General features: G+C 32.9%; 7 protein-coding genes across 10 annotated transcripts; 2 read left to right on the forward strand and 5 right to left on the reverse strand.

Moving 5' to 3' along the window:
- Positions 1-85317: 85317 nt before the first annotated feature.
- Positions 85318-97613, forward strand: fln (flightin). Of its 2 annotated transcripts, XM_085941505.1 has the most exons (4): positions 85318-85416; positions 90061-90241; positions 95737-96000; positions 97265-97613. In XM_085941505.1, exons 2-4 carry the CDS (start codon positions 90069-90071, stop codon positions 97281-97283), a joined length of 456 nt encoding a protein of 151 aa, XP_085797631.1. In that variant the 5' UTR covers positions 85318-85416; positions 90061-90068; the 3' UTR covers positions 97284-97613. The 2 variants fall into 2 exon arrangements, with proteins under 2 accessions (XP_085797631.1, XP_085797587.1); XM_085941461.1 differs by lacking the exon at positions 97265-97613 and having other exon boundaries at positions 95737-96058.
- Positions 97614-119585: 21972 nt separating this feature from the next.
- Positions 119586-418854, reverse strand: Nca (neurocalcin homolog). Its single transcript, XM_085941912.1, has 5 exons — positions 418748-418854; positions 127178-127334; positions 122390-122508; positions 121543-121731; positions 119586-120713 (listed from the first exon to the last, which is right to left on the reverse strand). Exons 2-5 carry the CDS (start codon positions 127245-127247, stop codon positions 120519-120521), a joined length of 573 nt encoding a protein of 190 aa, XP_085798038.1. The 5' UTR covers positions 127248-127334; positions 418748-418854; the 3' UTR covers positions 119586-120518.
- LOC147079552 (neuronal calcium sensor 2) lies at positions 131340-416420 on the reverse strand. 2 transcript variants are annotated; one of them, XM_085941658.1, is made up of 8 exons: positions 416285-416420; positions 415160-415221; positions 414709-414745; positions 279015-279064; positions 136028-136152; positions 134811-134954; positions 133873-134001; positions 131476-131777 (listed from the first exon to the last, which is right to left on the reverse strand). In XM_085941658.1, exons 5-8 carry the CDS (start codon positions 136136-136138, stop codon positions 131601-131603), a joined length of 561 nt encoding a protein of 186 aa, XP_085797784.1. In that variant the 5' UTR covers positions 136139-136152; positions 279015-279064; positions 414709-414745; positions 415160-415221; positions 416285-416420; the 3' UTR covers positions 131476-131600. The 2 variants fall into 2 exon arrangements, with proteins under 2 accessions (XP_085797717.1, XP_085797784.1); XM_085941591.1 differs by lacking the exons at positions 279015-279064; positions 414709-414745; positions 415160-415221; positions 416285-416420 and adding an exon at positions 244933-245294 and having other exon boundaries at positions 131340-131777.
- LOC147079553 (protein CFDP2-like) lies at positions 300429-301154 on the reverse strand. The gene has a single exon (XM_085960920.1). The coding sequence runs from the start codon at positions 301152-301154 to the stop codon at positions 300429-300431; it is 726 nt and encodes a 241-aa protein (XP_085817046.1).
- Positions 418855-428016: 9162 nt separating the features above from the next.
- LOC147079554 (breast cancer anti-estrogen resistance protein 3 homolog) lies at positions 428017-450273 on the reverse strand. 2 transcript variants are annotated; one of them, XM_085941931.1, is made up of 6 exons: positions 446456-446588; positions 445917-446129; positions 442990-444077; positions 434312-434480; positions 431170-431347; positions 428017-429001 (listed from the first exon to the last, which is right to left on the reverse strand). In XM_085941931.1, exons 3-6 carry the CDS (start codon positions 443958-443960, stop codon positions 428661-428663), a joined length of 1659 nt encoding a protein of 552 aa, XP_085798057.1. In that variant the 5' UTR covers positions 443961-444077; positions 445917-446129; positions 446456-446588; the 3' UTR covers positions 428017-428660. The 2 variants fall into 2 exon arrangements, with proteins under 2 accessions (XP_085798057.1, XP_085798049.1); XM_085941923.1 differs by lacking the exon at positions 446456-446588 and adding an exon at positions 450171-450273 and having other exon boundaries at positions 428530-429001.
- A 5512-nt stretch (positions 450274-455785) lies between these two features.
- Ack-like (activated Cdc42 kinase-like) lies at positions 455786-533354 on the forward strand. Its single transcript, XM_085941942.1, has 24 exons — positions 455786-456055; positions 456359-456425; positions 468962-469139; positions 470372-470563; positions 472260-472409; positions 482964-483112; positions 483208-483348; positions 492869-493028; positions 493311-493442; positions 495266-495363; positions 496296-496413; positions 497019-497219; positions 499307-499565; positions 505978-506054; positions 508236-508355; positions 508506-508666; positions 509230-509346; positions 510048-510202; positions 510921-510973; positions 527605-527843; positions 528290-528347; positions 528850-529834; positions 529968-530089; positions 530792-533354. The coding sequence occupies exons 1-24, from the start codon at positions 456052-456054 to the stop codon at positions 530999-531001; spliced, it is 4146 nt and encodes a 1381-aa protein (XP_085798068.1). The 5' UTR covers positions 455786-456051; the 3' UTR covers positions 531002-533354.
- A 29160-nt stretch (positions 533355-562514) lies between these two features.
- On the reverse strand, positions 562515-570120 carry LOC147079556 (solute carrier family 7 member 14). Its single transcript, XM_085960932.1, has 8 exons — positions 569953-570120; positions 568484-568655; positions 568018-568201; positions 566860-566984; positions 566602-566771; positions 565357-565472; positions 564327-564430; positions 562515-562609 (listed from the first exon to the last, which is right to left on the reverse strand). Exons 1-8 carry the CDS (start codon positions 570118-570120, stop codon positions 562515-562517), a joined length of 1134 nt encoding a protein of 377 aa, XP_085817058.1.
- Between the last annotated feature and the right edge of the window lie 6596 nt (positions 570121-576716).

Consider the following 576716-nt stretch of genomic DNA (forward strand, 5'->3'; position numbering starts at 1 on the left):
TTCATCCATCAGAGAAACGAAGGCTTCTAACGATGAGTCTAATCAACCAATTCTGGAAAACCGGTAGATGCCAACAGTGGGGCCTCTCTTACACTCTTAGCTACAGGGCGGAAAACCCTTGTAAGGAGTGTTTCACGTAAGAATTCCATACAACTTTTTTTATTGATATATGAAATTTAAATTAACTATTTTATCAATTTTTTAAACAAGGTAAAGTCATAAAATGAAAATATGGAAAACAGATCAAAATACATAATAACATATTATGCTAGATATTTATTTATTTAGAAAAAGAGTATTACGGCATTACAGCGATTGGCCAATGCGCCATAATACATAATAAATACAAAATTATAAAAATATATGAATTACAAATAACAACCAATATAACAAGAAGGTATAAAAGACAGCATGTGTTTATGTAAATATTAAAGAAACATGATAATATATACAATTATAAATTTAACCTATTTAACACGTCCACAAACATTATATAGTTAACAAAAAAAAAATCAACCTTTATGGTGCCATCAAATAAGTTAATCGCACGATACACAGCATTATGAAACATAACATCTGTCCTGCGACGAGGTATCTTGAAGACCGTAGAATATTGGTGGGAACATGAAAATTAATATTTGCCAGTATATACGGATTGTAAATGAACCCACGAAGAAGTAAAAAGAAATGCTTTAAAAGAGCAATCACTCTTCGGGTGGACAGGGATTGCATTGGACGTGGATAGGGATATCGGTATCAGAGCAAAGATTAAACTACTTATAATGATATTGAAACAAAGATAATTTTGTGTATTCTACTGTATTGAGTTATTTACGTTGACAGCTGTTTCGGTCTATAAACCCATATTTGGATCTTTGTAGCGTTCTTGACAGCTGTCAACATAAATAACTCAATAAAATAGAATTAATAAAAATTATTTTTTTTCAAAACCTTTATTATGAAGTTCTACCACGTAAATGCTGTTCAATTAATATACTAGATCAGTGGTCGGCAAACCGCGGCTCGCGAGCCACATGCGGCTCTTTGGCCCCTTGAGTGCGGCTCTGCCACAGATGCTCTCTCCCATATTTGACATGGCTACAAAGAAGAAGCAAAGAAAATGGAAGAGGATAACCGTAAATGTAATGTTGAATAGACCGAGACTTCGCATTTATTCAAAACTTAAATGGCTTACCGACCTGTATTTATGTGTCGGGAAAAATTGGCGCATTCAAATTTAGAGAGATATTACAACTAAAAACTCTCTAAATTTTACACTTAATATTTTGTCGATGATGCAAGGAAGAAAGCAGCTGAGGAGAAGAGTCAAAACCCGTTACCGTTTTAAAAAAAAATCGGTTAGGTACATGTTCAAACACGCGCGTTAACATCATTTTACTCCTTACTTCAATTATAGTTTGTCAATTTATGTGCTACAGCCGTATGTTGTAGCTTAACCACTGAGGAATGCCAAAAGAAATGGCGTATTTCAAAAAAACACTACCTTATTCTTAGGTCAATAATTATTATAGGGCAATCATTATTCGTAGGATGTTTATCACACTTTGAATGGTCAAAAACATAGCTTATAACGAGTATCTTTAGAATTATCTTCAAATGTGTTATAATGAATAATAAAATGCCTAATTCTTGTCAAATTTGGGATCACAGACATTACAATATAATTTTTTATCGTAAATATTTCACTATAATAATGACGATATACATTATACTGATGGTTTTATAAATGCGTTTAAAAATTAATAAATGTAAAAAATCTTAACACCACTGCACATTTATGTACTGAAATATGACTATATTCTACAACATTAGAGCGAGAGGTTTGAAAGAATACTATTTTATGTAATAAAAATACTTTATGCAGTCATAAAATGTTTAAAGTAAATATAAAGGATAATAAGGCTTCAAAATTATATAAATAGATTATCTACAACGCTTAAGGTATGTCCAGGATCATGCTTTGAATATAGAACAAAAGCTCCATTAGGACCTACGCTGAGCATGTCCCCCCTTAAGAAATTTGGCTCTCAAAAGAAATCTAAATCGTTGTACTGTTGACATTTGGCTATATTGACTAATGAGTTTGCCGACCACTGTACTAGATCAATGTTGATGAAACTTATATACCTAGGTAGTTTATAAACTATATTGTTGGTAATAATTCAAATAAAGGCATTTTATTCGGCTGGTTATTGACGAAAGGATAATGTCCGGGGGGTTTTGTCCAAGGGGTTATTATTCTGTTACTTTTACCACTGTGTATTTTTTTTAACTTATTTTCAGTTCTTTTTAGGCATTGGCTGGTCATACCTACTATTCCGAAGAATGACTAATAACCGTTACCCATAAAACATATTTAATGTGAGTACCTATCTAATTTTAAGATTGAGTTTTTCAACATCAACCTAAATAGCCCTATGAAAAGGAGTCTACAAGTTTATTCAAAGATAAACCGAAGCAAGCAAACCCTTTCCGAATTTATGTTCGGCTTTACTTTTCCCCGTATATTGTGTAATAGGCTTAAGACACTTTGATTCGCCTGCCTTACGATTTACAGGAAGGATATAACAGGATGCCTTGGAATTAGCGCACATAAATTTAATAAATAGGTGTTTTCGTAATATTATGTGTAGCCTTGCCATATTTAGAGAAATCTTCAGTATCACCTTATATATAGCTGTAAGGTAAGGTTTTAAATATCTGTTTATATTTTTGAATGCATGTATATATATATATATCTGTTTTTATATTATAATTCTTAACAATGTGGTCAATATAATTAATGTATCAATGAATTCGTTTCGACTACATGAAGATTTTTAGGAAATATACCATAACTAAAAAGCGACACTTTGGTATCAAAAATACCTAATATAAATTCACATTTTTTGGCGTACGCCCCTAACTGTAAATTTCTTAAGTTATTTTGCATTGCAGATCCATATGTGTAACAATAATACTGAATATACGCAGGATTCGATAAAGTACGATTTCTTTTATTTTCTTGTACACCAAGCAGCAATATCCGTTGTTATAAGATAATAATTTGGATAAATCATATACGGATCGATAGTTTAATTAATAAATAAGTACAAGCACCTGGACACTCAATGGTGTGAGTTCAAATCATACTAGGTAAACCATAATTTTTAGCGTATAAGTATGTATCTTTCTAAGGTTTGTCAAAAATATTAATACACTAGCAGTACAAATAGATTATCTACAACATTTAAGGAATGTCCAAGATCATGCTTTGAAAATAGCATAAAATCTCCATTTTGACCTACGCGGCGCACGTCCCCCCTTAAGTTATTAATTTTATACTTTAAATTCATTTGAGTATAGTCCAAACTCTTTGATATGATACTATTCATTTTAAAATTATGTTTTATCGAAGAAAATTACATTTGAATATCGATGCATAATAATGACATATTACTTTATAGGAGTGAATCGATTACGTGGCATATAAAAATGCAAAGGATGCGATGCGCTGGATCGCCCATCTATCATGAGTAAAATAAGACGTATTCTGCCAAAACTAAAATAGGTGACTGCGCTACTATAGGAGTAGGAAACCCAGACGAGCAGCTATTGGGACAAGAATGATGAAGATTTTATCTAATATTAATTTTGCTAGCTCCGTATATTCTAAAGCACTATGTATTCCAAGACATTTTACCTTCGTGTTGGAAGTTTCGTTTTAATTGAAATTATTATGAAGGTGTATGTATGTTAAAGGTGTTGCCTGTACTTTATGGCATTTAGCAAGCATCCAATAATATTACACGTCCCTAATTTTACACTTTGCGCTAATTATTAAGTTATAAAGTATTTGACGTGGAGATCGGTTTGTCATATTACTTAACAACATTATATTAATTCCACTCGGTTATTAATAATATGAAATTTCATGGCAATACATAAACACCCATAAAACTGAGAATATTTACTTTGTAATATATTATATAATAATGTACATTTCACTATCAATAATTTATTATACCATTATATCATTTGCGAAGACTGAGTGTTTCTCAAACTTGGCAACGCCGTGACCCAGTATCTATATTTTAACTGTAAATAATCTGTATACATTTTTTTTTATTTTTTCTCACAATATTACAGTATTCTTTTATTTTTGGTTAGACATCTTTCGAAACAAAGATATTTAAAAATCACCTTTCTACACACAGGTTGATTAAATTAATGTTTAATAAGGTTTTTCCATTTATATATAGAGTGGTACTAAGTGACATTTTTTAGATATTACTAATACACTATAATTACCGTATTATAGTAGTCTAGTCTAGAAATATCTGTAACGTATGAGAGAAAACATATGAAAATATATAAGAAAAAGTGAGACATGAGAAGACGAAGATTATCTTAAAACTCGATTTTTTGAATATGTGAGTCTAGGCAACTTTAATGCAAATTTTAAATGTAAAAAATCGGAAGAATGGTTTTTTTTTAATCGGGTCGTGAAAGGAAAGAAACGATACTCTTATAAAAGTTTGATATAAGCTTATAGTGCGGTAATAGCACATCGAGTGATTGCAGTATCGAAAAATGAGTGTTTATCCAAGAGATTTAAGGGTAATTATAATATGGATATAGTCCTGTAACCTGCTGTAATCTCAAGCAAGATACACAATCAATTAAAAAAAAAAAAAACATTCTGGATGAGGAAGAACCTTAAGCATCGCCGTTGGACAAATGAACGAGTTCAGCGATAGGATGTTCCGCAAAGTCAGGAGACTCTACAAAGGCTAGGCTGCTTCAGCAGCACATACACTGAGCATGAGAACAAAGACTGTAAGACAAGACATACACGTAAACGTATAAAAGAGAGGAAAAAAGGAAGTATGAGAATTTTGACAGATGGAATTGACACCTGGTAATATTTGCAAGTAATAATATATTTTCCTTAAAACGACATTAACTAAAGTTTTTAACACAGAGTTTTTTTACTTACAAATAAATTCATCTTACGTGCTTAATTTTATGATGGATAAAATTATATAAATACTTATGTTTGTAGGTTTATCTATTTTAATATAAGTACAACAAGCTTTTAATAAATATTTCTCCAATATATTTACGTTAGTCTCTTAATATATCAGTGGCGGAGTGCTGTGTAAACGACAGGCTAATTGAAGTGAGCCGCAAAAAAAAATCCACGAATCCAACCCTTTGAAATTTTAGTGTAAAGGATTAAATTTCTAAAAGTAAGTCGGAGTGATCATTTTACACAGTTTTTTTTCCATTAGCTTTAAAATATCGCCTGCGTTATTTTATTTTAAAAAGTCCGCTTTCAAAAACTATTAGCTTAGAACTTAATTGAAATTCTAGAGTGGATGGAAGAAACGGATTAATGTAAAATTGTGGAATAAATTAATATTTTAAAATTTCTCATTATTTTTAGTTACGATTCGTATATATAATACTAATTACGAGTATATTATTTAAATTCACATTAATAGAACAATTCGAATATATTTATTCAATATTCAAGTATTGCTCTATTAAAAATCTAAATAACTTATTAGATATTATATACCTACTAATTGTAAATTCATTAAGTACCTAATTAACTTTTTATTAATATTATAATAAAAGTTGTATTAGTGCATTTGAATATTTATTTTTCCTCACTGTAATTTATGATTGAAAGAAACCCATATAAGTTAAACAAATAACAACACAATTGGATATTTATTATTTTTTACCTTATTCACGTTTTATCTTTAACAATAATAATTAAACTAAAACTAGCTTCGTCGATTAAATAACAATTAGTTGCTGATTAAAATCCTGTCAATGAAAATGACTTAGGTTTAGGTCCTAGCCATTACCCCTTTACCTTTATTAAAATATAAATTATATATCCGTCTCATCATCACGATGGCTGAGCGGTAATGTGGGATCCGGTATCAAATCCCGGGACTGGCAAATTCACAAATTGTTTTTCAACGTGTGCAGTTCCCACTGCGCACATGTACTTTTACATATTATATACGACAGAGTAAAATAAATACTATTTGTCGTTTATTAGATGCATTTTTTTCATAGTGTTAATTATTGTTGAATTATCCTGTATATTATTCAACAGTGAAATCATTACAAAGGGTTTCTTAGTTTCGATTTCATATAATTTAAATCGCTGTTTTCACACATATTTAATTAACCTAAATACTGTAAAAATGTAAGTATAAAATTTTTTTATTTAGTAAACGTATTGGTTATCTATTTTTCATAATTTAAATATCCATTTTTCAAGAATATTAGTTAAATTAGTTAAAATATAGTAATATGATTATTTTGTTCTAAATTATCTATTGGGGAATATGAATCATTTTACTACTCAACTTCTGCTTGCAAAATTCTATCTTGTTTCGCATGTTACACAAAATCTAAAAAATTTTCCATCCCTGACATAAACTCCTAGTAGTGGCGAAGGGTGGAATAAGGCTGTTGACATCCCATATATATATTATAGTACACACAAAATTTGTCAGTTACACTTATTTATTTTCATTGAACTAATAGTACAAATTGCAGATGGTTTGTTTAGTTTTCATAATTCAATTAAGCCCTGCGTAAACCATGCCATAATAGATAGGTAATAATTAAAAAATATTTGTCTATAACATATCTAAAACTATGCTATTCAATAATACATCATTTTAGATATTTTATAGATTTAAGAATATTTTTTTAATTATTATTGTTTGGTTAGGCAGGTCTTAATGAGGTTTAAAAAACTAACCAACGCCATCAGTAATAATGTCTATTCATAATTTAACGAAAAAAAATCAATAACTGAAAAAGTATACACTATTTTTGTTGGATCACCATAGCATATCAAAACTATTATGGTTTGGATTATTTCGACCATGTCCGATCCTAATAGGATCATATGCGCCTCCACAGAGTAGAGGTTTTTAATTAACAGATTTTGTTTTTACGAGAAATGGATGTCAGCCACTTGCTCAACCTATTAGGTCCATACCTTGGCTCACAGACAAAATTGAAAAACAATATGTCTAATTGCCAGACCTAGGACTCAAACCTGGGACCCACGGCGTTATAATCCAACGCTTAAGCCGCGTAGCCACCGTGGGGGTTTGATTTAGGCAGGGTTTAATTGATTTAATTGAAAAACTAACCAAGAATATCTGCAAATTGTAGTTCTAGTTCAATGAAAACAAAAATACGTATGACTTAATATATATAAGTTTAGTATGCACTATTTATGTTGGATCTTAAATCCCTACCCGCACCCTTCGCCACTGACTCCTATTATACTGTATTTGACAAGAAAATAAAAAAAATGTTGATTAAGTACTTGCTTATTTATATAATTAATAAGTATTTATTATCTTAAACTATATTAAATAATAAACTTAATAATAATAGATGAACGATTCCTCTGGTCTCTCTAAAGTCATCGTCAAACGATTGCAGTTTACTAAGTGGCTGTCACGAGCAGAATTTTCTCAGCTTAAGAAATTGTCGGTGAAAACATTATCTACGTGCCGTGGCGTTCAGTTGAAAAGTTGGAAAATCACGCAATGTAAATTCTAAAGACATATTGAAATCTTTTAATGGAAATCCTGAAAGAAAATATATTTCTGAATAAAAAAAAAACACTCCGTCGATATGTACTTCTTTGTATCATGTGGTTGGATGCCAAATATATAAAGCAAATATCATTCAATTTAATATATTATTAGAACATGAAACTGACTCAACCAAACCACAATCTTATATTATATAAATAATATAGGTACCTATATACATTATTTTTATATGATTATCATCAGCCAGGGTTGATCCACTACCGAATGAAGGTCTCCCCTAGCTCCCTAAACTCTTTTCTTTTCCTAGTTCTTTGCCCCCACGTACATCCACCGAACAGTATGAGTTCGTCCATCCAGCGGGTTTCAGGGCATCCCTTTGGGCGTATAGTCCCACTGTATGACAACATTTTTCCAGCAGCTGTCCACTCGCCGAACGAGATTCCAGCGCATTTCCATATCAGTTGCTTAGCGACCTCTATCACATCGCGTACCTACTCAAGTATGCTTCCTTGTCTATCATTACGTTTTTATTAGCTCGTATTTTTGTTTGTCTGGTGGCTGTTTGTCCAGTATCTTGCAATCGATTTTTAACTAATTTCCCGACTAGGTAGACATTTGAAACTTTTAGAATATATCAGAATACGATGACAATGCATTATTTTAATACTTTTAGCCTTAAATTGAATTCATTTTCAGTTAATTCTGTTTTCTATAGAAAGTTATTTCAGAAAAATCCGTAAAAAGTAAAAGACGGGGGTGGTCCTAGCAACTAAACTATTAATATATACGTGCTTTACTATGGAAATCAAAATGAAATGTCAAAATGACATTTCAGCATTCTATATTTGTTTGTTTTTTATTTACTTCATATCAAGTACAAGTTTGAGCGTATTGAGCATAATAATTCAACAGAAAATTTAAAAACGTTGTATATAAAAAGCTTTTTTTATCTTGTAATTTATTGATTTTAAATATTAGTGGTAAAACTTTTATTTACTTAACGCAACACTAGGTGATCGTTACTGATGTAGTATAAATTATATGACTTTTTATTGCGTCGATACATCGTGCTTATACCAATATATTGTTTACTATGAACTTACCAATCACACCAAACTCGAGAGGCAAAATTGGTTAATCTTAAGATAAGAAGTTAAGACCTTTTTCCTTTTTTTTTTAATTTTTGTTTTTTTGAATAATTTTTAAATAACGAATTTTATGCATAAGAAGTAGCTTACATTCATAAATCTTTTAAATGTGTATTAAGAATTAAATAAAAAAAATATTAAATTTGGTAATAACATATTGGAAATAATTATTGATTATTATTTCTTTGGAACCTCTTTAAGAGTAGTGATTCTAATTTTGCACAAAACACCTTAATTCGGCACCTTTGTTTAAAGTACAATATGTATTTCTCCGCTGTTGGTCCTGCAATAATTCACCTGGTTTATTTAAACGCGCTATCTCCAACATTTTGTTTAATTGACTTTAATCGAACTTTAAATGTATGTTTTTTCCCTTTCTTATTATTCTCTTTTTCTGTTCTATCTTACATTACTCATATTATGTATAAATTTCAATCATTATTAACACACAGAAATAATATATTGTAATATACATATTTTAAAAAAATGTTAATATTTTGTCTGTAATTATTATTCAATATTCTTTTTAATGTTGTTCTTACTTTATATCTTGTTAGACTTAACTATATTATAATGTTTATATGGAAACTTTTCTGGTTGCAATATTTTTTCTCCATTTTTATACATACGTTAAATTTAAAATAAAAAATATTTTATTTGTTAAAAAAATTAATACATATTATCTCATTAATTTGATTTTTAATCAAAATTACTATAATCTAAAGATAAATTGTAATAACATTAATTATTTTATTCATCATTCAGCATTATACCTCAGTTCTATTATCCAAACACTTCACCATATAACATTATATCTTCACCAATCAATATCTCTGTATTTCCTTTGTGGCTTCTATTCTCCTGGATTCACAACAAGGAACATTTTCGCTATTGCTGTTTTCGACATGTGCTAGACATGACCTGCCATTTTGTATATACAAGTGGCATGTTTTCAATATTTTTAATTTACATGCAGTGTAGTTGAGTATAAATTGAATTTTCTACATCCCACCCTCGCGCGCGGGTCTATAGCTCCGCCATAGAATTTCCCGTTCAAACGTATCGACACGATGCTTTCAGGACTGCGAAATCATCGTGTCGAGTGCACAAAGGCGTTCATGACTCGCTTCCGCGTCCCATCACTTTAAGTATATGACAGTTTTATAAAAGCGAACCTTTGTTTTTCACATGTGACAAATAGTGCCCTGCTAAGTAAAAATACAGTTTTAAACTTTATTATCATTTCACTAAAATACTGTCTTTTTACTTAGCAGGGTAGTAATATATATCTTCATGATTGAAAACATTACCTGTGATATATATGCAGCCTATATTCGTTGTTTCTATTTCATATATCGATTGGAAGGTTTCTCGATTCAGACCAACCCTCAGTTTTACCGGTCGGCCAATGTGATGTTTTATATGTATAAAAAGAAGCAATCTCAGCTTTCAAAAAGTTGGCGGTGTATTACTGCGAGCGAAATGACTGCCTCTTCTCACCTAGGCGTGATCATAATAGATTAAATCAAAATAAGAATCACACAAATCCTAGTGAACGCCAATCAAGGTCTTAGGAGGTTTCTCTTGAGTAACATTAACATTTATTACACCACGGTATATATAGGCATAGCCGGTAGAGACGTGGCGCGAGGTAGAGGGATTGTAACGGTAGCAAAATAATTATAAATCTTGTACACTCCAGTGCACGCCATGACAATCCAGTGTCTTGGTAAGTTTTTCCTGTGATAATTTTGCCATACATTTAAAGGTAGCTTCTCGTTTGTTACGCCACAGTATATACACCCTAAAAGCTTTGGAGGAAAATAATGCACTTATAACTAGCACTGACATCTACCACTAATAATGTGAACATTGATAATAACTTATTGTATTATAAATTCAGACACTCAAAATTTTACTGTTGAAATGGGTAGTTGAATTTCTACCCATAAGCCATACCCATGGTTATAGACTGACATTTTAACATATTATGAAGTAGATAACTACAGCATTTGATATATATTGAGTAGTGTAATCAAGATGACGTCATATAATAACACAATCGTTTAAAATTTTCCTATGTAAGTTTTATATAAAAAAGAATTCTCCGCCGATTTTTTTATATATTACTAGCTGTATCACCCGGCGCTGCCCGGGAGTAGATGGTTTAATATTTGAAAATAAAAATTCTAAATTTAATACGTCGAGTGCAAAGGATTGAATTTTAAAAAAGTAAAAAAATATAATATTAGAGATTTTTATTTTTATTTAAATATAGTAGTACATATTCAAGTTATTATTTTTAGGCTTTTCTATATAACATAATTATTATCCAATCCATCATTCCAGGGCTTTTCGATATACAATATTTTTGTGGCTTTTCCATTTGGTGCCAAAATATATAGTATTTTTCTACTCCCCACTCTTGATGCCGCTACATACAATTATTATTGTCCGTGAGTGAAACATTCCAATCTAATGTAGCAGCACTGCATCGTCCGCGCCAACCTGCCGATTAGCGATTCTAATAACACAATTATTTGCATCTAACTTTGCCATTTGACCTCCGATCGAGCTGAAATAAACGCCAATATTTTTATATGTACACATTCTCGTATTTTTTATCAAAAAATGGGTATTGCAGCATTAACTTCCGCGTTTCAAGGCCCTGTGCGCGGTGCTCTTTTCCGCAAAAACCGTAAAACTGTCCCCGGGGAGCAACGGATCAAATCTGAAATTCGAGACTCCAACTACGCACTCCGGCTAGTCAGCATCCGTCTACTGTCCAAATTTTGTTGAAATTCGACTGCGCGTGTGTATTTGTATAAAGACAAAACCGAAGAACGATACAAAGAAACATCTAAATATATTCTTCAAATTATAGTATAGATTTCTTATTTTTACGAGTCTATTTATTAATCTGAGGTAAAAAATATGATACAGGTACATAATATTCTAAAATTACAATAAAAATGAACCATGTATGTGAAAATAATATTTTTGCCACAGTAACATAATCATTCATTTTATCTTGTCAAAGCCCTTTTCACACCTACTGCCTGATTCTTGAAAAAACCTTTTCTTAAAAATTCTGTTTCGTCGATGTACAATGTTACAACTTACAGACAAGAATATTTTTTTTTATTATTTTATCTACTATATTATATTATATACCGTGGTAAAATATTATTTTTGTAGGATTAATGTCGGTATTATTATTATATTATATTTTAATTGCTACGGTGAAGACGATGAATAAGTCAAAATACTTACTATATAATTCAGTCAATCTTGCCGTCATAGCAATATTTTTTATACCGGGATAATTTATTTTGTGTTTGGTTCTCGAGCTGTCATCTTATATTCCTCCACCTTCGTTTCTCAACGTTTGCGCGTTGCAAAAGGCAAGGAAGGCTTTGGTATTTTACCACGTTTTATATTAGCTCGTAATCTTGTTTGTCCGGTACAAATCTTTTCTTGTGCAGTAAAATTGTTTTTCTTGTTTGTCCAAGATTTTTAACTAGCTTCCCGACTAGCTAGATATTTTAAACTTTTAGAACATATCAGAACACGACGACAATGCATTCTTTGAATACTTTTGGCCATCTTTAAGCAGAATTGAATTCATTTTCAGTTAATTCTGTTTTGTACGTTTCGGAAAAAATCGTTAAAGGTAATATTTACTACTCACTATTATTGGTTGCTAAGTGGGTCCTAGCAACTTAATTATTAATATATAAGTGCGTTACTATGGAAATCAATATGAAATGTCAAAATTACATTTTTGTTTTCTATAATATTTATTCAGTATTTCTATCAAGTACAATAAAAAGTTTTTTTTAATACATAGAATTCTCAATTTTATATAATTCAACAGAAAATTTAAATGGTATATAAAAAGTTCTTTTTATCTTGTAATTATTAATTAAGTAAGTATCATATTTTTCAATTTTATTATTCTTAAATGGAAAAAAAATATACGAAGAATAAAACTACTTTCAAAAGACATCTTAGACTTTCGTATAAATTTAGATGAATCGTAAACAGATAAACTTAAATACATAGAATTATCAAGTTTATATGACTCAACAGAAAATTTAAAAACGTGGTAAGTATATAAAGAAGTTCTTTTTGTCTTGTAATTATTTAAATTTGGTCAACAATCTTTAATTATATTATTACATTCTGGGAATACCCTGAATTAGAAGAAGACTTTCAAAACAATGTTTAAACAAGTGAGTATTGATAAGATGATCATTTTAATACCTTATTGAGCAATATATCCTAATGCACAATAATAATTCTGACTTAAAGTAAGAAATAATTATATCCTTTCAACGCATTAACTACTCATAAAATACTGTTGTACGGCGCGGCGGTGACTTGTAATGATTTTATGGTTGGTTTCAGAATTAATATACGCTGATGCATAAAGCTGCCGCCAAAATGCAATCGTAATATTAATAATATCTCCCGGATTTGTAAGGTAAATGAATTTTATAGCTACTAAATGAACTGGAATCATAATAGAATTATCTCAGAACAAAATAGATTGAAGTACTTACTAAAAAATATTCATTATTTATTTGGATATTATTCCAGAATATTATTTGTAATGTGGTTGAATTAGAATAAATTAATATTATCAGGGATGTCAGCACTGTTTGCAAATGATAAAAAAATTGTTTGTTGTCTTGATAATTATGACAGACTATTTCCAAAAAACCTAAGCAGCTAAAACATATAAAATGTAACAATAAATTCAAAATAAACTGTGGGTAATGTAATTTTTTGTAAGAAAGGAAATTTCAAAATATTGAAATAATTTTATTTCTTAATACTATACATTAAGAGAAAAAAAAATATTGACACAATCTAACGCAAAAAGTATCATAGAGATCTATTCACTATTTTTATACTAATATAATATTAAGCTATGACGGTATATGTTTTAGTAATGAAATCAGCTACATCATCTCATATCTCCGCCGACCAACTTGTCGAGTGTAAATAGATTGGGCCACTTCGTGAATTCTATGTATTTCTGATAATATTTCCAGACAATTCGTCTTATTTTTTATATACCTATACTTAAAATATCAATACGAAATATATTATTTCTCCTAATAAATACATGGTTTGGTAATAATAGAAAGTTTATTAATTTCTTCACCCTGTCAAGCTCCAACATTGGATCATAAAAGAAAAACTAAGTAGACCCTATCTCGTTTATTTTTCCATGGTAGATCTGCAATGCATAGATTACACTCACAGCATCGATTTGTTTAAGCTCCATTACATTGCATTAATTTCTTGAATAATATGTATAACCATTCAAGCTTAAATCGCCAAAACTATTAGTGCTTAAAGCCGCTTCTCCATAAAACAAACGTAAATTGAATATTAATTAGTATTTTAATCCTTTTGAATAATTGATACATTTTAAATAACAAAAACAAAATATTATTTCGAGCTTTGATTTAGTTTCCTACAAAATATTTAGAGGTTTAACAAAATATAAATCAAACGCGTCTAACTCCCACGATAGTCAAGCGGCTTACGCGTTGTATTATAATGTCGTGGGTCTCAGATTCGAATCCTGGGTCTGGCAAATACACAATGTTATATTGTTTTTCAATTTGTGCTTGGAGTCAGAGTAAGGATCTAATAATATATTAAGCAAGTTGTTAACATCTATTTCTCGTAAAAACAAAAATCTGTTACTACAAAATTTCATTCTGTGAAGGCACATAATATTATGATCCTAGAATCGATAGAGGATCGGACATGACGAAAAGAAGAAAAAAAAATATCATAATCTACCATTTTGGACTCGAGACCTTAAAAATGAAAGTGGCTATATTGTTTAAACGTTTCAAATCCTAATAATAATAATATTGTAAAAAATTCACTACCATATAATTAATAAACTTTGTTTTTTATCTATTTCCAAATTATATAAAAAATAATGTGTGATTTATAAAAAATATATCAGTCAATACAAACCTAAATGACAGGCTTTACTGATGAGATGTTTTTACTACTCAGAAAACAGAATAACCGAGATGGGTAAATGTTTGACAGGTTTGTAATTACTATGTGCCCGCGCTGTGAGCTTATATACATGTATTTATAGTTATTAGATCAATATTTTACAACATAATAAGTAAATAAAGGGGATTTTGTCATTTGCATTGGCTTTGATGAAGCCGTCTCTGGTCCGTACACTATAACGTATCAATGAGTTTTATGTAACGTATAATCTCGCTATTTTACATAAAAGTTAATTCATTTTTGATTGCGTGTACGTTAACAACTCATTACATATTATGTATATTAAATGTAACATCGTATTTATGTGAATAAAATTAAAATATAGTAGACACAGAGTTGATACGTTTTTGTTACAGATCTACTATTTTTACTAGTGCTTACAAAAATCAAGTCTAGAGTTAAAAGTAGTACCTATGTTATTGAAATTCTTTCTTTCTACCATATATCCGATCCTAATAGGATCATATTATTATGAGCCTCCACAGAGTAGAGGTTTGTGTTGACAAATTTTATTTTTTACGAGAAATGGATGTCAGCCACTTGCTCAACCTGTTAGGTCCATACCCTGACACACACAAATTGAAAAACAATACTTGCCAGACCCAGGATTCGAACACGGCGTTATAGTCCAACGCTTAAGCCGCGCGGCCACTGACATTTAAAAAAATCACGACATTAAAATATGTATTTGCCATTTTTGTTCATTTAAAAAGCTGGAAAAATAAATGTTTCAAATCTAGAACTAAGGGAACAAAAATTGAATTTGCTGTTTAGAGATATTATGATTGACGTATAAGATTTTAAGTGATAAAATTAAAAATAACACAATATTGGTAGTATGCCGTTTCTGAATTATTGATGTATTATTGTAACAATTCACCATAAGACAATGTAACAATGCTGGAGTATTGATTTATTATTAAGGCGAATTGTCCGCTTCAGAAGAATAACTGTCTACATTTCTTCTTCCGATTTGGTATCCTAGACTCCCGTTTAATGAATGTGTGAGAAGTTTTTCCTCGCCCTTTTGGCATATCCAACCAGTAGCGTATAAATAGAGTTAAACATTATCTACGTTATAATATATTTATTTTTTATTCGGTACTAAATAATATACACAAGGCTAACATGCTTTATCTTACATTTATAAATTATGTAGATATATTGAGTTTTGAATAAACATATATTTATAATAATAATACTATCGACCGAAGGTACTTAATGGAATTTGAATTTAAATTCTAATGGATTTAAGTAAATGTATTCGTTGTCAGTGTGTATTCGCTTTTTGGTAAAATGTATTCGTTGTCAGTGTGTATTCGCTTTTTGGTAAAATGTATTCGTTGTCAGTGTGTATTCGCTTTTTGGTAAAATGTATTTGTTGTCAGTGTGTATTCGCTTTTTGGTAAAATGTATTCGTTGTCAGTGTGTATTCGCTTTTTGGTAAAATGTATTCGTTGTCAGTGTGTATTCGCTTTTTGGTGAGTGCACATAGTGGTTAAAGATGCCGAAAGGCGAAATCCAACGTGTCGCAAAAAACAACTTAAATGGAATAGTACAAAACTTAAATCCTTTAAAAAATATATTTATTTAATAATATTACCTATTTGTAAACATCTCATCCACCAAAAAAAATCTTTTTAGAAAAAATTACAACACCCGCCGGGATAAGCATTCCATGTAACAACTACTAATTAAAATCGTCGTAATTAATTAAGATGCCCATAACTTAATTGGAAAATCACACTGACGCGAATCCAGCGGTTACAGGTTCATGTCCCGTCGGGTGTCGATTTTTTTTCAAAAAAGATGTTTTAAAATTTTGTATGTCCAATATAATATAGAATGTTACATTCTCAAAGTTGTGTCTTATTCGTTGAATAAAAGAGAACGTAATTAAAATATATTATTAATAATGGATGCAGGGATTTTTAATAAATTTAGATATCCCCTGACAGCAGATAATAATATTGTTTTTAATATTATTTATAGTCATTCATGGGCCATAGACGGATCGATAGCTCAATGGATAAGACCACTCAACCGGAAAAATGAATGATATGAGTTCATATCTAACTCGGCCCAAGATTTTACAATGTATGTTTCTGAGGTTTCCAAACATTGTATGTTTGTCATTCAGTTCACTATTATATTACATTATACTGTTAGTCAAATTTTATTTTTTGGTCTATTTTATGTTTATCAATGTTAAGGATCACGAATGGCTTCCCTAGTCACAATTCAATGATGTAGTGAAAAATACAGATATTTAATTCCACGCTAATTCTCGAATATAATTATTTTTATAATTTATTGAAATAACTTAGTCTTGAATAAAAATCATTTAGAAACTCTTTATGTAGGTAGTTTGTAAATATCATTATGTATTATTAGATAGTATTAAAAATATTACATTCTTAAAGTTTCCATTGTAAAGGATTTGCCGCTTATATTGTGTAAGCTCACCATTTCTTATAATAAAAGAAAAAAAATCTCACTATTATGAATAGAACATTCTTTATTAAATCCAATTTCTTTTATTACGTATGATTGTTACTCGTAATACAAAATATCTGCTTTCTTTTCCCTTTATTAGCTCCTCGCTCCTGTCCGTCAGTGATGTATATTATTTTTATTATTCCAAAAGTAAAATATTAAATTTAAAAAAATCGGTGTATGTACTTATGTACGCGCATTAGAAGTTATACCTCTTTGGCGTAACAAAACAAAAAATAACAAAACAATAATTTTTATTGTCTACAATTATTATAAACCGCTAATAAATAAATTGACATGGGATATACGACAAATATTATCCTAAACTGTAAAAATATGTATTTTTGTGTATGAAGTGTCTAAATATTCAAAATTTACAACATACCATTGTTTGAATTATTTAACAACTCAACTAGGTATCTCTTCTATCTCACTCTAAGATGTATCACAGCCAAGAGAGGTGTTGTTAAAACATAGCATTTATTGTAACAATTACAACTAACTTATTGTAATTGTTACAATAAATTTTAATACTTGGATACTTTCCTACCCTAGATAGCGGCTAAATGCAGCCTTGTGTATATAATATATGCGCTGTAGTATATAGTTGCTATTTTATTCGACAATTCAACCGAGAGCATTAAAGTGACAATTCGTTTCACATCGACTCAAAAACCAACGTATCATGCCATAGCACCTGTCCTGATTCAGATGTATTCTTAATTAATGTCGGGTAGGGCATCGATAGTGTCAACACCTTTAAACAACTGGGGGTGCACATCACAGGATATGGCACTTTGTAAAAAGAGCTCAGTATCTGAACAGGAATGGCTGGGCATTCAACTCAATACAGAAATCGTTTAAAATAAAATACCATTTGTTCGACCTTTGCATTCTGGCAGTAATGCTTTTCAATGGTGAGTCATTATATATACCGAAAGTTCAGAGTAATCATAATATACCCATTGAGCTTCGAAAATAGATGCCTGCGGCGGATACGGAGTGTGTGCTGGTATGACTTTAAGATTAAAGGGAATATAAGAAGGTAGACTGCGACGTTACGGATGCTTCAACAAAGTTTCTGCCAGACACGTCTGTTTTTCAAACCTTTGGGCATCCTCGTACGTAAAATAGTAATTAGCAATTGCTTATTTTCAATCTACTTATTAAACCTTTGTCGATACTTGATGAAATCACTACCTATACTACCTACCTATAAGTATTTACACCAATATCTTTCAGAATATTAATATTGTATCTTCCTTCTAGTTACTAAACAGTGGGGTGTCACTGGTATCTATCCTCCGGGAAATTCTGCAAAGCGCTGAATAAATAAATAAATAGAACAGCGCAATGGACCAGTGTCATTCCGACATCTGATGTTGCTCTCTATCGCATATAACTTTTACACTTGTACGTGAGAGACATAACGTTATAATACTACATAGGTGCACATTTTTGTACATTGTTTCAGAACAATAAAACTCAAGCGACTTGTTTAAAAAATATCGGTATATAACCTGTTTATTTTAAATGTACGATCTATAAGGAAAACTAAGTACCATTTAATGCAAATTGCAATTTCTATCGCCTTTACCTATTAATATAATCGCGATATTATCAAGTTTTTAATTGATAGGCGCTTGAACCACGTTTTTAGACAAAGTGTGCTGGCAAAATTTATATAGTGGCGTAGATATTTTCAATTTGGGACCAACAGTTTTGACAATGGGTTTATTGGCCAAAACACTTATAAGGATCTTTAGTGAAAAGCTGTATCATATTAAATATTTAGGTAGACATTGACCAATATCTATCTCGAACAAAGCATTATCTTTTCCGTGTCTAAACAGCAAAATATGAACCATAAAAGCAATGGGTCTAAAAAAAATTAACGCTTTTGAGATGTGATATTGGATTCTAAGATCCTCTGCACTACCAAGTATTTAGGAGTAGTGTTGATAACCTAGAGATTCTCGTCACGTTTAACAGCCTAAACAGCAAAAGAGGAAGAACGGTAAACACCAACATAATGAGCCTGGATCTTCATTGGTGTCAAAAATTTGCTCAGTTGACTCCATGCAACGCATTGAGAATAGAATAACCGACAATATCTAAGAAAATGATCCGTTATGAATTACATACCAGTTATGAAGAATCTTTACTAATCTCACTGTTTGTAAATTTATACTTGTTGTTAAAAAAGTTGCATGTTTCTATTAATATATCAATCATTAAAATACTGAAGATGAAACAAAATTCAAATGTCTCATATGACTGACTTAGCGTGCATTTTGTTCGATTATTTATCACTTATCTCCTTCCAACAGGTACTTTTTACTACTGATATTTATTTATACATATTATTATTAAATTTATAGAATATAATTCTCAGCTTACATGCCAGTCAATATTTTCCACATAACATAAACACTATTACCGTTTAGAATATTTGCGAAAGCATTTTTTCTGTTTCAGATAAGGTTAATCCTATATAACATAATATGCCCGTAATACTTCTACCTATGTCACCCAAATCCGCCGTCACATAATTGATAGCATCATTTGCAAAGAAAAAACCTATAACTTTTCTATTCATTATTGGTGGTTATCGATACATAAAAGCGATTTAGTTTGTGTATAGTTTTTGGTATATAATATGTTAGTATGTATTATATTAAGCATGGTATAATCAGTATACAATTAGTATTTTCTATACATTAAACACGTACAATAGATAATATAATGGGCGCGTAATTTTGAATACAAATTGGTGTCAAACGAAAATCTAAATGACGCGACATGACACGGTGTTTGGTAACAAAATAATAATTCACGTTTGAAAATATGAATATAATATTTAAATAATTTATATTTACAAAAAAAATATATATATATTTGATACTTATAAAGTATTTTTAAAATATAATGAATATATACAATTCAAGTTCAATTAATACGACTTACTAGTATCTTATACTTATTTTATCATACATATCACACTATAAACAAGTTTACCTTTTTCAGAGGTTTTCAAAAAGTATGCATCGTGCTACGACAAAAATATTATAAATATTTAAAAAAAAAAAAAAAAAAAATCCTTGCCAATATTAACGTAATCAATGCACAGATGCACGTTCGCAACGATGGATTGTATGCCTCAGCAAATATTTTTAACATGCGATAAAAATAATAAGTACTGCTCTTTCTTTTTACAGAAACTACGGTAAATCAGCATTATAACTGTACTGCAGTCTTATTTGTATATATTTTATATACACACAATAACAGGTTCACCCTTTTCACTGAGATATAACGCAATATTTCACATCCCCGCAACTAAACTGCGACAAGTCCAAAATTACGTGTTATGAATTAAGTACTACTTTTCATAGTATATCATATTTGTAGGTACATGTAGCTAAAATTTCATATCTCTAAGTCAATCAAATGCAAGTCAAAAAATTCGTTCAATATCTAAATATATTTCGAAAACACAGTACAAATTAATGTGAAAAGTAAAAACTTCAAAGCAGATTTTCTCAATGACGTTTTTTGGATTATTGGAGTTTAGTTGCGGGGGTGCAATTTATGATACCACGAGCGCTGTGATATAAAACAGTTTGACATTCACTGCTCTATTCAATTACAATTTTGGGTCTATACTTTTTTTTGGGGCTTAGTCGATTGTTTGTACAATATTATGATGTTACTCAGATAACATAAGAACACATAATGTAAGTTTTATGAATATTTTTAATAAAATCAAGACACGTTCGAATATTATTAAAATTGTAAATAAAGACTAAATAATTACAAGATAAAAAGAACTTTTTATATAAGTACAACGTTTTAAAAGTTTCTGTTGAATCATATAAACTTGACTTGACTAACTTAAACGATCAAAAAAATTTGTACTTGATAGAAATACTGAATAATTAAATGTCATTTCATATTGATTTCCATAGTAACGCATGTATATATTAGTTAATAATTTAGTTGCTAGGAGCCCCTAGCAACCAATAATGGTATCGAAATAACTTTTCATACAAAACAGAATTAACTAAACATGAATTCAATTCTACTTAAAGATGGCTGAAAGTATTAAAAAAATGTATTGGCATCGTGTTCTGATATATTCTAAAAGTTTTAAATGTCTAGCTAGTCGGGAAGTTAGTTAAAAATCGATTGCAAGATTTATACTGGACAAACAACCACCGGACAAATAAGAATACGACCTAAGAAAAACGTAAAATACATTTATTCACTCGTATTGCGATAAAGTATTTATAGAGGACAATACAGAAGTAAAACCAAAAGTATCAACACATCATCTTGATACAAAGAGTTTTAACTAAACAGGCGCCGATAGAGCCCACAACTAAGCCAAAGCGTTTTCATCGACTTGTGAATAGTGGATTTCTCAACGATATTATTAGTTATTAGTATTAGTAATCTAACCCAGAGCCTTATATATTTATTGTCACACAATATTATAACAATTTCAATTATTTCTAAATGTGAACTTCTAAATTAAATAAGTCAAAGTGAGACCAATGAACCTTATTACCTCCTTTTTTATGTCTGATCCTAAGATGATTATAATATACGCCTCCACAGAGTGGAGGTTTTAGTTAACAGACTTTTTACGAGAAATTGATGTTGGCCATTTGTTTAACCTATTAGGTCCATACTCTGACTCCAAACACACATTGAAAAACAATATGTGCATTTGCCAAACCCAGGATGAGAACCTGGGACCCACGACGTAATAATCCGACGCGATTACCGCTCGGTCATCGTGGGCGATTATTTTTACCTTTAATTGAAATAATGACCAAAACATCTTTCTTTTTCTTTATTATCGCCACCAATATTACGCGTAACTTTGCAGTCTTTATGCTACTCCATCGTTGTAAGGTTGTGATATTTCGTGATGCTGTGTATCGTGCTCCGTGTATCGGTTCACCTTTTTAATATGGCCACTACATACGGTTGATCTATATTTTTTAATTATTTAATGGTTAATAAAATTAGATTAGGTTTATAATTATTTTTATGTTTATTAATTTAAATTTAAGCATTTACTTTCACTGTATTTAAATTATTGTTTCAGATTTCCTGATATAAATAATTATTATGTACTTTCCTTTTCTTTGGTATACAAATGTTAAGTTAATCGCTGTTATGTCATAAACTGTTTTTTTCTGAATAAATAAATAATACCATTTTTAATGGTATCGGTACTTTTACTTGAATTAATTAGAGATTCATAAAGTATATATTGAACATACGTAATTTTAAAACATCTCATGCATATACGCACTAGGAAAAAATCTGTTTTAGAATAGAAAAAAAAATACGATACCCGACGGGAATTGAACTCGTAACCGCTGGATTCGCGCTAGTGTGATTTTCCAATTAAGCAATTGAGAATTATGATTTTTTTGTATGTATATACATTAGATGTTTTCAAAATATTTATTTTTCAATATGTAGAATGTTACATTCTCGAATTTGCGAATTATTCATTGAATAAAAGAAGTGGTTTATTATATAATTATACGTTACGAGTTTGAAAATGAAGTAAATTTATATATATTATATATCTTTTATATATGTACAGATATTTATATATGAAGATACAATAGATACTATCGGATTATTTTAAACCCATTTTCTTTCTGTATGTTGTTTGTTATGCACAAATACGTTCTGTTAATTGTACTCATGCAGCGGGATGTAATCCCCTAACCCACAAATTCAAGTGCAATACAATAATTGTTTTATTATATACATATTAAAATTATATAGTAAAAATTTCACCACGGACAAAATACAAACATTTCATGGTAAGTACAGAAAAATAAATAGGTAAGTACAAACGTTTTATAAGATTTTAATTATATTTAAACTATGTAAAGAATTACAAGAAACTTCATATTATTCATAAAGTTAGAGTTTCCAAGATATTCTAATACGTATCAAGCCGAGGCTGTACATCCTCTTGTTTCCAGGCCGGGCTAAGGGTCCTCGTTAGGAGTTCCCTATTTGTTGCCACCAGATGCTCCCAGTGTTGGTGATTAATCATCTGTCTGCTGTCCCCAGTCCCCGTCCTACTTCTGCAATCTCCACCGGCCGGGATATCCTCATCCTCCACACGTCATCGGTAGCGATCGTGCTGTAGCTAGTTGTTACATTACGGTGTTATATAGGTACGCCATAATTAATACTTTATACAGGTATGGTAATTTCATTTTCAAAGATACACGTGGATATTCTTCAATCAATCGTGTAGTTACTTTAACACTACTTCTATAGTACTTTTCGTCTCTAAAAACTGAATTGATAATGTATGTCAGTTTGTTGCTGGAAGCAATTAAGAAAATTATTGCCCGAACGTGCGCCTCGCAATTTATTTAAAAGTGAAACATTGATTATGAAACAAATTATATTTTTTGGAATACCTCAGAATTATTATACAATATACTTATTAGAAATAATTACAAGATAAAAAGAACATTTCATATACCACGTTTTTAAATTTTCTGTTGAATCATATAAACTTGACAATTCTATGTATTAATAATTTAGGACAAATAAGGCAATTGTCAACAAATCATTTTTTTGTTATTTTGCAACAAACAAACAAATATAGAATACTGAAATGTTATTTTGATTTCCATATTAATAATTTAGTTGCTAGGACCACCTCCTTAGCAACCAATAATAGTGATTGGATTACGGATTTCTTCCGAAATAACTTTATATACAAAACAGAATTAACTGAAAATGAATTCAATTCAACTTAAAGATGGCTAAAAGTATTAAAAGAATGCATTGGCATCGTGTTCTGATATGTTCTAAAAGTTTAAAATGTCTAGCTAGTCGGGAAGTTAGTTAAAACTCTTGGACAAACAAGAAAAAATTGATTGCAAGATTTGTATTGGATAAACAACCACCGGACAAACAAGAATACGAGCTAAGAAAAACGTGGTAAAATATATTTTTCTAATAAGACAATATTTCTGAAGTATTTTAAATCAGGTATGTAAAATATTTCTGTGGTGTAGGTATATGATTAATAAATAAATATCAGTAGAGCTTCTATAAATATCATAGCATTTTTAAAATGCGATATATTATTAAATTTAATTTATTTATTTAATCTATCGTTATTGATCATCATTAAGTATTTTCTCTGCAATCATTAAAAAAAAAACCAACAATTAGAGCTTTATTATATTAGGGTTTTGAAAGTTTGATAAATTTCTATGACATGGCTAGGGATTTCAATACCGGTATTTCAAAACCGGTATTAAATTATTTATTGATACCGCAACACCGGTTTCAAAAATCCAAAATACCGGTATTTTCGGTATTAAGAAATCATACATGTATATGTTATTTTTCATTACTTACTACTGTATTGTATATTAAATTAAGTTTTATGCTGCTAAAACGCAAATATATTGACTGGAAAAAGTTAAATAATATTAACAAAATCATCAAAATATACTTATAGAATTGTCGCGATGAATTAACATATTTCGAAAAAGAAAATATTCGTGGCAAATATTTTATACAACGTTTATAGAACATCCAAAGAACGTTGAATTTCACATAGATTTTTCTATACCTGAGACTTATAGTATTTGTAAAAAAATAGCAGTTCTAAAATATTATGCTCTATACATATTTACAAAAATCAACATAATGAATGTAGGTAGATACTTCATTAGGTTGTTATAAAATAGTGTTTTAAATAGATTTTAATAATGATATTTATTCATCAGTACTTATTTATTTTTTCAATAATATGTTTTGACGAAAACCGGTATTAATACAGGTATTCAATAAGAAATACCGAAATACCGGTATTGATATATCCATTCGGTATTGCAATTCCTAGACATGGCGTCATAATTCACGAAGTAAAATCACTGCTGACAAGTAACACGTTTTTTAACGTGTGGTTAACGTTTGAATGTCATTTGAATCGTAAACTTTCGCATTTTCCGCAGCAACAGAGAAATACGATAAAAATATTAAGTTCACAGGAAGTCTACACTAGCGTTGAATAGTTTATTTTTAGATATATAAATTTAAATGTGGCCAAACTAGCATAAAGATGAATCGCGTTTCGTATGTTCAAGTAACATCACCATGGTGGATATGATTGAAAATATGGTAATGTTACATTGCCGAGTTTATTTGCGCGTGATTAGTTAAACTGCGAGCATTTGAGTCAAGGTTATGTACAATATTCCTCACAAAAAAAAGATATAAAAAAGCTTTATGTGCAGTGTTCAGCGATCTTTATTCGTGATCCGAATAACTTGTATTCCGATTCATGACAAGTGACGATACTTGAGTCCACGTCTATATACGATAGTTCAAACACCAGTAAAAAAATTGGTACTGTTCGGTTATCAGGAATACAGCGGAAAACTCATTTTGAAAATAGCCGATAAACTGGATTATTTGTTTGGTTAACCTAACCAAACCAAACCTAACCTAACCCAACCTAACCAAAGCTAAACTAACCCAAATTAACAAATAATCCAGTATATCGGGTATTTTCAAAATGTGTTTTCCGCTGTATTCCTGTTAACCGAACAGTACCAAAAAATTCAATTATTTTATTGAAACAAATATGTTTTACTTGATTGTTTAACATGTTTTAACTACTTTACTCTACTTTAAAGTACTATCATCATAGCGTGATAAATTGTAAAATAAATGCAAAAAATCGGTGTGTGTACTTATGTACGCGCGTTAGAAGTTATACTTTTTTGGCGTAACAAAACAAAATAAGCCGTTATCTGAGTCTATACTTCAGTAGATTAGGTTGATGAAAACGTACGGGATTCATCTGTGTCTCATATAGCACATGATAATTGTAATTTACTTGTTGTATTGAACCAAAATTCATCATCGCCATACAGCGGTTATAATCGATTCAGAAGTGCCCATGATGAATTAATAAAAAATCAAATTTTAACATATTTTTTTAATTATTTACCAACTCAACAATCACAAAATTTATTTATATATAATTTTACTCATAAATAATACTTGCATAAATATAACCTCAAATCTTGATACACAATCTTTACAATGAAAAATAAATATACACTCCAATATAAATAAAGTTTTATAAATATAAATTAACAGTGCGATATCTTACTTTGAAAAGGTTCTAATTGCACTTGACCATGTTTTGAGCTATGAGCGTTTAAAGTTTGGAATGGTCATATTTTGAATATAAAAAGACATGTAGATAGAACTCCGGAATACTGCTAATTCCCATATTTGACAATTAGATGACTCTGAAATGAACGTATATGATAGAATATGGCTAATGGAATCTTTTCACACCAAAAAGTCATTTTAGGCCAAAATGTCAGTTAGAACCTTTTCAAAGTAAGGTAACGAGTGTAGAATGTCAGTCTCCAGAAATTTGTTTATAAATAATATATATATTTATTATGACACAATATTGGTTATGTTTACAACACGCGCTCTTTACTTGGTTGTATTGAACGACTAACTAAATGACACTGCGGTAAAATATTATTTGATATAATTACATAAGTAACTAACGTTTCGACCAAATATTTTCTTTACTGTAGGCTTCGAACAGTGTGAGATTGTGTGGCTTAACTGCAAGGATTCCGCCTTCGTAACTCACAATGCCTGACCCTTGAATAAGAGCTTGCCCAGATGATGCGTGCCTCGCCGTGATACGTGGCGAGTACATGTGGACGACTCATTGAAGTCACATATACCTTGAGCGCGCGCGAGAGGTGAGTTGACGCGAGTGCATGTGGACGGCTCAATTAGGGCACATTTACCTGGAATTCGCGCGAGTTTTTACGTGCGAGTCAAATCGCGCCATCTGGACAAGGCCTAATGCGCGGTAAAAGGCGCGTGGACTATAACACTTGACATATTATAATTCGATACTAAAGCGTAGCAATATTTATGTTAAGCCTGGCAAGATAAAAACAGTGTGTAAAAATAGATAATAATATAATATAATATATCTAAATGAAAATGTAAACTAGAACAAAATCAGATATATGTTTTTAACCATGTTCGAAGATCATAATATGAATCTACGCAGAGTGGAGGTGTGTATTAAGAGATTTTTGTATTGACTAGAAATGGATGTTAGCCACTTGCTGTACCTATTAGGTCCATACTCTGATTCAAGCACAAATTGAAAAACCACAAACTCAGTATTCGAACCAAGGACCCACGACGTTATTCGCCAATATTTAAACCGCTCGGTCTTCGTGGGCGTCAAGTCTAGATAATAAACAACATAAATTATTGAAATATATAATATTTAGTGGTGTAAGGAAAAAAATAAAAGAAAAATATAATTATAAAAGAAAAAGACATACCTACAATAATTTTAAATGCGACCAAGGACCAAATGACGCCTTTAAAGAAAGTAGATGGATAATTAAGTAAATAAATGGTGGAGAAATAACTACCTATCATAATTAATACAAGGGCATCGAATGAAGGAATTCCAGGCATAATATTTATAAATAACACAATGCAGGGATATTATTAAGTAGTTATAATATGATAATAAGTAATATGGAAACACAGTTATGAGGACATACAATGTTTACAAATTAGATGTCAATTAAAAAATACTGCTTCACTGAAAATGTTCATCTCTATACAGTACCTACACACATGAGCCGCTAGAATATGGCATACTCGTAATTAGATCATTCAGTGCAACGCTGAGCTATTTTGCTGATGAATTAAATTATAAACCACTAGAAGCATCTATTTGTCAATTTGCATATCGCAAAGTCCAACAAGATTCTATTATATATATGCAAGTTCAGTGATGTTTCATCATTTGATGCATTGTGGTTAATTCCATTGGTTTAGCAATGACTAAACTAAACCAATGCAGAGCCATACACTAATTCCAGGTGACCATTAATCTAGGAGGAATCTAATATTGCTTCAATTAACATCCTATAATAATTCCATGCCAAACCACATTATTTGATATACAATCTATCATCAAATACTAATTCGTATTGGATAGAGACTGCCCTCTAGTCGGTATATATACCTATATACCAAGCCTTCATACGAATTTTCAGTATTTAGTTGCATATTATAATTATTATTATATCACAGTGGTGTCCATAATGTCGAAAGTGGAATATCTTTCAGTTCGTTTTTCGTAATAATATCAACGATTAAAATACATAATTACGTTATAATAGATATCTTATAAATATATGTGTTGACACATATCAAACGTCGTAAAGTCCACTGAATGTCAAACTGAGAAAAAATGCAGTTTTATCATATCTTGTAATACAAATGGTTGTAACATGTGAGATATTGTAAGATAATTGAATCTAATACCCACAATGGCTACAAGGATTTTTCTTCTTAGCTTCGGTGCTCAACCTCTTTCTGGCTTTGTCTGAATCCACAAAATCCACTTCTACATCCATTTTATGTTATAATTGTTTAGAAATTAAGGAAAATGATAGGTGCCATCGTTCACGTTTAGCTTGTGGACTTAAGGTGGTTTGAAAAAATATTGATCTTTCGAAACGTGATTTCATACGTAAACAGTGGACTTTTGGGGGTTTGCAGTATACCATAATGTGCAGATTCGCATACTCTATTAAACGTATATCAAAAGTCATTTTTTTCAATATGTGGACTTTACGGCGTTTGATATCCATCAACACATAATATATAGGTTGCGACTACATTATCACATTAACGCCCGAATATCAAAGTGAACTTAATTTTTATGTTTGATAAACTATTATAAACATAAGATTATTTGCATTCTGACGATACTACTTTATGGCAGCATGACATTATACTTTACGTAAACTATTTTTCGTGAACAAAAAATGCTTGCAGCGGATACTAGTAACAAAAAAATAAGAAAGCGAGCCATGGAGCCTTTTGAGAACCCGACTCAGCTACGTGCTATGTATGCCTCAAAACAATTCACACATGGCTTACCTGTTCTTCAAACCAACCGGAATCCGGCGTCCTTTAAGGCCGCTAAATACCATTCATATAGAGTATGCGGAGGAGTTACGGGATGCTGGCATGAACTGGAAAGACTCAATAAGAGGAATTCTGGGAGGCGCTGCATGGTATCCATATGCTTCAACTGAAGAGCAGACATGATCATAGAAAGAAAAGAATATAATTTCATCTGTAAAAAAGATCTCTATTTATCTATTTTTACAAATTACAAGTTTAAAATATTCACAACGTTGTCATGAAAAATGTAAAAAAAATATATAACATTAAAAATAAAATTATACCAACATATTAATGAATAAATAATAAAAACCACTTGTACCACATGACATGTTTCTATATTCGTTTTCCCGTCATAATAATATATGGCACATTGACCATTACGCATTCTTTAAAACTATACAAGGGATCTCCCAAATTTATTTTACTACAGTTGATGTGATGATTACTTGAATTACTTTTGAAAGCTAAGAAACTTTCTGCCACAGAAACAAAGTCGCAGTTAATTAAAATAAATAATAATTTACTGCGACTTTTTTAACTAGATGAACGTATTTTAATAGAAAATAGGTTTAATTACATTTTACATTTTAAAAATTTTCAAAATCAATCTACAGTCAATTATATTTATATTTCAATTAAAAACGTGGCGAAGTTTTAAATAAAATTAGTGGATGCCACTGCTGTGTTACATCCATCGGGAAAATCATTTGGGGCAGCTCTGAATTGTGAAATTTGGTTCACTGGGAAATAGGTACCTGTCAAAATTTGCTTCCGGACCTGCGAGTGACTTACTTGATAAATGGATTCAGGCACACGTGCCTACTGTTAGTGCATTTCAGCTATTAATTTTAACCCTTGAGTGAATTAATAAAAATACATAATAACTAATAACAGCTCAATGACTGAATACGAAGCGAGTATTATATTTAACGTTTACCTTGGCTCGGTAAGCATAATTTAAATGATTTTAATTTCCCTATATCCAGCCGTATATGCACCCGCAATTTGTTCATGGCCTTTCATGATTGTATAATATATGTATGAATGAAAAGATTTTAATATTAATACTATCGACCGAAGGTACTTGATGGAATTTGAATTTAAATTCTAATGGATTTAAGTTTTGTATTTATTTGTACACACTGTTTGCCTTTGTTGAGTGTATATGGCGCCTGAAGATGCCGAAAGATGAAACCCGGGTACCAAAAACGACTTAAATGGATTAGTACAAAACTTAAATCTATTAGGAAAAGATTTTAGTGCTTCGTTTCATGTCTTATGACTATTATTATAACAACCAATACCGTGCTGCTTAAAGAAATAGTTTCTAACATAAAAACAAATCATTTCTAACTCAACCATTATTTGATTTTTTCTATATACATACAACATGTGCTGAAACTGTGTCAGAAGTTGAAATTGAAATCGTTTGTTTTCCATACCCCATATTATTATACAAAAAAAAATTCAGATGCCTTAAAGTTCATCTTTGTTGATGTCAAGTCAGCATATTGAATTAGGCTTGATATTTGAGCCGTTCATTCAAATCCATAATATTTCCAATTATTGATTAAATGCTATACGAACACATGTTTCAAGGACACGGTTGGCGAAGAAGTGTCCTACGGCCAACAGCATACGTACAACTTACATGTTACATGTAACCTGAGCAATAATGGATTAACTACAACAGTCATCATTGAAAATAGACTAACCCGCATAGTACACTATTGCACTAATATATATTATTTAAAGAACAATTTAAATAAAGATGACTATACATTAAAAATATTATAAGTTTCGGTCTCTTTTGTGTGGTTTAGTAAATAGTATATTGTATTTCTTGGTTAGTCCAAGGTTGTTACGTCTGCCTCAATTAATTCCACGTGACGTATTTTTTAAAGTTGTCTCTACGTCCGGAATAGGAATCCAATTGAACACTTTACTTTTCTTTTTAACATCTTGTTGACAGCATCCTGCATCCAATGTTCAATTATATACTAGGCCAGTGATACTCCACCCATGCCGTTTAATGCGTTCTACCAAGAAACTTGCGTCTTTGCATAACATGTCAAACATACATAATATGCATCAAACATACATATAAACAAAGCCTTTACATTCGCTGAGATAATCACATCGTAATACAAAAACTGCTTTAGGCATGGTTGACCTCAGAGATAATAATATAGATACTGGAATCATATTAAAAGAAAACTAATAATAATTAAATTGTATTTAAAAAAAAATAAGGTTCTTGTCGGTTTAAGTTTAAGGGAAGCCAGCGGCAAACAAATTTTGAAAATAACCGGTATACTGAATTATTTGTTAGGTTAGGTTAGGTTAGGTTTTCATTCTTGAAATCATGAATTTTTCTAAAATAGGCAATGGAAATTGGCGCGGTTCCTGCCTGGCTTCCCGTAAACCGACTATAAAATACTTGTACCTTTTATAGATATCTTTTAAAAATATTTTATTTATTTATTTTTTAATCTTTAGAATAATAAGGTATATAAATTATATCTTATACCTTATAAATTACATATTCGTTGTAGAAATAAACTTTCCATACTGTCCGAAAAAGTGTATATATTTCAAACCTTGATTTTCTTATTATGGATATTTATTTTTTAATACTTAAAATTATTAAGAAAAAATAGTTTAATGGATTAAAATATTGAACCTGCGCATCTATTCTATACACAAGTCTGCTATAGGCAGCTATCGAGGGTAGTTTAAAAAATAAATGATTGCAGGACGAAATTTGAAATTTTCAAGATTTACTTAGAAGTTCTTTTTTGCTTCTTTTTCATTCTTTCATGGTTTTTAACCAATATCTTTGGTCAGCAGTGACGAATTTACAACTCATTTATTCCCTAATAATACCTGGGGTAATATGTAAGGTTAAAAATTGTTACTAATGCTCTTTTACGTTTCTATTCAAGTTTTTTTATCATTCTGTCACCTGCAAGACGTTGCTATACATCACGAGATATTGTTAAAATAAGAATTATATAAATACCACACCACGTTCAATACCAATAATTGTGTATGACTGATTTGAAGCGGTAGATGTATTTTCTACGATAAAATCGAGTCTATAATTGATTTTTTTTTTATCTTGCAGCTGTGAACTACGATTTTATTAGGTATTCTATTTATAGCCTACAAGATTTATTAGTTTATTTTCAAGTTAAATTGAATTTTATTTTTCTCAACTTCAAAAATATTTATAGTGATACGATTTAAATAATTTAATAACTCTGTCAGTACAGAATTTATAGTTTTCAAAAATCTCTTCTTAGCAAATGAAGATGTTTATACATAAGTAAGTGAACCTGAAAAAAATAATATACTGAAGTATATTTGTAACTAAATTATTTTGTATTTTTGAATAATTTGTATCAAATTTCGCACATATTATCATGATCTGTGATTAATTTTACAGCGTCTCATTATTATTTTAACGAACGCGTAAAATCACAAAAATAAGAAACTTCAAGAGACAGTCGTTATTTTCTTATGTATTTAAAAATAATACAGGCATGCAATATTAACAATATAGCAAAGATTACTATCACTATAATTTGCTATCAAATCAATAATACCAATATATAAAGAAATCTTATTACTTTCTTTTTTTTCTCATGTTTAATCCTAAGAGGATGATATGGGCCTCTACAGATTAGGTCCATACTTTGGATCTATACCTATATACCTACATTGAAAACTAATATGTGGAGTTGCTTAACCCGGGATTCGAACCCGGAACCCATGAATAAAAGAAGATAGAATGAAGATAGTGTTTCTAATTCAGAAACCTTCGCGGGTATGCGGACAATAACTGACGAAAGTTTCATCGCAATCGAATGAATGGTATGAGAACACATAGGAGACACACGGACAAACATTCATTTTCATATATATAGATTCACTATTTTCGATAGAGATTTTGTGCATTTACAATCTTCAACCAAAAAACTACGCCATCTTGAGTAAGTAGTGGGAATCAAATCCGCGATCCACGACACGATATTTGCCACTTTTCCACTGATAGGCTATCATTAGGTGGGGTATCTATAAATGTATGTTAATTTTCATTAATAAATTTTCATTAGTACGAGTACAGTTTTAACTAACTGTTCCGAGCGGTTGGCAGCGGAGAATACCTTTATGGTAGCAGACCTCCGATTGAAGATAGTACAAAAAAGGAAGAATAAATAATTATAAAATTATAATATATTCATATCTAAATTAGTCTTTCTCAAAGTATGCGATAACGCCCCCTTGTGGGCGCTGGAGGCTTTCAGGGGGGCAGTAGAAGGCTCAAAGAAAATTAAAGGGCGTTAAGAAAATCTAGAAGGGCGACGGCAGACAAATTCTATTTATAAAAATCCGACGGAATCTAGACACGACACCACTTGAGATGCGATTTACTACTCGAATGCTTAGAGTCCCGTATAGACGGTTAAATTAGAGTCGCTTATGCATATAATAATGTGGATGCAGCTTTATATTTCATGTGCGTAGTCCACGATTAAGTAAACTAAATAAATTGTCTGTGATTTCCGATATTTTTTTCATACAAAAATTTTCGGTCGATCGAGGCGATCCCATCCCTATCCAAAATTCTTGAGATGCGATTTTAGGCTTGAATACTTAAAGACCCGTTTAGACAAAAACACTAGAAAACCAAATGTTAACACAGCAGGATCATCCCAGCTTATATAGAATATATATTATATAGAACTGGCTACCAAGAATTTTGGCTGCAGAAGCGAATCTCTCAATTGTACCCTAGGCTATGGTCGGTTGTTCAAAATTTTTGATAGCATTCCCATCGTCGTATTTGTGTAAACGTAGAAAACGTGATGTAGCAACGTTTTAACTAAAAAGAGAAATCGGCTGCAAGTTACTGAACGGCTGTTTTTTTAAAGTGAATTTATCCTGATATTAACAAACTCATCGAAATGCATCCGATTCGTCCTTCACATTAGATAAGTTTTAAATTCAAAGCCTACTTTTAATGGTAACAAAAATACTTCTAAATAAGATTAAGTATGAGTTTTATTTCCTCTCATTGAAACATCTTTAATCTCAGAAATAGGATATGGGTCACATCCTATCTATCCTATCCATATATTAATGCATGTTTAAAAATTAGATATGCAATAACTGTTTTAAGATACGCAACAGATGGTAATGTAAAAAGGTAAGTTAAAAAATACGGGGGGCACTAGATTTTTTTAAATCTCAAAGTGGGCGGTGGTAGAAATAAGTTTTAGAGCCTGTGATCTATATGAATACTATACTTACGATATCAAAAAGGTAGTTTTGTAATGCATTTTCAAAGCGTACTTCTCAAATAAATCCAATAACCAATCATAAATCTGATAAACGTGGCCAAAACATATTATTGTAAGGAGCAAATACGTCTATCCACCGGAACGAATTTTATTTACAAATATACATAAGCACCCACATAAGAAGTCTTTTCCCAATAAATTGACGTCTGGCTTATCATTTTCGAAACGACGCAATCGACAGTATTTCTTTGTTGACTGCAAATTATAACATATAGACATCCCTCGATCTCTGCAACAAAATTGTATCGGAAAATTCACACCAACTACAAAATTGTTACTTTTTCTATGTTTCTAGGATATACAAAATGAATCGTAAATTCATTGAAATGCTATTGCCAGTCGTATATATTTATGAATAAAGTAAAATAAATTAAATGATAATATGGAACAAAGATCTACCAAAAATGTTTTCTTTTATTTGGTTTAATAGCTTTTCAGTGAGAATTTATTTACTCAGTGATTAATAAAGAATGACAATTTTAATGTATAATAGATTGAAAAGGAAATTTTGACCTTCTTCTAATTCTGATTCTAATAAAATATTCCAATATATTATTATTATCAATAATGTATTTTTGGATAATTTACGCAGTAAAATTGATTATTCTGTCAATATTTAGTATCAATGACTGTTTCTTTCTGGTTTTTTATTTATTTCTAACATAAAGTAATATAACCTAACCTAACCTAACAATAAATAATTAGAAAGTCGACGTAGAAATCATCAATATTATTAAGTTCAAATAATCCCTTTCAAAATTCCTATAAAAATTATCCAATTGAAAGTACAAAAAAGCGTTTCTGATACCGGGCATATAATAAATATGGTTAATTATTAGTTTTTTTTATTTTAATGGAGAAAAGATTTTTGAAGTCATACTTCTTTTGGCGCGTTTGGGAAAACCGATCAGAGTGTATTTTTAGCGTGTGATGAAGTGGCGCGCGCCGATGTAACACAACATTTGTTTATGATTATATTCATTTCGGTTTCAAGGGTACATGCGCACGCGCATAGTGTCATTTAGTTAGTCGTTCAATACAACCAAGTAAAGAGCACGTTTTGTAAATATAACCAATATTGTGTCATAATAAATATATATGTTTATTAACAAATATCTGGAGACTGACATTCTACACTGTTAATTTATATTCATAAAACTTTATTTATATAGGAGTGTATATTTATTTTTCATTGTAAAGATTGTGTATCAAGATTTGAGGCTATATTTATGTAAGTAGTATTTATGAGTAAAATTATATATCAATAAATAAATAAATTTTGTGAATGTTGAGTTGGTAAATAATTTTAATTTATCATGGGCACTTCTGAATTGATTATAACCGCTGTATGGCAAAGATGAGTTTTGGTCCAATACAATAATTAAATTATCATGTGATATATGAGACACAGATGAATCGCGTACGTTTTCATCAACCTAATTCACTGTAATATAGTCTCAGGTAACGGCGTATTTTATTTTGTTACGCCAAAGAAGTATAACTTCTATCGCGCGTTCATAATTTACCTGTGTCTTATAATTCCAATTTTAGTAGTAATATTGTTTGTTACACTAATGTCAAAGTTAATACACATTTATCTTAGTGTTAATAAGGAAAGTTACAATTTTATAAGAATACCTTGTTATTTCCTATAGTAATTCGTGAGTTAGTTTAATGGCATCCTGCGACTTAAAGTTGATAAATAAGACATAATAAAATTAGTATCTACTGTTATTTTACTTCGATATTTATTTTCATGTAGGTACACTTACCGTTGGATAAATTGTTATGTATATAAAGGTTTCTAAACCATGCCTTCTTCTTTATATTTTATAAAAGTTGTATTATTTGTCTAACCAATTATTCTTATAACCGATGCAAACTGCCAAGTTTTTATATTAGAAGTTTTTTCCGGATTGAAGAAGTAAATATTCTTACTTTATAAACTTCTCATGAAATCGGTTCATAAAATAAAAATATTAGTTTTTCTATAAGTTTATTATTTATTATATTTTTAATGAATAAGACAAGACAATGACGGAAGCAACAAAAGTAATGCGGTACTGAGCAAAACTAAAACCTCGTTAAAAATGGTTTCTCTCTGAATTCCAAAAGTTCTGAAAGAAAAGCGCTTGATCAAAGCTACGTATTTTAATTATAAAGTTCTTCAAGCAATAATATAATATCATAATAAAAAATAGTGAACCTGTAACTACAGAATTCATCTTAAAGTAATATCCCCGGACCGCTAACAAGACGTGGAGCCATAAGAGTGTTGTAGTAAAGTGCATAAGGCGGTGGCTTTTTACCCTGGGGCTCCCGAGTTTGACCTCAGTGAGGTCACAATATATTTATGTGATTTTCTCAAAGCCTGTGTCTTTGTGATTGTTTCACTTATATTACTAAGTATACTACCGTTTCGCTACCCTACTTTCACTTGGCCTTATGGCATCCCTACGCCCTCATAAAAGTAACCAAGTCTAAATCTAACAAGCGAAGTTAATAAATTTGATCGCAATATTATCGAAATTATATATAGTATCTCAGTTTCTTGCCTAATAATGGTGAAACATATTGCCTGGAAATGGATTAAAATTAAGTTTTTACTCAGTACAGATATTTTCTATAAAATATGTATGTTTCTGGAATGTTGTGAACATAATAACTACATATATAATATATATAGGTAATATATACAATTTAATAATATATTAATTAAATTGAAACATTTCTCTACCTCACCACTTAGATTGCGAGATTCTGTTCTTATTGTATAGGGTTATCGCGGTGTGCTTAGAGATTATTTAAATTGCTTTTTGAAATATTCGCGACAAGTTGGAATGTGTAGGCAATTTTAATACGAATGTCTCTTAATTCGCAGTGTTATTAAGTAAACTCATTCATCTGTATAAGGTTGCACATCCGAGTGTTTAAGATACTAGAAATTTACATAATTAGCCGAGCGAGATAACTTTAATTTACACAGATTACACCTTATTATCATTACACAGATTAAGCCTTATTATTTCACAGATTACACCAGAGGTTTTTTTATCTTTTGATATTAGGTATTGTAATAACAAAACTATGAAGAAAAATTTAAATTTTCACGTAAGTTTATTAAGTATATTACTATAAATAAATAACTAATCACTTCGCGTAATTGAGGCAATTTTTAAAACTTGGTTATAAGTTGTGAGAAAAGTTTAAAAAAATCCTTAATTAATAATAGTTAGGTATGTTTAATGAATTTAAACATTTTACAAACTTTGATCGTTTTTTCAGTTTATTTAGTAAATCATTATCATGAGTATAAATCTATCCACTAGACTAGAGAGCTACAGCTGATGTTTTTAACAGATTCCACTTTTCTCAGTCTTATGCGTTGCGGTTTCGCAAAGCTTCAATATGTCAAAGATCCAATGGCCTTTATGTCTACCATTCTGATACTTTCTACTACATAATATTATTATTTAGGTGATTGATTAAAGTTTACCAACGAGTGTCCTTTATTCAAACTCTGTATGTGTCCACTGTCGACCCTATTTCCATTCAAGGTTTTTTTTGTTCCCTTATTTTTCCTGACACGTTATGCCTAGCATGCACCTTTCCACAACACGCAGTACTAGTATAAGTTTCATTTTACCAAACAGAATTGATATTTAAATAATCCTTATCACCTCAACCTTATTCACACGATAGCATCACTTTATACTAGCACAAAGAGTTTCAGATATAACAAGGTGTTATAATATCACGCTTTGTATACCGGTTAATGGTGATCTCACAACATTTTAGTGTAGGCGAATATTGATAGATACTTATAGAAAAAATAATATTCTATACGCTGACACATTGAAAATGGTAACTAAACTCTTGTTTATAATCGTCATATTTTCACATTACGTCATATGCAATTTTTTTAAATCCTTCAATCAACATAGCACTAGAGCTATCTATAAGCTTTCTGAAGGAATCCATGTAAACACTGGATTAGGTAGAATGATAACATCAAGGAAGACGCAAAAAGGCTAAGCTTAATTCACTGGATAGAGAGAGAGTGCTCGGGATAGAGACACCTGGACAACTGATCTGTACCACCAGCTTAACTAACCGACTAACTTCAATCAACTTAATACACAACATAATAGTCATAATAGTCACAATGTGTATTTTCTACTTATTTGTTTTGTTACGCTAAAGAAGTATAACTTCTAACGCGCGTACATAAGTACACGTACCGATTTTTTAATAATATTTACGAACATCTCAAAATATTTATTGTTTACTTTACATACAAGACAATCATTTTAGAAGAAAAGTGTATGAAAGTAGTATCAGAAAATTAACCTATTTAAAAAAAATCTAGTAAAAATACAGGGAAATGTGAGTGAATAATACAACAATAAAATAAGAAATACAATAAGAAAAATAGAAATGCATGGAACCACACAGAGTGAATTAGGTTGATAGACCCTATCTTAAAAACTTATAAAACAACCTCCACCTAAATTTACGCTAAATTCTCCCTCGCGTAATTGGAATATATCAATATCCGAAGCAATGTCATTAGACATAGTTATTGCCTTCCCAATTGCTATTACTAATAGCAGGTCAGTTCTGCACAGTGGGAGAATAAGCAACGGATAATCAGAGACACATAATCCAATAACACCAAGAATGGCAGAGTTTCCATTTACGCCGCGTATAAGTTGGAAACAATATGTAGCTAAATAAAGATCCTTTCTAAACCTTTAGCTACATTATGTAAGCAGAACTAAGAAAAAATCAGTCAGATAAAGCCACTCTCCACCATAAGGCCATACTTCAATTGATGCGGGGAGCCTGCCTTTAACAAAGGAGTTATAGAGAATGTTTAGTACCGGAACATCCGAAAAGACCCAGGAAGTACGCATGACAAAACCCAACATTTTTAGCGCTTTTTTACAAATGGTATCCATATGACCACTAGACGTCAGTTTACGATCCCTGACAGATGATATTCGAGAGAGAATTCTCCTCCCATGCATCGAATACTGGAAAAAAATACTCGTGAGGCGATAGTAAACGATAAAATATTGTTTTTATCAAATTGAAATCCAGTTTGTTACGCCTGCCCCAATCTAATATATTAACATTTATATCAAGTTCTTCTTCTTCTTATTGTGCCATCCTCTAGCGGAAGTCGGCCACCATCAAGGCGATCTTATCTTTATCGTGTGCTACCCGGACCAGTTCAGTGGAGCTGCACTCGTACCAATCACGGAGGTTCTTAATCCACGAAATCCGGCGCCGTCCTCTGCTACGCTTACCGTTGATCTTTCCTTGAATTTCTTTTATTTATTGAAAATGTCCCTCCGACGCGGACGAAACCGGTCCTTATTTATTGATTAAAAGTGGAATAAGTACTACAAAAAAAAATATGCGTTTTATTAAATTAAAACAACAATACTTTCCTTGAATGACAAGTTGGGGAATGCTGTACTTTTGTCCTCTCATAATGTGGCCGAGGGAGGTACTGTAGTTTCCCGGTTTTGATACTACGTAGAACTTCTCGGTCCTTCCCCATTCGATTGAGAACATTTGTTACCCGGTCAGTCCAAGAAATTTTGAGGATGCGTCTATACAGCCACATCTCGAAAGCTTCAAGTCTCCGTGACATCTACACGTGACACCGTTTAGCGTCCATACATCCATATATCAAGTTGGAGTTGATAAAAATGCTGAAAAAACGATACACTGATTGGTAATTCTGCTGTAGAAAATACCTGCTTCTATCAGTGGCGAAGGGTGGAGGTAGGCTGTTAAGATCCGACACAAAGAGTGCACATTATACTCTGTCAGCTATTGGTATTTGTTTTTATTTATCTAAGACTACAATCTATAGATGGTGTTGGTTAGTTTTTAAAAATCAATTAAACCTTGCCTAAACCAATCCATAATAGTTTTGATATGTTATGGGCGATTTTACAAAATAGTGCACCTTTTTCATTCATTCTCATATGTTTTCGTTAAGACGAAGTCTTCACTGAGCCTTTTTTAAAGAGGCACCTAGCGGAAAAATACGAAGCTTGCAATTTGAGATATTTTTATGATAATTTACAATTTCAACTGTATTAATGAATAAATATGTATCTGAAAACATTAAAAATAAAAATATTTTTTATTTTAAGTCAAAGACAAACTTACAATTGTAAAAATGTAATAAAATGTGAATTTGTTCTATCGATCCGCACCCTATTATTACATATATTTTATGGTCATATTTATTATTAAAATTTAGTTTATTAAGTTTTCTAAGCATCACCTAAGCGATTTTTGACAAATTCATTGTTTTAATATTTTTTATATCTATTTTAAAAAACATCGATTTTTATAAAAAATATAAATGTGTATAACTTGAAATCCTTTTTATTTATATCAAATCAATTATTTTTATAAATATATGAATACATAATATTAAACATGCTATTGGTTTTTTTTTAATTCATTAAGCCCTACCTAAACCAAATCATAGTACTTAGATAAAAAATATTATATCCATAAAATATTCAAAATTATGTGTGATTTAATGGCATAATTTTAGATATTTTATACATAGACGATCATTTATTTTTTTACTATTATCTATTATGGCTTGGTTTCGCAGTGTTTAATTGAATTTTAAAAAAACTAACCAACACAATCTGTAAATTATAAACTTAAATTAATTAAATTAATAATAATTAGTTAAATGAAAACAAATACGTTTGACTGACAAAGTTTATTGTGCATTATTTATGTCGGATCTTAACAGCTTACTTCCACCCTTCGCCACTGGTTTCTATATACCCCCTCTCTTCTCCGTAATAAACAAGAATGGTTTCTAATATAAATACGTATTTAGAAAGTAATAAAAACAAATAAAAAAAATTTACGGATTAGCCATACCAAGGATTTGTCAATTTTTAATGTTAAGTACGAGAAAAAATGGCTACGCGTGTTTTCTTACAAGAAACGCGACAGTCGCCAAGCAGTAGAAGCGAAGTGATTTTATATAATATGTCACTATGATCCGATCTGATAGAGGCCCATGGGAAATTATCTCTCCTCCCCCACTCGGAAAGTTGTTTCACTCCCTCCCCATCGATTCGATGGAGCACGCCCGTGTCGGAGACTACTACAACATTCTTTAATGTGACGCGAAAATTATTACATGGCCGTTATTCAGAAGGGTGTGAAATAAACACCCCCGTGCGACTGTCACAGTATGTCAATAGATTTTTTACGATTGAATGACCCGGTTTCGAACGCATAATAGCACCGTTATCAATATTATCACGAGTATACTATAAATCAGCGATTTCCAAACTAGGAGGCACGCTGGGGAGCCGTAGACTAGGGCAAAAGGAGGCGCAATCAAGATGATGAATTTGGATTGACTACTTAGACTATAGATACATCTAGACCAGGGGTGGGCAAACTTTTTGGATGGATGGCCAAATTTAAGAATTCAAAATGAGCGGCGTGCCATACGTAAAATACCATTTTTAGATAAACACTATTTATTATCACGAAAAATAAACATTACAAAAAAAATTATGAGAAGAATGAAACTGTTGTACATTTTTGAACATTTTTTAAAATTCAGGTGTTAATTTTGTAGTTGATATTATCAAAACTGCTTTCAAATGGGCATCGGAAATATTTGATCGTAAAGAATTTTTATTGAGGTTCATGATCGAAAATGTTTGTTCACATAAATATAGGTTGATCCAAAAATAACGAACATTTTTCTTGCATAATCTTTAAGTTGGTCGAATTTGTCTGAATTAAGGGCATTGTAAAATTGGAGATTTCTTCACGACGATGCAATTCTCTTAAATCAGTGTCACACTGCAGATCAATAATCTCAAGTTGTAGCTCTGTCGGTACACTATCAATATATATTGAAAATGGATTGCATACTATTGCTAAACAAATTTTATTCTATTGTCAATATTTAAAAAAAATATATATATATAAGAAAGTTATTCGTAATCAGAAGTACAATTAATGATGGCGGGCCGCAAAAAATACCCGGCGGGCCACAGTCTGCCCCCCCCCCCCCCTGACTTATATACTGACCTCCTGACTATAGACACATCTAGACACCACCCATTGCATTGCTAAATGAAGCTGCGTGCCGTGCGCTGACTACTATTGATATTTATATACTTATGTTATTATTCTGTCTATAACACCCACGGTAACCGCGCGCCTTAAGCGTTGGACTATCACGCCGTGGATCCCAGGTTCGAATCCTGATTCTGGCAAGTACACGTATTGTTTTTCAATTTGTGTGTGAGTCAGGGGATGGACCTAATAGGTTGAGCAAGTGGCTGACATCCATTTCTCGTAAAAAATCTAAATCTGTTAATACAAACCTCTACTCTGTGGAGGCCCATATGATCCTATTAGGATTAGACATGGTCTGTCAATTACAATTTTTTGTATTCATACATTTTTTATCATTTAAAAATGTGTGTATCATATTATTTTTTAAGAGGGGAGGCGCCAAGCTAAGATTTGTTTACAGGGGGGCGTAGTAACAAAAAGTTTAGAAACCACTGATATACATGAAGTTTATTCAAGTAGTGACATCTAATAATCGATTTATAATATTAGTACTAATAAATTCGAAACGTAAGCTAACAAGTTAACATTCAGATGCCGACAGCATCGTCTGGAAGTGTCCCCATTTGACGAAAGGTTCGAATTTCTCAAGTCAGTCCGACATTATACAAGTTCTGTCGGCCATTAGAACTTGGTGTCTACAGCGGAAATCATCTCAGATTTCAAACTGTTTCCGACATTTAACGCCGAGCAAGAAGGTGACGTTTCACATACGTTTTCAGTATTATTCTAGATAAAATCAGAATACTAATCACATACATCATAACGCATGCCAATCAAGGTATGGGGGGGTTGGTCTTGGGACACTCTCAGGATAACTTTTTAATGGCAGTTAACGTGTGTTACACTACGGTATGGCAGTGGCGAAGGGAGAAGGTAGGCTGTTATGATCCGCCATAAAAAGTGCACACTAAACTTTGTCAGTCATACGTATTTGTTTTCATTGAACTTAGGCTACAATAATTGACATACGTTGTTGGTTAGTTTTTAAAATTCAATTAAACCCTGCGAAAACCAAGTCATAATAGATAATAAACAAAAAATACTTGTCTAGTTGTAAAATATCTAAAATTATGCCATTAAATCATATATTATTGTGGATATTTTATAGTTATAATAATATTTTTTATCTATTATTGTTTGGTTTAGGATGGGGCTAGTGAATTCAAACAAATTAACCAACAATGTGTGTAATAATATGTATTCCTAACTCAAAAAAGTGTGGATAATTTTGTCGGATCGCCCAAAGTATACCAAAATTATTATGATTTGGTTAAGACAGGGTTTACTTGATTTTTTTTTTAAACTGACCAGCGCCATCGGTAATTTGTAGTCTTAGTTTAATCAAAAAAAATACCTATGACTAACAAAGTTTAATGTGCACTATTTATGTCAGATCTTAACAGCCTACCTCCACCTTTCGCCACTGCGGTATATACCGTGATGGGTCATGAAGAGAAAATCAAGTTGGATTCTATTTAATGAAGACATTATTATTCAAGGACTTCCGAAAATTACACGTTTCGTAATAAATATATAGGCCAGGGTTCACGAACCTTTTTATGTACGCGTGCCAAAATTTCACAATTATTATTTTTCGACTCTCTAATGTGCCGAGTAGTTTTTCATAGAGAAAAAATAGTTTTTAAGAATGCTATAAAAAATGATGATATTCTAGATATCACTCACAGACATAGCTGTAGCACTTTTTCAATTACGCCTTACATTTTGGGCCACCAATTTTGAAACTGCCTACCAAAATAATTACTACTACAAGCCCCACCAAGACTTTGTTTCTTATTCGGTACAGCCATTTTCACGGGTATGAAATTTTTAGTTACTGTATTACTTACTTTGGTTCTTTACGCACTAATTGACAGTAGAATTGCTCCGATCAGATGAGGTATTCTGTCGCTACTACAGTGTTATCAAGCATTGTAAATCGATCAACATCATAGGTTTGCGGCGCGGCTTCTCCCGCCGCCTGATGAGGTTGATGCCACAATATTATATGTGACACCAAGTATAAGGATCAACCTATTCAATTATAATATATTTACACTAAACGTAATACATATTCGTAATGCGATCCATCATTTATTATCATTAATTATGTATATTTTTTCTATTCAAAATAAAATATTCGCGTGTCATGAAAAATTATCTCGCGTGCCATAGGTTCACCACCACTGAATAGGCCCTCTTTTTCCAAAACATAGATATTATATTTTGATGCCATATTTTTGACATAATAATATGTAAAAAAAAATTACATCTTATTTGCATTTTTCTGTTGATAATACGTCGAAGGAAATGAACAGATCACCTAATTTTTTTTTTCGACCATGTCCGATCCTAATAGGATCATATGGGCCTCCACAGAGTGGAGGTTTGTATTAACAGAATTTATTTTACGAGAAATGGATGTCAGCCACTTGCTCAACCTATTAGGTCCATACTCTGGACTCATACACAAATTGAAAAACAATATGTGTACTTGCCAGACCCAGGATTGGAACCTGGGACCCTCGACTCTATAGGCCGGTATTTAAGCCACGCCAAGACCTAATAGTTGAGTATATCAAAGTATTAATTATAAAATAAGATTTTAAAAACATATCGTGTCAAAAGTAATATAATATAACATTTAATTACTTATATTTGAGGTAGTAAAACAATACTTAAATGCAATCTTCTTAGAAGTATAAATGGAAGAAATATAAATAATGTGTAGGTACCTATAACATAAATGGTAGTATTAAATCAAATAATAATATAATGTTGTTTACTGTTTAAGCGTAAAAACATAACTAAAGATTAACCATATTTGGTGCTCTATTTTACTAGGACCAGGTACAATCACAAGCTATACATGTTATACCACGATCCCCTCCTGTCCTATACGTTAAATTGGATTGACTCCGCTAGGCACCCCATGTCATGAAGACGAAAGTCACCCAACCATGTAAAAGACTTCTCTTCAATTGACCAAAAAAGAAAGGGGTGTCGGGAGACCAACGCTGCAGTAGACTGTGAAGAAAGGAACACATCACATCTGAGGCTACAGCTGTGGATTGTCGGTGTTCTTTCACCAGAATCCAGATGGGTGGGAGTAGAAACCTTAGTACTAGGCTAATGTCGAAGGAAAAGTGTTTTTTGACTGATTTCTTCTGCTGATTACGAATCTGCCGGGCGCCATTCGACGCCATCTTGGTAAAATGATGGCCAAAAACACTAATGAAAATAACCGTTTTCCTTGAATTTTTTTTCTGGGATGAAAAAAAGAACATTAAATTCTACATAAAAATATTATCTACACATTTGTGGCAATTTAAATTGTTTTACCACAAATTTGAGAAATAAATATAAGCGTTCAGTGGTTTTCTTGTTTTTCAACTTAATTGCTAAAATATAGCAAATAATCATATATAATTCTTTGTATTATCATCAGTCTGTTTCAATACATTGCTATATGAGAACCTCGGTTCCATATTCTTCGCTGTCACGTAATTCCATCATCATCATCATTAGGGGCTCAACAACCCGGTGTGGGTCCTGGCCTTCTCGAACAGCTCCCTGCACCTGTCCCTATTCAGTCTGGCCGCTTTCCAACTCGATACCCCCAGAATACAGCAGTCACTGGCAGCTCCATCCAACCAGCGAATCTTTGGCCTCCCTCTTCTTCTACGTCCTATTGGATTGCTGGACATTACTCTCTTTGCCGGTTCATTTTCATTCATACGGTGCACATAACCTAGCCATCGCAGTCTTCCAATCTTGATTGATTGAACTGCGCTGCAATTTTCGTACAGCTCGTAGAGTCAGCATTATATTTTCTCTTCCAATTGGTGCCATCCCTGATCGGTCCATATATACGGCGGAGAATTTTTCTTTCAAAGATGTTCAGAGCTCGTTCATTTCGCAGAGTTAATATCCAGGTTTCCGATGCCTAGGTGAGCACTGGCTTTACAAGTGTCTTTTAAAGAGTGCTTTTATTTCAGCGAGATAGTATGCAGGACTTAACATGTCTTAACAGGTCAAAGTAGCATTTATTTGCAGACATGATTCTCTTGTTGATTTCTTCTGTAATATCATTATGTCGAGTAATTCCACCAAACCTTAATATATTGTCAATTCAGCGTACTTTTATGCGGGCTTTCGACCATCTCATATCATTATATAAAATTTATTTCATCTCAGGATACAATTTCTGTAGTTCTATTGAAATATTACCCAAAAACCGTTTTTGTCCTTTATTTTACCAAGAAGCCGTCATTTTCTCAAAAACGCAAGAGTGGCACAGCAGATTCGTAATCAGTGAAAAAAAACAAAGTCAGAATCAGTTTTAAAAAAGCTTTGTATTCGACAATACTAGGTCTCTCACTCTGGTGATCAGACTATAGGAGCGATTATAATCCACATTGAGTTTTAGTGACGATGTCGAATGAATACAGTTGAATATTACAACGACATCTATTAATTTACTTTCATGGACCTCACAAATTATTAGTGTTATACTTTATAATATTTATTTTTAATTTTATAATATAATATATAGATTTAGAGAAAATATATACAGGTTATGTTAAAAACATCACATAGTAGTACAATTTATTTATATTTTAATTTGTATAGGTAGAGTTTGTAAATTATTTGATAGTTTGATTTTATAATGGATTTTTAATGATAATTGTTTTATGGCTATAAAAAATAATATTGGTATTAACTTAAAATTAAATTACTGTTTTCTGCTAAACTGTTTTGTCAAATAATTAAATGATCTGGTATTCTCTTACAATACAACTATATATACATACTTCTAGTAATGTTTGAATTTGTGAAATACATATCATGAATCTCCGCTGCTAATTAATATTAGATATCGTGAATAATTAATATAACAATATGTACTTTTTGTAATAACTAAAATAAGAATTGTATTCTAAAATTTTCTTATCCAATTTTCACACCAGTAGGTAATGCAGATTTGTTAGATTTTCCCAAAAGAAAACTCGTCAAAACTTTGCAGGTTTGATGATAGAGCTCCAAATAATTGTCATTGATTATTCTAGAAATCTGTAAATAAAACATATTTTAATAATTTAATTAATGTTATTGTTACTTTTACTATTCGAAAAAAAGATTACATAAACTTAAAAAAGGATTTCAAATTATACACATTTATATCTTTATAAAAAAAATGTTTTTTAAAACAAATATTAAAAATATTAAAACGATGAATTAGTCAAAAATCTAAACGCTAAAAAATTGAAAACCTAATAAACTAAATTTTAATAATAAATATGACCATAAAATATAATGTAATATTAAGATGTGACCCTGCAACAAATTTACATTTTACTACATTTTTTTACAATAATTGTAAGTTTATATTTGAATTTGAGTTTATTTTTGAATAAGTTTATAATTCTTTTAATGTTTTCAGATACATATTTAAGACATCGCAAAATCTCAAATTGCAAGCTTCGTATTTTTTCGCTAGGTTCTCTGTTGGCATATAGGATGCCCTTTAATTAATTCTCGCATCAAGTCAACATAATATCCCATTTACACGAGCATGGATTTACAGCTAACAGTACGTATTATCTCGGCCATAACAATACAATGCACGAGTAAACAAAAATATCATGCAAGTTGCAAGATTTCATGCATGAATCAAAAAAGTTTGGATGCTACTGAATTTTCACGCGACAGTTGGGATTTACTCTATATGTGCGCCTGCCGGTAAAAATATGAACTATACCAATTTTCGCGACCTGTCAAATAATACTATAAAACGATAACATCGCGTCTCGCTTACTCTTGAAGAATAGAATTGGCGAGACAGTCAGCACTTTTACGTGTAAACAGTTATTATCGCGATAGTTTAAAATACACATTATTGCTACAAGTAAATCCATGCATGTGTACAGGCGCTATAATGATCAACATTGATAACATAACTGTACTATTCATTTCGGAGTCGTACAGTACAACATTACAATCACTGTTCTCAAAATAATGGGTTTTTAATGTCCTTCTTCATCATGAGGGTGATTAATAGCTACAGGTATCGCTCTAGAAGTTGGCATTTTTTTAAAACCGTTTCAGATGTCTTGCATGAAAATATGTGTTTCATGCTTTGAATTTGACAGCATTTACAGACGGTCATCAAAGAAACCTCACTTAACCATATTGTCTTGGGTACACCATGACTCCCTATCCCGATCTACGGGGGGGTTTTCATTTTGGTTACTCAATACTGGCTCCAGGTGGGAGACAAACGCCAAACTCGCTGCCTATGTGGAATGGACTCTCTTCCGATGAGATGCTCAATAGTGCAGTTGTCACCATAAGCCATGTTTTTTTTTTTCATATTTTGATATATTTGGCCTTCATTTACTGAAGCGGGCCCCCAGGCCAGGATGTTTGTCGACATGCAGGATTGATCTTGATTGACAATATGACTGTCAAAATGGATTGTTGTGTCTTAAACGACTGCGTCTTTCGTTTAGTAATACAATCTTGTAATTTTTAAATCATTCAGCAGTTTATAATTTTTAACAAGTATATGGTTTAGGGGTAAATCGTTAAACATCAAATAATTTATTTTTTAGAATAATAGTGCTAATTCTCAATGTCTGTATAATTGATTGTATATAATGGTAATAACAGTAGTAAGTAAATCGTTTCGTGTTCGTTGCGATCGGTCTTATATAATGGTTGTTGATTTTGTTTTCTATTTTTCTACTCTTATATTTTCCGCTTGTCGCCGCTGTTGCCATCTCTGCTACCACAATTTAATAGATTGACCGATGAAAGTTCAATATTTTTGGTGCAAAGGAATAATTATAATTCCAAATTCTTTTTAACACTACAAAAGGCCAAGAGGCCCAATGATAATAGTGTAGTTTAACAGTAGTATATTTAGTAATAAAAGAGAAACGATCACAAACACACGGGTTTTGAGAAAATCGCGTAAATATAATTGTGTCGTCACCGGGAATTAAATTAGATACAAATCTAATTAAATAAGGGAATGGGACAACTGGGCGCCGCATTGTCGAATGAAATAAATAGACGTTCGTTACGATTTTATACAGAAAGTCGACGAGGAATTTTAATCAGTTTCTATCTAATATTTAGTAGTTTTGATTGGTTTTGCTCTTAAAATAATGTTTTTTTATTGCGGATTGAGAATTTTCATGCCTGAGACTTTATATAAAAATAAAAGAACTCTCTTTCCATTGGAGCTTAAAAATGTGCACAATTAAATCATTATTTTCGTACACATATTTAAATTCTCACCAAGTATTAAAAATAATAGAGTAATTAAAATATAAATATTAATATTAAATATATATTTTGAAAGTACCTATATTTCACGAACGTCTATTTATTTTCAAATTTCATTCAATTGTGTGGCGCCCAATTGTCTCGGCGCCGAATCGTCCTAGACCCTTAAATAATGACTAGGATTGTCTTCTCATGTGTAAACATGAAATCACTTTGTAGGATAGTCCATATTATAAAAAAATGTAAGACTCTTAACACAAAAAGGGCCCTCATCAATACTTATACAAAAAACATAGCTGACATTATCATTGAACTATGTAAAAAGACATAATATGGTATTTTTTAATATGGTAAAGTGGAAGGAACGTGCTACAGAGGGTAGTACCTATATACGTTTTTATATAGTGTTGGTGATGATAAATACAAAATAAAATGTCATAATTACGATTGGTTCTGAGTAATGACAATATATTATGTACGCCAAGAAACTTGAATGGCAATGAGATAATAGCAATACAACTTTATGTTTTTTAATAATTGTTTTTTTTTCTAGATATTAGAATTAAAAATATTTACAAAACACTCAAAAGTAAGCGAAATGAAATGAAATTTGTAGAGACAGCGTTGTGCTTTAAACCTTGGCACATAGGCATTGTCATTAATTTTCGTCAGCTTCGAGGAATGTCGTTTGCTTAAAATATTATTAACGAAAAAAATCTCAAATCATCTTTCTATTTCTTCAGATTTCTCATATTTCCTAAGCATAATAAGAAAAAAGTGTTTTAAAAAACTAGACCAGCTGTAAACTGCAGAAAATATGTTTGACAGAAAATTTGACCTTTTTAACCGATATATTTTTAGATCATTTGAAATATCGTTTACAATACATTCAAAAGATACGATATTACTTATTATATTATATATTATGATACTCGTAGTATCCAGTATTTAATAATATAATAAATATTAGTCTTACAATAAAATAAGCATGATTAATACACGTTATATATTTAATATAATAAATATCGACACTATAATATTGCATTAATATTTGCCTTTACTCACATTTTTCTCAAAATAGAGTAAAGGTTGGTAAAATTTGTAACAAAACTATTAATATTTTATGTATATACGTAGGTACCTGTAGAAAAATTACCAGAGTATTGGAGCGGAGCTCGTAGAAAGAGCACGGAGCAGTGGAGCATTGGAATTTTACCCAGAGCCCCGAAAATTTGTAGTGCGCTGTTATTATTAAATTTTTGTCCTAAAATCCAATGGAAATATATTTGACACTTTGTAACACTGGAATTATTTGAAATACGGCAATGCTATCGAGTAATAAATAATCTCACTTTTTTGACAGAAGAGATAGATAATGAAAGACGATTTGATGTTCATTTGTTTAAAAGAATTAATAATGAAAAGGACGAATAATAAACCTTATTTCAAAACTACTTCTTTTTTAATTTTTTTAACACTTGTATACATATAATACCTATTAATTATAATACATTTTATCCGGAGCAGAGTAGACCCTGGAGCTGGAGCGAGTATTAGGTCCCGGAGCGGAGCAACCCAAAAAAGTGTCCGTTCCAACCCTCTGAAAATTACTATAAAAATGGATAAAACTGGACTTAATTACTATCTAAAATGATGTACTTAAAGGAAGTAGATACTATATAGTACAATCTATTTTATTTTATTGTTAATAAAAAGTGTAATAACTACATTTCATGCAAATACCGGGTGGTAACGTGTCAACATATAAAATCATTGGTCTTGCATTCGTATCTTAAGTCTATAAAATTCATATGTTATTTTCCAATGTGTGTTTTGACTGAGGGTAAGTAGTTGACATATATACCTATGTTTCTCAGTATTTTCTATTTTCCTTATCATTACTATAATTGTATTTTTCTTTTTTAACCATTTTCAATAACTCTCCAATCTATTCTTTACAGCTGTAGGTACCTAATTCAATTTGATTTATAATGCTTTTTGTGTCCGTCTATTATTATTCTATATTGTAATTCTCTGTGATTGATCCTGTTGGTTGACCAAAATAAACAATAATAATGATGAGATCAACTGATTTACAATGATTGAAGCAAAAAAATCATCGCAGGGGTTCGATTACAATACCTGTGGTTTCAGTCCTTATTAATGAGGAAAATGATATTATGAAAAAAGGTTCGAGTATATTCAGTCAAATTATTTTAGTATCATTCATTGCACCCTTTAGCAAAGACAATCTACGGACAAAATATAAATAGATACTACTTAACCCTTTTTGGCTATTTGCTTTAATAGTCACGTGAAAACCGATTTCATATGTCAAAACAAATCTTTCACGGTGATAATTGATATTCTGAAATGTCATACCTACTAATAGTTGTATGAACATTGGTTGCATTCGTTATTAGTTTTGTCAACAAGCAGGTATTCAAAGTGCTTATGCAGGTGATAGGTGGTATTTAGAAGCCATGCCCTTGATTTTTTTGATTCACAATCAATTTAAAAATATGATAGACGACAGGTAGTAGATATAATTTCTATCTACCCATAAAATGTCACGCTTTCCAATATAGGTAAAGTTATAATAATGTGAGTAAATTTGATTCAAACTAATTTAAATATAAAAATACTTTGAAGATCTAAGGGCCCACAAGTACCACGTAGGTCAAAATAGAGATTTTATGGTATTTTCAGAGTATAAGCCTGGACATTCCTTAAACGTTGTAGAAAATCTATTTATATGATTTTGAAGCCTTACTATTTCTTTATATTTATATTAAACATTTTATGACTGTATTTAGTATTATTTTATTTATCTTCTGTTTTTAATTGTATACATACCTAATTTGTATTTTATTGTGTATTATGGCGCATTGTTCAAAATCGATAATGATATAATATTTTTTTTATAAATACTTATTTTAATGGAATTCTACCAATGATTAAAGTCAATTATAGTTTTTGTAGTCTGAAAACATAGTCATTAATTATTACTATTTTATCAAAATATCTATTTTAATAAATTGATTCTCTTTTCATGTATAGTTTAATTTATATATAAAATAATAATTTTTAATAGATTACTTTGATAGTCTAGATCTAAAAGAACACTATATTATTCACTATAATGTATTGACTGGTAAAAAAGAGATTTGTATGAAATATTGTGTTATAGGTACTTAAGAGTTATCTAAATTTGAGTTATAAACGCCCACGAGGCCGAGCGATTACCGCGTCGGTGTATAATGTCGTGGATCCCAAGCTCGAATCCTGGACCTAGCTCATATATTATTTTTATGTTTTTTGAGTCAGATTTGTTAGAGTCAGAGCACATATGAACCGATAGGTTTACCAAGTGGCTAACATCCATTTCTCGTAAAAAACAAAAAACTGTTATACAAACTTTTACTCTGTGGAGGCCTATATGATCTTATTATGATCGAACACGGTAAAAAAAATATTTAGAAATAATGACTACGTACCTATGTATAAACGGTTCGCTATATTTATTGGTGCACATTTCACATACATTAATAATAATACTGTTGTCGTATTATAAATTAGGACTCTATACCTACCTGTGACTATATAATATATGCCACATGGGTCAATCATTCGGCTGCCAATCGGAAATAGGTCCAAAGCTATAAGTAGACATTTGATAATGATATTGGCACATTATCGGCACACATATTCTCTGCTTGCTAGATAAATAGGCGACTCTTACAAAGGACTGTTCGTGATATTTTTACATGACATTGTCAACTTTATATGTTTATATATGAATTCATTTTTATTGAGACCGAGCGAACCTAGTATACTTCGACTAAAATACATATTATACAAATGCATGTAAACATCTCCGAACACAAACGTATGTGCACACTGCACAGTGATTAATCACAAGTTACACTCTACCTAAATCATGAAAATTTGCGCGCTTTAAACAAAATAACATATAAAGAGACCTCTCATTGTTGACCACACTTTTCACACGTTTTCCATTAAAATTACTGACATGTTTTTCATTCAGCAGAATAAAAAAATCATGGATATTTGTATGAAAACATTTTATTCCTTATACAAAGTTCATTTTACAGTTTTATACAATAATTCTTGAGGGGTAGATGTATCTCGATCTAGTTTCTAGAATAAGCTTTGTAAGTTTTAAAGCTTCATCTTGCTTTAAATATTTACGCAATGGGGTTAATTCAAAGCTCTCAAACTAATTTTGTATGCTTGCTTTAAAGCTGAAGTTTCTACATGTAGATAGAATTTTTGAAGTTATACATCTTTTGACGCATTTGGAAAAATAGTATTTTTGGCGTGTGATGCCGATGTAACGCATTTGGCGAGTGACGGAAGTTGCGCCCGCCGGTGCAACACAATTTATTATTATGATTATATTCATTTTGGTCCGCATAGTAGTTGCCATGCCAAATAATTTATTAGCGGTTTAGAATAATTGAAGACAATAATAATTATTATGTGTCATCACAAAATCCAATATCACGTTTCAGTTAAACCGTTAAATAGGCTATGTTTTACTTTTGATTTGTAATAAATTATTATTTTTAACGAAAATAGTTGTACAGTCATCTGTTTAAGCAAAGATGGTCGAAATAACGGTTTGCTAATTTTTTCAAACACAGGTTTTGAGATTTTTTTCTTCCAAAATAGATACATTCTGCAATAATATTATTTATTCGCATACACAATATTATTGCTGACGGAACCTATATCGATAAAATACCCTTGAGACCGAAATGAATATAATCATAATAATACACACATAAAATTTGATTTTTAATTAATTCATCATAGGCACTTCTCAATCGATTATAACCGCTGTATGGCAAAGATGAGCTTTTTGTTTTGTTACGCCAAAGAAGTATAACTTCTAACGCGCGTACATAAGTACACGCACCGATTTTTTATTTGTAGCTTGATCTGTTATTGCAATACTTAAGACTTGTTTATACGTGCTTAGTGCTTAGTGCTAATCATTAGTACTCACTAATAGCACTAATACCGCCACAATATGTAAACAGGCTGAATTAGTAATAAGCATTAGTATTCCACCTGTTTTCACGTGTCAGTATTAGTGGAAGCAGTGAGTACTAATTATTAGTACTAAGTATGTGTAAACAAGCTTTTATTTATACAATACTGATATACAAATATTAAAGAACGCGTTTAATAATTTTCGGCTTCACCTGATTTCAAAACAAATTCAGTAGGTATACTAAGTTTATTTACACCTAATATTGTTTTATTGTTAAGAAATTTCAGTACATCTTAATTAGCCAAATAGCGGTGATAATTATCATTTATTACGAGATTACGGACCAATAATTTCATAATATTTAAAAGACATCGTTCGTTTTCCGCATTTTAATTTTATTGCGTACATAAGAAACAATAAATCGTCACTGTTCTGGCACTAATTCGAAAAAATGACATATTGAGTTAGTTATACCAAAATGTTCCTTATTTCAAACTTTACCGTCTGGAAACCTTCTTAATAAATAAACATTCTTTATTTTAAAGTCATCCTTTTTACGATTACTTAATAAACTCACATGATAGACCATTTCAAACATTTAAACAACTTCAAAGTCAAATTACTCAAAACTAGTATTCTCCAGTTAGTGTGTTCTGCCAGAACAGAGACGAAATACATCGCACTCATAACAACCCATTAAAACCCATTAACGTTTTAAAAATTATTGTTTTCCCATAAAGTACACGTAGCAGTAATACCTACAATATCGATAGATATAGGTATATATAGTTTATTTTAATGAATGTCTATTAGGTATTTTGATCTATTTTCTATCTTTATCTACTCTTTTTGTATGTGTTCATAATAATAAGTATTATGTACTGGTGATTGATACGAAATATTCTCATATATTGTTTTTCGATTACTTCACAACCCATCCCTGTCTGTTTGGTAAGTAGAATAAGGTCCCTGTACAACATTCTTATTTTTTGATTGAGAAAGGTTGTTAGTAGACCTATTTTAATGATATTTTTATTTAAATATTATTACTACTATGTCTCGCATATACAGATAAATCAGTAGTACAAGGACAAGTAAAATCAATACTTTCCTATGAATCCAACAATCTATTTTCCTTTTAAAAATTGAAGTATCACTTGGTATGAACGCTAAAATTCTCTACATATATGAAATAATTATATGTTATGTTTAGTAGGAATTAAATATTTTTTTTGTTTTCTTAAAAATGTCATCTGGATCATGGATATGAGACTTATCGTAGTAAAAATAATAAGATAAAATGAGGATATCAATCGAAATTTTTAAAGTACAAAAATATCATCAATGTGTTTCTCCTTGTAAGATATCATGCACCATTACGCCATCCATACAGATTTCCCAGCCATGTAATATGTATACTTCCATCTTTTCTGTCTCCCTAAATCTCTCCCTGCAATATCATCTGGGTAAAATAGATTTAGGGAGAAGATACAACGCTGAGCTCTACGGGCTATACGAAGATTGCAACGCAGTTCAATCAATTAATATTGGGAGACAGCGATGGCTAGGTCATATTGTGCATCGTATGAATGACAATGAACCGGCAAAGAGAGTGATGTCCGGCAATCCAATCGGCGGGCGTAGAAGAAGAGGCAGGCCAAAGATTCTCTGGTTGGATGGAGCTGCCAATGACTGCCGTGTTCTAGGGGTACCAAATTGGAAAGCGGCCATACTGGATGGGGACAGGTGGAGGGAGCTGGTGGAGGAGGCCAAGACCCACACCGGGTTGTCGCGCCCCTGATGATGATAATGAAAATAGATTTAGAATCATATGTTACTTTGCATACCATGACGACTTACTTGAGCTGTCACCGTTTATTTATTATTGTATATTAGAAAATTTAATTTAATGGATGTACCTATATTTGATGAAATTATTCGCAGAGCAAAGCTGAGCTAGAGTGCTTTTGGCTGCCTGAATAATGTCTTCAAAAATGACCTCCCACTGTACCAAAAGCGCAAAGTGTTCAACCAGTATGTGCTTCCCATAATCACATATTATGCGTGTGAAATATGTATTCTAAATTAACACAAATTAACACAGTGTGGTACAAAGGACAAAAAGCGGAAAATTGGATAAGGAAAAAGACAAGGTTTTGCAATGCTAAAAATCTCAAATGGAAATGGGCTGGACACATTGCTGGAAGAAGAAACAATCGTTGGACACGTCTAGTCATCCAGTGGTATTCAAGAGGTAAAAAAGACCCCCAAAGTAAACCTAGAGGCAGCTAGATCGATGAAAAGGTTAAGTTCTGCGGAAAAACGTGTCAACGCAACTCACAGGACCGAGAGAAGTGAAGTCAACTTGGAGATACCTTCATCCAGCAGTGGATAGATTCAGGCTATTGATGATGATGATGATGATGATATTTAAAAAGTACATTTTGTCTGTAAATAATTGTAAAACATCTATTGCGGACCATATCCATCTAATATATAATTAGTATATACCTAAATAATCCAATCCTCGGGAAAACGACGACCGCTAAGAATTTTTGGGGTGACAACCTGAATTAATAATATTTAATTATAAGTAGGTAGGTAGATAGTTACCTAGACGGCATTTAGGTATGATTAAAAATATAAATAGGTAGATAATTATAAAATGATTTTTTTTTTCAAAATAACATACATTTAAAAGCTTCTAACAATCACATTTTGAATTTATTGCACGGAAGAAAGCATCTCAATTAAAATAAAAGTTTTTAATCTATCGATGTTTCTGGCTGTCGACTATGAATATAATTAAGTCAAACTGTCGTTCTTGTCTCATAGACGACCACTTAAAATCCTGTAAAAGATTAGCAATTAGTTTTTATTATACAACGAACCGTAATTAATTAATAGTAATGCAGCAGAATTTTTTGTCAACGATTAAATTTTCATGATTCCAATTTAAATGATTTGTTGGTGTTTTTTTTATTTAATATATTGATAATTATTATTATTATACTATAATAATTAATATACATAGTATCCTGTCTGTTGAGGCTTGACATAAACAACCATTATTACTTCCAAATACAGCACTTGAACCAAAATAATTACAAGATAAAAAGAACTTTTTATATACAACGTTTTTAAATTTTCTGTTAAATCATATAAACTTGACTAGACTAGCTTAAACGATCAAAAAAAATGTATTTGATAGAAATAATACTGAAATATCATTTTGACACTCATATTGATTTCCATAGTAACGCACGTACATATTAATAATTTCCTATTATAATAACCAATAATAGTGGATTGGATTACGGATTTCTTCCGAAATAACTTTTCATACAAAACAGAATGAACTGAAAATGAATTTAATTCTACTTAAAGATGGCTAAAACTATTAAAAAAATGCAGTGGTATCGTGTTCTGATATATTCTAAAAGTTTCAAATGTCTACCTAGTCGGGACGTTAATTAAAAATCGATTACAAGATTTGTATCGGACAAACAACCACCGGATAAATTAATAAGAATACGACCTAATAAAAACGTTGTAAAATATGGACGTAATTCTCTTATTTCCATGAGGTTTATGGTTATGCAATACACATAGACTAATATGAACATCGAAAATCCACCAATGCAGGATAGATAAAACTTTTGATATGCCAAAATAACTAAAATTAACATTTTTTTGTAATACCTAATAGGTTTTACCGAGATTAAGGTTTTTTTTAAATAATGTGTAACAGTATTTTTAGTATCTCTCAAGCGCTTTTTCTTCTGAGACGTTTTACATTCAGAATCTTGGTTGAGACCTTTTGATTAACTTTTTTTATGTTTCTTTCTCAAAATAAATATTTTTAACAGAATGAAAGTCAACATTTTTGTAAACCATAAAACTTTTTTTATGTACGATCTGATTTTCTTCCCATAAGAAAATGTCTGTCAACTATTTTTAAGCTTTCCTTTCGAAAAGATCTGCTTTTTCATAAAAAAATAGATATCTAATAAGTAGGTACAGAATTATTGAAGTCGATTTATAATTTTTCTTAGATTCTATGCATCGTTGATTCCGTTTAAAATTCTTAGTTGACGTGTAACAATTACTTCGTGTGTTTCCGAATTGTGCTTGCAAATTTTCCTTGCATACAAAACGTAACATGCGTACTGAAAGTTTTAAAGTTTACATGACATTATGTAGATAGATATTAAGCAAGATTTCTTCTTTAGATGCCAATACTTATTTCCTATGTATAGACGATAAATCAAAAACTACTACGGAGTGTTAAAGCTTTATCGGTGTGGCTGTATGTATTCTCAAAATTTCTTAGACTGAGAATATGACAAATTTTGACGTCCTCAAAAGAATGAGGAAGAACCGAAAAGTTCTGCATACCATCAAAATAAAAAAGTACTGTACCTCGACCATATTACGAAAGGACAAATTACAAAATTTAACACCTCATTAAGCAAGAAAAGAGCAACGTTGTACGTAGCAGAGGACTTAATGGATTGGATAACTTAAGGCTATACCTCAGTTGAAGCACGGTCTAAAAAGATCGTGGCTAGGCGCGGATTGCGGGTCGCGGGTGCAAATGCCGCATGTCAAACGAAATATAATTTGTCATATAAATCCAACATGTGTCCATTTAATGAACAAGCTGACCTTTGCCCCGAGCAAGACGGAAGCTGTCCTCCTCAGGGGTAGTTCTCGGGTCAACATAACTCGACGGCCACCCACGGTTCGTTTTGGCCAGACCTCAGTGCGTTTCTCCGAAAGGGTTACGTATCTGGGAGTAATTCTTGATGACAAGCTGTCTTTCGTTCACCATGCCAAGACGGCCGTCTCTAAGGCCAATTCGGCCTATCAGAGAATGGCCCGAATGGCAGGCAGCAATTGGGGACTTAAGCCTAGAGCCCTTAAGGTTGCATACGTCGCAATTTTCATGGGAATTGCCGGTTACGCCTCCAGCATTTGGCATTCCCGAGTAAACTCCTTAACTCTCGTGAGACGCGCACTACTAAGCGGGCAGCGACTTGCGCTGATCTCGCTTACCAAAGCCTATCGCACAACTTCTACTGACGCGCTTGCCGTACTCGCGGGGGTGCTACCCCTCGATCTGCACGTCCAAGTCAGAGGATCGATCACCATCCTCTTGAGGGGGATCAGCACAACACTCGCCGGTGTCCATCTGACACCACCGCAGAGATCCGAGGACGTTCCTTACAGGAAGACAGTGACATTGTGTACAAGACCGCATTTGCGGCATGGCAGGCGAGGTGGACCGCCTCCCCCAAGGGGCGGCACAATTACTGTTTTTTTCCAGACGTATTCTGCAGGCACCAAACTAGAAGACTCCAACCTTCGCACTGGATTAGCCAGTTCCTCACCGGCCATGGCAACTTCGCCGCCAGACTCCACGAGTTTGGCTTGATAGTAGATGGGCCGGGTTGTACCTGCGGGCATGACCACCAAGATGTTGAACACATCCTCTGGGATTGCCCGCTTATGGAATTCGAACGAGCGGAGCTGTTTGCCAGGGTCCGTCCTCACACGGGCCCAATTGGTCATGGAGATCTGGTAGCAACCGAGGCCAACTTTGCGGCATTTGAGAAATTTGCAGTGTCGTATGGGGAGCGGGATAGTCCCGACTCTTCTGTAGACTCATCCATTTCAATTCGTGACACTCAGTATGCGGGTACACAAAGCGCTTAACGTCAGCGGACAGCAGAGCCAGTCCAAAAAACAAAAAATTTTCTTTCTTAACTTTCTTCTTTAAGCACTACGGTGCATGGTTGCAGCATCAGTCCCGTGCGGCTCCGTCTCGGGACGGAATGAGCACTTAAAATCACTTCTTTCAGACACGTTTAAAGCGTCATAGAAAGCGGCCGTGCATATCCACGGTTGTGCATATATGACGGGTGGTGGTGGGCACTTTAAACTGTTTATTGTTCTATCAGTAACAATAATAATATATTCATTGACATGTTTTCTTTTTAAAGTAAATGGGTAACGTTTTTAGTCATCTTTACACTATTTAATAATTAATACGCCCGTCACCATCACGAAACAAATTGACGCGTTTCCAGCTCAACGTTCTCTCTCAGAATGGCAGCGAGTCCAAAATTTCGTCGCGCCTCTATAGGCTATGAAAATTATTTGCCGTTTCACTGATGTATCACCTTAATGGATTAAGAACCTCTGTGAGTGGTACGAATACAGCTCCAATGAAGTGTTCCAAGTAGCAGACTAAGAAAGAAGATCATGCTGATGGTGTCCGATCTCCGATAGGGAATATTAAAATTATTTATATATCAGTAAACGCGTAAAGATATAGTCATAATTAATAAAAACAGCGAAGAGAGAAAACTCTATTAAATTCTAATGGATTTAAGTTTTGTACTATTTGTACTATTGTGCAACCCAGTTTTCAGGCATCTTATCTTTAAGCACTAAGTGCACTCACCAATGGTAAATACACACTTACAACGAATACAGTTAATTCTAACTTATAAAATAAATTAATCACTATCTATATATAACTTTATCACTTACCTATTGAGTCAAGATTCACAATAAAAAAATATAATAAACAAATTTTTAAATAGTTGAAGTGTTTGTAAAAAAATCCTACCTAAGAGAACATTAGATACCCAATCATTAATAATACATTCAATAATCGTATAAATGGTGAAAACCCACCCTCCTTGGTAGAATAATGCAAGACATATTAGAGATAAGTATAGCACAGTTGCAGAGCCTACCTATCCTTAATGAACAGCTTACCTTTCCGTTTAATACCCTATTGCTATATCCTATATTATTGTTTGCATGCGAGACTCATATGGAATAGTACAAAACTTAAATATATTAGAATTTAAGTTAAAATTCCATCAAGTACATTCCATCGATAGTATTTATATTAAAACTCTGTTAGTTACCTCAGTAGTATAATTAATATACTAATATTATTGAAATATCGAAATTCTAAACATTATGTATATATTATAACTAATATAACGATATACGTCTAACATATAAATTTATATTCTCTAACGCGTCGTAATAATAAATTAAGTATAATAAATAATATATGTGGAATATAATTTGCACTTTCAATACATACATATTTAAATACATTAGAATTCAAATTCAAATTATATCAAGTAACCTCAATCGATAGTATTAATAATATACCTATTTATAAATCAATCCTGAATTATTATTAAAATATACTACATTTTTAAATTACAATATATTATAGGGATTGATAATAATATATTTAAAAAGTCATCAATTTATTTACATATGTCTCAATTCAAAAACTAATTTCTTCACATGCTTGAAATAGTCGATAGGTGTACCAAGTAAGAGTGGTAAAACAATTATTTTAGTGATTGGTTGCAGATGTACCGAAGCCGATTTAATTGGATGCTAATGAGACGAATTGGGCCATTCGGTGCTTTGTTCTTATACATTTATTTAATGTTGGTGCCATGTGACTAGGTATTTTTCTACCCACTTACTTCGCTCACTCTTTATTGAGAGTTAGCTATGTCCTTAGGCAAAGTACCGCCCTTAAGTAGACTTAGAATGCCATCGCCTTCCATTTTTACATTGCAATAATTGTATTGTTTGTAAATTTTTTAGGTATATATCTACTTACATATTATTTTATTCCTAATTTACTTTTGAATATCTTAATCGGAGAAAAATGTCAAACAAATTAAAATTTACGTACACTCCTTCTACTGAGTATTCGAGCATTCCCACAAGATGGTTTTTGGTACTATGAAGATCTGTGGTGCTGACAGGCTTGGAGGTACCCTTGATAATATTTTGTCTGTGCGATAAACCGTGATTACAATACAATAATAATTATGTTTTATGATTATGATTATAATTTTCGATGTCGATATGTATTTTATAATGAAGTGACAGCATCGTTTGTTACAAAGCAAACAACAACTGCTCTCCAAAATTATATTTGTATTCGTTACTTCCTTCACCCTTATGCAACGCATGCCATGCCCACCCCTGCGGGACGTCACTGGTAAGAGTTATGTTATAAGTATGACAAACAGTATTATTTTACAAACTCTGCACGACCTTAAATAGATACTCATGCTTTTCCTCTACCACCCGCCGCGTCCTCGAAGTTTCAGAGGTATATCCTGGTGTAGGTAGTAAACGAGATAAATGCGTACATATTCAATACACAAGGCTGCTATCGCCGGTGGTATTAAGTGTGGTTTATCAAATGAATGTATTTAGGTGGTTAATTGTTACAATTATTTATCCGTCAGAACTGTCAAAAAGTGCTATGTTTCAACAGCACCTCTCTTGGCTGTAACTTTTAAAGCGAGATAGTTTTGATAGTTTAGACGCCTAACTTATTGTAACAATTATGAAACCACAATACATAAATATGACAAACTACCCTCGATAGCCGCCAATAGCAGCCTTGTGTATAGAATATATGCGCTGATCTTCAATAATACGTACTAGGAGAGTTTTAGTAAGAGCTTCTTAAGATTCATAGCATAGACTAGTCAGGGATCGGCAACGCGGCGCCCATAGGCGCCAGTGCACCCTCGACTCACAGATCCTCACCTGGATAATATTAATTAATAAGAACAGGTAATTCTAATTATGTACCTATAATAAATAAGTTAGCTGAAGATTTACAGTGGCAAATATCGCATTGAAATTTTTGCATAGCGTGTATTTGTATATAAAATAAATGTTTGTATGTACATTTAAATATGAGAACATCCATTTTAAAATATATATAATTTAAATTCATAATAATGTTGAAAATTTGAATCTTGGTTTATTGTTTAACTTTTTTTGTATTTGTATTTTTTATTTTTAAACATTAAATATTAGTTATATACTTTTTATGTTGATTTATGTCGATATATATTTGTACCCTCTCTTAAATAAATATAATTAATGCACATTTCTGTGATTTTCGGGGTCGTATCGAGATTTTAAGTTCTATTGGGATTTTTCATAGTTATCAGCTTTAAAGAAAAGTATATATTATGTTATGTTATTATGTATTATGCGCCCCGGCTATGTTAAAAAAAATGTATTGCGCCCTTCGTGGCAACAAGGTTGCCGACACTTGGAATAGATTGTGCAAGATTTATAATTTGAATACTCTGTTATTTCGGTTGAGCCCAAATGAAAAGAACCCTCTCTTGTTGAATGTCACCGAAACTTACTAAATATCCCTCGGAGAAACCAAATTACAATAGATGGGCTCTTTCCATTCAACTGACGCATTGTGGAAACACTCTCAGAACGTGTGGTTTTCATCTTGCAATTAGTCATATAACTATTCACAAGTACTGTATAATTATTCTGGATAATATATATTTGTAAATATAACAAATTGTCTGTATAATATGTAAACATATCGCTGAATGCGTCGAGAGAGGCTGTCATATAGCCAACTCGTACACATATCGTGATCCTCAGTTATGGAGTAGGTACCTATGAAAAATATGTAAGTATTAATTTAACCGTATATTTTAATTTTTATAGTATTTCAACAATCTCAATAATGTAAGTAAAAAACACTTCATATTTCCACAAAATTTAATAATATCAGAATGGTTTTTTATTCATTCACAACTGAGATCAGATGAAACTCAGTTATATACTGCATCACATTAACCACAATTTATATATTATATTATAAAACTATGATTATACAAAGTAATAAAAAACCATGATGAATTATTAAATTTAAAAAAAAACATTAAATCAGTTATAAAGACAAGTTTAAATACTTTCTTCGTTTTCTTTTGGTGACGTCTTTTGACGAAGGTTGGCGAACAACTTGCATTATACCTCCCTGTTCTGGGCTAATCGTATTAGATCTCCAATGCTTTGGACATCAAGCCATTTACGGAGGTTGCATAATCAAGAGAATCTAATTTTATTTACGGTTCTGCTGCCTTCTACCTTTTTCTATAGTAAGATTAAATCATACTTCTCATTGCGGAAAATATGGTTGACGTATGTAGCTCTCTCTGCTTGATAGCAACTATACGTGTCCATGTCTTATTGGCTCGTCTTAAAACCTCTTCTTTGGTAATATGATCAGGCCAGAATATCTTCATGGTAAACTGAAACGTATCACAACTCGAAAGACTGAAGTTTAGTTCAAAGTCCAGACTCAGATCACCTGATCGCCCTATGTCTCGATTGCAAAAGAAATGTTTCATCTCAACCCTGATCTCATGATCTCGTGTTAATGTTAATGTTATTATCAAATCTAATATTATCTACTGGCTTTCAAATGATGATTTATTATTGTCGAGATAGTTTTTTTTTTTTCATTTTTTGACAAAAAATCTAGATGTTTAAAAAACAACAATGCGTCACGTGCAAAAGCGCCAGTGTTTGATTTTGGTCGATATTGAGTTAGCTACTGATCATGAAAGTGTATCAAAAAAGCTATCGAATGCGGTCTTTGCTGTTATGCAAAAGTGACATTTTCTAATACAAAAATCACTTTGAAATATGTTGTGAGGTGCAAACTCGCCACAGTTTAAAAAGTCACTTGCAAACACGCCACCGTTCAATTTCAACCAATCACAGAACGACTTGAGTAGGTATAAATTTCGTATAGCCGTGCGGTGGCTATGTTGTCAGTTGAGAGTCATTAATCATTATACTCAATTAAAAAGTTGAATTTCATAGTGAAAACGGACGTGAATGTGAGATCTGTAAAACCAAACCAGAAAAGTAATAAGTACAACAATAAAAAATAATATTAGTTTTATTATTTCTTCCATCAAATAATAATATAAAATAGTAGTACATAATATGTTATAAATAATATATAATATACCGTAAAATAAAAGTATTCTAGAATAGCTAGTCAAGTAGTTTAAAACTTAAGGTAAGAAAGCCAGCGGAGTAAGTACGCAGTCACGATTATTTACGTAGCTGTGACACAAATAACGAAACATTTCGGTTTGCTGCCAACGGTTAACAACAAACGCTATTAGATTTTTTTCAAATCTTAAATGATTTTCAAAACAGAAAAAGTCACAGGTGAGGTGTGGAAGAATGCAGGTGAAAAAAATATACATAAAATTTCAGGTGGCCGGTGACTTTGCGTGACTCAAATACACATATGACTAAAAAGACATTTTTACTATAATAGAAATGATTCAACTTATTAGCAAATCTATTAATTATTTACAACTACCCGAAGATTAAGCCTAGTCCAGACAAATATTATTTTTGCTTCCGTAGCGGAAAACAAAAATACAGTACGTGTAAATTTTCTCAAAGTAAAGTTCGTAAACATCTTTGATAAAAGTTTCTAAATACCTACAATATCGATTTGATTACAGAACGTCTTGGTCTGGTCTATGTCATTAGAGGCAAACCACAATTATTAAAATTCAATAGAAATATTCTTTTGTCTTTTTGCGTGTATAATCAATAATAAATCTAGTTACAACATCAACACCATGAAAAAAAAATATAGTATACCTACCATTCTTCCACGCTAATTGATTTTTTTCGTAACAGGATTCAAGGTTCTAGTCATTATTTGTTTTGTTAAGTTATCAGCCTACCAGAGGCACATAGCAGATAGATTTATGAAACTTTTGACAACTTGAAATTTGAGACAATCTATTAATAATTTATATTAATTAGAAAGTGTTTTATAATACAAAAAAAAAATAAAAGACAATATTTTTTATTTGACATTAAGGATAAGCTTATTATTTATTTAAAATATGGAAATTCATTACAGGATCCTATTATACTACTTATAATACTATAATGTATTATTTGATGGCAGCCTCAATCATTAAAAATAGTTTGTTATTTACTATATACGGATTTTGTATTTATTAAAAAAAACAAATCGCTTTTAATTATATCGAGTCTAACGTTGGTGGTGTGGCCACAATATTAAATATCGATGACATAAAATCGTTTAAAACGCACTTAAGAATAATCGATCAAACTAGAAAAATATGATTTTTTAACCACCGTCATTGTATTTTGCAGGTTTTCAATTGGGTCGTCGGGTAACAATAGCTCTCTGGGGACTTTCTCTATTTAAAAAAAATACAGAAAGCTTTTTTTACGTCAATATATTATATATAATATAATTTAATTATCTAACTATCTATTAACTGTCATAAAACGATGATGACAAGTACTCCAATTAAAATACATGTCCAAAATGAAAATCAATTAAATCCGAAGGTAATTAATTATTTATATAAAAATATTTTTTTCTGTCATTTTGATATTTGGGGGTCCTACTCCTGAAAAAAATTTGAAACGGTCCAATATCTTAAAAAAATTGAAACGGCCCAATATCTTAAAAATGACGATTACGATATGCCTATTCATCATGCCAAAGTCCATGCGTTTATAATATTATATAAATGAACAAATTTAACTAAGCCACTGGATGAATATGAGAAAATAATTTACGATAATTAATATTATCTACGTCCTACCTACAAAATAATAATATTTCTAACAATAAAATTGTTATCTGAAATTATGTAAGTATTTACCTATATGATATTATTTACAGATTCATATTATTTTTTCATTCATTATTTTTATGAAAACTGAATGTTTTCAGACATTCGACTGAATATAAAGAGACATGTCTTACACACCTGGTATAATGCATCACAAAAAATACTACACTTGGTGAATTGCCAAACTATCAAATATCAGTTTTTACAATAGAACATATCGAAGATGAAGTTTAAAGTGCTCTTTTGTATGATTATTTATTTCATCTTGTGTTTTCATGGTCAAAATAACAATAAAATTGTCGAAATTATTAGCACTGTGCTACCTACTAGCCATGCTTTTGTTTTTTATTGATGTCAACTGATTTTCATTTCCTATGATTATGTTGTAGACTTGTAGAGTAATAAATACAGTCGAACTTGGTTATTACGAGAAAGATGGGACCGACTGAATTTGCTCGATATAAGCGTTACTCGTCCTATCATAAAATAGGTGTTTTTAAATGAAAGTCACGTTACACAAAAAGTCGAAAATAAAAAATCTGAAAACCATCGTAAAAGTCCCCGAAACAAGCATGACATGCATAAACTACAAAAGTAGTTGTTTATTGTAATGAGCGCTGCTAGGTACCTACGGACTTCACAAATCTTGAATTTTTCAACAGTGGATACTTTTTATACTTGTCGGCGAAACACCAATTAGTAACTAGTGTCATAAATGTAATCCAACCCTGGCGACATCCTGTAGGATCGGATTTTATTGCTTAGGGTCGAAATGTTGTTAAGCGATCGACATTTATTAACAGTATTTTAGCTCGGTATATCTGATAAGTTGCTCGTTATAACAGTGCATAAATGTATGAAGAAAATCATAAACGAATGTTCACTCATTACATCCGAGATCTCGCTATGCCCGAGATCATAATAACCGAGTTCGACTTATACATAATTCGGAACATCACTGATATCTGCCAATTATTATAAATTATAAAACCTTCTTCGACCCTTAGTTGGAGCATATGGAAACCACATGGCGCCTCTAAGAATCCCTGTGGTTCTCTAGTCTTCTTGATAGTATTTAGCGGTCTCACAGGACAAGAATCCGGTTGGCTTGAAGAACAGGTAATCCGGACACGTGGCTGAGTCATATTTAACGTCGCCTCTTCACTCTCAGTGTGATAAGAGGCCGCTTGGTTTGCTCTCTTATCTCATTGTTCCTCCTAAAGTCTTACCAACGCCCAGTATCCGTCGCAAACATTTGTTGTTGAAGCTCAGGAGTGGGGCGAGGAGAGGGCAAGGCAACAACGTGAACGAATTCGTCAATTTTTCAGGACAAATACTTCCAATAGCTCTATCTGTATTATTCTGTAATCTATGCTAAGTATAAACCACCTACCCAAATAATAGGAAGTGGGTTATTTTCTTTGCGAGGAACAAGGTTTATAAATATTGAAACGCGTGTTTACGAATATGTGATTTTCAATATTTTCTGTTTTATAATATGCATTAAAATGTACATGTAAACGAAACGCGCATTCAATATTGGTAATATTTTAGTTTTCTGACCTGACCGTCATAAAGCAATAAATTGAAATAGGCTTCAATACTTCGGTCCGCGGCGAAGGCTTTCGTAATATTTATATCATATTAGCTTGTTCTGTCTAATCACATCTAAATTTACCAATAACTATGCGTCAAAGATGTTTTCATATGTCATTAATATTGGCGACTATCTTGTGATATTGTATCAATTGTATTTTTTAAATAAGTAATTGAATGATTCACAAAATTGAAGAATATAACATTCATTATTGAATATACATACTTTGGAACACCTCAGAAACATACTTATCAGAAAAAAAAATATTCAGCAGCATTTCTCAACCGAGGGCCAAAAATCAACTTTTGGAGAGCCAGGGCCAGAATACAATATTACAATACATTAAATGAAAACGATGAAAATCCAACAGGTAAATAATTATTCAAATATAAATTAATAACACTAGTATAAGTATTTAAATAAAATGTCAGCGCTCGAAATGGAAAAGTCTACGAACCGGAGCGCTCGACAAATTTTCTGAAGATATTTACATAGTCATCAAATCGTATGTGTATTTTATGAAAATGAGTGTGTCAGATTTTCTATTCTATGTCCTATCTAGCTCAGACGGTCAACATATTTTTTCCACGAGACGGAGCGATAATTTTACAAATTTCACGAGCCGGAACGGCGCTCCGGTGCGTTCCGTTCCATTTCGAGCCCTGTAAAATGTAATAATATTTTGATAATGAACCGTCTGTATTTGGAAATTATTACACAGCAACAGGAAAAATAAACCGATTAAAATGCTTAAAGCAGTATTATTAAAACTATACGTATTTAATAAAACATCAACAAATTTATGATTGAGAAACAGTTTGGAAAAGAGATGGCTGGTGCTAAATGTAATATCTTGTATTTGTCAGTTATAGGTATTGGAAAAAAATAATCTATTAAACAAATACTTACAGGAGAGCAATTGTAATTTTTTAATATGTAAAGAATCCATTATTAATTTTCTCGAACAACGTTGCACGTAGGACGTTGTGGACCCAACTTTTAAACATTGACGACCATTGGGCATTAAAGTAAAAGATGATATTTTTTGTATATATTGATATAAATAAAACCAAGATAACTTCTGGATTTATGTAGTGAAATGGCGAATACATTTCAAGAGTTATGGGAGAGGAGTAATACCGATAGTCCCAGAAGTACCCGACCTGACGTATAGATAGCAGTTGTTGTTTGAAAATAATGACCATGATAGAAAGTACCAACCTTATAAGGCCTAAGTTTGAAGTTTGACGACGCTATGTTGTTCAGTAATTGAACGCTCTTAGTGAATTTGTAAACATGGAAAAAATTGGTCATAGTTATGTGATACAATACTTTCATTTGAAAAGAGTTTAAACGAGCAGTGGTCGACCAAATGAGGTGACCACGCTAGAAATGGTGACGAAAATCCACAAAATGATATTGGATGAACGTCGACTGATATTGCGCGAACTAGCAGACATGGTAGTCATTATAAAAAGTGCTGTACATCACACATTGACTGAAAATTTGGACATGAGAAAGCTGTGCGCAAGGTGGGTGCCGCGATTACTCACAATGGAACAAAAACAGCATCGTGAGGATGTTTCAATCGAGTGTTTGGCGAAGTTTCACAGCAATAAAGCAGAGCTTTTGCATCTATTCATAACCATGGATGAAACATGGGTCCATCACTTTACACCTGAGATGAAAGAACAGTCAAAAAAATCGACTGAAAGGGGAGAATCGGCTCCAAAGAAGGCGAAGAGAGTTCCATCTGTAGGCAAGGTCATGGCGTCAGTTTTTTGGGATGTGCGTGGGGTTATTTTCATTGATTATCTTCAGAAAGGAAAATCAATCAACGGCGTCATCAACTTATTGCAGCGTTTGAGTGATGAAATCGAGAAAAAAACAACCGTATTTCGCGAAAAAGAAAGTTTCGTTTCATCAGGACAATTCATCAGTTCACACATCCGTTATCGCGATGGCCAAAATCAATGAATTAAAGTTCGAATTGCTTCCTCACGCACCCTATTTACCAGATTTAATCCCCTCGGATTATTTTCTGTTTCCAAACTTCAAAAAATGGGTCGGTAGTAAAAGATTTGCCAACAATGAAGAGGTGGAGTCTCCGGTTGATGGCTATTTTGAAGAGCTCGACGATTCTCACTATAAAGAGAGTATTGAAGCTATGGAACATCGCTGGGAAAAGTGTATCGACCTAAAAGGAGACTACGTAGAGAAAAAAAATCGCAATTTTTTTGTGTTTTCTTTGTTAGGTCGGGTACTTCTGTGACTACACTCGTATAATATATATTATTGCATTTCCCACACTATCATTTAATCTAGATTTAGTCGAGTTATTCATCTAACAATCTCAAAATCTTCTAACCGTCTGGATATCGTGAATAGAGGCGGTCTTCGTCTATCATTAACAATCAATATTGCAAACAGACATTACAAAACATACTAATCTGCATCAGTCACAAAATGATAAAGAAGCGCCAATTTATCACAATTTTAATAAAAAAATAAGTTGTAATTATTTTTATTAATATTAATCCGTTTTATGATTTTAATATTTTGTTTACTTTATAAATTTTAATCCAAGCTACAGTTATTTGTGATGGGCCACGAGAATGTGTACCCCAGTGACGGTATGCAATAAAGTAAAAATGCTGGTGCGTGGAAACCAGGTTTTTATAAACTGGACGTCTGTTATACAAGTGGATAGGCTTTTCAATCTCCATATACAGTGCTAGGGGTTGCAATACCGGTATCCCAAAATTTTATATATACCTAAATACCGGTTTTAAAAATCAGACAATACCGATACAAAACAAAAACAAAACTTGTGATAACCTAGATTCTTCGACTATCTCTTAATTATATTGTTAAATTACACACTCAAGAAAAAGGGCCACTTATTGGAAAGCCATTGCTTTATTTCTATACACTTTAACTTATATTACTAAATCATATAATTATTTCTCGTTGTTTTTATTTTTAAAGTAGGTAACAACTGTCACTCTGACGTTTAATAGTTTGATTACGTAAGGAATTGAAAATGGCCGACAATAATAAATTTGTTGCCTAGGCAACGGAAAAAATTCTACTTTCAAACTTGCGTTTGTATAGAGCTGACTGATTCGAAGCTAACTTCATACTATCGGGCACTTTCGTAAGGGTGTGCGCGCGCACTTCTTAATTTCAATTACTGTAACTTTTTGTCGTAATACGCGATGTTTGGTTTACATCTGTGGCCCTTCATCGCATTTGGTGACCAACAATGACACATGCTATAAAATATTAATATTTTATAACGATTTCTACATAAATATTATATTTATTGGTAAATACTTCTATGTTTCCAAGTATTTTATGAATATCGGTATTCAATAGAAAATACCGAAATACAGGTATTGATATTTTCATTCGGTACTGCAATCCCTATATGGAGCCACTCCCAGATAATACGGGAGCTTGGACACCATTGTGACAGTTTATAACTAGTAAGTCCAATAATTGTCTGTATTCAGTACTTGTGGTTATCTACATGTCTCAAGTACTATTATGAAAGAGAAAAAAGTTTTCCTGCCCTTGGTAGATGCGGTTCACCGCACCGACTATCTAGAACCATATATAATAATATTGGAGGAAATGGAGATACTCCGATGATTCTACAAATTGTAAGGTAATTGTACCACGGAGGAAATCACAAGATTGGATGTCTGTCACCTTATTTCAGTGTTTCCCAAAGTGTGGTACGCGTACCCCTAGGGGCAGCAGGTTATATGAAAGTATGGTGAAGCAGTCAAGTATGGTGAGGCAGGCTGGTAATCAATTTGCGGCAAAATTTCCACGTTAACATTATATTATAGGGGTACGTTATAATGACTGAAGTAAATCCTCCGTGATGCCCTGCATTTTTTTAATCGCGTCGCTATTTCTCGTAAATTGTCGGCTATTGTTGGCCTGCTTCATTCAGTTGTATGAGAAAGCCGATTACTTTTATTTACTAACTCTATGGCGTACCCTCTGGGGTACGGGAAGAGTTTGGTGGGGGTACGGGAAGAGTTTGGTGGGGGTACGGGAAGAGTTTGGTGGGGGTACGCGCTGCACTGGGCTTTGGCTGCGCCTGGTACAACAGGCATTAACACGAAATCAATTAATACAGCATCCATGCTAGAAGGCTTATCGCATGCGGAAGAAGAGCAGTAATTGTTGGAATTTCAGACGGATTCTTGAAAAATAAATATAAGGAGTGTACTTTAACATCATTCTGGTTGCAAATGCAACATGTGTATTCAGTTTTAACAAAGAAAATCCGGAAATACATCTTGCCTTTTCCAACTTCATATCTATATGGAGTTGTTTTTCAGCATTCGTAGACATTGAGTCAAAAAAAGTAACAAGCTTTTATATGTGGAACCGCACCTCAGATTAAAATTAAGAACCAGGGAACCAAATTATGATGATCTGTCTCAACATAAACAATAATTTCATTCTTTTCATTGATTATAATGAATGTTATTTATTTTATTTATATTTTATTATTAATGAATTTTATTTTTCGTTTATTATTATTTTGTTTATATACTAAAAAAGGAAAAAATAAATATATTTAGTTGTTGTTAAAGTACGAGGGTGGGTCAATAATTCCTTAGAAAAAAGCATTAAAACAGTTTTGATTTTTGTATTTTTTTTTTATTTCTCAACATAATCTCCTTGGAGCTCAATACACTTGGTTAGACGTTTCTCAATTTTTTTTAAACCGTCAGAAAAATAAGTTTTCGGAAGGTCCTCAAAATAAGCATTTGTCCGATCGATGACTTCTTCATTTGAAAAAAAACGTTGTCCACTTAGCCATTTTTTTAAGTTTGGGAAAAGGAAAAAGTCACTGGGGGCTAAATCTGGCGAATACGGTGGGTGGTCGACCAATTCGAGCTTTAATTCTTCAATTTTAGCCATTGATCGTAAACATGTGTGAACACTGGCATTGTCCTGATGAAAGAGGATTTTTTTCCTGTTTAAATGAGGCCGTTTTTCTTCAATTTTGTTTTTTAGCTGGTCCAATAAAGATGCATAATAATCCCCTGTTATTGTTTTTCCTTTTTCCAAATAGTCAACGAAAATAATTTCACGTGCATCCCAAAATACAGTAGCCATAACCTTACCAGCTGATTTTACGGTTTTCGCCTTCTTTGGACATGGTTTGCCTTCGCAATCCACTGCTTTGACTGTTCTTTCGTCTCGGGAGTATAGTGGTGTATCCATGTTTCATCTACAGTCACAAAGCGACGAAAAAATTTATCCGGATTGCGTTGCATGAGCGACAACAGGGCTTTAGAGGCCACCACCCTATTGCGTTTATTGTCGACTGTGAGCAAACGCGGCACCCATCTTGCAGAAATATTTTTCATGCCCAATTTGTCATGTAAAATAGAAATGACGCTACCTTTTGAGATCCCTGTAACCTCAATTATCTCACTCAACTTTAATCTTCGGTCACTTAACACCATATCGTGGATTTTATTGATCATTTCTGGTGTAGTCACCTCTACAGGACGTCCTGAGCGTGGTTCATCCTTTGTTGATGTACGACCACGTTTAAATTCATTTAACCAGTTATAAATAGTTGCAAGTGAAGGAGCAGATATGCCGTGAACTAAATCCAACTCATTTTTTATTTCCTTTGCTGTTAACCCTTTTATATTAAAATGTTTAATAACAGCTCTAAACTCAATTTTCTCCATTTTCCATTTTTCCATTTTCCACAAGCAATTTTTTTTTTAAATGTACGAGAAACACACAACAACCAGACCAATCTGATTGAAACTTCGCAGCATACTGAATCGGTAGTGCCGCTGCATGAAAACAAACCGCTTACAGTACTAGTCGCGCCACCTGTCGGCTTTTCTAAGGACTTATTGACCCACCCTCGTATATAGGTATAGGTACATTTTTTTTTGATGAGAAATACTAATATTATAATAAAATTATAGAAGGAGTACACAGATGTCGAAAGTTTGGGAAATTTAGATGTAACATCGACATAATCACTTACACCGAAAAAGTTTACACACATGTCTCATATATACACGGTATAAAAAGAAATTATAAAATAATATAAAACGTTTTGAAATAATATACGTACCTAGTTAATTTAAGATTGATGACGTCAGTGCAATTGAATTCAATAAATTAGCAGTCAAGTCAAAATAAAGCAAACGCGTCATAGAATCGGACAGTATTATATATATTTATTTTTATAAAAACAAGTGTGAGAACAAAAGGATTTTTTTTAATAATGATTAAGCTCTGTCAGGTGTTTCTTTTTTCATTTGACGTAACTGAAAAAATCGCTAGAATATTAAAATATTATGAAGGGAGTATAAAAATTTGTCTCATTTATAAATCCATTAGATTTTTTTTAAACTTGTGAACTGATGAGCGGATAAAATTCGTCTATCAACGAATCATGAAATCATATTCCTTATATAAAAAAAAACTATTATACGTTTTATTTATAAACTGATTTACTTAGTTTAGTTTAGCATTCAGTATTTAAATAGATATTACGAAATTACTTGATTATCGTGATTATGAGATTGTAAAGAACAGAAGATATAAATGATTTTTGTGTCTCCGAAATCGCTACATAAAGATAACGCACAAGGGACCACTGTCTTGCTTCATCATCAATATAAAAAATACGTGCGAATATACCATATAGGCATATTTGTATACCCATACTCGCTTAAGCCATTAAATACCATGGCCATGGTACAACCGTCCTCCAGACATCTTTATACCAAGCTCTGAGCTCCGAGTCTTTCTTTATAATCGGTCATACTTAGACTCTCGACATTCATCTTGATGTTTTCCTTCCAGGTCGGATCAGTAACCGAGTTCTACAAAAATTCTTCATAAACCTTTTACATAATAATTATTCTAGATCCATTCCATGTAACAACGTGATATATCTCAATATATCGATAAAAATTAATATAATATTAATCGTTGTCAATAATCGTAATCGTCGTCGTAATAATATATCGTCAGTCCTAGCTAGATATTATGTGCAGGAATAACGTATCTATATAGGTACTGATTATCTACTAACCACAGATATTTTCTGCATTACCACGTACCTACTCGGGTACAATTGAAGTATTTTTTCTCGATACAGCGGTCTTCGTAGGTCTACGTGTCCGACGTATTCTACAACTTGAGTGCAACTGTATGACCAAATTTATCAAGCGATTGTCCTTTCTTCAAGCTATATATTATGTAATAGTATATTATTTAAAAATTCAATAGGTATGTCAAATATAATATATACCCAAAACATAAACCAAATTATATAGTGGGTGAGTACATTTTCTATAAACTTGTACATACTAATACATAGAGTGGCTAAATACGTTGAATGTATGCTTATAAAACGATAAGAAAGTTGACGTTACTCATACTGAATTATCACACTGTAGAGTATTCACTGGCGTGGTATTATAACAAAAGATGAAACACCAAAACAGCTGGCGGGTGTCCAAATTGATGAAAATTAATTATTGTCAAAACGTCAAAATGATTTTTTCTTCTGTTTTCTCGAGACTACAGCTCTTTGCGAACCTTGGCTTCAGATGCAATAATTCTTCTATATCCTGATCAGACCGCCAATTCGATAACTTCAGATTGGATTCCCTCTATTCTTCGATATACGCATTATTAAATATTACTGTCAATCCTTGACAGGCAATAATCATTACTTCAGCATCATCATCAGCCTGAATCTATCCACTGTTGGATGAAGGCCTCTTCAAGCTGCTTCTACTTCTCTCGTTCCTGTGCGTTGCGTTGCCGCGAACTTCCGCAGAACTTTACCTAGGAGACGTTTTGTACGTCTTGAATACCACTGGATGACTAAATTAATCCAACGATTATCTCTTCTTCGAGCTTTGTGTCCATCCCATCTCCATTTCAGGCTTTTAATGAACTCTATCACATCGCAAACCCTTGTCTGCTTCCTTATCCACCCATTCCTTTTTTTGTCCTTTCGCGTTATGCCCAGCATGCACCTCTCCATACCACGTTGTGCTACTCTAAATTTCTGGATCTCTCTTTTACTTAGGGTCCATGTTTCATACGCATATGTGATTACTGGAAGCACACACTGGTTAAACACTTTGCGCTTTAGGCCCCTGTGGAAGGTCATTTTTGAAGACATTATAACAGTAACAATCCATATATTGAACATACATAACTTGAAAATATCTCAGATATATACCCACTAGCAAAAATCATATTTGAAAAAAATACAAAGCTCGACGGGATTTGAACCACTGGTATCGAGCTTACTGTTGCATACCGATTATGCTACGAGCGTCCTGTCTAATCGCGACAATTTAAAGTAGAAGGTCATTCATGAAATTCTTATCAAATTGCATTATTATTGACTATCGATTGTTGTGTATTAAATCAAGGAATATTTATTACCTTAATTACTAACCGACGCCCGGCTCTCGCCAATTATTTTCTTTTAACGTCTACTTGAACTTGCTAACAATTTTAATAAACTACTTCTTGTATTCAACGAATAATTCACAAGATTTTAAGAATGTTACATTCCATATATTGAACATACATAACTTGAAGACATCTCAGATATAAAACCACTAGAAAAATTGATTATTGCAACAGTTGGCGCGATACCAGTGGTTATACGGGTTAAAATTCATTCTGAAGTAATTTTCTGGATATCAAAGCATTGATTTAAAGAAATTGTACATGCATATTATAAAATATTCAAAATTAACCTCTTAAGTACCCTTGAAGCGGCAGATTTTTAACCAACGTATGTTGTAATGCAGTGTAATTTTGTATTAATTCTTCTTTTTATTGCCAACTTTAACCTGTTTTTAATTAGCGTGTCCACATGTACAATCAATGTCCAAAGGTACATGCATACTAGGATGTACCTATGGACAAAAACCCCCTATTCAGAAAAATATAATATGTTACTGAAGAGTAGGGTAATGTTTTAAGTAAATAAAAATAAACAAAAATACAAAAAACATTTTCTTCTGTCATATTTCGCTGTTGAGAAAAAAAACTATGAATGAAGAAAAGAATAAAATATCCAAAGGTACACTACTTGCCTTATTATTCAAGTACTATTACGAAATAAGGATATTATTATTAAAACAGGTTCAAAACCTCAAAATTATACATAAGTACATGGAATTAAAAATTATGTATAAAAAAAATCAGAGAGAGATCATAGCCCTATTATCCACTGATCATAAATAACTCATAATGTAAAAAAAAAATAGTCCAATCAATGTATTTGCCTCCCTAACATAAATATACGTAGAAAACAAACGTTCACCTATATACCTACATAATAACTCATTTAGAATACTTAGTCATGAAAACATAACAATCCGATAAATTAATAATTTAAGTAAGTATAACATAGAATATAATATGTTTATTAAGTCAAAAATCTTACGTCAGTTAAACAAATTGATTAATCACGTTATCTATGTAGGAAAATTCACAGACATTGTAAACTGACTTTGCCAAGCATACCTAACTCATTTATTTTGATCGCTATATTATTATCATAAGACGAACAAATCTTGGCACTAATTCGCCTCTTCTCAAGTTCAAATTTACTCACCATTCATATTGTAGTACGAAGTTATTTAATATCTAACATTACTTATAATATATTATGTATTTACCGACGTATCAATATAAATATTTTGACTCTTGGTACGTAGATATAAATGTACTTAACATTATAGCACAACCTTCTAAAAGGAAATTGAAATAAATAATATAATAATTAACTTTTTTTATAAATTATATTTGATATGTGCAGTCCTTGGTGTTTTTCATTTTCGTGTATCTTGGGCATTACGAGCGTGTTTTTTTTCCATAAAATTTTACAAATATTTGGACATACTGTTCATCGTGGCCCAAAAAGCCTTGAAAGATTATTAATTTTAGGCAATATGCCTGATAAAAGGAGTAACACCAACGTGGACCAAACCAATCCGACCCGAACTACACTCGGTTTTAATTGAGCATATCACGAGACCCTACGTTTAGTGTGAAGCATCAGCAGTTATTTACGCCTGTGAATATGAGACATTCCCAGGACCCGATACCCAAGACCGAGGTCGCCATGCTCTCAAGTGAGCTTTGACTGAGTTTAATGAAAGACGTAATTTAATAAAAAGTGCTTAAGAGGAGAAAGGTATGGAGACAAAAATTAATGAAGTTAATACGATACAAAAAACAATACGGATAAAAAGCTGTGAAAAGCTCTTCACGCCCGCAATAAGAAGTCAATATAATTGTTATTTGTGCCGATCAGGTCGGATAGCCCATGTGGCCCAATAGCTGATTGAACCAACATGAGCATCTCTTCCTTCTCGGAGCACATTTTCAGACATTCCCAGAGGATGTGATTTTCATCCTGTAGTTCTCCGCCGTTCTGTAGCCTCATGAACATGTTGATAGCGTAAAAAGTTCAAACTCGCAGAGCTTGCCAGCGAATCCACCATGGCGTGTCAAAAACTGATGACACCAAATATGTGAAATCACCAAAAAATAAATTCACTGAAAAATCGACATCAGGACTTGCAGAAAATATAGAAAGGCGGAGAAAATTGATCGATCACGACTCTCAGCCTATGACAAATTATTTTATATTAAGTATAAAAGTAAATTCTATGTATAAGTTACATCATCCTTATTTAATCAATTATTTTTATATACTATTAATCATTGGCAATAATTGCAGTACCTACACCTATTGCTGTTTAATTAAATCTTAAATAACACTAACATAATATTAAATACTTAACACGTTTTTTATATATAATTTTTGTTGGAAAATTGACGAAACGTATTCGAGAATTTTAAGAATAGAGAATTGTTTCTAAAAATAAATTGGTCACATAATCATTATGTAGGTATATTTTTAATGATTTAAAATAAGAACCACTTTGTAAGACAAATAAAATGTTATTCTTTTTCATTTTTAATTTGTACAATGATGAGATGTGAGTAATAAAGAGAAAGAAAAATGATTTATAGTCTTAACATGAGTTATGTGATGTTTTGTTTGTAGGCCATTAAGTTGTTTTACGACTTGTGTTGTGGTATACTTTTTGTGAATTCTAGAGTAAGCATTTCATTAGGCAGTGAATATCGCTATAAAATACTTCCACATAGAGATTTCAATAAAATAAATCTATCATAATATTATATTCATACAATCTGAATAACCACTCTTTAAAAAGTAATAACAGACCAACAGTAGGTAAATTTTATTATAAAGAATTCATAATAATATCGTCACCTGAATACTAAAACTAGATAACTTGATTTTCACTGTTTTTGAGATAGCTGTGGAATACGATTCTACATTTCCTTATTTACAAAATGATAAAACTAGGTAAGTCAGAAATGAATGGGGACTGTATTAATTATGTGTTTGAAAATATTATAAAATTTTAAAATCATAACTGCATTAAATAAATAAAATAATATATCTACAATATTTTTCATACAATTGAACATCATTTAATTGTTCCCAATTAGACAAACACCTTTTTCTATTTTTATTTTGAACAATAATTATAGGTAGCCTAGATTTATCTTAATCAAGTAAAGTTTAAATTTATTTTTCCCAACAATGACCAAATCAGAATTATCTAGTTGTAGTATTGAGGTGACGATATAATCTAGTAAAAAAGCCATGTTGGATCCTAAACGAAGCGTATGAGTTTCCACAGAGGAGGGATGTATTAATCCTTGATGTACATAATTGGTATAGGATGAATCGAGATGTATGTTTTGACGAGAAATGGATTTAAGCTATTTGCTCCATACTTTTGGTCCAAACACACATTCATTTTTGACCTCTCGAGAATTTAAACCCGCGACACACGGCTTTTATGCAACATAAAATCTACCGGGTACATTTATATGGATTTATAGTAAATTAATTTATTACTGTAATTGCTAGTCCTCACAAAATGTATGTTGCTATACACAATGTTTAATAATATAATTCCCGTATGCGGCTCTCGTGGTAAAGTGCGTAGGGCGCTTGCCTTCCACCCGAGAGTTCTGGGTTCGATTCGCGGTCAGGACACAACATATATATATATATATATATGTTTTTCTCAAAGCTTGGGTGTTTGTGATTGTTCAAAATTACTAACAACCACCTTGTTCAAAAAGCAAGGACATGGTCATCAATAATTCTAAAATCAAAAATATAATACCCGTAATTTTCTATATTAAAAATATTTCTTTTATCATTGTCATCGATATAGTCAACTTTAAAGTGGGCTATCCTACACATAGTATGTCAAAATTTTATTTCAATCCTCAAACACTTCTGAAACACACTTTTTAGAATAGCCTTCAGCCCTTCCATACAATGGTGTGTCCGGAAATTGGAACGTAAATGCAGTTCGCCGTTTCACACTTCACCATGAAATGTTGTATCAAAAATATATGGGTGTATATTAAGACCGTCTAACCTCTTTGAGTCGTATAGTACTAAGATTCATACTAAAAAACACGGTTCTTGTCGGTTTACAGGAAGCCAGCGGCAAACAAATTTTGAAAATAGCCGATATATTGGATTATTTGTTAGGTTAGGTAAGGTTGGGATCAAATAAAATTGAAAAATTATTGTCTGCAATGCTCCGCGAGCAACGCGTAATTTTTTCATATCGGTGCTATAGAGATGACCGTATGGCGTATAGTATCTCTCTTCATCTCTTTCCGATAAGAAAGCTCACGGCATACTGTGCACGGTGAAATGTAATACGTACAATTTACATGTGACCATACAATGGATCTAGAGCTTCTGGGCACTTCGGTCGTAGAGAAAAAGATCCCTAAAAAACGATTCTGTAGTTGTCCATGGATCTGAATGATCTGTAGAAATTTAAATCATTGAATAATTTTTCTTTTAAATATCTCTTTTATGGTCCCAAAGCGTTGACTTTAATATTCTTAAGTTCTTAATTCTTAATCAAAAATTTGCAACAAGTAGTGAAGTGTGCGCTGGTGCATTATCGTATTGCAACCCCTAACCTGTACTATAGAGGTAATAAGTAATGAGGGTATGGTTTTACGTAGGGTGTTGATTTATACTTTTCCACTTATTAAAAACACGGATTCAGGGACATTAAGTATTACGTAAGTATATTTCGTTTGACAAGTAACAATTAATTACTTATTAATAACATTTGTAACGCACGCTTTGGCGCAAAAAGGTGGCAAATCGTATTTAGAGGCGACGTTCAAGGCTCAAGGGTAGGTTACCGACTGACTGTACCTACTCTCGACCCTTCGTCCGCCCAGAAACAGATAACGGTAACTTTCTTTTTGTTTGTTTCACTGTGCGTGCATCCTGGTCTAGCCTTGACTCATTTACAGTTACAATAGTATTATCATTATATTCCCAACTCTGTCGATTGGAGGAGTTTTGATGGGGGATTTAGACATTATGATATTATTTGGTATCAGTAAATAGATGCTTACTTTTACAAAACGATATCTTGAACACGTAGTTTGCAATAAGTATGTGTCATAATAATAAGTGCAATCAATTATTATTGGCATATTGTGTCTGGGGTCTTGGATGCCGCAAACAGAATGTATTTTTATTCGCGCCCGCGGAATGTTTAGTACGATTCATTCTGGTTGGTGACGTCACGAGGAATGCTCCCCGCTGTCGACAACGGATCAATCTGGCCATTGGTAATATGGAGCAAAGCGACATGACAGACTTCATACATTGTATGATGAGAGCAGGCCTGTAATTAGGCCCACGACCCCGCCTAAAGCGCGAACCAAATTGAGGTGCATGTCGCCTATTGTCACACTATCGCGGCGACAGATTTAGTCTATGGTTTCGTTATTTTGAAGAATATTTTGAACGAGCACCATCTCTGTAAATTCAATGAAGAATAACACTGATGAAGAGTACCGGTCCAGATTTATTTATTAAAAGTGAAATAAGTACTAAAAATGTGTTTTATTAAATTAAATCAATAATAATATAAAGCTAATCAGTATTAACCCGCACATGATTGAAAACATTTTTTTTAACTGATTCTTGATTTTTTAGAAACATTGAAGTAGTTTGTTAATAGGTAAATAATATGTTAAAACCTTATAAAATGTTGTATTATGATTAAAAAGAACAGACATATTATATTCTTTATTTTATTTAATAAAATTATAATTTTAGTCATACTATTTACTTTTCAATCTTTTCAATTTTGCAATAAAAACAACAAAGGTCCAAAAATTGTGTAAAAACAACAAATTTCACACGCATTATTTTTTAAATATCTATTTCACCGAAATAAATTTAATATTTTGTTATCATCCATACAGTGCATAGGTATAAGGTTTCTATATGATTCATCATTATCAAATTAATACAATTTCTTTTGACAACCAAGATAATAATGTTTTTACCCTTTCCTGAAAAAGAAGTGTTTTGCGACATTTGTTGTTTTTATGCCAAGGTCTTCACTTTATTGTCGATATTTGGTGAGGGTTCGCTTTGAAATAAGGTTGTTAGTAAATAATATGAACTCTTCTTAATTTAAAAAAAATGTTGTATTAGCATGCACGTTTTAAACGTTGGTTAAATTCGACCGACTTGATAAAAATCCAGTTAAAATTTCATGAATATACGAAAATATCGTATAATATATACCGTGGAAATCCATTATAAAGGTGAAAAATAAATGTTGTAAACACACCACGTAAATACCACCGAGGAAAATACTATGTAGCTATGACCTAAACTTGGGAATGAGAATGGTAAGATGCAATGCTTTTTAGTCCTGCTATACGGAGTGGAAGGGTGGATACCCGCAGAGACAGCACTCAGAAATTAAGAAGTTTACAAAATGTGGAAAGATAAAGTTATGAATGTCTACAATCTAGATAGTATCGAGGATGAAAAAGACAGAATAATTAATAAAAAAGGCTTACTTTGACCACGTTATGCGGCATCCTAAGAGATATCAACGTCTGCATCTTATCATTCAACTAAAAATCTCAGGTAAACAAGGCCCTGGAAGAAGAAGAATGTCCTTACTGAATAATTTTAGAGACTGGTTAGAGCTAGCCCTCCGTCTCTATTTAGAGCAGCAATAGGCAGGGAAAAAATAGCTAAAATCATTCCCGATAAGTGATATGGACTGTAGTATTAGGTATTGCAGATTAAACCAGATAGTTAGTAGTTGTCCGTGATGATGGAGTAGACGAGTGTTTATTTACTGTTTCAATAAATACAAGGGTACAATCGATATAATATAATAAATATAATGACAATTCGGTGCGATGTATTTTTAACGGGAACTTATTATAATCGAGTGACATGTCCAATCAATTATGGACCCGCTATTTATTGACCAGCGCACTATTGAATAATAATATGTTGAAATGATTATGCAATAAATTGCGGATCCGCTATCTCATTGAGTGTGGGTCAATTGGACACCTCGCTGACTAATTATATTTCATGAGATCCGTTATTTCGTTAGATAGCGAGAATTGGATATTGACTGATTTTATGTAAAACTGAATATTCAATAAACAATATTATAATTGAGATCTGGATCACAGGAATCCGATGACAGCCAGAGCACAAAATAAGAAATACTACGAATCCCACATAACATAAACGTTAATTCAACCGACGTGAATAGGTACGAGTATTACAATAATTAACATAGGTTTGTTTCTAATGATTAAATCTTGTCCCCAGTACCGGCCTGTGCATGGTGTTACGGCAACCAGCAGGTACGCGCAAATCCGATCGACAGGGTAATAATATGAGGTCGATAAATCGAGAGCTAATTTCGGGTCCAGAGGGAAAGCGGGGAAGGGTGTAATCTTGAGAGGAGAAGAGGGGCAGTGATAACTATTGTCAACCCGAAAACATACAGCACACTGTCTGAATAAATCAGTCGCTGGCCCGGCCGCGCGAAATACACTTGTGTTCTCCAATAGTGATTAACTTCCCCCAAACACAGGTGAGCCAGACATGAAACACTTATCCCGATCCACCCCATTGGATATTCGATAAGCTTTCAGCTAAGTGATCGTACATATATTATCGGAATGACATATTTTCATCAAAAGTGATAAACTCTTCATCGTAACTCTACCAAGGTCTGAAGATATTTTAAATTCAAACCAACAAATGGCTCTATTAATTAGTTCGGTGAACTGTGACAACCTTCATTTATTATTGAAAGTTAAAATAGTTTATAATTTTTTCGACGTTTAGTTAAGTATATTATTATTATATTCAATCACTCGAATATAACAATGAGTATTTTATAAATAATCTTAACAAATTTATAATGTCAGTTTTTTTCGACCGAGATCTTGTTGTTAAATGGAAATATAATAACTCATTTACTGACATATTAATTGAGACCTATTGCAAATGCTCATTATAATACAATCTGCGATTTAAAACATTTAAAATAATATGTATTTGGTTACTTGTTTATTAATTTGTAGGTACATTTTACTATCTTCTTAATAATAATCACTGCTTGTAAGAAAGGTTACCTTCGTCGTAAAATTCATATCTAACATAGTAATTATACCAACCATAGAACATTTTTACAAAGTTATTACTAAATTGAATTCATGTTTCTTCTTTATAATATTTTTGTACCATTTTTAGGATCGGTTTGTAGCCTTAAACAGCTGTCAACCAAAAAATTTAAAAAATCATCAAATTTTATTTATTTTCAACTTAAAACAATACAATTGTATGTAGGTGCGTTTTATATACCTGCATATATTATGATATCGTTGATAATAGTAGGTACATATTATACATACATATTGTGATAGACACACACGAAATGTGAGAGAGACGATAATAATAATAATATAATAATCTGATTATTTTTTTTAAATAATATATTAACCTAGTTAAAAACTTTAATTTTATACTTAAATTTAATCGTAGAAATCAGTATACTTTGATATTATTTAACACGTACAATAAATAAGTAAAAATTAATATGTTTGGCATATTCCTTATTCCACAGTGCGCCTATCTAACCATTATGTCTTCATACGCATTTATTGTAACAATCATAGGCATATTAGAAATGTAATTATAAATATAATATATAATCGTAAATATATTTTCGTTTACTGTCTGGTAGAAGATTGTAAACAATTTTGTTTTTCAAAACTCTGAAATGATAGTGATTTTAAAAATAAATTATGGTTAACAGTTTAATCTAGACTGCTTTTTATAATATAAAAATTTCGATATTGAGCAATCGTATCACATAGAAGTGAGACAGTAAGAATACCCTCGCACTGCCAATTTTACAATACGGTCACCCTTAATTATTTGAATCAGTTTCGGATCAGTGTTTTGGCCGATGCTTTTTTTTTGGATCGCTTACAATTTACATCGTAAGATCGATGAGTCAGTTGCGACAGGGGTATTTGTGCCACATTTAATTCAAAAAACGCTATCTTACGTACGTAGACTTATTTATAAATCGACAATCATTAGCAACTCTATATTATATTATCGTTCATAATAATTGGACCGCGTTATATATTATTTATATACCAAATTTAGTAATGTTTTCGCGAAACTGGGACTTGCATAGTATGCAAGCAATATCACAATATATTACCGCTTAATTCAAAACTATCTCAAACTAACATGGATACTTAATTTGGATATTCATATTTTACTGTTTATTTTAGGGGTTGAACTATTAATTAGTTGTCATTCAAAATTCATCAAATACCTATTCAGTAGACAAACACAATATGTTTTAACTTCGCTTTAAAGTTTAAATAATGGAAATGATCAGGGTGCTTACATGTTTATAAAATACATTTAAGCTTTTATACAGGTGGCATATTATTATAGCAAAGACTTAAAAGAATATTATTACACAAGCCTTGTTCCTAATTGCGATTTTTCACTAATAAACAATGTTTGTAAAATAGTACATCGTGCCACTTAAATATTTTTAAAATGTGTAATTAGTATCACCGCGAAATAATATAAAATCTATTTTAAAAAACTTAATAACCCGCAATATTGAGTAATTTTTAAAAAGTTTAAAACATATTATTAATACGTATGTATTATAAAAAAATATATTTATTAATGTTAATGCAAACTTGACAAAAATTCTTTATAGAATAATAATGATCATCAGTCGACACTATTGACGTGTAGATATATATATGTATATATATATATAATGTAATTTGAATTAAAAGTAGATAATAACATTACAAATTGTTAAACTTTCGTAAGGTAATTTAGGTACGTTTTCCATATGCTCGTAGGTAAATTAAGTCAACCCATGTCTATACATTTAGATAAGTGTTACATCAAACAATCACTGAGTACATAATAAAATTGTATTGTCTGAAACAGCTAACTTCAACATTCAAAGAATTTAAACAAAACTCATTATGTGAGTAATATATAAATTAATCTATTCTCTACGCTTCGCTAGTTTTTATATTGCATTATTAGCAGCAAGATTGGCATTCCTAGTGTCAGATCCCTTGCCAACATTAAATTTGTCTTGTGACAAGTTCAAACAATAAATTATTTCTACAAGTAGATAACAACATAACAATAATATGTAGCATTTTAGTGGACGCACAAACGTATATAATAATTGAATAGACATATAATTTATTGCACCTCATAATATAATATATTGTTATAAGATAAGTTATAACAACGTTATAACTTTGTAGTTGATAACAGATACATAAACATAACACACAACTGACAATATATTATAATATATATGTTAATTTTTAAAATTAGTTGGAAAAGTTATAGCTTGCCCAATTTAATTTTATCAGCTGCCTTATGATACAATTAACTGTCTTTGAGTACTTACTATCAATCATTTATATGACACCTTTATGTACAAGTATATTGTAACATTACATACTTTTCATGTCATAAATATATTAAATACCCAAACTAAATTTATTGTAATTGTCTTATTCAATAATTTGGATAGATATCAATTAATTTTTCATTTTGCTTATAAACTTGACTGTATGTATAATATGATATAATATATTATTATTGACATCAAAACTGGCTTTGAACTCTACGAATATTATTATAATTATTGCTTGCGTTTGTACATACTAATTTTAATGCATGCTCTTACTATAAGGTATTATTTTGGAAAAATGCTATTTCATCATTATTATTTATGTTTACATGTGCAAGCGAATATGTTATACATTATTATTATTATATTGCTGAATTGATATTTTTATATGCTAGTATTAATGTAGGTCTCTACCACTGTTATTGCATATTATGAAAATGTTGCATTTTAGCTTACAACAGTGTTATTTTACTTTTGCTTACATCATTAATAATAAATTGCAACAACAAGAAATTCGGATTATTTAATAATGTTAGTATTTATATATTGCATATTAACATGCATTGCTTTTGCGAACATATTTAATTTAATATACTTCTAGCAAAACAAATTAAGCATAAATATTAATATTTTATTTACTGTTTGAATCATAAAACGGAAATGAATAATATGCTTTGTACATAGTGAATGTAATCAACGTAAATGTGTTAAATTACTAAACGTATTAGTTATATTATAATTTATAATAATTAGGTAATGGTTTAGTATTGTTATAAAAGAATAATAATTCTAATAATATATAATGTTTAAACCATATCTAAGTTTAAATTGAATTAATAATTAACTTGTCGAATGAATATGAAACAAAAGGCAGAATAAGTACTTACTATAATAACTTTGTAAAGTTATGCTTGTCAGATTATTTTCTAGTGAATAATGCATAATTACTTATTTACAGCATTATTGCGCTTAGATAAGTGCATACGATAACTAAAATAAATGTTATACCTACGTGTTAGTTCTAAACAGTCAAAGCTTTTCATTTAACACGTGATATCATAATATGACATACTGTCTACGTACATCCGTCACTGCATTGTTTTGGTTTAATGACCAAACTTTTAGATAGTTATAAACATTTATTTTCATGTAGGTAACTTATTTCTGATTGATTGTACCTTCGGATGGAAATGATTATTATAAACCGTATCTGCGGTGTCTTAAGGTGACGCATCAGTGAAACGCCAAATAATGTTCAACTGTACGCGCGACGAAAATTTGTACTTGCTTCGCATTCATTGAGAGAACGTGGAGTCGGACGCACGTCACTTTGCTGCGTAATGGCGACGGGCCAATTAATTCTAAAATCGTGTAAAGATGACTAAAAACTTTACCCATTTACTTTAAAAAGCAAACATGTCAATGAATATATTATTATTGATACTAATAGAATAATAAACAGAACATAAAATGGACGTATGTTGGATTTATATGAGAAATAATATTTCGTTTGACAGGCGTCATTTTCACCCGCGACCCGCAATCCGCACATCGCCTACCAACGATCTTTTTAGACCGTGCCTCAACTAATGCATGGCCTTAAACAAGGTTATAGTATTTTACACACAGGCGAAAATTACAATTGAAACAGCGAAGAATAAACAATGTCTTAGTGTAAATACATATACCCACCTTCTTTGAATGCCCGAAGCACCAAGAAATAACATTATTATTTTCTCTTATTTCCAGATTAAAACATGGATGATGAACCATGGGTAATTGAAGATCCTAGCGAGTCAGTGCCTGAAGTGCCCCCAGAGGCTGAGGTACCTGCTGAGGCTCCGCCTGCGGAAGCCCCTGCAGAAGCCGCTCCAGAGCCAGAAGTCTCCAAAGATGTACAAAAGAAACTTCTTTTCAAGCACTGGGTTAGGTAAGCGAGACACTTTGACCCATAATAGTTTTAATATTTATAATATATGTCAAAATAAAAATAGATAAATATTAACGTATCTTCGTGACTGTCCACAAAAAATATAAATATCAAGGTTCTGAAGGAATCATTTTTTTTTAATTAACTAGGTACGCAATAGCACATCGAAATCGTATAACTCAGATTCAATGAAAGTGAACGGAAAAATAATTGGCGCGGTCAATTGCGCGCAGATGAATTTAAAGTGATATTTTAATTCCAGGATGTTTTACTTTTTCTTTATTTGCTTACTCTATATTGGCTTATTATTAAAAAAAAATCTACTCGTATGACACATACAATTAGTAAATTGGATGTAAACTTGAATACTTATTATTGAAAAGTCTCAAAGAAAGAAAACAATCAGTAATATTGAACGTTATGATGTAATAAAGCTATCGATTATAAGAGTAAACATACTGAAATATATAACTGTGAGTAGGTATATAATAGGTTTTTAAACAATCTTGAGAATGTGTCAGCAGTTAGTAAAGTTGTTCAAGTACGTCAATGAGATACAAAAAAAATCGCTAGTCCGTATTACAGCGGTTTCAATTTAATTGTGGGTTTCATTTAAGAGCACTATTCATCTTAAACAACCATAAATTATATTTTCCCGCACATGCGAAGCATAACATGGGGCTTTACAGACTAGATGTTACATGTCATATTCGTCATCCACGGAATCGAACCTACGCCCATGATTTCAGAGACGATATTGCCCTACCAACTAAGCCACCGTGGAGCTGAAGTGTACCTGTAAACAATTTGATTGTGCGTTATTCAATTTTTATTTGATTTTATTTTCATATGTGATAAAATATATACCGTAATTTATTATTAACCGGTTAAGTACCCAAAGCGTCTTTGGACGCCCTAATTACACCAATTCGTATGTTAATTACTATCAATTAACTAATTGCGGCATAGAAAGGATTAATTATTATATTGGTTTCGTAAAATTAGTGAAAATTTTAGTGAAAGCGAATTATGTATATTAAATTTGTTTATTTTTTAAATTTACTTGTAAGTAATAATAGCATAAGTATAGTATATATAGGTAGGTATAATGTAGCTGCCAAATTTCTGTTTATCCCTACTGTTAGATTTCATAATAAAATATGTACAGATTAGAAGAAAATAATATCGATGGATTTATAATAAAGTAATTAACGAGTGAGACTGCCATGTATTTTTTCAAACAACACTTTTTTTGTAGTAGCTTGTCGCGTTGTAAATGTTAAACCTCTGTCTGATAATCATTTAGCCATTTTGTCTAGCGTGGGTTGCAAGATTTGAGAAAAACATAGTCTAGTAATAATTAAAATTGTATGCACGCACGTTGACAAATGAAAATAAAAATCTTACACGACATTTTAACATAAATATTTATTTTTATATTGACGAAAATAAATGTTTAGGACCACCACGATCTGTCGTTTTCATCGGTATAGCAACTGTTAACGCTAGCCTAACTATATAGATACGCATATAATACATAATTTAATAGAAAAATTGAGCATCACATTTATTAAAAAATAAGTATTCATTATTACAATAAATACTACGCTTCTATCTGACTAAAATATAAATTCTCAAACGTTGCTATTTATTGATTAATATTAATAAAATGTAATTTTTTATACTTATTCCACTTATTTTAAAAGTGAATAATACCATGCAGTTTCATCATGTTTTGACAGTTAAGACAATACAAGAAATTATTGCTACTTATTAATAGTAGATCTCCAAACTTTGAATGAATAATCAAACCTTACTTACTAAAAAATTATTAGCTCAGGATGTGCAACAAAAATAAATGAATTTAATATATAATATTGTATTATTGATTAATTTAATAAAACACATTTTTTTTAGTAGTTATTCCACTTTTAATAAATAAATCAAAACCGGTTTCATCAGCCTCAGAGGGACATTTTCAATTTTTTCAACTGAAGTGCAATCAATAATACAATGCAGTTCCACCATGAATTGACAGTTAACGCAATAAAATAATTTAATATATTTTGTATTTTATACGTGTCTACACAATACTTTATTTAAAATTTACGGTAATATATATGTCTGATAATAATTTCATATATCAATGTAATACTTAAATTAACACATTGTTTACGAAAAATTAATGTAATCGCCCTATGTACCCATTAGTTTCTTGCTTTCAATGAAACACATTGAAAGATAACTTATAATAATGTAATCAAATACTATTTCGTGTTTGGAAGTAAATAATATATCATTATGATCCGTATATTTATACCGAAATACCGGTTTTAAAAATCAGAAAATATCGCTATATTCGGTATTGAAAATGGAAACAAAATGTGTAAAAGGTTTAACAAGACTGTAATTTTTTATCGGGTTACGCAATGTCTGTTTTACTTCCATTTCTCTTCCACGTTCTTGGTGACCAACAACGACAGTTGCGGATTTGTGAAATACATTTGCATTATACGTAGGCACTTCCCTATTTTTAAATTTAACCAAATGTTTTCGCCAGTCGTTCGCGGGTTTTAAAAGTTTTTACCTATTTTTAAAGGTTTACCTATTTATATATTTTTGCTATAAAATTTTATTATTTTAAAGAGATTTTTTGGTAGATAACTATATTTTTACATTTATTTCCATATATTTCATGTATACCACCTATCAATACCGGTGTTCAATAGGAAATACCGATATGCCGCTATTGGTAATTTCATTCGGTATTGCAATCTCTAAGTAGAAAGCATATTCTTATTAACTAGACACTTATGTTATTAGGAAAATATCTAGGGTGCAATTATTATTATTATTACCAGTGCAAGCAATATTTACTTCCTAGGTATAGCTACCTAATAATATTAAATATTTTTGTATCTTCTTACGTAAAAGTATGTGGTAATCAATGGATGACCTCAAACACTAATTTTAACACTTCATTAGTGTAATACAGTCGTATAACTATCGTCAGAAACAATTTTACCTGTGCCAATTGATATTTTGTATCGTTAGAACAAAAGATTAGTATTTGCATTGTAAAATTTTGGAAATGTGCCAGAATTAAAGGTTTTTAACCCAGCGCTGATACTTTCCGCACGGACCGTGCGTGACACGTGTTTTATTAACAACACTATTACAATATAGCTAATTCTAAGCTGTAAGCTGTTATAAATGAATCAATTTCGTTTGACTCTGAGAGTTGAAACACACCACTCATAAAACGTACTTGATATATAATAAATTCTTACAACAACAAAAATTAAATTGATAATAATTGATAAAATACATTAAAAAAGGATATATTGAGATGTGACTCCAGGACCTTTTGCGCGGTATTTCATGGTGAGCGCAATTTAGCTAGTGTTGCCACCAATTATTCACGAAAATATACTAGATATAAGAAAAAAAGTTATCTAGAAACTAGCATTTCAAAAAATAGGTCATAATTATGATTTCATCTTGAGAACATAGAATGAATAAGAATGACGTATTGATTCAGAACTAAAAATAAGTCATGGCACAAAAAATGAATGCAAGTATAGGTTTTTATGAGACCACTGACATAATATATTTTATTCTCGTGTTGATTTCAAGCAAATTTTATGTACAATTCTAGTTTTAAACTGTTTGCGATGTTTAGACTAGATTTAACGCCACACCTCCCACGCTAGATGTAAATCTTGCAATTTATTGAAAAGTGGTAGATATAGCAAAAAATGGGTCGGCAATATACTGTATGAAGTGGTGTAGTGGAGCGGGGTCGCATGGAGTCGGCTTTCTCACACTTTTTTCTAGACGATTTGGAAATTTGGTTTTGGTTGGTTTTGAAGGTTTCACTTCTCGTAGTCCTCGCTGTATTGTTAAAAATTCAGTTGAAAATTTATCACCATTATAAATTTATAATTTCTTTTAACATTACTGACAAAAAGATGCTTCTTTCTTTGCATACATTTAGTGAGTAGGCAGGCATAGATAGATAAAAATGTACAACAAATAATAATTAAAATAAAAAAATCATCAAAAAATATTATAAAAATAAAATTATATATATTTTAGAGTCATATTGTAATATGTTGGGGGTATTTTTTGTAAACGCTATTGCACATAAGTACATAAATATTATATTAGTTTGACAAATATTTATTTTAACGAAAATATAATAAAATGATTTTTGTAACTATCTATTGGAAGAAAGTTTTGTTGGAAACTTGTTGGTACGGAAATTAAATCACTGCTGGTAGGGAGGGGGGGGGGGTATTAAAATATTATAGTTAATCAGCGCTCCCAGATTTTTTTTATTTAACACTACACGACTGACTAAATGGCATATATCGTGTCATAACGCATATAGAGCCGCGATGGATCCAGCCAACGCACTATATAAGAATCAACCCAATTACGGTCAAACTCTCTATTTTTTTTTAATATCCCGACAATTTTACTAAAATCATATATCTGTAATTACTAATTACTTAAGTATTTAAATAAAAGTTCTTTCCCGCAAATAAGTTATAAGTGATCTATCGTTTTAAACTTCTTTGTCACATTTTATTCACAGAAACATTTCTGTCAGCAAAAAGAAAAGGAAGATAAAATTTAAAAATTAAATATCATCCAAATTGGTACATGGAATAAGGGCTGGATTTAGGAGGCTTGGACCGGTTGGGCTTATCGGGATTGGCACTCTATGTGTATTTTACAAATTCTTAGTCGGTGTCACTGAACCTGCGGCAAAATTTAAAGTTTCTAATAAGACAATTACAAAAAATAAATTCAAATCAGTTGACAAAACTATAAAATCCTAAATGAACTTTATAATGTGAATTTCTTTAAATATATCATTTAAATGACTTGACAACCTTTAAAACCGTGATTCGAGCAGTAGGTCAAATAAAATTCGATTTCTTAGTTAAATTTATAAAAATACCAAAAAAATAATACGCTACAGACTTTGAAATCGCATTTGTCACATTGCCAATATTATTAATTCTATAAAATGTTTTTTTATATATAGGTATATAATTTTGCAATCGTGTTATGTAAACTAATTAATTTTTGATTAATAAGCTAGGAATCATATTTCCGACAATTAAACTACATGAAAAATATATAGGTACATAAAGAATTTAATTAAATAATTATAATATTATTCTAAATAAATAAACTATTCGTACCTACTGTTAAGTTCTCCCACAATCTTTTTTGAAAGGTAATAATATCATACTACGTGTGTTCCATAACTAGGTGCCTAGCTCATAATTATGCTACAATCGGGCCTCGCCCTTGTTTGGACCTGCCCTGCATAGATATAGGAATTAACCGCTATGCAGTTCTAGTCGGAGTTGTTACTTACATTTTAGCTAAAAAACAAATGTGTTTGCTTCAATGTCGTGGGAGTCCAACTATTGGGACAGCTAACATAACAATAAAAAATATATTTTTTTTAATTTCAGGCCAAAGTTCCTTCAGTACAACTATATGTACGATTACCGTCACAACTATTACGATGACGTAATCGACTACATGGACAGGCGGCAACGCGGAATTGGCAGGGAAATCCCCCGTGCCCAGACCTGGGCCGAGCGAGCCCTACGTACCTACGTTAGCCGCTCGGGAGGCTCCGCCGTCTCCCAGGCTGCCCGCCAAGACTCCCACCTGCTCTCGCACATCAGCACGGGGGCCAGGTTCCACCGCTACCACAGCAAGTCCCTGATCAGCAGGAAGTATTCTTCGCTGGGCTTCACCTCTATCATCATCTAATCCCACGGACACACGCTTGTCCTCGCATTCTTCCTCGTCATTCTTAATCTCATATCAGACATTTTAACGTGGCCTTTATTCATTAAACTAAATACTCTTGATTTTATCGTGGCTGTCTTACTGCTGATTTTCCCAGTAAAATACTACAAAATTATTTTCCATATTATATTAAACTGATACAACTGGAGTAATAAGAGAAAAAATCTGTCGGTACCATAAATTAATTTAAAAAATACGGAATTTAAATACACTTTAAAACAATCACAGCTCTAATAATTAGGCTTGTTAGATGCTTATTTTATTTTTGGTATTTGCTACATTGCAGATAATAGTCATAATAATATTATAATTAGATAGAACAAAAGACGTAACTACTTAAATAATAATAATAAAAAAGGATCATGATATTATTTGCAAGCAAACGTTCATTAATTAATGGGGAAACTAATTTCTTATGAAGTCTCATAAAATTACATCAATAATATTTATTTTTATTAATATGTAGAATTTAAAATAATAATTTCTCTGCTATACTTATATATTATAATTATTAATAGTGTAAGTTACTTATATAATATATATTTATTATTTTTATTAGGTATTAAAAGATTTTTCGTTAATTAAGTATGATTTAATGATTTAAGTAATAATTAATTAGAATATCAGTATATATTATATATACATATATTATTTAATAAACTTTTCTACCTCGTGATAAAGGCTCATCAGAAATTAACAATTTTCAAGTTATAGACAAACCATTATTTGAATATTAATATTATTTTATAAAATCTAACAATTTTCATTTCCCCAAATAAGAATTTTATTTGTTATCTATGTTTTATTATATTATTATGTATTATAAACTAGCATCACTATCAGGCTATATAAAAAAATATATAATAACTATGTCTTAATTTCATATTTATTAATTACAATTAGACTAGGAAAATGATACGTTAATAAATATCGGATCTATCAGATTATTACAATAGATAAATATGATATATAACACGATTAATTAGTCTTTTACATGGGAATGTCATTAGTAAAACTGTTGTAAGATTTTTCCAAATTTAAAAAATATAATTATTTAAAATTACAATTTCATCGCGCCATTCCAAATAAGACAGACTTTGAAGTTAAATATTACGTGAAATGAATATTTACCACCATTAATTAAAACTGAAATTTGACCATCTTTGTTTTTTTTTTATTTTACAGGATTGGGTTGAGTTGATTGACTACCTATCGTGCATGGGACCCGCTTGCATGTATACCGATCATACCACACCATCCAACCCTCGTTGACCCGACCACATATTTACTTCAAAGCATTCAATCACCACATTAAAAAAACGAACAAGACGAAAAAAACCACTTCATATATATATATATTATTATTATTATTATATTATATTTTCTTAATTGTTAATCAATATGACCATTTTATTGTTTTGAATCTTATTCGTTGTTAATCTATGAGCATTGAATATTGTGAAAAAAGCATTTTATATTGGTAGTGAAATGTCACTTGTTGAAAATCTTTCATTTCAAAACATACAATAAATTGGTTATTAGAAAAGATGGATTATTTTATTTATTATGATATGTTATCACGATCCCTCATCCCAACTAAATACATATAATAATTTGACAGTAACTACATAAAAATGGGTAAATATAAATAATGTTATAGAGCAAGGGTGAGTATCTTGAAAGCAACTGTTATAGAACAAACGCATTTTATAATGGTTTTGAAACAAAGTTATTTTTGAAAACACTTCTGAGAAAATATATTATAACCAATGATTTGAGTTTCCCCATCTCCACCCGCCATGTATATGCAGCCGCGGTTTGTGCCGGCCGCCTTCCATGATGCTATAGACGTGTCAGAATGAAAAGATTTTAGTGCCACACTTCCTTGTCCCGAACCGATGCTGCACGGGACTGATGTAGCAACCATGCACCATAGTGCTCAAAGAAAGAGTTTTATAAAATAAAAAGAATCTTGACTTGCTCTGCCGTCATTTATCTTTAGTGACATGAAGTGTCCTCTGTACCCGTGTACTGAACTCTGCCGAAACAGAGGAGTCAGGAGTTGATAGTGATGACTCTAAGGAGGGAACGGAATTATTCCGTCCTCCATATGACGCAGTAAATTTTTCGAATGCCTCAAAGTTGGCCTTAGGTTGATATCAAGTCGGTGTGGCCAATCGGGACCGTGTGTGGACGGACCCTGGCAAACAGCTCCGCTCGGTCGGATCCCATCAACGTGTTCAGCGTCTTGACGGTCGTGCCCGCATGTGCATTCCGGCCCATGTCCTATCAAGCGAAAACCATGCAGCTTGGCTGCGAAGTCACCATGGCCGGTCAGGAACTGGCTTACCCAGTGTGTTGGTCTAAGTTATCTCATCTAAAGCCTGCAGGACACATCTGGAAAAAACAGATACGTTTGTAGTCCCATGGTGGATGTCGACCACCTCGACTGCCATGTATCGAGTGCTATTTTATAGACTAACATGCTAACAGTATGCCTGTAAGGTACGTCTTCAGATCTAGGCGGAGGCTTCAGATGGACGCCCACAATGGTAGTGGAAAAAATATTTTTGAAAAAAGTAATCGAACCTGCATCTCTCAGGTATCGCGCCCATGCACATAGACCACTATGCTAAAGGCGCCTTACTTAGTTGCGACAAATTTGAGTGTTCCGTGACATAGGTTAGAATTAAATTAATACCCCTACTTTGATTTAAAATACAAAAGCCGATCGCAAATAGTAGCTCAATTTGGAAAGCGCTTCAGAGAGTATTAAAAGACATTAGTTAAATGTTGTCAAAATTAAGTATGACGCCTTTAGCAAGTGTTTTCAAAATTATGTATGTTCAATAATTATAAGGTTACATTCTTAAACCTTGTGAATTATTCGTTGAATAAAAAAATAGTTAATATAAAGTTATTTTTGTTAATTCTACTAGTTTAACTGAGTCATTTACTTTGTCCGCTTTGTGGGTTTATAAAGCCATCTTCGGAACGGTCGAAAATAATAGTTCAGAATGTGTAAGTTTGCCCGAAACACCTGTCAACGTAAATGACTCAGTTAAAGTAGAATTAACAAAAATAATTTTGTTTCAAAACTATTTTAATAGAGTTCTACCAGATAAACGCCATTATTGATATCATTGGTCAAATTAGATCGTCGCACTACCGAATAAATAAAAAGGATTTCAACATTTTGTTTTTTTGTAAAAACTGCATGTTTTCTTAAGGCTCGTCAGTTGAGGCATGGCCTAAAAAGATCGTGGCTAGGCGATGCGCGGGTTGCGGGTCGCGGGTGCAAATTACGCATGCCGAACGAAATATAATTTGTCATATAAATCCAACATGCGTCCATTTAATGTTCTGTTCCACTGCCTCCGGGCTGCACGCTCGTTGCGTACGCCGACGACTTGCTCCTGCTTGTTGGGGCGACGAGCCGACCGGCACTTGAGCGTGCAGCCACGGACGCCTTGGGCAGAATCCTTAATTGGGGGTTGCTGAACAAGCTGACCTTTGCCCCGAGCAAGACGGAAGCTGTCCTCCTCAGGGGTAGTTCTCGGGTCAACATAACTCGACGGCCACCCACGGTTCGTTTTTGCCAGACCTCAGTGCGTTTCTCCGAAAGGTTAACGTATCTGGGAGTAATTCTTAATGACAAGCTGTCTTTCGTTCACCACGCCAAGACGGCCGTCTCTAAGGCCAATTCGGCCTATCAGAGAATGGCCCGAATGGCGGGCAGCAATTGGGGACTTAAGCCTAGAGCCCTTAAGGTTGCATACGGCGCAATTTTCATGGGAATTGCCAGTTACGCCTCCAGCATTTGGCATTCCCGAGTAAACTCCTTAACTCTCGTGAGACGCGCACTACTAAGCGGGCAACGACTTGCGCTGATCTCGCTTATCAAAGCCTACCGCACAACTTCTACTGACCCGCTTGCCGTACTCGCGGGGGTTCTACCCCTCGATCTGCACGTCCAAGTCAGAGGATCGATCACCCTCCTCTTGAGGGGGATCAGCACAACACTCGCCGGTGTCCATCTGACACCACCGCAGAGATCCGAGGACGTTCCTTACAGGAAGACTGTAAGTGACATTATGTACAAGACCGCATTTGCGGCATGGCAGGCGAGGTGGACCGCCTCCCCCAAGGGGCGGCACACTTTTTTTCCAGACGTATTCTGCAGGCACCAAACTAGAAGACTCCAACCTTCGCACTGGATTAGCCAGTTCCTCACCGGCCATGGCAACTTCGCCGCCAGACTCCACAATTTTGGCTTGATAGTAGATGGGCCGGGTTGTACCAGCGGGCATGACCACCAAGATGTTGAACACATCCTCTGGGATTGCCCGCTTATGGAATTCGAACGAGCGGAGCAGTTTGCCAGGGTCCGTCCTCACACGGGCCCAATTGGTCATGGAGATCTGGTAGCAACCGAGGCCAACTTTTCGGCATTTGAGAAATTTGCAGCGTCGTATGGGGAGCGGGATAGTCCCGACTCTTCTATTTCAATTCGTGACACTCAGTATGCGGGTACACAAAGCGCTTAACGTCAGCGGACAGCAGAGCCAGTCCAAAAAACAAAAATTTTCTTTCTTTACTTTCTTCTTTAAGCACTACGGTGCATGGTTGCAGCATCAGTCCCGTGCGGCTCCGTCTCGGGACGGAATGAGCACTTAAAATCACTTCTTTCAGACACGTTTAAAGCGTCATAGAAAGCGGCCGTGCATATATGACGGGTGGTGATGGGCACTTTAACGTATGTTCTATTAGTAACAATAATAATATATTCATTTACATGTTTTCTTTTTAAAGTAAACGGGTAACGTTTTAGTCATCTTTACACGATTTAGGAATTAATACCCCCGTCGCCATCACGAAACAAATTGACGTATTCACACCTCGACGTTCGGTCTCCGAGTGCCAGCGAGTCCAAAATTTCGTCGCGCCCATAGTTGAAAATTATTTGCCGTTTCACTGAAGTATCGCCTTAATGTTTTTTTTTTTTAAATTATACTTACCTCAGTTAGTGCTACAAGTTAGTAAGGTTATCTTATATCTGGGGTAGCCAGTGCGTCGATCGCGAAGGTATTTTTGGTCGATGGTGGACATAATAATAATATTGTACTATTTCTTGTTCAAACGAGTCAAAACTACTCGCTGTTCCAGCTCTTAAAATCCGCCAGTTCTTACCTCTTCTCTTACATATCATTATCAAGAAATACACTCATGCGAAGAACACAAGTGATGAGAACTTGGAAAAAATTCTACAGGAAAACATTAATAAAATAAATAATGTAAATTCCTATCCTTGCAATTTGACGAGTTTGTAGATTACACGGATATTGCACAACTATACGTTTTTATTCGATTGGTTTTTAAAGACATGTTTGGTTCAGAAGAATTATTAACAGTTTTACCAATGGATGAACGATCCAAAAGAGAAGATATATTATTTAATGCATTTAAGTCGTATATTAATCGTACTCGATTTCCTATTCATAAGCTATGAAGTTCGCTATGGTAAGAAGTCATGTTGGGTTTATTACTTTATGTAAAATTGCGGAAACAGTACCCACTTTTATCAGTTATCATTGCATTATACACCAGCAGGCATGGCTTCCAATGGGCGCTGACAGGGCTCTAGCCTGAAGGGAACCCGGCGTAGCGAGACGATCAGTTAAGTAAGAAAAACACAAGCCACAAATTTGCTCGAATAGCCTGCGGCGCTATTTTCCTCAAGGGATATTTAAATTTTAAAATACATGGCTGTGCGATGCAATTTGATGTGATACGACTATTGATGTAATTAAATGATAATTCATATTGTATAGACTTTATTTTAAGTATGTTTCCTGGCGAAGGGTTGTATCTTGGCTACTACAAAATTTCTAATATTCGATATACAGGGATATTGTGTAACTATGTCTAAATTACAGTTAATGTGTACCTACCTAATTTTTTTAGAAGTGAAAGACATAATAATATTACTTAAGTATATTGTTGTCGTTAATTCGATGTTTCTGTATCGTTATTTTTATATGCATAAAATATCTGTTTTCAAAATACATATTTGAATTATAAAAAAATGGTTTTTATTGTTCTCGCATGATGTAATTATAAGTGACATCAGTCGATCGCCATAAATAATTTTTTCAACTAGTCGTTCCTAGAAAACAAAAGTGTGGCCACCCCTGGTATATAATTTTCATAAAATATGATGTACATACTAACAAAAATCTGAATTCCGAAAAACACACATTTTATTTTTTTCTAAATTGTCAGATTATTGTTTTTGAAACGTATGTAGGTATGTATTGATTATATAAAATGAAAACATGCCTTGTGAAATTTTCAAATTCAATAGCCGGCACATTACTAGAGGCACCCAGCGGAGAAATACGAAGCTTGCAATTTGAGACAATATTAATTCTGTGTGCGAAAGGAAGAGGGCGATGAGTCGAAAATCGGTACTTTTCAGGAGAGGCAAAACAAAATTTGCGTCTTTCAGAATATTCTTAAAATTGTAATTAAACCGAAAATATTAATTTTTTTGGAAATTTTTTTTTGCACTTGTCTATTAAAATTGATATACTATGGCATAAATTTATCAGATTTTCAATAGTTATGGATTTTACTATATTTTTTTGACATATCCCTTTCTTCCTTTCGTATTTTTTAACAAAGAATATAAATTGACAAGTTATCTCTTTTGACATGTAGGTACAAAAGGTGTGATTTTAGTGACAATTTAAATTATTTTTCCCCTCCAGACGGAGCATATGGATTATTATAATGTCAATAATGTAATCTGGCATTTATTATTGCAGGTGTAAGATGTAATAGTTTAGTACTTTCATAGAATATACGTAGCTTTATTTTAATACATTTATATTTGAAACAATATGTATAAATTTGATAGATAGTTAAAAATAAAACCAAAGGACATATCATTTTATTTTAATACATTTACATGGTAAATCTTCTTCTTCTTCTTTCAACCTGTCACGACCCAGCGTTGGGGAATAAGGCAAGCACAAGATCGCGCCACTTCCCTCGATCCATCGCCAACTCTTGCACCTCCCGCCATTCCAGACCTGCAGCGCGTAGATCGCTTTTCTAGCACCGCTGCAGGGTGAGGGAGGACCGGCCACGACGACGGAACTCTTGAGACTGTGCCACAAGGGTACGAAGTGTCGCACTCTTTTGCGGCATTACATATTTGACAGCAGTTACAAATAATAACTAGGACATATGATTTTATATTATTTTTTACTTTATATTGTAAATTATAGTTACGTATTTGACACAGTTAGACATAATACCTACTACTTGTCAAGTCTTTCATGAAAAATATCCGGATTTATATATGGTACATTTATCTGGGATTGACAAGCAAAACTCATGAGTTTTTATCGATTAAATATGTAGAATACTGAGATCTTTTTTCTTCTCATTATTAATTTGCACTGGACCACTGTAACATTTAGGAGGTTCAAGGATAACATGCCTTCCTCGGCGACTAAAAGATATTGACTGGAATTGTTGCAAATCATCCAGGCTATTTTTAAAGAGGATGTTATTAGCCTCGGCACTTTTTTTAAAAAATTGAAACCACTTCACCTGCTGGATGGACCCTTCAAGAGACAGGCAAAATCTAAAAACATGTCGTTGTACATTACTTTAACTACAAAATTATTATCTTTTTTCGTACAATTTTTAAGTAGATTGTACTAGTCTCTCGGTCTCTCGAACTTTCATTAAGTAGAAGTGCTTGTGCTTTGGTCGATGTACTAAGAAATCATTTATCTATTGATAGTGAATACAAATCTCCGCAACTTAAACAATTGAATAATCCTCGAGTAGTCTTGATATTTCTCTAAAATAGCATAGTTGTTTAATACCATTAAATTTATCTTCATTATTATCTTTTGAATCAGAAAATGGCATCATGGCTTCTATTTCTTGGGCTATTTTCCACTGTTCTTCTCTCCGAGAAGCATTCATTATAATATCATAATTAGTACCCAATTCTGTACCTGCAATTTACAATCAATGTAAATAAAGATATATAAAGCATTCTTCCTCGAAATACTATTTATTACACATGTACTTAAAAAATCAATTCCTTTCACCCATTGCATGTCATTTACTACTAATGGAATATAATATTGTAATTTAAAACAATATAATAATGCTAAATTATTATCTCCTGAATCAGAAAATGGCATCGTAGCTTCTATTTCTTGGGCTACTTTCAACTGTTCTTCAGTAAGACTACTGGTCCGAGAAGCATTCAGTATATCATAATTAGTAGTCAATTTAGTAACTGCAATAACACAAACATAATCAATAGTAAACAAAGATAAATATAGGTACCTAAAATAACCTTCCTTGTAATACTATCACTTCAAAAATCAATTCATTATGACTGTACTAATGGAAGATGATAATGTAATTTGAAACTATAAAATAATGCTAATGATAATATGTGCAGCACTGTTGAGTAAATTGAAATATTCGTTGAAATTGTTGGTTTAAAGAATTATCATCACTTTAATGATTGCAATAATATCGAGGTTATGTTATGACGTTTACTTACCTGTATTATTTTGAGACATTTCCTTCGCGAGCCTCATGATTAATTCGATTCTTTCACGAGACATAGTAATAAGTATATTATTACTATCAAAAATGAACTGTAGATAGAACAATAACCAACTTTAACGTTTGACAGCCTAAAAGCGGGAACAGCAAATAGAGATGACTCGATGACGTTTAACTCGAACTGGTGTGAACAGAGCCAATGGTAGAAAGCAATACGGCGTTGTCGCGACTCAACGCTGTCTTCCTTTCGGCGTGTGACAAAAACTAAAGTTTCCCTGCGAGATGATTACATTCAACGCATTTATGCTTTCGAAATATTACGAAAAATAAATCATCGCATATTGTTAATATACAAAATTTTCTTACATAGCGGCGTTAATTCGACTGGTCCCTTTTCTGCTTTACGCATATATGCAGTAAGGTTAGTTTTGCATACTCAACTCATTTTACCAAATTTCAGACTCATCGCCCTCTTCCTTTCGCACACAGAATTAAGTGTTTATTGATAATTTACATTTTGATTAATATTTTTAATTATTTAAAAAAAAAAATTCTGTACAAACAATTAAAAAAAAGCATTGTAAAATGTGAATTCGTTAAAGGATCCCATCTTATTATTACATGAAGTATGGTTAATTTGATGTAGCATTGTGGTGTATGGTGAAGCTCGATTTGATATAAATAAAAGGGATTTCAAGTATATAGTTTTATATTTTAGAAAATCGATATTTTCTTAATATAGGTATATAGAAAAACATTAAACTTATGATTTAATCAAAAATCTTTTCAATACTTAAGAGAAAGGAAAATTTGAACAAAAAAATATTACTTAACTCCTTTTAAAACATCTATCCGGTTAGCGCCACAGAATCTACTCTCAAAGGTTGTATTCCTTCATTAATTAGTCGCTCCCTTATCACCTGTTTACTCACTCAGTATGAGACTGACAGTAGTAAGTAAATTTAGTAATAACTGCAGCTAAAAACAACCCCGCCCTAAGTAAAAATACTTTCTACATCAATAATATAACTTCTCAAGCCAAATTAAAAAAAAATGCTTATTTGACTTTTTTTCAAGTAGTGTACATACTTACCAACTTTTTCGCAAAATCTGGGAACCGGGTTGGGAATTACTGGTATAAATAGATATTCAACTAAATAACAATTTTCCACATCTCTTTTACCTTACTCTAGTTAGTAGTAGTCTTACAAAGTTTTACACTAACTGTTGCATTAATACTTCATGCAATGAATTGTGTATTATATGCATAGAAGTTTCAATATCTTAAAAAAATCAGCATAATGTGGAAAATTTCAAATAATTCTTTTGCTGCCATTTTTAATTGATTTGAATAATTGAAGGCACCCCCCGAATTTTTTATAATTTTATACATTTCAATAAATTTTAGGAATGAAGAAAAACGTTTCATCAAATATTTTTGCAGGAAAATAATATATTTTATTATTTATTGATAATAATTATATTATTAATATGGAAAACATAGACTTCTTTCTATACATCATAGAATCTTCCTTCTTCTGCGTTTATTTAATTGATTTCTCCCACTAGATGACAAGCTCGCACTACTAACATCTGCCATCTTTGTGCTGCTTATCGATGTTCTTCAAATAAGCCGGTTTCAAAACCTTACGGCACCATCTAGGAGTGAAGGATATACCTTTTCAATACATTAAAACGTTCACAGGGATCTACTTATCATTGTCCTATACTTAACTCAATATGAAAAATGTGTACGGCTTATCGTTGTTCGGGGGTGTTTTTGAGTGAATTTTTATACATGGAAAAACTTCTTTCCACTTCTACAAATGTTATTATTGCATATGTAAATGCAACTATTTCTGAAGTAGAAATATTTAAACGTCTGATCGATGGATTTTCCAAAACAGCTTTAATATTCTGCAGCGTTTGAATAGCAGTATTTTTATTTAAAACACGATTTCATTTTGTACTTATTTTTATTCCAATTGGTCCAGGAACATTTTCTTATTTTAGCATATATTTAGTATACCAGTGACTTTGTAGATGATTTTAACATTTCAATTGTGTTTACTAGTGTTATTGTGTTAATTTATTTTCTGTTTATGTGAAAATATGTGCTTAAGAAGTACAAAACATCCGCAAGGTAGACCTAGAGGCCGCTGGATTGATGAAATGATAAAGTTCTGCGGAAGTACGTGGCAACGCAATGCACAGGACCGAGAGAAGTGGAAGCAGCTTGAAGAGGCCTTCATCCAGCAGCGGATAGATTCAGGCTGATGATGATGTGCTTAAACCTAAAATATGTAATTATCCAAAAATATTTAAAAATAGGTGCTAACAAATGGGGCTTAAATATTTCAAAATTATCTAAAACAGATAGATATTTTTGATATTTTGTTGTGGGGCCCTCAAAAAAAATATTGAAATACCTAAGAATCCTAAGCCTAATTATTATTATGTGAAGTCTAAATAAAAATATGATAAGTAATAATGCTTCAATTTTGTTGCTCACTTTTCGTGTATTTTGGAAACTGTCAAAAAAAAATATGAAATGTCTAATTTCCATTTAAATTTTAATCCATTTAAATGCCGGGAGGTATGGGAATGGAGGCACCCGGCGGCCACGAATTTCTATGAAAAAATAAAACCTTAGAAACATCATTATTAAGAAACATATTAAAAGTATAAAGACTTGTATATTGGTTAAGAATATCACCATGATTACAAGAGATGGCAGTATAATGTGTACAATATATTAATTTATTTAAAACAACCGACCGGGGCTAGTGTAGTGTGTAAAGTTCAGCGTGTAAACAGGCTCATTTTCTATCTCTGGCCTTGCATGTACGGATTTGTTAAGTGCGTAAACGCGTCTGTGGCATACGTCCGGTTAAAGCTAGAGTATACACTTTGCACTATGGCTCTAGGATGAAAATGATGTAATATATTCTAATTTTTTTTTTTACATAGTAAATTATCTATTTATTTATTACTGCATATAATACATAATACAAGTGAATATCATTTGATCTAATTTTATTCGAGGTAATCGGTAAGAGCAAAAAAGTGCAAAGTTATAAAACGTATAAGTACTCTATTATCATGCCAATATGGGTAAACATTACAAATATTTATTTTAAACTGTTATGTGTATACTGTGTGTCAAAATATTAGAAAAACTCGCGCCTCGCGGGGAGGCTCTGCCCCTCAAAAGATGGTTACTTAAACCCTGACGGCTAAAATTATTTAACATGGATACATACTTTGCCTACTGATTCTTTGAATGCTGGTTGTCCAAATTCGAAAGAAAAAATGCCAATCTCTGTTACTAACGAATTATATATTTGCACTTTTTTACTGCACTGATACGCCTCTTCGACTAATTACCTTTCATTAAATTTCAAATGATATTCACTTGTATTAATATAAAATAAATGTAGTAATAAATAAATAGGTAATATATTTAATAAAATATATTACGAAGTACAAAGTTAGTAGACAACTCTACATTTATCATAAAAAATGTTCTAAAGCTGTGTTGAAGGTTGAAATATATTTTTTAAATTATTAATTGTAAGAGTACATTATTCCCAGAAGGAATATTGGAAAATCATCTTGACGAAGAGAACTTACCTTACATACCTAATAAAAACTGCTCATGCACATTATCAAGACTACAAAAATGTATTAAAGAAAAATTATAGAACAGCTTGAAATTTGTTAATACTTAATACCGCTCGCAGACTCAGTCACAGTCTCGCTACAATTGTGACATGATTTTTCATTACACCTGTGCGATTTTTCATAACGAATCCGTCCGGGAGGTCAAGGCTAAAGCATGTATCCATGTTAAAAATTCTATGTGGATACTATGAGATCAGGTTTATTCAAAGAGTTGTATATTATACTTACAGTATTTTTATAACGTCTTCTCAATTTATTGAAAAGTGTGTAAAAACTGTTAATATGGTGAAAGAATGGCTGAATTTAAAAATTATATTATAGCGCCTGTACACGTGCATGGATTTACTTGCACTTATAACTGTTTACACGTAAAAGTGCTGACTGTCTCTCCAATCTCATTTCTTCAAGCGTAAGCGAGACGCGATGTTGTCATTGTATGGTGCTATTTGACAGGTCCAGAGAGACTCGTAGATAATCGGTAAACGTCAAAATGTTCTGTGCCGTGTAGTTCATATTTCTTCCAGCAGGTTCACCACTATCGTTCTACTGCGCATGCAAGTACCAATTATTGCGTGAAAATTAGGAAGCTTCGGAACTTTTTTGATCCATACATGCAATCTTGCAACTTACACGATAATACGTGTTTACACATACATTTTCTTGTTATGGCAGCAATAATACATACTGTCAGCAGCAGATCCATGTACGTGTAAACGAGGTATTAAGGTAAATAACCATTTTCGCTCTAAGACAAAATGAAAGTCTCCACGGTATGATACTAACCTATTGACATTTTTGAAAGGATTATTTTAACTATTTACTCAAACCTTTTTGACCATATCCTAAATCCATATACACCACACTGACTGACAAAACTGCATATTTATTTGACCCAATTAGTTAAGCTCACTGATCAAGAGTGCTAAGAGAAGCTCTATATACGCTGGGTGGAAACTGAGATATTATACAACGAACTGTAGGTACGCTTTATATGAGAGCTCAAAACATTGTATAGTCTGTCAAATTGAGCCACCTTAGATGGCTGAGCTATGTACATAGGATAGATGAGTCACGCATGACAAAAAAAAATACATTCAAGGCAAATAAAGAACTGATCTATCTCATACAAGATAGTGGGATTGTGTCGAGTTAGATTTGAAGGCATTGTGAATCCAAAAACTGCACAACAACGGCTTTGGATAAACATGGATGAAGGCGGAAGCTAGAGGAGGCCAAGAGTCAGATAAATTTGTAGTATCAAGAAAAAAAATAATTTTTTAACCCATTGGAGACAATCGGTGCGCTGTCACAGGATGCAGGAAATGGTGAAATCAAACGTTTTTAATCAAATTCTGATTTTTTTAAGCTGAAATTACTTAATAATAGATGTGGCTACCATTTTATGGTACTAGTTATATAGAGTCCGATATATTTTAAAGGAATTATTTGTTTTATAAAATCTATTTTTATTTAAATTTGTCAACATAATGATCAATTCGGTAGGTAGGATGAGGTGTTTTAGAGAGTAAAAAAATAATATAATGGTTTTTCATCTCTTTAATATATTTAGCTCCAGTTTGAGTATACCTTTCTTATTACATTTTTCACTTCTAACAGACTTTTTACCTTCCGTCTTTTTGTGTAAAAAAAATACAAAAACTATATTTCACATGCTTTCTTGATTCCACTGATACACACAATTAATTTTAAATATAAATAAATGTTGGGTTGTATTATTTTTAGTAATCAGTGTGCCTTTTTAAGTGATCCTGCAAAATTTACCTATTCTCCGATGGGTTAAAGGTGCTCTTTGATGAAAAAAGGTTGACGAACACTGAAGTAGGAGTCAAATAAGGTCCATGGAAGGACATCTAGGAAGAAGGTAGAGTATATCGGTTGTGGAATACAAAACAACAGTATCGAGTAAAGAAAACGAGATATATTTTGGGTATCGAGAGTAAAAACAAATATATTGAAAGATAAATATTATGATATCAATACATTTCACAATATGAGAAATTGAATTAATACTAGGAAAAAACTATAGAATTGTGGACAAACTGACTGGATTATAACAATATTATTTAATAAGGTTCATAAGAATACGAGAGATAATATTTATAGGATTAAAAAATTATTTTCAGTTAGAGTTTAATAGAGAAAAGGTACCGGAAAACCCAGCCTCGTGAGCTACTAAACATGCATTCAGGCTTCCAATGTGCAAGACACTCTTTAGAAGACAAAACCAAAAATCAATTTTCTATTAACTACATTTAATATGGACTAGACAAATAGAATTATTACAATATTAAAATTTACGATTAATCTGTAAGATTACCGCCAAAAGTCACAAGAGAGGAAAATTTTATGAAAATTTCATTGTAGAAATACTAAGATAACTCAAAGTTGCATTGTGTAACAGTGAAGGATAACTTATTTCCGGCAAAAGAATTTACATGTCAATATTAAAACTATCTATCTACATTTTGATTGCAATCAGATTGGGATGGGTTGAATTAATTTATGGTATTTTACCTATATATTTAATAAGTGACCTTAATTACTTCAGTTTTTTTTAAGTAGATGATTATTTAAGTAATTATTTCAATATCATATAAATATTCATCATTAACCCATGCCGAAAACATGTGAGACAGATAATATATTGTGATTGATTGAACAAATGCAATTAGCAACTTTTGACAGTAACTTGACAATGTATAGGTACTAACAGTTTGAAGAAATATAATAATTATAAACTATAGGCCTTCCCAAAAACCTTACAATCAAAACTTATTAAGTAGGTATGTAAAAGAGACCTATTATGTCGAGATACAGCTAGCTATTCCACTTAGTGCGGAATATATCTCGTCCAGTCACTTTTTTTTATAACTTCATCGTAAATAATATTCACTTGTTTTACAACTTTATCATAATAATAATCATTTTTTTTGTTACTGTTAGAAGAAACCTAAAACCGCTTAAAAAAAAATTGTAAAATTTGCAAACAACTAAAAGAATACGAAAAAATCAAAAGTAATTAAAAAAACCCTACACTCCTGTAATCTACGATTTGTAAGAAAATACCTGAAATATAAGCACCATGAAATATTAAGTTAAAAATCACAGCTTTGAGATATCACACAGAAGATATTAGTTGAAGAATAAGAGAAGAATCGTGTAGTAAATTACACGTTAGTAATATGTTTGGTGATGTCTCCACTGTATTAATGATACTCATGAATTTTTACAAAACTTAATACACAATAATAATTATATAAATCCTCAACTTTCACAGCTTATTTCACATTTTTATAAGTGTGTGTATCATTTTAACACCAGCGTTTTAATATATAATTAGCTTTGATACCTACGTATTATAAGCACTAATGTGTATATCAAATTGCTGCTCTTTATTGGTTCTTAAATAACATAGTTTTATATTTTCATGAAAGAGTATAGGAAATATTCGCTAATTCTACATTTGCTCTCACTCCCATTTTCTCTCTCTAATTTAGCGTGAAGATTTCTAAAAGTTGGAATAATGTAATCAGTAGTTTTATACTAAGATACAGTTAATCGGTTTTTCAAAGCAAATCGTAATACTTAAAAGCACTGCAAACGATACCGCAACATACCACAATATGAATCCACTCATTTTAGCATTTGATAAAATATAATAGCACTATTCAAAATCACGTAAGAGAACTGACCAATACATTTCCGTCAAACCAAAGACAACATTTTTAATCGATACCAGGTGATAATATAGTCGATTGTGCAATTGCTCTGTCATGTGCGTAATGGTCATTTGTGCATTAAAATTTATGATATTATGAATACTGTGAATATAATATATCTTGTGTATCCCTATTGAACCTAAAAGTATCGATTCAAACTTTAATTTATTTGGCAAACAATCATTTCTCATTAAAAAAACCTGTTAAGATACCTGCACAAGATAATATAGATCAATACGATCTGTATTCCAGTGTAAATAGTCGGTTATTTTCTTTTTATTTAACTATCAATTAAAGTTAATGGAAGTATCTGAATCGCAGGAATTTATACTGAAATCGTCTCAACTCATACATTAAACCTATATTCAGGAAACGAATATGTACCGGATGCTTATGTTCCAGACATATTGTAATTAAAAAAAATACTAGTAAAAATAATGAATTTTATCTCATTCAATATTAATTAATACTATGAAAAAAATATTAACTAAGTGGATTATGCGATGTTGCAGTATCAATGAAATATTATAAGTGATTATAATTGATTCATAAATATATACGAGTGATATTATTGGCGCTAAATTTATCAAAATAGACAAGGTGGTTGAGCAGACAGGTAAGTCCATGTCTTCCGCATACTTGACTACTGATTAAAAATATTAGTGGAATATTATCCTCAGAACACTTGAGTTAAATGACACAATAGTTGATCATGTGGGAAATGTAAATGGAGATTAAACCAGACTTGTAATCTATATTCTAGCCATATTATAATGAGTCAATTAAATATATGCAATTATTATATCTATCTAGTCTCGCAGCAATGTGAAAATAAATTACAGTAGAACCTCGTTAATCTGAAATCGATAAAATTTAAATTACGTATGTACGAATTTATTGTGAAAAAATATAATGAAATGCATAAATTCATGAATAATAATGTATTATTTTTTAATCTGCATTGTACTGTGTGTTTTAAACAGATTTTGAACCATAAGAATTTTCTATGAAGATAATAATTTTGTTTGGTTTTAGATGAGCGAAAAATTTGAATTGAATTAAAATTCGAATAATGGATATTTGAATCAACGAGATTGTACTGTAGAAGGTTATCGCATAAAATAATACTACTGAAACATTCATTGAGTACAAGTAAATACATTTTCAATAATGCACAGTCAAGTTTGGTCAATAGAAACCAATTCTTGACACATTACGAAAGTGAAACATGGAAAAAATTATTGGTACTACCAAAACTGGTGACTGAAAATTATGCTACATAACAAATGGGATTTTTATTTCAATACAAAAGAAGTTTTAAAAAATCATGCTTTCTTGGGTTCAAATATTTTTCAAATGCAAAATTACAAATTAAAATAATTATTATACTGTGTACACTCAATGTTTTCTTATAAATCAAATTAAACACATGAAGATTGGTGGAATTTTTATAACATTGTTATAAATTAAGTATTTTATTACATTGAAAACTTTTAACATTTCAAAAAAGAATAATAAAGCAATTATGGTAGAGTAACATTAACTGTCCATGTGTTAAATAAATAAATAATAATGTTTGTATTTTATATGACACATCATTTTTTAATCACAGAATAAACAGAAAAAACACTTACTGATGACAATGAACTCCCCATTATGTTTATTTAGAAAACGGTGTTATATGCAAATATTGACAGTTTCTGTTTGCTCCACTCATAATGCAATAAAATGAGCAAAATTTCAGTACTTGTATAAAAGCAAGTATTCTACCTTCTATCAATACAAAAGATGACAAAGATAAGTTTCCTTATGCAATATCCAAATTTTAATGACATTACAAAAATATTTAGTTATTGGTGTTATTTGTATATTTACTCAATGGCAGGATTTGATAAATTGAATACTAAATTTAATAACAATTAATTACTGATAATATTTATTTATTCCCGCTTGATAGTGGCAGTTATGCTTTTATACAAAGTACCCACGGAATTCATTATATTTCCTTTTGGCGGTATATTTCTTAATAATCTATAAATATTATTGAAATCGTTTGTATTTCATCATAAGTTAGTTATATTGATATGAGATTACATTGATACAACAATTGTAACAATTAATGGTTTTATTTATTTTGTCAAAAAACGAGACGCGTAGAAATGAAGATAATATTTGTCAAACATAATTAAATTTATCAATTAGCGAATTTTAGCACAGAAAAAGAAGTTTTCATAGAATAAAAGACAATCAGAACGAAAGATTACTTTTTTAAGAAATCATGATAGGTACCTTTAACTGTAAATAGCTTTAAATTGGACACAACATTATACAATATCAAACACGGATTTTCGGTGACACAAATTCAATAGACAATTTTAATTATTTTTATTTTAAAACAATACAAAGGACACAATGTTTTATATATTATCAGAAAATGTGGATACTAATATTAGCAATAATAATAACTATTTAAAACATTTACACAGCATAGGAAATAAATAAATATGACAAATTCTTAATAACTATTACACAATAAATCTGAAAGTTACCAAAATATAATCAAAACAATTAAAAAATATGTATTAACACACACAAAGGTATACAGTAATAATTAAGCTGTCTTGAAGATCTTTAACCCCTTGATTTCCGGTGATATATAAACAAGAAAAAAAATACTGCTGATTTTAATTAATAAAATTATTATTGTAATAATTTGTAAACTTGCAGAAAAAATGTTTTCGATATCATGTAAATTAGCAATTCTAAATATATTTTTTTATTAATATTATTTCAAAAACTCAGGTTTAGGTAAACAATTTTACGAAAAAGTAATTTTGGTATCCAAAGGGTTTTTATATTACATACTGAATAATATAAATATCACCATACCATAGAAGATTTCAATTATGTGAAGATACAATTGAACAGCAATGTTATTTTGTGCGGATATTTTTTAACAATAAATTATAAATATTGTGATGTAATAAATTATAAATACAGTGATATTTGTGCTATTGGTACATATTGAACAATCAATATTAATTATTATAGGATAACTTTGTTGACACAAACAGCAAAAATAAATCTAAATACATTTCAAGTGATGTTATATTTTTTAATGTTGGATAATAACAATAACCTAGCGCAAACAATAATTTATTAAGTAGATATTAGAAGTAACGCAAATCTTACTAAAGATTATAATTTATTGTACATCTTTAAATATTCATTAAAAATGATTATTATTTTTGTGAAATTAACCATATTTAAAATGGGAATTTAAAAAAATTGGGTGCCATTTAAATTTATGCACTAATATTATAATATATTGATAACAAAGCAAAAGCATATTAAGGAGGGCCACATAAAAATAAGTACATAATTAAGTAGATGTCGATCAGAAAATTAAAAAAAAAAAACATGACATGTTCATGATGCTTGCATAGTGACAAATTTCACTTCTATTTGTATGCATAGTGTAGGTGGTATATTAAAGATAATGAAAAAATATCTCTCAGTAATAAATTCCAAGTTGAATCTTACTATATTTCGTATAAATAAATTGCCTATTTTTCAAAAACTTAATTAAAAAAATCTCTTGATAATTTTTTTTTTCTATAGATCCACCAGTATAAGTTGTCCGCTGAGTAAGGGCGCCATATGCTAACATTTGACATATCATTCAATACTTTTTATACTGCGAACACCTGACGATATGTAAAACTTTCAGCTTTGACATTATTACTTGATTTCTTTTTAGTGGAATTTGTACCACACATGTGATGTTTTTGAATAATTTGAATTTAGGCATATTTATTAATGTAAGTGTTTTAAGAAATAATATTTGGGTCAATATTGTGATGTGAATATTCTTGACAAATTTGATAACATGCAGGTCAAATTATTACAAAGTTAGCTGATTTTGAAACTAAGCGCTTCAGTGTCCTGTCTAAAAAAAATATTGAAAAGCAACCGGCCACGACTGGAATTAGTAGCTAAATGAATGTGTGAGGGTATTAGAGCAAAATGATATTAATTATCGAGGTAGGAAAGAGCACATAGATGTTTTAACGTTATATAAATTAAAGTCAGCCTCTACAAAATTATCTCATAATAAAAAGCCTCCACAAAGCATGCGTAAAAATAAATTCTTACTTTAAATTACTTTATTAAACCATAGAACTTAAAAACATATAGAAAAACAAAATTAATTGGAACTGTCTACTTAAGTAAAATAATATCAAAGACCCAATCAGATCTCCAACTAAAAATTAATGGGATTTTCAAAAAAATGTCTTGTGCATAATAATATATTTTTGGAATAAAGATATCAAAACATATTACGAATGTATACGCATTGAAAATATGTGTTACTAATGTTGTAATTATTTAGGGAATAGTTATTAGAATAATAATACAATAATTGGAAGTTTAGATTTTGTCGATAGAAATTAATACACCCTCGCTTCGAGAAAATGAGAAAATTTAAGAAATTTATCGAGAATTATAATTGTGCTCAGTGTAGAAACAATTGAAGTAAATATTAATCAAAAACAAGTCCCAATACAGAGAATGACATGACATATGGAAGACATGAATGTCTATACAATTAAATACCTCAACGTTACGAGGTGACACCTTCGAAGAAAACATGATTTTTATAGTAGAGAAAAAGATTTGAAGGAAGATTATTTCTATAAAATTAGTCTTAGTAATATGATATACGATTATTATTACATAACAGCAATATTGACATAAGAGTTGTATAAGATATTCTTAGAGACTAATTTCTTTTTCAAGAATTAAGTGATAATAATAATAGAAGAATGGTTATAATGAAGCATAGACTTGCATAGTGTAATCTAAAATATCTATAAAATATTTTAAGTATAATATATTTACACAATTTGACGATTCTTATGAATAAGCCTGAATACGCTTCACCATTGAAATATAAATTAATTTTGACATCTTAGAAGCATTTAATTTCTATATAAGACTGACATAACAGTCCGTAATTGTGTATTTTAACATCAATGTTGTATTTGACTGTTTAGCTATAATTTGAAGATGATATAATTAGGGATGTTTCAACTATTAATTCCAGCGATTTACCTTTGTAACATGATCTGATAGAAATTGATGGAAACTAATTGAATAATAACACTTTCTTGCACTTCTTACGGAGATTTTATTTTGTACGATGACCACCGGTTATGTCAGTCTTCCAAGACGTTTACAATAATTAATGAAAATTGAAAATGTCTTAAAATACAAAAGCAGACTTAACATAGAACAAAATCATTGGAAAATGTATGAATTTTTTTTGTATGTATTTAATTATAATGGTTTTTCACCTAGAATCAACAGAATACAAAAATAATTGTAATTTATACTAAAATAAAGTGGAAATATAATTATATATACAATGAGTGTTGTGAGAATTTATTACTTGAAGTCGGAAGGCTGAACAAGGCTTGCATGTAATGTATTTTAGAAGAAGCTAAACAGAGTTTTCATATAAATTAACCAAGCACCAAAAAGGGAACAATGATTTTATGAATTTAAATAAATTGTTTCAGCAAAGGAGGATAAAAAAATATTATATTATTAGACATCAAACTTTATGTGGATATTTAATAATATAAAACACTTATCAAATAAGTATATGAAGTGCTTATGTAAATCAATGATCGACTATAATTTCCCTCCGAGAAATCTTATAATATGGTTTTGATAAAATACCATAAGGTAAAATTATTGATATCAATGCAAGACTTTTCTTTTTAGATATACTGGTAAAAAGTCAAGTTAAATTTAATCTACTAACAATGCTTACGTTACACCGAAGAAAACATTCAAAAAACTAAATCATGGTATCGTGTCGGAGACAAAATACATCAAAATATATAACCCAATCAGTCGAGAGAAACAATGACTATATCTAACCAATCACAACGACTCATTTACTATTATAGTATCAGATTGATAGTTGAAGTAAAGTTACAATAACAACTTTAGACAATATCGAACACCAATGACTTATTGATTTTAAACGAGTGGAACCAACATTGAACATCGATAATGAAAATTGGATATTGAATATGAGCAAGTAAGATATTATATTGTGGAACACAAATACAATTATTATGTAGTGGGTATTACTCAAATGTTACATAAAAATAAGTCATCGACTGACTGTCACACTGAAATATATTAGGATACATAAATATTATATTTAATGTCACCGTGCATCACTCATTCAACAAATCTTTTTATTGGAATTAGATCAATCCAATAAATATATTATAACTACTCTAATAAGTCTCTTATCAAACCTCTTTACAATTTATATTGAGACCATTCAAATTGTGTTTAAACATTAAAACTAAAATGAATGCAACTCGCCTAATAGAACATATCATTTTTTTTTTTTAAGTATGCACCAGATTTTACTTTCGCTTGATGTTAATGATTAAGGCTTTTGAATAACGCTTGATGAATGTAATAATTTAAAAAATATATTAATTTAGCATTACTGTAATATTATATTTTGATTATGTTCTTTTTCTCAAGATCAGGTATCTTTGAAGAAAAAAAAATTGACAAAAAAAAATCAAACAAGTAGGATGTAGGCAATCTTTTAATTTTTATTTCATTCGTAATAACAATTATTATTGAAGTTTTTTATTTTATTTTCATGAATAAGACATGGTTATTGTTTTTTGCTTGTATTTACTGCTTATAATAGATAATGAACTAGCAGGGTGATGAAAAAAATATGCTGTGAAGAATAATAAAAATGAAATTGCTCCGCTCCTACTTGAAGATTGACATTGAAAAATATTTTAGAATAATTTTAATTATTATCATTTTACATTTAATTTGTCCTTAAAATATTCAATAATTCCAAAAACACTGATTGACTAATATTGCGATCATTTAGAATCTGCAAATTGCAATTTTATTTTTTTAAGAACATTCAATGCATTCACAACACGGCTAACAATATTCATACAAACACATTCGTGGACAAATCCATAATAGTTTATCTTTACAATTTTCATCGCTTTGTGAACACCACATCGTAACATGGATAATAATAGACTTTAAAGTGAAGTCTAACAATAATTATTAAGAACAACCTCAAAAGGATTGAATAAAAAAAATATTGTGCATGATAATACACGCAACAGATGATTAATTATTCTCATAGCCAATTTTGTTTAAGAAAACAAAATAAAATCTTAGTCCACGAACGTTTTCAAAAATAATATTATCTTTCCTTTCAAAACACTTTATTACTATGTATGAACAAGTTGCATTTTTTTCAACATAATCTTATTTTAAAAATAAAATTATAATAATTAGCAGAAAATTAATCTACCGACCAAAGTAAGAAAGTTTTTAAGTAATGTAGCATTTTTAACAATTCTGATACATTCTGTGGGAACTTTTTTTTTATATCTATTTTTACTTGTATTTAATTTTTCCCTTCGATTCCAGCCCACTACAATGGGAAAATATGGTTACTACCATACATAAACCAAACCAATTTAAATGATGTTGTTTTTTAATATTAATCATGTTTAAAGATTTAACATACCTACTTACTTAATTAATTGTGAAAAAAAAGGATTGTTTGGATAATCATTTTAAAACTAGATGCAACTTGTTCATAAAATATTAATATTATACAACATTACAATATTCATTATCCATAATGAGTTACCAAGCTACAGTGAATATGTAATTAAAATAACATAAATTCAATTGGCTGAGCTAAGCCAGAAGAGTCAAATAAGCCTAAGTATAATGCCATATAGGATATAAGATGATGTGAACGTGAATATTGAACGACTTATTTAAACATATAATATTTAGAATTTCTTTGATATTTTAATATCTTGTACGAAATTTTTATTAAAATTTTTTTTTTCAAAATGAACGAATAATATTGCTAAGAAAACACTCAAAACACTGAAAAGCCGATTGTTTATAATACAATATTCTACAAAAAAAAACTATAAAAATTTAAAACATTAATCATTCAATATTAATAATTAAAACATTGTCCATAGTATTAAAATTGAAAAATAATATCCATGGGAATTGTTTTTATTTTTAATGTACAATAATAGTTAAGAATTAAATAAAATTAATAAGCATGGACACGCATTGTCCACTTAGTCAATCAGAACTAGGACCACAACAGCATAGCAGAATTATCTTAAGAACTTCAATTATTAAGAAAAGAAGCAATAATTAATAATTACTTCATTTTGACTTGAAGAATAGTTATTACATAATAAAGTGGTCTAATATAGGAAAGTAAAGAGCCTCTGATTATGTATAAAATGGATTGTTGAGATGTGACATTGCGTAGGTGTTAAATATGTCTTGCTGGATTACTGGGCCTGGGGGTCACATTGCAAAAGCCGCACGATGGATGGATCGCTCTTGGCCCCCTCGATGAACTCGTCCAGCGAGAGTTTCCCATCTTTGTTGCGGTCCATCTGACGGAAAATTTTGTCCGTACGCTTCTCAGGTGTCGATTCATCTTCCGGCATTTTCATTACCGAGCCGACCATCTTGTAAATAGCCTGGAACAAGGGTTGAAAATATTATTACTCAGTCCCAGATTGATTTTGGCACAGCGAGATTCAATATTAAAAATTTCATAATCCTCTGGGAAGTAACTTAAAATTTGATGTTAATTCATCTCTCAGTTTTAAGTTATTGTCTTCAAGAAGTCTTAAGTTGATAGAAAGCTCAAAATATTTTATATATATCGGTACTGCGATGGCAGACTTTATAAGTTATAACTTTAAGGTTAAGGTTATAACTGCATTTTTTTTTTCACTTTTTAAGTTTTCTTCCATAATATGTTCCAAATTGTACCTACAATCTTTGATGTTCAAAAATATTAGAGATGCAACTTTATTGATCACAAAATAGTATTAAAACATATCTGCATGTGACCAAATGTGAAAATAAATTGATATGGCAAAAAGATATCTCTGCTTAAAATGCAAAATAAAAGAAATGATAAAAGATTTGTGTTGGGATGCTAATTCTGCTTATTTTGATATAAAATACTTCAAAATATCTGATAAACTAATTGTCAGACTGATTTCAAAACTTTGTTTTTGCTCTCCTGTAAAATTATATAAACAGCAGCTATAACCGTTTGCCATCACAATACTGATATATACCAGTACGTAGAATGTATGTCGTATTTATCCAATTTAAGTGGGTGGTAGAGTTTGCAAAATGACTGTAAAATCTGGGTTGAAGATCATCCATGATCGTGACCGAAATCGATACAAAATAATGAACAACTTGTAATTCACCTGTCATTTCAACATAAATGTTGCCATCTTTAAACATTTCAATATTGATAGTAATAATAACAATCATAAAATAACTTACAGTAACAATCTCAAGCATTTCCTGGCGAGATATGTAACCGTTGCCGTCTAGGTCATACATAGAAAAGGCCCACTTCAATTTCTGCTCTAGTTTACCGCGAGAAGTGACACTCAGGGCGCAAAGAAATTCTCTGAAGTCTATGGTTCCATCTCCATTAGCATCAAATGTCCTAAACACATGTTCTGCAAACTAAAAGAAAACACAAAACCCATTTCAAATCCAAAAATCACGAGCAAACTTTCATTTTCATATTGTGCCAACATTTTATCAAATAATGGTATCTACAATAGTACAAATTTTAATATATGCCAATATGAAATATTCTTTGTACACCAGGTGAGTGCCAAAAGGGCCTTCCAACCCTACTCATCCCAAGATTTATTTAAAGATTTTTCTGAAGCTGTTTCAAATTTTCATTAAAAAGATATCTACATTTTTAAATCTTATGTATAACAATTAAATAGAAATTTGTACATTATTCACTCCTCTGATAAGTTTAACGGATTAAGAATCTTATACACCATGTACATTAAGTTTATTAAAAAGAACAAACATTTTAATTGGCTGTTAACTATTTGCTCAAATAGTTTGGTTTGATGACCTGGATTTGTATATATATATATAGAAAATGATTTCAAAGTATATGAACTTTATAGAATCTATGACCTCCATTCGGAAGCGTATAGCACTAACCTCTGTTCCACAGTGAGTGTGGATATACAATTACTCTTACAAACTCTAAGCTAGTTTTCTGTGACATCAATCAGTCTATGGCGAACATACAGAGATAATATAGAAAGTAATCATAATAATACATTTGAGGGCTTACGATATTACACTCGCTTACCTTACTGGCGTCGCCATATGGAAAGAAATTACCATATATTTTTTTGAACTCTTCAACTGACAGATGTCCACTTGGACAATCCTTCAAAAATCCTTTGTACCACTCTTGAATCTCAGCATCTATAAATTTAACCGTTTTTAATCATACTTCTGTATTGTCAATTAAAACAATATTGCGAGAATATTTCAAATTTAATATAGTCCAACCAAAACGGAGACCAGCACATCATTAAAGGCCGGTTCGGATTAGTCGAGTAGCGAGTAATTTAGTAACTAAACATGTATGAACAAACAAATTTGGTTAAGTAATTTAGTAAAATCATTTAGTCGCGTCAATCCATTTTGTTCTAATTTTTCAGTCGAGTAGCACCCTTACCACCTTTCACTAAATACCAAATAAGTGGAACAGTGCTCAATTCATTTTGACACGTTACTCACTAATGTACTGTGTTCTGACACTTTTCAGTTACTAAATCATTTGCCACTCGACTAATCCGAACCGGCCTGAAGATTTTATTTCTCCGTATATTAAAACAGAAAAGGTTTCCATAGATATTTTAACAGTTTATTGTAAAATTTTGTCAGAGATTGAGTCATTTCTTTTTATTAATTGTTTATTTAGTTATAATAAATTGTAACATTATCTTCACAAAGAAAATTTTAAGATCAACAGTTTTTTTACAAAAACCTCCGCTGTTTTAAAATATAAGCAATTATAATTTTTAAGATGTAACATTAATTTATGCAGTTTAGAACTTTCGCAATAACTTCGTTTTACGTCTTTTACAACATAATAGGGATGTTCGATTCTTACAAGACATCGATCATTGGAATCAATTCGATTCAACTAATAAAAATCGATTCTACAAAAAGCCTAAAGCAATTTATTGATTTTTCAAAACATTGATTTTTAACAAAGCGATAAAGGACATTTTTCATTTAAAATCCTCAGTTATTTCATCACAAAATATTCGTAAAAATTTCGAATTCCAATTTGTATTTTATTTATTAAATCATTTTGTTTTTAATTGGCACTATGTTCCTACGTGGATTTGGCCGCCTCACAAAGAAGTTTTTGTTTAATGAGAAATGGATGTTACTCTGGATCCAAGCACACTTTGAAAAAATAATACATGATTTTGCCAGACCCGGGATTCGAACCTAAGACCACGAGATTATTAGCTGACACATCACCGCTCGGACATCATGGGCGTTGATCAAATCGTTATATCTGTCCATGAAATAACACATTCATAAACCCTATACTGCCCAGTCAAACCACTAAAAAGGCCATTTTCAAAGGAATTTAAATACCTATTATTATGACTAGTCTCTTACTTATTAAGGAAAATTAATTAACCGGTTCTATGCCTTCAGCGAGTTATCTCGCTCTATGAGGCCGTGATCAACAGGCCGCACACACAAATTTCGCGAGTTATCTCGTCTGACTTTAAACTCAAATTACTAGCCACTGTTGATTGATTTGCATAATTTAAAAAATTAAACACACAGTGACATCTGTTTGAATAATTATGTAATAATAAGCTACAAATTATTGGTATTACAGCGATTGTAGTAAGAACTTCGCTCTACATTCAACGTGTGTCGTTAAAATCTGCGGCCTGTCAGATACTGCCGTAGTAATATTGTGAGGCAGAGAAAAGGTTAAATCATTATATAAAGAATGAATTCAAAATTAGAATACCTACTAGTTCCCTCGAAATCAACACCCCCCCCCCCCCCCCCGCACGACACTCGGTCTTAATCGAGCGTATCATGAGGAATCAAAATCAAAAAATCAATTTAGTAAAGAATCAATTTTAATCGCACATCCCTACAACATAATAGATGATGAAACACAGCAATCGCCTAGCAAACTCAAGGAATATTCTATTAGTATGAACAACATACTATTTGCAAATGACCTATATGAAATTAAGGTTACCATATGCTCCAGTGAAAGAATGGGTATGGTAACAAAAAAATGAAGGAAACATTTATCGTATTTTGAAAAAATAAACTGAAGCCTGTTCAATGAAAAAACTCATTTATATGTAATTTAAATTGTTAATTTGGACATAATAGTATTAATAGTGCTTTTAAATATATGAAAAGTGTAAAACTTTACTGCTGACATAAATGAGATTTTTTAATGTGTTTGCCATTATTTGTGCACACAAGAAACATGAAACGAAACGATGTTAAAAATCTTGAGCACCTATCATAAAATGAAAAAATTATGAATTAAATTTTTGAGGATTTCCATCCAACAATTTATCATGTTGGAAAATTTATCAATAGAAATCAATGACATTAATATGGACGAAGCATCTAGAAAATAAAATGACACTCACTTTGTGTCGGGTCTGCCGGATGGCGAAATTCATATTTTAATATCGGTATCCTACGCTCAAATGAACATTCTGCTTGCAAGCGGTCTGGCGACACCGCTGGGTCTGCCCATACAAAATTTCTGACTGTCAGGTTTCGACTCTACCGTTATTATTGTGTTACAAAATGCCAATGTGCCTAGTTAAAAATTGTAAAAAAAATCTACTAAACACTCCAAGAAAGATGGGATATCACTTTTCATGTGTTAGTATTATTTATTATTTATAAAATGCCATTTTAAGATAATGTTTATTCAATGCAATTGAATGACAGAAACCATTGGATAGTCGCCTGTGATGTGCTGGCTCACTTGCGTCTAATCTCCGAGAAGTCGTAAGTAACCGAGAATCTGTTTCTAACGCAATGAGTCATGACACTAATACGCCATTACAATAAAGGTTATATTACTATAAATTCTCGAAGCTTGTATCGCATAATGGAAATGGATACGTCATATGGTCACGTGACATCTACCTATACATCTGTGAATGACTTTCATGCACAATTTCTCGTGCGCGCCGGTATGAAGTGAGTTGTCCATTTAATATGTCATTGATAGAAATTATACAGTATGCACAGATACTGTATGAATTACTTTACAGAAAATTTATATATTATACTCTATAGCAATTCAAATATTTTTTTATACGGGTTTTAAGATTGTATCCAGTTCTAGAGGAAAATAATAAATACTCCATTTAGTAAATTATATGTTATTTTCTGATTTAATCATGTAAAATCTTAAATAATTTCCAATAACAACAAGAATCGCAAACATTAACATTAGCAAACAATGATTTTTTAGCAATTCATTCGCACATTTTTAATTATTTAGATGCAATGAAAATATTCTTAACGATATCAGTAAATAGATCTATCATAATATTCCTCTCATTTAGCATGATGCTAAATATTCAATACACTCGCAACAAACATTAGCACTTCCTCTCAAAAAACTAAAACAAATTGATTGGAAATAGAATAATTATATCATGATACTTTCATGATGAAATAATCGGTCTACTAACTCCAGAGTAAGGTTTATATTGTACATATTCAGCAATCTTGAAAAATTGTATTATGATCAACATTGGCTTTTTAGGTTTGCCTTTATAATCTTGCCTTGGTAATCAATTATAAATTTTCAGTGTGCTGTGTCTCATATTTTTTTGCAGAAAACAGCAGCAAAGTTCTGTTGAAATATTCATATTTATATAAACAAGTTATGATAGAATATTTTGATCATGCACTTCATAAAGACCAATTTTTTAAAAATATGAATTCTATTTTGAACACACTGAAAATTTTACTGTTTTACGATATGAGAGAATCTTAGAATGTTATGTGTTCAATATACACAGGGGCCATGACCATATCCTATACAATAAAAAGTGACAACGAAGATAAAAAAAATATATCCCGATAAGTACACAAATATTTTTTAGATTAGATTACTCCAGACAGATTCAGTCATTCAGTAGTGTCGAAAAGATAAACACGAATCCATCCTCCGTTTCGGTAATGCAGGCATGTTAATGAGCCCACCCCCGGGCTTTAAGAACATAAAATCAATTTGCAACCTCATAAGTCATATTCTGGACAACCTATCTCGGACTCGGATTAACATGCATAAATCTACGTAAAGAAGATTTAATAAATGAGAAAGTATATACAATTTTTTTTCTCTAAAGATAATAATAACCAATCATTGACACAACAGGAATGTGGGCAACTGTTGCAGCAAAGAGACAGGTATTATGAAGCTCAATAGGGTTTAGTGTGGTCTTAATCCAGGAATGGATCAGTAACGACGACCAGAAATGGTGAGAGATTGAGGAAGTTTTTTGAGAAGCACAGCCGATATAATTGAGATACAAAATCATCATTCACCAAGTCACATACTAGAGTAATTCCCAAATTTTTTCAATCATAGGAACCCAGTAAATATTTTGTGCTATTATAAAAAAAAAAAAAAAGTTATATATTTTTTAAACATCCATAATATCTAACGAAGTTAAACTTTCAAAATACATCATCGAACCGAACCACGACGATTTGGAACCCTGGAACCCAATCGCTAATGTCACCCAAAATTTGTAGCTAATTTTTTCAATCGCCTCTTATCGCAAATGCAATTATAAAGAATACGCTATGCAACTAGCAGTTCACATAACCTCAACAATCTATTGCACTACTAACAATCAAAATATATAACAAAAAGTACACAATCGAAGAGAAAAAAAACAGTTATTTTTCTGTTGGCATATTCAATTTAACATTTATAAAATTATAGTCAATAATTGCAACACTACAACAACATCCATCAAAACAAATAATGCGATAAAATTTTAATATCAGTAAATATTTTAAGACTAGTTAAGTATGAGAAACTACTCACCAGAAAATTCTGTATTTTGCTTGAGATCTTCGAGAACTTCGGGTTTTAGTTTGCTATTTTGTTTCCCCATCTTAATGAGATTTCAGCGTTTACTTTTGGATCAAATAAATATCAAGAGCTACAATAATCGTTTCTTCAACAAGAGATACTGTATATCCTAGAATGAAATAATTAATTAGTACATTCAATAATGTGCGGATATTTGAATAATATTGTATTCGTCATAACTCACCTGATTGATTATGAAATTAGAATTACTAAAAACAAATTTGTGTAATAATTATTGTTAATTATTTATATTGTGAAATTAGAAATTGTGTAGTAAGCACAAGAGAAAGTTGGCACACCGCAATCAGAATTCAATTATTAACAGACACTGGTTGGTATCTTTAATGTTATGAACTGTCAATTCTTGTGGGCAAGAAATAGTACCTACTTACCTCCGCATTATTTTACTAAGATAAGAATCAGTTTTCTTAGCTTTAAACAAACCTTTAATAAGTTGCAAATACTGTTTGTTCAAAGCAAATGAAACTGGTCATTATCGTTATTAAATTATGCAAATTTGTTTAATTTTACTTTACATTGCAATGTATTACGACGTTATGAAAAGGTTTATCCCAGTTCATACATAACAAAAATAAGGTAAGGATATATACCAATGTGTCCTATTTAATGGATTTTTATTGTGGTGTGTAAATATACTTTCCTTGGTGTTGTAACTACAGTGTTTAGTATGTGTATGTGTAAATGTCATTAATTAAATATTAATGATGCAAGTATAAAATAGGTATGCTGATTACTCTTAACATTATAGTGATTATGAAAAACATACAAAGTATACTGAATGACAATTATATTCAAGATCTGCAACACATATTATATATTATAATACAGGAAATTTGTGTTATACATTCAAAAAAATCCATATTTTGAGATAAAAAATATTGATAACATTCACTTAAATGTAATAATTTAGGTCCTTTTATACTTATGGTAATTATAAAATCTGCCTTGAAGCAACCTTTACCGCATAAGTGAAGGAAAAACGCCGACCAGCCTTCAAATTTTCATCACGACTCAAAATCAACAATCAAAAACATTTTTCAAGTGGCTCTGTGTGCAGAAGGGTAGTCCATTAATAAGTCTGGTAAAACTATCTTAAATTCATTCATAGTACAAATATCACAATAACTATCTATATCGTTGAATTCAAGGCAGATATTTCATAAAATGATATTACAGTTTGAAGGCTAAATGGAGTTTTTTTTTTGTTTGCTGAATCCTAACACAGAGTATAATATTCTAATATTACGAAATTATTTGACGCTGAAATGAACCACTCTAAAATATTGTTAATGCGTAAAATTTTCAGACAACATTCTGCTTAGGAAACAAATACTCATCCAAAGAGACTAAAAGATAATATTATGTATAACATCCAGCGCCTTAACATACATAGCATTATTTATGTGCACAAAGTAGAAAAATATCATAGATTGATAAAACATCAATAAGTAATATTGGGTTTTTTTTTATAAATTCGATATGATAAAATGTCAATCAATACAAAATTAATTTCATTCGTAACAATTAAAAAATTAACATTATTTTATTGGCCGATTAAATTAGGAAAACATTACAAAAACAATATCAAAATATATTCATTTAGTTTAAAAGTATATTTAAATAAAAACAGATAGCTGGAGTGTGCTAGTAGTATTTCTATAATAATTCTTACGAAAGATGAAATAGATCTTACAGATGTATAAAAAGCTGCGGATTTCATCCAAAGATTCATAGTGGAAAAAATGTTACAAAACAGTACCCAACATTAGTTTTTTTTTCACATCGAGTATACAATAATGAAGTATTTATAAGTGATATAAAGTATAATGTATTCAGAATAGGTTGTATAAAATTTAAAACATATTTATTTATAAATAGATGTTAAAAATAAAAATATAATATTACCGAGCTCAATATTACTGATATGTGTGAGCTGAGAGTCGAGTGGATTATGTCAAATAGAATTGGATCATTTTGATATTCACATGTCGAGGCAAAAATGTAATGTTGAATTGGACAGCTGAACCATTCCTATCATCCACTTAAATTAGTGAGAAGCGTTCACATATATATCATATATCATTTATCATTTCCCGGGAGTCATAGAAAATAGAAACTTTACCCCTGTCTTCCGAATACTAAGAGAAGAATTTAATAGTCAGAAAAATATTTGTATCTTGCAGAGTATCAATACGTTAGTTAGAAGAAGCACAATAAGAGATATGTCTAGTGTACCAAGACACACGGCTCAGGGATTGAATACCGTTGAGTAGATAAGTGCTATGTGCCAAAAATCAAAAGCATGGGAAATTAAGAAAAACATTTTATTTGTTAAGAACATTTATTCATTTTTTTCAGTAAACTTACAATGCAGCTCTGATATTAAGCTGTTACAATACTTAAAAAGATAGATTAGAATACTTAATAGATATGAAAAAAAATAATGAAAAATTAAATTAAAAATGGTGTACAACACGGGGCACTGCCATTTGTTGATCGATCATAAAATGTTTTCTATACTTCTGGAGCCATAACCCTTTTGCAATTTTTCCATTCCATTTAAAATATGTTTTTTTTTGTATTTTTGGTACTTTGCACCTTTCTACTCAAAGCTATTCAATTTATAATCACTAACCACCGTATGCAATATACACCCAAGAATATCAAGTTAGCGGAGAACTTATAATATATTTATTATACTTAAGCTTTCTAACTAGTTATGTGAGAATATTGTAGTTGTAGTGAAGCTTGTAAAAGAAGCTTACAAAGGCTGAGAATGCTCAATGTAAAGAAGTATGTGTGAATTATATTTTATAATGAACTGAGTCATTAGTACATCTAAATGTGGATAAAAAACAGACATCTAAACTTACATTCCTAGAATGAAATATTCTCACAGTAACGAATATATATATGTTTTAATTTATATGAATATCAATGTTTTATTAATAAAAATTTTAAATATTGATTAATAATAATATGATAGGTAAAATTGACACTTACAAATATAAAGATTAGAAATAATGATATATTTGTCAGTATAACCAGAATAAGCCAGATATACCTAGTCATATAGGAATTGACATTCACAGTGGTCCTGTTCAAAACACATCAGACTGTTTATTTCTTTCCTGACTGATATTACTTTTCAATAATCGTTGATAATATTGATAAAGTTGAATGTGCATTACTAATCAAGATAGTTTTATAATAATACATAACTTAGGTACCTACAAACGAAAATTAGCTAAGATTTAGGCAGATTAACGTCACGATTGTGCCAGATGGACTTACCTCGTAAATATAATAGGTTTGTTACATTTTATTTAAAATAAGGTTCTTTCGGAATCGTATAAATACTTTGGTCTTTTAAAAAATTTGATGACGCGGGAAATATCAGTTACGTGACTTTGAGATGATCGCCAACGGAACAGGCCGTATTAATATCTAACGTGATAGAATATTAGTACAAAGATGGGGCGGAGCGTTTTGTGCTCCAGGACAAACCCTGGCCTGCTGTTAAGATATCAACATCAATCGTTAAATAAACAAAATACTAACCATAATCACAGACAGTCGAACTATAAACAGCTTTCATTATACTGTGCGTCTAAGCGAGTTTAGTGAGATTTATGAATGTCTTAAGTCATAATTTGTGTCAAAAAAACTTATGCGATTAAACATAAAGACACGAGTACTCTACTTATGAACTTTCAAGAAATGAAAACTTAACTAGTTGACAATAATTACAATGACAATATAAGTGTACAAAATGTTATCTCCTTTTTTTAAATTGCAGTCTAAGAAGAAAATAGGAAATAAAAAAATGTGTCTGCGAGAATTGACTTGTAATTACAATAGAGATAAAAATGGTATTTGTATTTATTTTCATTACACTAACGCAGTCAATAATTTTGATATAAAAATATATTTGAAAAGATTGTGAACAAATTAAAAGTACCCAATTATGGAATATTCTAATTAAGTGTACAAATTTGATTGATGGTAATTTTGAAATATAAAATTTTAGTTATGTTTTGAGTAATGGACAAGTTCAAATTTGAAATACTTTTTAATTATAAACATTATTTTTGAATCTGGTGTATTTATTCGTAAGTAGAGAACCGCGTGAACCATACAAAATATATACTGATGAAATTATAAGTTATGAGTAGGTTTTATATGTGGCTCATCTTGAGTAATCACCACCAATGTCATAATAATGTTATTATTATTAGAGGGCATGGTTGGTTCGATTGGGATAAAGCTAAAACAATTTGGTGTATAAATTAAATTAGATGGATTAAAGGGGGGGGTGAATAGAATGGGACGAGGTGATTGCCTAAGTAGGTCATTAAGGTGCCAACATTTTGGATAGCTCCTCATCTTGAAGGCAACCTTTGAGGAATTCCTCTTGGGTTAGTTGGCCGTCGTTATTCTCGTCCATCTTGGCAAAGATGTTCTTGGCGCGCTCTTCTGCAGAGTCCGCTGGACGGTTGCTTGAACACGCACCCAGCATATCGTAAATTGCCTGTAATTTGACAAAATAAAAATTATAAAATTGTTCAGTAAAAATTCGCTCTATTACAACAAAGGCAAGTGTGAACTTTTAGGACAATTGTCAGTGATTACAGACATTTTTAAATTTAAGGAAGCTTTAAAATATCTTTAAAATTTCGGGAAATCCTCCAACACAAATTACATTAAACAACGATAAAACAAATGACATATTTTCACTTAATGCTTACACAATAACACTGTATATTTGTGGAACCTAATTGAGAATCACTGGTTAAATAAAAGTAAATTATCATTTTTTTGCTTCTAAACAGTCATATGGCCATTTACAGAGGGCATGTTATATTAATTCATATGGTTGTCAACCATTCATCCAAACATGTCATTATATTCTTACTCTGGGACAAATATGCATTCAAAATAAACTTTATTTTTTTTCAGATACCAGATTCGAGCCCGAATTCAAAGCTTCTGAGATAGGTGCACTGCTAATGATAGGAAAATACAATCGAGGGAAAAATGACAGCATCTACATCAGATCCATTTAGTTGATTGGATAATAAATAATATGATATTATATTATCGGTTTAAATAAGTACATACTAAAAACGAACAGTCCTTAGATGAGACTAAATTGGTGAAGTTCTAAACTTTAGTCCTAGTTCATGTGCAGCAAAGTGGTAACAGTCGAGAATTTCGCCGAGAGTCATGTTCGAAATAAAAATAGAATACTTTACGTAAAGACTATATGTCCATGTACCCTAATATCTGCTTCCATGTCCATCCTGTTTAAGACTAAAATGTTACTTAAGTAAATTTTTCGGTTTTTAGAGCTGTTTTTTAAATTTAAAAAGTCATCAAGATGAATATTCATATCAGTGGTGAAAAGAATTTTTTTCCACCAACGGCCAACTTATAAAAAAAAAAAAAAGAATTTAAGTGCCACTCAAGGATGTTACATATTTAGCTGTCTCATAGTAGTAACTAAGTTTGTAACCACATTTAGAAAATACCATCTTATCAAAATATTATGAGGGCCACACTGCTTTATATCCAAAATACATGCTTATCACAATATGTGTAATCAACTCATTTCATCGCGCATGCCCATGTTTATTATTATAATGTGATGATATTTAATGTTGTAACATGTGTCCCGCCAGCAATATTTAAAACAATTAAAATACTGCCGAATTGGGGTGAAAAATCATACAGTGACATCCCTGTCATTAGGGGAACTAAATGATGAATATCATTTTTCATTATTAGGTGAGTTTCCACCTTAAGGTGCTTGGATAAAAAAAAAATTAAAATGGCTAGCCTATAAGTCTTAAGGCTGGCATACACTGCACTTTCACAATTTTAATCAAACATGCAAAGCTGTAAGGATAAAACTGTGTGTAAGCTAGTTCAAAGCCTGACAAGTTTTTTTAACTGTGAGAAAAGACATCTGCCACAGTTAGATTTCAATTAGTGGTTAAATTTTTGGTGATATTTGATATAAAACTGTTGGTTTATCATTCAACCACATGCTCTATTGAGTTGTTGTTACCCTTTGAAAATTATTGATATCCGTAATTGGGGGACTCCAATGAGTACAATCCAAGTAAACAATGACTTAGGCGTGGTCTTCACATCACCTATATATGCGTGAAAAAAGATTTATATTTATAACTGCTTTGTTGGCAACACTATGGCCATACATGAAAATAGTTTTAACATACTCTTGATTAGAGAATAACAGATGAAAGTACACCTGATCTAATAATATTAATGTGCCTCATATTTTGTGCATATGATTAGGCTCATCTCATAAAAAATCTCATTAAAAGGAAAGAAACAGTTTTTTCCAGTCAAATTAATCTAACAAAATGAAATAAATATCAATTGGTACATATTTCTCGCCAAACAAATAATGTGGCTTTTGAATATACGACTCCTCTTCAGAATATCAGAACTACTGATGTAGAATGTATAATCATATATTTAATTTTGAAGTCAATTGCTTCAGGATAGCAATCCAAGCTTTTGGATCAGTTATTTTAATTACAGAAATATCGCCCTAAAACTAGTCATCATAATAAAGATTGCAATAAGCAGTTACTCACTTGAACGATCTTCGTCATCTCCTGAATATCAATAACTCCATTACCATCAACGTCGTACATCCTGAAGGCCCATTTGAGTTTCTCTTCGGGTGTTCCACTGGACGTGACGTCAATTGCCAGCAAGAACTCCTAAAATGAACATGACTCTAGAGAATGAGTAAGTTTCCTCCGCTGACCGCACACAACATACACATTTTTGCAGTTGGCAACAACGCTTACATACGCAAACACATACGAAAAATGCAGTGCGCCAATAATCCATACATAATTATTATACAAACTAATAAATTATATTCAAAATTATTGATAATCGCATCAGCAATAAATTAAGACCATGATTAAACAAAAATATAGTAATTTCTAATGGTGAGAGAAACAGTAACACTTGATTTGAATTACAAACATTTCTTAATCTTATTATCATTTTCATATTAAAAAATAAAATCGTATTTATTTGAAAATTTCATTATTAAAATATTGACATCTACTTTGATTTTAGAACATATCTGTCGGTTTAATCAGACAGTTTAAATTTGAGTGTTCTGGCGACAGTTTTTTCAATTAGTTTTTCACAATAATTATTCTAAAATGGAAAAAAAATATTTAAAATTAATATTCAATAATTAATTATTATATACTTAGTACCGATTTCATATAACTAATCGGAATCATTAAATTATATAATTCTACTATAAGTATATAATATGTATTTTGTGGATATCTGTAAGTAATGTCACCACCATAAAACAACGCAATTCTAAAATAATCACTAAATATTTTTTTAAGATTATTTAATAATTATTTTAGATGTCACATTTGACAGCAATATTTTTTAAATATATTGTTTACAATGTTATAACACGATGTGAATGAACAGCGACCGCAGAAGGATGTTTATAAAAAAGTGGATATGCGATCCCCCTGGAGGGCGGGCTTACCTTGAAGTCGATGTATCCGTTTTTGTCCATGTCGAATGTGCGGAAGACGTGATCGCAGAACTCTTCCGCGTTGCCGGAGGGGAAAAACATTTTGTACATGTCCACGAACTTGGCCGGCGTCAGTCTCCCGTTCGGACAATCTTGCTGCAAAATTAACACAAATGCACAATCAGCGAGTGAAGTATTAATATCAAAAACCAGGCGTTTTTGTTAGACGGATGCATTGCCAGTCACAGTTGGTTTATCATCTGAAGGTTGGGCATCTGAAGAATGTAAAAACTAGTGGCAACCACGCATGGCAGAAGTAAAACTTAATAATGGGCATTGAAGTGCACATTAAAACCTCCACTTTAGTTTTACGAAAAATGGTTGTTAGCCACTTGGTCAATATTCTGGCTTCAAAGACACATGTGAATTTGGCAGACCCGGGATTCGAACCCGCGTCCCACGGCATTATAATCCAACACGTTGCCGCTCGACCATCGGCATCATTAGGTTGAATGTAACACCAAAACCTATTCATTAGTGAATAAAAAATCTATAAATCTAAAGAAAACCATAGAGAAATTATTTTAATATCTATTTATTAGAAAATCATTTTCTTCCCACACGAAAAAGTTACATAAAAAAAATTATAAGAGCATTTATTTGCGTAATAATTAATTCATGATCTGGGAGTAAAATAAATTTCACTTGTTTCAAATGTTCTAAATTTAAAATTAAACTTCCTTTTTTCAGATGTGCTTTCCTCAGAATCGAATACCTAGCATACCGTGCCCCTCTGATACTTTACTTAATGATATTTCGTGACTAATTTTGGTCTCGCGTTCCTTTCGTACTGGTAAATTTACGTTACCGCCATAGAAAGTTTTGGCCATGCTTATATCTGCGACTATTCGGGTCTGATAATAAAAATGCAATCTTTTGTATACAGCTGATGAAGAGGCTATCACTATCCTGTATGTACAATAGATCGGTGTAATTGCTATTTTATTAGATTAATATTAGTCAGCGGGATTCGAACCCGTGACGCACCTTTTATAGGCGCATCAAATTTACATGCTGCTCCGCAAACATAATATTTTTCTATTATTCAAACTATAACAATATGATAAACAAATTCAAGTACCCAACTGTTTCAGGGCCGAGATATAAGTAAAGTTAGAAGCACTTACCAAGTTTTTTTACGTATATTTAGTAATAAAATATATTCGTACCTTAAAACCTTTATACCATTCTTTAATGGTGGTTTCATCATATCTCGTATGAGACTTGAGGAAGTCCATATCTTCTTTTGTGAGTTTGTCCTTGCTCCCGAAGCACCCCATGGTTGAAACTCAACCTGAAAAAAAAACAAGAAACAAATCGTTAATTTAAATAAAACCTTCAAACTGTGGTGTTATTGGCGTACAAAAGAAATCGTATAAATAAATTATCAAGGATATTGTAACGTGTTCTTCCAATTTTAATTAAATAAGTTAAAAATAATCATAATCGTAACAAATGTATATTAAAAATATACTATACCTATAAAATAATCAAAGGACATTAGGGTATGTAGTATCTTTTATATTTATTGTGCTGTTAGTTATTTTTCATAGTTTTATAATAATCTTCTAAAAATTGTTCAATTCAATGTTTCTCTGTTATTGAAATTAAACGTGTCCGGAAACTTGTACGTATTCAGTTCGCCGTATCATACTTAACCGTGAAATGTTGTATGGGAAATATTTGGCCAAACCGCCAATCTCTTTGGCTCGTACAGTACTTACATAAAATGTCTAAATAAAACACGGTTCTCGTCGGTTGACACTCTACAGGAAGCCAGCAGCAAACAAATTTTGAAAATAGCCGATATATTAGATTATTTGTTAGGTTAGGTTAGGTTTTCATTCTCGAATTCATGAATTTTTACAAAATCAGCCATGAAAATTGAATAAGCAATGTTCATATTGAATCTAATAAAATTGGAGACCGTATAGTATACGGACATACGGTCATCTATTTCCGATAAGAAATCTCGCGGCGAATTGTTCTACAGTGAAATGTTTTATGTACAATTTACATGTAATCGAAATTAACGTGACAAGTGTTAAATTTATTAATTGGATAAGTGTTATTTAAAATTGAAATAGAAATCATAGTAATAAAACTTATACACGTACCAAACTATTATTTATATTATAAATACTGATATAGGTACTATGATTAAAAGAAATATATTTTTATATCAGCAGAAATTTGATTTAAACACAAGTAATTATAAATTAATATTACAACAAAAAAGCTTATTTATATTATTACAGTGCTATCAGTTTAATCACTACGTAATCTAAACTCATAATAATTGCGATAAATTCTATTTATATTTTTTAATTCAATCGTCAATAATTTTTCATCTAAAAAACATATGTTACAATGAGTGTAAGCTCGTGTGCGTACATTATCACTTCGCAGATCGGTAAAAATTGCAATAATTTTATAAGTCATCCATGGACTGAAACCGTATGTGGTTTCGAACCGTGTGCTAAGCTTATCTTTTATGGTCATGGAATGACCATGTTCATGGTCATTTCCACAAAATATATTATAAGCATCTGATCGTATCAGTTTATACCATACACTTACACTTACAAATTTAGTGAAAATATATTTTCATGAACAAAAATCATAAATTCAGTATGGCACACGGATCTAAACCGCATACGGTTTCAGTCTATGGATGGCTTCTTAATAATAATTAATACGCACAATAAATAAACGCAATAGTCACTTTATGATCGCGAAACGATTACGCGACATGTATAAAGATCCAAAGACTGCGATGAATGTACCACGCATACATTATAATGCCGGAGGAAATACTGGTAAAGCCATCCATGTATTTTTCTTAACAGTCGGTGTAGTGAATATGAGGAATGATCCGGTGTCTTTCTATAATCGAAGTAATAATTAAGCAGAGATAAGCTGTTTATCTCTGCAGTATCAATGTATACAAAAGAATTCTACCAGTACGCTAACTCAATGGTTGAAAGTATAACATCGTGGGACTCTTTAAAAAAACTGCATATAGAATAAAAAGTTACTTGCAATGTAACAGCGACTAGCTTGGCGCACACAATGTAGGGTCTACGAGACTACGGCGTAGACCTCTGACTAAATCATAAGTGGCCACAACACAATGCCACCGATGACATATTGACGTGAACTCACAATCAATAGTGTGAACCCATTTACACACGTTATACCATGATCGAGTCATAACTTCAATCATTCGTAGTGATTATTAATTACAGTCATACGTGGTTAAATACAATAGACCAATACTATGTATATCACTACCCAAAAGACACAGTGGCAAACGTCAAAATTACTAGTTTCGAGATAATTTAACTTTAATGTTTGTGTCATACATAAAAATGAAATTGTTATTATGTTTATTTTGTTTTTTCTCTATAGTTTATAATGGTAAGATTTTTTGTATAACATATTATTACCAGTATGTTACTTCAGTTATCCCACTGTTGCTTTGAAATAACAGTAAAATTTTAATAAATGCACCAATGTCATTTTTCCTTAAAATGCGTTATTTTTTTAATCTCAGTGATTCATTATGTATGAATGTAGGGTAGCTTTCAGCAATCGATTGGTATCATATTTTCATTTTATCTCACTGTCGATTCAGGTAGCGATATTACGACGGGGCGAATTATAAATTTTGTTAAGTATTTTAAATATAAATAAAATCACACATTTTATGAAAAGTACTTATACTTCTAATGCCACTTAACGTAGCGCTGTGATAAGTAGTTTGGTCTCTGTTTTTATTGCAAACATTTCACATTATTTATTAACTGAATATAAAGTATTTTTTTACAAATTCCGTTCATTTATTTCAGATCCAATATTATATTAAAATTTGCGCAATTTATGGAAGAGTAAAACTGTTATTCACATTCATAAAATAATATCTACTAGCGATGAATGAGCTAACGGCGAGAGATATGAAAATAAATGGTTTTCGAATGTCGCGTTTATTCACGAATTTTTCAAGAAAAAAACTTTCCATTTACCCATATAAGAATTTATTAAAAAAAAAAAACAGAAAAGCAAATACACCCGCAACCGATGAGAAAATCTTTTTACTTGTAACAAAATATAAGTATTGTGAAAGTCTTAAGCAACAGGTTATTTCGGTATGTAATATATACATATATATATACAATATAATATATGGAATAGAGTTTACAAGAGAACAGATAAAAATATAGGTTTTTTTCCCTAATAATTACCTTATTCAACTAAGCAAATTATTTAAATGTCATAGTTATGTAAAACGCATATTAAACACTTTTGCAAAACAAGTTTTCATTTATATTGTACGCTAAACAAATGTGAAGAATATAAAAGTTTACACGTAAATATCATATTGTTTAACATCGTTATACTATTCGCATTCGAGGGATTTTGCTATATTTTTCCATAACAGTGAAACCATATATTATATAGTTTTTTTGAAGATGTCGTGTTTTAATACTTTATATTATTTTCAAACTCTTTAAAAAAAATGATATTCAGAGAGAAAAATTAACAGTACATTTTACACGATGAAATTAAGCAATTAAAAATGTTAAGAACTTACTTTTCTATACACTATTTATAAATATTTTTCAAATAATTTTAACGCAGCGATACCAAACTTTGAAATATTTACAGTAGGCGTAGACCTATGTCAAATCATTCAAAAAAATCTACATTATTTCTTTTACATCCCGGATCTTCTTAGAGCGTTACACTGTATGCGCGCTGCAACAATTTAGTTAACTGATATATCTTATGGACGTTTTTAACCGCTTAATTTCCGCGCCGCATTAAGATAAAAAAAAACATTGATAATTTTCATAATCCAATGCGTGATAACCGATAATGCCGATAATAAAACCAAATCAAAGATAGCAAAAAAATCACGAATAAAACTGTTAATAAAATAATAATATGTATACTCACAAAACGCGTGTTTTATACAAAATATTCACCAGAACAAAAATAGTATTACAAATTTGAATACTTACAAAAATCGCTTCGATAATTTTGTTATTTAAAAAAATATATTATATATCAGCCGTGATAATAAAAAGGTTTCACTTATTAAACAAAACTAGTGTTGATGATTTAAAAATTAGAAATATTAACTTTGAGGGATTGAATAAGCAACATATTAAGAGCAAAAAAGACTATAATTACTGATCTTAATAACGCATTATTAATAGAATAATAACAGCGAGCCTTTTTTGGAAAATAATACAATAAAACTAGCTGTGATTATTATATTATAAAACTTAAGTAAAATGTATAGAAAACACAATATAATAATGTAGCACAAAAATATTCTAACTTGTTCAAAACGTTCCCTGGTAATAAATTATCAGAAGTGCTCCCGATAAAAGTCCCACCGTAACTGAGGTGATGGCAGCAAGCGCAGCCCATTTTATAATGTTGTGACGCGGCCCACAACCACCCACCCCCGGACAGCCGGGACAACGTTATTATTAACTGAGGGGGTAGTCTGAAGTGCAGGGGTAGCCTGCAGTGCAACTGACTGCAGAACAATAACGGCGCGTATTGGAAATCGGTTGTGCATTTTAAAACGCTACACAAAATAAGAATGTTATGAAGGTATCTAAGCTTTCGGTTACGTGTAATTTGTACAAAAACACTTAAGAACGACAAAATAATATGTTCGATTTACAGGTGGCAGAAAAGCAAGCCGAAATAAATTTTCATTGCTCATCAATTTTCCGAGTGGCAAATTTTATAAATAGATAAGTAGAATTTATTTAACTCGAAATAAATAGTTAAAATCAAACACAAGAAATATCGAAATAAAAAAGCACAAGGACGTGAAGAATGCTCTGAGCTTCTCTCTATCAATGGACTTCAGAGTAATATGAATAGCGGTTGATTGTCGAGGGTATCGGAGCCATCCTATTTTTTAGTGGATGTCGCTACCCTCATCAGTAAAGATATCGACTACAAAGAAGTATTAAAACAATTTGTCATATATGCATTACAATTAATAATTATTATCACACTTGTTATTTCTTATGAAGATGTACCTATGTCAGTCTACGACGTGAAATTTCGAATTTTTGTTTAGTATTTATTAAAATTATATATAATATTTCTCCATATTTCTCATCTACTTTTGCCAGCACGCGGCTATCAAAAAATCCCCCGCCGCTACCCTCCACGGTTGCTCGTTGCCAACCGCGTCAGCATCACGTAGCATCACGTAGCATCACGTCAGCATCACGTCGCATCACGTCGCATCACGTCAGCATCACGTAGCATGCTGTGGATACGATTTAATGGGTTACCAGGAAGCCGGCATCTAACCGGTAGATAATATGTTTACTCTAATTAACCACCTACCTAAAGCTTTCCATTAATAATTATATTCACGGGAACAATAAAGATTTTAAATTGCGGATATCCGATGAAATTTTGATTTAAGTAAGTATATTTTTTTTTCGATTTTATAAGGCACCCAGTTTAGAAGAGATGTTTAAACACTCGTCTCTTAATCTACTGATCACGGATCACGGGTTCCGATTCGACAATTATGTCAAATTATTGACATGTAGTTTTTTTTATTAAGCGAATGGCGAATCACTAGACAAGTGTATTGACAATAAATGTAAGTAGGTTTCCATAAAGTGTGGGTTATATTAACAATATATTTTCCTGAATCATAGATACACTGAATTTTTGATTGGGATCGAGCGTGAGCAGAGACAGGCGATGTACTAAATACACCACCGTTTAGTTCTACATCGAAGAGGTGCATACAGTCCATCGTCGATTAGATATAGTTATCAAATTGAATGGGAAATAAGACTTAAGTAACCGACAAAAGCATTCACCGTCCGTAGTTTGTTTTATAAAGAACACGTACCTATCTCAAACATATATATTATATATTATATAAAAATGTCACTGCTTACCATTGTTTAGTGCATATGAAACAATATAAGTTTTCTCTCGCGCTCTTTCTTTCCAGAAAATGACGGAAGATGCTGCCAAATAATCGACTCTAAGAAGAAACACGCACTATGCCCAGAATACGTTCATAAACTAAGTTCCTCTCCAGCCGTAAGACTAAAGGTACACAGCGAACTTCTTAAAAACTTGGACGCTTACTATAACCACCTACTTAGGCAAACAAAACCTGTGGAATATCTGGCCGCCAGCGGAAAGCGTAACCAAGTACGCGAGCTTTTAAAACTATCGCTCCGTCTTATTTTAGAGATGGGCGAAAAGTTTTCAGAAGTAAAGCATTTTGCGAGTAATGTAATCTGATACGAAAACTTTCCAGCGAAATTGGACTGCTATTATTTTGTAAAAAATTGTTTTGTCAGCCAATCTGGATTCGCTGTCGGGTAAATTATATCTATGCCGAAAGTAATTGCTGATATATAATATTGTAATATCTACTATAGGTATACCAGAAAAAAATAATGGAACCACTGATTAAAGGTTAAATAAATACTACATACTCAAATATAATTATATTATAAATTAATAAAATTATCATAGTCAGAATGACTGTGTTTATAATAAATTGTTATGTTCATATTATACATATATAAGTATCATTGGCCAGTACTAGGGATTCCAATCCCGAGATCCCGAACTATTTTCGATACCTATGAATCCCGGGATTGGTAAAAATAATCCCGAAACTTTCGGGATTGATTTTTTTATCAATTTTTATGGAAAATAAAATAAAAACGAAAATATTTATAAAAAACACTTTAAATAACATATAACTACATTAGAAATAAACTGAGTTTGCATGAAGTTTGATTTATTACCCATGTGTTACCAATTCATTTTATTTTTTCACACCAATTAATAAAAATGAGAAAGATTAGAAAAAACAACGTTTTTTTTGTTTTGTTGCAAACAACAACAAAAAATGCTATTCTGGAGACCCACTGATCACAGGGGGAATCACCGGATAATAAATAACCATTTTTTGCTGCCTTACGCAATCGTAACAACATCAGAAAAAACTAAAAAAACTAACACTTGATGTTAGCTTGTATTTTTATTGTCAACGCAATATGTTATTTTTATTTTAATTTAACTTGTTTTTGTATTTGTTATCTTTTCATAAATAAATAGAACTGTTTTACTCTCACATTATTATTTATATTACAGTATTATTTACATTTACGTCATTACACCTATGTATTTCCAAGATTGAACAATATGCACAATATTAACAATACATGTCTTAAATAGTATAAATTATTTATTTATTAATTTTTGACCGATTTTATCAATGTTTTTTGTATATATAAAAAATTTTATATAAACTATCGAAAAAATGCCGATCCCGGGATCGTCAAATTGTAATCCCGAAATCCCGGGATCAAAAATTTGGCTCGGGATTGGATTCCCTAGCCACGCCTAGTCGTCCCCGCCACATGCAGCAATATTTTGGGGGTGCTTTACCGCTTCCGGACTAAAGATACGTCCCCCCAACAGAGGCATGAAGTTAGTCGGTGTTTAGATGAGAGGTATCCTGACTACCTCTCACAACTCCAAGATCACTAATAATTTATTTTCCCAATAAAAAACAAATGTATGGGAATGGCCGGAACTTCGACACGAATGAAAATCTGTGGAGCAGTATGAAAACCAGCAAAGAAATGATTCAGTTCATATAATGGGCATTATCTTCGTGTCGTTTAGTGACCCTGGAATAAAGATGCGTATGGAGAACTAGTGGAATCAAGGCCTTAGAGATTGGGGAAAGTAGTCCATGCGAAATGATTCCATATAGATTACTAATAAATCAGTTATTAGAGGGTTATTCCATTTATTCATCTGTAGGTACAAATATGTGGTTCCAAGACGCAACCGATTCATCACTAAATTTAAAAGGTGCCTCCAAATTGTCCTAAAACTATTAAATTATAAGTACCAAAATCTATAAAAGATCCGTATTTCTCATAAATTGATGATTTTACAAATCCAACAAATACTAAAATGCTCATTCAACAATGTTAAAATCTGTGACGTCCTTCGAAATTAAGTCTAAATTGTGAATATTATCTACCATACATATTTTATAAGTAGGTAGGTACCTAGTGCATTTTGTAGACGTGAAATTGTTGATTTTATATCGATGGGGAGCTCAAAATCAGTCAGTGGGTTTAGCCTCTACATCGCTAAACGTAACAATGCCTCCCTGTTTCTATTAATAAACATCAAACGGTAATTAGCTTACATAACTCAATTTCACGTTGTTTTTGACTTATCTTCCTTTCTCTTTACGCCACATAATTTTGGCGTAGTATATAGTCTATGCTTAGTATATTATATATGCATACGTATAAGTTGGAAATCTTACCACGAATGGTAGGTAGGTAGATACTTACATAATGTACAGTATTAAAGTTAGCGCAATCGTGCCGGAAGGGTTTGCTACGAAATGCCTGGATGTACATAAATGAGTGGCTATACAGTGTGTCCCGAAAATCAAACTCGATCGAACCACGCAAACTTTGTCAGTGTTATGGTAAGACACCGCAACATTTTGATCTCAAGGTACCTACCTATCTACGAACTAAACGTGGTGTAAAACTATAGCATCGAGGAATCGCTGACTAGCAATTCTACAACTGCCAAAAACTTAAGTAAGTACGTTTCTCGCCATAATAATATGCAGTAAGTATTTATAAAGTATCCATTCGAGCTTGGATATAAAAAAACATTTTTTAATATATTTTGAAGAAAACGCAAGTAATATTTATATAGCCTATGACGATTATCTAAATTAATTAAGAAGGACTGCGGAAGGGTCAGATAATCGAAAAAGGCGGATAATATTCCAGAACTACAAGAAACAGATAAGTACCTAATTAGGTACTATAGAACAAAATAAAAATAGAACTAGTATATTGAAAAGGGTTGTTTATCACTATTAGAAAATATTAAACGAAACTATATTTTCACAGAAAGTTACACTCTTTTTAATTTTTGGCAATGAAACGTAGTCGTAAATCGAATAATCGAGCCTCTACTATATCATCGAACAGATGAAATGACGATGGGTCGAGCAGTTAACTCGCTGAAAGTATAACAACTGTACAGATTCAGTTATACATATCAGTTATGATAGACATTAATTTTGGCAGAAATACGCGACAACGATTTCATCCAGAAGTGAGTCGACCGCTGATGATATTAAATGGTATCTAAATGTTATAACAACTGAGAACCATCTAAACATGTTACATCTTGAGCCTTCCGAGGTTTCCATCATTGAAGCAAGTTCCGGTTTGAAGTAAGTGCCATTTTTGAATGCAAACAATATTAAGAGATCTTTTTCTGTATCATTTTCATATATATATATAAGAAGGTTTTCGTCGATATATTTAGTACAATAAAATTGATCCATCAATTGTAAGACATGATGTCACGCTTTCCAAATAATATTTTTTTAAATTGAAAAATTCAATACAATAACAAACGTAGGGCGCGGGTTATAATAGTGCGAAAGGTAGTTCGCGTTTCTGAATTCTAAGTTATGGTGAATTTGAATGCTACATCCTCCCTAGAATATAATATATTTGATTTGAACAATTATCTATGAATGGTAACGTTGTGAAAAAATATTACAGCGATTGGATATATCTTGTTAACCATCTGTGCCTATTTTCAAAATTCAGCTTCATTTCACTGTATTATAAATACACAGTTATTACACATGTATAATAAAAATTGAAAATGAAATTATACCTACAACATATTGTGACAATTATATTATCTCGATACTAATACGTTGTATGATGTAGGAGAGGTCAATTATTGATTGATTCACGACTAGTCGTATAAAAGTGTGGTTGTGTATTATAATTAGCATTTTACTATATTAGAGACCCAAATCACAATTTAGGAAAATTATAATGGTTCCAATTTCAAAAGAGATCACGCGAGCGCCAAAAAGCGAATGCGAATAAAATTATACCCACACGGCTGCTTGAATGGTAAACATTGGAGGGATGACGGGTGCAGAAGATAGACGTCAATAATGGCAACGAACGAGACAGGTGATTAAAGTGGGGTGCGTTCTTTTGTCGGATGGAGAAGTGAAACGAAACGTCAAGTTTATTGTCAAAATAAAAACTCGTAAAGTGATAGAGGACGCTCTATCGAGTCTATTATCCTGTTCTAGCTTTCAATGCGTCTCGGTGGTTGATAGAACTTCATGCATATTTTATTGTTGTATTTTTATTACAATTTATTAATACGACTACGATTAAAATCATGATGAATTTTAAAGAAAATCATACACGCCTTTTGATACCTGCCTAAGTATGTCTCAATTAAAACACGCATCTTACAATCACAATTAAAACAATCTGCAACATTCATAGTAGATTTTTTCTTTCTTTCTTTCGACCATGTCTAATCCTAATAGGATCATATGGGCCTCCACAGAGTAGAGGTTTGTATTGACAGATTTTGTTTTTTACGAGAAATGGATGTCAGCCACTTGCTCAACCTATTAGGCCCATACCCCGACACCCACAAATTGAAAAACAATATGTGTAGGTACTTGCCAGACCCAGGATTCGAACCTGGGACCCACGGCGTTATAGTCCAACGCTTAAGCCGCGCGGCCACCGTGGGCATTCATAGTATGTGTTAATTTTTTTGAAAACAATATCTTAAAAATAAAGGCTTATCTTTGGCTTATCTCATTTAATTTGTCTTGAGCACCAAGCGCATGAAAATCAACTTAACAATTAAAGAGCGCCCAAGCAACATTAATTTTTTTTAATTTCAGAAATATAAAACTTTTACTAATATTAGAGTTTTCTACGAAAATAATTCTTACGTCGAAGACGTTTTAAAACTTGATAAAAGTTCATAAGATAAGTTGAAAATAAAATTAGAACGTAATAAGTTAAACAAAATAATAAAAAAGAACTACCTGTACTATACATAGGAGGACCGATATGTACGTTTTGTTTTACGCTTTTTAAGGCAATGTTTTTTACAATCCTCTTTGCTACACATGAATCTGGAATGTGAACTGAGTTGAATTAATTTAATCATTGTTCTTAGTAACTTTTTTTCTGCTTCAAATTAATATATTTAGGCTCAATCGATAGAGGTAAATGAAGGGTTTCATTAAAACTTTTGCGTTAAACGCACACTAACAAGTGGTTTATAACGATACGGTTTTTATGTTTTTAATGTAATTATTTTTCAATGGTTTAATTTTTTTTTTAAATATCTTCACCCATATAAATATTAATGTAATGTTTGAATTCACTTTACTCATAATTGTATAGTAACTAAACTAATAAATACAAATTTTGAGAAAAATACTTGCACTGTAAATTAAACTGCGACCGTGTATCGCCAGAATAAAATTATTGATAGGTAGGTATATCTTAATAGCGGTAAGTACTGAATTTTTTTTCAAGAAAATAATTTTGTGAAATTTAATATTATACCGTCGTATAAGATTTACGTAACTGTGCATTAGGCGCCTATCGTCGGTTTTCAGATAGGTATAAACTCGGGGTATAGAAGGATATTGAAACGTTCAAAATGAATAATATAAAATATACATGACGTAGGTCATTGTTATTATAATATTCTGGAATGAACAATATATTCAATACAAATAGCAATAAGATACGGCTACATTGTTTAAAACTGAATATATACACTTCATTGCTATTTCCCTGTATTAATGCGACGTATTATATTTATTATTTACCATTTAGAGCAGCAATAATAATCATTTCAAAGAACTGTTTATTACATGACGTGCCGACAAAAAAGCGGCCATCAAACCTTCGAGTTGTGGGGAGGCATGGCGAGGGTGGTTCAGAACCACCCCAACAATAGGTAGGTGCATGGTATTTTTATGAAACGTGTACACCGCCGATACTGCACCTAAGGCTCGTGAAATTTAATAGTTATAAAATGATTACCTAATACAATATTTAAAAAAAAAACCGTAATTTAAAATCAAATATTCAGTCATCAGGTATTTACTGAAACCAGGTGAATGCATACCGCTAAAGAACCTAAGCAATGACACTACTACTTTTCTGACCCAAAGGCATCGTCATTAATGACATTCAAATAGAGTAGTTTCACCTCGCACAGCAAAATGCCTTTTGCCGGAGTTGTTTGACGAACGCCTGAATATCAGTTGCGAATGGTGGAATTAGGCTGTTAAGATCCGACATAAATAGTGCGCACAAAACTCTGTCAGTCGTATTTTTTTGTTTTCATTCAACTAAAAATACAAACTGCAGACGGTAGTGGTTAGTTTTTAAATTTCAATAAGACCCTACGGAACCAAACTATCATAGTGGAAGTAGGCTGTGGAGATATGACAAAAATAGTTTACATTTGATCAGGCATAGTTAATTGTCATTGAATTAATAGTACAAATTGCAGATGGTGTTGGTTAGTTTCTTTTATAATCCATGTTCACAAATCGAACCATAATAGACTAAAAACAATAAATAAAATAAAAAATTTCCAGGTTCTCCAAATTTTCTTATATTGCGAAATTATAGTACTTTACATCAATTTATAGGACAGACATATCGAAATTGTACTAGTTTTGCGAATTTTTCCCGATATTCAAAATTATAGTATTTTGGGAGTACCTACTATACCTCTTTTATATCGTACATAGTACGCAGACGAAAATTATAGTACAAATACTATGATTATAGTACGGTTGGCAACACTACCGCCAGTACAAAACCGGTCTTGGATTAATATTCATATTATTATGTAGGTATTTTGTGGAGTAATTATAAATATAAACTTATAAATAAACCGTTAATAAGTGTTTTGTCATTTCTAATACAAGATAATTTGGTACACATTTTTCAATCTACCTACGTTTTTTTATGAAATTAAAATACATTACGAATATATCAAGCTGGTGCGACTTTATCAACTGCAAAAAATGGATCATACATGACTGTGTGAATGTGTGATACTGAAGATACTATATGTAAGAAAAATATTTGTAATTTCTGGTGTACTCGCCAGATATTGCTAGCAAGAGAACGAGCGAATTTGCCACCCGCCCTTCATAGGCTGGGGTTAAATGAGCGAGCTAGGGGTCGGCGATGACGTCATAGAGGGCCAACTACCATCCAGTGGAAGGAGGCTTTATTATTATTCGCACGTATAAATAGAGTTTTCCAACATGTCAATTAATAATTTATAAAATAATACGGTGCTAAAGATTATGTGCGGCGGGTCGGTGAAAATCGGAGGCGACGCGGAAACAACAGAGGAGTCTCAGGACCATCGCCCAGGACTCTTTTCCGCGGATCTTGGGGTATTTTTAGGTAACACCGTGGGAAAAATCACGGGACACAGTATAATGTTTGCAGTGAGACCATTTCACATTGTGCGTGGCGTCGGGGGTAGAGCGCGTCTGCGCCCCATCATGCTGCCGCCCAAGATACCCGTGATAATATGTCGTATTATTATCCTAATGAATCATAATATAAATTGAAGACCTTGGCATAAAAACAACAAATGTCACAAGTCATGTTTTCATGAGAGGGTAAAAACATAATATCTTGGTTGTAAAAAGTATGCAAAAAAGCAGTGGCATATTTTTAAGTGCTGATTTGAGGGACTTATGATTAAAAAAATATATATCTTCACACAGTTGTATGTAACCATACACAGAGAATACAGAAATGCAATAAAATGAAAATGGAAAAAGGTGGATATTTGATGTTTTTATGCCAAGTCTTCGATTATATTTTCAGCTCTACTAAACTCGCAAAGTAATCTGTAAAGAAATTCTTTATCTTTGTTTGAAACTGTATGGAGACAAGACGATGACGGTGGATCGGTTGGAACTAATATTAAATATCTGACTATCCAGAAAATCTGATGCTCCAACGAGTCCAACGTGTCAATTCGAACGTGGTTTTGATAAAAATATTTAAAGTAAAATAACAATTAATATTGTTATCAACGTCCATCAATAATCGAGGTACGTTATAGATACTAATTGTCTGAAACTATTTTCAAACGTTTTAAAAATGAGTATTTAAACACCGATAACTAATCAGAAAATATATTTTCCCAGATATATTTCTTTGACTTTTCGAATTGAGACGGAAGTCGCTGAATCGAAGAGTTTGATAAGTGAACTCCATTTTATAAAATATTTCGAGAACTCGATGTACGTCCTTGCAAGCACCGTAAGTAACATTAAGTATATATTTTATATCGCACTGTTATTTTATAGCTTCACTTTTTCATGTCATGTTAAGAACGTCTTAAACTTATATTAATCTGCATAATAACAAATACTATTAACCCATTATGGTTATATTGAATTGATTGTTCTTGTTTCCATAATTATTAGTAGGTACATTATAACGTGTTGTTTGAAAAGTTTGTTACAATTGAAAATATCCGCTCTTGTTATAATATAAGAAATGTGAAACATATTGAAGTGTTCGTTATTTCTAATACATACATACAATGAAGACATAATTGGCTCATTCGTCCTGTAAACAAGCAATAATAATAATATGTATTGTATATCGAATCGCAAAACAACTGGTCAAATTCAAATGTATATCATTAATCGAAAGCGCACACCGCGCTACCATCTCCCAAGTCTTAAGTACTAATACGAAACTAGACGTAGGTAAAGATGACAAAAAACTAATGACACTCTTTGACGGAAAATTTAAATATATAAAATTCGACACAATAAATGTATTGTGATATTTACGAAGAACCAAGAAATAAAAAGTGTCGCGAACAATAATGCATTCGATATGAAGCAGTCTACATATAGGATTGCAACCCGTACAAAATTTTCAATCCCAGGATTACGGGATTACTACTATCACAAGATTATACAAAACCAATAATTGGTTAATAATAATTATTAAAATTGCGTCACGATAACTAAGCTACGTGTAAGGTACCGTCACTCATAATATTATGAATTTATATGTAAGGAACCTACTAACAAAAATTTTACATTTTATAATAAGTACTTTCTTGATTGATTATACGGATATTATCGTTTATTAAGTTAAAACGCCCACCTCGGCCTAGTTGGTTGAGCAGGTCATCTTTATATAAATGCGGAGCCGTGGGTCGCTCGTTTGAACCAGCAGCTGATTCAACAATTTAATTTTTGTCAATGTGTATTTAATCATTTTAATCCAACGAACGTGCTATCGCTAAACGTGGTCTGAAAGCGAGATAAGTCAGTAAACAATAATTCATGATCGACGTGACAAACAAACCAATATTGAACGTAGTAATTCCGCACAATTTTTCAACGCTGCATTTCCTCCCCTCGACTGGGCTTGGGGAGCCCACAAAGCGAGCTCCCTAGATACATGCCTAACGTATCTTTTACAACTTGTCACAGTTCGAAATATATGTATGGTTGGTACACAAAACTATGCACATGTAGTTATTATAAAAGTTTAGTGGCACTTCACAATTAAAATCCAACAAATAACACTTAGGTGCTGATACTTTATCGTATTTTCCATACATTATTAATAATAAGCCCAGTCTCAGTATCTTGTAAAAATAGATAAAATATGCCAATACATCCCTTAGTTTCGGCGCGAAGCTAAGCTTTTATTAGTTGCAGCATGTTTCATTATAAAATATGTCGTTTTGGCAAGATATAGTATTTTGATTATACACATCAAAATATTACAGCCCTGATCTCATAATTACAATGATAAAAGTTGGTATTAACAATTCGATACCTAATTGTATTTATTGTATGTAAAAAATATCTGAGATTTTATCATTTATTGGTCGAAAATTTTTATTTCGATGTATCTGAGTGGAATGTAGGTTGAAATATTTTAAAACCATTCAGCCATTACAATTATTAAAAAAAGCATCGATCCTTAACCCATTGAAGACTGCTGCTCTCGTGGTGCAGTGCGTAAGGCGCTTGCCTTCCACCCGAAAGTTCTGGGTTCGATTCCCGATCAGGACACAATATTTATGTGTTTTTCTCAAAGCCTGGGTGTTTGTGATTGTTCGAAATTACTAACAACTATCTTGTACCTGTGTTACGATAAAGCAAGGACATGGTTATTAATGATTCTAAAAAAAACATTAAGACAGATTTTTAAAAGAGAAAAAATTGAAGGCAGGATAAATTGTGTTTTAAACTCGACAAACTTTTACTAAAACTTTTTTAATATATGTTTAATTTCAATATAATTTTAAAACTTATATAGGTATTAAAACACTTTAATCTTAATCTATACTCAACTTTTAAATATGGAGGCAAATTTGTATGGATTTAAGAGATATCTAAAAAATAAAATAATATATTTACCAATAAAATTGCCAAATTGACACCGATTGTCCCCAATGGATTAATTAAATATCTTCAAGGGTTCTTTACCTAAATAGATGTTGACATACAGAATGTTCCGTCATCAACATTTCGTGGTTCCGGGCTAACAGTTCCCAATTTAACTTTGTTGCAGACGAGATAATCGCACTTGAAACAATATAGACGATATCACAGTTTTTAATCTACCCAGACTCTAATAATAATATTAGCTAATTAAAATTGACCCGAGATAAATTGGAGCGATATTGTTTGCCAACTAGACAAAATCTTATTATACGTAAATAAAAAAGAGCACAACTTTGTACCTATATTAGGTGTACTTAAGGGGGGACATGCTCAGCGTAGGTAAAAATGGAGCTTTTGTTCTTTTATCAAAGCATGACCCTGAACATACCTTAAACGTTGTAGACAATCTATTATATATTAAAAAATCTTAACACCACTGCACATTTATGTACTGAAATATGACTATATAATAAAACATTAGAGCGAGAGGTTTAAAAGAATACTATTTTATGCAATAAAAATACTTTATGCAGTCATCAAATGTTTAAAATAAATATAAAGGATAATAAGGCTTCAAAATTATATAAATAGATTATCTACAACGGTTAATGTATGTCCAGGATCATGCTTTGAAAATAGAAAAAAGCTCCATTTTGACCCACGCTGAGCACGTCCGCCCTTTTGATATGAAAACTTTTATCCTGGAAGTTATACCGATATACTTATTCACACAAGTTTATGTGATGCAAGTGATAAAATCTTCATGAATTACAACCAATTAAATGCTCAATCTCTTGAAAATAATTTACCAGAGACATAATATAGGTATGAATGAACCTACTTAAATTTGACGTGTATTAATATGCTGCGATATTATTCCAACGAGTATCAATACTAACCGCTGCGGCTACTAATATTACTAAAGGGTTAAAAATAATATTCGCAAACTGTTTGCTCGTTTTTATTTTATGGGTGAACGTCAAACACAGTCTAAACAAGAGAAAAATACATGTGTTTAACGTAAACGGGGTCATTTTCCCTATGGGCGGGTAATGCGAGCCACGACGAGCCGTACCGTACGCGGTTTTCCTATTTAACTACCTACCCACTTCGCTTTATTTATTGTGCCCCATTAGTAATGCCGGAGCAACACTGAATTGCTTGCCATTTTACTTTCTTGCCCATACCATACTTAGTGCAGGCAAAATTATTATTTTGATGAAAAAAAAATATAATTTGATATTTTTAAGCGTCCACTGGACACACTTAATATACAATCACGTTGCGACGGCAATGTTTTATTAATTTGAAAATTTTGCATTTTATTCGTGAGCACTAAATTTGAATATTGGTGAAATATATCTACACCTGTGCCGTTTTGGACTAAACGCGACGACTGCACAATTGTATTTTTACCGAAAACTTACAAGCCTTTTACAATTGGACGTACAATACCGTTTTTACCGTTATTGTATAAATTAAATATAACATGTTAAATAATTGAGTTGAGTTATCTTTTCAATGGATTGAAAGTAGATTTATCGACTACGTATGGTTCTACCACGTTAACGCCAAGTTAATTAATGAATTATCGGCATCAATTTCTTATTCACATCGCTAATATGTTAACTATCAAACATGACATTTTTTCTAGTCTACTCTAATTGCTAATTGTGTTAAATACTGAAAATATTCAACAAGTTTTCTGCTAAAAACTTGAGGCGGGTTTAGAGACTCGGTTACGCGGAGCGCTGGCTGATTTTAATGTACCAATGTTCTTGTAGGACTTATGTTTAAATAATAATGCATCTTTTCCCTATTTAATAATTATTGAAGGTGAAAACGATGACACAACAATATTAGTGGTTAATTTTGTGTATAAGTGTAAGAGCGTATCTATTAGAGGGATTGTGTTATATGCAGAGATTTTGGTATGCTTTATGCGTAATATTTCATACGAAATTTATGAGAAATGCGCATCTTTTTAAGATTTTAATATAGGTTAATAATTGTATGACTTCGACGTTTGACTGTTTCGACGACCCATTTTAAATCTTTTGACGAATCGATTGCGTTATCTGCGTCAAAAAAAAAACTGCCGCTCCCTAATAATACACATTAATTACTTCCCATCTTTAACCGATATACGAGTACCACCAAATTGTAAAAAGTAAATAAATACAATTACAGAAGTGCCGTTTTCGTCGATGTTCGTTTCACGGATGCTGTACCTACCTACATAAATGTTGTATGTCATGAGAAAACGAATTTGAACAATTCGGATAGACTAAAATTGAAGGCGAAATTGTCATGTATTTCAAATGAGACCGCATTTTAGATATAGGTACATACACTACTTTTGAATCCTAAATATATGATGAGTGGTATGAAATACAGTATATTATTATTAACTTGATTCGATTCAAACTGAACATAATAATCCCATCTATATGGACGTTTTGAGTACCTTTCTATATATGATATTTTAACATAGTTTTTAATGGGGAACGTTTATTACCCATTCGAATACATATTAAAAAAATACTTTATGCACATTTTTGTCAAGCCACGGGATTAAACCCTAACCCAAAGGTTTCATAGACGGCTGCTCTCTATCAACTTAAATACTTAACCGTGAAAATATGTTAGATATAATATATATATATTCTATTTATATTATACACCAGTGTGTCCTTCCCGTAATCACAATATATGCGTGTGAAACATGGACCCTAAGTAAAAGAGAGATCCAGAAATTTATAGTAGCACAACGTGGTATGGAGAGGTGCATGCTGGGCATAACGCGAAAGGACAGAAAGAGGAATGAGTGGATAAGGAAGCAGACAAGGGTTTGCGATGTAATAGAGTTCATTGAAAGCCTCAAATGGAGATGGGTTGGACACGTAGCTCACGTAGCTCGAAGAGACAATCGCTGGACAAATTTAGTCATCCAGTGGTATCCAAGAGGTAAAAAACATCCGCAAGGTAGACCTAGAGGCCGCTGGATCGATGAAATGAGTTCTGCGGAAGTACGTGGCAATACAATGCACAAGACCGAGAGAAGTGGAAGCAGCTTGAAGAGGCATTTATCCAGCAGTGGATAGATTCAGGCTGATGATGATAATGATGATTCTATTCATCTTATTCTGGCTAAATTATCGTCAAAATTGTAAATTAATTGTATGCCGCCGTATTGCAAATAAATTGTTGACAGGCCACAAGTTCAACATCAAAAGACTTGGTATTGTACTAACTTATTTGCACATTGGTATTGTCTAGCCGGACAAAGCGCAAAGTGCTCAAAGGGCAAGGAGTTTGGCTTCTGTAGAACTTTACCGGGAAACACTTGGGAGCACGATAAAGCCCCACTTCAAAATAACTGTTAGCATGTCAAATTGGATGAAAATAGAGATTAGAGGGTGTAATTATTAATCTGCGACGCATCGATCTGCTGAGCTGAGAGAAAGCATAACACGACCTCAAACTGTAGAACAGTGACAAGACTGCCTATTCCTATTGGAATGATGAGTAAGATAGCTATAATCCAAAGATATAAAGCCAATTATCTAAAATGAGATTTTTCAATAAATTCAAAAAAAAATATAGAAAATTCCACTAATTTATATTACTTTTTATCGCTTGGATAATATAATATTGTTATATGTAGGTACTGTCAGAAATAATTTATTAATACCACTTTCGACATGAATTGTACAATAAATAGGTATTTAAAGTAGTTTATTCACTAAAAATTATTTATATACCTACTTATTTCTGGCCAAAATATCAATAGAAATATTGTTTATGTAAACTAAGTTAAGTAGATTTGTAAATTCGGTACGATTCTGCAGTCCCAGTCGTCCCACATACCAGCACATAACGTACGCAAATTGAACAATACCAATTACTATCCGCATTAAAAAGTTAATACCTTCTATTTTTGTCAAATAATTTCACGTGGTTGGACTATAAAGCGTTGGACTATAAAGCCGTGGGTCCCAGGTTCGAATCCTGGGTCTGGCAAGTACACATATTGTTTTTCAATTTGTGTGTCAGGGTATGGACCTAATAGGTTGAGCAAGTGGCTGACATCCATTTCTCGTAAAAAACAAAATCTGTCAATACAAACCTCCACTCTGTGGAGGCCCATATGATCCTATCAGGATCGGACATGGTCAAAAAAAAAAAAAAAAAAAAAAAAAAAAAGATTAGTGACACCTATAAGCTGACGTAGAAGTCAATAGTGAAGGCCGTGCATTAAAACATACGGATAAGCAATCTAAACGTTATGCCACTTGGATAATAAGTTAAACTTTAATTAAGAGTAATTAAAAAAATATGTGCCTATTAGTTTCGTCATGTATTTTTCACTAACAACCCTACCAAAAATAGTTAGTACTTGGCACAAAATAAATCTTACTTACGCAATTTGGGGAGCCTTGAGGATATTCTAAACAATCTAACCACATAAAAAATCTATTTTTTTCTGTTACTCTTGGCTAAAACGAAACTGATAATGTAATATTCTCCCCTCTTCTCAATCTCAATTCGTATTTTAACACACGGCCCGCGGGCCGCATATGACCTTCGACAGCTAGTAATGCAGCCCATGTAAGTGGATAGCAAAAGGAACACACATTTTCACAATATAAATTATCGGGGTCAAATTTAATATACCACTAATTTTGTGTTTCCCCTATACTTTTAATTTTATATAAAATAAATGAGGTTTTATTATTTATGTAGGATGTACCGTAATTAACCCCGTTACAGTATTTTTTTATATTTTATTGTTGATAAAATACCATTTCGTAAAGCTCTGTCATTTCTTCTTCTCTTTCGTCTCTTTTTCCTTTCTTGGAATGTCGTGTCACATAATAAATGGTGATGCTAGTTGTCTTCGAGGGTGTCAACCCAAAAAGTATGGGTTTATTTCCTGAAAAATTGTTACGGAAAGCTACTTTTTAAATATAATTGTAGCTTACCAGGTAAGCATAAACTATATTATATATTTTATGTGCGGCTATTATTTTAAGATGATATTTTACTCAATATGGCATAGAGGAGCGAATAGTTTGGACATCTATATTTTAGTTACATGTGGGAATTGAGAAGATAATACGCTCCTTGCGAAGTCCATGATAAACCCTGGTGTGGAGCCTAGAATGACGAAAAACCAGATTAAAAATTCCAAGCAACTGAGGCCTAAACATAAATTCCGTACGCCTATTATTACGTGAGTGGTAATAGTTTTTTTGCGGATAGCAATAAATGTCTGTTGGCCAAGCTCTAAATGCCGTCTCGGAAAAGTTGACATGAAGGTAATGAATGTTTATGGAGAGAAAAAAATACGTTATATCGATCGCAGCGCGGCTCCGTTCGCCGCAAGCGGAACCGTCAGAAACTACGGATACTTAGGGCCGTCAAAATAGTGTTGATACTTTGACTACTTCGATAATTTTTGACCGATATTTCGATAGTTTGGCATCGGCACTCCAATCGTAAAATTGGTCGCTTCACTTTGGCCTGATGTATTGGAATACTTCCGATGGTCATGGGTAAGCCGATAGCTGAATCGCGAGAAGTAAAGAGATGTGAGGTTTGTGTCCCACTTGGTCAACCTTTTTCCTAATATGAGTGTTTTCTGAGGTATAAAAAAAATGTATTTTCAATAATAAAATCTTATGCAAATTCGGTAATGAATAAAAAAAAAATAGATACAAATATTGATAATTTTACCCTATATTAGAATATTTGGAATAATGGTACAAGTCTGTTTACTGGAAGCCAGGCGGGAACAGCGACAATTTTCGTAGTCGTGTTCGGCAAAATTCATGAATTCAAGAATGATAACCTAACCGCCCTAACCTAAAATGCAATCCAGTATATCGGCTATTTTTAAAATTTGTTTGCCGCTGACTTCCACTACACAGACAAGAACCGGAATAATTTTGCTATTATTTTCAACGTACTTTTTTCGTAATTTTTGCTTCAGAGTTAACATAAAGCTATGAAGTATAAAATGTTTTTTTTATATTACCTATACGTTACCTGTTTGTGGATAATTAATATACCATTACATAATATATTTTTGATGTTAATATTTTGACATGAGTCAAAAACATACAAGCCACATTCTATCGTGTGGTCAGTTAGTAGTAGGTACGAACTATTTAATTAACTCATAACGAAACGAATATACAGTGAAGGGGAGTGAAATGAGACCAACGCTATTTACAAAACCCTTTGTATCTAATTATATTTTAAACTTCAATTTTTCTATTAAAAAAACCCCAGATGGGTGTAAATTTTGTATTATATTATTAGGTATTATTATTGTGTTTCAACAACAGTGTATTTTTTAAATATTTATTTAAAAGATTTTTTTTCCCGACCATGTCCGATCCTAATAGGATCATATGGGCCTCCACAGAGTAGAGGTTTGTATTAACAGATTTTGTTTTTTACGAGAAATGGATGTCAGCCACTTGCTCAACCTATTAGGTCCATACCCTGACTCACACACGAATTGAAAAACAATATGTGTACTTGCCAGACCCAGGATTCGAACCTGGGACCGGCCACCGTGAAAGGTTTCATAGACATTTTTCTTTAAATGCGTTACAAGTAACGACACTGCATCAATAGCAAGTAACAATACGTTTTCTTTCGATATCACGACCCTAGGGATGCTAAAATCGCAAGTCCACTTAAATATACTGCCGCAAAAAACAAAGTACATAAGTGACCCACCTATTACTCACTTCCATCGGTGCCTACTAACACGCGTTGAATAACCCATACGAATCTCTCCAAATAGGGGAAAAAGAACATAAACATAATTAAAATAGATTCAGTTGACCGAGGGAACACGTGAAAACAGGTTAGTTGAGTACATGGAACTGCGATATTGAGGAATGTAATAATTACATAACTTATAAAATATCAACCCTAAGTAAACAGTAGAAAATGACCGTTCAGGGATTTTTTTTTCTAATTAAGTGAATAAAGTATATCTTTAATTATTTATTTTTTTCACTGATATTTCTTGGCGGAAAGATGGTATTAGGTAATTATATTACAAATTACTATATTTAATACTAAGTTTATTCACTCTACGACTGATTTCGTTCCTTACGATTTTTAAAATCCAAATGAAAATGTCTTAGGAGCATAAGCGATCTAAGGTAATGAATTGTCTTAATAAAGTAATTATTAAGTAAGTACCTAGATTTTTTTATAATTAGTATAAGGAAAAGCTTCCGAAAAAGAATTGACAGTACAGTTATCAATTAAAATTGAAGTAACTATAGATAAATGGTAGCATAATAGCATAGCGACTACTGTTAAAATGTATATTCACAAAAAAATCTATCACCTCCCGGCGTGCAAAATATTTATTATGTAAATGCTATGTATAGTTAAGTTAAACAAAAATCGATTGTTTTCCATACCCTAAAGTATTTTTTTTTTATGTGTGAAAGGGTCCAAAATATGTTGGTTACAACTTAATAAATATTAATTATAATAAATACATGCTGTTAGTAGTCCGTATGCTACGTATTAAATGTATGTACCTATTATGTATTATGTCTTCATCAACGAGGACCATAGCATCTTAAATCTTAAAAGACTAATATAATAGTTCTTAGCAGTTTTCCAGACAAAAGGGCAGAGAATAATATACGGTGCACGGTGGAGAAATCGGATTAAAGAAAGCATTTAAAAATAATCTCAAGTCAGCCTAGATGTTGGGATAAAACGAAGATACCTAATTCCTGAGTGTTCCAGTGTGGTCACGACCTTTAGTCAAGTAGAATTCGACGACGAAGATAAGTATTTACGAATTTGTTTATATTATGTAGGTTAGTACTTGAATTATTATTAAATCAAATACCACATAACCAGTTAGCTTTGACTTAAACATTTTGGTTCCGTGGGAAACTGATAAAATATGCCGAACGTGGAATTATTAATTTTGTCTACATAATATTATATCCTAAGTACACATTCAAAATTACTTTTGACTTATATGTTATGTATGTGTAGCGGATAATATATAATATTCATACACGTAGGTACCTATCACACGCCTAGGCTCCATTAATAAATACATTACTCTTGATGAAATAATGTCATTACTTGCCACCCATATTGCTTTCTCAGCAGAAATTAGCTGTAGTAACTATGTAACGATCAGACGTGAATATAATATTGTATTATTAATATTAAATTGACACTCCAAAGACGCGCTATGTTTGTACTTGGGCATTTATTATCCATATAATATTTTCGTTCATAGAAGACTCGATATTCTGGTCTTATGAGCAGTAAAAATGTCATGCAAAAAACATTATTGTGTATTAGAAAAACTAAAAGCATGTTGCAAAGATGTTTTCTTAAATATTTGTAAGTGATTCTTCTACTTCATCTTATTTGATACTACAGCAAAAGTTGCCAATCGTTTTGGCCAGGATCATTCCGAAAAACAAGAGCCTACTCCAGTTCCCGCGTGAGCCTCAATTAGGATGAATGTCCCGAAATTTTAGAGGACACCTACCCAATGTTTTCTCAACAAGCGAGTAAGAATTAAACGTAATAGGTACCTACCTGCCAAATTTGGAAAGTATTCAAAAAATAAAATAAAGCTGTCAACGTAAAAAAATTGAAAGTAAAGCTAAAAAGGGTCATGTCCCAGAATTATCTTGAGTTGGCAACCTTAACTACAACCCGGGGTGGACCTTGGCCACATCGCCTCGCAAAGTCTCCCCGCACAAATGACTACTGACGACTATTATTAAGATCCTAAAAATATAAAAAATTGGCTTATGTAGACGGCATTAAAATACTTACATAAACATAGATTTTTGAACTCCATAATATAACATTAAGCTTTATTAATTGAGTCAGCATCTGCTTCGTATAATTCCATTTAACAAAATGATAGTTATATTAAATTCTACCGGATGTTAAGTTGATAGATAATTTACTATTTGGAATTATTACTTTTCACTTTTACATTTACCGTGTATCGTGACGTATTGATAATTTCGAGTCATGCATGCACTTGTACTAAGTATGTTCTCAGTCCCCCAATTATTACAAGCCGTATTGTAATGGAACGGTTATACAACGTGACCATTCCTATTATTTGAGGAAAATACGTTGGGTCAGATATAAATCGTTGAAAAATCAGTTGAAATGCGTGTTACGAATCACCTACCCCCACCCCCATTCGTTAGCAATCAATAATTGTTTTTCAAAACGCCCGCGGAAATTTGTACAGTTACACAAAGGCTGCACGTTTTCAATTAAAACTCCATTAGTTTTTTTTTTTATCAAAGTGTTCATTTTGTAACGCGGCCAATAAAGCCAATTAATATATTATACCTGTCGATGACGGCTTCGGTGTGATTAATTTTTCACAAAGGTTTTTAATTTAAGCTACGCAAGCTCAAACGAATGGCTGAATATTTAGATATTTCTAATGTTGAAGTAAAGATTTTGAAAGACAAAGCGCAGGACAGGGAGATATGGCACTATTCGGTCGCCGTACATCGATAGAAGATGTCATTGCAAGAAGAAGAATTTTATACGTTATTACATCTACCTAGCGACAGTCGCACGTAACCTCTCGAAACGTATAGATATTTGGATGCGGCTGTATAGGAATAACCGAGTCGCATGTGTTCGCATGCGTTCTGGCGTCTTTGACTCGCAGTCCGAGAAGCAAAAGATTTGTTGATAGCAGCACTAGATTTTTTTTTTAAACTAAAAGTCATATTCGACCAATCTGCGAAGCTCCATTTGGCAACTATGTTTTTGTGAATAACGATGACATCACATTGACGTATTCGACACGTTGCAGACGAGGCCAGTTTAGATGTGAGAGCCGGCTAAGTCTATATATTGAAAAAGGATTTTTAAATAAGCTTGTTTTAAATTTCTTCCCGAGATCCTTTATGCTTTTATCCCACCCACTAATGTTAAATAACAATATATCAGTACGTCAGTGTCAACTTTATATGAGATGTTAATTTTTGATAAAATCAGAATTAAATAAAAAAAAAAATATCACAATAATATCATAAGCTTACGATAAGTCTACAGTGTTGCGATACGCAAAAAGTTCTCATCAAAGAAGATGGCGTTATTACTACAATGGCTTCATCTAACGTTGTATTCAACATATTATTATGTGATCATAAGCCTATCTATTAATTCAACGCTCAAATGCTAGCTTTATGAAAACTCGTTTTTATTAATAGAATGCTCCGTAGCATAAACGCTTTATCTTCTAGGAATTGCTTATCATAATATTCAAGCCATGTTTATTGAGTCCTATCATAACTAATAATATAATATGCATACAAGTATATTCAATAAATAAGGTTAGATTCTCAAATGTTATGCATTATTCCGTTCCATAATTTTTTTTAATAGAAAGTATTATAATCATAAGTTAAGGAAAGAAACTAATTGAATTTCGATTGGTGACTGGATATAGTGCAGTGGTATCGAGAGGGAAGTCGCCCGAAAAACTAGTGGATCGACGGATTGATTAATCTCGGCAGAATTGCGTGGCAGCGAATACGATAAAGACTATATGATTTGAATTGTCATTCTACCTTTATTTTCGTAGAAATTACTAATAATTATATACTTCCGTAAATGATTTTCTTTTAGCTTCGCCGAGTAATCACTTAAGAAAATATATAATCCCATTTTCTATGAATGGACGTCAATTCTCCAATCGCTAGTTATATGTTGGCGGATGCCCATTGACAGGGCTCTAGCCTGGGGCCCGGGCTCAGTAGCGGCCCGGCGTGGCGAGTCGACCAGATAAGTGAGATAAACACACATCACAATTTTGCTCTAATAATAAAAAAGTCACTTCCTTCATTAAAAATTATGTAGTTGTACGATACATTTAATTTGTGTATCGATACTCGACACCTCCATAATTCAAATGGATGTATTAAAATATACACATTAATTTTACCGCGTATACCATTTGGAAAACGGTACTGTATAGCGTCACATTGTCTTTATAATTTGTGATAGATAGGGTGGAGGCGCCAAAGATCCTAGCCTGGAGGTCCGCTTCAGGATGTGGGGGTCATGGCCCACTGTGTCATAAACGTATCAAAATGAAAATAATTTAATACCTCACTTTCATACACCGATCCGTAGCTGCACGGGACTGGTATATTAATCATGTACCGTAGTAGCTTAATAATATAATATAATATAATATAATATAATATAATATAGAAAGAAAGAAAATAGGTTGACTTCCTCAGCCAATTTTTAACGTATGTGAGTTACTAGTACAATACAATGTAGCCTTTATGCCAAGGCAGTGGTAAAGAGTATAAAGCGATGAGTTTATATAGGGAATACGATTACATAGTATTGTAAAACATTTTACTCAGTTTGAGTAAATACTAATATTGGTTTGATAATATAAATCGCCACAGAAGCTATTTTACTGCTATTGACTTGCGTTCCGACTTTTATGATAGGTACCTACAGTTAATTTTCTAACAATAATACTCGTGTCATGTACAAATATTCAATGACGCAATTATCGCAATATTTAATTAAATAAAACAAACAATATATGTAATCATAATCACATTTTAAAATTACAAAGTTTATTCTGTAGTTTTGTTTCACACTCACATTAGATTACTCAGCCCAGTAAACTGCAAATATCTCAGTTAATAATACACTCCGTCAGTCATCAATATTACATTTAATTAAAATGTTTTTGTTTTCAAAATCAAAGCATGATCCAGTAAATACGTATAATTGATAGATATCCGTGAGATGTCATTTACCTGTCATAAATTATAAAATACACATTGCAAACAGATCGTCGCATTCCATTACGGAGAAAAAAGATAGATCTAAAAATATAATATGCAACAAAGAGAAACATAGTCGATTGTGAAAAGAGATATTAAAGTAAGGGGTGAGATCAATATAGTATTATGAATTATAGGCTGTAAGAAGAAATAGAAATATTAATAAAATTAATGAAATAATTCAATTTTGATTCTTTTTTCATCATTTTATAGATAAAATAAAATGCAAATAATGATAATGAAACCTTATAAAGACTTATTTATGTTGCAAAAATAGGCATTTCCCTTTTAACTACTGTCAATCGCGTATGATAACCGAAGGTGGCATCACCGAAACGGACGGAATTTGTTATCATCATAAAGGGAAGGTTAACAATTTAAAAATGAACCTCAAGAAAACTAAACATTAGTAGTATCAAAAACAGCGACACCAGACACCAACACAAATTTTGTCATTAACAGCGAACCAATCGAACGTGTGACCCATTATAAATATTTAGGTACATGGGTCAATGAGAAATGGGACCAGTCTCAGGAAATAAAAACTAGAATTGAGATCGCAAGGAGCGCCTTTCTCAAAATGAGACGCCTCCTTAGCAATCGAGATCTTAACCTAGGACTGAGACTGCGTATGGTACGTTGTTATGTGCTCTCAATTCTTTTCTATGGTATGGAAGTATGGACGCTAAACCAAGAGATGTCACGGAGACTTGAAGCTTTCGAGATGTGGCTGTATAGACGCATCCTCAAAACTCCTTGGACTGACCGGGTGACAAATGTTGAAGTTCTCAATCGAATGGGGAAGGACCGAGAAGTTCTACGTAATATCAAAACCAGGAAACTACAATACCTCGGCCACATTATGAGAGGACAAAAATACAGCATTCCCCAACTTGTCATTCAAGGAAAGATCAATGGGAAGCGTAGCAGAGGACGGCGCCGCATTTCGTGGCTTAAGAACCTCCGTGATTGGTACGAGTGCAGCTCCACCGAACTGTTCCGGGTAGCAGACGACAAATATAAGATCGCCTTGATGGTGGCCGACCTCCGCTAGGGGATGGCACAATAAGAATAAGAATAATGATGAGTTTAGTACCGTACGTGGATTTCAATATTTGGAAACCAATAAATATAGCTGAAGTGTTTTATTTTCTATTTTTTTATTAAGAAGATTCAATACAATAAGGTTGAGATTGAATAATCAATATGGAATTAACATTGGGCATGGCCGAATTAGCATATCGAAGCCACGATGAATCGTTTAATGCTAATCGCTGAAAGGGAAATTTCCCTTCGATTGTCAATTTAATGGCGAAATATGATAACACGCCACGAAAATTAATATAATTGATCTACCGAAACCGACGAGACTTAAATTTATAACTAGATAATAAGAGTATTAATCAAATACGATTTAAAGCTCAACTAATAATATTATGCCACCGGCATTATGAGGAGCACAACCCTTAGTGTCTCCTGGCATTCACCAACAATTTCTTCATCTTCCTGGCACTACAACCCCATGTGGGTATTGGTCTCCAACATCGGACATTTAGGACGATAATTCTTCGCATACAACTCGACATTATTTTCTTAATATTTCCATACGTTGTTTTTTTTGTGATGCGTGACTTGTCCATCATATTGTGTATATGGCCCAGCAATCCAAGGTGGCCCGATTTGATATGACTTTACAGTGTGCGGGCACATGTACAAAGCTTATTATAGTCTCCACCCCGACTGCTTGTCATTTTTAGGTGCGAAAATATAACGCAGTTCACTTCACTCAAATGAGCCTAACATTCTCTCCATGTCTCCGAGTTATACATGACAACCTGGTCTTATAAGTGTCTTGTACGAGATGAATTTCATGTATCGGCCCAACACTTTGCAATACTTTGAACGTTGCAACATTAGCATAATTATTATTGCAGTCTTAATTTCGATTTATAGGCTAACTCACTATAAATAAATATCCATATGCAAAGTGACCGTTTTTCAAATCGGTTACCTAAGCATACGTTGTCGTTTAGACGGCGATTTTTTACTCTGCCTCTGCGATGTGTCTGTTCATTATCGCTCATACGATGCACATGACCTAGTAAGCTCAAACACCCAATCTTGATCGATTTAACTGCGCTGGACCTTTCGTACATATCGTATAACTCACCATTTTGTCTACTCATCCAGTTATTGCCGTTAGTTAAACCATATAAGTATACCACAGTAAGTATACCACAGTAAGTAAACCACGTAAGTAACCTACATTTTTTTTCATTTAAACATCTTAGGGTTCAACTGTTTATAAAGTTCAAGTTTCCGAGGGGTAGGTGAGCATGTAGCGTATATTTTAAATAATGCTATAATGTCGGTTCACGAAAGAACACGAAGGTAGACGAACTAATAATATTATATGGGTAAGGTTAATAGATTCGTCCAACCCAGGAGTTTGTCAAGGAACATTGCTAGGCGAAACATATTATCCGTAGAAGTGCGTTACAGATACAACACAAAAATTCCATCGGATTGATGAAATAGTCAGGTCAAACGATAGTCTGTACGGAGAAAATAACGACAAATGACCGACAAGAATTGTTAAGAAGATGAGAGAGAGGTGTATAAAGTAAATAATATTTAAATTTGGAGTACCTCCGAACAACAAATATTTTTACGGAATAGGACTTGAACCCTAAGTCACTGCATTTCCGACAGTTTACATGGCCAATTAAGCTATCGACGGAATTATTAATCATGGCGAAACTTGATAACAAGATGCAACCGAGGTGTTTCAAATTACGTAAATATTGCCGACTAACCATATTTTTTTGATTTTCAATTAAGGTAGAATAAATAGTTTGATAACGAATAATGTTTTCGATAATACCTTTGTGAAACATTGTAACGTCGAGCAAAATGAATGATTAATGTTAACTACCTAATTTTAGTAAAACGCTAAAATATTTTTTATATTAGGTAGTTGGATATAAAAGTGATTTCTTGCAAAATATAGCGAAACAATAAGATTAATATTTCGTATTCGAAGGAAATGCGTTCCGCTGAAACGGTGTGAATATGGAAATGCGCGAATACCTCCGGCACGGAAAAGCGTAATAATGGAAAAAGAAAACGACTACCAAGGGATGAAAAAAATTAAACATTCTGCATACTGCCTATTCTAAAATGTTCTCATTCAAAATTGCTTTTTTATCCAGTCATAGACAATACAATATGTAAGAATATTAATACTATTGACTTGACTCGATTGATGGAATTTTTATTCAACTTCTAATTGATTTAAGTTTTATAATTTTTCATTTGAATCGTTTTTTGTGACCCGGGTTTCGGTTTAAAGGGTCGTTTTTTGAAGCATAGAAACAGCAAGTATTTTAATATACAAAAAATGCAATGCTTGAGTAAACTCTTTACTTTAAAATCAGGCATGTTGATTTAGTACCTATATAAACACCAAGTAACTTTATTCTATTGAATCTATGCCAATTACACATTTGCCATTTGTGAGTTGCACAGTGCCTGAATATTTATAATAATAATGTCAAAAGTGCTAAATCAAAGAGGTAAGTGAACATTTCCAACATTGCAAGAAGGCAATTATTAAAATGATACTTTAATTGGTTTCGCAATACATTGTTCACTAACTACCCTACCAAGAAATAGTTGTTAAGTGCGTCACTAAACAAATTTTACTGACGCACTTTGGGAACGCTGGAGATGACATTCAAAGCGATTTAACCCCATAAGCAATTAATTTTCGTCAAAAGTGTCACTCACTTTAACTTATCAAATCGATATGAAGAATTTTAAAATTAACATACGATGTAACATCTATAATATTATATAAGGAATATTTATAAGGACCATACATAAGTATATTATATTTCCGCTATTTCTTGAGTTTATGATCAAATGTAAGCAACCCGCAGTAGACCAACAATACTTCTCGTATGGAATGTTCTACGAAACAAGCGACGTTTTGTATGCTCTATGTGAGATGCAAAATGAGTATATTGTAGTGCTTACTTGGTTCTGAACGTACAATAATTGTATGTACACAAGTAATTTTATAATTTTACAACAGCTAGTACTACATTACTACTGAAACACGAGTAAGTAGGTTGGTACCTATAAATGTGACAAAGAAAAATTCAAAGCATCCAACCTCATTTAATATTGTTTGATTATGTAAAGGTCGGTCACCATCAGGACGATTGATGCTCTATCATCTGCCAATCACGGAAGCGACGAAAATCGGTGTTGATCTTTCCATCGATAAATAGTTGAAGAATGCTATACATTTACCCTCTAATAATGTGGCCGAGGTAGAGTAGTTTACTGGGTTTGATACTACGCAGAACTTTTTGGTGCTTTCCCATTCGTTTGAGGACGTCAACATTGTTTGATTAAGGGGTAGGTATATAATATATTTTCATATTTGAAAATTGTGTACGAAAATATAGTAGATACTTAACTATTTTTGCATACCTATTCAAATCTAACATTCCAACAACTTAATAACAACGTATATTAGGAAAATATTGAAAAATTGAAAAAATCACATTGAATGGGATGATATGAACATTTTAGCAACGACTTTTACTTCGTCATTCTTATTGTTTATTTAGTTAGGTTAGGGTACGTTCTGCTTGGGTTACGTTTTCAGTACGTTAGGTTAGTAACCTAAAAACCAACAGTACAAAAGTAGATTCGAAGTAAAAAGTGTCGTTCAAGAACTATTAAACTATCCAAAAATAAGTTGTTGATATTTTTTTTGGAATAACCCATTTGAATGTTGGATTTGATTCGATGTTCCGACACTTGTATATTTAAAATAATTATTTTAAGTATATTGTTTGTCAACACATTAGTGGATATTTCTTGTAGCGAAGAACTAGGGACCGAGGGGATAGGGTGTACCTTCATCCAGCAGTGAATGGACCCTGGCTCTGATAGTTGTACATTACGAGGCTTTTCCAAGTTATGTATCTTGAATAAAGAACGTTTTATGCTTATATACACAGTTCTAAAGATTATCACAATTGAACATACATAATTCTAAAAACACTCATGAGAAAATATAGCCAATAGAAAAAGCATTTTGGAAAAATAATAAGACACCCGGCAGGAATCGAACCTACGTCTCTTGGGTTTCGCGACCTGTGCATTACCGCTATGCTACGACTGCCATGCTTAATTGCGACAAACTTTAACTATTGGCCTTATTAATACCTGCTCATAAGCGATCTCTAAATTAAGTTACGGTAGGCAATCGATTTTTGTATTCTAAATTAAAGTAAGTATATATTATTTTAATTATTACTAACCGACTCATGTCACGACGTCACGTCACTCTCATGAGTGTTTTCACAATTATGTATGTTCAATAATAATTAGAATAGTACATTCTTAAATCTTGTGAATTATTCGTTGAATAAAAGAAATAGTTAATAAAAAAAATAGTACAATCAGTAATGTAGTAATGAACCAATTTTTAACACAAGGTCTCACAAGTATAGCAAATATTTTATCTTCGCTAATTAGAAAAAACGATGTCGCACTCTAGTAACATCAATGGCTATTCATGCGGAGTTACTTCGAAAGCACCAACATAAAGCTAAGCGTTTCCCCGGTATCAGGTAGGTACTCGTGTACCTTATGGCGGTCTGCGAAGGGAGGGTAGCGCGAAGTAATTAACGGCGTATTCTTTCGAAGCGAGGGAGGGGGTGGCAGCGAGGCTTGCTAAGTTGAGTTAGTGAAAAGCTCCAACTTTTTCGTATCGGTGTTACTTTGTAAACCGATACTGGAAAATAATCTAAAAATAAATTTTTACAATGACGACCACGTTCAACATTGAGTTTTTTTTCTTTCAATATCATTTATAAGGGATGTTCTTGTTTTATTCAATTGATTACTTAAATATAAATATATGAGTGTTTTTTTTACAGAAAAAAGTGCACTTGGTTAGATCTGCAAATAAAAGTTAATTAAGTCTAATTTGATTTTTTTTGAATCATTGTTTTTTTAATTTTATTTCATTTGCCATAAAATTATTTTTTGCTTTGTTTTTTTTCTCTACTAAGTTGTTTTACCTGTACTTTTTATTCTTAATTTCATATTGTGAACGTCTTGAATTAATAATTTGTTATGTGCTCAATGTGTCTTTTTCAGTAAATAAATAATGACTCAGGAGTAAATTGTCTTGGGGGTGCAAGTAGTATGGAAAAATTAACTATTTCTTTAATTCAACGAATAATTCACAAAATTTGAGGATGTAACATCGTATGTAGCATCCAAGACGTAGGTTTCCAATCACTCAAATGTAATGTGGAAAAAAACAATAATGAAAGAAAATGATCCTCGCCATATTATGCTGCAGTTAAGATGGATACAGAAAGCCATACCCACCGAGATTTAAATTTATTTAATTTAATATAACTACAACGCTACAAACTACAACAGGCACATCTCACAATGACAGTAGTGTAGTAAAATAATAGTGTACGTTGTAATATCAGTGAAACAATCACAAACGCCCAGGATTTGAAAAAATCACATAAATCTATTGTAACCGGAATCGAATCATTTCATGCTCAGTCAAAATAATTGAACAGTGCAGGACTCAACCGTTTAAGATGGTGAAAAATTATGTAGGAAACTCGGTTAAGGGTTGCGGAACCAACTATTATAAAATACGAGTTGATAAATAATGTAATTATAAAGGTAACCGGGTATACAATTACTACGGTTATACGTCCAATAGTAGACTTAATAATGATGTGACAATCAAAATAGCTAGGTATCGAGCTACCAATTTGTGGATTATTTATTTTGCATTTTACGAATATGACATGTGGTGTTAATAATATAATTGTTATTTTTAAGTGTCTTTAATACTGGGTACACATACAGTTAGGCACTATTAATTTCTGTCCACACCTCACAATACTCGACAAAGCTTCCTAAGAAGAATACTATTACAGTAAATTACGAAAATAAAAGAGATAGATGATACATAATATATTTAAATGGAAAGCCCAACGCCTTTTACTTCGCAAAAAAAAACATACGGACCGCTGACAACAGAACCGCGAAAGCATGAAAAACTACAGGGATATATATATATATATATATATATATATATATTATATAATATGCAAATTGCTAACTGTAATTTGCACAAAGACAAAGAAAAGCGACGATAACGGCCTTATTACCTTGAAAACGCAGCCTGGGTAAGGGTTGAATTAAAATTGCTATCATTCAATATTCCTGGAGGCAGTATCGGGCAGTCGGTTTAATTATTTCTAAGTCATGTGTGCAATGTAGTAAAAACACAGCTACTTGTTCACTATTAGAATTGCACTGCGATCATGGGTAACATTTTTTTTCTTTACTTAAACTTTGAATCAACGCTCGGTATTAGATACATTATACATCTGTTGCCTTGACCACTCCGAAGGGCGAGATCATTTATTTCAGCCACCCCCCACCCCCCATTCATTCAGCGCATAAACGTCTAGATACACATGCATGTGGCGTGCGAGCAGCCGTTACTTAACATCATACCAAAGTATATCTGGCAGAGACATCGTTGCGTATTATAAAGCTTATAGGTACTTGCGAAAAGAAACCGCGCCAGGAAAATCTCCCAAATCTTGGGGGACCAGCCCTCCTTCCTCAAGTTTAAAAAACTAAGGAAGGAGGTTCGCAAACTAAACGCCACACACGCTAGTGAGACCTGGAACTCCAAACTCACAGAGTTACTTAAGGGCAGTGACCCCTTCTGGAAACTCTCTAAAGCCTTGAGGATAAAGAAATGTCCTATCACTCCCCTGAAAGCCCATAATAAAATGGTATACACGACTGGAGAAAAACTCGAGGTATTTGCGGACAGCCTCCAAAATCAATTTAGACCCAACGATATAGACACATCTAAAAGGTCCACCAGACGACACCTAAAATCAATTGAAGACAGGGCCAGCGCAATCATACACGATAGAATAGATCCTCCACCACCTCCGATCATTCCAACCTCCACTCAGGAAGTTGAATATTTAATCACACGACTTAAAAATCGTTCAGCGCCAGGCAACGACGGAGTGAGCAACCTCTCCCTCAAGAATTTACCAGAGAAAGGCGTTCTTGCCTTAACAGGGATCTTAAATGCCTGTCTAGAACTGCAATACTTTCCAGATGCCTGGAAACTTGCAGACATCATCCTCCTGCCAAAACCGGGCAAGGACCACACTCTCCCCGAAAGTCACCGGCCAATCAGCCTCCTCCCTACGATGAGCAAACTCTTAGAAAGACTCATAAATGCCAGACTTCAAATCATTATCCATGAGAAGAAACTCATACCAGACGTCCAGCACGGATTCAGAGCCGGTCACGCCACGAACCATCAACTGCTGCGCGTAACAGAATACATAACAGACGGTTTCAATCACCATAAATCTACAGTTGGCTTGTTCCTAGATATTGCCAAGGCCTTCGATAAAGTATGGATCGAAGGCCTCATAGTTAAACTCTCAGAGGCCGAAATCGAGCAGCCAATTATTCAAATCCTACACTCGTTCATCACCGATAGACACTTCGCAGTCAAACTGTTCGGAGAAAGATCCTCAATCAGACCCGCAAGCGCCGGAGTCCCACAAGGCTCCGTTCTCGCTCCATCTCTGTATAACCTCTATACAAGAGACATTCCGATCCCATCAGACACCCCACTAGCTTCATGCATAATAGCACAATATGCAGACGATACAGCGATCCTCTCCCGATCGATGCACAGGGATAGAGCTACTTTATTGGTCCAAAGGACGGCCGACCAGGTCTCCGCCTGGTGCGACAAGTGGCGCATAAAAATAAACGCAGACAAAAGTAAAGCCATTTGCTTCGAGCGCAACTTCAAAAAACGTAAAAGTAAGCGCAAACATTCAGACCTGAAAATGCATAAAACTAAAATCCCTTGGTCCAATACGGTCAAATATCTTGGTCTTACGCTAGACACAGCACTCAATTTTTCCAAACACATTAGCGATAAAAGACGCCAAGCCGACATAGTCTTAGCAAAGCTCAAACCCATGATAGGACATAGGAGCAAACTTGCCTATCGCAGCAAGCTGCTATTATACACAGCTATCGTTCGCCCTCTCATGACCTACGCGTGCCCCGTCTGGGCATTTGCCGGCTTAAAATTCATCAACAGACTACAAATCGTACAGAACAAAACTCTCAGAGCAATCACCAACGCCCCCTGGTTCGTCAGGAACTCCACACTCCACAGCGATCTTAACTTGGAAACCCTCCAAACCCACATCCTCAAGCTCACGAAGCAATTCTACAGCTCCATCAACAACCATCCCAACACGACAATCAAAGACTTACTACAATATGATATACACGATCACCACCAATTCGACCGGCCAAGGAGGGTACTCCTTCAGATACCCCCCTCCCCCAAATAATACTCTGTATTACTACTATTTTCTATTTTTCTTGTATTTTTCTCTTATGATTACAGATCCCTTGCCACTCAACCTAGACCGATCAACACCCAGGACGTCCCGATGACCCAGGAGGGTACTTCTATTAATTCCCCCCTCCCCTAATAAAATATCCTCTTTCCTCACATAAATTCTCTCTTTGTTTATTCTTTACTTCTTGTACTTCTCCATGATTACAGATCCAATGCCAATCAACCTAGACCGACCACCACCCAAGACGGCCGGATGACCCAGGAGGATATTTCCAATAAATCCCCCCTCCCCTAAATAAATATCCTTTTTCCTTCACTCTTACCAATCTACTATTTTTGTATCTTTTTTTCTCCCTACAGATTAAAACCACAGCGGAGGGGTTTTTGGCCGGTTGTGGGCTTGCTCACCTCCGGAGTTTTTCCCCCCTCTGCGGCTCAAATTTTGATGAGCAAACGGGCTAGACCCGCAGTAACACACGATAAAGATGCGATTATGAATGCTGATCTTATTTGGCCTTCTCTCAGTCTTCAAGGGAGCACTCACCTGGTGCAGAAGAAGACGTCCCCGGCTCTGGATTCGGATTAGACGAACGCCAGACCCCATGACTGAACGCTGGACTCTGCAAAGCTGGACAGAAGCGAGATGTGGGGTGGGGAGTTGTTGGAGGCCTGTGAGGGCGGCGGTCATTGTTGTTGTTTGCTCGGAAGAAACACTTTTTAAATATACTTACTAGAGATTCCTTCACCCAGATCCCAAACCTGGTCTCGGTCGGTCGCGAAACCGCCGAAACCAGGTCCTCTCACACCAATCATGCTTCACTCCAGATAGATACTACATATAAAGGGGATAGACGCTAAAAACCGTCTAGGTGGCCCAAATGTATAAGCATATATCCTAAGTAAGTAAGTAAGAAAACTGAACAAAACAATCTTCGTCTGACAGTCTGCAAATAACACAACTGTTTATTTTCCACTATGCTGACAATTTTAATATATTGTATGCATGAATGAATATTTGTTTGTGCTTTTTATTCGACGCATTGGTTACATCGTTATTATGAAGTATTACCGGCAACGCTTGTAAAACGATGTTTGATTATATCTTGACATTTACAGGATCGTTTGGTTTTTATAAATTTGAAAGTAGCTAGGTACGCGCCAATTGAAAACTGCGCACCCAAATACCCAAAAAGGCAATGTCTACATTTAATTATTATGGTTTTAACACTAAGTAATTTTGCGCATGCTTGAGGTGGAAAGCGTGTTACGCACCCTGTCAGCTGTCTACACTTGTACATACGACAAATAGTTTTCAGTTTTGCACGGGAAGCAGTGTTGTCATATTCTTATATATAATGCTGATTTTAATACAATGATGTAAAACATACAATAGTTATAAAAAAAAACTATAGTACACAGATCATTTCTCGTTTTGAATCTAATTATAGTATTTTTGCCTTCTATGACATAAGTACAAATTTAATATAGTATAATATACTATTATAATTTTTTCATTGAATCATTCGGTTGGAAATACTGATGTGGTATTTAAAAGATGTCCATCGGCGATGGGTCTACGTGCGCTACCACTTTCATAAGGAAATACGGCTATTTTGAAATCGGTTTGAGGCAAGCGATGTGATGCGTTCATCATCTATCCAACGAAAAAATGGCTGAATAGACAGAACGATGCATACTTCTCGCTTCTTTCTATGGTTTATATTTTTATTTTAAACATAATATTTAAAATACAGAGTAGAACCTCGATATAACGGACAAAATATCGGGTCAAATGTAAAAAATGTTAAAACAGCCTGTTACTGTACGAAAATATTTTCTTGGCTACGTGTTAAAACTATGAACTAACATGCTCTGCCCATTTTTAACCGCAATTCCATTATAAGCTCCTCCCATTTAGTAAACAACAGCACCTGGAAGCGTAGCCAAGAAGATGTTTTCGTACAGTAGTGCTATACGTGTTTAAATCCAAATGTCGCCGCTTGTAAACAACGTTCCACCCACGATAATCACGTCATACCTCTCGCACTCGAATTCGAGTCATAATGGTGTCCTACTCGTAGACTGAAGTGAAGATAGTGAAGAAGATGAAACCACATGCCCAAAACAAAGTTATCGGAGATAAGATCGCATCTCGACAGTCTAATATAATTTATTAACTATTCGTCAGATAGCGACATGTACACGCATTTTCGTAATTTTAGAGAGTTGATTAAAAAAAAAAAACAGCAGACTTCAAAAGTGCCAACGGAACATGATTCTTTTTTCATAGCAGAATTACCGAAAGCATTCTCGTCGACTTCGAACACTAACTTCACTCCACAACGGGTTTGTCTGGATATATCATCTTGACACGAGGAAACAGTTCTGATCCAGAATAGGTCATGGCTGCTTACTACCACGTAGGTAATTGAGAGGCGCATATAAATTTAATTCCTTCTTTATAAATTGAGTTCTTGAAGGATTGGAAACCGGTCTTCGTGATAGCATGCAAAAATGTCTCAAGAGCAGAAGTGACCTACGAGATTCAAGAGAGTGAGAGAGAGAGAGAATATAATTAATAAAATAATTGACGATTAAAGTATGATGTGATAAAACAGGACTACCTAATGTATTATCACTATTATCAGTATTGACAGTCAATGAAGAACGTTAAGTCTGGCTCTGGTATAACATATGACACATCGAAGAGTTTCAACTGGTTCATTATGATAAGAGCTTTACGATACTGACATAAATTGGAAATACGTAACAAGACAGGCGATGAATTTTGTAGTGGAAATGCATTCATTTTAGGAAGCGAATATATTCAAAGAAGACACTCAGCAATTTTCAGAAACCGGTGAATACAGTATTTTCCGTTACGCTTCGCTTTGCCTGACGGATACGGAAACTATAAAACGGGAAATTGAAAAGTCAACAGCAATACATTGCAATCGCGCATGCTAATTGTATCGTACGGACGCTTCACGCTGTGCCTTTTCACTGGAACGTGTATCAGCTGCATTACATTAGGCATGACGCGAGTGGCTCCAAGGGCGCAAAAGCCTACTGAATATTATAATAGAGGAGAGTAGGCCGGTTTGCAGAGGCTGACACAATATAACCAACGGCGGGTGAATAGAAGGCATTTCGGGTGAACGCTTTTTAAATCGCGTACATATTTCATTGAGGCCGCTTAAAAGGCGGAGGGTAAAGGCTATAAGTCCAAGTTATTATTTAGTATTTTCATTTCAAAACATTGATATACCAGGATACCTCATCACATACAAAATTCCAATACTAAAGCGAACACATTTTTTCAGAGTGTGTTAAAGACGTAGGTATCTAAATTTACAATAATAATTATTTCTAATTGTAATAACCTATTTCCCAACAACACATACGAAAAGAAGGAAAAGCGACAGTGGTATGTTAAAATATAGATAATAATATGTTAAACATATTAATTATCTTCTTTTAACATGTCGCTTGCCAGTCTTCTTGCAACTTCATAAGTCATGCCAACATCCCGTAGCTCTGCCATAAACACTCTGTGAATGGTATTTAGCGTTTTCCAGGACAATGGTCCAATAACTGTTCATTCTCAACGTCACGACGTTGCTTGGTCTGGTCTCTGATCTCCTTAATTATCCGCCACATATTCTAGAAGCTTAGTAGGTATACGGTTCTTCCAAGCCTTCGTAAGGGGTGCCATGACTCGCTACCGTTTACAAACTAAACATTTAGGCTGGCCGCGCACAAGGCAGCAAGGCTGCGGAAGCCTGGCTGCAGCAGCCAACATGATCTTCGTGTTTGAATTAAAATGTATTCAAGCGAACGCACTAGGTAGGCATATATCGTTGGCTTATTGTGGCTGCTGCAGCCAGACTTCCGCAGCCTGGCTGCCTAGTGCGCCGGCCAGGCTAATGGTACACAATATTATAACGCAATTTGATAAGCATTTCATGTAACGACAACTAGTTAAAATCGTCGTAATTAAATAGGATGCCTGTAGCTTAATTGTAAAAGCACACTGGCGCGAATCCAGCGGTTATATGTTCAATTCCCGTCGGGTGTCGTTTCTAAAAAGATTTTTTCTATTGAATTTTATGAAAGAATGAAATTTGTATGATCAAATCCTAGCAGACCTAGATGTTTATATGCATGGTCGTTTACGAGGACCCTTTTATTCGTCAGATGCTGCATCCACCTAATACGTCAATGGTTCGATAGATACTACGCAACACTAAATAAAATATATATTTATTTTAAAAGACTAAAATATTTCAAATGTGAGTTGGAATAGTTCTTTCTGCATTCAGCTTACTCCATGTACCGTAGTCCGTACCGGACTGGTAATAACGTCGTTTCATATCTTGTCTTTCGACGATATTTTAAAGACACATTATAGGTAGGTTATACACCCGAAATTCAAAAGACTGAATGCTTCTGTTACCATGTTCACATGCGTATAAATACTAGTGGCGAAGGGTTGAGATAGGCTGTTAAGATCCGACATAAATAGTGCACATAAAACAATTTTAATCATATGTAATTGTTTTTATTGAATCAAAGCTACAATTTAAAGATGGTATTGGTTACTTTATAAAATTCAATTGAATCTTGCCTAAACCAAACCATAATAGTTTTTGTATGTTATGGGCGATCCGACAAACTACAACACACTTTTTCAGCAATACTTATTTGTTTTCGTTGAATTAAGAATACATATTGTAGACGGTTTTTTTTTTAATTCATTAACCCTCGTCTATACCAAACCATAATCGATAAAAAATATTTGTATATCTATGAAATGTCAAAAATTATGTGTGATTTAAGTGCATAATTTTAGATATTTTATAGATAGACTTAACTATTACGGCTTGGTTTCGCAGGGTTTGGTTGAATTTTTAAATCTAACCAACGCAATATGTTAATTGTAGTCTTAGTTCATTTATGTCGGATCTTAACAGCCTACCTCCAGCGTTCGCCACTAATATATACCACATAGAAGGTATGAGAAAAGGTGATATCGTATTATACGCTGACGTATATTTGAATTGAAATCATTATTGCAAATATAAGAAAAATATTAAGAATGTGAGAAATACTCGGACCCGGGCGTGTATAATCAACAAAGAATATTCTGGGAGGACGATAATACATTCCGATTGATTATTGCTTACTTACATGCATTCTCGACAGTCTGCAGCGAAATCCACTCCTTTCAAGTACTTACGCGCCAATATTATCACCCGATAATATTGTATAATATATTATAAAATTAATATTCAACGGTGAACATACAACATTATATTATTATGGTACAACCAATTTACGAGATTTAAACATAAATCCCGGGATTAATGAAAACATTTGTAATTCTACACAAAATATTTTATGTTTAGTTTTCTTACGTGTTATTATGATTATTTTGTAAAGAAAAATATCCGTACATAAATATTTCACGTTGTGGGCATATTTTTATTATGATTTATGTAGCAGTAAATAGTATTTAATTTGAATTTGGTTAGGTAAAGGTATACTATCGCTGAGCTGTTTTTTTTAAAACAATCTTGTCGTCCGTACTATTATGATTTAAAAATATATAAGTATAATATTCTTTATGATACTACAACAGGCCAACAAGCCAAATGCCATTAGTGTAGTGAGACAAGAGTGTATTTAGTAATAGAAGTGAAACACTCAGGCTTTGAGAAAAATCACATAAATATAATATTGTGACCTCGCCGGGAATCGAACTCGGAGTTTCCGGATGAAAGGCCGGCGCCACGGGAGCCGCCAGATGTATAATAACTAAGTATAAATACACGAAAACTCTAATATTTATTAAAATACCCGAATCGTAAAATATAAAAAAGTGAACACCATTGACGTAGGTACCACACTAATTTATTCACAGAGCGTAATTCCGAAAGCACGATACATATTACAGAATTTTCAACCTCGGGATTGAAAACAAAACAACATGATATTATGAATTTAACCAAGTCGCGGAATCCCAGCCAACTAACTAACTACCCAGCCTATAAATAATCTCTTCCCTACGGTGTTACAATATTAGAAGCAAAGACATATTAAATGGACAACTCACTTCATACCCGGCGCGCACGAGAAATTGTGCATGAAACATTCACAGATGTATAGGTAGATGTCACGTGACCATATGACGTATCCGTTTCCATTATGCGATACAAGCTTCGAGAATTTGTAGTAATATAACCTTTATTGTAATGGCGTATTAGTGTCATGACTCATTGCGTTAGAAACAGATTCTCGGTTACTTACGACTTCTCGGAGATTAGAAGCAAGTGAGACAGCGCATCACAGGCGACTGTCCAATGGTTTCTGTCATTCAATTGCATTCATTAAAATGGCATTTTATAAATAATAAATAATACCAACACATGAAAAGTGATATCCCATCTTTCTTGGAGTGTTTAGTAGATTTTTTTTACAATTTTTAACTAGGCACATTGGCATTTTGTAACACAATAATAACGGTGGAGTCGAAACCTGACAGTCAGAAATTTTGTATGGGCAGACCCAGCGGTGTCGCCAGACCGCTTGCAAGCAGAATGTTCATTTGAGCGTAGGATACCGATATTAAAATATGAATTTCGCCATCCGGCAGACCCGACACAAAGTGAGTGTCATTTTATTTTCTAGATGATTCGTCCATATTAATGTCATTGATTAGAAGTCACTTAAACACCTAGATGTTATAGTATAAGCCTAGCCTCTTTTCGTTTGTTATTGTTCTGCAGTCGACTAGGTATATCCACGTGTTGACCTTTCAAGGGTCCGACGTATGATGGATGCCTTTCACATTTCGGAAGAAAAGGGGTGTTTAGTATGAGCACTATCGTTTGACTTGCAAGTATTTTTATTTATGTTTCCCAGTTCGTTTTGGTTAAACTTATTTAGAGATACGCTACACTACATCATACGACAAGCTTTTTAAATATACATGTGCAAATTAATTACACGAGGTACAACACCAGGGGTAGTCAACCTAGGCCCTACCGCCCACTAGTGGGCGTTCCAGCATAACAATTAAAAACATTTTCATTAGGTACCTATGTTTTTTTTATAAAATTCCCCGTGACAATTTAATAATACAAAAAATATATAAAGAATGATGCCTTTATTCGGCAGAAATTTTCAAGAGATTTAATGATGTCAATTTGCAGCTTCAAGGAGCTAATAAAACTCGTATAGGTTGCCAAAGTAGTGTGTCATTATTTATTACATTATATTAAAAACTACTTCGTTATAAATTATAATCAATTGAAATGAATTGTCATCTATAAAAGATGATGTAACTCCAGAGGATATTGACAGATTCAGTAGTCACATAACATAAAGTGGAACCGGTGGGCGGTCAAAAACTTTACTACTAATAGAGATACAAAAACGGGTGGTAGGTATAAAAAGGTTGACTACTCCTGGTATATACTGATAGATTTTATGAACTCAAAAATCATGTCTCTTTAAAATAGTTTCAACTACTTCTATATATCGCTGCCTCAGTACAAGGGTACACTATTTGACAAAATGTCAGTTTTGACTTATGAATTACAAAATATGTAAAATCAGTTGAAGTTTCTGCAAGGCTATTTTTGTAGAAATTTATTTTACCATAATATTTCAAATACATTTGTATGATATCAACATGAATATCAATGGATTATAATTGTTTTAGTGCAATACTATACTTTATTACATAAACTGATTTAATTTAAATATGGGAGGGAATTTAAGGTAGTTCTTTCTAATTTTAGATAAAATGTTAATTTTTTTATGATATTTATAATATAATAATAATATATAAATACTTTATAAAAATATCTAATTACTCTCTTATTGGTTGGTATTCAAAAACTTTTCAAACGACAGCCATTTTCTCCCAACAGGTTTTTGTAAAATAGTGTTCCCTTGTACTGAGACAGCGATATTAGCTAATATTCGCATTTTGTATATAGGTACTATGAAAGCATGAAAGCACAGTGCAGCGTGATAGTAATGTAATAATAAGATAGATAACAATTGTTCGACTGTTTGAGGATATCTTTACCTACATCGGTTTCCTTTCACATACAGTGACGCAACAATTACTTGCGAGCAACGACATCCTCGTATGCTTCCGAACGGTCCTACGCAGGAAACGAGAGTACGACGAGAAAAGGACTTCTTTATCTATATATCTATCTATCTAAAAGGACGTATCTAAAACTGCTTACCCAGTAATATTCATAGGATGGCATCGAATGCTTTATGAGCTACTTATCAGAAAATGTGTATTCATTAAATATATGTGAATTTAGCTAAAGCCTATAGAGTATAGTCTATGGTACATCGATGACATAAAAACTTATTAAAAAAGAATTACTTTGTATTTAAGTATAATGGTTAATCATTTTTACAACGTTTTTCTTAGCACGTATTCTTATTTGTCCGGTGGTTGTTTGTCCGGTACAAATCTTGCAATCGATTTTTAACTAACTTCCCGACTAGCTAGACATTTGAAACTTTAAGAATATATCAGAACACGATGCCAATGCATTTTTAATACTTTTAGCCATCTTTAAGTAGAATTGATTTCATTTTCAGTTAATTCTGTTTTGTATGAAAAGTTATTTCGGAAGACATCCGTAAAAAAGTAAAATTATTATTGGTTGCTAGGTGGGTCCTAGCTACTAAATTATTAATATTAATATTTACGTGCGTTACTATGGAAATTAATATGAAATGACATTTCATTATTCAGTATTTCTACCAAGTACAAATTTTTTTGATCGTTTAAGCTAGTCAAGTCAAGTTTATATGATTCAACAGAAAATTTAAAAACGTTGTATATAAAAAGTTTTTTTTATCTTGTAATTATTATATTTAATTTTCTTTTGTGTCTCTATTACCGATATTTTATGAATACTGTGATAGAATACAATACAACCGTAAAACCTACATTCTACAAAGTGATAGATATCGTATTCGGACAATTGATCGCCGCGGACAAATATTGTACGCCTGAAAAAAAATTACTAGGTACGAGGAGAATAAATTGATCGCGTGTAAAATACGCCGTACGGAGGGACTATGTATTGATCGCGGGGATAGTTGCATGTGGGAATACTTCCCAGTACCAACAAACTGAATTATAATAATTATGGGGAATAATTTGAGATTATTTCCGCAATCAGTTCTGTGGTGTTAAAGTAAAACTACAAGTCGACTTTTGTCAAAAATGAAATAGTTAAGTATCACCTTTAGGTAAAGACCATAAGTCGGTAGACGAATCGATCTGCATTACTGCATATTAATTTAACAAATGCAAGTTAAGTATATATTATATTAACTATGTTTTATTACCTATTCCAATTTATTGAATAAAGAAAGTACCTACTTATATTAAAGGTTGGAAATCTTGATATATTTAATTTAGTTTTATTTATATAGGTATTGAATCCAATAGGAATATATTTTAAAAGTAGATATTTTTTTTTAAATTTTCTCCTATAAAGACTTGCGATTTTTTACATGCACAACACAGAATTATTCTTTAGGTCAGGCATGCCCAACATGACGATCGCGATGGACCGATAGATTGCGGGGGGGGGATTTTAGTTAATAGACATTTAGTTGTGAAAATAAAAAAAGTGCGCAAATTCAACTGTAGTATAATATGAAAGGGAAGCATAGACATAGCATAGTCTTATGTATGCAAGCATGAATGTGTAATGTGTGAAGCATAATCGTATTACGTGTTTCGTATTGCATCACTTGCCGCAGAAGTGCGAGAAAGAGAAGATGTGAATCCCTGAATTTTAAACTGAGGAGTAATTTCACTTTACCGTTGCGCAGTAAGCTCTTTGCAAAATAGGAGTAGTTTGCCGATGAGTGCTTTGAGTTCCCAAAAGAAGATCAAAACTTATAATATTCACGACGAATGAGAAATTCAGTACATATGTACTTATTTTTTTTTTAAATATTGAAAGTGTTTTTTAAACGCCTCAGTGTCCTCAACTAAATATAATACGTTTACGTGCGAGCATTAATGGTAGATCACTGCCAGTTTTGATAATGTATAGTAGATTACCAACTACTTGAAGCTGGACACACCTTCACTGAGTCAATTAATATGTCCGAAGTCATGACTGGTTTTTTTTTTTTGAAATTTCCTACCCAACCTGATATTAAACAGCATGAGCGACTTACTAATATAATGTATGATATGACATAACACCCTCTCCTTCTTTTAACACACACACCCCTATTATTAGTATTCATGATTATCCCACGATGTCACCCGCGCCTAAGTGTCTGATACTATGTCATTAACGATTTAGTGACACATCACAAAAATAATATAAATAACACCTGGGTTAATGGTATGAGTTATTAATACTAATACGTATTAATATGTCATCGTTGGAACTGCTCTCTGCGGTTCACTGTGTGGTGTGAAATACAAAATATGTATCAGCATTCTGTAACTGCTACCGAATTCAGACAACACTTCAAACTATAAAATCACCTCTCAGCATAAAAACAAAAAATGTTTTTATGTCAAAGATGTTGAATCACTGAAAAAGGTTACTGATTGACGTACGTTGATTTTTTCAAAATAAAATAAATAAAGCACTCACTCATTTCATAGTTTGTGTGAAAATTAGCGGTCAAATTTTCATACGTCAAATCTCCATCTCCATAAAGGAAGAACACATTTAATCAATAATTAAAGTGGGCAGATGTAATAAAAATAATAATTTATATTTTATAATGCTATTTAGAAAAACATTAAAATTCTATTTAAATAAAAGGTGGAGGTAATTATTTATTTCACCCTGAAGACATTACACGAAATCCCAACGCCTTAAAATTTAATCAATCAGGAAATTAAAAATAAATCAGTGAAAAATTTTCATTGCGAATATCACAAAACAAATTATATTTGATTTTTTTATCAGACGATATTGTGGCATGGGTATGGTAAAAAAAATATTGTGAATAAACGGATTGTCCTCGATAACCGATATAGCTAACGAGTAAAAAACTAAATTTGTGGAATTTAATACTAATTATTTATATTATCCTATCGTAATATGAAATTCTACTTAGTAAATAAAATATGTAATCATTCATCAGTCCTATGTAATCTATTGTAATCTAACCAAATCTAATACATATATATTAAGTATGTAAAAACAAACAAAACGTCGAAGAAATTCGAACGACTAAATAGTTCATGTACTTACCAAATAATATTTAAAAATACATACAAAACCTTCCAACTATTATAATATATAGTACTTACTCATATCTAACTCCTGCATAACGTTATGCTCTGGAAGTCAGCTGTTTTGTGATTAGCCCTACCACAAAATAGTGGCAGAATTTAGAATTAAAAGTGACAGTCAAAATAATTACGAATATCGTACACAGAATTAAAAAGAATACAATATTACGTATATATCGTCTAATCTTCCGTAGGTGCAAAACAAATAAAAGAAATACAATATTATACTTCCGTGTACAATGTATTGACTTAGCATAGCAGATGCCACATACGTTTCTCAAGTCTGACACAATTTAGTGGCGGCACCACTGAAGTGTTTGATGTATATAGGGGGGAGGCAGAGTTTAAAAAGATTGGAATACACTGCCTCGATAAATAAGGCACTATTAAAAATAGCTGATTATGACAAGTAACCTATAAACTTGAGCATATGAATTCTGACGCCTGTAATAATGCTCGCGTGTGAGAATAGCATTTGTAATGATTTTTTAATGCGCCACATTTTAGTGGTGTGCTTTCTGAAATTTTCTTCAAATAGTTTTTAATAAAAACAAAAACACCACCCAACGTGGCTCGTATGGAGTATTCAAAAAACCTATGCAATGTGTGCTCAAGTTTATCGTTACGGCCGGCCGGGTGGCGGGTATGTCACTGGATTCAACAATATTAGGCCCTATTATTCGCACGAGTTAATTTGCCCCAAATAAATGAAAACGAGGCGACGAAATTTATTCAATGGATTACATTATTTTTAAATGAGGGGATTTTTTTTTATTTTTGTTGCAGAGTAATATCATAACAATTACTATATAAATGAAACGTTTTTTGCGTGCAGTACGGCAATTTTGTCGGAAGAGTGAATCCAGCCGATGTGTAGTGAGAAGCGTCACAGCCGGCCAATACGAAAATAGAAAAATATAAAATACGATGAACCTTTAATCACCAAGCTTTAGGCCCGTTTCAGACGGGACACCGGTGTCGCGCTCGATATAATATAGAAGGCCTTTGTATTTGAATAAACGGGCCTTTGTAGTATGTTAATGAATGCCCAGAGCTAATGATCAACGCATAATTTCGCGTTATAAATTAGAACATAAAACTGTATCAGCGGCTTGAGAATGTAGCGGCCGATGGAAAAGAGTATCGGACACGCGTTGACTCATTAGCCCTGGGGCGTTCATAAACATAATACAGAGGCCCCTTCATTCGAATACAAAGGACTCATTATTATATACGAGCGCGAAACCGGTGTCCCGTCTGAAACGGGCCCTAGATTGACAACCAAACACGCTACCGAATGTACCATTGTGCCTGAAACAAACATGAACATTTTTAAGAACACATTACATATCACTTGAATCATCAAACGGAAGCTTTAACAGATATTATCCACGCCTATTATATCTTATACATAGATAGGTATACCAATATATCATTACGACTAACAAGTGAAAATTCCCTGTACAGTTACAGTTGCCATACATTGACGACAACGGCGTTTAAGATTATGAAAATGGAGAACAAAAAGAAAGTTTTGACACGTGTCCCACCATTCAAACTATTTTTTTTTCAAATTAGAGTACCTAGTTGATAATTTAGAGGTCATGTAAGTAAAATCGCACTGGAAAGAGCTGCCATAGAAATAGGACTCCAGGTCAATCAAGAAAAAACAAAATACATGCCTGCAAGTGAGGTTCCTTCAAGCTCACCACGCACGATTGACACGTATCAGTTCGAAAGGGTCGACGAGTTCATATATCTGGGATCACGCATTACCCCTCAAAACGACATCAGCCAAGAAGAGGTAAGCAGAAGGATTATTTTGGCAAACAAATCTTACTACGGTTTACAGAGACACTTCAGATCAAGACTCCTCTCAAAGAAAACAAAGATAAAGTTATACAAAACCCTCATCAGACCCATATTAACCTATAGGTCGGAATGCTGGGCTTTATCAAAAAAAGATGAGAGGAAGCTGGATATCTTTGAAAGAAAGATATTAAGAAGAGTATTCGGAGCTGTATATGAGGAGGATGGCACGTGACGAAGAAGGTACAACCATGAATTATATGCGTTGTATGAAGATCCCCCTGTAGTCTCACACGTGAAAGTGGGGCAAGCCATGTCTCAAGGATGGAAGACACCCAACCACCAAAGAGGCTTCTCTTCAACAGACCAGAAGGGAAAAGGAGGATCGGGAGACCTAGACTGCGGTGGCTGGACTGTATAGAAAGAGACACAGCATCCCTAAGACTACGGCGGTGGAGGGAGCTTGCGGCAGACAGAGGGGAGTGGAGACGTTTCCTGAAGGCGGCCAAGACCCACATTGGGTTGTAGTGCCGACGATGATGATAAGTAAAAAGAACACACACACAATTATAAATTTTATCTGCTGTTAAGGGGTGAAATAATATCACCTTTTATCATAACTTGTCAACCCGTTTCTAATGTAGGAAAATGTGAAACAGTTTATCCACAAATTGTACAATTGCCTCTCTGCAGTAGGCATTTATCAATCAAAATTATTATCAAAAATGGGTTCTAGTCGGTTATGTGGAATACAGCGGCAAAAACATTTTGAAAATACCCTATATACTGGATTATTTGTTAGTTTGGGTTAGGTTAGGTTTGGTTAGGTTTGGTCAGATTAACCTAACAAATAATCCAGTATATCGACTATTTTCAAAATGTGTTTGCCGCTGTATTCCACATAACCGACTTGTACCCAAAAATGTTATAATTTATAAATATTATTTTATTTTTTCTCCCTATAAGGAACTTTAGCCTCTATCGTTTGAGTAACACTGACTATATGTACAAATGGCATACAGATCTTGACCAATATTTGGCCACTCTATAGGTGAATCCCATCGAATGTATGTAGGTAGATTATAGAGATGTCATATCGGTCAAAAAGTTTTCACACCTTCAAGAATCGATGGCTGTAAGCGAAGGATTTTTTCCAAAAAAATTAACAAAATATCGGTAACGGCATCGAAAGAAAAGTTTCGATAGCAAACCATTTGAAGTATCGGTGAAAATAATCGATACATATAAGACGGCCAGCGTTGATCAGAGAGTTTGACGATATGTATCTCCGTTTATTTTTATATTTTATTTTTTAATTATTAATTTTATTTAAAATACTTACATTAAATTTATCTGAATACAGCACGTTGTAAAACAAATTAAGAACGAATGAATGAGTGAAATGTATATGACCAAAGCTTATAACACATTCGCAAAATAATAAAATGTCTAAGATGATTTGATAAATTGTCAAATACAAGACGAAGAAGACGATAATATAACACAGGGAAACATTAAAAATAAACATCTCGAGATGCTCGAAGTCCTCTTAATAAATACGCTAGTAGAGGAGATGCTGGGTCGGTTACTCCGCGCCCCATACAAAGAAGGTTCAAGGGGTTGTAGAAAAGATCAATAGAGGTTGAAAGGTAGGTGATGCATTATCACGAGAGTTCAAGGGGTTAGTTATACAGCGGTACAAGGTTTTCGCGCCCTATTCACTTGTGAATTTTTATAAACTTGAAAAATAGCCAAAAAGAACAGTGACATGATTATAATGTTATTATTACTGTGTGAATTTATAAATTAGACGAAATCCTTTGGCGAACTGAGATGGGGCAAAGGGCGTGGTATAAAAAGACGCCCGCTGGGCATAACGAGAAAGAACCAGAAACTAAACAATCGGATAAGGAATAAAGAAGAGTATGTTAATCAGGATTGCGCAAAATTGCGAAAAATAATTTGACTGTAAACATCAATTAATTGATCTAACCGTTACTCTGGAGCTGAGCTGCTTTCTCTACTGCTTTAGATTTCTACCATTATTCGACTACTTTCTACCACGCACTTAACACTAGATGACAATATAAGACAAGCGATGACAATATAAGGCAAATCGGCAAATTTAACTTTATGAATAAATTAATTATGATAATACAATTTCAAATGTTTCGTACATTAGAAACTCCAATTAAAAGTTTTATTTTAATCCAAGAGTAGAACAAGTATTTGTATGATCAGTTCCAAATTTCTGTATTCTAATATACATATATATATGTATATATATATGCAACGTCCCTTCGCTTTAAAAAAAAAAATAATAACAAACGCCCGTCGTGGTATTTAGTGGTAAAACCTCTGCTCTGACTCCTCAGATCGCGCGATCTGATCCCGCGTCTGACAAATTCATTTGCTGATTCAATGTGTTGAGAACATAGATCAAATATGTGGCAATCCTCTTCATCTTCCTCGGCGCTACATCCTCAAGCGTTGTCCACTGTCCAGGCCTTCCCATCGTGCTCCAGTCATCCTTCACACATTCGTTCTACCACATGATTGATCACCATCTAGGTCGCTTCCGTTATCAAGCATTCTGCCAATGTGACCGGCCAATCGCATTAACTTGAGCATTACAGAACTAACGAATGCTTTACTTCCAATACTTTCTAAAGTTTATCGAAAGATTTTTCGCATTATTTTTCTTTCAAAGACTACTAACTTCAATTTCAATTGATTTAACATATTGTAGACATTACAAATTATAAGTTTAAGACGTTCACAACATGACATGAAACATTATTATAAAGAAGAAAAGTAATAAAAACGATAAAAAATGAAAATATACAAAGAGAACATAGTATAAACAGTGAAAATACAATTAAGTTCAAAGAAGTACACCGAGTTTGTTAAGGAAATCCTATTTTAAGAATTTATAAAATAGCGTCCACCTAACTCACCCTCATGCAAGTGGAATACCTATATCAACACCCGAAGCAATTTGGTTGAACATAGCTATCGCCCTCCCAATTGGCATTATCAGTGGCAGGTTGGTTCTGCACCTTGGAAGAATAAACAACCGATGCTCTCTATCTCTAAAATAGTTATCATGGTTATAGTTATAAATTAGTTATTGTGGTGTAAAATGGGAAACCATCTTCTTCTCTGGATGATAATAATATATCTCCAACGCGAGGAATGAATCATCTACAAATCCAATCGTTTTATCAGTCATGAATTTTGACGTTATCTGCAAGAATACTTTATTAGAGCCACGAATTCGATTCACGATATAAAGCCAGCCCGAGTCGATAAAACATTTACGGTATAAAACTGCGAATCGTAACCCCGCCGTCTATTTATATCGTAGCAGATTCCATCGCTTTACAGTTGCAAGTTCATTGATTTAAGAGTATTCACGGAATACAAAGTATTTATAACACGCTTTGCTTGACGTTCCGTTATAATATTATATATAATATATGACTTACATAAGGTCAACTGAATAAAACACAGCAGTTGATTAAGCCAGATTTCTTAGGGAGGGTGAGTTTGATGTACCTATTTGAAAACTGCGTTCAGTACATAGTTTTGTATTTATTATTTAAAACAAGGAAGTTACATATGGTATACAATATTAAACACAATTACATAGAATGTGCGACAGAGCATTGCCGCTCGGTAGCAAAATTGATCGGTTGCATTAATTGTTTAAATATGAATTTACGTTCTGGGCAGATTAGAAAATGGCACGTGTTGAACTCCGATAGTGACTGTCTTGAAAGAATTATAACCCTCAGGTAAAGAGTTTGCGACCAGGCAACTAGTAACGCCTTTATCGATATATTTACGAATTTTGTCCCGTAAGGGTGGGAATTTTGAAATAATGCATCAGAATTTCACAACGGTAACAATATATATACATATATCTTATAATATATATTAATACAATCAACCGAAGGTACTTCATGGAATTTTAATTTATATTCTAATGGATTTAAGTGTTGTACTATTCTATTTGAGTCGTTTTTGCGACCCGGGTTTCGCCTTTCGGCATCTTCGGGCACTATGTACTCACTAAACGGTAAATATAGGCAAATTCAGTGTATAATTTGCCTTTTGGTGAGTGTACATAGTGCCTGAAGATGGCGAAAGGCGAAACCCGGGTCGCAAAAACGACTCAAATAGAATAGTACAAAACTTAAATCCATTATAATATACATATATATCCAATAACCGCAGTCTAGCTCTCCCAATAATCCTTTCCAACTCTGGTCTGTTAAAGAGTAGCTTCATTAGTGGTAGAATATTTTGTATCCTTGAGACATGGCCTGTCCAAGGGAATCTCACCACGTGAAACGACAGGGTGATCTTTGTACAAAGCGTATAGTTCATGGTTGTACCTTCCCCTGTTCTTAGCATAACCGTTCACAGTATCTTTCTTGTTGTTTTTTCACATTTTTGTCTTAAATAATATACAACTAAGTATACAAGGTATAGTATCGCCAATCTGAGTCTCGGGACATACCTCAGTAGCAAAGCATTCAACTTCAGATCGCAAGATTGGTCGTTATTTTCCGTGTCGTTATTATATATAGCGCGGCTTAAGGGTTTGCCTATTTCGTCGTGGGTCCCAAGTTCGAATCCTGGGTCTGACAAGTACACAAATTGTTTTTCAATTTATGTATGAGTCAGAGTATGGACCTAATAGGTTGAGCAAGTGGCTGACATCCATTTCTCGTAAAAATAAAATCTGTCAATACAAACCTCCACTCTGTGGAGGTCCATATGATCCTCTTAGGATCGGACATGGTCGAAAGAAAGAATTACAAAAGATTAATTAAAAAAAAAAAACATAAGATTCCCTCCTTCTTATAGTCCAAACTCTTCGGTGTATGTACCTACTCAAAAGTAGCCGTACTTCAAAAGTGGGTTGGTTCTTTCATGTATAATTCCGTGTTATAGAGCCCTCAATAAATGTGCGAGGGCAAAAAAGAGTCAACATTCCGCGTGTTGGCATTTGGCTCTAGCGCGACCCACTTGCTCATTTTCTATGCCAGCACTTCCCAAGTATTATTGCTCGCTCGCCGCCCGCACCGGTTTGTTGCTATCATTACGGACGATAAAAACGCTGTTAGACTATTTTATTTTATCGTGTTTTCAAAATATTTATAAATAGCAACCACCCATAATAGCTGAGGCGCTACGTGTCACAAGCTACGCTTTTTCCCTATAAAGAAATAACTGCTTCAGATTCGATTAGTATTTTTTTTATTGCGATTTGCGAGGCTCGAGCAGAAAACGTTTTTTTTTTTTTTTTTAATAAAACTTATTTAGTCGAGGTGACAGAAAATCGGATTGAAGGGAAGGAATGTATATTTTGAAAACCTTCCTTCTGTGTAGTAAAAAGACGATTTCTTATCGGTTTAAATTTTAGTTTTTTTTTTTTTATTATTTAATTTGTCATTCCCCATCTAATAAACGATTTTTTCAGTAGAGTTCTGAGTCCGCTCATAGAAATTTCATTCTTTCATAAAATAAATTCCCACTCGTGTAATGTTTAAGACTTTCGCGGTTGTCTTTTTATCGTAATAGATTCTTGGGTTTCCACCGCGTGTACTTCTTCATTCTTTCCTCGACGTTACGGGCAGAGGCCATTATCAAGACGTATGTGTTCTGGTGAAGTGTAGTGTAGGTGTATGAATGCAAAACGTCGCTCTAAGAATGACAAAAGGAATCCGAGTAGCTAAGAGCACACGTTACTCAGAGTAATGTGTCACTCGTTACGACCAGAGATATCGGATTGAATATCGGATTTTGCTGACAGTGCCGGACGCCATGACGTTTTTAACCGTAACCCATAATCCCTATTAATATTCTCTATCTATTCCTATTCATGTCTTCGCAGCACTATTGTCATAATATACGAAGTACATTGTACGTGATTGTAAACTGATTCTATCTATATTGCAAAAAGGGTGCATACATCAATCATATCACAATCGCATATCCATGCGTCAGGTTTATAATGTCGTGGGTCCCGCGTTCGAATCCCATCTTTGAAAAATTCACATGCTGTTTTGCAATGTATGTGTTGCACCTAATAGTTTGGGCAAGTGGCTAACATCCATTTCCCGTTAAAACAAACATCTATTAATACAACCTCAACTCTATGGATAACCATAATCTTCTCAGGATCGAAAATAGTAAAAAAAAAAAAAATTTGTCCTAAACATATAAATTATTGTAAAGGGTAGTATATACTAATTTTTCATTGGCTCTGCAATGTAATATGGCAATCAACTATTTTATAAGAAATTATTCCATTGGCTCAACTCACTGGAACTATTCTCTGAATCCAAACACACGATAAAAAAAAACAGCAGGCGAAACATATTTAAATGCTAGTATTGTATATAGTGTACTGATTAAGAATCGGTATTAAAAATATGGTAGTAGCTTGGAGTCCTTCATAGGTCAGTGGATTGATGACTACCGTAAAGACCTATCATACTATACATACACAATGTTTCCATTACAGTATATGCAGTTACTCGACACGACACATTTTTGTCGATGGGTTTCATAAACAGCCGCCAATGATTTGATAACATACATTTCCCACCTACCTTTATATGTAGGTAACGTCAACATCACAACAATGCATCGGCAGGTTTTCATTGAGATTTAAATTTATCTAAAACAAGGCATTGTTTTCCTCAAAGTCAACGGTCGCCTAGAGTCTAGTTAGACGAACGACAATTTTCGCAGATCCGTACGCTCTCTTTCACCACTTACCGATCTCGTAAAATGGTTTTATTAAAAAAAAAGTGAGCCGAATCAGGTTTTTTCTGTAAGGGCTAACGGTAGCTATTGCGTCGGACTCCGATGCACCCGTCTGTAATTTACTTTAATTGTGTTAAATTTGTGATGTAATATTGAGGGACGATGATTGCAGTCCGTGAAACGACTTTGTAAACACATCTCGAACTGTGTGGCATGTCATCAACGACTGCCCAATACTAGAAAAGGAGCGATGGCCTCTCGGAACTCTGTATGGACAACATGATCATGAAATTGACCTGCAAACACCTCACGAAATACTGAAAGTACAAGAGGGAGCACTATACAAAATATTTAATTCTGGCCATAATAATAATAATTAAAGATACAAATGGGGGAATATAATTAACTGCATACTTCACATAAAAACTGGAATCGAGATTTTTTTTAATATCACCATAAATGCTGATATGTAAATGACTAAATGTAATTTAACTATGTCAACCACCTTGTACGAAAAGCAAAGGCATGGTTATTAAAAAAAAAAACTATAGTGATGATTCGCATACGTAGTAGGGTCACAAAAATAATGAAGTACCCAATGAAAGTTACTACGCAAAGCTTTTAAAGTATGGGCATCCACATTCACAAAAACATGTCGAGTCATTGATATACATCTAAATAATAATAATACGGTTGGATTTTAGGTACTTTAGCTAAAAACCACACTGAAATATCAATTTAATTGTGTAAGCAACGTTCAAAATTCTATAAGCTCACGTAAACTGGAATCATTGAATATACCAATATCTCACTACGGCAATCAGCGCTTTGGTAAGCTTTAATCAGTCACTACCGTATTTTACGGAAAGCCTCCAACTTACACGAGCCTCAGTTCTATTGCCATTCAAATACCAATATCGCATCCCGGTACTTTGGAAAATTAATTTGCAATGGGGGCATTCAGGGAATTACTATGTAAAGTGCTATCTCCGGTATGGCTTTACGGAATCACTATTTCATCCGTTGCAAGTACGAGCAATTTAACACTAATAATCCCTGAAAGGTAATACGGTTACAGTAAACTAGCACGGTAACAAACACGGCAGACCGCGAGAAGTTTATGCGCTAGATCTGCGTACCTACATGAAATTGAATATAATTTTGGAGGTATTTTGTAATATTGAATTAAATTATTGTTATAGCTATTTCGACATAAAGTCTTAACACTACTCATGTAAGGGCTCTTGGAAAATCACCGATTAAAGTTAAACTAATTTAAAAGGATCGCAAATCAACAAAAAAAATGTGCTGCCTGCGTGGAAAAAGAAAATGTCAATACGGCCATTAAAGTGCAAATTACCCATTTTAAACGTGTTAAAATACGGAAAAAATTAATGAGTTTATTAATAAACCTATCAATTTTAAGATGACTTTATGGCGATAATTTTATCACCTGGGCGGCTGAAATTGACATGGCTGGACTGCGCCAGAAGAGATTTACGAAAGCTAGGTCAAAGCAACTGGAGAGTGTCGGCGCTGCGTCGTCCAGAGGGGAGGAAGTTTTTGAAGGAGGCAAAAACCCGCCAGGGGTTGTAATGCCATAAACTATGATGTTCAATTTTAAGAAAAATATACAAAATGTCTTTTATGTTTTTTATAGGACTGGAAAATTGTGTTCCCACACCGAAGAACGACTTAAATAAGTACATAATAGATTATGGATCTTTCGCGTCATTACCAACTTCGTCGATCTGACAATAAAATTCAATTCACTTGTCGGACGGAATACTGAATAACGAATACGTAGCCTTGCATGTTTGGGCAGTTACCATTGAGAGCTCCTTCTAAATGAAGTACGATATAAAAAAATATGTTTACTATTGCAATATATTAATGTGTATGAAGGTCGTCGCGAATTACGATATACACCTATGAAAGTATATAATACCGTTTTGTTGTCCCATGTTTCTTAATTCCGTGGAGTAGATATACTACACAATATTGATACATCACAAAATTGTAAATGTTGTGATTTTAAAACTGTTTCGTTCCACGGCGCCTAAAAGTATGTGTTCTGAGCAACTAATTGAAACGTTACCACACCAGGATCAGACGTAATCCATTTTTCTGTGTAAACTTATGCTTAGTGTTTTTTTACGTACCTACGTAATAAGTTTTTAATTTTTCAAATTCGAAATAAATTACGCAAAACTTACGAGTATATAAGAACAAAATGGTAATCGTAAGGACACGCGAAAAGCAATTCACAAGAGCCACCGAAACATACGAATCTGTCATTTTTATCATGCACCAGCAGCGTATTGAATTAACATTGTCCGGAATTATTATTTTTTACGACCAGCATGCGGCGCATATTTTGAATACCACACCACTACTTCGGGTATCAGATATTATATAATACCTTTGTGTTATATTAAATAATATAATATTTTCAACGCGCATGTATAGTCAAAATATACATACGCTTTTACCTGCTTTGATCTATCAGTTAAGTACTACTCAATATGTGGAATGTAGGTTATAAAAGGTCATTTCGTAATAGGCCCTATTTCCGACACGGCTTCTGTTGTAAAAAGCAAATAATTTAACATTTTGACTAACGATAACGCAGCATTTCGTTCGACATCGACAAAACTTATGCTGTTATATTTACTTCATAGGGTGAATATAATATAAATCGCCTTTTATTTGCCGCACATGAACTTCTTATACTGCACGAGACGTGTTTTGTCTATCCATTGACCATTGACAATTAGATAATATATTAAAACTTTATCTATCAGTTAATTATAATTAATAAGTTTTGTTTTTACATACTTAATGATAATAATCATTTAAGAGTTCAACAACCACATAATTAGTAGGTTATAGTAAATTATAATATTTCATGAATACACTTGCATCACATTGCATTATATTATCTACCGCATATTAAAAGCTGTTTAATTGTATATGGAAAATAAAGTAAGCACATAAAAAACCATTAATGCATACGAATAACATTGTTTCGTTTGAGAGGGCGCCTAAAATAAAATAAATGATTGCATTTTACAGTAAAATAAAATTGTCAATGCGTAAGTAAATGCCTTTATTACAAGGGAAACATTGCAACATTTTTTTTTGATCCTTTGTAAAACAAAACCCAGTCAACCAATGTGGCCGACTAGTTGGATAAACCAACGAACTTATTATGGAAAATACTGCGTATTAATGATTGCCGATTACAAATAAGATATATGTCAATACTATTAAGATAATTTGGTTGTAATTAATTCCTTCCTGAACTTTTAAGGAGAAAATATATGAATAGTAATTCTAATAACTAATGCGCTGGATGTTTTCGAGAAAAACGTCCTCCGACAACAACTGTGTACACATACTGTGTACGTACAGTGTACACGAATGGGAGCATCGCACGCCATATGTCAATTGGACGACCTCTGTGGTCAATATACGTGCAGAGCATGGGTAATAGCGAGTCGTGCAAGGAGGTGATTTGCAAAAACTTTAAAGTGCAAGAAGGAGAAGGCCTGGTGAGTGGCGGTGTCAGCAAGGTACGTTCACCGGTGTCCAGAATTGGTTGATACCCGTCGGATTGAATCCAATCCGTTATGATAACTTCACATAATCATAATATTATATCTATGAGTTACTTGCACAGCCATTGGACGTCCAGTTTTTACATAAAATGTACACAAAATATTGGTCATCTTCCTACCTTTAAACTTAAAAAATATTGGGCTTTCAAAAGGAGTACTATTTTCTCAAAACATACATAGGTGAGTTATATGTAAATTGGAAGTATTACATTTCACTGTATTACAGTTCACCTGATTTGTCATAACGGAAAGAAATAGTAAAATAATAATAAAAACGCTGTTCGTGAAGCATTGCAAACAGTTATGCTCCAATTTTATTAAATCCAATAAAACATTAATTTGATATTGATTGGAATCAAATATCTTATCTTACATAAGTCATCATTATCAGATATTTAATAGTTACGAGGTGGCCTACTTCAGAATCAATCAGAATTTTAAATAAATATAAACGATATGATTGTATTTCTGATAGTATTTCTCTAGTATATTAGTATTTTATTTACACATGAATTTGATCAGAATGCTATACGCCATCGGTTTACAAAACAACATCTCACGGTGTACCATGATACGGCCCGGCCAACTGCATCCGTACAAATTTTCGGACACACAATAAATGAATATACATATGTGCATAATTAATGACATCTGGAAGATTAAAGATTATCACATTCTATAAAATCATGCGATTTAGTTTAATCTTACGATAGTTTAAATAAACACAGAGATATCTCTGATAACTAGCTCAGTTACCATTAAGCGCGATTGTTAGTGTGACTATTTACAGAGCGAAAACTTAACTGGATTGCAATTATTATCCCCCAGTAGGCTGTAAAATAAACACCCGTTTCGCGGCCCACTGGCAACTAGCAAACAACTAGTCACTAGTACCCAACTAGCCACTGGCAAACCCACAATAACGCGATTCAATAAACCCAGATGGGCTACAACACAACCCTCCCATGGAACATCTTGTAATTTCAACTCAATGATTATTATCACGCCTATTGCTCCCGGTGTGTTGGTCGGAAAAGTCTGAAAATCGCTCTCGTAGGTTTACCGCGCTCGCTCTGGCCATATAAAAGGCTCCTTTGACAAGCGGAAAGCATTGAAGAGGTCAACGATGAAAAAGGCTTACAAAAACACACACACAAGCAGTTGGGTTAATATCTGTACACACGAAGTAGAGAAAACATCTTTATGAAAAGTATCTATATCTAGAAAACTTTCATGTATAGGTACAATATTCAATACGGTGATATGAAAAGAGTCCATTAATAATGTTTACATGATATAAACACAATCGTTTCAACTAACTTTGACTTATCGATCTAGCATTGGGCCATATTTATGTGTCAGTGTTCAAAACAATGTTGTATAATATTATAAAATTTAGAAGAGTATCAGAAGTACACACACTTTTTATATAAAAGTCAAAATATATAAATTTGATTTCCTTTTCCTACGTGTCCTCGACTGACGTCTACATATAAAAATACAAACTTTGTTTGTTCAAATTACATTTCCTGCCAAATTTGAATTTAATTTTCACGACAGATAGTTTGCATATTTTGGATTCGAATTTAATATCTTTTTTGTTTGACTTGGCTGTCAGAATTATTTTCATGTTAACATTCTATATACTAGATACAAATATTTTAATATTGAGGAGTGTAATTATTATTGTTTTCTTATGCAAGATATATGTATATTGATCAGTGATATCATACATTTCATTGTTATCAGTTATCACTATCTATATAATATCGTCTCTGTTCTGGCAGAACACACTAACTGGAGAATACTAGTTTTGAGTAATTTGACTTTGAAGTTGTTAAAATGTTTGAAATGGTCTATCATATGAGTTTATTAAGTAATCGTAAAAAGGATGGCTTTAAAATAAAGACTGTTTATTTATTAAGAAGGTTTCCAGACGGTAAAGTTTGAAATAAGGAACATTTTGGTATAACTAACTCAATATGTCATTTTTTCGAATTAGTGTCTTCTGCCAGAAGACGATATATTCTACGTAATTTGAGAAGGCTTTCTTTAATATATATATTTTTTAAATATAACACGTATCGACATAGTAAAATATAGCGTTTAACAATAAAGCTGTTGGATAAAGAAATATATATAAATATTATCAATAGAAAATATTTTATTATTTTCAACTTTAAGAAATATGTATGTGTAATTCATAAAGAAATAAATGAACCTATTTATCCACATATATGCAGTTTTATTTTGTAAAAACAAAACAAAAAGAAAAGCCTTTCTTAGATTTAATGTGAACAATAGCGGTAAGGAATATCATAGATACGATAGAGATGAGTATATAATATTTCGAACAAAAGACAAGCCGCGATGAAAAATATATTGAAATATCTCATCTCCGATATGCTTTGAAATAAGAATGAGAAAATACAAGAAAAATCCATCCAATTGTGAAAAAAGTTTTATCCACAAATACAAAACATTTTCCAGCTTACTGCAGTGAAGTGCAGAAGAAATGTCAATAGAAAACCCATTGTAGAACGTTTTATATAAAATCACTCGGAAATGCAGAGTTAAGTAAATGTCATATTACAGTGCAAGTCACTACAATACTTGAATGACGTTGGATAATAACAACGATTTTATTTAAAGAAGTCACATTATGGAAAAAAAATATCTCGCATACACAAGGTTTTATCAAATACCTAGTAGATAGGTGTTTATTTAAAACTCATTTTTTTTTCTAAAATTGAGAATCAAGCCTTCCATCTTTCATCTGAGAACCAATGTTTCCTCTATTTTCTCTATTATGTGTGTGGATGGATAATAAAATCGTCTGGAGTGGCAAATATTTTATAAAAAATATATGCGAAAACATGCACTATTTCTTGCGTGATTAACACTGATTGTTTAGTTTTGGCGAAAAGGAATAATGTGGTTTATATCTGCCGAAACCAAAAATGTCAGAAATATGATCCATTCGCCATAATGCATAAATAGCCATTTTTATTAGTCGAGAAACAAGGAATTATAAAAATAAATTATAAAATAAAATTCCACACGTGAATTATCATTTAATTATATCACATCAAATTGCATCGCACAACCACATAGTTTAAAATGTTAATAGTTTCTAAGTAAAATAGCACCACAGGCGACTTTTTTTACTAATAAAGCAATTTGCTGTTTGTTTATCTCACCTAACGGGTCGTCCCGCCATGCTGGATTCCCCTAAGCGAGAGCCTGGTCAACCTCCCCCCTCCCTCATGGCGGCCATGATCATATTTCTGATTGCGGAAAATATGGCGGCCGAAGTATGCAGCCTTTCTTTGTTAGCTCTTCGGTAACTGTCGTAATAAAACTTATTCAATGGTGACGTGATCCGTGTCTGGAAACTTGTACGTATGCAGTTCGCTGTATCACACTTTAGCGTGAAATATTGTATCGGAAATATAATATGGCCGTATATTAAAGACCGTCAAACCTCTTTGGGTCGTAGGTATAGTACTGACATGAAAATCATGTCTAAATAAAACACAGTTCTTGTTGGTTTACACTCTTAACAAGAAGTCAGCAGCAAACAAATTTTGAAAATAGCCGACATACTGGATTATTTGTTAGGTTAGGTTTCCATTCTTGAATTCATGAATTTTGCCAAAATCAGCTATGAAAATTGAATTAATGTTCATATTGAATCTAATAGAATTGGACCGTGTACTCTTTCCGATAGAAAGCTCACGGCAAACTGTGCCACGGTGAAATGTTTTACGTACAATTTACATGTAACCGACGTGATCATCACAAGAAATCCTCGTCGTACGCCGATACGGGAACATCTCAAAAGTATTCAGTCTTATAATGCCAGTTTATTCAACATAAAGATTAAAATTCAAGTATGTACATGTCTCAACGTATGTTTAATAATAATAGAAAATAATGTCTCTGTGTTTGATAATAACTAATAACGTTGTGCGAAGTAGTTTAAATAAAATAACGAAACGAAATAGCGTTTTACTATCACGAAGACAAAAATAAAAATCTTTGATGTTATTTAACGCTTGACATCATATCATCGGAAAGACGCCTCTTACGGGAACATGCAGTCTCTTCAAGACATCGTATTTCACCTCTGCGAAAATAATAATAATAATATGTGAACTACGTTGCGACGGGGATTTGCAAGTCCGTGGCGCAGCTTGACACCGTACATCGGGCGCGCATTCAATTCCGCTACATTGGCTCGCTTCGCCGAACACAACTGACGGTGACACAGTGTATTTACCTCTACGCCACATTGCTTTGCTTTGCTACGGCGTAGACACGTCGACCAGCGTCACTCAAACGCCAGGGGGTTCTGCTAGTTGGTTGCGAGAGAATTTTGTTTGTAAATTATTTTTATGCCAACATACCGGAAACCAGTGACGGTGCATTGTAATGACATCTTGTTAACAGTGTCCATACAGTGACGTTAAATTCAACAAATAAAAATATAAACAGATTTAACACTATTTTTTTATTCGAATAAGATAAGATTTGAGAATGTAACATTCTTTATTGAACATACATAACGTCGCTAATTTTCTACAAACACGTATCTCAATTTTTGTCTATTTTGAGTTGTTTGATGTAATGAATTCAGAATTTGAATACTTTTAATTTAAGCTATAACAAAAAACTCGTATCACAATAAAAGACTTTTATAAATATTATAAACTCGTATCTTGAGTTACGTGTTTGTAAGTATACAGAATACTGAACTCCGACAGGTGATTATACGGAAGTTCTTTCCCGTAAGTCAAGATACGTGTTTGCTGCAGTAATATTCACAATAAAGTTGCAAACATTCTCGTATCTCAGAAAATATGACTGATCGGTCGAAAGTATAGTGCGATAAATTGAAGAAACACAACTTTTTTTCATGAAAATATGTGAAACTATACTAAATGGATATTTCATAGAAGAAAATTTATTTCTAAATTAAAAACTGAGAGAAAACAGTTGTTATTTGCCTCCCTGAAAATTTGTGTTTTTTGATAAACTTGTTTGTAGAAAATTAATGACGATTAATTTGAAAACACCTCAGATTGCGACACCCATCGGGACTCGAACCAGCACATTGGCGCGAATCCAGTGGACCGATCCGTTGAGTACACGATATATTGATGTGATTTTCTCAAAGCCTAGGTGTTTGTGATTTTTTCACTTCTATTACTAAATACACTACTGTCATCGGGCCTCTAGGCATGTTGCAGTATTAAAAAGAATATATATACCTACCTGTCTTTCAAAAAAATGTTCCATCTAATATGACTATGTTGCATGTGCGCTCAGAACAATCTGGGTGTGCACCAAATATACATAGACATGAAATAACCTTACTTAACCTAGGTTTGATACTGAAAAAATATCGTGTACCTACCAATTTATGTTTTAATTTACAAAAAAAATATGTATGTATGCAATAAATTTTTGATTGCGCGGACCCTTGAATACATCTGTCGTTAATTTAAAATGGGACAATTTCTAAGCTTAGTCAAAGGAAAAACTTCATCAACAGCTACTGTAGAGGGTATTAGTATAGTTGTGTTAAAAATTGTCGATGTTATTTTCTCAATATGTAGAAATATTATATAACGACTGTCAGTGTGGAGCGTGCAGCGCCTGTCTTTGGTGGTGTATGTGTGTTTTCGTCAATCACTCGTCCAAGAAATTTTTCCGCGTGCTACTTTTAATGATCGTAGAACATCTCTAAGGTATCGTACAATGTTTATTTCTTAATTATACACTTAGTTTGGTAGTTATATATAGTTATATATAGTTATATTTGAGTATCTTCTGTATCATTATCGACTCTAGAAGAAGAATAGTTAATTTTTTATGTCAAATTTTGAATGAGCCTAAAATGAGATACTTGGGTGTGCCCAATATAAGATATCTCATATTAGGTACACATTTTACTTTGAAACCATATCAACGTTTATAATGTGTGTGTATGTGTTATATTATATTGTCCATAGATGCCTCCGTCAAAAAGGAAAAGCTGGGATCCCGAGTCTATGTTTCAAGCTCTGAACGCCGTTTGCAAGAAAGAAATGGGATATCTGAAAGCTGCCAAACAGTTCGGAGTACCAAAAGGCACACTGGAGCGTTATGTCAAAGATGATCGAGACCCACAAATTACAAAAAGAAAAGACGGCTGAGGAAAAAAAGAAAACTAGAATGGAAAAAGCGATGGCAAAGAAAAATTAGAAAGAAATTAAAAGGAAGAAAGAGGAATCTGAGTCGTCGTCAAGCGAAGGTGGAGAAGAGATGATATTTAATAATTAATAACATTTTATGATAGTGCTGATGACGACGATGAAGAAAATGATGCCATGCGTATTTATTTACTGTAGTTGGAATTTTACAAAAATGGGCGCAGGTGTTTCAAATGGAGTCATGAAGATTGTGGTAATTTAACAGCAGGAGATCTTTTTATTTGTGTGTTTTGTTATGATAATATTTGAATAAAAAGTGGATTTGGATTAAAAGAGACTGCGTGAAATGTAAACAAATATATAATTATTCATATCAATTACAGCTGTTGTTTTTTTCATAATGTTCCCAATATGAGATAGTCTCATATTAGGAACAGCGACTATCTCAAATTAGGAACACTTTTTGGAGAACAGCTTATTTGACATTTTTCACTAAAATGCGAATCTAAAATAAACTGGCTGAATGAAAAATCTCATAACTACAAATTTATTAGTAAACAGTATGTTTGATGTATTTATAATAATAGATACCCTGCAATGAGTTTAATTTAGATTTTAGAATGTCACAAAAAAAAGTATCTCATAATCCTCTATATGACAGCACTAATTTTATTACAAATATCATGGAAAAATTATTATGAATAAATTTAATACATAGGTACTTATTTATTTCGATTACAGACAATATGTTTATACAGTTGTCATTTAGAACCAATAGTTTTATTTATATTTAATTAATAAAAACAAGCAATTATTACCGTAATAGATCTTTTGGCTTCCACCGCGTGTTCTTTCTTCTTTCCTTGACCTTTCGGGCTCGTTGCAGAGGCCATTCCCAAGAAATGATGACCTCTTCAACGAACCCGATACGACAACAAACAACCGTGAAACTCTCAAATATTATAAAACAAGCAATATTTACATATCGATAAAAACGCATTTAAGATAAAAATGCTGCGGTCATTCATAATAAATATTAATACACGTATGTTAAGCACATTGTTTCGAGGAATCTAATTTTCTTATAGAAACGAACAAGTGAAGCATATTATAGTAATACCCGCATCGAATTCCAGGTAACATGCATAGAAAACTAAAATTACACAACCGGCAATCAAACATCGTTGAAAAGACGATCAATATTGGCCACGTCGAAAATTTTCCCACAATGAAAACGCGATATCAGAGCGCGCCATCGAATTATACAACAAAAAATTTCGTTTGAAAATTTATCGGTAGTTAACGTCGGTTTTTAAACGAAACGACTTTGCAAAAAAATCCGCAAAACACCAACAGTCAGTTATTTCATACGATTCAGTGCAAAGCGAGAAAGTGCGCTGGCTGTTTTCGACAGAATAGTTCTATAAGGCCGAACTCAGGTCGATGAAGTGTGACGTATTGGGTGTAATGACGAATCGTATATTATATTGTACAATAGTATCACGCGACATATTATATTATCGATTTAAAGACTGCGGTAGGCATGACACGTGTAGTACCGTACAAATGTGAGTTTTGCGAATGCTCTAAAGCGGTAAGATGCGTTGGGCATCTGATGGTAAGTTTCGATTAGTCAGGATTGGCGCCTGGCAGTACGAAACTGAATTAAGTAGTCAAACATGATGATATACCTACCAATGGTAAGGACGAATAAAATTAAGTTCGTTGATCATTTCATATACAACTCATAATCAAGTAAAGTTTTGTAGGAAATTCGACAACGTTCAATTGACACTAGGGAATCCAATCCCGAGCCAAAATTCTGATCCCGGGATCCCGGACTGGTCCCGGGATTGGCATTTTTTCCCATTGTTAATATAGATTTTTTATATTTACAAATAACATTGATAAAAACGGTCAAAAATAAATCTAGTATAATTTATACTATAAGACATTTATTGTTAATATTGTATCTTGGAAATACATAAGTTTAATGGAATAAATAATATTGTAATATAAATAAAAATGTGAATTTAATATGAGATAGCTATTTTTGATAGTAAAGACTTAATGAAGGGGTTAGCGAGATTTAAAATAGTAAAGCAAATCACGGTGTACTTATGGCCTTTCCGCTTCATAGTCTAATTAGTCAGCCAAATATGAAACTGCCGTAAAACGTATGAGATCATGTGGAATTACTTTGTTAATAGTGCTAAGCATTGTTTTTTTCCAATCTTTCTCATTTTTATTAATTTATGTGAAAAAGTAAAATGAATCGGCAACTTACACACGGGTATAAATCAAACTTCGTTCAAACTGAGTTTATTTCTAATGTAGTTATTTGTTATTAAAAGTATTTTTTTCTGTTATATTTTAGTTTTTGTTTTATTTTCCATAAAAATTGATAAAAAAATCAATCCCGAAAGATTCGGGATTATGTTTATCAATCCCGGGATTCATAGGTATCGAAAATAGCTCGGGATCCCTAATTGACACACCCGGGATTACTCGGCACTGTCAGTGGTCTTAACACGTCCGGGATTTAAAATATACCTACATGAAAGACCTAAATTAATGTGAATTAATAAAACTTACGCATATCACAGTCGATGCCGTAAAAAGTACATTTTATTATGTATTGCATCACCGTTTATATTGTTTGTAATAAACCAAGTCGCCGTATTGCAAATAAGTAAAGTTAAATTAATCAAGAATCAATTTAATTTTTCAGTCAGTTAATAGCGAATTTTGAAATGACGAAAACGTAAAAAAAGCGCCGCTTAAAAAACTATAACGAACAGTATTGTGTACGTCCCGATGAAAAATATTGTTTTCAATGCCTGAAAAATACCGACAAGCGAGTGCGAGAGAGAAAGTTTTCGGAAACGCTTAATGATAGAGTTACGAGTTAGAGAGAGATGGAGAATTTTATTGTATTTATCTAATGGTCAATTTATAAATACGGTTAACTGTGCTGGATCGAAAATTATTTACCAGATTAGTTAGAAAAACGAGGACAATATTATACTTTCATACAGTAGACCCTCTAGTACCAATGTAGACCACAATTATCCATATTATTGATTATTCAGTGTGCACTGTGATTATAAAAACAAGGCATAATTTAAAAAAAAAATGCAATGTAAAAGGGTGATTCCCCAAGACAAATGGGTTTATTATTATTTTTCGGAATGTACGACTTCATCATTATAACACTTTCAATACAATTATTCCGTATAATTGAGGTTCTACTGTACGTCATATTCGTAATAATTTTATTTAAGACGATACATCAAGACCATGCCTAAGCTGAGGTATAGCCTTGATTAGTGATAGACATAGAAAACGATATAGCCGAATAATAAATACCACACTGACTCTCTAGTAGTATTTCTTTCTCTATATTTTTAATACATTTGAACGATGAGAACATATTATTATTCCTAACATAGTAGCATTATTTTTCCATGGTTCAATTTTTCCTCTCATACTATGAAGGTTTTACAAAAGCTCCACCGAATGAAATAAAAAAACGCACGTCTAGGGATTCATTTCTAAGAATCAGAAATGGTAGGAATCCATATTTTCTTTACATAAAATATGATATCATCAAATATTAAAGATATTGTAGAACATAGATGAATGCATAAGGGTAATGTATTGATACTATATGCATAGTGGCATTTCCACTATCGCGTCATGTTCGTATAATATGTAAATATAGTGTAAATTATTTCTCAATTAAACTATAGTTAATATTGTTATGTGTGGACAACGAGGTACAAACTGGTTCGATAATATTAACATACAACTTAATCATCTCATTAACTCATCTAGAATGAACAAGATACAAGTAGGGAGTGCGATACCGGTATTTCAAAACCCGTATTCAATTATTTATTGATATCGAAATACCGGTTTCAAAAATTCAAAATCCTATATTTTTGGTATTTAGAAAGCATACACATTTATATTTTCCGAAAATGAATTTAATGTTATATTTTCATTATTTACTACTATTTTAGTGTATAAATTGTATGATGCCAAAAAGCAAATATATTGACTGAAATCAACAAAAGTTAAATAACAATAAATCAAAAAAAATCCCTCAAATATACTTATAGAATAAAATTGTCAAAGCATTCGTGGCAAATATTTCTAATTATACAATAACTACTGATCTAACGTTGATAATACATTCAACAAGGGTCAGATTTGAGAGAAATTTTAATGAACTCGGACTTACACATATTTATAAAGGTTAACATAATAAATTTAGGTATGTACCTACTTTAGGTTGCTATAAAATAATGTTTTAAATAGATTTATTGATAAGTACTTTTTTATATATGTTTTAACGAATATCGGTATTCAATATGAAATACCGAGATATCGGTGGGTATTGATGTATTCATTCGGTATCGCAATCCCTAAGTAGAGGCAAACATGAAATTGAGATATAGGGTTTAAATAAATCTCAGACCCCACGTGTGCGTTGACCAAGGCGAATGAATATAAATTTATTATTATTTTAAAACAAAAATTGTTTATAATAATATACTTTCATCGTTGTATGCAAGCTATCTGATTAGTGATTATATTAAATCGTTGCGTTCAAGTCCAGTGAATAAAATTCACCAGAGTAGTTAAATGTTACAATTTCCTTATTATTGTTGACTGTGGAACAAATTGCGTTCGTGTTCGAGATAAGTAACGCCGGTTTCGACACATGGATTCGTACAAGACTATTTTCATTAGCCGAATGATACCCGCCAATTCGCTGCTAATCGAGCCAAACAACCAGCTTTGAAACGGAGAGAAAGAGGATATTTGACTAACAAACACTTGGCACTTACACGATACGGTAGAGTTCCGACTTATTGGAACATCTGTATCTAGGTACTAGGTTTACGATTTATCAGGAACTACGTATAAGGAGTACAAAACTGATCATTTTAACATCCCTATTTATTACAATCTTTTATGTAATTCGTTTACGGTAGAAGTGAAAAGTTAGTAGTGAAATGAACAAATAATGCTTTCTCCGATTGTGATAAAAAAAACTAACCATACAAATATTACCTTTTATATTAATTTACACATTTCTATAATAGCACATTAATTATTACAATAAATAATCGGTTTATGGTGACTAAAATTCGATATTAAAGACCGTGATATTCTAACCATTTAAATATTATAAAAGTTAGTCGTTATTGACGGTTTTGTTTTCGTAAATGTTATGCTTAAAAATTGTCTAGCATCTTCTAACTTGCAATAAAAAAACAATTACTAAACTACTAAATGATACATAAATTTATAAATACCTAAACTATAAACCACAATACGTTATAAAATTATGAAATTACATATTATGCGTTGTCAAAACGTTACACCGATGCGCACTTAACACAAAGTGTATATATTACGCAAGCATAGTTAGGTATATAACAAATAAATGGTTTGTCGCATTTTCGTTGCACGGTGAAAAAAAAGATGTATTCTAAAATATTTCAACTACGAACCGCCGCTTAAGAAGTTTCGATACAATAACAATATAAATAAATATGTGTGTCTTATCGATCTTAATTTAATAATTACAAGATAAAAAGAACTTTTTATATACAGCGTTTTTAAATTTTCTGTTGAATCATATAAATTTGACTTGACTAGCTTAAACGATCAAAAAAAATTGTGCTTGATAGAAATACTGAATAATGAAATGGCATTTCATATTGATTTCCATAGTAACGCACGTATATATTATTTATAATAATTTAGTTGCTAGGACCCCCTAGCAACCAATAATGGTATCGAAATAACTTTTCATACAAAACAGTATTAACTTAAAATGAATTCAATTCTACTTAAAGATGGCTAAAAGTATTAAAAAATGCATTGGCATCGTGTTCTGATATATTCTAAAAATTTCAAATGTCTAGCTAGTCGTGAAGTTAGTTAAAAAATCAATTGCAAGATTTGTACCGGACAAACAACCACCGGACAAATAAGAATATGACCTAAGAAAAATGTTGTAAAAACACAAAAAAATCCAGAAAACACAATCCTATTATTGTATTGTAATACATATTGTAAAAAAAATGGTATATTTACGAGGTAACCAAAAATAAATAAAATGTGTAAGTAGACACCCCTAACTAATTTGAAACTAAATATTAATGGGGCGGTATTCCAAGTCTGCTTAAGGGCGGCACTTTTCCTAGGTACATCCTATTGTGCCTAACTCGATAAGTCATGCATGTCAAACATAGACCCTCAATGTAACAGAAATCACAAAATTAGTAGTGGCATGGAAAGATGCATGTAGGACATAAATAGAAAACCTTATAAAAGAACTAAACGGATAAGGAAACAGACTAGAGTACGAGATATGATAGAATTCGCCAAACTAATTAAATGATATTGCACTGGACATGCCACTCAGCGAGTGGATAATCGCTCAACAATAATACAGAAGGCGACAAAATTTTATAAATGAAATTCACAGCTAAAATCAACAGCTTTTTTTAGTTCTTGCGGGGAAAAAATCCATGTGATGTTATCTTTTTTCTGAAAGAAAAATCCAACAGCAACTTTAAGTTGGCAACGCTGCTTCCGATTCTTGAATTTTTTGGATTTTTACGATTAAGTCTCTAGAAATGAAAATCAACCTTTCTCGAGAATCTTGAATACGACCGTAGGCGTACGTGGCAGCAAAAACCTAACGATCGAAAATGGTGAAATGACCTAGGAGAAGCCCTCATTCAACAGAAGATCGATCCCGGATTATTAACTACAAGTGTTGTGAGAAGCTAATTATTCTAAATTACAAATATAATTCTTAAAACTGTCACTGCATTGCGGATATAATGATGCGTTTAATTTACTGGTGGTTGTAGCAACCCGGAATTACAGAATCACACTTAATTAATGATTACATTACTCAAGATTAAAAAAAAAAATACAGACACTACGTTTTTTTGCATCGTATTAATTTACTAATTAATTAAGTAAATAATTCATATTTGTAAGTAAATAATACATATATATCAAAATGTATATTATATTTAAATTTAAGTACTACAACAGTGTGCTCCTTTAATACTTATTTAAAATTCTTCAATAGATAAACACTTTTTCTCGAATTGCATATGGGCTAACGCTAAATAATACAAAGTGACTACAATATTAAACTCTATCATGATAAAAACTGAAACCATTGATATGAAAAATTTACTATTATTTTTTAATAGGCCATAAATACATAATGGCAGTTTTATTTCAACATTCTATTAAAATGGTATATTTTAGTGTTTAAATTTATTAAAGCTTTTTAAAAAATACATTATAGGTAGTATTGTGAGATGCATTCATTTTTTTTCATTTAATTTAGGCGGGACTGTAATAAGCACAGAGGACACATAGTAATGGAGCTACGACACATCAAATAAAATACAAATTACTGAAAAACACGTTAAAATTATTTTTAATAATAAATACCTAAAATATAAAAATACGTAAATTATTAATGGATTTTCTAATTAATACAATGATTCTAAATAAAAATGTCAGGTATAATCAATAAATGGTACTCCGGCTGCTGGTGTTGGTCTGATAAAGAATTTATAATATTTCCTCTAGCAATATTGTAGCAACGGTAAATTGTCAGCAAATTGCAAGCAACTAATTGCATGTCTCGTAATTTCATCAGGAGATACCTGCAACCAAGGTCCCGACATCCTGACACGGGCCCCCAGGCCAATATCTTTGACGGGTCCCCCCCCCCCCCTGCAAATTGCCAAAGCCTGTATGATGCTCTACAAGTCTACACTCTACAGCTGCGTTTCCCAACTGGTATTCCGTGTAACAAAATTAAAAATGCGTAGTACACGGTTACATGTAAATTGTACGTAAAACATTTCACCGTGGCACAGTTCGCCGTGAGCTTTCTTATCGGAAAGAGATGACCGTATGTCTGTATACAAAACGCCTTCAATTTTATCAGATCCAATATGAACATTAATTCAATTTTCATAGCTGATTTTGGCAAAATTCATGAATTCAAGAATGAAAACCTAACCTAACTTAACAAAATAATCCAGTATATCGGCTATTTTCAAAACTTGTTTGCTGCTGGCTTCCTGTAAAGAGTGCAAAGTGTAAACCGACAAGAACTGTGTTTTATTTAGACATGAATTTTATGTCAGTACTGTACGAGTCGAAGAGGTTGGACGGTCTTTAATATACGGCCATATATTTCCGATACAACAATTCACGGTGAAGTGTGATACGGCAAACTACATACGTACAAGTTTCCGGACACGGTAGTATACGCCCCACACCTACATAGATAAGTACATTGAAATGTTAATATAACTGAAATTAATAAATTAGTAGTGAATGAAAATGTGACTTTTCATCATAATTTAAGAGTATATGACGACCCCCTAAAATTTATTCGTAATTGTGTTAATATTTTTTTTGGTTTTGCAGGCATACCTACAAAGGATTTTGAAAGTTTTTCTGTCCAGAAAACGATTTTGTAAATAAAGAATGTGATACAATAATTATCAGTTAATTACGAGAAAATCCTTATAAATTTTATTCCGCGACTAAATTTAATTGGAAAACGTTGCTCTATAGGATTTACGATAAAAATAGATCTGTTTAAATTTAAATGATGATACAAGAGTACAATGCAATGTGCATAATAAATTAATAGTTGGATCGACAAAACGAAAGTCAATATTATTTCGCTTTTGCGTTCTGTTCAACACTTAGCTGCCCCCTAAGCCCGGGCCCCAGGCTACCTGTCAGCCCCCTCTTTATGGGAACATGCCTCCAATACCGATTGCACTCTACGTTAAACTCGATAAATTTGCAGATAATTGCCGAAGACTAATATCGACACTGTCTGAGTGCAGGGAAACGAGATATTTCCTCTGGCAATAATTGACGATGTTCAGTATAATTCGCCTGCGTCGCTTGCACTCACCGTCCCGTAATATCAATTATTATTATGAATGCACGCGAAACTACGTATGGTCGGGGTCGGGAGCGTCGATCACCGGCGGCTACTTGGCGCGATACAATCGATACGTTTTACTGCAGTCTAAATTCGTCAGGTAAAAAACATTGGGAGCTCGATCGATAGTTAATTAAAAACCCAGTATACTTTCACTGAGACTTCCAACACACGGGCGTGCGAATATTCGAGCAATTAATTAACACACATACCTGTGTTGAACAAAAATGAAGAGAAACACCGGGAAACACCTTTGCAGATATTTTGTAGGAGTAAACGGTATTCTGTTTTAATTTACAAACATTTAATGATTATACTTATAACATAACTAAACGATACAAAGAATTCGAATTATCGCCTCTACTAAAGGGGATGTTTATGAGCTGGCTTTTAATTAGATGACTTACGGTACTGAGAGTGTTTTAATTGTGAGCGTTATAAAAAAAAATATTCTTCGCTTTGGCTATGGTGAATAAACAAAATAGAATCATGTTTGTTTCGCTTAGTGTGAATTTTACGACAAATAAAAGTGTAATAATTCTAAATTTTTTAGGGATGCATACAACTATTAGCCTTAGTTACAGTATTGTTCAGATTCACTTTCATGCTTCAGGTTATATCTGATTTTGAAGGTTTTCTTTAATATCTTTGGAACAATTTTACCACATTATTATCCAATTAATTATTGTTGAACCGGAAAAAAATAGATATCTCTCACAAATACGGCAGAAGACTAAAAATGGTCTTCGGTTTTAGATCAGAAATTTCGTATTTTAAATACACAATAATTGTGTACAGATATATTAATTATTTATGTAGGAATTATAATTAATACACATATTTCATTATTTTATTAATATTTTATGTTAAGCAACCTTGATAAAAAAAATGTGTTTTTGATTACTTTTAAATTTCTGTTCTTTTGAGCTTATTAAATATCTAACATTTTACTAGTGTTACAATTTTCCCACGTGTCCGAATATCATTTTATCTGACAGAAACAAAAGGAAATGATGAGCGTTAGTCCTTAAATAATCAAATCCGAAAGGAAACGCCGTAAAAAAAAAGAGGAAAACAGGTAAAAAAAAAACAAAAACAAACAAAGCGTTATGAATATTAGAATCTTCTTTTATACTTGTAGCATTTGCTATCTAGCACAAAGAAAAGGTTAGAAAGTTTCTTGACGCTCAAACGGAAATAAAATTTACTAGACATCGTGCTCATGAAACACAAAGAAATTTAAAAATACTCCCTGTCATAATAATATGACAGAATGAAATTTAACTGGCGAAAGAATTAAACACCGTGAAATCGGTCTATATCACAACACGGTGCCACTTAATTAAATATTTCTACCGTCTCTCAAATGTCCAGTAACTACCACGTTACCTACACACTCAATTCATCGAGAAATAAAATGGAAGAGTGCCATCCCAAAATGTACTCAATTGGATTTTGAGATAAGAGATAACCATATTTTTATGATTCACAATATTTGTTGAGACTTTTAAGTTTTTATGAATCTATAAAAATGTAGAATATAACTAAATTGTCTTTTTCTTCCGTTTCCCAGTGCAATTAGCAGCATATGAAGGGTGTACTAATATTTTCAAAGTGAACTTATTCCACTTCAACAAAATTTTGGCAAGGGTCAAAAAATGTTTACGGCGTTAATGTTACATAATATGTTTTTGGTATTGGAATAAGTTACTTTTGTGACGAACACCGATTTTAAAGTTGATTTTTCTACTGGATTGGATGCTATTAGGTTCTTCTATACAAAAAATACTTCATTTTATCCTTTAAATCCTGGCATTCGTAACTCATTTTCGTCAAGTAGTGGAATAAGTTCATTTTGAAAATAAACACCTCATATCTACTATTTACTTGAGTCAATAGTATGTTTTGAGACCACATTTATTGATAGGTACATATTTTTTTGATCCAAACTAATTGTTAGTGAGTCAATCTCCAAATACATAGTACCTAATACCATTTTTATAAACGAATCAGATTTTTTTTCAAGAATTTGGATCCGGCCCGCCTCCATTTTTTATAAATACCTTCCCAGTTACCAGTGGCCAAGGGTGGAGGATAGGTTGTTAACATCCGACATAAATAGCGCACATAACACTTTGTCAATCATACGTAACTGTTTTTCATACCACAAATTGCAGAGTGTTTTTATAATTCAATTAAACTAAGCCATAATAGATATTAGTCAAAAAATATTAGTCTACCTAATAAAATATCTAAAATTATTCCATTAAACTATATGGCATACTGATAATGCAGGACTTAATGAATTTTAAAAAAACGAACCAACACCATCTGTAATAGTATGCATTCTTAATTCAACGTAAACAAGTAAGTATTACTGAAAGAATGTGCACGATTTTTTGTCGTATCGCCCATGGTATCGAATTTTAAAAACTAACCATCATTATCTGCAATTTCAGTTTAATGAAGAAAAAAAAAGTATGACTGATATAGCTTATTGTATACTATTTATGTTAGATCATAACAGTCCACCTCCACCCCTCGCCAACGCTGGCTAAAATTACATTCGTACATATAATGATAAAACTCTTACTCTTAGAAATTCTTACTGCTGATTGACATGTGCCCTATTTTATTCGAGTTTAACTACAATAATAAACGTTCATGATTGAATTGGAATACCAGGTGAAGTGAGCCAAAAACCGAGTCGACTTCCCAGAAGTGATCACCAACGTCGGGCAAAATAAATTTTATTAAAAACCGGATCACTATATATCAGTGGCGAAGACTCCATACTAGGCGATTATTTAAAGCCTACCTACCTTCTTAAGAAAAATATTTTTTAATTTTATATTGACATATTAAATAATATAATCACATAATAATATATTTAATATGCCCAACGACGTCTATCGTATAATTGTCATAATAATTTTACGATCTTTTCCACTATTTCAATAAGCACCATTTATGGCATGTCTTGAAGGTTTAAAAAAAATAAGCGACATCTCGTTTCGCTTCACATATTGTATGGATTACGTTCGCGTGAATCGAAAACTTTTTTATATGAAGTTTGTTTCTCATAATTTCAAGACGTCTGCGGCGGCCCATATAAATTGGTAAGCTATTTAAGGAGCGCTTACATTTTACGTAAGTGCACATTTATTCAAAATAATTTATAAGATAATTTAAAAAAAATATTTCTATGGATTCAATCACATATAAATATTGATTGTTGTTAAAAATAATTAATAATTTATCTCGTGATTTTTATTTGTCAGTTAGTTTATTCATAGACTAAGACAATTTATTCAGCCAATTATGTAAGTTGAAATCTGATATTGTATCTAAGTCTGTGTTTTAAATATTGAAGTATTTTAAAATGTCTAGTTTACGGGATAAATTATAAATTCTTATTGAACAGATTCACAACAACGGATATTTTCAATATATTTTGAGCGTATCTTGCGTTTATGTTGAAGAAAATACATAATTCAAATTAATTACTTAATTTTATACCATCAGTGAGCTTTTGAAATTTCATCGGTTTTTATGCACCTACCTATTCATCAGTAGTTATGTCGGATTATCTTCTTATTTCCCGTAAATACATCTAACATGTGTGCTTTCTCCACAGCCTACATGTTTCCAAAAGTCACCCTTCGCCACTGCTATATATACAATATTAGGTGGTTGTGAGCGCCCCTGTTTGTATCAAAAAAAAATAGACAAACGGTATTATTAAAGTACCTATACATAATCAGTCGTTCGTCTAAAGATGTTATGTGAAACAATAAAGCAACTGAGGCGCATTGATATTCCGTCGATCATAATGTAAATTGTGTTTCGCGATAAGTCGTGATATTACGCACGATTTGTTTTCTACCCCTTATCGTAATTCAGTCCCCATATAATAATACAAAATTAATCTAACTAGTTAAAAAAGGTAAGCATGCAAGGTATTCATTGTTATTAATTAATTTAAATGAAGATATTTAGTACAAATAATTAAACTTCCATAATATTAAATAAATTACAATGTAATGATGGTTTAGAAATAAGGTTAACTTTAGTTAATTCTACTTTATTTCAAGTGGAATTAACAAAAATAGCTATGTTTCATAATCATTATAATGGAGTTCTGTCACGTAATATATATCGTCACCTCAATACTACAACTAGATAACTCTGATTTGGTCACTGCTGGGAAACTAAAATTTAAACTTTACTCGATTAACTTAAATTTAAATATTATTAAAAATTTAAAATAAAAATGAAAAATTGTGCTTGTCTAATTGGGAACAATTAAATAATGTTCAACTGCATGAACACGTCATATTGTAGATATATTATTTTATTTATGTAATGCATGAATGGTTTTAAAGTTATCTAATATTTACAAACAAAAAATTAATACAGTTCCCATTAACTTCTGAGTTATCTAGTTTCATAATTTTGTAGTGAAGTAAATGTAGAATCATATCCAATAGCTATTTCAAAAACAGTGAAAATCAAGTTATCTAGTTGTAGTTATGAGGTTTCGATATATATATATATATATATATATATATATATATATATATATATATATATTAATAATTCGCCGTGGCTACATGACGGAAAAACTCGACTTTAACTTTCTCGATCGAACGAGAAGAGCTAAAAAAATCTGTCGCTTTCGGTTTCTGTATAGAATTTTATCTATGGAAAGTTGATGGCACTGAAAAAAAATAAGGTTATTGTGAAAGAATTGTGTTGACATGTTTTTAACGAATGCCGGTATTGATATATTCAAAATGTAATACCGAAAAAACGGTATAGATATTTTCATTCACTATTGCAGTCCCTGTGTCAAATGAAAATTTGAATAGCTGTGTCGGTAAACAAGACGACTGCCCATCCCACTAATTGATATATTAGGGTAGGTACTATAAAAAGATCTCCATACTCTCAGGGCGCCATGAATAAAAATAACGAAAGCTACTGCGCTTACCTTCCGCCACATAGCGAATACATTGATATTAGAGTAGACGAACTATTTTAGCTTTTAGAATGGACATCAATTTTTTTAATGATGCACGATTTGCGATAACATGAGTTAGGGTAAGTGCGTATATCGATTAAAACTTATTTTCTGAAAACGTACTTCAGTTTTCATATCAAAATACAATGTCATTACCCTGATGCGTTTTTATAAAATATTTCTTTCATTGCACTACTTGTCTTGGTACTTACTTGAAGATTATTTTGTTATTTATTTATGTTGGATATAGGTACCAATAATTATGGATTGTTACGATAAAGTCGTGAAACTTTGATAATCGGTAGATGTTTGGCATTCATCGATGTATAATATATACAGATACACGAAGAGATCATGCGGTGTGTGGAGATAAAGTCATATTCGCTTGGAGGTTTAATTATCGATACAAGCAGTATAGTACAAAACTCTAAATTAGAATTTATATTATAATTTAGCAATAATACAATAAAACTATATACTGAAATGCATGTTAAGTCGTAATGTTTCACATGTTTTTTATTTTTATTCTGAAATCAATTCTTGGTAGAAAGACATAAATATTAATTACTAGTAAACAATTTATTGATCCACATACTTTAATAATAATCAGATCTTATATCGTCTGCTTAGGCCATAAGTGATTGTATGTTTTATAGTGGATGACAATTTCTTCCGAGCGGACTCAACCGGTACTGGCCATTAATAAATAATTCAGATTACTCACATATTTGTACAATATTTTAAGGCGTCCCCGGAAAAGGCGTCTCTACATGCAAAAATAAAATTGTTCAGGAGAGGAAAAAAAACTTTTATTCGATCATGCGGACTTTTGGAGTATATCTGTGATAATAATTATGTTCATGAAAACACTCTTTATCATGGACATTTTTTTTTTAAATTTGGATCATAAAATAATCATATAGACCCCTTTTCTCCGGTAAGCATTTTAATGTTGCCAATATCTCAAAAAGTGTGGCAGTTAAAATAATAAAACTTTCCAATATCGTGAGCAGTGCTATGACATGATGCATTATATAGACCCCTTTTCCGGGGACGCCTTCATTTATTCGTTTAAGAAGAATTGATAGTATGTCTACTATTTTTATCCTGATAATTTTGTTGTCCTCCTTAGTATTGCCACCCTGCCGCCGTATCAGTGAATGAGTGTTTTTTTTACCGAAAATAAAATCGTTCGTCTATCGAGCATAGGAAACTGTAAAATGTAATAATAATTATCAGTGACAGCTCTCTAATAGCGTTCGCTTGTTGAACATTTAAAAAATGTCCAACCGAGAGGGGGATATTTAAAAGCTGTGTCACAAGTATTAGGGGTTGAAATGCCCGCGCCGCCTGCCGGGCGTCATTTCATTCCGCCGACCAGCGATGACACAGGCGACGGTGCAAGCGCCCCCCCCCCCCCCCCCCCACCCGGCCGCTGTTCTAATTAAAACACGTTCGGCCGGCGCGCTTATCGGCCCGGCGCTAAAAACTTCAATTAACGGCACGCTATTGACCTGCCATGTCTCACCAGACACTCGGCCCGTTGATGATGATTGATGATATCGTGCGGAAAAAATATTCGATCAAAAAAAACATCAACCCCCCCCCCCCCCCCATTGACGCGAAAAAGGGCAAGAATGAATAAAACAATAGGTTTGGCGTCGATGTGAAGTGACGCCGATCGATGAAAATTTCCAGCCTTTTTTTGTTCACCAAAAAACGATGCAAACAGCGAAACACTCAATCGCCAGGCAGGTAGATTCTCGCGACCCCAACTCAACGGCGATGCAACTTACAAAAAATATAGCAAATGACAAGACATCACGATTGGTGAGCGTCCAAACAGTATTTGTAATCCTACCCGGATTTCGGCATAATTATTATTCCCGATGCTAAAAATTTCTAAAGCATGAAATTGAAAATTACAGAATAATATTATGACAATACACGTGATTTAGATTTAGGCAGATAATATTTTTTGCCTGTCCGCAATTCGGGAAAATTCGTGCCCATGTCAAGATTTACAATTGTTAATGAGACTTTTAAAGACTCTCACTACGATAACGTACCTTATAATTATGTAATACGATGAAATTCGAAAAAAATCTAGAAGTGGAAATCATATTTAATTCAATTCCGGGAATGCGAGATACCAAACGCTGTTTTCATCTAATTACCATTGGCATTATTACCATATTGAACGAGTCTCCATCAGGCGAGTCATGATCGAAAATCTTTCTATGCCAAACACTATTGTCGAACAACAACTTCTTGTCCACGTTTTAAAAAAATGAACTAACAATCCCCTCCTGTGCAGTTAGTTAATCGCACTTCCGTTTTCAAATGAGCACGCCCCCAAATTTATCATTAATATTTTCATTTTACGCTTCCCGTGTGTCTTTCTACGAATTTATGTATTTTGAAGCTTTTTAAAATAAAAATATGTCGAAAGCGATAATGAGTGATGTTAGAATTATTATTAGTAAAATGTTGGTTAATTGCAAAGAAGAAAAGGAGTTACAACTAAAAAGAGAGCCGATACATTATTTAAACAGGCGTTGCAGCCATGTCAGGTACGTCACTGACAAGTCTTCTAAATGCGACTACAGAGACTTTCTGTTATCGACGAGATCTTGTTGTCGGACAGTAATCGCGGACGCGTGGTTTCGAATTATAATTTTGTGTCAGATTTTGGTTTTTTAAACGTCCTGATCGACAATGTCCAACAAAACCTTATTCTATATGTAAACGGCAGGTAGATACCTAAATAAATGAAACATTAGCTGCAAGCCATTTAGTAACGCAGATTTAGTTTCCTTGCGTTACTAGAATAAACGTAAAACATTTTTTTTTATACAATGAACTGTCATTATTTAAATTATTTAATTAAACAAACACAATACATGCCAAATTCCGTACAGCAAACGTACAGTTAATCAAATGTTAAAACAGGTCGCTACTTTACTACCAAGCACAACTACTTTAGCACCAACGCACAAAACATAGTATTCCATGGCTGCCAATTCAACCACACTATAAAAATTGATAAATGAATAGTCCGAGGTCGAGATAATGAGATACGAGATAACGAGATAATGAGGTCGAGATATAAGTCCAAAAGTATTGTCCTGATCACTATTAATATATCTGGATTAAATATTGTGTAAATTTTCTTTGTTTCATTATTTGATATAATGATTTTCCACCAAGAGTTGACAGTGAACAACAATGAAGTGATAAATTATTACAACTAATAAACCCTTTGCAAATACCTCGGCAGTATTAATTCAAATTACACGGTTAGGGTTTAGACAAAAGCATGCATTTATTTGAAAACAACGAAGCCGCCTTTTCATCTGTTTAAATAATACGTCTTGACAAGCTAAATAATTATAAGATACGTCGTATAATATTAGTTGGTTCATCCTAGTTTACGATAGCGATGCAAAACTTTTCTCCGCTTAAGCATGCCAAAATATATGACCAAATCTTAAAAATAAACATCGCGTGTAACATGAAAAATAAAACGTTTTAAAATAGGACATTTTATTTATAAAACTTGCCACCCTATTTACCTTTAAAAAAACGTGAGATTGCTTTCAGATCAAAAACTTGCAGCGTCAAAACAAAATTTTCTATATAAGCATTCGTAGTATGTTGATATGAGAATTATGTAAAAAATTTCATTGGTCGTTTGAAGACAAACCTATGATAACGGAAAAGGGGAAAAATTTACATTTAAAGCATTGATTGGACAGTGGGTAATTATAATTGTATTTATCATTTTATTTTAATATCTACATTAGCACATACTTTCTTGTTATATTGGTTGTTATTTGTAATTAAGTCATTTTTATAATTTTTATTTATTTTGTATTATGGCACATTGCCCAATCGCTGTAATGCCATGAGTCTCTTTTCTAAAAAAAAAAAATTAAAAAATACATATAACGAATTAAATACATAAGAAGGTGACTGATAAAAATCGAAAAGAATGCGTTAGGGGGAAAATACCTTGCTACGACAAGATTCCAACAAGTGAAACTATGACCCGTTTCACACGCGTGTAGCGAGATTCCGCATTTACACATAACTGAATGGGCGCGTTCAGCCGGGGACACGATTATATATAAATGCGGAATCTTGCCACACAGGTGTCCCGTGTAAAACGGGTCAAACTGTGTCACCTCGCCACAATGCAATACATCATTCATACGAGCATCGTATTTTGATTAACTACGACTCTTATCAATCATCGAGTAAAATAAACACTAAGGCGTAGAAGTAACCAAATGTATTTTTATAAGAGGAAATAGCCATAGAAATGAGAGAGATCAACATGATATGAAAAAGGAATAATGGTCACAGATGAAACATTCATTCGCAGTTTTTAAAGTGAATTTATATTGTCACGTGATATCATCGTAAGGAATTAACGATATGTTTTTCTGATTTTGGAAAATCGTAGAAACGGCCCCAAAACAATCATTTGCTTAAGGCTTAATACTTCAGCTGGAGCACGGTCTAAAACGATCGTGACTATGCGCCGCGAAGATTATGCAAACGACGCGTGCAGAGCAAAACATAATTTGTCATAAGTAAATGGGTAGGTAACGTTTTTTAGTAATCTTTACACGATTTAAGAATTTAATTCCCTCGACGCCATCACAAAACAAATTGACGTGTTCACAGCCGCTCTCCGATTGGCAGCGAGTCCGAAATTTCGTCGCACCTATAGTTTAAAATTGTTTGCAGTTTCACTGAAGTATGCTCTTAAGCTGCAGAGTTCCATACATAAGTTCGCCATCACTGATACAGTAAAACATGCTACGTACATGGGCAAGACTTTCTTTGCCATTATGAATAATTGAATATTTGGAAGGATGCCTGTCTCGATTTTTCATTTTCCAACGACGGGGAAAACCCGGCTATGACTTTTTAAATAAAACACGAAAATCGGCAAAAATTCACGCATAATGAAAAATTCTGAAGTTGAAGTTTACCGAGAAAAACTCAAGCTCTATAAAATTGTATTTGATCTTTTTACGTCACTCTATAATGCTGTTCTATATCGGTGATTTCTATTTCACGCTTACTTCATCAGATTATACCATAATGGACAGGTAAATGATATTCTACCGTGCCAACCTAGATAATAAACTACCCTACAAAACAAAACAAAAAACAAAAAAACTGGTATACAACACACATACAGGTAGATAATGTTAAATTTGTAATTAGATATGACGTAAGTAAACAAACAATACTATTCAGAAAACAACTATCGGGTATCTACCGAGGCGATAGAAAATGGATTTAAATTATAATTGAGAAGATTTTTCTACATACATAGAGCCTGAAGATGCTGAAAATCGTAGCCTAGGTTGCTAAAGTTGCTTCGACTAATTATTTTAAATATTATTTTGATAGTAAAAACAGCAAATAAAATCCTAGATTACCCGATAACGACCTATATGGAAGTGTGCATATAATATTTTAATATATAATTTCTAACTGAAAATAGTATCAACGATACGTTTTGTATCATGTTTAATTAGATAATGGGCGTATTTTACATAATATATAGATATACATGTTCACCAAGTATCTTATTCGGTAAAGTTATTAATTTTCATAAATTGTTTTTGATTGAGTATGTATACATATGTGTGCCTAGGCATCTTCTTCATGTCTATTATCCGTATAATAAATAACAAAGTGAGACGATTCAATTTATATTTGACTGCAAAATTCGCCCACGATAGACGGGCAGAAATATTCACTTTTCGGCTTTCAAATTCTCATATAGCCTCCCAGTTATCGCAGAATTCTGGATACATTCCGACAGAGCCCAATTCAATTAGTACTTTACTGCCGTTTCTTGGAGGAACGGCTTTCATAATTAATTCCGTAGGCACCAACCCTGGATACCCATCCTAGCAATGGCAAATATGACCGTGGCATTGGGTCGAAAGAAATTACATACATACACATACATATTATTTTTTCGTTAAGTTGCGTACCTACAGCAACTGTGACGGAAACGGATTTTCCGAAAAAATTTATATATTACGGAACAAGTCGACCACACGCTTCAAATTATATAATAATTAATAGTAAAACACGGGATTAAAGTAAAATTTTACATATTCCAATATAATATATTATATGTTCAAATTAGCGCAAACACGGATAAATGGTTTGGGGAGGGGTCCGTCCGGAGAAATGATACATAATATTTTAATAGTTTTTAAGGCGGCGGGAAGGGCGGGGATAATAAAATTTAACAGGTGCCACTGCTTCGACATTATTTATCCTGCCTATTACTTACACACACACGATGGCCGCGCGGCTTAAGCGTCGGCCTATAGCGCCGTGGGTCCCAGGTTCGAATCCTGGGTCTGGAAAGTACACATATTGATTTACAATTTGTGTATTAGTCAGAGTATGGACCTAATAGGTTGAGCAAGTGGCTGACATCCATTTTTTGTAAAAACAAAATCTGTTAATATAAACCTCCACAGGACATGGTCGGAAGAATTACTTAGAGATTTTCGTCGCTTCAACCGCGGAATACTGCAATTTTCCAGGTAAATTCTTCATACCCAGACACTCTACACTTTGAGTCTAGAGATAGGTAAACATTTAGCATGAATGTGCCTGTAATCAAGGGTATTAAGGGTCGTGAAACCTGTCGCAGCCACGGGTGGCTATCGACTGCGCGTGGCTTAACAGTCATAATTATTAGGATCGTTAATGTCCATTTGTGTCATCAGTGCTGTCTTCTCTTTCAAACATACCAATATCACGGGTCTTCATGTGGATACACGATAAACCCACATACGGTATACTACTCATCGTCTCAACACGTTTTTGTTTATATTTATTCCAAATATTTAAAAGAACAAATGTAACGTTAACCACATTATGTGATGTAGGTATATTATTTATATACTGGAAAGGTTTAACGAAATCATATTAGGCGCAATTTCTGGATAACGGATAATTATTAACGTTAACATCATTGGCCCTGAGGAGATAATATAGAATACTTCCAAGTAAAACGAGTTATGAGGAAATTTAGGGCTGCGTTAACAGACTAACAATATTCTAATTATTATTTTTTTTATTCAACGAATAATTCACAAGATTTTACAATGCAACATTATTTTATTGAACATACAGAATATGAAAACACCTCTGAAAAATATATAACCAATAGAAAAGATCTTTTAAAAAAAAATATGACACCCAGCAGGATTCGAATCCTATATTTAAGAAAATCTTGTGAATTATTCGTTTTGAATAAAAAAAGAGTTAATCAAATTATTAGCACATTCAAGTACGTTATAATAAAAATACGGGAGCAATTCCAACATCGGTTAGTAATTAAGGTAATTTAATACTGTGATTTAAAATACAAAAGCCGATTGCCAATTAGCAACGCAATTTAGAAAGCACTTCAGAGAGCATTAATTGTAAGGACCGTTGTTTAAAAGTCGTCGCAATTAGATATGATACCTATAGCATAGTGCAAATGGGCGCGATTTCCGATTTCCGATTCCTGCTGGGTGTCATGTATTTTTTCCAAAATGATTTTATCGATTGGCTATATGTTTCTCAGAAGTGTTTTCAAATATGTATGACCAACATTTCTTTTACCAAGATTATAATCTTATGATATATGAAAATTATGTAGGTATGCAATGGTATGTCCATAAAAGTAATCATACACAGTAACACAAAATGGTTTTATTTTTTATATAATATAGATTGATCATCATGAGTATTTATTGTAACAAAAGTATTATTAATCTAAAAATAAAGTGCCTGGTGTTGGGCTAATTTTTGATATTATAAACAGATTTAAGTTATAAGCACACACAAAGACGTGGCTCAAACAAAGCAATACCGATGGATATCTCGCAACTGAAATGAAAATATAGGTGGATATGCCCGCTCTGACAATACATGGCAAACTTTTCTCATATTCACGTACCTATAACTTTGGCAATAAATCGGCAACTAATGCCGTCACACACACCCATAACTTCAAAGCTTACCGTCAAATAATATTTTTTAGACAGCGATATAGTTATCTTATCAATCAATAAAAGTGCCCCAACTTTCGTCCATGGCGGTCTGACATCAATTTTATTCCACGTAAAATGAATGTCATGCTATACAAAATATATTCGTTCTCTATTACATAGATAATTCACGGCAGCAAAGGACATAAAAATAATACATAAAGTGGCCACATCAACATAATATATAAACGATAACTCGCCAGTCGCCACCCATTGTGATACGAGGAACAGGGTTAAATTCAAACAAACGCATTCGCCATATTCTGTGATACCTTTACCTATCAATGTTATAGGTCAAATAAACGAATAGTAACATAAATTAATTTTATATTGACAATAATTACATTCGCTATGTCTGATATGTTCTTGATTCCAATACAGATACAGCTATGGGATGTAGACGCATCTACTTAGGCTTACAAATTACTCACACGCTCGCATGCTACATTACTCAGTTTATACTCACAAAATTCCCTCCCGTGGCCCCATGAGCCCTTCTGAATAGTTTCCCATGGCTATGAACGATGCATAGATGTATATTCGATAGAAAATTATTTCTGAATATTTGTAACCAATGTTGATTTAAATTCTGCATTGTATTAACCGTTTAAGCTCCTATGTCTAGCTGGCCGTTACGTCGTATTGCAAAGTGTGAAAATTTCCTCCAATTATAAAAAAATATGTAAACAAACTATATGATGCATATTACTTTTCCGAATAAACTCAGTAATTATATATTAGTTTAATTATTAATTAAAGAGTACAACAGGTTAAATGTGTATTGTGTTACCTACCTACGAAGATTGTTATTGACGGCATCTCGAGTCAGTCCATACTTTATGCGTATCCAGCACTTTTTTTTCGGCGGTAAATGCTAGTGTTTACAATCCCAGAATACCGCACGATTTTTTGATTTAGTGATTCATATTTTTGATAAATTACTTAATGATAGAAGAAAGCGATCAGTTTTTAAATGTTTTTCTTCGCCCCATCGGGTTTTCAATGGCTACAGTAGTGGGATTATAGTAACGGAAATTGTCAAAGGAAAGAACGATTTTCTTCAGCTGGTAAAATCTCGCGGAAATTTCATTTTAGTGAACAATGCCTAAACGGCTATAAAAACCAAGAGATGGCACGGAGAGGTGAAGCTTTCGAGATGTGGCTGTATAGACTCATCACCAAAACTCCTGACCGGGTGACAAATGTTGAAATTCTCAATCGAATGGGAAAGGACCGAGAAGTTCTGCGTAGTATCAAACCAGAAAACTACAGTACCTCGGCTACATTATGAGGACAAAAGTACAACATTCCTCAACTTGTCATCCAAGGAAAAACCAACGGTAAGCGTATCAGAAGACGACGCCTAATTTTGTGGCTTCTTCGTGATTGGTACGAGTTTAACTTCACTAAACAGTTCCGGATAAAATAGCTCCGATGGTAGCCGACCTCCGCTAGGGGATGGCACGATAAGAAGAAAAACAATGGCTTTTATCGAAAAAAAAATGTTTTTAATGAGATGTCATCAAAAGACTTCTACCATAGTTTCCAGTACGTATATTAAATGCTTTAAATGTTCGGTAGATACTCAAGACTGACTACAGGCAGTTTATATAATATAAATGTGTATTAATAAACTCTTACAAAAATTAATGTATCTGACGATATTTCTTTGTCTAAAAAATGTGCGTAATAATAATTATTGTATGTTTTTACTAAGTGTCGGGATTGAAGATTCTCATCGGGATTACGGTCCCTGATAAATACTGCAAAACGAGTTGAAAGATACATGAACGCCATGTATTTTTAAGTATCGTAGCTGAAACTGAGAAGTGCCAATAAGCGAAATAGATTTAAATAAACACCGGCCGGGAAATCTTCTAAAATAACAAATAGTAACTACTAGAGTATCAATGTTGATAAAGTAACAGTTTAAAGCGCGCGCTACAAATAGAAACAAAATTTAACTTTGCACCTAATAACAGTGAAAATATAATATTATGTAGAATTTAAACTGTTTCAAATCATATCATTATTCCGAAATAAATTACTTCGAAAGCTAATTTAAATATTCGATGAAAACTAATAATAGAAGTCTCTTAGTAACAAAAAGATAATAAGTCTTTTCTACATAAACAAATTCAATGATACAATGTATACACATTTAATTAATCATAGTAACAGACCGCACTTCTTCTCGAGAAGAATACGGTGAGGAATCGAGGGAGAGAAGGAGTATTAGTGCACAGAAGTTGTTTCAGGATGAACACTGGTTTTGCGAAAAACTGACAACAGAAATTACAAAGTCATTTAGACCACAATTCGAATTTCGCGACGATTTATTATCTTTCTCAATATATATAACGCGCGTTCGCGAGATGAGTTCTAATTAAGAACACGTCGTAATTTTGGGGCACGTAGGTAAATACTGTTAAAATGGTGGGAGTGAAGTCTGTGTATATGGGGTGCATCGTAAATTCGAAATGTGTGGAAAATAGGCTTTACGGACGACAGCGGGGCCAAAAATGAATCCAGAAGGGCGTTGTCATAAAAAGTCGGACGTGTCAAACACTAAAAAAAGTGTTTTTTATGGCCGTTTAATCAATATACGGAAATATTGATTTTATTTGCAATTAGAGATATGGACTGAGTTCACCGGTGGCAAATAAAAGCGACACGCACACACGGTCATTACGATTTCGGTGCGTATCAACGGTGCAAGTCAACACAAACTATCGCCGAAAGCGACGAAGTTGCCAAACGCTTTCCAGTTTGGTTGCAAGCGCCTACGGTTGTAATCCAACCAACAATGTTGAACCAAGTCCGTTGTATGGTGCGGTGTATTAAGTTACTTGCATTTTGTTAACGTCAGCTTAATCGAAGAGATAAAGTTGGCGAGTCGCGGTCACCTGGAGTTCGTATATGCGAATATACTATAATATCATAATAACAAGCCACAAACTTGGTGAAACCTGAAAAACTTCTCGAGTCGGACAGGACCGGCTTGAGAAGCTTCCCCTTCCAACCGACATGTGGGTATATTCAAATCAGATGAGTTAGAGTACCTCCATTAGTCACGTAAAGTAAGAAACAGACTATGACGATATTGTTAAATTTAGTATAATGCGATGTAGGCAATATCTAAATCACCAGAATTCCGGTGCCTCCATGACCAAGCGAAAAATTCTGACAAGCCCCGATCATAAATATTCCATTCCAACATTCGTAGTCCACAAATCACAACAAAGCATGTCCAAAAATATTGAGGTCGACGGAATAAATCATACACTGAACAATTAATCTAAGGGTTTTTATTCCGTAAAGCAAAGCCGAACCACCCCCGTCCCCCACCCACCTGGTCAATAATCGATTTTTCACATAGTTCGTGTTTATCATAATAATAATTATTCTTGTGTAACAACAAGTTACTACTCAGCCGCCAACACCACTTATAACCATTGTGCTTGAACGATTTTTCCGAAGTTTCTACTCTCAAAGTAAATAACACAACTAATACGTAATATATTTACTAACTTCGGAAAGTTATATGCCATTCGATAACTTTTATAAATAGCTTACATTATGTACTGATAAAAAAACAAAGGAACAATTTGTACACAGGTGCACATGAATATTCACAATTAAAATGGAATTCGTGGAATTAACAAAAGTTTTTTTTTCTCCTCATTATACATAGGTACTAACTACATCGTACAGCATATTAGAGTCGTTGCGCCTTCAAAATCCTAAATCAAAGTCATTTTTGCATACATTACATGAGAGATAAAAAGAACAAGAATTATTGTGACTGTATCCTTAATAAATTGTGGGATATATTTTGTTGAAACAATTCCAGAGTAAGTATCTTTGATCGTAACCGATAATTTTTTTAGTAATGTTATTTTGTACGAATATAGTCGATTCCAAGACGGAAAATAAACATGGCCGCTTATATTCAACCGAATCATTATTCGAGAGTTCAATCGGCAAAACTAGTTATGGTGATAGAATGTTTTAGAAATGTGGAAACAAACGCCGTTGGATCGATGGCATAATAAAATTGAGTTAGAACTACGTCATGACTACGCAACCCACCATACCGAAAGGAATAGCGACAGCTTAGAGTAGCCTTCATCCAACAGTGGATTCATAGATTTCCAAGATTTTGCTATGGTAAATTAATACATCGAAAAAAGTAATGGTGGTTACGATCAATTATTCATAGAAGAAAAAATGTAATAAAATCTACGGACAATAATCTAATGAAGACACTTGGGACTTGACTCTCAAAGAAGATACGTAAGTGTAGGATATGTATATTATTATATTATATACCAAAGTTAATTTTTTAACTATATTAACTGTATAGTAGTGTAGCGATCATGCTACTCTGCATTCAATTTTTGATACACTTTAATATTATGTAGGTTTTGTTATTTAAACAAAACATTACAAATAACAATTATTTGTCAGCGTTTTCTCAATCATAACTAGATCAGTGGTGTTTGTTTTGATTGAGAATTACGACAATACTGCATTAGTATAAAAAGAAGAACGATCTATGAACCTATACTCCACTCATCGAGTCCGTCACGAGACGTAGATACTGCTATTGTCAAAAGTTATTCACTCGACATACCTACTACATCGGTTATTCTACTCGAATCAATTCACCCAGTTCATTCTTATTATTAATCTCTTAATCATATCGATATCATCAGTACATCATTACCTCGCGATTATAATCTTACGTCACCATCCTTATTATTATATTCAGTGTAATCTTATATCAACCAATAAACCCACGCCGCAACCTGCAAGAAACAAAGACTCCTTTAGCCACAACCACCTCATCATGCCTCCAAAGTAGTAAAACAAAACACGTATCATGGAGGTAACTACATTCAAAATGATCAAGAATTACGTTACCATCGAGTAAACGCACTATCCAATGAAACAAATCAGCTGCGGTTAAAACAACATCTGAGTAATTAATTAGAAGATACTCTACTAAGTGTGATTTTATAATAAATTAATATAAATTGCAGAGTAAGTTCTCCGTACTTTACCATCGAACACTGTTGTGTATATACAGCATTATAATCCATATCTAATAATCGTTAATTAAACGAAAGTATTGTTACGAATACGGCGGTACACAGTTTAAAAAATAAACAAAGTAACAATTTGACAAAACGCTGAAGTGATTTTGTGTCAGCTTTTTAATAGTCTTACTGTATAATAATAATATACATAACTTAGTATTCTGCGACAGTATACGAATTTCAAAGCCAAACCATTTCGCGCCAATATATATATATATATATATTACTGGTAAATATTGTAAGACGAATAACGACAGATATTCTATTCAATAATATGACTCGGTACATCAACCCCAACTCTGACAGTATGCATGATAAATGCGTAGTACGCATAAATCACTAACATCGAAATCGTGCCTACGTAGACGAAAAAGACGAGAGACACATGGATATAGGACGGTGATCGTGACAAATGATCCCACGATAGAATTATTTATTGCGTTCAATGCATCATCGTACTTCGAAATATATATATATATATATATGTTGTTTCTATATTCTATTCAGTCTGTAGAGGCCGTCGGCGCCATCGAAATTATTATCGATGTTTATTTTGACTGAGAAAACAGTTACTGGCAGATCCAACCACAGGCAACAGCCGATATTACAATACAGGCCAGCGGTCACGAAGCTTTGGCACACGTGTCAAAAACTACACAAATATTTTGTTGTAATACAAATATAAAATATTTTATTATCAAATAAAAACCAGCAATATCTTCTTCTGTGCCATATCCCATATCGGAGGTCGGCGATGTTTCTAGCCACATTGTTTCTATAAGTAACTGCTCTGAATAGGAATAAAATGATGAGCCCAAACCAGTCTAAAACGAAGAAGTTTCAACTTCTTTCATCATTTTTTTACCATTTCCAAATTTAGAACTTCGTCACTTTACCTTTTCCGCTAATAGAGAGTATATTCGTCTGTATATCCACATTTTTAAATATTCCAAACGTCAAATTTCCACGCCTCCCTTCCATGTGATAGGGTCTAAAAGACAGCACCTAACCATTATCGTTCTAATTCCGTTTATATTTATGCCATGGCTACATTATATTCCAATGGGTAATGTGATAGCTAGGGATTTCAATACCGAATGAAAATATTAATACCGGTATTCGTAAAATATATTGGACAAAAAAGTATCTACCAATAAATATATATATTATATAAATCTCCTTAAAATATTAATATTTTATAGCAAGTGCCATTGCTGGTCTCCAGGTGCGTTGAAGTGCAACGGAAGTAAATCAGACATCGCGTAAGCCGACACAAAATACAGCCTTGTTACATCTTCTACGTTAATTAATGCATTTTGTTTCCACTTTCAATACCGAATGTATCGGTAGTATCTGATTTATAAAACCGCTATTTCGGTATCGAAAAATACTGGGATACCGGTATTGCAATCCCTAGTGATAGCCCTCTGGCCTTATCTATCACAGCCGTGAGAAATCTGTTTACTCCGTACAGTATCCCAATTTCTCTGCCCCAATGTTGATGCTAATGTAGTATGAATAGAATACTTTAGTTTCATAATAAGATTTTGGTTAATTTTGTCTACACTACTATTTTCATGTGACCCATACAAATTGATTTTACAACCTATTTTAAATATAAAAGTGCATTTTTCGAATTTTGTTTTGTATTTGTGAAAAAACCCCATTTTTAACTCGGAGGGGGATTAATATTGTTGTAAATACTCGTAACCCAAAAAAAGTATCACGAGTCCTCGGTAGACAATTTAAGACACTCGCATCCGATAGTTCGCTATCGCTAATAAGTAGGCTTTTCACAACGGCTTACTACACTCGATAGTGGAACCTAAGTATCATGTTGCAAAACGAACGGATCGCATATAATGCAACATCGTATACGTTCCGTTCAATGCAACGTATCAGAAACTCGTCGCTCGCTACGGCTGTACAAGTTCGATGGGAGAAGTTTCGCTCGAATGCCAGGTAACTTTTCCACTTATAGATTTCACCCTAAAGTCTCGTTTTCCGAAAAATGGAAAAGAAAATCTTTCCATAACTGATATATGAAAATGATACATATATGCACAACAACTACGTGCTTCGACTATGTTTCTGAATACGCACATAATTGACACGTCAACATACAGTTACTATTTCAGACAGATTGGACTCAAGCGTCGAGCTTTAAGCAGCTAAAATACAATAATCTAGTAATACTGTCATTTTCCGATTGTCGAATAAAATACAAATATTACTTCTAAACAAAACAAACCAATAAGTTTTATGTTAATTATTACAATGTATTTCAACAATGAATAATTAACAGTTAACACCATAAAAGACAACATCAGGTTACTTTCACGGTTGTCTGTTATCGAAGGTAATAGATTTTTGGGTTGTCACCGCGGATTTTTCATCCTTATGCCTCGATATTTCTGGCTCGTTACATAGGCCGTTCTCAATAAATAATGAATTGAAATGTGCATTTGTATAAAGTGTGTATTTAGTGTATGAATGCGAAAACCCTCCCCCGCCCCAACACCTTCTTTAGTCTGAGCAACGTTTGCTCTCAGCTAACCAGACCTCTTCTCAATACACTTAGAACGACGTTCTGATTCATATACCTATCAGTACACTTCGACGCATTATCTCTCGAGAAGGAGGAATAATAAATGCGTGGTAACAAACCCAACAATCTATTACGATAACAAAGCGTTACGTTTTAATATTAATGAGATTTTTGTACTGTTTCATAGTCATTCTGCAATCCCTCCACATTTAAATTTAAATTTCATTAAACACCTACAATCAATAGTATTTAAAATTCAATTTACATAATTGACAACGATCGGGCACGATCAATGACGTCACTAACATTGAAGTTAATGACCCCACACGTCATTTAACGGAACCCTATGTGTGGTGTGAAACATCATTATTTTTTTATGACTAAGAATATTTCTGGAGTAGTTACTCAAGACTGACGTCGGCATGTACTTAAGTGTGCTTTGATTGAATTTACGTGATTCTAATTTAAAAGTGCACATGGGAGAGGCAGATGGGAGATGGGCAAGCTCTATGAGTTTGATCTTGTTACCCGACATAAAGACATCGTGGTAATTGTAAAATCATAATTTCGAACGTTATAATTGCATAAATGACAACTGGTCTGCGGTGTAGTAAAGCGACTACAAGTAAAAACCTCTAACAAAATTCACGTGGACTTGATCCAGACCCGATACGTTGAGCAAATGACATACAACATCGTAAACATGTATATGATAAAAAGGTCGACATTGCAATATAACGATTCCTCTTTATATTTATATAATATAATAGTATATTACGAGACATAATCCAATGTCATCATTGGTGTGTTGCTTGAAATAAAAATGTTCCATAAAACTACATAATATTAAAACGACGCGCAATGACTTGTTTTAGCACACATTATAAAAATATAACAGAATGCAGTTCGCACACATGTTTTTTTTTAACGCAATTGCATATAACCAGTTTTATAGATTTATTCGTCTTTTGATTTGTCCGGAGGTAAATAGACTAACGACTATGTCCGTCGTATTAACGACGTGCATTCGAAATGAATCAATACCACATTAATACACACAATATGCTTACCTATATACCACATGAAAATAAACTAAATTGTATTGCGCATAAAAAACACGAACGGTCTCGCGCAAACATAAAACCACATCTACACTAAAAAAAGTGATACGCCTGAGAACGCTGGTGACGTTTTATTATGATCGAGAGGTGTTGCATAGTTTACTGCAATATTTTGTGTGCAAATGCAGGATGTTAGAGCATCGCAACACACTATCTCTAAACGATAGATAAAATACATTGTAAGTACGCCATTCGTCGCTTTTGACATAAAATATAACATAAAGCGGTCGGTGCTAAGATAAACTAAGTAGGTATATGAATAAGGTAAAAAAAAATATAATGCACTAGATAAGACATACCTAATAATTAATCAATGCCCGAGAATAATAATTATTGATTGGGTAAGTACTTCATATTGATTTTTATTCAAATTTATGTAAAATTCATTTTAACATTTGCTTAAACAAAAACAAATTAATACGATAAAACTGTATTACTTGAGACAGTTAGTAGGGTAACTTGAGACAAAATAACTAGTTTTGTAACATTATAACGGTGGCCACACTTTTCATTTTTATACCGAGTGAAAGAGTGTATGTGTGTCTCTTGTTTCTAATAATTCTCCCAAGACATTTTAGTCGCAGGTAAGAAACAGAGTATTTATTATAATTTGAGTAAAAATAAAGATAGAAAAATAAAATAATCCCAAAATAACTTCGTTGCAAACCTATACTTTGTATTCAATGTATTGGTTTCTCTTACAAAACCGATATTCTCACCGAAATAAAAACACACATAAAAATATTCAATAAATATGTATATGAGGCGTCTAATTACAAAAAGCGACAAGTCCACAATTCAATATTTTCGGGAAACAACGTTTTTATGTTTCTAGCTTCAATTATTTGTTTTAACGTGAGATTATTTTTTCCGTTGTATTCTATGTCGAAATTAGAACCAAATGGCAATTTGTTTCAGCTGATAAACGCTTAAATGTAATAAATATAGGCAAAATAAAATTGGACTTAGCGCTACTTGTACTTCACTTTTTAATTTATCCCGCATAAGGCACATATTTCCGTGGCACTGTCATTAGTTTACCAGATGGTACAGCATGGGAGACGCCCTTTTCAATATTGAACGTTCCCTTATTGGTTGACTTAAACACGCGCGAAATCAACCAAGCTTTAAATAATATGAACAACGGACTTGGCGCTTTTTGTAATAAATCGAGACTTAAAATATATTTTTTGTAGGGTTATGTCGCGTTTTGGAATTTATAAATCAATACATATTGTGTAAAATTATACAAAGAATACGTGCTTATTTTTTTCTCGATTTTGACAAAATGTGGACTTATCACTTTTTGGAATTAGACGCCTCATATATCCCAAATAACATCTCTATGTAAAATTCTTCAATATTAGTACTAAACAACCTTTGTCTCAAGTATATTACAACATTGGAGGGTAACTTCAGACAAGTAGTTTTTTTATTTTAAAAACCTTTTCTTAGTGAATACGTGTTCTATGATTCTAAAAAAGTTATGACCAGGATTCACTAGAAGTATCTCAAATAAAACTGTTTTACGGTACCATAAAAATAAAGTATGGCTTCGTACCGAAAACCAAAAACCGAAACAGAACCAATTTTTTTTTTCGGTTCGGTACCCATTCAAACGTGCTAACGTGGTATTACTCCCCACTTCAGTTGTCGTAGGCGCAACACGTCTTACGTCTTGGGTCTTGGCCTTTGGACTCTTGGGTCACTCACTACCATCCACTCGGATCTGAACCGAAAACCGGAATAACCGTTATTAGTTTCGTTACTAAAACCGGAACCAAACCGATATATATATTTATGTTACTTGAACCGGAACGAAAACCGAAACGAAAAAAATAACGATTCGATGCCCTGCCATAAACCGATGGTAGGTACTTGGTGGAAAATAGATTCTAATTGATGAGTTTTGCATGATTCCATAAAAATCAGTTTTTATTTTACACCTAGTTCTGAAGAACAACACTGATATTCATGAATTAGTATTAAACTCACGTCAATTTGAATTCAAACTGTGTATAGATATTTTTGTTTAAATGTATTAATTATCGATCAATTTTGTTGTAATAAACTTACTTTGTATTTTTACTGGCATATTGTAAACATATTTAACTTGCAATCTATAATGTTCGAATAAATGAATTTGAATCACCACATCGATCGCTTTTCGTTATGACTGGAGGTTAACAAGTGTCACAGGCGAAATACGCAACAAAAAATATAAAAAAAACGAGATATTAAGTACCTACTGTGAAACTACCAGCTTAAATTGAAGAAAATCGTTATATTTTCGTTAATAAAAAAACACTCTTATATAATTATAGGTCATGTTGATAATTTATAGCAGGCATACTTACACATATAATGGATAGATAAAATACAAATGAAATTAGTAGGGAAAATACTAAAACTTTCCGCGATTCGTCAATCAAAATGAAATAATTGTCTTCAATAATTAAATTAACTACAATATGTGAAATTTTTATGGAATTGGTTTGCGATCGACCGATTGGACGTGTGTTTTAAATCGTGTATTTTCATTGATATATTGTGTATATTGTATATCAATGTGTATTTTAGTAATTTAGTAATTGCTCACGGTCTTCGTGACAGTTTTAAAAAAAAGTCAATTTCAATACCAGCGAGAAAAAAAATACAAAGCAAGGCAATGTCGTTAATCCTTTAATTCCCCCGACATAATCCCAATAAAACCCTTTTATCGTATTACGTCCTGATAATATTAATTAATCCAGGTGCCTACCTTACATCACTGTCAATTAGGTTTTTTTAAAAGGTATATATTAAATTCCTACGCATATTATTAATTCGCACTTTGCAGAATAAATCTCGTACTCAGGAAATGTAAAGTTTCGAGGATTGTCCTAATTGACACTGGTGAATCTAATAATAAGTGTACCAAATGGTTTAAATTCAAGATGCAGTTACCATTCCTTTGTTTACTTTATAGTTAGAGCATTATTCAGGAATGTATAAAACAAATATCCACAGGTGCGACAAGGTGTATGTCCAAACACACATTGAAAAAACAGCATGTGAAATTGTCGTGTTAAACAAACATCGCAGTGAGTAATAGCATTTCAATAAGCTTGTAAATTTTGTCTGCGCGTGCAAATTGTTGTCTTGAGTGTAGTATTTTATTGTTTATAAATACTAATGATCTATTATTAGGTTTTGACGATTTATATACGCTTATCGAGGTAAGAGGTTTTTTACAAACACTTTATCTATTCATAATGTATTTGTTATAATAATATATTTTTTTATTGTGATCCTTGACTTAATAGGTAGGGATAAAGTTTTTATCTACTTTTATAAGCTAGAGTTAATTGTATTCGTTGTCAGTGTGTACCAATTTGCCTTTTGGCAATTTATTGGCAATTGCCTTTACCTTTTTTAACTTTTTGCCTTTGTACATGGTGCCTGAAGATGCTGAAAGGCGAAACCCGGGTCGCAAGAAACGACTCAAATGGAATAGTACAAAACTTAAATCCATTTTAATTGTCGCTACGTTTGGAATTTTTTTTATGAACTGATTTTTGTCAATCAACTTGTATTAATAATAATTCATTACATAACGCATAAAAAAAGAAAACTGTATTAACTCTTTGTAAAGATAGATTATTAATATCTTACAAGCTACCTAAACGCCAATTCTGCCGCCATCCCATATAACTACATACTTACAAGTCGTTTATTTTATTTTATTTTTAAGTAAATTTCAGCAACACAAAAATGCTCGGTGGAATAAAGGTAGACTTAATTTCCGAATCTGTCGTTGTTGCGAGTTTAAATCCCGCTTCAATCAAAAATCAGGCGTAGTTTTAAATATGTTTTGATCCAGAGCAAAAATCGAATGACCTAACTTCGTCGTAACAAAGTCGTAACAAGGATTAATAAAACCTCAACTTCGTGCTATTTAAAAGTAAAAATAATGATAATTTACCACAAAATAATCGACTTTTTTATTGGTATTGTTGAATAGTACAATAATTATTAGTATTCTTCCCCTAAAAACATATACTATAACATAAAGTAGGCAAATGAAATTACGCAACTGTTGATTAGTTTCCGTCATGACAACGTTTAATTTAGGTTTTTGAAAATTACCTAAGTATCTAAATTTTCGTAAAGATCTAAGATATCTGTCAACATAAAAAAACTCAAGTATCATAAAAACCTTCGTTTTTAAAACCATTACTATGGGGTTATTATATTATGTAAATGCCAATGAAATTAATAAGATAAAATGTTTGTGAAATATTTGGCACTTCACAGTGAAAATTATATATCACCAACAATGTCTGATATACTACAATACGGTTATTTTTCATAACGTCAGAATAAAAAAAAATACGTTCGGCCTTCAAACGACTGCCGAATTGTGTGATAAAAAAGATTTAGTGAGAAAGGCGTAATGCTGGACCCAGTGACAATTTTACAGCGACCACCACCAGCCGTAACCACCGTCAAGCAACCACCGCCGACCACGGCGGTCGTATAATAAAAAAATAATTACTTTAATTTGCAATTTCTCGCAAATGTCGTCTGACGTTGAAAAATCCACCTAAACGGAGCCAGCGGGTTGTCATTCCAAGGCACGAAAGAGTATTATTTAGTTTTCCTTCTTGGATTTTTTAAAAAGAAAAAAGATATACTTAATAAAAAAACTCGTGCTGGACGAGCGTCGCCTTCAATACAATTTTTGAAATCGTCGGTTTTAAACATTTCAAGGAGAAAAATGTTTTTGACGTCACTTTTTTTTTATTGTGAAAAGCATCTCCTCGCGACAGAGGAAGTCACACGAATTTTCTCACGAAAAGCAAAATATATGAAGTAAAAATTAAACATGACTTTTTTTAACGGATTTTTTTATGAAATCCAAAATATGTCGGTTTGAAGATTTAAACAAAATATAAAAAATTAAATAAACAAGGTAAGGTAGAGGGCAGCAAATGCAAGGGCAGAAGGAGATTCTCTTGGCTACACAATCTCCGTAAGGGGCTAAATGTCAAAGACGCTGGTAACCAGATGCGACTGCCCCAGAATATGGATATGTACATACTGCAATTTGAGCGTCAACAATCAATATGACACGGCACCAAGAGAAGATAAAAAACACTAAATTATAACTAAAGTAGTGTGGTGGTTATGTAGGTACATAATATATTAAGCATAAGAACACGTGTAATATTATTTTGATAACTAGCATAGAAAATTCGAAAAATAAATGGGACTATAATATATCCATAGATAGGTAGTCATATTCAGAGGCACCCACGGAAAAACACGACGCTTCACAATTTAAGAAAAATTGATCATTTATGTACATTTTAAAGTGTTATTATTAATCAATACGTACCATCTAAAAACATTTTTTATTTAAAGTCAAAGATCAACTAGTGAATTCGTTATAAAATTCCATTTTATTATCCCATATTATGTTACAATGATTAAAATTTGTTTTATTTAGTTTTCTCTAATGTGCGAAAAATGTCTTCATAGTTTCAATGTACGAGGGTTGTCCAAGCATAAAAGACCATTATTTATTTTTGGCGACGCAGATGTTATTTCTCAAAAGATGACGATCTCCAGAACGAGTGGTGAGACGACTCGGTAGTAGCTGCTTCAGTGTGACCTTTGAGTCTGTATGAGATGGACGCTCCGCTGTCGAATCCCGCCGCCTGCGAGGTGCCTTCAATCATTCGGTTTCTCAACGAGGAGGGAGATCCACCCTGTTGAAATCCATCGTCGTCTCACATCCAATTATAGCAATGTGATGAACCAGCGGATTGTCAGGAAGAGGTGTACAGAGTTTTTGAGTGGTAGAACGAGTATTCATGATGTGGAGGGGAGAGGAAGGAGGTCCTCAATCGGTGACGTTATGTTGAAGAAAGTTCATGAAGATCGCCGTCTGACAGTCCGTGAGCTGGCAATTTTGATCCCAGAAGTCAGTAAGTCTACCATACAAATGATTTTGAGGGGAAAATTTTGGTAGGCAAAAGTGTGCTCGTTGGGTGCCCAAAACACTGACGGCAGCTCACAAATAAAATCATGTGAAAAGCTCTTTGAAAGCTCTTAGAAAAGTCTTTTTGAAGCTTTTGGACTCATTCAAATGTGATGTCCTCCACCATCTTGCTCATAACACCCCGACCTAGTGCCAAGTTATTTCCTTCTTTTTCTTCACCCGAAGCAATATTTTGGCAGAAAACGAACGACGAGGACGTGGAGGAAGAGATGAGAACATTTTTGGGGTCGGCGGGGCCGTAGTTCTACTAGGGAATCGAGAACCTAGTGACACGGCTTACCAAGTGCATCGATCTTAACAGGGACGACGTCAAAAATGGTGGGGATATGTACCTAAAATTTCGTATGCTTTTTTGTAAAAATAAAATTTTCCTGATTTTTTTAAATAATAAAGGTCTTTAATTTTTGGACAACCCTCGTATTTATATTATTGTTTTTAAGAAAACATTGAGTTTTTTATAAAATAAAAATGTGTATAACCAGAAATCCTTTTATCTATATCGAAACCAATCTCGGTATGGTTACAATATTGAATCGCTAACTGTAATATTAAAAACAGCCTGCTATATCGGATTCTGCGGGAGTACGTGTCAACGCAATAGAGAATATCAATAGGAATAGAATTAGCTTGGAGAGGTCTTAATCGAGCAGTGGGTTGGTCTGATGAATATAAAATATCTTAACGTTGATATTTTAATGGCGTTAAAAATAGTTATACCTATTATAAAATTAATATATCGTTCTACTAAAATGTGCGTGGCAAATGTATGTAAAACTTATTTAGTATAGATGGTATGGAACGGTAGGTACTTATATAATCTGCCTACATACATATAAAATACGTTCACTTGTATTCTACATTTTTTTTTCAAATTCGCAATCTAAAAACGGAACAATTGATTTATGTGAACTAAAATATGATATAATTAGTATAAACATTCTCAAATGAAATTGGTCCGAATATCTTGCCAAAACAGTTTCAATGGTTGTTCCGGGGTCTCTTGGTTGATTCACCCGAATCATATTTAAGTGCATATTAATAACGTGCATGTACCTCTTGCGAAGCGAAGTTGACGTTAAAATTTCGACTTAAAATCATCGGTGTTATATTCAGGTTTGCAACCTTCACGGTACACTCAAGCAATATCTCGTAAAAAATGAATGCGATCATTTGAGCAATCAGCAGATTCGGAATATATATATTATAATATATAGGTATATGATATGACGGTCATAGAAAATATCTTCCCGCTTTCCAAAACACACCGAGCTACGCAAATTGTATTATAGTCAATTCATTGGCCTGAAAGAAAAATTCATTGCATTTATTTTCAATGTTCTATATCTAAAATATGTTTATTTTGTGCATGATCATTTACCTAATTTGTAGTATGGATTGAAAATATTATTTATATATAACTCAAATCGAATAGAACACAGTCAAAATATCATGTGATCCTTTAAGATGTTTCGTGACAAATTTTTGACTAAAAAAGTTCTACTTACAAAGCTTTTTATTTATAACAGCCATGTATAAATAAATAAATATATTTTTTTAGTCTATTTCAATAAAAATTGTAGAAATAATGACGCGAATTCGTCATTTTGCGCCACGGTGTTACCTTTCTACATTATTATCTCGCCCAGATGGGCCGTACATACAATATTTACACAGGGATGAATCGCTCGTATCCCCCGGTGTTTTGCCCCATATCACACCGAATGACCCGGCTCAGTGAAACGCGATCCGAAGTCGCGAGACGTCAGCGTTGAGTGGTGCTTACTATCCGCAAATTGCAAGGCTCTCAGAACTAATAAGCCGAGACGCGCTAACCAACGACGGGCGACTAAGACAAGGCGTATACAAGTTTAATAGGGTATTCTCGTTTACTTTGTTTTAAAAAATATATATATAAAATGATATCGCTTGAGAGTAAAATTCTGCGATGGTCCCGTGAATCAGGCTGGGGTTTTAACAATCGCCAAGTAAAAAAATTCGAAACCTTTACCTATAATTATAGTTCCTGAGACTGAGGAAAACATGACTAAAAAAAATTAACTCGTGTGGAACCGATACGGTGAGATGCCTGGGGGTTATGTAGGAGGTTAAGAGCGATATGAGGGCTTAATTAATGTCGATGACTAAAGACGTCAAGCCTCGAAGAAAAATGCTATGACAATGATATGTTGTGACAATTTTGTTTCAAGTGTCCTGAAAATGAATCGGATCTTTCCGCGTAAAGTAGACATGAATAAGGTAGCGACTTAACGCGAACCGACAAACTTGACGCAATCTCACCAACAACCAAAGGCGTCGTTAAACGCTAGTCGCTCAATCATTTGCCCGACGGTGGGAACAGTTTATAAGTGCACCTGCAAGTGAACTCAGATTCGACATAGGTACCCAAGAAAATGGAAAAACATTGAAGCCTTACTTGAGTCGCAAGTTAATAATAAGTTAAAAAAATGTATTGATAACGTGAAAGCCGAATCAATTTGGCTATAATTATTACAAGCATTATTAAACAAAGATTGTCATGGCTAAACAATCTCCATAAGTATCTCAATATTCATGGCGTTGGTGATCTGATATGACTGGCACAAAATGGGGAAATGTACTGAAATTTAATTGCCAACCCTTGACATAAAACGGCGCAGAGAAGAAGAGAGAATACCACTATTATGAAGAATTGTAGTATTGTCATGAATAACGTCAATTTCCTATCAATCGGCCATTCGTATGACATAGTTAGAATAATATTCAGTCAACAATGATTGACTAGGAAAGAACACAACTTTTGTGCACCAATACGAAATAAAAAGATGTTCATTTAGATTCAGTTAGAGTGTTAGACAACCAGAATGGCGCCGAATGCTTCGTATTTCTTGGACAGAGCACAGGACGAACCAGGCGATCGCCCAGAGACTGCAAATAAAGGAACGGCTCTCGACAATAAGTATGAGACGAATTCTGAAGTTTTTTTTTTACATATTGTCAGCGCAGACCAGACAACCCGGAGAGACTGGTGGTTTTGGGTGGCCTCCAGAGAAGGCGAAGCAGAGAAAGAGCGTCCAAGTGAAAGAGCTGACTGGGGCCACCATCCATTCTGCCCTGAGAGAAGCGGAAGATCGAGAAGGATGGAAAGTCTTGGTCGCTCCTAGGATGACAAAATTCAAATGTGGTCACAATCCTCAGCCATGAATGTACGACCAAGAAGATGACAACCAGAGACCATGTATAAGAACCAAACGAATGTCTAAATTAATTTATTGATACAAAATAGTACCAAGCTTTACTATATGAACTGAATAAAATAAAAACTGTATAATATATTATGTTTATATGATATCGGCCATAAATGTGGATAACTATGAATTTCAAAGCAGTGGTAAACAATGTACTAGCCAACTGCTACGATTAGCAAGCAGTAACAAGGTAGTGAGAATCAACAAGGGTGCCGGGTTACCCACCCCCCAACATCAGCAAAGTTGTAGTCACCTGTGTACGGACGAGTGTCGCGCCGAACCAGACACCGGAGAGCAAAGGTTGACACACACAGGAGCATCGCATTTCGTCGCGCCGCACCGCATAGCATCACATCCGATTAACTTTCGGTACCGGAGAAGCTTTCTGCAAGACATTATATCATGTGCTCTGGAGGCCGTCCGGAAATATCTTTTCATTGCAAAATAATAATACGTTTTATGGGGCCATAAAAACATACAGCTCGATATCCACGCGACCGGTATCGGAATAATGTACCCAGCTACCTATAATACATTTGCGCGATTCTGGCAGGAATCAATTTTAAAAGGAAAACATATTTGATTCGGTCATAAAATCGAACCGAATACTTCATTTCAGTTAAGTGTGTTTATACACTTAGCCCTAGCACATAAAGTTTGCTATCATCTTCTACGAATGCGAAATCATTGTTTTTATTGGCTATTCAACAAGCTATGTAAAATGGTTATTATATCCGGATTTAACCTAATGTGATGTAAAGTTACAATTAAATACAATGTCACGACAATACAATATTACATATATAACAGTGTACTGAATTAAATTAACTTTATCGTGCTGAAAGAATAGGCACCACGCAAATTATTATAAACGCGTGGGTAACGGAAGGAATTATTGTATTCTATAATTCGACAATATTACACACCTTCATGTTATTATAAAATATAATAAATTACATGTGCTTGTTAATATGTTTTGCGTAGAATTTATAGAGTGGTTACTTTGTATTCGACGTAAAGGAACAAACGATATTGAATAGTGGATTTAAAAAAAAAATACACATTCGAAGTTAATAAATCGGGTCCGATCGTAACTGAACAAAGGCATGATTTTCCGGGGGTCGCGTGCGCTGTTCCGGTCACTTGTTTAAAAAATGTATTGTTAACAAATAATATAATACTTAATAGTTACAATATTAAAATTCAGGAAGTTTTTATGTTGTTTTTGTGTTTGGTAGTGTGAGTAATAACCAGATGACACATGACTACAAATAAAAATATTAGTAATAATAATAATAGATCGTAGGTTTTATAGTGTGATGGGGGTAAGTTTATAAATAATCGGTTCGTTTATGAATGGGAGGTAAGAGATAAGGGCACTTACCTGATTGTCCTGTTGCGAAATGAGCGCGTTGAGAATTTCGCGAGACCGGTTCGATTCACGCGTCCAACATTAATTTCACAGAGCACCGAATAATAAAATAGATTGCCTCCGATTCATTAAATCGATGGGCAGGGGGGGCGCGCGTTGCCAGGTGAGTGCGGCGTCAGTGAGCGAGCGGAGTCGGCCGCATCTGGGTTCGAGCCGCGCCAACGGATCCACCGATGATGAGGACCGCCTGATTTTATTTATCTTTCCGTCGATTCTGCAGAGCGGCGAGCGCAAATGACGGCTTGTGGACGGGCGCGAGCGAGCTTCGCGGCGGCCTGCTACACTACCCGCTGAGCACGCGGCCAGTCGGAGACGGTTAGATCAATATTGGCAAGGAGTTCGCGCGCCGGCGTCCGCGCCCCCTTCCCCCCCCCCGCCAACCACTCGAATCCACCCCCGCCATTCAGACCCGCCGACGACCTTACCTGTGGAAACACTGGAAGCGAACGGCTGCCTCCTCTTTTATTCTTGCCCCTTTCACGTGTGGCACGGCACGCTGGTCCGCGAGGATTTTCCTCGGGCTGCTACGACACACTCTCCACGTGAACGAGAGCTTTCGCATCCAATCGAAGACAAGTGCGCGCACATCTCTCCGAACAGATTTATCTTAGGGGGCATAAAATAAAATATGTAGGGTGAATAATACCGCAGCTGTCGTATGCCTTATGGTTATTGGCCGCTTCAACACGTAAAAAGCGTCTGCCTTTTCTCTTGCGTATAAATTGCAAAGAATGAACTCGTGTACGTAGACTTAAACAAAAAGTAACAAAAATTCAAATTTCGAACCAATTTTATTTAGGAGTAATTTTGAATTTCATACGAATTTTAATTTAAACCAGTTGGAAATAAGAATTAATTTAAATTATACAGTAACATAAAAAATCTTTATCCAACCTTACTCCGTAGATATAGATTGATACTATGTAAATAAACTATTATGTAAAACCACATGTCATCAGCGTATCGTAAGTATTCGAAACTGTACATATAATTAGCAAAAAAAAGTTTTGCTCACCAAGTAGGTAGGTAAACAATCACCACTTGCGATAAATTCAGACCCAATTCTTTATTACAATGAGGGTATTCAAGGTATCTGAATAATACTAGCTTACAACTTTATATTATAATGAGTTTCAAAAACCATTCAATCATGCATGTACCTACAGATAGGCGCTGTGCTATCGTAATTTACGAATCGTACTTCAATTTCTCTAATAAATTTACAATCTCCATGTCCACCAATGTTAATAATTTACAACTAAGATTTTTCATTAAAAATATCTACAACGGCTTAGAAACGTTCAAACGTCGACCCAACACACAATAATTCACCCCAAAGTATTCTTACTTAGCGAATTTTTTACAAAAACAGAAAAGAGAAATTTCGATTAAGTACTACATACGCAGAATGTGGGATAGTAATAGGCAACAGACGTATCTTTACCAATACATAATAATATAATAGTTACACAGACTCTACGACGATTGGGTAGATGTTATGAATAATTCAATATATTATTCACTAGGTAATATTCCAAGAATAGTTAGATATCTCATCAAACTTTTACTATAACAACTTTACTTATTTAGGACGAAAAACTAAATACATTAACGTAAAGTATTAGAACAGATATTAACAAAAAATAATTTAGGGGCAATATAATTCATGGAAACACAATATTGTTGAACAGTTTTGTTCAAATTATTTAATTAACAAATAGACGGAACATAAGATGTATTTTCTTATCTTTTTAGCCCATAAAGAGGGTAAAAGGATGCTCTAAGACAGAAAAACAAATAACGCCTCTATCTACAAAGAAAGATCAGAATATCAGCCATCTGTTGATTTACAGTATTAAAGACGCTTTCATCGGTGGAATCCTTTCACATACACGTTAAAACCCCTAGGAAGTTGATGAAATTATATTTGCGTAGACCGGAGAGTAGCTACTATATCAGTTTAAGAGCACAAGATGAATAAGTACATTTATTTACACAACAACAAAAAAATAATGCTGTCTTATTAAATCGTAAGAAAAAAATGTACTTTTAATACACAATAAATATGTACCTTTCTTAAAAATTATTTGAATAGTAGATAATAGAATCTATTCCATGTCATTCCAAGCAGCATCCACTAATTTCGAATTAAAATTAAAATATTGTATCATATGCCAGGCTTTTCACGCGACTAATAAAAGTTATTTTATGTCACCATGATCAAAATTTGGGAATCAGATCGAGAATAGTAAAATACTGTCTTCATAGACACAACGCTTAAAAACTTGAATCTTTTACAATGTTGGTGTTCAAGCGCATGCTACGTATCAGTTGGAAGGACGACAAAATTACGAATGTCGAAAATGAAATGTTTATCATAGAAATTAGAACTAGAAAGCTAGCTTACTTTGGCCGCATGATCGATATTATTTCTGCCTATTATAATTTCATTCAGGGGATGATTTCCTATACGAGAGCACTTCATCCCTGCCTGTTCAGAGTGGCAGCAGACAGGGAAAATCATTACCGTTGTGTCACAAAGAAAGATTTACATGTCTAACTAAATGTATATACATGTATATAACTTAAACTATCGAATCGACCTTGGACTTATTGTATGTTATGCAGTTAGCCCTAAAATTCTTAAATATACCTACGTAGCTGAGAGGTGTCTGTTTTATTTCAATACTTCACTATGTGAAGTTGCTTTTTCAGCATAGACATTAAGTCAAAAAAAGAACGGACTCTTGGATGTGGAACCGCATCTCAGATTAAAATTAAAAACCAGGGCACCAAATTATTAACATCTGTCTCAACATAAATAATTTCATTCTTCTCATTGATTTTCATGAATGTTATTTATAATATGCTCATAACTTTTATTTATATTTTATTATGAATGAATTTCATTTTTCGTTCGTTTGTGTACTAAAAAAGAAAAAATAAATATATTTTGATTGTTATTAAAGTATATACATTTTTTTTACGAGGGGTACTCTGTGTTACGAAAATTATACAAGGGGTACACAGACGTCGATAGTTTGGGAAACACTGAGTACATAGATAATATCGCAGGAAATGTGTAAAACATTTGAAACGTAGCTTAAAAAAATATTTATACGTGTCTTTTATTTTGTTAACTGTCAATTCATGGTGGAACTGCATTGTATTGTTGTTTTTATTTAATAAAACGCAATTTTTATGTAGTACTTATTCCACTTTTAATAAATCCAATTAAAAGTAGAATAAGTACTACATAAAAATTGCGTTTTATTAAATAAAAACAACAATTTATACGTGTCTTAATGTTTTCCATTTCAAGCCTATTAATTCATTAAATAATTAATACGCCAAGCTTGTAGTCGACGTCATATTGAATCGACTGTATATTAATATGTTAGTAGGTATGTTGGTAGAGAGAGAGAGAAAGAGTTATATGTAACTACTATTAAGTTAATTAAATTGCCATTTAAATATTAATATTTATTGTTACCCATTCTAAAAAGTTAGGCTACTATTTAGACACAAAATGACCTGAGGATGCCCAAAACTTACAGTTCAAAAAGAAAAACTGTTTTCATATAGTACAATATAATAAAACTAATATTCATTTAAAGTTTTTATATTAGGTAGGTACTAAGTATTTAGTGTTTGCCTGTCACCAGTCAGAAGATAATAATATATTCTATCATATGTGGTGGTTCATTATTAATATTGTCAGGGTTCCATCATCCATTAGCAGGCGCAAAACCTTTATTCCGACTGGTCTAGGACGATTCGGCGCCGGGACAACGGGGCGCCATGCAATCGAATGAAATTCGAAAAAAATAGTCGTTTGTGAATAGGTAGGCACTTTTAAATTATATAATTAATATTATTATTTATATTTAAATTATTATTTATTACTTTGTGAGAATTTAAATATGCACACGTAAATAATGATTTAATTGAGCATATTATGTTCAAGTTCCAACGAGAAGAGAGTTGATTTATTTTTATATAAAGTCTCCGGCATAATGACTCTCAATCCGCAATAAAAAAACATTATGTTATTAAGAGCAAAATGAATTTAAACTACTAAGTAGTAGATAAATTTCTCGTCCACTTTCTGTATAACACCATAACGAACGTCTATTTATTTCATATGACAGTGTGGCGCCCGATTGTCCTAGCGTTCCCGTTCCGTTGTCCCAGTTCCAATTCCGACTCTCGGTATCTCAATCAAACTCGTCACCTGTAATTCGCTGATATTGCATAATATTTTAACCGATTTGCATTCTCGAGTTCACTCACACGCTTTTTAATGGTCCGGGTAGTCTGACCAATATACGTCGCTTGACATCCGCAACAGTTTGGCTCATAAACGCCTACCGAATCCATGGCCTCATAGACACATTATAATTTTGTCGTAAAACATTTCTGATCTTTAAATCTGCGTAAGTATAACTTCGACGTTTTCTACGTTTTTGTATCAAACTCGACACGTGGAGCGTGGAGCGTGGAGACTATAAAAAGGAAGAATACTCAGTGACAGGCCAACTGCTTTCATGCCTGAGAAATAAAGCTTCATACTTTGAAGATAATAATACAAAACTTGATTTTTTTGATTGAAACATACTGCTGGACCATAACTTCCTGGGAGCGCTCGGCAGTACTGAGGTGCCAAATAGATATAATCGGAAGATAGATAACGCATTTTTTGCGGAACACATTCGCGTGTGAAATCACCCAAATGCATTTTAAACGTCTTCAAAAATCACTTAATATACGTAACGATCATTCTAGATAAGAAAGGGTATATTTTGCTTAAATAATGTTATAAAAATTCTACTTACCTTAAATGAATACTTATAATATTTAATGATTTTATATTTTAGGTAACGGATTAGGGTACTTTTTTGCCAGAATTAATTTGTAAGTACTAGTAAAATTGCAGCATTGCTATCCAATGACATTATTTATGGACGACGCACTCAATACAGTAGCTAGCAAGTAAATTCGCGCATTCGCATGTATAGGTAGACGTCACGCAATTTCCATTATGCGATATCACGCATCGGGAATTTATAGCAATATGACCTTTATTGTAATGGCGTTAGACCAGTGTTTCTAATGTCAATGTTCATTTGAGCGAACCTGTTCGAACCGAACCATTCGGCAGACCCAACAAAAAGCATCAGGAATTTATAGCAATATCACCTTTATTGTAATGGCGTTAGAACAGATTATGCCATTCGGCAGACCCGACAATAAAGTGAGTGTCATTTTCTTTTCCAGATGATTCGTCCATATTAATGTCATTGTTGCTATCCAACAGAAACATTCAAAAATATTGTAGGGGTTGAGTAACTGGCTAATAGCGAATTCTCTTTGAAAGGTTTGTCGAAATGACATCTTTATAATATATGTCAATCATAATTAATACCATTGACCGGGGATAGGCATATATGAGGTCAACGAGAGCCACATTGTGGATTTTCTTATATATGTAAAGAGCCACGCCATAGTCACGTTCTCACGTAGTATTCAATACAAAAATTCAAATGTAATTAAATTATTAGTTATTAATTGAATAATTTAAAAGAAAACTTAAAGTAAGTATAATGGTGAATGAAAATACCTATATCTTTATCTATATTGGGAGCCGCACTCAACCCAACGAAGAGCCGCATTTGTCCACGTCTGCCATAGACCTTACATTATTTGAATGGGTTGCTATGCCAAGTTAGTGACCTCTTATGTGGCCGATTCCGTCCACACGGCATAATTATATGGCAACAGAAAGAATAATTTTTTTAATGAATTTTTCGAGATTTAATAAGCGAGTCGAGCTAAGTAGCCAATTATATGATTTTGACAACTGGAGTCTAGTCACTTACTGCTCAATGAACAGTCAAAACGAAATATCGTGTTACTGAAATGTAATGTCTGTATTAATTGACGGATTGGTTACACCCTCCATCACCAAGTTGCCTAATATTAATCACGTATAACAAATAGATTTATATTTCATTATATATTGGTATTATTTTACTTGGCAGAACCTAATTTCAAATGAGTCTATTAGTAAGCATAATTATTATTCCAAACGTTTATAGAAATACTAGTCATAGCAGCCTTGATGACGGTGGCAAAGACGTTGAATATTCTTCCAGACGGAGCCTTCTGTGATTTCACTGGAAAAATCACAGCATCTTCCAGTTTGATATATGTACTATGTATGAATGGTAGAAGGAAATTTAAGTTAGCCAGTAGGCTCAGTCTCCAATTTTTTGCAATCACTTCCATACGTTTAGGGCTCAATCTTTATACAATAAGATTTTCTGCAAAATCTTTAGGTATAATATGTTAGACATAAAAGTATAATATTTATATTGGACACCGTGTGGCGATTTTGTATAAAGCAAATGAGGCTGAAAAAAGGTGTATTTTTTTTAATCTAAGAGTATAGGGAACATAAAAATAAAGAGTACTGCGTTAGCTTCTGGATGAGGTTTTACGAAGGAATGATTCTTGTGTGAATAAATATAAGATAAGCTTAAACATGTGTTAAATAATATAATATTTTCAATATTTACGTCTGTATCATACATAATATGCATCAAAAACTATCACGTAAACGCAAGGCGCATTCAATATTGGTAACATTTGAATACACTCAGGGGACTTTGTACCTACTTCTTGCAATTAATGACTTTCCAGTCATGAAGTCTTAAACCAAAACAGGCGTCAAAGTCTTGGTCTATGACGAATGGCTTTCGCATTTCTGTCTAATTAATCTATTGTGATATTATTATTGAAAGCATAAAAAACAATCAATCATATTATTAAAAAAAATCGGTGTGTACTTGTGTACGCGCGTTAGAAGTTATACTTCTTTGGCGTAACAAAACAAAACTTGTGATAAACTAGATTCTTTGACTAGCTCTTAATTATCTTGTTAAATTACACACTCAAGAAAAAGGACCGCTTATTGGAATGCCGTCGGTTTATTTCTATACACTTTAACTTATATTACTTAATTATATAATGGTGTCTCGTTGTTTTTATTTTTAAAGTACCAACTGTCACTTTCACGTTTAATTGTTTGTTTACGTAAGGAATTGCAAATGGCCAACAACAATAAATTCGCTGCCTAGCCAACGGAACAATTCTAAACTATAATATTATACTGTATAATCGTCACGATTGCAGTATCATACTGTGGCGTAAAGGTAGTGCGTTCGGCTGTTAACCGAACAATCGGTGGTTCGAATCCAATCGAGTGTATTTTTTTCGTGTGAAAAAATAAATGATGTGTTACATGTCGCACGCCAAAAATACACTCTGATCTGATTTCGCAAACGCGCCAAAAGAAGTATTACTTCAAAAAGTCCTGGCAACATAACTATTAACTGTAACATTCAATGGCTAAAAATGTCACGTATCAAAATTCGCCACTAATCAATGATTAAATTTGACTTTGCCCCTTGTTATTTTTTTCATAATACTCGTAATTACATTATATTATTCTTACTATTCGTCTTGAATTATCGATCTGTATATCTTTCTGTGTGTAACGTAAGGGAGGAAATATATGTAAATGTGTAGGATTGAGTGAAACAGGGAGAAGACGTATTAAATTGTTGTAAGGTGAGAGACAACATCCACGTAAACGAAAATTTTAAATTTGAAAAATATACTGACACGCAAATAAAGGAAGCGCTTATTTTATGATGAAGGCATCCTTTGACTGTTTCTACGCCAAGCATTACTGACTGTTAATTAATAAAACCATGAAAATGGCACACTGTCGATCATACATATACTTACTAAGTATACTATAATATACCTAGTATAATGTATATAGTTTTTATAACCGCAAGAAAGGGCAAAGCCGCTATAAAAACAGGCAATCTTTTATGCGGCTTATATCCATAAAATATTGATGGACATATTTTTGTACATGAGAAACAGATTCCTTTCCCAAGAAAGTGACAATAAATTGTGGGGATACTTTCGGGATTGTTGCAAGGCGGATAAAGAATCTATTTGAGAGATTTCGGTGACAGCGCACAGCCCAAAAGCATTGCGATAGATTATTTTCAAGTACTATGAAAGAGAGCTGAAGATTATGGTATTGTGTAGGGGTGACCAAATTATATGCGGTAGAATAGCCACGAAAGAGACGATCTATGAATTGGACAGTCGGACGCTGTGTTCCGTTATTAGAATATAATATTTTTGAAGTTATACTTCTTTTGGCGCGTTTGGGAAAACAGATCAGAGTATATTTTTGGCGCGTGACGCCGATATAACGCATTTGGCGTGTTACGGAAGTTGCGCGCGTCAATGCAACACAATTTAATATTATGATTATTCATTAAGATTTGAGGCAGTATTTATGGAAGTATCATTTATGAGTAAAATTATATATCAATAAATAAATAAATTTTGTACTGTTGAGTTGGTAAATAATTCAAACAATGGTATGTTGTAAATTTACAATATTTAGACACTTGATACACAAAAATACATATTTTTACAGTTTAGGATAATATTTGTCGCATATCCCATGTCAACTTATTTATTAGCGGTTTATAATAATTGAACACAATAATGATTATTATGTTTCATCACAAAAGCCAATATCGCGTTTCAGTTAAACCATTAAATAGGCTATGTTGTACTTTTGATTTGTAATAAATTATTATTGTTAACGAACATAGTTGTATAGTCGTCTGTTTAAATGAAGATGGTCGAAATAGCGGTTTGCTAATTTTTTTAAACACATGTTTTGAGATTTTTTTCTTGCAAAGTAGGTACATTCTGCAATAATATTATTTATTCGCATACATAATATTATTGCTGACGGTACCTATATCGATAAAATACCCTTGAGACCGAAATGAATATTATCATAATAACACGCCAAAAAAATTTGGTTTTTTATTAATTCATCATGGGCACTTCTGAATCGATTATAACCGCTGTATGGCAAAGAGTTTTTTTTTGTTTTGTTACGCCAAAGAAGTATAACTTCTAACGCGCGTACATAAGTACACACACCGATTGTTATTTTTTGTTGGTAAACAGTACATCGCCAAATTCAATAAGGTTTGACTACATCGTCGACAGCTCACGAGTGTATTTCTCACTCGTTCAGGTAAATAATTATGTCATCACACGAAGTAGGCATTCCGATGCTTAGATTACAGAGACTGTGATCGAATTTTCTCGTTTCTCGAGATTTTTTATAAAATTTCAAGATTCTCACTTTTTTTGAAAAGTTAAAAAAAATCGAGTAAGATTCTGGACGGACATCCGTATTTTTTGTTAGGTTTTGACCATATGAGAACTAGTCAGTTTTTGTAAATAGACATTTCAAGTTGTCCGATGTCATTGTGACCTGAAAGCAACAGTGGGATAAATCAAAAATAGTAGTTTCGAGATAATTGAACTTTAATGTTTATATTTATGTATAGATATATATTTATTTTGTTTTTTCTGAGGTTTATAATAAATGATACCCAATGATAGAATTGTTTGTATACCATTATTTACCGTGGGTCATTTATCTCAGTTAACACACTATTGCTTTTAGTTACAGAATAATTTTAATAAATGTAACCGTGGCATTTTTCTAGTAATTATATAGGCATTTCGCATTACATACTTACTTACCTATACCAAAATCGATTTTTTTCACTTTGTCTCACTGTTGCTTTCAGGTAGTGATACACAGATAAGAATGATGTATCGAAAAACCAAGACATCAAAACTGCAATGTGTACTGTTAATCGTATGTACATAATATTGCATAGTTGTAAAGTTGTGAAGACAGTTTGAGTGTAGCGCGTAACGTCAGTCGACTTTGTCTGCTGTACAACATAATATTATGAAAATTCAATAGTTATTAATGAGTGTAGTGGAAAAATAATAATATAGTAAAACTCTAAACATACGCGAGACGATAAATTACGACTACCCTCCGTCGTACAACCGATTAGTAGAATAATAATCGCGAAGAAAAAACAAATAACTTAATCTGGCTCGCTAATGCAAAAAAACTAACGTGTTTATATGCTTATTCGACTAGACATGTTAAGTATTACTTGCGGTTACGTCGATTACCCACCCTTCATACAAAAAGAAAGGCATTATTGCAATTAAGAATTGAAAGCCCACGGCAGGTATATCACGAACAGAATAAAAAAATATATTTTATTAATTCTAATTGAGTGCCACAGTATTCCAGGAGTACAATTTTCATATAAGTAAAATGGTATGAACAGTAATCGTCAACAGAATACAGGAGTAATAAATAATTACCGTAGCTTGTTTAGTAGAGTTTAGCTGATTCGATACCACGACTGGCAAACATGTTGTCATTTTTAAATGTGTTTGATCCATTCCAAGATCCTAATAGTTCCGGCGAATGGCTAACAACCATTCCCCGTAAACAATATGCTAATATAACTTTCACCAAGTGAAGGCCCATATGGTCCGCTTAGGAGTGTAACTAACAATTAATCTTTTTTTACATTGTTGCGTCCATTTTCACGCATTAAATCTGTTGATAAGACAACTTTACTGTTCGTCACCAGAATGCAAGTCACATTTCAAATACGTCACATCAACAGATTTTATGTGTGAAAATGGACGCACAATGTAAAAAAAGACTAATTGTTAGTTACACTCCTAAGCGGACCATATGGGCCTCCACTTTGTTAAAGTTATATTAGCATATTGTTTACGGGAAACGGTTGTTAGCCATTCGCCGGAACTATTAGGATCTTGGAATGGATCAAACACATTTAAAAATGACAACATGTTTGCCAGTCGTGGTATCGAATCAGCTAAGCTCTACTAAACAAGCTACCGTAATTATTGCTTTGTATGAAACTATGTAGGTACTTACCTAAGCACTAAATTTATTCCTAACATTGGATTAGATATACTCCATGAATTCCTGCGGTTCAAATATTATTGTCGTCATAGTAAACTTGTGATTTATTCATTTTTTATCATTTATCGTTGAATTTTCGAAACCCAGAAATTTTCGAAACCCAGAAATCTTCGAATCGAGAAATTTAAAAAATTCCGTTCAGAAACAAGAGGACCTCATTTACAGATCGTTATAATATCGCTGTTCTAAAATTGACACCTCGTATCTGATATTGAATTTTGACAAGGAGAAGTTAAAATTTGATAGATAAACCATTACATGAAATTAAATAACAAAATACACTTTGTGCAAAAATAATTTAAATTTAACTGTATTAATGTTTTGTTTAATTTGATTACCTTATTTTTTACAATATTTTAATTCCCCATATCGAAAATATTGAATGTCAGATACGAGGTGTCAACGTTAGAACATCGATAATAATATAATTACGTACAATTTACTACTACCGCATTAAAAAAACGAACATGACGTATAATTTTAAGAACGCTGCCTATTATTTATTAAGGATCTTCTTATATTATCAATTGACTTTCCCGGGATCAATACATAGCAAGCCACTAACGAGTTGCAAATTCAAGTGGCGCCTGCCTATCGTCTAACCATCATTAATTTCCGCACAAATGGAGAAATAAATAATTAATAAAGACGACATAATTCTAACGGTGCACGGAATTGTCAACATAATCGATAAACTAGCGGTGTTCACACTGTTAGAAAAATAAATTATTCTTCTTCAAAAAAAATAATACTTAATCATTTTTAATAGATTAATGAAAACAGGCAATTATATTGATTACAGATTCGTAAAAATAGATAAAAACAAAAATGTTGGAACAAGTAAACTTTCCATAGCATAGATAAATGATGATACAGTCGAAACTCTCATAACGAGCAATTCGTACAACGAGTAAAACAAATTGGGAAAAAAATGGCTCCCTTAACGAGCGAAATTTCGCATGAGTGACGCGGAAAGGAAAGTTGATGAGTTTGTGGAAGAGCACAGCCAAGAGCTGACCACTGAAGACCTTATGGAGTTGAATCGGAGCTGGAGCAAGTAGTAAGTACTGGAGCGGAGCCCTTTTTGAGTTTCTCCGCTCCAACCCTCTGGTTTTTACCACAGGTTAGCTAGTTTGTGGACAAATTTCACATAAATACGATACGAATCAAATATATGAGATGGAACCTTATATGGTTTTCCTATAAAAATCATCGAAGCGAGTTTCAGTTTTTCATATGTATAATTTATCTACATGATTTAAAATGAGTAGACGAGGAGTCCCTTTTCAACTTTAACTTCATACATTTAGGGTCCATTCCATCTATAATTCAGGGATATCCAACGCGTCGATCACGATCGAGCGGTCTACCGCGGTATAGACTTTGTTCGATCGCACCCTAGGCACATAGAAATTGAGTCTTGAAAATATTAAAAGCGTGTACCTACATTCAGTTGTAATATAATATGATCGTATTGATTATATGATTAAGTATGATCTATTTCTATTTTTATTTCATTAACTAGCTTACTTGAAAGTCGTTTTCAAATTAACAATGAGAAATCCTCAGTCGTATCATTTAATTCATACTGCATCACTCACGGTCTACTGCAGGAGTTAGAGAAAGAGAATATGTGAATCCCCTCGATTTAATCAGAGGCGTGATTTCTCCTTATTTTGCACGGTGAGAAAATAATCCGACGATGAGTGGAATGAATACACAAGAAGTAGACCGAAAATTATCATTTTCACGACGAATTGGAATGGAAGTATTTTTTTGATGTTGAAAGACAATAATGTTGTTTTTGAACGCTTACGCTTCCGTATCCTCAGCCAAATACAATGCGTTTTTAATAATGACAATAAGATGTGGTAGGTCACTGCCAGATTTCATACTGATACATGATAGAGTAGATCGATAGATGATTAGTAGATCACAGCTTACTTTAAGTTGGACATGCCTGATATCAGTGGCGAAGGGTGAAGGTAGGCTGTTAAGATCCGACATAAACAGTGGAAACTAAACGTTGTCAGTCAAACGTATTTGTTTTCATTGAACCATTTAGATAGTGTTTATTAGTCTTTTATTCCATTAAACCCTGTCTAAATCAAGCCATAGTAGGTACATAATAGTGAAAAAATATTCGTCTATCTATAAAATATCTAAAATTATGACTTTAAACCATACATAATTTTAGATATTTAATATATAGAAGAATATTTTTTATCAATTACGATTTGGCTTAGACAGGGCTTAATCAATTTAAAAAAAAAAACTAACCATGGCCATCTGTAATATGTATTTATAATTCAACGAAAACAAGTAAGTATGAATAAAAAAGCGTGCACTATTTTGTCAGATCGCCCAAAGCATTCCAAAAATATTATGCTTTGGTTAAGGCAGGGTTTAATTGAATTTTAAAAACTAACAAGCACCATCTGCAATAATTAATTGTATTCTTAAATCAATGAAAACAAATAAGTATGACTGACAAAGTTTAATGTGCACAATTTATGTCGAAACTTAACAGCCTACCTCCACCCCGTCACCACTGCCTGATATATATATTAGAATCTCTTCTTTAACATTTTTGGTAAATGGGTAGGTATGTTATTTTAATGAATCATCGTTTCTTTCACCAATTTCCGCCCGACTTGCCCAACTCTAATCAGACGATATTGTATGTTGAATGAACGTCGGAAAAACATTTTTTTTGTTGTAATATTAAATGCCTGCCAACCGTTTCCGATCAAGTCCAGCTAGATGGGCACGGACCGACATCGTGGCAGGGCTAAATGCAACGAGCTCGCGGTCACACCGCCGACAGAACCATTTGCCCACACAGACGTGTTATTCTTTCGCCAGGTGCATTAATTTCGTGATAATTTAACACATCAATATAATTTGCAATCGAATGGCGATCACGTAATCTATTGTATGCAAATATTATAACAGGTCTCGTAAGGAAATCCGACGTAATACTCTTACCACTCGTGTTTAAAACATCAGGATAAAAATAACTCGACACAATTTACCATCTCCAACAGTGGAACGAATTGCGTACAAAGTTGTGCCATTTCCCTCAACCCAGCGTCACGTCCGACGCCTCTCTCTGGTGAATCCAAACTGCCATGCTATAAGAGCTCATATTTTTGCACTGTCGAATGCAACGTTGCCAACTTAGCGTTTTTCTTGCCAGATCTAGCATTTTTCGATAGGCATCTAGCATAGAGGTATTAAATAAAAAGAGGGGCAAGGAAACGGTTTTCTCATACAACTGAATGAAGCAGACCAACAATAGCCGATAACTTACGAGAAATAGCGACGCGATAAAAAAAATCAGGGCATCACGCAGGATTTACTTTGGTCATTATAACGTACCCATATATTAAAATGTTACCGTGGAAATTTTGTCGTAAATTGATTAGCAGCCTGCCTCACGATACTTGCCTGCTTCACCATACTTTCATATAACCTGCCGCCCCTAGCATCTAGCTTATGGCGTTTTTATTAGCGGTTTTTGCTGTCTTTAACATTTTTAAATGTGCTGAAAATTAGCTAGATATTTAGTTTATTTATTCAGGTATTTAATGATGGTAGGTCAGTACTGGAGAAATATCTAGTGTTTTTTCATGCCAAATAGCTTGTTTTCGTACCCCGTTTGGTATGTTTTTGTCGACGACAGTTGGCAACACTGATCAGATGACATCCGAAATAGTCAAATCCCTAAGATTCGATGGAGACATCGATTGTCAAAAATCAAAACAATTGAGCTTTGATCAGAATCCAGATCACACATTCATACAAAATCACGGCTAACACAGTTCAATTCGGTAAGCGGCAACGTCCGTGTTAAGTTATACGTCGGTTGACCGCATACTCAGACCCATGCGGATGATTGCCATCGTCGGCGCTTAAATATTTAAACATGACCACTAGCTTGAAAGGCTGATCGGAAATATGCATAGTGTCGGCGTCACTGCATACATATATCAATACATAATATATTATATAGAGACAAAATGGGGAATATCCACGTGTATTCCATTTAATAACCAAATAACACGAGTAAAAAAGTGTACATTACGACGTTCTGTTCCACCATTTTACTTGTACCACCCATCAAACCTTTTAGTCAGTGACCAGATTCGAAAATGGTCTGCGATCCTAAATACTGTACATTGAAACACGTTGAATTTACATTAATTGGTAATATTGTACCATTTGTCATCATTTAAAAAAATTTCAGCATCTGGACAGAAAGCGAAAAGAAATATGATTTATTCCAATCGTTTTCAACGGATGGTTCGCTTAGAAATGACTAGTGGTATGTGAATAATTTTCTTTTTTTACATTTTACAACATGTATGAGAAGATTGAAAACAGCAAGTATCATAGAGTGAACGATTTTGTCGCTAACGATGTGTACTGTAATGCTATGTTTCCCATTGCCAAATATTTCGTAAGGAGATCCTGGCGGATTGAGAAATTGAATTCTGAACTGACCTGAAAATGGTATCATTCAATATAACATGGATAATGAAATAACCTACAAAATGAATAAAGCATCCAAACATCATGCAACAGCGTGGCTTTGCAAAATTACGTGAGATGAATACAAACGAATTCAATATATTATCGTGAATTTCTTACACTGCCAATGAATGAAACGTCTCGGTAGTAGTAACATAATATATGAGTAGATATATATATATATGTATATTACAACGTCAATCAGTTGACTGAATGAATACTCAATACGCGTGAGTATTATACAAGTAATTCATACTAAACGAATTGAGGGGGTCAGCAGGTCTAGATTTAAAACTAAATGGGCTAAAAATTGGATTAATTATGTACGAGAAGAAAAATGTTTTCTCAGCATTTAGTTGGAACAATTCGTCAACATTTATATTATGCTCATTTCCTCTTGTATCAATGGAATATTAAATTTCTTAAATTGTGAGATTTTTCCAAACAGTAAACAAAAAAATTAATTCATTGTTTTAACAATGTTAGTAACGTCAAAAATATAATACGAGTACTTTATATAAAATTAGCCCAGGACGCTTTCAAGAGTAAATCCGGCACGGGAAATGACTTCATAATATGTACCTACGTACAAGTCTATGGTGACTAACCTGAATAAATGTACTTGAAAGTTAATTATAAATAAATTACAAGTAAATTCAAACTATTTTCAATATTCTTGAAAGAAGGTCGTTTTCTTGAAGGACAAATAATTATTAAGTATGCCAAGAAAAAATATTAAATTAATAGCTCTTCAAATTTATTAGTGTAATATTTATGTTTTACACTTAGAAGAAAGAGAAAACAACTCTTACTCAGGCACACATTCAAAATAAATACTTTAGTATGAAAATAACAACATTAATACGTAGTGCGGTCGTGTAGCGTATTGAAATGATAATTGATAATGAATTGAAAGCTAAAAAAATAGTAATTAGGTTAGTTAGTAATGGATTTAGCATAAGAATTCTTTCAACATAAACTTATAGACATACATGGGAATCTTACAAAAAATATTATTAGTTTAAGTTTACCACTTGCTTGAAGATGGATGACATCGAAGATTGAAGAACACGAAGCGTTGGAGAAGCCTTGAATGTGGTGGAGTTGGGAAATCAAAAGTTTACCGGGGGGGTGTAACTAGACGAAGACAGTGTGAGACGTGTGTAGTGGCGGTCAAAGGGAGATGACTACAATACCTATCAGTGAAATACAGCGATAACGAAATTTACTATATACGTATAAGTACTACATAAAATTGTGAATATAGATAGACAGTACACAACATTGTAAATAAAACTAATATAATATATAGGCATTCTTTTCATTGAATACGAGCAAATTCTATACTTTAAAATCGCTCGAAAAATATATACAGCGGATAACAAAATATTCAATTTCATTGCTTTATCCTAAAAGAAGCAATGTCAATCGTATGAGCAATAGGTAAATATAAGTATAAGTAAAAAATCTGTACGGTTGTCGACAGAGAAGAACCTCTCACGATATTTACAGGTGCTTTCGCACGAAAGGCATTTTCTTCTCGGCTTACAGCGATTGCCAGACACAGTGATGTCAAACTGGATTTACGGCCAATATCCGAGAAAATTGCGGGATTTTCTTTGGGTGAAGGAGTTATCAATGATCTTTCTTAATACATACCTACCTTCGTTCTTTTGGATCGATGATTTCTATTGGACAACCAAGAAGTATTATATTTAAAGAAAACTCAGCAAAACAAAGCTTTCTAATATTTCTAAAAAAAGGTTAGTACCTATTTAAACTTATATAATATATCATTCTTCCCTATAAAAATACATACCCTAACCGTCTACAGCAGTATCTATCTACGGACCTGCCAAGACCGATTTTGAATCGTTATTTTATTAAACAGTTTATAATTATTATCATATAAGTAAATTGTAATAATAAAATATATAAGCATTATTCACCTTTTTGCGATGAATTGTTGCAAGTGCATTATTCGACAACGTTTGGTTATAGGCGCGCGCCCTCATACCCCACACCTTACCTCAATATACCAAGATTTCGGGACTCCATATTCAGAGTACCAGAAGATGACGAAACTAGGTTAGTATGAACAATGTAGTCTAAAATCTGCGCAAGCTTCGTCAATATTGATCAGAATAGCGTTTAGTTATGACAGAACGAACGGCTGTCTAGAACCTGTTGTTAGGTTAGGTTGAATCCAGAAACGCCAGAAGATGAAACTCCACAAAGTTGATGCCAATATAGAAGCATAAATAATTCGAAAAGACTTCTGAGAAATAATATAACCACTAGAAAAAATCTTTTTTTTTAAATACCGACATCCAGCAGGATTGGTTATATATTTCTCAGAAGTGTTTTCAAATTATGTATGTTCAATTAAATAATGCTTTTGAATTATTCGCTAAATAAAAAATGTTTATTATATCGACTGTGTTTAGGAAAAAGGGGGTAACCCTATAGTTTTCTAAAAGTGCTTTTATTATATATTAACAATGTATACAACTAAATACACGTTCTGTAAAAAGGAAGTAAGCCGCAAATGCCGATTTATTATCTAAATTCAGGTTTTAATTGAGCTTAAATTAAATTTTAATTTAAGGAGAAAAGCATTTACCCTCAATTTTAATGATTTTCTGTAATAACTTCTTTAATTATTGGTAGATCGAAAAGATATTACACCAAATCATCAATCATCATGCACCCAATGTATGTGCCTATTTTTTATTAATATTAAACCAAAATCATTCAAAAAACGTTTTTTGCCTCTCCTGTAAAATTTGTTCTGTGTGGGTAACGCCCTTTTTCCTAAACACGGTCGATATGATAAACATAAGCTGTACAAGTTCCATCAAAATGGATCAGTAGTTTTTGAGTTACTACCGAACAAACAAACAGTAATGGAAAGACAGAAAGACGGTTCAATTTTATATTTAAGCAGTATGTAGATAGACAGCAACAATGATTTTTTGCTGAATAAATATTTATCTCATCTCTATGAACAAATATTTTTTTCTCGTGTAGGTAAGTCCCTGGATACTGTACGTACATGCGTAATCTTTTGATTTTTTCTCACAAAACAGACGTTATATGCGTAGGAATGTGACGTAGACAACTCTTTGATGTAAAGCTTCTGGTTAGGTGAGGATAAAAACCAGTTATAAAACCGTAAAAACAAACAGAGTAATACGAGACCAAACTTTTTATTTTTATTATATTATTATTTGCTAAATTAGAGCGAGCAGAGTAAGGCAAGAAAGCCACCTTCAGCCGAATGAGATTATTATTTAAAAGGAAAGAATAATTTTCGCGGTAGAAGAAAAAATGTTTTTAAAATTTTCTAGCACTCTTCATATTTTGAGGACGATATTTCGAGCAGCCCCTGACCATTTATATTGAAACACCGAAGGTTAGTCGAGCCGCACACTGAACCTATTTTGTTCTACAGTATGACGTCGATAATAGAGGAAGTAATGTGAATAATGAAATAAGGAACATTAATTTTTAACATTTATATATAGTATTAGGTAAATGATATGTATTTAATATAATAATACACCCGGCCAACGTTTACAAGTGACCTCCAACTATAATTCGATAACCAAAGCATACTTTCCTAGACGATTATTTAAATATAACAAAATTATAGTTATCGCAAAATATCTACATACAGATGCTCTGCGTTGTACCGATAATACTCGAGCGTTCAAAGGCATCGTGACATCTACCGGAAAATTTCACTAGAGTTTTAATGTTTTTCACTGTCAGCCCACAAGGAAACAATTAATAATTAGAACACAGGATAGCTCATGATTAAAACAAAATTTAAAAAAAACTGACTAACGCTATCAATTTTCTTAATTCTACGTCGACATTAATGTGCACTACTAGTTCTAGCTCATCAAATTATCTTCGTAACTCCGTAACGTAAGTATGTTTGACAAGTACGTATCTACATGTGCACTATGATCTCCATAGCCTACTACCGACTTGCAAAAGTCACTGTTGCATACTAATATATTATTACACCTTTCTTACACGTAACATTGTGACAAGACTTGGCATTGAATCAGTATGAAAGAAAATCGATATGGGTAGGTACATAATATACCAACTTGTTTATTTGTTGATTTTAGTTGCATGTCACTATTAAACCTTGACTAGAAATACTACTTACCTCCAAACTGAAGGTCAGCGAGACAAATGTTGCCAACCAAACAAGATAAAATGTAACAGTAATTACGGCATACATTATATTTTGAATTTGTTTTTGAACTAAGTTGGTGACTTTTTATGTTGCCAACTTCGTTCACGCAGCGGAATGAAATGACAACGGCTTTTTACGAAATCGGATGGGTGAGTCGTGTCGTGATACTGTGAACTCCAGTATCGGGCCGTCCGACGTGGTCGCGACACAGAAAAACGTTTCTTATTTTTCTTTCTTCTGTCATATGCGCCCCTTAGTTGGAACACATGGACATCACGCGACGCCTCCAAGAATCCTTGCCACTAGCCAGTCTTCTTGCATCGTTACAGGCCACACCAGCATCCCGTAACTCCGCCGTATACTCTATATTGATAGTATTTAGCAGCCTTCCATGACGGAGGAATCGGGTTGTCTTGAAGAACAGGCAAGCCGGGTTGAGGTTCTTTTCTAGCAAACGCTTCAATCACGTGGCCGGGCCAGATCCAAAGTCGCCTCTTCACTCTCAGAGTGATGAGGGGTTGCGTGGTACGTTCTCTTATCTCCTCGTTACGTCATCAAGCATGTCCATTATCCGTTCGAAGCATCTGTTCTCGTAGCTCAGTAAACACCTAACTTGAATACATATAAAAATTGCGCCGCCTTACTGCGGAGGTAAAGATTGGAATCATTATGTTTTGTTATTTCACCGTGCTTCGCTCTCATGGGCACGTTTTAAAGTCCATTAAAACTCAGTCAAAGCACAGTGCGTGGCGATCCCAGTCTTGTAGAACTGCTCCTGACACATTTCCAAACGTAAAAAACTGCTGCTGCTACACATTCAAACGTAGGGCTTCATGATAATATGCTCAATTAAGACTGGCGCGCGGCTATTGGTTTAGTCGTTTAGTGGGTATAATTATACCTATGTGTGCTGTCAACTTTCCATTTTACCTGGAATGCCATTAATTGTATATACATACATCACCTACTTAAAGATATTCATTTATAAAAAAAATCGATGTGTGTACTTATGTACGCGGGTTAGAGGTTATACTTCTTTGGCGTAACAAAACAAAAACAAAACTTGTGATAAAGTAGATTCTTTGACTAGCTCTTAATTATCTTCTTAAATTACACACTCAAGAAAAAGGACCGCTTATTGGAACACCGTTGGTTTATTTCTATACGCTTTAACTTATATTACTAAATTATATAATGGTTTCTAGTTGTTTTTATTTTTAAAGTACCAGCTGCCACTCTGACGTTTAATAGTTTGTTTACGTAAGGAATTGCAAATGGCCGACAATAATAAATTTGCTGCCTAGGAACTCGAACAATTCTAAACTATAATATTATACTGTATAATCGTCACGATTGCAATATCATACTATGGCGTAAGGGTAGTGCGTTCGGCTGATAACCGAACAATCGGTATGTCACACGCAAAAATACACTCTGATCTGATCTCCCAAACGCGCCAAGAGAAGTATACCTTAAAAAATATATATGTATATATATATATATATATAGTGAATCTAGATTACGCACACATTTAAATCTTGGGTGACGGATTCGAATTCCACAACTACTTAGTTAAAATTCACGTGTTGTTTTTCAATTACTTTCTGAGCATGAACTAAATAGGTTGAACAAATGGCTAACAACAAAAGCTTTGAAACAATACCGTCACATTGTGAGATTCGTATTAAGTTAAAGCTGGAGGCGAACTGTAATGAAAATGGTATTGATATTTCAGTGCAATCCGGATAATTAAAAATCCGAACAATGGAAATTCGAATAACGAAGTTTCTACTCTTGGAGAACGCCTATCGAGCCATTGTTGCGGGAACTTCCTGTGTGTTTATCTTAGCAATGACAGGAGCCCTTTCCTGCGGGCTCAGCAGGCTTCAGGATAATAATATAACGAAAACCATGACTCAAATGGCATACTAATACGGATGCCCCGATAATATCATATCGATATATAATTCGTTATCACATTTATTTCGTCTGAGGATTAAGATATTTCATAAATCATACATACGTCATCGAACACGATCGATTTTATTCTCTATACTTATACCTTTAAAGTTCGGAAATACGTACCTAAAAAGCTTGATTCTTCTTAGAACTTCTGAGGCCAAGAGCACGATTTTTATTAATAAATTATCTAATTAATAAAATGTCTAACTCAGAAACATATTACATAAAAAAGATAGAAATATATTTGCACAGAATGACACCTACAACCATCGTAATCCGGATCAGTGCTTAACCAATTAAACCATCTGGGCAATTATTAATAAAGCCAAATTTTCCACATATATATTGGGGTATTGTTTCAAATTCCATTAATATTGACGACCATCTTTCGTAACCTTTGAATGACGAAATTAGCAACTAACTAACTTTGAGTCACATTATATGACACCAGGATGTCCCCAAATATTATTTAAGTATAACGAAGTACCTACTTGCACTTGGTAACATATTTTTTTAATTAAACTGTTTTGTTATCTAAATACTATTAGGGTTGATTACTTTGTATCCCTTGAACTAGGGATTGCAATACCGGTATCTCAAAATCGGTATCCCAGTATTTTTCGATATCGAAAAACCGATTTTAAAAATCGTAAAATAGCGATATATTCGGTATTTAAAGTGAATAATTTTTTAACATGTCTGTCAGATTACGCGATGTCTGATTTACTCCCGTTACCCTTCAACGCCATTTGAAACCAGCAATGGCACGTGCTATAAAATATTAATATTTTAAAGAGCTTTACATACATATATATAAATATTAGTAGATGCTTTTTTTTCATATATTTCACGAATACCGGTATTGATACCGGTATTCAATAGGAAATACAGAAATACCGTTATTAATATTTTCATTCTGTATTGCAATCCCTGCCTTAAACAGATCACAAAACGATAACAGTCACTCAGTGCCTTCAATTGACGGAGCGGCTGTCAACAATAACATCTAATGCGCATTAAGCAATTTATCTGTCATGGCATTCGCGGACTGGATAATCTAGAGAAGCCGTTGGTTTTAAGTAACCTTAGCGATAGTGCCCATAGAACGCGTCGAGCAGGCGAAGTCCGCGTATGAAGCGTTTATTCATAACCATAATCACACGTCTCGTGCCGCGCATTACCCTTCACGAAAAGCGTAGACACTGAAGTGACCGTGTACCTACCCAGCTTACTTAATACAGACATAAAAAACAGACCGTGGGTGGTGGGGAGTTTTGGTTGCTCGCTCAAAAGATTTCTTTATTGCAAAATCCTCGCGATCTTCAATCATGAAGGAACGACCGAGAAGCAAAGATTACGCAACTATATCAGTTCTAAAATGAGAGCCTGAACATTTTTGAAACCCATTTTGATCCCAGGTGATACAGGAGGTGATAACAGGTTTATTGTATCATCCGATTGTATTTATTCGCTGTTATGTAATAATTCACGTTACACAGACGTTATATAAACAGTCTAAATTAACGTAATAAAATAATAAAAACCATAGATTATAGTCAAATACTCGTAAATAGGAATATTACAACACCGTTCGAAATTTAAAAAGTTTCAACAAATTTCTTTCCGTGATTTATGTGTTGTAATAATTCACGAACACAGTCGGTATGTAAACAATGCGTATGTATTCCACGCAATATAAAGGTTATGTTAGTTCTCGTATTTTTTGTTCGTTAACCAAGTAGGTACCTAATCAAATACAATTACAGCTGACTCCTTCCACGTATAAAGTGAACATTCGCCGTCCAATAAATAACCACTTCCAGAGTTCGTTCGAAATTTTCGCTTCATAATAAATAAAATATCCAGCGTGGAAACGATCACAGGGCGCGATAGTGGGGTTATATTTAATGTTTTTCGCAACGATAGCAGATACTTAAATGAAAACGTAGCGGTCTGGACAACCCTAGGTCTAGATTAATGTCTAGTGATAGACATTTTAATCTATACACCGCTAGCATGCTACGACGTAATAAAGAGAAAGGTTATTAAGAATAAATTCCCAACGATCGAACTGAAGAGGTTTCTTATTAACTGTGACATTTACAAGAACTGCAGGCATATGAGGGTATACGTTGACCAATGCGATCACCTCGAATTTTATTTTCACTTTTTTTTTATTCTTAGTATCACACGTGTCTACAATAATATGTTAACTGAATAAATATAAACTCAGTTATATATTCATTTGTCACCACAATATGGGTCAGAACCGTCTCCACTTCCTTCTGCCTGCCTCGAGTTCATTCTAATGCCTAAACCTCAGGGATGATATTGTGTTTTTTCTACACAGTCAAAACACCTCAGTATACCGGCCCTCGTTTTCACTGCTGGTCTATAAGATAAAAGCCTATTACGTAGTTGGGTTGTCTTCTATCATTGAGACAAGGCCTAACTCGCCGATCGAACAATCAGAAATTGCGTATATTTCAAGCCTATGCGATTTTAGCTAAAAGCTATTCCTATATGGTAAATCAACGCATTCAAACGTTTATTCTATTCGCGAAGAGGGTGATTTTAGGGTAGGGTAGGATTAACATGCAGACTATCGGAAAATAGTGTAAGTACTACATGAATTCTAAGAAAGTATGTAAGTAGATAATAACGACTTTAAAAATAAAAGTTAAACTATTTCAAGTTTAACCAAGGTTTTTGTTTTCTGCATTTGGAACATATTTTTGCAGGTGTTAATTAACACTTTTGTAGGGGGATCCTACCACGGAATTACTTTCGAAGAATTAGAACTGTGGAAGTCCATTTTTCTATAATTTGAAATGATTTATACCCATGGTTCATTGTTACAAAGTTGCACAATAGGTATCATCTGTATGTCTTTTGACATCTTACATCAGGGGGTAATTAAAAATCCTGTTAAACATGTGACTAATTTTCGATAGCAGACAAATCCAACAGATTTATTTTCAAACAGCATCAAATCCGTTTCAAATAATCACGTCATTGCAAAGCCAGATACCATCTCGCTGAATGCCATACATTATGAAGGTGATCAGAGAGATGCCGTGTTTGTTTTATTAAATAATAAATACAAACGTTTCAGGTAGGAGAAATGAAAATATCGCATTTTCTCACTTTGTTAAAAGTGGAATTGACCAAATTTGAAAACTACCTCCTGAAATGTCATTATAATATATTTATCGCTTTATTAACTCTACCGCAAACTAGAACCTAAATCTAATTATTTAGAAGAATGACTGTAAAAATAGGTAATATACGACCTTGTAACGTTGAAACAACGCTATAGCCAGAGGGCAGATGGGAGAAATGGTTTTAGTCGGAAATATCACAAAATAATAATTAAGCACCGTATCCGTTATAAGCTTCGCAGTCCTAAAATATTAATTAAGTGTAGTAAAAATTCGCCCATCAAACTGACGACATTACAATGTTGCTGCCTCGATGAGTGTAATAATATAATGCTCACAAAATTAGAATTATTTTCGTAATAAAAGGCTACAGCGTGCCCACTATCTTAATTAAAAAAGAAAAAAGTAACATAAACACAAGTGCCTTTAACTTTTCCAAACTTTCAGCGAGATTTCCCCAACCCTAACTGGTAACGCTAACTTTTACACACCTACGCAGCACGTATATTTATGTCGCTCGGGAAGACAAAAATAGTATCTACTCTTGAAACATTTATCCATTGATTTTTTTCAAATACATTTCAGACAAATTATTAATTCAAAACGTTCACAATGTGACGTCTAAAAACTGTAAACACACAAGTTGACAACTCAAACAAACGGAAACTTCTCTCGACTCACCCATTTAATCTAAGAAAAATATTTAAAATTATGCGGCTGTTAGTGCTTACTACCTACCCTAGTACCTAGCTGTTTGCAATGTAGAAAAACGCTATATTTATCGACATACGTATTTTGCAAGATAAATGCCTGATTTGACAATAAAAACAATAAGTTGGCACCGTTCGCATGCATAGTAATCAAAACCGTTTAGAAAGCATTGCGTGTATCACAATTTTTTTCATGATGAGAAACATTAGTTATTCAATGGGTTGTACGATAAATTAATTAAAAAACAATTAATAAGAGTCATCATATTGTCATTGTTTAAAAAAAAAAAAAAAAAAAGACAAAATATTCTAAGCTATGCACATCACTTTAAAAAATATGCAAGATATAAACCTATATGACGAAATTTATTACGTTGTAAAGATGTGTAGCGAAAACGTGTCCATATTAAATGTTAGCTGCCCTGTCTCCCTATGAAAACGTCTATATGTGGCTTATGATAATACTTTACCTACAAAGAAATAGTTTGTTTATTGTTAATCAATTGATAGAATTTTCATATAACATTTACCGTGTTAAGAGATTAACTTGGAAACAATAACGTTACCTTTAAAATTGACGCATCAACAAACTTATTTGTTAAATGTTAAATAATAACATTCCGATAATATCAGACAATATAATAATTATGGCCGTATTTATATTAATGATTAAAAGATTCAAATGGCCATGCTCCGGTTTTACTATTTTTTTAAACGTTTTCTCTGTATAGCGCCATCTATGTATTAACCACAATATTTTTTATAATGATGTTGTTTGGACACGATTATAACAGATGCATCCATCCATCATAGATTATGTAGGGCGTACTTGCATATAATTATATTAACATAACGTATACTGGGTTTAAACAGTTTTATGTTTTTAAATATATAACGATTCGCTAGATATACAAGGGTATTCTATGGTTCCAATCCCATTGCTTGGGTGACGCAAACAGACATGTATTCTTATCTCCGTCTGACACATAGTCAGTAACGATCCTAAAATATTGAAAAGAGTCTTCTCTATATATAGAGAATATAAATATGTATACAAAAATGAAGCTGAAGACAAGGTTACCAATAATAATGATTAAATTTGCTGCAATACATTTGAAAACAAACTTCACACAGCTATCTAATAATGCCAACAGATTTTTAGGATTAACGCATTCCACAAAATATTAAATGACCAGATATTACCAAAATTTATTTAATGAATAAAAACCATTATATTGTATATTTAAATAGCCAATAAAAATGCATAGCATGTGACATATAGATACATCATATTGAATCGTGAAAATCAACCAGAAAGTAAAAAATAGACAAATATTTTAACGTACAAAACTTATTTTTCCTATGGCTACCAATTCAACACTAATATCAGTGTGGAATCGACAACAAGTATTCAAAAATCAGGACAAAGAGTTTCCCCGTGACAATATTTCAACATTCAAAGTCGATACGACGACATTTAATCAGTTAGAACATGTAAATTCCCAAAAAGATATTACCTCGGAGGTTAATAATAAGAAGCCTTCACGCTGTAGTGTAATTCGCCGATTTGTTACAATAATTTGCCGATAGATGTCACGTTATAAAAATAAGATACATTTACGTAAGGATTATTACAGCTTTTGAATGCACAACATATACAATGCAACGCATCTGTAGGTAGATATATCGGTAAAATTATTACATAATAATACCGTCAGCTGAATGCAGAACTATTCTAACTCACATTTGAAATATTTTGCAGAAGACTTTTTTGAAACAGCCTACTTCAGTTATTTATTATTTATATGGACTGGTGTATGCACCATTTTTTTTATCAATAATCCTAGTAAAATATGATGCATCCATTTATCCGTAAAGAAAATAAATAATTTCAGTAAGTTGTTTCAAAAAACTCTCCTCAAAAATTTTAAATGTAAGTTAGAATAGTTCTGCATTCAGCTGACGATTACGTATCGATCGATGCCTATTTCTGCCTATTACCGATAATAATATTATGTAATATAAAATTTATTTCTATTAAGTTTGGTTATAAACAATCGCGTAGTAAGGATTCTATTTGGTATCGTTTCCCAAAGCAATAATAACAACAGAATTATTATTGCTTTGTCACCATCGTCGCAATGAATTTGAAATCCTTACAGCATCGACACCTGAACGACTGTACGTCAATAGTGAGGCTTGCCACGAGTTTTGCGTCACTCCGTCAAAGTCCAAAAACGGCAGTGTCGTCATCACGCTATCTCTGTTCCCAGAATAGTGGAACTAAAAACGACTGGCACTCCTTCGGAAATGTCAGCCGAAGTGGAATGGCACCTTTCCGTAAAATCAAAAATACTTAAATCCACATCATGTCTAGGCATACACATATAAAAAACAAAGGAGAGAAGAGAACAGTGCCTATCAAACTTTCAGTATGTTGTATTCTAAAAAAAAGAGCTTAATTTTACAATTCCGACATAAGGATGTCGCAACGTAGACCCAAGGCTCTTCCAACTGAAAATTTCGCATGTAAAGCATCGATGACATTGAGCTACTTTAAAAGCTACATGTCAGCGAATTTACAATCTACTTGTCAACTCGCCCTGTGTCATCATCGAACTAGTTAACAAGCAGATTGTAAACAATCTACCGAGAAAAGTTGAAAGCCGGGCTACTTTACTCGCTACTCGCTGGCGTGTAGGCCGATCTGCGTCTGCGCAGTTGAGCGATAGTGGCGAACCAGCCGGTAAAAAAACGAACTACTCAATACATCCTGTCAAATAGTACATACCAAAAATGACGGATTCAACTTGCTAGCTTGTTGGCTTCTGAGCGAGTGGAAAGTTTTGTGTCATCGTCACAATCACATTAGCTGACTCACCCGCTTTTAAACTCGCCGACAAGCAGCTTGTAAAGTAGCTCAGTGTCATCGACGCTTAAGATAATTATTTTGTCATGTTTTATTATTATTTGGTTATTTTTTTTAACTTTCAGATTAAGAAAACGCTTCTTTTAAAGAATTTTGTGAATAACAACCTCATCTGCTTTGTGAAAAATCGCCACTGTTGCTAAGTCTAAAATGGTGTTTTTTTTTTTAAGAAAATTAGTTATTTAAGTAGTTGGATTGTTTATGTCATCTCCAGCGTTCCAAAAATGCGCCAGCAAGAGTTCCGTAACGAAGTTACAAATATTATGTTGATAGAGTAGTGAGTGAAAAATATGACATACCCGCTATTTTTTTGTTCAAATTTTAAAAAAAGTTACAAATTTTCACTTACTGACACCAGGGGATTGCAATACGGAATGAATATATCAATACCGGTATTCGTCAAAACATATTATAAAGTACCTATCAATAAATGTAACTATTAAAATCTATTTAAAACAATATTTTATAGCAACCTAAAGTAACTACCAATATTTATTATATATTATATAATATTTTAGAACTGCTAATTTTTACAAATACTGTATGTCCGAGTGTAGAAAGATTTCTCTCAAATTCAACGTTTGTTGGATCAATAGTTATAGAATAATTGGAAATATTTGCCACGAATGTTTTCTTTTTTGCAATAAGTTAATTATTAAAGTGAATATTTAACATACTGGGAAAATTCTATAAGCACCTATATTTGAGAGATTTTGTTACTTAACTTCTGTTGGTTTCAGTCAATATATTTGTATTTTGGCAGCATAAAACTTATACACTAAATTTAATATGCACTATAGTAGTGAGTGATGAAAAAATAACATTAAATTCATTTTCGAAAAACATTAACGTTTATGCTTTCTTAATACCAAAACTATCGGTATTTTGGATTTTTGAAACCGGTATTTCGGTATCGATAAATTATTGAATACCGGGTTTTAAATACTGGTATTGCAATCCCTACAGTGACACCCACAAAACAGATAATAATATATCAATACAGTAAATTTTGACGCAGGGTTTTGAATGTGTGAGTATCCTACGAAAATGAACCACGCATTATTGACGTGCAACAGTGTGTGTAATACACCAATATTAAATGAGCGTCAATGCATAAACCGGGAGCAGTTGTCAGTATTCGCACGCATGACGTATTCTTGACACGTGTTTAAATTTATCCCGTATTTTCCTTACCCGTTAGGTATTTCAGTCCAAATTATTTCTGAGTTTGCTTACACCCTTTTCGCTTATCAACTCGATATTTGGGAATAAATGTATAAGTAAAACATTCAAATATTTTATAATGTAATTATATCACTTTTACCATTGTCTCAAATGTCAACTCTTGGTGGAAATGAAATGTTTCCTGTTTCATCCACGTTAATGGACAAATGATATGGAGTTAAATAAAATAATATTTAGTCCAACCAAGATAGGCGAGTTGGACCAATATAATTCGTCACTGTTCTGGCAGAAGACACTAATTCGAAAAAATGACATATTGAGTTAGTTATACAAAAATGTTCCTTATTTCATACTTTACCGTCTGGAAACCTTCTTAATAAATAAACAGTCTTTATTTTATAGTCATCCTTTTTACGATTACTTAATAAACTCACATGATAGATCATTTCAAACATTTTAACAACTTCAAAGTCAAATTACTCAAAATTAGTATTCTCCAGTTAGTGTGTTCTGCCAGAACAGAGACGATTATTATTTAAATAACTGAGAAATAAGAGACAGTGACAAAAAAAAATACGTTCGATTATTACGATTAAGCAAAAACTGATTACTTAGGAGTGTTAGAAGGAGCGTGATATTATTGCCTGATTGATTACGTTAAGCAACGTATTATAGTCACCTTATCCATAGAATGTATTATATCATTCCAGTCATACTAAAAACGTTTTGGAATCGACATTATAATAAGTAAAAAGAGTTCATATGATGAATCCCTCTAGTTAATAGTCCAAACTATTTCGCTAAATAAACAAAAAATCCTGACTGACGTGGGTTCAGATCCCCGAGTTTTATATTTATATTAATGATGCAGAGACAAAATACGGTAGGGGAAAAAAATAAAAACTGCGCTCACCTACTGACTGTTGTAGACTCGTAGAGGCCCAGCGGTACTGGCGTAGCGTTTTCGTAGAGGTTCTAGAAAGCTCGAAATATACGGAAAAAGGGGGAATCCCTATCAAACGTGATGTGCGGAATCGCATTCCTTCGTATTCGTACATTGTGTCATCGACCGATTTAAAACAGCCGCGTACCAACGTTTAGGGGGGAAACGTTTCTATTAGGCTGCCATCCCTTGAGCTAAATTTATTCAAAACAAAGATATTCGACGCATGAGTCACGTTATCTATCATTCCATTAGATACGCTGAATACGTAAGCTGATAGACGCCATATTGCATAATGTATTTATTAGGCTCTACATGAATAATACGATGAGCTTTCGTTGGTATATACGTACTTTTAAGATTTAGTAGTTAGGTATACATAATATTATATCGCGAGCATTCAGGCAATACAATTTTCAAAATTACTTTACAGGATGGCCAATAAAATAAATGGTTTAATCATTCATTTATAATCGACAAAAAAAGGTTAAAGTTTTTTTTTTGCAATAAATAATTTAAGCTTCTAAACGGCCCACATGCGCCACGTAAGTCAAAATGGAGATTTTATGGTATTTTCAGCGGATAAACCTGGACATTCCTTAAACATTGTAGATAATCTATTTATAAAATTTTGAAGCCTCATTATCCTTAATATTTATTAAAAACAATTATGCAGTATAAAGTATTTTTATTACATAAAATAGTATTCTTTTAAACCCTCGATCTAATGTTTTAGAATGTAGTCATATTTCAGTACATCCATGTCCACTGCACATTCTAGCTCAAAACAAAATAAAAGCTCCATTTTGACCTACGTGGCGCATGTGGGCCCTTAAGCATTATGTATTAAATAAAAAAAAATCATTATTTATAAGTAGGTACAAAAACATCGAAAACAACATTGTTTTTTTTTAATTGAACTGGTGTTGAAATGAATGTAATTTATATTACCATTATAATGGTTTTGAAACAAAATTATTTTTGTTAATAATTCTACTCTAACGAGTCAGTTACGTTGACAGGCTATAAACCCATCTTCGGAACGGTTAACTATAACTGAATTTGAAAATTCGGACAACCTGTTACAATTTTCGGACGATTGTAATAGACCGAGAGGGTATATAATATTAATATATAAATATTTTAATATCCGCTTCTCTTCTTGTTCATAACAGAGTAGTCCTCCTTTATCTTATGTAAGGAGTTGGTATAAAAAATAATTGGCATAAATCATAGACGAATCAATAGCTTAGAGACGAAAGCTCCAACCCAGAAAGCTAAAGACGTGAGTCCACTTAGTTAGTTTAATATTTTCTAGAATATTTACTAATACCTACAGTGTGTGGTGTTTACTGTAGTTTGTACATAGTGTTTTTCAAAATTATGATTTTTATCAATTGCATTTAGTTTATGTACCTACATAATTATTGTAGTTTGAACTATATTCTAACTACTTTTTTTTAATGCAATTAGGGAACGACGACAAATTTTAATCGAATAGCAATGAAATACAATACGCAGTACTTATTCCACATAGTATAGTAAAAATACGAACCGGTTTAGTCTGTTTTAATTGGACATTTTTAACTGATACAAAATATATCATTAGATACACCTACGGTGGCCTAGCGTTTAACGTGTCGGATTATAATGTCATATATATATCAAATACACATATTGTTTTTCAATGTGTGGAGTGTGGACATAATAAGTTTAGCAAGTGGCTAACATTCATTTCTCGTAAAAACAAAAATCGGTTAATACAAACTCCCACTCTGTGGAGGCCCATATGATCTTGAGGATCGGAAATTGTCAACATATATATCACCACGTGACAACATCACAGTTAATACGATTAAATAAAATAATCCAACAGTTAAGTAAGTGTTATAAATTCCCATTTCAAATTTCATCCGAATTCCCTTACCACATTTGACAAATAGCGACAAAACTACTGACTCTATATGTAATGAATATACAAATTGTTATCAATATACAAATTGAAGTTTTCCTCCAACTCATTTGTTTTCGCCAATAGTATTTATAACCTTCAGTTTTTGAGCAAATTCATAAAATTAGCAACTACCAACAAAATAAATATCAGTTTATACCAGTGTTGCCAACCGCATTATAATAATAATACAATATCTACATAATTATAATTTATATTCAGCGAAAAAAAAATGGTAAGGTATACTATACTTCTACGACAAATAAGCCAAAAATCCATTATTTTAAATTAAAAACGATAAATATTCCTTGTACTAACGTTTTTTTTCTTCAGAAAAACTATAATATGGACACATTTGTACTATAATCGGTCTATGAAAAAATGCCAATATCGATTTCGACATAAATCCCAGAATATTAATATGTAATATTGTCACACGGCCATATTATGTAGACCAAGTACATAATGAAACATAAATTTGTTGGTATCATAAACATGACTTTTTTACTGGGATCGGTTATTAAGCAACACACGCTGTATAACAGTGGTTCCTTAACCTGTACCCACGGGCGGCATGGCACCCGTCGACTCTTTTGCGTGTGCTAGGTACTTAGGTACTGATTACGATTGTAACGTTGTAATAAAATGGCACGCGCACTTAAAAATACCACGCAGGCAGTTCAATGATCTAATCCTATTCCAACGTTTCCCAAAGTTACAACATGCCAGTGCCCTTTTAGAGGCATAGATTTTACCATCGAACCTCGTTTTAGGTCTGCTAATCATTCTTTTTTCAGATGTAAGATTGTTTTTCCCGTGTCAATGGCGTATAGTACATAATATTATATAGTATGTAGACTAACACTTTATAATTATAGCTCGATTGGAAAAAAAATGTAAATCGCTGATAAATCACGAAAAACTGTGTAGAAAGATTAGGAAAAAAGAAATTAAAAGAGAAACAGCAGTTGTTTGCCGTTCCGTCGGTCGACGATAATGAAAAACTTTAATAAGCGATTGATTTTGTCATAATATGGCTATACTGTGGTTTTGTGCATTTTTTCAATTAAGTCTTGAATGTACGATTGTGGACAAAATTTTACCGCAAAAGCGCGCCAGCTGCGGTGACTTGCGATATTCTGCGCCGTAATTTGGCTCGGCCTGCAGAGCGTTTCTGCTGCAAAATATCGCGTTTTTGTGGCAGCCGGGATTTGTGCGGGCGGACGCTAGTGTAATTAAAGCATGGGGAATATCATAAATACATACGATTCGATTCGTGTTAGTATAATATGCCAAATTTGCTAACTCCACATTGAGAATAGGCTTTGCAATAAACTTTCATAAACCCTAAACAATCATGGCCAAAGAACTATAATTCCAAATAGCCAAGCACAGCAAGTGTTTCAGCTATAAATCAAATATTTGCATATGAGTCAATCAAAGCATCACGTGGTCAATAGATAATTATTACATATAATAATATAAATATTTTAACTTACATTTGCTTTGTAGAGTTTCTCCATGTTTCCACGCCGGATTTAATTATAACCTGAGAAAAAATAATACAAAAACATTAATAATACATATTATTAAATCGATTACTAGCATATATAAAATTAAAATAAACAATTTAATGGTGCATATCCCGAAATACCAAATGATATCTAAATGAAGCACTTTGAAAAAAAAATATAATTAATTTTACCCAATTAGTTCATTTAAAAAAATCGGTGCATGTACTAAGCGCGTTAGAAGTTATACTTCTTTGGCGTAACAAAATAAAAATATACTCTAAAATATTGTAATACAACAATAGATTCACTTTCCAATTGAAATCCGTATAATGAAAAATGAAAAAACAAAAAATTAACCTCAAATACTTAAAAACACTTTTAAAATGTATTTATTATTTACACAAGTCTTGTAACTGATAATTTTTTCACTGCACAATGTGGGAGAAATTAATTTAATATAATATTATTATATATATCTGTGGATATAGATAATTATTGACAATTAATAAAATATAAATAAAATTGGTACTGTTCGGTTATACGAAATACAGCGGAAAACGCATTTTGAAAATATCCGACAAACTGGATTATTTGTTAGTTTGGGTTAGTTTAGGTTAGGTTAGGTTGGGTTAGGTTAGGTTGGGTTAGGTTAGGTTAGGTTAGGTTAGGTTTGGTTAGGTTAACCTAACAAATAATCCAGTTTATCGGCTATTTTCAAAATGCGTTTTCCGCTGTATTCCGTATAACCGAACAGTACCATAAAATTTATAGGTACATGAACTGCTTCACTATGGACTTTAACAATAACCACGTGTTATGCTGAGTACCTTGCGTTTGTGTAAAGCTGACTGATTGGCATATGCGCGTCGGATATACCCCGATTACGTTCACGGCTAACTTCATCATGTCACACTTTCGTAACGTTGTGCGCGCGCAGCTTTCAATTTTAACCCCTACTAAACGCACCAAAAGAAGTATAACTTCAAAAATGACATTCGGTAAGCCGGAAGGCAAAGGTGAAAAATGAATGGATAGTGGTGTCGAGTTGGATTTAAAGATATTGAGGGTTTAAAACTGGTAAAAAGTTTTGGATACACCTGAAAGGATGCAGATGATAGAAGAAATAGAGAAAGTTTTAATCCGATAATGCGATATTGCTTAAAATTTAGTTAAAAATTCATTTTCGAGAAATATATAAAATGTGCCAACAGACTAATGGGGAAAAACAATCAAAGAAATCCGTACTTAATTCAATTTAAGTTTTCCGATTTACATGAGAGTAAACTCATCGACTGTGCCAAAATTCCACTTTCTTGATCAACTGAAAACGTTTTTCACATTAATTTTTTTAGAACATGCATTTATAACAAGTACCTATAAAGTGTTTTCTGAAAACATGTCGTTTCTAAAAGCCAGAAAGAATTATGGATGGCTAGTAAGCAATAATAAACTCTAATTGACTGATGGACGATAACCTAATTGACAATAAATTATAATTGTTTAACTATGTACCCACCTATAAGTCACAGTGACATATTTATGGACCAAGCAATCAACGCACAGAAAAAAACTGCAGCCCTTGGCGAAAGTCAGCAATAAGTATAAATTGTGTAAATACGTACTCCCTACTACATGTCCTTAATAACACTTTGTATAGTACGTATTTCACATAGTTTGTTATTCATCAATACCGGTTGCATCTGGTTCAATTGGATGTTGTCTTTCCGCCAAAATGCGCGGCGCATATAACGACTGATATAGAATGTATCAAATTACAGGTTTAAAAAATAAGGTTTTAGTGTTAGCGCTAGTCAGATCGAGAAAGCTGCATGCAGTAGATGTGCACGTAAAGTGACTAGAGTTTTTGGTAAAATAATAATACACCTAAACCACGAGGATAATAAATATAATTAATTGTGACACTTCTATTCTATCTAATTAAAATTGGATTTGGCTTATATGGACAGCAGAAGTAAAACAAAAACCATCAATGTACGAATTAACCATTTAAAATACTAAGAACATTGCAGGTTAAATGTGCCAATACAATTCCGCCTGTTATTGGGGGACCATCACATATTATTGTATTCTATATGATAATTATACATATTTTCTATAATCGATCCTGTTGGCTGACCTAAATAAATAAATAATAATAATAATGCTAAGAAAATTATAGATATATTATTTTGTGTTTCTTTAGGACTAGGAAATCGTTTTCGTCTCCCATCTGTGTTATAAATAATTCATTAACCAGACATAAAATTTCATTTAACTCGTTTCGAATATTCTATACTGAAAGTGTACCTATATTTTTTTATGTTTGTATATCAAGAATCGGATACCCCCTCGCATAACAGTGGCGGTGGAGGTAGGCTGCTAAGATCCGCCATAAATAGTGCGTCACTAAATTTTGTCAGACATACGTATTTGTTTTAATTGAAATAAGACTACAATTTACAGATGGTGTTGGATAGTTTTTAAAAATCAATTAAGCCCTGCCCAACCAAACCATAATAGTTTTGGTATACTTTGGACGATACGACAAAATTCTGAACACACCAACTGTAAGCAGCAGTCTAGCAAGTCAAGCATTAAGCAGTCTTAGTTCAATAAAACAAATACGTATGAAAGTTTAACGTGCACTATTTATGGCGGATCTTACCACCCTACCTCCACCCTTCGCTACAGTCGCATACTATGCTGCATTGATACCTACTTTATTATTATATTATACTTTATTATAGAAGCAGACTTGAGAGTGGGTCTATCGTTTGGGCCCCGCATCAGTTGAAGTACGGCCTTATGGTGGAGAGAGTCCAAAAGAATTTTTTAAGACTCCTTTACTTTCGGCTGTATGGATATTATCCGTGGCTCTATCCGACTGATTTTCTCTTAGGGATGCTTACATACTGTAGCTTAAAATTTAGAAGGGATCTTTATTTAGGTACATATTTTTTCAGACTTATACGCGGCGTAAATGTGAACTCTGCCATTCTTGGTGGTGTTAGCTTGTGTGTCTCTGATAATTACCTTAGGAATCGAGGGCATCCGTTGTTTGTTCTCCCACGGTGCAGAACTAACCTGCCATTAGTAATGCCAATTGGGAGGGCAGTAACCATGTTTAATGAAATCGCTTCGGATATTGATATATTCCACTTACGTGAGGGTGAATTTAGGTGGACGTTGTTTTATAAGTTTTTAAGATAGGGTCTATCAAAGTTCACTCTGTGTGCTTCCATCTACTTTTATTTTGTTACTTATTTTATTTCTTATTTTATTACTTAGTCTCTGTATTTTTATTTTTAAATTTATTAACACTTATTTTATGTCATGTCGTGAACGCTTTGAATTTATAATTTGTTATGTTCATTATATGTAAAATAAATAAATTTGATTTGATTTGATAAATTTGATATTATTTTGTGACTAATTCTGCTCCCATATTCATTTCTACTAGCTGAGCCAGCTGGCTCTCGCCAGTCTGTCTCGCTAGGTCTTGCAGACAGCTTAGCGTCCTAATGTATGGTATTGAATTTTAATAAAATTGTGAGGTATGCAGAGACGGCGCCGTTTGACATTTCGCTGATTTTTCACTTTTACAATTTGCAAGTCGTTACTTTCGATATAAATTTGGCGTCATATGCAGAGTCTATTCTGGATTCACCATCCCAGGCTGCTAGACCTAGCAGAATAGCAGGTAATTTGATTGCGATTCAATAATATAACGTTAATATTAATCTCACGCGTATCCCCTTGAGGTAATAGATGAAGATTAGCCATATAACTATTAAATTATTTTGTTTAATTGTCTAAAAAAATGCTTGCAGCTATAGATAATATTTAAAAAAACAAATTTTGAATTAACTTTTTATATAATGTTTCCCGGTGCGGGACGTTCATATCGAAACAAATGTTGATAAAAGAAGAACTCATAGATCTGAGAGGAAGTAATTGGGTTAGAAAGGACTTCGTCTATATATGTATTGATCCAAACTGATTATGATAATGGCATTATAAATATTTAGGTAGATATATGTACGTATATGTTACGCCTACGTGTGAAATTGCGTATTACCTACATGAAATCGGCTAAATTTTGCCTATTTCATGAAAAATGCAAACCCGTTGCCTTATTCATGAAATAGGCAAAACATCTGTCGAGTGCGTGAATTCGGCAGTAATTTTTCTGCCTAGTTCATGCATAGGGCAAATTAGATATTGGCGCTCCGATCCGGTGGTGTTTTTTCCAACTAAACCAAATGTGTCAAATGCTCATGCATTGGTCAATATAGATAGTGGCGCTCCGGTGGTGTTTTTTGCAAATAATCAAACTAACCAGATGTCAAATGTTATTGATTATATAAAAATATGCCTATTAATAACTACAATGACGTTCATTTCCAATTACTATGCCCAAAAAAATCTAGAACTTATAATATGATAACGGGAGAATTTTATTAAAAGGTATTTTCGCGATTTGATTTGTGCTTGGGTATCAGGCAATAGTTGATTGTTTGTTTGTGATAGTATGATTAAATTTGTTAGTTTGTTGACAGGTGTTAGGTAACCTTAAAATGGATATTCAGTTGAATTCAGAATTACAAAACCTAACCGAACCTAATAATAATATTATAATATTATGTCCAATTATAACTAATAAAACCATCCGTATTAAATTTACTTTTTCTACTGTCATGTTGACAGTTTAAGAATTCTATACCCTGCCGAATTCACGTACTTGGCAGATAATTTGCCTAATTCATGAATAAGGCAACGGGCTTGCATTTTTCATGAATTTGACAAAATTTTGCCGATTTCATGTTATACGCAATTTCACAAATTCGGTTCAGTTCAATTCATAGAACAAAAAATAGTGGACTCAGCTTAGAGAGGCCTTCATCGAGCAGTGTATTGATCCGGTCTAATTATGATAACGACGAAATGAATATATTATTATTATATAAAAATGTTTGATAAATACAGCAATGTATATAAGAGGAATGGAATTAGTTCTGAGACGGCTTCTTCGAGTAGTGGATTGATCCTGGTTCATGGTGATAATGAGGATATAAATGGGTAGGTACATCAATTTTGATAGATATAGCAATTCATATGACCAAGAGGATTATTGGAATAACCTTCACCCAGAATGGAATCCTAATAAGCATAGTGACACATATTAATTCTTCTATATAGTAATCACATGAATGCAAATAATAGATAATATGATGTAGGTACTTCATAGTGTGATTATGGGATGAAATGATCATAATTAACTTTTTTATTTTTGTATAAAACGTGGATATTTCTTTGGAATAACCTTCATCCAGCAGTGGAATCCTAATAAGCATAGTGACACACATTGATTCTTCTATATAGTAACCACATGGATGCAAATAGTGGATAATAATATGACGTAGGTACTTCATAGTGCGATTATGGGATGAAATGATCATAATTTACTTTTTTAGTTGTCTATAAAGCATGAATTTTTCTTATATTGTGTAATAAAACGTTTAATTCAACATTATATGAATACTATCTATTAATAAAATTGTAAAAACCTTGTGTATTAATTACGTATAGTAAACTTCATTTTTAATTTACCTACCTACGTTGTCTATGAATATGACAGCTAAAATAAAAGTATTTTGTCTATGGTTCAAAATAAATAAAAATGCATGCGTAAATGATGCTCCGTCAATATTTTTTTAGGATAATTTGATTAATCAACGTAGTTTTATATGTAGTTTTAATCTTTGATCATGATGATAATCGTTGAAATGTGGCCTTATTATTAAATTTAAATAAACTCTTCGAATATTGTGAAGAGGCAAGGCAATGACGTACCTACATTGTTGTGTGATTTGTGACAGCCAGGAATTTTCGGATTAAATATGGGCAAAAATATATCTATAGGAAACGTATTTCTGAAAGTGATTGACTATTGTTTTTTTATGCTCGTTTATAGAGACATTAAAAATATTGTGTTTATTATGCAATTAACGTAAACATTAACAATAAATGTCTTGATTGAAATTGATTATTTAATAAGCTAATAGAAATGTCACATTTTTCGATTATTTCTGCAAATTCTAAATTTGAATTTTGACACGTCAAATGAACTTGTTTATATCACAAAAGAAAACAATTGAAAATCAATCATCTATTATTTCAGTTTGACAGATAAATAGCAGTGACGTGGTTTTAGATTATATTTTCGTAGTAATTAGTGAGGAAATATGTATTTATTTCTTGTTCGTACGCCAATGTGCTACTTACAGATTTGAATAATTTTGTGGAATATTAATTTAGATATTTTGCAATATTGATTATATAGAAAGAATTAAGCGACATTATAACCGATTTGCGGTAGACGAAAGGCAAGATGCGAAAATGTATGGTGACGGATATAAAACGCGATTTAAAAATGATTTTATCTGTGACTGTGTCGAGTTTTATCAGATTGTGGCCGATTCAAATGGAAGTAGATTCGGGACTCCAAAAATTGAAGTGAATTCCTTTAATAATCAACAAAGTGGTATTTAAATAAAAAAGTTGTCGTATTTTCCAAAATCTCTTAGGATAATAATATATAGGAGACTAGCTGAGCCAGCTGGCTCTCGCCAGTCTGTCTCGCTAGGTCTTGCAGACAGCTTTTCATCATAGTGACTTGGTGTTGGATTTTAATATAATAATTGTAAAGTGTGTATAGACGGCGCCATAGTTTTCCCTTCGGGATGGATTTTCATTCACGTCAGACAATTGAAAATTTATCTGATTTGTCAGTTTTACGATATGCATGTCGTCACTGCAAATACAAATTTGGAGTCATGTGCGTAGTCTATTCTGGAGTCTGGCCTTCTCAATATCATCTGACACCATTTCAGGCTGCTAAGCCTAGCAAAACAGCTGGCAATCGCCGATTGCTACCACTGTCATTTTAATTTTAATACAATATATGTGTAGGTATGTGCATTTAAATATGATAAATAGTTATACATCTCAATCGTGATTATCATAAATAGCGATCCAATATAACGCGAATATTAATCTCTTTCGGGTCCCATTTACATAATAGAAAAAGGTTAGCAGCATAAAAAATAAATTTAAACATTATTTTGTTTCATTGTCTATAAGAAATAAATGCTTGGAGCCACAGAATAATATTTTAAAAATCATATTTTGTTTTAAAAATTAACCTTAAACAATATAGTTTCCCGGTGCGGGACATTCATATCGAGACAAATGTTGATAAATAATGAAGTAATACATATTATATCTGATAAGAATAGGAATTTATAAGACCTAAAGATGTGGAATCAGCTTAAAAAGGCCTTCATCCAGCAGTGGATTGATACAGGTTGATGACGATAATGACGATATAAATGGGTAGGTATATAAAATCACAAATTTAAAAAAATATTGCAGTTTATATGACCAAGAAGAGTAGAATTAGGTTGGGATAACCTTCATCCAGCAGTGGATTAATCTTGGTTGATGATGATAATGACGATATTATGAATGGGAAAATATAATATCAGCAATTTTGATAAATATAGTAATTCATATGACCGACAGAAATTCAAACAACTTAGAGAGGCCTTCATCCACCGGTGGATTGATTCAGGTTCATAATTATAATGGAAATATAAATAGATATAATATATTATCACCGATTTTGATAAATACAGCAATTCAAATGACAGAAAGGAGTAGAATCAGGCATGGGAGGCCTTTATCCAGCAATAGATGGGTTCAGGTCAATGATGATAAAGACAATAGAAATAGGTATAATATAGTAGTAGAATCAGGTTGCGGAACTCTTCATCCAGCAGTGAATTGATCCTGGTTGATGATGATGACGATATGAATATGTAGATAAATGTAATATCACCGATTTTGATAAATACAGAAATTCATATCACAGAAAGGAGTAGAATCAGGCTAAGGAGGTCTTTAAGTAGTGGATTGGTTTAGGTCGATGATGATGATGATGACGATATGAATATGTAAATAAATATAATATCACCGATTTTGATAAATACAGCAATTCATATGACAGAAAAGAGTAGAATCAGGCTAGCGAGGTCTTTATTAAGCAGTGGATTGTTTCAGGTCGATGATGATAATGATGATAATGACGATATGAATATGTAAATAAATATAATATCACCGATTTTGATAAATACAGCAATTCATATGACAGAAAGGAGTAGAATCAAGCTAGGGAGGTCTTTATTAAGCAGTGGATTGGTTTAGGTCGATGATGATGATGATGACGATATGAATATGTAGATAAATATAATATCACCGATTTTGATAAATACAGCAATTCATATGACAGAAAGGAGTAGAATCTGGCTAGGGAGGTCTTTATTAAGCAGTGGATTGGTTCAGGTCAATGATGATGATAATGATAATGACCATATGAATATGTAGATAAATATAATATGACCGATTTTGATAAATACATCAATGCATATGACAGAAAGGAGTAGAATCAGGCTAAGGAGGTCTTTAAGTAGTGGATTGGTTCAGGTCAATGATGATAATGATGACGATATGAATATGTAAATAAATATAATATCACCGATTTTGATAAATACAGAAATTCATATGACAGAAAGGAGTAGAATCTGGCTAGGGAGGTCTTTATGAAGCAGTGGATTGGTTCAGGTCGATGATGATGATGATGACGACGATATGAATATGTAGATAAATATAATATCACCGATTTTGATAAATACAGAAATTCATATGACAGAAAGGAGGAGAATTAGGCTAAAGGGGTCTTTATTAGGCAGTGGATTGGTTCAGGTATATGATAATGATGATGATGATGATAACGATATGAATGTGTAGATACATATAATATCACAGATTTTGATAAATACATACATTCATATGACAAAAGGAGTAGAATCAGGCTAGGGAGGTCTTTATTAAGCAGTGGATGGATCCTGGTTGATGATGATGATGACGATATGAATATGTTTTTAAATATAATATCACCGATTTTGGTAAATACAGCAATTCATATGACAGAAAGGAGTAGAACCGGGCTAGGGAGGCCTTATCCAGCAGTGGATTGGTTCAGGTCGATGATATAAGAATGATAGAAATAGGTATAATATCACAAATTCGTTAAACCGATAGTAGTAGAATCAGGTTGCGGAACCCTTCATCCAGTAGTGGATTGATCCTAGTTGGTGATGATGATGATGATTATGATGACGATATGAATATGTAGATAAATAACATTAGAAATTCAATACTGTCAAGAATACAATCAACGTAGAGAGGCCTTCATCCAGCAGTGGATTTATTGAGGCTCGTGATAATAATGGCATTATATATAGATAGGTAGATAATAATATTATATCACTGATTTTGATAAATATAACAATTCATGTGTAAGTAAGGAGTAGAATAAGGCTGAGGAGGCCTTCATCCAGCAGTGTATAGGTCAAGATTGATGATGATAGGGACGAAAAAAATAGGTAGATATTATACAATATCACACATTTTGATAACTATAACAATTCGTATTAATTTCTTTCATTGTTTGCAATGGCAACTTTTTTAGTATGGAAATTAGTAGCCTAGGTAATTATTCAATAACAAAAATAGTGGGTGAACAGCCACAAAGAAGTATTTAAAAAAATCAAATTTGGAATGTTATCTATGATATGACGGCCAGTGGCGGACACACCTGTCAGATTTTTATTTACGTACTGAATTGTAGCAAGATTATGGGTTTTTCACCGGAAAAAAGTGCGCCAATGCCTATATTACGATATTTGAATAAAAATAATCGAATTTGTTTGTCAAATAAAGGATTAGAAGGTCTTAAGCGACGAAGACGTCATTCTGCTGTATGTTAAAAGAAGTATGGCGAATTGTATACGCTGTATGAGAAAATATCAGTTATAAACGTCACGTACCTGTAAAATCATTGAAAATTTCTGAAATGTGGTCAATTCAAACGGTAGATGAATCGGTAGCGCACATTTTGAAGTGAAGATGTAAAAATAACAATAAAATGTCGCTTAAATGAGCTGTTGGTGTATTTTCCAAAATCTCTTAGGATAATAATATATAGGAGATTATGCGATTTCAAGCTGCCGCTGCTAATTTCTTCGATTGTACACAACGATAATCAAAAAAATTAATAGCATTCGAGGAAAATGACAGTACTAGTAATAAATTTGTATTCAACCTATATCCCATTTTCAAAAGATGTAAGTGATATTTATAAACATAGGTAAGCAGATAGTCCTGTACTGCATTGCGTATCAAAAGTTCGCTTCTTAATTTTAACCGGAAAGCAAATTGAGCGAACCATGTTTCGCGTTACGCCCTTATTCTGTAACAAATACGAGCGCGTTCTGTATGTAGTAAAACTTACATTACATGAAAATACCAAGAAAAGTTTTTCTCGTTAATCTCAAAGGCATGTTTTTGACATACGACCTTGTTCCGGCCGTCTGCTCAATTTAAAACAGTTATATGGCAGATAATGCCAAACAGACAGAAGGTGAGAACACTTTCAGGCAACCGCTTAGCCCCATGTAGATTATATCTGACATCGAGAAAGGATTTGTCGGCGATTTGCATCAAAAGAAAAGGGGTACGTATAAAAACGGTAACCGGACAAAACAGAACATGAATAAGCAAAACATGCAGAAACAGAACGGTGACAAAACAGAACAGTGACAAAACAGAACAGTGACAAAACAGAACACCCACGGGAAAATAAAACATTCATTTTTGTCGTATCTATGTATTAATTAAATACTTATAAAACTTAAGTTTATAAACGAAATATATATTATATGTGATATGTAATATGTATAATCACTGCATGATGGCCATTTGGCGTAAAAACCTCAATCTATCTGCTTGATTTTGATAATCATGCATAACTCCATAGAATTATTAAACTAAATATTTAGTTATACCTAGACACCCAAGAATTTTCAACATATTAGATTAAGACGAGATACATGTAGCTTGCCAGAAACATCGAGTTGAGTCCCGTTTAATTGAAGCTTTCAAGCAATTAGGAATGCAGAAATTATATACCTAATTTGATTTTTACAGCGTATTGAAAACCTGTGTTATTGAACATCTATACAACATAATATAGAGATAATATATCACAATTTCAATATCAAATGTTATATTTTTCCTCACTGTTCTATTTATCGCTGTGTTTTCTAACTGTTCCGTGTTTTCATGTTCTGTTTTGTCACCGTTCTGTTTCTTCATGTACTGTTTATTCATATTATGTTTATTCATATTCCGTTTATTCATTTTCTGTTATATAATGTTCTATTTATTCATGGAACCTTAAAAACAGACTACGATTATCTTCGTTTTGAAAGAAATAAATAAGAAACACTAATCCATTAAAATCTTTTCAGACCCCTCTGCTATTCTTAAGCCACGTAGCCAGAAAGGAAAAGTATTTAAGTAAAAGGGCTGATTTTTTTTTAATTATTTTATAAATTAATGGGGGAAAATTGATTAACTAATTTCGGGCATGTTTATATTGCCCATCGCAGCAAAAACTCAATTCATTTGGACATAATATTTACTCAGCAGTGTACAGGTTGTGTCGTCTACACACGATTGCACGACAAGTGAAGGACGCTACGGGTCTTTTAAAACATTCAACTATGCGGAATGCAGGTATCGCCGGAAAGACATTTATTTAAAAGGAATCAGCAGGACTATTCAAACTAGTATACAACCGATATTTTTCTTGATCCAAAATAACACGAATATCACTCGGGTCAATTCTATATACAATTCTATATTGAAAGTTAATACTTAACAGTCGCTGCACATGCGCTAAACCACTATCATTTTTTTACATTATACGCATTAACTCAATTAGTTTTATCGTTATAATATATATGTCGTTCACAGTACTCTCTCAGTAATCCGCCACCCCAAAAACCAGACAAGTGTCTAATTAGTAAAAACGGCGGATTATAGTGCATACACACAAAATTTTATGGTAAAAATTACAACACGTATTTCGTAAAAATAGTTTTTATTGAGAAATTTGTACTAGCAATTTACGGTTTTATTTATAATCAAAATCAAGTATGTATTCAATTATACATAATTATAAACTAAGTTTATTAACTACCTATATATCAACCAGTAAATGACTCAACTCACCCCGTTATTCAGTGAGACAGATAATCTAGAATGGTCAAGATTCCTGGCTTTCCCTATGACCAAAAGCTTCAGCTTGTGTGTTCCGGTTGCATTGGAGCACGGCATAATCGTGATGCGGTCCTTGGCTTGTCCTTGGGCACTTTCCACCCTGGTGCATTACTTTCTTCGCGATGAAGGTACGTTTTACAAGGGAAAAGTTTCCAAAATAAACCCGTCTCATCTACGGTGTATAATACGTGGCGGACTACTGAATTCGATATACGAATACCGGCGAATTATAGAGCTTGATTTTGTGCTTTCAACTAGTAAAAATAACGGCGGATTATAGTAGTTGTCGGATAATCGAGCGGCGGATTACTGAGAGTGTACAGAATAATAATATATATATATTCTACAATGTACAAGATACCTACATTGCCTTTGCAATTTGTTGAATATATTTCTTGTGATCAATGACGTCTTACAGCTAGCGTGCATGTACTTGGCGTGTCGCAATTTTAGTACATATTAATTTTCCAAATCGACACTTCTCAAGATGTAATTTGTATCCCTCTATCTTGCTCAAAGCGGGTAACGCGGCTGTCATATCTCGAGATAATTATCTTTAAGAATACGTCATAGTATGTTATGTTTCACTATTTTATTGATTTTGGACTAAAGTGATGTTGGGATCGCCATGTAGGATTCACAACAGTGATGGACACGAAAATAAAGAAAATGTAAAAGTATTTTCACATTTGGAAAAATCTCGGTATCCTAAAGATTTTGAGGTTTTCACCGCGTGTTCTTCCTGTTTTTCTCGACGTTTCTCTTGATAATTGACTCTACAACGAGCCTGAAACGTCGAGGAAAGAAGGATTACGAACACGCTGTGAAACCCCAAAAATCTATTACGATAACAAATAACCGTGACAGTCTCAAAACATATTATTTCCACGGTATTCTTCCGACAAATTATTGTTCATTCAAAACTTATATTATATTATTCGAACATACAAACTTCAAAAGGTAGTTTACTTCAACTTTCACCTAGTCTAATGTTATGTTATGTCATATTAATACTCCAACAATGATTGTGGTCGCATTCATCCATAGTCTCCCCCTACTTAAATCCCCTTATTTAGTATTGCTACAAGACCAGACGATGAGCAATTATGGGTCAAAGAAGACCGTAATTACAAACAACATCCAGATACTCCAAAACCGCCGAGCGCGTAAGGCTTGCTAAAGCTGTCGAGCTATATCTGATACGATACAAACGAGGCTGTGTTAGATACAGAGTGATTCAAGAGTGAGTTCAAGACACTGGTGCGAAAGCCTGTTATCGCTAAACCACAGCCATTGATTAATTCAATCCAACAGACATACCTATCCTCATCAATCATACAACTCATCATCATTCATCAACCATAATATCATCTATAACCAGTGTACTGCCAAGTGCTGCGCACCGAGTAACCCAAACAAACAATACCGCGCGAGTGACAGTGCAACCAGACCACGGAGCCATCATTAACATCATAAAAGGTCAGTGTCTGGCATTCTATAAAATCGCTCCCACCCCTAGATCCGGAATCCACACCATCCTTAAAATTATACATTCCACTGCGAAAAGCGCCACCAATGAATGATTATTAATAAATTAATTTTCGTTGGTGATATGCAATTGATACTCAAAAATATCTTCTAAAATGTTTCCATGTATCAAGGACTTTACTCGAATGATATTAATTTTGTCGATCTGAACTTGTAGTGGAACCCAGAATTCGTTGAGCTCAAAAGGTAATTCAAACGTAACGTAGTCGCATATAGAAGACTTCTCAGTGACGTACCGGTCATGGCGGCAACGCGTGCTAGAACGTGTATCGTCTCTCTTTTTAGATGCGACTCTATTTCTTCTTCGTAATAAAAAAAATACTAATAACACTAATTCTAACATCACTTCTGATCGTTTTCGAAATATTTTATTATAAAACCATCAAATTATGTAAATTAAAAGATCCGTACATTACGGGAGCATAAAATGAAATAATATATTTAGTGGCGTTCGCACTGAAGGGAATTGTTAGTTCACAGTTTTAACACGTGGACAAGAAGTTCTTGTTCGACAGTACCTACTCTCATTTTTAACGACACAGAACGTGTAAAAGTGTTGAAGATTGCTTCTGGAACATATTTAAATGGCACCTCGCGTTCTTACCGTTACGTTATACATCTTAAATTTTAGTTTAAAAACGCGGTAGAAAGAGCAAATCAGTCATGTTACTTTGAATCGGAACCAACATCCGAAACACATTTATCAGGTAGGTAGTTCTAAGAACCAATTTTCCATTTCCTGATTTCCCGTCATGTTGATAAAATATGCATAGGACCATTAACGTCTCACACAATATGACTAAAGGCGCGGCTAAAATTTTGAACAGTCGCAGTAGATTCACGACGATCTGCAATATAGATAGGATTAAATGCCTACGACTGGAGATACCCCCTATACGTACACTGCTGAATTTATAAAGTCTAAAGCAGACATAAGAAACATTTTTTCGGCGGGCGGGTCAAAATTTTATTTGATTTTTTTTAATATATTATTTATACCTATATATATATATATATATATATATATATATATATAGTATTTACTTTCTAAGTACTGCAACTGTTCCATATTTCTGTTTCCTCACCAATGTTATGTAGTGAAATATATATATTGTACTAACTTCCTAATTACTGTAACTGTTCCATACTTCTGTTTCCTCACCAATGTTATGTAGTATATATATATATATATATAGATATCTCTTCTCGATCTAAGTTGATCTTACGCGACGGTGCGCCAGGTATTTGTTGAACATTTTTTATTTGTTGATCTACCCTGATTTGTTGCTCCATTGCCAAAGATGACATACGAAATTGATCCATTTGGAGCAACAAAAGTATCGATCTATTAATAGAAGCCACGCCCATTTTACCCTCCCATATACATTTTACTCTTTTAGCTTCTGTTGATCCAATTTGAATGAACCAATCAGAGGGCTTCTTGTTCGGCATTGGTTTGAATGCATGTGACGCATTTGTTTACTCCTAAATTATTCGTTCAAGGACATTTTTAATGATTTGCACTCTAATGAAATCAATACAACCGCACAACTAATAAATAGATATTTGCGATTGCAATCTTCAAGAGAATCTTCGCTGAGATTTATTCTATTAGGGGTCATCCATATATGACGTCACGCTCTAGGAGGGGTCTAATTTATTAAAATGTGATGATTTCTGACGAAGAGGGCGGGGAGGACATAATAAAGACAGGATGGTAAAGGTTGTGACAATAGGGGAGGGGTGCTAAAATAGCTAAAATCACGTGACGTCGTATATGGACGGCCCCTTAAAAGTTTAAAAAATATACCGATTACTTGATAATTTTGTAAAAATAATTGTAGTACTTACATAATAAATAGGGTATACAAAATGTGAGTTGACACCAGAAGTGAAGGGTGGAGGTAGGCTGTTAAAATCCTCCATAAATAGTCCACACTAAATTTTGTTAACTAGTAATTGTTCTAAATATAAATAGGAAAGGCTGTTGTAGGTTGACACCAGTAGCGAAAGGTGGAGGTAGGCTGTAAAAATCCGACTTAAGTAGGACATATTATTATATTAACTAATAATTGTTCTAAATATAAATAATGTAGACTGATGTAGGTTGACACCAGTAGCGAATGGTGGAAGTAGGCTGTTAAAATTAGCCACAAATAGTGCACACTAAATTTTGTTAACTAATAATTGTTCCAAATATAAATAGAGTAGACTGATGTGGATTGACACCAGTAGCGAAGAGTGGAGGTAGGCTGTTAAAATCCACCATAAATAGTGCACACCGGTAGCAATGGGTCGAGGTAGGCTGTTAAAATCCCCCATAAAGATTGCACACTATAATTTTGTTAAATTACTTGTTTTAAATATAAATAGGGTAGACTGATTTGAGTTGACACCAGTAACGAAGGGTGAAGGTAGGCTGTTAAAATCAGCCATAAATAGTGCACTCAAAACTTTGTTAACTAATAATTGTTCTAAATATAAATAGGGTTAACTGATGTGAGTTGACACCAGTAGCGAAGGGTGGATGTAGGCTGTTAAAATCCGCCATAAATAGTGCACACTAACTTTTGTTAACTAGTAATAATTGTTCTAAATATAAATAGGAAAGGCTGATGTGGCTTGACACCAGTAGCGAAGGGTGGGGGTAGGCTGTAAAAATCCTACATGAGTAGGACATAATATTATTATATTAACTAATAATTGTTCTAAATATAAATAAAGTAGACTGATGTAGGTTGACATCAGTAGCGAATGGTGGAAGTAGGCTGTTAAAATAAGCCACAAATAGTGCACACTAAATTTTGTAAACTAGTATTTGTTCCAAATATAAATGGGGTAAACTGATGTGAGTTGACACCAGTAGCGAAGGGTGGATGTAGGCTGTTAAAATCCGCCATAAATAGTGCACACTAACTTTTGTTAACTAGTAATTGTTCTAAATATAAATAGGAAAGACTGATGTGAGTTGACACCAGTAGCGAAGGGTGGAGGTAGGCTGTAAAAATCTTACATGAGTAGGACATATTATTATATTAACTAATAATTGTTCTAAATATAAATAAAGTAGACTGATGTAGGTTGACATCAGTAGTGAATGGTGGAAGTAGGTTGTTAAAATTAGCCACAAATAGTGCACACTAAATTTTGTTAACTAGTAATTGTTCCAAACATAATTAGGGTTAACTGATTTGGGTTGACACCAGTAGCGAAGGGTGAAGGTAGGCTGTTAAAATCCGCCATAAATAGTGCACACTAAATTTTGTTAACTAATAATTGTTCTAAATATAAATAGGGTAAACTGATGTGAGTTGACACCAGTAGCGAAAGGTGGATGTAGGCTATTAAAATCCGCCATAAATAGTGCACACTAAATTTTGTTAACTAGTAATTGTTCTAAATATAAATAAGAAATGCTGATCTGGATTGACACCAGTAGCGAAGGGTGGATGTAGGCTGTTAAAATCCGCCATAAATTGTGCACATTATATTTTGTTAACTAGTAATTGTTCTAAATATAAATAGGAAAGGCTGATGTGGGTTGACACCAGTAGCGAAGGGTGGAGGTAGGCTGTAAAAATCTGACTTAAGTAGGACATATTATATTAACTAATAATTGTTCTAAATATAAATAAAGTAGACTGATGTAGGTTGACACCAGTGGCGAATGGTGGAAGTAGGCTGTTAAAATTAGCCACAAATAGTGCACACTAAATTTTGTTTACTAGTAATTGTTCTAAATATAAATAGGAAAGGCTGATGTGGGTTGACACCAGTAGCGAAGGGTGGAGAAAGGCTGTAAAAATCCGACTTAAGTAGGACATATTATTATATTAACTAATAATTGTTCCAAATATAAATAAAGTAGACTGATGTAGGTTGACACCAGTAGCGAATGGTGGAAGTAGGCTGTTAAAATTAGCCACAAATAGTGCACACTAAATTTTGTTAACTAATAATTGTTCTAAATATAAATAGGGTAGACTGATGTGGATTGACACCAGTAGCGAAGAGTGGAAGTAGGCTGTTAAAATACCCCATAAATAGTGCACACTAAATTTTGTTAAACTAATTTGTTCTAAACAGATGAATAGTGTAGACTAATCTGGGTTGACACCAGTGCCGAAGGGTGGAGGTAGGCTGTTAAAATCCGGCATAAATTTTGCACACTAAATTTGGTTAACTAATAATTGTTTTAAATATAAATAGGGTAGACTGATGTGGGTTGACACCAGTAGCAAAGGGTTGAGGTAGGCTGTTGAAATCTACCATTAATAGTCCACATTACATTTTGTTATCCCATTCGCTGCGTCCAACGCAACTGGTGCGTTGCCCATCAGGTGGCCATCAGATATAATTAGCATGTTATTTAAATGCGGTAATTAAATATTAATTAAAAGGTCTGCAGCGAAAAGTTATCCGCTGGCGCAACTAATTCGGTGAGACTATATCGTTTCCAGTCTAAAACATTAAGAATATGTGGAGGATTTATCAGAACAACAACCATTCACGTAGTAAAAGCGAAAGTCAGTGTTCCTCCAATAAATGTCAGGAAATGGGCACTGGCTACAAAGACATGGAAGTGGAAATCTATAATGGATAACTCCATATTGGCAAAGGTGAAACTCCTATACGAACTCATTGAATCAATACATACTATGAGAAACAAAAACTCCCACTACTGGTAGAAATCCGTCAAGCTACAGAAAGTAGAAACGTTTTAAAAACAAAATGCCTAAGTATGTATTCGCTGAGTAAGCCAGCTGTATGTACGACCTCAGCTCTGTTATAGAATTGGATATCAAAGGAATCGACAAACCAAAATGGAGCAAGTCATCCGCTAAATCAAAAGAGTTCATCGAAAAAACGCTGATAGAGAGGTACGTAAGATGGATCCACCTCTATACAGATGGGTTCATAAATGAGAATAGTGCAGGAGCAGCTCTCGTGATACCAGAAGTAGGTATAAACAACAGCGGGAAGCTAACCTCAGCAATACCGATAATGACTGCGGAGCTGATCGCGATAAGCGAGGCAATAAAATATGCATTAATCGGTGGTTTCTCTGCGCAACCCGCTGTCATATTAACAGACTCCAAAAGTGCTTTACAACACCTTACCGCAGCTACTCGCTCACATAACTGTAAAAGCATAGCATACCACATCCTTGACCAGATTGAGGCCAATAAACATAGAGGCGAATACCAATGCCTTCAATGGATCTTATCGCACATGGGTATTGAGGGTAATGAAAGAGCGAATGATCTGGCAAAGGAACGTGGCCAATCAAGGATGTCATCACCACGATGTCGGTACCAGAATACCTAGACTGGAATGAGGCCATAAAGAAAATGTCTTTCTTAATGAAATGAAAATGAAATGAAAATGTCTTAAAAAGCAAGTAGATAGATTTTCTAGGGCATCACTAGAAAAGTGGAAATAGAGTAAGCCCATTCTACCATCCCCACGACAGTTGCCCTGAGTGTAGAGTCTCGTTTGAAGAGAAATGAGCTTAAGCTGATACTTATTAAGAGCAGGACACAAAATGGGTAAAAGATTTGATGTCATCATGGAAAGAAGCGATTCGCAGCTCTGCGCGAATATGAATGTGATGTTTTAGAGGACATTGTACATATATTATAGTAGTACAGTGCCCGAAATATGAGCGACAAAGAGTACAACTGTGAATTGTGGATATCTTTGAGAATGTCGACGAATTGAAAGGTACCCTGGCGAAGGGTAGGGCGGAAGAGCTTTGCAGTATTGTAAAGTTCTTTAACAGAATTCGAGTGAGGGCCTGACTGGTGGATCCTCTTCTTGATGAAAAGAGGCGATATGACAGCGAGTCGAAGTCAAAACCTCGGTAGAATCATAATAAAAAAATGTGTAGATAGTGTTGGTTAGTTTTTAAAATTCAATTAAACCCTACCTAATCCAAGCCATAGTAGGTAATAGTAAAAAAATATTCGCTTATCCATAAAACATATAAAATGAGATAATTAAACCATACATCATTTTAGATACTTATCTATTTTATAAATAGAAAAATATTTTTTATCGATTATGGTTTGATTTAGCCATGGTTTAATGAATTGAACGTGATTAAAGTGAACTAACTAACACCAACTGCTCCTAATATGTATTCTGAATTCAACGAAAATAAACAAGTATGACTGAAAAAGTGTGCAATATTTTTGTCGGATCGCCCATACGCCGTACTTAGCACAGATGCCGTAACTGACGTATTTAGGTATTTTCATGTTTTTATGTATTTGGATTCTGCAGAGTTTTTGTATACGATCGGTAAATAAATCCAAGCCGTAACAGCTATAGTTACAGGAAATATCAAGGAATTAAATAGCCGTATTTGTTAATGGATAATTAACATGACATGACCGTTTGTGGAGTTTCACGCATGCTATTTCATCACTGTTTATAGTGATAAAATATGTTTATGTAGCGTCTGTAAGTTCCTTGGTTGCTAAGAGCGTCTATAATAGAAGATTTTTTTATTGAATCAAATGCCTTCTCATAATCAATGAAACCAATGTATAGTGGCAGTCTGTATTCTTGATACCGTTCTATAACTTCTTAGACGACTTGGATGTGGTCCATTGAGCTATAGCCTCTTCTGAACCCAGCTTGCTCTCTCGGTTGATTCTCATCTAGAGCAGTTTCTAGGCGGTTGGAGGGTATTTTTGTAAAAACTTTGTACAGAATTGGCAATAAGCTGATTAACCGATAAATTTTCAGGTCTTCCTGATCTCCCTTTTTATAGAGGATGATGATCGAGGCACTTTTCCACGCCTCTGGGACATTTTTTTTGCGCAGGCAGGTTGTGAACAGTCGTGCTAGCACGTCGTTCACGGTCTGTCCGGCTCTCTTGAGAATGTTGATCGTAAGCCCATCTTCTCCTGGAGCTTTTCCATTTTTCATGCCTCTTATTGCATGCTCTACCTCGTAGGAAGTGACTTCAAGAAGACAGTTTTTGTCATCATCGTTCCTCAGATGGTTTGAACTAGTCGAATTTTTTCCATTTTCGTCATTATAGAGCGAACTGTAGAATTCCACCACTCTGTTCAATAAACTATCCCAGTTTCGCAAAACAGTAGTCCCGTTCTCCACTTTTAGTGCTGTGATTTGTCTTCTCCCTATCCCTAACCGTTGTTTGTTTTTGTTCAGACTTCTCCCTGCTTTCACAGTAGCCTGTATCAGCGTCATATTAAATCTACGGAGGTCTTCACGTATGTTTTTACGGAGAGTTTTGCAAAGAGTAGAGTATTCGGGATCGTTTGATACTTGAATATGACTCTTTGTTACCCTTCGCTGTTTCAATAGATTTGACGTATCGGTTGAAAGCTTGTTTGAGGGTGCGGGCTCTGATGCCACTTTGTCTGGTTGTTTTGAAGATTTTAGTATTATGCGCGTTATGTTTTCTGCATTCGAGAGGGAGATAGGATCATTTTAAGCCTGGAAAGATGTAAGTCTATTTGTCAGTTCAGTCTCAAATTCGGCTTAGCTTCTCAAGTGTATAATTGAGAAGTAAATATCCTTTTTATTGGTGAGAATGTAATCAATGTCACTGGTTCCTCCTGCTGGGCTCCTTTACGTCCATTTGCGAGGAGGCTTCTTTTTGAAGAAGGAGTTCATGACATGCAGGTTATTTCTTTCGGTAAACTCGACCAGCATGTCGTCCTTTGTGTCCCTCTGGCCGCATCCAAAGCGCCCGACAGCTATATCGTCGCGATGGTAGGAGCCGATCCGCGCATTAAAGTCACCCATTATGATGTTATAGTGGCAATTACGCTTGTTTTTTAATTTATCTATGCCTTCGTAAAGGTCCTCCACATCTTCATCGGGGTAGCCTTGTGTAGGAGCATACACTTGTATTAGACGAAGTTGGTATCTGCTATTGATTTGGATGATCAGACTTGCCACCCTATTAGATAAACAGTCGAATTCCACTATGCGGTTTTTCCATGCTTTATGAATAATAAATCCGACACCGCTAGTGCGTCCACTTGTAGTTCCTTTATAGCAGAGCACATGTCCGCTGTGTAAGTTGATGATAGCTTCATCTTTACGTCGGACTTCGCTGAGGCCGACGACGTCCCAGTGGATTCCGCTGAGTTCTTGCTGAAATTCCTCAAGTTTGGCGTTGCTGGGTAGTGTTCTGGCGTTATACGTGGCTATGGTCATCGGTAGGCAGCCGTTGCCGTTGCTCCGGGGATTATTAGCACCCTCTGCCTTCCTTTGCTGATTGCTGCCGTGATCAGTGTCAGGTTGGCATCCGGAGAATAAGGGCCGAGATTTATTGTTGTTGGTTTTCATCGGGGGGTTTTCGGACATAACACACCACGCTGTCCAAACGGGTTGGTGTGCGGTTTTCTGTCGGGGTTTCCATTCCATAGCCAAAGGTTTCTCGTTTTTAGGCGCCAGAGATCGCCTTTCGCCCTTCTCTGTCAGCTATGGATTGACTGCATTGGAGCTGAAATGGAGATGGGCGGGGCACATTGCTCGCCGAAAGAACGGCCGCTGGACAAATAGCGTCATCCAGTGGTACCCAAGGGGCACGAACCGGCCACAGGGTCGCCCTAAAAGCCGCTGGATTAATGAACTAGTAAAGTTTGGCGGAAATACGTGGCAGCAAACGACACAGGACCGAGAGAGTTGAAAGAAGCTTAGGGAGGCCTCCATCCAGCAGTGGATTGACCCCGGCTGATGATGATGATGAAATAGCCGTATTTACAAAGTTTGAGAAAAAACTCAATAAAGATTAAGCGATTCGGTTGTAACTATCATTTACTAAAGGATATTAGCCGTATCTGACATAGATACGGCTAATATCCCTTATTTTTTCGTAGTAAAACGAAAACCCGAAACCCGAAACCCGAAAACCCGAAACGGCGTAGTATCGCTGTTGTTACGGCCATAATACCTTAGTAATAATACTGTGTATCTATACTGTTGATCGTTATTCCGCGACGGTTATTAGTAGCCGTATTCGATATTTGACAGTTCCAGTATAAGATTAGTGATTTTCTAACCGTGCATTTGGTGTGTTTTTGAGGATATTGCAGTCATAATAATATTGTGAGTCAGGAATACTATTCCAGGTATTAAAAATCATCATATTGTCTTCCTTTTCCAGGTATGTATTTCAAAGCAGACTACTTGTGCTGTGAACCATTTTCATATTTGTTTTTCTCCAATATTTCCATATCACCACAGAGACGTTCAAATTTAGAGCTTCATAATTCTTCATTTTTTTAAATCCAGCAATTGCATTTCAAACTTTCCAATGTCAACATTAAAGAGAGAGAAAAATAATTCTGTTATCGTAGCATTGATAGGTTCTTTTAACAAAGACTCTCGTCATTTTGCTGTTTCTGAATTCCTGAAACCTGTTGAGAAAAGCTTCTCTCATATTTAAAATTGTTGTTTTTAAATAGCATGTTATGTCAATATCAGAATTATTTTCTTGGCGATGTTTTAGCAGGCTTAGAAAGTGAATCGAAGATTCTCTTTCGAAATCTTGAGCAAAAAGGGATAATTTGTTTTCGAATGAAATAACTACTTCCTACATCAAAAAATGTGTGTTTCCTTCCCCCTGTAGTTTACGATTAAGCTGATTTAGTTGAGACGTAACGTCTACCACGAAATAATTTTTTTGGATCAACTGATTGTCCGTTATTTCTAGATATTGAACACCCTTCTAAAGGAGAAATGCTTTAATTTCTGTTAATAAGGTAGTGAATCGTTTTAAAACAATAAACAGTGTACCATATTATGCAGCAGAAGATCTGCGTACTCACTCTCCATTTCAACTAAAAAATCTTGAAATTGGCGATGATTAAGAGCTAACTTTGCAAATTTCTTCTGGAAATGTGTGCGCACAAAGCGCTTCTTGACGAATGATGCAATGGTAAGCAACTCATGATTATTTTTTTCTTTCAAAATAATAACAAACCTTTTTTCTACGCCGGCCATTTCGCTATATCTGTTCAAATTGACACAATTTTATCAAGTGGAATATGATATTTTTCCATGCACTCAATTACAGCATTTTCAATATCCTCTCCACGTGTTTGATCCTTGAGTGGCAATAATCTTTAAAGTTCTTCTTTAAGATCTGTAGATAAAATTATGGTTCAAATTTGTGCTGTATCCTTTATGTAACAAGACTCGTCAACTGCTATTAATAAAGCTGAAACTTATTTAAGATCTTCGATTTGCTGGTTGGTTATATTCGAAGAGATTTTGACATTCTATCTCTCACTGTTTCAGTCCGTACGTGGACATTTAAGGCAGCACCACACTCAAGGGGCCAAAGACCCACATGCAGCTCGCGAGCCGCGGTTTGCCGACCACTGGTCTACCTTATATTTATATTTAGTACAGTTATTTTAACAAAATTGTATGTGCACTATTTATGGTGGATTTTAACAGGCTACCTCTACTCATCGCTACTGGTGTCAACCCACATCAGTCTACCCTATTTCTATTTAAAACAATTAGGTTAACAAAATTCAATATGCACTATTTATGGCGTATTTTAACAGCCTACCGCCACCCTTCGCTACTGGTGTCAGCCCACATCAGTCTACCCTATTTCTATTTAGAACAATTAGGTTAACAAAACTTAGTATGCACTAATTATGGCGTATTTTAACAGCCTACCTCCATTCTTCGCTACTGGTGTCAACCTAAATCAGTCTACCGTATTCATATTTAGAACAAATGGTTTATCAAAAATTAATATGTCCTATTTATGGCGGATATTAACCGGTCCAAATTTATTTATTAAAGTGGAATAAGTACTACAATTTTTTTTAAAAACAACAATACAATGCAGTTTTACCATGCATTGACTGTTAACAAAATAAAAGCTTTAGTATACTTTGGGTGATACGAAAAAATTATGCACATTTTTTCATTCATACTTATTTGTTTTCGTTGGATTAAGAATACATATTACAGATATTGTTGATTCATTTTTTTAAATTTATTAAGCTCCGCCTAAACCAACCTATAATAGAAAAAAAATATTATTCTATCATTAAATATTAAAAGTTATTTATGATTTCAATTGCATGATTTTAGATATTTTATAGATAGACGAGTATTTTTTGACTATTCTCTATTATGGCTTGGTTTTCGCAGGGTATAATTGAACTTTAAAAACAACTTAACCAACACTATCTGTAAATTTTAGTCGTATTTTAATCAATGAATACAAATACGTATGACTGACAAAGTTTAGTCTGCACCATTTATGGCGGATCTTAACAGCCTACCTCTGACCTTCGCCACTGCTAGGTATATACTTCTTAAGTGGAGGGATCGTGTGTTTCATTGACAGTCTGGTGAATAAGCGTGTTTGAGATATTGTTTAAAATAAATAACAATAAGTATTTAATTTAATTAATGAATAAAATTACTCACCTCATTATTTTTCATTATTGGTCAAAGTATCATTAAATCATTATCATTGGTTTTGAAGTTCGGCGAGGATGTTTCAGCGCCTTGATACGGCGTCATATTTCGAGTTAGAATAATAATCATGTACCTACCTGCCTTAGTATATTATTCTAATTATAAAACGCGTGTACGGGAGTTCACCGTGATAACTGATAAAATAGCATTTGAAAAAAACAAAAGGGATTTCCCGACCGAATTGCAGATTTCTTGCCGTAACCCTTTGTCTGCTACGATTTTTTTCTAACGTGTATGTTTCTAAGATTTTTCAAAATAATGTTATTTCTATAATAAAAAACCTTGTGTGTATTCTATATTGATTAAAAAATATAATTTCATCATCATAAGTAGGTACAATAACGTATAATTATTCGACATGAATATTGTAGGTTAACCGAAATTAAAACACTAATATATTATATTGTAAATAAATAGTAATTACATTATATTTACAATTCCTTGTGTATACTATATTGGTATTTTGAATTGATAATATTTATAAGTAAATACCTATGTCTGACTATACTAAGTCACCCGCACGTTGTGAATGGCTTTGAACTATGGATTGAGGAAAATAATGATCCTAGCTAATAAAAAATGCTATACATAAGGGTTTTGGCTTTAAACTTGTACAAATAAAATGCTTTTGGGTTTAATATATAGACATAATTTAAAAGTATTTTGGAAATAGTGTAAATAATTATAATTAATTGTTATTCGAGAAATGGATACAGTTAAGAAGGTTCTAATAATTGGTAAACTGTAAATTATTCTCATCATTAATTTTTGAGACTTTCATGGTTGTTTTTTATCGTAATAGATTTTTGGGTTTCCACCGTGTGTACTTCTTCCTTCTTTCCTCGACGTTTAGGGCTCGTTGTAGATAATGCATGATAATGGCCTCTGCAATGAGCCCGAAATCATTGACCGGGTTATCCTTTACTATATTAGTATCAATTGAGCTAGCTATGAATAGATTTTGATGTCCGCTTACAAAACCACTATAAAGTTTAAGCGATACCAATAGAAATTTAAAAAAAAACATTTTTCAGAATTAGGCTTTGTCTAAAATGAAAACCTGAAATACGCAAAACAAAAATCAGTCAATAACCATGTGATAAATAATATTTTTTTTTCAAAATTAGTGTTGAAAGTGCGGAAGTAAAATTTTTATAGTTTTTAGGTAAATTGCAGATTTAAATGTGTATTCACGTTCTTTTAATGCTGAAATTTTGGGAGTCCAATGTCACATAGTTTTCGAAATACATACTTCTTAAACTACGGTAGACCAATTTATACATTAGACCTGAAAGAGTGGATGTCCATTTTAAGTCATTTTTGCTTTGAGCTATAGCAAAAAGATTGTTGCAAAAGTGCGGAAGTCCAATATACGGAGTTTTAGTCCGAATGCGAGGGAGTATTTTTAAATAGATTAGGAATGCTGAAGTGACACTTGGACTGCGTTTTTGGCTATCACCCGCCTCGTCGAATATTGTAGTCTGTTTAAGGTTTACAAATTAAACTACAATCAAATATTATTTGGCTTGGTTTACGCAGGGTTTAATTATTTTTTTTAAAACTAACTATCACTATCTGACAATTAATGGAAACAAAGTCTTTCGTATGGCTGGCAAAGCTTAGTGTCCACTATTTATGTCGGATTTTAACAGCCTGCCTCCACCCTTTGCCAGTGTCAAATAATATTCTTTCAAGAAGGGCATACCTTATTCGGGAAATGAGGGAAAAACTTAATAAAGGTAAGTTATCGCCAAAAATTCCTACATTTTCAACCATTCGTTTATTGACAATAACTCATAGATTAAATTGTAGTTATGTTGTATTATCATGTTCCTAACTTTTGTTTACCTAATACTAATAACCAAGCTAACAGAAATGGTGTAATACTTCATGAACTAATCAATACGGATGGTTTACTATGTTATACAAGTTTGATTAATCAAGGTTTGATTCTATATTATATAATATCATACACCTTTGTCTTTCTATAGTGGTGAATGGTGAATTTAATTTGTAGCTAGCATCTCAACTTCGATGCAGACTAGCGATTTGAATGACAAGACTACATTGCTCATTGCAATGATACTGAAAAGAATTATCGGATTCTGCGTAGTCCGAACTCATATTTATTTTTTTGTTTTATAATACTAAAGCTTGTTTCTACGTCAACTGGTAACTTGCACTTACAGAAAATCTTTCTGCTTTGACACCATCTCTCAACATTACTAATGGATTACTATGCTTAATTCACATGAACATGAATCGATGGATTTATAAAAGTGTTTGCCAATACCACTGCTAAGCAATAGTTAAAGTTTCTACAAAAGAAAGCTAATAAATTCCCAATAGGTACGTTGATATTGTTCACAGTATTGACGATTTCACACCTCTTGAGTGAAGTATTTTCCGTCCGTGGAGACAAAATATTTTGGTTGAAAGCACAATACAATAATAATATGTCCTATACCTAAACTTTATAATGCATAAAATTTCTGCAAATCAAAATAAATCAAATTTATACAATATAACACAAGTTTTTTGTTATTTTTTTATTATTTTTATGTTTGCATTGTGTGGAATTGCTTAAAATATACCTATGATGATTATTATTACAAAAATATAATTTTAATTGATATTATTTTATCGTTTTATTACATATTCAAAAGCCCAAGTCTATAGTATAGAAATTATACAAAAGACAGCTTAGAGCAGCTGAAGATAATTTCCCAATTATGAATTAAGTAATTTAAAAAAGTCTAACCTCGAATGGCCTTTACAATTTACTAATTTAGCAAAATGATCAGATATATCTGAAAAGTTTCATTTGTAGACATTAGACTGATTTTTTTGTTTTGTTGATTGATTTGTTTTTGGTTAAAACTACTCTCCTGGAAAATATTGAATATGTGATTTCCAGACTTTCAGCTCTAATTTACAGATACACTATGTATCATAATATGCATTTAATTTTCTAACGTAAATGAAACGCGCATATTTATAAAGTATGTATGTGTTACTTAGTAAACGAAATACAGTAGGTAGCTAAAATAAATAACATTTTTCTCCAAACCGCAACACATTGGGCTAAACAGAATGGAGATTACATTATCAGACCTTTTACGAAGAATAGTTTTAACTTGTTAGCCATTCGCCCAACCCATTTTGTATTTTCGTTGTATTAACAAACATTTAAATTGATTGGGTCCACTTTTTGATAGACAATCGCTCCAACAACTCGGGGTCACCAAAATACAGACCACAATCACTGCTGAACTTTTAATTACCACATTTAAATAACACGTTAATTATATAAATATACCTACCCTAAATATCTGGATAACAACATTTATTTAATTCATTTTGGATATGATTGACGTTTTAAACTTCAAAGATAGGTACGTACCTACTATATGTACAACTTAAACATATTCTGATAATACACCGGTGGCGAAGAGTGGAAGTATACTGTTGAGATCCGACATAAATAGTTAAGACTAAACTTTGCCGGTCAAACGTATTTGTATTCATTGAACTAAAACAACGTGTAGACAGTGTTGGTTAGTTTTTAGATTTTAATTAAACCCTACCTAATCCAAGCCATAGTAGGTTATAGTAGAAAATATTAGTTTATCCATAACACATATAAAATTAAACGATACATAATTTTAGATACTTACCTATTTTATAGATAGAAGAATATTTTTTATCGATTATGGTTTAGTTTAGGCATGGTGTAATGAATTAAACCTGATTGAAATGAACTAACCAACACCATCTGTTCCTAATATGTATTCTGAATTCTACGAAAACAAATAGTAAATATGACTGAAAATGTGTGCAATATTTTTGTCGGATCTCCCATAGCATACCTAAACTATTATGGTTTCGTTTAGGCAGGGTCTCATTGAAATTTAAAATCTAACCACCTCCATCTGCAAATTGTATTCTTGGTTAAATTTTTAAAACAGAAAAGTTTCACTGACAAATTTTACTGTGCATTATTTAAGTTGAATCTTAACAACCTACCTCCACTCTTCGCACTAGTGTCAACCCATATAGGCCTATTTATATTTAGAACAATTAGTTTAACAATATTTATTGTGTACTATTTATGGTGGATGTTAACAGCTTACCTCCACACTTCGGTACTGACATCAACCATCATCAGTCTACCTAATTTATATTTAGAACAATTAGGTTAACAAAATTTAGTGTGCACTATTTATAGCGGATTTTAACAGCATACATCCACCCTCCGCTACTAGTGTCAAACTACATCAGTCAACCCTATTTCTTCTTCTTATTCCACCCTGGCATGTCCCAACATTGGGGTATAGGGCAAGCACAAGTTTGCGCCACTTCCCTATTTTTATTTAGAATAATCAGTTTAACAAAATTTAGTGTGCATTATTTATGGAGGATTTTAGTATCATTTCTACAACAATCGCTAATAGTGTGCACTATTTATGGTGGATTTTAACAGTCTACCTCCACCCTCCGCTACTGGCGTCAAGCCATATCAGTCTACCGTATTCATATTTAGAACGTTTATTTGTTTAACAGAATTAAGGGTGCACAATTTATGGTGTATTTTATCAGCCTACCTCCACCCTTAGCTAATGGTGTCAACCCATGTCTGTTTACCGTATTCATATTTAGAGCAATTGGTTTAAAAAAATTTACTGTGCGCTATTTATGGTGGATATTAACAGCCTACCTCCACTCTTCGCTACTGGTGTCAACCCATATAAGTCTACCCTATTTACATTTAGAACAATTAGTTTAACAGAATTTAGTGTACACTGTTTATGGTGGATTTGACAGCCTACCTCCTCCCATTGCTATTGGTGTGCAATATTTATGATGGATTTTAACAGCCTACCTCTACCCTTTGCTAATGGTGTCATCCCATATCAGTCTACCGTATTCATATTTAGAGCAAATATTGATTTAACAAAATTTAATGTGCGCTATTTATGATGGATTTTGACAGCCTACCTCCTCCCATCGCGACTGGTGTGCACTATTTATGGTGGATTTTAACAGCCTACCTTTCAACCTTCGCTACACTACAACTAACAATTGGTTTAGGAAAAATAATGTGCGCTATTTATGGTGGATATTAACAGCCTATCTCCACCCTTCGCTAATGGTGTCAACCCATATCAGTCTACCGTATTCATATTTAGAACAGTTATTAGTTCAATAAATAATTATTATGTCCTATTTATGGTGGATTTTGACAGCCTACCTTCACCCATTGCTATTGGTGTGAACTATTTGTGGTGTATTTTAACAGCCTACATCCAACCTTCGCTACACTACAACTAACAATGAGTTAAGGAAAAATAATGTGCGCTATTTATGGCGGATATTAACAGTCTACCTCCACCTTCGCTAATGGTGTCAACCCATATCAGTCTACCGTATTCATATTTAGAACAGTTATTAGTTCAACAAAAATTATTATGTCCTATTTATGGTAGATTTTGACAGCCTACCTTCACCCATTGCTATTGGTGTTTACTATTTGTAGTGGATTTTAACAGCCTACATCCAACGTTCGCTTCACTACAAATAACAATTAGTTTAGGAACAATTAATGTGCGCTATTTATGGCGGATATTAACAGTCTACCTCCACCCTTCGCTAATGGTGTCAACCCATATTAGTCTACTGTATTCATATTTAGAACCATTATTTGTTTAACAGAATTAAGGGTGCACAATTTATGGTGTATTTTATCAGCCTACCTCCACCCTTCGCTAATGGTGTCAACCCATATCAGTCGACCCTATTTATATTTAGAACACTTTGTTTAACAGAATTTAGTGTGCACTGTTTATGGTGGATTTTGACAGCCTACCATCACCCATCGCTACTGGTGTGCACTATTTATGGTGGATTTTAACAGTCTACCTTTCAACCTTCGCTACACTACAACTAACAATTGGTTTAGGAAAAATAATGTGCGCTATTTATGGCGGATATTAACAGCCTATCTCCACCCTTCGCTAATGGTGTCAACCCATATCAGTCTACCGTATTCATATTTAGAACAGTTATTAGTTCAACAAAAATTATTATGTCCTATTTATGGTGGATTTTGACAGCCTACCTTCATTCATCGCTATTGGTGTGCACTATTTGTAGTGGATTTTAACAGCCTACATCCAACGTTCGCTACACTACAACTAACAATTAGTTTAGAAAAAATTAATGTGCGCTATTTATGGCGGATATTAACAGTCTACCTCCACCCTTCGCTAATGGTGTCAACCCATATCAGTCTACTGTATTCATATTTAGAACCGTTATTTGTTTAACAGAATTAAGAGTGCACAATTTATGGTGTATTTTATCAGCCTACCTCCACCCTTCGCTAATGGTGTCAACCCATATCAGTCGACCCTATTTATATTTAGAACAATTTGTTTAACAGAATTTAGTGTGCACTGTTTATGGTGGATTTTGACAGCCTACCTCCTCCCATCGCTACTGGTGTGCACTATTTATGGTGGATTTTAACAGCCTACCTTTCAACCTTCGCTACACTACAACTAACAATTGGTTTAGGAAAAATAATGTGCGCTATTTATGGTGGATATTAACAGCCTATCTCCACCCTTCGCTAATGGTGTCAACCCATATCAGTCTACCGTATTCATATTTAGAACAGTTATTAGTTCAACAAAAATTATTATGTCCTATTTATGGTGGATTTTGACAGCCTACCTTCACCCATTGCTATTGGTGTGAACTATTTGTGGTGTATTTTAACAGCCTACATCCAACCTTCGCTACACTACAACTAACAATGAGTTTAGGAAAAATAATGTGCGCTATTTATGGCAGATATTAACAGTCTACCTCCACCTTCGCTAATGGTGTCAACCCATATCAGTCTACCGTATTCATATTTAGAACAGTTATTAGTTCAACAAAAATTATTATGTCCTATTTATGGTAGATTTTGACAGCCTACCTTCACCCATTGCTATTGGTGTTTACTATTTGTAGTGGATTTTAACAGCCTACATCCAACGTTCGCTACACTACAAATAACAATTAGTTTAGGAACAATTAATGTGCGCTATTTATGGCGGATATTAACAGTCTACCTCCACTCTTCGCTACTGGTATCAATCCATATAAGTCTACCCTATTTACATTTAGAACAATTAGTTTAACAGAATTTAGTGTACTGTTTATGGTGGATTATGACAGCCTACCTCCACTCTTCGCTATTGGTGTCAACCCATATAAGTCTACCCTATTTACATTTAGAACAATTAGCTTAACATAATTTAGTGTACACTGTTTATGGTGGATTTTGACAGCCTACCTCCACCCATTGCTATTGGTGTGCACTATTTGTGGTGGATTTTAACAGCCAAATCCAACCTTTGCTACACTACAACTAACAATTAGTTTAAGAAAAATTAATGTGCGCTATTTATGGCGGATATCAACAGTCTACCTCCACTCTTCGCTACTGGTGTCAACCCATATAAGTCTACCCTATTTACATTTAGAACAATTAGTTTAACAGAATTTAGTGTACTGTTTATGGTGGATTTTGACAGCCTACCTCCACCCATTGCTATTGGTGTGCACTATTTATGGTGTATTTTATCAGCCTACCTCCACCCTTCGCTAATGGTGTCAACCCATGTCAGTTTACCGTATTCATATTTAGAGCAAATGTTGATTTAACAAAATTTAATGTGTGCTATTTATGATGGATTTTGACAGCCTACCTCCACCCATCGCTACTGGTGTGCACTATTTATGGTGGATTTTAACAGCCTACCTTCAACCTTCGCTACACTACAACTAACAATTGGTTTAGGAAAAATAATGTGCGCTATTTATGGCGGGTATTAACAGCCTACCTCCACCCTTCGCTAATGGTGTCAACCCATATCAGTCTACCGTATTCATATTTAGAACAAATGGTTTAACAAAACTTATTTTGCGCTATTTATGGTGGATATTAACAGCCTATCTCCACTCCTCGCTACTGGTGTCAACCCGTATCAGTCGACCCTATTTATATTTAGAACAATTAGCTTAAGAGAATTTAGTGTGCAATGTTTGTGGTGGATTTTGACAGCCTACCTCCACCCATCGATACTGGTGTGCACTATTTATGGTGGGTTTTAACAGCCTATCTCCAACCTTCGCTACACTACAACTAACTATTAGTTTAGTAAAAATTAATGTGCGCTATTTATGGCAGATATTAACAGCCTACCTCCACTCCTCGCTACTGGCGTCAACCCATATCAGTCGACCCTATTTATATTTAGAACAATTTGTTTAACAGAATTTAGTGTGCACTGTTTATGGTGGATTTTGACAGCCTACCTTCACCCATCGCTACTGGTGTGCACTATTTATGGTGGATTTTAACAGCCTACCTTCAACCTTCGCTACACTATAACTAACAATTTGTTTAGGAAACATTAATATGCGCTATTTATGGCGGATATTAACAGCCTACCTCCACCCTTCGCTACTGTCTACCAATATCAATCTACCTTATTCACATTTAAAACAATTTGTTTAACAGAATTTAGTGTGCACTATTTATGGTGGATCATAATTTGCGCATATTGATTCATGATATACACACCTACAAATTAACACATCGGCATTTATTGCAATATCAACTAAAGATTAGTCACGCATGTATTTTTTTCAAATCGCCTTCCACTACTTAACAATTAGGTAGGTACCATCAATTTCTGATTAGCGAAGTTCATATTATTATTACTGCATTCCTTCAGTCGTCGCAATCAAAGTGTCTAGTTACCAATGTATTTTGTTGTTGTCTACCTACTACACACACATTCCATTCTGGATCATCTTTAGTTTGGTTTTGTGAGAATATAAATGGAGCCACAAAATGGCAACCTTCCTACCAGATAAATAATAAATATATTCATTTCTGGATCATCTTTAGTTTGGTTTTGTGAGAATATAAATAGAGCCACAAAATGGTAACCTTCTTACCAGATACATTATAAATATATTCATTTCTGGACCAACTTTAGTTCAGCTTTGAGAATATAAATAGAGCAACAAAATGGCAACCTTTGTTAGAAAAATGGCCGTTTCTAGAACAATTTGAGCATATTTTTATGACGAGTACATCGACTGGAGTTAGTGCCAAACTGGCAACCTAGGAAACTATTGAAGCGATGTTGTCAATTCGCGCAGACGTATTCTATTCCAACGAAGATAAATGGCTTTAAAGGTGGATCAACACCTCCTCTAACTTCTTACACGATCAACAAACAACGAGAAGAGTTGATTATATATATATATATATATAGTATTTACTTTCTAAGTACTGCAACTGTTCCATATTTCTGTTTCCTCACCAATGTTATGTAGTGAAATATATATATTGTACTAACTTCCTAATTACTGTAACTGTTCCATACTTCTGTTTCCTCACCAATGTTATGTAGTGAACGTCAATAATTTTTAATTTGTAATGTTCAAAATTAATACATTTTTATATCAATAAGTAGGTAATAACGCAATATCATTTTGAAGTTGAAGTTTCCAGATGTTTTTTTTTTCAGAATTTAGGGCTTAATAAAGTAATCGTAACAACTATTAGTGTTATCGGTATATGTTAGATTAGTTTTTGAGGTATAATAATTTAAAATACTTGCATATCGAATATCGAATATAGAACCAAAAGTCTGCTTATATAGTTAATTCTGAAATTAATCGAATCTGTTGTTACTAGCGTTAGAATTTTACATCATGCCTTATGGGTGTGATAATTTGTTAAATTCTTAATAAAAATAACTTAATAACTTAACTTAACTTTTAATACAAATAGTACTTTGTGATGACACTTGTTTATTTTTTTATACAAATATACTCATTTATATTATCTATTCTTTCTGTATACGACAAAGGTGGCGCCCAGTTTGGAATGCTGTATCTCCTCGTCGTTGAAGGTATCTCTCGAAAAGCGGTGTCGAGCCAACTGAGAATACCAACTATCTCATGCTATACATACATACACGCGTGTAAAGGGTCTTTTTGCCTCGCTCTTATACAATAAATCTAAACTCGTTCTTATAGTGTAATTTAATTTATTTGTCTTAACATTAACGTATACGTTTCTACACATATGTCTAAAGATTCCTAAAGGAAAAAATCCGAGTCGAAAAATCAAGATACCCACCAGGTAACCCCATAATAACGGGAACTGAAATACCTAACGATTGTGGAGTAACAGGCAACCGATCTCGGCTGTGGAAGAATATGGGATAAACTTACGTGTCAAGAATACGCTTGTATTTCTTTTTGACAACTACTCTAGGTTTATTAATTGACGCTTATTCAATATTGGTGTATTTGAAGGTTGCAACACACACTATTGCACGTCTATAATGTATGGTTGTTTATTTTTGTAGGACATTCACACATTCAAAACACTGCGTCAAAATGTAGTGTATTGGAATATATTTATTATAATCTGTTCTTTGATACCCACTAAAAGAAATATGGGTACTTTTATACTATTATTACAGAAAAAAACAATAAGAGCTCAGCACGAAGGAGTAGATGACTCAATACGGTAGGGATTATTTTAATCCACAAGATCTTATTTGCGCCATACCTTTTTTTACTTATACGAGGGTAGCCGTTTATATTTCGGGAACAACTAACAAAAACGATTTTTTTATCAATGAAAATGGTTTTATTGTTTTTCAAAATATTCTCCACGATAATTTATACACTTTTCCATGCGTTTGAACTAATCTGAAAAGCATGTTTGCCACTTTACAGAAGGTAACTCCAAAACATGGTTTTTGAATGCATCAACCACCTCTTCTGGTGTAGAAAATCGTTGATCACGCAATTTATCTTTAACTGTCGGGAATAAAAAGAAATCATTTGGTGCCAAGTCGGAGCTGTACGGCGGATTACCTATAAATTTGATGTTTTGAGTACTCAAATAGGCGCTTGTTTGTGCCGATGTGTGAGAGTTCGTATCGTCTTGATGAAGGATGATTTGACGCCGGCGGTTGCTTTTCCTTATTTCACCAAAAACTTCTGGCAAACAAATGGTTCTGTACCATTCAGAATTGACTGTTCTACGATTTTCTAGGCAGTTGCGGCATGGTCCGTTTTTCCGAAAACAACAGGCGACCATTTGCTTCGAAGTGCTTGAGCGCGAGCAACTTTTGCTGGTTTAAGCTCATTTTGGAAGACCCATACGGTCGACTGCTGTTTACTTTCGGGCTCATACGTATAGATCCAAGATTCGTCACCTGTAACAATCTTATAAACGTTTTTTGAAGCACCTCGATCGTATTTTTTTGATCATTTCATTGTATTAATCGACACGTGCCTTTTTTGTGCGATTGTCAAATTATGCGGGATCGATCGCAAACATAGCTTCTTCACGCCTAAATGTTCATACAAGATCGTATACACGCTGGTGTTATTAATGCCCAGAGATGCCTCAATCTCACAGTATATCACATGACGATCTTGCATTGTCAGTTCACGCACAGCATTGATGTTTTCTGGAGAAACAACCGATTTTGGACGACCTTCACGCGGTTCGTCTGTGAGCAAACGACAACCACGACAAAATTCGCTGAACCAGTGATATACCGTAGTTTTTGATGGTGCTTTGTCACCATATAAACCACTAAGTTCAGTAATGCACTGTTCCCACGATAATCCACGTCGAAAGTTGTGAAAAATAATCACACGAAAATTTTCACGAGTTAATTCCATTTTTGGCCAAGATAAATTTTTCAAATGAATTTAAAAAAAATAAAAAGCGTCTGTTTATTAAAACGTTCTAAGTACTTTTGCCGTTGAAAATGTCAAACTTCAAAATACAGAAGTCAAATTGCACCTAGCAACACCAGTGTTGCCAATTCCCGAAATATAAACGGCAACCTATGTATATTATGATTAAAAAAAAAAAAAAACAATATTGTAGTCAATAAGAGATTCGAATCTGTGACCCACCAATCACAAAAACTGCGAGTTAACCTCTGTCCACGGAGACATATCATTACGAATTAATTTCGCTGTTAAAAAAAAAGTTTCTTATAATGTAACTCAAAAAGGGCACTTAGGCACTTGTTAAATTTAATAGGGTACTGTGTATATTTAGTCACGACTTCCCGAGAAATGAGTTGAGCCCAGGGCCACTGCAAGGGGTGCTGCCGCTTGTAAACGAAAAACAAATATAATATTATATACCGCCCCAATATTATTATAATAAGATTGTAACAGAATATTATATTTATGCATATTATGTAGTGTAGTTTTATTAAGCTACTTTTAAAAATATTGATTTTTGTTTTGACTTTTATTTATTTGTATTATCCTATTGTATTATCATTTAATGTGATGATATTTTAACTTAAAACTTGTAGAGAAGCATTCCCTTATTAACTTAAGTCACGGAATGAAAAATATAAGGTTTTCTCTTGATTAAATTATAATTATGTTATCAGATTCTTTATATTTTCTTATCATTAGAATATATTCGAAAATCGTTTTCCGGGCAGAAAATCTTTCAAAATTCTTTATAAAAATGCACTGCAAAATTAAAAAAATATATATATAATCACTTACATTGTTCGCAAATAACAGATCGCGTGTTTCTAAGTGGTCGTCAGCTACTCTTAAATTATGATAAAAAGTAACACTTTTATAAACTACTACTAATTTATTTCATGAATAGTAAAAAAGTCACCTGCGGCGCAATTTTATTTCGTGTATGTTAACATTTAAATGTGTGTAGCTGTGCGACATACACTCATATGTAGTCTTGAATTTTTGATTATATTATTGTCCATAGGTTTATACGGAATACGAATTGGAAAACGCTGCTGTAGAACATCACACTGCCCTTAGAAATTGGTTGAGGTCATGTGCCAGGATGTGGAGACCATGCAATGCATGACGTCACAACAACAAAAAACTGTATGACAGATTAGTTAAGAAACCAATATTTACACTTAATATTAGCATCGTATAACTTGTCATGACAGTCCTACTAATAAAACAAGCATTCCTCAGAATCGGCAATATGTATACTGTCACCGACAGGTTTTTTCCGCCCCTGTGGGGGGCGCTCCCATAAGGAGTAGTGCCACCCAGCCGCTCGGTCTGACCCTGGTAGTCAATGCGCCACCGATGAAATGATGATGACCCTTGGCAAAGCTGAACAAAATATGTCATATGTTAAGTCCCGCCGTTTGCTCTGACAGTCCCCACGGCTTCTCAGAGTGAACTGTGGATGGTTAAGTCGGTCGCCACTGACCATGTAAATATAGGTAATAGGTAATATAGTATAAGGTTGAATTTTGTTGTCGAATATAATATGGTAAAGGGTAATTAAATTAAATATGATTTGTTGGTAATGTTAATGTATAGTGTAAATTGTAATATAATATTCATATATAATGTAAAGGATTAAACGGTAATAAAGGGGGACTTATGGATGGGCGTTGAGGGTATGTAATATAAGATGGTTAATATGTACGTAGTGATAAGGGCATATAGATCGATGTCGCTACGCGTCGCACGTACACGGCACAGTAATTGTTAACATATGCTCATAGGCCTGTTGCGAAGGCTCCCATTTGCACGTATGTGCAATCACAAAGCATAGCAACACCTAGGCAATCATCGATCCGATTATAATCACGATCCCGCGTAATTAATTTACATATCAATTCCGTTCATTAATATCCGCGGTCATTCCGCGCGCGGCGTTTCCGAATCGGTATTCTGGCAGCTTTCCTGCTCCCACATACGACGGCGTCTCTGTCGTATGTGTAGAAATCGATTTCGCGATACAAATTTGCTCGCTTTGCAGTGACAGAGCCCCTCTCGCTCGCGTGTATGACGGCATCACGCTCACGCGCGACGGGAGAATCGGATCAATGATTTTGGTCGATCAAGGAGACCACGTACTGGAATAAAGTGCGGGAAATCTTTGATCGGCTAGGTATGAGTATGTACTAAGCAATTATTACTGCCTATATGTTTGGTTGACGGAATGACATCCGTCAACTAGTCGTAAGTATGTGCCCGTGGCGACACCGAGCTATATTAGTTGTTAATGTGAGAAAGATTGCGCGACCAATACGTTTATATATTAGAATCAAGTAACTTCCCCGCGTGATATGGGTTTATATTAAGCTTTTATTTTGTAGTTAAATTACCAATCTACCGAGTTCATATTCTTAGACCAACGTCAAGTAGGTATTCAGGCCGTCGGGGCGCCTCAAAGTTGAGCCCCCCAACGGTAGTTGGCCGAAGGACTGGTATGCGCTGTCGAAGGCCTGGTGCCGCAAATATGCCAAGTTAACCACTGGCATATGACGCCTTATCATCCAGGCTAACTTTGTAGTACTCTTGTTTCTGGGTGAGAGGTACCTTCGCGCCGCTAGGGCCCGTAAAGCCGGCCGCCGCGGGAACGCCCCTCCCTCAGCCATGAAGAGCGCCACCACGCGGGGGGTGTGCTGTATCGATAGGTAATTCAACCACGAATCCGTCGATGCCTCGCACGCCTTCGTAGGTGCGTTTTTCGTGGGGCTGGCCCCGAAACACTGCGGTACTGCTTCATCAATTACACGCTCTCGGTACTCCTAGGTACTCGAGGGACGTACGTGACGAGTGAGCGACGCCGCCCACCGGCGAGCGTCGACTCGCGCCCATAATTTTACTTAGTCGGCCCTTACGTAGATGTCGCGGGTAATTAGTCATTGTACAATTTCCGCCACTCTCGTAAGGAAACCGTTAATTAATTTTGTCACCCGAAAAACGTTGAGCTAAGGGATGAAATCGGCCAGATTTGCATATAAACCCACTATTTTTAAATTCAATATCAGTCTTCGCTCACATTCACGACCCTGAACCTGCGAAGGTCAGCGGCGGAATTTTGTTCACACTTTTCATATACAAGTCGCCAGGACTTGTGAGGAGGTACTCGCCCAGGTCCCGATACCTACTGGCAGATACCTACCTCCATACCTACTGTCACTTTGACAGATAGTGGTGAAGTGTCAACCAGCGACTTAGTCGTTTTATTCGCGAGTTTTATCGTTCATTACCGGACCCGGTCCCCAACCTTTTGTCGCGGTGCCCCGTGTTCGCGCAATCTCGATTACAGATAAAGATAAATTAATTCTTAAATAATTAAATAATAAATGTGCTAGTTTATACAATTAATACTATATAATAAATAAGACTTTTTTTTTTTTTTAATAATTTTTGTGGTTTCGGACTTATATAATTTGAACTTTGTAACCTTTGGTGATCGTGGGACCTAATAAAATTGTTTAATATAGTGTAAAGTTCTTTTACTGGACTAGACATAGTGCCTACCTGTTCTTCCTACAATTTGAATGTACCTCCACTCCAGGCCCGGAGCTAGCCGAGGATTCGGAGGCCTACAATACCCATGTCGAAAAAAAAAAATTTTAATAAATAAATAATTATTTTAATATAAAATTGTATCTGCTTTTAATGTGTTAGAAGGCTTCACGGTGATGGTAAATTGAAAAGTATGCCATTAAATATTATTATTGTGTCTTTTAATTAGGGTGTGACAATAAAATTTGGCTAATATGATGCGACAATTTTCTTCTTATCTTCAACGCAGATAATACAATCGATTCATCGAAATATCTAAAAGGGACCCTCGAAATATTATTATATTATGAAATTAGGTATACAAAAATCTTAACAAAGGCGTTTTCTCAAAAAAAAAAAAAAAAAAAAAAAATAGCACACAAAGCTTACCAAAATCCTTGCAACTGAGATCACAAATGGGCTAATTCTTAATTCGTCATCAGTCGTCACCGTCATCTTCAATTATACTAATTAATTATTTTTAGTTACAGGTTGTGATTCATGAGAATATATACTCACATACATTGTTATTTTACTTGGATTTTACACTGACGGTTAGAATTTATTATGTTTATTCTATTTTAATTTTAGAGGGCCTCCGAATCAGTCAGTGCCTCGGGCCTCTACGCCCTTAAAACCGACACCGCTGTTATGACAATTGAATAAACACGTATAACATCTAGGTAAGGTAAACACCTGTTTCTGGTAAACATTATTTTAGAATATAATTCCTCACACCTTTATACGTCTATATTACAACACCATTAGCGATCGACTTTATAGTTATTAATCTTGAAACTAAAAAAAATACCGGGTAAATTTCCCCCAATTACTTACCCCCGTTTCAGACGGGACACCGGTGTCGCGCTCGTATATAATATAGGAGGCCTTTACATTCGAATAAAGGGGCCTTTGTATTATCTTTATGAACGCCCAGAGATAATGAGTCAACGCATAAGTTCGCGTTATAAATTAGAACATAAAACTGGCTGCGGTAATAAAAACAAGTGTATCGGCGGCTTGAGAATGTAGCGGCCGACGGAAAAGTGTACCGGACACGCGTTGACTCATTAGCTCTGGGGCGTTCATAAACATAATACATCGGCCCCTTTATTCAAATACAAAAGCCTCCTATATTAATACGAACGCGACACCGATGTCCCGTCTGAAATGGGCCTTACTGTCCAAAATAAATCACTATACGTCTTGGGGTTACGAGTTGAGAAACGGAACGACGGTTACATTCAGTTTTTGCTAAATCAGCATGATTTTATTGAGCTTTTGAGGGCATAAAAACAACGTTGACATATCTTAGGCCCGTGTTCGTAGGCAATGTCTTTTTTTGGTTATACGTGTTGCGCGCGCCGCTCAACGCTCCGTCGAACGCGCCTACCCTAGACGGGGCCTTACAGATGATAGATCTGTGTAAGTGATGCACAGAGTGGATGGTTGACGACGAACGCAGCCAAGTTGGAAAAAATGACTGAAGTGTTCATCGAGATTGTTGTTGTTGTCTATGATCAAATCAGTATGATGGAGATACACATGTTTCCATTTTCCAAGCTCAGAAAAGACAGTTTTCAGAGTACTCCAATAAGGAGTTAAAGACAACGATCTTAATGTCTGACATGGTGTGTAAAACTCCCACCTCCGCAACCGTTATGTATATGCAGCCACGTCATACGCGGCCGCCTAACATTACCCTTACGTGTGCCAGATCAAAGAATTTAAGCCCTCATTTTGTCCCGAGCAGAGCCGCATGGGACTGGTGATGCAACCTTGCACCGAAGTGCGAATGCATGATGTTAATTTATATGGCAACTATCAGAGTGACTTTAATTTGAAGAGTCGCAAGGGGAGTCGAGAGTGTCCCGCTCCCCGTACGCTCTGGCGAATTTAGTAAAGGCCGCAAAATTGGCCTGGGTTGCCACCATGTCCGCGTGTCCTATTGGGCCCGAATGGGGTCGGACCCGGGCAAACAACTCCTTTTAATGTCGGACAAGATAAAACCAGGATGTATTCTAATACGTATCTCAGCTGCACAAATGTCAGTTGTGGTGTACTAACAAATAATCCAGTACATCGGCCATTTTAAAAATGTGTTTGCCGCTGTATCCGGGATAACCGACTAGTATCGAATTTTCTTTTAGTTACTCAGTTATAGGTGTTAAAAATTGCTACTAATTTCATAAAACCCCACCCCATATGGGACCGATTTTAAAATCGTATGCTACGTCAAAAAATATATGTATAAATAATCATAAGGTTCGGTTTAATACCTACACCCCCTGTGTGTGCGACTAACCTTGCACGTAGGAACGCGACGTCCCTACTTAGGTCGTTATTTATTGCGGAGATTCGCATACATAGTCGCGAGTTCGCATGCATAAAAGTGATAAATAATACACGCTGCACGAAGAAAGGCTGGGGCGGGCGCTCTACGTACGACGGGTCGGCCGGTGGTGTCGTTCCGGAACACAGGTGCTTCGGATCCCGCGGCTCGTTACAGTAATTTGCCCACTCCGGAGTCACAGAATGGGCGGCAATTTAGCTGACATTGCTTACACCGCCTCACGGACGTGCTACACCGGATGACCCGATTCCAATGGACCAACATTTAAAATAATGTGTGAATTCCGCAAACTTAATAATGAACTCCCAAATATTAAAAAGTCGTAAATATTTACATAAAATATATATGAGTATCTACCTACATATTTATGTTATAATAAATTCATTTCACTCGTTCCGAAAGCGCTATATTTAAAATTTGTATTTACCTCAAAATCGAGCACCTCTTCGCATATCATGATACCTGATACTTTATGAGATTTCATGACGAAGTTAGTTCACACATTCTTTTCTTTCGGACGATTTTACTCAAACATATATTTTTTTAAATCTACACGAAGTTTGGAACTTTGATAGTACTACGATTTAAGTCTACTTGACCACCAAAATTCAATTATACGAATTAATAATCATTATTTCATTTAATCATTTCTCTTTTATGATAATTAAAAGCCAGATAAGACAATATTAAAACATAATTACAAGATAAAAAGAACTTTTTATATACAACGTTTTTAAATTTTCTGTTGAACCATATAAACTTGACTTGACTAGCTTAAACGATCAAAAAAAATTGTACTTGACATGTCATATTGATTTTCATAGTAACGCACGTATATATTAATAATTTAGTTGCTAGGACCCCAGACCCTTAACAACCAATAATGGTGTCGAAATAACTTTTCATACAAAACAGAATTAACTGAAAATGAATTCAACTCTACTTAAAGATGGCTAAAAGTATTTAAAAAATGCATTGGCATTGTGTTCTGATATATTATAAAAGTTTTAAATGCCTAGCTAGTCGGGAAGTTAGTTAAAAATCGATTTCCAGATTTGTAACAGACAAAGAACCACCGACCAAATAAGAAAAAAATACGAGCTAAGAAAAACGTTGTAAAATTAAAAGTACGATACACTATAATCAATGTCATCTTCGCGTCGGGTTTAAACGAGTTGTCTTTCAGTGTAATATGGTCAATACAGTACCTACCTATCTTAAGTATGGCAACTACAAACTTGCGAACTTGCGAACTTGCGAACTCTCAACTCGTTTCGCATTTTGAATCTCACTAATAGCAGATTTATTCAAGCTTTAACTTTTAAGTAACTCGGATTTTAAGTTATAATAATATCTGATACAGTAATAGAGAAAACGGCAAACTTAATTGATCATTTAAAATGGGTTAACTGTGAGATTTTATAACTCATCGTTAGTTTGATTACAGCATAACATATTGTGATACGCAAAACTTTGCTTTCGCGGAATCTCAATCGATATTTTAATTCCGAAATTATTTTCGTACGGTTTTTTTTTAAATAAAGCTTAAGGGGGGACATGTTCAGCGTAGGTCAAAATGGAGCTTTTATTCTATTTTCAAACCATGATCCTGGACATACCTTAAACGTTGTAGATAAACTATTTATATAATTTTGAAGCCCTATTATCCTTTATATTTATTTTAAACATTTGATGGCTGCATAAAGTATTTTTATTACATAAAATAGTATTCTTTTAAACCTCTCGCTCTAATGTTTTAGAATATAGTCATATTTCAGTACATAAATGTGCAGTGGTGTTAAGATTTTTTACATTTATTAATTTTTAAACGCATTTATAAAACCATCAGTATAATTTATGTTGACATTATTATAGTGAAATATTTACGATAAAAAATTATATTGATAATCTCTGTGATCCCAAATTTGACAAGAATTAGGCATTTTATTATTCAAAAAATGGGCAAGATTAACACATTTGAAGATAATTCTAAAGATACTCATTATAAGCTATGTCGTTGACCATTCAAATGTGAAAAACAACCTACGAATAATGATTGCTTTATAATAATTATTGACGTAAGAATAAGGTAGTGTTTTTTTGAAATACGCCATTTCTTTTGGCATTCTCCAGTGGTTAAGCTACAACATACGGCCGTAGCCATAAATTGACTAACAATTTTACGCTCTATGTCCTGGTAAAACGCACAAAGGCATAGGATATAATGGTGAGAAAATAGAAACATTATTAAATCATATTGTTATTTTTTTATTCTGATAGAAAGCATGATAATGAATGACCTAATGCGTTCTGCGTATATAAAATACAGGACTTGTAACATGTCGTATATTGTGTTTGCCATAAAGCAGAGGGGGGCAAACTGCGGCCCGCGGGCCGCATGTGGGCGGCGGGTATTTTTTTGCGGCCTGCCATCATTAATTGTACCTACTTCTGATTACGAAAAATATTGACACAGATTAAAATTTATTTAGCAATAGTACGCGATCCATTTTCAATAGATATTGATAGTGTACCGACAGAGCTACAACTTGAGATTATTTATCTGCAGTGTGACACTGATTTAAGAGAATTGCATCGTCGTGAAGAAATCTCCAAATTTTACAATGCCCTTAATTCAGACAAATTCGACCAACTTAAAGATTATGCAAGAAAAATGTTCGTTATTTTTGGATCAACCTATACATGTGAACAAACATTTTCGATCATGAACCTCAATAAAAAATCTTAACGATCAAATATCTCCGATGCCCACTTACAAGCAGTTTTGAGAATATCAACTACAAAATTAACACCTGAATTTAAAAAATGTACAACAATTTCATTCTTCTCGTTATTTTTTTTGTAATGTTTATTTTTCGTGATAATAAATAGTGTATATCTAAAAATGGTATTTTACTTGTGGCCCGCCGCTCATTTTGAATTCTTGAATTTGGCCCTCCATACAAAAAGTTTGCCCCCCCCTGCCATAAAGGTTAGTCTTTATAATGTAGAAAAAATGTTTTCAAATCATAAAAAAATCTACGTGGGAGAACTCTTTGAAAAAAAAATTAAGTCTTTTTTGCGATTATCTCAGAACTTGTTTTAATGAGTAAATGCTTTCTGTCAGTTATTATCCTCGATATTAAACCTGAAACAGTAATATTTTTTTATTTTACGTCTTTAATATCGAAAAGTGCCTTGTTTCTTTGGAAGAAGCATTAATTTTTATTTTTAGCTTTAGGTTTCTTAGCAACAAAGCAGTAACTGCCGACTTACTGCCTTCTTGCTAAGATTTTCTACTTTTTTGCAATTCAATTAATAAGTTAATACTTTTAGGATGGGTTTATTAAAACAATCCGCCTTTAAGAATTTCACCAGAAATCTGAAGAATAGGTACTTCATAAAGTATTATCCTCTGTTAAGCTCTAGCTGCGTCATATCGCTGACATAAGCTCGTGGTTTCATGTTATTAATTTTATATTAGGATGATTCATCTTTCCAAATAAGAAAGTCTGTGACGTTTATGTCACAGACAGTAACTTGACAGAATTGGCATTGGACACAGTACTTTTAACGTCCTAAAAATCATATAATTTCCCAATTTTTATCATTGATAGCCCTACCTGGAGGTGGAAACTATCCGCTGACATAAATGTATGCCCCTTCTCAGAATACTTAATAATTTATTTATTTATATTGACACATTTGCTATTTACAATACTTATATATAACATATGAAAACAGTAACCAATTTTTGTTTTGGCCACTGCAATTGTCAACTCATAGAGTACCTAATTACTTCTTTACCACGGTATTGCATAAAAAAGCATGATATGAAGATATTATGTCATTAGTTTTTCTAACAGCAATGCCTTCATGCCAAATTACTGCCACCGGTTTCACGTATTTGGTGGATATCTTGTTAAGGGACACAAATGATTCCTTAAAAGCTATTATTCTTTGGGTAAAGACAACACTTTAAAATGTGTGGCAGAATAATGACTTTTTGTAAATCGACTGAAAAACATACCACCCTAGAATCAGGATACCCTTTGCTACAGCCTCTTTACGATCGATTCTATACTGTTCCCTGGTTTTCAGTGCATTTAAATTGTGACGCTTCCAAGACACGCATATACAGCAACTTTCGTCAAGATTTGATTTTGTGGGCAATATGTGCATAAACTTACCTTCCGTTCATTATTTATAGATTAGAATTCCTAAATACTTCTAAAATGTGTTTTAAACAGCGTAAAGACTTGTCTTTATCGCGGTAAACTGGATACTTTTGACAGATCGATACCTACATGCGAAGTTGTCACCAATGCGAAAGTGAGTTTCTTTTTTAGCATAAAAGCAGTAACTGTGGTAGGTAGATTCTTTCACTGCCTTTTTCTAAGAAAATAACGGTTACTGCCTTTATGTTAAAAATTATGTAAAAAAAATGCAGATGTCCAATTTTTTATTAACGATATTTAGCGCATTTTCGTAATATTACTGCTTTCATTGTTCACAACTTAGATAGAATACAAAATTCTCTCACAGATGGCATTCACAACTCAATTTGCCATTTTATCGTTTTACTGCCTTCTTCCTAAGAGCGACAGTATAATAAGAAATAGGTGTAGTTTGATTAAAGTTTTTACGGTTTGTAAACAAACGTACCTATTTAAATTTTTCCGTACCCGGAAACTTGTACGTATGCAATTTGCCGTATCACACTTCACCGTGAAATGTTGTGTCGGAAATATATAACCGTATATTAAAGACGGTCCAACCTCTTTTGAGTCGTATAGTACTGGCATAAAATTCATGTCTAAATAAAATACGTTTCTTGTCGGTAGCTTCTCAGGAAGCCAGCACCAAACATTTTTTTTAAATAACCGATATACTGGATTATTTGTTAGGCTAGGTTAGGTTTTCAATCTTGAATTCATGAATTCTGCCAAAATCAGTTATGAAAATTGAATTAATGTTCATACTGAATCTAATAAAATTGAAGACCGTATAGTATACGATCATCTCTTTCCGATAAGAAAGCTAACGGCGAACTATGCCACGGTGAAATGTTTTACGTACAATTTACATTTAACGAAATTTTTCAGATAATCACGAAACTTATACATGCTCGATCATATTAAAAACATGTCTTTTTTATAATCATACTTTCACTGTTTATAAAAAATGATGATGAAATAATGAAAAAAAAACATCATAATGAAATGAAATCCCGAGATTGTAATCCCTGGTGAAGGCCTTATTAAAGTGAAAGGTGAAACCCGGTGTCACGGAGGACGAGTATGACAATATACTCGGTATGTATATGGAAATATACCGATTTTAAGTACCTACCAACGAAATTAATTCGAATTTAACATCTACCTACCTCTTATACAAGAATCAGGCAGCAGATTTTTTTAAATTTAGTAAAGGTTTTAAAGTGGTTCTACATTTACGTCGTAAGTAATAAGGTTTGAGCGAGTAAGTATTTGCTTTTACTTGAATTCTTTTTTAGGTAAAATGATTATAAATGACTATGGAAAGCCTGAACATTTATTTAAAAAAACATTTACAAGCATAAGTAATCACTCAGTAGTATATAGGTATAAATAGGGACTCCTCAAGGATAAATAGGTATGTCGCTGGGGCGTGTGAACGAAAATAATAGTAGGTATTACGTTTTCGATAAATTCATCATTTACTTGGTAATAATAGGTAATTCACATTTTAACCGCATACATAATTTGAACGGAAGAGATAAAAAGAAACATATTATATTATGTAATATGAATAATGTAATGTGAATAAACGTAATGTGAATAAACGAATTATTTTGCAATGACTGCGACTGGATTTACACCGGGCAGACGTAAAGAAAAAAATATTAGAATAAATGAACATACTTAATTAGATTTCTTAAAAGTAATAATCTTTTGCACCTGGAGAACCATATATGCTGTCATATCAAAAGAAAGGGAAGGGTGTGATATTATAATCTGATGATCTGGGACGACTGGGATTCAGCGTCGTAAAAACCAACAAAATATAAAGTAGGTACTTACCTAATTTTCTTCTGAGATGGAATTATTCCGTAACAACATTATATTGAGTATAAAGAAAGACCGAACATCTTATGATATCATTTATGAATATATATATATATATATATATCTCCTATTATTGAATCATACGAAAAAACGGAAATTTTTGATTATTAAAAAACCTGCATACAATTAAAGGTGTTATAAAAATCTCTATAGTACCTAGATTCATTTTAACAACAGCAACTGTTAACAGCAGCAACTTAATAATTTAATAACATCATACGATTTCCTACTAGCCATGGGTACTCAACGATAAATTCGAAATTAACCAGATGTTCCATTTCTCAAATTAAGGTGCGTTTGGATTTTCCCTTTGTTAATAACTGTACACACCAGCATAAATTTTTAACGAAACCCGTGTCGTACAAAATTATAACAATTGTGAATACAAAGTTGTACAGCAATGGTGTTTTAAATGTTATAAAATATAGTAGTTACCTACCACTTTTCTCGATCTACTTGGGTGGTTGTTATCAATTTCGATGTTTTTAACGACATTAGAAGTCAAATGTTTTAACCCAGTGTTTGCCAAACTGGGGTACCTAAGCCAACGCTTTGAAGGAGTGCGCGATGAATTTCCTTTTCGTTACTTATAGGTGGTTTATAGCGCAATATTTCTAACTGTGCTATGATAATATTATGTACGATAAAACGCCAAAAATATTAAAACTTTTCATTTTTCGTGTTAAAATTTTATCGGAAATACTATAATAATGATAATCGAAATCCAATATGAAAAAATTAATATTGAGTATGAATTTCTTTTGACATAATCCATAATATATCTGAATCTTAAAATTGGCAACTCGGAAGGGTTAAGAAATTTTTATGAAATCCGAATCTGACGCAAAATATTTGAACACAAAGATTGGGAAACACTGCTTAACCGAATACCGCAAAGTCAAGACGAATTATCAACACCGTGTTTACATAATATCAATAATCTAGTTACGCACGGGGGAAACACACGAGCGGCTTCCTTGTTGGTAGTGGTGACTGGGTGTCCCTTATCTCACCACATGGGCTCGGGAAGAGGACGATAATAATTAATTTTCTGGAACTTCGACTAGCGCCAACTTGCTGCGGCGGAATTTATAGCAGTTAACCAGCAAGAAGAGTCACACCTGAGAGAGGACAAGTTTAACTTTGCAAACTACGCCGTTCAATTAGTGAATAAAGCGTAGTTACGAAACACTTCAATACCGAATTGTTTTTATTCCCGGTATTTATGTCATTAGTATTCACAATCCCGGAATTTATATTATGGTACTTATAAGGTATTTTATGCTTATCGATGAATCAGTCATTCTCTTTATGCTATCAGTATCTACAACTTTATTTCACAAACATAGTTAATTTCAGATGAAAGCTAATTCCAAGATTTCACCATTTTAATTATTAATTCCGGTATTTAGACATCAACCAATCGAACGGTATTCCGGTATTCGGAATTCCAGTTCTGGAAACCCTAGTAGGTAAATACCACACGCCAAAAGCGAAATCGGAATTACGTCGGTGAATGAAAATAATGTGTTTTCTTCTAGAAATCTTTTATTTTTTTTTTCAAGTAAATACATATATATATATAAAGGCAAACACGAAATATGGTTTTTAGTCTAAAGCTAAGATAACAATTTGTATTACGTAGCAGTTAATTTAGCTTCTTAAATTCTTTGTAGAAATCTGCAATATGTTCAATGATTTTTTAGTCAAGAGCAAGATCGGGTAATACCTACCTACTATATTTTTCTCTCATAGAAGTAAACATCATCATACATTTAAAAATATATTATGATATTATCATGTTGTTATAAACCGACAATTATAAATAACGAAAAATTTACGTTGTAGAACTTCATTATAAGTAGACTTACCATACGTCCTGGTTTCACACATTGGTCCCGGCTGGTTTGGCATTTTGTCCCGACTGTTGTTCCGCATATGAATGATTGTCAATAATAAATTGTCATTGTTGTGAAAATATTTCCATATCCCAAATCGAGTATGTTGACAAGGGAGTCCAATTATTCAAACATTTTCAAGAGCAACATATCGATGTACCCAATCTAGTAAAAGTTATCCAATGTGACTACCAGGAAAGTCCGCAACTTTGCAGCGTGTTTTCTCATGAAACACATTTGGTCGGATGACCGAGGCCGCGCGCATGAGTCTACAGTACGGGCGCTACTGTACTGCAAACTGAACTTATTTCATGCAACTTTTTATGAGAAAATAATGCTGAAAAAAGTTCATTCCAGCGAGAAGTACGACCGGTACAATAAATAAATAAAATAATTTAAATTTCTGCTGCAGCAGACCTTCTGCTGAAGCGGGCCCCCGGCTAGGATTTTTAGCGGGGCCCCCTACCTATCGCTAAAGATAAAGGCAGTGTGACGCTCTACAACAGCGTTTTCCAAATGGTGTTCGCGGTAAAATTAATGTGTATATTTAGTGTTTTTTAGTATATTTTAATACAGCCACTTGAATAATGCAGTTGTCGAGTATTGATACACAATTAAAAATTACAGGTATCGTACAACCACATAATTTGAAATAATATTATTGAAGGAAAATAGCCCTTTTTTACTAGTGAAGTAAATTTGTGATATGTGTTTATCTCACTTATTGGTCGACTCGCCTCGCCGGGCCCCTCCTGATCCCGGGCCTTCAGGCTAGGGCCCGTCAGCTCCCCTAGTGGGGGCCATGCTTTTAATAATAAAACAATGTTTGGTGGTTAAATTTGTTTCTTTGCCCTATCTCCCGTTCTCGTCCCTGTTTAGAATTTCATAAATAAGGTAAGACTAATTAATTATAAGAATAGTTTTGAAATAAAGTTTGTGCTAGTTCCAGCAACTATTGAGAAAGTGATGCCAATCGTACTATAATTATAGTACAATACTATAATTTTAATGTCGCGAAAAATGTAAAATACCATAGTTTTACGCCAAATATGCCAAAATACTATAATTTTAAAGGATTCAAGACGTAAAATATTCCTGTACTACATATTTTTCAGAAATACTATAATTTTTACGCCTTTGTACTATAATCAGCATAGAAAAAGATGGCAACACTGATTGAGATACTCATTGTAAACAGTTATTTGTATGTACAACTACAACCCCATCCTCAAAACATTTCAACAAAAACCTAAAAAAAAAATATTGTTCGACCGTTCCGATAAACCATTAACAGGGAAGAATCGACAAAAATAATGTTTCAAAAACATTATCACGAAACGTGTTTCGTTCCCTCCGCACATTATAAGAATGACTTAATCCAAAATCCTGCGATTATAACATTGATAATGTTCCGTGTAGCAATGAAATAAATGACTTGTTAATTATTATCCTACGACAAAACAACATGTAGTAGATTGTTTTTAATAATTGTATTATAATTAATAATCAGTAACTTGAGAAGGGTAACGGAGCAGAATGGAGAAGTTTTGATTTAGATGGCGTTCTGAAGTATTCATGGAAAGCGAAACCCAAAATTATAATGATTCCAATGAATATAACAAAGAAATGGGCTATTGATTTTTCCTTTATAAGTTTCATTGTTAAAAGCACAAAACAGATAATAAATAGAATTCCGATAGACTATATACATAGTTATATACCAATACAGTAAATTTAGACGAAAAAAATATAGACGTGCAATAGTGTGTGTAATACACCAATATTAAATGAGCGTCAATGCATAAACCGAGAGCAGTTGTCACTGTTGTCAGTATACGACGTATTACGTATTCTTGAGACGTCTTTAAATTTATCCCGTATTCTTCCTTACTCGAGATCGCTTGTCTATACACCCTCTACGTATTTCAGTTCTCATTATTTAGTAATTACCTGCTATATAATAACTTGGCATCAATTGTTTTCTAACTGTATCTCCATTTAGCTTTAACTTTTAACAGTACACGGAGCGTATGGCAATTGAAAACCTGTGGCATTCTTGATCTGGTCATCCATTTGGTGATGTGCCGTTCTTCTTCTTACCGCCCTTCGATTTCATCAAATACCACGAGTTGTGCTCTTTAGGGGCTGGGTGGCTAAACAATCTAAAAGTGCAACACAAACAAATCGAGAATTCCTCATGTTCTAGCGCACTGTCGAGGGTAGAGATTGCAATACCGAATGAAAATGTCAATACCGGTTTTTCGGTATTTCTTATTGAATACCGGTATTAATACCGGTATTTCTTAGACATTAAAAAAAACAAAAGTAGGTGCTTATCAATAAATATAACTATTAATTTTTTTTAAATATTATTTTTTATCAAAAACCTTTTAAAAGACATTTAAGACAATTAAAAATATGTATTGTTCATAATTGTAGAACTAGTGATTTTTAGTAAAAGGAAAATGCTTTTTTAAGTGTCCAATTACTACAGTAGTCACCGTATATTGATTTGGGTATATCACTACAAAAAAGAATAAATTAATTATATTGTCACACAAAGTAGTCATAAACCTGGTACATCCATGTAGAATACTAGAAAGTCTCAATCTCTCTCGCTATTCATCCGCTCCCTCCCACAGTTGATGACTCCCAATGCTCGCAAGTCATTACGTATGCCATCAAAGTCGCAGTGTACCGCACTCTGTTTTCCTTCCTTTATTTATTAGGTACAATATTACATCCGCCAAATAAAATTGTCAGTCAGATGAGCAATACACTTTGTTATCACAACAGGTTTTAATGTATTGACAAAACGTCATTAGTCATTAGTATATTAACGAATACCCATGTGTATATGTAGGTACATTGAAAATAAGATAATATTCATAAAATAAGTTACACCTTACACAGAAACGCTTTCACACCTTTATAAACTTTGTATATGTAGGTAGGTATACAGTCCGTTCAGTATTAGAAAAAGCTTTCAGTAAAAAATGCCTGGAGGTATTGAAAGTACCTACTAGCGCTACTACTATTTTCCCTAACGAATATTCAACATTCGTCAACCCCAGAAAATCATCGAAAAATGCTGACTCGTTTCCTAGTGTTTGAATATATTCATTTTTTTAAACGTAGTTAGTTGAAAAACTTTAAATACGATACGATACGATAATTAAGTAGGTAGGTCAAAAGCAAAAAGGGTTCTCCCCATCACTTTAGCATTTTCCGGCCAAATTTTGCTTCGATTGAAGAAAAAGATGGAAATATCTCGGCGCCAGGTCGGGACTATGAGCAGGATGACGGGGGACATCCCATTTGAATGAGTCCAAAAGGTTCAAAAAGGCCTAAGCGTTTTTCGATTTCGTTTGTGAGCTTCAGTCAACATTTTGGGCACCCAACGAGCACGCATACCCCAATTTTCCCCCCTTAAAGTCGTTTGTATGGTAGACTTACTGACGTCTGGGATCAAAATTGCGATCTCACGGACTATCAAACGGCGATCTTCACGAACTTTATCATTGATTTTCTTCAACAAAACGTCACCAATTGAGGACCTTCTCCTCTCCCCTTCTCATCATGAACACTCGTTCTACCACTCGAAAACTTAGTACACCACTTCTTGACATTCCGCTGGTTCATCACATTACCATAATCGGATGTGAGACGACGATGGATTGCAATAGGGTGGACTCCATCCTGGTTGATAAATTGAATGCACCTCGCAGGCGGCGGGATTCGACAGCGCAGCGTCCATCTCAAACGGAATGCAAAGGTCATACTGAAGCAGCTACCGAGCCGGCTCACTACTCGTTCTGGAGAGGGAAGTCTACGCTACACACCAGTGCTGCCATATTTAAATGAAATAACATCCGCGTCGCCAAAAATGAATAAAGGTCTTAATTTATTGGACAACCCTCGTATATTAATAAAGTGTACTGAGCTAACATTGTTTAAATTAAAAATAATAAAGTTATTTGATATAATTTGAACATTTCGAATAGACTGTTGTGCATTTCAAAAATGGGGAGAAGCCCTTTTGGTTCTTACCTGCTCAGTTATACAATAATTCACCACCATCGTCTCGCTTTCGAATCTTAACCAAGTCGCACATTGAAAATCGTCTCGACTGGAAAAATAGTTAAAAATCAAAACTGAGCGCAAGATGCAACTTTATTATGTACTTATAGGCAAGGCCATGCGAGGACAGTGTCGTCACACGGCAAGCCATAATGAATGACGAAGTGCGACATTTTGGAATTATAGAATCAATTACATCTACAAAATACACCGTTCAGTGCGGTTTACACGTTGGTGGCATCATCGGACCTTATTTCTTCAAAAATAAGTTTTAAGCCTGCGTTAGTCTGGAGATCATTGCCGGACCAATGATTTTTTTATTCAAAATATGGATGACATTGATCTGGACGATATATAGTGTCAACAGGATGGCGCTACAGCTCATACGGCGACCATCGACGTAGGGACTAGGATCTAAGAAAGGATATGGATACAATGCACAGAAGTTATCTCAGAGTTATAGTTTAGTGTAGGTAGTTAATACGTTCACTTACAGGACACACCATTACAGAAAAAATCTCAATATTAAAGTGGTCACATTAATAGAATATGCAAAGAATACGACCGCGTTTGGTATCATGGACGATTATTGTAATGCAGGTAGAGTTAATTTTAATTAGTCTTATGTTTACGAAATTGGATCATTCGCAATGATATAGTTACCAACTAATTACCTACCTAATATTGAGACTTACGAGTATAAATAATAGATTAGGTACTTTAATATTACAAGCTGCCGATTTTTGGTGGAAAGATAATGCATATTAATAAAACACAATTTATGAAGTACTTATTCCACATAATATAATATATGTGGAATATAAACTACATATTGTATGTGTGTTTTTTTTATTAGAATGTATTAGTATTAAATATTTCGTAGAATCATGAATTAATAATGCGAAATGTCGTAAGGCAGTTGGCACACATACTCCATATCGATCGCACGTGTACTATTTACGCCATGTTACAATCCACGCGTGTGCAAAAAAAAATAACGCATCTAATGTGAGCGAAAGTATTTTCTTTATAGAAAAAAAAAAGTCAAAAAACTCAACAAAGTATGTGTCAGAAACAGTGTAGAATTTGTTATGGAAAATCAGTTCTCCGCCTATGTTCCCTCCTAGTTTTCAGGGAAACACGAGTCTAACCCATAGGGCGACATGACGTGCCTACCTACCTATCCGCTAAAAACAGTGCTAATAAGTCTGCTAAAATGAGTGTTTTAAAAGTATTCACATGGGCTTTGGCCCCAATTAGCTCTAATTAGATTTCAGTGTACCAACTATACAATAAAAATATACACATACGTACTGTGTACTTTATATATAGGTAACCTACACATTTGCCTAATATTAATTCCAGTGGCGTGTTTTAAATGTGATAGAGATAGAAAATAGAAACGTATAAAATTTGGAGCAACATTGTGTGTAAAATAAACTACATAAAATGTTCCCTCTATATGTTAAGTTTAGTGCCCCTTGTATAACGGCATCTGTCCAGCGGTTGTCCACTCGCCGAGCGACGAGATTGCTCGCAGAACCAAGCTCATGGGTGCACTTGGGTACCTGAATATTATCTTCAAAAGTGGCATCCCGTTGTATCTTAAGCGTAAAATGTTCAACTAATGTGTTAGTAGCGCTCACGTATGCATATGAAACATGGACTCTTAGAGCGCAATGCAGAACCATCTGTCATAACTAAAATTTCCTTAGCACAAAGCACTATGCAGAAACACTAAACGTAGCCTGTCATAGTTATGATCGAGTTTGTTTATGGTTCACCAGATCTTAAATAGCTACGTTCGGTTTTTCTATTGAAAGCAATAAAATATATAAAATTTCTCTTTTCCATAATTTAGGTAAGTAAATTATTTTGTAATTGTTAAACGATGACAATAATATGACAACTACACTTTATAAATGTAACACAAATCACAAAATAAATACACAATTAATATTCAATTATAATACTTTTATGTATCCGTTATCATCAGTATTATACGTGATTTCACAGCCCCGTAAGATATTTTTTTAACATGGTAACACTAGTGTCAAGCACCGAACGAAATCATTTATCGATCTTCAAAAAATATCAATCTTCATATTTCTTTGGGCTGAAGTACCTACAATTAGTAATACTAACAATGAATATTCCACGGACACGGATTTTTAAATGAATTTGTGTGTATGTACTGAGTACTGTTATATAGACACGCGATTTTATTTTGACATCTGTCAGTAGTTAAGTGCACTGCCTACTTGGCCTAGTTTTTCCGTAAAATTTTGTCTCAAAATGACAGTTCGTTATTGTATGGATACAGAAGGCGACGTGTTCATAACTCTTTAATATATTGTTATCACATGGTTTTCGGTTCTTTAAAGAAAAATTGGTAAGTACGAATTGTGCATTGGGCGCTTAATGTAACTAACATAAATCGAAAAATTACAAGTTTACGAAATTACGAGGAACCGCTGGACAAAAATGCCATCATACAACGGTAAGTAGTACCCAAGGTGCACTAAACGCCCACAGGGACGCCCTAAAACCAGGTGTTCGGTGGATGTACGTGGCAGCAAACACCGGGAGACCGAGAAAAGTAGAGGGAGCTAGGGTATCGACTCCGCGTGATGATGATGATGATAATAACTAAAACGTGAAGTGTGCGCAAATAAAAACTGGTTGTTCGCTATAAAAAGAAGTGTGTCTAAGTGTGCGAGCGTACAAATGCATATCTTAGAGGGGAAAACTGGGATAAATACTTTAATTACTTACACTATATTCAATCTCAGAGTAACATCTTCGTGGTGAAAACACTATAATACAAAACACACAAAAATCGCATTAGTATAACTTTGTGTGATAGTTTGTCTGTATTGTTTTTCTTACTAATACTGTATAGTTCTGCTTAAAAGTTATAATAATAATATTACATATCATTACAGAATAATATATCACTATTAACACTTAAACTTAACTTAACTAATTTAGTTAGAAAGCAAAAACTGTCCCTGGCAGAAATCTTGGCATCGCACGCCTCTGCGACTGCCTACCTAATCAAATTCATGCCTTGTGCACATGCAATCGCATGTGTTGTGGTTTTTCTTTAAAGAGTGTAATTTCGTGACATTATAATCAATTACTTTTTATGTAAATAACCATAGGGTAGGAGTTGTATATACGTTTACAAAGGCTACACAGATAAGCTAGAATATTGCAATGTTTTTTGACAATAGTATTTATGTTAATTGTTAATGACTACGGAGAATCGTTATACATTCTTGGCAGTCCTTCCGGGTATTCGTTATTTTTAGCAATGTAAGGATTTGTAAACATATACATAAGTATATATATATATGGTCCGACTATAATAATGCGGATAATTATTATTCACGTTCAAATGCACACCTGTCCCAAATAGGACACACAGTCACAACGATACATGAAGACTGTGATAACAGTATTAATACATTTAGCTTTTCCAATAATCGTTGACACCCATATAAATGCATGGGGACTGGTCAGTACATCTGGTTCCACACCATAAGAAGCAATGTTTACTTTTAGTAAAGAACATAGACCAATGATTCCTAACCCTTTACACATTTTGTTAAATCTCGCCGAACACCTTACAGACACATATTATGACTTAGGTGTTAGAGGGTTAAATTAAGAACAAAATATAATTAGTGTTTCTTTAAATTTAACAAATTGGGCAGACTTAAAAATCCCTTACAATTTTTTAGTGTCAAATTTTATATAAATTTATTACTTACATTTTACTTGTGCTTTTAAGCGGAAACGTATAATTCAGTGGCGAAGGGTGGAGGTTGGCTGTTGAGATTTGACATAATTTTTAATACAAATACTATCATAGGTATGGGTTTTCACAGAGTCGTTATATAATTCAGTGGCGAAGAGTGCAGGTAGGCTGTTGAGATTTGACATAATTTTTAATACAATTACCATCATATGGGTTTCCAGAGTGGAGGTTTGTAAATAGTGCACACTAAACTTCTTTTTTTTGTGATTTTACCGAGGCTTTGACTGCGACTCGCTGTCATATCGCCTCTTCTCTTCTAGAAGGGGATCCGTCGATCAGGTCCTCACTCCTATTCCGTTAAATAACTTTACAATGTTGCCTAGCTCTTCCGTCTTACCCACCGCCAGGACACCCTTCAATTCGTCGACATTCTCATAGATATCTGCAATTCGCAGCTGTACTCTATGAATTTCATATTTGGGGCACTGCAGTGCTATATGTACAATGTCCTCTAAAACATGACATTCATCGCAGAGCTGCGATTCGCTTCTTCCCATTAGGACATCAAATCTTTTGCCCATGGTGTGCCCTGTTCTTAGCCTCAGTATTAACTTAAGCTCATTCCTCGTCAAAGAAGACTACAAACCAGGGCACCTCTCGTGGTGATGGTAGAATCGACTTACTCCATTTCCCCTTTTCTAATGATGCCCTATGGTGAAAATCTATCCACATACTATGGCACATTTTCTTTATAGCCTCATTCCAGTCCAGGTTTTCTCGTATCCACTGATATGGTACCCCTGAATGGCCGGCTTCCTTTGCCAGATCATCTGCCCTTTCATTTCCCTCAATGCCCATGTGCGATGGGATCCATTGAAGGCATAGATCACCTACACTAAACTTTGTCAGTCATACTTATTCGTTTTCATTAAACTAATAATACAAATTGCAGATGGTACTCGTATTAGTTAGTTTTAAAAAATCAATTTAACCCTGCCTATACAAAACGATAACAGTATATGTAGGTATATGGGGAACCGACAAAAATAATGCATACTTTTCAGTCATACCTATTTATTTTCACTGAAGTAAGAATACAAATTGTAGATGGTGTTGGTTAGTTTTTAGAATTTAAATAAACCCTGCCTCAACCAAATTATAATAGATAAAATTATATTTATGTATTATTATGGTTTGCTTTAGGCAGGATTCTCTTTAATAGTCCTACACTAGTACACTATTTATGGCAGATCTCAACAGTCTACTTCCACCCTTCGCCACTGATATAACCATTTAAATAACCATGTATAATTATATTATGCTTACCTAAATGGTTATATTAATTTCAATGTTGTATTGAAAATTTATACCGATTTTAGAAACCAGGTTGAAGTTCACGTAGAGAAACCCGGTTAACGGTACGACGAAAAAAAGCAGCATTATTGATATTTTGTTTTGGGTATCGCAATCTCTGGAGGTTGCGTATCAAATTCAACAATATGCGGAGTATGGCGGATATGAGAAAATCGTTCAGGGAAATCCCAGAAAACTTCAAAGTCGCACGCATAAGGGGTTTTCTTCAAGGGCACTCTCTCCAGTGTGCGGGAATTGCGGGGGGAAATCTACCTTTCCCGCTGCTATATTGCGATACACATAAAATATTAAATATATGTGCATGCAATAATATAACACACATACCGAACGGTATATAAACGTAGTACACGGTGAATAATTCAATTATTTCAATTATATATATATCTGAAAAAATATACTAATCCCAATATCATTACGCATACGCTTATATTTTTAAATTTTGTATATCATTTGATTTGTTCTATATAGTAACACAACAATAATTGTTATTTTCGCTTCAAAGCGGAGTATATATCTATAATAGTCTATACTATACTCTATATAGCATAACGGATGGAGGTTATATTACCAATATTTTCCGTGGAAAAAATAGTAGGGGAGCGTGGCGTAATGGGAGCGACTGCGAAACAGGTACCATCTAACACTAAAATGACTCGGAAATAACCAAAACATCTTCGTCAATCGTCGGCTAAGCCCGTCGATCGCTGCTTAGTGGCACGTGCACGCGCGTGGCGAGTGGAAATGTGTTTTGGGCTAGGTGCTTATATCAATTTACAATACATAAACATCAACGTAAGTACTTAAAATTTTACTTATTTTATCATATTTTGTGTCCATTGTATAGCCAGATACATGTATTTTTGTTTAGTAGTTTCAGAATCAAGGTTTAAAATGGTTTGGTTGCGTTATTTATCATTTTATCAACCTTCAAAGTGGTTGACATTCGGGTAATTGGAGCCTAGGTGGCTCCCATTACCCCTATATAAATTTCACACCTCTTTTACTAGTAGAAAAGATTTTAATTGTTCCAGATGCCCAGAAATAGAAAGCTGACGACTTTTAAGGCTGGTTGGACGGTGACTTCGTTGGAAAATGCCCGCCGAAACCAGAAAGATTATATTTGTATTTTTTGCTTAGTTTCATAACATGACGTGTTGATTCTTTTGATATTTTTAGTACTAGAGCATATTTTTGTTGAATTACATTAGTAAATATTTAACATTTTATTGTACATATGTCTGTTATAATGTGTATAAGTGTTTGTAAGCATATTAAAATATGAAGCTCCCATTACATATTTGGTATTTTTTTGGCTCTCATTACCCTACATGTGGGGTAATTGGAGCCAAATGTGTTTTTTGGGAAAACGTTTTTTTGTACCTTAGTTATAGAATTTTTGAGTGGAAATTGCAGTAATATTATTATTAACCAAAGGACTCATTTCAAGTCTTAATAATAAACGATTAGAACATTTTGTTACTTTTTTTCAACAGTTTCCTTAGTAGGCTCCAATTCCCCCTTGCTCCCCTACTATATTCTAAAACATTAGAGCGAGAGGTTTAAAAGAATGCTATTGTACGTAATAAAAATACTTTATGCAGTCATCAAATGTTTAAAATAAATATAAAGGATAATAAGGCTTCGAAATTATATAAATAGATTATCTACAACGTTTAAGGAATGTCCAGGATCATGCTTTGAAAATAGAATAAAAGCTCCATTTTGACCCACGCTGAGCACGTCCGCCCTTAAGTGATAAAACAATGAAGAAAATAAATATTCCGTATAATTTATATACTTAACAAATAAAAAACCAAAGACTTTATAGAGATGGGGCCAAAACATACAAAAGTGACGAAAAAAAGGATTCTTATTTCCATACAAACTCTCAGAATTACCAGACCTTGCTGTTACTTTCTTACATTCAAAATACCACTTACGTCAAACGTAACTTGGCTTTAGTGATTTGTACAGGGAAATCACAGATTCCAAATCTTTAGGGGAAACAAAAGTGAACATAATTTAGACTATTTAAACTGACAAGTCGAAATTGATAATAAAAACGATTATAATACATGTTTTTGTGGAAATAAATTATTATTTGTGGTTCGTTACGTTATTGTGTCTAACATAACTCCTTCCTTTACACAAGGCAATGACACAAGTTAGTAAACATCTTTAATTGTGTTAACTGTCAATTCATAGCGGAAATTCATTGTATTAATAATTTCAATAAAACAGTTTTTTTTGTATTGAATCCACTTTTTATACTAACCGGTTTCGTCCTCCTCAGAGGGACATTTTCAACTGATATAAAATATTGTGTCCTTTCCGTTATTATATCCTATTTGATGATAGATATTGTCTAATTGATGAAACATAATTTCATAGATTGTGCATTGATTATTTTATTTCATTTTTTATTTATTTTGATTCTTAATTTTTCTGTTAGAATTAAAAGTGTTCCATTATTTGTGCAAATGGTTCATTAAGTGGTTTTTATATATTGTACCTATTGTAAATTTCAAATTAATTACCTAGGTAGGTATGTATCAACTACAATTACAATATACAATGTATAATGTTATTAAAAAGTATTGAAAAATCAAAAGTTTTTGTCTCGTGATATACCTAGCGTATTAGTAAGTAAGTGATTTATGCTTCATAATGTGCTTTTTTGTTAATAATTATAAATTTGTTTGTAGTACATATCCTATTAATTTATGCCTAATGATAAATTATTAATTTCAATTTATTCATTTTAATTAATAAATGCGAATGACTACCTAATATTGTTGTATGCCTATACTGTATTTGTGAATGTTTTGTTTCTTTTTTTGAATTCGGTAATTTTAAATGTATGTTTTATTTTATCATCATCAGGGGCGCGACAACCCGGTGTGGGTCCTGGCCTCCTCCAACAGCTCCCTCCACCTGCCCCTATCCAGTGTGGCCGCTTTCCAATTTGGTACCCCCAGAATACGGCAGTCACTGGCAGCTCCATCCAACCAGCGAATCTTTGGCTTCCCTCTTCTTCTAAGTCCTATTGGATTGCTGGACATCACTCTCTTTGCCGGTTCATTATCATTCATACGGTGCACACGACCTAGCCATCGCAGTCTCTTAATCTTAATTGATTGAACTGCGCTGCAGTCTTCGTACAGCCCGTAGAGCTCAGCATTATATCTTCTCCTCCAATTGATGCCATCCCTGATCGGTCCATATATACGGCGGAGAATTTTTCTTTCAAAGATGTTCAGGGATCGTTCATTTCGCAGAGTTAATGTCCAAGTTTCCGATGCGTAGGTGAGCACTGGCTTTACAAGTGTCTTGTAAAGAGTGCTTTTAGTTCGGCGTTTTATTTTATACCAGTTGAAAATGTCCCTGACGGTGACTGGTGACGTGGCCGAAACCAGTACAATTATATGTTAATATAGAAAAGTGGATTCAGTACAAAAAAATGTGTTTTATTAAAATTATTAACACAAGTTAGTAAGTTATCTATAAATAAAATCAAACCGACAATGATGGTGTATTAATTATTACTCGCAAAGTTTTACTAACATCCGAGGACACAGAAAACAGTCCCATTTTGGACAACTAACTTCGTTGATCTATTAAAATTTAACTATTCCACGGCCAACCAACATAATTGATCGTCGCAATTCTGTGACAAACTTATTTACAAGTTATCATAAGACGTCATGATATAACCAACTAGACACAACCGGCCAACCGCAAAAAGTATTCATATTTTGAACGTTATGATAAAACAATTAAATTATAAAATTGTTGCTGAAACTTTATTTACGAACAATTCCTATCATCAACGGTGTCGAATGTACGTAACTATAAATAAAAAGGATTTCAAGTTATACACATTTATATTTTTATAAAAATCGATGTTTTTTAAAATAAATATAAGAAATATTAAAACGATGAATTAGTCAAAAATCCACACGATGAAAAATTGGACTTAATAAACTAAATTTTAATAATAAATATGACCATAAAATATAATGTAATAATAACGTGACTGGGGAATTAAATATATAACAAATTCACAATTGTAAGTTTATCTTTGACTTATTGTCCTGAGTGGGATCTTAATCATTTTTTGTCGTTTTAATGAAAAATAGTTTATAATAAAGATAGACAATATTCATACAAATAGGTTAATTTAAGATGTGAAAACGTGGCTGATATCAATATTTCTAGTAAGTAGTTTTGTAATACTATGTAGAACAAAATAACTTCCTAACAATAATTCGATTTTGACAAAAATATAAGTGAAATCTATTCATTTTGAGGGCAATGATGTGTAAGGTGAAAAACTTAAGTTTGGTGTTAAAACACAACTGGGGATCTATCTATTGGAGTGGAAAAAAAGTGGAGGCCCATCCAAAAGCCAACGGAAAACGACCATAGAAGTATTATATAAGGCTGTCGTATTATTAATATGTGTAGTTTTGTTTCGTGGAAATGATAATTTACCTAAAGTGTAGGTAAGTTCTTTCTCATGATGGATAAATTCGAATTGTCAGCTGAATGCAGAATATTAATTTATTTTTCGTCAATATTTCTACTATAATAATATTATTATGTATACAGATAATAAATAATTGAAATAGGTTGTTTCGAAGAAATCATTTCTAAATTATAAATGTGAAATAAACTTTTTTTAAGGAATAAAAATAATTACAAGATAAAAAGAACTTTTTATATACAACGTTTTTAAATTTTCTGTTGAATCATATAAACTTGACTTGACTAGCTTAATCGATCAAAAAAATTTGTAGTTGATAGAAATACTGAATAATGAAATGTCATTTCATATTGATTACCATAGTAACACACGTATATATTAATAATTTAGTTGCTAGGACCCCCTAGCAACCAATAATGGTATCGAAATAACTTTTCATACAAAACAGAATTAACTGAAAATTAATTAAATTCTACTTAAAGATGGCTAAAAGTATTTAAAAAATGCATTGGCATCGTGTTCTGATATATGCTAAAAGTTTTAAATGTCCAGCTAGTCGGGAAGTTAGTTAAAAGTCGATTGCAAGTTTGTACAGGACAAACAACCACCGGACAAATAAGAATACGAGCTAAGAAAAACGTTGTAATAAATTGAGAAATTACAGTAAAAGTGGACAAAACCAAGAGGTCAAATGCTATAGAGTTTTTCACGAGGATTGCCTGATGTCAACAACTTTTTTTAATATTCTACGTCAGTTAATACTATATATTCGCAAAATCTTCACCTTATTTTGGTTTTCTTAGGCAAAAGTCCATATTTGCCTAATAAATACGTTGAGCATCCATTTATGAGCCAGCAAATGACTACTTACAGATAGTTACGAGTGTTATGTTATGACTTATCACTTGTATCAAATACGTATAAAGTCCAGCGTTGAGGGATGGTAGCCGCGGTGATGTAACGTCGTAACGGCCGCATTTTTATTACGCAATTTAGCGGCTAATGACCTACAAAGGCGTAAAGCTGTTAAATCCACTGCCAAAAGGGTAACTTGGTCAAGACACGGAATATTTGCTCGGTAGGGGGCAGTCGTGCATGCACGGCATGTTTCATTATGATTTCGGGGGATCTGCAACTTGTTTGGCACTGAGGGTAACCTAATATTTAAGCACGTAGGGATAATCCAAAATAAAACATTCTAAAGCCGAGTAATTGGGTGCAATTATTAAAAACGCAATTGTATCAAAACAAACATAAAACGATAATATTATGTCGGAATTATTCGCAATTCGTTCGATTAACGATAAAAATATTGGTATGTAGTTTAAATATGCATTTTAAATACTACGTTATAAATAAGGTTGGTAGGTACCTAATTTGTTTTCCGCCTCTGCCAAAGTTGTTGCTTTCTTCTAGAAGTAGCATCGCCTCTCAAGTCACGATTTATGACATTATGCAATGCAATTGACCCCTGATCTACCGGGGCGTCTTAAAATAAGGGTGCAGGTGAACCGTGATGAAAAAATAGCTAGATTTTTTTTTATCATAATCACTGTTTTCCGGTTTCCCACACGCAAAGATTAAATTCGGATTACACTCATATGATGAGGAAAACCTTTTGCTTGTGATGGCCCTACCGACAAGTGCTAAGTGATCCATTATTATGGTATATATATTTGTATATATATGTATGTAATTGTACATTGCCAGGCAGGACTCAAACCCGCGTCCATCAGATTTCAATCAATGTGCTTTACCAGTTTGGTCACCTTTAACATATCGCGTCACGACTAAATTAACCAATAATTATGCGTCCGACGTGTTAATCAAATTTCGTTAATATATCATCGACCATCTTTTGTGGTTTTAACGTATTTACACATAGAGGTATTAAATATAAAGAGGGGCAAGGAATCGGCTTTCTCATACAACTGAATGAAGCAGGCCAACAATAGCCGACAACTTACGAGAACTAGCGACCCGATAAAAAAAATGCAGGACATCACGGAGGATTTACTTTGGTCATTATAACGTAATCATATGATATAATGTTAATGTGGAAATCCTGCCGCAAATTGATTACCAGCCTGCCTCGCCATACTTTTTCCCCATACTAGCCTGCTTTACCATACTTTTATATAACCTGCCGCCCCTAGTATTTACAGTTGCTCCCTGGAAAATTTACATATTGTTTTAGATGTGTTTAGATGTGACCTAGTAAGTTGAGCAAGTGGTAAACATAAAAAACGTCTGTTAAGATACCTCTTTGCGAGGCGATCTAGATCCACGTGGGATTTTAAAGCCAATTAATAATAATAGTATTTTATCAAACGAGATGTATATTCAATCAATTCAAAAAATTCAAAAATGTAATGGTTTCGAGTTCCGCCGGGTACCAATAATATTTCAATTATGTGTATGTGTTCTGAGGCGCTTCTTATTTGTGTTTATGCAATAAAGAAAATTATATTATTAAATCTTGTGAATTATTCATTAAATAAAAGATATATATTTTAATAAATACTAATTAAAAACTACGCAGTTTTCATTATTGTTATTGATAATTTTGATTAATCGGAATATCAATTGAACGTAGTTATGCAGAATGTAACCAACCAATAATGTCGAGCTGAGATAATGGCACTTTAGTAACAACATGATTGTTAAAAATGTATGTAAAATGTCAAATTGTAAATAGTAAGTATTTTATTTCAAGAATATTTTTTTTGCGGCTTGGCTATTTTCAGCAGAATATAGAGGAAACCTTCTCGCATCTGATCTATTATCTCATTTTTTTTTGTGGACTAGCTACTTTCTGCATAACTATGTCCAATTATTATCCAACGAACAGATTGTCCCATCCTGCCTACCGCGCTAAAGCAAGAGTCGACTGTATAAGTAAGAAATTAGGGACAGGAGAAAAAAAATATTTTAATATAAAAAAAACTAACTACTACCTGCTTCATATTTTTTAATAAATATTATATGAAAGTACCGTAGAGCTTCTTCAATATAAGCGACTGGTATGAAAACCCTGAAGAGTGAAAACTGTGCCGGCAGTAAGAATGCGGAAGAGAAACTTTGGCTTGAGATGTAGCGACATAAATTATTACTAGATGGTTACGTGTCACCCTACTACACTCTCCTCCTCAGTCCATATACGCGCTCCTTAGTAAAATACTCACAATATATCCGCGACGCATGTTTATGCATAATGCAACCTATAATAAAAATAGTGAGTGACAAAATAGAAAAAATAAGATGAACCCTACACAAGATGTTCTTTATTGAATTGCAATCGCCGTAACACTAAGCTATGTCTTGTTGTAGGGATTTAGGAGTGGGTATTAGGTAAGATTTAGCCATGGTGGTCAGAAATTCGTACGACATAAGCGCTAGTGAATGTACATACCTATGCCAAAATATATAATAAAACACATAACCAGACACAGATTCCCAAAAAAAGAGACACTCGTATAATATAAAATACTTCTAGTGGGTAATGGATAGTTTACTGTAGGTACTCATCTCAGCACCCCATGAAACGGAAAAGCATTTATTCTAGAACCACACTATCGCTCCCACATTTTTCAGGCAATTTAAAATACTAATTATTGCTTTGTAGTATGTGTAAGTATACTGTCGTGCTGTTACAATAAATTGTGCAATGTTAATATTAATCAATTAATCATGTATCAATTATGACAAGGTCTTCTTTCATTAATACGTAACGAGCTATATAATATATGTAATATAACACAATCTAATAAAAGCTTCAACTAAGTTGGTACATTTCACACATACAAACTATAACTGAGGCTATAGTATGTATTAAAGTCTTACATGTGTACAATATATATTATGCATTCATGTTTTTCTGCTGGACTTGATGCGAAACCGTCCCTTCGATAAAACGCTGAACTACCGAATCGCGGTTGAAGATCACTTATATGTATATACATTTTAGAAACGCATGAAGATTATCCAATTATCAAATACGGAGGACTCCTACGTCATGTAGAATAATCACTATTCATGACGTAGCAGGTGTTCGATGAGGACATGTTTAAATCGACAAAAAATAGATAACCCTTCGTTTAATTACTTATCAATACTTATTTACTTAATGCACCTTATTATGCTCAAGCATCGAGAGTGAGACCTGCAGCTGCGCATACATTGATTGCGTAGCACCGTTGCAAAATGTCATTCTTCGTCAAAAAAAAAATCTTTCTTATTCATATTGTGTCCCATATAGTTAGGTGATTACTGATTATATTGGATGTCAGACATTCACTCCACTGCAGCCCTATGTTCTAACTAGTGATATCAAGTCACCCGACGACATGACGTAATTGTGACGTCAGCCAATACACGCTCGAGGCAAGCCGGCCAACGCACACGGCTCACTATAGATATTATTATGCTGAAACACCTATTTGTGTATGGGGACAATGGATAACGCCACTATTTTAGTAGCGTTATTTTCTCGAATGCTATTATCACTCCGGTAGTACGTCACAATGGTGTCATATGACGTCATGTCGACCGGGCGACTACAACTCGCAAGTTCTAACATAAGGCCCCTGTAATCTTTACTCATATACCTACCCTAATAAAGGTGATCGGTGTGAAGTTATCCGTAATATAAGACTTCTGCTGGTATAGGATGTTTGGTCACAAAAAACACCAAGTGCCGAAGAAACTGCGAGAAACAAAAATCAAAGTGGCTCAGCAGAGCGCGGCAATCCATTTCAGGAAGTCCCCGCGGGAATATGTACACTGTCCAAATATTTCACAATCTCGACTGCTAGCGTGCAATAACTCGTAAATCTAAAATAAATATATTTTTATCCCTTTATTTTTTCCAATACAAAAAACTAACTGGACTAAGATTAGGGTTGTCAACATTGTCTCTAGGTATCAAACGATCATTGATTGGGATATGTTCTGTAATAAAAAGATACTCCAAACGATTGTTACCAATCGTGTTTTCTGTAATTATAGAATTATACTATTGAGTGACTTGGTTGGGAGAATAAAGGAATCCCCATTAACTGCGATTATCTCACTCACCTGCACTTTGCAGATGACATTGTTGTCTTTGTAAAGAACCCAAAATACCTTCAGAACAGGATGAAGAAGCTTGCAAAATGAAAGTCGCAAAGTTGGTTAAAAGATAATGTCATGGAAACTGAAGTAATGATTAACGGTTTTGCTGATCCAAAAGCGATACCCAATAATAGCATTCATATCTAGCGGGTCAAAAACTACGTCTATTTGATTCAACAAATAGGTATCAATGGAAGGAGTTATATATAACGACATAGCTCGGCGAACCAAACTGGCATAACATAGCGCATTTGGTCGCCTGAATAATAGATTCAAAAGTGATCTCCCGGTATGCCTAAGGCATAAAGAATTCAACCGCCGTGTGCCACTTAGTGCTTGCGTATGAAGTGTGAAACATAGACCCGCAAAGTAAAAACATATCCAAAAACGACGACTTGCATAACATAACATGAAAATGTGCATGCTTGGGTATAACGCGGAAAAACTACAATATAAACCAATTGATATGGAAGCAAACAAGAGTAAGAGATGTGATAAAGGTCGCTAAACTAATGAAATGGCAATGAGCCAGAATGTCGGACAACCGCTGGGAAAATGCAGTCATACAGTAGTACCTAAGGGACACAAGCAACCACAACCGCCCTAACAACCGCTAGATCGAAGAACTCACCAAGATCGATGGTAGTAGGTATTTGACAGCGAAGAACTAGGGACCGAGAGGATTGGAAGCAGCTAAAGGACGTTTTTATCCAGCAGTGGAACGACCCAGGCTGACGATCGCAATTATAATATAATTTATGTGTAAAATGTGAAATAGTAAGTTATACTATAATTTTATGCCAATATGGGAAAAATACTATAATATTAAAATATTCAATATATTATAAATAATTGATTTTTAATAAACTATTTTTTTTATTCAACGAATTAGACACAATATTTGATAATGTAACATTCTATATATAACGCAATTCGATAAGCATTTCATGTAACAACTACTAGTTTAAATCGTCGTAATTAAGTAAGATATCCGTAGCTTAATTGGAAAAGCATACTGGCGCGAATTCAGCAGATACAGGTTCAAGTCCCGTCGGGTGTATTTTTTTCAGGTGTATATATATGAGTGAGATGTTTTCAAAATATGTATGCTAATTGAATTAATAAAATCATTGGAATTAAGACATATTAAAACGTAATAATAATTGCTATTGATGAAATTTACTGATCCTGAGTTGTGCTAATGGAAAACTCCCGCCACACGATCGTTACGTCACGATATATTTATTACCTGGGTTTTTGGGGTCAAGAATTCGAAGGGGAACCAGCGATTGAAAACCATACGCGACATCACAACGATACGCATTGTAAACATTTGTTAAAGATTTTAAGATATTTGACGGCATGTTATAAATGGTTACATGTAAATTGTACGTATTACATTTCACCGTAGCACAGATCGCCGTGAACTTTCATATCGGAAAGAGATGAAAAAAATACGCGTTGTTCTGTATTTCTAATTTGATTACATACCTATTTTCTACTGTGTTTCCCTTGTATTTCGGTAGTTTTTATTACGTATTTCGTGTTTTTAGTGTAAGTAAGTAGGTAAGTCGGTTTACCTACATGAATCCAGGCGGGAACCGCGCTAATTTTTTATAACCGATTAGGGCATAATTCCTGAATTCAAGAATGAAAACCTAACCTAACGTAACCTAATTTGATCTAACTTAACCTAACAAATAATCGAGTATATCGGCTATTTTCAAAATTTGTTTGCCGCTAGCTTCCTGTAAACCAAAAAGAACCGATTTTTATGTATACATGAATTCTATCTCAGTGCTATACGACCCAAAGAGGTTGGACCATATATTATTTCCCATACAACATTTCACGGTGAAGTGTGATACGGCGAACTACATACGTACAAATTTCCGGACACGATATTATATAGAAGCCACTCAGTCCGACCCTGCTGTCATAAAATCTCATGAAAATTGCTTTCGGAAATTATTTCAACGCTACACATAGCTACCTACCTGTTATGCAATAACGCAGAATGGTTAAGTCAGTATGCAGGTACAACGGAGGTTAATCGTATATTTAACGATATGAAAGTAAGTCACTCACGAGCGCTCGAGCCTAGGAAAATCACCGAAACGGAGTGGTTCATGCATAACGCATTATGTACGCATGTAGCGATAACCCTGTCGCATAATTGAAGGTACGACTTCGGGTGAACTGTCATATTGCGTAGCGAATCAAAATAGGACATGTTAAAAAGCTGAAAACACAGACCTTACATACTATCAATGATCACAATAATCAACGTGACACTAAGAATGCTAGAATACAATGATGAGGCGGCAAGAAAGGATAGTTTTCTGTTTCATAATGTGGCCGGAAAATCCTTAGATCCATTCTATATAACGGGATTTGAAGAAAAATGTATAACCTAGTTGAACAACAAGAAACTGCGATGATCGAGTAATATGTAAAAAAAATGTCAGACGACAGGAAACTACAGATCCTGACCAAACGAATACACCAGCGGAAACGACCTAGAGGTAAACTAGACTGCAAAAAGGTGGATGGAAATTCTGTGGAGGAGACATTGGCTTACTATTGGATGCACGTAAAAGGTGGGATAGCAGATAGCTATAGTAAACAATCATCCTCATAGACATAAGTATGGATGTGGATGAAAATTAAGTCATACATTCTTATAACGTGCCCATTTTACTATTAAAGTTTCTATATGCGAGAGAATATCCCGTAATAGATCAATGTCAGAATGACTGGAATAGGGTGTAAAGACCTTAAAATGGAGAATATTGGTGATGGACAGGAGGCAAAATCCCACGCTGGGATATATCGAGAAAAGAAAGAAGAAGAAGACGTGGAACGATAAGTCAAATTGGCAATACTGAAAAGATATAGTTACGGCACGTAGTGTGTTAACGATAAAGATATTATTGCTACTAGAAAGGGTTTACGGATTTTGCCAGTGTTGATTTTATAATATAATCGCACATAGTCCCATAAAAGACACCCGCGGCCGGATTGAATATTAGAGAAATGTAAACACTGCGCACCTTGGCGTGTTAAAATACCTACATATTATATCTTAGGGCTTGCAGTCCCGAGATTGAACACGACGAAATATCGGGGTTTCGGGACTATTTCAGATATATTTTTTTCTCAATAATATCATATTTTTACCACGTTTTTATTAGCTCGTATTCTTGTTTGTCAAGTACTAATTTTTTCCTGTGTGTCCAGTACATATTTTTTTATCAACTAAATAAGTGTATTCGCTGCTTAACTGACCGCCATCAATGGCACTCAGCTCGAAAAATTGAAATACTACATAGATTTACTATACTATGTATACGGAGATGATATATTTGAATGTCTTCAAAAGTAACCTTCATTATTTGTGGATTCAATATTAAATCAGTTCAAATTAATGCGAAACTGCTGTCCCTCAGTAAAAAGTGTTTAGTAGAGTGGTGGCGTGTGGTATGGAAAGGTGCAGACTAGGCATAATGCATAGAAAAAATCCTAAGCGACGAAATAATTAAATAATACCATATAAGTATTAAAACTTGGAATCCTAACTGGAACTGGGAAGGCGACATATCTAAAAGAAAGCAATCGGAGGCAAGAGGTAGGTAGAACACGTCTACAGAGACGAGGCAGTTACGTTTTGCGCAAGCACATGGTCGACAGGAATGGAACCAGCAGTGGATTTATGCGTAACTTCACTATCTTAGTGGTTTCTTTATAAATGAAATAATTAGCCAATAGTAGCTCAATTTGGAAAGCGCTTCAGAGAGTAATAAGAGCCATTAGTTAAAATATGTCGCGATTAAGTAAGGCGCCTTTAGCATAGAGGTCTATGTGCATGGGCGCGAAACCCGGGAGATGTAGGTTCGATTCCTGCAGGGTGTCTACTTTTTTAAAATAGATTTTTTTCTATAGGATATAATATTCTCAGTTTTCAGCATTTCAGCAAGTTTTTTCAAAATTATGTATGTGAAATGAAATAATATTTAAATCTACATTAAATGCCTCTTAAAGACATCTTATGCACACTCAAAAAAAAACTTTGTTGGGAAAAAATTCATAACAAATTATTAGGTACCTACCTAAGTAGTAGTCGCAAAGTTTCGCTCGTTTTTGTCTAATCCCGGTCATTAAAAATATACCAATCCCATATTCCCGGAATAGAAAATTCTATTCGGGATTGCAATCCCTGCATATTCCTAACGAGAGCGTATAATATTAAACACACAAAGAAGTACAGAGGCTGTAATTTTAGTATCATTATAGCTGGAAATTGTAGAATAAACATTGTAGCGAAATGAGGAGTCCTTATGTGGAAAAAAACATGCATTATATCAAAATATAAGAACGTATGTTTCCATTATAACTGAGATTGCTTTGTGATAATTCATGGCATTAAAAATCATTTCAATTCATTAGATACCTTTTACATATTATAATGTATATAATAAAAATGTTATCTAATATTACAATACACATCAGTTAACATAGGCAAATGTCTTTTCTAAAAAGTTAATTATTTTTTTCTGCTTTTTTTGAGTATAATAAAAAATATCGACCTCTTAAATGTGGACTTTTACAGAGTTTCACTAAAATTGGTTGATAGGCATTATTGTTTAACTTCATGGTAATTCATGCTTGCAATAGGATCTAAAAATACAAAGTTTAGGACCTACGTAGACGCTATTTCATAGATTCTTCGAATATGGTAAGTATATTTAACTCATACGGTGCGTGTGCGTATCTACCATGTTAAATGACACTATTTTGACTGCTTAATCTGCTAACCGGTTAACTCCACTTGGGCAAATTGTTCACGAAGGAGAAAAAAACGTATTCATTTAACTACCGAGCTATGAATAAATACACTATTTTAGCTTCCCTTTTCTATAAAAAAGAAAAATTTATATAAAGAGCGGAGTTGTTCCATTTACTATATTGGAAATTTGGCACCTGCAGTTGGCTGTTTTGTGCGAAGAACGATAACGCAAGAGTTTGAAATTTTGTGGTGAGTATAGAAGACATGCTTTATAACGAAATGCCATCAAAATCTCATTTTCGGTCAAAAGTGCATTTAGCTGGTTTGTAGATTAAACAGTCGTAATGTTATTTATCTATCTTAATACTTTTTCATGAAAAATTACGAGTGTCTTAAAATCATAACTCGCCACATCGGCTTATGTTAGGTACCTACTAAATGATTTTAAACTTTTTAAATTCCAGGTAAACATTATCGGATACATTTACAATGTCGTTTATTCATTAAAGGTTTACATCGATTGATCACCTTGAACACAGTGCATGTTGAACTTGTCTGTCCTTACAACGTGACATTAACAGAAATAATGTCACATGTTTATTCCCACAGAAGACTTCAAGAAGTATTCCATGGAAATATATACATATTCAAGGTTGTTAGTACTTCTCTACACATATTCTTAATTCATGAGTTTCTCTTGCTAGGCAATCCATTTTCTTTATTCAATGTAATGTATTTTCTTTGTTCTTTATTATTGAAAACGAGACTTGGGCACATCGATTGGTGAATGATAACGATGTGTGTTATAATATCGGATATAACCTTATTATATTATAATTTTACATTTTCCAAATTTTTACTTTTAAAAAAAACAATATTAATTAATTGAAGTCGATTACAAACAAACATCAAGGAAGAGCAGCTGTTAATTAAATTATATGGGCATATTAAACATTATTATGGTGGTTCCTTAAAATAATGGGGAACTGTTTGCAAAGTATGGAAAAGATTTATGGGAAGATTTTAGAAGACATTCTACCCGTTTCGATGGCTTTATTAATTATTAATCGTGGAAATAATACTTTTACACACGCAAGAGATTTTCCTTGGCAGTGGTAAAAAAAACATGATGGGAGTAGGTACCAACTATATAGGGTAACTCTATGCTATCTTTTTCTGTTGTTTTACACATTTCTAAATTATACATTCCGACAAAAAATCTTAATAATTAACCATAATTTAGATATATTATGTTGTCGTACATCTGTGGATAGGCTTTCTATATATTACGATATAAATGCTCAGTTGCCGATTTGATAATTATATGTGTCACATTTTTTTTTACTTATAGTACTTGGCATGAACTGCCAGTGATTCCCAAAAGGTGTAGTTACTGGTGGACAAAAATGTTGGTCCCGTCTGCGAGTATAGCATGTGGCGAAGTCGATACAATAATAAAGTTTATAAATCATCTGTTGAACACAATGCCTTCAGAGGGTCAGCCACGTAACGCATATATATATGATCAACCATCGACGAAACACCTCACGTTTAGTGGGAACAGGTGAAAAATGTAACGCTGTACGGTCAGGACTAGTAGTTTGATGATATCCAGAACTAAATATGGAGACTTGGTAACGCTAGGAATGAAAGCGATCAGAGGACCATGACCAAAGTCCTCCTAGCACTACGGACGCCAGAAAAGGAAAATATGTATATTTAACTGACCTTTAATACGTGCAAAGCAAGATAACGACCTAATTAAAATTGAGAAAACTTAGCGAGGCCTCCATTCGATAGTAAATCGACATAGGCCTCTGATATTTAACTGAGAGTGTTTCTTATAAATTGAAAATGTTTAGTTATTAACCAAAACTTAATGATAGGTTTACAGTCATGACGAATCGTCACATTTACGTCTGCTGATGGGAGTTTGCTTTCATGTGCACAATGACGCGATTTTGTGAAGGGATGTCAAAATTGACTGTGTCCAGTTCTTAGGCCATACACCGCTTTTCCAGATCATGTTGCATAATAGATGTATGGCTTATAGAGTAGTCTAGGTAAGAATATGTCGTCGCCACCCGGTCACTTGTGAGCGTTGACAGCGCTCCGGGGGCCCGGCGTGGCGGGTCGACCAAATACGTGAGATAACACACATCACAAATTTACATTAATAGTAAAAAAAAGTCGACTGCGGGATGTGGTTGTACGATGTAATTGTATATTCAGTATTATGTATCGATACATGATAACTTCATAATTCGAGTGGATGTATGTATTAAAATATACAAAAAATTGCTAAAAATACCTGAATATCTACGCTTAATTTTACCTCGAACACCATTTTGAAAACACTACTGTAGAGTGCTACACACTGCCTTTGATCGATAGGTAGGGGGCCATGCTTGTACATGTCTTTTTATCGCTTTCACTAAAAAATATTTCAGGTTCTTGTTCATCGATGTATACGTCAACCACCACATAGTCGTATTTTGTATCTCAGTATAGGGTTTTATAATATATTTTCCACCTGCCCGTAACTCTATCCAAGTCCATAATCTTATACATAATATCCGTATGCGGATTGAAAGTATTGGTGTCGGTGCCGTATCGAAACAAAAGTATCGATGACGATATCATATCGTAATTTAGTATCAAATTGTCGATCAGAACATAGCGATACTTTACAGTATTGAAACGTTTTTAACATCTCTAGTTACGGCATAAAAATGAAGACAGCCTTACAGCATCACAATACCAATCAAACGTATACAGCCGTGTTATAAAATGTCTATTATTCTCATTGCACACGATGTAACACGACAATGATTGAAAAATAATAACACGGCATACAGAGTGTTTGGTACTTGACGCGCCAAATTGAAGCTAATAATATGTACACATACTTAAATTCAATCATTGATGATTGATTCTACATTCTTCGTAATATAAAAACTAAAAGTACTACATCCACACTATGATAGGCCATAAGTACAGCATTCCCCAGCACGTAATCCAAGTAAAAATCAACGATATACATAAAAAAAACCAAATGTCGCATTTCGTAGATATTGTCGAACAAGATTTTCTTGTCCACGTATTAAAACTGTAAACTAACAAGCCCCTCCTGTTCAGTTAATCGTTTTCAAATGAGGAACGCCCCTCATCATTTCATTCTACGCTTCCGTGGTGTACGGGTATATCAATTTACAAAATGTTATGCTTTTTATAATAGAAATATGTCTAAAACGGTCAGGAGTAATGTTATAATTATTATTAGTAAACGTTTGGTTTATTGCGAAGAAGAAAAGGAATCACGTTTAAAAAGAGAGCCGATAGATTATTTAAATTAAACACACGTTGCCGCCATGACAGGTACGTCACTGAGAAATCTTCTATATGCGACTCTTCTTCTTACACGACGCTACATCCTGGGATGGGATTTGGCCTCCTCGACAACCGCTCTCCACTCACTCCGATCTCTCGTTACACTTCTCCAGTTACCGGGTCTTCCTATATGAAGCCAGTCCACTTCCACGGCTTCAGCCCATCTCCTTCTTGGACGGCCTCTGGGTCTCTTCCGTTGGGATAGGCACTTCGTCATGATCTATATGCGACTACAGTGACTTTATGTTATCGACGAGATCTGCTTGTCGGACAGTAGTGGTCAATAGAACGATGATCGAAGCGAAGATGGGTGATATTCGATTGAGGATGGCACAAGAATGATGATCCTACATCATTAAATGACTTATGTGCCGATATCTGCATTTCACATTGATTTATTATAAGCATACATCCACCATAATAGGATAGGCTTTTCACATAGATCAGATGCGTAAGCAATTTCTGGCATTAAGTATTAGTATTAAACGGTATGCAGCCAATGCTGTGTTGGCTGATTAGTAAGGAGCCAATAAAATTGAGGGTGAGCAGGTGAACCCAAACAGAACGTAGACTCTTGTAAAGACGTATCCATGAGCGCAGCGATAAAATCATTATTCATTACTCCGGGTTTATGATAGAAAAGAGAAAACACGTATAATCTAAGATATAAATTTGTACCAACTTCGTTTTTTTAAATGTTATAAAAAATATATATTTTAAATATCTGTGATTTTGTCAAGGTTTTTCGATCCTCGATTTTCCAATATAACTTGTTGATTTCATAAATGGAATCGAGAGTTTATGGTATATCTTCCCGTTAACTATAAATGCTTCCTTTTGGAAAAAATGTTTTACCATAGGTGGATTGTTTTTAGTTTTCAGCTTAACGCTGAACACTTACTGCGTGCTGCTTTCAGTTACAACGTACAACATAATAATTGAAAATGAATACAATCAAATGAGAATATAATATGATGGAATTTAGTTTCCTATTGATTTAAATTTTTTATTAAGTATTCCATTTGAGTCATTTTTCGATCTGAGTTTCGCCTTTCGGGAAGATGAAATAGTACACAAGTGAAATCAATTAGAATAAATAGTTTTGAAATATAGTTATTTTTTTAAATTCTAGTTCAATCGAGTCATTTAAGTTGACAGCGTTTCGGGCTATAAACCCATCTTCGGTACGGCCGACTATAACTAAAGTTGAAGATTCTGATAAGCTAATTAACTATTTCTTATTCAACGAATAATTCACAAGATTTAAGAATGTTGCATTCTTCTTATTGAACATACATTGTTTGCAAAATTATTAAGTTATATAATATATACTTATATTAATTAAGTTCAACTAAATTACAACAAAAAAAAAATCTTGGAGTGATCCGTGACGTCGATTAGTAATTAAAGTAATAACTTAATACCTACTTTGATTTCAAATACAAAGGTCGATCGCCAATAGTAACTCAATTTGGAAAGCACTTTAGAGCTATTAGTTAAAAAAATTCGCAATTAGATAGGATACCTATGGCATTGTGGTCAATGTGGGTGGGCGCGAAACGCGAGAGACGCAGGTTCGATTCCTGCTGGGTGTCGTGTCGTATTTTATTTAAAAAAAAGAGTATTTCTATTGTTTATATATTATCTCAGAAGTGTTTTCAAAATTATATATATTCTGATAATCTGTTGCCACTCTCGGGCTGTTGTGATAGAGCGAGAGGGTATATATTGTCACTGTTCTGGCAGAAGACACTAATTCGAAAAAATGACATATTGAGTTAGTTATACCAAAATGTTTCTTATTTCAAACTTTACCGTCTGGAAACCTTCTTAATAAATAAAGTCTTTATTTTAAAGTCATCCTTTTTACGATTACTTAATAAACTAACATGATAGACCATTACAAACAATTTAACAGCTTCAAAGTCAAATTACACAAAATTAGTATTCTCCAGTTAGTGTGTTCTACTCATTGTCACCTTATGACTAAGAATTGTGATCATTCTGGAATACTACCGATTTCAAGAACAAATTTCTTTATCTATCACTGAAAGTCTGGTGGCGGATGTTATGGAACTAGTATTCTCCAGTTAGTGTGTTCTGCCAGAACAGATACGATATTATGTCAATATCTTAATATTATTAATCTGTTTCTCATCTCTTCTCTTCTCATTCACAGCAGCGGCGTTGCATTATATACCTTATTTAAGTATTAATATAAGTATATAATAAAAATTGAATATTTAATATAAAATTACAAAATTTACCGAGTATTCTGAATCGGTTGTTAGACATGTTCCGGTCGCCCTGTATATAGTGCGGACGTCCGATCTCTTGCATCGATTGTTATGTTAGCCACTCACGGTAAACATACTGCCGGCTTCAGATTTTTTCGCCATTGTTCACATAGTACTTAAGACAACAATGGGAGATAAATGGAAGCTCCTATTTTTCTTTTTCAGATTCAGAATGAAAAGAATAGACATATAACGTGTGCCACCCACATTAGTGTTTTCGATAAACATTTTTAGTAAGATGTTTTAATCCTGTTCAATTCAACAATAATTAATGTTGAAAATATAAAAACATTAAGTTTATCAAATCATTTTAAAAAAAAATACTTCCAGATAAATAAGTAATAACATCGTATTAATTGGGGATCAGTCCAGGGAGATAAAAATCAAGAATGAAACAGTGCGAAACTGTTTTCTGAAAATGCGAGACCTTCTCTATTATCTATCCTCAAGCGGGAATCATAATGTCACGGAATTTCAGAGACCACCACCCGATTTTTTCAAAAGACGTAAGTTAGAGCAAAGCGTAGTCTGCCAAAATTAGAAAATAAAGGTACCTAAATCTGACTACATAGATTTTTAGACTGATTTGTGACCTTGGATTCTGGGCGAAATTTTAATTTTGAGCGGAAAATTGGATCGTATTTAGGAAAACTTTTTGACAATTTTTCGGCGCAAAAATTGATCGTATTGAGATTTTTTTTTGAAGAAAAACGAATAAAGCTCTCACAGGCCGCCGCCAAAAATGAAAAAGTATGTGCGTTGAAAACTTTGAATCAAATGCTACCAAACTTCTGATCAAATTGAGGTGCATGTCGCCTACTATCACGTGACGTCACAGTAAGCTGCCGCTACGGGAAAAAAGTGTGTAATGTCGTTTTTCTTGGTGTTTAGAATGTTATCAAATGATGATGTTCCCATCCAGTAGCACATTTTGAACCTATACACGAACATTGTCAGTTAGCAAAAACTGCCGAAATCACCAGAACAACAATGAGGTCACCTCACGTTAAACTACACTGAATCGACACCTGCATTACTCAATGAACGTTTTTATCATCTTCTACATGCCTACACCTTTCGATTGTCATGTGTTTTGTTTTTAGCGTTTGGCACTATGTATTTTCGAAAAGAATGTTGTCTATTATCTATGGTGCAGGTTGAGTTCTGTTCAAAATACTATCTATGGATGATTTAAACGCACGCACACGTAGAAACTGTTAAAATTAATTTAAATCAGCATGAATAATTAATAATAATTCAAATTACTAATACATTATAGTTGGCACTCTTCATCAGTGTCATTCTTCAGTGAATTTACGGAGATGGTGATCGTTCAAAATATTCTGCAAAATGACGAAACTATAGACTAAATTTGTCGCCGCGACAGCGTGACAGTAGACGACATGCACCTCAATTTGATTCGCGCTTAAATATGAAATTGGTACCGACAAAACTAATCAGTAGCGGCTATTGACCAATCCGATCGAAAAATATGAATAATAAATACCCCACAGTGTCCAGGGACTAAAACAATGAAAAAGAATAACTTACAATCTCCAGTGAACTAACACAATATTGTTCACGTGATCTCTCACGAATACCTTCATCTACAAACATTGAAGTTTATAGACACCAAACTACACCCGCCCCACACCACATCCGATCTTAATGAGGCATATTACGGGAGCCTATGTTTGGTGTGACGCTTTAAGGTTGTACCTCAGTTGAGGCACAGTCTAAAAAGATCGTGGCTAGGCGATGCGCGGATTGTGGGTCGCGGGTGCAAATGTCGCATGCCGAACGAAATATAATTTGCCATATAAATTCAACATACGTCCATTTTATATTCTGTTTATTGTTCTATTAGTAACAATAATAATATATTCATTGACATGTTTTCTTTTTAAAGTAAATGGGTAACGTTTTTAGTCATCTTTACACGATTTAAGAATTAATACGCCCGTTGCCATCACTAAACAAAGTGACGTGTTTCCAGCTCGACGTTCTCTCTCAGAATGCGAGCGAGTCCAAAATTTCGACGCGCCTATAGTTGAAATTATTTGCCGTTTCACTGATGGATCACCTTAAATTTTTTTTTACTGTAATTGTCTCAGGAGCAGTTAATAAAGACTAAACACCGGTTTCGTCGTGGGTTGGACACACGAACTCACCGATGCTCTTGAGTAGGTTATCCAGTACATGCAGGTTTACGGTAAGCACAGGTGAAAAACGCAATCTCTGAATTTGACACTGTCATACTTTTATTTTTCCTTTACCAACCACCCCGCACCCTTTCGTGAGTACACACCCGAATGAGAAGCACTCTCTACGGTTGCACTGGGAGCGTTGCATTATGAATAACGTGCAGTATAGTGTGCAGAATTCCTAGTTTTAGATACCTAACTGTTAGGTGCATGATTTGAGTTTCCCAATCGCCACCCGCCATGTATATGCAACCGCGAAATGTTAGGTGCGTCGATAAACCACCAGGCAAAAAAGCGAAGGCTGTGCGGCTGGCCAATGCACTCCCTAGAGATGTAGACATTTTAGCGATGCTTTATATATTTTGTTTTTAAAATTCTATTTTATTGTTTTTTTATTTTATTTCTTTTGCTAAAAAAGATAGAGTTTTTTGCTATCGACTACTTAAGTTGATTTACTTGCCTGTACTTTGTATTCTAAATGTCATGTTGTGAACGTCTCGAATTAATAATTTGTTATGTGTTCAATGTGTATTTTTTAAATAAATAAAACCTAGATGAAAAGAGACTTTTCTTCTTCTACAAACTTTCATCCATCATGATCCTGTATAAGATGAATGGCCTCGGCCATTTATTTTACACGGAAAATGAAAAAAACTACGCGGTCCAGAAAAAATAGCTCATTGCCCCACATTTTTTGATAAAAGAAAATTACAATAATACACCAGTTTTCTGTTTCATTTCCCTTTTAATAACAGCGCGTTTGTCAGTCATTTCGATAAAAAATCGTATAATTTCTGGAAAAATAACTGTGTTGCGTGCCGGTCTAAGCGCCGGCCGCTCCAATTTCTTGCAACAATAATAAATTCGACGAATTGTTTTTTCGCTTGAGGAGGAAATCGCATTGAGAACTATATTTATTTTTTATAAAATAAACGATATATAAAGAGTGTTAGTGCTTATATGTTTATTATAATCCAAAAGTAAGATGGAAATGTACTTAATACAAAATATATTCGAACATTTGACAGAATTAACGATATTTGCATAAATTCTAATGGATTTAAGTTTTGTACTATTCCATTAAGTCGTTTTTTGCGACCCGGGTTTCGCCTTTCGGCATCTTCAGAAGCCAATTTTTTTTGGTTTTTAAATTTTCAGTTTAAATTCAAATTCCATTAAGTATCTACCTTCAGTCTATAGTATTAATATTTGCATAGTTTAAATAGGTACTTACCTAAGTAAAAGAGATTTATAAACTTGTGCAGTAAGTAGCACAACGTGGTATGGAGAGGTGCATGCTGGGCATAACGCGAAAGGACAAAAAGAGAAATGAGTGGATAAGGAAACAGACAAGGGTTTGCGATGTAATATAGTTCGCTAAAAACTTGAAATGGAAATGGGCTGGACACATAGCCCGAAGAATGGACAATCGTTGGACAAATGTAGTCATCCAGTGGTACCCAAGAGGTAAACCTAGAGGACGCTGGATCGATGAAATGATAAAGTTCTGCGGAAGTACGTGGGCAACGCAACGCACGAGACCGAGAGAAGTGGAATCACCTTGAAGAGGCCTTCATCCATCACTGGATAGATTCAGGCTGATGACGATGATGAAATACTTACTAAAAATTTGAAAATACTACAATCCGAATTATCAAACTATTTTTTGTTGTAAAACAAAGTTATAGACAATATGATTATTAGAAAATCACAAACGACACATCTTTTCACTGTCCGAGTGAGAGCTCTTCAAATTGAGCTATCGGCTTACATAATATGAATCATGCGAATTAAATCTAACATCCGCGGAGGTATTCCAAAGCTTCGCCGTGGTGAAGATACTAACTGTATGATTGAACTGAGGAAAATAATTACTAACACGACTCATAGATGGCGCCGTACTACAGTGAAAAGATGCGCGAGTCCCACTTTGTCAGCATTTTTTCCAGGATTTTTTTTCTAAAATGTATATTTTTAATAATAAGAATAATATGTTATGTCATAAATAAATAAATGATTAATTTCTTCAATATACTTATATAATATTTTCGTTAGTGGATATTTTTTTATTTATCGTCAGCTTGTGAATCCGTCCGCGCGATTAATTTTCCGGTCACGCAGACATGCCATACGCTATAAACATAATAATATATAATGTTCTATATAAATAGGTAACAGTTTAAACCAACACCATTATGACCAATAAATGCCAATTTAATGTCTTGCGGTTGCATGAATAAATAGTGTTGCTATCCGGACATTTTCAATAATGCACTCTGCTGACGTAGATAGATAAATTTTATGCAATGTAAATAATGCAGTGTGTAAAAATTACAAAACACGTGCTGTTTATCAATACTAACTTGTCATATCAAATTTCGATGATCAGTGTGACAGCTGGCAGTTCAATCAAAGTCACTTGCTCGAGTAAATACTTTAAAAATGTCAACAGTGAACTTTACTCGCAACAATTCCTAACACAACAAATCAACAGAGTACCTAATAGAGTTGTCACTGCGACTTACAACGTTAACTTAACTTGTAAGTTTTTATTAAAATTAAGATATTTATCGTTCAACACCGTGAAAATACTGTGAATACTTCAAATAAGACGTCTATTTCCAAAAACTAATAATTTCATATACGTATATATACTTTCAAGCAATATGTTATAACGTTATAACCCTCGGGTTTCGAGTAGTGATTTCTAGGATGTCGCTAAAGTCACTAGTCTTAAATTATTCTAATAAAAAGTTACATTACCATACATTTTTCTTGCAAATTTGTAAATCTGGTTAGTTTATTATGCTGGAAAACACGGCAATTGTGAATGGTCGTATTTATCTAAACAGGAAATTTTAATCTCTAAATCTTATTTGACAAATTTTGTTTGACGACATCTATTAGGTACATCGCGAAATTTTTCGTCTGATTATTTGTGCATTATTTTTTTCTGGTCTCTCCACGTTATACCCGACCTGCTACTAGACTACTAGAGCATCAAACTAATTATGTTCACCAAAATACGTGACAGCTAAAGGACTTATCGATGTCAAATGAACTAGTGGAGATCCTCATCAGACAGTCGATCAATCTATGTTGATGATCATGTATTAATATTTCACCATAAGTATAATACAAAAAATATACCATATCTTACCATTGATGGATAATTTAAAATAAATCTTTGGTATCTTCTTTGTGTGATTTTCTCGTATTCTAAGGATGTATCCATAGCCGCAAATAGCTGTCAATGTAAATATCTCAATAATGCAAATAAGAGTTAAGTGAGAGAAGATCAATAATGATTGGTAATTAAATGATAATCTACTTGTAACGTTACATCAATAAATGTCTTTCGCAGGTCACAGGTTACTTGGCTATCACAAAAGAGAGCGCAACAAGATAAAGGTTGGGAACCAAAGTTACTTTTAAAAAGCGCCAAAACCATACAAAAAATGTTCATAAACTTAAAAGCTTACATAAACTGATTACATATTTAAAATGATACAAATAAATGTTGATTATGTCTAATTTTAATTTGCTTATTGTTGTAATGAGAGTTTCCCTCTATATATTCCCCCTATCAATTTAGAGACTATATTGTGCTACAGATCAGACGTGCACAAAAACTATGTGTGATTATCATTTGCCACAGGTATTAGGATGGCGGCATCTGGCGACATGAGCCCTACAAGCTTTTTGATTAAATACTTATGAACTTCCATCGTCCACGATGGGCTGGCCACATGGGACGTATGGATGAACACGCGCCTTAAATTTAATGGTCCAGATGGAAAACGAAGTGCTGGAAGATCACGACTTGGTGACATTTACAAGAGCTGGATATTATTGACTGGAAATAGAGAATAGAAGACCGGACAGAGTGCAGGAGTCTGCTTGACCTGATCAAGATCCACTGCGGTCAGTAGATGTCTATCGACTAACATACATGAGTATAATGTTTTAATTACACAATATAGCACGATGGAAGAAAAAAGAAGATAATATTTAACCAAGTAGTTATGCTTTACACACAAAAACGTAATTTACCACACATATAGAATTACTGTATATCAAATTAAATATATATGTAGGTATAAATTAATGGAAAATGCATTAATTTTACCACGTTTATTAATAAATATCTCCCGCAATGTTGGATATGAGATATTGCATGTACACCGTCGCGCGGAAATCGTCGATATGCCAAAACGAACGTATTAATACGTCAAAACGTCGACTGTGTGTGTGATTGATTAATTGTTAAATAAAACTAACATTGTAGCACATTACGGTGGAATAATATATAAATAATTTTAAGTGAATTAAATAGATATCGCTAACGCATTACACTTTATTGATGTATACAAAGATGCATACAATATGTTTATTTATTTACAATGATTTCAAGGTCGATCAGTCGTATACCTATTCAGTGCATTCAACGCTCAGTTGCTATCAATGCATTTTATCAAGTTGAATTAGATCGAGTAAGTATCCGCGTAGTATAATAACATAGTATCGAATTGCAATATTGCCAAATCTACAAGTTCATTATCGGTATAGTAGCTTTATCGTGTAAACGATTAATTAATATAACACGACAAACATCTGCATATGCCAAAAACTGTTTATTTTTAGACGAAGTTTTACAGCAGCTGATAAAACAGAGAGACATGAGAATTTAACAATATTGTCTAGTAAGAGAATCGATGTTGTAAAATTTCATCTCTAAGTATCCCATTTTCTCATTTTTAGTAGACATATCAGTTGGACTGAAAATGTTATGCGTCCTACCATTTGTGTCTACAGCTATTACGCTAAATTTAGATTAAAATCAGAATGGAGATGCCATAAAACCTCCGAAAGAATGAAACATCACTTTGCCAATTGATAACTAGAGAGTCTTTTAGAAGAACATTTTGTATTTCAATAGTTGATCTCAATTACTCATTGTTTTAAGTATGGTAAAAATTTGATATATTATAAATAATATTCTGTACGTCGGCGCATTGAAAGTGGCCTATCTTGACATTCTTTTTATAATACATCTACATATTATTATGGCATTTTGCTGTTATCGATTTCTCATAATTCTTCATGTAAATATTGAAAATAAGGATAATTCTATGTATTTCGTCTATGCATATAGTAATTAATAAAACTACACCGTTCGTTCATAATAAATTTAAGTTTATGTTATTTTTGCATACGTCATTTGCCTGTCTAATAATTATTTATGGAATAATTAATTGAGTGAATGTAAAAATGAGGTGTGAAGTTTGCTACAAATAAATTTGCAATGCGAAACGACTTGCAGGTATTAAAAAATATTAGTCTGATTAACATTTTTCCAGGCTAGCTTTCATATATTTATGGTATGTACCTACTTGTATACAAAGAAAGTTTTTTTTTAAATGTTTTATTGTTTTTTATATACAACTGACAGAAAACGCAATTTTCCAACAAAAATCAATGTTCATTTTTAGTAGTTATGAAAAAAAATCTTAAAACTGTAAATTATTTTTCAAAATTTTCCTCTACGCCGTGAAAATGTATTAAACAATATTTCAATAATAATAAAGAAATTGTGTCCAACGAATGAACGCTTATGTATAGTATTTTTTATTGTAAATTTAACTATGTAGTATGGATTGCAATGCCGAATGAATATATCAATACCGGTATTTCGGTATTTTTATTGTATTATAGTACATATCAATATATATAATAATATATATTGATAGGTAATAAATATATAAAAAAGTACCAATCAATAAATATATATATTAAAATCTATTAAAAACACTATTTTATAGGAACCCAAAGAACCTATCTACATTTATTATGTTGACTTTTATTAATATGTATAGATCATAATATTTTAGAACTGATAATTTTTACAAATACTAGAAGTCCGGGTACAGGAAAATCTCTCTCAAACTCAACGTTTGTTGGGTGTACCTACTATCTACGTTGAATAAATAGTTTTCGAATAATTGTAAATATTTGTCACGAATGTTTTCTTTTTCGGAATTTATGTTAATTAATCGAGACAATTATATAAGTATATTTGAGTAATTTTGTTTTATTGTTATTTAACTTTTGTTGGTTTCAGTCAATATATTTGCGTTTTGGCAGCAGTAATCTTATACGATAAATTGAATATACAATAGTAATAAGTAATATATAATAACATTAAACTAATTTTCAAAAAAATATAAAGTGTACGCTCTCTTAATACCGAAAACACCGGTATTTTGGATTTTTGAAACCGGCATTTCGGTATCGATAAATAATTATATAACGGTATTGCAATCCCTACTAGGTACTTATGAATTTCGAAAGTAATAATTAGTTTCCTTAAATTTTGATTAATTCAGACACTTTTAAATACAATATCAGAAAGTGTATTCAATTTAACGGCTTAGTTTGCCCTTAATCCTTAATGGCAATTACACCTACTCGTGGATAGTAGTCACAAAGTTCAAAGTTCATAAATTTGTCCCAATTGCGACGACATCATATTGACTACGGCACACTACGAAAAAGCTACTATAGTTCCACCAGTATAAGTTGTCCGCTGAGTGAGGGCGCCACATGCTAACATTTGACATATCATTGCATACTTATTGAGATGAGCTTAGTTCTAAATTCAAACACATGACGATTTATGATTGTATATCTATACTACAAGGAGTTCCATTTTTTTTAAATGTAAGTAGGTGGTACAATTTCCAATCCCGATAATCTAGAAAATTTGAATTATTATGCACCCGTTAATTACATGCGTGGTCGCAGCCATGACCGATTTTGGGTGAAAGGTGTTTCCTCATGTCAGGCCCACCAGGCACCAATAGTGAGGGCTGTGCGGTTGGTCAATGCACTCCCTATAGCTGTAGACATTCTTAGCGATGCATTATATATTCTGTTTTTTAAATTATATTTTATAGTTTAATTTGTGTTTTTTTGAATTATTGTTGTTTTTTTTTATTTTATTTCTTTTCTATTATTTTTTGCATTGTTTTTTTTTTCTCTACCTTGTTTTTTCTATGATTGTGTTGTTAACGTCCTGAATTAATAATTTGTCATGTGCTCAACGTGTCTTTTTTTAAATAAATAAAATAAATAATTACAAGATAAAAATAACTTTTTATATAGAACTTTTTTAAATTTTCTGTTGAATCATATAAACTTGATTTGACTAGCTTAAAAGATCAAGAAAATTTGTACTTGATAGAAATACTGAATAATGAAATGTCATTTCATATTGATTTCCATAGTAACACACGTATATATTAATAATTTAGTTGCTAAGACCCCATATCAACCAATAATGGTATCGAAATAACTTTTCATACAAAACAGAATTAACTGAAAATTAATTAAATTCTACTTAAAGATGGCTAAAAGTATTAAAAATGCATTGGCATCGTGTTCTGATACATTCTAAAAGTTTCAAATGTCTAGCTAGTCGGGAAGTTAGTTAAAAATCGATTGCAAGATTTGTACCGGACAAACAACCACCGGACAAATAAGAATACGAGCTAAGAAAAACGTTGTAAAAAATATTTAATTGTAAATTAGGTAAGTCAAAGTATTTGCTATATATAGGTATATATTTATATAATATGTATCTTATGCTAAATACATACAGTCAACAAGTTTCATGTTTTTCTAAAACGTCCATCTGTGCTTGACAAAGGAAGCCATTAAAGCGAATTCAATCAACACAATATGCCAATTGACAATAAAACACGCAATCTGCAACATAATTGAATGTTAATTGAAATCGACAGACTCCTTGTATTCCGCGAGGTAATAATATTATTGAAATCTCGAACGATATTTAATCGGAATTATACAACGGGCTTATTTTGCGAAATATCGTATATCTCACAGAAATCGTTTCGTGCGAAATGGTATAACTCCTTTTTTGTGAGGGATATGAAATAGGAGTCAACTGAGTTGTGAAATATCAATATATTGACACGAGTTATAAGCCGATTTTTTCGACAAAGCGTATAACTTCCGATATTGAAATATCTGATATTACGTAATATCAAATATTTCAATATCGGAACTACAGAATAGCTACCCGTTCTCCTTCCTATATGGGTGTGAAATGTGGCATCTTACAAAGCTTCAAAGGTCTCGGCTTTTGAGCTTTGAGAATCGATTAGGCGTACACTGATACGACCCCGTTACAACCACTCGAGTTCGTGAGCGGACACGGCAGCCGTCGGTGTTTGAAGTAATCACGAAGAGACGTTTCACATGGCTGGGACATGTGTTCCGGATCCCGCCAGAGAGTGCTACAATTCGTACCCTTGTGGCACAGCCTCAAGGGTTCCATCGCCGTGGCCGACCCTCCCTCACCCTGCAGCGGTGCTATAGAAGCAATTTACGCGCTGCATGTCCGACATGGCGGGAGGTTGGTGATGGACCGAGGGAAGTGGCACGAACTTGTGATTGCCATATGCCTCAACGCCGGGGCGTAACAGACTGAAATAGTAATAGTGGTAGTATCTCTGTTTACCATGGCCGATCCTAAAAGATCATATGGGCCTCCACAGACTGGATGTCGTATTAACAGATTTTTGTTTTACGAGAAATGGATGCTACCCACTTTCTCAACCCACTAGGTTTTGCCAGATTCAGGATTCGAATCCGGAATCCACGATATTATAGGCCGACACGCTACCTGCTCCGCCATAGTGGGTGTGAATATTATTCAGTCTTGAATTAAAAATACATATCTGTCCCTCAGAGTCAGAGTGTTTCAAGTCAAATTTTACATTCTAATGGATTTAAGTTTTGTACTATTCCATTTAAGTCGTTTTTTGCGACCCGGGTTTCGCATTTCGGCATCTTCAGGCGCCGTGTACACTCACTAAAGGTAAACACACACTGACAACGAACACTCTTAACTCAAGCTTATATAATAATATAGCAATACAATAAAGTAGGTAAAAACTCCATCATCTACATATCAAGTCAAAGGTCACAAAAAATACAACAAACAAATTATGAATAGTTGAAGTGTCAATAATAAACCTAATTAGTAAAAACCCTATCTCATTAATAACATAATAATACTCTTACATGGTACCTACTTTTTTATAACATTATTTTTAAAACTATACTTATAAACTCACCTAATATAATATATATGTATATACACGCCTATATATACCTATATACCTAAATCCTCATCCATACATTCTCATACATACATATTATACAAATTTTGTATCAATAACATTGACCATAATATAGTCTCATATGTAAAACATCATATACGTCATAGGATATAACTACCAGGTCGCAAAAAACGACTTAAATGGAATAGTACAAAACTAAAATACATTAGAATTTTAATTCAAATTCTAGGCGATAGTATTAATATTCAATTTTTACAGATGTTGTACTTAATTTCATCATATGTATCAGGCCCCTAATCCACACTTTCAGTACATTCATAAGAGAAGCCGATAAAACAATAACAATAACCGTAATTATGTACCTAAAAAATCCATTACGGACATTAAAAATCATTTTTTAACATAATATAGCAAGTAGTATGGGTATCAGTTACAAAATATATAATAAATGTCGTTCATTAGCAACCCTCGTTGGAAGCCAGGGTAGTTAAATAAATAAAACAGTTTATTCAAAATAATTCTAGAAATAAAACGAAGTTCATAACAAAAAAATAACTGTAGACAATCTGTTGAGGGAAATGACCAGTTAGGTAAATAATCACAATGGAAATCATGAAGCACTTAATAACAATAAAATTACCCAACAAGAAAACTCTGACAATGTTTTGTATACAGTCAAACCTGTAAAAGGCAACGGCAAAACTTTGACAGCACTGAGCGAGCGATAAGAAAATGTATTTGTACTGCGTAACAAAAGTGTTGTGACGGCGGCTCGACCGCGCAATACCGCGTAACTCAATAAAAACGTAAGTTGCCAAAATAAACTTTAGTATTCTATAGAAAAATAGAATATTATTTTAATTTGCAGTCTACAACAGTACACCAAGGCCATATATAGTCAGGTCACGGCAATAAATTATTGTGATTTGCGATAGTAGTGCTAGTTATTGCTTGACTTCGAATGCAATGCGGTAATATTATGTTGATTGAAGATTTTCGAGTGCATATTATTATGTCGTTCATATTAATTATGACTCAAATGGAATAAGTACAAAATTTAAATCCATTAGAACTTAAATTGAACGTAGTTATGCAGAATGTAGCCAGTCCACAATAACGTCGAGCTGAGATAATGGCACTTTAGTAACAACATGATTATTAAAAATGTATGTAAAATGTCAAATTGTAGGTAAATAGTATTTTATTTCAAGAATAATTTTTTGCGGCTTGGCTATTTTCAGCAGAATGTAGAGAAAACCTTCTCGCATCTGATCTACATCAAATCTCATTTTTTTATTTTTTGTGGACTGGCTACTTTCTGCATAACGATGTCCAATTCAAATTGCATCAAGTACCTTCGGTCGATAGTATTAATATTGCAAGTATTACTGTTTTTTTTATATGAAACAATCATTATTCTCAGTTTACACTAATATTTCATACGAAATATAAGCAATAACACTACAATCGAAATTCACTTTTATTTTAACGTTTGCATAGATTCATAAACATAATTTAATTACGAGAATTTTCGTAGCATTTATATATTCACTGGTAAAAAATGAAATACGCCCACGATGGCCGAGCGGCAACGTGTCTGCTTACAATGTCGTGGGTCCCTGGTTCGAATCCCGGGTCTGCCAAAACTCACGCGCTATTTTACAATGTGTGTTTGTAGTCAAGAGTATCCACCTACTATGTTTAGCACGTGGGTAAATAATCATAAATCTATATCAAATTGGTAGGTATCTACTAAACAAATTTGGAATCTGGCCGTCCCTTCCCGTTTGTTATATTATAACACTAAAACTACCCTACCCAATATTAATGAAACTAGCACAATATATAAACTACATTTTCGGTACCAATTTCACAAAGGTTCATCTTCTGATGGTGCGCCAAACATTGGGTCCCCGTACAAAATTCTTTTGTCATTTTTTAACGTTAATTTACTTTAAAAAGTGATATATATCTCAAAAGATTCCTAAGTTTTAAGATGAAACTTCTACAAAATAACCCACTGGGTAAAGTGGTCAGATAGCAGCGGTGGAGTGGTAGGGTGAGGTACATGTGGAAGGGCGCGCGCCTACATCCAACCTTTATCGAATAACGCACTTGCAATAATTTATCACGACTAAGTAAGGGTCAGATAGCATCTGTGGAGTGAGTGCATTATTCGGGTAGCCGGTAGTGGAACGAGCGCCTACATTCAAACATTCTTTTAATTTAAAAACGTTCGGTACTGTTCAGTTATCAGGAATACAGCGGAAAACACATTTTGAAAATAGCCGATAAACTGGATTATTTGTTAGGTTACCCTAACCAAACATAACCTAAACTAACCCAAACTAACAAATAATCCAGTATATCGGGTATTTTCAAAATGTGTTTTCCGCTGTATTCCTGATAACCAAACAGTACCAAACATTCAAATCGAATTAGTAGGTATATTTTATTTCTTCATTCTGAATATCGTATTTTATCACAAGTAATTAATAAATCTTTCGCGTAAAAAATATAGCTAATGGAATTATTAATAATTTAGATAGTATGTAGTTACAACTGGTTATACTCTTATATTTTAAACGTTGATTTGTGGGAGACTTTTAAATATTAAAACATAAAACCGATTTACATTTTCAACACTTGAAATGGAGTGATAAAAAAACAAAGAAACAACTTTTAATCATTTTTATATCCAACGTTGTTTTAATTTATTCAAAACTCTTTATTTAACGCAGACTTGTTACATTTTTAACTTAAAATTTTACATTCGGTTGACGGTAAGTATAATTATATTCATACATCATTAGACATAATTATTACAGTGATGTATTGTAGCCTTGGGCGTTTTTTTTTTGTAACATTTTCGCATATATCGTGACAGGCTGCCGTTTTCGTGTGGAAATTCGGCTCTTCCGATTAGGTGTCGCCCGCCCCTGGGGTGGGACACTGGGACATCACGAATTCGCGCAGATTTAACCATTCCTACATACTATTTCATGATCTTTTGGTTATTTTTACATACATATTTTGCGACCCTAAAAAGGCTGCCTGCTCGTACACTTCATTCTATTCGGAATACCGCATGTCAATCAAACCACAAAATATATTATAATATATATCTATACAATGCTACGAAAGATGCCGTGCCCGGATATTATCGAAAGCTACTATGGTATGCTATCCACAAAATGTGCCGGATACACGAATGCCAGAGACGATAAGTGCTTATTGGAAATCTAGGAGGAAGAAAACCAGAAGAAAACCAGAAGAAAACCCTTAAATAAACAAGACATAAGTGCGACGATAAGTGTTACATTTTTTTTTAGCAAATATCAATTAAGGTTGAGATACATCAGCCACAAAACGCCGCCGATAACGACCAGAAAAATATGATTGTATATTAGGAAAGACTAATTGTCTACCAAAAGTGGTCGCATTTTTCTGCTCGGTATCGATGTCATTTTACGACTGGTGTATGTGAACCCTGGGAAAATGTTTGAGAACAACCAGTACGTCAGGTCTGCGTTCAACTCAATCATGGTCTCTACTGTATTCTATAAGGATTAAACGCCAACTGTTTAAAGCGTGCGTGCTACCTGTCCTCATATATGGCAGTTAGTCGTAAGTGCCGACCAAAGCTTCTAGAGAGTCTTATGCCAGCGCTCCATTGGCGAGCCAAAAGTCCGAGGACTATGCTCTGCTACTGATCAATGAACGAATAAAAAAGTCGAGCTGTCAAAAGTCAAAAGTTGCTATTATCGTAATGTCTTCCGATAATCCTATAATTTTGTGTTATTTATATGTAGACTTGCATAAAATAATATAGCAGTGAAAACAACACAAGTTTTACGTTTTCTTTTATAAATTTCATAAACACAAATAAAAAAATAATTGGTAAATCTCTCATTTTCTAATATGTAAATTAACAAATTAATCAATGAAAATGTTTAAAACAATTACAGATTTTTTTTCGGTCCGAATGATTGCGTATTAATGTCAAATCGAATTTGCATAGTGATCGACGGACGTAGTCTGGCAACTCGGAGAGTAAAATATCAAACATGTTTGAAATCCAACGAGCCTGGTCTGCGGATTAAAAAGTCCGCAGATCTGGGGTGCTCCACGCGAAAAAAAAGTCCGAAGACTGTAAATCGTCTGACTTGCGTGCCAATGGAGCGCCGGCATTAAGGCTTCACTGGTATGACAACGTCGACAACATTTCTATAACCTTCAGCAATGCTATGAGATCTACGAGCTAATACCTATTGAAATGGCGTGATTTTGTGCTATACATAATATACTCCGAGACTGGCGGGTGAAGTATGTATCAATTAAACTAGATTTTTCTATTTACTAGCAAATATATTATATACAATCTTCAGAAACTGTTGTATTCATCAAGTATCGCCTGAATGGAATGTATTTTTTGGCTATGAACAATGCGTTGTCACCTATTTTCGTGCGACTAACGTAACCGGGTCAAGGGAAAACAATGTATAAATTAAAATTTAAACAAAAAAAATATATATTATAGTACTTAACTTATTCCAGATAATTAAATAACTACCAGGACCAGTTTCTTCTGTTTCTATGTAGGATAAATATGTGCTATTCGAACGGACTAAGCCGTTCCCGATCGTAATAGATTCTTGGGTGTCAATTTATCATTTATTTTAGGGTTATCAAGAGATATATCCCCAGCAACGATAATTGCCTCTGCAAGGAGCCCGAAACGTCCAGGAAAGAAGGAAAAAGTACACGCGGTGGAAACCCCAAGAATCTGTTACGATAAAAAAACCGTTCCTGGTCGTTATTAAATTAAGCAGAATTAATATGTACTACGAAGTAATTGTTACATAATATTGTTTTTTAATTAATAATAATGTATGCCCTATAATATTATAATACACCAATTTAAAATAACACACATGTAATGTACACCGTAGCACTACTACAAGTCATATAAATTTGAGGGTTGCACGGGGCAGAAACATTTCATGTCATATTATAATATATGATATTAAGCGTGCCCTTTACATTATATTTAAAATAGCCCGCGGCGGCGTCGGTACGTGTAGCTCGGCAATCGCGATTTTCACGCAATCTATTTCGCTAGTTCGTCAGAATACATTTCGCCCGGCTCTCGCACGCTGCCTGTCGTTCCCCAGTTCGGCCCTGGTACGCTGTCAACGTCGACGCTCTTGTAACGGAACGAAAAAGGTCAACCAATCGATATCCGGGCAAAATGTACAGATTTTTGTTTTACATCTTGCTGCGTGCTAGGGGATTTGGGGCAAGTCTAGACATTCGGTAATTCACCTTTTCCCATTGACTGAATTACGGACGCAGCATGTGAAAAATAAAATAGTCCTTATAAACAATTCTGACCATAAGCACCTGGGTCTGCTCATACAAAATTAATTAATCCGCAAGCACATGAACATTAAATTAAATGTATAATGCACGTAACGACAAAAGGATAATTTGAAAATTAAATAGGTATAACCACAGACATAATATCAAAACATAGCATTATTCTGAATTTTAAAATGTCGACGTTCACAATAATATTTGCCTATTTTACGATGTTAAGTTATTTTATGTGATTTCTATTTTATTTTCTTTTTTTTTATTTAATTTTAATTCCTAAAATGAGGAAAGACACTTAGACATACACCTTTCCTACAAAGTCTACAGATTTTTCAGGCTTAGGTCCAAAGAATACTTTACGTACGTAATACATAACGTACATACGTTGAAAATGTCCCTCTGAGGCGGACGAAACCGGTCCTAATTTTTTGATTAAAAGTGGAATAAGTACTACAAAAAAAGCGTTTTATTAAATTAAACAACAAAACGTACATACGTACAAATTACATGTCATCGATATCATTATCACCCAGGATGGATCCCACTGTTGGATGAATGGCTCTCTTAGCTGCCTTCACTCTTCTCGGTCCATAGTTCCTCGCTGCCACGTACATCCACCAAGTTTAAACACCACTATATGACGGCATTTGTCCAGCAGTTGTCCACTCGCCGAGCGACATGTCCAACAAGTGCTATTTTATCTGTTTAGCAACCTCTATCACATCGCATACCCTTCTCTACTTCCTTATACGTTTGTTTGTTATGAGATCTTTCTGCGTTATGCCTAACATGCACCTTCCCATGCCACGTTACGCTACTCATAATTTTTGGATTTCTTTTACATAAAGATTTAATTACATGTACCTATCAATCGAAAAAGAAATGTTAGAATTTAAAGTATTTATAAATATTCTCTTAACATAAATACTTATCAATGTTATAAAATGGTGCCTGTATACTTTATTCTCGCCTCGATCTCGCATATTCCATAATAACGAAGAACTTTGCTAAAAGATAAATTCGGATAAGGTTAGCCTCGAGAATTTTCTCTGATTGCAATTATGTAAATCGTTATGGCTCAAATCATCATTTGACCTTATACATACATTATATTATTTGAGATGCAAATTGTATAAAGATAACCCACAGTTTTCAAAAATATCCTAACTAAGTTTTATGGATTTTGAGATTATTTTTTATTGTCTGGTTTTCAGTTATAAATTCCCGTGAAGAAAATAATTTTAAAATGTAACCATTAACAATACTAATGTATTTTTCTATCAAAATTAAACAATTAATATATGCATAACTTGAAATTCAAATGACACTATCAATGATCTCAAGATTTGATACTCTCTCCTCAGTTTGGCTGCACCAGACTCGATTTTGTTGTTGATCATGAAGTTAGCAACCTGAATAAACTCGTGGGATTTGGTCAGGTCGAAGGTGGGATCACAACTCTCAGTCATGATGTGCCGACGAATTTCGAACAGTTTCAAAAACATATATATTTGAAAAAATCTTCGTCCTACTGTAATTCAAAACTACATATCTATTAAAAGAAATCAAACAACTACGACAAGCCCAACGTGACATGGAAAGGTGCATACCGGGCATTACGCGGAAATACAACAAAATTAACTTATAAGTATGGAGTCCGACAAGAATACGAAATGTGATAGAGGTCGCCAAGCTGATTAAATTGTAATGGGCCGGACATGTCGCTCGGAAAATAGCAACAACGACCACATGGACGCCATAAAACTCACTGGACAGACGGACTCATTAAATTCGGTGGATATACGTGGCAGCGAAGAAGTAGAGACCTAGATGAGGGCAAGGGGATTTCATCCAGCAAGAGGATTGACTGCGGCCTTTTTTATTGAATTAAATTGCGGAAATGTTACTAATAAAATGCGAAACTTTAAATCTCTCCGTCCATCAATCTATAGCACTGATAAATCAATATTAATACACGACGTTGTAATATAAAAAAGCTCATGAAAAGACATTTCAAAATAATTGTCATAAGCTTTATTTAGTAGGTACAGTACACCTCACTTATACGATGATTTATAGCAGTTCTGAATTATCTAGCTCAATTTCGCAGTGCGGCATTATCTATCTAGTTAGAAATGTTCGACTGCCACAGTTTAACGTTCTTAACATTTACATTGTACTGAAGATGTTGAAGGAAATCTTTCTTATATGCTGGCATCGCCAACCATACGCGATTGCGTCTCCGTAGTTTGCGACGTTTCACAAGATCTCGCGAAAAAAGTGCAACATTTTTTGCAATTGTGTAAAAATACACTTAGTTTCGAGTGTTTAGCATTGTTGGATATTCGCGTGCTGGTTAATATTGGACAGCTTTTGAAAAAAAAAATTAAGTACAAAAAAACAACAATTTTATTAAGTATTACAAAATCATTACAAGCTATAAGCACATTGTTTGTAATCACTGCATGTGCATATGCATATAATCATGTTTTTGTTGCATATAAATCCGCTCCCTAAACATCAGTAAACGATACGTAAAATAAAATAAGTCATCAATTATTTGTCAAACCTGTTGATGAAAGTGAAGACGGTACTCGTAAATAATTCAATTCAATAAACCACTTCTTTTATACAACGAATAATTCACAAGATTTGAAAATGTAACATTCTATATATTGAACATATTATTATCAAGCATGAACAAAACATAAGATGCATACTTATAATATATAACCACTAGATAAAAACCCATTTTAGAAAAAATACGACAGTCGATGAGAATTGAGCCCGTAACCGCTGGATTCGTTCCAGTGTGCTTTTCTAATAAAGCTACGAGCATTTTACTTGATAACGACGATTTTACCTAGTAATTCTTACATGAAATGCTTATCAAATTGCGTTAAGGCTATACTTTAGCTGGGACACGGTCTAAAACGATCGTGACTACGCGACGTGAAGATTGTGAAAACGACGCGTGCAGAACAAAACATAATTTTTCATAAAAATTCAACACGCGTCCATTTAATGTTATGTTTATTGTTCTATTAGTATTAATAATATTATATTCATTGACATGTTTTCTTTTTCAAGTAAATGGGTAACGTTTTTTAGTCATCTTTACACGATTTAAGAATTAATTACCCCGTCGCCATCACAAAACAAATGAACGTGTTCACAGCTCGACTTTCGCTCTCCGATTGGCAGCTAGTCCGAAATTTCGTCGCACCTATAGTTGAAAATTATCCATCGGTTTTTATATATTAACTAGTTAAAATCTCTGTAATTAAGTAGGACACCCGTAGCTTAAATTGGAAAACCACACTGGCGCGAATCCAGCGGTTACAGGTTCAAGTCTTGTTGAGTGTCGTATTTATTTCTAAAACGGTTTTTTTTCTAGTGGGTACCTACATGCATGAGATGTTTTCAAATTATGAATATTCAAGAGATAATTCAGTTTGGCTGGTTAAAAAATGTTTTTGTATAAATGAATAGTTTTAACACAACATTAGAAATTTATTATATTATTAGAAACCATGGAAACAAAAATTGGAACTGGACCGTCACATAAAAATCGATAGGGGGGGAAATGTTCTGGAATCGCTATCAGGTGGTTGAATACTAATATTATAGTCATCTATTAAAGTGGTTCAGTATCTTTGCATTATACATACAATGCTTTGTTCTTTCTAACCAATTCCACTACGTTTCCGCCATTAACATCGCCCGTGAAATCTACCCATACAATGACATCGTAGACCGGATCCGGATCTGGAATACGTATAAATCACGTATAACACATCACGAACCGGATTTGAAAGACCTACGTAATATACGTTTAAACGAACTTAAAGCTGACAACACACACACGCGCGCGCGCGCATTTAGCAGCGCTGCCTCAGCAATACGCGTAGCAAGGTCGCTTCGCAGATTGCGCTTATCATTGCTTATTTACAACAGCTATGACATGGATGCATATGGTAAGGTACTTGTGATAGACTTGTTAAATAAAAGTATGGAAGTATACACATTCACATTGTAAGGGCGACTGCTTGAAACATTCAATAGGTGAGTAGTCGTATTATATAGTATTATTTATATACTATTTATATTTAATCATCGCAAGTTGATGCTAGACTCTTCAATTATTAGGTACTGTTACACGCCCAAATGGTCCCCATTTGGGGATGTCTCTGTGGATCTGGAGAACCCGAATCAGTATCGAGCCGATAAATAGTAAAGGTTGATTGCGAAAATAAATAATAATAAAGCAGGCAATGCTGTAAATCGCGGCCGTTTAAAAAATATCTGCAACGTCGCCATTGTAGACCACTTTCAGCGGAAGAGGTCGCTGAAAGCACTGTCGAAAACGGCGTTTCTCGCTGAAAGCGAAATATAAAATTGCGGACAGAACGCTACAGATAGCCAAACAGTAAACATTATTAACTCGCGCTACGCATAAATGAAATTATAAAAATGTAACCATTGGTAGATATTAACGTAAATAAATCTCGTCGTTTCCAACCACAATTCCGGTGTGTTATTTGTTCACCTCCAAGTCCCAAATCAAGACGAACATCCATAAAAAAATAAAAGTGACAGCTTCGTAAATTCTTCATAAACACTTTCGTAAATGGAGGGAGATGACAGTACACACTGTTGAATATTTCAAGAAATAAATAGTCTTACAAAAGCACGACATGTAATGTTATAATGAAAAACTATTGATAAAATTCATTTTGAGGAAATTTACGCCGCTACAACGGTTCGTTTCTCGTATGGCATGTGGGAAATAAAAACAAGCGACACTTCACCGCTGTTCGCCGTCGAGCAGCTGAGAAGCGCTATCCAAAACATCTGTGTGTAACAGGCCTAAAGCATAATCCACATCTATATCTTACATGTTCGCCAACAAATTATACAATTGTTTGTAAACTTTTACAGCTACACAAATGACCATTAACAAATTCAAGACGTGTTTATAGTCAGGTCTACATCTGCAAACATTGAAACAATATCAAATTAAATATAGCTTGGACGGTCCACGTCATAAAAATTAACATAACATACATATGTTGTCTACCCGCGGCTAAATATAAACATTTTAAATATTTTTATACTTACTAAGTTTGTAGGTACACCTTATACCTACATCTGATTATTTTGTTTGGGGGCAGATGTTTGTAAGTCTGTACTAAGCTCAATGCCGGAGATGGGGTGGAGATTTTGATGAATGAACCGATGATACGTAACGATTGTTTGAATCCGTAAATCAAGCAGATAATTAATGAATAAATCAATAGCAATTGAGTTAGCATTCATTAATTTACTTGGTGCAATATTTTACAAAATTCTACAGGTTATAATACCATCATCAAGACTAAAAGTCTTGATTACGTGACAACCGAAATAGCTATTATAGACCATAGAGGTATTAAATAAAAAGAGGGGCAGCAAATCGGCTTTCTCAAACAACTGCATGAAGCAGGCCAACAATAGCCGATAACTTACGAGAAATAGCGACGCGACAAAAAAAATGCAGGGTATCACGGAGGATTTACTTTGGTCATTATAACGTACCCATATATTATAATGTTAACGTGGAATTTTTTTCGTAAATTGATTACCAGCCTGCCTCACCATTCTTGCCTGCTTCACCAAACTTTCATATAACCTGCCGCCCCTAGCTATAGACTAATAAAAGAACATGTAGAATTTAATATAATTCATTAATATTACTTATCAATTTGTAATAAAAAGTCATTGGTAATTTTATAAAACACAAATAAAACGTCAGTTGTAAAGTTAAACGATGAAAAATACGCAAGGGTTTATCGATCTATCTATATTCTAAGGCTAATGGTTTATCCTACCCTTTGACATTCATTGGAAATACAATTAACTTTTTTTTGTGTCCGATCCTAATAAGATTATATGGGCCTCCACAGAGTGGAGGTTTGTATTAACAGATTTTGTTTTTTTACGAGAAATGGATGTCAGCCACTTGCTCAACCTATTAGGTCCATACACAAATTGAAAAACGATATAATGTACTTGCCAGACCCAAGATTCGAACCTGGGACCCACGACGCCAGTGACGAAGGGTGGAGGTAGGCTGTTAAGATCCGCCATAAATAGTGCACATTAAACTTTTTCATACATACATATTTGTTTTCATTGAAATCAGACTACAATTTACAGATAGTGTTGGTTAGATTTTAAAATTCAATTAAACCCTGAGAAACCAAGCCATAATAGATAATAGTCAAAAATTACATGTCTATCTATAAAATATCTAAAATTATGCAATTAAATCATACATAACTTTGAGTATTTTATAGATAGAATAATATTTTTTATTTATTATAGTTTGGTTTACGCAGGACTTAATGAATTAAAAAAATGAACTAACAATATGTGTAATGTGTATTTTTAATCCAACGAAAACAAATAACTATGAATGAAAAGGTGTGCACAATTTTGTCGTATCGCCCAAATTAGACCAAATCTATTATGGTTTCGTTTAGGCAGGGTTTAATTGATTTTTAAAAACTAACTAACACCATCTGTAAATTGTAGTGTTACTTCAATAAAAACAAATACATATGACTATCAAAGTTTAGTGTGCACTATTTATAGCGAATCTTAACAGCCTACCTCCACCCTTCGCCACTGCACGACGCTATAGTCCGACGCTTAAGCCGCGCGGTCATCGTGGGCTAATCGTGGGTTAGCTAATCCATCATTACGTTTACATGCAAACATCTAGTCTACAGCGTATGTATGACATCTACACTTTACACTTTTAACGAAATTAGCAATTCAGAAATGATACTCTTAGCACGCGTAAACTAAAATTGTACTTACGTTTCATATTACTTACCTATTGATGTATTGATAAATATATCAGAAGCTCTAAATAATAATTATTATTTTGAATCATTGTAAAAATAGTTGATCGATTGTCAAAAATATTTGTGGGGCAAGTGGCAACTAATGAGTAATGACTGTAATGACATACCTATTGATAATGGGTGTTTACGAACTAATACATTCTTTCAAGGATTAAAAATATTCACTTCTACTCAGTAATATTATGTAGGTAAATAATATGTAACTATGTAAATATGTAGTGCAAGGAGTAGATAATAAACGAATTTTATTTACTATGAGTTTTACCGATTTCCTAATGGTTAAATAGACTGCGCAAGCGTAGTATAAAGTAAGGTTTCCCAAATAATTTTAATTACGGGCAGGCGAAAATTTCGTTAAATTTCTTCTGCAAGTTAAGATTCCGTTTCATCAAGAAAATACTTTTACTTTGCTCCACAGATGAGATCTAAAATGGCAAAATGGAAAAACATATGAGACAGTAAAAATATTCCAGTTTGACAGTACAAATGTTAACTTTTTTCAAGTTTTAAATGTCAATATGTCGACAAAATTGCTCGATTACAATATCGTCACTGTTCTGTCATAAGACACTAATTCAAAAAATTACATATTGAGTTAGATATTCCAGTTTGACAGTACAAATGTTGACTTTTTCAAGTTTTAAATGTCAATATGTCGACAATTTTGGATAAATTGGCAACACGAATTCCTCGATTACAATATCGTCACTGTTCTGTCATAAGACACTAATTCGAAAAAATGACATATTGAGTTAGATATTCCAGTTTGACAGTACAAATGTTGACTTTTTTCAAGTTTTAAATGTCAATATGTAGACAATTTTGGATTAATTGGCAACACGAATTCCTCGATTACAATATCGTCACTGTTCTGTCATAAGACACTAATTCGAAAAAATTACATATTGAGTTAGATATTCCAGTTTGACAGTACAAATGTTGACTTTTTTCAAGTTTTAAATGTCAATATGTCGACAATTTTGGATTAATTGGCAACACGAATTCCTCGATTACAATATCGTCACTGTTCTGTCATAAGACACTAATTCGAAAAAATGACACATTGAGTTAGATATTCCAGTTTGACAGTACAAATGTTGACTTTTTTCAAGTTTTAAATGTCAATATGTCGACAATTTTGGATTAATTGGCAACACGAATTCCTCGATTACAATATCGTCGCTGTTCTGTCATAAGACACTAATTCGAAAAAATGACATATTGAGTTAGTCTGGAAACCTTCTTAATAAATAAACAGTCTTTATTTTAAAGTCATCCTTTTTACGATTACTTAATAAACTCACATGATAGACCATTTCAAACATTTTAACAACGTCAAAGTCAAATTACTCAAAACTAGTGTTCTCCAGCTAGTGTGTTCTGCCAGAACAGAGACGATATAATCGAAATATATGATCCAACTCTTACCGTAATTCAAATATCCTAACGATTACGGCACTTCACAAAAATCTTAATTGTATTAGCTATATATAGATAGACCTGCTTGTGGAAAGTAAATATTTCGTAAGTTAATAATATTATGTAAGTACAAAGCAACCAAATTATTTCACTGATGCTATAAGCTCGGTAGCGTGATTAGTATAGTTTCAATGGGTGGATACGTGTTATTGATATGAAAGCATCCATAGTACGCGATCTTGTGGATGTCGAGAGATGCGCCGCATTCGCAGCATCTATGGATCACACGCCACTGCTGAGGCCTCTACCTCGTGATAGCCATCGGACTTCTGAATTGGAAAACATATAAAACCATGCAAATTACTAATCTTTATTTAGCGCAGTTTTAATCTTACAAAAACCCTCGTGGAACCTATTTGGGAAGCGCTTTTATAGAGAATACTATATTAAGTACTAACTCAATTACGCCTCCTCGAATAAAAAATACCTCTATAACGTGGATTCATGGTAGAGCATTACTGTAATAATTCTAAAGATCCATTAACCTTTTATAAAGTCCTTGTGGAAAGCGGGGATATACCTATTCAGCGAAGGGCGATTTTAGAAACACCAAGGATATTCCAGGAAATCAAATGGAACACACATGTTATACCAGATACCTGTTCCAATAGTATTAACTAGTAATGGATTGATGAATATATTCAGATATACCTAGTCCTCGGTATATAGTAACATACTTAACTACTTAGATACATATATTAAGAAATATTATATCACCGTGTTCGATCATAAGAGCAACATATGGACCTCCACACCGTAGGGGTTATATTAACAGATTTTTCTTTTTGCGAGAAATGGATGTTTGGTCAGGCTCCACTTATTAGGTACATATTATACACACACTGTAAAACAACATTTTGTGAATTTGCCATACCAGGGGCCTTATGTTGTAACTTGCGAGTTGAAGTCGCCCGGTCGACATGACGTCATATGACATCATTGTGACGTACTACCGGAGTGAGTCAAAGCATTCGAGAAATTAACGCTACCCAAATACTGGCGTTATCCATTGTCCCCATACACAAATAGGTGTTTCAGCATTATAATATATATGGTGAGCCGTGTGCGTTGGGCAGCTTGCCTCGAGCGTGTATTGGCTTACGTCACGTCGTCGAGTGACTTCATGTCACAAGTTATAACGTAGGGCTGCAGGTTCAAACCCGGCACTTCGTGACATTATCAGCCGACACGTTACCACTCGGCCATTTTGGGCGCATTATGAAAATAAACTAGCACACAATTTTATCGATCTCGAATTAGTCACATATTTCGATTATGGCATGTAATCTATCTCAGTTTTGTTATTCAAATCCGATCACCAACAGTTCTAACTAAAAAATGCCATATTTAATATTCTCCTTTAGTATAATCTAACAATCTACCTTATTGTGTCTTTCTGGGAAGAGTGGTCGTTTGTTAAAATATTGAAATATAATATAAATAGTTCCACTCGTAACAACGAGTATTTTTTTTTTAAAGTCCTACTTCGTCATATTTAGTCGATCATTCGATAAAAATGTCTGTCTTTGACGATGTTTTTGATCAGCATGGATGAGTGATGGATGGTTTATTAGTATCATTTTCTACAATGCCTTTTTCAATGCTAGTAAGCAATACCAATACAACTGCGATTCGCTTTTACCGTACTCATGGTGCCATTGTAGAATGATTTACATATACACCCTTGCGACTTCGCCAAAATTAATGTAATTGTAATACCAAACGTTTTTATCCTACAATAAAATAACAACATGGTCCGCTCTCTCTACAAAAATATAAACAATGCAAGAGTTTCGTGTAGCCGCTCTACTGATTACGTACTTAGTCGGTATTGGAATATCAATACTTACAAGTTTTTTTGTTTTATGTTTGACAAAAAAAATACATAAAACGTGAAAAGAAGAGGAGTGTTTTCGCATGGAGGCATGCCAAATTTTATTCGCATACAATTAGACTAAGTGACAGGCACCTACAACTTGAAAAAACGTTAGCACACTTATGATTTATTTGATCTGTTTTACTACGGAGCTTCAGTCACGATTTGCTCGAGCTTCCACCTGAATTATTTTTGTTAAAATTTTTACTACACCTTCAAAAACATAATAACCGGATCGTTATATTTTATATTTTTTATATAACTTTTTAAAAAAATCGGTGTGTGTACTTATGTACGCACGTTAGAAGTTATACTTCTTTGGCATAACAAAACAAAATATTATTGCAGAATGTACTTACTTTGGAAGAAAAAAATCTGAAAACCTGTGTTCAAAAAATTTAGCAAATAGCTATTTCGACCATCTTTTCTTAAACCGATCACTGTACAACTATTTTCGTTAACAATAATAATTTATTACAAATCAAAAGTAAAACATAGCCTATGCCCTATTTAATGGTTTAACTGCAACGTGATATTGGCTTTTGTGATGAAACATAACAATTATTATTGTCTTCAATTATTATAAACCGCTAATAAATAAATTCACATGGGATATACGACAAATATTATCCTAAACTGTATGAAGTGTCTAAATATTGTAAATTTACAACATACCATTGTTTGAATTATTTAGCAACTCAACATTCACAAAATTTATTTATTTATTGATATATAATTTTACTCATAAATAAAAGTTACAACATTCAGTCTTTACCCAACCGGCCCAAGCCACAGCCCTCAATATCACAGCTGAAAATTACAAACCTCCAGCATTTAGAACACCCGAATGTCGCCGCGTAAAATAAATGATGTCGCATCGGCAGGCAAAACTTCCGTCCCACGCCAAATTAATGCGTTACATTTGAGCGCGCAACTTCGTCCGACGCCAAAAATACACTCTGATCTGTTTTCCCAAACGTGCCTAAAGAAGTATAACTTCAAAAACTAAGCTGATGAGCCACACATATCTCGCTGTCCAGACCTACATATATCTCGATTGCAGACCAGATGTTTAATTTTTTTCAAATCTGCTTTCTTTCATTTCAATCCTGATCTTGATCACGTGGTCTGTGCTTTCTCCGTGTAGACGGCATCTGAAGTATTTACATGCTCGACCCTCCTTACAGACATAAGACTTTTTCATAATATAACGTGTGAGAAAACCCTAGATAACGCTCAGCAACGTTTATTAACATGGTTACATGCAAATTGTACGTAAAACATTTCACCATGGCACAGTTCGCCGTGAGCTTTCTATCGGAAATAGATGACCGTATACTATACGGTCTCCAATTTCATTATATGAGCATTAATTAAATTTTCATAGCTGATTTTGGCAAAATTCTTTAATTCAAGAATGAAAACCTAACCTAACAAATAATCCAGTATATCGGGTATTTTCAAAATTTGTTTGATGCTGGCTTCCTGTAACGTGTAAATATATAAGAACCGTGTTTTATTTAGACATGAATTGTATGTCAGTACCATACGACCTAAAGAGGTTGGACGGTCTTTAATATGCGGCCATAAATATTTCCGATACAACATTTCACGGTGAAGTGTGATACAGCAAACTGCATACGTACAAGTATCCGGACACGTACTAACATAATGCCGCCAAGATCCCGTATACATATATGATATTCGCAAGGCTCTGGATACTATTTAGACGAAACGTATACATTAACAAACCAAAAATACATTTCTTAATTTTGAAATCAAGAAATCATGTTAACTAGATTATAACTGGAGTCGAACGGCTGTCAATATGACAACTTCCAAATCATCAGCAAACAACTAAACATAATAATATGTTAATGCGGTTAACGTATAACTGTGGATACGTATTTATTATTTATTACAAGATACTCATATGATAATATAAGTATCTATAAAACCAAATAATACATTAATTTAATCACAAACTAGATACCCTATAACTTATGGGAGCGAATATGGTATGGAACTTTGCTACTAGGTGGTATCATTCCCATCAATCCACATTATTTTAATCCGTTGTTACGTATAATTCAATTAGAAACTAACCATAAAAATACTACATTGAATTATTTTGAAAATCTATCATAGAGTATTCAGTAGGACAAAAATGTATTTCAAAATAGGAACATCCGGCTTTATAGGAATATGCTTTAGAAGAGCATGCCCGATCTCAAAAGACACCGCACACCATTGATATGTACCATTTTTAATATCCTTATTAATAGCACTCCAGGCTATTTCAAGACTGCCTATATAATGTTAATTAACTCTCACTCGAAATAAAATAGATTCCTATGCTTGATGCGGATAGCCTATAGTTTGTAGGGTGCGTTGAGGTAGATTGGAAACCAGCCTATACCTACTAGCTCTGGCAGAAATAGCCAAAAAAGCATAAAAGTTAAAACTCTAATAATAATCCAGCTATATGGTGATTTGAATATATACTTCAAATGTTATTGATCGATTAACAGTGACCTGCAAATCTGGCGGAGTCGACGCCTTTACCCACCCTGTACCTTGGGTGCCTGCCTACCTACCCTTACAATTCGTTCAATAAAATACGTTATTGTCCAACCTAACGCAACTAATGATATTCTGGAATTCCTCGTAGATTGGACCTCAACGGTTGGAACTATCCGTTCTCACATAGGAATTGTCTATTCAAACTTAACTGCAACTGAAGACAACTCATTGCTTACAACGGGAACATAATAATATAAATCTTTTCAATATCTATAACAACGCCATGTTGCTTGTTTTCCTTTCACTTTCACATTGAACTGGGGTAAATATAATTAAAAACGTAAATATTTAAATTAGAAAATAATCGAAACGCTTTTAATATTGCCTGTGTGGTGGCGACTATTATTCTGCCGCCTTTTTGCGACAAGCAAACAAGTATTTTTCACCCTCGCGACCTTGAAATCAATCAAATTAATCTCACATCAAATATCGTTGTTGCTTTATCAAAAAAATTAAACAACGCCATATTTCCAAAACCTGAATTTGATAATTTATTTTGAATGGAACGAAATGTGGGTAGAGTCAGGTATTTCCCGAGAAAATCTCAATCTCGAGATACGAGATTTCCCGAAATGATGAAATTTTGAATTCTTGAGATTCGGGATTTCCAGAAAGAATTTTCGATATCGGGAAATTTAAAAAAAAGCCTGTAAAAAAATCTAAAATCAGTGTAAAAACAGACACATTCCAAAAAAACATGACTTTTTTATATGTGTATAGGAAAACAAAAATAATTCAAAACATTACTTATTAAAACAGAATTTCAAAAAAACACAGACTGTTAATCGCTGCGTCTGACAATCGCGTCCGCTTTTGAGACACACAATTCCCTGATGTTGAAAAATTGCGCTCATTTTGAGTCGACGTTGGCTTAATTGCGTGAAATGCCCCGATCAGTCGTTGAACGTTTTGTGTTTTCTGTCCACTTTTTTCATATATAAAAATAGTTTTCTCATATATTGTTTGATAATCCCGAATCTCGAGATCCGGGATTTCCCGAAATGTTAAAAATTTCAATGCTCGAGATTTCCCATCGGGAAATTCCCGAAACCCAACTCTATACGTGAGTTATTCTTTCCAAAAGCAAGCACGTACTTACTTAGAGAAACTGATTCTTCTAAGAAGTTTAGACATTCAATATAAGATAATTATCGCAAATCTGCATTCATTGCTTCACAACATCACTGTTATATTTCGCTGATTCATCTGCAGATGTCTTTTTGTGCACATATTATATTATTAAGAGGTATTTTTTTAATGCGATAGTATAAATGCCTAATTCTGCTATTCACAACCAGTGTGTTGTAATAATTAATGGGAAAATGGCCGATAAAAACTTTCATAGAAATAATAAAAAAACCGGACCCGAACTGGCCGGGATCGTATTGCCCATGTGTCGTTAAGTTGGGGTGAAGCGATTTTATTTCTCGTAAGTAAATGTAAATTTTTGTACCTGACTCCGCCATTAACGCTGACAATATTATGATTTTCCTACTACGCCACCCATACGAGAAATATATTAGGTACATGAATTTTCCTACACATTTAGTGGTCGAGTGATGATTTTTTTATTATTGTTATTACTACAGCGGTATTAAGATCAGTATGTTCTAAATCCAAACTTGTCTAAAATGATGACGTAATGAAAATGTGATAATTAATCAAGAACACATAACGCAGGTGTTGTGACACATTTCAATGTAAAATACCTGCTACCGAGTAAAACCATACAAGATGATTCCCAGAAATGCTTATATAGCTGTACATACTTCGTCTACGTCTACATCTACGTCGAGCTGTTAAAGGTTACCACCTCTGATGGGAAAATATTAAAAAATGTATTTTTTAAATTGCCCAATTTCATTTATATACACAGTAAGTAGTAAACACTAGTAAAATATGCAATGTTATAATATACATCACCAAAATGAAAATACAATTAATTATTGATATAACAATAGGTATAGTATACACGTTTCATAACCTTGCACTCCGGCTCTAGGATGAGAATGATGTAATATATTCTAAAAATACTTTTTGACATATAATTATTATCTATTTATTTGATTATTACTACATATGAATACAAGTAAATCTCATTTGATCTAATTTTATGAGAGGTAATCAGGCAAAGAGGCGTATAAGTATAGTAACCTCAGTCAGTCTATCGAATTGTATGAAATATGATAGGCTCCTACAGCAGAGCCTAAAATCTTCGCGCATAATATTGTTGTCATGACTTCACTTTGTCAAAAACAATTAATAATTAGATAATATAAAAAAATGTCTGGCGTTTAATCGAATATTAATAAATATACATTGTTTTAAAAATAAAAATAATTTTTATCTAATGATTTTTGATGTGTGTAAATGTTTTGAAAAATACGTAATTTAAACTCATCGCTCAATTTTATGTCATCAGTGAGTTTTTGAAGTTTCATTGGCAGTGTGTCGTTGGCATTAGTAGTAATATCGTATTATATTCTTATTTCTCGTAAGAACACCTGACAAGTGTGCTCTTTTTCTCAGATCTCCACAGCCTACCTCTAGCCGAAAGTCACCCTTCGCCACTAGTATCAATTTATTGTATCCATTCATTTAATAGACAATCAAACAACAATATTGTTCTAATCACACACAGTGTGCACAACAAACATTTCACTCTAAAAAGACTACAATATAATATATTATTTTCTCTTTATATGATCGGTAGCTAAAAGGTGAAAATCAACTTAATTCAAGTTAGCTTAATAAAAGATAATGTTATTAAAAATATTGATTGTGCGAGTTTACCTCTCTAGGGGTCACAAATTATCATCAACAATCGCTTATTCCGATATATATATATATATATATGTGTGTGTGTATATACTGAACGTTCGACCTTCTGTTTTTACGTTTACTAAAGAGATTGTTAGATATAATACATTATATAATATTTCAGTGTTATGATTTTCCGCCAGACTTTGTCTTATATTATTAATTGTAATGGCATAACACAAAGGAAGACGAGTGCTGAAGGACTTATATAATATATAATAGTATAGAAGGGTAGTTATAGTATTGTATAGTCTTGACAGCACAAAAGTCGATTAGCAATATCACGTATTCATCACTTTACATGTCTAAAAGTTATAAGTCAAACCAATACTAATATTATATTTTATGTCTGGAAGAGGCAATAGCAGTGGCGAAGACTCCATACTAGGCGATTATTTGTAGCCTACCTCCTTAAGAAAACTATTTTTTAATTGCATATTGACTTATTTATATAATCACTTGATTATATTAGATTCTATAAAATAATATATTTTGCCAACGAGAGATGCCGTATGTGTAGGAATGTAGGTATTACAATAATAATAGTAATAACAAAACTGTCTGCAAAGATTTTACAAAATATACTACAGCGCGCCATCTGTCTTCACGTAAATAAAGGTCGGATTATGTTTCAAATAATTCTCAATTTTTTTCATATGGACTTTACGTCACGTAGCCCCGCCCAGTCTATCGAATTGTATGAACTAAGGTAAGCTCCGATCGCAGAGCCTAAAACTAAATAATTAATAATTAGATAATTTTAAAAAATAATTTCTATGGTGTTTAATCGAATATTAATAAATATAGACTTTTTTTAAAAATAAAAAGAAATTGTATCTAATGTTTTTTGATGTTTATAAATGTTTTGAAAAAACACGTACTTAATTTAAACTGATCGCTTAATTTTATGTCGTCAGTGAGTTTTTTAAGTTTCATTAAATTAGTGTGTCGTTGTCATTAGTGTTTACCTATTCATTAGTAGTAATATCGTATTATCTTCTTATTTCTCTTAAGTATACCTCACAAGTGTGTTCTTTTTATCAGATCTCCACAGCCTATCTATTTCCAAAAGTCACCCTTCGCCACTGGGCAATAGTGATAGGTATACGGATGTTTAGATCTAATTTATTAGTATGAAGGTACCCACACACAATGCAAGATTTATTGATGTGTTACTATGATACAACGATGGTTTGCAGGAAAGAAATATCGCTATCTAATCCCCTGTACACATTACTAATCAGGTGATTGACTGGCAGTTCCAGGGCAGAACGCACATCTACGGCGCGGTACTAAGCTACATTAAATATAGTGCTACCTAATATTCTAGCAGGCGCATTTATTGTTAACGCTGAACATAACACCAAACATAGTCATAGTTATTAAAATGGGCATAGATATGAACTTCATCAGTACACGGGTGGGTGTTAAATTCACCGTAAACAGTAAACGTGACTGCTAGAATAATCCCCCCCCCCCCATTCCCTTCGGGTATCCGAGTAAATTAAATTTATATTTTATTTAACATGAATTATAACAAACAGAACAAGTTGGGTACTAGGACATATTATTATGATAGGCAATTGTTAATACAGTCGAACTTGGTTATTAATGTTATTAATGGAAGTTGGGATCGACTGAATTTGCTCGTTATAAGCGTTGCTTGTTATATCAGAGAATAGGTATTTTTAAATGAGCGGTCACATTACACAAAAAGTCGAAAAAACTCGAAAATAAAAAATCTAAAAACCATCGCAAAAATCCCCGAAACAAGCATGGCATTCATAAACTACAAAATAACTTGTTTATTGTAATGTACGTAGAGACATCACAAACCTTGATTTTTCAACCATATGCGTGGATATGTTTTTATTATTGTCGGCGAAACACCAATTAGGTAGGTAGTACCTACACTTGACTAGTATCATAAACGTAATCCGACCCTGATGGCATCCTGTCCGATCGGATTTTATTGCTTAGGGGTCGAAATGTTTTCAAACGATCGTCACATTAACAGTATTTTAGCTCGGTATATCCGATAAGTTGCTCGTTATAACAGTGAATAAATGTATGGAGAAAATCATAAACCAAAATGTCAACGAATGTTTCCTCATTACAACCGAGATCTGGCTATGTCCAAGGTCGTAATAACCGAGTACGACTGTATATACTTCGACACTATATGTGGACTAGTAGATAGGTCACGTTTTAGAATCCTACGACTGGATGGAATCCATAACTTTTTTTCAATCTGTGCTTGAATCCTGAGAACTGACTCAATACAGTAATTCCCAACTCTTAATCCGCGAAAAATTATAAAAGCCTTGGGGAAACGAACAAATTGCGTTACCACGTTTGTAATTGAGTAAAGAAATAACATTCAGTTTTCACGTGTCCAATTAATAAAACAATTACACATTTATAATGATTGATTTAGTTATGTAGTAATTGGCTAATAATGAACAATTTTGTAAATAACAAAAAAATACATTACATAACACAACGCCATCACAAAATATATAAATACACAATGCTCGTTTGTAGTAGTAATCCAGGCGTAAAGTGAAATTATTGTTTATCGTTTCTTTTTCACCCTTATCGTATACCTAATATGTGTCAGTCGAGATTTTATAAAACATTGCAAGTGTTGATCCAACCAAAAAAAGTTGTGACTCACTGACCTAACGTTGGCTAAAAACGATTTCTAATACAAAAAAATATGATATGTGATATATATAATGTATTCCACACCGCGTAGTTACGCAAATAACTCGATAGGTATAATACATAATGATACATTACATACAACAACTGTAATTCCACAATACTTATGTGTATATTTAACATTTGTATTATGTCTACGGTGAAAAATAAATAAATACGGCGATTTTTGGTGTACAACTGTACAACTATTATTAAGTTTAGAACGTGAGCTTAAAAGTAATATCACGATTTACGTAAGGAATAGTTGCCACATGACCATACACCAGAAACGTTGAAATACCTCCTAAGTGACCTAAGTGAACTGGGAAAACAATAATACTTTAGAGATTTGCTTAACTGAACCGTATTTTGAGAACGGTTAACAATTTTATTAAGACCGACAGCCATTTACGTAGCTTAGAAATTAAGTCGCACTATTAAAGAAGACACGTTAGCAAAATAAGTTAAAACGAATGAATGAGAATTGTTACAATGCATGTAGAAATGATGTGTCGACGATATGGCAATATTTCAGCAAACACAGTACAATAGGAAAACAGTGCTGTATAGATTTTAACAGGGATTTTCAATATGCACCTTTATTACAATGACATCGACATCATCAGCCGGGAGATGATCCACAACTAGACGTTAGGTGGAGATAATTGTTTTACCGCGTACAGCTGTATTTATATTGTCGTTTGCGAAGGCCTATTTATAGGTCATTAATGGTTACATTCATATTATATAATATACTTTACAATAAGAAGTTTTGAATATTATTTTCAATGAGTATCTAAATAATATTATTATCGCTTTATTATATAAACAGCATTCACGTATACATTCCCGGTGATAAAAAAGTTGTTCACCCATGAACTACCTACACAACGATTTATTTCGCTATATGGGCCACAAGTCAATAAATTTGTTGACTTATACATATTATCAGAATAAGTCAATGTAGGTGCCTCACAATAGATACGTTTTAGACACGGTCGCAATAAGCGAAATTTCATGAACATCAAACAACATTTTAGATACCAAACAAATTAAGACGTGAAAACCTTTTTTAATGGTCTTCTTCGGCGTTGTCCGCCCCTTAGCTGGAGCATATTGACACCACACCTCCAAGAATCCCTGTCGCCCGCCAGTCTTCTTGCGTCGAGGTCATACCAGCATCCCGTAGCTCCGCCATATACACTAATTTGATAGTATTTGACGCCGGAATTCGGATGGCTTGAAGAACAGACAAGCCAGGTCGAAGTTGCTTTCTAGCATCCGCAGCACATGGCCGCGCTAGTTCCAAGGTCGCCTATACACTCTCAGCGTGATGCACTGATGAGACGCTTTTTGGTTCGCCTCGTTACTCCTTAAGTTATACCGCACACCCAGTACCCGTCGCAAACACCTGTTCTCGATGCTCAGTATTCGGTTGCTCTTAACCTTAGGTGCCATGATTCGCTACGATAAAGCACCATCGTCAGAATGCATGCGTCGAATAGGCGGCATTTGGTTTTCACCAAGTACATAACTTTTAAATAAACTGAAAAAATAACGTTAGTTTTGTTCCGCGTTCCAAAAAGATAACTTTATCCTGTTTTGATGTTCTGCAATTATTGCGTAAAACGTATCAATGTCAAATAATCTGATGATCACACTTGCGTGATTCCACTCATTATAACGATTCCCAACAGGTGGCACATGTCAAAATAACTGAGGGACAGATTTTTTAAATAAAAATTGATCGCGGTATAACGACTTCGCACTCGCCGGAGTCGCGACGAGTAAGGGTTACCTGCACAGGCATTATCGGATAAAATTGATTAAAACAAATTAGCAGTACCTTTATGGACCAAAGAGGTGTAGTAACATAGGTGGAAAATACGATTTTCTCAAGGTTTTTTAATTCGCCATTCGATTAATTGTCGATTAATATTGGTAAGCAATATGTCAGGGTCTGGAGATATATGCAAAAGCATTAGGAACATATTACAGAAATCTTGAAAAAATGAAAAAGTTGAATATGAAAACAGATTTTTCGCTTCCGGGCGACTGCTCTAACCACTTAACTATATACCCAACTTACCCTCCTTACTGATTTTGTCGAGCACATAATATGATTAGTGTTTTAAAGTCCGGCGACAGATGGCTATCACATTTCTAATTTAAATCTATATACTTCTCCCCTCTGAGTAAGAATGCCAAAGAAAGTGAATAATTTCTTATGTGTCTTGATACGATTAAATCGTTACTAGCGTGACGCACAGAAGAGCCTCAATTATCCGGATTAATTGGAATGAAATTATTTCGGGTAATCATAAAATCGTTAGGTTTAAAAAAATTTTTAATGTTAAACCCTTTTACTTATAGTGCAAATCAGACAATTGATAATCTGGATAGGTAATCGATGTATCGATGTATGAATCGACGATCTATTGTATTGCGACCCAATTTAGGGTATTAATTTTGGTTCGCGACCCAAGATAAAATAAATAAATAGCACGTATGTACTAACAATAAAAAAATATTTTATTTTAATAATACTAAATACAGTTTTGGTAAACAACATTTCTTCTCTCAAAAAAAAATGCGATCTTTGCCAGTAAACGTAAATGTTTTATGTTTCGTTTCAAAATGTCTTACGTTTATTTGGTTTCAATTATTCATTACTTAATACTTCACAATATAGTAGGTACCTACATACTGTGGCTTCTCTACACCGCGATCATTAATGCAGGTGAAACCTATCTCTAAAAATGCTTCATTGTATTCAAGTTTTGCCATTGTGGGTAGAATAAATTAATATATTAAGCAGACTATATAATGGTAACAGAGAAATTATTAATTTGACCACTACGATCGCATGAAACACCAACGTTAAACAGTGTTGCCAGAATATTGTTCTAGTGCCAATACAATATTCTTGCCAGCATGTATACTATAAATGTTGGCAAGAATATTGTTTTGTTGAGAATATTTCGCGACCCATAGGTTAAGAAACGCTGTATAAAAGCATTCTACCGTATTTGTTTCACTAAGTTCAGTTATTAAACATCAATGTGTATAGCACAGTTGAATATGTTTTTTTTTAATTTGTATGTTTTTGAAGTGTTTCCAAGTAATACCTATATATTGAATAATGTATGTACACCACATTCTTAAATGTTACGTATATTCAGTCGCAATTGACAAATAATCAAGAACATATAAAAGTTTATTATGAGCTGTATGTAGCGACACCTAAACTTTGTACGCCAACCGAGAATAAGCCAGAACCCGCGTGTGGCGACCAAATAAGAGGAGTGCAACATCTCTAACATTAATTATTATTATTGTAACACACAATACCTGTCTCGAATGAAGCTGATAAATACCTAATCGAATTAATTTCAATGTATCAGGCTGTAATTTATGTTTCTTTAATAAACAACGTTCTCCGCAACAACTTTTTGGTTATTGTGACCCGTCCTACCCAGCCACCCGACTAAGGCACACCGACGGTAAGGCCCCGTTCCAAGTCTTATCATTCAAACGTGAGATACATAATATCCACAGTTTCATATAAAATGTTAAGTGGGTATATGAAAGGAAAATACACTTTGACGCCGCAGAACGCTATTATCGATCATAACAATATAAACACTTAAGGGAGGTGTTGTCCTACTTTGTATTTTTTCCCCTTTTACTGCGCATGATATCGCAAAAGATCTGGCATAATATATTCTTTAAGTATCTATACAAAAGTTATTATTGTTACACTTTGTATATCACAGTGGCGATGAGTGTTGGAGGGGGTAAACGACCATGACAAACGAAAATAATAACAGTACGCACTTAGGATAGTGATCATCAGATCACTGATCAATGTGTTGGCAATCTGTTGTATCATATCATATCATAACATAACATAACATAACAAACTGAACTCGTCAAACTAAATTGAATTATTTATGTTCAGATTGTTTCAAATATGATAACCCATGTAGGGATTGCAATACCGATTGAAAAGTGTAATACCGGTTTTTCAGTATTTATTATTGAATACCGGTATTTCTTAAACATCAAAAAAAGTAGGGGCTTATCAATAAATATAGCTATTAAAATCTTTTTAAAATATTATTTTATAGCAAAAATCTACATTCTACATCTATTATGTTGACATTTCAAAATATGTATTGATCATAATAATTATGGAACTAGTGATTTTTTACAAATAATTTGAATATATTGATAATTTTATCTAAAGCCCTCAAAAGTTCATCAAGTGCAAATAAGTCCGGCTGCAGGAAAAGCTTCATAAATTCAACGCTTGTACAGTCATCAATAATTATAGAATAATTGAACATTTTTGTCACGGATGTTTTCTATTTCGAAATAATATTATGATAATTCATCGCGACAATCACTCAATATAAATATATTTGATGAACTTTGTTTTATTATTTTTTCACCTCGTTGGATTCACTCAATATATTTGCATTTTAGCAGCACATCACTTATAATATATTTTCAAAAACGTAAACGAGTGTGCTTTCTTAATACGAATATTCCTTTATTTTGGATTTTTAAAACCGGTATTTCGGTATTGATAAATACTGGAATACCGGTATTGCAATCCCTAAACCTATGTACCTACATACAAATATTTATTGAAATTACAAATATATATAGTACATACATAACGAACATCTTTGAAATGATTATAAAATAATGTTCTTTGTCAGTAAACTGTTCTTTATTTAAAATTACAAATATTTGTAAAAGCGAACGCGTTTAAAATGTGTTCTTTTTAAAATTGAATAACATTCCAATTTCAAATACATCGCATAGATAGATTAATGAATTAACAGAGTTTGTTTGAATCCACAGAGAGATAGGCGTTGTTTCAACGCCGTCCGGTGATAAGCGTTGGAAAAATTGGCGATACGAGAGAAAAGCTCGCGTGCCATTCGCCCGAGAAAGTGTTCATTTGTAATCGCGGTAGTAAATCATAATGATTGAAGTCGGCACTCGCGTCGATAAGGCCTCTACTCGTACGCTCTGCTGGCAAACGTGTATCAATAATACACATGGGGGCGAAAACATCCGAAACAAGGCCGAAAATTCCATCAAATTCTATAGGCATTATGGAAGTGTCGCAGGACGCAGGCTATATCGATACTTTCGTATACTTGGCTACCATTGACTTAATAATGAAAGTGGCGTGTGAAGAATAAAAGGAATCTCGTCAAGCATCCTGTTCATATACACCTCTAATCTAAGTCGAATCTTCAGACGGTATTTTATTTTAAATAATACAAAACTTGTGTTATAATATTTAAGGATACACAGCAAGCACCACAAATTGGAACCAGTTGATACCTGCCGATGCCACTTCCGATCGTCTTCTCACATCTATGAATTCTATAATGTTCAAAATACTGTTACGTATCAATAATTAAAATCAAAATCATGATTATTTTGGCTGCAACTGACCACGCATTGCAATTTCATATTATGTTGCACAATTTACACTTTCGTTGTGCGTTTTATTGGCCAGGATCACACTGAGAAAACGTATCGCATTAGTGTCACAAGCCTAAAATAAGTTTTTCATACAAAGCAATGAAACAAAGACACACAAAGAAATACATGATTTCTGAACATAATTTGAAAACACTGATAAATATATTTTTACAATACTCTGAATCGCTAAATTGTGTAAAAATAGTTAGTTACACCATTTTCCAGGTGAAGAATCACATCAAATCGTAAATAACAAAATTTATCAAGTAAGAAATTAGCCAGCCACTATTGTCTTTTATTTATAAACAACGCATTGAATACTGCCAGACCAGAGAATATTAACTTTTCTATAGTTACCAAATCAATCAACAATAGAGTTTTGACCATAGCTACCTAGATCGGATTATATGAACGTATAGTATTACAACATTTTTTGAACTCTAAAAGATCTCAAGAGAAAAAATGAAAATTTATGAATAAATCTGAAATGCAAAATGATTTGCGGCTAATTTAATCATTCAATTTTTTAATTTAACCGCTGTCTTCATAAAAAATTTTCGACAACGTCTTTGATTCTAATTATACCTACTATAAAACGTCCTGGAATCGCTATCAAGTTTTATAATCTGCATTCATTTGTCAATCTCTTCAATATGTGTGATAATTACAATATAATACCTAAAAGCAACAGCGAGATAAAAGTGAAAAAACAATTTTGAGATAAGTATGCCAATCGATTGCTGAAAGCTATAGGTACCTACTAATATAATGCATCACTGAGATTTTTTTAAATTGTACCCTATTTAAAATTAAACACCAATATTGCATTTACTAAAAAATATTACGTAACTTCAAAGCAACAGTGGTATAACTGAAATATTCAATTGTTAATAATCTTAGACAAAAAAAATCTTACCATTATCGTATAATTCTGCCCAGCTATGTAAAAACACTGTATTTTTATTTAGCAGGGCAGTATTAATTATAAACCGCAGAAAAAATAAAGTAAGCTTGTATTAAACTAACATTAAAGTTTAATTATTTCTAAACTAGAATTTTTTGACTTATCCCAGTGTTGCTTTCAAGTAGCGAATACAAATATATTCTTTAAGTGAACTTTTAGCTTATTTGCGCATCGTTTTCAATTAATTATTTACGACGAGCCCATCTGGTTTTCTCACCTGCCCCCGTTCCGTTATTGCTTTCCGGAGAGACAATATTATAGACGTATGAAATTTCCGTGGCTGGTTGTTTTTCAGTATAATTTTGTCGGTCGCTGCAGGGAAGTGTCAAAGGTTAATGTTTCCGCGTGTGAAATGCGGCGCTGTGTTCTGCCGTGCTCGACAGTCATTTTGTGAAAAACTTTCTGGTCTGAAAAGGTCTGCTTTCAGAGAATGCCGTACCGGATAACTTTCTCGGTATAACATATTATCGACATTACTTATTTCAGTCGATGAATTCTAACATCATTAATAATTTACGAAATTGATGTTTTTCGTTGTTCATCCTCCATGACTTGTCATTATAATACAACAACAAAACAAGTATGTCGGGCTACCTGCTGTATTACTTTTTACCGAAAACATAATTGAGAACCTGTGTAGAAAAAACGCGTAACTATCGTTTTGAGAAAAACGTATTTAAACATTAGTATTCTAATTTTTTTATATACATACAATTTAGATCGTTTGAGTATGATTACGTTTTTATCTTTTATACATGGTCTAGATCAAGAAATATGACAAACTGTTCGAAAGTTCTATCTGAGAAGTTTGAGAATATTTAATGTGTTATGATGACGCGAACAGAAAACATTGTTCACTAATAGAGGTCCATGGTCTGGCTACACGTGCAATTATCAGATCGCAATAGTTATTTGCGACATGGTAAAGGAATAAATAAAATTTAGAATTCTTATAAAAAACGCTACCACCTTATATCTTCTACTGAGTTCTCGCATCAATCTTTCTTAAGACAATCAAAAGTTAATAATAATACGTGTATTTATTCTTCATTTTAAGCTGGAAAGACATTTTCAAGTCTTAATAAAAATTTATATCTATTAAAAGGCTACGAAATTTGGACCAATATGCCTGCGATTCTCAGCAATGTTCAAATTAACGCCTTTTATACCAAACTTTTATAATTTGTTTAAGTGATTTCATCATTTAAAAATGTGAATCCAATCAACGACACATATAGATTGAATAATACCGCCCTCTTAAAACAAATAACTATAAATTCATGTATTTATGTAAATGTCTCCATACTTTTAAACATTTAAATGCTCTTATTTCTGCAATACAGTAATTAAATGATGGAATACGGCATTAAAATTTAAATATTATACTTAATATTATGTAGAACTTAATTCACATAATTACACAATGGTCATAAACGGTTTTATCCGCTTAAAAAGGCGTTGCCAACAGCTATTTATACAAATAGAACCCTTTAAATAGTTATGACGTGCCTACTATTAATATTTAGGTAGGTAATCATTTGGCTTTATAATTAATAAGATAGAGTTCATTAAAAGCCTCAAATGGAGATGGGCTGGAAACATAGCTCGAAGAGACAATCGTTTGACAAATCCAGTCGTATCCAAGAGGTGCAAAACGTCCGCTAGGTAGACCTAGAGGCCGCTGGATCGATGAAATGATAAAGTTATGCGGAAGTACGTGGCAACGCAATGCACAGGACTGAGAGAAGTGGAAGCAGCTTGGAGAGGCCTTCATCCAGCAGTGGATAGATTCAGGCTGATGATAGATTTGGTAAAACTATAAAAACCAACGACTTTTAAACTACTTCATTTCGACAAAAATGCGTGATAAGGCTATTTATTTTATGGCTGCAGAATAGCTATGTAATATTGAATCATTGTCAATAAAGTATGTATGGTACATATTACCCAAACTTATTAATTTATCATGTTCATTACAATTACATTGAGATATTGAAAGAGATATTATTATTACGTATTTATTTTCAACGATATTAAAGGAAATATTACAGAGGAATACAATTTATTTCTTAATATGATTTCTATATTTTGAATTTAATGACTTGCTATCCCTGCGGACACAATGTTAACGTAACGTAAGCTACAAGAAACAGCACAATCTGAAGGAAATATTATGATAACAAAGAATTTAACAATCGATATTTTAGTGTTGCCTGTATACCATTTTTAATACATCCGGGTATAATAATAAATTGTTAATATAAAATTATAACTACAGTTTCATTAAATTTATTTCGAATGTACAAAAACGTGCTAGATTTTTAAATAATTATTTATAATAGACTATATCGATACCATACGGCAATAAGGAATCAACTCAAAAAAGCGTTGTTCCAAGATAATGGCGTTTGAATTTTTTGCAGAAATTTTAATTTTCAAGCCTTCTGAAAATGTATGTTTTTTTTTAATATTTAGTTTAGTGGAATTCAGCAATGCACAATGAAATTTTACAGTTTAATAAGGAATTAACGTAAATAATTAGAAGATAAAAAGAACTTTTTATATACGTTTTTAAATTTTCTGTTGAATCATATAAACTTGACTTGACTAGCTTAAACGATCAAAAAAAATGTATTTGATAGAAATAATACTGAAATGTAATTTTGACACTCATATTGATTTCCACAGTAACGCACCTATATATTAATAATTTAGTTGTTAGGACCCTAGCAACCAATAATAGTGGATTGGATTACGGATTTCTTCCGAAATAACTTTTCATACAAAACAGAATTAACTGAAAATGAATTTAATTCTACTTAAAAATGGCTAAAAGTATTAAAAAAATGGATTGTGCATCGTGTTCTGATATATTCTAAAAGTTTCAAATGTCTAGCTAGTCGGGAAGTTAGTTAAAAATCGATTTGTACCGGACAAACAACCACCGGACAAATAAGAATACGACCTAATAAAAACGTTGTAATAAAATGACGGAATTAATGATTAATCTCAGAAAGGGTATTTTATTGTATGACACATTGAAGATATTTTTTACTCTTTTTTTGTTGAATTATAATGAGAAAAAACCTTTCTACATCGAATGGCATTATTAACTCAAAACCTTGAAAATTTGAGTTGTTTCCTTTTGAGTTGAAATGGGGTGGGGGGTATCGATAGGTATATGTTTTAATGAATATATGAAAACTGTCTTTAAAAAATATATGAAAAATGTAAACGATCATAACACGCGCAAAGAGTGACAAATCACACTTCGACAACGTTCAATAAGATATAATTTATAATATTATAGTCACACTAAGCGCACAATTTCTGTGTGCGAAAGAAAAAGGGGGATAAGTCGAATAAATTGAGTATGCCATACAACATACCTGAATAAATAAGAAAAGAGACAAGTCGAATTGATACCTCTGAATTAGGTACTAAACTCGACATAGAAACATTTGGAATTAACTAAAAAAAACTTATGTATATTTTATGTAGTTATAGAAACATGTGGATCTTTCTTATCTCTTTCTTAAGGCTATAACCTCAGTTGAGGCACGGTCTAAAAAGATCGTGGCTAGGCGATGCGCGGATTGCTGGTCGCGGGTGCAAACGACGCATGTCAAATGAAACATAATTTGTCATATAAATCCAACATGTGTCCATTTAATGTTCTGTTTATTGTTTTATCAGTAACAATAATAATATATTCATTGACATGTTTTCTTTTTAAAGTAAATGGGTAACGTTTTTAGTCATCTTTACACGATTTAAGAATTAATACGCCCGTCGCCATCACGAAACAAATTGACGTGTTTCCAGCTCGGCGTTCTCTCTCCGAATGGCAGCGAGTCCAAAATTTCGTCGCACCTATAGTTGAAAATCATTTGCCGTTTCACTGATGTATCACCTTAAGTGCGGCGCTAGTTATCTTCATACAAATATGACTTACAATTATTACAGATCGACAGTTGCATACTATTAAAAGTATCGCTAATTTACCATTTTATATGTATTACTTACGGGTGGTGTTATAATAAATCGATTCATAAGAACTATTCGTGACAAATTTGTATTGTATTTATGTTTACCAAAATCTTGTACTCATTTTTTTTTAGATAAGTCATTTTGAACATTATAATATAATTGTTTCGTATCGATTTTTCACCGCCGGTTACTACTTGTATTAAGAATTATAAGAAAATAACGTGAACAAGAGTTTTAAAAAAAATACCTTATTTCGGTATTAAGACATCATAAAATAAAATGTTACAATGTTACGGAAAATATTTGTTCATTGTATCAATATGTATGTAGGTAAATACGTTTACGGCCTCAGAATAAGGTATATCAAAGTGATTACATACAATTAGTAACATGTATTGTAAACCAATCATTGACCCACTGTACATGCGTCATCATCATCCTGAATGAGCGTTGTTTCTTCACGATTGGATCAGTGTCGACTAGTCAATACAATATAAGGTTGTGGAATTTGTCAAAAATCGGTATTTGAATATCATCGTTATGAAAAAATGTTGTACGGGAACCTAAAAACTAGAGTACTGGACTGACTCCACGGTCTCTCAATTGGAATACAACGTACTATCATATACAAAATTAAAGTAATTAGCATGTTAACAAATACACATGTCATAGTATAGGGATTATAGACCACAGAAAGAGCACAAGTACTGTTGTTAATATAAGGTTAGCAAAACTATATACAGTGATTGTTGTAGCATAAAAGTATTATTAAAATATATCAATCCATATTATCTATATGCTTAGTGTGGAAACAATTAATATAAAGATATTGAGCCATTAAATTTACAATTTTCATTACGACTTTATTAACATGAACGGTGAGTGACTTTTAAGGTAGGTATACATTAATATTTGGTTTTCATTTCTAAAAAAAGAGCGATGTCTCTGTGACTTCCATATGTACTAGGGCACTAGGGCTTGCTTGCATTCTGGCAGTACTTTACAGTAACGAGTCACGTCACCTTAGCCGGGTCGCACATAAAAAATCGTCTCAACTGGAATGCGGTCATAAATCAAAACCACTAGCAGTGTTGCAACTACCTTCCGTGCGCACAGGCGAGGCAATGCTGGTAGATGGAGGATGGTGTCGACGGGAGGAATGACAAAGCAGCATCTGCACATGCGCCAATGCAACATGTTGTTATTCTATATGCGATACTTAAATATATATGACAAATTAAAAATTCAAGGCTTTCACAAAAATTTTTGTTCGTTCATTCAACGTGTAAGTCAACTGGATTCCGATGTCCAGGAAATACGCTATACCTATACCATATTATACAAAAATGGGATGCTGACATAACGTGTGAAGATTTATAAGGAGGCGGTTATTATGAACACTTTGAGGCGTCACGTGGTGGCGATATGTTCCGTCGAAGAAAAAATAAAGTAAGTAGGTAATAAATTATTGTTTCATTACAGAAAACTTGTAAAGATTTCGCGATGCTATTTAAAAGATATCTCAATTATTCGTATAACTTCGCCTGCGTTGCTTATAAATATTCGTATTAAAAAAACAGTTTAACATTGAGAATCTATTTTTAAAGAAATCGTTATTCTATTCTTGCCGAATATATTACAAATATTATTAGAACGGTAGCAAAATATGATAGCAAAATGACTGAGCGCTTGTATATTCGATAAAGGTGTTGAAATTGTTTGACTAACATGAATCCAACTCGGGCGAAGGTTACGCATACAATAAAGATTTTTTAACTACCGATCGACATTTAAACTCTTCCGCCAGGGCCGAATTAGGCGTGTTAAACCTATTGTTGCGTGTAATGATGCACGGGCTCGGGCACGCGGGCTCGCCGCGGGTTATTTTGGGCCCGGTTCATTGGCGCGAATGTTCGGAAAATCGGGAAAATTTTAAAAATATAACAATAATTTCATTACTCCGGCCATGCCCGAAACACGGTTTTAAAACAAACCCAAGCCGATAAGCGAAAGACCGGCGACACAATGATTAGCTTCAAACCCTTCTAAATTTATCGCCGATCGTTGATAACCAACGATTCGGTGTAGGTACGTCAGTACCTATCGTATAATATGTGTATATACGTAATATTTCATTGTATTACCCACATTAAAGATATACGAATGGTTGAATATCAGTTTTAACTTAACATACGGTGAGATTTATTAGTTTAGGTGAGATTCAAAATTTAATCCAAACAATACGCAATTTAAGGTAATACAAAAAAACCGATGCTAAAATATATCAATATATTATACTGAAGAAAGATAAAAAAAAAACTACACATTTGAACTGTTTGTTTTTCATATAATAAACGGGGTGATAAGATGTGTGAAAATTTAAAAGTGAGATTCTCATCGTTTAGAATTCATTCATTCAGTATGGCACCAGGTTATCAGTAGCAAAGGAAGTAGAGACACTGATAAAATTGATGTGATCAATCTCGTTCATGTTACTTATTATAAATTTCCAGTTGCTTATTTATACTGTCTGTCATCGCGTGAAAGTATTACCAATAAATACCATGGCGTGTTTTCAAATTTGATTGCGACCACCAAATCATTCAGATAATTTTCAAATAAATGTTAATAATACAACCGAAAATGTTGTTTTGATTTTTGATTTTGGCGGTGTTCATACATATCTTTTAATAATTAGCAATTCAGCGTACATTTATCGGTGAATATGATTTTGATAACACTATTAACACCCACGGTGGCCGCGCGGCTTAAGCGTTAGATTATCACGCCGTGGGTCTCAGGTTCGCATCCTGGGTCTGGAAAGTACACGTATTGTTTTTTTTTTTAATTTGTGTGTGAGTCAGAGTATGGACCTAATAGGTTGAGCAAGTGGCTGACATCCATTTTCTCGTAAAAAAACAAAATCCGTTAATACAAACCTCTACTCTGTGGAGGCCCATATGATCCTATTCGGATCGGACATGGTCGGAAATTTATAAGAAGGTTTTATAATATCTCTAGTTTTAATAGTTTTTTTTATAACATAAGCATAATATTATGTACTTACATATACTAAATGCATACGTCATGTAATTATTACCTATTGTTTGTGTAATGGATTTAACTCAACATAATACGTACCTACTTGATCCAAAATTTACGATTACAGCAAAAAAAATTACAAACTATACCTCAACGTAATTATTTTATTGCTGACAAAATAAAGGAAGTAAATTTCCTTATATTAAAAAAACTCTTGTGTTGAGTAGATACGATCAAATTTTTGAATTTAGAACGTAAACAAAATAACAGGTAGTATCTAAAGTGTTTATTTAATTTTGTGGTATTGTTACTTTTTTTATACGGTATAGTTGTATCAGAATATGAGTTGGATTAGCTTACTTTATAATATGAGGGTTTGAAATGCGCCATTTGGTTTCAGACTATGGTAATCTCCCGCATGTATTGTGGGCGAAATGAAATAGCTCGGGATTAATAATAAGCAAAATTGATCGAATCGCGAATATTTACGAATGAACCGCCCAGAGCGCTTTTAATTTCCGACCAGATAGGGGAAGAAATGTATGGGAAGGCTAATCGGAAACTTCCCCACAAAGCTAAAAAGGACAGAAGTATCTTATTCGTTTTGTAATCAGTAAATAAAACTTGACTTTTCGATTTAAATTGAAATAATATAAATACGCTCTCAAACGTTATTCAAAAAAAAATTAGGACCTGATAAATTTATTATTTTAACAAATTCTTATAAAAAATACCCATATACATATATTATTAATGGCAATATTTATTTACAATTCGAACAGTTCGTCAGTGATTCCACGTCACTGCAAAATCGATTATGTTTATTATGAAATCCCTTCATTTTGAAACGTAGGTAGGTATATTTTTCAATGAAAACGTTAATTGAAATTTCTTCATAGCCTTTCAGCTATATATATACATAATGTCGAATCAGCACAGTTCGTAATTTAAAGACATCGTTAAATTATTAAAAAGACAGATACAACATACATAATACTAGCTTTGTAAAAAATCTATAAATAAGAAGCACTGGCAAGCTTCTTTAGTATGTGGCTGTCTCGCTCAATCATCATTATAAATCGCAAAAAAAAAACAATAGACATTAATAATTATAGAATATTTTTCTCCGTTATTGCATCATAATAGTGGTGATATGCAGTACCTTCTGCTACGCAGAACACTATAAACTACTGTCTCGCTTCATCATTGTTATGAAACCATGATAATGAAATTTATAAGTATAGTAATACGCGAGGAATGACGATAATTACGTATGACATTGTCTAATAATTAATCAATGATCGAAGAGTGCCACACTCCAGCGTTACTACAAGAACGATCTACATGCGGCATATCTGAAATATCTAGAATCGGGGGAAATGTCATGACCTTTCTGTACCTACACGCCAATGCTCAGGGTCGGATTTCAGGTTGAAGGTGTCCGGGCTAATACATATTGGGGCTTTAAAAAATATAATATTCCATGTGATATTATTCGTTCATGCACTCAATCATTACCAATTTTGGCCTATGGTATTGCGTTAATAATTTTTATTTCGTGACACAATATATTGTAGCAAACCGAAATTTATTTTCCGATACATCTCCTTCGTCATAAGATTGTGTTCGGCTTCGTAATTTTACGTGATTCTTTTTTAATTGTGCCTATAGGTCTGTAGTCTCTTTAGCTCCAAGTATGTCAAATTCAGACCGTCCGATGATGTAATGTGATAAGTGAAGTGATATATTATGATCTAGCAAGGTTTCCCAATAATTTTAGTCACGGGCAGGCGAAAATTTCGTTAAATTTCTTCTGTTCAAATTCCGCTTCATGAAGAAAATAATTTTGTTTTGCTCCACAGCTGCGATCTAAAATGACAAAATGACAATCTTATCTCAAATTAGATTCTAGACAACAAGAATGTAAGTAAATTATCGCGATAATAACTGTTTACACGTAAAAGTGCTGACTGTCTCTCCAATCTCTTCAAGCGTAAACGAGACGCAATGTTGTCATTGTATGGTTTTTGACAGGTTCAGACAGGTTCGGACAAGTTCGTAGATAAACGTAAAAAACGTAAAAACGGTAAACGTAAAAATATTCTGTGCGGTGTAGTTCGTATTTCTTCCGGCAGGTTCGCCACTATCGTTCTACTGCGCATGCGCACCGCCATGCAAGTACCAATTATTGCGTGAAAATTCAAAAGCTTCTGAACTTTTTTTGATACATGCATGCAATCTTGCAACTTGCACGGTAATACCTATTTACACATGCATTTTCATATTATGGCAGCGATAACACGTACTGTCAGCAGTAAATCCATGGACGTATAAACGGGTTATAATTATATGTAAAATTATGATTATGGTTCAACCAACAAAAACTAAAAAAAAACGATACTTAGGTAATATTTCAATGGCTGAAAAACGAGATTGCAAACCGTAGCGCCCAGTATTGGAAATTATTTTAGACAATAATTGACAGTCTAATTTTATGCCCATCCCAAAGCCATTCGAATAACTTGTCATGTGTGCATCTCAGATTAACGATCAGCAGGTCCGGGGTCAACTCTCGGCCGGGTCACATTTCACATGATTTATTCAATTGAACGTTATTATGTAACAAGGTCTAGTGCTGGGACTATTATTGTAACAATTATCGACCATTTTTTTCTCGATGCAATCTCAATGGAAAATAATTTACCAAAAGTTATTCACACATGTCATCTCTACTGATTTATTCTTCGAAAAGAACGGAGGCGTATTTTAAACACAGATCGAAGATGCTAAGCCAAAAGGTCGTATGTGACGTTTTGACGAAAATTACTTCTTGACGCAGTTAAGACCGTTTATAATGTTTTCAAAAAGTGTGTCAGCACCAGTTATTCCGTGACGGAGTTACCACATTTTTTGATATATATAAGGAAAAATACATTATGCTGAAAACAATTAGGCTCTTATTTAAAATATTTTTTATAAGATGATTTTTTTATAAAATTAATTTATCATAAATTTATCACTTAGTAAATGCTGAATATCTTGAAAATATTACAAATTACTTAAGCCCTTTTGCCTTGCTAATCTCAAAATATAGGGAGATAGTTAATTATTACAATAAGAACTTTTAACTTATAGCAAACCTTAGAAGTGGCCAATAGAAATATTAAATTGGAACTACAAAAATGTTTTGTTTTTAATTTAGATTAGATAACATAAATATTTTTTTTCATGAATTCTAACAATATGTTGGTTGGTACCCATGATTATTTTCGCTTGTAACTACTATGCTGTCTTCTACACCATGCCGCCATACGAGTGAACGAATGATTGGATTATACCAAAAACTTCATTGTCTTCTGTAATCGATTTTTGGAGGAAATGAAAAAAAAATCGTAGAATAAATATTTTACATTGTTTTATTACATATTATTCCAGAAATCGGTTTATTATGTAGCGAATATTGATTAGAAATTTCCGGATATCTGTGTGCATAAACAGAATTGTTGACCACAAAAGAAACCACGACATTTAACGGAATTGCCAATTGTTTTTAATACTACCAACTTTACTGACATGTGACTTTTCCGCAATGTGTATTTAATAAAATGTACAACAGTACCTATGTGAAATATATTATATTTTTTAAATATCTCATTTATTTTATACATTATATCGTCACTGTATATTAAATACCTCCTATGTGGTTTAAGTCATATTCTGATATAATTGAAAAAATACTGCTTTGAAAAATATTTGTAAATGATATTTATTTTTAACCTTTTTCATAGGATATATTTACTATTTAAATGAATAATAGTGGATTTTTCCATGTTTTTCGCACATAGGATTAATTTTATATGCACTGTATTGAACACGATAAATCATAATAATATGTTAACACATTTTAATACTGACTTTTCATTTGGAAGTTGGTGTGAAAAATTAACAATTTAAGTGAATTGAATTGAATGTGGTGAACTTACAACCAACAAAGTAGGTATTGTGTAATCATTAATACTGATTTAATTTCCATCAGATCTTGGAAGGAATTTTCCGGTTATCTCACATAAAACTCCACCAGTATAAGTTGTCCTCTGAGTGAGGGCGCCACATGCTAATATTTGACGTATCATTCAATTCTTTTTATACTGTTATCAGGTTAGTTCTAAATTCGAACACCTGACGATTTATAATGGTATGTGGTCTTTCCACAAGTGATATAATACATTATGGTAAAGAAAAAAATGCGCATCACGTGGTATCAATAACTCATTTTCGTCAAAATCGCCACATAGGAGGTATTTATACAGGAACGATAATATGATATTTCAATAGTGAACAAACCAAAATATAATTGTATATATATAGTTATGGGTTTGTGCATGTTTGCTATGCATACAGGGTCAGATTAAGTCATAAGCTTTATGAGCAATATTTATACAGGGGACTAAATTTAATTTTGAAATTATTTTGCTGAAATTTTCTGGTTGAATTTTCAACAATTTCAACAATCAACGAAACACATAAGTTTCAGATATTGAAACTGGATTTTCACCAGAAAGTTAATAATTTTTATGAATCTATATAATATTTATGATAATTACTGAGATTACTAATGAGACAGGGGAGAAGAGTTTCTGCAAAATGGAACATCCTAATAATACACACAAGTCAAGTCGACAATGGCACCAGAATTGCTTTCATAGCAATTAAAAATGATATTCTACAAATCTTCCAATGTACCTACTAATTTTTCAGAGGAATATATTCAAAAAAAAAATAATATGCAAACAAATAATGTTTAACACTGCGGACCTTTTAATTAATATTTAATTACCACATTTAAATAACATGCTAATTATATTTAATGGCCACCTGATGGGCAACACACCATTTGCGTTAGACGCAGTAAATGGGTTAAACTCTAATAATTATTGTTGTCGGATTTTTTTTTTACTTTTGAAAATAATACAGGGTATCACAGTACCAGCAGCCTTTACTTACTGTGTAAAACCAATTCATATTTTTTTTTAATCAGTATATGTATTTGGATCTAAGAAACAACCCAGAACGCTTGAGCGAATATCTTACATTTAATACTCGAAAAAAGGGTACGTCTTAAAAATCTTCATATAGTATGGTGAATGTGATGATAATTTTATTAATAAAACAGTTGATAATAATATTTAGTAACCAAAAATAAATGTATGCCATCATGATACACTCATTAACGCTGCTGAAACCGATTTACAAAATCTTCAATCCCATTTCTGATGACATTTATTTAAATACCTAAATCTAGATGGTAGATTGAGAGCTGTTAAATACACCACTGTATTTACTACAATACCAATCAGCCTTTATGAGTTTTAGCGAATTTGGTATTGTACTGGACATAAAATAACATATTATTACATTAAGTGACAAAGAGACGGATACAAAAATAGTTCAATACGTATCTCCTGATGGCACTGTCTTCGATCCATGTCAGTGGAATGGAAATTTACTTGTGTTCGAGGTCTCCTGTAAAGTAGAGAAAAATGGGATAGGTTTCTTTGACCTTAAGGAGCCGAACTATGATTGCCCACAGAAAACATGTCCATTTCATACCAGTGCAAGTACAGGAATCCTTTAAACGAGCGAAGTAAACAAAATTACACAGGTTTCGCTTATATTTGAGATTAGGATATAGACATCTGCCACAATGGGTAACTACGTCATCGGATAAGTCAATATTTGAAACCAAATCAAATGTAATAAAAAATATCATAGAGGCATATTACCATAGGATTCATGTTACTATATTGACCTTAATACGATGGTTTTTTTTTTAATGATGCCCAAATTATCAGTACAACACTGTAAGAAATATGACTAGCCAATTAATGACATCATGCTGAGTTACCATGGTAACCAATCAATAAGCCAACACAAATGTGGTACCTATCTATAATTGGTTTGATATCATAGTAACATAAAAATATCAAGACATTCCCAAATATTATGACCGTTGTTTTTTTAGAATTCCTAAACATCTGATAAAGCATTTACATGGTATCCCCTATCTCAAAAGGAATTATCCAACACTTATTTTTTTTGTCTGCTCATAACATAATATAGTATCTAAATATAGGAAAGGTATCCCATGAGTGATGATGATGTAATCACTCTATTAGATATTGATTTATTTAACGCTGTATAATTTTAACCATCATAGTGATCATCAGGCCAATCGGCCCAATTGATGGTTGAACCAACGTGATAAGTTTTCGTTTCAGTATCTACTTAATTTAGTAAAATAGAAGAATAGTTTTGATGTGTTTACATCAACTGGTTAGCCCCATTGTCGGTGTAGTAACGCATATTAATGAGAATATTAATATTCCGATTGAGTGCGAGACTTGCAATTTGTTCGGAACAGTGCCATAAACATCATTCTAATATTACTATACAGACAATTATGCCAACATAGGTTTAGTATGATGCAACCCAAGAACACAATAAATTACTTGAATAAAAATTTCTTCCTCATACAGCATGTATGAAAATGAAAAAGACAGATGATAAAAATATCTCCTTAGTAAAATTTATTGAAATGGAATGTACCTATAGCAAATGGAATCATACAAAATTTCAGTTGGAAAATTAATATCACGCTTATGAAATAATCTTAATTAAAAAAATATTTACTCACCATAACTGCTAGGCCATTAGGGTTGATTGTTGGTTTGCTATAAAAAAAAAAGAATAATTAGTGTATATTTTTTTAATTCAACTCCACAATGTTACCGCAAAGCACAGCCACCAGCAGTTTCTATTCACTGCTTGTGCGATGCAGTGAACGTCCCATGCTAACAAAATGAGAAATGCAGTATCTTGTAACCACCGATGACTATAGTTTAATGATTGTGCATGGCCTAAGTAATTTTGAAGTAAATACCTAATACTTAAGTTTTCAGAAATAAGCTAAGATGATTCTGAAAGATGTAAAAAAATTCTAATATGTGTTCATTAAGTTGTAAAAATAAAATCTATCTGTATTTTACAAATATTTAATGTCAGGTTTATGCATTTTTTTCAAACTTTCCTATACAGGGCAGGAAACAGCAAAAGAATACAATAAATGATTAAAATATTATATTTACCAAAGTAGCAGGTACGTTGTCATCTTATATATTGTATTTCGGAAGACCCAACTCCTCATCCTCTAAAAAAAGGTAATTAAATAATGTAGTAATGTGTTTACAAACAACCAAGAATCCAAAATTACTCATTATATAAAATATCTTGATGTGCGGAAGTTTGAAGAACTAATAGCTCACAATACGCCAGCAATACACACATTGTGACAGTAACACCAAGGTCACGCCTCGAGTTATAGTTGTCAGTCTATAAATGTATATTATGAATAATTATATTCTTTAGAATAATCTCTACTCGCAAGAGTTATTTAGCGACAAGGTTGCAACTATTTTATTAGCAGGGTAATTAGTGAAAGATATATGACGTAACCATTGGTAGGGTAATTTGTGAAAAGTATAATAATATGACGAAACCAAAAAATCTCATTTCAAATTGTCTGTCTGGCAGCACTCTTGATAGTTTTACTGTGGATATGAAAAAATCAATGTGATTTTACTTCAACAGTACCTATAATATTAGTTAAGTATATTAACTTCCATTTTTTTTTCAATTGATAGCTATTTCAGTTCTCACACCATTATCAAGATTATTCTGTAAGTGGTTTCGTAGAGATTAGCAGTTTTTTTTATGAGAAATGAATGTCAGGCACCTGCTCAATCCAAAAGGTATAAGGCTCAGGTCCAAAAAATAATATGTGAATTTTACGACACCCAGGATTTGAACCCAAGACTATCCACTTATCAAGCGGATATAACCACTAGGCCATCGTGGGAAATATAGTTGTTCTTAAATCAAAATGAAGAATGAAAATAACAATTTGTACTAAAACTTAAATATCACGACCATAATCAGGGGCTGATTGGTCGGGCGGGTAACTGGAGGAATTCTTGTAGACTGATGAACCCCAAATGCTTTTTTTCAGTCAACAATTGAATTCATTTATATAATTTATAATTTTATTACGCGCGGTTTGACTACCAAGATTAAAATTTCTCCGGTCGGTCTCTAGTCACCAATCAGCCCCCAATCATAAGTTACGTGACAATGTAATTACTGTTTATGTTCATGATTCTTAGTATAAATTCTAATTTAAATAATTTATTACTTATTAGTGATATACTACTCACCTAATAAAGAATGAAGAAATCATGTCGTCAGTAGGAAGATATTATTGGCCAAAGAGAAATATCTTGAAAACCGGATTCCACATGAAGAATCATCGTACATCAACATCTTTTTGTTAAATATATCGATACAATGTTTCTATCCTATTTCAATCTTAGAGTAACTATTCAAAAAGATACATTCGTCTATTTTATCTTCAACACAATATGGATTTAATATAGACAACAATAGAATTTGCAATTCCGAATGAATGCACTTTTAGTCAAGTCTATTTTTGTTATGTATATCTATATATATATTCAATTGTTATTTTACAAAAGTACACAAATAAATCTGCGTTATTTACCATATTGAATACAAATTATGTCACACAATAATGAGTAGGCATTCAAATTTAATTTTGATGATTGGAATTCATCTTTGGATAAAATATATTCTTAATATTTATTATCTTATAACTTTATTAATTATAAAATATATCAAAATAATGTATCATTATAAAGTGCAATAATATAGTAAGATATTTTATAATATAATCGACACTGAATGCAAACAATATTTATTTATTTGATTGAAAGTATCAATTTATATAGTTACAAGAAATATAAACTAGAAGATTGAACCAATATTTACATAGCTACTTATAAAATTTAATTAGTATCATTCTTTCTTGGTTGGTTATTGATAGAATTATACAAATGTGCATTATTATTGTGACACTGCCAATTTTTTTTTTTAATCTCTCTTTAATAAAACTCGGTGAATTTACAAGATATTTAAGTACGTAAAACAAGAAATATACAAATGACAAGAATTTATTGAAAATACATAAAAAGAAACCGATAACTTAATTGATTAACTTGTATTTTTCCACCATAGGTAGGTATTATATATATATTTTTTTAATTAATGGTCTCCATCGTAATTTTTATAAGTAGTACTTACTTACTTAATGAATTTATTTCATATATATTTTTTGTTAATTTACCCAAGAAAGAATGGTAAAGAGTTACATTCACACTTTGTCAAAAAATACAATTTATCTTCAAAAGAAGGTGGGTACTTATTAAAGAACCTTGGTCAATGATAAGTATATAATAATATGCCAATATTTTTTATATCAAAGTATACAGGAATACGTATAAATTATACTGTATTTATTTTATTTTTTTATATAGCTTAATAATTATATGTCATCATATTCCAGGATCTTTTAAGTATAATACATTATTCAGTTTTTAGCATTCAATTTTATCAATAACATAATAATTTGCTTGAATAATGATTTAGATTTACTCGCTTTAGTGGGAAACTATAAATTAAGAAATGGTTTTATTCAGTATAATATTTTGTATCAAGATTTTAAATCATGTTTTCTTAAAAAAATATATGAGATTATTAAGTGGAATATGTTTGGACTACCAACGGTGTCTGGATATAATTATAACAGATATTAATTGATTTTTGTTAGATTTTCACTAACATAAACATTGCAAAACAAAGATGAAATACTGCAATATGTTATGCGTATCTTTAACAAGTTAGGAGAAATTTAAATATGGAATAATGTATTATCTTTAAATACTTGTTTTGAAATGATATTATCATGTACTTGTGGTGATTTCAATTAAAAATAATAGATAGATACACCAATATGTTAAGGAAACTGCTGGTTGTTGATCAATAAATTGATTAAACATGAACTGTCGCAATAATAATGTATTGACAATCGATCGATTCTGTCATGCATTGTTGTAAATATAGGGAAAACCACTTCACTTAACGAAAATCACAAGAATTGCAGTCAATCTAAAATACAGTGGAACTGTCAAAATCAATTGAAAAATAATCTTTACCAGCAAGATGTTCACATAAACATGTTAGATAAATTTACATGTACTTGCGTTATCGTACATGGAGAGTTTGGTGATAATATAGTCAATAAAACCAGTATTCAATTATATTTGATCTAATACACAATATTATTATTCAAATGTATACATGAAAACACAATATAAACAACATTTCCTGTAATACGCAGGATTATTTTGAAACAGATTTGTATAGCTTATGAAGACGTATTTACAATTCAATTTAAATTAACAATCGTTAATGATTATTAAGGACACTATTTGTAAGATAAAATATTAGTCTTATTCAAAAACCTTGCAAATATTACAATATTAAATACTATAATCTGCCTTTAGCAGTATAACATAATATAGGTACAAGGTGTAAAATCATATGGATGATTATATACTAGGCTTTCATAATCAGTATAATGTATTTTTGTAATCAGCATCATTAAAGGGGTCTGTAACTAAATAATACGAAAATGTAATACCTATTCTAAAATAGGATTTCACAAAAATGTCAATTAAATTCGGGAACTTCATAAGCATTGACAGCTTGACAACTATTTATTCATTTATCTATTTTAAAGATGACTTGAAATATATACATACATGATTTAATTGTGACAAAAGTAACTGATAGATTTCCAGAATTATATCATTTTCACTAGTGAATGCGGCACTACAAACCAGCCATATTGGTTATTTAGTTGGCCATTGAAATATATTTCGCGGAGAATGTTGCAAGCATACAATCAATGACATTTTGAAACAGAGCTGCCATATTAAAAAAATATATCCTTTGTCAATAATAAATTTGAAGAAAAATATTCCGCGTTCGGAAAAAGACCAGTTGTTTGTTCCAGGTCTAGAATTTTATATTAAGACTAGGTATAATGTGGTGGTTGAGAACGGTAATATCCATTTCTAATAACATAACATCCATTATATACCGTCTTTGCTTTACTTCTCTGGTACATTTATGAATAAAAGTTAGGTATATTCAGTGGCGGCTCATGGATAAGATATCATGGGATGCAGCAGTTGATTAAAAATAAAAATAAATATTTATTTGGATTATATTTTACTATTAACATCAAAATAAAATATAAATTATTAATTATATTAATAAGTAGGTACCTAATTAAAATAAAGAACTTCATTAAAGCTATATTTCCTTCCTCCGCTGTCGCGCGCGTGCTCACGTACGATCGCAGAAATGGCGAAATACTGTCAGGCCGGCAGTACCGATCAAGCTCCCAGATGCTTGCCCCGCTCCCCGCACCCCTCCTTCGCCAATACGAGCATATTCGCTTACGCAGTACTGCAGTACTGCGTCATATGATAATTATTGGATGTATCGGTGCGCGGGCGAGTTTAATTCACGCTTAAATAATATTGATATTTTCATACATAAATGTATGTATATTATAATATTACATTATTATTGGACTCAATTTGCTTGGGGGTGCTGCAGTTCCGCAGTGCATATGGAGCCGCCACTGGGTATATTATAATTTACTAGATAATATAATATCTTAGGTAAGTACTTGTTTTCAGCCTCATTGTTGAAGATCATAATCTCGATCAATATTCTTTATACTTAACTATCCTTATCAACTCTCATGGCACATGTTATGGGTTTGCCAGTAAATGTGTCCACGTTCACCCTCTGCCATTTTTATTTAGGACACTGCTTAAAACAACTAATCTTTCAAAGCTTTGTAAGCCTTAGTAAACATTGTGTATGAAAAATCGTATGATACGATGTGGGCACACAAAGGATGGGCTTTCATGATGTTTAGTTTCTTCAGTATTTTGATATTGATTCTACTTTTTGTCCAAGATATCCTAAGTGACCATCACCAGCACCACATTTTAAAGATGTCTAGTATTTTTTTTCTTTTGGATTTTAAAGTCCAGGAATCCATACCATATGGCAAACCATATTTTTTCATTCCTTGAGATGTGATGATTTCTGAATATTTGTGGAGGTAGGTTATAGCCGATTTAGCCCTTTTCACTCTATATCTAATTTTTCTCTCGGAGCCGTTCGATTCACCTATTATCGAAGCCAAATACACAATATCATGCACTCTTCCAGAGTTTTATAATAGCATCCGTGATCGTAAGTTTTGCAACATTGGATAGGTACTTCTACTCATTGCGGTAAGTCTGCCATTTCAATCTGATTTTAATTTATAAATTACCCAATTAATTATGTATTATAAAAGTATATATGACTATACATATATTTTTCATAACACTTCAACAGGCCAAGAGGCCCAATGACAGTAGTGTAGTGAAGCAGTAGTATTAAGTAATTTGCAATATTTATTTATTTAAAAAAGAGACACGTTGAGTACATAACAAATTATTAATTCAGGATGTTCGCATCATGACATTTAGAATAAAAATTACAAGTAAGATCAGTTATAGAAAAAAACAAGGTAGAGAAAAAAAAACAAAGCAAAAAATAGTTTTACACAAAAAAAAATTGAAAAAAAAACAACAGTAATTCAAAAAAAATACAAATTAAACAATAAAATAGTACTTATTTAAAAAATAATATATAATGGATCGCCAAAGATACCTACATCTATAGGGAGTGCGTTGACCAGCCGCACAGCCCTCGCTATTGGTGCCTGGTGAGCCTGACATGAGGAAACAGCTTTCACCAAAAATAGGTCATGGCTGCTGCGACCACGCATGTAATTGACAGGTGCATAAAAATTCAAATTTTCTAGAATATCAGGATTGAAAACTATACCACATGAGAGCAGGGAAAAGTGCTATAAGAGCAGAAGTGACCTATGAGCTTCAAGAGAATGAAAGACGAGCATGCCTTGAACTTTAAAATAAAGATAAACTCTAAAACAAGCTTATAGGAAACCTCATAAGGACTCCAGATAATGGACTCATACTCAAGAATACTCCATACTAACGACACATAGAGTGTACGTAAAATAGTTGGATTCTTGAATGGCTTGGCTTGTCTCATGACGAATCCTAGAAGCTTGCTTGCACTCAATGCCGTAGAAGTGATGTGTGAGTGAAATGATAAACGTGAGTCAAAATTAGCCATGATCTAGAAATAGTAGTAATAGAAGTGAAACAATCACAAACACCCAGGCTTTGAGAAAAATCAAATAACTGTGACCTCACCGGGATCGAACCCAGAGTTCCCGAATGAAAGGCCAATGCCTTACACACTGCACAATGAATAATGTGTAATGAGTACTGTATAATTAGCAAGTCTCAAGCTATAAATGTTGACTAGACAGTTTCTCAACTTTTTTATATAATGTAGCTACATAAAAATATATTATAATAAACATTATTTTGCTTAGTACGTCCTTAAAATTTAATTTTCAAATGCAAACCAAATTCGCAACACAAAATCTGCAAATTCACCAAGAAGGCAACAATTTATATTGTTATTTTAGTATGGATTTGGTTTTAACCAACACGTCTTGTTTTATAAATATTTTATTATTCCCATTTAGCATTATACTATAATTTCAAATAATTATGGAAAAAGCTTTACAGCCAACTCGGAAATCAAAGGTTTAAAAAATGCTCCAAGGTCAGTTTGAACCACCGATCTTTCAATCTCGAATCGAATGCTTTACCACTGCACCGTATTCCATCAAAGTTAGATTGACAAAATATCTCCTTTTGAAGTAAATCTTTCCTATTCATGGTGCACACTAAATGCTCAGTACATGCACAATCTTTGGTAGAGTGAATCCTCGTGACAAAACACTCAAGATTTTAGACATTAAGTCACAATACCCGCTCTAAGACTTATATATCGATTATAAGACGCATGTTTTTTCCTATTTTGGTGTCTCTAAATTCGGGGTGCACCTTATAATCAATAGCATCTTACAATCGTTGTAAAATTATGATGCTGCATTGAAAAGAAAAGTTATTGTGTATTCAGAAGGGCATAGAAACAGAGCTGTAAGACGTAAATTTGTCATACGTGAAGTGAATATTCGTCATTGGTGAATTCATCATATTCCTATATTTTCTTGCAAAACAACGACCAAATGCTTTAGAGGGCCTAAGAAAGGAAAATATCCACAAGTAGATGAAGCTGTGTTACATTTTGTTATAAAAGGATGTGTAAAGGGATTGCTTATCACACGTCGAGCAATTCAACTAAAATCAAGAGAAATTTCTAAATCCCTTGGAATAGATAGATCTTTTTTATTGTGATTGTATGACTTTGTCTGTTATAATAAAGTTTCCATGTTTTTATTTTTTCTCTATAGGTAGATAAAATCAGTGACGTCCCAAGACAAAATGCCGCCCCTAAGCAGTGCCAAAATGCCGCCCCATTTTTTATACCTACCATATTTTTATCATCCTTTCATGACACCAACATCTAAGAAATGTGTTGTATGGATACATTATTAACAAGACCTATACCACTAAATCTAATTTAAATACCATCTCTACTTCAATAGACAGTCCACGGTTTCAGATATATTTTAAAATACATGTAACAACTTCCAAAGCTCGCGAGTGACTGGCAAAAATATTTGGAATTTTTTAAAATTAGGGTATGTAAGTATGTAGGTACCTACCTATAATTCAAATGTAATTCGCAAACCTGCGCATGTGCGCAAGGACGTGATGTCCAAGGACAACGGAAGTAAACTAGACATCGTAAACCCGACAAAAACATTACAGTTCTATTAAACCTTTTTAGTAATTATGAATACACTTTGTTTCCAACCAGAGAGCTGATTTTTTTTAAGGAAAGATAATTCCGTTATTACTAAGTTTAGGTATTTCTATATATAGGTACCTAATGATTCTCCTCGATTTGCCACCCTTCGGGTAAATACCGCCCCCAAGCGACGCTAAATCTGCCTACCCCCACGAGACGTCACTAACGGTGCGTCTTATAATCAAGGAAATACAGTATATCAAATTTATTGACATAAAGATTTGCAAAAAAAAAATTTTTTTGCACTTACCTCTAACTCTAACCTACCGCTTCTCAAATTATAGTTATTTGTCTCTAGCAACCATTCATCTATTTCTTAGATCGTGCTGAATCAATCACCTGGCTTCGAGATCACTCCATTGATGGATTAATATTTTATCCTTAGTAATCATGAGTTATTGAAATATGTTGGAAAAAGATTTTTAATTCAATGGTTAACTATGTACTCACTGTCATGTAAAAATACCCTCAATAAGGCTTTTGTTATATTTCTCCCAAAGACGTTGTGGATTTTATGGCACGCAAATACAGCGAAAACACTTTGTGTTTGAGGTTGAAAGTATGCCACTGATGCATCTGACAATGTTATGCTCTAATGTTGATCCTGTTCAAATAAGCCACGCTTTTGGCACACCACAATATGTTTGACATACTACCTACTTCGTTGATGGTTTTCAGATCTGTGAACAATAATTATGGATCAAGTCCATCAAAATGGAACCTGAGATATTTGGACCTAAAGTTAAAACTCCTTTTGTAAAATTCAGGAATGTTTTCACTGTATGTACTTAGCATATTTTAATAGTACATGGATCAATTAAATTAAATAGTCGAAACATAAAGTATATTCAGGCTTTATTAATATTAGCAAAAACTTCTTTATACTGATGAAGGAACACTGTCAAAATGGACATGATTCACATTCAATTTGATGTCTTATCAATACTAGTATTGCCATTTATGCGGAAAATTGTAGAGCTACGATTGTGATATTGACACACAATATAGAAATCTGTTTTATGTAGCCACTGAATCGTATTTTGATCCATAATCATTGTGAACCACCCACCTATAATTCAGATAATTGAATTATTTACCGTATACTATGTTTACCATTCGGTATGTGTATTATATTATTGCATGCACATATACAGTCGAACTTGGTTATTACGAGGAAGATGGGACCGACTGAATTTTCTCATTATAAGCGTTACTCGTTATATCAGAGAATAGGTATTTTTAAATGAGCGGTCACATAAAAAGTCGAAAATAAAAAATCTGAAAACCATCGTAAAAATTCCCGAAACAAGCATGGCGTTCATAAACTTCAAAAAAAGTTGTTTATTGTACTTACTGACTTCACAAACCTTGGATTCTTTACTTATTTCAACCATATGCATGGAAACTTTTTCAATATTGTCGGCCAAAACACCAATTAAGTAGGTACTTAGACACTTAACTAGTGTCATAAACATAATGCGATCCCGGCGGCATCCTGTCCGGTCAGATTTTATCGCTTAGGGTCGAAATGTTTTTAAACGAACGACACATTGACAGTTTTAAGAAAATTTTTGCTCGGTATATCTGATAAGTTACTCGTTATAACAGTGAATAAATGTATTCAGAAAATCATAAACTAAAATGTCAACGAATGTTTCCTCATTACATCCAAGATCTCGCTATATCCGTGATCGTAATAACAGAGTTCGACTGTAATTATTGTACTCGTCGTTATTTGGATGAACTATATTTACACTACTTGCTCTTGTATGCATCTATCCTTGAATCTGGACGACTTGTTTTCTCTTGCAGAAAGGATTCTTGATTTTTTCATGCATATACTATTTAGGCGCTGCCATATAAGTACAACAGTGTTATTGCAAATGGATATTGTGGCCACAGGAGAAGAAAAAAACTGTCAATGTTCAATTAATTACCTTCATATTCACCACTATACCCTTGATAGAAATATGTCTTTATCATCAATACCCACCCGGCACTATATTTTTTTCAAGATTTTTTCTAATAGGTATATTTCAGAGTCGTTTCTGAATTATGTACATTCAATAAATGACAACCTAGGAAACGTAAATTATTCGTTAAATGTAGTTTATTAAAAAGCATTACATTCATCAACAATATAATATCTACCAACTAAAACATATTCCTGAATACACATTGGATCATAATATAATATGTAATAACTAAAAAGATTACATATTACGTGAAAAAAATCTTTATAACATGCCTACAATTATTATTGACGTTATGTTGGTTGAAATTTTTTTCAGAATTATAAAAAAATATCTCACCGAAAACCTCGCGATAAATAAATATCCACACAAAAACTTGCATTACCAAAATCCCTAATTGTTAAATTGAAATCCTTTAAATCTGGGTCCAGATCGACGTGTACACCTCAGTTTTGAAAAAATATATGTCGTACAGACACATAAAAACTCTATCATATAATATGACAGATCATGCATATATGGGTTAAATCTTGACAAATCTTGGGCGCACCAGTAATATTTTGTTAAAAATAGTTAATACTTACCACAAATCTTGTACTGAGAATCACAAATAATACATCCTATTATTTCATCTCGTTTCCTACCAAATAATAATAATCGATAGCTATTATATAGGTATTACAACCGAAATAGCTATCGACTTAAAAACAGCCTGTAGAATTTAATATAATTTATTCTATCCTTTTGTAAAATTGTATTTTACCAAGTAAAAATGCTAACTCAATTGATAATAATCACATTTTTCCAATATTAGTGCTGGTTATTCACCGCCATACAATAAAATATGAAAATGAAAAATACTTTTGACAGGTCATTCGATTTAAAAAATCAATATAACTCTCCGATGTGGATTTTCATCCACGAGTATGAGCAAGATTGGCTGCTGCTATTCACTGACAAAGAAGAGCTGCTTTAATGGCCAGTAGAACAATACCACCAGCACCTCAACAACACTAGCAAACTAGAGCTGTTGTACAATAAAAAAGGCAGACAGCTGGAGATATTAGAACATTGAGCTACATGCCTAGATTAGGACTCGGCAGCTCATCAACAACGACATGATCAGGATATAGCAGATCGTCGAATCACATGCTTGCAGCTGTTAGGTCGAGAGAGGAGAGCTGCTACAACGAAATTTAATTGCACTACAGCAGTGTAGGCGAGTACGTCAAGGTGTTCGGACCTACTTAAAGGCATGTGATGGTAATTTATTAAGTTCAGCAAAATATCTTGGAGTTCCTCAGTAATTTTTAAACATATGTTCTGAGTCATTCTATGGTCAATAAACCACACCACATCAGCTGCTATAGGGAATAATTATTGTACCAGGCAGCTAGTATATAGTTTTTTTGATTGATGCTTCACAAAATAGGATACGGCGCTATGATTGCCTCAAGACAGTCTCAACTTGGATTGTTGTTTCTTCAAACCGATTGAATTTCGGTGTCATGGAAAGCCGGTATATACCATCCATAGGGTGTATTTGGCTAAGCTCCGGGATGCTGGAAGATTCAAAAAAACTAATGAACAACATGGATGTCTTACAAAAGAGCAGACATGGATAAAATTGAAACAAAATAACACAATAAAAATTCATTATGAATATTACTGCCCAAAATTATAATTTGTTCGCTTCAAAGCAATAGCCCTAATATTTGGATTTTTATTTTAAAGTTTTCCTGGTATATAAGGAACACATAAGGAAAGTTGTATGCCTTTTTTTAAATTGTTGGTGAGTAATATTTTCTAAATCCATAATTTTTCAGATTAGAATTAGGCAGACTCCAAAAAGAGTTGTTTGACTGAGTGGATGAGGACTTGAACTAGGCTTGAAAATTGGAGAGGATTAGCAAAGATAAGGAATCAGTCGAGAATGTGAAATCTCAAGGTGACATGTAGTGCCAAGAAAGAAGAAAAATTATTCAGATTGAGTTTGATATTTATTTTAAAAAAGTAGTTATTTTGTACAAAATATTAAATAATTATTTTAACACTCACAAATACATTCAACTTATGAAACCTACATTACATTATGATTATTGTAATATTTATTATATCAATTTACACCATGTTAACATACTAATTACATTTACATTCATTTAAACATAATACTGCTTATACCCAATGGTGACAAAAAAAATTGGGTACCTATTAGACGATAGTCACACAAAAATCACTATACATTACCACAAGGAGGAAGTCGCAGGTGAAGTGTTTATTTCAGGGACGGTTTGAAAATACGGATTATATCGTCGGTGTTTTGTAAAAAGGGCGAATAAACCAAAATGCTATTTCACAGGAGGGGGATTTTTAACGTTTGACATTTATTTATTAATTACCAGTGGTATAAATGACTCAACATGTTGATAATAAAGCTTAGAAAGAATACCTACTGTCTTCACAATAGGCTTTATAATATAATATTTTCAAAGGCCTAATATGTCACATTCGCATTTTATCCGTAACACTAAGTGGATATTCGCCCTTACGATTATCGTTCTTAAGTACTTTCCTGTGGAGATACAAATTTGCCATTTTTACACAACAAAGCTAGTGACGTACATATTGTGTTTTCATTAAAATATCAATTTCACCAAAATGGTTGATTTGCCCTTTTTACAAAACACCGACGAAATAAGTCCCTCGCATGTCCCCGCATGAACTCCCCATGTTCAAACCACCATTGTATAAACACCTGACCTGCAACTTGTAGTGAGATATAGCAGTTATGTACTATCATAATATGGCACTTAGCTTTTATTTCAAGGTAAACTCAACGGTAACTATGTATATTTAGAACCTATTTTGCTATAAAATTCCACTTTCTTATAGACAAAATTAATTCCCAATATTAATTGAATATTTTGTGACGTCATCCGGTTAACATTTAGTTTTTCGTATAATTTTGAGGTAATTTTCGCAATCGAGTGTATAAGTACACCGAAGTTAAAATGATGTATGTAAATCTTGTTTCATCCCATGCGCATGGCCGTATTCACAACGCTTTTTCGACATAGGCTTGTTCAGTACGTAACTTGGTAATTCGTTTTCAACTCTGGTATGGTTAGAACAACTTTTCTATATCAATTTTCCATTAAAATTTTAATTTGAGAAAAATGCATTACTCTGAATTGTTTTTAAATTCAAATATTATCTACACTGCATTTTAGATGACTTTCTAGTTAATTAGAATTCAGTTAGGTAGCGCCAAACATAGAATGAGTATTTAAAAAAGTAATACTTTTGAATGTAAAAATAAATTCTTCATACAAAAGTACTACATTTAAAAAAATTACAGTTTTGTAACGTAAGCAGAATATTTAAAATTCAATACTCGTTCTTGATATATTTTTCAATATCTACGAACAATCATACAAAGGTGATCTTTTTGTATATATTAAGTAGGTACTAAGAAAACATCGTAGTCTTGTACTCAGTGTGGGATATTTTTTGTGATCAGTAGGTCATTATAAATATTCACTTTATATAATATCGTCATATCAGTGAAATATTTTAACATTGCACTTAATGAGTTTTACCTTTGATACAACAATATGTACCTTTTTACTACTATTTAAAAATAAAATTTAAACCATAACCAACATAGAATAAAACGGTAACTTTTACATACTGAAATAATATTATGTCTATAATTAATTTCCTATTACATAATTTGAAACAACCCAAGTATTTTTTTAAATATCTTTGTATTTTCTAAGCCTTTATACTCTTTAATGGTCTGAGAATATCACTACTGTTCTGATTGTGATGGATATTTTTGCGCCATTGCAGTCAGGATCTGTGACAATCGGCTGTGCCGTTCTGCTGCCGGCGCCAACGCCCCTCTATACCCCCACAAGAATTTGATATGGAACTCAGTATGGAACATATCAAGGAGTATGGGATCCAAGATGGACCCTAGAGAGCTCATCTCTTGGACGACGGCTCGAGCATTTCGGCGGAAGGCTGGCACTTGGTCTGGAAATTTACGAGCGGCCTCAAGGTGAGCTGCGACCACCGACAGACCAAAGTCTGTTGTATGCACAGCGTAATCTCTGCTTGCCGGATTATTCAGCCACCATTTATCAGAATCTGAAAACAATTTGAAAAACAGTTCAATTATTCAAGATTCACCATAACAAAGGTGATAAATAAATATTCCAAGTCATTCCATCAAATGTATAATATTTATGCTTTATTATAATTTTTATGATATTTTGGAATTTAATATTATTTTGTTAGTTACCAAACTTGGTTAGTTAGAAGTTAGTTAGTTAGAAACCAAACTAATCCTTATAATAATATTATCAATACAATTTTAATTTATATTATACGACATTATTACATTTTCCTTAGTAGTGACATCTTTCATATAAATTTTTTAATAATGACTTGTGAATTTTAGGTTGTGATATTTGCTAAGTATTTAATAGATCGACACCTAGTCTCTCCTGTTCCGAGATTTTTTATGGATAATCTTATATTTTTGTATTTTACAGTAATTAATTAAAATAAAATACAATATGTAGTACGTATTCCACAGTATTATATCCGTGTACGGCGTGAATATGTTGATAAGTCTAAAAACATCAATTCTCAGTGCAGCTATTTGTACGTTTGTTTGGCTTTCTGTGAAAAATCAGATTATAAGTTGACATTCGCCAGATGCCTTTGCTAGTTTGAAATATATTATAAATTGGCTTTATAATTTTTTTAAATGTTGGCTGGCGATTTAAATTGATAATAAATGGAATGTGAATTTGATCAAATCCAAATAAGAATTGTTAACATTGTGAAATAAAAATTGAAATAAGTATTATTACATAATATTGCATTTGGTAAAATTGTTAAAGACAAGGGTGATTTAAATGGTCACATCGCTATGCAATTCTAGACGAAACCTTTATTAAACAAATTGTATGAAATAATTAAGTAACTTTTAAACATATGTTATTAACATGATTTCTATATAGTATTTGAGAGTAAGATGTATACGAATAATAAATTCCTATCGCGATCTACAGAAATTGACTTCATGGCAGTGGCGAAGGGTGGAGGTAGGCTGTTAATATCCAATATAAATAGTACACGTTAAACTTTGTCAGTCTTACGTATTTGTTTTTATTGAACTAAGACTCCAATTTACAGATGGTGTTGGTTAGTTTTTAAAAATCAATTAAACCCTGCCTAAGCTAAACCATAATAGTTTTGGTAGGCGATGGACGATCCGACAAAATAGTGCACACTTTCTCATTAATACTTATTTGTTTTCGTTGAATTATCAATACATATTACACATGGTAATGGTTAGTTTTTTTAAATTCATTAACCCCTGCCTGAACCAAACAATAATGGGTAAAAAATATTATTTTATCTATAAAATATCAAAAATTAAATACTGGTCCAAATGTGACATTTTGCATATGATTGGTAAGTGTATAAAGACAAACTTTCAATATATTAAAAAAAAAAAATTAACAAGGTTTTATTTTTGCTAAAAAATTTGCGGCCTCTCACCTGCCGCCATACAAAACCTCCCGGCACAGATCACATTAAAAACTAACCAACATCATCTGTTAATTGTAGTATCAGTTCAATGAAAACAAATATGTATGACTGACAAAGTTTAGTATGCACTATTTATGTCGGATATTAACAGCCTACCTCCATCCTTCGCCACTCCTTCATGGGATCATACATGAGAAACTTCTGCGATTCGAAGACGGTTGGAATAAAGATATCAATTGTCGCTAATACAATCTTGATTCAAAATAATGGGAGTCACTGAATAGTTTTATTTAAAGGCTTACAACCAAAGAGTTTGGGCTAAAGAAAGAGGGAGTAATATAAACTTTTTGTATTCAAATATTTGACAGTAATTCCAAAATGATTTAGTATGGTTGAAAATTTAATATTCCCCCGTAAGAGCATCTCTTTGTAAGTAAAATCAAAATGACAGCCTGATTTTCACTTTTGCTTGATTACTTACTAGAGGCCGTCCATTATAACATCACGCTCTAGGGGGGAGGGGTCTGATATAATGTGATGATGAGAGGGGGTCGGAGAAATGTGACATCACAAAGTAAACAAAAAATATAATTTTTCTTTCTTAGTTTAGCTTTCAATCAAGAATTGTCACTAAATATTTTGATATTTCAAAATGCAAGCCAAATTTTATTTGACACTAATATCACAAAATGAAATCAATGTTGAGATTAAAAACTAACTACAATATTACTTTGAAAATAATTAATCATTACCTGTGTTATGCAAAAGCAAAACTGCTGGTAGCAAGTGTGGAAGTGTAGTATTGGGTGGTGTAGGATCAGCACAGTCGTTCATACTCTTAAAGCATGGTCGCAGCTTTGCCTCAAACGTGAAAGCAGCATCAGTGTGTCTTTGCCTCAAAGTAAGCCACATGGCGTCTAGGCATTCCACCTACAATAAACATATATTATGGAATGTCCTCTACGCGATAATCTCTGCTCTACAATGGGGGGTTATAGAAGTCAACGGTTTTGTGAGTGCATGGTCGCTGGCATTTGAAAATAGGTCTCGTTCCACCTTCAATTCTGGGAATTGAATTAGCCTGGTATATGATTCAGTGACACAGTAAAACTTAAATTTTACGGAATTCAATTTAACGTATAAAATTTCCAGTCTGTATTTAGCTTGTAAAGAATGTTTAGCTCATGATTAACACGTCATCACATGGCACTGCGAGCGGTAATTAGTTTTATTGTTGCGTGGCATGACTTTCTGTGATAGTTTTAAAACATGGCGAGTTATGTTCTGACATATAAATAGAATTTGTTTTGTGTTATTCTCAAATTTTAGCTTTGTTTTGTCCAAAAGGTATTTGATGGAATTTGAGGTTTGCCGCAGATGACCGCATGACCATTTATATTTTTTTTGTTTGCGGAAACAGTTTATCCAATGTAAACTATAGTAAATACTGTTTTCTGTTGGCGGAGATGCTTTTCGATCCAATAATTGTTAATTTAAAGTTTTATATTTTCATATATTTTGATGCAACATTATCACATACTAAGGTTAGGTTAGGTTAGGTGGAGTTTGGTCTAAAAAGAAAGTTATAAAAGGTCATGCAGTCATCTGCAGCACGATTACCAAATTTAAATTGAAATTGATTTAAGTTTTGTACCATCCCTTTGGACATCTTCAGGCACAATGCACTCACAAATTGATAAAAATTTTAATTATTGTGTATATTCTTTTTTATTGTTGTTAAGAACATTGTTTAATTGTGATATATTAGAAAAGGGTAAATGGAGTAAGTCTATTCTACCATCACCACGAGAGGTGCTCTGGTTTGTAGTCTCCTTTGACGAGGAATGAGCTTAAGTTAATACTGAGGCTAAGAAGAGGGCACAGAATGGGCAAAAGATTTGATGTCCTCATGGGAATAAGCGAATCGCATCTCTGCGATGAATGTCATGTTTTAGAGGACATAGTACATATAGCACTACAATGCCCTAAATATGAACTTTACAGAGTACAGTTGCGAATTGCAGATATCTATGAGAATGTCGACGAATTGAACCGTGTCCTGGCGGTGGGTAAGAGCTAGGCAAAATTGTAAAGTTATTTAACAGAATAGGAGTGAGGACCTGATCAACGGATCCCCTTCTAGAAGAGAAGAGGTGATATGACAGTGAGTCCCAGTCAAAGCCTCGGTAAAATCACAAAAAATTGTGATATAATTTAAAACAGATATAATTCCTTTACGTCACAACAGCGCATTCCCACCCCGTCAACGCAGAGTAATTAAAAATTGAGGGTGTGTCATCATAATGTAAAGGATCTATTAACTAATTAATCTGTCAATATTATTGTCAACACAAAATTTTTTCTAGATACAGTACACTCTCAGTAATCCGCCGCTCGATTATCCGACAACTACTATAATCCGCCGTTATTTTTACTAGTTGAACGCACAACATCAAGCTCTATAATTCGCCGGTATTCAATTGTCAAATTCAGTAGTCCGCTGTGAACAAACAACGCAGATGAGATTTATTTTGGAAACTACTCCTTCGTAAAACATGTATTCATCGCGAAGAAAGTAATGTACCAGGGAGGAAAGTGCCCAAGGACAGCATCACTTATGCGGTGCTCCAATGTAACCGCGACACACAAAATGAAGCTTTTGATCGTAGGGAAAGCCAGAAATCCTAAGCCATTCAAGAATATCTGCCTCACTGGTTGTGTCAAGTAATTTACTGTTTATTATTTAGTTAATAAACTTAGTTATATTTATAAATTAGTAAATATTTGATTTTGATTATAAATAAAACCATAATTTGCTAGTGCAAATTTCTCAAAAAAACTATTTTTACGAAATACCTGTTTTAATTTTTACCATATTTTGTATATAAGCACTACAATCCGCCGCTTTCGATTGGATCCGATTGGACACTTGTCTGGTTTATGGGGTGGTGGATTACTGAGAGAGTACTGTATTCATATGACAAATAAATGAGTAATTAAACTACTACTATGGATGTAGAAATGAGTTAATATCATTATAACAATAATGAATATTATTTGTATTTTATTATGATTGCTACATTATGCGCTGTGTAATATGCATAAAATCCATTTGGCCTAATGCGCTTCTCGATTCCTTTGATCGGTGCATCCTCAGAAATATGTATAAATTTTCCGCAGCTACAATAAATGTATCCGAGCTATCATGCTAGCGAGCGTCTCACACGAGTGAAAGAATTTATGCACGCATAATAATAAAGCTTATATTGCTGCGCGCATGATGATTTTATCCAAAATCAGACACAGATGTAACTGCATACTTGAGCGGTATCCATGTGTAATTTGTTTGTACAAGTATACATGACAGCAATATAGCGTCAACATGGCACAACTATAGATGAATAATTTCAGTTTATTTTTTAATCACATGGTCATGTGGAATGCTGTTACAACTATAGCTGTTTCAGAGGTATTGATTTTGTTGTTTGAGTTTCGAAACAGCAAAAAATAATTTTGATAAAATATTGTGTACCCATTGAAGACAGATTTAAAAAGAGAAAAATGTGGACCAACAGCCAGATTAAATTTTTTTTTAAATTTCGCAAGGGTTTACTTAAACTGCTACAATTTTTTAATAATATGTTTGATTTCAATATTTTTTTCAAACTTATGTAGGTATTGAAACACTTCAATTTCTTTTTTTCTTTTTAAATATGTAGGTAAATTTAGAAGAATTTCAGCAAAAGATATCTAAAAATAAAAAAATAAAATTTTAATAAGAACAAGCGGCGACAAATTGGCGCGGGATTGTCTCCAATGGGTTAACTGAATTGGCATTTACGTGGTTTTAAAATCAATTTTGACCGAAGACAATCGTCTATTCCATTAATTTACCTGCGGCATGCATAAACCCAACATTATAGCTCCAAATCCAAACAAATTTCCCAGTGCTGTTTTTGTTTCTATCGCCAATTGAATCCAATCATTCAACACATCTGCCCTCTCTACATCTGACTGACATGTCAAAATTGTAACAGCTATCAGAAGTTTGAGACATTCATTCCTAAAATAAAGATGTTAAAAAATATATTTAGAGATAATAAGTGTAAAAATGTGAAATGCTTAAAACGAGATGTAAAAATAAATATTTCTGGCTAATGAAACCACCCACAAAACACAAAAGTAAAGTGTTTTTATTTTATTTTCTGACACACAATGTTACAGTATTTTTTTATAAGTAGCAATGACATTTTCAAAGTTACACAAATACATTTTAACTATAAATATAAGTAGAATACGCCTTGTATATTATAAACAACCCAAAGCGCAAAAGCAAGCAAATGAATAAAATATTTCATAAATAATCATTGGATGGTTTGATACATTAAATTTCTTCGTTTAAGCCAAACTGAAAACATCAGCATCAAAATTTTGTCTGCGCAATGATGACTAATCAAAACTCTCCCAAAGTCACATAGTACTTACCTATTTAAATGTGCCTTAATTCAGCAGTTCTCAACCAATGGCACGCAAGGGACGAGATGACTGGTAAAATGTGGATGTACAATATACAAGATAAAAAATTTACCATCCGAAAGTAGTGCATATTATATTCGATAATATCATATTCCATTATCAAATTAAATGACACATTCTTAAAACTTTATGGAAAATTCTATAAAATAGTCACTTCTTTAGAAGGTGCTTCTACTCCAATTAGATGAAAGTACAGGTATAATATACTTTACGGCCTAGTGTTTCCCAAACTTTTTCATGCCGCGGCAAAAAACAATAATTTAATGAGAGTGATGTGATGATAAATTGTAAAAAATATTCATAAATAAATATTTGAAGTTCTACTGAAGCATTTTGCGGCCGCCCGCAGTAGCCATGAATTTGGGAAGCACTGGTTTACGCAATTATAGTGCAATATAATTTTATTAGAAACGAAATAAAAATATTTGACAATAATGAAGTTAATAAGGCTTGATTTCATATTTGGTACTGAAATTTGTTCAACTTCGTCATCGGTTTTGGTCGTACGCATTTATAAAGTGGTTGAGAACCACTGAATTAATTTGAAATTTTCATAACACTGTCCAATAAACTTTAAAATATGCATTATAGGAACAAATTTAATAATACTGTATTTGTATTCTATATGACAATGAATGACATAACGGCAATAAAAAAAAACATATAACAATATTAGGTTTGCAGCAAACCTGTCACAGCACTAAATGGTGTGTTCTAATGGTAATGCTGGTAAATGCAGATTTTCGATTGTATATTTCATTCATATAAATTAACATAATTATTACTATTTTTTTCAAAAAGAAACAATCATTTTCTACAAACAGTATACCATATTGCATTCGAACAAAAACCAGTAATTAGCACTACAATCGTAATTCACAGTTTGCGCGGCGGCCTAAATATAGTCGCCCTTGGTTTGCAAATATAAATTATCAACAGATATAGAATCAAGTCGTAAAATTTTCTTTTAATACTTCTGAATAAAAACATCATACTTTTAATGTAAAGGGTGTTTTTTTTAGAGGTATAGAACTTTAAGCTGGCAGCACTTTTTTAATTGGCGGCCATTTTGTCAGCTGTTAAGTGATTTATGTTTAGTTTGGTTTGGCATTTCAACATGAATAGACTGACGCCTGAACAACGCTTCCAAATTGTGAAAATTTATTTTAAAACAAGATTGCCGTTGATCCCGATTTTCATAAGCGAATTTTGTTTAGCGATGAAGCTCACTTTTGGTTGAATGGATACGTCAATAAACAAAACTGCCGTATTTGGAGTGATGATAATCCTCAAGTGTATGTTGAGATACCGTTACATCCAGAAAAATTGACTGTTTGGTGTGCTTTATGGGCTGGTGGAATAATTGGTCCGTACTTCTTAAAAACGATGCTGGCCAGAACGCTACAGTCAATGGTGACCGATATAGAGCCATGATTACTGACTTTTTCGTTCATCAATTGAACAACCATGATGTGCAGAAGCTGTGGTTTCAACAAGACGGCGCAATATGTCACACAGCTCGTGCCACAATTGATTTATTGAAGGAAACGTTTGGTAACCGCATTGTTTCACGTTTCGGACCCATGAATTGGCCTCCAAGATCGTGCAATGTAACGCCGCTTGACTATTTTCTGTGTGGATATGTGAAATTGCTAGTCTACGTCGATAAGCCCGAAACGATTGACCACTTGGAGGACAACATTCGCCGCGTTATTGCCGATATACGGCCACAAATGTTGGAAAAAGTCATCGAAAATTGGACCTCCAGATTAGACTACGTCCGAGCCAGCCGTGGCGGTCATATGCCAGACGTCATATTTAAATTATAATGCCAGAAGAACATCTTTCGAATAAAGTAAATTTCATGTCAATATAAAAAGTCATCTTTGTTTTATTCCATTTCAAAGTTCTATACCTCTGAAAAAAACACCCTTTATAACGGAAGTATAGATTGTTTAACTCATTAAGATGCACACCAGCCAGGCTGGTGATTAGTAGCAAAATTCAAATGAAAAATTAATTTTCTTATTAGTTGGTGAGATGAGGATGCGGGTGAGATAAAAACTGTATAATTATTGTGAATCATTTCGCACTCACAAATCGAAAACTTTTAAAGTCTTAAGAGTTTTAAAATAATTTTAAATGAAGAAGCAATTAAAAACACTTTGTAAGCTGTTGATATAACTAAAACTGTGAAATTATTGTACCTACATATAATTTCATGAAGGTATTTAAAAATTTACTCTTACTACTGTACTGTTTTACACTCTGGACACAACCTGTTCATTATGTTTTTTAATCTTGTGGACTTCCTGTAACTCTTTTAATAAAATTTTCTTGCATGATAGCCTATAATCATTTAAATTACCATGTACTTCTAAAAAATATTGACTTACTAATGGATGTAGCGTATGAAGGATAAAAGGGATGTCGTAAACGAACCTGCTCATGGACATCCGTGACTGCTAACTAAAATTTCAGTTTTTCGTAAACATATAAATACAGATTAAAACAGTTGCAAATGCGCTCTACCTCCATCACAATAAAAGTCATTATTGCAAATTCTTATTCATGCCTTTAAAGCATTTTTACATGAACTCTGGTTATTTTATTAATTTTCAAACATCCATTATTCTTAATAATATTGAGTCTACATTACAATAACAACTTCATGCCTATATCTAAGGATAATATATTTTTATTACAACATCAATCAAAGTTACTTTATCTTGAAATGACAAGATGAATCTTAAATATTGGCAATATGGAAGATGCCATGACACAATTTTTGTTGTAGTGGCATTGAAGAAGAAGAAGCAAAACATACAAGAATTTGATAATCTGATTCTATTAGTACATATTCTCAACAATATATTTTTATTACAACATCAATCAAAGTTACGTTATCTTGAAATGACATTATATGAATCTTAAATATCGGCAATGTGGAGGATGCCATGACACGATTTTAGTTGCAGCGGCATTGAATAAGAAGCAAAACGCACAAAAATTTAATAATCTTATACTATTAGTACCTACATATTCTCAACAATATATTACAACGATCAAAGTTACGTTATCTTGAAATGACATTATATGAATCTTAAATATCGGCAATGTGCAGGATGTCATGACACGATTTTAGTTGTAGTGGCATTGAAGAAGAAGAAGCGAAACGTACAAGAATTTGAAAATCTTATTCTATTAGTACATATTCTCAACAATATATTTTTATGACAACATCAATCAAAGTTACGTTATCTTGAAATGACATATACGAATCTTAAATATCGGCAATGCGGAGGATGCCATGACACGATTTTAGTTGTAGCAGCATTGAAGAAGAAGAAGCGAAACGTACAAGAATTTAATAATCTTATACTATTAGTACCTACATATTCTCAACAATATATTTTTATTACAACGATCAAAGTTACGTTATCTTGAAATAACATTATACAAATCTTAAATATTGGCAATGTGGAGGATGCCATGACACGATTTTAGTTGCAGCGGCATTGAAGAAGAAGAAGCAAAACGCACAAGAATTTAATAATCTTATACTACCGGTAGTCCCAGAAGTACCCGACCTGACTTATAGATTGCAGTTGTTGTTTGAAAATAATGACCATGCTAGAAAGTACCAACCTTATAAAGCCTAAGTTTGAAGTTTGACGACGCTACGTTGTTCAGTAATTATTTGTCAGCCATCAACAGTGAACGCTCTTAGTGAATTTGTAAACATGGAAAAAATTGGTCATAGTTATGTGATACAATACTTTCATTTGAAAAGCTTCAGTCCAACCAATATCAAAGCGGTGCTAGATTCTACTCTGGGGGTGTCTGCTCCTTTGTTTACAACAGTAACATATTGGGTGGCTGAGTTTAAACGAGGCTGTACGAGCTGCTAAGACGAACATCGCAGTGGTCGACCAAATAAGGTGACCATGCCAGAAATGGTGATGAAAATCCACAAAATGGTATTGGATGAACGTCGACTGAAATTGCGCGAGCTAGCAGACATGGTAGGCATTTAAAAATGTGCTGTACATCGCATATTGACTGAAAATTTGGACATGAGAAAGCTGTGCGCAAGGTGGGTGCCGCGATTACTCACAATGGAACAAAAACAGCATCGTGAGGATGTTTCAATCGAGTGTTTGGTGAAGTTTTCACAACAATAAAGCAGAGTTTTTGCGTCTATTCATAACCAAGGATGAAACATGGGTCCATCATTTCACACCTGAGACGAAGGAACAGTCAAAATAATTGACTGAAAGGCGAGAATCGGCTCCAAAGAAGGCGAAGACAGTTCCATCTGCAGGCAAGGTCATCGCGTCAGTTTTTTGGGATGCGCGTGGGATATATATTCGCGTGAAATATATTCTCAACAATATATTTTTATTACAACGATCAAAGTTAGGTTATCTTGAAATGACATTATATGAATCTTAAATATCGGCAATGTGGAGGATGCCATGACACGATTTTAGTTGTAGCAGCATTGAAGAAGAAGAAGCAAAACGTACAAGAATTTGATAATCTTATTTTATTAGTACATATTCTCAACAATATATTTTTATTACAACATCAATCAAAGTTACGTTATCTTGAAATGACATTATATGAATCTTAAATATCGGCAATGTGGAGGATGCCATGACACGATTTTAGTTGTAGCGGCATTGAAGAAGAAGAAGCGAAACGTACAAGAATTTGAAAATCTTATTCTATTAGTACATATTCTCAACAATATATTTTTATGACAACATCAATCAAAGTTACGTTATCTTGAAATGACATATACGAATCTTAAATATCGGCAATGCGGAGGATGCCATGACACGATTTTAGTTGTAGCAGCATTGAAGAAGAAGAAGCGAAACGTACAAGAATTTAATAATCTTATACTATTAGTACCTACATATTCTCAACAATATATTTTTATTACAACGATCAAAGTTACGTTATCTTGAAATGACATTATATGAATCTTAAATATCGGCAATGTGGAGGATGCCATGACACGATTTTAGTTGTAGTGGCATTGAAGAAGAAGAAGCGAAACGTACAAGAATTTGAAAATCTTATTCTATTAGTACATATTCTCAACAATATATTTTTATTACAACATCAATCAAAGTTACGTTATCTTGAAATGACATTATATGAATCTTAAATATCGGCAATGTGGAGGATGCCATGACACAATTTTAGTTGCAGCAGCATTGAAGAAGAAGAAGCAAAACGCACAAGAATTTAATAATCTTATACTATTAGTACCTACATATTCTCAACAATATATTTTTATTACAACGATCAAAGTTACGTTATCTTGAAATGACATTATATGAATCTTAAATATCGGCAATGTGGAGGATGCCATGACACGATTTTAGTTGTAGTGGCATTGAAGAAGAAGAAGCGAAACGTACAAGAATTTGAAAATCTTATTCTATTAGTACATATTCTCAACAATATATTTTTATTACAACATCAATCAAAGTTACGTTATCTTGAAATGACATATACGAATCTTAAATATCGGCAATGCGGAAGATTCCATGACACGATTTTAGTTACTACGAGCTCATTATAGAATGCATTCTAAGAAAACTTACTTGATATGGAGCTCTGTAAGAAGATCAACATCTGGAAGAGAGGAGGATAATAGATACGGTGATAACCAGATCACCAGAAAACAAAGAACAATCAAAGTATCAAGATATATAAACAACAGAACTGCCACAATTAAAAAAAGAAGATAACCTGACGAATACAGGAGTGCTGTGCTCGGTCGAGAAAGTCTGATGCCTCAGATTAGCAACTTCAGCAGGAATTTCTTTTTATGTAAGGCCAAATCCTTACTCAAAATGGAATGTAACAAACCGGTGCTGAAAGATCTTGGACAGTGACACAACGATCCTGCATGAGCAAAGTTACACCCATAGGAACATTGTCTGCTTTCCACCGACATACGGCCATGTATAAACCTTTTGTACTACTCCTTAATTTGTATGCATGCTGTTGCATATTCACTAGACCTCTCAGCTAGACCTTCTGAATGTTTTCCGCTTGGGTGTTGCCAAGCTTGATGTAAAACTTGATGCAATGCCCCTGCTTAAGTCATTCCCATCATTTCGTGTGAAATGAAAATTCGACAATTGCTGAGCATAGTCACTCACTCACAGGCTGACTGCCAGCGACAGGAAAAAATTCTCGCATGTGCATAATGGTACTTCCTAATGGGGTGGAGTGCTTGATTTGTTTCAACGGGAAAAACAAACTTCTGACATATTTTTGAATAGCCCTCATGATTATACTATGAATGATAGAATATCAAATATAGTACTGAATTCGAAACATATAGTTTATTAGTTATTACTAATGAATTGAGTTGTGGCAGTTTAGTTGCAGAGGTGTGATATATGACATATAGATTATATATTATATCAGGTTATTAGATATTCATTATCAAAATAAGAAATTTGAAGGGTTTATAAATCAAAATGTTATGAAAACCCTCTCTCTACAATCTACATAATTGAGTGACATTCTCTCCAATAGATTATGCCAAAGGACTATTATTAAATTGAAATATTAATAGACTAATCTTTTAATACAATTTAATTTCTAAAGTCAATAAAAATTATAATGTATTACCCACATAAGTAATTATTAATCCAAGACAATCATAATTATTATAAAGCTCTCAAATTAAAGCTATAAATTGTATTGAAACTTTCAAGTATTTGGAGTGGAACAGTAAAAGATTTACTTAAGCAAAAATAACATTTAATAATTATTTTTTCGAAAACTTTGGAATAAACAAAACAGTTAATTTGGTATCGTTGTCATAATAGTTACTGCTGCATAATTCAATTAACTTTTATCGCAAGCAACAGTTAAAAGGTTTCAAATTTGCAATTAAGTTATCTCAAGAGAGTTATATTTAATCATATTCCACTGTTACATAAAATTTCTACAAGCATGCTATTTTTAAATATTATTTGCAAATTTAATAATAGTAATAATGGAAGAAATTCACATTGAGATGTGTCAGCAAAGCAATTAAATTATATCGAAAAATGCAAGTGCAAATATTTGATATATCTATATCTTGGCAACACTAATATTCTATTATAAAATATTATACATTATTAATTAATTCTAATAAAAGGATGCACAGTACAATATAAAGTGTGATACATTTTAATACAATGGCACTTTGACAGAAGAGAATAATTATTAATGATGGCGAAAAATATATATTTTTTTGTTTTTATATTAACTTATACAATTAAATTAACAAAAATGTTTGTTTTTCACCATTATAAACGGTATTCAACTATGCACATTGCCGGTTCAATCAACAAAAATACAATAATATAGAATAATTACTGAAGTTTGCAATTTTTTATAATATTTTACTTAGATTTGATCAACAAATGGATTGTATTATTATCAATTTGAAAACAAATATTTTTTATTTAACGGTGTACTTTGCAACAATAAATAAGAAATATATTATTAAACGCAAGATTATGGACCTATGGTTTGTTGGTCCTTATTTATTTAAAGGGTTTATTCAAAATCATTTTATTCTGGATATGAGAGAATTATCCAACAAACTAAAAATTTTATATGAAAGTAGTTACAGAATCTCCTACTTAGTTAAAAGAGAGGAATAATAAATATTAATGTCCATCCTGAGACATTCTTTTACATTATTTAATGAGACAAAATTAATCGCTGCTAAAGTAAATCATTTTTTCAGGTAAGTACAAAATATAGAACTGAAATATTTTACAGGTATTAGTCGATTCATTGTTACTTCTACGGGTGCAAGTAATTACAAATCAGTGCAGAATCCCATGCACCAACCCGCGCTTGGGTAGAACAATGGTTAATGTCTCTAATCGCTCTTGCTAAATGAATGAATAATAAATTAAACTTACCTTGAAATTTAAAAACAAATGGAAATTTGTGACAATTTAAAATAGATGAAATATCGTGATACTTTTATAAGTACTTACCTCTCAATTAAATCGGTTCTCATTTGATGACCGTGTGGCAGTAGACATAATTCGATTCCTGAAACGGATTCCAGTGGATTGCCGTTATTTGATGGACTATTTTCCCCAAGAGTCATTTTTAAATCGATACTAGTTAAATGATTGGCTAATATTCGGGGACCAGATGTCCTCAGCAAGACCTTAATAGTCTGTAGTGTATTCGATTCTAATGGTTTGTTCGATGGCGACGCAAAAAGACTAGATTGAAAAGCTTCAACCATGATTTTCGAAGTTTGTTTGTATTCCAATATTTGGGCTTTCATTATCAAATCTTCGGCATGCTGCGCATCAATCTCTCGCTTGAGTGGTTTAGTCAGGCTACGCGGGAAATCTCCTAGACGAGGTGTGTCACTGGGTGCTGAACTTTGTGCTGAATCACCAGAACCGTTTCCTGAATCTGAACCGGAAGCCTGATACACCGGACCTTGCGTTCTTGCTGGTTTTTCTGGAGCATTTTCTTGTGATGATTCCCATGTATTCCATGCTCCATCTCTTCTCATCGTATCAGACGAATCGTTCTTTCCCTCTCCATATTCTTGTTGGCATTCAGTTGGCGCTATTGTGTTCTGAGAATCTGATGTTTTTAATTCCAATGGCGCCACAGCAGCCACAAACTGTTTAGAATATTGTGGCTGCGAACCAATGCTTCCTATGGCATCGTTATTATAACTACTGTACGGTGTACTATTTTGATTAACATTAATATTACTATTCCTATCATTATAATTAGCATTTTTTGAGACAGTGTGGTTAGCTGTATAAATATTATTACTAGTTAAGCAACATGGCGATAATTTCTCTTGACTAAAACTATATTTTTTGGCGGCAGCGTGGTTAGCAACTTGGTTAGAAACTTGGTTGATGTTAGATGAGCAACATAACAGGGGGGTTTTTCTATTCGATGGTGTTTGAATCCTGGCACCCGAAGCCATGGAGATGGGTTTCCCAGAGCCTACATACGAGGTTACTAAATCCGCAACAGTGTCATAGGCTTCGTCTTCGAACTGATATTGGAAACGTTCGTAAACGGTATCGGGTTGTATCACAACCTGTAAAAATGCAATAAAAGAAAACTGATCAAACATGAATATGGTCATATGAAAGCCGATGGGAATTATTATTGTATTCAAAGATCAAATAGCAGCCGGATGGATTGGTTAAAAGAAAACAACTTGATCTTTGACCATTAGACTATAAAGCAGTTGAGGGCAATCTGTGGTCCGCAGAATAGATTGAGCCCTTGACTTATTTACATGAGCCCATATTCCAGGAAAGGAATATGTTCTTTTTTCTTTAAAGTTGATATTGTTACGTCCTCGTCACATTTTTGTGACCCACGGCAGTTTTGCAATACTACATCTGGCCCATGGACCATAAAAGGTTTCTCATGCCTGTTAAATAATATTATGGAATGAGTGTTAGTGGTTACATATAATATGGCTTAAGAAGTTAAAAAACACGTATTAAAATGATTACTAAAATATTAATAGTTGGTTTGGATTATTAGTCGATGGCTATTTTGGTAATCACACCATTATCAAGACTACGTAATCAATAAGATGTTTATATTGAAATATGGATATGCATAGTACAAAACTCTGAAAAATTAATTAAAAATCATTAAAATGTAAGCTAATGGAGGCAATATGAGGAGAAATGCGAGAAAGCTGATAAAAATCACTATTTGGTAAAAGACCGACATGGAATGTTGGCGATGGAGAAACATGTTGGATTTTAAATATTGCACCATGAAAATAGTATAAACATTTTGAGGGTTAAGAAACGACATCTCGAAAGTGTGATAAAACAACAACTTTAAAGGAGTTGGAAAAAACTCACCCACACACTATGACGTGTTTGATATTTGACATTACAAATCATTGCTTTTGTTATCTATAGTGAATTTATCTATGTAAAATGCATGCATTTGATAGGAGGTTGGCGGCAAACAAAATGATGCATTTACGAATTATCATTAGTTTTATAGTAGATACGGGATATCGTTTCAAACGTTTTTACGAGCTAAATATTTTTTTAAAAATTCTCAGCTTTCGTTGGTAGATGCCGATACTACCAATATATTCAATAATGCATAAATCGAATTTTGAACAAAATGTCGCCAACGAGGTGTTATTTCGTAACCCTCGATTTATTTTATTAATTTTTTATTATATAGATAGATTCATTATAATTTAACGTAGCAACGCTTTACAGCACCTTTTTTAAAAATATAGATAATCAAACCACTGTCTATTATATTAGGGTTAACACACACCAGCTTTGCAAATTTTAGTAATTTGAAATAGTACTTACCTAATGCAGAAGCTTTTTTCAGAAAATTTCCTAAAATTGTTTGACTGCGTGATAATATTGTATGATATTACACATTTTTTTTATAATAACAATGCAAACAATTTTTATTGAATATTTTAAGAATCGGTGTGCCACAGTCCTTTTCTAGCAGTTGTGTTTATTATTAACATAAAATTTACCACCATATTTTGGTTGTAATAAATCAGGATATTCAAGAGTCAACCGATAGCAATGTCCCGTTGGCCTAAAAATCATTGTAAAGAAAACCAATGTCACGTGCACCTATCCTGATTCAGATCAGTGACAGACAAAACATCAAGAATATTGGCAATTTTATAAATCTGAGAATGCTCATCATGGTTGATCGCACCCTGCAAAAAGAGCTTGCTATGCCGCATGGTACCCATGTCCTCCTACTTATGGACATCTAACTTTTGTATCAACAGCAAACACAACGTCTAAAATAAGGCTGTCTGGGCACTACAAACTAACTGAATACCGCCAGTTAATGTACCAAACTCATGTCAAAAAATCAATGTATCATGATTTCATGTTTAATAGTCTAGGTTTCCTACCCGATTTATGACAAAGTGAAGAAATTGCCCCGCATGACGGCAGCTCAGGACATAGTTTCCAGGTTGAGAAGCAGAGTCTCGGACCAAGAACTGTCCATCGGCGGTTAGAGCTGCCTCTGTGGAAGTCCGTCCGAGAGGACCCCGGTACCACCCGTGAGAGACCAGCTCACTTCCAGCCAGCGACAGCTCCCACTCCAGCTGCCGCGCTAGGTCCTGGAATAGAATAAGTAAAAATAATGCTGTATTAATTACTTTGCTTGACTTTACTTTATCAGATCAAACCAAAACATAACACAACCTACTTATTTTTTGATTACAGTACTTAGGTTGTGTTAGGTTTTGGTTTGGTATTTGGTCTCAAAAGACCTGGATCACAAAAATGATTTGAAGTAATATATAATTGCCAATTAAAAATACGTAGGTAATGAATATTATTATAAATACATCCATATATTAGGTAGGTATTTCTTTGTTTATCGCTGGCATTTCTTCCTAGGTAGGTACTTGATGCAAAAATTATAAATTCGTATTATACCTACCTTGTTTAATTTATTTAACGATATATACCGAGAGAATTATTTTAAATAAGTTAATTAATAATTGGTACCAATTTGTAGGTATTTAGAAAATAAGTTAACTCTGAACAAGGCAAACGTCAAAAATACAGTAAACATAAACAAAAACTCATAGACATTGATAGATCATAGATAATACAACCACTGATTTGGCACTAGTGTTGTCAGATGAAATTATCAAAATTCAGTAGTTTTTGTAAATTTTGTGTGTATTTTAGAAAAAAATAATGACAACTGGATAACATTACTAGTCAATGATATGGGTTAAAGAAGGTGTTATCCAACCCACAGGTCTCTGCAAAGCCTGTGTCCTTCTATATTCTAGAATCTAGAATATAGATATATTCCAATCGAATATGTGAGCAATGTGCATTAATTTAATACCATTGTCTTTAGCTGGAGTTGGGATAAAATTTAGCAAATGTTGACGTCAACGAAAACACTCCATCTAAGTTGGTCGCATATTCTAGGTACCTATCAATTTCTTTTGATAGGTAGCCATAATATTAATAAAACGTATCCTAATCAAATGGCCATACAATCGATGGCCGCGTGGCTTAAGCGTCGGTCTATAGTGTCGAGGGTCCCAGGTTCGAATCCTGGGTCGGGCAAGTACACATATTGTTTTTCAATTTATGTAAGAGTCAGAGCATGAACCTAATAGGTTGAGCAAGTGGCTGACATCCATTTCTTGTAAAAATAAAATCTGTTAATACAAACCTCCACTCTGTGGAGGGCCCATATATTATGATCCTATTAGGATCGGACATGGTCGAAAGAAAGAATCAAATGGCTTGGCCGAAATATTCATAAGTAATAATAATATGTAAAAGGCACTTAATAAAATAAGCCACCTACTTCGTATATTATGTGATTAAACGGATACCTATATTCAATAATACAAATTTCAAATAAGCAGGAGCTTTATAAAGTGTTTTTTTTCCATTCCTACAAACACACCACATCTTATTTTAGGGTGCTGGGAAGGTATATCTTTTCCTGAACCATGTTGCCTGACCACCTTATTGGTTGCATATTAATCTGTATAGGTAGGTACATAAGTGGACTTGCACAGGGCATTTTCTAAATGTCTTCAGTCTGTGTATACAATACCAAACATTGTCTGATTAATTCTACTTCTACTAAGCACAAACTTCATTACGGACCTGTCACGCAAAATGTAGAATGTAGTTAATAATTATTATAAACTAGATATTGCAACATAATACCTATACCTATGAGTGAAAAGACAACACAAACAATGACTCTTCCAAATCAACCCACCCCGCACCGCACCCTGTCTTAATCGAGCGTATCAAGAGGCCCTATATTTGGATGTGGAGCATTAGCAGTTTTTTTACGCCTGGTAATGTAGCAGGAGCAGATACCCAAGACTAAAGTCTCTCAAGTGAACTTTATCTGAGTTTACTGAGTTGACTTAAGTAAAAAGTGTCATAGGAGAGAAAGGCACGGAGAAATAACATAAAAGGAAATTAATTTAATTATAAATATACAAAAAACAAGCTAAATAATACGGACATACAAATACTAAGTAGGTATGTGAAGAGATCATCACGTCCGCAATAAGACGCCGCAATTTTTTAATGCAATATAATTGACCTTTATGGCGACCAGGTCGGACGGCCCGATGTGGACAACACCTGGTTGGACCGACTTGAGATGCTCAGATGAGAAGGCAGGGCAACATGGTTGGTTCATCATCAGCAGAGACGCAATAGCTCGGGACAGCGCTCGAAATGGAAAAGTTTACGAACCGGAGCGCTCGACAGTTTTCTGAATATATTTACACAGTTATCATAATATTGTATGTGTATTTCATAAAAATAAGTGTGTTGGATTTTCTATTATATGGCCTATCTAGCTCAGACGGTCAAATTATTTTTTCCACTAGACGGAGCGATAATTTTACCGATTTAACGAACAGGAACGGCGTTCCGGTCCATTTCGAGCCCTGGCTCGGGATGGATTCTGACTTCTACATATTTTCATTTAAAGAGGCGGCATTATAATTCGCACACAGAAAAATGGTTTGAAATTTTGAAAAAAATATCATTACTATTTTGTAAAGATTTAAGAAGCGGCGGGAGGGGGTGGGGTTGAGAAAATCTAGCAGGTGCCAGTGACTTCTACATTTACCACTACTTATAGCTTCCCGTCGATTTAATCGTCGACCCTCACCGGTGTTCACCGACGAGTTATTGCGAGTTGTCGCATCCACAAGTGGTTATCGAATGCGTGTGGCTTAACGATCATAATAAGTATTAAGATCGTTAGTGTCCGTTAGTATCGTACACGCTTTATTATCAACTCAATAAATAATGAAACATTAGAATTATGAAGTTGTCAATTTATGAGAGCCACAGCTATTTCAACAGCCACGAGCCTTGCGTATTATAAAAATACCGAGAGAACAGGGTCCAACCCTTTCGGAAAGCTGTGCGACAGCCTTGTGAAGAATAAAAAAGAAGTAATATTCCATTCGCGTAAATAGTAAATGATTTATCTTTTTTCTGTTTCTGGGGGGGCTCCGGATCCGAAAACATTCTCCTTGTGTGAGCGCCTGATCGGTCATTTTCATTGTGTAAGAAACTTTTCGGCATGTCTCGTCTTTCAACGGGTTGCTCGATATTTCTCTATTTACCGGTTCATTGCCGATCACACATTGGTTAATGATATCCAGAAAGACAATAACTTGCAAATGGGACGGTAGACCGATTGGAACGGAGATGTCTAGGTACCAAGGTCCACCCAACCCGGGCAATCGGAAAAGTCCATCGGGAAGGTTACCGGGTGAAATTGGGTGAATATGGAACGTAATTAGGTCAACTGTAGACATCTACACCCAGCAGTACGTAGGTAGGTACATTAACAAGGACATGAATACAGGTATTTAATGTTCGAATACATAGGTACACATTGTTTTTTACTCACAACAATTCATATAGATACATTGTAGTGAAAACGCATAATTAACACACCTACTATAGACAATAGATTTATAGACTACTATAAATATTATCGGAAATATTAGTATTATACTATTTACAAGACAAAAAAATATCTCGACTCGCGAGTGTTCAATTAATGTACCTAATTTTAACTCGGTCTCCATAGGTAGAAGGGGTAAAATCGTGAAAAAACTCTAAATACTGTTATTCTTTGGAATGTAATGAAAATGAAATACATAATGAATCACTGTTTTTACCTATTTGCTATCACATTATGTTAAATTACTATTGTAAGCATGCCTACGTAATTGTTATATTGAATAATATCTGAATCCGTATGAAGCACAATAAAAAAATATATAAAATGAACAGTTAATATACCAATGAAAATATACTCATTGATCATTTCACACAAAAAAATAAAATATACATAATATTATAAACCTTCCATTATTTTCAACATTTAAAAAATGATTTTACCCCTATTTAATATCATTGTTTTCCTGCTGATTTGAACTTTTATTATGAATTTGATTAACGACTTATATTTTTTTTTTATTAAATTATAAGTAACATAAAAAATATAGAATTAATCAACCATGTAAATGATTTAAATTGTCATCAAATTTATTATTACGAAGAGGATATTCACAAGATTGTAATAATTATTAATAAATCATAATATGGTACTTGCAAGGATTTGTATTTACCGCTTGTATATTTGGCGAGCTCATCATTATTTGGTGTCGCAAATCTCTTCCTTGTCCATTTTTACGATACGCATCGAGGATTTGGTTTTTCACTTGACAGGGCGCGACGCGTGACTGAAAATCAACACAGCCGGATTCGCGAATATATTTTCGGCTTCGGAAACAAACCAGTCGATAGAGCGCGCGGGTCACTTTGACGCTCGGGGGGTGAGAATCGATCGGTGCGCAAACCTGGCCGAGTTTCAACCCCTGCGGCGCATGTGACCCCAGCTGACCCAGACAGCCGTACGAAATTAATCACGCTACCCCAGACGATTTTTTTCCTATACCACAACCCAACTAAGTGCGATGTCACACGATGAAGTAATAGTTGATAATTATTATTTTTTAAATATTAGCAATAATATATTTTTTTATGTTTTATCCACCTCAAAGAGAATTACGACTCATTAGATCACAAATTCTCAATCTTTTTCGAGTCACGACTCACTTTTGTACCTAATAATCTGCGACACCCCGCCAAATTTGCATAAACAGGCATTTTCAATAGAGAGAAGAAAAAAATTAAAAGTAGGCACAAAATATAATTTTACATTTATATGGATCATCAGATATTCTCTTACTTTGTTATTTTTACAATCATATAAATGAATTCGTTATCATCACATTTTGAAAACTAAGTTTCATCTACGGGATACGATATATTATTTATATAGTAATGTATAATGACATGATCGCAAATACTTGTCACGTAGAACCATTAATATATTTTAAGAACAAAAACACAATGCACAAACACTTGCACGATGCACGGATTTTGAAGATTTTATTGGAATTTTAGCACAAGTATTTGGATGCCAAAAATTCGCGGATCACCAATTGAGAAACACTGGTCTACTGGAATAACATTTTTTATGAAACTTGTACAGTTTATAAACTGGTTACATCGTTGGTCGTCTTCTGATTGGATTCCTAGTGTTATAAACGGAACTTCTCGAAAATAGTGCACTTGCAACAATATGATGCAAAGCGCAGGTTGAAAAACATGTGCCTAAAAAAGTTATTATTATTAGTAATAGAAATTAGTATATCTTTCTATTTTTTCTTTCTGTTCTTCTAACACAGTCGTTAGGAATCATAAATATTTAATAAAATTAGTACATAAGTTTAAGTAAATCGTAATATAGGTACCTACTCAGAGTTTGTAATACTTAGGTACATAGTTAATTTATTGATAGGTATTAGATATGTATACGTTTCATTCACCTACTAACTATGGCAGTGGTATTGAAAATGTGCAACCGCACCCTAATATGACACAAATGCCAAGTCAATGATCTAAGGGTAATTTATTATAAAGAGGTTCACATTGATTCAAGACATTCAGTCTCCCGAGGAAGATAGGTAGTCTGATTGAGTTGTCTTGTGACAGCACAAACATGGACCCCTCCAAACCAACTCGCCCCGCACCACACTCGGTCTTAATCGAGCGTATCACAAGGCCCTACGTTTGGATGTGAAGCATCAGCAGTTGTTTACGCCTGGGAATGTCTCAGGAGCATATACCCAAGTATACACCAATAAGATCGCCACGCTCTCAAGTTAGCTTTGACTGAGTTTATTGAAAGACGTAATTTAACAAAAAAAGCACTATGGGAGAAAAAGGCACGGAGACTTAAGAGAAATAAATGAATTTAATGATATATAAGATACAAAAAACAATACGTACAAACAAAACTATGTGGCAGCGAATCCACCATGGCCTGTCAAAAAGTAGTTGTCTTGCAACAGTGGGTAATCCATGTACCTATACATAGTAAAAATTGTTGATATGGAACGGGATGACTTTTAGATAATAATAGAAGAAGTCGTAAAAAATATCACCTGATATAGGTACCTCAGTAAGTTCAGGTTCCATTGGTGACTATTTATTTAGGTACCTACCTCTGTAAAGTTGGCGTTTTTACGGTAGCTGTAGGACTGTAGGTAATAAAAACCGAATATTCCTCAAAACTTAACGTAGAACCGGAAACTAAAAACGAGGTTTGCTGTGTCTAGTTTGAGGCTTCACAGCCTTTTCATTTTTTTGAGAAACTGTGTAGTAAACAACTAACAGGCTCACCCCATCCCATTTACGGGTTTGTTTTTAGGATACCGCGAAAAATATTAAAATGAAGAAGTTTGAAAACAACTGAAATAAATGATTGTATCAAAGCCGAGGGATGTGTTTGCACTGTACGGCGAAAACCATTATAACATAACAGACGAAAATAATAACAATACACACTTAGACAGTGATCAATTGAATATGTTTTAATATAGGTACGCACAGTAGGTATATAATACGCTTGGATTTTTATCCATGGGTCAAAAAAACTATTTATATACCATGTTAATGATGGAATTTGCTAAAGAATTCATTCAAAATTAGTATTAGTATTTTTAAGCAGAGGTTGGAGCGGTTCCTTTCTTGAGTTGCTCCGCTCCAGCTCCGTTTCGTGACCTAATACTTGCTCCAGGATCTGCTCCGCTCCGGGTAAAAAGGTATTAGATGTATGCAAATGTTTAAAAAAAAAAGTAATAGTTTTAAAACAAGGCTCGAAAAATTTCCGTCCAGAGATTTCTTCCTTATTTCCACTAGGTACCTACCTATTCATACAAAAATATTAGTTACGATTTCAGATCAGCAGTTTCATAATATTTAAAGATGTCGCTTGTTTTTTACGGTATAATCCATTACGTACGGATGGGTTAATTACATCTATTCTATATTTCTATATTCTATTTCTATATTAATCAGAAATTATTTTTATAAGTTAATGTCAAATATATTTCAGAGAGAAGCATCGTCCAACCTCTTTGGTAAAATGTAAACTTTAAATAATAACCGTTTGTTTAGCATTGAATCTTCGCAGACCTACCAACACTTCCAACCTACACATTCTCTAATTCAGTGCTTCTCAACCCTTTTAAACCTGCGCAGCACTGAAAATAGAAGAAAAAAACGTTTTGCGTACCACTAACGCAGAAATAAAAAATATTATTGGTAATATAGGTGTTCGATCGCGGTTGATTTCGTCACATGAAACCATTACATAATATATTTTAATAACAAAAACACAGTCTATAAACACTAATTATTGTCTTGCAGGTTACGGATTTTGAATATTTCTTAAGATATTTTTAGTGTAGACATTTGGACGCCAAAAAATTCGCGGACCACCAAAAATATCTGCGGACGACTGGTTGAGAAACACTGCTCTAATTGACTCACTAGGCTAGGTATTTATCTGGCTTATCCTCCAATTGGCATAATAAATAATAATTATTATGAAATATTGTTACACACATAATGTGTGCGATCGTTTAAAATATTTATCGTTTTTTGCAAAGACGTTAGGTACAGAGAGAGAATTTTAATATTGTGACAATAAAACGTTCCTAAATATCTGGATCTGTCCATACACGTCACATTCTTTCGTAAAATACAAATTACTTTATTTTGAAAAATAAACTAAACTATACCTATCCGTGATTATTGCAAATTTGCGTTCATCTTTGGGTTCGACTTTGAGATTTTGTGTCGATAGAGTAGGTACCCGGTACACGTGAACGAGTCTGCAGCATCAACCATGGTCGACCGACTCCCAGTTGAAAACTCTAATAGCCCTATTCACTCTTCTCGTTCTCCAACTCTTTGCTACTACACACTTCCGCCAAACTTGATGAGTTCGTCAGTCGTCAGGGTTTTAAGAAACTTCTGGGTTATATTATACCTATAATAACAATCAATGTACTTTGACTAAAACAGAATAGGTTGGTAGCCACACTTTTTTATTACCGTGTTCCCATTCTGTTTGTATAGGGCAGGGGTCGGCAGTTTGTCAAGAGAGAAGAGCCAAATTGTCAAGTAAACAGGATAACAAAGGTACCAGAGAGCCGCATATAATTATGTAATATATATATATATATATGGATTTTTAGAGGGGAAAAGTTTAAGATTTTTTATTAAACAAATTAATTAGAACGGCGTCTATGTATCACTTTTGATAGCTTTATTGTATCTGGCAAATAATAGCTACTTATTTTTGATTGAATACACGATTGTAAATTTTCATCCGTTATTCTGCTTCTAAGTTTATTTTTTAATTGGTTCATAGATGAAAATGTTTGGTCGCATATATGTAGAGCCAAAGATTGTGAGAATACCAAAAGCTGCTTTTTTTTAACGCGTCCTATGTATGTTTCAGGCAAACTATTCCATGTATGTAATATTATTGTTTCTATTTTAGGCAGTTGTTTTATAGCTATCTACGTATGTGCTGAGAAATCAAATTGGATTTCTCTCTTTCGAGTTCTTCCAAGCGGATGGTCATATCTGTGAATTTATTGCTCTACAGTTCCGTGCTTTTCGCAATCTATTAACTGCATCTGGAGTGAACCAGCATCTGTGTCGAACGGTGTCAAGTTAAGTTCATTGACATTTATTTTATTTTGAGAGAACGTACGATAAAAGCTAGTGTAGTCTTATTTGCTCTGAACTGGTGAAAACGTTCACCAAAACTGTCCTTCATTTTTCTTAATACGCTGTTGAAATAACTTGCGTCAAAACAAGTGCTTTTTTCGTCACGAAATTGGAGTTTATGTCTGAAGAGCCGCAAATGTCTATGCAAAGAGCTGCTTCTGCCGACCCATGGTATAGGTCTATTGGACATCGGACATTCTTTATAACGTGCGTTGACTGAATGCGACTCTCTACGGAGCTTAAAAAATCCCACAGCCATTTCAAATGACTTCCGCTCATACTCCGCCTACTAAACACTATGCCTGGCCGCTTCTATTGCATATTATTTCACGCGTAGGTACATTCTCAGGTTGAGGAATTTGTAGCTGTAACCACTGGTGGGCATACTCAACGGAGTTGTTGTGATCTTTCGTAACCAGCTAGCTATACATGGTTGTTGTGCGCATGTGGCATTAGTTGTGTCGGATGTGGTTAAATAAATGTTATTGCTTTATTTGAAAACATCGTGGCAAAAAACTTTCTTTTATAATAGCCATTAATTTTATTGTGGTGTAGGTACGCAGTCTACATATTTTATATTATGCATCTACGCTAAAGACGCGCCTAGCGCGTAACGATTAGGTGGCCATTAAATATAATTAGCATGCTATTTAAATGTGGTAATTAATTAGTAATTATCTAGTCAGCAGTCAATGTGTTAATGCCGTCATTGATCTAAAATACGGAAACTGTTACACCCAATAATAGTATAATAATTATTATGATTAAACCTAGTACCTGTGATGTTATTATGCTACCAAATTTAATAAAACATTAATACTTTTAATCGTTATCTCTTTTTTTTGATAAAGAAAAAATATAATTATGATAGGAATATACGGTAAATATTGCGGCTTTATTTAATTAAATATAGATATCTAGGTGACTAATACAAATAGCGGATGGTTATCGTAAAGTGAATAAATTTATAATAACATTTAATTTTTGGTCTGTGGATTTTCTTTTTTTTGCGTAGGCTAGTATGTGGGTTGGCGTTATTGCCATGTGGGTTGACAATAAAAGAATAGCATAGTTGGTCTGGTAACACTTCACTGTATCACTCTCAAGAGTGCAATGGCGTCTTGTGTTTTGACAGGCCATTGTGATAACTTTCGGAAAGTTTGATTACATTTTTTTACAGTGTGAATGGGATGTGATTTTATGTTGTGCTAGTGTTCTCGAAGCTGGTATTAATTGAAAAATGTAACCAAGTGCATTTATTTTTCTGAAACACAATCTTGGGGAAGTCTTCCAGAAATAGACGCTCCGCAGCACAGTGCATGCCGACCAAGCAGTTTTTCATAACTGCTTCGTAAAATGGGTTCGTATTTTTTTTACTATTCAATCATTTTAGATTTAATAATTAAAGTTTAGCATATAAATTCATCTTAGATTCATTCAATCTCTAATAATTGATATTGAAAGATTCCTACCCATACTTTTTACCTACGAATTTCTATACCGAAGTACATAAAAGTTAAAAATAAACAAATAATCATCAGTTTGGTTTAAAGTCGATGATGTTTCTTGTTTTAATGGGTTTATTTGAGTCACACCAGTAATTTAATATCTCTCTTCCTGTCTCAAGTCTTTGTGTTTATTTTATGCTTTAATTTCATTTCAGAATCCGGAATAGGATTGCTCGATTTTTTAATCGAAGCTGAACTTCAGCACTATTACAATCCAATCAAGTAAGTAATATATATTTTTGAGACTGGTTTACATATTATCAGACACATCTCTTCAAGACTAGTGAGCGTAGGGAATATTATAAAGAAGAATTATATTTGAAAAAATTACATAAAAATTACCTGCAAAACCAACAGGTTTTAATATCCCTGATATTTTTACGATTGTTAATGAATTACAATAGAAACCCGCGCATATTTTCGCTCAAATACGCTCACCTGAAAAAGTTTAGTTGTCTTATATTCCTGTCAAAAAATAGAATCAATTCTTATGGTTATGGTACTTACTGTCTTATTTTTTTAAAGCAATTATTATAATTTGACAATTATGAGATTCCCGGCTCAGTTTTCTACTCTGATTCTAACAGTAATGGTCGAATATAGAAAAAATATAAAGTACTTTGTGTTTTCATATACTTCCTTACTTACCACCTATTCGTTTTTAGTCGGTCTGTTGATCTATCAACATGTAATTTAAAATAAAAATGGATACCTACATCATAGTTGCAATGCACTTTTATTATTGTTTTTGGATTTAATTGAATCTCACTGTATGAAGTGTAGGACCCTGACTTCCCAAGGCCCACTATATAGTCAGGCTGTGACACGAAACTGTAAACTTCAAAGATAGTGTTAGTTATTGCTCGTACTTCGAATGCAAAATGGTAAAATGTTTATAGAAAATGATGATTGTTATAAATTGCAATAATTTGGATGAAATATGCAATCTAAAATCTTTATTTATTGCAAACGGGTTACCAAATTGCAATCAAAGATAATCAATAACTAGCACTACTATAGTAATTCGCAATTCAGTGCCATGGCCTGAATATAGTCAGCCTTGCCAACTTCCTCAAGGAATCCTTCGGCCCACTACTTTCCTCGTTATTGATCTAATTATGCGGTTTGATAAACGGCATCATACGTGATGAGCATAGCTAAAGTGTTCCCAGTATCGGTGCATTTTATCACTAGTTTATGGCACCGAGATGAAATCATCAACGTTCAGGGGACGGTGAGAGCGAGTGGAAAATATCATACACGCCTATGTCCAGGATCCAAATATAATATTAAATTAGTGATGCACAACCCCTTTTATTACCAGCCGGTCCAAGTATAAAAGAATTGGTTTTTCATCAATATTTCTTTTTTTAAATGTTCACCTTTATAAATAAATTAGTATGAATTTAGTTAGAACAAAATAAAAACACAAATGAATAAGTAGATACTACTAAAAGTTGCTGTTTATTTCTTAAACACACAATTCAACGTACATTCATTATTATTTCTGCTATACACCAAGCTATAACGGGGCCAATATAACTACAGCATATATCAATGATATTTGTTGGAGCATAATAAACTTTAAAAGTTTGTTAATAGATATAAGATTTTACAATGTTTCACTGAAAACCTAATCACAGTGATTGTGCGATTAAGTTAGTTGGTGGGCAACCATAGATGGCATGGCGGACTGATGGTTGAACATCACTGTGAAAGGGATTGAATGAATGTTATACCAACAGTTTTATTGAGTGTTCTTGAGTGAGCAATTCTTTTCATACAATGACAGATACACACGTATGAGGCATTTGTTTTCAAATACCGATAAGTATGTCTACAATTAAATATTTATGGTTAACAACGTAACGTCTTCCAAGCATGATTAAAACAAACTGATTGTTCGATTATTTTTTGCATTCCATATTATCACACATGTATCGTTTCTTAATGTAGGTGTTTCATATTTGCCGTAAAATTATCATGAGCATGTGAATTACATAATATTATGAAAGATAACTAAAACGTTTTTTTTAATCTTGTCAAAAATAAATATATTTTCAAGCCAATTTTTTGCTTTGTTTAAATGAGTTCTTCTCATAAAATCATTATATACCACATAACAAAAATATATTTTCATTATTTTTTAACCTTTTGATATTTTAAAAAACAAAATTTTTGAAAACCAATGTATAATATTTTCATTACTGTTAATTATATTATTTCATTATTATATTACATAATATTATCATGTAGAATTACATTGAGCATTAATAAATGGCAGTGGCGAAGGGTGGAGGTAGGCTGTTAAGATCTGACATACATAGTGTACATTAAACTTTGTCAGTCAAACGTATTTGTTCTCATTGAAATAAGGGCCGTATGTATGAGATTCCCAAATTCTTTATAAGCTATTTAACCGATTTTCCATCAAATAGCGTATAGCACTGTTTGTGACGTAAGCGATCTGACGTCACGCGCCATTAAAAATGGCTCCCTCAGCTGTCACTTTCAAATGTCATTTTAATTTTGCATTCATTGCAACAAACATTTGCTTGAGGCCCTTGTTCGTTTTGTAGACTGTAAAACATTTGCGAACTTTAAAAACAGTTCCTAGTCGTGCTGTTTACAAAATACGTATAATTTTGATCCCTAGTCTATAATCTAGATAGTAGGTAACTGATAAAATGCCTCGTACCTAGTTCGCTTACAATATTTCTCATGGAGAGATAAGATGGACGATTACGATAAAATATCTCCGCTAAACGAGCGTAAAAATATGTATCTACTGCTGAATCTGGCATTAAAATATGCAATTGGAAGCATTCTGCATTCTTCAAAATATTATGGTACCTACCTACCTAGTTAATTATTGTAAGATAACTGTAATAAACAAGGCACAACTCTCAAATACACTGGAAACATCAATAGTGTCATACGGTGATTGGTATAAATGATAATATTATACAGAGATCATTACATATTATTATCTAAATCATTTGCATTTTCTGTCATTTATTCTTATTCTGTTTTGACATCTCATAATTATTGAAGTGAAGTTAGTCATAATAATATTCAGTATTGCCACCAAATGTATTCAGTGTTGCCACCAAATGGAAAAGTTTACTGGCAATACTTTATCCTTTCGTACAGTAGAATAATTATATAGTAAATGTGATAAAATAGCTGATAAATTATTTAAAGTTCATAATAATAATTCATGTATAATAATTAAATTTATATGGTACCGTTCGCACACTTTCAGACACATTTACAATTTCAAAATTTTGAATTATTTATCGGGGAATGAAATTTTATAATACGAACACCATGACACACGAGATGTCACATTCGTGACGTCATTTAACAGCTAATTACGTTTGTACTCATGCATACAAACGTGCAGGATATAGCCTATAAGGTTTTTGGGAATCTCATGCATACGACCCTAAGACTACAATGTGTAGATGTGTAGGGTTTGTTAGTTTTTTTAAATCCAATTAAACCCTGCCCTAATTCAATTATGTCATTAAACGATTAAACCATACATAATTATATTTTATAGATAGAAGAATATTTTTTATCGATTAAGGTTTGTGAGATATCCGGGGTTCCAGCAGCTAGCTCAGGTGTCCATCGAACCCCGGATTCGCAAAAAAAGATAAAAAAAAGGATGGTAAAATTAAATAAAACATTAAGTCTTTCTCGTGCGGTCTTAGCGTTATATATTTTAATATTTGGTTGGACAACGTTACTTTATAGTCCATTACATATTTTGTTTTTACAATTAGTTACGCAGGTCCGTACACGGTTTACAAAGGACGCTTACTAACTTTCTTTTTCAAATTCCCCGTACCCATGGTGTCCAGCAAAAAGGACTCTCGTGATTGGCCAAATTTTATCGCGTGATGCTTTTGATTTGACGAATCACGAGCACCACCCCGGCCCGGCGCAGGCGCGTGGAGATTTTAACGTTGCCGGCAAGCGCGGCAAAATTTATTATATATGAATACTTATATTTAGTCTTAAAATTATCTCTCTCATCCATCATCATTTAAACTTTTTAAATCAAATTAAATTTATCTTAATTACACCTCCGCCCAGTATGTGATTTTCACACACCGGATGAAGGCCTTTACTTAGGAATAAAACAAAATTTACGTAGTTGAGCAAGGAATCAGATTAGATGTTTTATGAAGCCGTTTCTAGAGGTCAGGGTCACGTTTCGACTTATGACTACTAAACGATTATTTTACACCGGGAGAAGCCCGCCTGTAACAGGGGTGTATCATTTGGGTAGGCAGGGCTTCATGAATTTTAAAAAACTAACCAACATCTGTAATATAATTTATTCTTAACGCTTTAAATGCCAGGAGGTATTAGCATGGCGGTACACAGTGGACCGCGAATTAAACCTTATAAACATATCTTTTTGTAGGGAATATATTAAAAATAGCTATATCATAAAGGCTGTTGTATGTCGGTTAAATATTTTTACCATGATTCTGAAAGATGGCAATGTGTGTACAATGTATTAAATTATGTAAAACAATCGAATGGGGCTAGTATGAGTGTAAAGTACAATGTGTATACACGCTCATTTTCTATAGCCGGCCTTGCGTGTACGGAGTTGAAGAGTGCTTATATGCATGCACTTGTGGCATACATCCGGTTAATTTAACGAAAACAAATAAGTATGACAGAAAAAATGTGCACAATTTTGTCAGATCGCTCATACCGTACCTAATTTATTATGGTTTAGTTTAGGCAAGGTTTAATTGAATTTTAAAAACTAACGAAACACTATCTACACATTGTAGTCTTATTTCAATGAAAACAAATACGTTAGACTGACAAAATTTAGTGTGCACTATTTATGTTGAATTTTAACAGCCCACCTCAACCCTTTGCCACTGAGAAATAGGTAAATAATAATAATAATAAAAGAGTAAAATAAAATCAGTGAGTAAAGTGTAAAATTAAACTAATTAATTATAAGTACCTACAGATAATATTATATAAACTAATATTTATAAAACTATTGTTATCCTAGGTTTCTGCAAGTATATAAAATATCTTTTCCAGTCCCCTGGATACCTTAAGGCGATGTCTTTGGCCTAAATAACACATATAATGTGACTTTTACGCCATCTTTTTATATTTAAAGGCATCTACCATGAATTTCTAAAAATCTGTTACTAAAAACTTTGGTCAATTCTAACCAGATGGCAGTAAGTTACCATAATAAGTTGCAAGTATTATTAAATTGCCAGATGAAAAAAATCGCTAGACAAAAATTCATTTACATATTATAAGAATATAATAATATATTCTACTATAATATTATTATATATATATACCTATTCAAATAATTATATATTTTTTTAAATAAGTACAATATTTTATTATATCGTATTGACATTTTTATGATTTAAAAGAAAAGTTTTAAATCAATTTATACTTGCCAACTTCTTTTTTCATTTTGAATAGAAATTTAGAATACAAAAGGCCAATATAGGGCCAAAGGAATGAAAATATGGAAGAGAAGTATTAGTCTATTGACAAATTTTTTATTTTTATTTTATAAAGTAAAATATACTATATGCACATACCAGGTCACACTGCAGATGAATATTACCTACTCTATAAACTTAGGGAAGGTAAAGAAAACAACTTGTTCATAGGAGTGGTCAATTTTAATAGAACATTACACAATAAAAATAATACAAAAACCTTATAAATAGGATAATTAAATATATTTACACTTAAAATTAGTTAAAATTATGAAATAAAACCCTAAATATGTACTTTAAAATTGCTTTGAGCTGCATCCTATACTGTGTGATACAGCTCAAAGCAAAATTTTGTGCACACGTATATATTGCATTTTATGCAAATATACCTGGTGCGGGACTTGCATCCAGGGTATCTGCACACGGATGCTGAATGGTGGCCAACGCTGTCCAAACATACCTCAGCGATCGGTTGGGGGACAACCGTTCTCCTGTCGATCTCGATGTCGACATGTTTCTTGGCCGACCTCGTGCTGGCAGTGTTAAAATGTTGGCTACCCGATCTTCATACCGAATAATAGCTTTCGCTAATCTGATTCAGTACGACAACAGTCCCATAATATCCTTTCGGGGTACATTTTCTAGTTTACAATTCCGCATATACATTAGCCAACAGTTTACCACCGCCAAGTCCACAAAGTGGTTAAAAACCCTCACAGGCCATTTGCATGTCTTCATCGCAGTCCTGTAATAAGTAATTATCCGATCGCAAAGATCAATGCCACCCATCGACATATTGTAGTGCTTTACAATGGCCGGCTGAGTGGCACTGATCTTCCTCTTTACTTCCTTCGACCATCGCATGCAGGTACCAACAGGAGTACTGCCGACCGCAGTGGAAAATAATAACACGGATTTATTTTCTTTCCACTTGACTACACAGACTTTCTCATCCTACCGAACCTTCTCATCCCAATCTCCCCTCTGCATTGCCTTATCGTTTTTTTAATTTCTTAATCACATCGCCGAGTCTATTACTTCTGACAGTTCCAGTTAAGAACATTTTGTCGTGAAGTAACGAATCGGCGAGCTTCAAACTAGTGAAAAAACGATCAGTATAGACAATGCAGGAGGTTTGGGGAGAGTCCGGCAGAGTAACTTGACCACACTTGCGCCCAGACCGAACTGCTTCATATCTCCATCTCTGGCCGCGAGAACAAAATTTTTAAGGCCTACAGGATTTGGCTTGTTAAGCACAAATTGCCTGTGTCTACAGCGGCCAGTGAACGGCATCATTTGCTCATCGATGGAGTTATGAGCAGGTCTGGGCAAAGTATGGCATTTTTTTAGAACCTCACTTAAAAAGGGACTAATCTTCCAAAGTTTATCTGTGCAGCCCGTGCGGTCAGCAGTGTTATCTGCAAAATGAAAGTGATTCCGCAGTTCGAAGTACCCGTCTCTGGGCATTGCTTGATTAATGATTGGAATGCTTAGATCATAACACCAGTACATTCGAGTCTGCGGAAACCTTAATGTACCCATCATAATTTTGATGCCGGTGAATACGAATTTCGAATTCGTATTCACCGACCACAAGTCCCTTTTTTGTGCTGAATATAAATTTGTCTGCTCAGCTATTTTTTCGAAGAGAGTGAGGTTGAAGTATTCGAAAAAGGAGCTGAGGACATTGTCAGCAACATGCCCTCTCACCAACAAATCTTCCTCCAATTCCGGGCCAGCATTCGGCATACTGAAACAATAGGAAAAAAATATTATTACATTATCCATATTTCCTCATTAATTCAAGTATTTAGCAGTAAAAATACAAATAATGATGGGCAATAATATGTCAACTCCTCATTCGAGACAATCGCTACATCATGTGTACAAGATGTAATGAATTCTTGTTTTTATGCCAAAGCATGTAATGAAAATGAATCTAGTGTATAACCGGATGGTCTATAAAACCAATAAATATATTATTAAGAAAATTGTAAACCTACCATTTTGTGAGCCAGGGAAGAACCCTGGATTGTGATGTCGAAGGTTGTAAATGTCGTCGCTGTTGTCGGACGGACTCGTAACCGTCGCCGACTTCGCAGTCTGTCGTCCAATATTTCGTCGAGTTCATCAGTATTAAAAGATTTATCTATATGTAAACAAAAAAACATAACCTAATTAAATTCATATACTCGTGTCAAACTTATCAGTTTATCACTGTAGATAACGTTTTCAATTTACGATTATGTTGTATTAAAAACACGGACACGTGTTTGAAAGCACATAAAATATTTGATTACAATCAATCATTGGTTACATTGTATAAGCATTGTGAATAATTATAATGATGATTATGAGATACATTTTCGAGACAAGTTTCAGTAATTTTGAATGAAATTAAAATTTTATTTTATTAAATTCGGTTCTACAATCATATTATGCGAATGAAAGAAATTCACTATCTATTAGATAATTTACAAAACGTACAAGATGGGCTCGATGACATTTGTCATAAACATAACCTCAAACTAACGTAAAGTATTTATAATTCTACGAAAACGATGAGTCTACCCCTAAAATAATATATATTGATGATAAATGCATGATGGTGATTGAAAATACAGTATATGTAACTCTTTTCAATAATTTTTGAATGTTTGTTTGACAATCAAAACTGCGTGACATAGTTTGTCATTTTGATGTACGATAATAATATTATTAATTATACACTGAAAAGTTTACTTACTTGACAAAAATGTTACTGATGAGTCGATTCCTTCCTGTTTTCAAACAATATACCTAATAATGGCCAAATAAAGAAGAATTGTCATAAACCCGATATTCGATCTTCGATCGAGAGCACGAATGCTACCATATGTTAAAATGCGAGATTTGTTTATTTTGTTGATTATTTTTATCATAAATAATGATAAAAAACAGTTGTAATTTAAGCAAATACTAATTGCAAATAATTCGCAGTTTCAAATTTTGAATATAGGCAGGTTTCTACGTAAATTAAGTTAATATTGTAATTTCAATTATTAAGTTATTTTTATTCATATGGCAATTTCGCCTCAAACTGATAAACTGATTTTTGTCAAAATGCAGAGAAATGTTATTTTGTCTTGTCTATGTGTGAGTTTCATTTTCAACGTCATGTTATGGTTGTGTGTGTATTTTGTATGAAGATATTTTGTTTCCAAATAATTCCACGACGGCAGCACTATACGGCCAAGCGTCGGCTAAGTGTTGTCAGCATGTTGCCAATTCGAGCAATTATTATGGTTTCGATTTCTATCGATTCGTTAATATACAAAAATACAAGATTAAATTTAAATAACTGCCGTAAAAATTAATAAATAATATTTTTAATAGAAACGCTAATCGTTTTTTGCGATAAATTGCGTCTAAACCGAGATATTTCGATTTTAATTGCATGCTTTCTAACCTCTAAATCGATGTTTTTTAAATTTAAAAAAAAAGATATTAGGATATAATAAATTCCAATTTACGTTTAGCGTTTCGCTAGGTAATAGATTTAGGTATATTTTTATCGTAATTTTGATAATAAATCTTATGTCATTCATTCTTACCACCCGATAGAAATGTACCGAATTTGACACGTATTTTTGGTATATAGAACTCCACGATACATCTTAATTTTTTATTTTATTTTTCTCATTACTTTTGAATATATATCTACCGATTAATAAACTTTTCTAGCTATTTTTCGATAACAACTTTACCTAGAGACATCACCTTAACCCGGCACCTGCCTCAAAAATCGTATGACGCACCATAACTACGCATGAATTTCATTATCGTCTTTGTTCTATACTAAAAAAAGCAATAAAAAATATGTCACAGCTCCAGTCGAGAACCCAAAGCCATTAAGATAATTTCGACACACTAAAAAACCGTAATAAATCAGTTATAATATCAGAAACACTCGAACAAACGAATGCTATCCAAATTTGAAAGAACTTACCGAAGTCGCCATTTTGTAGCAAATAGTTAGAGCTCTGCGCGGTGTGTAATATTTCGACACTTGTGCATACGTTCCCACGAATCGAGCGTTACTAATTTTCAAGTGCATATCGATAAATCACATATTAATGTCTTCGGGTTGAGTCGTAAACAAATATAAAGGGGACCCTTTTAATATATTTAAACTACACAAACACTTCACTTATTGAATATTATTGATAAATTAACACGAACTCACATATTAAAAAAAAAAACAAATACAATAATAAACCTATTTTAAAATTCTTTAGATGTGTGATATATTTTAAAGCAAGGTGACAGACATAACGCAACATCACACGTTGGGCACATATAGCGAGAGAGTTTTGTTTTTTTCGGATTTTTTTTAGAATTCCCGCATACGAAACATCTTCTTCTAGGCTTATCGGTATTTTGTGTCGGTAAAATGTATTCTGGCAAATGTCCCGTTGCACTTTTGGGCAATAATCGTACGGGATTATCGCTAGTTGACGCTGTCGGCTTAGGCAGGGGTGCATTTGAAATTCTCACACAATATTTGTCCACTAGTTGTTTTATTACACAGAGTTGAAAATCGCCCAATGTTTTTTTGTCAGATTTAATAAATTTATATAAATAAAAAGCATTTAATAAATATAAGTCGATCATGTGGAATGCGACCTTTTTATACCACTTGATCGATTTTCTCATACACGACAAGTTGCTAAGCATCATGTCGGACTTATCTACCGTACCCATATTTTTGTTATAATCTATAACACATTTTGGTTTTTCAATGTTTTCGCCAGTTCTATAGTTCACTTTTCCCGTTGGTCCAAATGATGCATCGTGGAGGGTGGATAGCATGTGAACATCCCTCCTATCGTGCCATTTCAGAGCCAAAAGTGGACTATTGTACTTAGCCTCGGTATCTCCCTTTTTCAGTTTGCTGAACTCTGGCATATCTTTACGATTTTTTCTCACTGTACCGCAAGCATTCGTTTTGTGAGAGTGAAGGTATTTAAAGAGCGCCGGACTCGAATACCAGTTATCACACCATAAGGTGTGACCTTTCCCGATATAGTCTTTCATTAGCGTTGTCACTACCGCACCGGAAATACCGAGATTTTCATTGTCTTGTATGTCAGTCCCTTCCCCACAATAAATTATAAAGTCAATAATATATCCTGTCATTACGTCACACATCACAAACATTTTTATTCCAAATCGATGTCTTTTGGAAGGAATGAATTGTTTAAAAATTAATCTACCCTTAAACACGATTATGCTCTCATCTATGCAAAGATTCTGATACGGTATCATCGTTTCCCTAAAAATTGTTCTTGTGTGTTCTAACAGTAATCTAATTTTAGCTAGTCTATCATTTGAGGCGGTCACACTAGGATCAGAAAAATGAAGCATTTGTAAAATAAGTTGGTATCGATTTCTAGCCATTATTTTCCCAAAAATGTCTGCATGCAGGTAAGGATCGGTACTCCAATGTTCCTCTATCGACGTGTGCTTATTTCGAGTCATCAGCATTGATACGGCAAAAAATGTATACAACTCCGGCACTGACGTGTCTGTCCAATTGTGTGACCGCGATTTCGGTCCGAGGTCTCCCGCACTGTACGAATGGTTAAAAAATGTATTCGTTTGGTTCACTATTTCCGACATTATATTTTTATTCAAAAAATGTTCAAAGAAAAGACATTCGGGAGAGGATTCGTCCAAGTCGTTCGATGTCACGCCAGATCGACAATCATTGAATTCGTGAACTATTGGAATATACGGACCAGTTCTCCATGACCGCAAAAATTCAATTGGCTCGTCAGAGTCCGTATCGTCAACATCATGATCAGTCTCATGTTGTTCCAATTCCTCTTCCGACATGTCATAATCTGAGTCCAATTCCTCATTAGTACGCACATTTTCTTCCTCCATATTTACGCACTATAAAACTATGAAATGTTTTTAAAATGTTTAACTACAGTATTAAGAAACGCCAAATCACAGAAACCATTAAACTCACACACCATAGTTATTGATATCAGTATTAATTTTCACATTCACTAAAATGGGACACGGTAGACAGTACAAAAAGTATTTTAAAAATCGCGATAAAATAAAATCATACGTTCAATAGTTAATCATGCCAGTTTTAATGTGATAAGTACACCAGACAGCAAAAAAAGTATTTATCAACGATTGCGGTATATATTCAACTTGTATGCGATAAATACAATCCCGCGCAATGGCCCGCTCGGTTGAAAGTCTGTCGTATACTGCGCAGACGCGGCGCGCAGTTCAAACTGATTTCTGTCGACCGGCAAAACTTGGCCGTACGAATTGGTTCGAAACTTTGGTGATTATTTTATATTTAGAACCAATGCTTTTAAAATATGTCATAGGTGGCAGGAGAAGGACAAATCAGGCCAAATTTACGTGAAAAAATCAGTCCCGTATGATAAATATGGACGCGGTGGCATCGATTTATACACATGCGCATTGCGAATTTGGCCGATTTGTACAAGGTGTGTGACATCGGCGCCGGCCAGGTTAATGTTGAATAGCGACATTATAATGCCAAAATCTTTTACTGCAAAGGAGTTTTTTCTATAGGATAATACATATTTTGAAGTAATATCTATTGTGTAAATATTGTATGCTTATAAATTATAACGAGTTTCGGATGCTATCGATTATTATAATATAATGCATGAAATTACATATACAACAACCTTGTATTTTTGATAGATTTTGACTGTATGCGGACTTAATGGTTTTTGGAAATAGACCTCGATAATTAATGAATCCTCCATCCTGGACGTTTCAGCGCCGACGTTCTAGTTGGTTTGACCGAGCATTCTTAAATCTCCTGTTGCGTAGTTCATCCATCTCAATTTCTTCCGTCCAGGTCTTCTCTTGGCCTTGGGGATTGCATACATAGCCTACCTTGCTGGCATATCCTCCGTCATTCTATGCATGTTGCCGATTCAGTGCAGTCTGCATTTTCATATGCCACGTGATCTTTTCACCCCATAAAGTGTGTATAGCTCCTCATTATACCTTTACCTCCAAATGCCATCTTTTTGAACAGCCCCAAAGATTCTTCACAAAACTCTCCTCAAAGATATCCATATTTCTCTCATCCTGTTTGCTGAGTGCATTCTGATCCTCCTGAACTTACATAGTATATTTAAGTAGGTAACTCCTAATGATATTGTGAAATTTACTTACGTTTTGTTTTCTTTATTGCAGGTCTGAACTGAAGATATTGAAAACATCTCAATTGAAATATGTCACCGAAGAAGACCTGGCACAACTCGGTATGTCTCGTCCTGAACAAAGGCGACTCAAGAAATTTTTTGCCAAACACTACCCGCAAAACTATTTATCAAGGTTCAAACGTCTACTTGGACCTGGTAAAAAAGACGAGGTGGGTGCCAGGTTCTTTATTTATTCTGTACATTCAGTTTGTATTGAAAATATTGTTGTTATCCCCTTTACACCATGATGGGTTATTAATATTTCGTACGCTTGTTCATGGCTTGCACTCAATATTTTACTAGTTTGATTATCTTGTCATGTGTTTCCCAGTGGTATTCAAAAGATTAGATGATTTGTGTTGTGTTGCTAATGATGTTATAGTAAGTATTATATAGTAAGCCAAACATTCTATATTATACCTTTTCATGGTATAATTCTTGGGGCTTCGAACCAGAACTGAACCGAAAACCGAAGTTTTTTCGGTTAGGTACATGTTCAAACATGTGCGTTAACATGATATTACTTCCCATTTCAGTTGTCATTCAGCTGTCATAGGTAGGTCATATGTGTGTCAAATTCAAGGCGCAAAAAAATCATTCACGATCGTGTGACACATTTGGACATAATTCTCATAATTTAAAATATATTGTTTAAAAATTTATGGCTACGGCCGTGCGGTGCAGCATAACCATTGGTTTCGGAGCGTGGCACCGGGCTATCCTACAAGTACCATCAAATGTTTTAAATTATGGTAGAAAATATATTTTTAATATAAATAAAAACATAAAAATTAATCACTCGGAGCTGAACTGGAAAAACTGTTATTTATTTCGGAACTAAAACTGGAACCGAATGGATATATATTTTTTTACTTGAACCGGAACGAAAACCGTAATGAAAAAAATTACTTTTCTAAGTTAAAACTTGAAAATTATAACTAGCTAGGTGTCATTTCGAAAATCGGAATATGGTTAAAAAAAATTCCCAATTCTGATTATCATTGGAAAAATTTCAAATGGCTGCTCAGAATATAAAAAAAGGACCGATAATTTAAAAAAAAAAGGGGGATACCTACGTCGGTAAAAACTCTTTGACCGTGCCCAATCCTAAAAAGATCATATAATTAACCTCCACAGGGTGGATGATTGTATTAACAGATTTTTGCTCTTTTTTATGAGAAATGGATGTTAGCCACTTGCCCAGCATATTAGGTCCATACTCTCACTACAAACACACATTGAAAAACTACATATGTATTTGCCAGACCCAGGATTTGAATCTGGGATCTACGACATTATAAGCCGACGCGTTAGCCGCTCGGCCATTGTGCATCGGCATTTACTCTATAAAATAGCACGATGTAGTCAATAGTATTTATATTATTTTTAATGTTCTTAATAGAATGCATCATCTTTGGGATCACTATCTGAGGAGCGAGCTCAGGACCTACATACGGGAATGTCTTCGGAAATGGTGAACCGCGTGCCCAACAAGCACATCATATCTGCTGAGAGCATTACGATCAATAAAGAACTGGGTGTTGGAGAGTTTGGAGTGGTACAGCAAGGAGTGTGGACCAATGATGGCAATCGGGTAAATGTTGTTCATTTGAACAGTCTTATATGGTTCAGATTCATGTACTAGAGATATTGTATTATTATGAATGCACGAGGAACCTTTTTTCATATTATATCCTCAGTTCGTTAAGAAAATTTTCAGTTTCGGATTGGTTTCATTAAAATATATCAATCATAAAAAGGATTATTATTTGGTACTTTGATATCATTTTTCTCCATACTTGATGTTTTGGACTCATTATACAGTCCACTCTCAAGAGATAGAGAGGGTATTGACCAAAGAATATGACATTGAGAAAAATAACACAATTTATTATGTTTGTTAAATATTTTCATGATTAGTAACTTTTCCACATTTATAAAATATCAAAAAACTGATTTCGTCTTATAACATTCTAATCTATAATGTCGTAAGTAACTAAGTAATAACTAGTCTTGGTATTTTATAAATGTGCAAAAGTTACAACAAATATTTAAAAAATAATATAATGAATTACCTATTTTGTTATCTCTTTCAATTATTGTCTATATTATATTTTTACCAATAAATTACAGTAAATAAATTTAATTATATTGAAAAGGGTATTAATTAGCTGAAGATGATGACAGCAAATTTCTATTTTTTTTAAACACATTTTGATTTTGTAGATTTTGCCAGAAGACATGAGTATTTAACCGGTAGCCTGTCATACTAAATTTATAAATGTTCCATTGTATTTCTATGGGTTTCTTTACCGAGTGTGAATAAATCCTTTGATCTGGCTCTCTTACATTTTCTCTAAGTTAAAGGTGTCGCCTCGGTATCTAAGATGCTCTTATTATCAGCCTGGTCTTAACACTTGTCACATCTGCGCTAATTTGATTCATAGACTTTTTTCAAATACAAAACAACATCAAATATCGTCAGTGTTTTGTAAAAAGGGCGAATTAACCAAAATGCTATTTTACAGGACGATTTTTAAACTTTTGACATCATTTATTGGTTAATTACCTGTGGGTGATTATAAATGTCTAACAAGTTAATAATAAAGCTTAGAAAGAATACTGTAATGTATAATATAATATTTTAAAAGGCCTAATATGTCACATTCGCTTTTAATCCGTAACACTAAGTGGATATTCGCCCGTATGATTATCGTTTTTAAGTACTTTCCTGTGGGGATATAAATTCGCCGTTTTTACACAACAAAGCTAGTGAGGTAACGTAAAAACAAAACAATGATTCGGTTGGTCGATGGTGTGCGGGCGGATATTTAGCCCTACTAAAGGTACATACTAATTACCTGGCAGGCATTGTGCCCTAAGCGCTGACAATGGTATACGTATTCATACGCATACAATCCATGAACCGAATCATTGTTGTGTTTTAACTGTATCTACATATTGTTTTTTCATCAAAATCTTAATTTCGCCAAAGTGGTTGATTCACCCTTTTTACAAAACACCGACGGTGTAGCATTGTGAATGTCTTAAGCAAGGATTAATCATTTTTGTTGTTGTATGAATCATTGTCCTCTCATATTGTCACTCTCCTTATAAGTAACGGCATAACAGATAAATAGTTACTGTTATCTATCTTTGTGCATAGACACTGAATGACATGTATAAAAACGTGACAAAGTAATTTTATTTTTGTTTACACAATGTTAGTACCCATGTCACATTTGCTCCATTTACCGTGTGACTGATATTTATGATTTATTATGTTGCAGATTCAAGTGGCAATAAAATGCCTTTGTCGAGAGAGAATGCATACAAACTCAAAGGAATTCCTCAAGGAGGCAGCTATTATGTACAGTATTGAACACAAAAATGTCGTCAGATTGTACGGAGTAGTTCTTCATTTAGACTCTCTAATGCTGGTTAGTATTTAATGAATAGAAATCTACAGTAGTTTTGAATTCATGACTAATAATTATTTAAATAAACTAGAATAGTACAATATGAAATAAACATAAAACAGCAAACTATAAATTGGTATTTGTTGGTATTCATACAATTCATTTAATAATACAGTAGAGTCCAGATTATTCGACCTTCAATTATTTGACATTTTGAATTTTCCGACCAATGTAAAAATGTATATAAAAAATAATGCCTATCTTAAAAACATGTTTCATTACCAAAAGTAAAAACGGTTTAAAACAGTACTTACATATTATTTTTAGTACTTATAATAATTTTGTTTGGTTCAGCTGTACTTAATAAGTTTTCGGATTATCTGTCATTCTCGGTTATACCACCTTTCTGAAATCCCGCTTGGGTCAGATAATCAGGACGCTACTGTACCATAAATTTGCGTATACACATGTCGCTCATTCTGTTTTGCTCACATTATTTATACAATACGATAAAAGATACAAGAAATATTTTTATTGCTGTATTATTCATCATTAAACCATGTTTTTGTTAAATCATCCTTAAAATTGATAAACCACAAATTCATAAGCACAAAACAGATGGATATTGAATATTTTCTTCTCGGACATAAAAAAAAAATAAAAAATTTAGTACCAATGGCTTTTAGTTGGTATGTTGGTTGTATGTGAAACTTTTCTTAGGCTGCGCTCAGCGAAAATGTTTGCTACATCAAACAGATGTAAAATTTGGAAGTAAAACGACACGAAGGAATAATAAAATGTATACATACATGGAATTATCATAATATAAATATTTTATTTACAGTTGACCCTCTTTTCTCATACCCTATTCTAATTTTAATATATTCTGTGACTTTGAAATCAGTAAACAGCAAAGCTTTGTGCATATAAAATTTGAGAGATATAATAATAATATATGTATATCGTCGCCTTAACTAGAAAACTGCTTATCTACAGTTTAGCAAAATGTTCAGGAGAGCATAAAAACTGAATAAAATCAGTTGTAACCAATATCATGTTGTGAATTTTACATATGTTACGTAAATAATAATTTTTGTTGATTTGGCATTCAAATATTAAGAAAAATTTCAACCTGTCTCCCAAAAAACACAAAAAATGCAGATACGTATTATTCTCTTTTCCTTACAAACATAAAATTTGGAGATACGCAGTTTGCGTAACTTATTTTAAGTATGCAAATTTAGTGTGAGGATACTAATATTACCCAATTATCAACACACAATGAATGTAACAGCATGATATAACAAGCTGAAAGAAGTACCTACATAGCAAGCTTTTCTCCTACCAAGTATAATCATAGGAAAATAAGTTTGAACTATTAACTTAGGGAAGAATAATATTTTATTAAAATGTTTACATATAAAATTTTTACAAAAATAGTTTCTTGCACACTCTGACATATCTATTTCTGCATTTTAAGGATAGCACAGTGGAAGTTGATCTTCTTGATGCTTTTTTCGTACTGGTTTTTCTATTTGTTGCGTTAACTGTTACAAGCGTATTAACCAACACTTTCTTTTCTGCCCAAGATAACTTCCAAAAAATCATTAAAAATAACTCTCCTCTCTACTGATATCGACTGACATTTTATAACAGAGCGATCTTTCTTTGAGGAACTGCAATTACACCTTTCTTTCAGTGTTCTTTTCTCTTTGCTGATGCCATACTTCCATTTTCCATTTATTTTCTTTTTTCCTTTGTAAGATTCACCCTTTTCTCTCTTTTTTGCGATTGCCCATTGGTTTTTATCCATCTGACCCGTTTGAGATCTTCGTTTATCAACTGTGTTATCTTCAGTTGACAGACTAGCTGTACCTCCTTTTTTGTATGTATTCCTTCCACCTGCTCTGCAAAGACTAACACATCGTCTAGCGAATTGTTATTCGAATCCATTTGGATGTAGTTTTGAGTCTCCACTTGCTCAATCAAACAATGAGTTGTCTCTAAATTGTTATTTGACTCCATTTGGATGTAGTTTTGAGTCTCCGCTTGCTCAAACAATGAGTTGTCTTTTCTTCATAACCATTTTCCACCTGTGCTACCGAAATGCAAATTTCACCTAATTCAAGATTGTTTGAATCAATTGTATTTACAGTCCTTGTCTCCACTGGTTCAATTTTCTTTGTGAGACTACCATCATCATTGACGTCGTAATTTTTAAGGGCATTCATAATTTTATGGGCTCTTAACGACGACATGGTTGATTTCTGTAACATAAAAATTCAATGTGTCACTAACCCCTTCCGTGAATTTTAATAAAACAAGTAAATAACCATAATAATATTTATTATCAAACTGTAAATTATTTTTTATACTTTTGTAGTGTCAGTAATTAAGTTTTAGTACAAGAAATGGGATCAACAAAAATAATAATAGCATATTAATCGTATTACAAACGCCCGCAAACTGCGTATCTACTGACACACTCTTATGAGAAAAGTAGGTATCTACCACAGTGAATTTAAAGTTCATTTTAAACATGTAAACAGCACTTTTTTATGTAAACTTAATATTTAATGATATTATAATGACATAACATACCTAGAATAATGTGAAGATTCGTTTAAAAACACCAAATTTGAGCAATTGAACTAGTCTGAACAGGAACGTTGCTCGCTGCTCGCCAAACTTAGAGCGAATGAAAGCAGATACGCACTTTTCTTGTCACTAATATGATGTTAGAAGTTACGCATTTTTCTAAAGCGAAGATTGTGCAAATGCCATATTTTTTTTAATTATACGTAGTTTGCAGTTCGATGACGTACAAAATTCTCTACAAAATGGCGTTCTCAACTTTTTTTCGACCAAATACGTAGATAAGCAGTTTTCTAGTTAAGCCGACGATATACTCTTTTTTTATATCAAATTGAGTCTCAAATTAATGTTGAAATATCATTTACAAACAATTTATTCTACCTTAAAATTTCTTTGAAAACTTTGTTATGTTCAGACCTATTATCGTAGGGTTCATTGGCGATGACTTTATACTAAATAATTATTTAACGTTTACCAGCACTCGATTTATGAGACTCAAGAACATAATAAACACAGTAGTGTAACATGAATATTCATTTTTTAACCTATCTGTATGTAATGGAATTACAATATGAAAAAGCAGCACTATTTTAAAATTATCTGACATTATCGGTCTGTATTCGTAACTATTATTTTTAAAGAAATAACTAGCACTACACTCTGTAGAAATGAGAAAGTCTCAGAAGTTTCTCAACATATTTAAATAGTTTATTTTGAAATTTTTCGGATAATTCACTCATGCGAGAATAGATTACCTTGTATTACTTGCTTGTTGCTACCAAGCATTTAAAAATGCATATTTAAATTACGCGTGATTGATATAATATGCAATTTAATAACAGGAGGTCCTCATTATCCGAGTATTCTTTATCTGAGTCCCCGCAGTTACTGATAATGCAAAAAAAACAATAAAAAACATAAAAAACACAGGCGCAATAGCGCACAGCCGTCAACTGTCACTTTCATCAAACACTCCTGTGCTATTTCTGTCTTGCTCATGCGTGCTTCTTTTCTAAATATGTCCCAATTAAACCCATTTACTAAGTAATTTTGGTTCCCGATAACGATGACCCCTGTACTCGAAATATGTACCGTAAACCACCAGCTAAAGTTTGGTAGGAACCTGCAATTAAATACTGTTATCGTCTTTTTTTCTATGGATAATAGTAGTAGTAGGTATTGCCACATTCTTATTGAATTTGTGTTGTGATGCTATACTTTGACTATTAGCACTCTATGAAGTATTTATTGTCATATATTATATACGTTCAATGATGGTCCAGCGGTAACGTGTTGGATTACAATGTCGTGGGTCCTAGGTTTGAATCCCAGGTCTGGCAAAACTTACATGAATTATGCATTGAATATAAATGTGTGTTTAGAATCCGAGTATCCTAATAGGTTGAGCAAGTGACTAACATGCATTTTTCTTAAAAAACAAAAAATCTGTTAATACAACCTCCACTCTGTGGAGCACATATTATAATCTTTTTAGTATCGAAAATGCTGATTAGCCTATTTCTAGAATAATGTAAATACCCGTAAAAACAGATTGCAGTAGCTAAATTGAAAATACACAAATTAATTATTAATGTACTGGTAAAATTTTTAGTTCTTAATTTTATCCTGGGGAATCTAGTAGACTGTTATTTGCATCAATTAAAACGGAAGCCATTATCCTGAAGGGATCAAGTAGACTAACGAAGCTACCGTCCACAGTACACATGGGAGATATCAGTGTTTAAGTGTCTCGTGACATATGCTAAAATTTGATCATCATACCAAATCCGCAATCTATAAACCTGGGATGGCCTATCAAAGGGGTCATCATATGGTGTCTCAGGGCGCTTACAATTGCCTACAACACCATTTTTAGGGAATCACTGCCTATGCTGCAAGTTTATGATGTAAGCCGTAGTAAGTGTCATATTGCAAACATAAAAATCTCTTCACTTAGATCGTTTGGCAGTTTTATATTAGTGTTTGATTTATATTTTATTATTCATTTTGTCTGTTCACTATGCTACTCTCTTCTATCACTTTAACTTTAAATCATGTAAATTCAGTCAAAGTACACTTGAGTATTGGCAATTTAAGTCGTGGGTAACTGGGAGATATTTCCAGGCATAAACAGAACTGGCGATGGATGCTTCACATCCAAACATAGGGCCTTTGTGATCATGATTGATTGGAGGGGTCTATGTTAATGTTGTTAAATTTAAAATCCAGTCAATCTTATTTAAGAAGAATTATAATATAATACCATATCTATATTATAATTTGTCACCCAACCATGGTTTGGAATTACATATTTCAAGGTTGCTTGGCTCTGGTTAAATAAACCACGGTGCAAAATTTCAATTTCCGTTTATAGTGTCAGTGATATTATCGATGGCTCAGTTCCTACAATTAGAAATTAGTAGTTTTGAGTAATGGCTGATCAAAGTTTTGACTCACCCATACTGACTTGTAGAAAAGTGACAAAAACATCGGCCCAAGGGCATTTTTTGGAATTGTAATTTTTTGGAACTGAACAGGAGAGATATACGAATATAATGACTAACATAACTCAAAACTTGAAATTTTTGACTTTATACTATGGAACTGAGGCATCAATCAATATTTTTCATTTACTGCAAACAGTTTTCCGTATTTCATTAGAAGTATAAAGCGTCAATGATATTGAGCTACTTTACGAGTTGCTTGTTGGCGAATTTACAATCTGCCTGTAAAGTCGCCCAGAGTCATCATTGAACAAGCTAACGAGCAAATTGTAAACAATCCACCGAGAAAAGTTGAAAGCCGGTCAACTTTACACGCTACACGCCGGCGTGTGGGCCTACTGCGTCTGCGCAGTAGAGCGTAGTAGCAACCTCCCGGTAAAAAAACGAACTACGTTCTGTCAAAATAGTCACTAGCTTGTTGGCTTCTCAGCGAATGGAAAGTTTTGTGTGTCATCATCACAATCGCAGTAGCTGAATCGCCCGCTTTTTAATTCGCCAACAAACAGCTTGTAAAGTAGCTCAATGTCATTGACGCATAAGGAATAACATACTATGTACTAACAGAATTTGTAATTTCATTTACTATAGAGGGTTTTAGATATTTGTGTCTCATTTGCTAAATTAATATTGCTAATCTGACCAAGATAATTTTTTAGTGACCTCTGATTCAATATAATCTGGAAATGTAGTGTTTATTACTGTAAAATGTGCCATAAAACAATTTTTATATTTGTTGAATACAAACTCATTTTATCTATAAAATTATTAATTACTTGGCGCGATTGCTAGCAATATGATATTAATAATAATGGAATATTTCATTGATAGTTAATGTTCATTTAAATTTTATGTTTTGAAATTATTGTTATTCTTTATGAACCTTGCAAGCCTATGAATGATTAATTGATTTGATTTATTAATTAAAACTAGTTAATAATATTGTTATGTATAAGAATGTCTAAATGTTTACTAATGTGTGGCTAATATTTTTATTTCTATTTCAAACATTAATTAACATGTCAAAGGATGCATTTATTTACCAAGCAAGTACCTATGTTATCGTAATAGCATAACTTTGTGTTATCAAACATTAAATTACATTTATTTGCGAATATTTATTATTATTATTATTATTATAAACTGTCAATTTAAAAAAAATCTTTGAACATATTTTGAATTTTTTATACATAGATTAAAAGATCCGTTTTAATTTAATCGACTCATAAAGTGTTGCCTCATGCTTGACACATAAATCAGTTTTCATCCAAATGTTATTTTTACAAATATTTTATTTGCGTAATTGAATTTTCAATTTATGTATTTGTAAATTGCACATTATTAAATTAAGCTGCATTTGAATGTCATAATTAATATTTTTAAATAAGCAAAATGATTTTTACACAAAGATGTAAGTCTTGGTCGCTCAAAGGATGCCGAAATTCAAATGTGATCACGATCCTCAGCCATGAGTGCACGACCAAGAAGAGTAACTTTATGTGGAAATTGTTTAAAAATAATTACAAAAAAACACAAATTGATTCATTACTTTGACCGTATTGCCACTGTAATATCATAAAATAGTTTTCCTACAGTTCGTTGATTGGTTGGATATTTATAATCAACTTATTAACGCCCACGATGCGACTTACGCGTCGGCTTATAAGGTCGTGGGTCTGGCAAATACACAAATATTGTTTTTCAATTTGTGTTTAGAGTCAGAGTATGGATATAATTGGTTGAGCAAGTGGCTAACATCCATTTCTTGTAAAAAAAAATCTGTTCATACAAAACCTCCACTCTGTGGAAGCCCAGTATTAGGACTGGACATGGTCTAATCATAAATAAATAATAATAATAATAACATTTTCTATGCCTCATGATATACTCTGCGTCTTTGAAACTAGAAAATTGTGTAACTTCAAAAACACTACTTTACAGGAGACAAAAAACATTATGGTTTCGTATACAAATATGTATATGGTTATGAAATTAAATCATCGATGATTTAACAATGTTACATTTTTTGGAATTACATCATTTGCAAAACGGGTAGATATTACAACGACCACTAGATGGCATTCAAAGTCAATTTTCGATTAAAATGGAGTTACACATTTTTCTAGTTTCAATGACGAATGGCAGTTTCTGACAGGCCGCATATTTTAAACGGCACACGTTGAATGTAGAGCGAAGCACTTACTAAAATCACTGTAATACTGATAATTTGTGGCTTTGTATTTCATAATTATTCAAACAGATGCCATTGTGTGTTTAATTTTTTAGATTTTGAAAATCAATCGATTATGGCTAGTAATTTGAGTGTAAAGTCGTACAAAATAACTCATGAAATTTGTATGTGCGGCCTATCGATCACGGTCTTAAAGAGCGAGAAAACTCGCTGAAGACTTAGCACCGGTTAATTCTGATTATTATATCAATTTTTTTGTATTCATGGGTGTTAAATAATATATAAGTAGAAAATGCTGTAATAAATACAACGCACTAATGACAAGTAAGTGCCATCTGAGGCGGAGACAAAATATTTGGATTGTTTCCGTCGTCAATAACTTGATTGAATTAACACTTTACCAACTGCTTACGCAACTTTGCCATACAAAATAATTCGACTTGCGATTTTTGTCTTGAAATTTGAATTCACAATAAAATAGATATAATAATGTTTCTTATTTTTTTCACAGATGCCAGTCATTTTAGAAATTAATTTTAGTTGGTTTTAATCGTATAAGTTTTATTCAGTTATACAATGTATATTTATCCATTAGACCTCGCAGGCGTATGAAGCATCATTGGGTGCATTGTTATGATGTTTGGCAGATGTATAAAAAAATTAGTACTGTCATAAATGACATCCCAAATTGATGTGAGTGAAATGGGTCTTAAGAGGACGTTCTACAGAATTGGCCTTGAGAATTGAAAATATGATTTTTTAACATGTGGTCCATAATATCTGGTCTACTAGTTAATATAAAAAGGTCGTGTGAAAGTTGTTTGTGTCAATAAATTTGCTCTATGACTGATCCTACTCATATTTCACATTTATTTCATCAGGGCTGTCGAAGACATAAATCATAATAATTTATAATTTTTAATTTTTATTTATAATATATATTATTTAAGTTTTGTGCATCTAATGCCGGGTCCACACTGGCAACAAGTTAAGTTGCTGGAAACCTCGTTAGATTTTACGATAATTATGATGATTATCGTAAAATTCCTTAAGCAATTATGGTAAGTATCGTAAAATTTAATGAGGTTGCCAGCAACTTGTTGCCAGTGTAGAAATGGCTTAATATCCACTGTGGTTCACGTAGTGGCATGGACCTGGGGTTAACTAATTCAGGAAGTCTAACACCCATGATAGAATTTTTTCCAGTTTTGGTTGCATTATATTCCAAAACTCTTCTGTAAAAATCGTTTCCGATTTTATAAATGGAAATTTCTCGGTGTACACAGTAAACAAACCTATGAATAAAAAAAGACAAGAACGAACATACTGATTCATCGCAGGAAAATCTGGTAATCAAATTCGCCATTTTGAAAAGCGACGATTTTGCGTAAACAAATATCACGTGGTCTGTACGTCTGCGGCAAATTTTGAATGTGTTTGTAATTTTGTGTATTTTATGTTTGTGTATTACGCATTGTCGGCCATATTTGCCGGCCTTTCTGATTGCCGTGATTTGTACACATCTTCCCTCCTGTCTTTTTTTATTCGTAGAAACAAACAGTATTTTTTATTAGTTATATAAAGTTGGCCTTGAATCTGTAATAAAATAATACACAATTAAAAGATTTTGAAATAGAAAAAAACACATTTCCAAGCTTTCAGCCATGCTCACTCATGAATGTCATTCGTCATTTAGATAAGTATATACACATTTTGATGTTATCTTGCAAAGTGCGAATGTAATGTTTTCAAATAATTGATATGGATTAATTATACCATCGTATTATTTTCTCGAAATCATAAACATACTATAATAGTATTTGAGTATCAACCTATGTTCAATTTGAATTGGCTTATAATAATAATATACCCGTATATATATCAATAGTATGTTTGCTACGAAATCCACCCAAGTTATCAGTACGTACTTGCACAGGTTTGATTAAAAACTATGATGAAATTAACATTTTAAAAATATTAATTCTTATTATTATTTTGACAGCCCTGTTTTCTGATCTGCTTATATCTTGCAGGTGTTCATAAAATAATAACAATGACAACGGCAGACAATTTCAATAATAATAATAATGTTTCTTGAAATAAAATCTCCGATGATTAGTGATTTTTGCGAAAAGATCGATTTAAATTAACGTAGACGCCGACGTCCTTTTTATACTGAATTATATTTGAATGTCGAGCTCTTCAGCGGCCCCTTAAATCAAACTAAAACTACCATTCCTTCTATCAATAGTCTTATGTTTTGAAATCTTCGTTATTCTTGTTTTATTATATTTGAAGGGATTGTCACATTAATTCAGTTTTGAAATAAACTAAATTACTTCATTGTTATAATAATTATTTAATAAAACTCAATATTAAAAGTTCTTACATATGTCAGTTTAATATTAATTACAATCACAATAATTCACTCTAATTCAATTCGTCGCCGTAGATGTCAAGGGAGCCAAGCCACAAATTTGGCGAAAATGAGTAAAGTACACAAAAGCATTTTAAAATCATCAAAGATGCACTGGTCAATGGATTTAAGCCACAAAACTTTTTTGACTACCACACACGTGTGCCAACTGTACATTTCAATATTCAGTGGTCAGGAGATATAACACACATAACTTCTAAGATACTATTTTTTTAGTTATTTGTTCAAAATGAGTCTCACCGTTACATTTTTAAAAACAAAAAAGTTCAATAAAAAAATGTAACTTTTTTTTGTCACACAAAATCTTTGCGCGCCTGTGTCTCAGCATTATGATTTTGTGGACTGGCTCCCTTGACATCTACGGTGACGATATATAGTTTTGGAAAGAAAGAAAAAAATATATAAATATAAGAATATTCTTTGTCAAATGTTTGTGATAATGATCTATCTTATGAATTTCAATATTTTCTTTCTGAGGTTAGTGTTTGAACAATGATTTTTATTACTTTTTTCTTAGTATGCTTTCTAATAGCTTACAAAATTCTTCACAAGATGGCATCATTAACTCAATTTGCGATTTCTGTGGACAACCTTTCTTTCCGCCTGCCCTTTATTTGAGAATTAACTGTATTCTGTAAATTAGTGATAATAGACGTTTTAAATGTATTGGATGGTTAAAAATACATACAAATATTTAATTATGCGATCGAAATTTATTGATTTATATCAAACATTGTCGGTATTTGGTTGGTACTTTGCGTAATTTTTGCGGTAGGTAAAGTGTTGATTTAACATATGACTTATTATAATATTTGTGTATTTTTGTCTCTCTTTCTTTTGTCCTAATATAGGTCACTGAACTGGCACCGCTTCGCTCACTATTGGAGTGTTTGAAAGAAGTATCACTGAGACCGAGCTTTCCTGTGTTAACATTATGCGAATTCGCTATTCAGATATGTGAAGGAATGACATACCTTGAGAATAAAAGGCTTATTCACAGGTAATAATGTCAAATTTATTGTCAAGCAGAAGCAGTAAGTGTTAGGTGTTGACAATCTGATAAATATCAATTATTTTGAAATTTTTCTGTTACAGGGATCTCGCTGCCAGGAATATTCTCGTTTTCACTAAAAATAAAGTCAAAATATCCGACTTCGGTCTTTCAAGAGCTCTAGGAGTAGGAAAGGATTATTATCAGACTAATTTTAATGTGAATTTAAAACTGCCGATAGCATGGTGAGTAATTAATATTATTATTAGTAAATACAAAATGTTAAATATTAACAAACAAATTTAATGTTCTTAACACATTGATCGCCAATTGGGCATCTGTTACCGTCAAGGAAGACCTTCCTGAGTTCCATATTGACCCACTATTAACAGCATCGCTGCCTCCGGCTCCGATCGGAGCCGCCTGTATAGTAATCACGAAATTGTCATTATTTCACTGGCACTACCATTGAGTGATTTATTTCTTAGCTGGCATCGTAGATGAATACGTTACCGATATTTTTCGCTAGTTGGTTTTTAATTTGTTTTTTTATAGACATTTTTCGGCACTGTGTTTTATAAGGTCCGACCTACATACCACTTATCATTATCACTTATCGCATGTTCGGCAGTGGCAGCATTAGGTTATTTAGAATATTTTTCAGTATGATTTTATAAAGATAAAAAGTTTTTTAGACAAGCACGCCACTGTCCAAAGAAAAAATTAATTGGTCTCAAGGCCTGAACAAAAACGATGCATGAGTGGGAGTGAGAAAGTATTCGGCACCCTTATAATCTCTGCGACACGCGCTAGAGTAAGATATAAGGTCTACATATTTTTAAGTTAGTTTCCAAAAGTATCGCTGGCAAATCGTGGTGAATCGCTTCACGTAGCATCGATAATCTGCGAGTTCGTGTTGCTAAATTTGCTATTTTTTGTGTTAAACATAAAGTCAGTGGTATATATTTTTAGTTAATTAAGTAGGAAAGGTGGTTCTGCGTGTTGTATTAAAATATGGTAGCCGTATTGATAAGCAAGAAGATGGTATTACGTTTCATAGGTAAGTTGATACATGTTCGTGATAATTTATTTGTATATTATTATATATTTTAATATCAGTGACCTAGTGTTTCTTTAAAATAACTTAAATTATGGATATCTTTACCTAATGGTTGCATTTTGACCGCTTAAAAATACTATACAACGTAAAAAAATAGAAAATTATATTTTAATTCTGAGCGTCTAGTGCGAGCACTTTGGGCGAGCACTAGCGAAATGGTCTATGGTCTCGAATATTTGTAGGCGAATGCGTTTGCTCGCCCACAAACCAAACGCACGGCACGTAGCTTCATTTAGCAATGCAAGGGGTGGCGTCTAGATGTATCTATAGTCTATGATTGGTCTTCATATTAGTGTTACTTAGGTGGTTGCTTTGAAATTTGATACTTTTCATAACATGGTGAACACCAAATCTCATAAAATCAATTAGGGACCCTATAAATTTCGTTATCTCAGGCCATAAAAAATCCATAAAATAAATTGCTTAACATAATAATATTTTCGAGCATTTTACAAGGGCCTTCATTCACAAAACCACTTGAATGTTTTCAATGTCTTAAGTACTGTGAAAAATTTTATAATTTACGACTTGTTATAACATAACTTATTTATAACAAATACAGTTCAAGTTCAAGGGCAGTGCCAGGGGGGGGGGAGGGGGGGGGGCTCCGACCGGTGACATTATATTTAACTGCCGTATTGACATGTTTATCTATTTAAAAAATATTATGAATATAGTCATCACTTGTTTTCATCTACCTTGACCTAATTTTTACGTTTTCGTGGAATTGGCACATGAGGTCAATTCTATATTATATACTAGGCAGCGAAACTGTTTAACGGTATTGTTATGGCTTGAGTACATTGCGTAATTCTAATTTATGGCATACTCCAGAAAATGAATTATTACCAGTATATCGTTGAGCCTTGCCACAAAACTGAGATTCCGGCATTTACCTTTCAAGCTAACGCTAGCTATCCGTGTGACATATTTCGGGTCCAGTATCTAATGTGTTAACCCTCCTCCCGCTAACGGCATCTAGAAATGCCCATGATAGTTAAACCGTTCACCGCTAAGGGCATCCAGAAGTGCCCATAAGTTTCTACCTCCGTATTTTCGTAATTTGGCGAGTAATACAGTCGAAATTTGTTTGAAAAACTAGCTGGGTTATTCCTTTACTGACATCTGTGACTTTTTTTCAATAAGACTTTTTAGATAATTCGAAATTAAGCAAAGACACATACCCTGTCGATATTGGAGTAAAACAGATTTCCAATGATTGGTTTCAAAATTTACCGCTAGTTGCTTTGCGCAATTTGCGCCGGCGCGAATTGATGTTAATGATCTCATACATGAAATCGGCTAGTGCGGTGATAATTTTCAACAGTCGATTGCTTTCGTGTTGTGATTGATACATTTCAAAGTTTTTTACGGTTTTCTATAAAATTATTATTGATGCGCCATTCTGTTAATAATTAATTATGTGCGTTAATTCTTTAAATGAAAAGTGATTTTATGAATTAAATCAGTGGTTGTAAAGTGAAAACGAAATTATTAACACATAAATAATTTAAAATTCCTATAATAAATCTTTTGTACTGTATGGAAATACATACGAAAAATTGAGAATAAGTAAATAATAATCTGTAAAATATTTAAATTTAAATTAAAAAATGTAGAATAGATTTTCAAAATTCACGGCCACTCATTTTTATTTCAAGGAAAGTGATGATTAAAATTCTTCTCATTTTAGTCGAATAAAGAACTAAGATTAAAATTTAATATTATTGTGTAGTGAATTAAAACCTTAAATTTCCTCAAAACTGTTAAGTTATAATAGCATATTTAGTGTTTAAATAAAAATGTCTATCCCTGATGTTGAATGTTTGGATTCGGACTATGAGATGGAAAGTGATAATGAAGAAGCTGCGCTAGTAGAACATCCCGACGATGTTGACGAGCCTTCCAATATAGGCAGTGATGAAGGAGTGGCTGAACCGTCTACCAGTGCAGCACCAGACAGTTTACTCCAATCGTGGACTGCGGGTCCCTTCGTGCCGATCACATACGATTTTGATAGTTTCAACTCAGGCGTTAACCCTAGTGTACAGCTCAATGAAAATTCCACAGAAATGGAATTTTTTCGTCATTTTCTTAACAAAACAATAATGAATACCATAGTTAACCATACAAATAATTACCACAACCATATGCTCAACACACAAGCCCACACTCCGAATGCAAGGATCCATGCCTGGTATGATACATGCCCAGAAGAGATGTATGTTTTTTATGCTGTATCAATGTTGATGACAAGAAATCGCCATCTCACAATTGAAGAACATTGGAGTGCTGATCCATTATTAAATTCTAAAATATTTGGCCAAACTATGATAAGAGATCGGTATGAGTTGATTCTACAAATGCTACATTACTCTGATACCCAAATCCCTACTGGAGATCGTCTTTATAAAGTGCGCTCACTTCTTGACCACTGCAGAAAAATATTCAAAGAAACAATGCTACCAAACGAAAATCTCTGCATCGACGAAAGTATCATTGTTTTTAAAGGGAGATTAATATTCAAACAATTTATACCGTCAAAAAGACATAGGTTTGGAATCAAATTATTTGTGATTTGTGATGTGGAAACCGGTTATATTTTAGACTTTATTATTTATTGTGGTGTAGAAACCGAAATAAGTGATAGTGAACTTTTGGGAATATCTGGGGCTGTTGTCACCACTTTGATGAAGGATTATTTTGGTAAAGGGCATAAACTATTTTGTGATAATTGGTACAGCAGCCCAGAATTATTTCAGTTTCTACATAAAAAAAAGACAAATGCTTGCGGCACGGTACGTAAAACACGAAAGTCAATGCCAAAATTTGATAAACTGAAGAAAGGACAAGTAAAATCTCTTAACCGTGGCCCATTGCTCGTGTTAAAATGGCATGATAGGCGGGAAGTGCATATGATCAGTACCATGCACGATGACTCCATGGTACCGACAGATAAAATTAATAGGGCCACAGGACAACCCATTATAAAACCACAATGCGTTGTGGATTATAATAAAAATATGGGCACGGTAGACAAAGCTGACATGATGTTGAGCAGCCTCTCGTGTATGCGAAAGAGTCTTAAGTGGTATAAAAAGGTTGGATTCCACATCATAGATTTATTTTTATTAAATAGTAGCATACTTTACAAAGTTATCACCGGTAAAAAAATTAGTTTAGCTGAATTTCAATTAAACGTAATCCGGCAATTAATCGAAACATATGGCAGTGCCTCAAGACCATCGACATCACAAACTACTCGTGTAGTTAATAACCCAAAAAGAATTTTAAAAACAGAACTCCTAAGACATTTACCCCGTAAAATTCCTCCAACAGTAAATAAAACAAAACCATATCGAAGATGTCGTGTGTGTATTGCTTCAACTACTAAAGATAAAAAAAGAAAAATGACGAACATTATGTGTGAAGCATGTGATGTCGCTTTATGCTCTGTGCCCTGTTTTTATGACTACCATGACAAAATCAATTTTTGAAATATAGTTAAGCCATAAACATTAATTAGGTGTGACTGAAATATGAGACCAAGTTGTAAGGAAATAATATAACAATAACGATTGTGTGCGTTCTGTGTTGGTGTTAAAAAACGTGTGAACATTAATCATCGGCGCAAGTGTCTACCACTTATCCGGTATCATAGAGGCCACTTCACTCTGCGGTATGTACTCCAAGCGTGCTTTATTATGTATGACAGAATTTCTTAAAGCTCTGTTGCTTAATTTACGATCTTTTTGTTTATTTTCACATGCTGTAAAATTAAAAGGAATGTTTTATTATAGCTAGAGCCACTCAGTGGATTTTTAGGTACATTTTTAATGACGTTTCGGTATGATTTATGAATCGTAAAAATCGCAGCGCGCCCGAACAAGTACATGAGCGAAATTATGTCGCGATAAAAAGGTTAAGGTCATCAGTAAGTTAGCGAAGCAGTCGACTCGAAACGTTATTGTGTTTCCTTAAACATATTATCTACCGGACGTGCACTTTAATTATTAAAATGATACAAAAAATACTATTCATTACATCGAAGTGATCAATTATTTAAACAATCAGCATTGTGTAAATATTCCTTGAATATTCACAAAATTAAAATATTGTACATACTTTCAAAGATATTTAAATATTATATACAAAGCATTTTCTTTATTCAACTAATAATTCACAAGATTTAAGAATATAACATTCTACTTATTGAACATTCATAATTGATGGAAATGTAAGGTGACCAGCATGGCCTTTTTACTGCAACTTGGCCTGAGAATATTTCTCCAAAGTAAAAGTAAAAGTTTATGTATATACTGTGACACAACTTGCGAACTCGCTAATAAAACGTATGACTAATTGTTATATGTGTGACTAATTGACTAATCTGAAACCAAAACGAATACAGTAATGCTTGTGAGGGCTTACTAGAGTGAGACAGGTGACCGGCTAGGTGGCTGACCCAGCGCAATGTGATAAACTATCATTCCTACTACAGACACCTATGCCGGCCACAGGTGTCAGTAGTGGGATCAAAAAAACCAATGATTTCGTAAAAAATGCAAAAAAAAAAAACATTACATCCTTTCATATTATCAAATAATATTAAAAATAAATAATCATTTTGCATTAACACTATACGGTCCGCGAATTTTTGCGACGTACCTACACCAATATCCGGTATTTTTAAATGAAAATCAACAAATTTCGATCACGAAGTTAAAAATGCTATAACTTTTGAACCTATTGATATATTTCAATAAAATTTTCAGAAAATACTTAAAATATATCAATGCATCAAATTGTGTCATTTATTTAACACTTGTCAACCTCTGGCCCGCGTTCCATAAAGGTAAAGTATATAATTTGTAAATTTTCGTAAATTGTTTATTATGTTATTAGATTAGTTCAATTTGTTAAATATAATGTAAAGGAAACAGCCTATTGATATAAAGCAATCACAATATATTATTTTTAATTAAAAAATGTAATAAAATATTCAAATACAAAATGTTTTACACCGCTATAGAATACGTATCAATTCATTTTTAGCGCTACTACTCATATCTCTGATTATCAAATATAATAAAATAACAAAGACTTCACACAAACTGTGAGTGTTTAAAAATAAATGCACATTCATTCCCGAACGAATACTTATTTAGTGATTTATTGGTTTTACGAGTTTTATGGCTGAGGCCTAGCGATAGAGGCAGTGCAGTGGCGTGCATATTTTCGCGTAAATTTAATTAAATAAAATGCACGCATATACATTCCCACCGCTTATTACAATTTGGTATTTTTGTAGGAATCGAGACAATCCAATAACAGTGCAGAGGCGTGCGTAAAAAAATCATATAACAAAATCTAAGAGCAATAAATTGTAAAACAAACATCCATATTCCACAAAAATATTTTAATCAACACTCAATCTTATGGATACCTTTAGATAACTGGCTAGGCATGAAATAATTATTGGCACATAATAATATAGTGTACGAGTAGATTTAAAACAAATTAAACACTAAAACTGAAATTATTTGAAATAGTTTATAAAACTATGAATGTAAATGAACTAACAACTAATACACTTTTTTAAATGATACGAAAAAAAGCAATTACCAATATGTAGATGTAGAGGTACTTTACACTCTTTGGACATGTAAATAGGTTCTTTTCGAAGTTTATGTGAGGAACACACTTTACACTTTCTTCTTAAACGTTTATTAGTTGCGGAAATCCCCGGAAATATTTGATGTTGTTTTACACTGCCAGAGAGTCTTTGTAATGAAGTAGGTGAACTGGTTTTATGGGTTGAATCTGTATCAGAAGATGTAGAAGGTGCATGCGTTTCCGCAACATCAATTGATTCAGATGTCTGTATATCCTCGATCCAAACTTTATGTTCAACAAAAAATCGTGAAATTTCATTTTTCATTATTAGTGAAATGTAAATAACGCAATATTTGAAAAACCGCTTACGTGGAATAAGTGGATTTGTCTGCCAATAAGAATGAGTCGCTTTTCTGACAATGCCCATTATTATCACCAAACCGAACCACTTTTTCAACTCCGACATGGTTATGTCCACACATTTTTTAGATTTAGCTTTAGGACTTAAATTATCAGTGTCAAATGTTACTCTTGATAATCCTTCAAATGGCTTGTTCTCTCTCGGCGGATCATCATCGTTCCATCATTGTCGGCCTCAGTTTCTGAATCCTCAGAATCACTCACGAAATATGTTGTACGTGGGCGTGTTCTCAAAGGAGCAAATGAGTCTGTTTCAATATCACTAAAATCTCCGATATCTTCACATCTGACATACAATCCGCATAGTTTTCCTCTAAAAACGATTGGTCCTCCATTTTAAAAAGTTTTTTTGGAGATAAAACTAATAAAAAATATATATCCTAGCTAAAATATACTTAGATTAATTATTTTTTCAATGAAATTAGTGCAACAAATATAAATAATAATAGCTATTATTTATGCAGTTACACAAGCAATAACCTTCCGAAAAAAGCGAACGAAAATAACGCGATACAAGTTCACATTTATAACTGTTCTCATTTTCAAGTTAAAATTTCTATCATGGATGATGAAGCATGGTGGACGTTTCATGGGTAGTAAACCATTAAAGACAAAATATCAAATAGCACGCAATTTCATAGCTAAAAATCGCGTTCATTTTTTTTAAAAAAGAATGCAGGTTCATAAATGGTTGACTGCCACTGAAAAGGGTCGACAATTAAATTTTGAAGTTGAAGTGACACTGGAATATAACATTGAGTGTTTATTACCTTTTTTTGTTTATGTCTCGTGATTCACCCGCCTAGAAACGGGCTTGTAACTAATTATATAATTATAAAATGGTATAGGTACAAAAAAATACTGAATGGTATTACGTCCGCCATCTCTGTAAAAACACCGAAATATTTTTTTTTCCATCGTGATTTTACTTCTTGCACATGTCATTCAACCATCTGTCGATAGATCTTGCAACCAAATATTAAATTTAATATTTATTTTTCACAGTAAAGATATGCGTAAGTTAAAACGCCACGTCGGCGTCACCGGACCGTAACGTTCGGCTCGCTAAGGACGCCAATGTGGCGTTCCCGGACCGTAAAGTGTTAAGATTGTTGGCAATCAATGTAATAATAAACATAACTGAAATTTGTAAACCCCAATTCACTCATCTCATCATGGCTGAGAAAAAATTTAATGATTTTACTATTGAAAACTATGACTCAAAACATTCATTATAAGATAAAAGAAAATAACAATGCATCTGTTAAGGAGGATCCTTAAGCCAGCAGAGGCACCTAGCGGAAAAATATGAAGCTTGCAATTTGAGACATTTTTTTGATAATTTACAATTTCAACTGTATTAATTAATAAATATGTATCTGAAAACTTCTAATTCTAATCTTTTTCTTTGGTCAAAGATAAACTTACAAATTGTAAAAAAAATGTGAATTTGTTACATATTTATGTCACGTATAATGTTATTATAACATTGTATTTATGGTCATATTTATTATTAAAATTTAGTTTATTAAATTTTCAATTTTTGACTGTAGATTTTTGACTAATTCATCGTTTTTACTTTATTTTAAAAAACATAGATTTTTATAAAAATATAAATGTGTATAACTTGAAATCCTTTTTATTTATTATTTTAAAAATAACTAACACTGTGTACAACATTTTAGTCTTATTTCAATGAAAACAAATACGTTTGACTGACAAAGTTTATTGCGCACTAATTATGTTGAATATTAAGAGCATACTTCAGTGAAACGGTAAATAATTTTCAACAATAGGTGCGATGAGATTTCGGACTTGTTGCCAATTGGAAAGCGATAGTCGAGCTGTGAAGACGTCAATTTGTTTTGTGATGGCGTCAAAGGGATTAATTCTTATATCGTGTAAAGATGACTAAAAAACGTTACCCATTTACTTGAAAAAGAAAACATGTCAATGAATATATTATTATTATTACTAATATATTATATAACAATAAACATAACATTAAATGGACGCATGTTGAATTTTTATGACAAATTATGTTTTGTTCTGCACGCGTCGTGTGCACAATCTGCGCATCGCGTAGTCACAATCTTTTAGACCATGCCTCAGCCATAGCTCAGTATACCTTCGCCTTTCGCCACTGCATAATTATATGTGCAGATATTGCCAAAACATGCATTCAATACTTCATAGGATTGGATAGTGTATTATTAAATTCAACTTCAATTTCAACATTTCAAACATCTCACATATTATTGTCATATCAAAGCAGACATTTGAATATAAAATTTAGCTATAAATAATAGTGGAAAGATATTCCCTTGTCAATTTTATGTAAGCGGTTGAAAGTAATACATTAACCATTATTTTTATGATGACTAACCTAAAATACTGAGAAATGTATAAATAGGTTATTATAAACAAAGCAATAGACTTCAAACCAGAACGCGAACCGCCATTTTGTTTTCGGGACTGCCAATAGAAGAAGAAAATAATGAACTTGTTACCAACACAACCACATGTTAAACATTCTACCGAATGTGTAGAAAACTCCTCCTGTAAAGTTTCATAATGTTAATGATTTATGACGTACTGCTTTATTCAAGGTGTGCTCCGGAATGTATAAGCTATTTGCGTTTTACATCATCCAGTGACGTTTGGGCTTTTGCTGTTACTCTATGGGAAATGTTCTCTTATGGATTTCAACCATGGGCGGCATTTTCCGGACACCAAATATTGGTTGCCATTGATGCACCAAATTATCAGGTAATTTTTATTTTATATTCGTGGCCGTTTTGATTTCATGTTTCATTGGTTTAGTCATGAAGTTTATCAATAATAAATTGTTACAAATAATATAAGTAACACTAATCCATTTCAAATGTTTTGCCAGATTAAAATTAACATTGATTTCATGAGTAAAGCCACTAAATGAAATAAATCTATTAATTGAGCTATACTTATTCATATATTCTAGATTAACAATAAACTTTGTTTTCGAACAATTAAAATTGATCTATGTCATTTAAAATAATATTTATCTTTTAGCGACTAGAGCAACCTGAATGTTGCCCGAAAGAATATTTTACATTGATGCAAAAGTGCTGGCAGCATGAACCTATTAAACGGCTGAAGTTTTCTGAAATCCTTACAATGCTGCCTGATTGCAGACCGGAGCAGGTAAATCCAATAGTAAAAGATAGTTTCAAGTCAATATTTACTGTAGTTCCAAATTTTTATGAATGCTAAGGAATTAAAACTCTCGTCTATCTTTCCTGAATAGTATGTCCTCGATCCCCGCTTACATCCAGATGCGGTCAATCTACTGATGGATGAAGGCCTCCCCATAGTTATTTTCACTCTTTTTGTTTTGCTATTTTTTTTTTCATAGTTTACAGTTAAACCGCAGTGTGCATATAACATCAAATTAGCTTCAATCTAAATACTGCCAATTTGCATGCATGAACGTAAATATTAGTGACGTCACAGCCTTGTTAGTTTATGACGTCAAACGCGTCACACGTTAGTATTACGGCCATTTTTTTAAAATATTTATTCCCTTATAAGAATTTAAAAAAATTGAAATTGTCAAGAAGTGTGGAATTAGTGTCTGAACTGCACAGTATAAATTGAATAATTGAGGCGTAGAGTTACTAAACCTGTTCTAGAAACTTTTTTGAGTTTCGAGTAAATCGCGAAATACTGTTTTTGATGATTTAAGTGTAATTTTCCGTTACATACGGAAAAGTATAATAAAATGTCAAATCCAATGCATAAGCCATTTTTATTCAAATAAATGCATTTTAATTATCCAAAGAGCGGTCTTTGTCAGTCGCTACCTGACAGAGCGGCGTTCGACGTGGAATTTTTTAAAAAGAGCGGTGTTTGATGCACAGTGGTACATTGTCGACAGGAGATGATAGTTCAGTAGCGGTCTGTATTTATTTTAATTGTGTAATATATTGTCGAATTTACTTTGTCTAGAAAATATTTTGTAGCCATTCTTACCCACTGGCGGCTGTATAATTTTCGCATAGCATCTACATGTTTAGCTGTTATATTGGTATGTAATATTTTTTAAAAATAGTGGTATGTACTTGTCTTGAAAATAAAATGCTTTTTGTCGGTACAAAACATAAATATTTATTTAGAATAACAATAACACATTTAATAATATCAATAGCATAAATGAAAAAACCCAGCGGAATTAAGTACCGGTCTTTACCTAACTAATCGCCCAATTACCTGTGACCCAAATTTCACCATTAATTACCTACCAACCTATTTATTTACTTACTTTCAAAACTAGTTGTTTTGAAAAATCGCCCAGAGCGGGTTTTATAACTCTACGCCTCAATTATAAATGAATAGTTAATATAAGCTATAAACAATTTTTTTACTACTTTACAGTGTTATAATAGAATTGAATATCGGACAAAGTATTCCCAATAAATATTTATTGAGTTATTGAACGGCAACACAGGTTTGCTTTCCGCAGCTAATTTCACATATATTATCTATGGCTAACTTCATTTCTATTATGCGATTCCAACTTGAATTATTTAACGGTAATGAAAAGGGATTTACATATTATGCAATGATCTCTTTATATTATTATCATTTATACCAATCACCCCACCCTATGACAATCATAATATTACCAGTGGGATTGAGACTTTCGCCTTGTTTATTACAGTTTTATTTCCATTTTATATCAAAATACGGGAGCATTGTAGGTACCTACTATCTAGATTCTAGACTGTGGCCTGTGTGAGGGCCTCAAGCAAACGTTTGTTGTAATGAATGCATAATTGCAGATTATATAGTGACAGAACTGATAGGTAGCCATTTTGAATATTCAGTGATGACGTCACATTGCTTATGTCACAAACAGTAGATCAAGGTAAATAGCACCCAGAAATCTCTAAACCACCGGTTAAGAAATTATGCTCTATATTATTGGATTTTTATTGTTCTCATAATCTTCATATAACTTTGTATAGGTACAAGCCGTTTCGTCAAGCGATCTAGATCCAAATACTAAACGGCCAGACCAATTGAATTACAAAGGAGGAGATATAATAACTGTACTCGACAAAAGGTAATATATTATTATTATATATACATAATCTGTAAACATTCTGGCCAATGGGCTTTACCAATTAAGCCACCTGTGTTCTGCTTAATTACGATGAAATAGTCGTGCAGTTGAAGCACTTTACAAATTTGGATAATATTTTGTGGTTTTAATAGCCAAAAATAGGTACTTACCTTCATTACTAGCGTTAGGAATTGTCTTATATGTAAATTTTTTTAATAATTTAGTAATACAGTCGAACTTGGTTATGACGATCACGGAAATAGCGAGATCTCGGATGTAATGAGGAAACATTCGTTGACATTTTAGTTTATGATTCTCTCCATACATTTATTCACTTTTATGACGAGCTACTTTTCGGGTATACCGAGCAAAACTGTTAATGTGTCGATCGTTAAAAACAACATTTTCGACCTTAAGTAAGAAAATCCGACCGGACAAGATGCCGTCGGGATCGGATTACGTTTATGACACTAGTCAAGTGTCTAAGTACCTAACTGGTGTTTTCGCCGACAACATTGAAAAGTATCCACGCATATGGTTGAAATTGCATGTAAAAAATCCAAGCTTTCTGAAGTCGGTAGGTACCTACCAGCGCCGGCGGCTCAGCATTTCATTACAATAAACAACTTCTTTTGTAGTTTATGAATGCCATGCTTGTTTCGAGGATTTTTACGATGGTTTTCATATTTTTTATGTTATATGCTTAAATGGAACGTGGCGCGAAACATGTTTTATAACGATATAACGAACAAATTCAGTCGGTCCCATCTTCCTTGTAATAACCAAGTTCGTCTGTAATTAAATTTTTTTTAACAACTCCTTATTCAAGGATTTGAGAATGTAATATTCTTAACATTACTACATTATTGAATTTGGTGAATTATTCGTTATAATATAATATAATATAATAATATAATATAATATATTTTCAGTGCTAATCCAACGTCGCCATATTGGAAAGGGGTGTTGGATAATGGGAGCACTGGATATTTCAACCCCCTGAATATAGTTTCCTACCTCGGGTCTAGTTTGCCATCATCTGGTCCACAGGTATTTATTTATTTGGGTCATGTTTAACAAATCCAAATAGTGAATAAAAATTAGATGTTCGTATTGTACAATATGATATAGTAGAATTACAAAATATAAGGTAACCACTTAGCCCCAAAACTACGAAAAATGGATAATAAATACATAACTGTGTATGATGACAATAGGTCAATCTTTTATATATACGATATTTTAATTATAATTTTATTTAGTACAAATACACTTTACGTGATATAAGCCTTAGTGATCGGAATGATTTTTTGTGGTTGACACTAACTACACATTGAAATTAAAATTCGGGTGTGTAACAATAAAGAACGGGCACAGACAATTAACTCTGTGCATGAGAAGAAGTGGTTATAATTTTAAAATCATTTTTGATGACATGTGGTGTATTAGGAATGACACACATAATGCATATGCAGTATTGTTGATTGCCCATAAAACTGAAACCGTAAAAACTTTTTTTTATAATTAAATTCAGTTAATATTATTTAAATAAGTACATAATTAAACTTATTTCTGTTCTTAAAAAGCATTAAAAATTAATATTTATTCTGTCTAGTGTAATATTGGATTAAAATTGTATCATTTGTTACTTCCAGAGTGTATTTATGAGATCCACTGGTTCTACTGAAAATACTGGGACGAGTTTAAGAAATTCTCTTATTAAGTTCGATAGGGAGCGCTCCAACACAAAACGTAGACTACGCAGTTGTATGATTTCGTCTCCTCAGGGAGAAGTGAAACACACCAGTCATGTTGGTTTGGACGGCGCTTATTTTGGCGATGTATCGTTCTTAGAGGTAAATAGTATTTTCTTGATCACTTACACTTTTAAGAAAAATATGTCATTCGCAATCAGACCATTTTGATATTCCATTTTGCTATAATAAAAAACCATTAATTTAATACATATAATATGTATTTGCGGTTGCATATAACCACGTAAGTCAAAATAATCAATTTCAAAGGAACATCTTTAAAAAATAAGCAATTTTAAAATGTTTAAGTTAGATTTAAGTGTACATAAATAATTCATCCACACCTACATATTATAAATTTACTGTTTATTTTTTTATTAATTAGAATTAGGAAAATTACTGACCAAGAGCAAGCAGGAGGATGCCTGGTGATTGACTAGTTAGTATTGGGTGTGAGGAACCCCCGTCTAATTGTGAATCTTCTTGGCTTTAGACTGCCATGTGAATTTTGCTTGTGTCTGAACCGAATACGGTGTGATGTATATCATAAGTGCGGTTTGAATAAGTTTCCAATTTGCGAGTGAGGTGAGATTAAGACACCAGAGCATGTGGAGTCATGCAATTCGTATGCCTTTGCCAGATGAGTTCAGCCATACGCCAGGCCAAACAGTAAGCTGTTGCGTGGATTGATGCATGTTCGGTTCCACTGTGACCTGTTATATGGACTAGCTCTTTGATTTTGTTTTCTAATGTCTTTTTCTTCTTGAACAAAATGTTTTTTTTACTATCTTCATATGATTATAATATTATATATATATATATATATATATAATACACTGATACCAAATACAACCCCTCGCGAAGAGACGTCCCCAATCTCATATCAGAAACCTTACATAAAACAACGACTACCGTCCCGTAAAATCACTATATGCCCTGAAAGTTTGCAACCCCCGATAAATATTAAAAAAATTAAATATACTCTGCAAACGAAAGGCGCTACCCGCTTGTTAGGAGAGATGAAAACCCAACCTTGAAAGTGCAGGCAGAGCAGCGAATTCGCAGGTAGTTGGACGAGTTTACCGTTCAGAGTTTCAAAAATTTCTCAAGTAACCCCTCCCGCACCCCTCAAATTACTTCCCTTAGCTAGTCCTTCCGTAAAATGAAAGAGAGTAGACTAGTACAAAAATGATCACCGAACCGGGATAAACGAAAAACGGCCCTTAACGGCCAGTCCAATATGCGGCGTGTTGATGCCTCAGATATCACAATGCAAAGCCACGTTTGTTTTGATATCATAAAAATCATTGCATCCCTTATCGTATTAATAATAATTCATTATAACCACCCTTAAATTAATTAACCATCAAATGAACAGTACAGTGTGATCTGGTAATATACCAAAAGTTAATCCGCCCATAAGTGACATGTGACAAGTGTAATCCCAAGCCCCGCCCCTCGAATCAAATATAATAAAATCGATGTGTGTAATTAAAAAAAATAAACCTAAATTAAAATTACCGTGTTCTTACTATACTTCTTGCCAATACAATGTGTAACACGAATCCTCATATGCTTCTCTCTCATCACCAAAGTACCAGGAACGAAGCCAACCTTCACACATGAGTTCTTCGTCTTCAGAGTATTAGCACATATATAAATATTAACAGTCTCACCATGGCCGCGTCGGACTATAGCGTCGTGTGTCCCAGGTTTCGAATCCTGGGTGTGAATGTCCATAATATCATTAAAACTAATAAAAAAATCATGTTTGTGAAATATAAAAATGGTGGGTGATGAATATAAACGACTTTGCAATCAAACTCGATTTAAATTCAAGTTAACAAACAAATGGAGCTGATTTCGCAATTTTATGAATAATACATACTGTGGAAAACTACTTACAGAATCAAAAGCAATAGAAATATCTAAAAAAGTTAAAATGAAGGTATGCCAACTTTGAAATGAATAGTAAACTAATACTTTTACCCAAAGATACAATGAAAAACGCTATCAAATAGTTTTTCAAGCTAATTTTAAACAACAATTGACTGTTGTAGTAAAATTGGTTGTTCTTTCCATGAATACTTGCAATTTGTTGAAAATGTGCAGTTAGCCGTTCATGGTAGAGTTTCTCATATGGTCCAAGAAAGTATATTCGTTTTAATTGTGTACATTATTCTTTCCAGTATAACCGCTTACCGAGGCAAGTGGTAACTCCCTATAAGCCTTCGGAAGACTTGGAGCAAACACCACTAATAAACCCGAATTCACCGTCTCATCTGACTGCTAACAATCCAGCACTGACGTCCCTTTCGCCGTACACAATTCTCAAGAATTTCACATCAAAGCAGCATCATCCTAACGGGGACAATGCGGAAGGTAACGCTGGCGGGGACTTTGTCAATTTGAAACACTTGTCTGAAGATGATGTGGACTCAGGCTATGGTAAGTTTTATTTTGTTACCTTTCGTAATATATAAAAGCAAACAAATTTATTTAGACCATTTCAGTAAAACCTTGTTAATAACAGATAATTCAAAATTCGCCGTAAATTGAAATTTCACCAAATTTCCCTTGGAACATTAATTTCATATAAAACCATACCTTTAATTTGAATTTCGTAATACAAAATGATTTCAGAGTCCTGGCATATAAAAATATTCAAAAAATCATAGTAAAGTACACTACATCTATATATATATAAAAATTAATATTTGTTTGTCTGTCTGTCTGTCCCATATGAGTTCCTATAGCATTCATCCGATTGCGATGAAACTTTCGTCAGTTGTTGTGCGCACACCCTCGAAGATTTCTGAAATAGTACAACCATCTTCTTCTTCTATTCTATCTTCTATTCATATGCGTTCCTATACCATTCATTCATCCGATTGCAATGAAACTTTGGTCAGCTGCACGCACGCCCGCGAAGCTTTCTGAATTGGTACAACTATCTTCTTCTATTCGTATGCGTTCCTATACCAAATTCGGAAAATCCATGCTTCTCACATGGACAGCTGTATGTGGCCTGTTCACGCGTTGGAAAACCTTCTGATTTATTCGTTTACGCACCAGACGGAAAAACAAAAAATATTGTGTATCCAAAAGCACTATAATAAACAGAATTAAAACACAAACACTTTATTTCTTTGACTGACATTGCAACGCATGCCGGGTACTCACTAGTGTTTTTATAAAAATCAATGTTTTTTAAAATTACTATAAAAAATATTATAACGATGAATTATGTAGTCAAAAATCTAAATGGTCAAAAATTGAAAACTTAATAAACTAAATTTTAATAATAAATATGACCATAAATATAATGTAATAATAACGTTACTCGTGACATAAATATGTACACTTAACACTAAACACATAACACTTTATTTCTTTGAATGGCATGCCAGGTACTCGCTAGTATTTCGTAAAATTATGACAGACGTTTTTTTAAAACATAAATTGCTTATTTTATGAAGGTAATAAAAATAATCCTGAAATTTTATGACCCATTCATCAGTAGCACAACTGCACTCCACTCAAAGAAAAAACAATAACTCACATGTTACAGGGCTGTATGTATTTAATTGTTGATGGCTTATTGGATTTTCACATAGTTTTACTAGAGAACCAATGCCAAACAATTGTGTTGACAAATTGAAAAAATTAAAAATATTTCGTATTTTTTATAATCCTAGCTCCTCATGGTGGTAAATAACTACCTCAATGACATTAACCTTTCTAACGCGGCAACTGACTTTAGTCAGCCTATACGCGCGAGTCATCCGCGCGTCAGCTGACTAAAGTCATTTCGATTTTCGTTTGCCTAGTACTGCTTTCCGCCAGGCGCGAATAATTCGAATATTGATTTAATTTATTCAAAAATCATCCTTCTCTTGACATCTGTCAATGGATAGCCTAAACTTTTGTTCTATCTAATTTAAATAAATATTTTTCGGGAGCGTGTCTTGAATAAAAATATATCAGTCATCGGGCCAATTCAAATTTGCCGCGTATATAGTGTCTTATCGCTTCTTAGTGCATGTGCGCCGAAGACATTTGACTGACGTGTTTGTAACGATACGAGTTTGCGATATAATAAGTTATATTGTTTTTTAGTGATTGAAAAACTATTTGGTGCGTAAACTGTTAAATAGAATATTCGAAAGTTACATTGATCAAAGTGAATTTACAAAATATTTTTACAAAAGGAATGCTTTTGGAGATTGCATTCATTCGCCTATCTGCCAGTATATTATCCGCGAGTTTATAGTTTCGGAAAATAATTTGAACCAGGTGTCATTTAAATATACCTAAAAGTCCGCGATTTAATATGTCTCTTTGTTTATCATTGATTAACATTTTTAAATACTATTTTCTGGTTATAGTATTAGGTGAAACAGACAAAAATTATTTATTTACCCTAGTTATCAGCCATTTATAAAGAAAAGACACGAACACTCAGACGCCCGTTCCCGCATAAATGCGGAAATTGTCGTATTACGCAAACACCAGGTCCCGCGCTACTGAATTTTTATACACTGCGCGGCAAATCATCGTCTGCTGGTGTGAGACAGACACTTGAGAATTATTTTTTTCGTAATACTATTCAAAAGGGTTTGATTCATGACTACTATTTTTTTTATGTAGAATTCTTCTTATATTTATAGTCGAAAATAACCCGAGTTACTTACTATCACGTCATTATAATAAAATAAGAGATTACCTATTCTAGTACCAGGTTATTGAAGTTGAGTGTGGCCTACAAGTCTAAACTTCTTTTCTTTTTCTCTTTTTTTTTTCTTCTTCCTCTACCGTAAATTTGTATTGTAATAACTGTATGAGAAATTATTGTTACAATGTGTATATATAGTGTATGTTAAAAAGTAAAGCTAAATAAGACTCAATTGAGACTTCAGAGCTTAATAAAAAAAAAAAAAAAAAAAAAAAAAATATAATAAAAAAAAAACAAATGAACTTGAAAATAAAATTGTGGTGACTATAAAGCATTTAGAAGTGCAAAAAGTGTTTGAAATTTAATATTTTACGAATTGTAATAGGTATTCGAAAAATAAACCATTTTGTTATATAAACTATGTGTCATTCGATTCCATTCAGTTCGGGGTCAATGGTAGGTACAAACCAGGCACTGGTGGTAAGTACATCACTCTCAAATAGCCAGTAGTTCTCAAGGATGATTTATTTATACTCGGCCTGCAGTGCTGCAATGTGTATGCGAGTTCAAACAAAAGTTACACAGTTTGAGATGTCCTGGATGCTATAAAAATGAGTTATTTATGACTGATATTTTTTCAACACACTCAACAAAAATGCTCATAAAAGTCATAAACCATATTATTATTCATTATGTGTATGGCATATTTGTCGAAATGGTAGCCGGTAGACTATAAGAATACTGAACTGTTCTTACACTTGTTAATCTGTCATCGACGCATTAGTCCAGCACCATTTCGTAAGTGTCATGGCGCCGCTCGAGTAAGCTGGCATTTTTTCAATGAAGAAGTCTTGTTCGTGATTTCTTATCAGATTTAGGCGACGAATGTTTATTTTTAGAGTCACATAAAATATTAGGTTCTGTCATAATCATTTTTGAACTTGACTCCGATTTTTTACTACTCTATTTGTGTATGTTTGACTGACATTTATTACGATTTATTGATGCTTGAAATCACAACGCGCACTGTTGTACTAAGTCGGGATTCGTAACGCTTAGAAAGGGTTAATATGGACGAATCATCTGGAAAAGAAAATGACACTCACTTTTTTGTCGGGTCTGCCAAATGGCATAATCTGTTCTAACGCCATTACAATAAAGGTGATATTGCTATAAATTCCTGATGCTTTTTGTTGGTCTGCCGAATGGTTCGGTTCGAATGGGTTCGCTCAAATGAACATTGACATTAGAAACACTGCTCTAACGCCATTACAATAAAGGTCATATTGCTATAAATTCCCGATGCCTGATATCGCATAATGGAGAATGCGTGACGTCTACCTATACATGCGAATGCGCGAATTTACTTGCTAGCTACTGTATTGAGTGCGTCGTCCATTAATAATGTCATTGAACTACCTAGATTACTTGGTAACTTCAATTAATGGATTAATGACGCATGGTATTTGCACAGATTTTAATTTGAAAGAATTGTATCAGAAATTTGGTAGGCACATCTATGATCATCAATCAAATTAATGAAAATCATTTTTTTTTCTTCAAAATTTAAATATTTTTCTCCCCATACAATACATATTTCGTAATTCAAATTTTTTTTCGATTTTCGGTCCTGTGGAATTCATATTAACGAGGTTTCACTGTATTTTTTGTAGAATTTTCACTGTAGAATTTCATGTTTTCAATATTTTTTTTCCTCGATATTGACGGAACTCGGAACGGTCATTTCGATTAGGCATATAATCACTAATTTCAGAAAACAAAACCATGGTGTTACAAGTACATATTTAGAATTGTCATAATAAATATTTTATCCACAACCAAATACAATTAAAATTTCATATACTAAATTATTAACTGCCTAAATAAATTAATGTTAAAAATGCAATATAGAATATTTCTCACGATGATTATGTAACTTTATTAATTTTGGAGAATAACAGTGGCATAATTTAATTAATTTTGCATGAACTAATTCTATTTTAACGCAATTTACAAGTTGATGAGATAGATATTTTATCTTAATTCCGTGTGGTGTAGTTATATCAGTGGTGAAGGGTGGAGGTAGCCTATAAGATTCGACATAACTTTGTCAGTCATACTTATTTGTTTTCATTGATCTAAGAATACAATTTGCAGATGGTGCTGGTTAGTTTTTTTTAAATTCAATTAAATCCTTCCTTACCAAACCATAAGAGTTTACGTATGCTATGGGCGATCTGACAAAAATAGTGTACACTTCTTCAGTCATACTTATTTGTTCAGGTTGAATTATGAATACATTTTGCAGATGGTGTCAGTTAGTTTGTTAAAATTCATTAAGCCCTGCATACATCACCAAACCGTAATCGATAAAAAATATTCATCTATATATACAAAATCTAGAATTATGTATGGTTTAATGGTATAATTTTAGATATTTTATAGATAAATGAATATTTTTTGACTATTATCTACTATGATTTGGATTGGGCAGAGTTCAATTGAATTTTAAAAACTAACAAACACTATCTACACATTGTAGTCTTAGTCCAATGAAAACAAATATGTTTGACTGACAATGTTTAGTGTGCACTATTTATGTCGGATCTTAACAGCTTATTCAACATCCTTTTTGATATATGACAATTTTATTTAACAATGTAACCAATCAAAATAAATATGTATTGCCAAATTAGTAATCGTCATTGCCAGACAAGGTCTATTATCTTCCTGACAAATATGATTTCATGTGTTTTTATAACAATCCAATTATTTATATAAAACATACATATGTTGGTACATTATTTCCTTTTGAAGATTATTCAATTTTTCCTAGTTGCAATAGGAAATGAAAGGGGGAGATAACAAACGAAATTCACTACTATACCGTTAACGTTAACAAAAGCATTGGTTATTTTAGAGTTATACTATTAGCAGCTGTACAATCCTTATCTGTTGTTTACTAACTGATATGATCACTGTAACATCTTATATTTATATTTTTAATAATCATTGTATTCCTGGCAATCAATCCTATTGAAAATAGTTAAGTTGTTTTGGAAGAGTTTGGTGTAGATAATATTTTTACGTGTGCGAATTAAATGTGCACAAAACAAACAGGGTTTTTATTGTTATTTGTAAATTGTTCTAAAAAAATTCCCAAACAAAATTAACTAAGTAACAGACATTCTTAATAAACAATGCATATTAAATACGTAAAATAATGGTCTATATTACAATATGTATTTTAAAACTATGTATATAAAAATTAATACAAGGATGTTCTGCATTTTTTATTTATCTGTGAGAGTATACTGTGGTTATATTAATTTTTTTATCACTAAAAACAATGTTTATCTGCTATATTTGTAGATTTTGTTTTGCAAACCTAAAATCACTAATACCATAGCTCTAAAAGTGATTGTTATCTATCATTTATTTATCATGTAAATTGTAAAATCATTTTCTCACATATTATCAGTATTAATTTTAATTAATCTTACAAGATAATTTGTTTTATTTACACAACGTGTTTCAGTTTCACAGCATCTTCAGGATTATATGAATTTGTTAGTGTTGTAAAGATATCATCCCTATTGAATCTGTGATATGTCAAACTACATTTACATTTAGAAACATTTACCATTATTTTGTGTAATATTTTAAACAGCACTTACCAGTTGTGTTGTCCATGAATTAGTTATTTTGGTGGTATTCATAAAACACTGGTTAAAGATAATATAGTAACAAACACGGACACTATGATTTGCGTTGAATTGAATTAGATTTCTTTTCGGCATTGAAAGTATTTGTTCAGCAAAATTTCTTGTTGCAACATATTATTATGTAATATTTAAAACATTAACATATCATTTTCAACTTTTTACCATTCAATATATATAATTCCATGTATGGCGATAACTATCTATTATAATTTTATAGATTTTACGTACTTTTAACCATGTGTAAACGGTGAATGAAACACAATATTGTGACTACCGATACAAGAGTGAGATAAGAAAAATGCCCATTTCTAGAAAGCACACAAACAACCGTTCGGTGTATAGCCAGTTGTCATGACATTTAATGTATGTAGATAAGTCTGATAGGCAATGTTATTTTATTATATATATTTTTAATATCCAATTACAACATTAAGATTGTAAAAAATATTATTGTTTGTAGGTGCTGCGTCACTACAACCTTCGTCGGGTGTTCCAAATCTGAACATAAATTTTCAAGAAAAATCTCTACCTAAGTGTGTAAGTATGAATAATTGTGACATTTTCTTGTTTGATATTGTTGCCATAGTAAAAAAAGTGTTTCATTCACTCATTTAATATTTTCTATTTCATACACAAAATTGAACAAGCATTTTTATTTCATTAAGCTTATTTTACCGCATACGGTGGAACTCAATTTTACATGCCCGGAATCCATCCACATTTTACCGCTATTTGTGTGTAGTTTCTGCAGTCCGTTTCATTTCTGGTTTTATATATTTTTTCAAAAGTATTAAAAAATCAATTAAATTCATTTATTAAAATTAAAAATCCAATTTACATGAAAATTCATTTCACTCGTGTGCGTTTATATAAAATTTATAGACATGCAGTGCCTAGGTTACACACGGCAGTTTATTAAGTTTTTTGTTTTTTGTTAATGCCCATTTAAATAATGTCTAATGTCTCAGCAAAATAAAACATTGTCCGCCCTAGAGAAAAAAAAACATTCTTGAAGACGTGAAAGGACACATTGACTAGAAAACTAATCTTTATATGTTTTTATCTTTCTAATTTTACGATATGATTTTTTATTTGAATGAATTTATGTGGTGAATATCAAATGGTAATTTAAAAATTAGTGATAAGTAAATAATTTTTATTTGGTGAATACTAGCCAAGATAATGAAATAGAATTATTTTACAAATTATCAATTACTGACACCAAACTATATTATATATTGCTTTCCACGAAGGATTCACAGTAAATGAATATTAATTGTACGAGGGTGGGTCAATAAGTCCTTAGAAAAGCCGACAGGTGGCGCGACTAGTACTGTAAGCGGTTTGTTTTCATGCAGCGGCACTACCGATTCAGTATGCTGCGAAGTTTCAATCAGATTGGTCGGGTTGTTGTTTTTTATTTTCGTACATTTAAAAAAAAAAATTGCTTGTTTACAAAAATGGAGAAAATTGAGTTTAGAGCTGTTATTAAATATTTTAATATAAAAGGGTTAACAGCAAAGGAAATAAAAAATGAGTTGGATTTAGTTCACGGCATATCTGCTCCTTCACTTGCAACTATTTATAACTGGTTAAATGAATTTAAACGTGGTCGTACATCAACAAAGGATGAACCACGCTCAGGACGTCCTGTAGAGGTGACTACACCAGAAATGATCAATAAAATCCACGATATGGTGTTAAGTGACCGAAGATTAAAGTTGAGTGAGATAATTGAGGTTACAGGGATCTCAAAAGGTAGCGTCATTTCTATTTTACATGACAAATTGGGCATGAAAAAAGTTTCTGCAAGATGGGTGCTGCGTTTGCTCACAGTCGACAATAAACGCAATAGGGTGGTGGCCTCTAAAGCCCTGTTGTCGCTCATGCAACGCAATCCGGATGAATTTTTTCGTCGCTTTGTGACTGTAGATGAAACATGGATACACCACTATACTTCCGAGTCGAAAGAACAGTCAAAGCAGTGGATTGCGAAAGGCGAACCATGTCCAAAGAAGGCGAAAACCGTAAAATCAGCTGGTAAGGTTATGGCTACTGTATTTTGGGATGCACGTGGAATTATTTTCGTTGACTATTTGGAAAAAGGAAAAACAATAACAGGGGATTATTATGCATCTTTATTGGACCAGCTAAAAAACTAAATTGAAGAAAAACGGCCTCATTTAAACAGGAAAAAAATCCTCTTTCATCAGGACAATGCCCGTGTTCACACATGTTTACGATCAATGGCTAAAATTGAAGAATTGAAGTTCGAATTGATCGACCACCCACCGTATTCGCCAGATTTAGCCCCCAGTGACTTTTTCCTTTTCCCAAACTTAAAAAAATGGCTAAGTGGACAACGTTTTTTTTCAAATGAAGAAGTCATCGATCGGACAAATGCTTATTTTGAGGACCTTCCGAAAACTTATTTTTCTGACGGTTTAAAAAAAATTGAGAAACGTCTAACCAAGTGTATTGAGCTCCAAGGAGATTATGTTGAGAAATAAAAAAAAAATACAAAAATAAAAACTGTTTTAATGCTTTTTTCTAAGGAATTATTGACCCACCCTCGTATTTCATTCTGTTTTGAGACACATTTTTTTTAAATAGTCTTGAACATGGTAAAGATGTTATTATTAATTGTACCTGTGGCAAGAATTAATTGAAAAAGTAGAAATAGCCATATTAATTGAAAATGTATTTTAAAATTTACAGTTGAATTTAAAGGATCCACCTGGCATCAATTACGAATGTAACACTCTTGAGTATGAAATTGCATGCCAGTCAGACGTGCTTCAACACGAATACCAAGAGATTTCCGATGATGATGACCAGGTTAGTGTTGAATATTTTCTCTAATTGTTTTCGGCATACTCTCTCAATTAATTAGGTAATTAACCATTATAAGATTAAATTCCAAAATAATGTTCATTGCAACAAGCTGTATTATTTTATTTGCTTATTTTATCATTTTATGAATTCTAGAAACCTTCGGATGATGGCTCCATGTTCAGAAACCATTCGCTTCTAGACGAGATCGAACTGATGTTTCCAAGCTTGGGTTGCTCTAGGCAGCAACCAGTATCGGCTAACCAAGACCACGAGGGTACCAATCTAAAGAACGAACTTACGGAAATGAGCACCAAGTATGGGATTTGATTATTGTTTTTATCTTACTTACCATTCACTTAACGTACTTACTTTCCATATCACTGTTGCGGCTAAGTGTTATTAACCGTTATAATAAAGTGATAGTGTTGTATAGAGCTGTGAAATCTAGATATTGTAAAGGTTTAGTTCCACTGAAAAAAATTGCATTAGATTTTGTATAATTTAAAACTGGAAGTCCGGTTATCTTATCTCAATAGATATAATTTAATAAATACTTTTTATGCGTCTGAATTAATGTAGATACGTGATTGGGTGTGCAAACAAACAATTCTTATTTTAGGGTTTTCAACTGGTTCTTAGTAGGAAGTCTTGTGTACTAATATTGCTTAAAAGAGGACTTGTGTTGAAATCATGCCTGGCTCAAAAGATTTGGATTGCATATGTTTTTTAAACAAATTGTGTTTTTGTATCCAAAATGCCTCTTTCTCTTCATCTAAATTTGGGTCATAGTACAAATAATATTTCAAGATAATTCTATATTGAGTCTTAATTAAATTGGGACTATAATTCGAATTATCATTTTTTGTTTTTCTTTCAGGTTAAGTCACACGGCTACGTTATCGAAAAAAAAGAAGACTACAGTGAAACCAATTTCGGCACATGATCAGTTGATGCTTGATTCAGCTATTGAATATGCCAATCAATTAACTGCAAGGTATGTACTGATTATATAGATAATTTCGTTTCTATAGTAGACTAAATATTAGTGAACTGTAATTAATAGCCCCTTTACACATCCGTCGATTTATTGCCGGCAATACATATTGTCATTATAATGAAAGTAAAAGGCAAAAACACTTTTTGTCGAACGTGTTGCAACACTGCATGCTTAGATCAAAAAAGTTAAATGACCTAACATTTCTTTAATTTGCGTGACAATAACTAATATCAATAATACACTACGCAGCATATTTTGATGTTTTTACCGCCATTTAATTTAAATCTGTCAATACATTTTATGTTCCAAATCATTGGTCATTTGTCAATTACCATCCTGGCGACCATGCTATGAAGTTTCTTTGACATTTTCACAACTAACGCGGCCCGCTTACACTTGAAAAATGAGATTGGTGAGACAATCGGCATTCTGTTTTTAAACAGGCAATGTTGTGACAGCTTAATTTGCAAGCTATTGTCAGTAAATCCATACGTGTGTATAGGCGGTATAAATAGATGAATAAACACACTTTGTGAAATGATTGTTTCAAAATAATTACTATTGTGGAGCCAGGGATATACTTACACATGTCTTGGTGATTAAAAAAAATATTGGTATGTATTTCTGCTTCTGGGCACACCCCACAATGAGATTTTGGGAAAAATGGTTTTGATATTTGACTCTTCTGTTTTTTACAGATCTATGACCCATTTGGATAACAATGAAACCCCTCATACACCGACTTCGCCGTCGGAGAAATCCAAGTTTTCATTTCGCTTTCCCATTCCTGGAGCATCTCACGGCGGAACCCTGAAAATCAGCGACAATTCTGCCAAGACAATGAAGGGAAGTGGTAAGTTAATTTGGTTTTTTTGATATATCTGTAATGTAAAGGTGTTAATATTTCACTGACAAACTCATAGGAATCAATAGTCTTTGGTTGTCGAGCTATCACATTGTCTGTTTCTTAAATTAAACATAATATGGCCATCCAAAAAATTCCTATAATCCTTTTGCAACCTTCCAAATCTTCAGGATATACATTAGAATTCAGTTGGATGAGAAACGAAACTGGAAAATTAAAATATGATACAGGGTCGGATCAGAATTGTCTTTATCTAAGATGTGGCAGGTGTGTTGCAGGACATTACAGATAATGATGTATGGGATTGTATGGAGATAGTTTGAAATTGTGTCTCTTATGTTTCTCTTGGAATTTAATATCAGTTGTGTGTGGCAATATAGATGGCTGCATTATGGAATTTTCTGCAAATAGTTCACCAATTTAAAAAATATAGTAATTGATTCTATGCAATGATATTTTTGCATATGTATCTGTCTGTCACAAGCTCCATCTACTGCCTTATCCCCAAGGATTTACAGAGTTAGAAAAAAGATCATCATTCCAAGTTATGAATTATTATCGTCAATTGTTCAAATTATAATTAATATTATATGTACGTCATTCAATGGAAGAATAATGTTTTAATTTCACTCTCATATTGTTATTAAATTTTAAGTGAATTTTAGACCACGCATTACATAATATTATCATCATTTCTCATTTTCAGTTAAAGAAAAGAGAAACTTCAGTCAAGAAGCTCAAAGCGTTCCGGATATTCAGGTGAGAAAATATCATATTATTATATTGTTATTTATAAGTCTGTTTAAGCTCATAAATTCTTAAGCAAGATATTTGTAAGTTGTCTTTAAGGAAACTAATCAATCAGTCTATCATAGATCTCAATTGAACCTGAGAGTACTTACAATATGATTATAATAATACAGTATAACCCTGTTATTTTGAAATCCTGAGGATATTGAAAAACTATTTGGAACTAACAAAAATCACTGTATGTACAAAAGTAGTATAAAAATTGAATAATAGGTAGTGTGTAATATTTTTTGATGTTTACCATTGAACATGCTGAAAGTATCATAATACAGTCGAATTTGGTTATTACGAGGATGATGGCTCCGACTGAGTTTGCTCGTTATATCAGAGAATAGGTATTTTTAAATGAGCGGTAACATAACACAAAAAGTTGCAATTCAAACAAAAATACACAAATAGAATTTTTGCCCGAAACAAGCATGATATTCATAGACTACAAAGAAGTTGTTTATTGTAATGAACGCTGGTAGGCATGGTCCCCACAAGGAGGGGGCTGATAGGGCTCTAGCCTGTGGGCCCGGGCTTAGGGGGGCCCGGGCTTAGGGGGGCCCGGTGTGGCGACCAACTAAATGAGATGAACAGAAAACAATAAGAGACTTTATGAAATAATATTGACCTGTATTTTGTCATGCAATTAAAATTAATTATTTTCAACACAACACAATTATTCCATTCACCATACTGACTTAATTCGGCTCTTCTGATTTCGCCGTCTATACGCACACGTCTTTTTTGCTGAAATACAATACAATCCATTAATAAGTAGGTACATCAATTGCGTTGATTTAAAGCTCAAATTGCAAAAACAATAAAAAAACGCAATAAGCGACAAAAAGCGATTACTTTGCGCGTGGTTTTTATGAGTTCATGACTTTTGTTAGCTTGCAGGTGTTTGTTTTGATAATTGACTGCATTTGAGATAATGCACGCTGACAAAGAAAATTAACTGAACAAAAGGTGCATTATATAAACAGTTTCTAACTTATAGTGAGTGATATCTGATATGAGTGATATCACTCACTGATAGGCCCGTTTTAGACGGGACACCGGTGTCGCGCTCGTATTAATATAGGAGGCCTTTGTATTTGAATAAAGGGGCTTTTGTATTATGTTTATGAACGTCCCAGAGTTAATGAGTCAACGAGCGGTCGGGAAGTCTCTGACATGTCTGGCAGCGTAGCCAGCTGTAGTATAATTATAGTATTTGTACTATAATTTTGGTGCGTGTACTATGTCTGATATAAAAATAGTATAGTACCCCTAAAAAATTTGCACTAATAGTAAAAAAGTCGCATGCGGCGCAAGTTTACATCGAGATTATTAAAAGTTTTTTGTGGAATACAATTTTTGATTATAGTTTGTCGATATTAAATACTTTGAGTAGATGAAGGTAAGTACTCGACAACACGCTGAATACTAATTTTTACCTCGCGGAACGACGTTTGGGAAACACTGCTGTAAAGCGTCACACTGTTGTTAACCTTAGCTATAGGTAGGGGGGCCCGCCAACGATCTTGGCCTGAGGGCCCCGCTTCAGGATGTGGGGGCCATCCTGGTAGGTACCTACTGACTTCACAAACCTTGGATTTTTACATGCAATTTCAACCATATGCGTGGATACTTTTTTAATATTGTCGGCGAAAACACCAATTAGGTAGGTACTTAGACACTTAACTAGTGTCATAAACGTAATCCGATCCCGACGGCATTCTGTCCGGTCGGATTTTATTGCTTAGGGTCGAAATATTTTCAAACGATCGACACATTAACCCATTGGAGACAATCGGCGCCAAGACTGGCACCGCTGTTGACCAAGTGATTCTGGACAATCGACGCCGCTTGTCCTTGGTAAAAATGTTCAATTTTTTACATTGAGATATTTCTTGAAACCCTACAAGTTTACCTACATATTTAAAAAAATGAATTTAAATTGAATTGATTCAATACTTACACAAGTTTTGAATAAATATTAAAATTAATCATAATGAATCATATAATATAAAAGTTGTAGCGGTTTTAGTAAACTTGTAAAATTTACTACAAAATTAAATCTGGATGTTGGTCCAAAATTTTTCCCATTTTAATCTGTCTTCAATGGGTTAACAGTTTTAAGAAAAAATTGATGATATTTTAGCTCAGTCCTGATAAGTAGCTCGTTATAAAAGTGAATAAATGTATGGAGAAAATCATAAACTAAAATGTCAACGAATGTTTCCTCATTACATCCGAGACCTCGCTATATCTGTGATCGTAATAACCGAGTTCGACTGTATTATTATTGTGTTTATTCAAAATTCGACATTACAGCTATCAGACCAATAATAAGTAAATTGGTATGTAGTTTGCTATATTATAGTATGTACCAATAATCAAAAAATACATTTAACTGATTATTTTATGATTCAATGTTAAGTGTCTTCTTATATTATTTGGATAAACTGATAAAACTAATAGTCATAATATAAAATATACATAGCAAATAGAATACATAAAAATACATAACATAAAAATGTTATTGTATTTCTGGTTATGCAGAACAAAATATAGTTGCAAATCAAGGATTTTTTCGATTTATAATCAATTTTGTTAATTGTGTTTTGAATTAAAATTTTTGAGATTACAGGGTTGTACTGTACGACTAACCTTTTAATATACCTACTATTATTGATATGTAATGCTAAATTCTTGTGTATACTAATAAGTTCTTAATTTTAATATTTTCAAATATCCTTTCCTTCATTAATCCGCAAATTCACTCCTTTGTTTTAAAATTGCATGTGTTTTTATCTTGTTTATTTAATTTTTACAATGATATATTTAATTTTTTAAATTCTGTTGACATGAAAATAGAAACTGCAATGTTCATTGCAGTCTCTCAGTTCTATTGCCAGTAATGATATTGAATCAATGTCACAGAATATTTTGCGGTTGCCATTATGGGACAAAGCATCTGCTGAGTTCTGCTTCGCTAAATCTCGAGAATTATTAACGAAACCACTGAACATAACTTCATATTCAGATTTAAGTGAAATATCTTCCATCGGTTATGACGTTTCATCACTTCAAGGCACACTTAACTCACAAAAAAAGCAACAATTGTTAGGAAATCTCTTGTATGCTTTGGATCGTGATAATTCAAGGGATTTCAGCAAAGATGGACAAAATTTTAATAACTTACATATCAGTAATCAAGATAAAGAAAGTGATAACGATACACTGACAAAAAAATCCAAAAGATTATCTGTATGTAAGTCGGAGATTGATAATTCTGTCGCTATGAATATTGATATGAAATCCTCCAAAGCATTTGACAATGCTAATGTTGGCTCAATTGAAAGTAGCGGTGGCACTCTTAAAAAGGATATGAAAGAAATCAAGAGTCGCAAAAAACGATCTAAAGATAAGAATATTCTTAGAGATTCCGATGAATTGAAATCTTCATCGTTTGATTTACTAGAAACTATTGATCGTAGTCTTTCAAATGTTGGGCTGTTGTCTTACAAAACACCAAAAACTATAAAAGACCCTGATAGTCCACAATTTAATACTAAAAATGCTAGCCTGACTCCAAAATCAGTAACATCTCCTAACATGGATTTTTTCCTATTTCCAAGTCTAAATGACGAACTATTGGAACCGGCCCAGCAAGTGTACGAGCCTGATAATCGAGTGTTCAGCCCGAGGAGTTTGAAAAGTGATTTTAGTTTTCATGAACCGGTTAACAATGGAAAACAGCAATATCATGACAAGTATGATAACAATATACCGAAGTCGGATAGTTTCTCGAGGAAGAAATATTCCTTTCAGGGTTCTTTGGCTCGTAGGCCTGATAATTTCTCGACAAATCCAGACAGGCATAATTCGAAACAGAATTTTGTTTATGCTCAGCGTATAAACGGTAAGAAATATGTTGTTGGTGGATCAAATAATAATTTCGGTTTCGAAAAAAAGAAACATTTTGAAAGCGGTCTACATGATTCCACTGCAAGTATTCATTCCGCGTATCAGATTCCAACGCAAAATGTTGTCAAAAACCAGGAAGATTTCTATGGGAGTAGGCCACGAGCCTTATCGTTTTCTGAAAGGGGCGCATTTGTTGCGAAAAATATGCAAACTCAAAATAATATGCCCCCACAAAAAGTTTTGAGCTCCAAATCTATCAAGGCCCGAAATCTTAGAAGACAGTCGTATAATCCCGGTGTTTATGATGTGGATTCTTCTTCTTCAGATAGTGATGCTACAATGGATTATTCAATCAGTCATTCTGAATGCGATATTCGTTTGATTATTAATAAAACTACCGCGCAAAGGAATAAGCATTATAGACAGTTGTCTTGCCGCAGACCTGGTCGCGAGAGTTCTAATAAGAATCCCGGTGTGGAAATTCCTGGGAATTGTATTGGGTCCAAATTTTCTAGCTCAAATTCCAGCATCCGGAGCGTGCCACAAAATTTCATAATGGGTGGAAGTAGTGTACGTGATGATAAATACCGTAAAGTATGGTATCCGCAGGCATCTGTCGATTTCATGGCAAGTCAAGTAGAGCAAAATCAAAAGCAAAATCCTTACTTTGACGATTATAATTCTCAATATGGCCCGACAGGATTTCTTATCAATAATCAAAAACAAAGCTTCAACACAGGTTTTGATATGTTGAAAATGAAGAAAACTAATCTTATTGCCACTAATCATCTGCACCCTGATTACGGAATGGAAAGATCAAATTTTGACGTGTCTAAGTTAACTGGTAAAAGTCCCCCGCCATCTCAAAATTTTTTGAACAACATATTAACAGCAGCGACTACTAAGACAGGTGGTATTCCTAGTGTCAGGTCAGCCACTACGGCCCCGAACAGTTTCGATTGGCCCGAAACAATCAGCGGGGCTGATCTCATGAGGAATACGCAGTATCCCCCGCAGGATGCCGGTAGAGGAAGCTTTTTCAACAATCACAAGATGTCAGCCGATGTAGTGACAGACGACGGGAGGAGATGGCACAGTGCTAATCGGCAGATGATTCCAAGTAACAGACTGGACCATCACCAGCACGAGACATCGTCTTCTGATTCCAGCAACAACTCACTAAGGGAATACCCTGACTTCAAGACAGATTTTTCAAGTGGTTTCCCACCAAGTCCGGCTCCTTAAATTTGTATGCAAACATATTGCCTTATTTTTATTAGGAATTGAAAACTATTACTGATTCCTCTGAAATGTAACCATGAGTGTATATAGCTTTTGAAATAGTTTAAATAAAACCCAAGAAGACTTACTAAGTAATGTGTATGGTTTAAACTAAACGTATTGTCATGCCATTTAATAAGAGGATTTTCATAATCACGCTGTCCTTTTAGAATTAGTTTTTCATATTAAAAAGTTACTATTCAAACCATTTATAATAATTAAGATAATATTATAATGTAAGTATTATAAATTGTCTTGGTCTCGGTTATGGAATGATTTTAATTTAAATATTTATCTTGTATTTGAATATAATAAACCAATTATTGGTGTAGTATTCTTCTCAAAAAAATCTGAACATTTTTAAATTAAGGAAAGGTATGTAGGTACTGCTACATAATGATATGGATCTGTGTTATTAAATGTTATTATAAGAGAAAACGTTCCCAACTAGATAATATTTTATTACCAGTAGATTCATTGTGTGTTAGGTCTTCGATTAACTCTATGGGATGATGGTGATAATAGTGCCATATGAGGGGATAAAGTCTATTTTAAAATATGAGATATCAAAATTCTGTTGTATTTTTAGTAAATGTACTATTTACTATCTAGATGTATTTGACCAGTAATCCTCGCCGCAATGCCACACTAGGCACATGTGGCGTTTTCGTAACACACGAACTGAAGATAAATGTCGCTAATTAAATTTCATATGCAGCATAATTTTAGTGATACAGTAAAACCTCGTTAATAAGAACACTGATAATTCGAAATTCGTTGTAATTCGAAATTTTCGCGAAAAAAAAGTCCCTTCGAACATTATTTTCATATAAAACTATACCTTTAATTCGAATTTCTATAGGAAGATTTGGTCTTTAGTTTTAATCTCATTGATACTCGCTTTTAAAGAAAAGGAAATAATTAAATTTTACATAAAATTTAAGGAGAATTGGTGTAATTTACATCTCTATAAATTTCGTAATTCGAAATGATTTCAGAGTCCTGGCATATAAAAATATTCGATAAATCGTAATAAAGTACACTATTTCATAAGCCAGTTATTGAAAATTTGGTAGGCACATCTATGATCGTAAACGCAATTAATGAAAATCAAAAATTTTTTTTTTTCAAAATTTCCTCCCCATACATTTCGTAATTTGAATTTTTTTTCGATTTTCGGTCCCATTGAATTCGTTTTAACGAGGTTTTACTGTATATTTTTGGTTAATAGCGGAATGTAATAATATAGAGACTTATGTAAGTTTGAAACCGGATTAATCTTAGATTTGACATAAAATCGTAGGATTTATTAATAATTGTAAGTCAAGTGGTAAAAGTGCCAAACTTCATTATTCATAGCAGTATGGTCAATATCATCCAATAAGGGGTCTAGAAACATAAACGGCAGTTTTATATTTTCGTAATGTCTTGGTAAGTAATTAAAAATATCATTCCTTTCTTATAGGTATAATTTATGAGAAAAGTATTAAATGTTCTTTGTAATAATATATATTATTTATTTTCATAATACATTTTTCAGAAATTATACCAGTAAGAAAGAAATTAGACATTTTTATTGATTTGCCAACATTGTTCAAAAATAGAAATTGTCATTTTTGTTTCTAGAGACCTCAAATTTAAATGGCTGATGACCGACATATTGTCAAATTTGACTTTATTTTTGCCATCAGTCGCACAAATATTGTAAAATATCAATACGTATGTCTTCTTTGGATCGTTTATGCTGAACATTCGAAGAATAAGGACAATGAAACATCCAATTTATAGCCCTGGCTACGGTTGTCATAACGGTGATATGGGGACTACGAACCCCCCCGCACTTTCAGGTAAATATAAATCTATCCCGTACCTGCTATCCCCCGTAACTCTGCATACAGCGCTATTAAATCGTAGCCAAGATATTATAATGGTTCTAGTATAATAACTGTTTAAATTGAATGTTTGGATTCGTCACAGGCAAATGGAAATTTGGTGAAATTTTAAACATTTGTAATTGGCATTAGTTCGTTGGATCTTAAAAAAAAACCACTCTAAAAAAACAACTTCATTCAATGTAGAACTTTTACCATTTGGAATTATTTGGTAAATTCTATGATTTATGCAGCAAACTTGGAATTAACCGAGATTCGAGTTTTTACAGTAACTATTTTGCTTTTCTGGTACTATCTACGTTCTATGTACCTTTCATTATAAAGGTGTAATTTTATAATTAAATATAAGAAGTAAAGTGAAAGGTTTGCAACCAAATATAATCAATTATTAAATTAATCAAATACATTACAACTTGTTTTAGAGACATTCCTCTCGACTGACTATATTTTATTCACTCATTCTAGTTTAATGGACTGAGCATTTCTTGAATCAATCCAATTAAGACTTTTTAGTATATTATTATCCAAAAAAAATATTGGAGTGCTGTCTTCACTATCATTATTCTAATTAAAATATACCTCAATTTTAATCGACATAATTTAATCACGATCATAACCGGCTTTGTCTGTTTAGACCCAGTGGTGTACAACCAGTACAGGATACATCCTTACATACAATATTTGATCACTAAAGTGGCAACCTTTTCCAGTAAAGATTATAGACATCTGACTACTATCGACAATAATCAAAGATTTTGTTTTCAAAAATAATTTAATTTACCACCCTCAAGATGTTCTTATAATATTGTATACAAATAGTTTTCATGTCCTGATAAATTAATAGTTATTAGTCAAGTGGCAGAGTATCTGCTTCTGAATCCATGGGTCGCGAGTTCGAATTCTGCATCTGGCAAATTTACATATTGTTTTTTTCAATGTGTATTGGAATCTAAAAAATAACATACACTAATTGCTAATAATTGTTTTTTGTTTGCAAAAAATTTGGTAAGAAAATTCTTAGAAAGGCAGCCAATAACCAGGCCATATTGTAGTCAGTAAAACAAAATGTATTAGTTTAAAATGTTGTTAAATATTATTTTTACACTAAGAAATAATAATTAACACTATGAAAGTTTTTGATTTATTATGCAAGTCTAAGAGCTTGTCCACATGGCGCGTTTTTGCGCGAGTACTAAAAATGCGTTGCGCACAGATGACAGATGACGCGATGAAGCAAAAATGCTTTACGCTCAGTATTCAACATGGAAACCGAGGAAACTGTGGCTTGCGTACCGTCGATGGTCATACAAGATGATCTAATGCAGCGGTCACCATTTTATTTTGAAAAGGGTCAACATGTAAATATTTTAGGCCATTCGGTCCAAAAATCTAAGATATTAATGTACCTACCGAGCCCCTACTTAAATAACAAGTAAAAAATACACTTTCACCAATTTATTGAATAAACTTAATAATAATAAGTGAATTTAATTGAAATACAGCTCTAGGTACTGAGAGTTACTATAACTATACAACCAACAACAATTCATTGTTAGAACATTTAAATTTTTCTAAATAAAGTTTTTCACTTACCTAGAATTTTTTTTTGTTCTTCCGAATCACCAGGCTTACAAAATATTTCTACGAGTTCTTCCCAGCTTTTCCGTTTTATATTTCTATTAGAATAATCAGAAGATTCCATGTCCCATATAGCCTTCCTTTTTCCATTCCATCAATAAATAATTCTGTATCGAAGTATTCACGCTCCATTTTGAAAAAAAATGTATATTTTAAAACGAGCCAACAAATCACTTCCGCGCACGTTGTTACTGGGCGCAATAATTGGCGGCATAGTACCTCGACTGGCGACTGATAGTCTGGCGTTTGCCCGGCGCATTCCGGTCAAGAGTCGTCACTCGCGAGCGCTTGTGGACAGCTGAATTGGGTCATATGTACCTGGAAAACGCGTGATTTGTCACTTGCGCGTAAAAACGCGCCATGTGGACAGGCTCTAAGTAACAAAGTAGATAAGTACAAATTATATTATGTCTTTGATGATATGATTTTTTGTTTCTTACATTTTCATAATAAAGATAGAGTAGACAGTTCTCCAATAAATAAATAAATGAGATATCTTAAGGACTATTGTAATGTTGCATAGATTTAAATAATATACCACAAAATAAGAGATAAAAAATGAACTCTATAGTCACAAGATTAAAAGTAGAATACGAAAAATGTGATACATTTGATGGAATCAGAGATGATATAGATTTTTTGGTGCTGTTCGGTTATCAGGAATACAGCGGAAAACACATTTTGAAAATAGCCGATAAACTGGATTATTTGTTAGGTTAAACTAACCAAACCTAACCTAACCCAACCTAACCTAACCCAACCTAACCTAACCTAACCTAAACTAACCCAAACTAACAAATAATCCAGTATATCGGGTATTTTCAATATGTGTTTTCCGCTCTATTCCTGATAACCGAACAGTACCGATTTTTTTTATCTCATGTATAATTAGTGTCATGTGGCGGCATACTACATATTGTTTTATCACGATCGATTTCCTTTATACTCTTCAAGACTAATACAACGTATACTCTATTATATACTGTATTTTGTAAGTTAGAATTGCGCACACGTTAGTAAAGGATTGTAATTTAAATTTTCATAATTGAATTATCTTTGATGTAAAATTTTTTTAATATATCGTCTCTGTTCTGGCAGAACACACTAACTGGAGAATACTAGTTTTGAGTAATTTGACTTTGAAGTTGTTAAAAAGTTTGAAATAATGGTCTATCATGTGAGTTTATTAAGTAATCGTAAAAAGGATGACTTTAAAATAAAGACTGTTTATTTATTAAGAAGTTTTCCAGACAGTAAAGTTTGAAATAAGGAACATTTTGGTACTAACTCGATATGTAATTTTTTCGAATTAGTGTCTTCTGCCATAACAGTGACGATATATTGAATGGGTATTGTGTTTAAAATTAGTCTTACTAGTGTTTTAAAATGTAAACGTTACTGATTGTTCTATACATAATACTTTTGAGTAGGTATGTTTAGATACTCCGTAAATGTTAACAAATAATCTATCTTAATCTGAATGTAGAATGGTTTATCAATTTATTATTTAGATTGTCTAATACATAATATTATGCAGTAGAAATAAATTAACTTTATTTTGATATTTTTTCAAGATTAACAACTCTTCATGATAACGAAGTTTTCATGATAATAAAAATACAACATGCCAAATAATGTTTTGTGGATTTATATATTTATATTTAAATGTCTATAATAAATACTGAAATCATTAATAATAAGAAATATTCATTTAGTAATAAAAATAAATTGCATTTACTCAGTATAGGTACATTTTACAGGTTCTCATTTTGTAGTTTTATGTTTGATATTCTCAGTGGCGAAGGGTGGAGGTAGGCTGTTAAGATCTGCCATAAATAGTGCACACTAAACTTTGTCAGTCATATGTTTCCATTGACATAAGACTACAATTTACAGACGGTGTTGGTTAGTTTTTAAAATTCAATTAAAACCTGCAAAACCTAGCCATAATAAATAATAGTCAAAAAATACTCATCTATCTATAAAATATCTAAAATTATGCAATTAAATCATACATAATAGATAGATTTTTTTATCTATTATAGTTTGGTTAGGCAAGGCTTGATGTGTAATAATTGTGTATTTAATCCAATGAAAATAGATAAGTATGAATGAAAAAGTGTGCACAATTTTGTCATATCGCCCAAAATATACCAAAACTATTATGCTTTGATTTAGGCAGGGTTTAATTGATTTTTAAAAACTAACCAACACCATCTGTAAATCGTAGTCTTAGTTCAATAAAAACAAATACGTATGACTAACAAAGTTTAATGTGCACTATTTACGGCGGATCTTAACAGCCTACCTCCATCCTTTGCTACTGGATACTCTTTCATAATAATATATGGTAGACTGACAGTAAATCTTGGTTGGTTTAGGTCTAGCAATACTTATTAATCAATTACGTATAATATTTTTCTATCAAATATTATTTTTATCATGGCAGGGTGTAAGTATGTGTAACAACAGACAGTGTAATGGTTGATAATTACTAATTGATAATGTTGCGTATATTAGCGAATGAACTGATAGTGAAAATTGAGCGATGTGGATATAGAGGGATTAGTTTATGAAATAATTTTAACACATTTTTGATGCCAATATACCCATCATATAATGTGCCCCTAGGATAAGATTCTTATTAGTCATTTCGATTGAATTATGGTATGCAATTTTTCTGTTGTAAAATAAATACCACTAACCGTTACGATATTAGTGAATCAAAAGACTATAACGTTAACTTATATCTTCAATAGACAATTTTTGCATTATTAGCACATGAGGATGCTACTTAATATTACATTATCACAAATTTACAAATATCCAATATGTATCTGCTATTAAATATTACACAAATACATAACATAATTGATGTATTTTATCACCATTTAAAGTTTCTATAATATACTTCCGAATTACAGTATAATTATTATTAATACTATCGACCGAAGGTACTTGATGGAGTTTGAATATAAATTCTAATGGATTTAAGTTTTGTACTACTCCATTTCAGTTGTTTTTTTGCAACCCGGGTTTCGCCTTCATCTTTAGGCACTAGTATTCGTGTGTATATTTACCTTTTGGTGAGTGCACATAGTACCTGATGATGCCGAATGGCGAAACCCGGGTTGCAAATAATGACTCATATGGAATAGTACAAAACTTAAATCCATTAGAATTTACAGTATAATTATTATTATAATGGTGAGAGTTAAACTTTGTTAATTCTTTGCTATCTATTATTAATTAACAAAGAAATTTGTTTTTCACCAATTTAGTTCTACCACATTAAATGATCATTGTACCGTATTGCAACAGCTGTAAGATTCTGACTCCAAACGTGGCAAAAGAAAGACTCGTAATCTGTAAAGAAAAGTAGTTAATTGCCACTTATAGTAGGTATAAGTCTGCAATTCCTTAAAATCTCCCAAAGAATATTTCGAAAAAGAATAATTGTTGTGATAAGACTTCTCGAAAAAATTGTTCTATTGTAGTAATTTATAATGATGTATTATGTTTACTATTAGAATGTATCCTTGATATTAATAATTATAGGTTATAACTGTAGACTGCAGTTCAATGCATTTATTTATCATTGTATTCTAATCAACATGATATTATCTACAAGTCGAATACTAGATCATAGAAACGGTGACAAGATTGAGGAGCACGATAATTGGGGTCTAATTCAAGATGGTGTCACATCCTGCCTCTTAAAAATTTTCACTGCGAATTCTGTCATTAATTTTGTCAAATATCTGAAACGTTGTCCTAATTAAAATGTCAATTAGACGGGAAAATTATCCTATGTACAATTACGGTTCGTAATCCCTGGTTAGGGTTTGAAAATGTTGGAATCCTGGGAATTCAGTATAAATACATTTTTAAATGATACCTATAAATGACATGTTTTTGTCAAGTAATGTCGTGTAATTTGAAGATATTAGTTGGTTTGAAAATATACAAAACTGCTGTCAAACGTCTGCCATCTTGAATTTCACTCCCGTCATTGTCAGCTATTTCTCAATATGTACTATTAGTACCATAGATATATTTTAGAATGAAATAAGTAGTTTTACATAATATTTTTTGCCAATACTATTCTTGAAACTTCCTAGTGAACGATAACTTAAAAATATCCATTTAGCTGTGCCAATATTGTTCTAGTCAGTCTGTTCATGTGAGCACTAGTGATACTCCAAACTAGAAATTACATGTTATTCAACCAATTCTAGACATAAATATTAAATTCTGTAGACTGACATATTTATGAGATGTAGCATATTGGGGTAATTTTATAATAATAGGCATTCCATAAAAGTCAATAAAAAAAATTCCATATTCTTTCCATAAAATATGTGCAAAAACTTTCTTTGTGATGTGATTTGTGACTTAAAATTTTATGTTTTATCTCTATGTATTTCTTTTGAATAAAAAAATAAATAATGTTAAGTACCATTTATAGTTTTTAACAGAATTATCTTCCTGTTCTATTTATCGTCGTTGCGCCTTCAAAATTGACTATGTGTATTTTTCAAAACTTTACAGGAGAGTCTAAAAACAATGCGAATTACAAGCCTGTATTTTTTAAGGGGGGACATGCTCGTCGAAGGTCAAAATTGAGTTTTTATTGTATTTTCAAACCATGATCCTGGACACTCCTTAAACGTTGTAGATGATCTATTTATATAATTTTGAAGCCTTATTATCCTTTATAGTTATTTTAAACATTTGATGACTGCATGAAGTATTTTTGTTACATAAAATAGTATTCTTTTAAACCTCTCGCTCTAATGTTTTAGAATATAGTCATATTTCGGTACATAACTGTGCAGTGGTGTTAAGATTTTTTACATTTATTAATTTTTAAACGCATTTATAAAACCATTAGCATAATTTATTACGACATAATTTTTGTAAAATATTCACGATAAAAAATTATATTGATAATCTCTGTGATCCCAAATTTGACAAGAATTAGGCATTTTATTATTCAAAAAATCGGCAAGATTAACACATTTGAAGATAATTCTAAAGATACTTATTATAAGCTATGTCTTTGACCATTCAAGTGTGATAAACATCTTATGAATAATGATTGCTTTATAATAATTATTGACCTAAGAATAAGGTAGTGTTTTTTTGAAATACGCCATTTCTTTTGTCATTCCCCAGTAGTTAAGCTACAACATACGGCCGTAGCCATAAATTGACAAACTATAATTGAAGTAGGGAGTAAAATGATATTAACGCGCGTGTTTGAACATGTACCGTTTAAAAAAAAATAAAAAAAAATTCGGTTAGGTACATGTTCAAACACGCGCGTTAACCTAATTTTACTCCCTACTTTAATTATAGTTTGTCATTTTATGGCTACGCCCGTATGTTGTAGCTTAACCACTAGGGAATGACAAAAGAAATGGCGTATTTCAAAAAAACACTACCTTATTCTTAGGTCAATAATTATTATAAAGCAATCATTATTCATAAGATTTTTATCACACTTGAATGGTCAAAGACATAGCTTATAATAAGTATCTTTAGAATTATCTTCAAATGTGTTAATCTTGGCGATTTTTTGAATAATAAAATGCCTAATTCTTGTCAAATTTGGGATCACAGAGATTATCAATATAATTTTTTATCGTGAATATTTTACAAAAATTATCTCATAATAAATTATGCTAATGGTTTTATAAATGCGTTTAAAAATTAATAAATGTAAAAAATCTTAACACCACTGCACAGTTATGTACCGAAATATGACTATATTCTAAAACATTAAAGCGAGAGGTTTAAAAGAATACTATTTTATGTAACAAAAATACTTCATGCAGTCATCAAATGTTTAAAATAACTATAAAGGATAATAAGGCTTCAAAATTATATAAATAGATCATCTACAACGTTTAAGGAGTGTCCAGGATCATGGTTTGAAAATACAATAAAAACTCAATTTTGACCTTCGACGAGCATGTCCCCCCTTAAACCAATTCTAGAATACATTTTATCAAAATCATTGTATTTTTTCCTTGGTATAGAAGAAATTACTTATTATAACATTTTTGGTGCAAAAAACCTGTTTTGTGAAATTTATGCACATGGCCGATTTTGAAGGCGCAACGACGTTAGGTATATTGTTTTGTATGAGAAATGGTTTTTTGCCATTAGCTCAATCCATTGTGTCTTTGTTCTGGATCCAAAGACACATTGAAAAACATGAGAATTTGTGTCAGCCGTGAGCTACAAACATGTTCTTCCACCACCAACTACTCCACTGCTTTTGATTGGCTCGTAGTTTGAATATTAGGTTTTTTTTTCATATTTTTCATTTAATACTACTTTTTGGAAACATTTCAGTAATTAAAAAATGCAACTAAAAATAACACTAATTGGCATGATTGCTCAGTTTTCGGTTACTATCAGCTTTTTTTAAAAATATATTTAATGAAAAGTGATTAATTTTTACTTTTCACCCAATTTCAATCTGACTGAAAAAAACATTTCCATTTGTCAGATATCCTTTTAGATGAAAATGTTTCTTACTCTTGATTTTATTTTACTATTCCTCCTTAGATTAATATTGAAATATGAATGTATTTTTCAAAGATTAAAATATCACAGTAATCCAACATTAATTGCATAGAGTTCTCCATAAAATGTCAAAAGTATGTAAACCCTACAAGGCTTGGATTGGAGGTCATATTTAAACTCAATGTAACTTTTACAATAATGGTGTTCCACTAGTTTATAAAATAAGACTTACTTTTATAATGAAAATTCTGTTGACAGTGTTGATATTTGTAATATATGGCATAAAGTCCACTAAAGCGGACTTGCGGGGCGCGCTCGCTCATATTCTATGTGAATCATCGAAAATACAACGTAATCAAATACGCTAGCGCACACTGGATTTGACGACGCATTGTGCCCGCCTGCCCCATGATTCATTGTTTTTTGGCTTCTCAGCGATACGAATTAACGAAAATACAACATAGTCCATTCATTGAACACGGCAAGCAAAACCACGCTCCTGGAAGCGTCGTCGATAGACGGGCGAGAAGCCATTATTTAATAACAGTGAACTCTTTGTTTAGTTATTGCGTGTCCGATATTTCGCTGGTATAATGATCTCATCGTGAATATTAATTACAAGCCCCGAGAAATTTAATAATATTTTTATTGCTTTGTTATGAGAGACGCTGATAATAATAAGTATTTTGTGCTCCTTGAGCCCCTTATTACATAGGTGAAGGGTAATGCGTGGGTGGGAGGGGGCCTACTTCGTAGAGAGCGCACCGAGCGCCGCGTTGGTGGGCTTTATGCCTATGACTCATTATGTTTTTAATTGAAAGATTAAGGACCCAGGTGTCTCATGCCACATTGATTCTTCCAACATATTGGTAAATCGCGTTTATTAATTGTATCTAAAAATTTTGTCAATAATTTGTTTCTGATCCCAGCATATTAATTTTTACATTAAAAAATATGAATTTAACAAAAAGAAATCCACTAAGAAGTAAGGATTACTATGTATTTTAAAATGAAACTTGTGACAATGTGACTAATTCTCTGTGTAATTAATGTTTGTCTTTTGGTTATTAATAAAACAATTTTTGGATAAAGAAAGTTTAGTTTTATTGAAATATTTTCTTTACTTTTTAAGATTGTTAGTATCGATCGCGCTACCACACGTATTTATATATTATTTAATGTGTTGTTATTATTTCTATCTTTGTGTTACATCTTAAAATTTTCATTTATTTATTTTGTTTATTTACTTTCTTTTTTTTCTTTTTTTCCTTCCAAAATAAATATTTTCCCTCTCCCGTCCGATATTTCCTTTTTGCCATTCTTATGCAGTCGAGCCTATCTGAGGAAAGCAAGATGGCATACGAGAGTCTTGTGGAACAGCCGTACAACAGTCGCGGCTTAAACCTCAGCCATATGCGGCAGTCATCTGCAGACTCGCCTGGAAATGTGTCAGAATCCAAGCAGCCGTCTTCTTTGTCTGAAACTCGCATGGTTTTAAAGTTACCGATGCACCGTGGAGCTAATAGAGTACTGCACCATCATGATGACTATGCCAACGCTGAAATGAGGTAAAATACCTTTTATTTGTTCATTTAAATACTTACATTATGGAAGTAGAGTACGCTTCATAACTTTGCACTTTTTACTACACTGATATGCGCCTCTTTGCCTGATTTGAGACTTCATCAATAATAGATTTATTTATGTTGACTGGTGTTTTGGGTTATGAATCCATCTTTAAAACAACACTAATATACCTGAAGATGGATATTCTGAAACAGCTGTCAACATAAATAACCCAATTTGTTGTAGAATTAACAATAAACTTTCTTTTAAAACTGTTATAATAGAGTTCTACCATGTAAACACAAATTCAATGAAATGAATAAATTCTTTAATTTAAGATGAAATTATCTTGTAATTAAAATTAAATTATGGTTACTAGTTGTAAAATTAAAACCCACTTGCTTTATTATATTGTTATGACTCATTTAGCCTATTTTTATTGTTTCAGTATTCTCAATACAAAATTAGAATCTCACAATCTGAAGGACGATGCAGATGATGAAATGGTATTTTTCTTATTTATATTTTATTTTATTATCATGTTTTTTGATTTTTGTCATAATGTTATGTTTGAAAAAGTGGATGATAGTAGATACTATAGATATATCATCATAAGTTGTCAGGAATTCGAATGTAGAAGTAAGCTCATCACAGTATAAAAGTATTGAATGATATATCAAATGTTAGCATGTGGCGCCCTCACTTAGCGGAGAACTTATACTAGTGGATCTAATGTCTAACCCATTTTATTTTGGCCCATATTCCAGTCCATATTCATTCAACGTAGAATATAGTTATTGACAGGAGGGACTTATCTCAAACAATCATAACGAAAAGGTGTCCAGGAAACCATAATCATAGAAAATTTACTAGATGAATGGTGTAGTTGGGTATCATGTAAAAAAAGATTTATATTAACTAGCCTAGATGCAAACCGAAATATTTGTAGTAATAAAACCGAACACATAAGTGTATGTATGATTTTTTCATATATTTTTTTATTTACAGAATCACAACATTGTGAATGCCATCCCACTGCCACCAAGGGATAAAAATAAACCTCAAAATTCAATGAAGAGACATACCCGGGAGCATCCGCTTGTTATTCCTTCAGATGATTTCCTTCACAGAACAGTAAACAACAACGAATATCGAAATTTCGACTCGTCCATAGAAAATAATAGTAACTTGCGTTGCGTAAACAACGTCATGAACTCAAATGATAATATAACGCATAGAAGTGATGTGATTCACAACGCCCAGTATTCAATGCATCAGCCTCATTCGTTTCATCAAGGTTCTAAAATCGGGCAGTACCAAAACATAATTAACTGCGAAGAAGATTCCTTTGATACACCGTCGTTGAAATTCGAAGCTCAGCTTGAGAATAACTTTGATTCTACCGATTGCTGTGATGGTGTTGCGTGTGACTTTGATTGTGAAACAAAATCCTCAAATTCAGTTCTGAATGTCAAATCAAATAGTCAAGAAAACATGTTATTAGTTGACCAAAATGCCAATGATAAAAGTGGATTATATGCTGCTCAAGATAATACAGCTAGTGAAAAGGAAGGGACAGTAGCAAATCTATCCAAAGTTTCACATTTGCTCGTTGATTATATTGATGGTTCTACAGCTGTGTCAAATCTATTTGAACAGAAAGTTGAAGAGACTAAGTCTTCAAATCCTTTTAGTCACGGTGCTGTACACAAACGAATTATTCTACCTCTGCCAAAACAAGTTCCAAATGAACTGGCGTGTAATGCCCTCTTCAATAAGGTGAAGGCGGATTTACAAGATTCTCCTAGTAGCAATAACTTTCCAGCACGTACCCATGAAGATGTCCATTCGAAGATCAGTGATAATAAAACGACGGAAAGTATCGATGATTCTTCGATGGTTGGCAGCGCAAAATCTTTGACGGACTGGACTGGTCAGAGAAGGACTGTTAGTGAAAATCTTGATGATGTTGAACCGACAATGTGTATGAAAGGTGTGTATTATAAAAATACATTGGGCTTAGCTTTATGTTTATCCAGGTTAAGATTATCGTATGGCATTGTGTGTTTTTCGTTTATATGACTCAATTTATTATGTATATTTACAATTCTCTGTTAATTTTCAAGGGTCACCCGATCGTGTCTCTGTGGAAGATTTATTGGAGTTTTCTCAACAAAAATCAAATGGTCGTCAAAGAGGTACTGAATCGGACGAAGTGAGGATCATGTGCAAGGTTTTAAACCAGCAAGTGAGTAAAAAAAACTCTTCTTTGAATATGTTTATTTCCAAGGCGAGCCCAAGTGAACATAGCCACCCTGCAGTGCATTAGCAGCGGTAACCTCACGTAGTCTTTGTTCATGTATTTCAGCGGAAAGCGTAATGAAACATATTTTTTATAATTTATAATTTCCATACCGAATTGCAATTTCAAATATTTTTTTTTATTGTGTATAAACTTCTGATAGCGATGTTTCGTACAATTACCAAATTTCACAGAATGTTTGTGCTTCATTGTCATAAGCGTAAAAATTAAATTACCATTTCCCATCTGTAGAGTGGAGGATCTACCAACCCATTAGGTCCTTACTCTGAGTCAAACACGTTGAAAAATAACATTTGTATTTTTTGTCAGGCATGGAATCTATTCTGCGACCCACTATTTCAGAACTATGAACTATGCCTGGGTGCGTTGAGGCATTCCATATTATTATATCAGAAAAGTCACTTTGGATTTTAGCTTGATACCTACATAATTTTCTCTTCTCTATAAGACTTTTGTCTTATTGGGAAAGTTTTTACAATAATTTTTGGTATTTTTTGGCTGGTAATAAACACAAATCCATTTCAAGACACATTTTATGTTGAAAAATAACATTCCTATCCAAAAAAAATATTTTTCTGAAGTCTATATGGTCTGCCTGAGAGCTAATTAATTTATTATTAATTTCAGGTGTCAAAAGAGACTTGTTTAAAAATTTTGGATTTCGCATCGTGGGATGTCCACCGTGCAATTAAACTGGCCAAGTTGCAGTGCATTGGAAACGAAGGGCCGACTTTATATGAGTGTTCAGCCGCATTGGACGATTGCTGTGGAGATGGCGCCAAAGCCGCCGCACTACTTGCTGCTCATTGTGATATCTCCGACATCGCCCTTGTTTGATACGTTGTTCAGTTATCATTATTATTTTTATCCATATACCATGCTTTTTGTTAATTTGTCATAGATATGCAAAAACTAATTAAGCACGCATGAATATATTTAGAAAACAAAAATTGAAAATAAACATACACTTTTGAAATATGGCATTACAGGAGAATTCTATAGATAGACATAGTCTATAATATAAAGAAATAACAAAATAAAATACAGGGATTTTTCAACACAATTTTCACAAAGTTCAGAAACTAGAATCATTTGAAGAAATCTCCTTGGGTGATTCAAAAACCCTTTTCAAGACAACCCTTGATCCGATGAAGGTAGGTATCTAAAAAAATGTATATTTAGTTTTACACCAATCCATGCAAAAAGCAACACCAATTTCTTTCAATCAGTTGTTAATAGATATCTAAAATATGCATTGATATTCTGCAATTAAAAACGAATGTGTTTAAATTGTTTTTATTGACAAACAGGATCATTCAACTAACCTGTAATTAGTCGATTTAAGTATTGCACAGTTTTGATTTATTATTTTTTTCTAATATATTGTACAATATACTAGCTGAGCCAGCTGGCTCTCGCCAGTCTTCGTTACAGTCTAAGAGTATTATGCTCAAATTTCATTGGCAGATTGGGTCTGGCCCGATCGTCAGCCACGATTGCCAAAATCCATTATCTATGGTTTTCCGGGATCGTGAGCGATCGTGAGCAAATTGGAACAATTTCTATTTCCGTCTGTCACAATCCATTCATTAGCAAGCGAAGATTGCCGAGAACGTACGAAAATATTCGAACACGCACCCGCTATGTTTGACAGTGGAGTTTTGGCGTAAAATTGCGTTAAAAAACTGTTCAGTGTAGCCACCAATCTAACGAAGAAATAGTTTTCAGTCAACCTATATTTTTAATAATAGCAACTATGTTTATTTAAAACCAATCAAAAGTTATCAAATTTTGAAATATTAGTCTGTGGGTCGTCGTGAGAATACGCGGGAAAAAAATATATTAGCCATACAAAGAAAGAAAAAAAAATTGAACGAATATCAGTCTATGATCGTGAAAATGCGGAAAAATGCGCCCGGTGAATAAAATGACAAATTTTAATGGGATTTCGTATAAATGTTCTTGTTTATTCGATTTTAATGTGTTCAGTTTTATTACAGGATACATTTTTAAGTGAGTAAAGTTAACAAAGTGTCAGTGAAATTTTGAGAAGTCAAGAATGATGAAAGTGTAGATAGATTATTATTATTATGACATCTACATCCTACCTAATATCATTTCCTTTTGATTTAAAGAACAGTGTTTCTAAATGACGATTTGCCATACTCGTTTATAGAGACATTAAAAATATAATGATTATTAAGTAATTAACGTAAATAATGATTACAATAATTGGTTGATATGGATTTTTTAGGTATAATTTTTGAGACGACCTTATGAATAAATTTGCGAATGAAATCTCTCGAGAACATTAATAAATAAAATAAAATATGTGTAACTGTCGATCCGATTAAGAATAGTTTGTCAAAAACGCATTTTTATTTTAAAATCGTTCATATGGATAATATTAAACCAGTGTTGCAAGTAAGTGAATTTCCCAATCGAGTGCGCGGTCAATGAAGTCACGTAACGTGTTGGAAAGCTATAGGGAAACATCAAATACATTGCAAGATTTCAAAATAAGGAAAAACCGTGTCTCTCATACGGTACTGAAAAATTCAAATGAACCGGTAATGCATGTCTTTTTGAACCCATCGGACATGACAAATAAGGCACACAATCGCTCTCCAAAACGGAAAAAGTCGTATGATAATAATATATAGGAGATGATTAAATAAAAGTAAATATTTTCAAATAAATTAAAATGAACTGGTTAGTTTCTGTGGTCTGTGGATTGGATAGTTTTTGCATATTTATGTTTAATCTCGTAAAAATGATATTATTATGACTATATTCACCTCAGAACATTTAGTCAGACTGTATGGACATCACCAGGCGCTTAAGATATTGAGATTACCGTATTTTTAGCGCACGGTGGTATTTTATTAATTTAAGGTTGTGCCAAAAAATTGAAGATAGTGACATTTTCTTGTTGTGATATTGGTACAAGGAACATTATCTTTTTTTTCAAAACAAAGAATCTTGATTTAGTTCAAAATCTTTTTCGTGTATATGAAGAATCATGTACGTAATACACATGGCTAAGCATTTTTTGTATGCTGAACTGATTTTTTTTTTAAATGTGTTGTTTCAAAAATTGCTAAGATTTTTATATTTTACTTATTGGCATGGATATTGCACAATGTGGGGCAGTATTTTTTTGTATTTTGCACTTCCTAAAATAGGTTATAAAAATAATAATTCATCTGTAGTTGAAATTCGATATTGACAGCTAATACTGATGAGTGGTGTGAATTAATGAAGACATTGTTTGGCTCAAAATAGAGGAAGATAACAATATTTAAATTGTTGAACTAACCATATTTTTATAGTGTCATGTTTTCTGAGTGCTTTGAATAATATACTAATACCAATTAGAAAATTAAATTATAATGTAAATTCATGGATTTTTCTCAGTACCATTTACATTGAACTAATAATAGTTAATGTTCCTAATATATACTTTATATAAATCATATGTCATGCATAATAGAATTTATTTCCATTAAAAAGCATTTTTACTTAGTGAAATAATAATAATTGTTCCTTAAAATCAGTAATTAATAAATGACTAAATTAATACTGTTTTTCACAATGAAGTAAGAATGTATACTGAATTAAGATTTTATATTGTGTAGACGCAAGTATAATGTTTTTGCATTTTACTCAAATAACTGATTAAGTTTTATTATTGTGTTCAGGGGATAGTGGCCAAAATAGGTAAAATCGTAGGGTAATCAAGCCTGTCCAATGCGTAAAAATTGTAAGTAAGATATTTGACTCGTGCATATAAAATACTTTTATACTATAAAATAATATACAGTGAAACCTCGATTTTATGTGTTTCTATATTTTTGTTTTATTTTAGTACATTATTTTAGTAAATTTTATTCGCGCTTTTACATTTTTATTTCCCACAATTTATGTATATCTGAATTATTCAATTAAAATTACGTATGTATTAAAATTAATAGTACAATTTATTTGAAGACATTCAATTCATTGTATGACATTGAAATGAATTATTCCAGACGCGCATTCTGTAGACCAATACTACGACATACTCAATGAGATTATTTATTTTTGTTTTGCGTTGTTTTTTTTTCTCCCATTGAAATAATGTCTCAGCAAAGAAAAACAGTTCAAAATTCTCGAAATTGAGTGAAAGAATGCCATGACAATAATATTATGTTCCAAACCAATTTGTATGATATTTAATAAAAATTAAATATATTTTTTTAATTTTTCAATAGTTTGTCAGTCTCTTCAAAAACATAGAGTCAGGGAATCACTGTATTCTAGTATTTCCATATTCATTCCCTAACCCAGAATTCTTCATTTTGAACCTATTTAGAATCCGTTAAATCAATCCATTGCATAATACATAAACATTTTTAATAACAAAATAGGTTGATTTAAATTCTCTAACTCAACGCTTCCCAAAGTGGAAAAAGGTTTTTATGAATATAAAAATATTTATAAAAATTTACACCTCAAATAAAAGCATTTAAAAATAAATAAAAACCAAAAAAGCGAGAAAAAGGCAGATAATTATATTATATAGATAAGTTGACTCATATTCCATGTGCATTGCGGTGCACATGGGTTTAATTTTGTTTTACATACCAATATGGATCACTGATTGTATTGTCATTATGTTATTACCAATCATGTAATAAGGTGGGATAATATTCCTTATTGTATAAATAAATTAAAATGTCTATATATATAGATAGCGCCTGTGTATGTGCATGGATTTACTTGCACCAACAGTATGTATTTTAAACTATTGCGATAATAACTGCTTACACGTAAAACTGTTCCGCCAATCTCATTCTTAAAGAGTTAGCGATACACGATGTTGTCATTGTATGGTACTATTTGACAGGTCGTGAAAATCAGTTAACCTCAAAATGAGCCTGCGTGGTAGTTCGTTTTTTTACCGGCAGGTTCTCCACTATTGTTCTACTGCGTAGACACAGATATCGCACAGTCCAATTGTCGTGTGAAAATTTAGAAGCTTCTGAACTTTTTTGATCCATCAATGCAACTTGAAATTTGCACGATAATATGTGTATATACGTGCATTATTTTTGTTATCGCCGCGATAATACGTACTGACAGCAGTAAATCCATGCACATGTAAATGGGGTATTAGGTCACTATGTTGCAGAATATATCTTCTGAGAAAAAGAACGTTGAAGTTTAAATGCTTTAGTTTTTAAAATAAGTGTTTTTTTTTTATACATGTCGGCTTGCATACTTTGGTAACTTACATACTTTAAAAATTAATAATTTTCTCAAAATCTCAACATGATGAAGCTTAAATAATTGCGCATCATTAGACAAATAATTATTCCTCTGCCTCCAAATTGTCAATATGGACAATCTGAGTTTATTTCATCATAATGCTGAAAACCTATTTTGGATACGGGTACAACTACATCATTCAGGAGTTCGGGAAATTCACAGTTTCTTCCAATTTAACATTGGAATTCTAAATACTGTTGACAATAATATGTGATTGATAGATACTCAGCAATAATTGGTTGCGTTTGGATAAATTAATGTCAAAAAATAAAGTACTAAACGAGTCCAGAGTTGCTTGAAATACTATAAAATATATATTACCTACTTATTAAGTTGATTGCATTTAAAAAAAAAATAGTTTTGAGTTCCTTTATAATGTTGAGTTTGCTAAGCCAAAAAGGTGTTCGTAACATTTTGCAACTTGACAGGACAAGAATGTGAAATGAGAAATTTATTGGTTCCCTCATGTATTTTTCCGCCGAAGTTAGTTGTAACTTATTCATAGGTTAACTGTTGCTGACATGCTTTTAGGATGTTGATAATCTAACTCCATAATATTATTATAAGTGATTTTTACTACAATCTCCTTAAGCCGTTTTGGTTTAGGAATGTCGATGTATAGACTGTTTTAATTACTTCTTATAACTTTGTTAATTTTTACTCTTAAAATGTCTTTCATATATAGTCGTTAAACTGTTAAAATGTCCAATGTAACAGTTTTGTTAAAATAATTGTTTTTTTTATATAAAACTGTTATTGTTCTACATACCATAAAAATTAAAATATATTTAATTATATAAACCACCAATTTAACTTTAATACGTAAACCTTATATTATGACGAACTCCCCACTACTTGTTATTTAGATAAATAATCAATACAAGTCATAAGCATACAAAAACCATTGAGTCTTATTTCATTTTTGTGCGTATAAAACAGTGTTTTGTCTCACCTGTAAAATTTCAATTTTATCACATCTGAGGTTTCACCAGTTCAGTGCCGATACACTGTTTTAATTATGTAAAAAAATACACCGTCAAATATGTTTGTATCATATTTATACATACCCATTTAGCATAATTCTGCGCCGCCTACATGAATCACAAAATGGTGCATTCGACCCCCACTCGATCCTTCCACCATAGTAAATGTGGAGCCGGTCAGCATGGTATGCCTGTGTGGGGTGTAGAAGAGGCATATTATACATACATAAAAAACGTAAACCACAGACAGCGTTAATGGGCAGGAAGGCTATGTTGATTGCTTTTTTTTTTAAATAGTTTTAGTGCCTTCATAATGTAAATGCTGTTTTTATTCATAGCTATTACTCGAAATTTTTACTTATAACTTTTTAATAATAAGAAACCTAACTAATGTTTATTTTATACACTTAACAAGGAATTTAAGACTAAGTAAATATTTATACTTTGGAATTCAGTTCTGTTTTAAGAATCTTTGAAAACCTCAAAAACCTGGAATATTTAAAAACTGTACGAAAATAATTTCCAAAATACATAAAATTAAGTTGCATGCCATTTTGTTTAAACATTCAATGAACATTGGGTGGTAAACACACTGGCCTAAACACCTAGTGTTTATAAAAATTATTACTATAGACCGAGGGTACTTGATGGAATTTGAATTTAAATTCTAATTGATTTAAGTTTTGCACTATTTTATTTGAGTTGTGAGTGTTCATATTTTATTTCAACATTAGACATTCATAGATATTCTTTGTGTTTGCATTTCTTTCGAATCCGCTAGTCACAGAGGTTTTAGCATGGATGTTCGAAGTTGCTTATTGTTGTTCAAGAGCTCACACAAAAGAATGACATGGGGTGGGTCCATGTCGAAAAAAATATCCATAGGATAATTTTATTTTTATTATGATGTGTTTTTGTGTGTGAGTGTAATAACGACCGAATTTTATAAAGTCCATAACTAGCTGGTGCCACTTAGTTTCACTTTTACGTCGTCTACTACTTACCGTGCCTCATCTTTCCCTGCTGCATTCCTCGTGCCGACATGCTGCAATTTCATTTTATCAATGAAACATGTATTGCAAATATAGCCACTGGTGGGGATGTGCAATTACGAGTCTTTGTGACTTATCGCACCCACATGTGCATATGCATGCGCAGTCTTAATTTTTCAGACAGTTGGTGTATATATTATGTATTAATGTCCGTGTATCGTCGAAGGACATGGTACAGATAGGTCCTATTTGACAATAAATATTCAAAGTTCTTATGAACAACCTTACACGTCAAAACCAAGCTTATAACTATGACAAAATAAACTACAGATTCGTGGATTCCATAAATTATTAGGCTTCATCATGTTATTTTACTCTTTAAGAGAAGTACTTCCTCGAAGATTTCTTGATCATTCATTCATTCTTTTAGGTGTTTCCTATGTTATGCCAGCTTCCTGTAGTTCCATTGAATGCATTTATTATGGATGTTCAAACAACCTTACACGTCAAAACCAAGCTTATAACTATGACAAAATAAACTACAGATTCGTGGATTCCATAAATTATTAGGCTTCATCATGTTATTTTACTCTTTAAGAGAAGTACTTCCTCGAAGATTTCTTGATCATTCATTCATTCTTTTAGGTTTTTCCTATGTTATGCCAGCTTCCTGTAGTTCCATTGAATGCATTTATTATGGATGTTCAGGATTTCATTTATGTCATTAAATGGTAAAATTTCCGTAGTGAGTGACTTTTTTCATACTACAAATTCTAAAAAATATATGTATATTTTTCATCGATAAATCAATAAATTTGAAACAATTAAATTAACAATTATTAACAGTAAATAAGTGACAAGCTTTGTAGACTATTTTTTTTTGTTTTCTAAAATACTTTCTGATGTGTCGTATTTAATGACAGCCCATCGTCTAAATGTAACGAAATCATAAACCGTAATTGAACATAAATATTTAATAAAACTAAGACTAAAATCATTTCCTGTGATGGAAGAATGTAGTCCTCATAATACTTTGGTTGACAGAAACTGTTCTTGCATTGATAAATGTGTATTTACGATGAGGCCACTATATGGCAATTTTACCTGAAAATGCATCAAAAGTCCGGTTTACCAGTAGATAGAAAAATGTTCCTACGAACTACTGGCAATGTAAAATTCACTGTATTTTTATTTTGCTATTGTTTTTAGATCAATTTATATTATAATTTATATTGCGCAAATAATGGTAACTTTTACTATTGTAAGAATTTGTACTAAAACGATTTTTTTGTAATATTTATTAAAATTAAAATATCTTAAATAATTTTCAAGTTTTTTTTTCAATTCTCAAAATCTTTACCCAACTAGGATTTACACTTTGAATGGAGTTTTGGTTGATACCAGAGGGTTAGAGTGTACCCTTTTTTAAGTTGCTCCGCTTTCCAGGACCCAATATTTTCTCCAGCTCCGCTCCAGATAAAAAAAATAATAGGTATTATATCTATACAAATGTAAAAAAATAAATCATTTTAAAATGAGGTTTATTATTCCTCATTTTCATTATTAAAGTGTCAAAAAAGGTTAGATTATTTATCACTAAGCAGTGTTGCTGTATTTCAAATAATTCCAGTGTTGCAAAATTGTCAAATCGTCACTAATTTTTTACAAACACGTATTTCAATTTTTGTCAGTTTTGAGTTGTTTGATTTACGTAATGAATTCAGAATCTGAATATGCACATATTCCACCAACACATACGCATAAAAGCATACTTTAAAACATAATAGATTTAAGCAATGCAAAAAAATCGTATCACAAGAAAAGACTTTTATAAATATTATAAACTCGTATCTTGAGTTACGTGTTTGTAAGTACACAAAATACTGAACTCCGACAGATTATACTGGAGTTCTTTCTCGTAAGTCAAGATACGTGTTTGCTACAGTAATATTGTGGAATGATTCTCAGTAAAGTTGCAACACATTCTCGTATCTTCGACAATATGACTGATCGGTTGAAAGTGTAGTGCGATAGATTGAAGGAACATAACATTTTTTTTTATGATAATATGTGTAACTATACTAAATGGATATTTCATGGAAGAAAATTTATTTCTGAATTTAAAACTGAGATAATAAAGTTGTTATTTGTCTCTCCTGAAAAGTTGTTGTTTGAGATACGTGTTTATAGAAAATTAGCGACGAAATCTAATATTTTCATTGGATTTTAGGATGAAAATTTATTAATAATAAAAAAATATCCGGAGCAGTAGAGCACTACAAATTTTCGGTGCTCCGGGTAAAACTCCATTGCTCCGAGCTCCGCTCCAATGCTCTGATTGATACGCAAGAAATACAAAGCCTGCTGAATGTTCTCAAATATTACTAATATTGAATGCCCGTTTCATTTTTTTTTTCGACCATGTCCGATCCTAATAGAATCATATGGGCCTCCACAGAGTAGAGGTTTGTATTAACAGATTTTTTTTTATGAGAAATAGATGTCAGTCACTTTCTCAATCTATTAGATCCATACCCTGACTCGCACACAAATTGAAAAACAATATGACGTGTACTTGCCAGACCCAGGATTCGAACCTGGGACCCATGGCGTTTCCGTTTCTAGTACGTGACAAACCTTTCCCCGGTTCAGATAGTGCCGGATTACATTACGTGCCTGATGTCTGGTGTGCTGAAAGTGAAATTCTACTGTAAGCAAAAAGGCAGCTATTTGTCAGTCATATTTTGAGATAATGAGACATTAACGTTTTTTCAACTTTTCTTAATACATTTTTAAATAATGTGGATGAATCATTTAAGGCCTATGGGTTCATTCGTAAGAATCAAATTTGACTTAAGAGGACGTTCTACAGAAATGGCCTTGAGAATTGAAAATATGATTTTTTAACATGTGGTCCATAATATCTGGTCTACTAGTTAATATAAAAAGGTCGTGTCAAAGTTGTTTGTGTTAATAAATTTGCTCTGTGACTGATCCGACTCATATTTCACATTTATTTCATCAGGGCTGTCGAAGACATAAATCATAATATATATTTATAATTTTAAATTTTTATTTATAATATATATTATTTAAGTTTTGTGCATCTAATGCCGGGTCCACACTGGCAACAAGTTAATTTGCTGGCAACCTTGTTAGATTTTACGATAATTATTGTAAAATTTCTTAAGCAATTATGGTAAGTATCGTAAAATTTAATGAGGTTGCCAGCAACTTGTTGCCAGTGTGGAAATGGCTTAATATCCACTGTGGTTCACGTAGTGGCATGGACCTGGGGTTAGCTAATTCAGGAAGTCAACACCCATGATAGAATTTTTTCCAGTTTTGGTTGCATTATATTCCAAAACTCTTCTGTAAAAATCGTTTCCGAGTTTATAAATGGAAATTTCTCGGTGTACATAGTAAACAAACCTACGAATAAAAAAAGACAAAAAGGAACATACTGATTCATCGCAGTAAAATCTGGTAATCAAATTCGCCATTTTGAAAAGCGACGATTTTGCGTAAACAAATATCACGTGGTCTGTACGTGTGCGGCAAACTTCGAATGTGTTTGTAATTTTGTGCAAAGTGCGAATGTAATGTTTTCAAATAATTGATATGGATTAATTATACCATCGTATTATTTTCTCGAAATCATAAACATACTATAATAGTATTTGAGTATCAACCTATGTTCAATTTGAATTGGGTTATAATAATAATATACCCGTATATATATCAATAGTATGTTTGCTACAAAATCCACCCAAGTTATCAGTACGTACTTGCAGAGGTTTGATTAAAAACCATGATGAAATTAACATTTAAAAAATATGAATGCTTAATATTATTTTGACAGCCCTGTTTTCTGATCGGCTTCATGTCGCAGGTGTTCATAAAATAATAATAATTCTCCGCGCGGCAGAAATTATCAGTAATAATAATAATATTTCTTGAAATAAAATTTCCGATGATTAGTGATTTTTGCGAAAAGATCGATTTAAATTGACGTTGTTACGACGCCGAGGTCCTTTTTATACTAAATTATATTTGAACGGCGGGCTCTTCAGCGGGCTCTTCAGCGGGCCCTTAAGCGCCACAACAAAATAGCAATACGCGGAGCGCGCATAAAAAAACAAAAACGCTTCGCTCGGCGTCTCTGTGAGTAGATACGAAATCAGAGGTTTTAAAAGTGTTGAATTAATAATATTTTTTTTCCTAACAAATTTTATAAACATTTTTGTGGTAGGTAGAATAAATTATAAGAATAAAAATAGTAGACCTCCAAATAAGAACCTCATATTATTGATATGCTGAATTTGTGAAGTGACACCTTTTCTTGAACCTATCATATTGTGGGTTCAAATTCAAATATTTTTCAAAAAAAAATCTAATACTTATGTATGTTTCTGAGGTGTTTCAAATTGGTATATTATTTATATATATCGGTGTGTATGAATACAAAAGTTATTCATTTTTTCATGAGCTCACATTACAAATTATAAGTTTAAAACATTCACAAGATGCATAAAAGATTTCTGTTATTATTGCGTTTTTATTGAATTATAAAAACATGACTCATAAAAGAAAGCAATTCAATGAATATTTGTCGAGGTACAATTTTTTTTAAATTTATTACGCAACAATCAAGATTTAAGAAACCATTATTATAATAACGTGTATTTGACGGCAGTACGTTTTGGTCGCCGCGGAGGATTTCGGAACATTAGTGTGTATAGAAAATTAATAATTGGTTCTTTAATTAGTGTACAGGCTTAACGGTATGTAATGTATTAGAATAACTATTATAAATTATTATTTTTTTTTCTTTTCTATTGATAGCATCTAATATAATTATGATATTGAGGGTTTCTTATATCCATCGACCGTGTTAGTCTAGGATCAATGAGTTCAGGCAATATACAATTCATATAAATCTTGTCAGTTGTGATGTAAAGAGTAATATTGTTTTTATTATTCAATGAACTAGGTTCTTACCTCAATATATTTTTTACTTGTGTTAAATAATTACTAATAAATGCCTAAGGTGATTCCATTCAATTCAACTCGGCATTAAATATATTAAATTCTAATGGATTTAAGTTTTGTACTATTTCATTTGAGTCGTTTTATGCGATCCTGGTTTCGCCTTTCGACATCGTCAGGCACTATGCGCACTCATCAAATACACACTGACAACGAAAGCAGCTAATTCTCACTATACAATAAATTAATACAATAAAGTAAGGTAAAAACTTTATCACCTACCTATTAAGTCAAAGTGCACAATGAAAAATTTAACAAACAATTAATTATGAATAGTTGAATTGTGGCAGTATGAAAAAAAAAGATTTTACCACAAACCATCTGAAAAATACATACATCATAAAACATATACGTGATTTTCTGCCCCAAAACACTTATTTTATTATTATTTTGACGATTAGGAAAATTATGACACATGTTTCAGTGGCCATTACTATGACAGCATTCGAAAACGTATTTTACTTTAAATTTTCTACAAATTTACTATTTGTGACATAAACCACTTAAGATCGATAATAAATAGACCTTGAAAAATAATATTATTTTGTTTCTATTGATAATGCCAATAAACATACTCCTGGATACGTCCCTTTGAAAATAACAAAACATGGCGACCCAGGTACATAAAAACTGTATTAAGTACCTACATGCAAAGCTTTTCAAATCGTTTAAAGCCCAACCAAGTAGGTATTTATCAAAATAATTAAAGTCCACCTATATTTTATCTAAACTGCTTAAGTCCAAAATATTTTTTTTTATAAATGTTGCACCGAACGAATACCTTTAGGACTTATTTGTAGCCATCGTGGTTATAAGATTCAGTTATCTTACAATATCTCACATGCTGCAACCATTTGTATTACAAGATAATAAATAATATAATATAACTACATTTTTCTCAGTTTGACATTCACTGGTATTTTATGATGTTTGATTTGTCAACACAAATTATAACACCTGGTCTACGTCATGTGGTCTTGCCAATTTGATTGTTACTGCAATGCGATTAAAGGTCATTTTTCTATGAGTTAAAATACTGTTCGCGACGGATAAAAATTTGGAAAAAAAAGACGTCCTCACCCGTTGAAATTTAGAAGCCTACTAAGGTTAGAAATGAGAAATTAGAAAAACTATATGGATTAATCGATCAAATGGTCTCTTTTTGTTAATTTTGCAAAATAATTATATATCTAAATTGTCTGAAAATAGGATAAATACATGAAAACGTACGACGTGTTTTGGTAATATAGCGTCACTAATTGTACCGAATTTATAGGGTTTTATTTATTTTTTCATTGTTAATTATTATTTATAGTATTACGGAAATGTTATATTATAATAAAAAAATATTTTTATTGTGCAGTATATATTATTTTGTGAGAAAAAATCATTCAAAATTGGCTGATGTATACTCAAACTAAAATGGCTTTAAAATCTTTATTTTTATGAAATTAAAAAAAGTACGTGAGTTAATAAATGAAATGTATTGTTTTACCCATTTCTTTCATACAATATATACCTGCAAAACTATTATTAAGTTCAAAAATTCACTGTGGCGTGACAGTCGTTTTGGCCAATTTCGAAAACAGGACCGACTATTTGTCATTTATTTTAAAAAGTAAAGCGAATCAGAAAATTTTAATGACACAAAAAGTGTTATTTGAATATTATTTATTAGATTTTAAATAAATAAAGTGTTTATTATGTGTCAATTCGTGTTAAACGTCCTTGCCATTTCCACGATTCTGAGAAGACAGGAAAAAACGGGTCCAATGGCCTTAATTTGATATATTATGTTATAAGCAAAAACCAGTATATTTCCAATCTATGCTTTGTTTTTGCTTATCGTTAATAATGTCTTCAGAATTTCACGTAGAGCATTATCTGTACACTAACTCAATGCCTTTTTCCTTATGAGGGCAGTATAATAGATACTAACGGCCAAAGTCTATTGGCATCCTGGAAATAAAATTCAACATGTTTACGAAAGAAAAATATTTCAGTGAGGCTAAAAAGGAGCCTCTGATAATCTTCATACAAACTCAAATAACAAAATATCCTTATCCTTATAAAATATTTTTGCATAAAAAAATGGCAGTTGGGTTAAATTACAACTTACTTTTAGACAAAATGCCGCCACATTTTTTTATACAGTAGGTACTTTTTATCATCTTTTCATGACTCCAATATCTAAGAATTGTATTGTATGGATACATTACTAACAAGATATATAGGTACCACTAAATCTAATTTGAATGCCATCTCTGCTTCAAAAGACAATATTGCGAGTTATTTAAACATACACCTGACAATTTCCTAAACTCGCGAGTGTCATATTTGGATAAATTTTAAATTAGGTATGCACGTGTCATTGCTGTTCACGAAGAACGTGACGTCCAATGACAGCGGAAGTAAACTAGACCTCGCGAACCCGACGAAAAAATAAAGTCCTGTTAAAAATATTATATTACCTTTGTTTCCAACCAGTGAGCTTAGTTTTTTTAATGGAAAGATATTTCCGTTATTATTTCCGTTGACATTTCTATATATACCTAATGATTCTCCTCGATTTGCCGCCCTTTGGGTAACTGCCGCCCCCAAGCGACGCTCAATCTGCCTACCCCCACGGGACGTCACTGGAACTGATGGATAGCTCCACCTGGATTGGAAGTAGATTTCACATCTTTGGTGTACCGAGTTTAATAAATTTTAGTAGATGTGTGACTGATTTTTATTTTCTGAAACAACAAACTGATACCTACCTACTTATGGAGAGACAGTGCTGCCAGACAGTGTTGTAGTACTTACCGTGTAAAGTTGTGTGCAGTAGTAGACCTGGAAAGCCTGGACCTGGAAGTATAATTATGGAGTGGGGAAAGGGTGTACCATTTGTGCTTAATGTGCCAACTTCATGTGAGGATTTTTCCCCTTTAGCTATATATAGTATTCATTGAACTTTAATAGACATTTTTGGGAGCAATGGTTAGTAACCATTCACTCAACCAAGTGGGTATGGCAACCTTTGGATTCAAATACTTGTTTGAAGAAAAAGAATAACACGTGAATTTGATCCGGCAACATGACTCCAACTTGTGACCTTTAGTTAGACGTTCTTCCCATTATTCAATCACGGTGAGCATCTCTAATACTATAGTAATAATGAGATTCTTTAATTAGCTCAATTAATTTTAAAATTGTATATAAAATAAACTAATTAATAATAAAAAATATTGCCTTAGTCACTTTTTATTTTATTAGATTAATTCTGGACACATTCTATAAAGATTATACCGTGTCCGGAAATTTGTACGTATGCAGTTCGTCGCATCACACTTCACCGTGAAATGTTGTATCGGAAATATATAGACGTATATCAAAGACCGTCCAACCTCTTTGGGTCGTATAGTATTGAGATAAAATTCATGTCTAAATAAAACGCGATTCTTGTCGGTTAAGTTAGGTTAGGTTTTCATTCTTGCATTCATGATTTTTGCTAAAATCGGCCGTGAAAATTGGCGCGGTTCTCGCCTAGCTTTCTGTAAACCGACTTGTACATAAAACACTTATAAATACATAATAAAAACTACCAAAATATTAGGGAAAGACGGTAGAAAATAAGGTTGTAATTAAATTAGAAAATACAGAACAACGCGAATTTTATTCATCTCGGTGAGATAAGAAAACTCACGGCGAACTGTGCAACGGTGAAATTGTATACGTACAATTTACATGTGACCAAATTTAACATTTATTTTTGAGATCAAGTCAATAAATTGTTCATTGTAAACCTTCTTACTAGTCGGCCATTGGTACTTGTGTGGAGTCGCACTGTGGAATAAGATGGACATTTTTATTTGTAAAAAAAAACATTTTTGGCTAAGTTTTCATTTTAATTTTATAATATTTATTTCACATTGTTTTGTCAATCATGATATGAGACGTAGGTATTAATACATTTTATTATACTAAATAACATTGAATATTTTTAAGAATGATGATTTATCAAGTAATCACAAAATAATGATGTTTATTTTTATATGAAATATTCAACAATATAAGAAAAACATTTCTTATATAATATCGTCTTTCCGTTTCTCGAGATTCGATTGTTGATAACTAAATTAAAAAATAGTTGGAGTTAGTATCCAAAAACATTGTGCTATGGAAAATACAATAATATGTCATAGAAAATATGTTAATTTCTCATTTGATATAATTTATTATAAAGTGGGCGATTCGCACTTGACATTACAATAGATTATTATTAGACAGAAAATTGGACTAAATACAATCATATATTATTATAATGTTGTGAAACAAACTTCTTTATTAAATGAATCTTTTAGATTATATGTAAATTACGTGTAATCAGTTACACGCATCTGGTAAATTCACATGTAGGTAGTTTTTTTGTGTAATTTGATCTAGAACATGGAACAGATAGGTTGAATGAATGTCTTGCGACTATTCCTCGTAAATATTTATTGAAAGGCGGTAAGATCCACAAAGGATTGTAGAGCCATTTCTGTTTCCATGTTAACTGTAGAATCAACAAAAAAGTCTGTTCCTCACTTCCATTTAAATCAATAATAAAAGTGATGAAATCAATGAAAAAAGGTTTCTTATAATTTTAAATATTATTCACTCTTCCAACTGTGTTCTTCATTAGTGAACTTTGTGAAAATATATTAATACATATTATAATATTACCCCAAAATATATTATAAATACAGACAGGCTTGTACATAGATTTAACAAAATTAATAAATTCGTGGTGTCATTCAATTAGTTGTTAAATTAATTTAAATTTCTAAATATAAAAATAATTGTGAATTATAGGACATCAAAAATATTCTCGTATTTTTAAAGAAAATTTGAGTTTACACATAATTTGTCAATGTGCCCAGGGGAAGGGGGTAGGTATTGCCCACTACCTCAGTTAAATAATTTGCGACTCGGTTAATAGATAATTGTAATAATATATTATACACATGCAACGGTTTAAGTTAATTTGATAGGTACATGTCCAGTTAAGCAGTTAAGGTAACAATTTCATGACGCACGGACTGGACAGCATGCGGCACGCGGACCACAAGTTTTGTTTTATACAGGTAATTAAATATTAAAATAAATGGGATTAGTTTATATTTCCGAACCATGTTTTGATAATATTGAATGTTTTGTTACTGTGATATGCATTATTGATTTTATTGATTTAATTTGATGTGTTTGACTAGTGTCGTTTAAAGAAAGTATCTTTAATGATTAAATTATGTAGTTATTTATATTTTTTCATCTAAGTATATAAGAAAAAGTATTTCAACATTCATAAAATATGTTTTTTCGGTTGTTGTCGCAAACAAATCTTGCAAATAGCCAATATATTGGATTATTTGTTAGGTTAGGTTAGGTTTTCATTCTTGAATTCATGAATTTTGCCAAAATCGGCAATTAAAATTGGCGAGGTTCCCGCCTGGCTTCCCGTAAACTGACTTGTACCGACGATTACCTTATGATTTACGATTCCCACCATTTTTTTTTGTAGCCGTTCGCAAACTAAGCCGCGTTTACACCTGAGCAGGGCTCGAAATGGACCGGAACGCACCGGAGCGCCGTTCCGGTTCGTGACATCGATAAAATTATCGCTTCGTCTCGTGGAAAAAATATTTTGACCGTCTGAGCTAGATAGGCCATGTAATAGAAAATGTAACACATTTATTTTTATGAAGTAGGTACAAATATAGATACGAATTTGGTAACTATGTAATATCTTCAGAAAATTGACGAGCGCTCCGGTTCGTGAACTTTTCCATTTCGAGCGCTGCACCTGAGCCAAACCTAGACGCAGTGCGTGAATAAACCAAATTGTCAAGGTAAACACGTATCTAATATGTTTGTAGGTAGGGATAAATCTATCAGGCAGTTATTTCAGTAGAGCGTTGTCTCGTTTTATTGTTATTATGAAAAGGTACTGGACAGATTATTTGTTAATAATCATTACTATTAGACTGTTGGGGACGAAAACACACTATGTGATGTGCTACCCTGTAGGACAGCGGTTTTATTTTTGTTTCACGTCATCCTATATAAAGATTCTTTCACGGCACCGTAGAGTATCCATGTTCTGAGACGTCAATTGAACTTTATAATTTATAAATAATAAAATAATTTAAATTTGAGACCATTTTCTTAGTTTTTTTGAACAGCCAATTGTCAATTTTCCAACATGTCCATGTGGCGGAAAACTACAGAATGCAAACCACATCCTCTGTGTACCGAATATCAAATGTGTGCCGAAAGGGGAGAACTGCTCAAATCGTTCCAATCAGCTGTCGGATCCATCGGGCCTGTCCAACCTGGTCACCATAAACACCAATTCAGTCGCTTTTAAAAGAATTTCGGCGTCAATTTCGTAGATCGTTTAGTAGTTTTATATTCGCGTTTGAATTATATTGTACCTATTATTTATTTTTTCTGCAATACACGCTTCTCTCTCCCATGTGTACTCTTAACTTAAAGACATGTAAACTTAGTCAAATCACGCTTGAGTGCGTGGTGACCTCAGTCTTCGATAACCGTTCCTGATATGCGTGATATATAGACCGGCTGTGGTGCGGAGCGGTTGGTTTGGAGGGGTCTTCGTTTGTGTTGTCAATTTTATATTCGGAACCCTTTTTAGTTTTTTCTGAGCATATTGAAAGATTTTTCCTGTCTGTAAAATGGCGCGCAGTAGTTTTTGTGTAAGTTTATTTTTTTTTCAAAATGTCAACAAAAATAAAGAATAAATCAGGAATAAAAGATAAATATGGGTTTTGAAAGAAAAGTAAATCTGAAGGACACCACTAAAATAAAGGAATATTTCCTGAAAAAAGGGAGGAATGGTCGCCGTAACGTTAAGGGAAGAGCAGTTTAAATGTTCTAATCGTTTAACGAAAACAGCCACTCCAACCCGAGGGCGCTGCAGCGGTGCTTGTTTTGAATACAACTACTCTATGCTGTTATAATAGCGATAGAGTGAGACAGCGAATACCAAACGTGTTTAGCAATACAGCTAAACCTTACTTAAATAATTTATAACATTGAAACTTTACTAGATTTAGGTCAGATGTAAGTAGTGAAGGGGACAGTCGCGTATTGAAGGGGACAGTCGCGTATTTTAAAAATGAATACCTACTATGTATAATTTTATTTTTATTTGATTACATTGATATTTTTTACTTATAGTGTAGTAGACATATTAAAATCAAATCATTTCTTAAAAGAATGTCTTAAAAATATAACATCATTTAACAGGAGACCATAATAAATTTTGTTTAAAATGTCCACAAAATGGATGTTTCATGCGGACCAAGTAGATTCCATGACTACTTAAAATGATATGATGTGATCATAGTCGGAGCATTTTAAAATATCTTATAGTAATTCAACAATATAGATTGCAAACAGACAGTTTTGCACCATCTAAAGAATATTTTTCAACAATTTATTTAAGTAAAAAAAATATTAAAGCACTTACATGCCTTAACAGCTTTTTAAAAGCCATTGTTATAATAATAGTATTGTAAATTTTACACATTTATAATTAATATTACACTTATTATAAAATATTCATAGCGAATGAATATTGAATATTTATCAATAAGAATACAATTTTAATAAATACTTATCTTGTATGTTTGGATATAATATAGTATATTATTATATATGTTTATATAATGATAATATTTTACTGAAAGTAATGTTGGTGCCAATGCGATATTTACAGAACTTTTCAGTCTAGGAAAAAATGTATTTCACATTCCTCAAGATATAGTTTTATACTGCAAGTGATTGAAGTTACTCAAACAATTATTATTATAATATTGAGTGTGTATAAGAATTTTCATAAATAGATTTTTTTCTCAATTTATTGAAGCAAAAAATAAATGCATTTCATATTTTTCAAATAAAGCATTTATCATTTTTTTCCTTCAAAATAACTAATAGAAGAGATACAGACGCTATCAAGTGGTGTCATTTAGCCGGATCGCGCGAACCTGTTGTTAATTTTATACTAACCGGGATCACGAGCCAGTTGTTAGTATTGCGATAACAGGGAATAATAATTGGGAATATTCAAAGAGATAATTGCAATAGTGATCGAAAATATTAAAATGCGATACGTTACAGAAAGAAACAACCGCCACAGGATAAAGCAGGGCTAGTCAACCTGGTCCCTACCGCCAACTAGTGGGCGTTCCAGCTTTCATGGTGGGCGGTAGGGGTTTTAAAAATATTTTTATCATGTTTTCATAAAATTCCCCGTTACAATTTAAATTTCAGAAAATATACTATTTGTATCGCCCTCGCATAAGTTTAGCTCACGTTACGTAAGTGAAACTAAATAGCGATATAGTGCCTTCATACTTATATGTATGCAAAGTATAAATAAAAATATAGATTTAACTACAGTAAGTTGTTTTATAAAGATTTGTTCTGCCAAACTTAGCGAAAGTCTGACATAAAGTATTTGGTAAGTAATTGTTATTATATGCTTTATTTTTTCTTGCTGTGACTCTGCTTTATAAAGTAAAGTTACTTCCCTACCTTATAAATCACCATTAGTGTGGAACCGTTGGGCGGTTAGAAAATTTTACTACTCATAGAGATACAACAGTGGGCGATGGGTATAAAAAGGTTGACTACCCCTGGGATAAAGGATGAAAAATAAAATGGTCCCACGTTAACAAAGGGAGAAAAAAGATGGTAATTCGTTCAAGTGTTGATAATTTCCAATTATGAAACCAGAACATAGATTTTTCGGTAGGTCGTATCAAATTATTCTATGCATTCAGTTGTTATTCAATTACAATGACACCACCGATGTTATCTAATAGTGAATCTGATCTAATGTAATATTAGTATGTAATAATAAAATTCGTTAAATAAATAAATATGTCTCAGTCATCATTTGAAAATCAATTTCATCCCAACACCAACCAATCAACAGTGGCAATAGTAATTAAATACACCGTTATAAACATTGCATCATTAACACACGTTTTTAAACAATAATATCTATTCACATACATTTTTATATATAAATATTTAGGACATTTGGACTAAATTTGTTTATAATGTCCTACGGAGAGTATTGGATAACAGTCAGCGTAATATAAATTCTATGACAACAATAAAATGAAGGTTTACATTTTAATTACATAATAATATTAGTATATTGAATACATTTCAAATAATAACTCTTAGATGAGTAAGGCTTTAACATGCTTAGCAATTTTATATATTTCTAACTGTTAGACACTCACGTAACTTTAAATCATATATATAATAAGTTATAGATTATTAACTTATTTTTTATAATATTATTTGTATAATATGTATGGAGGTTAATATAGAAAATAACTAAAACAATACTATGAAACAGATTGGCTAATAATATCAGTAGGTCATACAACGGTAGTGTTTTGGAGACAGCTTGGATCGCAATGTCCCCTTTATAAAAGTATTGGAGAATGTCTGGTGGAAGTTTAGTCTGGTTTCGGATTTGACAGAAAAATCGTTACCAAGGATGGAAATTCATACCAATCCTGATCGAAGTTTTATTTATGTATTTAATAAGAACATCCGGGCTTTAATTTGCGTGAATGCACGAGTAGTATTGTACATAACGTGTAGTTAATATTCCGTGTGGGCAATTAGTCACGTATGATTGATTTAAAATACTACATAGATACTGAATTATGATAGTTTATGGAATATAATGCCCTACAATTTTAAATAAATAAAGTAAATAAAAGTTTATACGGGCAGTTGTCAAATGTAATGTTCTTTACTAGTGTTGCGTTTAACTCATTAATTATTGTGTCTACTTAAAGATGTTGAAGAAAATCTTCTTGTATCCTAAACGTATGAAAGTGATGGAAAAAAATTACTACTAATTTTATTTTCATACAAAGTCTAAACACGATCCAGGGATTACTTTGTTTTTGAATGCAAAACACTTACGTCAAATTTAAATTGCCTTCAGCGATTTTATAGGGAAGAAATCACAGAAGGATTTACCTGGAAAAAGATTCAACATCTTTCAGTCTACTACATAATATTATAATTCTTATAAAATGTAATGCCCTTTAATATATTTTATTTTAAAAGTAATCGGTTTTGAGCAAGAAGAAAGATTACTGAAGTATTGAAAATATGACCAATGAAAACAGTTTAGGTAGGTAACTAGCACACTATTTTGAATAACATAGTATGGAAATTACCTAGTCTTCACAGCAGCGGAGTGTCTAATGGTTTTGCTATTTCAAATCACTCCCCATCACATTTTGGTTATAACAATATAACATTCTTACATGCACAACAAATTTATTTTGAGCTTATAAAATGAGCTCTTGGTTATATATAATTCCACAGCGCCCACAATGGTTAAAAAATATATCGTTACCAATTTAAATATTCTTTCAATAATAGATATTATATAAAAAAAAATATCAGTCCATTACTGTTGTGCAAATCAAAAAATAGATTTGGGATATTCCAGATACATAAATTTAATTGATATGCCGTGTCTACTCCTTTCCAAATAATTTTCAGACGTATTTTTATAGTATGTATGCACTGATTGGAGGTTTGAAAAATGCTAAGTATATAACTGTGCTGAAATAATTATAGTTAATTTCATGGATATAATATTATGGTATTTAATATAAATATTTTAAAACACTCATGTGCCACTTACTGAAACAAAAAAAATGGAAAGTTGTAAGGTAGGTAGATAATTTAATAAAAAAAAATCTCTTTACAAGAACGGGTTGGCAATTCCACCCACAGAAAAATATAATATAAACAAAACTATGTCAGAAACATTAAAAAAAAATAATCTGTTGGATAACTTTTAATATTAAATCTAATTTATATCTACTATTATTATTTAGAAAGAGATTATTTTTATTGAATGTTATTAGATATTTTATAGTTACATGTTAATTTATTATAAATTACAACTTTCACGGTTATTTCATTTGTTCATGACACTTTATTGCATACCATAAAATATTAACATTACACTAAGAATGTTAGTAATGTTGATTTAACTGTAAATTAGATATAACATATAAAATGTAAATATATACTTAGATAAATATTTTATTTTAGGAAGTACAGGAAGAATAATTATTATGAATATTGTAAACTAAAAGGCCAATAATTAAGTCTGAAAGAAATTTTACATAGCTCAAAAATTGAGTTATTTTATTTTAGAAAATGCATGATAATTGAAAAAGACATTATACGATTGGCACTGTTAATAATATTTATTTATTTAATTACAAATAACTTTATGACAACTGCAACCGTTTTTGATAACATTTAATAATAGCTTAAATTTATATAAAAAAATGACTATTTCTTGTCATTTTTATTTTTATTTCTGAAGTTAAAAATCTGAAACACTCTTCTGGCTAAGAATTTATTTCTAAGAATATTCTTTCATTAATGTGTATATAATTTATATTACAGATTTAGCTAAATTAAAATAAATTCTCAATAAAACAGTAATTTCACGATATTAATAGTAAATAAATGAATAAAAATTTAACCACGGATTGATAAAATCAAAAGATATATTTATAAGTAATATAGCAAAATACAATGAAGATAATTTAATTGAAAGCGACCTGAAAACTATTAAACCATTCAATAGAGAAAGTAGGTAGATATATTATATAGGTAATTGTATTTTAATCAAGATTAAGAGAACTGTTTTAATTCATTCAATATTAGAGGCACGACTGCAAATGCTGCTATATTATTATTATGCGCATACTGTGCACATGAAATAATATAATATAATGTATAGAATACTTAAATATATATCATTATTGAAATAGTATTGATAAAAATAAGAATAATTATTACACACAACAATTTATTTATGTATCCAGACAGTATCAAACAGAGTTAGATAGTACATACGAGTATAGATATATTTTTGCTTTAATATAAAATTTCCTTCGAATCATCCATGTAATAGTTTTGATATTATTATTATATAGAACAACAGTAAGACCAAAGTTCATTTAAAACAGGAAGAAAAGAACTGTCTTTATTTAATATTTATTTTCAAATCGATTATATTTCATGATAATTATTAGATATTATTTATTACATCAATGTTTTATCTGCCTCTAATACGCTTCAATGAATATTTACATCCAACAATACTTATGATTAAGATTTTGAATTTATGTTAATAACATCTTATATCCAAAAGTGCATTGCACAATAGTACTCGTAAATCTTATATATGAGTATATTGCAATATTTTTTCTCGCGCCGTTTCCTTCTGGTCAGTTTTTGTGCCCTTTTCCGAATTGTGAACGTAACCATATTTTTTTTACGATTTATGACATTTTTATCTGGAATCTTATTTTTGGTCATGGCCCAAGTGTGCCAAATATTTTAACCGTTACTTTTATTTTCCAAATAAATTGCATTGGCAAACGTATGACTACATATTTATCTTCGATACTCCTAAGTATTAGATATTATGCTCTATCAATATGCATTTTGATAAGAAAATCTACTTCAAATACTTATGAAATTTTTTAATTATAATAACAATGAAGGTGTGAACTTTTGATGAACAAATTTACTATATCATAATATACCATTATATTTTGACGTAGTAAGCAATATGTTGAAGGAAATTAGCAATATAGCAATATTATTGCTAGCACTATGTGCCTATAACAGCTTTATTTTATTAATTTTATGTATTGAATAATCCAGCATTTCTCAAACTAATTCATGTCTGAACACTGCATATAAGTTTACTGATAGGTACCGATTTAAAAAAAATATTCGTTTTTATTTTCTTTATTTACAAATATTAGATGATATATGCCACACGTTTTTTGTAAATATTTTAGTATTAGAAATTATTCATAATTTTGCTTTATGTAGAATAAAGTAATAAATAAAAATTAACTTACCATTGGCATTGCCAATTATTGTATAAAAAAGGTTAGGACAATAATTAATACGCTTGCATTATTTTGGTATATCACTGTCTGGGTAGGTTTTTTTTTCTGAAAATCAACTAGTATATTTGGATGTAATGTTCTTCCCTTATTAACTCTTTGAATATTGGTCAAATGAAACACGAATAAGCAGTTTTCTTTTTTAAAAGTTTCCGATAAAAAAATCAATAATTTAGTTTACGTTGTAAATTTATCTCGGAGCAGAAATGACATTTAGTAGACAAGAACGAAAGCTTTTGAAGCACACAATACATTAGTACACCTTCTCTTTCTAACATGATTTTCCGGACGTCTTAGTTGATTTTTTAACATTGGAAGTTCGTCTTTGGATCACAGTGGGAAGTGTTTGCTTTCCAAAACAGGTATCAACATAACTCGCGTATGTTTCAAAACCATAACATTGTTTTTATAAAATATGGGTTTCGTCCGTTGAGAAAAGTGTTATATCACGAAACCAGTTTTTGACATGCTACATTGAACTATACACATTCGTCAATTCTTGAGAATGCATTTTAGAGTTTAGTGAAATTTGATTATTGAAGTTATCTACTTGATATATTTTTTTAAACTGGTATTTAACTTACATTTTTTAATGTTTAAAATATTCTTTCAAAATATATAATATATTTTTAGATTAATTTGAATATACTGCATAACGTATGCTTAAATTCTGATATGTGGTTCATTTTGTTTGATATTGATATTTCAGAGATCAAAAATTAAATGAAAGTTTACGCTGGTTTGATTTAATAGTTTTAAATTTACTACATTTAGATATTTGTGTGGGTACATTGTCATTATGGTTTTATAATAAGCTAACTTTAATTTAGTCACCTTTTAAAGAAATTTATCTGTATACATTGGGTATACTTAATAATAATAATATACTGATTGGCATTCGAGACTGATTTGGAAAAGTGGCATGACTAATGATTCGAGCAATTCTAATAATCTTACTCATATATTATATCGATACATACATATATATATATATATTTTAATTAAAAAATATAACAATTATTTTAATCAATGCATGATAGGATAAAACATAGATATCAAACCCCGATTTCAATACGGCCACACCTCAAAAATAAAATCAGCAAAGATGTTTTGATAAGTGCAAATATGCACCAATTCATAGTGTCACAATGGCATGCTTATTTGTCTGGAAGAAAAGACACTTGAGATATGTAGAACTATTTTAGTATGATATGCTGTGATTTTTTGTTATTAAAACGTTACCCTTAAAATAGTTCAATATTTTTTTTATAATGCTATAGTTTCTAACAATCTTTACTACTTGGAAAAATTGCACTGTTTAGCTGATATAATAATGCTTCTCAAATAAAAATATTTTTCCATGCCTTATGAGTTATGACACTATTGAAATAGGGTAACAAAAATATAATTAGGATATTTTATTGTAATGATGTTGAAACAATCCCATTACATTTTTCAAGAATAAATGTCGTGATAATTAATGATCTATGTTACATTTGGGTGTTTTTGAGTCGTGATGCGATAATGGTATATGTAGAATTTCTTATTGAGCAAACTATAAATGTTTCAAAAATAATTTGGTGAAATTGAGTTATCACCGTGTCAATTCTTTAAAATTTATAATATTATTATCTCATAGTGTTTTTAAAACAAAAAAAAATGTTATTTAAGGTAAATATTGAAAAAACCATTTTAGGCATTAAAAATTGAACATTTAATTGAAAGCTATAAAAATAAACGTAGGTAAATACTTTAAATAAATAACATAAGTACATGTATTTAAAGCGCGAAAAATCACTAATACTTGTTAAGTTGTCAATGCGGATTTACCATAGGTTGCTTCACGCATACATACATATATATCTGAGACTCTTTTAAAAAATCCTTGTGGAAATTAATTGATAATTAAAAATTTGCTAGGAATACGTATATTTCAATTAATGAAATGAACATGTTAAATAATAAAGATTTTTAACGAAATAATATGTTTTAATAACATAGATCACTAGTGTAACGAGTCTCCAGTTATATACGGTCGCATTGAGAAAACAAAATGAATAACCGTGGAAGTTTTTCGAATCTCTATAACATATCGAGTATAATTGTGTTACTATCTATAAACCAATGAGAACTGTACCAATGCTGAAGTGAGTCAAGTGTAGAACTGTCGCGGGGATTCGGTGGTGAGTTCAGTCGTCCCACGAGGGAAAGCCATTAGAGTCGTTTTGCCAAAGCGTAGAAGTCGGCCCCTTATTCTGGGTCGCTCCCTTATTCTGAGTCGGCCCCTTATTCTGAGTCGGCCCCCCTTTCTTTTCATCTACGAGAGCGGATTTTGTGTTGTTTGTTTTTACATCAAACCTGAAAATTAACAAAAAAAACTGTTTAGTATGTTACCTGGTTACATACATACAAGTAAATTTGTTTTGACGACTTTTTTATGGTCCGTAAGGCATTATCTTCATCTAAATTTGGCCCATAGGCCTAGAGACCGCTGGATTGACGAAATAGTTGAGTTCGGCGGAAGTATTTAGCAAAACAATTCACATAATCGAGAATAGTGGAATCTGCTTGGAGAGGCCTTCATCAAGCAGTGAATAGAGTCGGGCTGATCGTGATTATATTAAATTCGATCTATCATTATTATAATTAGTATTGAACTTGTATTGAATTTGTACTTGAATTAGTATTGAACGGTAACAAGACAAAAATTTGACTTTCGCGATATTGGTATCAAAATATTCGTAAAAATGTGCTCTTGTCAGTTTTGTTCGTTGTCAATTCGAAAAAAAATTATTTAGATACCTTGAGAGCCAAAAAACTTTACAATCTATCAAACAAAACCAGTTTTGTACAGATTTGAGAGATTGTACAGTTCCATTTAAAACTGGCGATTGACTATACGTTTCAATTTAGAATAGTTACATTCTGACACGTTTCCTTTTAAAACTTGTCAAACCTTGTGGGCCACCGTTATATTAAAAATGATAATTATTGTTTGACTGCCGAGTTTGCCGGTTTGGCAGGGCAGCTAGTGAAAAATATATAACGAAACAAATAAGAGTATTTTTCAAATTGATCACTCCTTTACTTTTATATTAGTTTCAGTTTATTATATTAAAGGGTTAGTAAATAGCAAACTCAAAACCGGAGCATTCCCATAAATAACCGATAAAGTAGTACCTACATTGGCAATACATAATTATATTTATTGTGAAATTATATGGTTGATTTTAAATAAATATAGGTACATTCTCTAAAAGTCTAAAAGATATATATTATTATTAATATTATATCAATATTTTTGTTAAAGACTCTCCAATATTACTTTAGTGACCGCTCGCCAAAGTTCGATTAGTTAAAATCGTTAAATATTATATCACAAATAATATATATATATATATATTTTAATAGCATATTTACAAGGGAAAGTTACCGTACGACACTGCTACATACCTAATTTTTGGCATATTTTATTTTTGTTCTTATTATATCTATCTGATACTGCGGTTGTTATTTTTAAGAAATTAGGATATAATTTGACACAAATTCATAGAAAATTGGCATTTCCAGCATATTGCAGTCATACCTTTGCTCCACATTAGAATACGCAGGTTTGGGTGCCGAATAACGCTCTCCCCAAGCTCCTGATGACCCCCACGCTCTTTCGTTGTAGGGATCTGCCTTTTGATCGCCCCAGCCTGAATTTGGATCCATGTAACTATAAATAATGTGAAACAAAGAAATAATATTTAGTAATAGGCTAATATTTAAAGTAATATGATACAATACCATGCTCGAGATGAATGATTTTTTTTAAGTTTCATTGCCATGGCAGTAGAGTGCATTTTTAGGGAATATGAAAACATTATTTGAACGCAATACAAAAAATTGCTTATATTATAGTATTATCATTGAAATTTAAAATGATTTAAACAGGCCCTGTTATGAATTTGTATTTTATCGCCATTTGCATCACCTGCCGAGTTTTGAAATGTATATCACGAAATAATAACGAAAGGTATAGATATATGTATACGTTTTATAACTTTGCACTTTTTTTGCACTTTGTACTACACTGGTACGCCTCTTTGCCTGATTACCTCGCATAAAATTAGATCAAATGATATTCACTTGTTTTAATACGCGTAGTAATAAGTAAATACATATATATATATGTGTAAAAATAAATATTTTTAGAATACATAACATCATTTTCCACCTAGAGTCGGAGTGCGAAGTTATGAAGCGTATAATCTACTCGGGCGAAAGGCGTACTCGTTTCTTAAGGTCCAGAAATTAAATCCGCTGCATGCCGTCTCTTGCAACGTATCTCGTCAAAATGTTTTATTTAAAAATATAGCCAGCCGAGCCATTATCTTGTTATAAGTACCAGCGGTCGAAATGGAAAATTTGACGAACAGAAGCGCCCAACAATTTTTAGAAAATATTTACATAGTTATCTAATTTTATGTATATTTTATAAAGTTTTTTTGTTATATGGTATATCTAGCTCAGATGATCAAATTAATTTTGCCATCAGACGGAACGATACTTTTGGGGATTTCATCAACCGGAACGGCTCTCCGATCTATTTCGAGCCCTGATAAGTACGGGCCAATGCGAACTCTTAAATTAAGGCCAAAATTCCCTTTCTGTAATCAAGTTAAATTTCTATTCAATTTTGATTGTATTATTGGTCCCTCGTATGCAATCAAGTCGCAATGGTGAGTTTTGTGAAATATGTTTTGTAGCTATTATGGTTGACTTTCACTGAACGCGTCACGACGTGAAATAATAGTGATGGGTCAATGTATTTCTTTAATTTAGTACCTATCCATGCCGTATGAACCAGGAAAGTTGCCGTCCCCTTCGAAGATGGTCTTGTTTGGGTCAGGCTCGGAGCGCCGTTGCTTATCCGTGGGCACCCTCACTTGGATATCCTCTTCCTGTTCATCCTGTCCGATCTCCAATGAAGAGTTCTTTATACCGTAGTAGAAATACATTATAAAACCTGAAAGAAAATGAAGTTAAGAAACCCTCCGAAGAAATTGGTAAAAATTGTGATAATAATTGAAATAAGAAGTTTTGTAAACCCATTCATTACCATTACTGGTCGGCAATATTTCGCACCGTGAGTGTAAAACCAAGGCAAGTGCAACATACATATTTTGGATATATTAGGGTTTGAAGTCTTCGTTTTGTTAGAACAAATAGAGTTTCTAAAAAAAAACATAATATTTAGTTTATATCTACATTATATTGCATGTTCTTTCAATTACTTCATTTTTAAATTATCAAGTTTACGACTTTTGCAGTTGTTTTGCATTTAATCTCGAAATTGAAAAATTTGCAGATGCCTTGGTTTTACACCCACGGTGCGATTTGTTGTATTTATTGAATAAAAAGAAAAGTGTATAAAATATACTTTTCATAGGTATGTCAGTGTTGCCGTCTTTCAACACTGATAATAGCACCTGCAAAGATGTAAAACATATTATAGTATATATAGGGGTATTTTTTTTGACGCAGATAACGCTATCGATTTAAAAGGGGGCCTCGAAACAGAAAGCAGTCATAAAATTACAAAATTCTTCAAAAGATGCGTATTTCTCATAAATTGAGTATGCGATGTCACCCAAATCATAAAAAAATCCCTTCAACTAATATCAACCTGACCCCTAACATAACCACTCAAACAAATAAGTAGCTACTTGTACACAAAAAAATAAACCACTAATATTATTATGTATCACTGTTTTGCTCAATAATAATGAATGTTGATTAAATTATATGATTTCTGGTGTTTATTGTATTTTTTTATTGTATTGTGGACTCAAAATCAGTTAGTGCATGGGCATCCACGATTCTGAACATGCCACTATTTCTGAAAAAAAAAACTATAGTGGGTACAAGGATAATTTTTGGTATCGAATATTATAGTGTTTTATGTTTTTTGCGTAACCAACATTATAGTACTGTACTATACTTATATTGATGTACTATACGTATAGTATTGTACTATATTTCTAGTATTGTACTATACTTATGGTGTTGTACTATACTTATAGTACTATTGGCAATACTCAGGAAGGTATAAAATGTATCTTATTAAAGTGTTTAACTAGGTGATTAAAATATAACTGTAATAATTTACCGAGAGACATCCAGACTGTAAATCTCACTAATGTCAATATGGATAGTTTAAAAATTAGATATATGTTGACCGCAACAGCAATGGCTGGTACGAACGGAAGACCAGGCGTCATGTAGAGAACGGCACTCCTGAAACAACCAAGTTATTATAATTAATTATTATATCACGGGTTTCAACAAAAAATTGATAATTGATTAATATGCCATTACTGGACATTGATTTACCATAAACATATACAGGCTGTATACAAGAGGCTCTTAATAAACAGTGGTCTTGGATGCTGAAAAATATTAATTTTTGAGACTAAAAGTATTTTTGGTCAGATGGCTACAAATTGAAAATCATTTATACATTTCAACTGTACCATCGATTGTGATTACTTCCTGCAATGTTAGTAGTCTGAAATGTTAACTTTGAAAAAAATTAAAATGCATTTTTTACGTTAAACGGTTTTACCCTAAACAAAAAGTCCGTCTCACACCTTTTTCGCGTGTTACGTAATAATCGTATTCTTTAAAATCCCGGAACGTTTTGCATTCCCGTTGGAGTTCTACAATTTTCGGATGCCATAGGTTTGCCACTGCTGTCATAGATGAATAGTGAAGTAAAACGGAAACTCAATGCCATCATTATGTATAAATTATATTATTAGAAAAATATGTATGCACTAAGGCACATTAAGAACCATTAATCTAAGCAGTATATTGGTGAAAGTACCGTAACCGACAAAGAATTATAAAATCCATTGGTCAGAGTCTCATGCATAGTGTACCAGAAGAATTACATAATATAATCATTTTATTGCTAGGTATGTAAACCTTACCGATTCTGTGGTTTGCGAGATATGGCCAGCAGTACGGTCATCATCCCGATGAAGAGGAGCACCATGAAGACTGTGGTGGTTGGAGACTTGGCTGGGGAACCACATACCGCTGTGATGTCAAATGTCACTATCAGCAGATAAAGGATTCCGACCATGCGCATCACGTACATTCCTGAATCCATATTATGTAAGTTTATTTATGAGATTGCTGTACAAGGAATTCATTATAAGTTTTTTTAGTTTAAAAGTACTTTTTGTAGTTTTAATACATCGATCGATACAAGTATCAACACAAAATAATAAAAATGTATCTAATGACCTCTTTTTTAAATGTTAAATTCTCTCTTGCGAAATAGCGCCGCAGGCGAATTATTTTACCTACTATTAGAGCAAATTTGTGATATGTGTTTATCTTATATATCTGATTGATCCACCACGCCGCCCCCCTGAGCCCAGGCCCCTATGCTATAGCCCCGTCAGCCCCCACTTGTGGGGACCATGCTTACGATACTACTTTGAGAAACTTTCGAAGTATCCATCACTGTGCAGATTGCATACCTTTATAAAACTTTTATGATGGTTGACTATCGAATATAATGTACGTAAATAAGCTGTGCTTCTCACCGCTTTGTTCGGTGGCAGGTCCGCAATCAACCCATGGAAATATTGCTGGGCACAAATAGGTGAGCTCTTGAAGTTTCCTGGTCAAATTGTTAAAAGCAGGACCCACCGTTGATCCTCCGCCGATTGTAGAGCCAGGAGTGCCACCATGAAGCGTTCCTGTAAAAATAAAATAATATTTAAATATATTATTACAATAATCGCATACTTACTGTAAAATCATACAAATATGATTTAAATAGGTTAACATTTTGCAATTATGAAAACGTACGATTTCATAATCTGTACTTTTAAAATATTCAATGTTTATTAAAAAATATATATAAATATTTAAGCAACTATGCGTAAAATAGCAATATTGTTGTTTGCAATGTATTTTAATTAATCTAAATTTGTTTATTGTTGTAGTTAGAATTATTAATGTTATTGTTAATTAATATGTGTAGTAGTTTCTGAGGTCTTCCAACTGCAGTAAATACAACTTTACTGGTGTCTAGGTGATCCTTTAAATACAATACAGACAATGGCAGTTGTACATGTATTATTATTTTTTAATCATTATTGTAAACTAGTACGTCATAATGATTGCTGCGCGCATTTTTACAATTGAATTTGCATTACATGTTCGACTTTGTAACTACATTTCATATCAGTGATTGCAAGAGAAAAGAATTGCATTTCAATCTATTGTGGAGATCATTTTCAAATATGTTCATAAAATATTCATATTGTTATCAATGAGCGGTTCATGCACAAGTCAATGACAGTGTTGGAAACTGTTTTTGACAAAAAAAAAATGCAAGACTGTTATTTTTCCAGATTACAAAATGTCCAGAATCCTGAATTTTGAAAAAAACATACTTTTTCACATTGTCTTCACGAGCATAAATATTGATTGATGAAGAATTTATTACATACAACTAAAAATTAAAATGTACGAAATTTGAAAATCGCTAAAATAACGTAGGTACATTACGGTAACATTTCGACTGGTCACCATGTTGATTTTCTATAAAATCTGGTGGAATATTCTATACTCTATAACATATTTTAAATAATTTGCCATCTCAAAAACGCTAGATTTAACGCTATTTGTCAGATGCATATTTTTCTAGCTATGATAGAGAAAAGAACGCCCTGTTGCAACGTTAGTATATAATAATTTGAAAGTAGGTATTTTCACTCACCATAGAATTTGTTTTCCATATGGTCGGAAACCAAGAACTGGTCATCACGTCCGTAGTCTCCGTCATTGTCTTCTCCAGGGAGTGTATCGTCAGAGTCTGGAGAGCTGTTTGGACAAATTTATAAATCACATCTCTATGATGGAAAAATTATGTTGAAATTCTTAGGAAAATAAAATTTTAATATACCTATACCGATTTTCATAAACATGATAAAAATATAAAGAAAATAAAAGCAATATAGTATTTATATAATACAGTATCTATATATAAAAAAAGTATCAAAAGCGCAACATCTGTTAATTACCTGCATACATAATTAATATAATGACATATTTAAATACACTTAAAAAAACCATCGATATTCGCTAAATGCTAACATAGCAGACATATTTTAAGCACCGGGTAAACGTTAATACGCAAACGCAATTTTAATATAAAGTTTTAATTAGTTTTATAAAATTGAAAATTTAAAAAAATACTAGATTTAAAAACGGGCCCGTTTGACTAGTAAAATTAGAAAATTAATTCCTTTATACTTCTAAATAAAATAGTCACCCAATTATCTGGACCTTAAACTGTATGAAATAATAATAATAGATTTTATACCATATTTACTAATATTAATCAAAATTAAATAATTATATTATATTGATAGATTAGAGCTAAATTATAAGAAATATTGTTTGTATATGTTATAGTGATTAAGTATAGCAAAATTAAATGTGAAATAAATTTTCGTTTAAAACTGTTTTAATAATATGTATAATATGATTAATTAATGATTTTAGTATAAAATTGGATATTTCTCATCATCTATTCAGACTCAATAAGTTTTTAATTTGTATTCTAGTTTATTGGGATAATAATAATCGGATTTATCCTTTAAGTAGTTAGTTCAAGTCCAAATTATTGAGTTTCAGCCGTTTCTAAATTTGATAAATAAAAAAATATGCAAATACATAATTATTGGCGCATAAACTGGTTTCTTCCACAGCCATTCCTCCCGCTTGAGTAATGGAATTGATCTCACCTGCGCGTGACCTTCCGAACCATTACCCTTTGGGTGTGTGAGGTGATGATACTATCGGCATGGCCCTGGGAAGATAATCCTTGCTGCCCGCCAGGTCCCATTGAGTCGCCGAACATCTTCAAAAACCATACAATAATATCTTGGTAACAGAAAAAAATCGAGTACTAACAATAATTTTATAGTACTCACAAATCAAGTTTAATACCCCCTGCCACTAAATTCAGTAAATAAGACATTATCTACTGTCTGGTATATTCCATATTCTCAAATTTTACACATACATACATTATTGTGATAAGATTTATCATTGAGTATATTATATAAAAAATAAAACGTTAGAATATAATATATATTCTTGCAGTGATGACGAACATTTTTATGGTTTCGTCCCAAAAAACCAAAAACCAATTGAAATAATGAGTGTTGTACTAATGGCTAATTAATACCTTGAGAAAATATAAACTAGGAATACATTATATTCAATGTAATTTACCTCTTCATTCTAAAAGAAAATCTCCGCCCAGATTCGGATCAATAATTTTTTTCCCGACCAAGCTGTTTTCGAATACGGTACGAATGGCATTTTTAATTCTTAAAAAAATCTTTCCAAAATCAAAGTGGACAATTTTTTTGTTTTCTTACCTATCGAAAAAAATACTTTTGCAACATGCTATGAATTAAATTTAATAAAATCGGAACGACGGCTTTTAAAATTCCGGAATATTTGAGTCCCAGTTGTGGTTTAATAAGGATTCGGGACAGGGACGTGGTTTCCGGGACTATCCCAATTATATACCTACAATTCTTTCATTCGCATTGTGCCATAGATTCACCACCGCTGTAATAACCCGTATTATTTATTGAATTTTACTTAGTGCACTATTCAATATTGGGTGATTGTATTTTTTCAATTTAATTGTGTAGAAGGTAAAATTTCGAAAAACTTATTTTAATAACTTATTCGAAAATTAATAATTAATATTATGTTGTTATCACGCTATTCATGTTTGCACATAGGTATAATTAGGTATTTATATTATAATATAACTTAGAATTTAGTTAGTTATGTATGTGTTTTTTTTGCCATTCATAAATATAAAAATAATATTATTTAATTCGACTAACAACTAAAATAGTAATGTTAGAAAATTACGTATTATGCAAAAATGAATAGGTGCCTATAAAATATATTTATTACATATTTTTCATATAATATGATAAAGTAATATATATATATATGTGTACTGTTGCATGTGAGTTTAATGTGGCTGCATCCATAGCTGTCTCCTTGATCGGTGTTCCCATGATGGGAGTGCGAAGGCTTTGGGGCAAGAGTTCGATCAGGTTGGTGGAATGAGGCTGGTAGCGAAGGATCAGCACGCAGGTGGATACCAGGGTGTATGCCAAGAGAGTTCCTGAAAACCACATGTAAAGCAGTCTTATCGAGTGAAAAAAATAAATAAAAACTTTCATTATGATGACATCATTATTAGATATAGTTACCAATGCTCATCATTTCGACGAGGACTTCCAGCCGGATGAATAGAGCCACGACTGCTGCTGCTGCGCCGGTGCAAAATGTTGCAAGGACAGGCGTTCCAGTTCTAGGAAATACGTGGGCCAATTGCCTGAAAAGATATGACATTGTAAATTATCTAGCTTCATAATGCTTCATAACTTTGCACTCCTGCTCTAGGATGAAAATGATATAATATATTCAAAAAATGTTTTTTTACATGGCATTATTATCTATTTATTTATTACTGCATATATTAATACAAGTGCATATCATTTGATCTAATTGTATACGAGGTAATCAGGCAAATAGGCGTATCAGTGTAGTAAAAAGTGGAAAAAAGTACATAGTTCTAAAACGTATACTTACTCTAACTAGTACACATATAGAGGGGAAAATCAGAACAGTGTAAAAGGACCTACCTAATATTTGCATATAATTTAAGGTTGTTTAATTATTGTATCTATGTATAGTCTCTGGTAATTGGGTTATCACCATGTCTGGTATCTTATTTATGTTTTTTCAGTGTATTATAGTCGAATTATTCATTCTAAAGATATGACAATATTACAAAGTTATGAGGTTAATGGATGCAAACAATACCGATGTAATTAAAACTCTTATAAACCTTTGGGGTCATAGTGTTGATGGTGAAAGACTGGTGTGGCTATTGAGTTCGAGAGTTTATTTACTGAATAGATAAGTACAATGACATGTGCGACGGTAGGCAAAGTACGGTGAGGTGGGGTGAGAGATGTTCAGTTAGAGGCGCGATGAAAGAGAGTGCATTTCCCATCAATTGTGATTAGCTATTTATTAAAGTACTCGTAATTGGATGATGCAAAAATGAATGGTCAATAAATTGCGGTAAGCTATTATTGATGTATGTCACAATTGAAAAATGTGCTGAATGTCACATTGCTACAATCTCGCAGCATTTTCTGATAAGCCCTGGGATTGTTAATTCCCCACAAACCAGAAAAAAAATTTAATATCCATTTGGCTATTATTAAATCAGCATAAGCGGGTTTATCCTTCCGCCTTTATTTCCATTGTGGTTCCATGACATACCTAGTTATCAACATTTTCCAGTCAGTAACTTTGACGTACATACTCCTACTATAATACAATAAAGTATTAATTACCTGAAGATAAGGCCATCTTGTGCCATTGCGTAGACTATTCTCGGCATGGGGAACATGGAACCAAACATGGAGACGGTCAGACCAGCAACGGCGCCGACAGCCACAAAATACTTGCACTTATAAGCACCTACTTGACCGAACATCTCTACGAGGGCTGAGTCCTGGTCTACTTCATCATAAGGCACTAAAACAGAAGAGAATCATTAATTACACTTAAATAAATGCTAACAACGATTTTCTGTTTGTGAATGTGAAGTGATTTCGTGTTTGGTTAGTATTAGCCACATATTTAATTTTACTTATATTTCTATTACAAATTTTCATGAATCATAATTTTAAAAATTATTTCTCTTGACTATTAGCTACACCGCCTATGGTTTCAGAGACCGGTGCTCTCCAATTACTTAATCGTAGGGCTATAATGCAAAGTAAAGTATTATTGTAAGATAGTAGATTGATGGCTCACCGACTAACGTTAACACCATGGAAGTGGTGACGTAAGCCACCAGGATTATCAGCAGGCTGGTGACGATTGCCATCGGAATACTTCGTTTAGGATTAGTAGCTTCTTCGCCGGTTGTTGCGATGATGTCGAAACCAATGAAAGCATAGAAACACGTAGCCGCCCCAGTGAAAACCTGAAGTAAAATATTCATTGTTTTAGACAATTTAGAAGCTGGGAAGGTGAGGGAGATTCTGTGTCTAAATATTTATTAAATGTACATGTAGGTAGAACGTCAATACTTTACTTATACTCAGTGGCGGCATATTATATGTGGGGGTGCTGCGGTTGATTAAAAATAAAAATAAATGTTTATTTGAATTAAATTTTACTATTAACATCAAAATTAATAAAATTAAACATTATATGTGTTTTTATTTCATTATAAAATTGATTCTTTTGTCCTTTTTCCTTGATAAAAGTTGTTTAACCTTTTAGTTGCTCGACAGCTGTTCCATACCATAGATATTCCATCGAAAATGGTACTGCATAAAATCACGCGATGCGTCTTTTTCTGATATTAGTATCACGGTGTACAATACTTATTGGATGTATAGGTGCGCGGGCGAACTTAACACGCTTAAATAATATTGATATTTTTATATGATATACATAAATGTATGTATGTTTTAATATTACATTTTTCTCAATTTTCTTGGGGGTGCTGCAGTTCCGCAGTGCATATGACGAGCCGCCACTGCTTATACCTGTATCACACTGCTATTGACATTTAATGTAAATGAAAGTGTTTCCAACTTCAAAATATAAAGGTGTGCAGAAAGATAAAATAAATGGACAGTGCGGAGGCATAAACTATGATTAAAATATTGAATTAATAAACAGTTTATGGGCCGGCTAAATTTCCGTACGTGACACCTCTGGCGCGCGTGCCATAGGTTCATTAACCCTGGTCATCATCATCATCATCAGGGGCGCGACAACCCCTGGTATAATGTTTTATTATATTTGTGGCTGTGGTCTTTACAACTAATTGATTATCTTTGATTGAAAAACATATCGATTGATCTTCAATTTACTAACTTTATAAGAACAATTATACTTACATATTATATCGTCTCTGTTCTGGTAGAACACACTAACTGGAGAATACTAGTTTAGAGAAATTTGACTTTGAAGTTGTTAAAATGTTTGAAATAGTCTATAATGTGAGTTTATTAAGTAATCGTAAAAAGGATGACTTTAAAATAAAGACTGTTTATTTATTAAGAAGGTTTCCAGACGGTAAAGTTTGAAATAAGGAAAATTTTGGTATAACTAACTCAATATTTCATTTTTTAGAATTAGTGTCTTCTGCCAGAACAGTGACGATATATAAAAGTACTATTAACAATTTTTAAACGCACAGTAATCAAATATAAAGGGGTGAATTAACCTTGCGAAGTAATACAGTGTCTAATAAGATCCAATCTCACCCCACTCCACCCGTATGGTAGAAACCCTTGGTGCTCGGTCCAGTTGTCACTGCTGACGTAGAACAGTCCGGCGGCCATGATGAAGACCCACACGGACAAGTTGATAACGTTCAAGACGTTGTTGAAGATGAGGGACTTCTTGACGCCCGCTGCCATCAACACTGTCATCATTAGCGTGATCACGCATGCGATCAAGTCAGGAGGGTGACCTAAAATAATCGAAATCATTTTATATCAACTATCATTCACGCAAAAATCTATTCCAAAACATATCGCTGCCTGAAAGCAACAGTGGGTTGATTAAAAAAAATCGGTGTGTGTACATATGTACGCGTGTTGGAAGTTATACTTCTTTGGCGTAACAAAACAAAATAAGCCGTTCTGAGTCTATTAATATTACAGTGGATTAGGTTGATGAAAACGTACGCGATTCATCTGTGTCTCATATAGCATATGATAATTGTAGTTTAATTATTGTATTGGACCAAAACTCATCTTTGCCATACAGCGGTTATAATCGATTCAAAAGTGCCCATGATGAATTAATAAAAAATCGAATTTTAATATATTTTTGAATTATTTACCAACTCAACATAAACTTTGTCAGTTAAACTTGTAATTGTTTTCATTGAAGTAAGAATACAATTTGCAGATGGCGCCGATTAATTTTTGAAATTCAAATAAACTCTGCCTAAACCAAACCATAAAAGTTTAGGTATACTACATCGGCAAAAATAGTGCCCACTTTTTCAATCATTGTCATTTGTTTTCGTTGAATTAAGAATACATATTATAGATGATATTGGGGTTTTTTTTAATCATTATGCCCTGCCTTCTCTAAGCCGTAATCGATAAAAAATATTCTTCTATTTATAAAATATCTAAAATTATGCATGGTTTAATGGCACAATTTTAGATATTTTATAGATAAACGAATATTTTTTGACTATTATCTACTATGGCTTAGATTAGGCAGGGCTTAATTAAATTTTACATACACCATCTACACAGTATTGTAGTATACGTTTTACTGACAGAATTTAGTGTGCACTATTTATGTCGAATCTCAATAGCCTACCGAAACCCTTCGCCACAGTTGTTAATACTGATACATATTTCTCCCTCCCCCCTCTTGGTCTTATTGCGAATGTCTTGAATTTATAATTTGTAAAGTTCACAATATCTAAAAAAAAATGAATTTTAATAGATCTGTAGAAAGTAATATAACTTATTTTATTATCTTTTTGTTAAGTTGAATCCTACAATACTATGCTAATATTAATAATTCAGCGGGCGGCAATGAGTCAGGCTTATAATGTTGTGGGTCGCGGGTTCGAATCCCGGGTTTGGAAAAAATTCACCAGACGGTCCAAATCCACATAGGATTAAAAAGAATAGTTTTGGTACGTCAAAATCAGACCACCATGCACACTTGTCTTGTAGTATTAAACTTACGAATATTAATTATTAATAGTGTAATAATAAAGTTTGTTAGTCTCCCTCTTTTGTTTATTCAATCATCTTGTATATTTGAATCCAAGTCATAAGTATTTGTGATATTTTCCTTGTTCAAATTTCCTCTTTACAATCTCCGAGTAGAAACTGAACGAACTCTTAATAAATGTCATCGTAAAAATGTCGAGAATATGTCACATTGTATGAATATTATTACTAAGGACGTGGTAATAATTATTGTGTCATAATATGTGGCTGAACAGTGACTGAGATAATGATGAATGATTACAAGATAAAAAGAACTTTGTATATATAACGTTTTTAATTTTTCTGTTGAATCATATAAACTTGACTTGCTTAAACGATCAAAAAAAAATATACTTAATATAATTAATACTGAAATGTCATTTTGACATAAATTGATATTGATTTCCATAGCAACGCACGTATATATTAATAATTTAGTTGCTAGGACCCCAGACCAGTTACGGAGGTATGTACATTGTACAGTTTACATACAACGTTATATTCATATAATATATATCAGTGGCGAAGGGTGGAGGTAGGCTGTTAAAATCACTCATAAATAATGTACACAAAATTTAATCAGTGATATGTATTTGTTTTTTATGAATAAGACTACAAATTGCAGATGGTGTTGGTTAGTTTTTTTAATTCAATTAATCCCTGCGAAAAATAAGCCATAATAGTCAAAAAATACTCGTCTATCATAAATTCATCATACATTGAATCATAAATAACTTTGAATATTTTATAGGTAAAATAATATTTTGTATCTCTTATAGTTTGGTTTAGGCAGGGGTTAGTGCATTTAAAAAAATGAACCAATAATATGTATTCTTAATCCAACGAAAACAAATAAGTATGAATGAAAAAGTGTGTAAAATTTTGTCGTATCGCCCAAAATACACCAAAAACTATTACGGATTGTTTTAACTGATTTTTAAAACCAATACCATTCGTAAATTGTAGTCTTAGTAACAAAGTATCACTTGCAATGTGCTATATTAATTTCAGATATTAACAGCCTATCTCCACCCTCCGCTACTGATATATATGTTACGCCGAATGTGCGTAATTGATTATTACATGAAATGGGGAAAATTTTGCCTAAATCATGAAAAATGCAAGCCTGTTATTCATGAATTGGGCAAATTATCTGCCGAGTGCGTGAATTCGTCAGGGTATGGAATTCTTAAACTATCAACATGAGAGTAGAAAAAGTAAATTTAATACGGATTGTTTTATTAGTTATTACAGGCTTGACTATCACATGAATTAGGCAAAATTTTTCCCATTTCATGTAATTGTCAATTTCGCACATTCGGCGTAACATATATATTAAATAGCGTCATCCCTTTGCTATTTCCATGTAGTAAACAAAATATTTTATTTAAAAATCGCCCATCCAAGAACATCCGAAAATAATTTGTGGGTTGCGGTGGGGATGAAGTTAGATAAGTCATAAAATGTCATTTAATGTTTTTTTATGAATAACAATTTAAAATGCATGTAATTAGTATTCTAGGTTCTGTCTAAGCAGTAGTTTACTTATTACTTTAAGTATGTCATTACAATTAATGTGTGTGCCTGGGGACACTGATGAAACTTGTACAGCGTATAGACATATTAAATCAGACGAAATTAAAAGAAATTTCACATTTTGGCCGACGTCATGGTTTTTTGAAATTTAAAACCTCAAATTTGATCACATATTAGTATTCAGCATTATAAAACATAGGTCTAAACCGAAAATCAATAAAATCAGACGACAATTTTATTATAGGACGTCATATTGGTATTTTATCGGCTTCCAATTGCAAAATATCAACGTTATTACTTTATAATAAATATGACATAATATTATTTTTCAGTATTAAAAAATACTCGTCTAAACAACGGTTCAAAGAGTATCACGAAAAGGAAAACTTGCGAGTGCGAAAAGTGAGCGACACCGTGAGCGTGATACGAAAAGTTGCACTTCTCATTTTTTTTATCAGCCGTGCATTAAAGAGAGGGTTTCATGTAAATTATCTGTATTATATTAATTCACCGCGGACTTTCGTACCGGAAAGAAATGACCGTGTAGCATTGAGAAAAAAATACCCACAATTTTGTCGTATCGTCCAAAATACACCAAAACTATTACGGATCGTTTTAACTGATTTTTAAAATCAATACCATTCGTAAATTGTAGTCTTAGTAACAAAGTATGACTTGCAATGTGCTCTATTTATTGCGGATATTAACAGCCTATCTCCACCCTCCGCTGCTGATATAATATATCTTACGCCGAATGTGGGAAATTGACTATTACATGAATTGGGCAAATTATCTGCCGAGTGCGTGAATTCGTCAGGGTATCGAAATCTTAACACTGTTCGTGGCATATATGTATTAAAAGTAGAGATAGGCAACGTTTTGGTTTCCTCATACAGCTGAATGAAGCATGCCGACAACAGCCGATAACTCACGAGAAATGGCGACGCGATAAAAAAAATGCAGAGCATCACGGAGGATTTACTTTGCTCATTATAACGTACCCATATAATATAATGTTAACGTGGAAATTTTGCCGCAAATTGATTACCAGCCTGTTTCACCATACTTTTTCACCATACTTGCCTGCTTCACCATACTTTCATATAACCTACCGCCCGCCCCTAGGTTCGTGGGGTTTATTGCAGACAGTAATGTTTTAATTTTATTAGATTCAATATGAACATTAATTTGATATTTTATGCGTACAATTTGTTACTTTACTATTTCACACATATTCACACTTTTGAATTGTACCGATTTATGCGACATGATTGTGTTTCTAATAATTCACTTACATACCTTTTATTTTGTCTTTCCCTTGTATTCCGGTAGCTTTTACGAATTTTTTAAAACTATTTTATTTATACATGAATTTGATCTAAACGCTATTCGACCATCGGTTTCCGATACAGTACCACACAATGGCGTGTGATACAGCCAACTGGATACCTATAACGTTTTTTTTATTACTACATAACACACATTAACTTGAATTAATTAATAATACGTAGGTACATTACAAATAATACAATGACGTTGGTATAATATTATAGTATGAATGATTACCAAAGATGGTGCCCAGTGCATTCGACATAGCAGTGCTGATGAAACCGTTGGCTAGTGCGTCGAAACATGCACTAAGTGCACACGCGCAAGCACTAGTTCCAATCTGAAACAAATGAAAATACACAACTATTAATATCTGGAATATAAAGATTAAAGTTAGTTGCAGTTTACGGTATTTCGGAAGAAGTCTCTAAGAAACATAATATCTACCCCTTTTGTCTGCCAAAAGCTCCCCCACATTAGCATCAGGGATGAGGTGTATATTCTATATAGGTAGTGCAAACACCGTAGTGTAGGTTTCGCGACCCTTCTTTTTTGTTTGGTCTACGGCAGTGGTCGGCAAACTGCGGCTCTCGAGCCACATGTGGCTCTTTGGCCCCTTGAGTGTGGCTCTACCAACTGAGTGTGGACTAAAATAGTGAAAGATAGAACAGTCAAAATGTCTTCACAGCACAAATTTGTACGATTTACTTGTAGATTGATTACCTACAAGAGAGATACCTTATTTACAATTTAATTTTTACCAATAAATACGATCATTATTAAGTTTTATTCAGTGTACTTATAGTTTAATTAAGATTTAAAACTTTAATTAAAGTTTATTTAGTTACTAAACAGTGTACCTACATATATATAATTTAAATTTAAGAAATTTGGCTTTCAAAAGAAATCTCAATCGTTGTACTGTTGATATTTGGCTCTTTTGACTAATGAATTTGCCGACCACTAGTCTAAAGGAGAAACCTCTATGATCTTTGGGTATCCATGGCTCCTGCAAGAGGGGAGGGGGGGGGGGCATGGCGGGTCGACCAGTTAAGTGAGATAAATACACACCACAAATTTCCCTCTAATAGTTTATTTAAAAATACCAAAAATCGATAAAAAAAAACAGGGAATACCCTTTATTTTACACGGAATATCATTTATGGAACACAACATAACATTACACTCTAATAAATCTTAGCGATAGGTTGGGGGGCCTACCAAACATCGTAGCCTGGATGCCCACTTCAGCATATGGGGCCCATGTGGGTGTCTGTTATCTTTGAGACATGGAATTAGATAGTTAACTTGTTTTTTTCTTACTTTTGAAGAATTTAGGCTATTGATTAAGATATAAAGAAAATTGTACCTGAATAATAAAAACGCCCTCGCAAACTATCGGTCTTAAAACCATGGTAATATAATTTTTATTCATTCGTTACATATATACGATACATAATGAACGGCACAGTATATCCAATGCATCTGTTTTCATAATAGCTGGTAAAATAAAAAAAAAAATGACAAATGTCAATTATTGTTGGAACTCCCTGCTCCATTGAATTTTGAAGGATGTAAATGAATTGGCGAAAATCTCAGAAATATTCGACGCTGGAACCATCAGTGAGAGGATTACCTGTTACAGCCAGCACTGAAGTATTCTCTTCGGTTATTGCTAATGGAGTGGAATATGAGCATTCACGCGGAAGAAGAATAGGAAAGATGAGATTTTTTTATTATGCTCACCAAGCTATAATATGCACCAGTTATACATACTTATATTATGTATTCAACAATTATTATTATTGGATATTTTATAAATTGTGAAATCGAATGCTATAATCTTTCAAAGATATTCGGCGTTTATTTGGTAGTAATTCACGTATAAACATGTGGTTAATACCAAGTAATAGATAACCACGTTTTATAAAACCATGATTATAGTCTATAGAGGTATTGTAATTTGCAATTATAATAATTATAAAAAGTATTTGTAAAGCTGTTTTGGTCAGTGGTGGTACAGTGACTTAACTGCCTCCTAAAATAAGTGGATAAATTTCTCTAAAAAAATGCAACATTGTTAATAATGCTTATTAGTCCAAACCTGGATAAACATGTTCGGACGTGAGCAAATTAATATGTGTAAAACAGTTTATACACAATTCTAAATGCACATTTAAATTATTTTGATTCAAATATTCTTCAAATATATTTATGAATATAGGTGTTAATAAAGTATTTGCGTAGTAAATACTATAAGTACATAGGATTTATAGGATTTTAAAAATTACACAAAAGCTGATATTCATTTAAGAATAACACCATTCGTATAAACTATAAATCATTTCTAAGTTAAAATATTGTGATATTTTGTATTGTAGCATTGATGTTGTTTGGGTCTTAAAGGTAATGTATTT

This window comes from Rhyacophila brunnea, unplaced genomic scaffold (assembly GCF_057557595.1).
Source record: "Rhyacophila brunnea isolate RB1 unplaced genomic scaffold, BYU_Rbru_1.0 scaffold_1, whole genome shotgun sequence".
NCBI lineage: Eukaryota > Metazoa > Arthropoda > Insecta > Trichoptera > Rhyacophilidae > Rhyacophila > Rhyacophila brunnea.

What these genes read in the sequence shown, in the direction of transcription:
- fln (XM_085941461.1), top strand. Translation starts at nt 90,069, where the DNA reads ATGGATGATGAACCATGGGTAATTGAAGATCCTAGCGAGTCAGTGCCT. An exon ending in CTTTTCAAGCACTGGGTTAG is followed by an intron (nt 90,242 to 95,736) that starts GTAAGCGAGACA and finishes TTTTAATTTCAG; the next exon opens with GCCAAAGTTCCTTCAGTACA.
- Nca (XM_085941912.1), bottom strand. Translation starts at nt 127,247, where the DNA reads ATGGGGAAACAAAATAGCAAACTAAAACCCGAAGTTCTCGAAGATCTC. An exon ending in GCAAAATACAGAATTTTCTG is followed by an intron (nt 122,509 to 127,177) that starts GTGAGTAGTTTC and finishes TTAAATTTATAG; the next exon opens with ATGCTGAGATTCAAGAGTGG. An exon ending in CATATGGCGACGCCAGTAAG is followed by an intron (nt 121,732 to 122,389) that starts GTAAGCGAGTGT and finishes GTTTTCTTTTAG; the next exon opens with TTTGCAGAACATGTGTTTAG.
- LOC147079552 (XM_085941591.1), bottom strand. Translation starts at nt 136,138, where the DNA reads ATGGGGTGCTTCGGGAGCAAGGACAAACTCACAAAAGAAGATATGGAC. An exon ending in ACGGATACATCGACTTCAAG is followed by an intron (nt 134,002 to 134,810) that starts GTAAGCCCGCCC and finishes TGTTCATTTTAG; the next exon opens with GAGTTCTTGCTGGCAATTGA. An exon ending in AGATGACGAAGATCGTTCAA is followed by an intron (nt 131,778 to 133,872) that starts GTGAGTAACTGC and finishes GTCAAATTACAG; the next exon opens with GCAATTTACGATATGCTGGG.
- LOC147079553 (XM_085960920.1), bottom strand. Translation starts at nt 301,154, where the DNA reads ATGAAAACCAACAACAATAAATCTCGGCCCTTATTCTCCGGATGCCAA.
- LOC147079554 (XM_085941923.1), bottom strand. Translation starts at nt 450,197, where the DNA reads ATGATGAGCTCGCCAAATATACAAGCG. An exon ending in AGAACCGATTTAATTGAGAG is followed by an intron (nt 434,481 to 442,989) that starts GTAAGTACTTAT and finishes TCTTTATTTTAG; the next exon opens with GAATGAATGTCTCAAACTTC. An exon ending in TTTGCTTTTGCATAACACAG is followed by an intron (nt 429,002 to 431,169) that starts GTAATGATTAAT and finishes AATTGTTTTCAG; the next exon opens with ATTCTGATAAATGGTGGCTG.
- Ack-like (XM_085941942.1), top strand. An exon ending in GCCAATCAATTAACTGCAAG is followed by an intron (nt 509,347 to 510,047) that starts GTATGTACTGAT and finishes TGTTTTTTACAG; the next exon opens with ATCTATGACCCATTTGGATA. An exon ending in CAAGACAATGAAGGGAAGTG is followed by an intron (nt 510,203 to 510,920) that starts GTAAGTTAATTT and finishes TCTCATTTTCAG; the next exon opens with TTAAAGAAAAGAGAAACTTC.
- LOC147079556 (XM_085960932.1), bottom strand. Translation starts at nt 570,120, where the DNA reads ATGACAGTGTTGATGGCAGCGGGCGTCAAGAAGTCCCTCATCTTCAAC. An exon ending in TACCATACGGGTGGAGTGGG is followed by an intron (nt 568,656 to 569,952) that starts GTGAGATTGGAT and finishes ATTTTACTTCAG; the next exon opens with GTTTTCACTGGGGCGGCTAC. An exon ending in CGTCGAAATGATGAGCATTG is followed by an intron (nt 566,772 to 566,859) that starts GTAACTATATCT and finishes TGTGGTTTTCAG; the next exon opens with GAACTCTCTTGGCATACACC.